The sequence below is a fragment of the Diadema setosum genome, chromosome 5 (assembly GCF_964275005.1).
Source record: "Diadema setosum chromosome 5, eeDiaSeto1, whole genome shotgun sequence".
NCBI lineage: Eukaryota > Metazoa > Echinodermata > Echinoidea > Diadematoida > Diadematidae > Diadema > Diadema setosum.
In genome coordinates, this window is record NC_092689.1 from 6,154,293 (window position 1) to 6,731,008 (window position 576,716).

Sequence of the window (576,716 nt, forward strand, 5' to 3'; positions counted from 1 at the left end):
AGGCATTCTGTAAAAGGGGGAAAAAATCAGAGCCCAATGAAATAACATAAGCCCCATATATACACAAGAGGCTTAATATAAAGGCCTGCCTTTAGTTGCCCTTGGGCAAGTATCTTGCACTGAATGCAGACGATGCATATCTGAACACAGACAGTCGTCTTGACTTCAGGTTACATCATGAGCGATGACGTGTGAATGCACTTATCTTATAACCTTATCTTTTCCTTTGTCTTCGGGATCTACAGCTTTAAGAGTGTACTCTTTATGACGTATTTACGATGTGTAGACTCCATTCGATGGCTTCTTTTCCTGGATATATTTTGGCTACAAATTTCTATGAACGTTCTTCTAGATATATTTAAATGTGGTGATGATGGACAGCATACAGTCTACTTTGAAAATGAATCAGGAAAATCAATGCTTGTTTTCAGTCATGCATCGAATGTATAAGTTCATTGTTCCTAGAATGCTTTAAAATTTTATTGCATGAATATATTGACAGTACAAGAATCTTCGGGATTCGCTTTGATGCAGGGCTAATCAGGGTTTTGTACTCATTCCTCATTCATTTATTTCCTTTTCTTCTAGGACTAATACGAGAATTATTTGCAGATCTCGCCAAGATGAAAGTGTCCTTGAACACTGAGCAAGAGACACATTTGAGTACACAGCTACGGAGTTTCCACCATAGAATAGTCAATCACCCAGCCGTATACGAAAAAAGGGTGGCCTTCTCAAGGGACAAGCTTGACCATTTGGACCCCGGTTTCTCAGGGCTATCACCGGCATCAACGAGGAAGACGGACCTTGCATTACACAGAAGTAAAGTAAGTGCGTCTCGGGGTGCAACATAAACAGAAAGTTGTAATGAATTGATAAAATAGCGAAGAGAAGGTTACGGGATCAAAGTGTCATGCGTATAAGACCGTCAAGGATTGGAATTTCCATAATACACTAGTTGTAGTATGTCCATCAAGAGACATTATCACAGTATCGTTTCCGTCAGCAAAAAAGCAGATGCCTATGGCGCACCGTTTGCCCAAAAATTCCTAAAACTTCGTTTATCAGTCGAAAAACTTTGAGAAACTGATATAGAGACCTAATACAGAGCGATAAAGTAATTTTATCGATAAACAGTATTCATCAAATAAAAAAAGCGGTATATCAAATGAAAAACTAACTTGATCGTATGCAGATGGAAATTACGGAATATATGAAATTGTGAAGTTTCGCCAATAATTTGTTCACAACACCTAGACATTTTCCGAGTGTGTTTTGTTTGTTTCGCTTTTTGTTCAAACGTAATATGCTCCAGCTTCAAATCCTAATACATCTGACTGATCATTATTTTGAAGTTCCGTCAAGAAAAACATTTTACGCCTACATTTTGCACTTCTATAGCAGAAAAATAATTGCATTTTCGTTAGTGCTTTGTACATGATCAATAGACAGTTTTGAGGTAATGATACGAAAAGCTCACTCACATCTATATCATGTGTCCTGGGAACTGCCTAAAGGCCTTGTCACACCTTTCCGGGCAAGCCTTGCGTGCGACATGCGAATAACAATTTTTGCTACCCGAAAGTCCCCGCAGATATCCCGCACATGACAGTACCTAGCACGTATCTCACCCGTAGTTACCCGGAGTTGCGCACGCAAGTCCTCTTTACTCGAAGCCAAGTTTTGGCCCTGTCACACCTTTCCGGGCAAGATACGTGGGCTTAATACGTGTAGGGAGTTTAGGGACTTGTATTAGCTTTACTGGCCTTTAGTATTGAAAGTTTTTAAGATACATGATATGAGTAGTTTACAAAAAGCTATTGAATTTTCAAGTTTGAATATCATGAAATTATTCCCTTTATACAGTATTCTCTCATTTCTTGGCCTACACAGGCTTGACATGAACTTTTTTTCTCTGGTTACCAGTTATATGGTGGTCAGTTCGTGCCATGAAAATTTTTAAATTCTGAAGTTTTGGTGGCCTAAAAAAGAATGTAAAGGTCATAAATAAAGAAAAATATATTCAAAAAAATCATTTGTAATCTTTTGTCCTTGATCTGGCCACCAAAATATAGGTTGTTGTTTTTTTTTTAATTTGGTGGCCCAACGTCAATTCCAGTGACCCCGGGCCACCAAGTCACTGCTATTTTGTCGTGTCCTACCAAGCATATCGTATTCATTACCAAATCATTTCAAACAAATAAACCTTGTGTCTTCAGACAAATAAACCTCGTGACCTCCTTTTCAAAGTGTGTGAGAAATGTTGTGAAATCAATACGTAATGAATTAATCATATATTTTATTTCTTTAATGTATACTGGGTAATTGTAAATTTCTTTATATTCATCGCCTAACCTAATACCTAATATATAGATGCTAAAACACACTTTACGGGCACCGTTTATATGAAGAAAGTAGATCAATTATGGGCTTCATCTAGAGTTTTCACGCTTTCAACTCGTGCTTTTTGTGTCAACACTGGCAAACATTCTGTAATAGAATACAATTCTTATTACTCATTAATCATATTAACCTACAAATTCAGAATGTATCCCTAGTTAGATTAGATATCTTTTATCCATTTTAGGGGTAAAAGTTTGTTTATGCAAAAAAAAAAACAACAACAACACGCTAAATGCATTTAAATGAAATGAATAGGTCCTGAAGAACAAATAATCATTATTAATCTGCATGATAACTCTTTTGGGTCTCAAACCAGTCAGACATCGTGGTTCTGACGTGTGGAACTCATTGGCAGGCATACTTTATATCGGAAACAACACTTCATTTTTTTTCTAAAAATCTTCAGTACAAACATACATATTGAACTGACACTGACTGATGTCTGACATAAGAATTTGAATACAAAATGTTTCATTTGTGTTTCATAATTATACCTGAATTGCAATAAATAATCCTTGAAGATTTAACAAAAATAACAATATACATACATTCATACATCCATCCATCCATACATACATACATATATAAATATAATTAAGAACCTTTGGGTGGCCCATGCACATTCACACACAGGTCAATGCACTTTGCACGATTATCCGCACAACATTTTCCATTTTGTTTTCTCGTTTCCCCTCTCTACAATACCCCATTCCCAGGCCATCATCATTTCAAGCATACGCTTAACATTGTTTACGGTGTGCGATCTGGTGCATTTCTCCTTAATGGGTGTTCCTTTAATTTAACATTGATTAGTTTTCTTTGATAAAAAAATAGCTGTTTAAATTGTGTTTTCTTTTTCTCTTTTATTAAAAAAAAGACTTGTTTACATTGTGTTCTGTGGACAGTAAGGTTGAAAAATATTTTTCAATAATGTTATTTTGTGCTGAAATGTTAAAAATGCAGGAAAAAAGCCAAACAAAAAATGAGTTGAAAATTGTGGTTAAAAAAAAAAAGAAGAGTCGAATTCTAAAGACGGAAAGCAGCTTTCATCTTATATCAGCAAAACACTCACCCTGTGGAACATCCACTCATTAAGGTGAAGACGAAAATGTATAGGAAAATTCCACAGTGCCCTTGGCATTATGACTACTAATGACGTCAGTTAGTAGAAAAAGACCTCAACAAACCAGGTCTATGCTGTCAGAAAGAAGAAACTACTGGAATCCAGAGATTTCAGGTCTCCTTGAGCACCGTGACGGGACTGCAAGCAAATACTGTAACGACGCCTTTAAAGGACAAGTTCAAATTCATATAAATTCGAATTGAGTGGATGCAGCAATAACAGCAGAACACATCTGTGGAATTTTGGGGAAGACAGGACAATCCAGTCAAAAGTTATGAATTTTTAAAGTTTCTGTGCAGTCACTGCTGGATAAGAAGACTACTACAGTTTATGATGTCACATACGGAGCGCGATATAAGTAGAATATACAGAGAATTTCACAAAACTAGACTTTTTGAAAAAAAAAAACACTTTTAAAGTATGGTAAAGGTAATATTATTCCTCCTACCTTTTGAAAGAGGCAACTCAAAGGCTCTTTTTTTTTCCATGCGAGAAAAGTGAAAAATATGTTGAATTTTCTTTATATTTTCATATCGTTCTACGCACATGACATCACAAGCTGTATATAGTAGTCTTCTCATCCAGCTATGGCGTCACTCAAAGTTTAAAAAAATTCACAACTTTTGAACGGATCGTCTGATTTTTCTCAGACATTTGTTGGTGTGTTCTACTAATATTGCTGCATTCTTTTAATACATATGTATATGATATCATATATGTATATTAAGGTGAGCCTGTTCTTTATGTCTCAGTGAACTTTGCTTCCTTTTTTATCCACGTGGTACTGCATTGACCTTCTCCTCTCATTTTTCTGTTACTCGTTTCTAGGCTAAACGTAGCATGGAAGACACTTGCCCATCGCATCCGCAATGGAAGATTTTGGAGTACGGAAATTTGAGAAATGGAACCAGAGTTACAGTTTACTCGCAGACATACTTCTACGTAACAGAATGTCTCCATAACAGGGGGAGGGCCTGTTATCTTGGGGTCAATGCTCCGTGAGTTGAAAGTCTTCATTGCTATAGCTAGTTCTTTTCTGCTTTTGGGAGAGAGAGAGAGAGCTTTATTTCGTTATTCCTGTTGTTACATCTAGAATTATCACTGTCATATGAGAACAAACGAATCTTATTGAGTCAAGTTCAAATTTAGAAGCACTTGTATGAATGAAATTGGAGCGAAACTTGAAATTATAAAGTGATGCCAAATGTTCATGTATCGTGTCATGATATTAAGGCAACCAAACAAACAAGCACATAAATGAAAACAAAAAATAGACCGAAAACATTTAGGCCCAAATTCTCAAAGCTGGAATAACTATTCCGCGGAATAGTGTTGTTCCGGGGAATAAGTTATTCCACCTTTGAGAATAGATTTCGGGGAATAAATCGCGTCATTTTACGTCACGAGGGCCTGATTTGCATAAGAGGCGTAATAAATCGGCGGAATAAGCGGTGTAATAAAGTTATTCCACCTTTGAGAATTCGGGCTTTAGAGTGTATTTGTGCAGGGCGTTGTGGCAAAGTGATCAATGTAAATGTAAATTGAGTGTAGAAGTGTGAACACGAGCAAAAGTATAAACACTCGATGGTAAATGTCAATATACGTATAAATAAATAGATAAACGTAATCAGATTATGGGTTCCTTGGGTATCAAGTCGACTACTTCTTGTAAATGTTAAACACTTGCAGTTTTATATGGAGTTTAAAAAAGATATATACGCTTTACTTGCTGTCGTCACGAGGGCTACTGTACTGAAAATAGAATATAGACGGATGAGTTAATTGAGAGAGTTCAGTCACGTCGGTCCAGTGTTCCTCACAATTTCCAGTTTGTAAAATGCCTTTCAAAACGACAATGAAGAAAATGTTTCCTAGGAATAAAAGTATTTCACATTTGAAAAGAATAGTGTTACATCAATGCATCAATATTCTTCTGCCAATTTGCAACTTAATTTACTTATGTTTGATATGTTTTCAACAGTTTGTTCATCGGGTCTACGCAATGCAAGCAGAAGAAAAGCTGGGTTTCAGCATATGTCAAGCAGAAGAATTCCTTCACGTACGATTGGGGCTTTATCAGCGTTCCTACTTGTTGCAGCTGTGCAATAAGGCGATAACGACAGAATGAAAAGGACATGCAGTGGAACCTGATACGTCTTAATTCACAACGTTGCCATCAGATCTTTTGGTGTTTATCTTTATAATGAAATCATGGGAAAACGTTATCGAGTAACATTTTATTTCATTCTCTATTTTCATTCTTGGATCCTCAGAAAGTATAGAAAATCGTCGCACGTTGTATGTTCTAGTTATGATAATAACAACACAACGTCTAGAGGCCAACATACAATAGTTCTGCGAAAAATGTTCGTTGGCGATCTTTCTAATTCCATTCATATTTTCTAAAAATATTTTCTAAAAAAAAAAATCGCTCTAAATGTCTACCAAATTGTAGGAAATTCTTCCACTTTTGTTTTCATCGCGTTATCATTGAGAATTAACAGAAGATTCTTTTTATTTTGTTGTTGTTGTTTTACAGTAAATCACCCCCTTGTGACTTTCCGTTGCTTCTTTTTCTGCTTTTCTTTGCAGCTTTGATGCGATGGCCTTTGTTCTGTTTTCCAGTTCCTTCGCTTATTAGTGTACTCTGCATGAAATTATCTTAATATATTCTGCTTCTGATTGATTCTAAATATGTATATTTTATAATGTTATGTTCATATTAGCAATCATGTGCTCGTAAACATTCAAATCGTTTGTAGTGATTGCCTATGGGCGGTCTCTTTCCCTTACCGTTTAACAATGCAACAAGATATGCCTTAAAGATTCCTAAACGATATTTGTGGTGTGGTCAGTGCGTATAGATAGCCCCGTGTTATATGTTTTGCTACTAAAACCCCCAGTTTTTACACAATATTTTGGTCGGTGACAGTTCGTCAAATGAATTTATCAGTATTATGCCACGCAGGAGGCTTACGATCACCTTAAGATTCAAAGCTGTTTGGTTGTTTGATGGGTAGTTGAGGGCTTCGTTTGGGAAGTTTTCACATTTTGTTGGATGTCATGTTAATATGCTTGCACTCAAAGTTTATCACGATGTTCTCCATAATTTGCATAAGGCACGTTGAAGTATACTGTATTATCGGCATGTTTGCTGTTAACATTGGTGTGAAAAGTCACATTTATTGTATCAGTCATAGGATACAATTAATCAAAAATATTACTCCTTGTCTGGATGTTGACTTTGAAATGTTGCCGATTGAACGTTACAGCTTCCAATTAGTATCAAAGACTCACTTTCATCGCCTTGAAAAATGCAAACAAGCAATCCATTTCAGATGTCTGTGATCTTTTTACTCATTTCATGTTGCTATGATACCGGTATAAAGCTGTATTTTAGTGTCACAATTTATATGTCAAAATAAATGTCAAACTGAGACAGGGTATATGTCTTTCTCTATCTCTGAGGGGTGTTACTGTTGTGAAATCAATGATACATTTTGTCTCAATTATGCCGTAATATAATTCTCTTGTGCGTAGCTCTCGCGGTAATATTGATATTTCTTGAAATATTATATCTGTGTGGGACAGATAGTAAACTTTTGTCAGAGTTTGTGTCATTGTGCAAAGTCGTTACTAGTTTAAACATGAAGTAGCTATTTTTTTTTTTAAGTCAGCGGTGAGAAATCAATAGGCTGGTGATCCTGAATTAATTTCAACTCGACTTTGTTAGACATTCACTGGCGGAATGCCAGTCATCTCAGATAATAGTTCATGTTTAATGTTTACAATATGAAACCCATTTGAATATCTCTGCAGCACTTGTTTATCACCGAAGACCTTTTTCTATGTGAATAAAATTTGATGACATTTTAGCTAATTGTGACAGAGGTCAATAATGACCATGGGTACTTCGCATTGCAGGTGTGCAGTGGTTTTTGCAAACGACATTACTCTTGTACGTGCTTGTATAAACTGATATATATATATAAATATATACATATTCTTTATCTATGTACATGTAAATAATTTCCGATGATAGGTGGGTGGCATTAGGACGTATATGAACGGAGATTGACAAAATCATCTTGCTTTTCTTTTCCAATATGATGACTGCTTGACACAATCCATGACAAGAACAGGGTATTTTTTTCTTTTTTCTTAATCATTTTGAATGTGTACTTTTGAAAATACAGTCTTTCGCACTTAAAGTGTAAGCGCAAATACAGCAATGCTACTTTAGACGTTCGACTTTTACAATATCATGAGTCTGTTCTTCACTGTTTTGAAAAATAATACAAAAGTCTTTGTACCTTTCAGTAATAAATCTTGGTAGACATCCGAGAGTCATTAAGTAACTTAGGTATCAGCACGGCTGAGAATATGACTTTCACTTTTAATTACTTAACATCAAGATAACTCATACATTGTACACAAATATTTGCACTAGAATTTCTGTATTTTCTTCACTGGTTCTATGTTGCTCATGAATTTGCAATTATAATACTTGACTTCAATATATTCTTCTTTGTTGCTTTTATCGTGTTTAAGCGATTGGATAATGATGTGTTAGCTGGCTTGTGTGGCTGTGTTTATTTGTCGTTATACAGTCATTACAATAATGTGTATTCCAGGATGTATGTATATATATATATATATATATATATATATATATATATATCTATATACGTGAGTATTCGTGATTCTGTGTATGTGTGTTTATTTGAATGTGGGAGTGCTGATGACTTTGCTAAGTTTGGTATACGTGCAATTATGGGCAAGTATCTATGTAGAGTTTTAAAACAGAACATACGCCGTTTCGTAACTTTTATCAAACATTATGACTCACGTTTAACGCTTTAACACATTCAGGTTTACACAGTCACGGAAACATTGAAAAGCTTCTGCGAGAGCAATTAAAAGCCAATTAGAGGGTTTTGTTGTTTTGTGCCTGTTTTGCTTGTTGTTGTTGTTATCATTATTATTATTATTATTATCATTGCTGTTGTTGTTTTATAGATATCAGGATAACCACAGACTGGTGGTCAAAATGAAGGGATTTATTATTACCGATGACTTTGTTGACGTCTTTACGATAATCTTTTAATGTTCCACTAAAAAGTCCCATGATCGACAATACAAGATTCACGCAGTCAGTTGCAATATAACAATCGTTATAGAATTCAAATGTGCTTCATCAGTGAAAAGAAAAAAAAAAAGATTAGAGCCGAAGTAAGAGGTATGGAAACGGAAATAATACAACTTGTCTTTTTTTTTAATAAATGAGAAACTTATAGATTTTCGGATATTCATTGGAGTCAGCATAAGATTATCAAAACCGAAATTTATATACGATAGACAGAGTAAACGGCATTTTCTTTTTGTTTTAATAATTGAGAAAATAGATAAGGCATTGGAGTCAACATAAAATTATAAAAACCAAAATTTACATACGATACACTGAAGTATCCACAAACCTTGAAAATTGAATACATGTATAATCGTCGAGATTCATTTCTGAAAGGAATTAACATCTTAAATCAAAATCAATTCAATTTTGCATCAGAAGAGGGTTTTCTATACAGGGATTATGCAATAATCAAATGCGGTGATAATATCGTTGAAAGCACTCGCAAATAGAGAACGTACAATTAGAGTCTACATGGATGTTAGTAAAGCCTCTGACACTATTGATAATGAACTTCTTACACAATAAACCGCATATTTAGGGCGTCAGAATCACCACTTTCTCATGGTTAAAGAGTTCAGACATTTAACCATCACCATTATGTAACCATGCAGTCAACTATTTTTTTTTTGTACAATACCATTAAAGTGCCCCCTATAGGGATACACTTGGACCATTGCTTTTTTCACACGCGTTAAAGGCATAATTTGCCATTTGCAGATGAAACAAAAACCCAGCTTTAGTGCTAATAGTTCTAAAATGTGAGTTATGGATAAAAACAACCGCTGTAAATATTTGAATTCGTATAATCCATGTTGAGTATTGTTAAATACACAAAATGTGAACAATAAAAAATGTGAACAAACAAATAAAGATGTGTCCAGACTACAGTTATAGTTTACTGAGAAAAATACTGATATCTCCTTATATTTTATGCTTTATCACGAAAATTTTATATGGTAGGATGTCTGTGATAAAACAGACCAACACATTTGCATCAAATGTGATATCTTTAACATTTTTAAAATCACTGCTACCATAGGTAAACAGGACCTTTAATGACAGCAACAGCTCATCCTCTTTTGAAAATTCTATTTTATTAGCTGATGACACTAATGTATTTTACTCCCACGAGAGGATTGATTCATGGATTCGTGACCTTAATATAGGTTTTCCCGGCCAATTTCGCACTTTTTTCAGTCCAATTCATAATTTGTGCATTCAATTTATCACAATTTAGCTTAGATGGCATGTTCGGTATTTCAATTTTATAATCTTTTCATTCAAATTCATTTTGGAGCATTCAAATTACCTTTAGCCTCATTCTAATTAACACTTTTTTAATTGAAATTCATAAAACAAGCACCATTTCGTTATTCGTTCATTCAATTTAGAATGATATAGTCGCGTGATCACGGACATGCTGCACTCGTTCATTCGAATTCATTTTTTGTCATCCAATTTAACATCTTTTGCAGTCAATTTAGCAAGCATGTTTATGCTTTGGTTCTTTCTTTATTTTTGTCAACGTAGTTATTGTTTTGCAAGCGTCATTACATTTTGTTTCATATTTTCGTATTCATTTTAGAGATTTTGGCAACAGCTTTTTTTTTTTTTTTTGCTTCAATGTTCTTATTGAATCTTCCAGTCCGAAGATAGTGCATGTGGCCACAACTTATCTGGCCGTTGAGCGCTTTATTCCGAGTGTGTCGGCCAGTTCTAGGAAGTCAAGGTTATGATCATCAAATGTTCCTATAATTCTTTTTTTTTCTTGAGAAATACGTCTGTATCTAACTTGTGCTGTCATGACTGTAAGAAGATGAAGTTAATCTGTAGTATTGGTACATGTAAGCCTAAAATGACATGTATGAAAGAAAATGGGCGTTACAGAACAACAAACTCGAGTCATATAGGGTCAAAAATATGATACTTTTAATGCTTAACAGTGCGCGGATGAAACAAAAAGTCACATAGAAATACGTGTTTAAATGTTCTCACCTTTTCAAAAAAGAAATAACATGACGTTAATTTGAATGAACATGTTTGGAATTTGACTGCCCATACGCGAAATTGAATGATTGAAATACCCTTTTCGGCCAGTGCTGGCGAATTTGAATGACTGAAGAGCACGTGCCAATTTGAATGCCCGTTTTACGGATTCGAAAGGCACTCGTGCAAATTTCATCGATCGAAATGCTAAATTGAACTTGAATTGAAATTGAATGAATGACAGAATGTGCAGTGACGAGGATTTTCGCTAAATTGAGTGAACCTTCTATCAAAATGGAATGACAAAAGTGCGAAATTGGCCGGGAAAACCTATATTGTATAATAATAATAATAATAACTATTATTATTATTATTATTATTGTTATTATCACTGTTGTTGTTGTTTTTACATATATATATATATATATATATATATATATATATATATATAATGTCACAATAGAGGAATGCATTAAATGCCAATTGCCTTGATTTTAATTCAAAATCCGAATTTTCGGGGGCCTCCCCCTTCGTCAGGGATGAAAATTGGGATTTTGAATCAAAATCGAGGCAATTGGCATTTAATTCATTCCTCTATTGTGACATTATTATTGCTGTTTTAAGTACTGCCGATACGTGGAGTTATTACAATGTTTATATATATATGTATATATATATATATATATATATATATATATATATATATATATATATATGTATATGTATATACATATATGTGTGTGTGTGTGTGTGTGTTAAGGAGTGAGACATGAGCCAGGGCATATTCATCCAAATCCAACTCATCGTAACGACATCACGATTTTCATCTAAACAGCCCAAAGCTCTTATCATCCCAGTCCAGGGGGGCATTTCATGAAGGAACTTGTCGGATAAAATATCTGACAAGTCAATTATATCCGACAAGTTTTGAGAAACTCTTTAGTCTGATTGGCTGATTTTTCTGAACTTGTCGGATATAATTGACTTGTCGGACATTTTATCCGACAAGTTCCTTCATGAAATGCCCCCCTGATATCTGGTATACCTTCTTTGAGCATGTAAAATCTTTATAATCATTTAATCCAATTTTATAAAAGCATATTTTGGCGAAGTATAATTAATTGATTGACAAATCTTGTTATGTTTTTTACTCTTTAGAACCTCAAGCAGCATTTTATTCATACAGCCTTCTTGTAAATTACTATCAAATAAGGCCGACCATTTCTTCAAGCTATATAAGCTGAAAAGCAGTGTATGTATTGGTTGAGGTGAAAATTCAGCTTTTAACATCACGTGAGGTACTTAGAAACCGAAGAGGAATTCAAAGTTTATTATATGAAAATCGGTTTTAAAATGGCTGAGATATCCAAGAACAAAGTAAAAAAAAAACAAAAAAAACAAAACAATCCGAATAAAAAGCGGGGACAACCTATTATTATTGTCGCTTTGTTTTGGATAGCTCAGCCAACCAATTTTCATCAAGCAAATTTTGAATTCCTCCTAGTAAAATTATACGTTCTTTAATATTTCATAAGTGATTTCTCAATATCTAAAAAAAAAAATCATAAAGTTGGAAACCTTCAGCCCCATTCAACTGCAACTGTACCATCCCTTTAGGGGGTCATAATGCACCTTCTAGCTGTTAATAAACCGTTATCTGTGTTCTTCTAAAATGTACAATTAACTGAAGTTTGTGAATATATTTCTGTTTTGAGTATCGTTTATAAGTTCTGTGATCGATTACACATGTCTCTTTCCTGCTGTTGATTAACATTTTTGTCCAAAAAATACTTACAGAAAGTATGGAAAAAAAGTCCTTCTTAAAACAAGGAAGCAGGCCAACATTGAAAGTGTATAGACATGTCACCAATTGAAAGAGATTTTCCAAAATTCTGAAAAAGGTGAACACTTCGCAATGGTCAACGAACTTTCATGCACAGTGCAAATAATAAGTGTCATCATCTAATCCTGTAATATTTGCCATTTACACGCCCCACTGTAGTCGCATATTACAGTATCAGAAGAATGGTATTTATCAATAATTGGTCGACTCATCAAAGGAACCTCGCAATGTCTCCTCTTGTCCCTCATTCCGACACAAAGTAATATTTTATTTTCATCTTGAAGCGGTAGAAAATAATTGAGTTCACATCATCCTTAGTGCCTCACACACGTAAAGCGCAATAAAATTCCAACGAGAGGTAGAGTATTAAAGGGATGGTACAGTGTCGGTTGAGATGGGGTTTAAGGTCTCTAACGTTTCTTGACGTTGATTTTTTTATTTAGATAATGCGAAACCGTTTATGAAATATGAAAAACATATAAATGTAATAGGAATTAAAAGTTCATGTGATGAAAATTAGATTTGGAATAGTTAAGATATCCAAAACAAAGCAATCCTAGTAAGAGGTGGGACTCAACTTTTGTTAGGATTGCTTTGTTTAACTCTGTTTTTGGATAATTATCTTAAAAGCCATTTCAAAACCGATTTTCATCAAATAAACATTGAATTCCTCTTAGAATTGTAGGCTTGTTAACATTTTATGAAGCTTTTCCTAAATATATTGCATTTAACAACTAATTTAGCATTTAATGATTTTTTTTTAATAAAAAGTGGTTTCTTAATATCTAAAAAGTTAAATGCTAAATTCTCCCCTCAACCAATACTATACCATCCCTTTAAATTCTCCTCGGCTGTCAGCGTGTATCTGCCTAAGGACACAGCTTTGCATTTTCATTGTTGGGAGTAGAAACAGGCTCCACTTGCACTTTCAAACTTAGAAATTATGGGGGCGTTTTGCACATCCAAAGATTAATAGAACATCTCCCATATTCATGCAAAGAGCTTACAGTTACGTTCAAGATATAATCCACCACCCACTATCACACGATGAGCGGTTACACTCGCCAATTTCCACCGGATAGTGCGACGGTGCGCCATGTTCATGATGACCTGACGCCCAGAGTAAAGTCAAACACACAGAATGGTACCGTTTTAACAACATTAAACATAGAAAGAAAAGGTTATGGATTTTTTTTTTCACATGTTTCATGGCACATTTTCAGGGGCGTACATGAATGAAATAATAGACGCCCACATGCAGAACTTACGAACGTGTTGAATGTATTTGTAAGAGCAGTTGTGATAAAATAGGAGAAACCCGTCAGTAGCCATTATAGTAAAAATGTCTATAAAAGGTTTAGAATAATATTTGCCTTTTGTCTAGTGTCTAGCTCATTGGTCTGATTTACTAGGTGTCTACCAAGTGGGCTTGTTGAACGTGGTGCATAGCTCATAGATTGTAAGACTCGAGGGCTGGATGACTTGTGGGTGTATGGCTCGTGACCTTTTTTTAATGTTGACCTCGAGGGGCCGTATGACTCGTTGGATGACCCCAAACAGTCTGCAGTGGATCCAGGGGGCACACTGGGCGCGCGTCCCCTTTAATTTTGTTTTTGTTTTTTTTTATAAAAGAAATAGAAAGAAAAAATTAAAGGAAACCTTGCGCTTTCTTTAGCTTGTGACACAATAAAACTAGAAAATTTGCACTTAAAGCCGATTAACTCCGAAAGTACGAGAGAAAATTCTTGCTAAGGCCTTTTTTTTTTTTTTTTGCTTCAAGCTGATTAAACCCAAAAGTGACACCAGAAATATAAATCGCTTTGCGCCCCCCCCCCCCACCTTAATTGAATTTCAGGATCCGCTCTTGGTTTGGGTTGACATTACACCGACTTTCACAGAGTTGTAGTCGTTGTCTTATATTGTCTATTCATGCATATAAAAGTAGTGAGTTAGTGCTCAAAATAATGGAATTCTTACGGTACTGTCTGCGTTGAGTTGTTTTTATTGCAACAGATTGACAAATTGCCCTACATCACGTACGTATATAAGCACCGCATTAATCAGTGTTCACTTTTTTATCATGGCTACTACTACACACTGATTAATTCAGTACTTATATACGTCGACATATTGCAATTTGTCAATCAGTTGCAGGTGAGTTTATTTGTTATCTCAATCAGTGATCAAATTATTGTTCATTAGACAAGAGGGATATTCCAACACCCAATCGTTCATTTCATAATTGATTCACCAACAATGCAACTGGCATGTATCTTATTCAGCATCGACGGGTTCCTACATTCGTTTTCAAAATATTCACTGTCTTGAATTTGTGTGAAAAAGCTATAGGCATGAAGCTCAGAAACACCCGTAAAAACGCAGTGTCCCTTGAGTAACGACAACTGATAAAATCATCCTTCCAAGATGCATCCAGCAACAGTTAAAATAGCTTCTGATATGAGAATCCGAAAATGGTTTACAGCCGTAGGAACATCTCTGCGATATTATCCAGTCCAGTTATATATATATATATATATATATATATATATATATATATATATACATATATATATTTATATATATATATATATATATATATATATATATATATATATGTGCATCTTGTGTGTGTGTGTGTAGGGGGTTCTTCGAGAATCATTTTGCAGTTCACATTGTTATCTTTGTGTGGACTGATCGAATGTTATAAAGGGGGAAAGAAGGTCATGCCACTGCACTGTCGATATTGCGAAGCAGAAAAAGAGATCAATTGTTTGTACAACGAAGATCTATATGCATAATGGAGAGGAGAATAGAAACAAAGGTTGTTTTATACCTAAACATTTCCGTCGGGTTTATAATTCTAGTACAGCGTCTTCGCAGATAGGTTAGCTTGGCGTGGACATCATTGTCTCTTGTCATACGATGATCCCTTAATTCTTGACACAAAGGTGGTAGTAATGAACAGAATCTGACATCGTCTCTCACGGAAGACATGATTGTACGTGGTTTTTGAGTGAATGTCATAATCATGGCAACACGTGCCAAGGGACAAGCCCCTGACCACCAGGTTTAGTGCATTGCTGTGGCGCCATTGTATTTACAGCAGGTATCATAATATGCAAATAGCCACACACACACACACACACACACAAACAAACAAATATACCAAAAAAAAAAAAACGTATCATCTTCTCTTCATACATGCATTTCTTTTCTTTTTTTGCTTAATGAAGTGTACGTACCGTAATATTATCATGCTATTTTATGTCTAATGCTCTTGTATTTTATAAAAAGTAATGTTTATGAATGCTTTTAACATCATATTTACATAAATAACACATCTCAAATGCTTTAACGGAGCACATTTATGTAAAAGTTAGGTATATACATGCAATTTGCATATTTGTTTCCATTGTTTTGTTCTCTCGAGTGATTTACGATGTATACAGACTTCACTCTTTTCCATTGTTTCAATTTTATCTCAGTTTCTATTGCAAAGTGTGCTTTGGTAGGTTTTTTTTTTCCAGATTTTTTAATTATCTGTACATATATATATTGTATTGTATTGTATTTCAGGATATGTATCTTCTTTCTCAAATTGCTTAATTCCATGAACTGAATTTTCTAAAATTTTCTAAATCATTTTTGTTGATGATGAAAATGAATTCAATTGAAGATGTATATATATATAGTTGATAGAGATGTGTGTGTGGGGGGAACAATGTCATGGTAGCTATCGGTGAAAGGATACGTCAGGCAAAGACAAAATGTAATGGCTCTCTGAACAGTATATTTCGGGATACTAGTAGTAAACATGGTAAATTGGCGCATGAAGATTGCACATTTCCTATTGGAAGTTATTAGAGATGCATGGCTGTCTTTCTCATGTGAACTGAAGTCCTCCTTTCAACACGGTCTTGGCTCATCACAAGTATATAGGGGGCGAGTTTTGACCCGACCTACAAACTTAGCTAGTCGTGACTAAAAGCAATACTTGTAAGTACTATAGTTGATTCTTCCTGGAACCATTATCCTTTGGTCATCATTAATTATGTGATCTTAATGGTCAATCATACAGTGGATATTTCTTGCATTTCCTGAAAGAGTGTGCATGTCGTTGCTGTTAGTTTTAGGTTTATCATTAGGAGATAAGATATTTACCTCCGCTTCTTCTCATGAAATAAGGGGAAAAGGGGGAATTATCTGCAGCCTGATGCAATGTGCCACAAGACCCTAAATTTTCGCCCGTATTTCGTAAACAATTAGGGAGTGACAAACTAATAGAATCTCAATACGTCTGAACACCAAAGGATAGAATAGCAATCTTATCATTTATCATGTAGCGGATAAAATTGTTTCGTTATCGTACCGTTTTAACGCTGATGATTTTAATCTGCTTTTAAATATGAGGTGGAACATCATCAGAAAGGTCATTCATGGCTTTGGGACCAATGCACTCGTTTGCTTCCTGGGCAAAAACTGTTTTTGTTAATGGTGAATACAAAGAATTGTTTTGCCGGGTAGTGTAAGCATGAAATTCATCATTCCCTTTAAACTAGTTAAAAATAAACTAGGAAGATCATTAACTTGTGAAAAATGTGTAAACACTATTTTAACATTATGCACAGAAGTAAATTTGTTGTTTTGCATACTTAAAAAGATACATTGTATATGTATCGGCAAAAAGAAAAAGAAAAAGAGGTGGCTTCTCGTAAGCTATTTTAACATGATTGATAGCAAGCACGCTTCTGGATGAGAACAATCTTGTCAAGAAGAAATGATGGACTATATTTCCCCACGCTAGATTACAACAATACACACAAATTATATTTCAGTCAGTTAAAAAACTGTACATTGTATGTAAAATATTGATTAGAAAAATATCTAAGTTTCTAGGGAATTCCATCATTTCTTATAAGCAATTTACATACAGAACTGAGTGGGAGTTCCATGATAGGACATTATCAATGTATAGTCCGAGAAATTTGATACAATTAATTCTCTGCAAATTAACATTTCCAATGTGGATATCACCGGGGAAGAGATTTGTTTGTACGTGTTTTGAACATCATTTTTTTAATATTCAGAGATAAATCAAATTCGAAGTATCCCACCTTGGATGAATTTCAATCCGTTGCTGACAGTCTCATATAGAAGGATTTTAGGATCTCGATGTGAGAAGTATTAAAGTTACAGTTTACCTTTGAAAGCAGTGACTTAAAAATGTTTCGAGATATCACATATGATGCATATGTGTAGGTCAGTTGTATCACAAAACATTCTATATGTTGTTATTTTAAAGATCGAAAGAAGAGAGAGAGAGAAATGGGGCCCTATAATAATAATTTGCCCCAGACAGCACTTATAACATAAAACAAGCATTATAGATCTTAAAGAGATATAAACAAGAATATTTAAATGCATACCAAGTCTCCTCGAGGGAGCTCATATCGTCTCCACGAGGGAGCTCATATTGTCTCCACAAAGGAGCTCATAAATTCTCCACGAGGGAGATCATTGTCTCCATAAAGGAGCTCATTACGTCTCCACGAGGGAGCTCATATGATATTGATGAATACCTCATATTCTTCAGACAAACTCAAATAACTACACAATACACGCGCGCGTGTACCGCACACTAACTCATCCACGTGCACACACTCAACCACATACACACACCTCCAACCACGCACAGACACACCCATATCATGGTTCAACCCAAAATAATGTACAGTATTTAAATAGAGCACACACACAATGGTATGTTTTTTACAAAATAGATAAAATTACTATAACTGTATCATTGTTTCGAAGGAAAGAAGAAGAAAAAAATATATATATACAGTGTTTATATCACATTCTACCATATAAAAGTTTTGCAATAAAGCCTATTATATAAGGAGGTATTACTGTTTTTCTCTATAAACCATAACTGTAGACAGTTTAGTCTAGAACTGTTTTTATTATATCCGTTGTTCACACTTAAATTTTACAAATTTTTCAATCGATTCAAATTTTTACATAGGTTGTTTCTATTCCTAACTCATATTCTAGAGCTATTTTGAAGCATTAAAGCTGGGTTTTTGTTTCATCTGCAAATGGTAAATTATGCCTTTAACTTGGAGCAATTGCCGAGAGGGTAAATGGAATGAAACTATATAGTTAGGGGAATCATTGATATAAAGTATGAAAAATAATAGGCAGAGTAATGAGCCTTGTGAAACACGAGAAGATGTTTCGATGACTAGATTCATCTTCATTGATAGCAAGAATTATTTTTGTTCATTAGACAGACAGCTTTTGAACCACGCCCTTCTCCCGCAGGACAGTGCGTTTTAATGCAATTGTAGGTTTTTAATCACAAATTTACATAATAATATGTGCATGAATGTGTATATTTTCCGACACCAAGCCATATCAAATTGATATGGAAATTTTGAAAAAAGGTTGATAAAACAAAAAGAGAACAAAAATATTATAACCTTTGTCAACTGCCAAAAATCAGTTTGTTTGTTTGTTTGTTAGTTTGTTTGGTTTTGTCATGTATGTCGCCATGAAAGTTATGCTAGAAGTATCCCAGTCTCTCTGTTATCAACTCTTTACTCTTGATGGCTTAAACATTTATGTTTATACACATATACAGTATATATATATATATATATATATATATATATATATATATATATATATTCATTTATTTATTTATTTATTGGCAGCAAAACTTGCACATAGACGTGGCTGATGTTGGGTTGCACCCCTTTTTAATCAAGCTATTTCGCCCGAAAGCTTGAATAAAGGGGTGCAACCCAACATCAGCCACGTCTATGTGCAAGTTATGCTGCCAATATATTAAGTCCTTGCACCGCCCCGCCATGTTCTGGTTGAGTCCTTTGCTGTCACTATATATATATATATATATATATATATATATATATGTATGTATATAAAAGAAATAAACTGGTGATGCATTTTTTTTTGCCAATAAAGAATGAGTTAATTCGACTCGAATTTTCAGCGGCCTCCGCCTTGCTCATTACCAGTTTATATCTTCATTTCTTCGAGGAGCCAATACGTGAATTCTCAACATGTTTTATATATATATATATATATATATACACTCAGCAAAAAAAGAAAGTAAACACTTTTTCGAGGTCATGTTTTTCATAGAAGATTTTTATGAAAATCAATGTATTATATACCATATTAAAGATAATTTAATTGCCTATTAAGCTAATAGGGTGATTAAAAAGAAAACTTTACGCTTGAGTGAGCACATTTGTTTTTGTCCTCCAAGGCACAAAATCAAAAATTTCACAAATTGACATGTTCTTTCCTCATTCGCAAATGCCCTTCACGATAACATTGACTACAAAAGACCAGCTTAACATAATGAGAGACATAAATGAAATAGGAAAAATAAGTTTTTGTTCTCTTTATCTCTTTATATCCTCTAAGAAAAACAAAGTGGGAAACTAAAGGGGAAAAATAAGAATTTTCTGTCAAGTCAAACCTCAAATGACATAGGGAATGATAAGCATAAAGATGATTAAATGAGCAGAATTTCTTTATTTATTTCTTTTAATCTAGTGATTTCAGAATCCATGTGACAATTTCAAGTACCAAACATTATTTACAATTTCCTAATTTGAAAAAAAAGCTCAAATTTCTACCATTTTTGTTAATTATTACTTCTTCTCTTACCGGTATTTCATTTCGATTTAGATTTGACATAAGATGCTTCATTTTCCTCCATTATTTTTAGCCTTCATTGATCTTCTGGGCTTTAAAGATATCATAGAAATCAAAGGTTTATTTTTGCAACTTAATTCATGTTTATTTTTGTGTGAAATTTGTTGTTTGTTTTTATTGTTCTATGGAAGAGAACATACGCATGAATGACAACTTGTTCAGTTTTGCAATTTTTACTTTTGTGCCCTAGAAGAGAAAAACAATGGTGTTCACTCATGCGTAAAGTTTCCCGTTTTGTTGACCTACCAGGTTGATAGCCAATTAAATTATCTTCAATATATTGTTTAATACATTAGCTTTCAGCCAAATATTTTATGAGAAATCTAAACTTGAAAAAGCGTTTACTTTCTTTTTTTTGCCGAGTGTGTATTATATATATATTCTCATACATCATATTCATGTCCTTGATCACATCACCACTTACCTGCCAGTGTTCTTGATTTAACTATGACGTTTGAGTGGTGGAAATGATTGATATGAGAAAAAAAAGTGACAGATATTGATGTATGATTCGTCAAACTTTATTTAGACGTCGACGAGAGTGCAGAACATTATGCTGATGGGTATCTGCTGATGGAAATGGAGGAAGTCAAAAAGCCCGGGAGACATGCTTTATAAAAGGTCACTCAAACAATTCAAACTTAGATGGAAAGACCTCCTCACAGTTTACAAGGGGTACGTTAGACCAGTGGTTGAGTATGCCTGTCCAGTTTGGCATCCCGGCCTCACTACCAAACAACGAAACCAGCTAGAAAGGATTCAAAAAAGAGCCCTCAGAGTCGTGCTTGGACATTTATATGAGACATATGATAATGCCCTGCAAATAACCAATCTCCAACCCCTCTATGAAAGAAGAACGGATTTATGCAGTCAGTTCGCAAAATCATTGTTAAAATCACCCCATTTTCGAGAATGGCTGCCCACTCCTAGACAAAACCCATACACTAGCTCCCTGAGGAGAGCCGTCCCATTCACTGGTATCAGATGCAGAACTAACAGGTACAAGAAAAGCCCCATACCATTCCTAGTGGACCTAATGAACAAATGGTAATGTACAGGTATGTGCATTGATGCACATTGTATGCTGAGTTTTAAAGTTGCAGTTTCTTGCGTACACATTATTTACATGTCATTTTGTTTTTGTATATTTGAAATTAGTAACGTTTTGTGATTTTACTACACAACTCATGTCAGGTTTACTCCCGTCTGATGGTATAGCGCATGATTTTCATGAAACACAATGCGTTTACAAACTTGTATTAGATATCAGACTTTTTTGGGGTGGGGGCTTGTGTCATTGGGCCAGAGTCTAAAGGTTAATGGTTAAGAGAATAGGAAGGAAGCAAGTTATGTTTCTGTAATTTTCAATACACGCATGTATGGTGTAAAGATTTGGTGAAAGGTCAAGGCTCAACTATTTAATGTTGGAATCATATCATCACTACTGTTGTTGCATAATAATGTTCAGACTCGCTTAGTGTATTTATTTTTGTATATATTTTGACAATCAAAGAACTGGTACGAAGATTTCATAATTTTAAGTATTTAAATGCAGAAGTTTATATAGAAATATGTTTGTTAGTATTTGTCCTTCAACTGAAGAGCAATATATGTGCTTACATCTGTATGTCCATTTTGTTTGAATTGTCTTGTTTTTATATTTATCCAGACGCATACAGCTTCTTTCCCTTTCTTTCCTCCCTTTCCCCCTCTACTCACTCCTCTTCTCCTTTATCCTTACATTCCTCCTGCTCTCTCTTTGTGCCTCCCTTTTCTTCTCCCGTAGCCTTTGTTTTCTTTGTTCTCCTGTCTCCCCCTCACTCTGTTCCTGTCTCAGCCTCACACTACATGTAGCATCTTCTATCTCTCAACATTCCTCATTCCACGCCTCCTCCCTTATCCTTCTATACCCTTTTTATTAGCTTAAAGGGTTGTGATACGTCACTAATGGAGGAAATAAGATACATGTATGTAAAACGTTTTTTTTTTTCACTCAACTCTGTTTTTGTTCCAATATACAAGTAATTTATATACTGAATCTACTTCCACTACTGATGTACCGATGATTTGTTTTGTTGTTGTCGTAATGGTTGTATTTTGTTCGTGTGTTGTATACAAATGTATGTAAGTTATTTTGTCTCACTGTATTTTTATCGATGTAAATCAGACACAATTCAGCCGTTCGGCTGCGAAGTTTGATCAATAAACCATTCCATACCATACAAAAACCGAAATGTTTTTTTTACTTATTTCCGACTATATAGGGTCGGGATTTACTCTGCTCGATACAGTTGCAGGTAAAATACTTTCAACATCTACCACGATATCTTACAGACGCAAAGTTCATGCTAATAGATAAGTCGTATACATGAAACAATCAGAACATAGTCTTTTCTTATTTTATGAAGGATGGCTCCACTAGTGAAACACCCTATGTTGCGATATATCATATGGCGGAACGTGAAAACAATAATAACGACTGTTTAATCCTGATTACTAGTAGTGATACTGATAAGGGCGTACATCGTTATAGCATGTAAAAGAGAAGGCGATGTTCTTAAGTCATAACACATTCTTTTCATTTTTGGATAAAATATCCTTGAGAGAAGGTCATTTAGCTCACTTTATTATTTTTTTTTACGAGAAGTGTATGGTATTACCATAAGTGCTTCTTACTATTTGGGTTACAAGTCGATAAAACCTTACGGCACCGCACGTAATAGGAGGTTGGCGATAGGAATCTTCGTATATCTCTGCAGCCTTTGGCTTAAATGGAAGAAAAAGAAAGCTTCTTTATTTATCTGTTGTAGATCCGCATCAGATTAAATGTGATGCATAAAGGAGCAATCCATAAATTTCTAATTTCTAATTTCAAGCTGTCTATTAATGATCTTGGGCAAGTTGAGATCGAAGGGACGGAATAATTCCTTTTCTCTTTTTAATTTGTAACAGTTATACGTCATTAACCTTTCAATTGCTGGGTGAGTTCATTTTTTTTTTTAATTACTGTGTTCACATCTTTATTACTTGATATGCTTCACCCTTTAACCTTCGGATTCCATTGATGGAGACCTTGAGATGCACTTCGTAATACAAGTCCACAGTCATACATTCTGGACGGGCTAATTCCCCATACTTTCGTCTGGGTAGTCAGTCAGATGAGGTGTCCCAGAATTGAGAAGTGACGTAGCCAAAGGTCACAATAATCCCGCAATTTGTTATTCTTCAATTTGAACAACTAAGGAATTACCGAGGTAAACACTGAGGGGAAAAAACGTCATGGTGACATACTAAGCATTGAGTGAGAGAAGAATCAACACATTTGCTCTTTAATTGTTCGTCGTTATGCTGAGTTACAATATTTTCAATCATTTAATATGCATATTCTCCGCTTTTTCCGTAATGTGAAGAAATTGTCGAAGGCTAGGGGTAAATCGCGCTGCTTCTTAGAAGATTCAGAAGTATGGATTTGCTGTGAATCTGAAGTAATGAGTGGGACAAGGTTTGTCCTCCTTTCGAAGAGGGTTCATCCTGTAGTGAACTGGCCGAGAAAGACGAAATACGATAGCATCAGAGGGATGACTCTACAGACTGTCGTCAAACATTCGTTGGTTGGTTTCCTTCTCTTTGTGAATCACTCACGTATCAGTGCCCCTTGACTCACATCTTTTAAATTGTTTCTAATGTTATATTGAACATGTAGCCAAAATGCTGATTATATTCTTAGTGATTTTTGGGGGTTGTTTTTTAAAAGTAATTAAGTAGTTCATACTTTCCCTCGATATCTCTAAATTTTGATCTCTCAATTTCACTTGCATTTCTGATTTTATTTCTCAGATATCAATTACTCCTTATGCAACTCTTTATTCATTCTATTGCCATAAGTCATCAAACTATGACAGTAATGTCGGGGAAGATTATCTTTTAATATCTCAAACGAATGGTCTCTCACCCATGATTACAAATGTCTTCTTTTGTACATTACTTTAGCTCGATCTAATGATTGTTCAGGGACCTTTTTTTGTCGCAAAAACTCTTTCTTAAAATCTACAGTGACAGCGTAATTCATTGGGTACAATGAAGAATGTGTCTGCAATTAAAGAAGACATTTGAAAATGTAATTTAGCGTAAACAAGAGCTGATGAATTTGACAAAATTGGCAAGCGCTTAGTGACATGACATGAACTTTTGTCTGTCAATGCGTTTCAAGCAGGGTGGGGGGGAGGGGGGCTGGTACAGGCGCGGCAAGGGGAAGTGATCTTGCCACTTATAATTCTGAAAATTCACAAAGTAAGAATTATCAGAAACTGGTTATTTTCTCATAGAAATAGGTAGAGATAAGGTCTCCCACTTGAGACAGGATGCCACAGACTTACACCCATTGTGAATCCCACGCACTCATATTTTGTATGGATGTATGAAGTGTGCACATACTTTCCAGGGTCTAAACATTTGCATCAAGTCGTCGCCCATCCGGCAGAAGAGCCTTAAGGCTTTGCGCTCTGGACAAAAAGAAAAAAATCAAAGAAAATTAATGGAAACATCATATGACAGAGCCTTTCAAATCTCTGTCGAATTATGTCACAAATCAAAGTTCGATTTTTCTGTTGTTGTTGTTGTTGTTGTTGGCGTTGAAATATCGCTAAAAAGTCTAATACACCGAACTTTTCTCATTAAAAGAATTGTATTTTTAGAGTGCAAGTCTGCGTCATTAGCTTATCATAACAATAGGGAGATTATGTATAGAAGTATTACGCACAGACTTGCAGGAATTGCACGACTAATTAGCTGTCGTAAGCAGTCATGATAGTCTTTTCGTATTCTTCTGTAGCACGTTGGTGACCATGGAAGAAGATGCGATTTTAATTAGCTCATAGCGCAACCTTCCAAGATCATTTCGTTGTGGGTTATTAATTTTGGTCAAGACGTGTCATTAACCGCGCACGCGCAGCACGTTGCCAATGCGATATGTCTCCAGCGATAATCCGTCTCGTCCTTCACTCGCGCCCAGGCGATTACCCAAGATTTCAGCGTGATGCACTTCGAGTACGCTGCGTCCGTTGCCGTTGAGGGCGTGGGGAATCCATGACAACGTTGGCCGTCCTCCATACAGCTGGTCTCCCAGAAAAATTGTCCACTACTCACTTCCACTTGCTCGTTTTCCACTGTGATCCCATTCGTCAGTTGAACCCATCCACTAACAGATTGACAGGCTCGAACATATTGATTTTCCTTGCGCTGTGTACCGAGAAGAAGAACCAGATAGAAAATGAGATACAATCGAACCAGACAATACAGTAGTATGATTTCACTTATAAAAGGGAAAAAAATGCGTAACTGGGACACAGCTGCACAAGAAATAGAAGGAAAGAAAAGTTATCACAAGAGATATGAATACACAATCAGACTTTAAAAATGACCTAGATGGGCTAACTTCACATGACCTAAAAGTTATCGCTAGCATCAGTAGGGCTATTGTCGTGAACAATCATGGGGGCTTTCTATTTTTCGTAAGTGTGCATTTAATATCTTGCCATATTGCCATTACAGAGCAAATTGCCCCGAAGTCCATTCTGCATCCTGATTTTGATTCTTTTTTTTTTTTAAAGACTGAAATCATGAAGGTAGCCTGAGTTTGATTTAGACAAAGTAGGCCTACCCATGCGGGAAGTCACATAACTCGCACACCCATATAAGTATACTTTATCATGTTCTTAATCATGCACTCAATACAGTTCGCTTGAGTGAGGCAAGTTTTCTGGGCCGGCACAACCGGGGGCCGGGGGCTCGCTCGGCCCCACCCCACTTTCCCTCCCCTCCCCCCCCCCCCCCACCCCGGAAGTGGCACCGGAGAAATGGGGTAAAGCCTGTTTTTCTTTTCTTCTTCTTCTTCTTCTTCTTCTTCTTCTTCTTCTTCTTTTCCTCCTCCTTTTTCTTATTTTATTTTGCATGTCAGCTGATTAAGTAGCGCCAGAAAATTGCGCCCAATCCTTTTCTCTCTCTCTCTCTCTCTCTCTCTCTCTCTCTCTTGGAGGGGGGTGGGGACTGGCTTATCAAAAGTGGCACCAAAAATATAAACTGCCCCCTCTTTCCTCCTATTAAAAACGCAGCACTGGCACTGGTTTTATAGTTTTGACTAATGCATGAACAACTCATAGGAAGCGATGATATTCCCTCTCAGTCAACAGCACCTCTGACTTCGAACCTTCGGATCTTAAACTCTAGTGACCTTCTAAACCGCGTGATCTTTCTATGAATTCCTCTAAGAAGCTCTACCTTAAACACCCTCAGGTACTGCTCTTTTGCGGTAAGCTCGATGAAATCTGCACTCTGGTCGGGAATGTGTGACGGCCTGACCTTGGAGAAGGCGATCCTCCTCATGTTGGCTTCGCTCATGGCGGGCATCTCCAGAATGTCGTAAATCGTCATGCCGTCCGGTAGATGGCGCTCTTCCGGTGGGATGTCAAGAATGTCATGGAACGGCTGCGGCACAGTGTCTCGATTGATGCTGTCTGCTCGAGAGCGCTGTAACAGTTCGCAAAGAGGGTGTTATGAAAGGGTTTTAGTCAGCTTGGTTCATTTTTCTTATTGACGGTGGCCTATATACAAGCATTTGCTCTAAACTTAGAAGATGTTTTGAGCAATTTATACATAAATCTGTGAAATTGAAATTACACTCACAGACACGCACACACACACACACATAAGTCACAATTAGAAATCATGGTTGTTATGAGGACACGGTCAAATCAACCATGAATTGAATGTTTCAAATACTCGTCAATTTGTGTCATATAATCATTGAAATGGCAAAGAGTATTTTAAAAGAGACATTTTGCACCATCTGATTTATGTAAATTTCAGAACATGTAGATTTCCAAATAATAAGTTCTTACGCATGTTAATCACATTCAGTTCAGTTCAAAAATACTTTATACAATGTAATTCAATTCAATCTTATCTTATTCCCACCCAGCAAAATGTAGTATATACATATTTTTTGTGTGTAAATTTGACAAGTATTGATATTGTTTAAAATCAAGTCATGAAGTTCAGCATAAAATGTGTTCGTGAATGATAACATAACAAGAGAGACAATGCATAAAGTCCAAGGGTGACAAAAAGGTAAAGATAAAATTTGTAAAAAGAGTGATCTTCTAAAACGAAAAGATGTATATCAGTTGATAAACAATATGCAAATAACATATTTATTCAAAACTTGTATATATGCAGCTAGAACATTAATTTTGTCAGCTGATATTATGTATGAAAATAATATATTGTAAACAATACTTATTTACATAATTATACACATATACAATATGCATATATACATCTACACTCACAAAAATGTTCAGACAAAAAAATGCAGTAACGCAGTGTTGTAGCAAGAACAAACAACAAAAGTGACATCACAACACCACGAAGAATGAGGAGAAAGGAAATGGAGTAGAAAAGAAAGACAAGAAGTCTGTATGATAGAACACACCACTCCATCGCCATGACAGGTGAAAGCAAGAAGGTCATGACAAAAAAAAAAGCAATTTGATTATCCGAAATCGGCTGAGAATAGGGCGTAATGCTAGAGTCACACACGGTCGGATTTCGTACCGGGTCCATAAGGATATTAAAACCGTATCGACCCGATTCGAGCAGTAGAGACCCGCATTGACCCGCATCGTAACCCGTGTCAATTGCTTCTTCAGCATTCCTTCCCATCTCCTGCATTTTCGTAATTTCAGAATGGTTTTTTTTTGTGTGCTTTTTTCTTTTTCACCTTCTCATTTGTATATCTATAAATTCCACTTATCATATTTTGTAATATTCACATATAGGAGCCCTATATGTATTTATATTTTATGTGGAAGGAAAAATGTATTTACAAGTTCTGTTGGAGATGGAAAAAATAAATGAAAAAGAAAATGAAAAAAAAAAATCATGGTGGATTCCGGGGGCAACGATACGGCGGTGAAAAAGTTTTGGTCATGTTCAAAATTTTCTCACGGATTTCAATTCCGTATTGATATCCGAATTGACCCGGTTCGAACGGCATTGACCCGCATCGACCCGCTGCAACCCGCAAGGTAAAACAGTACGGACCCTTGCCGGATACCGCATTGCCTTCATGCAACGGATGATGACAAGGTTTAGGGTCGGGTCGAAGCGGGTTGACACAGGTCGATAGGGGTCGAAAAGAATTCAATTAAGGATTTATTAAGCGGATTTTTATACGGTTCGATATGGGTCTATACGGGTCTCTACGGCTCGAACCGGATCGATACGGTTTTAATTCGTTATGGACCCGGTTCGAAGTCTGGCCGTGTGTGACTGTAGCATAAATTACCTTCCATTCCGGCACTAATCCGGCTCATTTTCAACCGGATCAAATCCGTTTTGTGACCCGGCCGTGTTTGACTCTAGCATTAGGGTGCCTCGAACACTTATAGGGCTTTAGCGGAAACTTAACGCCCTTATCATTCTCATCCGACGCATGCAGTTGAATGTTGTATGAAGAAGGCAAATGCGTTCTTCAGTTTGCATTAATATGCAGTGAACCTATATAGAAGATCGTTTCAAACTATTATTTAAGATATTCCAAAATCTGGGTTCTGGTTTAAAGGAGACCTCCGGATGATTTTCAGATTTTTACATTTGAACAGCTATAAATTATTATACTGAGTACAAAGTTTCAGAATTTATGATAATTGGGATGAAGAATAAGAATATTTTCAAAATTTAGAACAATCGGAATGAACAAGGATTGATGACATAGCAGATTCACCATAAGAATGCATGAGTTGGGGCTCAAGAAAGCAGAACAAAAGAAGAAGACATGCATAGATTATAAACTCGTAACCAAGCGGTATTGTTGTAATGGAATTACGCTGCTACATTTCTGAAATAATTATGTGAGCCTCCTATGTCATCATCCGTCTTCAGTGTAATTTGTTTAAGGTTTTTCAAAGTATTGTTTCTCTGCTCAAGGACCACAATAAATTCCACAAATCTATACATGGAGTTGTCGATTTATGTACTACATGATGTGAAATATTATGAAAATTGTCTGGAATGCTCTTTAAACATAATGCATTTTGGCTATATACACACACTTCTCTTTAGGGAGATGTAATTCATAGGATCGTTGCGTGAGAAAGGTTTGTATTGTTTTTGTTTTTTGTTTGTGTTTTTGTACTTTGGTAGTGCTGATTCTGAGTACAAGATGCATTTTTACAATATTCACAGGGCACAACGAGTGAATCAGGCGCAATTGTAACCTTCAAAGTAGCAACTGACCAGAAGATACATGTGCACATGAGCATGTAACGTAAAATACTACCCTTCCACCCAAAAATATGCCGTGCTAACAAACCTCTGGAATAACGAATCTTATTTCATAATGGGATTAACGAACCTTCGGAATAACGAACTGTAACCATAATCATGAGAATAGGGTGTGAAACAAAATGCTCATACTAAGGAATGTCAAGGAACTAACGAATGAATCTTGTAATTTGTGTGTGGGTGTGTGTGTGTGCGCGCGCATGTGCGTGACTCAGTGTAAAGATCTATCCCTCTATCATAATCTGAATTATGCGGATAACATTAGTGGTAAATTCGGAGCGGGACTGCAGCATACTCACAAAAATCTACGCTGATATTATCTGCACTATTATGCACATCGTGGCGAGGGACTTGGAGTTTGAGAAAGCAATCTAGAATAAGGTCGAAGGTGCGGTCAAAAGGTCACATTTTTCCCGCACGCAGTATGAGACGGGCGTGTGCCCTTTTTCATAGCGATTATCCGTCTCCAACTTTCAGGCTTATCTTTTTTTGTGTGTGCATTATTTTCAGAATTTGTGAATTTCTATTGAATTGACCGCATTACTCTTATGCGGAGACTTTGGGGATATATTATTGTGCAAGGGGTATAATACGTAGATGACTCTTTGAGAGCTCCGGATGGTTAGAAAGGCAATAGTGTTCATGATTTATCGGAAGGCTTCTCATTCCGCCAGATGCGGATTAAATGATAATCCAACGAAATCTAGGATAAGATCCATCAAGCTCATGTAGCACGACTGAACTGGGATTAAGCCTGCATGGCTGGTAACCTACTTCACATGCACTACACTGCTATACATTTAACCCACCAAGTCCTGGCAGAAAATTTTCGCTGAAATTATCAGCCTATCATCATTAAGTTGGCAACACTAAATTCTCACTGACATACTCCGTATAGGGGAAAACTTACAAGAGACAAATTTGAATGCATGCAATCTGTCCAAAGCATACTTATTAATTATTATATCTTGTCTCAGCAATTATATAAAAAAAAGTCTTGGGTTTGTTTGTTTGTTTTCATTTTCCAATCGACACGATGGCTAGACTGCCCACATTCAACTGCACGAGCTGGTCTTCCATCACTGTCCATAGGGGGTGGGGCAGTTGTACTTGAGGCGGGCCAATTCACCGGATAGTTCACCCTGCTCCTTGCCATGAGTGACTAAAGCAAGATTTTACACAGGACCTCCATTCCATGTCCAGCTGAGGGCCAGAGTGTTTTGCCTCCGCTAGTGGGGACTTCACGATGGCACACAATATATTGCTCAGTAAGACTCACTTGGATTCGAACCTGAGCAATTCGATTGAAAGGTAGATGAGCTAAAGACTGACCTTTGCCGTCCTACAGTAACAACAAGGAATTGTTTGTTTGTTTTTTAAGCAAGAGCAGAGTAAATACACACATACATACACACACAAACACGCACACATACACACATACTGTTATATATCTATAAATGTAATTGTGTATGTTGGCTGGGCAATCAGAAATATCTTTTTTCTACTCTAAGCTGAGGAATACATGTTAACGTGATAATCTATTTTGCATGACATGAAATTAATGTAATCGGAATGTAGTCATTCAAAGATGTGAATGTCGGTACATACAACTCCAAGTATGCAATGTCATTTTGCCTGTCTGTTTATAAACGAAATGGGAATGACCGCAGCAGCTACGAAATGCATTAAAGAAGATCATCTAGCCGGCGCCACGGGCGTCCCATGTTTAACACGCTTGACGAAGCTCTAACGTAGTGACATCGCCGATCTAATCTTTTCTCAAACCCTCAAAATAACGCCACCAATGACACAGATACGATCAGTAAGACTAAATATGGCGAGCTAATGACATCTTAATGCGTTCCGGAGATGTAGAAGCATCTCCAACACCATGTGGTGATTAGATTTATCCTTTTCACAAGTACTAATGAGGAATACATGCAATCGAGTGGGTTTTTTTTTTCTTCTTCTTCTTCTTCTTGCCGACAGTTCACATATTTCAGCCGAACTTCCTTTCAAGTAAAATATTGTTATATGTAAAGGACACTTCCTCTTCAGAAGGGAACGTTACACAAAGATAGGCAGAAATTTGCTCTTTCTGCTTCAACCTTTGCATTAATAGTTGCTATTTTTGTAGCAGGGGTAAAACAAGGAGGTATGCATAACAAAATGAAGGGAAGACAGTACACAAGGAGGAAGAGAACGTGCTGACCCACATTCGGAGAGGGAAAAATGCACCAGGACTAAACTCTCTACATCATAGTCAACAGTCTAATCGAGCAAAATAAACAAAGTTTTTTTCAAGTTTGAAAAAAAAAAGAATGTCATCTCACATCTCGAAAATAATGTTTATTGGTCATTGCCTCAAGTAATACGTATAAAAAGTAAAACAATTTTTTATATGAAAAAAGAACTTCTCATAAATAGATTTAAGTCTTTTTACCATTCATCACAAAAAGAAAATGCCCCCTTGGGATTGAATTTCATACTGTTATGTAATAACAATGCCCATGAAATGAGTCGATTAACCGTAAGAAGAGATGGTAGCTTTTCACTCAGTTTTTTTTTTTTTTTTTTTTTTTTTTTTTTTTTTTTTTTGATGATCAAAGTTTGAATGACTCCGATAGCGGTTATTACACAACTGTCGAGTTCAATGCACTGATAAAGCAAAATATATTTCAATCATTTCTTGATTCGTTTAGTCTTCTTCACATCGATGTCAGAAGTTTGAATAAGAATTTTGATTCTATAGAATCATTTCTTTCCTCTTTACAAAACTTTCAGTTTAGTATAATTGGTATATCAGAAACATGGTCGCCACCAATATTCAACATAGAGCATTATCGAATATATCGTTCCGATCGTTACTTGGGTAAGGGAGGTGGGGTTGCTTTCTACATTGAAAATAACATTGATTTGAAAGTCAGTCATGATTTACATATCGAGGGTACTGAAGATATTTTTGTTGAAATTCTGAACAGTAAAGCAAAACATATAATAATATAGGTATTACATATAGGTCCCCAAGAAATAATATTGATTGTTTTTTAGAAAGTTTTGATCAAATTTTGAGTTTCTCAAGTCTCAGTCAGCCTTGACCCATACAAAATGTTGTTCGACTTTTTCCATTCCCTCCCGTTCTTTTCTTTGATCATGACTTTACAGTGGAACTTATTTGTATATTACCTTTCAGTAAAGCGCATACCTTACCCCCAAAATATGCGTACTATAGCATTCTTTCTCTCTTACACTGTCACCTGCACACACGACGCACTCTCACTCTCACACACCTATACTTCTATTGTCTATTATATCAGTAGTCAATGGTGCTGCGTGCTTTTTTTGTTCTCTCTAAAGCGCCAAGTCACTGTTTTTCTTTTCCGATATTGTTTTTTTCTTTAGCAAAATGTGTTTCGTGTATGAAGATAAAGAGTTTTATGAGTACAGGTACGTTTGGTGTTGTATTATATTCGTATTACATATACAGATAGGGCCTCATCCACGTCAAGCTCTGCTTATGATGACGGTCCCCTGTAATGATTTCTTCTTTGTTCATAAATACAGTATGCCTTAATATGTTGTTTTGATTCATATGTCATTACAGACTGATGTTGTTATGAAAATGACATCTCTTATATTGATTTGTATGTCAAATTTTCTTTTTTTTTTTTGCATACTCTGTATTACTTTGTGTTCATTTGATATTGCATTTGGAAAAAGAAAATGCAGAAATAAACCAAATCAAACCAGAACCAATTTGTATGATCAATCATCTATCTATCATTCAATTTTGTGTATTCCTTATTCATTACCTCCGCCAAGGAAGGAAGCTGTGTTTTCATCGGCGTCTATACCCTCCACCAAGGAAGGAGGTGATGTTTTCATCGGCGTTTGCTTGTTTGTTTGTTTGTTTGTTTGTTTGTTTGTTTGTCTGTCTGCCTGTGTGCAAAATAACTTCAAAATGTTGTGGATGGATTTTGATGAAACTTGCAAGAAAAGTTGATGATGACACAAAGAACAGATGATTAAATTTTGGTAGTGATTCGGGAGTTTTCATGGATTTTTGAAGGGATTTTGATCATTTTGCAGATAAAGTCAATGAATTTGGGAGTTCAACCTGCGCGAACACGAGCTCTAAATTGCGTGCTCTGCTCGGGCGAGGCGCCGCGGAGCTGGAAGCTGATGACGTAAACAAAAGGCTTTCAAATTGGGAAATTAGTCGCTCGACGGAGATCTGCGCTCTCATTGTGTTTTTCTAGTTCAATTTGTTAGTTAGTTTGTTAGTTTGTTTGTTCGTCCGTGTGCAAAATAACTCAGAAAGTTGTGAACGGATTCGGATGAAACTTACAGGAAAGGTTAAGAATGACACAAGGAACAAATGACTAAATTTGATAGTGATATGCTCAGTCTGAGAAAATGAATTGGGTTGCTGAATATTTTGACCCCTACCCTAACATACTCTAGCACATAGAAGTGAATGGATAATTGCATGTTAGTGAGATTTCATGCAGATAAGATGGTTTTGTGGAAGGCAAATGCTCCAAGATGTGCCTTGAATAAATTATGCAGTTCCCAATTGGCAGAAACTCTAAAAGTTTGGTACATTTTCAAGGATAGTATTCTCAAAGATCTATTTCTATCTAATTATCTAATTTTCACTTAAAAGATTTGATATAGTGGAACAAAGAAGTTAGTCTGAAATACAAGCCATTTTCTTCTACCCTGGGTGGTTTGAGAAGGGAATATGTACCATAGATGACTTAAGAGTTTGTGGTGATATTGTACAATCCTTTAAGGACTTACTAATTGAATTTGATAAATCAATAAGAGATAGAAGAAAATATAACTCTTTGATGAATGGTATATGCCTCAGATGGTTTGATGTATCAAAGACAGTTAATGAAAACCTATTTGATAAGAAAGTTTCCAAGTAAGCTTAGGCCCTATGCAATGTTGAGAAGTTCTCAGGAACACTTATGTGAGAAAAAAGTAGGTAAATGGAATGAAATATTAGAAGTTGACAATGAGATGTTAACTTGGTCGTCTCTTCATTAAAAAGAAAACCAATTGTACGATTGAGACTCAATTTCGTTCTTTTTATTTTTCTTTTTTTATGAGACAATATTTCTGAATGCCTTTTTACACAAAATTAAGAAAAAGGACAATCCTAACGGCTCATTATGCCGCCAAAGCCCAGAAACAACTCTCCGTTTATTTTGTCAATGCCCGAAGGTTTTACCCATATATGGCAAAAGTTATCTAATTTTATTAATGAAAAGGCAAAGAAAACAAATACATTTTCAGTTTTTACATGATGTTTGGAGTAAATAAAAGCTCAGAGGCAAGATGCATGTATAGACTTTCAATTTCTTTGTTTGAAATTTTATATTTACAGGTGCAAATTCCAAGAAGTATAATATATAAGAAAAATACCTTTTTTTTTCGGGGGGAGGGGAGCCTGGGTAAAATCTAAGCAAAAACAAAGTAGGCTTATATAGGCCCTACTAGATAGCCCGAAAGAGGGGGATATTGAGAACCCACCTTGAAATATGGTCCGTGTTCTGTATAGATTAATCCCCTGTATGAGAATAACAGTTACTTTGGAGAAATTTACAAGATGCACTTTTGTTGATAATATGTTCTGTGATTGGTAGGTGTATGTGCTACATGTTTGAAATCACAAAATGTATGGTTGTACATGTACATTCATGCCCCATGATTTTGTACTGTAATCTTTGGTATATGTTTACATAGTTTACATACATTGTATATACGTTTCAATAAATACAGAAAGAGAAAAAATATAGTGTTCCTGGAATCTTATGGATTTCATGAAGGATTTTCGATATTTTGGCAGATAGGGTCAATGAACTTGGGAGTTCGAGCTGCGCATTTTTTAGGTTTACATACGTGCACTAAAGTGCGTGCAATATTTTGCTCGGGCGAGGCGCCGCGCAGCTGGAATTTGATGACGTAACAAAGGTTTCTATATTGGGAAATTGGGCTATTTTCAGCATTGATTGGAAATCACTGATGTCATTTCGAGAACAAGATCAGTGGTGGAAAGAGCTGCTTGGCGGAGGTCTGCGCTCTCAGAGTGCTTCTCCAGTTTACTCATGCAGTCATCCGGGAAAGTTATGTTAGTATTGTTACGGAGGTTAACTTGGCCTAACGAACCATCATGACCACCAAAAATACCCAGACTCTCAAACAAGGTGTTTGGTCGATGTCGGTCATCTTGTCGAACTCTTTATTTACATATTCCTCCGCGAAACAATAAAGTGCCCAGAAATGATAGTGCAATGCACATGTATCTATGTTGATATATGAGTATAACCTCATATTGCATAACCATTCCCTGAATAATGTGACATTTTTGTTGTTTGGCTCGTGTTTAATTATAACAATAATAATAATAATAATAATAATAATAATAATAATAATAATAATAATAATTATTATTATTATTAATAATAATAATAATAATAATAATAATTATTATTATTATTATTATTATTATTATTATTATTATTATTATTATTATTTGAATATGGAATTCACCCATTTGTCAAAGAAGACGAATTTACTGATAAGAGATTTGATTTTTTTAAACAATACAGACACTATCTTTTTTTCATCTTACCTTCAAAAACGTCCGATGTTCACTATGCGATGCATGCACTGTATCAGGCATGAGTAACCCGAACAACAAATGCAAAAGAAAGGAAAACAAGACTGTGTGTAACCGATATGAAATAATTCATTGATTGATATGTCTAAAGCTGCACCTCTTTGAACTTTTATGACAGGTTTTCTCACCTTTTTCACTTTCCCTAAAAAAAAAAAAAAGGTATAGAGGTTATGATTATAATATGTATATAAATATATATATATATATATATATATATATATATATATATATATATATATATACATTAATAGTCATATTTGTTACTTCTTCGATTCATAATTCTTAGAGTTTTCTTTAGAATGGTAAAAGTAACATAATCAATATTCAGAGTGTTCAAATTTAAACGAGATTGTTTTATTTTCACACAGATATCAGTGAGTCAGTAATCAACATGCAGTATATACAGATTTTTGAAAAAAGAGTTGGACGGTTTTAATTAATAATGTTATACCACACAGCCATGCATGCAAATCATAATAGACTTTCTTTGTACATTTTGTTTTTTCTTTCAGCAGTAAACACAATGAAACATAACACAAAATATTGCCCGTCGCTACATGCAAATTTTCTACATATATCATACAGGCCACTACCACAACGTGGTTTCAGCACTTCAACGATTTTGAATCTTCAAAGGTTACACGTCTCACAGATTATCAACCCACTCGAGCTTAACGAGACCCAAAGTTCAAAAGTCTATGGTTAATAAGTGTAAAGAGTAATCAGTGGCATATTTACGTAACACAGAAAAACAATTTATCGTTTGACATGGATGCAAACTCACGCGTATCGGACGAATGTTTAGGATATTTCCTGGTCTCTCTCTCTCTCCCCCTCACTTTTTCTATTAGATGAATGAGTGACTTTATGTCTACTGCTGTTGGACAATAATTGGTAGGAAGATGAAAAAAAAAAAGAAATACAACTGAAGGGATTCTTACCTAACATGAAGCAGACAACGATGTACAGCTGATGGTGGACAGTCATTTCCATTATGGAGAGCGCGTCAGATCACATCAGGCAATCACTGAGGTAAAAACAAGAAAACATGCAAAGAAGGTGACACAGATGCTGAAAGTTTTGTGCGGATTGCGGAAGGACCATCTTTGATCGACTCTATATATGGCAGACTAAAAGGCATGGTGAAAAAAAAAACAAACAAAAAAAAACATCTACTTTCGTTCGGTCATCTACTATAATGCTTACCAGTATAGGTAAAAGGGGGAAGAAGATGGGGGTGGGGTGGGATGGGGATGGGGAGAAGATGCAGAAACGAAATCCTCAAGTGTGACGTGCAGCTTTGGGTTATGTGGTGAGCGTGAATATATGCCATAATGCGGGTGCTCCCAGGGATTTGGGGATCGTGGGTGGATGGTTAACATCATGGCATAGAGCTACGACATTTGGAGAGTTGTAGTGGCTTGTTCGAAAGTTTTACATGATAGATATAAAAAAAAAAATAATGAATTGCATATGAATACAAACCTTACCCCCCCCCCAAAAAAAAAAAAAAAACAATTTTTTTTTGTGTGTGCGTGTACTAGCTAATTGTCTTATAAGTTTGTGTTAATACTATAAAGTGATCAAACAAGGTTCAAATGGAATAAGATTAATCATCAGCGGATAAAGAACAATTTTGTGTTTTTCACACGTTTCATGTGTTTTAACATAGTAATATTAGGAACCACCTCAAAGGCAAGTCGAATGAGCTTATGGTCTCATCGCTTTTTAAGTCCCCATTTACCTTCACACAAATCTTCACGCAATTTCCTTATTTGACACGATATCCAAACGAAAAAAATAAAGATAATCCGTCGCATCACAATTTTGTTCTGTTGCAATATCTAACCAATTATTACATTTGGATGAGAAGGGGGAAAGCATTTGGTAATCGCACACACAAACACAGACACACGCACACACAAACACACACACACACACATACACATGGAATTCGCAGTATGACTTCAGAAATCAACTTTAACATGGTATTATATATCGCACCTTCAGAGACGCTGGAGATGAATAATTTGATTAAACGTGTATTATCATCTTTCTTTCATACTTTGTTTCCATGAGAAAAGTAGGAAGAAAACTGACAATCAATAAAGTACGATTTTCCATAAGCAGTGTATCAAGCTACAGCTAAATCATTTGTTTTAACTTCACACTACATCGCCACTTTATACATTCGTATATGTTGCGATGCTTTATTTGCATTCTGATGCAAGAATTTCATATAAATGAAATTAAAGGGATGGTACAGTATTAGTGGAGATGAGAATTGGGCTTTTAACTTTTTGCGAGATACCAAGAAAACACTTATGATACAGTACAGAGCATGCCATTTCAAGAGGTATTCAAAGTTTATTTGATGAAAATCGGGTTTGGAATGACTGAAACATCAAAAAACAAAGTAAAACAAAGCGATCGTAATAAAGTGTGGGTCCCACACTTTATAAGAATCGCTCTTTGTTGGATATCTCAGCCATTTCAAAACCAATTTTCATCAAATAAACGTTGAATTCCTTATGGAATTACATGCTCTTTCATATTTCATAAGAGGTTTCTCATTATCTCACCAAAAAATGTTAGAAACCTGAAATTAGGTCTAGAGCAAAACTATACGATCCCTTTAATCTGATAGGACAAGACTGTAAGAGAAAAGACGAATCCAATTATCTTAAAAAAAAAAAAATATATATATATATATATATATATAGAACGAATTCAATAATTGAGGGGCCAGATCAACAGAAGTGCATACTTTCACTACCATTTATTTAAGTGGCATCGATTTCAGTTAACAAGTGCGGGGGGGGGGGGGGGGTGGGGAGCGGAGACTCCGAATGCGAATTATATACCCTCGAGCAGGAAAGTTGAAAATATACAATTATGTTCACATACATAGCTGTAGGTAGGAATACTTGGGTTGGCAAGAACATACCTTTTGAATAGATTCTGGTACGAAATCAGTAAGAGATTAACAAAATCAAAAAATAAGAATTTCAGGTTTGAAATTCTGAGGGGTCCCTTTGATGTGTAGAATTTTTTTCGAAGTAAAATAATATTGGAAGTAAATAGGAAGAAAATGTAGGGGAAAAAACACAGAAAATAACATAGTCATCTGGGCATAAGTCAGTAAGGTATTTGGGGATTTGGGGGATTCATGGTTTGGGTAACACAGAATCACTTTTTTTTTTGCCTGTGAATTCTCAAGACAGTATAAGGTGGACGCACCTCCAGATTTTTCTGGTTGTTTACTTTCTGTTTATTTATTTATCTTGTTTTGCGGTGCAACCCATCATTTTCCGACGTACTTCAAACCACAAGGTCGAAGGTCGATTTAAGATTTCCATTCTATACCCATCCCTGCCACCCAATTTACATCAGTTGAATTGACACTGAAACAGTGAATAAAAAGCAACAACACATGGTTGAAGATTAACAAACAAAATGACGTGGTATATTCTGTAATCTTCGGTCCTAATATGGCACAGCTGAAAGAGGTCATGGCAAGTAATTGGTGCAATTTAAGTCGTTGGTCTATTTTTCTCCTTCAATGGGACCACGGATAAAATTTACATGATTATTGAATGAGTCTAGGATTTCATGCACCGTTTCAGCAATCTGTACCATGGCTGGCGGGCGCCGCCATGAGCTGATTGCGCATGCAGATGTTGTTAGGAGTATATGATAGGCCAACAGGTTGTTTGTATAATGGTCAGAAGCAAAACGTTTCGTGAGTCTGTTATCATCTCTTTCACCAATTCCCATCATTACCCTCTCTAGAGAATCAAAGAGAACAGAGAGAAATAAACTCAGAATGGCGATTAGATTACGCTGGTGAATATCACCCCGGAAAGGTCACACAAAAAGTATGAAGCAAAGTTGAAGCAAACATATTTTATTTGTTTGTTTGTTTTTTTCAACAAGAAGCTAATAGATAGTGGCACGAAACGGCACTTATGATATACCATGAAAGAGATAGTTTTTAAAGGGAGAGAAGGGGGGGGGGGTGGAGAGACATTGTTCGACTTATTCTTGGTGACTTTAATGGCTTAAACTCTTGACCTTTCAATCAACTGGAAATCCAGAGTTTGAATCCAGTCAAGTGCCTATACGTTCACGGCAAGGACAAGATGTTTTACCAACCATCTTCCTCTCTCTACCCAAGGGTATAAATGGGTACCTGGAAATGATAAATAACCCACAAAGAAGATCATATTAATATAATCATCATTGTCATCATTGCTATTGTTATTAATCATTTTAATCATCATAATCATCACAAGTACTATTGTTATTAGACATGCATGATCATTGCATTAGATAGATAGGTGCCTTGCAGTAGCTAGAGATTGTATTATTTGATGATTCACTTCCCTAATTTCCCTAAGTAATATTTAGCATAAACAGCTAAGAACACACGTTAAAACCAACACAAACATCGGTCAACCCACACGCACACTGACCAACAGACACGCTTTCGCAAGTAATAGTTTGGAACATAGAAAATATAATATAGGGGGTCTACAAAGAAAAATGAGCTCCTTAGACAGCAAAAAAAAAAAAAAAAGTACGTGTAATTCATTTTGATCCACGACGTATATTTTTTTTTTTCAAGATTATACACAACTTAAATGTTATGTGAGGAGACAAAAAAGTATTCCGAATTGTAAAATTCTCTATCAATGTGGAATTTGGCTACAAGGCAAACATTAGGCATGCATGGGGGGACGTGCATCGTCGTCTACAAAAATACCACGTAATAAGTTACGTGGTAGGTGGTACGTGTGATAACTTGCGTAACACTCTTCATGCGTTTTACAGTTGGTTGCATTTAGGGAAAAGATCATATTCAACCCTCCCAAAACCCATTTAGTTTATTGTAAATATTGACATCAGATATTGTTACCAACAATTAGCAGCACATTATGTGTAAACATAAGAGGTTGAGTGAGTATACACTATGACTTTATAATGCTAAAATTTACCATTAATATGGCAAAAGATGGTCAAACGGTGGCAAAAGGAAAAAAAAAAAAAAACAACGCTTAAACATAATTCATACCAGAAATAAAATTTGTCAAAATCTCGTTTTGGAAAACTTAAAAAAAAATAAAAAATAAAAAATAAAAAAAAAAGAGTCTCTTGTGGCTTTTGAAAAGTGACCATTCATTTGTTTGTGCAGTGTGTGTGTGTGTGTGTGTGTGTGTCTGTGTGTCTGTGTGTGCGTGCGTGTGTGTGTATCTTTGTGCTCCACGTACACTACTGATTCAACGGATCATTTACATTTTCACATAGAACTTATAAATTAGTTCTGTGTGAAAAGGATAAATGATTTGGTAATCAAGGGTTATTTTCTACAATGAATGTATAGAAATACAGTATCTCTGCCAAATTGGTTTACTCCAAACCTTTTCGTAAAAAGTTACGCAATTCTTATTAAGGAGTTGTTTTTTGTGCGTGTGTATAGGACGCGTTAATAATCATGTTTTCGTGTCTGCATACAGATATCGATGACGATTGTGATTGTGCTACGACGCATCATCCTTTGTGAATTAACGCCGGCCAGGCTTACTTCAATATCACAAAAACCCCGTAGGCAACATATTCGGTCAATCAGCTTTTATACAGTCCACCCACTGTCAAGTAAATATTCCCATGAAACGTTTCGATGACTGGCCTAAGAGACTTCAAATTGAAATCGATCATGTTCAGTATAAATGAATACGTAGGAGTGTTGGAATATGAACCCTCTTTCGTTTATTCATTTATGGTCAACGCGAGTGACAGGGATAGAACCTTTTGCGCAGTTCGTTCGTTCCCCTTTACCACCCCCACCCCCGCCAACCCCCCCCCCCACGCGCACGCACACACACACACACACACACACACACACACACACATACACTGCAGAAGAAATGCTTCTTTTCTTATTTGCACTTGTGTTTGTTCTCAATTTGACAGATCGACTCTCTTATGAACCTTTCAAATATATTAGATTCGACGGGCGATTGGGGAATTTCCCTCGTTCGACAAACAGTGTAATGGATTATAAATCGGACAGCAGCGGAATATTACTGAGCGCGCACAAGAAAAAAAAAATAGACAACACACATACTCCATAAATGATTTTGGGCGAAACGAGAAACCTCGACATTTGCCCCTGAAATTAAAAGTTCACAGCGTCATGATCTCACAAATCAGTTCTTTAAATGCCAAACTTATATATAAAAATGTGCTATATACTCGTATATACCGCGAAATCCCACGGGCAAAGGGATGGTAAACAAGTGGACAGTAATTCTCTTAATATGAAATTCCATTTTTAGAATCAAGCTACCTTCTAATCAGATAATTGATGATTGTTAATTTTCTTAGAAATTATGTTTTTTAAAGGTTGGAGTTTGTAGTTTTTGTTATATTACAATATCGACCCAAAATGTGATTTTCTAATTGAATATCTCGAATATAAACTAACTATTTAGAGCAATAATTGATCACATCATCTTATTTTCTCCAATAAATTGCATATACTTACCATAAAGGCGCACCAATGATTTATTTCGTGAACACATCGTAAGTTAATATTGTTAAATATCATTGGAAAGAGAATTGTTACTGCAATTGTTTATCGGTTTGTTCGTTTGTTTGTTTGTTTGTTTGTTTGGGGTTTTTTGTGCTAGACACATGCATTTATTATAGTATTGTAATCAACGTAAAAATTAGTTCACTTTAAATCATGATGTTATTTAGTGTTTATGTTTAATGATTGAGGAAAATTGTGGTACAAACATTGACAAATGCTGGAGATTCGACCCCTTTAATCACATTGGACCCGCGAATAAAGGGACATGAAACACAAGTATAAACATGGATTGAGTGAATGCATCAATACTATTGAACACATCAGTTAAATTCATGGAAAACCGGAAAATCCGTTCAAAAGTTGTGAGATTTTAAATGCAGTCATTGAGAAGGCTATATTTTGTGACGTCACGCATAGACGATATAAAGAGAATTCAACATATTTTCATTTTTCTTGAATAATGAAAAAGCACTTGACTTGAAAACGGGGACTTATATTGTATACCATCAACTATGAGGAGGGAATGTGTAATTTTCATTTATTTAAAGAAATTGTGTGGAATTCTCTTTATATTTTCTTCATATCACTGTTTATGCGTGATGTCACGAACTGTTGTAGTCTTCTTATCCAACGATGACGGCAGTGAAATTTTACAAATTCAAAAATTTTCAAAGGTTTGTCCGAATTTTCCTCGGACCTCAGTAATTTGTTGTGCTAAATGCCTCGTTTACTCGACACATATTAATGTACATTATCATTCCTCTTTAAAACGAAACAATGTTCTGATAATATGCTCACAAATTTGTCAATTTTTGTTATGAAATCTACATGGATGCATAGGAAATGTGTGAAATAATACTGTTATAACAAGATTTCAGTTGGTCAACGACAAGAATTATGCAAAATATTACAACCAAAACGTCGTGTACTCACGTGAGATCGAAATTATTCTACCAGATCTCAAAATACTCGTGTCAGCCAGGTAAGTTTCTTTGGTAGATCGTGTTTTGATATATTGAAAGCATGCTCCAGATTGTGACAGATGAATTTTGACCCCTACCGAGAAATATGTTTTTGCTCTTAGCACGACTTCATTTGGAATTTGTATTATGATGTAATGTGAAGGATATACGCACAGGATGAATGCGAATGACTAGACGACACATTAACGTATACGGGCACAGCTCAAGTGCAAAAGGAAGCCAGAACTGCAATTTCACAGTTTCTGGCTCATCTATTTCTGACAAGTCTTTCGCAGTCAAGCTCACTCATTTTCACATTTTTCTGAGCTATAGAAACTCTTCCCTTCCTGTATAGTTCAGTTCAATTCAGTTCAGTTTAGTTTGATTTATTTTCCATCAGACATCCAACAAAAAGTACAACAAAATACAAAGTATGCATTATACACCATCACGTTATTTGAACAGTTTGAAAAAAAAAAGAAAATACATAATAAGATATGAAATGTAAAATAAAGCAGAATAACTAAGAACATCGATGTATAACTTGAAGAGTTGACCTAGAAAGATGAAAAAAGGAATGATCCATGAAAAAGCATGGCCTGTAATACGTGCATGGATCACTCAAATCATAGTAATAGTATGTCCCGGCTGAACAACATCATTATAAACAGTAGTCATTTAGTACAAAAAGAAAAGCAAGTTAGACTAAAGTTACAACGATGAAGGCACTATTCGCTGAGCCGTGTGTACCCAATAAATGAATGATGGAGAAGAATAAAAACCACACAATAGTAAATACATACACACCATACTCGGACGATTACCCACTCATTTTATCAACAAAAAAATGAAAAACAAAAAATGCACATAATATATACAAAAGACGAAACACAAGAATGAGCATGAGTATGTCTGTCTCAAGTAATTCCCTCCTTTATGCTTGAGGTAAGTCAGCTAAGGTCACTAGCTATTCAGAGGTTGAAAAACAAGGAAGAAATCAGGTAAACACGCCAAATGATGACCTTTTCAACTACCTTTTCAAAGTTTTTATTCTTAGTTGATAAAAATCACTGATGCTGATGAGTGGGCGGTCTATAGATTTTCAGGAGAAAGAAGGTCAGCCGTGCCTCAGAAAAAAAAAAAGCCCTACCTTTTCCTGTCTTATCTTTTGAAAACCTTTACGGCAGGCAGATTGTCTTGCGTGTTTGGAATTCTCATATCCACAGTGATAAGGAAATACCTCCTTGTTTTTTTTTTTTGTTTGTTTTTTTTTTTTATGGTCTTACCATCACCATTGCTTCTTGCAGATACCAGACCTGATGCCCAGCAAAGTCTGTTCGCTTCTGAACTCTTGAAACGGAAACTATTTTCTGGCTTTGGAAATCTACTATCACCACTCAATGGGCTCAGTCTTGTTACCTTAGGCTGTATATGAAGAGCTTATCAAACAGAATGTACAGGCCATTAATTTTGTTCTTTGACGAAAAAGAAAAAGATAAATAGGCCTACATGAATGTAGTTACGCCTCTTTTAAAGCAATGGTCTACGTGAGGTGTGCGAAGTGATTTTGAACACTTTCGTTCAGCTCAGCTACATTATTGAGAGGTATTCAGTTCACTTCGATTCAATATACATGTACTAGTAATCCTAATCCTGTCATCAGATCTATGGATCAGAATACAGAAGTAGGCCCTGCATTATACGTGGGTATATATATAGGGTCTACGTATAGGCCCTATATACACAGTGGCGGATCGGGGGGAGGGGGCGCAACCGGCGGCGCACGCCCTCCCCCCCCCCCCCCTTTTTCGTTGAAAACAAAAGAAATAAAAAGAAAAATGGAATAAAGCCCAGAAGTGGTACCAGAAATATTAATTGCGCCCCACCCCCCCTTTACAGATTAATTCCTGGATCCGCCCCTACTATAGGTTAGCTTAGTTCACAGCAAAACTAGTATGTTGGCCTTTTATGAGGGCCTTTGGCGTCTGAGAGCAAGGCTATGATGCACATGTGATGCGTGCGATCAGTGGGAATAATCTAGGCCTACAGTGAACTCAATCGTCTGATGTACGAGACGGGTGCGAGTAAGTTTCAGGCGTGTGTTGGAAATATGTCAAATATTATCACTTAAGTTGTATAACCATGTTCCAAATGTGCCATATGCCCCATATACGTATAGGAACTCCCTCGGAGGTATCTAAAATTACGTTATTCCGAGTTATTACTGCTGGCACTGTATCATTAGATTCCCATTGGCATGAGCCATGACATTGTTTTCGGTCCCAGCTATTGATAACTAAGTGGGAAATGTAGACAGCGTAAACACACAAGGGATATGCAACATCACTAACATGATCTGTTTTGATCTCTTCGTTACGCCCCTGTCCCTGACACATGGACTACAAGTAGATGTAGCTGTTTGAGACCTCGAAACTTTGGTAGATCTTATGGCAAGAGTTCAATATGTAATTACCCCTTGCCCTGCTATGTCTAGTCTATGTGTTAATCTGAGTGACACTGCACCTGTGCACTGCAGTCTGTGGTAAGTGTGGTCTTTAAGTTGAATCATGATGCAAGTAAAAATTCTAGGCCTACGAACATGATGAAGTTTAGGTGGTTTTTGGATTAGGATTAGAGTTTACTCAGTTTGAAATGTGTGTATAGCTTCTAACCATACGAGCATTGAGAATTTAGGGTTTCTGGGAAGAACAATGAACTAGGGTTTTCTATAGCTCAGTGGGTAGAGCACTGGGCTAGCATCTGGAGGTCTCGGGTTCAAATCCCGGTGGAATCCCATTTTCTTTGCTCAATTTTCCACTAGCTAGGTAGCTACAATTGTACAATATCCTGTCTTAGATGTGTGTGAAGGTCCACACACTCACACACATTTCACAGTGCAATAATCTTCAAAACTTGAAGCTGCACTCTACCTGGAAGAAGAAGAAGAAGGGTTACCGGTTAGAGTTAGGGTAATGCTAGCCCGACCAGACGCTGTTAATACGCTACGCGATCGCGCTACGTATGTACAGCGGCGACTGGGCTGTGTATAGTTGGGGTAATGCGGACTTGCAGAGGAAACTCATAGTAGGCCTATACAATGTAAATTTTTGGTCTATAATAGTGGGGGGTACATATGGAACTCTTTCCGATTTATAGTTGGTACTATAGTAAGTAGAGGTCCCAAAAAGGAAATATTCTAGACCTAGTCCTAGACCTAGACTTCTTTCCAATCAATCATAAATTTGAATCAAATTGTACATCAAGAAGTTAAAGTGCAGATATTGACCTTGATCTGCATGTTGTCACTCGGATCTTTGTTGGCTTAGCAGGGTAAACTGCCTGAACAACCTGAAACTGAAATTACCATCTCCATGGATAATGTAGAAAGTTATTCTCTTAGAGAGTTCTATTTAATTTTACAGGAATTTGAGGCAGCGAGCTAATAAATAAGTAGGCCTAGAACCTACTGCTGTACTGGTAAATTTATTAATGATCAGTATGTATGACTAGGACTGTAGGAGAGTGGATCGTATCACTGGATGCTTTTTTGGCTTTGAATTTTGTACTGAAAGGATGAAAATTCAGCCAAAAATAATACTAGTTATTCACAAAGTCCTGAAAATTGCAAGTTTTTAATGTATATTATTCACTCCAATTCTTGGAAAATAGACTTCAAGTTCACCCTTCTACAAAAAGTTACCTTTAAGCGTGGTGTAAAATTGCATTAAATTCCGGACACAATTTTTGTAATGGAATAATCAACTTCTGTCATATCTTGTCCATGCTCCAGAATCACCGTACACGTTTGTACTGAGCAGAGCAGACGACAAAGAAAAAAAAAAACAAAAAAAAAAAACAGCAAATGAGGCTCAAATTTGTATTCTATGATAAAAGTTCTAACATGAACATTTCAAACAATTTATGAAATGAAATCTGGTGATACTGGTAAATCGGCATCTTTTTCTATTAATCTGAGGTGAAATGTGAATTTCTTAGCGTTTCTACATTTTTGTGTCACTTTTTTTACCGTTTTCAGCCCATACAAGTGATACAATGCTCTGTAAGGCTAGTCTACAAAGTCCAGCGTGTATTGAATGTCATTATCACGCACAGATGTGAGTGTCCAGAATTACCATGCTATCCCATAATACCATGTTTGTATATACAAATGATTAAGGTATTGCTAAGCCAGTTAGGTGCTAATTATGTACTTTTGTATTCATGTAGATATCTTGAATTTCACTGAGCCGAATTGCACCAAAATTACTTGGTTACGTAACTTTCAACCAAATCCGTCATTGGGAAGTGTCAGTATCGACATTGACTTACAAGTCGTCACTGAAAACAGACTTGTTCTTCGCGAGAGTTGTGGTGTAGGCCTACACTACCTACACAATCTAGAACTAAAGTAAGCCATCTGTATTATGCAAATGAGACTTCACGCAAAACCTGAAAATCAATGTGTAGTCATTGTGGCAAGTTAAGAAGTTGGTCATTTAGAAATGGGCATGTATGTCTGTGTGTCTGTCTGTTGGCCTCTGTCTGTGTCTGTGTCGTCTTGTGCTATCAAGGAACTGCATTTCTCACAAACTAGCAACTTGCCATAAATCGTTTGTACATTTTTTTTTTTCTCTCACAATTGGTTGAAAGACCTATCATATAATATTAGATGGCTAGCTTCAGTTTCAGAGTGTGCAGCCAGTGTATGCCGCAATTTATTTTTGAGCAAAGACATGAAAGTCAAAGTTGATATTGACACGTCCAGAAGACTAATTTGGTTCAAATTTACGTAAGTGGTTGGAAATAAGTAAGTGAGTATAAGAACTACCTTTTGATTTTGGTGCAGTTTGGGTCGGTGGAAGTGAGATATCTTTATGGATATGAAAGTACGTAATTAGCACCTAATTGGCATACAATAATGATTTCCTATTACAAGTTGTACTGGTATTACACATAATTACATAGTCAAAAAAATTGAAATTTTGTGTCATATTTCTTTCAAATACTGTAGATTTAATGGGACTATTTGAAAACTTGCTATTGTGATTGCAGTGACAACAAATTTACAATCAGTTGCTCAAGTAAAGAAAGGTCATGTTGGCAATTGAATTTCTTTTAAAGTACCAATCTTATTTCAAAGTGGAGATGTTGCCAGATTGAACTGTTGTCAGAATACCACTTGCAATGTGTTCTCTTATTTTGCAGATAAGGTGTACATCATGGCAACTATATGTTCCCTTTCAGCAAGCTCACTCCTTAGAACTTTGTCAGGATCTTCTCAGGTACACATATCTGTCAGTTTCCAGTAGAAGGAATTTAAGTCAGATCAGATATCTATAGTAACTACCTAGGCATGCATTGTCCCAATAGTTTTCACATAGAATCCAGCAGTAGAATCAGAGCATAGACTTGTAAAATAAATTCCTTAATGAGTACACATTCAAATAATTATTTTCAAATAGTTGTGGACTTTTTGGATTTTTTTTTTTCACAGACGGGATTTGCTAGTGAACACCTCACTACTAGAAGTCTTCTGTCTGATCGATGAGTGCTAGTGAAAAATAATGATAAAATACTTCATACAAATGCAGTAATGGTGAAGTCATTTTCAGGAGACCTTGAATGCTAATTACCACAAAACAAAAGGCCTATCAAACTTATCATTCAAGTCATATCATAACCATCTTTAAATTTTCATTGTAATGCAGGAATGGAAAGAAAACATTGATGCAGCCATCCACCTGTACACTTATCTCTCCCATTACTAGAAAGTTACTTGCAATGTAATAAAGAAATGAAATATAAAATTTGATATAAAGGCCACAGAGTAATATTAAAGTTTATGCGACATAGGCAAGCAAACATTCATTGTAGTTTAAGAAGACGTGTAACTAGATCGATGATCAATATGTTTTAAAAAAAAAATCTTTTTTGAACTGCTCTCTACAGTTGTCATGTATAACGAGAAGCAGGTTTGCCGTGTATTCCCTGCTGACGTGGTCATGTGCTGCATGTCAACAAAAAAGGAGGAACGTCGGCCACCAGGTCAAGAGCTGTATTGGAACACATTCTCGTGTCAAAGTAGCTCGGCATGCTCTAGAACACGTTCAATGTGGTATTAAGAGTGGTCTACCACCCTTTCATCGTTCAGCGCTTCCGGGATGCACTGGCACAGGACTGTTACAGAGTTCACGGGGCTCTCTTTGCCTCGAGCAGGTTGCTGCATTTTCAATCGGAGTATCCGTCTCCGAGGGGAACACCATGTACATCCCGACACCGACAGAGAAGTGTTACGAGTTCCTGGAGTACATCCACGATACTGCAGGGCTACCGTGGTGGCTCAGCATCCTTGCCGCGACATTGCTCTTCCGTGGTGCCATCGTGTTCCCGTTCACCGTCTGGCAGCAGCGTATTCTGGCGCGGATAGAGAATGCGCAGCCGCTGATCAACGCCTATGTGGAGCAGATCAAGCAGCAGCTGGCAATCATGGCCAAAGAGGAGGGGTGGTCCCAGCGGCAGATGGCCAAAGCTTTCAGTAATGAGGTGAGGCCAAACTATTTCCTGTGCAAACAGTTTGAGCTATTAAAAGGGAGCAGAAGTAGTAAATTACGCATATTTCTCTCTTTAAATCAAGCGTCAAATCAAGATCAGCAAATCTGTAAACAGTTTGAGCTAAAGGGAACAATAATCGTAAGCACCACAAGTACACATATTTCTCTCTTTAAATCAGACATCAAATCAGATTAGCAAATCAGCTCTGTCAGTATGTAAGCTCCTTTCATGGACTAGTAAGACTAACTCGAAATGTGGTGAGTTATCATGCTGTCCTTCAAATAAAGCAAATGGACATACAAACGTACCAACTTTTTGTTGGTTAGTCTAGCTGACAAGCATTTTAAGCAAATGGTATCATCAAGGTAACATCGTCCCATACGGAAAGAGATGCATCTGTTCCAAACAAATATCTGATTTACAGATTTTAAATGCTGGAAAAGTCTGCTTTATGAGGACTCTAAACCGTAATGGAACATGTCTGTTTGGAATAATATCTGCCAATCCCCATACTTCAAAGATCTACAAAAATCTTGATCGATATCTGACGATGTTTCATAGAGTATAGAGATTGGGTATGCAGTCCTACTGTTCACCGTCAGAATGGCCCTGGTGTTCTAGATCTGAGCAATGCACAGAGATTGGACATCAGCTCAAAAAGACTTATTGTGTATGTCTCCAAACCCTCTCAGAAGCTTTTAGAAGAATCGATCTGAAAGACTTTGATGTTAATAAAGAGTAAAGATATGGATTTTTATTGCCCTTGGTTTTCAATCCAAATTGTGTGGCAGGATGGTATTGTAGGCTTTCTTTCAACATATGAAATCTGTGACTGACGTGATATTATCATGTGAGTCTACAAAACTCTTGATCATTAATAATCGATCAGATTTAGTAACATTTGATTAAGTAATTATTTTTTCTCTTATGCACCTCTGATTCCATACATGTACAAATGATACCCTGTAATGTTTAGTGCTATTGTCTTGTGCTTGTGTGTTGATATGGGGCCATCCCCCTGCCCCTTGCTCCCAATCTGCGAGTAGTACATGGGTCCCATGTACTACTCGCAGTCCATGGGTCTGTTTCATGAAAGTCTTGAAAGAGACTTTTACTCATACATGAAAGGCTCACTTTTTTTTTCTTAAAACACACTATGAGAGGTGTCATGAAATGGAGTTGAAAATTTCTCATAGCTATGCATGAGCGACTTAAGCCATTCTAAGATTTATGCGAAGACTTTTATGTGATGACTTCATGAAACAGACCCCACGTCCAGTAAGTGACTCCGACTGACAAATTGCTTTAAACCCTTTTGCCGACACAGGTGCGACTGGTGGTGTCCAACATTCATTTTCGGAATCGCTGCAGCTCCCACAAACTGACGTACCTCCCGTTCTGGCAAGCAGGCATCTGGCTTTCCATGACAATGGCCATTGGGCAGATGACTGGAAAGCACCCAGACTTATTTTCCACAGGTGCAGCATCACTTACAAAGCATAGTTTAGATAATCCTTCACCTATCCCGAACACAGAGTGAGGAAGAGAATTTTGTGCAAAGAATAGAAATTGTTCATTTCAGAAACATCCTCACGCGAAAATCATTTCCTACATGAGAAGACACCTTATTCACTTAGAACAGAATATTGCACTTTCATCAATGCTTCATTTAAAAAAAAAAAAAATGGATTCAGAACAACAAGCATTATTGACAGATCATGCCCGACCTGTGATTTTTTAATTGTTTCTTTAAGGCTCATATGTGCCTTTGAAATCCAATCACAATGTGAGAAAATCATTCCCAATATTTCTCGGCTTTGTTCACACTCTATTGATATTAGGGAGCTTTAGATTTTGATGCGCGGACGTTTGAGATGACGCTTGCCGTGGACGTTCTCCTCTCCCCTGCGTTGTGCTAAAAAGTAGCTTTAGATTACGCTGGGACGCAACGTATAAAAAATAAAATGGCGCCCCCATATGATCACTGCATCAAGTAGCTCTCTACGTTGCAAACTGTGCGGACGTAAAAATAACCCAGTACAGGTAGTGAAAAACTCAAGCGACACAAGCTTAAAATAGATCGACTAGACGCGTGCTTTGCGCATGCTCAGAACATGTTTTTTTCCCTCTGAACATCACTGTCGCCAAATTCTAAAGCTCTCTGTTATTGCAGCCTAGTATAGATAGGAAGAGACATCGATTAGTGCTATCCATAAGTGCAATAGTATTGTGTATCATTGCTATCACAGCATGATCGCTGATATGCAAATAAGAACCAGTACCTGTTCTGTTAATGATGCTCACCCAGCATTGTCAAGTGTCACACTTTGTCACTTGCACAGTCATCGAGGTTAAATCATTGGTACCAATCTTACATACAAGTAGCTATAGTATTTCTAAGGAAAAAAAGTAGGTTGTAAAAGCAGGGTATGTACTGTAAAACACGATATTTTTGCAGCATGAAATTTTCGCGCATTGGAGCCGACGGCCCTTTTCACGGTATGAAATTTTCGCAAGTTCCCTCTAACATTCAGTGCATATAGGATAGACAAGAACTTTCGTGTGCATTTTAATTTTACGAATCATGGCTCTTGCGAAATTTGCGAAATTAAAATGCCCGCAAATATTCCTTGTTTTACTGTAGTTGGGTAACGATTTCACCATAATAATATTGAATGTTGCAAGTATGCAAATGTGATGGAATGCAGTGAAGGACTATGATCAAAATTAGGTATGCTTGCTGCTCATTGTGTGTCACTACGAATACATCATTGTGATTCCCCCTCACACCAGAGTTGGACATAGATGTTCTACCGGCATTGGCCACAGAGGGCATGCTGTGGTTCTCGGATCTCATGCAGACAGACATGGCTCTAGCTGTCTTACTTGGCATCGTCAACATCACTTTAGTTGAGGTATGGCAAGTCTTGTGATGACATTTTGCAGTAATGTGACCTTATTATACTATTACAGGGAGAAAACTGCTGTCAATTTGAAATACACTTAAAACATTATGGGGTGGGGGTGGAATAAAGGAATAATCTCTATGGTTAAATATTATTTAGTCATAGAGGGAAAGATATCAGGATTTGCTAGGGTCCACATCGTATGAAAGCTGGCCACTGCTAGACCACATTAAACCATTTGAAAGAAAAAAAAAAAGAAAGTAGACAAATTAACAGACTTTTACTTATATTTCCTATGCGATGGCCATCTACACATACCGTGAGAAAAAAAGCTTTGAATAAATTCTGAACATTTACACTGTATTGTGGGGGAATGTTCTTTTCTGTCATTAGTTTATGTTTTTCTTTGAAGTACAAAGAAATCCATAGTTTTCTCTCAATGATTTCCACTGAAGACTGGAAAGGGATGATGTCAGCTCAATACCTTTTTACAGACAGTATATGATGGCTCCTATTATTTGTCTGATATGTGATTTGTGTGAGCATACGGATGTGTTGCTACTTAGCATAGGCTCATATTGTGAGCAAATGAATTTGACCATCCATGAATTCCCGTGCTGCTGGGTCTTTAGAATTCCCCCCCCCCCCCCAAATTGCTCGCTGAAACAATTTTGCCATCTAAATAAAACTTTGTTCAAGGAATATATAACCACCAACACATTTGGAGGTGATACATGCCATCAGATTTTCAAACATGTCATTTCTACTTCTTGCCCATCATGAGAAACTCTTGTCTCACATTGTCAACATGTACTGTACATCTATATGGAGACTAATGTGATATAGTGGAGGCATACCATCTGCCATAGCAGTATGATAACCTGCTTCTAAACAATTTAAAATCCTGTTTAGTTTTGTTGTTGTTGTTGTTGTTGAAACAGCTGTTTCATTGTGTTACCACAAGTATTTACATAGAGAGAAAGAAATAAAAAACAGTTGCATTAAGAGAGGAGACAGAAACCTAGTTTGATTATATTTGTGCTAATGGAAAGGGTTTGTCCTTATAAGTGGGTTACACGTACATTGTTTTATTGTGTCTTTTTTCTCGCTTTCTTGACTACAATCAGTCTCAAGCATCATGCACAATATTTTGTTGTGGTAAGTGCTGGCATGAAGAGGCCTTGAGAATCATCTTGAAGACGTTTTTAGCTCAATGAACAAATCTTCATCTCTCTCATTTTGTTTTCATTTCAAGTACATCATAAATGATAATCATTATGTCAGTCTGATGCCTTTATGTCCGTGAAAGATGTAGTTGTTTTAGATACATCGGGTAGCACCCTACATGCTATGTTGTATGTGAACACAATCATTAGGCTACTGCTTTCTTAACCCGTTGAGGACAAGTCCCGAGTATACTCAGGCAGGTGTCTATGGGAATTGTGTGTTGTAGCAATATCAAACTGTCCTCGATGGGTTAAAAGAGTGAACTTTAGGCTGTGTGATGTATCAGATGATGTTCTCTTTTTTCTTCAGCTGTCGGCTCTCAGAAGAGGACCACTCACACGCACTCAGCACTATCTGCAGAATGTTTTCAGGGTTGTAGCCATCGGGTCTATACCAGCAGCCGCCTTGATGCCGGCTGTAAGTTTCACTTCAGATTTGTCCGCCATATAGCAACCAGTTGTGGAACTTGTACAGAGTGCCATTCATACAAAAAAATATCAATGCAGCCCAAAAAATAAAGTGAATTGAGCAATCTTTCCATGCTGTTTCCAGTATTCTCGTGTTTGTTGCAACACCACTGTCAGAAATTACACACAACAGGTTCAATTATGGCACAAAAAATATCAGGTAGTTCAATTTTTTTTTTTTTTTTTTTGCGGACAAAATATAAAAAACAAAACAAAAACACATTCAATGGAATATGAGTATCGAGCCAGATATCGGGGTGTGTTTCTCTTTTCTTGTAGTTGAAAAAAAAAGATACTGTTGGGACTGTTATATTAAAAGAAACCCCTTTTTGTGTTGTGTTATGGTGTGTGTGTGTGTGCATATTACGTGCAATGGAACATTCAGAACATTTTTAATGCTTTTAAAACATTAAGGTTTGCCCTTTGTAGCCTTCAGTTTCGTTAGTAATCTTATGGAATGTTTGCTGGGGAGAAGTGCAGTTTTCATCCTTCAGAGTAATGTCATATCATTATGTTTGTATGTAGTTGCCTCGATTGGATATTATGATGCAGATAATTACGGTGGATGGGTGAAGATCAAAACCTTGTTCTTTATCATTTTGCCTTGTGGGGTCAGGATGTGGTGACTGAAGCTATGACAGGTCAAAATAGGTTATACCCATAGGCACTCATTTTGAGGAGTGGAATGAAGCAGCAGAAAGTGCATGTAAGTTATAAGAAATCATTGTTTTCCATCCACTGCAGGCTGTGAGCTTCTACTGGTTGGTATCCAGTACCATTGGTCTCGGACAGTTGGCCCTCCTGAGGACGCCAGCCATCCGGCGCGCTGTCGGCATCCCGCATGCCCCGAGCGAGATGAAACACCCCCTCCAGGAGATGCAGACTGCACTGAAGGCCAAGTATGCCAAGAAAGCCTTCTGAGGATAAAATGACACGATCACGGCAAATGTCGTCTGGCGTGAAAGGACAGTAAAGAAAGTTTGGACAGAATCAAGTGTGCGTGTGTAGTGTGTAGTCACCTCAACTCCACCTGCTCCTTTGATACCCTTTCTTACTTCTGTGACTACAAGATGAGATTGTGCATAGATCTAGATACCATTGAAAACTATGACAACGTGATGTTTGATGGTTCTGTGATGTTATCAGGATTGAGTGAAAAAAATGGAAGGGAGCCTGACTTTTGACATCCTGAAGGTGACCTCTTAAGATATCAAAAAATAAGGCACGTGTGTGAAGTGGTGTTGTCCAGCCCTTGGCGTGGGCGGACATGGCATGCATGGCTTTCTATTTGTGGCCATGGCTGATTATGATCATGCTGTTTATCATTGCCAACAAAGACCAGTGGCATAGTTACTTGTACGATGTATTGTGTGTAGTGCTTTGGCTTCAGGGTCGTCGATCCTTATTCATCTTTGGAAAACTTACTACAGCTATTTGAATGTTCCATCAAATATTATGTAACGACTGAAGAGATCCTTGTCATTTGATTGGTTGTTTGACATTGATTATTCGGCCCATTTCACTATGACGTCCTCATCCGTGCAATTGTGGTTCCATTTACCGTGCAATTTTGGATCCATACGATCTGCTCCATTGCACGCTCACTGCGAGCCCGACTTACTATGCGTACACGCTTGCGTGTACGTGTTGCAGTGTATGTATGCGACAGAGCGCTACTGATAATAGCGTAAAGGCTAAAGCACTCAGTGAGCACTCTCGCGATCTCAGATTCTCTCTTGTTTCTAAATGAATAAAACATGAAAGGACAAGGATCTCTTTCAGGCATTATATAAAACAAATAATAAATGTTTTTCATTCGTGCAATGGACAGAATATTTCATTCATTTCATTTCATTCAATGGATCATTTCATCTTTCACCTCATGAAATATTCTGTCCATTGCACTCATAAACATTCATTATTTGTATACTGTAATTGGTGATAATTCCATGCAAGTTGCATCTTGAGAGATGTGTGCATGGAATCGCTAGGGGGAGGGTGGGGAGGGGGAGGGGGTTGCCCCTCAGTGCAATCTCTTATAATCCCTTGATAAGACGTTATCCATAGTGAATTGACACAGACGGAGTAAGGACAATGATGCTGATTATATTTCCTTTACTGCACTGCTTATGACTTGCATCAACAAAAACTTGGTGGGGCTTGGAGCTTTCCTTAAAAGGTTTCTTGATCTTTGCATTGTGCCGCTGACTGGTAACGCTGAGTTACGTGTCTTCGTATTGGGTAAGGGTCAAAACATTGTCACTGTGATTCGTATTGTTAAGTTGGGAGACCCATAGAAATGAATCCCAACATGGAATGGCTCCATTGCAGTCCATAGAGGAGATGGAGACCTATCTATCTATTATGCATGCTCTATGGTTTGTAACATTTAGGTAGGCAGTAAGGCTCAGATTTACTGACAATTATAGATCCAGTACATTGTATTTATCACTGTTGTCAGCACACTTTCTTACTATTGTGATTGAAAGGGGTAAGGTTATTTTATAAGGGTGTTATAGTACTTTACCTTGCCAGGCGAAACTACAGAGACTTTAATACCATGCATAAAATGCTGATGGCTTCAAATGGGAAGAAAATCTATGAAAGAGTGATACCCTATATCATGTGTGAGGGATGACTTTCACTGTCTTATATGACAAAAAAAAAAAAAAAGAGAAAGAAAATATGCTTGTTGCATATTAGTATGTGACACGGGTTCTAATTCCTGTGTTGTTCCTTCCCTGTAACTTGGTGTTCATAATGATACTTATCAAATGTACATCTTATTCACGGCAAACGAAAATCTCTGTAACTACACTCACTCCACAGAACAAAAATTCCCTTTATGATTTGATATCATCATTGATGTTAATGATATTGATGCTGAAATGATGACAACAATGTAATTTATGATTCCCATTTCTCCTTTCAATTTGTTTTATCTTGTATTTACAAGGAATCACTGTGCATGAAAAGACATTCATTTCACAATTGATGAAGTAAGATATACGTATTCCCACACATGTCTTGCATTTGACCATTTTTTAATCTTGTGGATGCATTAAATCTCAGTTTGCAAATATGTTGTAATCGCATTTAAGCACATCAGTTTTTCTTCAGTTTGCAGCTGTACATATTAACTTCATCTTGATAATGGCAAGTATACACTGTTACATTTAACACAATTGGGACTTGAGGTATATTCTGTTATGGTTCAGTCAGAAGAATTTATCTGAAATCTTCACACCCATGTTCAAACGCAGACGAGAATGAAGGAGAGTACATTTGAGTATTATTCTGTTTTTAGAGTCTTGGCTACAACTCTTGTATGATGTCTTTCAAATTCAAGGGAAATTGTACCCTAAGTGAATTTGTGAATTCAGCAAAACCTCTAATATTAGTACCGTGTAGAAACATATTCTGTGAAGTTTGGGGGAAATGTACAATCCGTTCAAGTTACAAATGTAAAAATATAGACATTAAATTTTTTCGGGTGTGAGTTTCTTCAATTTTTCTCCCTCTGCAAGCAAAATCAATATGCCATCAATGAGAATTGAGAAAGCTACCACAATTTGTGATGTTACAGTATGGGAATATTAAAAATATGAAAAGAATTAAACATATTCAATATTCCCAGCATAGTTAGAGAGCACTTAACTTTTCTCCTATAGAACACAGGAGGAATAATGTTACCCGCAACAAATATCTGGAACAAGTTTAGAAAGTATTTACTTTACATAAATTGTAAAGATTTAAATCCGGGTAGTATTTGTATAGGGACAATTCCTTTTTGAAAGCAAATGCGGGAAAATTATCTGAGATGGCTTCCATTCTTCAGGTGCTGTTCCACAATGGGTGATTTTAACCCCTGGAAAACGAGTCCCAATAATACTTGGGCAGGTGTCTATGGGAAATGCGTGTTACACACTTTAGCAAAAATCTGTCCTCAACGGATTTAAAGTTTTGTACTAGTGCATAAAATCGAACCCCACCCCCGACGTTCAGATATAAAGCTATCTCGATCACGAACGGTGTGATCTTCGGAAGAGCACTCAAGCCTTGATGATATATCTTATGATTTAGTGAATGCCTCGAATACCTCATAGCAGATAATGGCCTACCCCGGGAGCTTACCCTGTTAAAGGCCTCCATTTCAGATCCCAGATGAGGTAATTACTAATTGTTATTGCTCTCTTACTGAATTTCAATGTTATACGGGAATGAGACATTTTTTTGACTGTCGGGATGGTGGATAAAACGTTTATATTTTGCCATACTTGGTATCAATAATTCTAATAACTGGGACTTCCATGTACTTGTATTAGCTTTGAAGGGCAGGAAAGGTTTAGGGGTTCTAAAGAAGTGAGTGAGAAGTAGCATATCATGAATGAGTGTTCGTGTTGTACTCATTATTTCACATGTTGAAATGTTCCCAAATAACATTGATTATACAAATGTATTGCCAGTCATCAGCAGTCTTTGATGTTTTAAGGGTGCTAGTTTTTGGAACCGAGCATTCGAGTTTTATTGGATAACAGAAAGGTAACTCGACGTGAAGTAAAACGTGTGTGTGCGTGTGTGTTGTGTGTGTGCGTATGTGTCCTTTGTGAAATAAAACTTTTATACATGTAATAATATTATAGTACAGGGTCTTATTTACCCAGAGTAGCCTCTTCAGTGTTGCCACTGCTCTATCAGAAGGCCCTGCTATTATTACATGTATTACCCTAGCGTTGCCAGGTACCCATTTATATATCTGGGTCGAGAGGGACATAGTGGGTAAAAACATCTTGTCCAAAGACATAAGCACTGGGCAGGATTCGAACTCGGGTCCTCCGATCGGGAGTCTTATCCACTATGCCACAGCGCCCCTTTTCAATTATTGATTCAGCATGGTCAGATACCTCTCAAGAAGTAAACCAACTATGATTAAGCTCGGGTCTGAGAATGCGGTAAAAAGGTCTCGTTTTGTCCGTGGCACTTACAAAGCTTCCACTGTTGTCAGCAATGTGTGGTGAAAATGGTGGTGTCGTCATTCTCATTGATCGGTCGGGTCTAGATCCGCCGAAAGGTGTTGATCCCTGACACCATTTAAGCATCTTTGGAGAGCGTTGCAGATGATGTGTCTAATGATCGAATGGTTTTGGTGGTTGATGCCGAATTGACAAACTGGTTTTGATTGTGTGATCGCCAGGTGTAAGTTTCTGTCCTGGGAAAAAAAAATATTGCGTCCTGGGATGGAATGACTTTGCTGAGACCAATTTGATGATGACGGGTGTAGTGACGACGAGTCCTTGCACTGCAAAAGATCGGTGTTACATTTAACACCTATCAAGTGTCGATAGAGAACCACACCGACAGGTGTAGAAAGTCATTGTGATGGTGTTGAAAAGTGTTCACCTGACACTTAGTGGTGTTTATTTGACATTGTAGCTGGTGATCTTTTTGACACTACACTAGGTGTTAATTCAAAGGACAAGTTCACCTTCATTAACACAAGGATTGAGAGAATGTAGCAATATTAGTAGAACACATCATTGAAAGTTTGAGGAAAATCGGACAATCCGTTCAAAACTTATGAATTTTTGAAGTTTTGTGCAGTCACCGCTGCATTTTCACTCATTTAGGAGTGACCTTGGGGATCACTCGAAGATTTTGGAGTGATCCCTGAGGTCACTCTAAAATGAGTGAAAATGAGCATTTTCACTCAAAATTCGCTCCAAATTCACTCTAAATTCACTCTTTTTTTTGTATTCACTCCTTTAAGAGTGAATATTTTCACTCGCTTTTTTTAGAGAGTAGATACACAAATAGATACACAGATACATACACAGATAGATAAATAGATAAGATGTAGATACATGTACACATATAAATAACAACAATATTAGCTTTTTTTTCAGTATTCTGCTTTAACGCTTTATATTGTTTTACCTACACCTTTTGACCTGCGCTTCGTAATGTGTAGGCCTACATTGCAATGTGTGTCTCTTTTCCGGATTTAAATGGCCACGACTATCTGGTCTAGCAGTGTATAATGATTTAATGATAAATGATTATCTTTATAATCCCATCAGCAAAGCTAGATACGGTAGAGGGGTTGAGGTGCATGACTTTTTCTTGTAATACATAACTTGCCGTTCTCGCTCTTTTCATTGCGTCCCATTAAAGGCACAAATTACCATTTGCAGAGGAAACAAAAACTCAGCCTTATTTGTTCAAAATATTTCTAAAACGTGAGTGAGGGATAGAAGCAACCAATGTAAAGATTTGAATCAGTATAAGTAATGTTAAGCATTGTTAATGTACACAATTTTCAATTTCAATTTGCGTTTATTTCATTCAAACAGATTTAAAAAAAATCAGACAAGGTATATAGATAAATTCAAATTGACAATACAAATGTAACAGAATATGGAGACAGCAAGAAAAACAAAGCATTATGAGCAGCTGCCACCATAACAAAAGTATTTATAATAAAAGTCATATTATGTCGAACAAATACATGTGCATAGAAATTAGAACCAAAGTAATTAAAAACATATGTTGAGAGAAATACAGTAGACACATAAAAAGACCAAAAAAAAAACAAACAAACAAACAAACAAATAAACAAAACAAACACAGAGTAATACCTACCCGAATGCGTAGGGTACTTTTCTTTTTCCAATAAGAATAATTTAAATTTTCGTTTAAAAACATTTAGAGATGGACTCATTGTAATTGCCTGTGGCAAATTATTCCAGATAAAAGGAACTCTACAAAACAGAATATAAACCAACATTTGCTTTATTAAGAGGTAAATGATAATTCAGAAGATGTATCAAATGTTCACAATACATTGTAGTTGTGATAAAATGTTTGTAGACAAAACACCGTCTGCAGTTATGGTTTATTGAGAAAGACAGTGATATCTCTGTATATTTTAGGCTTTATTGCGAAATTTTACATGGTCTAGGATATTTTGTGATACAACTGACCTACACATATTCAGCAAATGTGATATTTCGAACGTTTTTTTAAATCACTGCTCTCGGTGGTAAACAGTACCCTTAATAGCTTCTAAAGGTATATACAAAGCAGTACGTAAAATACGCTACCGACGTGAGCGTGGTGAGAGGCTTCAGAAGTAAACAAACATTAATCATAATAGATAAGCCCCTTGTATAAAGCTGCCGCAATTGGCTCATTTTCAAGAACATGTATTTTTTTTCGTATATCATAGGTCATGAGACTGATCAACGACTTACAACGTGTCTCTCTTTCTCATCATAGGTTTCAGACCTGCAAATTATTATCCCTCCGTGAACCGGAATGTGCATGGAAGATTAAGACAGTGTCCTTCGTGTTTTATAAGCACACCCACTTCCTTTATTTCCTTTAAGGGCAGTTAGATAAAACTCCAACTGAGTTGTGTGATTATTATATAATGATTCACCCTCATCAACCCTATAATACCTAATATGTGAACGCTTGAGGAAAGTCGAAAATCCATATAAAAGCAACACAAGGAAAGTTTTGATAAATTCTGTATTAATTCTGTAGATGTGACCTTTATTATGTTTGTTGATATGAAAGTATTGGAACAATACAAACAATATAAAAAGAAATTTCACCAAAAAAAAAAAGAATCTGAGATATGGAGCTACAGCACTGATTTATCTCGACCAGGTGCACCGTTGCCTCCTTCAAAGAACGTCAAAGGTTTAAGTCAAGGACATGTATTGTGTTATCTCTAGTGTCGGTTTCTATTATAGAAAATGTTTAAATGCCGGGTTTTTCGTTAAAAAAAAGATAATGGGATTGAGTTGAAAGCTTGGGTTGTAAAGGGTCGATCTGACCACCGGCTCGAAGGGAAGAATCACTTATAGGGAAGTCATGGGTTCTGCCGTGATACTCAGATTTTGAGAGATTATCCCCCCCCCCCCCCTTTAGCAGCCTTTCCTCTGCTAAATACATGAACTTTGATTTGGATAAAAAATGATTATTTTGGAAAGAGGAAGAAGGATGGGAGCGAAAATGTGATGCCGATTATAATAACTATGTACAGGTAACTACAGTATAATAGTTGGTGTCTTTACTGGTGTATGCAGATAACTAAGAAAACAGAAAACTTTGACAGCGCTAACGTACAGTCAGAAGGAAGTCTTACTACGATCAGAAAGAAGCCTACATAACGATGAGGGAGATATTTTCTTCGAGTGACGTCCAAACGCTAGCTACTAGGTCTTCTAGGCAGGGGCTCGCCGAACCGGGGGCGGGGGAGGGCTAGGGGCTTCCCTCTCTCTACACACACACACACTTTTGTTTTTGTTTTTGCTTGGTTTTTTTTTTTTTTTTGTCTTTTGTCTTCATATAGAAGAATGAAGAAACTGAAGAAGAAAAAAAAACTCCCCAAGGGGTTGAAATTTGAGTTTTTGTATGGAAGAGGGGGAATCATTCTTCTTGCCCCTTGACCTCACCACATCGGACACTTATCAGCTCTCTGGATGGGGAAAACAGTGTGCGTATAGATCGTTCAGAGCGTAAATACAGTGTGCATAGATCGGATAATATCGGTAACATCGTACTGACAGCGTAGTTACATCGTTCTAAAGCGTAGCTGCAGCGGCAGAGATTGTAATGTCTCATTCCCGATCATCGTAGTAAGAGCCTATCAAGCACGCGTTGGTCGTAAATATAGAATTCTAGGACGTTCTAACATCGTACTGTGTCCTGCTCTGCTCATGTTTTACCCGATCCTTCCCCATCTGCGAAAATTGTCAAATCGTGGCGTGAACGGCACAGTGGAAAAGGGGGCGTGTCTTTGGTTTATAGCGCCATCTGATAGTATGGAACACTGGGTGATATATGTCCAAGTCGGTCACCGACAAAGGCGTAAAGGCACCTTCAGTCGCTGGGTCTCCAAGTTGCAGATGAGATCGTCAGTGTATCCATTATCCTCAGGAACACCATAGAAATCTAAGCAGCTTCGTGTAGACGATTAGAGTAGGTCCTATTGCTCCATTTCGTGGATGGATAGCTGGAAGTTATGGGTTTTATCTGCAATACCTTCTTCAAATACATTTACTCTTATACGAATTAATGGATCAGCAATAAATCAAAACGATAATATATATTGAATGAAAGATACAACGAACAGAAGAACATCCACTCAAAAACATCTCCCTTTAGGTCTAGACATTATTCTCTTCTACGTCCCCATCTCGTAGGAACCATTTTTCCCCTCATAAAATGTCTCCCCTTCCCACCCTTCATAATTTAAAGTGCTCAACAAGGCCCCGTCACATTGGAGGGAGTGCCCGACGATCGAGTACCCAACGAATTCAAAAATGTGTTGTTGTTTTTTTGTTTGTTTGTTGTTGGTTTTTTTTTTTTTGGTGGGGGGGGGGGGGTTAATTTTAATTGTGTTTAAAATCTCAAACGTATCTCTGTGAATCATCATCATCATCATCATTCATCAAACCCGGCCGGAGTTTCACATCTTCCCAAATCTCAAAAAGGATTGGACTGGAAAATGCTGCACCCCTGATGAGGAGGTTTGTGATGCCGTCGACTCCTGCCTAGATGACCAACCACCACAACAGCCACCAAGGAACTCCGTCACCAATGGAAGAAGTGTGTGGATTCACAGGGGGACAATGATGAAAAATGGCAATAAAATGCTTCTGCCTCTTACCATCTCTCGGAGGCTCAGAATTTTTCGGTCGCCTCTCGTATATTATTATAAAAACCGTGTTCATAGTGTTATTCTCTCAGATCCTAAACGGGGTCTAAGTCGGTCAAGCTTCAGGCAAGTTTCTTTGTTGTTTAGAGTAACCTAACGTTAGTTTGTTCAAGAAGTATGCATAACATTTGAATAATAGTAATCATGTTAGAGAACAGTTCTATTTACTTGCTATTTATCTAAGGTTGTCTAGTTGGTCATTTGAAGAAAGATTGCGTGTTTTTTTATCCAACATACCCAGTAATGGATCAAAGAATGGGTCTCATTTGTGTATCATGCGAAAGAATATCAATTGTCAAAACTTATTTTGAACATTGGTTTCTAATTGTACACCCCATGATTCTATACAAAATGCTTTTAGACTTCGTTGTGTCTATCTCTTTCTCTTCCCTATGTGCTCAGTATAAATGCCAACAAGCGTAGCAAGTGTTTTTACATAAAATTTCTTAAAGTCATGGTACTCAGATGTTTATGGATAAATAAGTTTGCTTAACGTTTCCTTTGAAAGAGCATAAGTTAAAGCCTTACGTGTTTCCAATCACACGCCCCATTGCTACCTACATTAAGCCTTTGAGAGTTCTGTTTGTTTGTTTGTTTTAGATATGCAACGCACTGTACACTCTAAAAACACAAATGTTGAATTAGCATTTAAAAGGGCCGAGGAGTGACAACATTTTCAAAGTGTTGGTTTTCCTGCTAGATTCAACATTTAAAATGTTATTTTAAAAGTTGGATGCAACACTTCAAAAATGCTGTCACTCCTCGGCCCTTTTAAATGTTGATTCAACATTTGCGTTTTTAGAGTGTATTATACAAGTACTACAACCCACTGTTTTAACTGCTCACATCAGATACAGGTGTACCTAAAAGACCAATAAACAAACAAACAAACAAACAAAAACAAACAAACAAAACAATCAGACAAACAAATGTGCTAAAAGATTCAGAAGCAATACACGCAAAATAAAACTCATCCCCCAAAAACACTCCTTCCTAGCTGACCTATACCTATCCTTCCTAACCAATCTACCCCCCCCCCAAAAAAAAGGGGGGGGGGGACACTTATCTTTACATAACTACGTATCTTTTTCTTTCCACCCCTGCCCACTGCAATCTCACTATTTTACTACCTGAACACAACCACTCAAAAAGCCTCATTCACAGTCTCTCTCTCTCTCTCACAAACACGCACGCACACTATTCAACACATCCAGCATCTATCGATGTGAAACGTACCATGGTGTCGCTTGTTCGCGCGTCCGTCTGAACATGGACTTATAGGTCCATTATGGTCTGACACTCGAAAGCAGTAGCAAGCTATAATTGAATGCGTGTATCGTGAAGCCATCGCACCCAGGATCCTCAGACAATATACCAATATCCATCTCTACACGATTATGATGTAGGTGGTGCCACCCAGTGAGGTAAGTCAGTGGAGATTTTAGGGGTGGAACGCTTAGTTAGTGTAACATATTAACTGTAAATCTGTAGTATACAAATAATGAATGTTTATGAGTGCGATGGACAGAATATTTCATGAGGTGAAAGATGAATACATTCAACGAGGCGCAGCCGAGTTGAATGGATCAAACATTTCATCTTTCACCGAATGAAATATTCTGTCCATTGCACGAATGAAAACCATTTATTATTTGTTTTATATAACGCCTGAAAGAGATCCTTGTCCTTTCATGTTTTATTTATTTAGAAACAATAGAGAATCTGAGATCGCGAGAGTGCTCACTTAGCGCTTTACGCTAGGTAGCGCGCTGTCGCATACATACACTGCAAAACACAAGCGTATACGCGTAGTATGCCGGGCTCTCAGTGAGCGTGCAATGGAGCAAATCGTATGGATCCAAAATTGCACGGTAAATGGAACCACAATTGCACGGATGATGACGTCATAGTGAAATGGGCCGAATAATCAATGGCAAACAACCAATCAAATTACAAGGATCTCTTCAGGCGTTATATAATGTACAATATTCCACACCATATTATCTCATGTGACTTTAACAAAGGCAGTGAATCAGACAAATAGCATGATTGGTGTGTCATCAAAATTAGATAGTATTTTGTAGTAATAAGCCTTTATGGGAGTTTGATTTCCCAGTTTTTCCCACATATACCAGTGCAGTGGTATAACTATAAGTCGGAATAACATACTCATACATGGTGTCATGTTATCACCGCACAAACCTATTTTGCCTTGAGCAGCTGTGTACAGTTTTATGTTGTTTTCTTTTGTGGTACATTTACGATGTTAGAGCCTGTGTGATGTGTAAATATTCTCTTTTTTTTAATCAAAACAGAAAAAGATATTTATTTTATTCTGAATTATCATTGTTTTGTAATAATAACCTATCAAGAATGACTTCCAGGGGAAAGCGGTTGCAGGTGACATGGTTAAAACATCAACCAAACACATTTTTAATGCCATTTATGCAATAAACCATGATGGAGATACTACCATCATGTCATCTTTAAGGGTAATAAAAATACAACTTTTCATTTTATGTCAAATTGTACGCCGGTAAACTGCCATCACTTCTTATTTTCTTTTGGTGTATGTTATACGGAGACATGACATTTACTCCTGCAACAGTATTGATTGCTCCGGTCTTATTTTCTCCAAGGACCTAGGGTTAGGGTTAGGGTTGTGATAGGGCTTTATATTTAGTTTAATGTAAGGGTTATGTTTATGGGTAGAGTTTATACGTGGCTTAGCATGCATATATTTCATGGGAGCAGTACGTCGTCGCAGGAGCAAAATATCATGGAACCATCTCATACAGACAACTTTGTCCTTTAAATTACGCAGAGAAAGAGTTCCACTAAGTTCCGGTGATGAGTGTTTGTTTGTTTGTTTGTTTGTTTGTTCATTTTCCATCTGAGAAGATGGCTGGATAGCCCATATTCAGCTACGTTAAGCTGGTCTTCCATGGGGTCCAGTTGGATGTGAGGTGGGACCACTTCACCGGGTTAAACACCCTGCTCTTTGCGATGAATGAATGAAGCGGGATCTTTTACGTTCATGAGTAACAGTTTAACTCTCTCATACACGGGACCTCCATTTTATGTCCTATCCGAGGGACAGAGTGTTTGCCTCTTGCTAGAGGGGACGGTATGCTTACACACAACATTGCTCAGTCCAGACTCGGGTTCGAACCCGGGCCGCGTGATCGTGAGGCAGACGCGCTACCGACTGAGCCAACTCACCGCCCTTTGTGCTGGTGCTGGTAGATAATTTTACAAAGATATGTGGAAATGGCGTGGTAAAAGCGTCAAAGTTGAGGTTGGGACTAGAGCTGAAAAGCAGCTGCAAAGAGATAACGAGAAATAAGCTCTGCTACGAGCTCGGAAACCTGAAAAATGTCAGTCAGTATACATTCAAGAGTTGCATTGAAGGAGAAAACAACACGGAGGGAGGGGTACACTCGTACTACGCATTCTCAGTAGGCCCTATAAATAAACACATCTTGCATTGCACCCAATTTACGTTATCATAGTTACTGCTTTCCTCGCTTACCCCCTCAAGCAGTTTCTTTTTCTAAGTTATAACTCTCAAATTTATCATGTATTCCTTTTATATTCACTGTTATGTGTCATGCAGAGTGGTGGATTAGTTTTGACTGTTAAGGAGCGATGGTCATACATTTTCATGCTATACTTTTTACAGTTCGTGTTTTCTTTCTGCTTTCGTTTCGGCTTTATCTTTTTAAGATATTAACATCATAATTTTGGGTAGTGCCGATGTTTCAGGGGAGGGTGGCGACTGAAGATCCTTAGCGTCACTCTCGGCAGAGATCGATTCCTCATCCGAACAATCATCTGCAGAGTACTTGGACTTGCATTGATCCTCTTCATTTGCTGACATATACAATAAACGTAGAGCAAAGGAATCGTTTTTTTTTTCCACCATACTTGTTTATCTCCTGATGGGGACTTTCGCTCATGTCATAAAAATAGAAAGAGATACCTCAAACCGCGTTCAGTCACAACGGAAGCGTTATGTTATGTTCTTATAGTATCAGTAGCTTTGCTCACACTGACAAAAGATCGCGAAGTTCAAGATCGCGATCTTTAAGAGATCGAAGTTTTGCCAGAGTTCTCGCGAACTTCTCGCGAAACTTTCCACGGATATTTGAACGCTCGCGAAGTTTGTCACGTGACAACTCCACCACTTGCACCGCCCGAAAACCGTTCATCGATGCCGCACATCGATGAACGGTTTTCGGGCGGTGCCTCAATGGGATGCACCTGTGTGTATTGTTTCGTCACTATCATTAGAGTTTACTCGAAGGTAAGCTAACAACCACGAGGTCAAGCCCAGGGAAACGAACTCGAAAGTAAGCGTGACCTCTCCGTGAATCCCCATTCCTAGTAAACCCTTTTATCAACGCATGATATTACAGAAACTCAGTGCAGCACGGTTTGTTCTGGCATGATTACATTCAGTCCCGTTTTTCTTGCGTGGTACAGTTCGCTCTAAACCAAGGAGGTATTCACGATGCCTCCTTGCAGTAACGTGAAAATCACAACGCGACGTGGTCCACTATGATAACATGACAACATTCTGCTCTGAATCGAGGTTCACTTTATGGACAGCACTGCTGTGCAAGCTTTGAAAATTGGAACTGGATAAGAATTGGAATGGGGACAACATTATACACCTTCAGAAGAGAGAAAGAGCGACAAGTTTATATTGTCTGTATCAGTACAGGGTGTAAATTCGAGGAATCAATATAAAATTCAGAAAGTATGGGTTTTTGTTAATATCTATCCATACTGAGAGTAAATAAAAAATACTCCACGGAAGAATTCATTAATGTGAAAAAAATATATATATATCTACATATATGCATATATACTATGTATTTCTTTGTTTGTTTGTTTTTTCAATGCAATGTTTAATTCTCCAAAGGGAGGTGAACCTCCCTGATTCTCCAGCATGTGGACACTTCTAGTGAACTGCTTTACTTGGCCAAAATAGGAGAGAACAATTCTTTCTGCTATGAATCAACATCAAGGAGGTTGCATAAAATATAACATTGAGTGAGAATTACTTAACGAAGGATATGTGAGTGTGTGCGTGTACGTATATACATATGCATATGCCTTGAAGCAGCGGCAAAATCCATCGAAGTTAACAGTACATTCAGTCATGAGGCCTTGCGGTCTTCAAGGAAAGCATCACCCAAGCCCGACTTCACTTTCTAATGAGATCGATCAAACGGAGCTGTGTGAAAGGGTCATGGAAATCAAAATAACAAAACGGAAGCTTTCGACGTTACAGAATTTTCAGGATCTTGTTAGCTAACATAACGTGCGCAAAGTAGATGATTTGATGAAGTCATTGACAAGTGTAAACTATCAATAGGTTCGTGGATCTTATATGATATATATGTATATATATATATATATATATATATATATATATCTAACTTTGGGATAACTGTCCCTGTTTCATACCACGTATACTCCAATTCAATTCAATTTAGACCTAGATGTTATTAATTTCAAATATCACTATAGCAATATACAATATAGTATAGGAAGTCAATGTAATACATCTCATAAACATTCTACAGGAACAAGAAGCAAATGCATGACCTATTACACTGTTTGAACAAAACTATTGTGTTATTGGAAAAGAGAGAAAATAGAAGCAAGCTTGTTGATAATGGGTCATGTTATCAAAAGTACCATTTCGAAAACCGTGGAGTGTGAGGCTGATATTATAGCCAGGGAGGTGAGAAGAAAATATCCCTGGTATACGGATACATACCAGGATGTAATTGATCTATTGCGTGGCAGTGCAAAATCAAACCTCTCTTCATTCTTATTTCGAATCGTAATTACAAGATATCTGTGCCGGTATCTTTTCATGATTTAAGATCAAATCAGCATGTCGCATCAAACGCCACAGATAGCCGTATTTTATCTATAACCGGATGCCTTTCTTTTCGTGAGAGATCAAGACCGAAATGTCCTATGGGGCACGAATGAAAAGATATGCGTATACTTTGAAATGAAACCCAAATATAGTCGCCATGTGGGCTGAGGGAATGCAATGATATTTGTTGAACACTTCAGAGAAGGTTCGAGAACGTTCGACCATCCGTTGAAAAGTTATGAATGTTTGAGCTTTTGGTGCAGCCATCGCTGGATAAGAAGACTACTACAGATCATGGCGTCATGTATTTGTATCAACGATAATAGAGAAAACATAAAGAGAATGCCACAAAATTTTAGTTCTTGTTAAAAGCACACATTTCCTTGACTTGCCACTGACCTAATGTTTAGGATGATAATCATTCCCAGTTTTTTGAAAGAGGTAAGTCAAATGTTCTTTTGTAATGCTAGAAAAAAAAATGAAAATTATGTTGATTTTGTTTTAATACTTCACACCGTTTTCCATACATGACGGCAAGGTTGCAGTCTTCTCATTATGCGATGGAATGGCTACACCAGCATTTTGCACTTCATAAATTTTCAATCGTCCGACATTCCTCCAACTCCGCTCATGTGTTCAACTAATATTTCTGCATTCTCCAATTATGATTATTACATCTAGATCAAAATCTCCTTTAATGAACCACACGATGCTTTAGAAACACCCCAGACTAACGAGGTCAACATTTTCGTATCAAGGCACATTGTATTTTAATATGTTACCTATTCAGGTCCAAACTTCTGTGTCGTTTGAAAATTTTAAGAAACAGTGTAAACGTTTAAGTTTTGACTTTTGATTTTTGATTTTTATACATTTTTGTCATCTGAGTTTTTACCCAAACCAAACAATGACTATTTATTTATGTACAAATTTATGTGTAGTTTGAATATTTAAAGAAATTATGTAAATATGAGAGTTTGATTTTTGTTGAGAATGTAAGTTTTATGATTGTTCTATACAGGCAAAGCTCAAAGTCCTTTCTTGAATGATGAGAAAGAATAAAAGAAAAGTTATCAAGTGAATAACAACATACTCTAATCGTAACCATGGTTGATTAAACGTTATCTTTAAACTGCTTTTTTATATATGAATACTGTGTTGTGTGTGGATTGGCAGTAAGTAGTTCAGCAGTGGTACACTTCATTAACACATACACCGTACTTTACTAGAACAACACATAAACTACGCAAGAATGGTTTAGTCAAGGAGGTTTCATAGCTGGAGTTCCAACTGGCTATATTTATTCAAACAGTTGTCAGTTTTGTATTGATGTACAAAAGAATTCCACATGTGCATTTGTGCCTTTGATGATCGATGTTCGACGCCTCCGTCTTGCTGAGCAATCTGAAGATTTAGTCCAGGCTCCATAGAAAGTGCACCTAACCTTGTTTTTTTATATATACAATGTTTTTTGATGGTTTCTTGTCAATTCGAGGATGCTGATTCCAAATCTGATTGATGCCACTCGCGTAACCTCGAGCATTTTTGGCAAAATGCAAAAATCCCAAATGGCCGCCAGATATGCTAATTTGGCCATGATAATCCCAGTTATGTCAATTTTATGACCGATTATTCCATCGAACTTTTTTAGATTGATTTGTGTTCCTTGGACCTTGGGTAATTCTATTTGCACATGCAAGAAAATTATCATTTCATGTACGTGCATTTAGTATCTTAAGCTTATTTGCAATACAAAATGGCCGCCACTCCTATACTCATGTACTATATGAATGACAAAAAATATGGATGGAAATAGAAGACGAATTTGCTGTTTTTCCAGTCACAAAGCTACGCTGTTATCAAGTTTTGCATGTTCAATACAAATCTGATGAGTGCCACTAGCAAAACAAGCAAGCAAACAAACAAACAGAAAATATATTGTTTGTAGGTATTATGTTCTTCTTTATACAAAACTTCAAAATGGATGTCAATCATATAACCCTGTACAATATGAACGGCAAATGAACATGGAAATAATTTTTTTTTTCTGTCATGCAGCTACACTGCTTATCAATTTGGTTGCTGATTATAAACCAGAAGGTTGTTAGTAACAAAAAAAGCTGTTTCATTTGTAATGGAAACATCCAAATTTGCGACTGTGGGAAGCTCTCAGTTATTCCTACTGAAACAGATTTTCAGTGGGCACCTATTATCACTCAACATGCTCAAAATAATATCAGATACTCTTAATTTTGTGCTTGGCACTATAAAATTGACACATTTTCTGTCTGGAGATGAGTACTTTGCTCACACCTTTCCTTCAATGATAAATTGTGGAATTATGGAATATTTACCATTGTCAGTACAATGCAGGTGATTCATGATGGATATAATGGGATTGGTCCATGTTAGTCAAGGGGCTTGCTTTACACCCGTTTGCCCCATCTCTGCTGCTGCTCAGCCCTTTGTTCCACGACCCCTGCAACTAGTCCTGCAATTACCTTGCAAGGTACTCAGGGGTCACTACATAGAGACAGGGTGAAGACATGGGGACTTTTGCTTGAACACTCCTTTACAGAAGATCCAAAGCCCAACCTTACCAGCAACCATCCACAGAGCTATCTGACAATAAGCATACTGACATTGTTGCCCATAAAATGCAGCCATGGTAGATGAAAGGCTTCACTGTTCTCGAGGTAGATGAATTTTACCACTAGTTTTCTTGGAGTGAATGTGAATGTGAGTGAATTTTCTTGGGGGCGCTGTGGCATAGTGGATAAGACTCCCGACACCCGCTCGGAGGACCCGAGTTCAAACCCCGCCCAGCGCTTACGTCCTTGGACAAGATGTTTAACCCACCATGTCCCTCTCGACCCAGGTGTATAAATGGGTACCTGGCAACGCTGGGGTAATAATAATGGCAGGGCCCTCTGGTAGAGCAGTGGCAACACTGAAGAGGCTACCCTGGGTAAATAAGACCTTATTATTATCATTATTATTATTATGTGTTTGCGTATGATGTCAAGGGAGACTCTGAGATCTGTAAAGTGCTGCCTCATTCTGAAAGCAGTGCTATCAACTTCACGCACAGGTTCTCTTTAATCATCAGGACTTGCAGATTCAGGATTGCTCTAGGCAACCAGACCAGCTGTGTTAGGACTCTGAATGATGGCCTCCACCAGGGTGGCAGTAAACTAACTCCACTCCCTTTTAACATAATGAATTAGACATGGTGACATGACAATTACTTCAAGTAGGAAGTTTGCTCGTGCAGATGATCTTGCCTTTACGTCTCATAGAAGGTCCCTGGATGACATCAGCCAAGTCCTGACCCATCTCAAGACAATGGAGGAGTACTTCACCTTCTGGAGACTTTGCCCCAACCTTTACAAGATTACCATCAGGTCCATACCTTCCATCTTAGTAACCACCTTGCCAACGCTATGCTCAAGGTAGCCTTCTGTGGCAAGCCTTCCAAGCATAGGCTAAGGAGTTCCCTATGATATAGGCCCTACCTGGGAGTTTTGTTGGACAGCACTCTCACATACTGGGAACACATGAACAGCGTTGTAAACAAATCATTGGTCAAAGTCATCTGGAAACTTGCAAGCACGTTGGGTCCAAAAGCCATTATTCTTTGTTTGCCCTGTTATCCATCTGAGAAGATGGCTGGATAGCCTAAATTTTACCTGCTCTAGCTGGTTTTCTATGGGGCCAGGTGGATGCACCTTGCTTTCAATGAATGAAGCGGAATATTTTATATGTATGAGTTGTAGTTGTAACTCTCTCCACACACAGAACCTCCATTTTATGTCCTATTTGAGGGACACAGAGTTTTTATTCTTTCTAGTGAGAACGGTATGAACGATTACCCACAGCATTGCTCAGTTTGACTAAGGAATTGAACCCGGATCCTTTGAATCTAGAGGCTGACGTGCTATTGGCTGAGCCAAACTTACCACCTCTGTACTGCTACCCTAGCTCTCGTCTACTCAACTGCAGAGTATCCTGCCCATAAGTATGGACCAATAGCTCCCAAACGAAGGTTATTGATACGTCTCTGAATTCAGGCACACCCAAGTCCACCCTCCTTCACTCACTGGCGTAGCCGGGGGGGGGGGCGATGGGGGCGGTCGCCCCCCCCTAAGATTTGGACCGGGGATTTGGGAGGCGGAAAAAAAAATGCGTGTATACTGTATGCATGCACATGAAGCGGGTCTCCTTTGCAACCTTTCATCAAATAAGATATTTTTTTGAATATTTCACTCAAAGTGTGCACCAGATCGTTGAATTTCAATTCAAAATATGCAAAATCTCTCGTGCTTGGGAGGGGGTATCCCCCTCCCAAACCCTCCCCCTCTGTGCCTCTTTCCCTAGCTTAGTACACTTTTTAGATTTACGCACACACACAAAATATGAATAATTCTGAGTGCACAAGACTTATCACTTATATTCCGAAAACTCAAGGTTCCCTCATGTATAAGGGGAATTTCCCCTTTTAATCTACCCTTTCCTTCCTCAGCCCCCCCCCCCCCCCCCATCAGGTTTTTTTTTTTTTTTTTTTTTTTTTTTTTTTTTTTTTTTTTTTTTTTTTGATTTCCCAAATGTTGATTCCATCAAATATGCGTATACGAGATATCTCAATTTCAGGCAAAAGCTCCATCGGAAGGGAAGGGTGGAGATAACACTCGCCCAAGCCTTCTCCCTGATCGCCTGCCCCTCCCCCCCCCCCCCTTCCGCCATGCATAGAAGTAGAATGTGGCTATACCCAGATCGCTTTATTTCAATTTTAAAAACGCAAAAGCTCCGCGAGCGGGAGGGGGAATCCCCCTTCCCCTAAGCTCTACCTCACTAGACTTTATACATACACACAGATGGTGCACATTCGGAATAAGAGCTAAATTCCGTGATTTTAACACTTCGATGAAAAAGTATTGCACCAAAAATTTGCACCAGATCGCTGAATTTCAGGTCTGAAAACGCAAAATCACCTTCGTGTGGGAGGGGATATGCCCCTATCTACACATTCGTGTGCATGCTTTTTCTGTATGATTGCTGAACTGCAGACAGTGTTCATGATATTCAGTGTAAGAATTAATACAAGAAGATTATTTAAATTATATACCATTTTATAGGCAAATTGTTCAATAATAATCTACACTAAAATATACTGCAACCTTAAACAAGTGGGACTATTTCAACTCGTTAAAACACGCAAAAACATGCATCAAATTGCACCATTTGCAACATCAAAATGCAAAAAGTTCTCACCGTGGGAGGGGGGGGGGGGGGACACCCCCCTCCCACACCCTCCCCTCCCCCTTCGCTCGCTCCGCTCGCTCGGGTTCAGTCGCGTTCATGATATTCAGTGAAAAGAATTAACACAAGAAGTGTATTTAAATTGTACCATTTTATAGGCAAATTGTTCAATAATAATCTACATCAAAATATACTGCTACCTTAAACAAGTGGGACTGTTTCTCGTCGATAAAACGAGCAAAAACATGCATCAAATTGCACCATTTACAACATCAAAATGCAAAAAGTTCTTACCGTGGGAGGGGGGACACCCCCCTCCCACACCCTCCCCTCCCCCCTCGCTCGCTCTGCTCGCTCGGGTTCAGTCGCGTTCATGATATTCAGTGAAAAGAATTAACACAGGAAGTGTATTTTAATTGTACCATTTTATAGGCAAATCGTTCAATAATAATCTACATCAAAATATACTGCTACCTTAAACAAGTGAGACTGTTTCTCGTCGATAAAACGCGCAAAAACATGCATCAAATTGCACCATTTTCAAAATCAAAATGCAAAAAGTTCTTACCGTGGGAGGGGGGACACCCCCCTCCCACACCCTCCCCTCCCCCCTCTCTCGCTCCGCTCGCTCGGGTTCAGTCGCGTTCATGATATTCAGTGAAAAGAATTAATATTGAGAAGTGTGTTTAAATTATACCATTTTATAGGCAAATTGTTCAATAATAATCTACACTAAAATATACTGCTACCTTAAACAAGTGGGACGGTTTCTCGTCGATAAAACGCGCAAAAACATGCATCAAATTGCACCATTTACAACCCTCCCTTCCCCCTTCGCTCGCTCCGCTCGCTCGGGTTCAGTCGCGTTCATGATATTCAGTGAAAAGAATTAACACAAGAAGTGTATTTAAATTGTACCATTTGATAGGCAAATTGTTCAATAATAATCTACATCAAAATATACTGCTACCTTAAACAAGTGGGACTGTTTCTCGTCGACAAAACGCGCAAAAACATGCATCAAATTGCACCATTTACAACATCAAAATGCAAAAAGTTCTTACCGTGGGAGGGGGGACACCCCCCTCCCACACCCTCCCCTCGCCCCTCGCTCGCTCCGCTCGCTCGGGTTCAGTCGCGTTCATGATATTCAGTGAAAAGAATTAATATTGAGAAGTGTGTTTAAATTATACCATTTTATAGGCAAATTGTTCAATAATAATCTACACTAAAATATACTGCTACCTTAAACATGTAGGACTGTTTCACGTCGATAAAACGAACAAAAACATGCATCAAATTGCACCATTTTCAAAATCAAAATGCAAAAAGTTCTTACCGTGGGAGGGGGACACCCCCTCCCACACCCTCCCCTCCCCCCTCTCTCGCTCCGCTCGCTCGGGTTCAGTCGCGTTCATGATATTCAGTGAAAAGAATTAACACAAGACGTGTATTTAAATTGTACCATTTGATAGGCAAATTGTTCAATAATAATCTACATCAAAATATACTGCTACCTTAAACAAGTGGGACTGTTTCTCGTCGACAAAACGCGCAAAAACATGCATCAAATTGCACCATTTACAACATCAAAATGCAAAAAGTTCTTACCGTGGGAGGGGGGACACCCCCCTCCCACACCCTCCCCCCCCCCCCCCCCCTCGCTCGCTCCGCTCGCTCGGGCTCGGTCGCTTCGCTCCCTCGCAGACTAGCCGCCCCCCCCCCAAGATCAAATCCTGGCTACGCCGTTGCCTTCACTGGCACTTGATCACTCTCCCTCCTTGCGCTGGAAGGAAAGAATGGCAAGTGTCACCAGTGCCGTCAACGCATACCCTGACCTTCCAATGATAACCTGGGGGGCATTTCATAAAGCGTTTTGTCTGACAAATTTGTCTGACAAATTTGCTCTCAGCCAGTCAGATGCAAGAATCTTAGTAGCTTATAACAATTTGTCCAAAAAAAAAAAATCTGACCAAACGCTGCATGAAATGCCCCCCTGAACAACCTGCCATCAATGCGTCTGAAATCCCAAAAGCCAACTTGGATTTCCCTCCCGTCACTTGAAAGCTTTGACCCCAAAACTGGGTGGTGCAGATGCTGGTTTGCTGCCATCCCTGATACCACCCAAGTTACCTACACCACTGTCTCTGGCCTGGCAACAAAGCCAAAGGGCTTCAACGGGTGGTGTTGCAAGTCTTCATCTTGTTTCTATGGCAAGTGATCACCCTCTGACCCCTGAGGAAGTGCTGAACATCATCAGATGTGGTTGCAATTAAGGCAGTTGCAGGACTGATATGCATCTTTAGCCTGAGAATCCTGCAAATTTAGGGCTGATGTCGCCTGCTGCCAAATATCCAATTAAAGAGATACTTTGAAGACAATAAAAATGACAGCTTTAGTTTTAAGACAAGACAAAGTGTACACATCTGGGAACCGTGAGAGAACTGAAAGAGGTACCTCACATTGCTCCTTGGTTGATGTTTCATGAATAGTTTTGTTGTTGTTTTAATTCAAGAAGAAAATCAAGTTTGGTCGATAATATCAAGGCGGTACTCCTAGACTATATCATATCAAAGTGATGAAGTTTATGATCCATTTCAAACTCGACTCAGGACCCCCCCCCCCCCCAACTCCTTGCTAAGAAAAAAAAAGAAAAAAAGCTACATTGTAAAGGGTTTTTAGGTTTGTCATTAATGTCCGATGTGCTTTTGTCCGCAACCATGTATCTCTGCAGTACTGTATAGGATTTTTCTCTACTTTATTAGTAACGGTGTTTAGGGGAATGCATATTACAAACGTTGCTTTCTAGCTTCCCCTCCATTTTCAACATTATGTGATAAATACCATGCATCTAGGCTTCTTAATATATTGTGTTAGCATTACATTTTTATATTCAACCTGCATGTAGAATATAATGGTATATTGATTTTTTTTTTGCGTGATGTTTAGTGCACTTATACTCTTTGTTGAAAACAAAATAAAAGATGTAAAATTATGTTAAACATTGTAAGGCTTATGAATATTAAATGCTCAAAACTCCATTCCTAATTCCTGCATAGTGAAAATCCTAATTTATGTGGCATATTGAGACTTTTGCATCACGATAGAATAACTTTTGGTTAAGAACATCATTCAGATATATGATCAGCACTAAATCTTTATAAACAATGTAGCTACATGACAGAAAAAAAACCAGCAAATTGGTTTTCTATTTCCCCGTATATTTTTGCCATTCATATTGTACAGAAGAATAAGATTGGCGACAATTTTGAATTTTTGCATTTAGAAGAATAAAGATACGTGAAGGCCCTCCATATTGTAAGTGGCATCCAACATATTCGTATTGCACATGCAACACTTTATAACAGCGTAGGTACGGGACTAGAAATACAGTAAATTTGTTCTATATTTCCATGCATATTTTTTGCCATTCATATTGTACATGAGCATAGGAATGGCGGCCATTTTGAATTGAAAATGAGCTTTAAATACTAAATATACCTATAAAAAGGAAAATTCCCTCGCATATGCAGATGGAGTAACTCTAGGAACAGAAATCTACAAAGTTTGGTGGAATAATTGGTCATAGAATGCACATTATTGTGATTATCACGGCCAAATTATTATATCCGGCGGCCTTTTTGCATTTTTGCATTTTGCCAAAAATGCTCAAGGTTACGCAAGTGGCATCAATCAGATTTGGAATCAGCACCCTCAAATTGACAAGAAACTATCAAAAAACATTGTAAATATTAAAAAACAACGTTAGGTGCCTTTCAGCCTGAAATAATTCATTTTGAACGTGACATAATGTTGGCCATATTTTGCTTATTTTTTTTTTTTTAATGAAATGAAATTTCACTTAATGATAAAGCATGTAAAACAAAAGTAAATCCCATCCAGAAATTTTGTGCAAAAGTGTAAATCAGAGCTGTATCATGTGAAATGTTTAAAACTGTACAATCCTGGAAAGCCGGTGTTATCACTTTTCCACTTAATTTCCACAAATAAAACTAATATGGAATAATCTTCAAGTATAATTCTTTATTGATAGATATGTCAGATTAGTGCCCGGGTATGCCCATTGAAGTAATTTTCATCTTTATTTCAGCATTTTTTCGCAATTTTTATTCGCGCAATCTCGTATCTGTACCACCTACCTTTTATAAGAAGGGATAGCGAAAAGTAATTACCAAGACATATCTTCCTTGGAAAGTGGCTGGTGATTATGCTTGAACTTGAGCTTGAACTTCATTCTGTTTCATTTAAAAAACATATCATTTGTACAATGACAAACTGAGGACAGGAAACGAGTACATGAACATGCATACATAACATATAACAACTATAAATGAAACATGTCTTGTCAGGGTTGTTCCCAGCAGATAGAATAATAGGAAAAATATTGCTTTACGATCAAGACATAGGACAGGTGAAAATATTACAAAAACAGACAAACATACACAAAAAAAAAAAATTTCATTATAAAATCAAGTAATAGTGTTTGGTCATATCAACCCCTAGAAAACAAAAACCACAAAATTATCTATAATCATAGTGAATTTCATAATGGCAACTCTAACTTTCTAACAAATGTCTTTTCAGATTTTTCTTAAAAATATTAGTAGTTGGAGAATCTATAACTGTATTTGGTAAAGAATTCCATGATGAGGGTCCAGTGTGTCTGAGTGTGTGCATTACATACATCTTATCTACCTTAAATAAATGATATTTATTACTAATTCGAGTATCATAACTGTCAAAATGAATCTGACATTGGTGATCGAGTATATTTTGTTTTGGCGTCGATAGAGGGAGCTGGTGATATGTAGACAAATATTTTGAGAATAATAATTTAAATACGATTTGAATAGTATGTGACAGGAATGTATGGTTAGGGTGCGGGTGTGAAGTGAGTGAGCAGTGAGAGTGAAGAGTTGCATTTGAGGCTTGCTGGCGAGAAGGTGCGCAGACGGGTTGACAAGCCAAGAACAGGGCCTGAGCATCATTGCATCTAATTCGGCTGCGTCGCTTGGTGCATTCCCCGTAGACACCGCTGGCCGTCACTCAAAAAAGGAAAAGGGACCGAGAAGCTCCGTCCGTATCCAGGCACTGAGTATCCGGACTTGTCCGAGGACGTATCCGGAGGCGGATACCGCCCAGTCTTTGAGTCGTCGAGTAATCCCACGCCCAGCTGTGGACAGAACCAGGCAGACACCCGCGAACCGGACAATACCCACGCCAATCGACCGTGTGTATCCGGCCACGCCGTGCTGCCACGCCCGTATACATTTCACGCCGCGACGGACTGCAGGAACAGGCGTCAGCCACCTCGCGTGAACCGCGTATCCGACGCCAGGATCCGGCTTCGCCTGAGCAACACTGTACAGTCATCGCGCGGTTATCGACAACGTGAAAGTGCCTCAGATAATTATGTAGGGACTTTATTCATAGGGGGGTTTTCATACGTAGAAATGCATGTGCTCATATAGGGGCTTAGTAGAAATGAGGATACCATAAAACAGTTTATTTATATACATATAGTTTTTTTGTCTTGCATTTTTCTTCCCGAAAACATTTTTTTTTTCGGTGACTTTGTATTGATATTCGGGAGACAGCATCCCACCGTGCACCGACGTTGTTTAAATAAAAGAGTCGGATGACCCAATTCATTTGAAACGATAATTCACTGTGTTCAGTTTATTATTGCGGTCGTCTTCCGAGAAACCCTTTGACAATAACTATGAATTTGGTCATTGGATTTAAACATACCAGAAATCATCTCAGGTGACATATTCATTTTATGCTTGAACATATACATAAGAATATTAAACTTATTCAATTGATATATATATATATATATATATTATATATATATATTCAAAACATTCATTTTCAGAAACGAAGGCATTGACGGCGCTTTACAATGCGAGTTTGTACAGAATCGAATTGCTCTTTCTTGAAGGATAAATGTGTCGTGTAAATTTGATTGAGTATTTGCCCATATAGCATTACAATAATTCAAATGAGATGAAATTAAGCTGTTATATAACAAAATCAAAACCTTCGCTGGTAAAATACCTTTAAGCCTATTAATTACTTCATTATTTCTCGAAATTCTTTTATTCAGCATCGCTATATGTTTTGTCCAGTTCAAATTGCAATCAATATAAACCCCTAGAAATTGTGTACATTCTACTCGAGATAATTTTGCATCATTCATTTTTACATCACGAAGTTCCAAATCTGGAATCTTTTCCTTACCTTTAAGAAAGTACATAAAATTTGATTTTTCAATATTTACAATTAATCTGTTATCACAAAACCATTTTGACAATTTGAATAACTCATTTTATCAACACATTCAAATCAGAATGAGAAATCAATAAAGTAGAATCATCAGCATATAAAATAAATTTAACCATACGTGAAATATTACACATATCATTAATAAATATCAAAAATAACAATAGCCCTAATATGGAACCCTGAGGGATTCCACGTAAAACATCACATGTATCCGATAAAGTATCTTTGTATAATGTAACTTGTGTACGATTGTTCAAATAACTTCTAAATCACTTTAATGGATGACCTCTAATACCATAACAATGAAGCTTTTGAATCAATATTTCGTGATTTATTAGATCAAAAATTTTAGACAAATCAAGAAAAACACCAATAACATGCAAATTATCATTTAACGCAGTAAGAATACTATCTTGCAGATCTACAAGAGCCATTTCAGTTGAAAAATTTGGACGAAATCCATATTGAGAATTACATAAGACATTGTTGTATGACAAAAATACATATAAACGGTTATATACAATCTTTTCAAGGATTTTTGAAAAACATGGTTATATTGATATTGGTCGATAGTTTCTTATGATATGCTTATCTTCTTTTTTAAATACTGGAATAACTTTAGCAACTTTCAGTTTCATTGGAATAATTCCTGTTATTAATGACAAATTAAATATATGAGTTAAAGGCTTCAACTATTACTTGCTTAAACAAATTTATCGATAAATTATCGATTCCAGTACTTGCAGAATTTTTCATCCCTTTAACTATGTCATATATCTCATGATCTGTAACAGGAAAAAAGAAAAAAGAATTGTTTGACTGATGAGAAACAAAAGTCATTGGATCTGAAACATGATCATATTCGTCTTCATTTACAATCTTTACTATATCAACAAAATAATCATTTAAACAATTCGCAATTTCTGTCATCTGTTATTTGCCTACCATTATGTAATACATACGAAGGATAACTTGACCTTTTCTTCCCTAACAATCCATTTATCACGGACCATGTTTTTTCTTAAATCATTCGAATATTTCTGAAATCTATCGTGATAATATTTTTTCTTGGCATTTCTCAACAAAGTAGTTTCTCACTTCTCTATACTTCCTATTTACATTCTCATTATTATCTTTAATACTTTTTTTTTAATAATCTTTGTTTTTTATTGATAAGGGACAATAATTCAAATGAAATCCACGGTTTCCTAATTCTACTACCATGCTTTTTTTTTCTTAAAGGAAAGATGGCGAGATGCATCTTTAATAGTGCTTTCAAAAGTATACAAAAATAAATCATATGCAATATCTGGATCTTCCTTATCCAACTCTTCACTCCAATCTATTGTACCTAATTTTTCTCTAATACGTTCCAAAAACTTTGGATTATGACATAAATTTTGAGAATCATAACTTGTTATTTTTTCATAACAATATTTGATGTCAATTGAACTAATTGAAGAATAGGAAAATGATCCTTAATATCTGAATAATATATACCAGGAATAATGCAGGAATTACAATCACTGGTAGATATATTATCAATTAATGATGCCGACTGTCTGGTAACTCGTGTTGGTTTATCAATCAATGGAATCAAAGAATTTATATTCATCATACCCCAAAAATCATATATATACTTTGGTAAATTATTCAATAAATTTATATTAAAATCACCCATTACATATATTATCTTATTTTCAGTGTTAAGTTTGTCCATAATCTCTTGAAATAATGAAATATATGTTTTAATGCCTCCATTCGGTTTTCTGTATGAAATACCAATAACAATATTCTTCTTACATGGAAAATCGAGTTCAATAAATAAAATTTCACATAAATCACATACCACCATCAAAATAATTTCGAACACTGTAACTCAAGTTATTCTCAACAAATAATCCCACACCACCACCTCTGCCATTTAATCTATTTGAGTTCACAAACGAGTAACCATGCAATGAGACTCAAGTCAATTGTCTTCCTATCTGCGTGGCAGATCCTGTTTGGCACGTGCTTCAAATGTTTTTGAGCGGCGGCATCGAACATCTAGCAAAGGATATAAGACGGTTGTGACTCCATTCTCTTGAACCTCCTTGGTTTACTGCTCTATAGTGTCGAACCACATTCGGAGAAAACCTAATGTTACACTTTGCCATTTTTTTTCGACATTCGCGTTTTTCGCCACTCATTTACTTGTGTATAAGAGGAGTGTCACCGGACTGTACACGCTTTATTTACACCGCACATGTAACTGTCTAGCCTGTTTGCAAGCAATTATGGTGACATTTTGCTTTAATGGGGGAGGGGAGATTCCGAAGACTACACCGTTCCCCAAGGATATTCGAGTTCCCTCCCCCTGGCTTAATCGATAGAGTATGATAATACCACGCGTGCGTTCACAAGGACAGGTATAGTTAGGGCATGGAACGACTGTAGAGAAGAGTATAGTAGCTCCATATGGTTAGAGTTTTAACTCCCTCGGATTTCCACTATCATCGAGATAAGTAAACATGAAGTTCGGTCAACCGGGCTCGGTGAGCACATCACTGTTTTAATATCGAGGGCTTATCATGTATAATTTGTCTTGCCTTTTACAGGTCGGCACAACGGAACCGACAGGTTGAGATGGGATCAGTAGCAGCAGACAAGAGAGGGGTCTGCGGGTGCCGTCGCCAACTGTGGGGCTGGGTGGTCACGGGAGCCTCTTTCCTGTTATTCGTCCTCCTATACGGGCCGCTCTATGCCTACAGCGTTCTCTTCATTGCTTTCCAACAGGAATTTGGCAGTAGTGCCACAGTGACCGGTAAGACCTGTGGCATTGTATTAAAACTTTTCACAGCTGTTGCCGGGCGTTTGCAGCCCCCACACATTTGGGAAGAAAAACGAAAGGAAACATGAATTTAAAGAGTTTCCCAAGAGATTATGTGGGAAAGGCGTTCCGGATACATTAGAAATGACAATGACTAAGAAAATAGTCTGCTGATCAAAATATTTGACTTAGTAAGAGGGGAAATCGTTCCATGATAAAAGTTTTGGATCACAAGGATAAAGACATTATTCTGACCGGATATAGAGATGAATTCAGTTCAATTCCAATTTCAGTTTTCATTATGCATTTGGAAAAGTACTAATATCGTTTCAAGTCTTTACGTAAGCATTATACTCAGTACAACATTTCGCATAAATACAATCACAAATCATAGGAGATGTTGTGTCTGAGAACAATTGAATATGTGTCAAAAGATATACCGAACCACAAAAAGCTGATGCTTCAAACATGAAATTCTAATTCGAACATTGCACTCCTATGAACACAAACTAAAATAATTCAATATAATTGATTTAAAAGATGTGAAATTATTAATTTTGTAAAAGACATAATTATATTGTTCATATGAATGGAACATGACAAGGTACCGTACAAGCGAGGTTAAATGACACTTGCTCCTGCGACAATTGCTCCCTTGAAGTATCTGAATGCTAAGCCAATCTTAAATTATATCCTATTCGCAAGCAAACTAAACCTAAAACCCTATCAAAACCCTAACCCTAACCCTAGTTCTTTGGAGAAAATAAGACCGGAGCAATTGTCTCAGAGGGAAATGTCGTGTCACCGCTGTTCATGAAGGCCTACATGTACTACCAAAAACTTCGAAATGGCTAGCTTTGTATAATGAGTCACTTTATGTCAATATTGTTAAATACATTGTTACAATGGAAACGTTTTGTTTTGGGTAGCCTATTCGATGTAAGCGTTGTTCTTTTAGAAGGTCCGCCATTGTTATTACCCATTATAGAATTGAGATATGGATCCTAATCAACTGATTGGTCGAGAGCTGTCAGGTAACCGGTCTTTTATTTTGCCTACAGGTCTTTACTTCACTCTTTATTGATCGTTAGTTATTTGATGACCAGCACCAACGATAGCCCGCATACAGTGCCTGTGTATTACAAGTACTTTGCAATTGATTGTGTGTACCGTTCACTTCGCTTGGAGCTATACATAGTGAGCATGGGAATCTTCACGAATATTGCTGCGGAAGTCGGACAATGTAGGATGGCGTCCCCGTTTTATACAACAAATTTTTCACGCTACTTCTGGGCAGGCCAAAATTGGTTCAAAGAACAATAATTCGCATTAATGCTGAACAGTAGAAATACTCTCGGCTTCGCCTCATGTGCTTCCGACCGTCCCAATGTTACTATCGGGTGAATAATTCTCACTGACACCACTTTGTATTGTGTATTATAATGACGGATGCCCTGGCGTCGAGAGGACTGGTATGAGTACAACGGCAACCTAAGCCAGGCCTATGTGTGCCAGGCAAGCTTCAGAGCCAGAATTCTCTATACCGAGGATTCTCGCTCCCTTGCGACTCTGGCACAAAGCTCCCACCTTGACTGGTCTTCCCATACGCTAGAACGAAAAACAAGTGGACTTAAGTGGGCATAATATTATCATTATTGTTATTATTATTATTATCATTATTATCATTATTATTATTATCATTGTTATCATCATCATCATCATCAGTATCATTATCATCATCATCATTATCATCATCATCATCATCATCATCAATACCATTGTTATTATTTGAGAGGGGGTCAGGAATATAAGCGGCTAAGGCGTAACTGTCATTATCTTGGAAGCTTTAACCGTCATTTCCATTTGGCACAGCGAAATCTCATCTAACTGTTTCTTGCTTTTCGTCTTTACCAGGCTGGGTCGGTTCGATCCCTATTGGTGGTTCCGTGCTTCTGGCCCCGGTGGTCAACATCCTCGCGGAGCACTTCAGCTACCGAACCCTCTCCCTGATCGGCATCGTGCTGTCGGCTGTCGGGCTGATCTCATCCTCGTTTGTCCGCGGTATCGGTCCGATGTTCGTGACCTACAGCGCTATCTTCGGGACGGGGGCAGGGCTCGTCACTGTGTGTGCTCTGGCGCTCATCCTACTCCATTTCCCCCAGGAGAACTGTATGCGCGCCACTGCAATAGCTCTTTGCGGAACGAGTACAGGTGCGTCCTCCGGATATCAACGGGCCGCGGAACCATTGCAGCTCCCCGTATAGAAATACTTAGATTATAAAATACATTCTCTTTAAAGTAATTGTATGTCTTTAACTGCTCTCTTTGGCGGGTCACCCCTCCCCCTCCTCCCTCCCCCACAAAAAACAAAACAAAACAAAAACAAAGACAAAACAAAACAAAAGACACCGAATAGCAACAACAACAACAACAACAACCAAACAAGCAGAAACATCATTCTGCGCATTTTGTCAGGGATAACCCAAGATAATACCCTTTCGTTTCTCTCACCATCATTGATCAGAGGTGATGTGTTTTGTATATACGTTCTTGGTGTGTTTTTTTTTCTATCCATTGTTACTTTCATTTTATCAGTCAGTTTTGTTATAGAAAAACAGCATAATTGCATCAACAGAACGTTGCAAGACGTAGTGCACTTAACTTAGTATGGCTTCTTCAAGGATGATGTCGTGCTTATGCAAAATGAAGGTGTCCCCGTAGAAGTAGAAAAAGAAATTGAAGAAAGCGAAATTGCATACTGTGTACAGTTGGAACTTATCCAAACCCAACATTGCCACCCAACATTTTCAAATATACAAATATACTTTGCCTCGAGAGTTTCTGGTTAAAACTATGGGCAGAGGTGAATCCAAAGGAACTACCTGTATTCACTGAGGGGCGCATAGTTCTTTTGTAGACACCGAGGTCTATAGTTTTAAGCAGAAACTCAAAATTAGGCAAAGTATATTTGTTTTATATTTTGGATCAAACATTTGAACAAAAGAAGGAAAATGGGAAAGATGTGAAGCCTGGGGGGCATTTCATGAAGGAACTTGTCGGATAAAATGTCCGACAAGTCAATTATATCCGACAAGTTCAGAGAAATCAGTCAATCAGACTAAAGAATTTCTCAAAACTTGTCGGATATAATTGACTTGTCGGATATTTTATACGACAAGTTCCTTCATGAAATGCCCCCAGGAGTCGTGTCGTAGTGGTAGATGCGATGTTGTGAAGGGACTCTAGTAAGCAGCGCACGATGTCAGGTTGCTTTGTGATGTCATACAATCGTTCTGTTAAAAAAAAAAAAAAAAAAAAAAAAAATGTTACATTCCACTGACACCGTGACTGACTGACGGTGCGAAGCTGCACACAATTTCAGAAATGTTTTGTGACATCATTTTGCAAATAGTACATGTTTACTATTTGCAGAATGTCGTCATAGCAGTGACACCCGTAATCACCTGAAGCTCTTTCAACTAATCACTAGAGGATATTCTTTTAATCCAAAATATAAATACCATTTGTGAAATGATGTAGCAAAGAAATTGTGACATCATAAAGCAATTCTGACATCGCTCTCTGCTTCGTACCTTTGTCACTCTGTAAAATGTAACAATTTTTAATAAAGCAACTGTGATGACACTTTGCTTCGTCGCACGGTCACGCTATTACATATGAAATATAACATTTTTTTTAACAATCTGTGACTTCCAATACAATAAATGGTACGATCACTGCAAGATCCTTCCACAATATCGCATCCAGCCCTTGACTTCTTGCCTCTCGACATTTCCCCTTCTTTTGTTTACATTTTTAATCCCAAATATAAAACAAAATATACTCAGCATAATTTCGCGTTTCTGTACTCCAAAATTACTATTTTGGGGTCACCTGTCCCCGTAGTTTTAACCAGAAATTCTCAAGGCAAACTATATTTGCATAGGCCTACTGTATGTCTGTCAAAGTGTTGAACTAAATGCTTTGAGAGAATTTAGGGAAACATTATTAGTTTCTGGCAAAGAAGCGACAAAGACAGTGTGGAAGCACGGAGCGTATATAGCTCGATGGTTGAAGTGAGTTAATCATTGTGAATCAATCATACTGTCCATCCAAAAACCCTTATTTCTGTTGTCCTCTGTTGGTGCAAATAAACGTATATAGTAAGTCAGTTGGTAATTAGCTCATATTGTACACGTTGGTACAAATGACCTTTCTGTCACAAGCTTCTCATAATATAGCCAGGTCATGTAAAGAATAATGATCGATGAGTATAACAATGAGTATATGAGATTGCAAAATTAGTATTAATTTTTCAGGATGAAGGTGCCTAAAATTTTATCGCACTCAAATCAAATCGCATTTACATGCATATCAGAATTATTTCAAGGAATTCATTTGATATTCTTTGTGTTTTAACACATGGAATTTATCCAGTTGAATAGAATTACAAAAATAAAAGAAAACCCTTCAATGTTGGATTTGCAGGACGGGTGAGAAGTGTCCTTAGAACTGTTTTTTTTTTTTCATGGTTATTTGCGTTCTGAAATCACCATCAGATTAATAGACGACAAGCTGCAGGCGAAGGTTGTCATCGGCCAAGGCCGGGGCCTCAGGGGTCGTTGATTAATTGCATTTTTGCCATTGTGCATGATAGTAGTGGAAGTGAGCGTTTGTTTCGTGTCACAATCTGCTTCCCATCTTCTTGCCATATGGTCACTTTTCTCGAGATATATGCTTCTGAGATAACCCTCATTTGCTTTAGCTGAGGGAGTTCATCATCATTATCGCTTCGAATTGGATCACAACCACCGATAGGTCTATAGGAAGTAGCATCTATTGCTTCGTTGCTCCTAATCTTTCCAGATAATAGAGGAATTCCTCTTTTATTCCATGTATGACCGTGTTATCAGTCGTTTCGGAAGGAAAATGTGAGCTTTATTCTAAATACTCAACCGTGCGGAAGAAAAAAAAAATCTTTTGTTCAGGACACTACGCTTGGTCATGGTGTATACTAGTATATCAATAGCTCGGTTTTCGTCATTGTTCTCGTTCTTTCGTTGTCATCGTATCGTGTTCTGTAGATATCTCAATAGGGATGGTATTGTTCATGCACCATGAATTTTTGCTCAGAGAACTGGGATGTAAATTGGCAGTGTCAACTGAATCACAACGTTCTGTGTGTAATGAGAAAGTTTGAATGACAACACGGGGGCAATCTTTGCATTTTCTGTTCATCCGACTGTGATGCTGTTTTTGGTATTCCGCGGTGCCAAACGGAAATCTGCCATTTTTCTTGAACTTAGTGCCACACACAGACAACAGCACTGCACTATATGCATTACCAATTCACGGAAGACAGAAAATAAGTAATCATGATTATATAATAAATGACAAGGATTACAATGATCTCATTTTGAATACAAGGTGTAGGCTACCTACTGTACAAAACTGCAATCACATGATTTGAAAACATAAAAAGTGACGTTATTATTACATGTAATATTTGTAATATATTGTAATAACGGTCAAAATCAAACAAACAAACTTCATGATAGGATTGGCAGTGAGATAATTTTGGCCGTGTATATACCGTACTCGTTTTCCCCAGGACGGGACGTTTCTCGGCTTTGATCATGCGCAGAAGCAAATTTTGCGCACGGCACGCTCAACTCCCGGCCGCGTCGTGCTTGCGAAAACTCCCTTTTATGACTCGGCAGGACCACTCTGTGCAACCAAGCTCAGTTTATTGTCGTGGGAAGATTAACATAAACCAGAAGATCAAGTACACACAGAGCATGCGCAAACATATTCTTCGATAAGATGTTTCAAACACAATTTTCCTCTTGACCTTGATAGATATGAAAGGAGGACCCTCTCGAAGAACGTGTCATTTGCGCGGAAGAGTATTTAAGTTATACCCAGAGTTAGTGTACAAATGATATAACAGGACAGAGTGGATCAGTGAGAATTGGATGCGCGATTTAAGTTTTAAAAAAAAATCAATACATGACAATTGACCGATCAGATTGCAGAGATTCTAAAGCCGATTTTATAATTATCATTATTATCATTAATAGTCGCAGTGGTAATAGTACTGTTGTTACTAGTATTATCATTGTCACTTCTAGTATCGATATCATCATCAATACATGTTCTTTATCTTTGTCATTGCCATCATTATCATCATACGTAACATCAGGGATAAAGAATTGCTTTATGCAATGTCTGCATATTCCACCTGACTTCAGGTATGCTTGCAGGCGCTCCTTTGATGTCCCTCATCATCTCCACGTACGGCTGGCGGACCCTCCTGCGTATTCTTGGAGCCGTCTGCCTAGGAGTCGGTATCCCATGCGTCCTCACTTATTCAAACCCTTCCCAAAATACCCGCCAAGATAACCCTTACGAGAAGGTATGCATCGCCGCTTCTGCAGAAGGAGACAAAAAAATCCGCGTAGAAGGCCACCGCGAGTACGTTGCGCTTGCTTCCGAGGCAGACGATGGTAAGTGTGGTTACCCTGAGAAGTTCAAGGGAGCGGGCAACACGGACTCTCCAGCACCGCACTTGGACATGAATTGCCGGGACTACTTTCTCTGGCAGGAGAGGCCAATCACTCCATCCGGCGGCGCCGAGGAGCTGCTGCAAAGCAAGGCGAGCAGCAAAGAGCTGGTACGTAGGCAAAGGAAGGGCGACCTCGTCGACGACGCGCCCGTGAAGGACGTCGGTGACTCCGATGAAGATGGCGACATGCATGCAGCAAAGATGTGGCGGAGGATTGGCGTCGTGCTGGCGTATCCAGAGCTTTGGTCATTTACCATAGCGGTCTTCATCTACGGCATCGGAGAGTGTTTTTATTTTGTGAACATGGTATGCCAACTAAATGTTGACTGTGGCATTTGCCAACTGTCTTGTTGTTGTTGGCAGTGGTTTTTGTTCTTTTTTTTCATGTGCGTGTATAGATGTTTGACTTTGTGTGTGGTCATGAGACCCTAGTTTATTTCCTATTGGGAAGTATTTCATCATTGCCTGGCGCAGTCAGTGGGCAAGATAAAATGAGAAGCGCCTAAAATCATGGAATCACATGGATCAACTTACTAGAGATGGCGCGATTCACCTGACATCATAAAACTATCACAATGATATAGCAGTGCAATGATTGAAACTCTATTCCGATATCCCGTCGACTTTGTTGATGCTTGGTTGTTGTTGTTTTTCTTTTCTCCTGGGGAGAGGTTATTGTTTTAAAAAAAGAATAAAATCGGCAATATTGAATAATGACAGGTTTCATGCAACTCCCGTCATAGTTTTTTGTTTGTTTTTATGCAAAGGGTAATTAAGATCTTTCCTTTTGATTTCTTTTTTTTATGCCTCCGCCTGAAGGGTGCCGAAGGTATTATGTTTTCGGGTTGTCCGTCCGTCCGTACGTCCGTCCGTACGTACGTCCGTCCCCATTCGTTTACGCGATAACTTGAGTAATACTGAGTGGAATTCTACCAAACCTGCTCCAAGTATAAAGTATGACGGGGCAACTACTTGATTAGATTTTGGGTAAAATCGGCCAGAGACCAAAGGTCAAGGTCAAATTCATGAAATTGTGTCCGTTTACGCGATAGCTCTGGACTGGATCAAGCAATTTCACCAAACCTTGTCCGAGGATGATGTATGATGGGGCAATTACTTGATTAGTTTTTCAGTGAAATCGGCCAGAGGTCAAAGGTCAAATATCAAGGTCAATTCCTAAAATTTATCTGTTTACGCGATAACTCAAGACTGGATGAAGCAACTTTCACCAAACTTTGTCCAAGGATGACGTATGATGGGGCAATTAAGTAAGTAGTTTTTTAGTGAAATTGGCAAGAGGTCAAAGGTAAAAAAAGTCAAGGTCAAATGCTAAAAGTTTTGCTATTTCCCCATATCTATGCAATACCTGAAGGTATTTTCTTGAAACTCAGTGTAGACATGTGTTAATGAATAAAAATTCTCCAGAGAGAGTTTCAGGTCATGTGTTCAAAGGTCATGTGGAAATGTTAAAATTTCACTTTATTTCCATATCTCGCAAATGGTTTAAGGTATCTTCATGGAACTTGGTACATATGCATGTATTAACTGGCAGGGGTTATCTAGGGAATTTAGAAGTCAGGGTCAAAGGTCAATGTTAACCCCTCAAAAATGCACTATTTCCCTCATATATATATGTAATGTTTGCAGGATTTTTCTTGAAACTTAATGAATACATGTATTACCTAATGGAGATTCTCTGGGAAATTTCCTGCAGAAGGTCAAAGGCCAATGGTTAATGGTCAAATGCTAAGCTAAAATGCAAAATATATATAAATATTTTATACTGAAATTACACTTTTTCTTCATACTATGGATATTGCTCAATGCATAAACTTATAAAAGGGTCAAAAGTCAAGAAAAAATCCTCAAATCCCCAAATACATGTACCTGCACTCTTATAGACAATAATAATTACTTATAGCAAATCTAGTTCAAGGAAAGTGAATATTCAACACATAACGGTTATTTGTGACAGACCTGTCATTTCAGTATTTTGCCAGTTATGTGAAACTGTCATCACACTCTGTGAAGACATTGTACTATGCACCTGTAATAGGAGAACCATGCATTATGGCGGAGGCATACCAGTCGCCATAGCGACATTTCTAGTTTTGTTATATTTTATTTCTTAGATTTGGGTCCAAGCAATTCATTATTGGGAGACTTGCCGGAACCCGTTATTGCTTGCATAACCTGATGGTGACCGTTGCCACTGTTTTATTCATTACTTATGAATACGGATATGGTATGTTATTACAGCAATTCTATAAGAATATCTCCTTTTGAAGTTAGAAAAGCCTATCACTAGTAAAGATTATGGACAAAATATCTCGCGGCAGTAACCTGTTTTGACTGATTTTATTATCTCAACTCAAATTTATAAGAAAATAGTGGCTTGCATCCTTTTGTCAACCAAATTTTAAGATACAGTTATAAATCGGTTTCGGTTGTATCTTTAACTAAAAAAAAAAAAAAAAAAAAAAAAAAAACACGCAAGATGTTCGTGTGTGCGTGTGTCTGTATATGTCATCTCAAGCGGTGAGTGAGCAAACTTTTGTTTCTTTTCTCTCACAGTGCTAATTATCTTGTGTTTGTTACCATCATTAAACAGGTGAGTTACATGATGTCCGTTGGCTTCTCGGAGCAGGACGGTGCCAATGTTGTCTTTGTCATAGGCATTTCCAACTTCGTCTGCAAGCTCACGTTGTCCTTTTTGGGCGAGTACCTCCCGTTCCCCCGGCTGTTCCTCATGCCGATATACAGCGCCCTCACCGTCAGCATCATGGTTGCCATACTCTTTATCCGGTCACTAGTTCCGATGATTGTTGTTGCAGTCGGTGAGTTTTCTCCATTTTCTTTTTACACCTGTATGTCATACAAGAAACACAAGATAAATTGTTTGTTTTCTTTACCCATTATATTTCTCTTTGAACAAAAAAAAAAAAAGAAGAAGAAGATACGAACGCATTTACAGCACAATATCGCACACTTAAGTGTTAGATTATACATCACGATATGAGCCTGAAAAATATGTTTTTGATGCCATTGATGTCAACGTTTCTAGTCAGTGAGTTATGATAATATAGACCTGAAATATTGGGCCTTCATATTCTCTGCTTCCTTTTAAAAAAGATATTCTATTCTTTATTAGAGTTGACCGAAATGATAAGATAAAACCAATAATCAAATAGCAAAGATCAAGATTTGGGGAGTTAGGTTTTATCATAAATCGCTAAAGAAAAAAGAAAAAGAAAAAAAGAAGAAGGTGATGACTGTCACAACAATCGTGTGTGTATATATTACACAGAATGATGATATCGATTGAAATGATTCATTTTTATGTATTTTATTTATTTATCTATTTCCATTTCAAAACTCGACATTTACAAAATTCAAAAATATTTTGAATGTAGGGATCATAACAAGCACACACGAGGCTTTTTGGAAATGATCCTCTACAAAGTACAATCATTAGTACATTTCAGCGGAGCAAAAGTCAGACAAATGATTAAGCAAAGGTGGAAGATAGAAAGGAGAAAAAAAGAGGCAGAGGAGGAAAAAATGGATACTTATACGTGTAACTTCACGTTGATTTCATCAAAATATGTACGACTATATACATATATACAAAACCTTTTAGATTGACATTAAGGGATAGTACAGTTTTGGTTGAGATGGGGCTTCAGGCTTCCTAAGTTGTTTTAATGATAATTCTTTGATACAATGAAAAACCACATGGAATATGAAAGAGCATGCTATTCTAAGAGGAATTCAAAGTTTCGTGATGAAAATTGGTTTTGAAATGGCCGAGATATCCAAGCAGGAGTGATACCTGGTAAAAAGTGGGACCCACCTTTTATTAGGATTGCTTTGTTTTTGGATATCTCAGCCATTTCAAAACCGATTTTCATCAAATAAACTTTGAATTCCTCTTAGAATTGTACGCTCTTTAACATTGTATTTTCAAAAAGTGGCTTCTAAGTTGAAAGCTGAATCCTCACCGCAACCAATACTATTCTTACCATCCTTGTAAAGTCTTAATGCTCTTGATTGCTGGGAGAAGGATATTCCAAAGAACTGGGGAGATGGGGAAACTGATGACTTCCGTGAGACTTTCGTGAGAATTGTGGGAGATGTTCACAACATTTTTTCTCTTCATCTTTTTCTTCAGTGATTGGCGGTATTCTGAATTCATCGCTCACCTTCTTCACCATCCCAAGTGAGTTCTTTGGTCCCAAGAGAGCTCTGGAGACGTGGGGCGTTATCCTCTTCGCCTATGGGACTGGCTACTTCGTCGGTTCGTTCATTGGTAAGACGCATGTGCGAGGAGGGCAATCTCTTCTCTTCCTTCCTCTCTCTCTCTCTTTCCCTCTTTTCCCCCTTCTCTCTCTCTCTTCTTCTTCTTTTTCTTTCTTTCTTCCCTGTTACATTTTTTTTTCTCTCAAAAGTTCCTCATCCTCTATCCCTCAAGCTCTGTCTCCTTTCCAATTTCCGCCCTCTCTTTCTCTCTCAGCAATGAAACATGTCGTTCCGCTGTTGTAACAGACAAGTACGAAGAAGATAAAACTCACCTCTCTTTCCACGCAAAATTTAATGTTCAGCTTCACAGAGAAACTATATGATCTGGGTCAAGAACCGAACTTAGTATAAAGCTTTTATTTTTTTTTTTTTCGTGCAGGGTGGTGGTAATGGACCAATAAAAAAAAAATCCAGTAAAGCCTGTACCCGTTACATAGAGATATCCGTAGCACCGAAGATGCAACCACGACTATTTATTTGTAATTAAAAACGTATTATGAGAGATGTAATAATCTGCCTTTCGTTTGAAAAAAGAACCTATGATATAATAAACGCAAATTAGGAGGTAAAGACAGCGTAAATTCAATTTGGAGGAAGACTAACATGAGTGTGCCCAATTCATTACTTCTGGAATGAGAAGATTTGAAACACCTTTGGCAAGTTCGTCATCTGTAAATTTATCTCTTAGGGAACTGACTACAGAGTAAATCTCGATTGTCATATAATGACTGACATAATGACTTCGACCCAGGTGCCAGAAGGGATTCTCAGTACCTCGCCCTGACGAAGTAATGATTATGGCGGGAACCCGAGTTAGATAAACGCTATGAAAAACTACCCGGAGTAAATAAGATCTTATAATGCAATTACTGTTGTCATGATTGAAATGGAAAAGACACCTATGATGAAGATGATCATGATCATGATGATGATGACGATAATGATGACGATGATGATCATGATCATGATCATGATCATGGTGATTATGATGATGATGATGATGATGATGATGATGATAGTTATGATAATCAAATGATAGCAATAGCCATAGTGAGAAATTCAATGATAATGATAATGGTAATAAAGACTATGAGTATATTTCTTATTAGCATTGTTACTATCTTTATTACTGTCATTATTAATATCATTTTCATCATTACCATCACCATGATAATGATCATCACCTCCCTCCAATGTATCATCATCACATTATGATCAATATTACTGCTATTATCATTACTAGGTCAGAGCATCGACGCGACGGGGTCGTATAGGAACGCAATCTGGGCTTTCATCGGCTTACACATCGCATCGGGGATGCTGTTCGTCTCGGCGCCCATTTACCAGTACTTTTTCGCCAGGGATCGCCTGGTCACTTTCGACCTTCACCGCGAAAAGCGAGAGGCGAGGAATGCCAAGAAGAAGAAACCCGCGAAGGAGAAACTGACCATCGCCAAGGAGCAGGCTGCCGGCAAGTTACCGCAGTCGATTCCAGTGGAGCTGGTGTACGATCGAATTACCTCAGTCTAGCTACCGCTCATTATCTACCTTGGTGTTTCAGGCGTAGCTTATTTGGTGCAATATTAATCAATAAAAGCCAGTGTTAGAGGTACCCTCATCATTCTCAACCGACGGTATGTCGTCGAAAATGAATAGCGAAGGTTTATCGAACAGTTTAACAAAAATTTTGATTCGAATTCGTGAGTAAGCATTCATGTTCGAACGATTTTTTTTTTTTTGCTCGCCTTCTATATTTCCATGCTTCAAATTCGCGATCGAACTCTTTCAGTTTTGCGTAAGAGAGTAATTTTTTTTTATTTATTCATTTTTTTTTTATTTTTGCATCGTATCAGTCAAATTGATGTTGATTAAAATTATATGCTTCAGAATTGTCTCATATTCAAGTAATGTGCAGTTTAATCGCCCCGTCACTGTACAGGCATGCTAACCTGGAAACATTAAACGGCACATTACTTGAATATGAGACCATTCTGAAGCAAATAATTTTCACACAACAATAGATACATAATGTACTCTTAAATGAATCCCACAAGGATTGGAAAAATCACCCCCAGCATTCCCACTGATTCCCACTGATCAGTTACTAGCCATCCCCTTTAAATCTGAGGCCTCCTCGGGGGTCTTCCTGTTTGCATCTGCGATTGACAAAACCGTGAAATTTAAATTAAATGCCAATTTTAGGTTTCTGAAATTTAGAGTCGGTGGTCGCTCGAATTTGCTCAAAATGAAATATTAAGAAATGTTGTTGTAACGTGGGGAGGTACGCAATTGGGTGGGAAAACCAATAACTGAAATTTTCGGCTTCTCCATTACCACGATTTTCAAGTCGGGTAGATTGATCTAACTTTTTAGCTATCTGTTCATTATCTCGGTTTTCTTCTTGCGATTTTGTTTTTCTAAACAAGACAGCAATAAGTCGAAAGACAATGAGTACTTACTGTAGCTTTGGTACAGCTATGCAATGCAGTATCAAACTGAAATTGCAGCAACCTATGTACCAATGTTTCTTTCTTTTCATCGCTTCCCACTTTTCAAGTCATTTTGTTTAGTGTCTTGATCTTTGCCTTTCTACTTTAGCTTCGCCTTTCTATTTTGCATAACATGCGTATCTCGTTCATTCCTTCCAGTTATTGATTACCCTTATCTTTGCACGTAGGTGACCAATGTATATCACCAGTATTGCCTATATCTAGGACTCGCCGCGCTACGTATTCTTTTTTTTTTTAATATACATATTGTAGCATTGATAGTCTGATTTACGTTTCATTTTATACTTGAGCGCAGAAAATGAAGAATCGATATACAGTGAAGTCCTAATAAATCTGAAATAGATTACTTTATATATTTTCATGATAATATAGAATATATTTACGTATAATATTATATACATTCTTTCTTTCTTACTTTTTTTCTTCTTTTTTGCTTGTTGGTTTGGTCCCGACGGGAAAATTGATAGTCAAAGAAACGTGCCTTATTGCCAATCTCGTCATCAGGAAATCATTCATATCGATGAAATCAATCTTTACATTTGATTTTATTTTTTTACTGTAGACAGTAAAGTATAACCATGAAGGCTCCAGTTTTATAGAAATTGAATCAGTGTAGGTGAGTGGTTGTTGTTGTTTTTGTTATTGCTTTAGATTTACTCTGCAGAGTACACAAAAAACAACGAAAACGACCATGTTCACAAAGAAAACCAAATAGCAGAATTCGACGATGAATCCCATGTGTGAAAGAATAATTAACAGCGCCCCCTTGTGGTTCAAACTCATGGCAATCATGTTGACCGTTTTGATACGCTATCATTTTCTTCAATCTCTTAGATAAACCGGACAGAGAGCACATTGTACATTTTACGAAATGAAAAAGGCTGCGGTCGATCTAAACTGCAATATTATAAATGTAACGTGAGGTGCAATGGGTATCGCTATGAAACATCTCGAGATTATCATCACTACAGTTTCTTCCATTATGAGTTAAAATAAAGATCTCGCATGAACATGATTGACATTTCAAAGCAACGTATACACGCACAAACACGTTCATTCAAGTGATTTCTGCGTCTGTGCAGCGATTCCATATAGTTGATTATATAATACAAACAATATATATTTCAAATGCAACATAGATTGTGTGTCTTTCAAAGGGTATTATTATATTTCATAATCATGTATTTTATTTTTGTCATTGTCTTGTGTCTCAGCACAATAATGCACAATTTGTACAGAAATATTGATAGGGAAAATAATGTGTTAAATACTGTTCTTACAGATTTTCGTAAAGCTGTTTATCGAATTGATCATATTTCGATTCACAAATTAATACGAGAGAATATACAGTTATGTACGTCCACGTGACTGTGTTAGTCTTCGATTGTTGACTCTATATTGCATACAGCAGGCTGTAAAATACAATGGCAGTATTTCATGTATCAAGGGTTGTAAGGCGGCAGGGAATGAAGCTTGGTCTGGTTTTGCTTTGATTATGGTAAATACAAAATTAAAACCTGAAAGACTGATGTGTAACTTAGTCCTTGTTAAAAATGTGTGGACGACTTGACTCTTGTAGAGGCTAGGGATCGAAATCAGCCATCTCAGATGCAGTAAGAAACCGATTTATAGGCAACTTAGTCTTTGTCTAATAACATGTACATGTACAAGTAACTTAATCCACCAAAAATGTGTATTTAAGATAATCTCTTTTATGAAACAACCAACTCGGCAAAGTTTTTGTACTTTATATATGAACATACTTTGCCTGACAAAGGGTAATGCAATGGGAATCAAAATCATTATATGTGTATTGCGAGCAGGGACACCATGTCAGGTATAATTATAATTCAAGAATATTTTGAATTCAAAGTTAAAAGTCGGGTGCTGGAAAATGAAGTGTTTACCTAGTGACAGGTATTGTGTGTCTTGTTTGATGCTTATATGAAATATTTTGTATCCTTTGTATAAAATGAGCTAATATGACTAGGCTAGCCTAGTACCTCCTTGGTATGTGTGGGTGTTTGCAAATGTACCAGCAATAAAGTTCTTTGGAAATGGCTATCACCACATTTCATGCGTATTGCTACCGTGCTAACTGATCTCTGCACATTTATTTGAATACACTCTTGACACGAAAGCCGTAAAATTTCACAAGCTCTCACTTACAATTCACTGTCAAATTGCAATGGTTTGTCATCTATATCAAAAGCAAAGATGGGGGGGGGGGGGGGGGGAGAGGGCCAAACTACTGATTACAATGTATTCTACACCTGTATTAAATTTTCAGCTCCCCAGTTCTTGTAATATTCTGTGGATCACAGTTTGATGAGGGAGTTTTTTTCCACTACCATATGTCGTCCCCCCCCCCCAAAAAAAATAAAAAATAAAAAATAAAAAATAAAAAATACAGCAGGGCTTTCCACAACTAAAACTTTAAAAACAGTGAATCAATCCAAATACTTAATGCAATTTCAGGGTATGAAACTATAACTTATTACCTGCATCTCACAGAAATCCCCATCCAATTTGCTTCAGTGGTCAAAGAGAAATGAGGATCTTTGTAGAGCATGCCAGGAATCCCTTCCCTCCAACTTCTGTCCATTGTGTTCACACTTTAATATGCAGTTCCAAGAGCATCCAAGTGCTAAACTTGGAAGAAACAGACGCATGACATGCTTTAAAATGATCCACATTTCTCTGTGACCACTCAACCAAATTGAATGGGGTTTCCTGCAAAATATAGGCAAATGATAGGTAAGAGGTTATATTTTCAGACCTTGAAATAGCATTCAGACAGTTCAATCACATTGAAAGTTTTCAATGTGGAAATCCTATTGTAATCTTTTTTTTGGTGGACATACTGCATAATGGTTGTTTCTGCAGGAGAGAACCCTTCATGTGCAAATAATAGTTATGGTCCAGAGGAATGTGTTAACATCAGCATTAGACAAACTGGATAACCTTGTGATATACAATTAGGTAGTTGCATTTTCTTTTTGTCTCATCAAATTCTCATGTTACATTGTGATATCAAATTAATGTTTAAAATCATCTGCTTTATCCGATACCAATGTGCATTAGAATCTTAAGTGGCACAGATGTTTGGAAAAAAAAAATACCACACTACAGGTAATAAGTGACAATGAAACTGAACACTTAAAGGCATAATTTACCATTTGCAGATGAAACAAAAACCCAGCATTAGTGCTTTAAAATAGTTCTAAAATGTGAGTTAGGGATAGAAACAAACACTGTAAAATTTGGTTAAATCAATGATAAAGGATTGTTGAATAATATACAAAATGTGAACAATAGTTAGGATAAAAATGTTTCAAGACTAAACCGTCTACAGTTACAGTTTATTGAGAACTAGAAATGTCTGGTATGCCTCCGCCATAATGCATGATTTTCCCAATAGGTCTAGATAGTACATGTGGACATTGTGTGATTACATTTTCACAAAATTGGCAAAATATTGGAATGCAAGTTTGTCACAAATGTGTTGAATGTTCACCTTCCTTGACATAGCTTTAATTGGATGAATAGGAGAGCATGTATCTATTGATTTAAGGACTTTAACTTGACTTTGACCCATTCATACATTTAGGCATTGAGTAATTTTCAAGGTACAGGTGTGGAGAAAAAGTGCAATTTCTGAATTGAATGGTAAATTGTTACCATTTTCATCTGGCCACTTGACCCTAAAATTCATAAGATAATTACTTTCAGGTAGAACATGCATAATATGTACTAAGTTTCAAGGTAACTTGAGCCACTTCCGAGATATGAAGGAAAAAGTTAGTTCAGCACTTTCACTTGATCTTTGACCTTTGACCTTTGAGGCAAAAAGAGAAAAAAAAAACTTTCCAGAGAATTTCTATTAGGTTACACACGCATACACCAAGTGTAAAAAAAATAACCCTGCTGGCATTGCATAAATATGAGGGTAATAGTAAAATTTTGAAGTCTTGCACTTGACCTTTGACCCCTGACCTTTGACCCCATGAACCCTACATTCTCTAGATAATCACTTCCAGTCAGTACATGTATATACTATGCTCCATGAAGATACCTTGAACAATTTTCCAAGGTACGGAGAAAAAAAAAAGAAGTTTTAATATTTTTACATGACCTTTTGACCTTTGACCTTTGACCTTATGACCCAAACTTTCACAAGAGAATCTTAATTGGGTAATACATGTATACACTAAGTTTCAAGAAAATCTCTTCAGGCATTCAATAGATATGGTGGAAATAGTGAAATTTTATGTATTTGACCCTGACCTTTTGACCTTTGACCTTTGACCTCATGACCAAAACTTTCACCAGAGAATCTTAATTGGGTAAAACATGTATACACTAAGTTTCAAGAAAATATCTTCAGGCATTCAATAGATATGGTGGAAATAGTGAAATTTTATGTATTTGACCTTGACCTTTTGACCTTTGACCTTGAGCATGTGCACCCAAAAGTTGATAGGCACAACTTCACCCCCTAATACACATACATGCCAAGTTTCATTAGGATACCTTAACAGGTTTCGATAGTTACCTTGTCCACAAAATTCATTACGGACGGACGGAAGGACGGACGGACGGACGGACGGACAACCCGAAAACATAATGCCTCCGGCACCACTTCGTGGCGGAGGCATAAAAATTCAGATATTGCGTTACATTTTAGGATTTACAGCAAAACTTTTATATGATAGGATGTTTTGTGACACAACAGACTTACACATATACATTGAATGTCATATCTAGAAATGTTTTTATTTCACTGCTCCCAAAGGTAAACTGGACCTTTAATGTATCTGTTCAAGATGTATTGTACCTTCATATACCTCTGGTATTTTTTTCCCCCACAGCATTGAATTGGCCAGATAGAGACTCACTTTGTGCATGAGCAGAAAAAGGTGAATTTGTACCAACGGGGCTTGTTGGTTTTTAAATTCACTGAGATGAGCACCTGTGATGTAGTGATTATTCAAGCAATGGTGCTTCCCAGCACATCTAACTCACAGCAAGTCTGGTATTTGGCAATATTCATAGAAAGAGATTGTCGACACATTCAATGCAGCATAATGTTATGAATGCTTTCCCAAGTGATTGATGGACCATTCTGGTCACCTGGTCTACGCAAGTTCATCCTTCGTTTCGACACGATTGATGAATTCCGTACATTGTTTGTCGTGCAAGCTTATGCTGCATTTTATTGAACTTGGCAATTGATTGAAGTGCCTACATATAATCAACTAAGAAGAAAAAAAGAAAGGTTATTTGTACCAAAAAGCACACAAGCTAACTTCAGACTGGTCATGACATCCGATCATTTACCATGAGCAGCTACAGGGGGTGATCTGCATACTTCTCACTCTTCCCCTTCCACCAACGTATAGAAGACAAAACTCACTCCAAGAAAATAACAGACAGAACTACTAGTGCATTTCATTCACATATGTGGTAATAATTTAATGGAGACTATATCAGGCATATTCACATACATAATTCTAAAAAGAAACATCTAAAAATCACAAAATCATAAATTATGTTTTTGCATGTACATGTAGTTCATGCTGTCAATATCGGAGGTGTGAAATAAAACCTTTCCCCACTCATAAAGGTGCAAACAGACACCAAATATTTTAGACACATTCAAATTCTCAAAAAGTTGCTTCCGGTGCACTCTGAAACATTTAATTAATGCATATTTCATTTCTTAAATTAGCTGACTATATTTTTCATAGAAACCTAAATAAACAGACATCACCCTGATTTCCATCAATATATTATCATTGTCGTAATTGATAAACATCCTCAACCTCTTGAATATTATTTTTATCATTTTTTGTATTACCTGTTGTATTAAACAAAAAAAGATCATAACACTTCAAAAATATGTGCTCAAATATCACTGTTCAGATTCATCTTCCATGTACTGATGGAAAGTACTCTGTGCAGTGGACTCTCATTACAACAAAGTCCTCAGGATCAGCAGTTTTCTTTCATTATCTTGCAATTTTGTTATAAACCAAACTAATAAACAATAAAATACATGGAGCACATAATGTTGCAGCCTGAATTCTTACTTCGTTGTAACCGGAATATCATTATAACCGAGTTTGTTATAACAGGAGTGCACTGTATAGCCAGAGAATTTCAAACATCTTTAATCTTTCCCTCTCTCTCTCTCTCTGTCCAAAAGTATGTACCTTGCTCTTTTGTGCACACTTCTATAAATGTAGTGAAGTCCAGTGACAGTGGTTTTGCTACAGATTGTAACACAGATCCCCCTTTGACCACTGATTTCATTCACATTTTTGAAATTAAGATTGGGTATTGTTGGCAGCAACCATCATCAGGGTTGACATATTTTGATAGGGTAATAATTTAGATTCACAGAGACTTTTCAAATGATAGCTCCTTAAATGTATAAATGTGGAGCATCAAATACAATTTATCTCAAGTAAAGTACTACAAGACACAATATATTTTTATTTTTTCTGCCTGTGGGGGAAAATCAAAGCTTTTTCTTTTGGCACACTCGGTGGGGAAATGTGTTCTATTCTTTAGGAAATTTCCCTTCCACTGACGAACACTCAGTACTGCACAAAACATGCGATGATACCATATCTTAACACATCACAGCATACCAGTAGCCTACAATGGAATGTAACAAATACATTTCTCATTTTAAGTCATGTTAATTAGGGACAAATGGTGCTTTCTTGCATCCTAATGCATTGCACAAAGGCAACATTTAAAAAAAAAAAAACTAAGCAATCTAACATTCATTCCATATTTAATTTGTATCACAACCAAAACATACTGGGTTATATAATGCTGAAGATGGAAACAAATATCGCCTTTTCAATGTACACTTCACTTGACACAATAAAGCTTCATTCACAGCATGCATTTTGTGTGAGAGAAAAGTAATGTAACCTATGCAACGGGACACCAGCACTTCACTGGGAAAACTGTATAATAAACCAAAGTGCATATATATTTTTTTTTTAAATAAACAAATAAATGGTGAATACATACTTCAACAGAGAAAATAGTCCAACAAAGTTGTAAAGGTATAACTGGGCAATGATACACAAAGACAGCACAGAAATGTGTGTGGGACAAAGACAGGAGATTCCAACCACACTCTGGCCCGACTTCACGAAGGTGGTACAATTGAAACCATGGTTTACACCATGGACAAAGACCGTAGTTTGTATGGGGCGCCAATTGTCGCATGGCCTATTTCGTTACGAAATTGGTCATTTCGTAGATTTCGTCAATCAAAATGTTCATTTCATCACGAAATGTTAACATTACGTCGACGAAATGGTCATTTCGGCGATGCATATATTCACATGCAGGGAAACTGAAAAGATAAAATGAGTGAAATACTCCTAATTTCATTCTCTAAGTTCCCCAAGGAAAAAAGTGCAAAATGTTCACATTCTCAGATATCATTTATTCATTTCACACTTTTGGTAAGTCACTGCACGCTAGAAGGTCGCACTATTGACACAAGCCATTCATTAAGAGCAGCAGTTTGTCCAATGTGGGAGAAGTTACTGTAAAACATGATATATTCGCGGCATGAAATTTTCGCGAACTGCCACTGGTATTCAATGCATATAGTGTAGACAAGAACTTTCGCGTGCATTTTAATTTCGCGAATCTTCGCGCTCGCGAAATTCGTGAAATTAAAATGCACACGAACATTCCTCGTTTTACAGTACTTGCTAGTGTGGAATATTCAACACAAGCCACTCATTAAGTGCAGCAGTTTGTCCAATGTGTGAGAGAAGTTACTTGCTAATGCAGAATATTTAACACACGGCACATCATTACAGATGTTTTATATCTTTTTTTTTTAAACATACTCTTGCACAAATAAAATCACAATTGCAAAGACATCAAAATATTCTAGTGCACCAATATTACATGACCTGTTTAACTATCAGTGCAAAATGCACCCAATATGGGTTGTAGTCAAAGAACAGCCTCGTGTCTAAGATTGGAGAGAACGCTGGATTTTGCATCTCTTAGCAACCTCCTCTGACACCATATAAATGCCCAGAGGGCTAGGGTGACGTGCACACTGCAACACAAAAATAACCACACTATGAGTGCAAATTGGCTATCCCTATGCTAATGGTAGGTTGCCTAAATTATTAAAACAAAAATCGTGCGTGAAACTGATTAATCCAAATAAGCCAGTTCGGGGTTCCACTTTGAGCATGAGCAGAAAAAGGTCATCAGTACCGGCAGAGCATGTTGGGTTTTTTTATTCACTGAGATAAGCATCTGTGATGCAATGATTATTCAAGTAATCATTATAAGTGGTGCTTGCCAGCACATCCACCTGACAGCAAAAGCAGTATTAATATCAATAGAAAAAGATTGTTAATACATTCAATGTGAAACAATGAAAGGGATGCTTTAAAAAGTGCTAATTGATGGATCATTCTGGTCACCTGGTCTACGCAAGTTCATTCTTTGTTTGAACATGACTGATGAATTCCATAAATTATTACGTCAGGTCAGCTAAAATACCTTCTCTCGCTTTAAAACTTGTGGAGTGCCTAATCAACTAAGAAAGAAGAAAGGTCATTTGTACCGATGTGCCCATGAGCTAACCCCGAACTGGCTTATTTGTATAGCTTCACAAACAGTAGCATCTCCATCTGAGGCAGCAACGAGTAATTTATGTATGAATTAAATGTTGTGTATTCCTCATCAGTGTCTGTCTGAATAATTCAGTATTGATATACACATACCCTGAAACACGACTTGCATGGTCATGATTCTCTTTCAATATAAATGCTTGGTGGACCCATTCAGCAAACACTGCTTGCATACATGTGTTTCTGCATGTGTCCTGCCTATAAAACTTCCCTAACACCCCCTCCCCCGGCCCTGCCCCACATCAGACTTGCTGAAGGCAACAATTCTAAATGTTTTGGTGCTTGTTTATTTTCAGCACTAAATTGAACTGCTAGAAAAGCACTGCCAGGACTGTAGCATAATTTGTATATACATTTCTAGCAACAAGCACACCTTGAAACTTCATTTAGAATCTTTGCCATGCACAAAATTTGGTATACTGTACGAGCTGAAATTTTCGCGTACAGACATTTTCGCGAATTGCTACTTGAGGACATTTTCACGTGTTGTTAATTTCGCGGTTGCGAGGGTCTAACTGAACTTAGTTATTCACGCGTTGTTATTTTCGCGTGTTGCTATTTTCGCGGTTCAAAGGCAATTCGTGAAATTCACGAAAATAAAACCACCATGAAAATTTCAGCTCGTACAGTAAACTCTGTATTGGACAAAAAGCACCACATCGGTTATCTGGACATTTTATCTATTTACAACATCGCACCATAGCGGGTAAAAGAATATCATTTCGAGCACCAAAAAATTCATCATGGAAGAAACTAATAGCATCTTCCATGTCTTCTAGCATCCATCTCTTCTTGCACTCTTACTGGCTACTAAATTGAGGTTTACTAGTTGACAATACTGACTGGGAATTGTTGTTCAATGGACTGTATCAACATTAGAAGACAATGAATGCCACGCAATGCATTTTTTTTCTTTTTTTTTTCACATAATGAAATTGTCAAAAGTATATAAACTGTACTAAACTCTTGGAAGATATACTATGTAATACTTACTCGCACTTGGGTAAAAGCACATGTAAAAAAAAAAAATCTTCCCCCTCTGTATGAATTGGGGAAATCTAATGCACTCTGGGATTTGTCAAACTATGAAAGTCAAATGATTACAAACAACAACAAAAAACTACTGTCGTCATGCATATTTGTGAGATAGCGCATTACAAGCAAGTCGGAAGATATTCTTTGAAGCAAGCTGACAATCCTTTCCGCCATTACAAGATTTTCCATTTGAGAGATGCAATAATGCTAGGGCAGTAATTTGATATTTGGCTCATGCTGTACGATGAATAGCACCCAGACCAGCTAAAAGCAAAAGCCATTTTAAGAAAAAGAACGAAGGAAATCAGTCTGTGATAGATACTGACTTCTCTTCTCATTTGATATGAGATCATCCCGATGAATTTCATAGTGCCACATGGGCAGAAGAATAAAACTTAGTTTGGTCTGAATTAAAGACGTCAAAATTAATACAACAGAGTTGGGCATTCACAAATTAAAGGTGGCATCATAATTTCTGGATAATATCGATCTGAATTGTGCCCTACTGCACAGACAGACACAAATGCAAAGATGCAAACATCCTTTGTGACCTTGGACATAAAGTCATTACACCAAAATATCTGGAGGCAAGTCTTACACTAGCTCCCTACTTTAACCAAACCAAACACAGAAGGACCCACTTTGAGCACATTTTTGTTCACAAAGTGCGGCCCTAACACTTAGGCCTACTAACAATTATTATCATCAGAACATGATGTTCATTATAGCTTGTACATTGTACATGTGCATACTAGCACTGCGTACTCAAAACTGCGACTCTAGCATGCATTCAGTATAGAAAAAAGATGTATATATTCACATGCAGGGAAATTGAAAAGATAAAATGAATGACATAGAAAATAGTTCACCCAAAAAAGTGCAAAAATGTTTACACTCTGAAATATTATTTCACACATTTGCCGTGTTACTGCATGCTAGAAGTGGCACCATTAACACAAGCCATTAATTAATTGAAGCAGTTTGTCCAACGTGAGGGGAGTTACACTTAACCGTACTTGCTAACGTGGAATATTCAACACCAGGCACATTATCACAGCTGTTTGTTGTTGTTTTTTTCACATACTCTTGCACAAACAAAGTCACATCAGCAAAGAAAACTTATTCTAGTGCACCAATATTACATTGTACATGTACTGTTTAACTCTCAGTGCAAAAAGCACCCAATCTGGGTTGTAGTCAAAGCACAGCCTTGTGTCCAATATGGGATACAACTCTAGGCACACTATTTAGTGGTCCACACTCCTACTTACTATTATCATTATCATTATCATTAATAGTATCAGTAGAATTGTAGTAGTACTTTAATATTAGAAATAGTAGCAGTTGTAGCAGTAGTATCATTATCATCATCATCAAAATTAACATCATTCTTATCAATCGGCTGGTAATCTCCTAGTCTGCCAGGGGACCAGAACATCAACTACAGTGTAAGTGACTGTGACCATTTGAGTACATCAGCTGGTTTTTGTGTGTTTGATCACTTTAACAGGATTTCTTAACACTCTTTATGACAGAAGCAAAGTGGGTTTCTTTACATGCAGAGGGCATGACTTTCCTACACACAGGATCGACAGCTTTACATGCAAATGATGAGTCATGGCATCAAGTAGTACAGATTTACACAATAATGTCTGACAAGCAGTTAAATGGATCTATTACTTTTTTTTAATAAATTCAGTAGTCATCACATCTTTGCTTTTTTTTTCACAACCCTGTCGAGTACAAAACCCTTACTATGTACTCTTTCTTTATAATTACCTCTGCCAAGGAAGGAGGTTATGTGATCATCACCGTTTGTTTGTTTTCAAAATAACTCAAAAAGTTGGGAACGGATTTGAATGAAACTTGCAGGAGAAGTTGATAATGACACATGGAACAGAAGATCACATTTTGGTAGTGATTCAGGTATTTTTAAAGGATTTTTTTTTTTTTTTTTTTTTTGCCAGATCGGGTCAATGAACTCGGGAGTTCAAGCTGTGCGTATTTGAGGTTTACATACATGCACTAAAAGCATGTGCTCTGCTCGGGCGAGACGCCATGTAGCTCGAAGTTGATGACGTAAACAAAAGGCTTCTATATTGGGAAATTGGGCGATTTTCAGCATGCGTGTATGGTTGGAAATGAGCTGCTGGCTTGGCGGAGGTCTGCCCTCTTGCAGTGCTTTTCTACTTATTGTTCTTTTCCTATGAGACTGCCAACACAAAAAGGAGCTTTAGTGAAAATGCATCATGACTGGCATTCTCGTTTTCATGTGAACTAAGGCCTTTTTTCAACATTGGATAATGAATGCATCACAAAATTCATGAATCATTCATTGTATTAAACTTCAGATGTATATTGCAGCATTGCATTCCTGCTACAAAACTGACCTCTTGTCGGTGGGAAAAGATCAATTCAAGAATGATATCTATGACACATACCACTTTCAACTTGGCCACATAGCACCCATCAACATTTAAGACAAAATAACCAATGACCAACCATAAGTGACAAAAACAAAAACAAAAACAAAACAACACACAAAAGAAAGCATGCAGTTCACAAACCAAGGCACGAACAGTTGCAATGTCATCATAATAAAGCATCCTCATGCAAATTAGCACTAAACTTGGTATAAAGAGCATAGCATGAACTGGCTGTTAGAAATGGTTTACCATACTCTAGGGAAAAATGGCGGTTATACAATACCGCTATACACTGCTCCAAACTTAGACAACTGTGGCAGAGGGCGATTATGATGATTGTAATAACAGCATGAGTGCATAATTTCAAACTTCTCTCTCTAATTTATTGATTAATTATTTTATTTTTGTTTCATTTTCAGCAGATCCTAAATATTGTGTAGTAAAATACACTGGATGGAATCACATAGAGTCAACAAGGGGTGTGGCACAATGATGAGATAGTGGTTTATGCAATGATACAATGTAGAGATATTCATTGCTCTCTAAGGGTTTGTTTGTTTGTTTTTTAATATCAAGGAAGCTGGAAGAAAATCTACATCACTAGAACTAGTTCTATGCAGTTTTTTTTTAAATATTTCTGATAATCCAATCTTTCTTTCTTTCCTTTTTTTTTTTTGGGGGGGGGGCAATTTAAGCCATCTTTTCGCAATGCTTCCTTCTCATACACTTCATTTAGTTTGATTTGAATGCAGTTGGCTTTGCAAAAAATGAATCACAAGTATTGCAAACTAATACCTTCCTCTAAAAGCTACACATATTTGTCGATGGAGATTGTAGGTGCAATATCACCTGAGCAAAATGCAGTTGTTTGATCAACACAGTTGACATACTCTGAAATATCTGTGCCTTTTTCTATGTTGTCAAATACATGCATCAATAAATATCAACTTTAAAATATCCATAATATAACTATAATACAAGATTAAAATCCACTCTGCAGCTGCTAAAATCAAAACTATGTCAGTCTGCATATGAGGCATGGCATTACCAGAATGAGAGAAAAAAAAACTAGGAGTGACATAAAAAATATAAATATCAGTCCTCTGCCAAAAACAGACAATCAGCAAGATATTGATTTCATGCGCTGAAACGTTGACTCGTGGACACTGAGTCGTAGAGTGATGACAACTATGAAATTAACTAACTTTATCAGCCTCAGAGGCAAGACGTTCACGTACAATCTCAGCAGCAATTTAGATAGTGGTCCCCAAATGGTTAAAATTGCCGCTCTTACCACAGTGAATGAAGTCACGAAATTCCAGCAGAGTAGGCAGTAAATGGGAGTGAACACGGTCTCATCTTTTGACTCCTGAAATTGTATGCAATTTTTTATTTGCACAATTTCATGCTATAAAATCAATATCACCAGGAGGCTAGATTAAAAAAAACAACAGCAAACCAATATTGCCTTTCAGTACAATCAGAGCAGATCCTCCTCCAAAACCAACGAGTCATCAATGAAATGAAAAATATCATATCTGACACTTTTATTTATTTCATCCTCTTTTTTGTTTTTTTGCACCTTTTATTACATATCTGAAAGTGTGGGTGTCCATGCATATGCATGCACTATTCCTCCCGACTACCCAGGGGATATTGTACTATACAGCTGTATATCTCCAATAAAATCAAACTGGATTTGTTCGGAATGAAAAAAAGTTCTATATCATCACATGTGGAGTGAACTGCTACAAACTGCATGATAGGATTCTTTCCCCTGGTTCATACAGTGTTAATGTTCTAAAAGATTCCAAAACCGTGTGCCAGATTCACACACTGTCACAATTACTGTAAAACCACAAATATTTGTTGCAAGAGCCATGATTCACAAAATTAAAATGCACGCAAAAGCTCTTGTCTACACTATATGTATTAAATGCCAGTGGCAGTTCGCAAAAATTTCATGCCGCAAAAAAAGGCCAATACAGTAGTTGTTGAAATGAAGCTTACAATGCGAGTATGTGAATACAAATTTCGGGAATGCTAAACACCCCCCCCCCCCCCACAACAATAATAACTACAGAGTATCTCAAACCACATTAAACTCTTTTCCATTTCACATATCTACAGTATGAAACTATTTTCCCCATAAATAATCCAGACTTTTCATCAGGTTACCCTGGCAAATACAAGATAATCTCATTTCAAAGTATGGATGCTCCCCTTTATTTGCTTTGGCATGCATTTTTGATTGATAAAATTGTCTGATTACAGATGAGACTTACGAACAACTTTGAATATTGTAACTCATGTGCACCTGGATGCCAAGACTCTTGTCTTATTTTCAAAGTAGAGTTCTAGCCAGCTAAACCCCAATACACATAATCAAAATTCAACAAAACTGTAAAAAAAAAAATAATAATAATAATAGCAGCACTGTAAAATGGATTATATGTTGCACTTATTACAAATCTTATTGTACATTTGAGTTTAATTGGTGATACACATTCTACATAACTTCAGGAGGACTATATTTAGGTGATTATGCGCTAGCTTTGTACCAGTTATTATCCATCATAGTACTGCCCTGCACTGGGTATTCTCAAAAACAAAACAACAAAAAAAAAAGAAAAAAGTACTTTCTGAATATCACAAGCTGTGGCATGTTTTAATACGAATTAAAAAAAAAAAAAATCAGAAACAGGCATGTCTCTTGTACAATATGCTTCACATACATTGATAACGGTGATGATACTTCTATTCTCCAAAGCAACCAAAGCAGGGTTCCCACAGAAATTTGAAAACAGAATTCCATGACTTCCTTTCTGGCACGGTTTCCAAAATCAGACACGTTATGATGGCCTCCACCTCCCCTCACAGCCATCCGTTCCACCCACTATCTTACTCATGACATGTACATCTATTATCATTAGTATATGTCCCAGGAGTTATGTAGAATTTGGGATGTCACAAAACTGGGAAAAATGGAAATCATGAACACCAATTATAATAGCAGAGTATGATCAGAGAGTATGAGAGTTGCGAGACACAACAAACTGGAAAGCTGCCACAGCCAAGAGGTAAATGCAATTCCATGACTTTTCCATGACTTTTCACAGATTTTCCAAATTCCCTGACTTTTCCCTGACTTTCCATGACCACAAATTTTTCCAGGATTTTCCATGACTGTGGGAACCCTGCAAAGTAGCTTTTTATATCTATTTTTCTTCTGTGGTCTCTTTTCCCAAGTGTTCACAGTCATGGCTTTGAACCCATAAATTCAAGGAACCAAGCAACCACAATTTTGAGGTTTAGTGCTGTAATCTTCCTTCTATAATTTGTACTATTCATTTTTGGTATTGTATAAATTTGACTATAAATTCTCTTTCATTGAAATTTTGAGCCCTTCACTCTTCATATAAAAATTTTTCAGAGGCAAAATATTTAGAGCCTCTTAACTGATCATCTATGATTGATTCTCATGTTGGAAACACATTTTTGGAAGAATGACGTTTCTGCTTTTGTCTATTTTGGTATTCTAATGTGCATATTTAAAGACCCAGTAGCATGGGGAGATATGGATGGCCTCACTGATTCAATCTCCATTTGCTGGCCACTTTGGTACTCTTTAAAACCATGAATAGTGCCCATCAGCTGATAATTTATGTGCATTGGAGCATACGCTCATCAATAACGGTCGACACCAGTCAAGACTCTTCAGATGTGTGTTCTTACATAGAGATCAGTGATAAGCTGCACACAATTCCTAACAGCGATTCTCGAATATATATCCAAGTGGGGCCAGCCTTTCCACTCTTTGATATCCCCTTGCTACCAAGTCTTTAACGAATGCGTCGAATTCCTTCATTTGTATTCTAGTTCATTATATGTGCTGTAAAAGGTTGAGTACAAATTCTCTTTTACTTGAGCCCTTGGCTCTTCATATAAAACATTTCACTAGCAACATTTTTTAAGCCTCTTAATTGATCAATTTATAATTGACTCTGAAATAGGAAACACATTTTGGAAGAATGAAGTTCCTGCTTTTCTCAAATTGCCAATTTTTGTATTCTAATTGTGCAGATTTAATGACTGTAACACGTTCCATCAAACCTTTCTTTAACATTACATACGCAGAGATATTCAGGTGCACATTTCTTGGTGAAAGGATGAGCATTTCTGCAGAAAAAAAAAATGCTTTACAACTGATGGAGAAAAGTGACACATGGACGGTTCGCGGCTGGAGACTTTTTTGGCCTTTCTAATGCATCATTTAAAACTGGGAAATGTCATCAACCTGTTCAGAATGCTTTTGCAGTTATTGCTGTTGCTGCTTTTGTAGTCGGTAGTCAATAGTGTACAAGCCTACTCAAATAGGTAAATAATAGCATCAGGGGGGCATTTCATGAAGTGGTTTGTCAGACTTTTTTTTTTTTTTTTCCAGACAAACTGTTATAAGCTACAGAAATCCTTGCATCTAATTGGCTGAGAGCAAATTTTCTGACAAATTTGTCACACAAAATGCTTCACGAAAAGCCCTTCGGGGGCCTGTTTCATAAAACTTGTCATCAGTGACAAGTTGTCATAGATGTGACAAGCTACTGAAATCCTTGCAGCTGATTGGCTGAGAGCAAATTTGTCAGAGAAATGTGGCAGTTGTCACTGATGACAAGTTTTATGAAACAGGCCCCTGATGTCTATCTATAAAGCACACTATCGTGCAAGTCTGACTATTTTCCTGTTAGCTGCAATGGTATGATAAAGCCGAATTCATCTCGCCATTCAGCTACCTCAAAAACTACTTCTAAAGGTACGCATTCAATAGTAGCATTAGCACTGGCAGCATATGGAGCAAACTTCAATTCATCGCAGGGTCCTTTGTGCGCAAACTCTATTTCTCTGTCGGCAGCTCAATTCTTAAATCTTTGAATAACGTACAATTCTGAGAAACATTGCTTGTGAGGTACAATCTTCAGTCATGCTGGGAAATCTTGTGGAACCTGCCCACATTTAAAAATCACAAGAAGAAAAAGAAGAAGAAGAAGAAGAAGAAGACAAGGAAATGATGTGTATTGCAAATGACATATAATGCTGTGTACTGCATACATTCAGTTGGAAAGAGATGGCAGTGGAGGAATTCACTACCTCTCTATTTTCTGTTGTCTGTTGCGACTGATCTGCTGAGATCTCAGGATTCCAATGTAAGTGAGTTCAGGCCGCGTCATTTGATCACATAGCTGGTTCCCTTTCGCACTGGAGCTGAGAATAAAACTGTTTACACTTATCCCTGGGGGATAATACACACGCCTGTCACCTTGCTCCTTGGTGGCACCAATGCAGAGGCGAGACAGCTCTTCGTTGCGCCGGTCGAGCTCAGCGATTTCGCGGGCCATGCGCTCGTGGCCAAACTCGGCGATCCGCTGCCATAACGTCCTATTGAAGTACCGGTATAGCGCGTTGTCCGCACCGTTCCACTGAATGATGCGCTGCCGCAATTGCCCAGAGAGCGGCCGCACCGACGTCTTGCTGCGGGCATTCTGGTTGAAGAAGACAATATCCTCAAGTGTCCAGCACAGCTTCTCCTTCAGAAGAATGAGGGATTCCTTGAAATGCTCTGCCACCAACACCAGGTCAAATCTCTTGTCGATCTGCTCTATGAAGGTTTTGACCCTACTGTCATCCCTCTCCATATTGCGGGCATCCAGGCCCATGTCAAAGAGCATTGGGTTGCGGCCGACTTGCCTAGCAATGCGTGGTTCCATGAAGAAGAAGGCTCGTGGTCTCTTCATGAATTGGTCCAGCGGTACCCGGAACCTGCCATCAAAGCGATAGTAGCTGTACATACTCTCAAACTGGGATGCAGGGTTTCTCACCAGTGTGATGTAGATGGAGTCTGCCGGCATCAAGTCTTCCACGGCTGAGGGGGAACAAAACAGACGGACAGATTTTATTTATGATAACCGTCAAATACCTTCACTCATCAATCTTTGTTTGAATATACAGTTTAAATGCCTATAAACATATCATCCGCTGAAAACTAGATGGGCGTTACCACAAATTTGGGGGGTATTGAGTTACTGGTATCACATTCCAGAGCTTGATCTCCTCTACATCATGGTGTCAATTTTAAATTTTTTTCATTTTCAGTAAAATGATAAAAAACTGCTTATAAATCTACCCACTTTTGATGAAGGAAACTTTCAATTTCATGAAAATTGATTGTTTTGTTCTTATGCTCAAATCACAGAATGCCATAGCACGCTTATGGTTCATTGTCTTCTGCAGCAAATTGAGAACAAGTCTACTTCAAACATATTCACACTACATTTTGTACGTCACAGAACCACTTAAATATAGACACCAACTGCTAAACTGTCAACACCTTGCAGAAGTACCTACAGTGATGAAAAGACACCTGTTATACTGATAGAGCAACACCCCTTAAGAGTACTAATGAAAGTTTAATGTGTGCTCAAAAACACAGGGTAATCAATCACTCATCTAAATCACTGAAAAAGGTTGTGATACGCTTTTCTGAAGATTTTTGTTAAAATGTTAACATACAGAGAAATATGGCATACTGATGGCCAGATGGATGGGGGCATTCTTGTGAAGTGTGTATACGTGTAGCGTGTAGCGTGTCAGTATCCTCAATGAGTAGGAAAGCACACTGCTTTTGGCTATCTATGATGTGTTATACAACACCTAATTAGACTGTAGCTATCCAATTGGTCGATTGCCCATCACGTGACATTTAGTTAAAAGTTCCATTGCATGCTGTGGCTGTCAGCCTTGCAATTTTGTTTGAGCAAAACTGGATAGCACATGGCTGACATCACCCATTTCCATTGACTTCCGTGTTAAACTCACGATTGACCCCTAAGTTTTTGTTCCATTGCACGACTCTAATGTCACAATAAACAAACATTAGCTGCGTGCACTCAACAATTACAATTATTCTTATCACTCATTTTTGTAAACAACTTCTACCCATCGGCTGCGCGTATGTATGTACATGGTGACTGTGACCGTGTACAATGTACTATCGCACTCGTGACCATTCACTATTTGTATAATAACGAGTACATTCATATCAAACCAGAGGCTGACGCGAGTTAAAACGATAGTATAATTCTGGGACTTCAGCTTTCTAACTTTTCTGTGAGATGAAGAGATAATGAGAAACCTCTGAATGTGAAATATTAATGAGTATACAATTCTCAGAGGAATTCAAAGTTTATTTGATGAAAATTGGTTTTTAAAGGGCCGAGATATTACAAAAACAAAGAAACTCTTATTAAAGGTGGTACTCACCATTTACCAGGACCACTCTGTTTTACATTGTTTTTGGATTTCTCGGTCATTTTTTAAACCAATTTTCATCAAATAAACTGTGAATTCATCTTAGAATTGCATGCTCTTTGATATTCTATAAGAGGTTTCTCATTATCTCACAAAAAATTGGAAACCCGAAGCCCCACCTCAACAAAAACTAGACCATCCCTTAAACAAAAAACATAAAATGGTGTCAAATGGTATCAAAAATATCTTTTGATTGTGGTAGAGAAAATCTTGCCAGACAGCAACGATGTCCCATCATCTGCAATAGATCACTTTTAGGAGACAGCCCGACAGGTTTTTAGAGTTTGGGTCTAGCCGTCGCTGATGTGCGTTCACTAACCTTGCTTGTCGTACCGCATGTGATTGGCCAGGATGTTGTAGTGACCCCCGTTGGCTGGCATGACGTACCTCTCATTGAAGAGATCGGGACTCCCAAGGTACACGCCCTTCCACGGGAGGGCAAAGGTCAGATTGTGATTCTCACCCCAGCGGAAGAGGATGTTTTGCATGGTGGAGCTACTGCACTTGTGTGTCTTCAGCATGACGATGTTGTTCTTGGGACTACAGGTTCTTTGTCTCTCTGCACACAAAAACAAACACCAAACAAAAGGACAGTGTTATAAGCTATAGGATTTCAATAGAGATGATCTGATGAACAAAACCTTCCGTGCAGTCATCTAAACCTACGTTATACAGACTTAAGAAGGCTTGGCTTGCAGGTGTTACTATTTATATAAAAGCGATCAAAAATAAATACACATGTATAACAAACACAACCTACTGTTCTAAATCAATGCATGGGTATCCTCCAGCAGCATATCAGGGCAATTACCCCCCTGCTGAATACTGGTTAGTGATAAGGTTAGAGTAAAGATTAGGGTTAGGGTTAAAGTCTGGGTTAGGGTTAGAGTTCAGGATTAGGATTAGGGTTAGGGTCAGGGGAAGGGTCCATTCTAATTGCCCAGGGGTAATTGCCCTAGACCCATCCTCCAGTCACCTGAATGTTGGCAAGTGAATAGGATGTGACCTTCCCACCAATGATGGTGCTAAACACATCCATCCCCCTGTGACCTGCCCCTGGGTAAATACCATTCCACCATCTCCCCTTCCCCAAACATATGTGGTGCATCATTATATTACACAAAGTTGGAGACAATAAAATGAGGTAAAATGTGCTTAAAGTGGGCCTACATGTAGGCAATATAACCTTTACAGTTTTTTTTTTAAATTTAGTTGTTGCTTTTTTCATATTTTCTTTCTAATGAAGTAGGCAAATTACATATCAATATAAAGCTAAGCATCTTACGAATTCATATCTGCAGAAAAGCAAAATATCATTATCCCAACATTATGGCTTTTGTGCTGACACATCACATAGACCTACAGTGTGTCTATATATCCGCTATATAACGGTATATCATGCTCCCTAACTCTTATCCTTCTGACGACATGTGGTTTACTTCATCCCCTGTCATATGTGTGAGCGACTTGGTTATGAAATCAAAATATCCTGACTCTCCTTCCAATTCCATCATCATGTACTGAGGCATCCGACTTTCCTTGGGGGAAGAAGACTCAAAATCAAACAAAGATATATGGAATATTAACGTCTTCATGTCAATGCTACAAGGATGTGACAAGCATATACTTTCATTTCCTTTTACATCTCAAAGGTTTTCATCTTCCATGATAGCATTATGCTGGAACACTGTCACTTCCAATCTGTACACATTTGCATATACGGCCGTGGATCAAGGTTTTGCTGCTGAAACGACTGTCTGTGCCTTCAAATTAGCTGTCAGCACTCGTTACACAGCCAGTAGCGATTCTTGTTGTTACTTCCATTGCAATGATACTGCAGCCATTCCTTCCCCTCCACCCCCCCCCCCCCCCTTATGACCCACGCGAGAACAGACATTGGTACTGTCTCGCTACTATAATCAATGTCCCTGGTGATCAGAATGTGAGCCTTTCCTTCATTTCCACGGACAAAGTTCTGGTAGACTTCATATTTTCGAAAGGACAGTTTGTTTTCAAAGTTGCCATTTTTAGATTGGCTTAGTTAATGGATTAAAAAAAGTTGTCAACTTTCCCGTTCAAGGTCCAATTTCAGTGAAACTTGTACAATACCATGCCATCATTTATTTGACTGCTCGACTGCTACCATTCATTCTACTCAACATGATAAACTTGAATATGCATGTAGAGTGACACTACACTTTATAGATGAATACCGTGCTTATAATTTCAAAACAATCTACCCTCAAAAGATTCAAAGAACCAAGGTTTATATCAAGATATAGTATAACAAACCCCCAACCCATAGGCCTACACACAATCACACACAATTATACAAACACACACTGTAGCTGGGTGTACTGCATCATGTTTTCAATCTTCAAATGATTTTTACGCTACCAGCATCATAGGCCTACTTGAATCGGGTGGGTGGGTGGCATCCCTACAACCGATGCCACCTGCCCCCGGAATCAGGAAATGTTTGAGGTTATGCCATTACCTCTAAACATTCAAAAAGACTATTACCATCAATCCCAAGGGCAAATAATTCACTTCCTGAAACTCCACATACATGTACTTGTCTGGGGTTTCTTTACTTCACCCAGTGAAAGCAGTTCCAGACAAATAATGAACATAATGCATGCCTAGCCAATCATGGAGAGCATATAACTGAGCCTTTGTGTCAACACTTTCCAGCCTACAAAGCTGGTGCATATCACCTGCTGTCTAATAATAGAACTTACCTATAGTTCCAGCTTTAGGTCATACACTTGACCTTGTTGAGACAATTTGTGTCTCCTTTAAACATTGTCAATGATATCATATCCCATTCAACTGCATGATTTACAGCTGACATTGCTCATTACACTGTCATGTCCCACACACTGTCTCCCTCATAAAGCTGGACCCAGAAATAATGTACGTATATAAATTGTATCAGCAGTATGATTCCCAGAGACGCAGGTAGTGTAGGTAGTTTACAACAAAAGGTATGAAATGATCATTTGATGATGCCATTACTTCTCTGCTTTTGATACTTGTACTTTAAAGGGTGTGTACAGTTCTGGTCGAGGTGAGGTTTTAGCTTATAACGTTTTGCGAGATATTCAGAAACCACACTATGAGATGTCAAAGAGCATGCAATTCTAAGGGGTATCAAAAGTTTATTCGATGAAAATCGGTTTTGAAATGGCTGAGATATCCAAAAACAAGGTGACACAAGGAGATCCTAATAAAGTTGCGGCATGTCGCCTTTTATTATTAGCACTTTTTTGGATATCTCAGCCATTTGAAAACCAATTTTCATCAAATAAACGTTGAATCCTTCTTAAAATTACATGCTCCATAGGAATGTTCAAAACACGAATCCCCACCTCAACCAGTACTGTACAGTCCCTTTAATGATAAGGGTGATAATTTTGGGGATTAAATTTTTACTCTGAACTCAAAACCTTGTTCGTTGTAACAGGAGCGCCACTTGAACAGATTGTGAATTTTGCTGTTGGGGACTCAAAGAGTGAAGATCTCACTGGGTTTGATGCCAGGGAGATTGCACGTCTGTCCTCTTCATCTCTTCCCTCAATAACATCAAACCCTTCATGTACTGTATGTTCCCTCCCTCTACAGCAACTATGCTGTATCTAAAAGTATGCAATGCTCTTCCATCATTCAAAGAGTAAAGAAGTCATCAAAAAATTCTTGCTGCTTGCTGGGAAGAATCTTTATAGCCAAGAGCACGAACTGTAATATTTCTAACATCATACACACATTCAGTATTGTCAAAAACAGGAAAGAACATTTTATCTCACATTTCCATGATTTTGGCCATAATGAGCATACACTTTGTACATGTACATGATCTAAGCCACTTTCCTTTTTCTATCTTACCTTAAATTGTCAACATGACACATTCAAGCATTTGCATTACCACATAGGCACAAAATTGTATCCAACTTCACTATATATAGTTTCTCCCACAAATTGTTCTAGGGAGTTCACGATGTATGATACTTTTTGAGCTGTTCGTTCCACATAGAAGGCCACTTTACAAATATATTGACATTTTTAGACACACACTCGTGTTGTTGGTCCCAGGGAACAAGATTGTGGATATATCTGCTGTAAAAAATATATATGCCAGTGCTTGAAATCAGTTTGGAATCATGCATGAGATGTTGCAAAATGTCATATATAACAAGCCTAGGGCCAGTCATCTGTGATAGCCTGTGTAATGAAGTTTTGCATTAAATATGAATACATGTTCAAGTCACTTTGTAGTCTCGAAGAGGGATGTGTGGAAGTTACCTTTTCCTGCATGTGCTTCTGGATGTCTAAGGATATCCTGGATCCCAGCATTGTATTTCGGTGGGTAGAGGCTCCTCTCGCTGGCAATTCTCATGTCTGCCATGTCGCTGCTATCTTTCTTGGCGGCAGTCTCCGATTTGATGTCAGCCACCCTCCCTTGGTCATTCACTGTGGAGAGGTGTGCCACCACACCACGTTGCCCAATTATATCACCACTTCTTCTCTCACCCAATGTGTTTCCAGGTTTTAATTCATCCCCTGTATTCAGGTTGGAAGCCATCTTTATAATAATCGGGGAATCCATGGCATGGCGCCTTTCCCCCACACCATCAATGCCAATATTGGTTCCCCTGGCAACAGCAGGTTTCCTCCCATCTCTTTCTTCTTTAACACCATCATCCTGAACTTGATGTGGATCAGTGTCGCCGTCTTCCTGCAGCCACTCATCATCTAAACTTTCACTCCTACTTTCCCACCCATGGTTTTCCTTTTCTTCCTCCTCCTCCTCTAAGTCATCTCTCTCATCTCCTTCCTCCCCCATCTTCTTCGTTTCAATCTCTTTGACACGGGCATCCTCTCTCCAGTCTGGCAAGATTTCAACATCCTCTGCAGTTCTCCTGTCGTCTGCCGCTCCTTTGATTTGTCGAAATGGCCCCCTGGAGAGATAAAAAGGAAGTAAATCAACAGAAAATTATTCCATCTGCATTTCCAAAGAATTCTACAAAGAAAGTCACAAAATGATATCCCGGTAGTACTCATCCTGCATCTCGAATGAGTCATGCAAATTTTCTGACTGCATCTACATCATACATCTTGAGAAAAACTGTACCATGAACATACTTTAGGTACAGTAAACCATCACATGAAATGCGAATTCCAAGCCCCAGTTTAAGTTAGTCTGAGAAGAAAGAGTACCAGCACAAGAGTGTAAATTCGATCAAAACAGGATCACCAGCACAAAGTAAAGAAGTTATTATGAAGTGTAAAAAATTTGCCAATCTTTGCAAATGTGTTGGAATAAAGTAATACTCCTTCTACACTGTAACTTGTCATCTGTTGATCTGGGGGGCATTTCATGAAGCATTTTGTTCGGATATTTTTCTGACAAACTGTTACAAGCTACTGAAATCCTTGCATTTGATTGGCTGAGAGCAACTTTGTTTGACAACTTTGTCAGACAAAATGCTTCATGAAATGCCCCCCTGTTTGTGCTGAACAATGTGACTCCTACCACTGACTGGAGCTATAAATGCTTGGTGTAGCTCCACCTTGTAATCTATTCAGTACTGATATTAAAGTGCATTTAACCAACAAGTTTGTATTCTTCATACAAACACATTGGAGTCGCATGCTTGATGTGACAGAGATCATGAAACAGCTGTCGGATGGAATGTTGACAGCAGTCAGCAGACTGTGAGGATATATTACAGCGTCTTTACACTACCGGTATGGTACATAGCTCTATGCATATATGCATCTCTGAAACGTAAGTAGCAACAAGTTTTCTTGCAAATGTGAACCCTTATCATTCCTGCAAACTAATTCTCCACTCAGCATGTCCCCCTTAGGTGACATGACATTTGCTCCTATGACATTTGCTCCAGGAGGATTTATGATGTAGGGTTGTTGTTGTGATAGGGTTTTAGGTTTGGCTTGATGTGAGGATTGGGATTATAGGGTTAGGGTTATGTTTGTGGGTACAATTTAAGTTGGCTTAGCATGCAAATATTTCATATGTGTAGGAGCAATTGTCACTGGAGCAAATGTCCTGGAACCCCAACCCCCCCCCCCCCTTATGATAATCTGATGAATACAGCTGCATAATCATATGAACCACATTTGAGGGGCATCATATTCATCTGGCAAAGAAAGCAAGCAATCAAATTCCAAGCATAGCTAAGAAGATGTGAGTGATGCCTCAACTGGGACCAAGCCACCTCTGGAGTCAATTGAGATTTACCCTTAGAAAAGAAGACCGACATCATCTTTAATTCTCTTAGCATGTGTGTGAATGTGTAGGCCTACATGTGTAGTTTATGTAAAATGTTCAACTTACACTTGGCTCTAAATGCTTCAGTTCAACAGCAAACAGACTGGACAATATAAAATTATGATAAATAGACACAAATTATAAAACCCCTGGAGACTTTATCTCTGAGGAATCACTCACCTGTATGTTCTCTATAGATTGTTTCCCTCCCTGTCAGACACATATATGCACATCTCTAAAGGATATACAGGTGAGCGATCATCCTGCTAGTATAAATATCTCTGAGGACAATCATTTACATACGGTGCATGTACACTGTGGCCCGAATTCACGAAGGTGGTACAAATGAAACCATGGTTTAAACCATGGACAAAAACCATGGAATGCCAAGTGTCGCATGCGATATTTCGCTACGAAATCAGTCATTTCGTCGATGAAATTATTATTTTGTAAAGAAATGACAACATTTTGTAACTAAATGAACATTTCGTCCACGAAATGATAATTTCGTTAACGAAACAGTCATTTTGTCGACGAAATGACCAATTTCGTAACGAAATATTCTGTTTGACACTTGGCGCTCCATGGTTTTTGTCCATGGTTTAGACCATGGTTTTGTTTGTACCACCTTCGTGAATTCGGGCCTGTATGTCCATTAGAGATGTGCAGATGGGTCTGAGTCAAGGGAAACAGCATCTATTGAGGACATGCAGGTGGACGATTATCCTGATGATAGATTTACTGCTATTCAAAGGTAGCCCTGCAGATGACAGAATAGGGGACTGGCTGGATTGCTTTGACACACACATATGTGGGAATAATGTACTAATCATTATTCCTTTTTTTCTCTAAGTGGCTGCAAATGATATAAGAATGGTTGGTAGTGGTGGTCTGATTTAAACTGATTACAGTTATTTCCACAGATTCCAAACTGCAACATAATGCATGAGATCATATGATACAAACACAAACATACTTTCACATGAATGACCCGACAGAAATTGATTTTGTTTGTATTGGTCAAATTGTATCTTTTCTCATCGCGTCCTTTTTGTTTGTTTGTTTTTTGCTGTTGTTGGGTGTTTTTTTTTTTTGTTCGGGGGGGGGGGGGTGTATCATCATGCAAGTGTCTACACTGTTTTATCATACTACTGTTTCAATCTACGATGTAGACCAATTTGAATAACAGGAATTTAAGTGATGAATGAAATGGATATGTCTTGAGAACATCTCAGCAAATGTCTGACTCCATCCTTTTATAGTTCTGCTGCAAAGTACACAACCTACTTTGTATCAGGATTGATCAGAACTTTTCTTTCTAACTTAGCACTCATCATTCTTCCTCAAATATACACAATGGCCCAGGGGGCATATTTCCCTGCTGCCTGTATACAGGAGTAAATATCTCTCGGTACTCTTTCAAACGCCATAGTCTCTGCTCAGACTCACCCCGCGTTCACATTGTCCCCCGCGCCGCGGGGACAGCCTCAAGAGATCTTATCTTTTTTACGACTGACCGTTCACATTGGTATCTCATCTGTCCCCGAGCTGTGGGGGCAATTGGGGCTTGGGGCGAGCTCTGCCAGGCATAGCGCGTGCGCACATTTGATGACCACAGCTGGACGCTATCAATTTCGCCCCAAGGTCACTCTCCCCTCCAAATCTTGTCCCCGTACCCGACTTGATTCGCGGGGACGAGGGGACAAGTCCCAGCGAGCGTTCACATTATGGTTTTGGAGGAGAAAGTCCCACAGCTCGGGACTTTCCCCGCGGCGCGGGGGACAATGTGAACGCAGTGTATGATGTACAGGTATGAACAATGACTAGATAGCGACAACACTAACAAGAAATGAAATCTCTGTCTTAAAATCAGTGGGCACCTTGACCACAATGGCCAAATGTGAGATCATCAGAACAGCAATGACATGTTGATAGAGTGGTCGCCATGGTCAATCCATCCCCACGGCTGCGCCACATACAGACCCATTGTTGCCAGGACTGCCGCATTTGATCCGTTGCAGCAACACAAGCAACTCCAGAAACAGAAAAAAAAAAGGGCCTGTGCTCTAACTAAGGCAACTCCAGAGCAACGTTTAAGACCATCTCAAGACAAGGTGACAATCAACTAGTCAAAGAGACGACTCCCCAGTTGCAGACCAGATTAGTCACGGCGATGTCTCCAAGACCTGCTGAGGACTGGATGAAATCTCCAATGAAATTCAATGGCCCAAATTCACAAAGGTGGTACAAATTTACACCATGATTTATGCAAATTTCTTCTGCGTAAATACGATAACAAATTGCACAAGCCAAATAACAAACGCGCATTGATACTATATGCATGTCAAAAGTATGCTTAGTTCACACTTATTTTACACTATGGTCTCAGTGTAAACCAAGCCAATGTGTTGAGTTTCCTGCAACATCCCCGAGACCAAGTTCGTCTCTAGGAAACGTCGTAATATAAAAACATCTCTGCAACCAGCAAAGACTCTAACTGCCATCTAATGAGATACCCACTATTTGGATGAAGATGCAAAATATATTATATTTGTCACCATTCTCACATGGCCTCCCCCCCCCCAAAAAAAAAAAAAAAAAAAAAAACTCATTTGGCTGCAAGCAAAGCACTTTAGACCTCCAAATTGTGCACGTCTGAACAATGACCGCAGCATAACTTGCCACCTACATGTAGTGCAGTTTTAGTGCATTATAGGGAAATACAAAACATTTTTTTCCCCTTTACTACCGGTACATGCCATTCACACACTGTACAAGGCAAATCATCATGAGAGTTGGAAAAAAAAAAAATTCAAAGACAGACTGATTTGGGCATCATGGTAGATCATAACAGCTTGTGATTTATTTATTTCTTGCATTAACAAGTATTGTCTGTTTTTGCATCACATGAATATATATATATTTTTTTCTTTTAGACCACTAATTTTGGGTGTGTGTGAACTGGCAGACAGAATCATGGCTCTGCTTGTCTTCATTCAACCCTCCCCTCAGGACGATTGCTGACAATGTCCTATGTAGGCCTACTGAAAAATGAAAACAAAAACAGGGAACCGTAGACAGCAGAGAAAAAACTTCCCACGTCATCACGCTTTCATCAGTCATGTAATTGGAATCATATTACACATAAAAAGACAATGACGTAGTTAGTACTAGAATTGGTGAACAACCATATCCACCCATAATATGACACCGGTACTCGAGTTCATTCACACCTCACAAATGTACCTGAAAAAGAAATTTAGAATGACATTATAATCCATAAAAGTATTCATAAATCAAGACCTACACCAGTGCTTTCTTGGGAATTTATTGCTCTATATGGACACCCTATAGCTATTAAAACAGTTGCATGCATGTATCTCCGAGGAATGATAGAAATAAAACAAGGTTTAGCTACAGAGACTAGCATACTGCAAATACACTATCTGATGGATGAAGCCACTTGCTAGTGCAGCTCTCGAAGTGTGTGAATGTCATAAATCTTATGTACAGCCCAGAGGCCCCTCATATGCCACAGAATAAAAGAGGGTCGCCCTCCATGGATCTGTAAGGGTGTGTTCATATTCCAATCAAATTCAATCATTTTTCATGTTCTACAGAGTGTGAGGCAGGCCTCAAATATACTTGAATAGTTTCCACATACCTGGTTTACCATGCACTACATGCATCCATACTGTGAAATACTGCTGTATTTTGTGCTGATATTTCATGATATGAATGCAAATACATTGCAAAATACCATGGTATTTAGGGTGATAATTCAAACTTCTTCCAACATATGCATACAATACTGAGTGTGAATTGTGCCATGAAATACCACATTCTCCAGCTGGTCTCAAAGACGTCTCCATAACATCTCCGCGACATCTCCAAGACATCTCCTCAGTCGCAGCAAAGTCGCAGAGACTAATTTCGTCCGCAAGCTAGAGTTCTTACTGTAAATGATTTGTATTTCTATGTCAGTTGAGCTTTCATTTATTTTTTGCAAACTGGTATAGGATAGAATGAGGTGTCCAAATGAACTAGCAAAATTGTTCAAAAGGGATCCTTCATACAGCAACCCTCATTGCTCCTGGACAAGGTGCTGCAGCAAAGTCAAGCAAAGGCGACTCAAAAGTGATGCCAGAAGCAGTTAAAAGCATTATCTACCATTTGCAGATGGAACAAAAACCCAGCTTTAGTGCTTCAAATCAGTTCTAAAATGTGAGTTCGGGATAGAGACAACCAATAAAAAAAAAAATTAATTAGAAGGCCTACAATCAATGTTAAATATTGTTAAATATATAAAATGTGAACAATAGCAAAAATAAAATTCCTCCTAGAATATTAAAACTGTCTACAGTTATGGTTTATTGAGAAAAATAGTGATATCTCCTTATATTTTAAGCTTTATTTAGGTAGGATGTTTCATGATACAACTGACCTACACATATGCATCAAATGTGATAACTCAAACATTTTTTAGATCACTGCTCCCAATGGTAAACAATACCTTGAATACTTTTGTCATGGTAATATGCCTTGATCCGTGCAAATTGTGCTAGCCCTAAATGCATGCTAAAGTGTGTCACTGCGGCATGGTGGAACCTGGCACAGCATCATACGATGTTGCACAGCAAAGTATGGTTCATTATCTCCACAAGCTGAACATGCTCACAGAGTATCTTCAACGCTTCAAATATCAAACACTCTATCATTTTTTGTATGATTGATGGCTAATCTCACTTTAACACCAACACTCATCAGCACCCAGGGGGAAAACTTTGGCACCCTTGCATCCTAGGGTCAGCTCAAAAGGTTGCACCTCATGAACTCGGCTATTACAATGTGTATGCCCTAAGCTGAAAAGTTCAGAAAGGTCAGCTCTCAGAGCTAAATTGGTAATGAGAGCAGAATAGTCTTTGTTCCAGAAGATCCTACAGCAGTCAAAACAATAAAAATAATGAGTCCTCATCAACTCATCGATCACTGACACTACCATGGTAGGCTCGCTGATCCTGATTGATATGTCAAACTTAAAAATGGGGAAGGAGAACAAGGGCATGAAAGCCCCCCCCCCCCCCTTCACTAATGCAGACCTTTTGCACTGATAATCTAATTAAAGAGATATTGGCAGTACGTTACTGATAATACATAATGATAACATGACTCAATATGACAATGAAAAAAATAGTAGTTTGTGCAGTGTACACTGATGGTATCTTTGTTATCAAGTTGTCAATTTACCTGTCTCTCTCAAGTTTGCTTAACAATTTCATGTAAGCATACAAGTAGGTATAATGTAGTAGGCACTTCTTTGTTTGTGTACCTTCTTGTAAGGCTTGTTTTTGCACATTGAAAGCACTGTGCCCTAAATATGTTTTATTTCATCACATACTATATGAAACCAACAAATTTTTAACATTATTAACATAATCATCCAAAAGGAAGCAAATGTGCAAGTTTTTTAATCACAGCCGAGCATCATACACAGTAAGAATATTGTGCCATAAAAAAGGATTCATTTGTTCATGGACAGCACAATCACTGCAATTAAACATCAAAATGACTAATTCTGTTCTGTGTAAAGAAGGGAAGACTGTTTAATTCCCCACTCCTCAAAAGTGGGATTCACTCTGGTGCAAATTAGCAGGACACAAATCTTAACACTTTTTGCCTGTGTGGACATTAAAATCCCACTGAATAGCGCGATCAGCATCACCATCCAAATGCCCAGAAATCTTGTGATTATTTCACAATTATCGTCATAATTTGAGAAATAGCGCAATTACCTTTACCATGACATTTGTGTGAACACTGGAGCAAAAAATCTCCAGATATTTTGTCCTGTCATTCAAACCACACATCATGACAGCACACAAACACAAGGGCAAGGGTCACCATTCCAGTAATTTCGGGTATGTGAAATTTGGTCGAAAAGTTATTGTGATTGGCGATAGGGGGATAGTTCTGTCTGTTTGAACGGGAGCAAATTATCTCTGTACTTGGATTGCAGTCAGCATCACCCTATTTATTTCCTCCACGTGAATGCAAATACAGGAGTTGGGTGAGAATTACCCTAGAGTTGACTAGTTTTGGTAGTAAGATCACAGCAGATGCTGCTTCTTTCACTTCACCATCCCCCCCCCCCCCTTGTCTTTTCAGACAGAGTAAACACATCTTTGGTTGAACCTTGAATTATCTCTTTTGATAGTTCGATGAACAAATTTGGAAATATTGCTCAGAGTACTAGCAAGATAAAGTTGCATTGACTGTCAACTTGTCGAAACATATAATTATTTTGTTCATGCTATTGATATCAGGTCTCACACAGAAATATACTTATCTGCAAAATCATTAACATGCAAAATTTACTTTGAAATATTGCCTCACTGTGGAAAAAAATGTGCTACAGCTTTTACTTTCACAGTGAACCCTTTATGGGCCATTACTGCCTACCACAACTGATTATATTTACAAACAAATCACCTGTGGTAATCACAGCATTAAGCCAGGTTCCATAAATTTTCTTGAGTAAACAATTTGTATTAAAAGTAATATGAGACGAGAACAGAAAGAAGCACAAAAAAAAGCATGTTGCAGGTCTGTATTGAGCATATTACATACCTTGTGAAATTCATTAATTTTTTTAGGGGGGGGGGGGGCTCTAGTCTCTATCTTTTTCTAGCTTATGATGTCATTATAGCCGAAGGCAAGGTAAGAATTTCCCATTGTCCCTGTCAAACAAGCTCATCCACTGTACTATGCAGCTCTCTGTGGAGGTGCTGTCTCACCTTTGACTCCCCACGGATTTACACCCACATATCTCCTGGAGAAAAAAACATGGGGCCATTCACACCGATGGGAAATACCATCATACAGGTGTTTGAGATACTGCGACATTTCATAATGTGAACACATTCCTTGGGAAACGCCTTGCAAAATACCTCGCAAAATACCAAGGTAAAATATATTTACAGCTATTGGTAATTCAAAATTGTTATAAATTATGGATGCAACACTCGAACGTGAATCCTGTCACGTAATACCACCCTTCGCACAGTGGTATAGGTTGTACAAGTTCTTTCGCAACCTGACGTACTGCCTGTCTCCTCCCAATAGCAGATCATATGTGCTATGCTTACCTCAGAGAGGTGTGCTTTTTGCTCAGAATTACCATGGTATTTTGTGGTTGAGAATGGTACCAACTGAAATACTGCAGTATCTATTGCCATGATATTTCACCAATGAGAGCAGTGACAACGACATTACCAAGGTATCTATAACCATGGTAAATCCAACGTGAATGCACCTCAAGAGGCACTTGGTAACTTGAGAATGCTATGCTCCAGTCCACATGAATGGCATCATGGATGATGGACGACCGTGCTGTGGCGAGGGTAGGACTGAGGAGCAGGCCAGGAATTGATGCATTTTTCCACTCAATATTTGCATAAAGTATTTTCACCTTCTACACAATTCCATTTCCTACCTGTATTTCAAATAACTGTTTCACTCCATCGATGCCTTCAAAATTTGTCTTGAGTGAACCGACGTCAGTGGAATTAGAAGGTTATCATACATGTACATATGTACATAACAACATTTTCCTTTCCCTGAGGTATTACTAATGACATGTCCTACTATTTAGACCAGCAAAAAATGAAAAATAGATGAAAAGGAGATACAGAGATGAACACAAACAAACTTAAAGGGTGTGTACAGTTCTGGTCGGGGTGAGGATTTAGCTTTTAACATTTTGCGAGATATTCAGAAACCACTCTATGAGATGTCAAAGAGCATGCAATTCTAAGGGTATCAAAAGTTTATTTGATGAAAATCGGTTTTGAAATGTCTGAGATATCCAAAAACAAGGTGAAACAAAGAGATCCTAATAAAGGTCGCCTTTTACTATTATCACTTTTGGGGATATCTCAGACATTTGAAAACCAATTTTTATCAAATAAATGTTGAATCCTTCTTAAAATCATATGCTCTTTCATATTTCATAAGAGGTTTCTCATTATCTCACTTAGGAATGTTAAAAACATGAATCCCCACTTCAACCACTACTGTACAGTCCCTTTAACAATACATCAGAGATTAAATCATAAGCAATCGCGATGAAAATCTTAATACCACCATCTCTATGCAGATAATTACATGGTCTGCCGAATACTGTATGCACCATATACTTTGTGAGGTTTTTATCTTCTTTGCAAATTTTGTGAGTCAGGTCTTAGGTAGAAAAAATTCAGTCACAAAGTTTTATTGTATTTGTATACAGCCAAATCTAGCAAAGAGTTGTGTAAAAGGTCAGTTGTAGTTCTGCACAGCATATTAACATCTCATCTACTTTGCACACAGTTACACAACTGTGACCAATATTGTTGTCTCTAAAATGCTGTGAAACCTTGACACTCTTTTTATTTTTCATTTAATGTCTCACTTTAGTGAAACTTCTAATGCTCCATTTGTTTGATCCTACACTATAAGAGTCAACCTACATTTGTACAGTGATGTGCATTGTATGTTGTAAATGCGGGGTGGCATTTCACATTCACCACCTTCAAATACTGCTAAGCCCAAAATGTCTTGATGTATAATAAAAATATGCTATTAATATGATATCATACTTCGAACAGAGTACTATGAAGTTTATGTCGTTGAACTTTATAGAACTGGGATAAACATCATGCCTAGTACATTATTGTACATGATCTATGACTCCATTTCATTTCTTCAGTTTATCTCTGAATTAACAGAAATTCCAGCAGTTCAATGACTGAACATAATCAACTTGCACATGAGCCAATCGAGGACTAAGAGGCATTTTTTTTTTTTCAGGACGACAATATCTTCAGAATGCTTGTGTCTCCAACAAGCAAAGTAGACATGCTCTTGTTTTGAATCATTAGTTTCTTGCACTAGACATTCTAAAAAGCCAATTAATTTGACAACTCTTTCTACTGGGTTCCTATTTCCGGGCTGAAACAATGACAGAAACATCTGGAGAGACTCTCATGGGAAACAGCAGCTTGTTTCCTTCCTGTTTGAACGCTTTGCACAGAGCTGTTCTTGCCTTAAAATTGCTCAAACATAATTTTTTCCTGAAAACCAAAAAAAAAAAAAAAAAAAAAAAAAAAGGGTGAGCTCTTTGTATGTTAAAAAGGTCGCTCCTGTCATTGTAATCTGGAACAAATTTAGAGCAACATAATGGCTCAAATGTCATGCGCAAAGGTTTTTGTTTTGTTTTGTTTTGTTTTGTTTTTACAGCCAACTGATGACTAGAGCTGATCAATTTCAACCCACACACAGTGGGTATGTACATTCTAAGATGCAGTACTGCTGACATTTCAACCATCAAAATCAGACGGATAGCCAGACGGTACTTGTGGTTGCATGCATCTCAACAGAGTGAAATAATTACCAAAATTAGAGAGATTTTCATATTCTAGTTATCCAGACAAGAGATACAGTTGTAATGTAGTTTTCTGGGAAGTTCCTACAGAATAAGAACAGGGCAGCTCTGAAGATTCATACATCAGTATGAAAAAAAAAAACTAGAAATGTCGCTATGGCGACTGATGCCTCCGCCATAATGCATGATTCTCCAGTTTATAGGTGTATAGTACAATGTCTTCACAATGTGTGATGACAGTTTCACATAACTGGCAAAATATTGAAATGACAGGTTTGTCAGAAATATCTTGAATGTTCACTTTCCTTGAACTGGGTTTGCTATGATTGTCTAAGAGTGCAGGTACACATATTTAGGGAATTGAGAATTTTTACTTGACTTCTGACGGACCCTTTTATAAGTTTATGCATTGAGTAATTTCCAAGGTATGAAGAAAGAGTGTAATTACAGTACAAAATAGATTATTTGGGGGCATTGAAACCTGGCCTTTGACCCTTAACCTTTGACCTTTGACCTTCTGGCTGGAAATTTCCTGGAGAATCTCCATTAAGTTATGCATGTATATATTAAGTTTTTAAACTAATAATGCAAGCATTGCATATACTAGTATACAGTGTATCTACTGTGACAGCCTGCTTTAGCACTGCTTCCTTTACGCATCACTGGAAACCCAAAGGTCATGAAAGCTGATAATAATGAAATCAAGATATGAGTGATCTAAAGACCATGTTTCCATGGTGATTGTTTACATTTAAATACCCACTGCAGAATTGTGATCCACACTCAATATTCTAACAATGATCAATCTGATCTTTCTCAAGGAATGCTCGTACTAATGTTAAGATTTTGTTTGCTTTTTAAAGTTTTTCTGTCTTCAGTGAGTTTTGACAAACACTACTCAATTACATACAGTTGTATAAGCTGAACACAATATGAACTTTCAAACTTTGTTCTAACATGTGGTTATCACATTTACTAGATCTTTAGTAGTAACCTGTACATATTGCCTTCTCAGACATACATGTAGGGATGTGATTTGCAGTAAAATGCTTCTGTCATCAGTTTTTCTCTGACTGGCAGTTTCAAAACACAGGTCTACCTTTAAGTCCAGGTTGTAACCTGCAGCAGATGCTATAGGGGAAAAACATTCATCACTCTTCGCTGGTCACCAGTCATCCGACGGAAATCTCATGTGCTCACAGATTTGGTTCATGGCGTGCGTTAGGAGAAATCTGGCATCCCTTTGCTAGGGGCTGTTATAGTCATGTGTTTGCATCACCTGCACCACATTGGCAGTCATATAACTACGATCTCAAAAACACACTGTTCACGTAAATCTCCTTGGTTAAAAGGACCGTACAGTACTGGTTGAGGTGGGGATTCATGTTTTGAATATTCCTAAGTGAGATAATGAGAAATCTCTTATGAAATATGAAAGAGCATGTAATTTTAAGATGGATTCAACGTTTATTTGATGAAATTGGTTTTCAAATGGCTGAGATATCAAAAAAAAAGTGATAATGATAAAAGACGACAGGCCATGCCTTTTATCAGGATCTCTTTGTTTCACCTTGTTTTTGGATATCTCAGCCATTTCAAAACTGATTTTCATCAAATAAACTTTTGATACCCCTTAGAATTGCATGCTCTTTGACATCTCATAGAGTGGTTTCTGAATATCTCGCAAAATGTTAAAAGCTAAATCCTCACCTCAACCAGAACTGTAAACACCCTTTAATTGTCAGAAATTACATGTAGATACATCAGAGGGGGCAAGGGTGAAGTTGCTGGTGCATGCCTGCGTGGGGAGGGGTGCAATGCCAGGTCTATGGAATATAATGAGCTTTGATAAAGGAAAGCAGGAAAGAAATACATGACAACAGCCAACTTTGTGTTTCTTCTAATGATTCATCCTTAGACTGTTATGAGGCAATAACAGTAGGGTTTAGAAATTAGGTGTGTTGGTTTGTTGTTACTTCTCTGGCAAAATAATCTCTGGACTTTCATCAATTTATGTCCTTTAAATTTTGTTTTTCATTAATTCATCCACAACAGGAAATAATGTATCATAATCACTGTCATCCACAGGTTAACCTTCATGTGCAAATTATGAGCAACTTCTTGCCAATGTTAACTGTGTGCTCAATGTCTGCTCTTGAATTCATGTCTTAATAGTCATGAATAGAAATGAATCTATAAAAATATGTCTGTCTGCAGAAATATCCATAGTCATCAATATTGTACTTTCTTCATCATGATCCAGTATTTGCAACAAATGAATAAAATCTGGTACAAAATGTAGCCTATTTATTGTGATTCTGAAAATAATGTGATAGGGAGAAAATGGATATTTACCCATCATCACGAAAGCATAATACACAATAACAAGCCATAAATCCCTATGTAGATGACTACAGACCGTGTTTGAGAACATTTTGGCCTATTAACATTCTCAATTCTAAATGCCACAGCTTGGTGTGGGTTCCTGTGTGCAGTCAGATTTGCATTAATACTCTCATCGAGCCCCCGATGAAGGAAAAGGCAGTGCGTTGCTGCATTTCTACTCTCCATTCCGCTTTATAATTCCCACTTTATGCTCCTGAAGCTGTAAAGCATACATGAAATGTAAACATTCGAGGGTACACCTCACCAGGCCTTGCTGCTAAGCATGCATACACAACACTCTCTCTGTCTTGATTCAAGGCGCGTACCTTCCACTCTGAACTCTCGTTTGAAAGATCACGTGGAGAAAGGGCAGCCCTATATTGCTCAGCATTATGCAGGATCATGACCACACATTGTCCTGTATCATACCAATTTGCAATGAAGGATGGTTCATCACAGTGCAAGGGAACTGGATTCTGCACTTGTCAAACCAGATATGCACAATGTATGAGTAATTATCGTATCTCACAGGCTTTGGGATAAGAAGAGCTTTTTTTCTCTCTCTCTCATTTTAAGGCCATAGAAATAAACACTTCAAAGCACTAAAGAAAGTGCAATGGATAGGCCTACAAGAATGGACTGCTTCCCTCCCTATTAAAACTGAATCAACACTAGACATGGACCGGGGCAGATGACAAATGTGACTTTAAAAATCATTAAGATATATTTGTCATGATAGGCCATTGAAATGCCATGTGTCTATTGTCTCAAAGCCAGAAAAACTAACGTTGCCTGCATCAGCAAGAGCAAGAGCACGGTGTGTGTAACAGACTGTCACACCACAGGGCATACATGTATATGCACATCAACCATGTCGGTACTTAAATAAGAAAAGGTTGGAGATCAATGTCAGAGATGTGTACAGGGAAGGGGTATCCTGCACATACCGTACAGTGGAGCAAAGAGTGTGTAGGAGGAAGACTCGGCACCATTTGGTGGAGGTCACTGAAGGTTAATTTCACCAATCCCAAAACACCGCCCTGTTTTTCTCTTACACATCATAGGATGCGATATGAGCTGCCCTTTGAAAGCTTGCTAGATGGAGGAGTACTATACAATGTGAATGATGGTCATAAGACAAGAAATCCCTGACAAAGTTAACTCAGTCCTCTTTTATACTGCCACCTGCTGATAGTCATTGGCTTGAGAACAGAGTATTCAAGATCATGCATAAGTGATCAGATTACGTCTGTCTCTGGCTAATGATTTCAGCCATAAAAATGCAATGTTCACTGCACTTCTTTCATTTTCTGGCATGTTACACTTCCTTGCTACCACAGAATATTCCACACACACTGCAGATGTATGTATGCATTGCTCTCAATGCACATCATCACTACAGCCAAAAAATAAACCAATAAGCCAATAAATGACACTTCTGTCATTTAGAGCACACAGAAAGTTCTAACCTCAAGCTTTGAAATGCTACATTGGAAAGATTTAAAGACAAGTCCCTTGACTTCATCTCGGGACTTGAAACCTTCCTCCCATGCAATTTAAACACTTTTAATTGATTGATCCTCCCGTATGTTCCCTCCAACACCAACCATCATCTACATACTGAAAAACCAGAAACATTTGCGGCGTGAAACTTTCGCAAATTGGAATCGACAGCCTCTTTCACGGCATGAAACTTCTACAAATTGCCAACTATGATGGTGTACGGCACTGTACTAGCATTCACTACATTTAAATGAGGACAAAAACTTTCATGAATCTTGGCTCCTCGCAAAATTCCAAAAAAGTTCATGCACACAAAAATCCCTGGTTTGACAGTATTGCACATCAAACACTCAAGCATGTTCCCCTATTAAACCATGGACCTACAATGAAAACTGTAGGTCCATGCCCTAACCCAGACAATTCGCCTGAGGCTTGCCCAAAGAAGCAACCACTGCATCCCTTGTATCAAATCAAAAGAGAAAAGGTAAATCAAAAGATAAAAGGTAGATTGAATATGGTCAAGTACCTTTGTTATCGGCACAAGTTCTACAGATAGGGTTCTACAAACCCACAAACTGCTTGCTCAGGGAAGCTAAAGGTAAATGCTGGGCAAGTAAAATGAATCTGTAGGCATTTGTCTGTGACTGGAGTATAACAGCCTTGGCTATACTGATGTATATATGTTCATCTGTGATGTGGGCGAGTGGAGCAGTCTTTTTTTTTTCTTTCTTTTTTCTTTTTCTTTTTTTTGGTGGGGGGATTTTCCTGATGCCTTGTGGCTTCAGAGAAAAATCATTAAATATTCATAGATTTGAGCACCATTTTTATAGTAAGCTAGCCTCTTGCCACAGTAACCACAGACAAGGAGACTTGCATCCAATTTGAATGCCTTGATAAACTTGCCCACTGGTGTGAACAGTAAAGACCTTGAAAAACATAAAAATGGTAGACAGGCATATGATCAGATTTTTTGAAACAATAAACAGTATCACTGGGATCTAGTGATTATTTTACTGATCACATCATATTACTCCGTCCATTTTTTCCTTACTCTGTGATGCTAGACAGTTTTATTTCCATAGTGACTCTCCTCCATGCTGTCCCTTCATTTAGACTTTTTTAAGTACATCAACATAACAGACATAAATTACCATAATATTAAATACCACAGAAATTTGTTGGCACCATTCTCATTGGTAAAATACTATGGTAACAAGACACCACGGCAATTCACTTGGTATACACTTCTTATCCAGGAAATACCTTGACAGTCCTAGCCAAAAAGTGCCACTACGAGGTACTGTAAAACATGATATATTCGCAGCATGAATTTTTCGCGAATTGGAGCCAACGACCTCTTTAGCGGCATGAAATTTTCGTGAATTGCCACTGTCATTCAATGCACATAGTGTAGACTCGAACTTTCGCGTGCATTTTAATTTCGCGTGCATTTTAATTTCGCGAATCTTGGCACTCGCAAAATTAGCGAAATTAAAATGCACGTGAACATTCCTCATTTTACAGTATATGTAAGCACTGCACATGCGCTTACTACAGTGTATGTACACAGTATCTTCTACGCTATGGAGAAATCAGCACAGGACCTAATAGTGTAAGTTCACTATTACCTGAGAGCTACATGTAGAAAAACAAAAGGTTTACAATTTGTATATTTCATGACATGATTCACACATGCATATTTTGTCTTCTTTGATTGTTTCTTCTCTTGTCTTTTGTGGTCTCCCTAGTGGATTCCTTACAAAAACTGGAAAATCTAATATGCTTGGAGCTAATGGGTCTCTTCTCTCCTTCCCATGTGCTTGTACCATGGTTAGTACCATCTCAGTCTGTTGATTCCTCATCTCCTGCTCTAATCCTGAATGACACCCATAAACTGTGTGGGTTTTTTTTAAATATATATAATTTATTTTCTACGAAAAAAAGTTCTTGTATGAAGCAAGACAAAGCAAAAATGTTGTTAATACTCATACTATACCTGCAGGTGAGACATAAACCACCAATTCAACAAATAATGAGCACATTATATTCTTATACGCATCACCAGCACTGACCTTGGAAGGTAAAGGAAGCAAAGTTTGGCAACTGTAAAAGGAATGTCATCCCTTTGTGGTTCCAGGCACTTTAAGAGCTCTTTCATCAACTGTCAATAATTCATCCTGATTTGACCTACTTATAAAGTTAGCAAGCGCATTCAGGTGTAGCAATTATGCGCCTTGTCACCCGAAAAGGCCTCAAACGTGTTTAGGATTGTGATTCTTCCTCAGAATTTTCTTTTTTAGATAAATGCACCCTCAGTCCAACAAAGAAAAGGCCCTGGTGGTGGCACAATAAGGATTAGAGGGATTGAGAAATAAATACTATTCACTGGCAAATTGGTTTCCAGACATTTGTGCCAGTCAGTGAATGAAGCATTCCAGTTAACAAAGAAAAGTAAATGTTAACCCATTAGTCAATGAAACGCCCAAAACTGCCCAAACATTTTTTTTCTCCGTTTTATCCTTCACCGTTTCTTTTTGTTTTCACAAAGAATATAGAAAGTGGTCAAAGGTTAACAAAAGTATGTCAGCATGAAAGCAATGTTGCTGTCCCTTCTAGGAAACCATAGGCCATTATGAACAGAATCTTTGGTTACTAAAGAGTTTTAATAAATAGACTTGCATTAGCTACACAATTATGAAGGACAACACAATTTATTCAACACTGCCACTTGTCCATCAGATCAGCATGCAAACATCTGATAATTATGTTATAAAGTAGTTTCCATTATTAGTCCCTTGTTTTGAATTGATCACCAGGATGTGATTCTTCCTGCTCTCAGATTATTTTTTATGTCCCAGATCATGCATAAAGTTTGACGTCACATGACATCCCCCCTGAAACTGTAGTGTGGACACTCAAGGGAACTTTTCCTGATGTCCCATTAAAAAAAAAAGCCTGTTCAGGGACAGTGACCATAGACTTGTAATTCATCAAATTTGAGCATATGTGAAATTTAGTGAAATGACACAGTGTGCCTCTTCAGCGTTACACTTTTATATTAACCCGTTGAGGACGAGTCTTGAGTATGCTCGGGCAGGTGTCTATGGGAAAAGCATGTTATAGCAAAATCAGTCTGTCCTCACTCGTTATGGGACAAGTAAAGTTTTGGTGGATATGAGGATTGGGCTTTTAACTTTTTGCAGGATACCAAGAAATCACTTATGAAATAGTACAGAGCATGTCATTCTACGAGGAATTCAAAGTTTATTTGATGAAAATCGGTTTTGGAATGGCTGAGACATTCAAAAACAAAGTAAAACAGAGCGATCATAATAATAGGTGGAACCCACCTTTTATTACGATCACTCTTGTTTTGAGTATCTCAGCCATTCCAAAACTAATTTTAATCGAGTAAACTTTTGAATTTCTCTTGGAATTACACACCCCTTCATATTTCATTGGAAGTTTTCCATTATCTCACCAAGAAAAAAAAATGTTAGTAGGAGAAGTTAGGTCTCAACCAAAACTATATGATCCCTTTAAGCTCTGGGATAAGCCTCTGGGACAGTAATTGGACGGTCAGTAACAAAAAAAAAAAAAAAACAATTCCTGACTTTCCCACAGACACCGGACGTATAGTTAGTCTGAACGTGAAGATTAATATGTAAGTCAGCCAAGTCACTAATTTCTTACTTGTAAAATGGTAATTGTTCTTGCTTTGTTAACCAAGTACCAAGTTTTGGTTGCCCCAAGAAATCTTCACAACCACTGACATTTTACAGCCACTGGATATACCAGTTGTCAAATTAGAAATGTTCATTCCCATTTTAATTTGGCAAAAGTCAAGATTTGTGAAATAAAATGCAGGTGAAAGTTCTTGTCTACAGTATGTGAATTAAATGCAAGTGGGTATGCAAAAGGCAAAAATTTCATGCAGTGAAAAAGGCAGTCTGCTCCAATTCATGAAAATTTCATGCAGTGAGTATTTTTGGTTTTATACAGTAGTCACACATACTCCTACCTGACATACTGTTTACATACACATAAGGCGCGGTCAGACTGGCAAAAGATCAAGAAGTTTAAGATCGCGAAGTTTGGGCCATTGGTACGCACGCAAGCATGAATGCGCCTTCCGATGGCTAGTGATTGTGACGTAACAATGCACATCTGTAAATGAAAATGGCCTCTCGCTTCGGAGGCACCGCCCGCCAACAGATCGAGAAGTTTCGTGGGAAGTTTGCGGTCACACTAGCAAAACTTCGAGATCTTAAAGATTGCGATCTTAAACTTCGCGATCTTTTGCCAGTCTGACCGCGCCTATGGATGCAGTACATAGATGCAGAAGCACATATGATTGAATCCTACCAGAAGACATTAAATTTGATGTGTCTAATGTAAAAGAAAATCTGTTTGGTTTCTGCTGTGTATATTTTTGATTAGAATGCCCCATCCCCCCCCCCCAACAAAAAAAAAAAACATATACAGTATATATCTACATAAAATGGCATTATGATGGTTGATGGCCGAGCTACAGCAATGAAATACACAGTATGTATTCAAATGAACATCTTCCTCAAAATGTGCTCTAAACAAATGCAGTCTTTGAATGTGGTATGTTCCCTTCATCCATTCAATCCATCTACTAGATATCCACACATCCACTTCAAATATTACATATATATCATCGTCATGGCCCCAGTATACACACACATGCATGGATGATGCACACACACACAAACACACACACACACACACACATACAAATACACACAGACAAAAAAAAAATATCAATTCAGAAATCCCACAAGAATTTCTTGCCTTGTCTATAGAATACCTAATGACACTCACTCTTTGTACAAGTGTGACATTTGAGAATGTTAATCATTCACAAAGCAGCAGTAGGGAAACATGCATTTGCTTTCTCTGCTGAATGATGCACATTGAGCATTGCGTTCATTATTTCTCTGTCTCGGTCACTAATGAGCCCAGCAAACGCGTCTAGATGCACAAACAGTCATGAATCACTCGAGATGTCATGCTTTGGTGACTACGTCAAAGATTAAACTTTAAAAGCCGGAGAAATGCCCTGGGAATTTACAAACGAAAAAAAAAAAAAAAAAATTGCTGTACACTTGTAAAACAAATTCGTAAATCATAAATGGAAGTAAAGCTTGGGGGAGAAGTCAGTTTCAGATGAAATCTGAGATGAAATTTTGAGTAAAATTAAAGATGATCTATGCTTCCAACAAACAGGGACATGTACAGTGTACCTTGTATAGAATATCTTTTAATTTAGAACTTTTGCAGAATTTGCAGTATACTGAAAATCTTCAGCAGATATTCTGTGTATCCACTTTTTTGGTGAAAATGAATCAGATTTCCAGTCATCTGAGTAATGAGAATTAGAAGTTTTCTTATTGATGTAACATCTTTGTGGAGGATGAAGTGCCCAATATCACATGAAGGCATGAGATACATCTGCAACAATAATCAGCTACATACTCGTCAAAGAAAATGTATGATTGGGGCTATCCTTGGTCATAGCAACGGTCCACAGATTATACCACTCTATCCTCACTATCATGCTGCAAGTATTGCAACATGATATCCTGTTATATGCCTTTTTATATTTACCACTCTGTCAAATGTTGATATCATGTTGCTCTGTCAATTTGCTCATACTGTAGGATGTACTTTCATCTGTTTACATAAATGCCTACTTAATGTACTGTACCAGACATTAAGTAGGCATTTATGCAAACAGATGAAAGTACAGTACATCCTATGAGCGACAGAGCACCAAGTGCATTAGACTATAAATTGCTTCATCTAGATGTGTTGTTTTCTCCATAAAATAGTCAAAAACCTTGTGCCCCTCAAGCACTCAGAGCAGTAAGACAAATTGCAAATACCTTGTATCATCATTGATATAATTCCTATTAAAAGTCAGTACAAACAAGCATTCACTAGGAAGCTCTTAAATAAAAGACGGATGCAAATCCAAACCTGTATTTGAGCATTTTCTACCACTGATTTAAAGATTGCAATAACCTGCAGACCGTAAAAATTATATTAATCTGCAATGAAAATGCAGCAGATGCTCTGAACTTTTTTGGTTCCTTCAGTTTTGGTTGCATAAAATTTCAAGTGGGAAAGGGGGTGGGTAGAAGACTGGGAGAGAAAGTTCTGCATACACCATACAAGTATTATATCTCAAGAAGTATTAAGGTTTTGTGAATTGAAACAATTTTGCAAGTAGCTGAATATGTGATCAAGAACCTCACTGTCAGAATGAGAGATTTAAGTGTTATTCCTTTTTATCAGAGAAAAATTTGTGATTTCCCAACTTGGAGATGATGTTAAATACAAATTGTATTGAACATTGTCTCTATTATACAATATATTTGTGTTAATAAGGGTGACAAAATTTTTGAGAGTTGTTAATATACATAGCAAATATTGGTCCTCACAAATTAAAAAAAAAAAATGTAAAAAATTGCAGCAATACTACAAATACAATATGTACAGCAGGTTGGCATCAGTTGTACTGTATATAATACACATGGACAAGTTTGTATGTCATGGTAGTGTATATATACACAGTAGTTGCTTTACACAAATGATATTGAGAATGCTACTTAACAAAATACCAGTACCTTTTATATAATTGAAGCGCAATCTTCTTTTCCTACCACTCATACGATCTCAAATAACCTAACCTTGAATCAAAGGCTCACCAGTACCACCAAATCTGCTTGACAACAGTCATATGATCTATCCTGATTATTCAATGTATTAAAATCACGTACCAAGGCTCAGTTGATGAAAATGTACTTTTTTTCGTTACAGTTCTTCAGTGATTTTGTTCACGAGCATAGTGAACTGTGCATGTATGAGATAAACCATGAGGGTTCTGTTACATGATACCCTATAGTACTCAATGATTTCCTAATGGTCCATTCACGTGTTCCCAGTAATGATATAAAATACCCAAAATAGATAATGACAGCCCATAAAACATAATACAATCACCCATGCTGACTGTTCCATCTGAAGGGATATCCATTACATTCCTGCAAGTAATGCAGGTGGAAACCTGCCGCCCCATGCATTTTATGTGTTATATGACAGTATGTGAGACTTGCAATTTCCTCTGATTTAATTCAGTATTGTGCTATCACTGCATATATGCAGTATTAATGGGGCCTTTGGTGAAGTGCACCATAGTTGATTGAGGATCAGATGAAGATATGAAATCCTTGGCCTGGCTATACGTGCTAACTACAGATCAAGTCTCACAGCCAAAGTAAAGGAGAATTAGCATCATGTGTATCTAAAGTTAACACATGCATAGCTACCAACCCTGAGACTTAATAAATATGAACAAACAAACAAAAATTATCTAAAAATCTGAACTTTCATAAATTTCATATACTTTACTATTACACATATAGTTCCAAAAAATCAGAACACACTGAAATTAATGCATTTTCTTTCAGTAAAAAATCTAAATATTCAGATTAAAACTGAACAGTTGGCAGGTATGCATATGTATGAATAACACACATACAAACACACAAAAACACATTTAATGTATTCATCCATACCCTTTCAACAATTCAATGCAATGCTATTATTAAATCACTTACTCAAAAGAGAATTTCGGTTTCCTTTTGAAAAATTGAGGTAATATGATTACAATATTGTAGTACAGGGTCCTACTCACTTTTGGAGTGTTCTCTTTGTCTTTAATAAGACACACTATTTGCACTACTAGTTTTGTGAAGGCTACTGTATTATTTCCCATAAAATACAGGCATACCAACAAGTTTGTTGATGGACAAAATTTTTCATTTGTCAATGAAACTCAAAAGAAAAAAAAAACATCTGCCACTATTTGTAAGCAATGAGCAAATAAGAAACTTGCACATAATTTTCCATTTGTGAGCAAATCGCAACTGTTACATAATGGTAACTTGTACTAGCAAAGAAAGTTAAATTCTGTTGCAGGCTTTAATAAAAATATGTCTCTTCGTCTGGATTACAAAGGTCTTCCAACATGACAGGACAGAATACTCACAGGCCCTTTTCATGTGAATCAGCCACCTTGACGATTTCTCTGGTGTCCACCCCATCCTCACTGTACATGATCATGAGAATGCACACCGTCACCACCAGGCCAGCGATGCATAGCATCATATAGGTGCGGACCATGGCAGCCATGTTCTTCTGCATCAAACAGAGATACCGGGAAAAGAAAGGAAGGTTATAAAAAATGTGATATCTTGGAAAGACTACACTTGTACAATACAATAAGCATGAACATTACACCATCTACTGAAAAGTACATGAGCTACGAGAAAAAAAGAAGTACCAGTTTACACATCATAAAAATCTATATAATTTTATGCATACCTTTAAATGCTAAAGACTTTTCCTGATAACCAAAAAGCTTAGAAGTCTGAGGCTTGCCCTATATAACAACTAAAGCCATCCTGACACTTGGGCACAATCATGTTTGTACATTGTTGCACATTGGCATACGTACAGTACCTGTATGACCGTACCATTTTGTGCCAATGCGGGAAACATTCACAGCAATGAGAGGGCGGATGCTGGCCAATGCGTCAATGTTTGAAATATATGTGACAAAATTTTCAACACAACATGTTCAAAATTCTGGCACAACTAAACTTTTTGGGCAAGATTTGTGTACCTTTCATGAACTATGTGCAACCTATCCATAAATTAGCCCTTCTACATGTAGCATGTGTCATAGTGCGGGGCAGTTCAGCAGTACACTGTACTTGAACCAGTTGGAACAAGTCTTGTGAACAACTGAAACTTTGTTGTTATGCAGATGTTCTTCATAACTGTTCTTAAAGTATAAATAGTTTAAGATTTCTGTAAAATAGTGTAGGACTATTTCCATGAACAACTTCCTTTTTCTCATGAACTTGGAATCAGTTCATGAATAAATTGTGTGCTTCAGCAGTGCTCAACAACATTATCTTCTCATCAGATGTCGATAAATTTATCATCGCCCACTTTTATGGGCCCCAGATTAGTCTTGTTCGAATCTTATGTCCCTAACTCCACACGATATGTACAAATTGAATGCATGCATCCCACTCAATTGCTAGTCTGTACTAGTATTTAGTGAAGTCTAATCGAGACCTTCAAAGACACACCACAGTGGAAAAATATTTCATTTTGTGCTTTAAGAGTGTGATCTTCTCCCTTTTTTTTTCTCCAATTAACAGTTGTGGTATGGGACAAGGCTACGCTCTGACTCTTGCAATGGGCTTCTTCATGAGTCATCATTGGTGAACTGATGAAGATTTGCCTTTTGGTAGTGAGATCCGTACCGACATGAATTAGCAGGATACAACTCTCATGACTTGCATCACGATCCAATCTCAAGAATTTTGCCTGCGAAACATTTTTTTAATAAATAAGTCCCAGTAAGTAGCACAAATAGCATCAGGATCAAAATCCTAACAAATCTTGCCATTACTTCAGATTTATTATGACAATTTGAGAAATAGCCTGATAAATCACACCATGAAGAGCAAGAAACCACAAGATTTTTTGTCCTGTCAATCAAAACATTTATGACAACAGCACACAAACACAAGGGCAAGGGTCACCATTCCAGCAGATCTTGGGCATGTACAGTTTTGGGTGTGTTTATGGTCAATTTGCGATGGCAGAATCAGCGTTTTGAAACGCTGATTCAGAAAGCTGATGCAAAACGCCGTTCACGGGAGTACTGTTTATGCTCGCTTTCTTCGACCTCGGAAAGAACGTTCGCGATTACTTCACTGACCTCAGCAGAGGCAGGTCAAATTGGGGCGCACGCTTTTTTTTGGAAGCTCTGGCCTGAGTGTGTGTATTGTTCATGTTCCGTAGCATAGCTAATATAATTTTGATTGCTTTACTGATACACACGTACATGAACTGTAGACAATGATAGGAAATTCAAGTATTTATTTCATCCACAAATTGTTGACAAAATGGGAATGTATGATATGTTGTGAGCTGTTCATGCATTAATATGGCTGTCACCATGTACAGTAATGTACCAACAGGGAGCTTGAGGGATCAGCACCTGCAAAATCGTGTTTCGCAGCATAGTAATCGAAAGGTCGGCTGCGCGAATTTCAAGTGAACCAGAACGGCGATAAAGATGATGTCATTTAAACGCGTATGTGATGTGAGTTGCATCTATGCTTCCCCATCAAACGTGATTAGTCAGAAATGCCGATCGTAAACGCACTTTTCTGTGCGTTTTGAAACGGCGTTTATATCAAAATGAGCAAGGATGCAACCGCATTTTCAACTTAAACGCGTATCAAAACGCTGATTCTGGCCCGAAAAGGGGAAGCATAAACACGGCCTTTGTCAACAAATTACCATGATCAGTAAATTAGCAGGATATTTTGTAAGTCTAAATTGGCACAAAATACAGTATCTCAGTATTTGGATCATGATTGTTATCCCACTATGATGTCTGTGTAAATGCGACTTTTCTCTCAAAAGTGCATTTCAACACCCATTTCATGTTGACTAAAATGAATAAGGTACAAAAAGACAATTTAGAGAATGGTACATTTTGTAGAAGTTTCAAATGGGAAATACAAAAGTATTTAAAGCACGAAAGTGATGGAATTTACAAATTCCTGCTTTCACCAAGCAACAATAATATATTACCACTCATCAACTATAACATGATGCAAATAAGTGAAGGTGATGATGTAATGAATTCATACCTCTCCTACCAGTTTGCGTACTGAAAAAAAAATAACAGTATTTCTTTTTTTTTTTGGGGGGGGGGGTCTATGACTTGACAATTACAACCTATTCTCAAAATCGTAATTCTACAGCTTATTGCAACATACAAACAATAATTTGATACAAAGCATAGTTTTTACTTTGATTCTAGATCAAAATAGGATATTAGTATTCACGTCAAAAGATCTTATAACCTTTAGGGGATACAACATCATCATCTCATCTTCTTTACATATAACCATACTAATATGTGGTATAAATGTGCGATAACGCAAAACTAAAAAAGCTTTACCCCTAATAATTTCAGGTCTGATCATAATGAAACCTCTACCATTGCTTATTGATTGTACTCTTAATAAAGTCAGGTATAAAATGATGCAGAAATGAAATTCATCTACAGTGTATGTGTATTCTTCTCCTTGTTCTCCTCAACGAAAAAATAATTCCATTTGCTTTTTTTGTTTGTTTCTTGTTTTGTTGTTGTTGGTCTTTTATTTTTTGTTTTTTGCTTTGTTAATATTCTGACTACATGTAATCAACTCCCACAACAATCGGAATATGACCTACATCTCCGAACATGACAGATGTCAACTCAGTGTCTGGCACGCTTCCTGAGAAAACCTTCCACTTTTCCCTTGTGGCAGGCAGCCTAGAGCCGCTGGAAGTCTTTACTTTCTTGACAAAAGCCAGTTTTCCTGCCCTGGAAGATAAAACTCTTTTAAAGGCAAAAACCCACATATCTGTACAATTGTAAACAGGTCTTACAGTATTACACAGTTTAAGGCTTAAAGGGATAGTACAGTTTTGGTTGAGATGGGGATTCTGACTTTTATTTGTTGTGGGATAATTAGATACAATTTGTACCACTTTAATTGAATACTTTATAGCATACAATTATAGAGGAATTTAAAGTTTATTTGATGAAAATCAGTTTTGAAATGGCTGAGATATCAAAGAAAAAGTATAACAAAATGGTCCTAATAAAAGGCGGGAACCATCTTTTCTTAGTACATGTATGTCTTTGTTTCTGGATATATTTCTGCCATTACAAAACTGATTTTCATCAAATAAACTTTTAATTCCTCTTAGAATTGTATGCTCCTTAATATTTCAAGTGGTTTCTAATTATCTCGAACCATCTCAACCAAAGCTAAGCCATAAGTGATAATTCTCTGCAAACCATCCACATTTTCTTCTTTGCTAGTCCACCACTAAACAAAGTATGTCACATGTCACACTTGATGAGCACATTAAAAGGATTTTGCAGTACATTTGGTTATACAGTATTCTCTTATATCACCCTGTATGCTGTGGCTATTCAGTCAAAAATAAATGTTTTTACAGCAGGCTTATCACAAAATTTTGGACCTTTCCAGTGTTAGCAAGGGACTGCATTTCGCCGAGATGGCATGAACATTTTTGTTTTCTTTTTTCAATACTTTCAGCAGATTCTACTGAGCCAACTTACAAAGCAAAGACCTATTTGCAAACATTTCATCCACATTAATATTTGCACCTGATTTCTATCAGGCCAGTCAGTAAAGGAATAGCCATAGTCACCGTCAGTAATGGTTACTCTACAAGACAATAAATTAAAGTCTATGTATTTTACAGTATATATTCTCATTGCCCCAGGTAAAGGAACTCCGAAGTATTCTACCTTAATTGTAATTTCATTCTACCCCTGATAAACTATTTCAATTATGATGAAATGATAGTATCATTAAAGAAACAAATTGCCTTCAGTATTAGCTCAGAGCCGTTTATAGCTTGAGAGTAACCCTCTCCCCTCGTCCCCCGACACACACAAACATACACACAAACATACCATGCTCGAAGAGCCAAGTACAATGTATACATGTTGTACAAATACTGTAGCCCTCTTACATATACGCAAAGTCTTACAAAAATAAAACAAACAAAACAAAACAAAAACGAATTGTATTTTCCACAAAATTTTGCACAAAATTTTGCACAAACATCTTATCTTTAAAGAACCTTTACCATTCAAACTGGCTATGTGTGAAGATGAAAGAAATCTATTGTACTACAAATCAGTACAATGTATATTTCTGTCCGATTTTTTTGACAGGTTAAAATGCACTGGTCACCTTGAAATAAACAAGTTTTTAAAATGTTGCCTAACTACAAACTGAAAGGGGTATCATTTGTCACAAGTTTGTCATTCAAAGCTAAAGACTACAGTGAGCTATACTTGTACTATAGGTTCTACATTTCAATTCCACATGACGTTGCAATCTGCTACTCTCTTTAACAACAAGCAAACCTTGAAAGACAGACTTATTTCGGATGCAGAGACGGCTGTGTGAGAGGCGAGTTGCTATGGCAGCTACACTGATGAGGTCTAAATTACATAGCATGAATCACCCAGAATGCAGAAATATTTGCTTCTTCCAGGACATAAATTCTGCCCGATGAGAGGCCATACAATGCAGCTTATGCAGCTGTATATTAAACACATAGCGCCTTCACTTCATACACTCGGCAACTGCAGATCCTCAGCAAACAGCGCAAGAGAAATAGAGCACAGCACTGGAGAAAAGAGGGAAACAGCTCCCCTTTGAGTATCCCATCTTCAATTGCCATGACCTCTACTTGTGTACTTCATGTTCATGAATCTGCCACCAACAGGAAATATATTTCAGTTCTGATATACTATTTCTGGTACTTCCACCTACAAGTTGGAGTAAAGCAGTATGATAATGGTATTTATAGGCCTAATGAATGCTAACAATAATGACCTATCCTCTTGGTTTCAAATTTCTTGATCATGTGCATTGTACCTGTGAAAGGTACTGTTTGCCTTTGGGAGCAGTGATTTAATAAAATGTTTGAGTTATCACATTTGATGCATATTATATGTGCAGGTCAGTTGTATCCCACAAAATAAAAATTTTGCAATGAAGCCTAAAATGTAAGGAGATATTACTATTTTTCTCACAAAACCGTAACTGTTGATGGGTCAGTGCAGAAGCAATCTTATTATTTACTGTTGTTTACATTTTGTATATTTGACATACTGATTAACTTTTTTGCACTGGTATTTTGAAGCACTAAAGCTGGGTTTTTGTTTAATCTGCAAATGGTAAACAATGCCTTTAAAGGGATGGTATAGTTTTGGTCAAGATGGGGCTTCAGGTTTCCAACTTTTGAAGTAAACTATATTAGAAACTGCCTATGAAATATCATAGAGCGATGCTATTAAAGGGGTGGTATAGTTTTGGTTGAGATGGGGGGGGGGGTTCAGATTTTGACTTTTTTCAAGATACTTAGAGACCACTTACGAAATGTCAAAGAGTATACATGTACAATTCTAAGAGGAATTCAAAGTTTATTTGATGAAAATTAGTTTTGAAATGGCTGATATAAACCTATATATGCAAAACAAATTTAAACAAAGCAATCCTCATAAAAGATAGGTCCCATCTTTTTCTAGGATCATTTTGTTTTTGGATAAACATCTCAGTCATTTCAAAACCAATCTTCATAAAATAAACTTTGAATTCCTCTTTCAATACAATTATATGCTCTTTCATATTTCAAATGAGGTTTCTCATTATCTCATTAAAAAAAAAATGGAAATATGAAACCTCATCTCAACCAGAATTATACCATCCCTTTAAACACATAGCATCTTTACTTCATTCGCTGAGCAACTGCAGATCCTCAGCAAACAGCGCAAGAGAAATAGAGCACTGGAGGGAAGAAGGAAACAGTTTTCTTTTGAGTATCCTATCATCAATTGCCATGACCTCTACTTGTGTACTTCATGTTCATGAATCTGCCAGAACAGGAAATGCAGGTACTCTGATGTATTATCTCTGGCACTTCCAGCTACACTGTAGAAAAGCAGTATGATAAGGCCAAGTAAAAAAAACAAAAGAAAAAAGAATTGTTAGTTTTTCGTTATGGCCCACATCACTTTTTGCACAATTTTTTTTTTAAATGATACAAATAAAAGATGAAATTTCGCACATGCAAAGCCTACATTATTGTGCCAAACTTAAAACTGGAAATTAGACTACCCGAAGAGCATTGTGCAGTAGATCCATCATTTTTACATATCCATTATGTCGACTGTATCTTGGAAAGACACACACACAGACAAACACACACACACACACACACACCAAAAAAAAAAAAAAATGTCCGCATCCTCCATTTTTTCAAAAAATTAGGATGAAAAATTTGGTTGTTATGGGCTTGTTTGTTTGTTTGTTTTTGTTTTGTTTTTGTTTTGTTTTGTTTTTACGAGGCCTAATGATGCACTGCATGCTACTAACAATAATGACCTACAACATATCCTGGTTATCCAATGTATTTCTCTGCATATTGCATTCTACGTCTAAACTTTAACACAGCCATGCACATGAGTAATACAACAGATTAACATTTCACCATTCATACAATGCCCAAAATGGATAATTCCACATTAATAAACATCTCTGCTGCCCTTTTTCTCATCTCCACTCAGTTACTTTTATACTGTGTAGGACTTAATTCATACTCTCTATAACAGCAGTAACAGATGAAAATCAAAACGAAAGATATGCACATCAGTTGTACACACATGTTCTATTGTGTATCTGTAGGCAATATGTGTGTATGTGCGAGTATATTTACAACTAATTCACTGAAATATTTCTGCAGACTCACTTGCATTACACATGAAAACAACATGCAAACAACTTTCATAAATCTTATGTTTAGAATGAGACACAATTTTCTACTCACATTGCAAAGCTACCTGGTCTGAGGACATTGATAATGATATCAATATGAAAGTGACTCATGTTACAACTCATTAGTATAACAGTGGCAGTGTTTGGAAATGCTGAATATGGGTGAAATTGGACATCAAAATGAGATACATTGTATCCACTGTCACAAATGTACATGTATACCAGTCTGATGAATGAAAAAAAAAAAAAGTATTTAAACCAGCTAAACTGAAATTGAAAATGTGGTAAAACTTATTTTCAAGTTAATAAACTAGTACATCCAAAATAGACATTTTATTTTCATTATCATTAATTCTAACATACAGAAGTTTTTCAGCACTTGAAACAACAAAAACAAGGGGAAACAAGTTTCCTGAAATGAAGGCTATAAAGGAGGAAAAAAAAAAATGGGGGAAAAAGGAGAGTAATGACACCTAAGGGAAATCAGGCAGATGAGTTCACCAATGACAATAGGAGGCCAGAGAGTAATACTGTAGGAGACCTACCTTAATTAATGATTCCCCAAAATTGCTTTCTCAGCAGTCGCTTTCCTGTTTACGCACTTCTTTCCTTATCACCAATGAAAGCAGGCAATACAGGGTTATGAAATCTGATGTTTTTAGTTTTCCAACAACTCAGGAACAAAGATACAAATCTCCTCCTCAACTTGTTCGAAATGAATACTTATGCAGACTGCAGTTGAACTGAAAGTGTTACCCTTCTTTTAAAGAAGTCATATGAATGGTCAAATATGTCAATGGCACCAACAATATCACCCCAGGCCAAATGAATAATGTCATGCCACATAATCCTGACAGCTACCCAAGTGGAATGTGTATTAGTAGTAATAGTACAAGCTGCATTTGAGCTACAGCACATGTATGTTATAGTAATACATCATTCTCTGTCTATAGGAGACTTAAAATGTAACTGGGCAAAATAAATTTGTCAATTTGATGTATGTAAAATAGAGTATCACATTTTGATGGTGTGCTAGAGTTAGATAAAGATATTCTATTTCATTTCAGCTTTGACACATGATATCTACTGATTTGAGGAAAAGTTAATGCACCAAGATGTTCCTTCAAGTAGAATAACTGTGAAAAAACTGTGAAAAAACTGTGAAAACTGCAGTCTGAGTAATAGACGCTTTTATATGTGCATTGTGTGTTATATGTGCATCATATTTGTAAATTCCTCCAAGGCATTTGATAGTGTCGACAGGAAAGTTATGTTCCATATTCTTCAAAACTATGGCTTCACAAAAGAGACAGTGCACATGATTGTTGCAATAAACAGTACATTGTACACGTACATCGACTCTGGACACTTATTACGTTTGAAGTACATTTTGTACGAATGGTCCAAACAAAGGATTTATCACAACATCAGGTATCCTCCACATAGACACCCTTGCCCCTTATCTTGTTATAGCAGTAGATCACATTCTTATATTGTAATCAGTTGGCGTCATTAAGGAGAAAGGAATTGTCTTCTTTTACCTACACTATCTCTTCCCTTTACAATGTAAATGATTTTTTTGAATACCAGTTACAATCCATATGAAAGGAAATATGGCATTTCCATTTTTCTGTGCTAAAATCTCTGCAGTGTCAAAAAAGAACAAAGGCTAACAAGCAAACAAACAAACAAACAAAAAAGCTCTGTGGCAGAATGGCACAATAAAGTGTGCTAAAGTTGCAAATATTTTACTATATTGTATTTACTGAAATATACTTTCAACCAAAAAACAACAACAACAACAACTCACACACACAAACACATTGATTATATCAAGGATAAATATTTGGGACTGAACTTTTGACAGGATACTTTACCTGAGAAGGTACTTCTCTCAGGGTGTGACATTTGGCACATAATCCAGCATCAGACAGGAAACAAGCTCACTTGACAATAGTTACGTTCAGACGGCAGGCCCTAACCTCGAGGTTTAGCTCTTGCCCCCTAACCACGACGTGTGTCCACACGACGAATCTTGTTACGAAACCTCGAGGTTAAGCTTCGCCCCCCCCCCCCCCCCCCCCCCCCCCGTAACTACCAGTGGGTCCCACTCAATGTTAAAACCACAAAACCGGAAGTTTCAGCCCACGCTGCTAACAACATGAACAAGGCGTCTATTTATTCTTTAGTCCAACCCTGTCGGACTCGCTTACAGGTACTCTTTTTCTCTGTCATGGTATGCAGAGATAGCACTGCACTGATGACTTTATGCCTTTATGAAGACATTCATCGAAAACATTTTTTTAGCGTCGGAGAAGAATATAGAATACAGTAGCGAGTTCGACGTGTTCAGTTTCAGAGATCAAGCGCATGGGAAGAAAAGATGATGTTGCTGTGTCGTGCGTCATAGGTTTTTCACGTGTAGTGTATTTGTGGTGTACGTTTGGGAGGTTGACCCGGAAGCAGAGGGAAATTGTGGGGGATGGAGTTTACGGCGAGGTCACTCTTAACTTCAAGTTTGTTGTTTTTTGTGTAGACACGGTGCTTAACTACGAGTGGGGACCCCCCGCGGCTCGTGGTTAGAGCGCTAACCATAAGATTTCTCGTGGCTCGAAACATCAAGCAAACCTCGGGGTTTGCTAACTACGAGTGCGTCTTCACGGTCCCTAACTACAAGCTCTAACCTCGAAGTTTCCTAACTTCGAGGTTAAGGGCTCCCGTCTGAACGTAACTAATGGAGCACCCATATGTCCCATAGATTTGTGATTTATGATCCATAGATTGTAGACTTGGCATGCAAACACTGGACACCTGGCAATGTGGTGGATCATATTTCTTACAGTCCAATTCTCCCTTGACTACAACTCTCCTTGACTACAACCATAGGCTAAAATGTGTTTGATCTCTTTGTTTCAGTACAGGGTTTGTTTGTTTTTCCCTTTGTTTTGTATAAATATATCGGTATACATGTTGTGTATCAACTCCTTTGAGGGGATTTCCCAAGCGGGGTCGATTCACTGCTGCCTAGCAACAAACATCACAGATGAATGACTATAGACTTCCAGATAACTCATTTTTTTTTTTTTACAAAAATATGACCAAAAGCTTTAATACATTGTATAAGAATGGATCTAATGTTTATTACACTTTGTGAAGAGTTTTTCCAGAGTTTGTGCTGATAAGTGCACTGTATATTAAACAGAGTTTGCACTTCTAGACTGAACTGACTTGAAGGAGAAATATAGGGAAGCCTTACTGGCTTTAAACAACAACAACAACAAAAAGTATTGTACCTGTAAATTGCCAGATTATTGACCAAAAATGTGACTTTATAATATCTCGCTCACAAATCTTTGAGAGAACTATGATGTACATGTACATACCCCCTTTCAAGTATTGTCCCAGGACATTTTTTTTTTCCCCCAAAGTAATGTTAGCAGTCAAAATTAATTACTACCTCCAACTCTTTCTTATACAGAATAATGTATTTTATAAGACATCCTACGTATACAGCTGTTGGTTGTCGGGGTTTTTTTTTCACACATGGTACCATTATTTCTAATCAAAACGACTGATCACAGCTTCTTTTTTTTTGCCAAATGATTAAAATCACACTGAATGTAGGCTAAAATCAATCTCAGAATATCTCTTATCACAAATCCAACTGTTTATGACGCAGAGCTTGACAATGAACACAAATTGAAAAAAATAATCAAGAAAAAAAGATTGTCACGTTCTCCATCACTAATGATTTTTGACACTCTAATTTCAATTGGCTTGCTTCATCTCATTGCAGCTTATTGAGCCATGAATGTTTCAAATATTGTATAAATACCAGACCCACTCCCCCCCCCCCTCTCACCCCTTTCAAGCTTTCGCCCCTGAAAGATCATTAGCCACACATCACTAAGCTCATAATTCTATCTTAGCAGGATGCTGCAGGGGAGAAAAGTGTGACTGAATGGCTTTTGCATTAACCACAAAATGAGAAAAATGGCCTGCAGTTCGGATGGCAGAAATCAGGGCTGGCCTGGCATATGATATGTCCAAAAAAAAAAATTCTTTGTTCTTATGGCGTACACTCTAAATATAAGGAGAGGTTTGTGACTTGAGCCTGGGATAGTTTACAAAACTGCATTTTCATTTGCAGAAAGATTCCGCTTTATTGTCATACACTTCCATGAGCAATACAAATAGAGCTCTGCTATATGTACAAACATATATTTTTATAAAATGATGAAACAGATCCTAATCAAATGACTGGTTGAGAGAGTACAAATGACCAGGTATTTATTTTGCTTATCACATGATTTTGCATTTGACCTTTTAAGTATGATAAGTAAGCTTTTTAATGCATATGGCACTTTATGATTTTTAGAATGCATAATTCAAGCTTGCATTGGTGCTCTGCAAATAAAACAAGCAAAAACTTTGGTCACTTTTAATTTTCAAATGAAATTTCCTCCCTTATCACAGTACTGTACATACATGTATTACAGTGCAAACATGCATTTTATATCCTGAGGCATAACCATGCTGATGAAATCTCATCCTCCTTTGGTAGAGCAATTCAGTCACAAAACTGTGCAGAGAATGTCATGCCCATGTCTCAATCCCTGCATTCACACTAAATCCTGCATCACGGGGAATAATTTCTCTTCCTGAAATTGATTAGCAATATTTGTCAATGGAAAAACAATATACTTTGAAAAAAAAGGCATATAATTCTATGTAATGAAATTGCTACACAAATTACATTTAGTATAGCAGTCATATCCAAAATTCAGAGCAAAATGTTACTCGCCAGCAGGAAAAGTATTCCCTGCTTTGCTGGGGAAGTTCTGCACCACATTACTTTCTCTACCAAAACCAGAGTGTGGCTGCTCATTCAAATTTCTCCCCCGTCCCCGCGCATTGAGAACAAAGTCGCATCCAGGGACAAAATTTGGAGGGGAGAGTGACTTGGTCATAATCGATAGTGCCAAGCTGTAGGCCTATTCATCTATTAATGCCCTTATGTGGAAGGTCTGGTGTCAGTGGCAGGGCTTGTCCCAAGCCGTAATAGCTCTGGAAGCTCAAGGACAGACAGGGAGGTGGAAACATCAGTAGTGTGGGCGGTCAGTCGTAAAAAAAGGTAAACGTCTCTCCCGACTGTCCCCACGACGACGATGACGATGTGGGGTCCAGTGTGAAAGCAGGGTGAATCTTTTTATCCCATCAGGAGGCTCCACTCACACCACTTTCACACAAACAGTTGCTCACAGTATATAAATGATGCACAGGTCTGAGTGCGCCAGTCGGAATTGTGCACATAAGGTAACTATAGAATGCTTATAATCCCTGAGGCAAAGCCCAGTGGGTTTACGCTAAATTCCATACAGTTGTAGTTACAGTATGCACACAAAAAGACCTACAGTGCGTCATCATACACATGTACAAATGTAGAATGCGACAATTTTCTTGCCAGAAACCCATTTTTCGATCATGTTACCCGATGCCAAATCTACAATTGTACATGTACATGTGTATTCCTTTTGGCTTGCCATAGACGAAAGCCCCAAAATCCAGTAATTTGCATGGCAAAAGTACTGGATGCTTGTTTTTTTTAGCCAATAGGCATCTCATCCTGAGTGCATTTACGCTTGCTTAGGGCACAAACTTTTGCTACGAGTGCGCGTTCTCTTGCTACAAGTGCGCGATAACATGTTTACCACTGTGAGGCAGCATGCGCCAGTAGAAAATCAACACAGTTCTTGACCAATGAGATACGGGATTTTCGCTACCCATTCTATAACAGTGACTGACCTCCCTCGAGAGATCGTGAGTGAAATCTAAACAACAGCTGGGCACTCATCTCTCACAAAAACAAAAGCAATCCCATTTACTGTCTGACATGGCTGATTTGCCCCAAGAAAAATATACATTTTCTATTTTATGCAATGCGTTGAAATATCTTGTAAGATTTTTAGAAAAAAAGTTCTAGATTAACCTCCACAAATTTACAATGCAACATCAGTAATGATTTTAAAAGAAATAAACATGTTTACCACAAAGTACAATGAACAATTCATGCATGTGCAGACCTGTCAGAATATGTGCATTTTCAAAATTCAGCTACTAATACGTTGGGTTTGTTTAAATTTTACCTGCTTGTAAAGCAAGATTTTCATCACACACTGTAAAAGTAGAAATTTTCACAGTATTGAGTTTTCGTGCATTTCGCGCAACCAGGAACGAGAGCATAAAAATATATTGAAGCACACAAATATTTTTGCTTGCTGCATGTTCCAGTAGTTCGTGTCTTGATTCCGCGGTATCAAAAACATGCGAAACTCATCTTACCCGGCCGAGCAAGAAAAATTACAAACGCAAAAATATCCACATTCAGAGCATCAGGCAAGCATACGGTTAGGCCTATACGGCAAGTTTTATTGCCCACTCCAGAATACTGACTGAAAAGTAAGCAATTTATTGTTTTGAGGAGGAACCCCTGGACAAATGCCAAATATCTGCCTTTATTTTGCCATCACTGAAGATTTAATAGTCAGTTTATAGTCAGTTTTCCTTTCCCCTGCGCATACGAAATTATCTTGTGACAAACTAAATTCGGGGGGGGGGGGGGGGGATGAAAAAAGCAAGTAAGAAGAGTCTAGATGCCTTAAATATTGTACACATATGACCAGAACTGTGTTGCAGATATGACAGGCTAGGTATGATTACCTTCCTCTTTCTTGAGGCGCAGCTCGGTCTCGTCACCCTGAATGAGCAGCTACGGATAGCCATGGTGGCTGGACCGTGATGTTCTCACCATTGATCCCCAGAAGGCAGCAAAACTAATAATCACCCTTCCCGATTGCCCACACACACACGACTGCAAATCCTGGCGTAAGCATGCCTGCCGATCCTCCAGTCACTGACTTTTAATGAGAGGAGGGGATACCATCCATCTGCGTATGTTGACATCTGACAAGAATGGGAGCGAGGGAAAGACCGTACTGAGTTCAGAAGAGAAGGAAGGTCTGGTTATGATGGAACATGAGATGTGTGCAGCTAGCACAGTGAGTGTGATCTTGCTGTTCTTGCTCCATCGCAAGTCAAGTTGTTGTTGTTTTTTTACAGCTGACAAAAAGGGTGGGAGCCAGTCCAAGCTCTATAACTCGTCGATTGTAGGCCCGTTCACAAACAACGAAAATCGAAATTTCAATCGCGATCCAAATTTCGATTTTTTTTTTCGACCGTTCATACACAGGGAAAAATCGCACTTCGCAGCAAGGAAAGAACGATCAGTGGCCAAACTGCGCATGCGCGAATCTTGCATGACCGAAGACTGACCCCGCCGCAGTCCCAATAGAGTTTCGCACGCGCTACGAACGATGGGATTAAAAATACCGATTTCCGAATCTCGATCGCGCTCACACACACGACGCTTGGCAAAATAATCGCGATTATTCTGAAAAATCGCACTAATTGTGCGAGTTGGATCGCGATAAGGATCGCGGTAATTAGTGAAATTTTTCTGTCCACACTGGAAAAAATTTCGAAATTTTGATCGCGATAAGAAAATCGATTTTTAAATCGCACTTTTTCCCTTGTGTGTAAACGGGCCTATTGTTTACCATGGTTTTCATACACACCATCTATAGATAGTTTGTGTACTTGCCTTCCCAACATCTGCAGTTATTTCAATATGAAGTTAGATTCACAGCTCTGTAGATGACATATAGGTCCTACTGTGCAGCTTTCCACTGCAGTTACAAAAGTAGGTTCTGGAAAACTTATATGAGAGCGACTATATATTAACATGTAACCCTCAGCATTCTGAACATTTCCATTTGGCAAAAACAAGAAGGCATTGTATGTCTTCGACGTATGAAGATGGCTTCCACCTGTGTTCCGACATGTAATAGAAAACGGCTGTGTCTGATATCCACAAATGTAAAGCTGACTCATTTTTTTTTTTTTTTTTTTTTACAGTAGCCTTCTTCAGGATGAGCTTTGCTTGTGCTGAACCCTATGACATGGTGAAATCTGACAGTGACAGCTGACTGATAAATTTGCTATCAGTCTCATGAATATTCAATCAGAAGTATCCAACATCAAAGCCAACATGGAATCAGTGCGTCGATACATTGGCAGATACACACAATATCATTGTCAATGTCTTGTGGAGGATGCTACTTAACTCTCCTTGACTATTTCCTGCATGGCCCAGCAAACAAAACAACTCTCTCGTTTGAATGTTTTCTACATCACATGTAAGCCGGAAAACAACCCTCTGGCACCAGTGAACGTCCAGTCCAGTTCTATCACTCCACTGGCAATCAGCGTAAAAATATCAGTGAGCTCCATGAATGATGCTACAACTTGTAGGGAAAACATAGGTCACAATCTGCATGGATGCTATGATTTCTTTCACTGCCTTATTGATTTTGATGGCAACCTAGCCTATTGCAGCAGCAGCAACATTTGACATGCTGGTTAAACACCCGAGTATCCTCTGTGTTTTTGTACCGGCACCTTTAGGAGTGAGTGCTCTTGAGTCAATGCGTACCATGCCACTAGACTCTCTTCTGAGGTCACCAGGGGTGCCACTCCACCCAACAAATTGGCTGGTATTGCCTTCTACCCCCCCCCCCCCCTTCTCTCTCCTCCCCACCCCCACTCTCTCTCTCACAGGAGTACCACAGAAAATACACTTGGTGAGACCATGGAGCTACTTGGTGAGACCAAGGAGGGACCACTTTCATTTCAGCATTGTGAAAAGAGTCCATGCTATCATGGACCTAGGTCCATGATGCTGTTAACACAAAGTATTAAAAGAAAGGGTGACGCAGATGGTAGTTAGGTGGAATCAAAATGTTGGCTGGTAGTGCTTGTCTCTCCTTTCTCGCCCCTCTCTCTCATGGGAGCACAGGAGGGAAAAAAAAAAACCAACACAGGTGGGAGTTGAGTAGGAGCCAAATGTGGAAACCAATCATGACCTTGGAGGGAAAAATTGCCAATCTCAAGAGAAGAAGCACTCAGACAGGCTTAAACACAAACATAAACACACTGAACACACACACAATGAGTGATATGTCCAAATTTTTGATTGCAGTTGGGTGCAGCTCATTGGAGCAATCACTGTAGATGTTAAAACAGCTTTATATCTCAAAATAGTATTTCCCATATTTTATGATAATAGGACCACTTTGTTTTGCTTGTTTTTGGATATCTCAGACATTCCAAAAATAATTGTCATCAAATAAACTTTTAATTCCCCTTAGAAATGTATGCTCTTTGATATTTCATACATGAGTGGTTTCTAATTATCTGATCTCAACTGAAACTATCACCATCCCTGTAACTTGGTGTCAATGGTCACAGATTTCCCCTATTATCTTCAATGAGATGACCATGATAATGTCCACACTCTGGTACGGTGACAGAACAGGCAAGAAAAAAGTGCAACAATGCAAAATCATGGAGTGCACACCATATCTTGCCGTGCTGGTGTTACACAAGTATATATACGGCAGCAGATCTGACAAGAAGCTCTTTTGATAAGTATGTGTGGAAAGATCACTTTCACTTTACACATGGCAATTTTCATTACAGTTCTTGATAAGCATCGCACAACGACAGCAACAAGATCCCATGTGGATACATATGATATGACCAGCACACATATCATCGGAAGTCAGTCTGTAAGTTTTAAGTAGATAACTTGTCAACACTCATTTGTAAGACAAACAGCCTACTTAAAAAAAAAAAAAAAAAAAAAAAAATCAGCTTATCTGTTAGGGCACTCAAAACCAAAAGTTTGTTAATTTGTTGCTGTTTTTATTTACAAGGTCAAGCCTTATACAGGAAAATATATGCTGTGATTTTAGTGATTTTTTTCTTTACTAGAATTCACCTCCAATTAGAATTTGAATGACTGATTTCGTAGAATGGTTACACATGTCTTAAAAATCATAATTTCAGGCATTTTTTGAAACAGCATCATCATTCAAATGTCAAATATCTCACGCATGTAATCTCTCAAAGTCTTCCCTGACACAGATAGAAATAAGTATCCAAATTTGATTTCATGCGCTGAAATACACTGAATACACAATGCACTGGTATGTTGATGGAATACATTGTAGCATGTTACCAGGTCCTCAGATACATGTAGAAAGATCAACTGAATAAAACAGGTAGTACACGTACACTGTATTTTCACCATGATGATGCATACTACTGGATAAATAGTGTACAATTTGTATTTCAAATTTACAGTGTAGTTTAATACACAACTATAGAAGGCAGCTAGAATCAACAGACCGTATTCCTCACTCAAAAATAGGTACTGTACTTGCACTGGAGGATTTTAAGCATCTCCATAAAAACTTTGGAACAAACCATGCATATCAAAGCTTTAAGTCAGAATACAAACATTGGTAGACACAGTGTACTGGTACAACAAAGGCTGGGAAAGGGATCCTGGGTATACAACCATTCAATCTGTAGAGATTTGAAAGGTTTTGATTTTGCTACAACACGCATTTCCCATATAGACACCTGCCCGAGTATACTCGGGACGTGGGTTAGACAGTACAACACTGGTTGTACAACAATGTAGTAAGTTTAAAGAAAAATCAAACAAGCAAATACTCTGCCCTCTTCGCTTCGAAACATTGGGGGGGGGGGTGATTATTGGTGAAGATGCAGATTTTTTCTTCTTTTTTTTTCTTTTAATTTACAGTGCCTTTGCAGGGTGAGTACTACATTACATAACTTTTTTCACCACTTTCTGGTCAGGCAAGCAGATTTTCAAATTGTTGCAGAACACTTGCCTGAAAAGAAAGTCCCAAAATACAAGAAAATGATATAAAAATCACTTGTAAATCAAGCACTTTGTAAAACACAATCACTGGAATGAACAGCACATCTTGATTCCCATGCACATTGGAGTAACGGTACAAACTTGCTTGTGTTGGTGTTGCATTCCTTTGGGGCTTCTTCATGTAACATGTTGAAAAGTTACTCAAATGAAATTTACATGTATAAATTGTGCCTTCCCAGTCATTATCTTTGGGTCTCTGTATGGTTGACTTCCAGGGTTTGTAAAGGACAAAGTGGGAAAAAGTGGTTTCAAAACTTTTTGTTCGACCTATTAGGGCAGGCACTTTTTTCTCATTGTTCCAAAATATTTGTTCAACTTTGATTTTTCACTTGCCCCGGGCAATTGGGCAAGCATTTGTGCAGCAACTCATATTTTTGTGTGTCTCTGCTCAATGTCAACATGAGGACACTACTGTAGACCATTAGCATTCCATTGGTTCACTTGACAATAATATCAAATTGAAACATTTTACAATAAGGCTCAACCACAATTTTTTTGAAGCTTAATGTAAACACAAAATCAACATAATGGACATACAGTAACCTACACGTGTACATGTGTATCCCGTATGTGCACGTACATGTACACTTCACACAACCATGAAAAAAAAACAAGAGAAAAAAAACTACACAAACATACACAGGAAGAGCAATCTTAAATGCTATTGCTACTTACATGAAAATGTTGCACACAACATTACATATCCGAATTCTCAATCTAATATGGTAGCATGATACAACTGTAACTAATGAAGGTGAATTTGTAAGAAAAATAAGGGCACAAGACACAAAGCTCTGATGCCAAAATCTTTCAAAAAGAAGAACAAAAAGAGTACATAGATTGATTTCAAATTTAACCTTTGCAATTACTGTCTCCTTACATGGGAAAGTAAATTTGTGCCAACACATGCAGATGGCCTCAACACTATCGTCTCACAATAACAGTCAGGCTGTCACATATTCACGCTTGAGTGGGTTCATCTCATTGGTATTATGGCCAAGGTGTCTGCAGTAGACATACTGTTTGTACCGCTGGACAATAAACAAGTGCAGGGGGGTGGGTGGATTCATGAAGTCTCACTGAATAGAAAGTACTTTGCACTGTAAGGCAAAATTTTTAGCAGTGGGTTTACATGTACATGCAATGCCCATGATCAATGGACAGTTTGTGACCCCTGATTTTTTTTTTTTTTTTTTTTTAAGTACGTTCCTGTGACCTCAACTGAAGCATTTGTACAAATATCACTTTTCAACCACAACTTCTGAGAGATTCATTATACACACAATCTGAGACACTGGTTGCATTATCAGGCAGACTTGTTAAAGGTTTTCAAGCTGGCAATGCCAGACAATGCCTACGTTAAGTTACCCAAAGAATTTTGTTGTTTATATATTCAAATTGGCAATTATGGAATCTCTTTCACTGAAATGTGCTTCAAAATGTCTTTCATACGACCAACCGTTAAATGACAGAACATGCACTACATTGGCAATGCATACATGAACATGTACACTGGGCATCCGAAAAACTCCCACCCCCCCCCCCCCCGATAAAAAAAGGGAAAAAGATATGAACTACATGTACGATGTGACATTACAAACATATAAGCAAAGCTTTTTGTGTTTTTCCTATCAAACAGATGACTTACATTGACAACAAATGCATTGTAATTCATAAAACTTGAAATCTTTAAAGACATTGTAGGTGGACAAGTCTCTGTCTTACGTAGTTTAGAAAGTGAGTCATACTTCCTATGGGTACCTGCTATTGTAACCACAAGCATCCCAGCCATTTTATGATGGCATTATTTGCTTAGAACTGCTATTACGTGTCCGACAGACAAAATTGAACTTTTCTTCCTCTTGTGATTAGTGCGTACAGCAGGAGGCTTCAATTTCCTCTGATTCTGATTAATGTGCATGAAAATTATGAGTGGACTCACATGGGAGAGACAGGTGTACAGAGAAAATGTCATGAAATACACGGATATGTAAACATGTAGTGTGCATGCCAACAGCAACAAAGCCAGATGACCTCACCACCACAAACATTTTAGGGTGCCCACAAATACTGTACAAGTAGGTGAATTTAACATTATACAGGGATAGTGGTATCATGATGTATATCACATGTAAACTCTCTCTTTTTTTACACTGAACTTTTTGTTGCACTGTCACTGTAAATTTAGCTTCTCTGCACCCATGCATATTTTTTTTATGATATTCACACAATAGAGTAAAGAAGAACAAATTCTTTTGAATGAAATTGATAAACCCACAGCAACAAAAATATCAATTAAATCCAACTCCAAGAAATACAGTTGTATGACAACTGAACTACAACAACTCTGTAGGTGTGAATATGGTTTTGATACATGTAGAGTCACTAGTCAGTACACATCAGGTCCATGGTAACCATTACATTAACATTACCTTGACAATGTCTGCATTTCCAGATGAACACTCATAATAATCATGTTCATCTGGATAAACTATAGGCCCTACCAACTGCAAATGATATGACATGGACATGATTTTATGGGGGAAATATTCAGAAGCAGATCTAGAGGGGGGGGGGGGGAGTTGGGGGTTGCAACCCCCCCCCCCCCCAAAAAAAAAAAAAAAAAAAAAAAAAAAAAATCCGGGGACCATTTTTTTTTTTATCTTATCTTTTTTTTAAAACTTGTAATCTTATTTTTTTCTATTTATGGCAATGACCTCTATACCAAAAATAGTGGTGTTTTAGATGCAAGAAAACGCCATTTTCACACAAAGAATTTCAAAAATTCATCTACTGTGGGAGGGGGACACCCCCCTCCCACACCCTCCCCCCTCGCTCGCTCCGCTCGCTCGGGCTCTCTCGCATACCGCCCCCAACCCCCCCCCCCCCCCCTTTATAAAAAGCTAGATCCGCCCCTGATATTCCACGTGTGGACGATTTTATGAATATCTTATTCTTGGTTTGCAGGTCATTTGGAAGTATCTATAGTGGGGAAAATACAAAGTTGGGGACATTTTACAGGTACAAGTACAAATTGTAAGTTTGGACATAAAAAAAGAGCTACACTATCTTGAATTAAATATCCTACACTGTAGTTCTAGTCAATGTAATTTGCTGGACACAATATGTCACAACCACACAGATGACATTCGCAGAACAAACAAATAATAACCTTGTTCACTTCTGATACAATACTATCCATTGTACATTGCAGAACTTCTTCAATACCCTAAATCAATGTAAAGTTTACCGTATCCGGTTGCAGTCGCTTCAAACGGCATTTGTGCGATTCAAGTGTTTTCTCTTCATCATCACGCAAACTGGCCCTCCCACCGCAGCAACCCCCCCCAAAAAAAAATAATAATAATAATAATAATTCAATAAAATAAAATAAAATAAAAAATACACTCACACACACACACACACATGTGCAAAACACATCGTATGGTTATTATTTACAGTGTACCCTTAACATTAGCTAGCCATGGCTCTGAAACGAGTTTAGCTAGCGATTTGCATTGAACATAATTTAAGCTAACGTTACAAATACAACTGTCTCTTAAATCTTTGTTTTTGCATTTTCAACTTGAGCAAATCAACAATATCAACCAAGACTGGCAAGAGGCAAATTTTGAATTAGGAAATTGTGATTAAAGAAGCGCATTACTGCTGTCATACCGCCGCCAGGGTAGACAAATGAGTTTGACAATCAAAATATAAATAGCAACATGCCCATTTTGATTGATTAGCATGCATGACATGGCGAACGCAACCCGAGGAAGGTTGAAATGGCAAGCACTGAATGAGCAAGGCATCATCATACATCGATCGCTGCTTTTTCAAGACGCCAGCTTTGGAAAACAACATCTCTCGTACTCGTCTTGTATGACCTAGCACTCTATGCACACAATAAAATGGGAGAGTGATGAAGGCCATGTATGCACGGGGCACCCGGTAAAATTGACAATCTTGAAAAGAATTAACATACCATAGGCAAAGCGAACATGATTGGAGAGTCCAGCGGGGAGATAAAGCAGGTTTCATCAATGAAGGCGACGCACCATCATGTGGAACTAAACTCAAGTCCCTCGGTACACTTCTCGACTTGGGATGGGATGCACGCATGCATCTTCGTTGCAGATGAAATTTTGCTATTAAAGCATACCGCTGCATCCACGTTCATTCGAAATCAGCGGCCCCTGCACGATTCTTTCAGCTGTTTGGTTGCTGTATGCTGTCGTTGGCTGTGTAGAACTGGGTCGCGAAATAATACACACGCGTCAGCCGATTTACGCTACACACGATACGAATCAGAAAGTATAATGTCAGAGATGCGAGAAGCCAGAGCTACAGGGGCAGTTTCTGTGATGCAGGACACGGTGCCATGCCCTGACACACGCCGATCCATCAGACTGGCAGATTTCACTTTCGAACGGCCCAGCTTATCGGCTGGGCGGTGGTCGACCCACTGATTCAATTACGTAACATTTCACTTCGCTTGAATAATCAAAATGTGATCGTCAGCGCGCTGTTCAAGGGTGATAAGATACCAAATTACTATTGCACTTGTATTTCACGACGCTTCCTTCCGAGCGTTTTAGAAAAATAATTGTAGATATCGTTTTGTTTGTTTGTTTTTAATACAATATACAGGTTAACATGATGCTATAAAAACTTCTTCGTGCTGAAGTCTTGAAATTTTGACTCGTCTGTTGGTCGCAAATTATAGGCACACAGTATAGCGCACTTCTGGCTTCCCTAAAATGTAAAAAGGCCTAAAATCTACTTCTTGAGACAGTTCAGCCATAAAAAGATAAATTTAGGACTCGTGATATGGGACAGAATATAGTTGGGCCTTTAATACTACGTCAACTGTTAGCTTCCAGAAACAAGTTTATTTTATGTCCTCAAAGTGTATTTATATGAATTCATGAAGGCCGCCTTGGAGATTGACACTGAATACTAGGCCTAATAAACTGCATGTGCAGAGAGAATAAGACATGTATGTAAGACAAACCAACTATATGCCATAATTTATATACCTATATGCTTCACCATCTGAGCTTTCTAGCTGTTCTTATCAATATCTCAGTGTTCCTTTATAATGCTAGATCAACTGAAAATCTATTTATACATTGTATTTTGAGTTATCAGTTTGTCGTCATGTAATTTTCTACACCTTATTGAATTTATTTTCAGTGCAGTTAACGGCTTTTATGCTGTAAAATGTTGTGAAATATCAATTGCATTATTTGCTGAAATTGCAGAAATAATCAACTTGAGTCCTTCCTAATTTTCATGAAAGAAATCAAATCAAATTGTATTATGAGAAAGACGCACGGGTACAGGACCTCATGATATTGCAAATAATACTTGATGTATTAAAAACTATTATACTCGACGAAAGAGCGGGAAAGATGAGATATCACACGAGAAGAAATTCAATTCAATTAAATTCAGTGAATTAAATTTTACTTCATTTCCATCAAAGGTGGCATAGGTAATAATACAAATTATACATTTGTCAATTTCTCAAGTTATCAAACAATTTGAAAGAAGTACAAAATCATAAAGTAGTATATGAAATAATATATTATGTGATGGGCCTACGGATAATTACATTACGAGAAAACAATGCGAACTTTGCAACAAAACCCTGAACAAATAAAAAATGTAAAAAGCCGGAAAACAGTCATCTGTACTGATAAGCGGAGCTTGTATGACGTGAATCACTAAATCTTCATTATCATCATCAACAACCACCACCAACAACAACCAATATAATCATGCACAAATGATCTAGATTTTGGCAAGTTCACCTTGTAATGTGGATTGCCGTATAGTCATACTACACTGCAAAAAGTCTGGTGTTAAATATGAAACACCGGTGCTCATTGGTGGTGTTAGCTCAACACCTCCGGATGTCACTTCAAAACATAAGATTGTTTTTGGAATAGTTTCTTAGTTACTGTTTTTCTTACTGATTTTGAACTTTAACAAGACGATTAAAAATTTTCCGATAAAGTACTTGATTTTTGAAAAAAGGTGTGAACACATTTACACCACAGTAACACCAGTTGGTATGATCTCCTATTGAAGCTGGGCGGGTGTTATAAACCATTGACGTTAATACCAGTAATATCAAATCAACACCATGCGGTGACATTGTTGAATTAACACCAGCGCATGCAGTGTCAAAAAATATCACCAGATACAGTGTCAAATTAACACCATGAAGTGCCAGGTGAACACATTTCAACACTATCACAAGAAACTTCCTGTGGGTGTGGTCCATTATTGACACTTGATCGGTATTAGACTTAACACCCGTGGTGTTAAATCTAACACCGATTTTTTTGCAGTGTAGTAGTTTGAGGAAAATCTGACATTCCATTCAAAAGTTGTGAATTTTCAAATTTTATGCGAAGTCACTGCTGGATGAGGACTGTCGCACTTTATGCTGTCACATGCGTATATGAACGATTTTATAAGGGAGATATTTTATACAGAGAATTTCCCAAAATTTGATTTTTTAAAAAGTACACATTCCCTCGACTTGTCACTGACGTAAACCATTGTTTAGGGTACTGTATACGCCGAATATTTTTCGCGAATTTCGCGAGTCAGGTGCTATTCGCAAAATTAAAGACACGCGAAAATATTGACTCTGATCACGCTATGAATGTGACGTACGCGTATGCATTTCTTTGTTCGGTCCCTTACTCCGCGATCGCGAATTTAACCATACTCGCGAAATCGTCGGGAAGTTCTGATTCGCGAAAATTTAGACTCGCGAAATAAATGACGTATACAGATACTAGTAATATTATTCCCCCTCCCCTCTGAAAGATGCAAGTCAAGTCGTCTTCCATTATGCGAGAAAAGTGATATAAATAATGTTGAATTTTCTTTTTATCCCGTATCGTTCTGCACGATGACATGACAAGCTGAAAAAGTCTTCTCATCCAGCGATGGCGGCACTGAAACTTCAACATTTTCATAACTTTTGAGCGGATCGTCCAATCATACTAGTTTTCCTGATGTGTCCTATCAATATTGCTGCATTCTCTCAATTCAAATGTAGTGATGTATGAAAGTGAACTTGTCCTTTAAAGCATAATTTGATAATTGATCTATAACAGTATTCGTTCTTCTTTTGAAGTTCAATAAAAAAAAAAAAAAAAGTTACCAGTAAGATATAACAATATCAAGGTACAGACGCTATTCATTCAGCACACAGGTGGCCGCACACGCACAAAGAAAGACAACAAAGGATTCAGAAGTGTAGCTATTGAGCTTATGTGCGTGACTGGGAGAGATACATGGACATAGAGAGAGAGAGAGAGAGAGAGAGAGAGAGAGAGAGAGAGAGAGAGAGAAAGGGGAGAGAGATGAGAGGGAACGAAATAAAGAATGAAAGAGATATTCAGACTGATTCCGAGAGAGAGAGAGATAACGATAAAAAGAGAGGGGGAAAGATGGGGGGGGGGGAGCTTCCATCGTGAATGACAGTACCAAGGTTTGATTCAGAATACACCGATGAATATATCCTCTATATAAATTAAAAACTTAACAACAACAATTTGTCACATTTTAGCCCATATTATATAGGAACGAGTTTGTAAATATAATGAACATTCATCAATATTGAAGCAATTGTCAGTTTGCTTTATTCTGCCTTACTTATTTTTTTTTTCAACGATGAGGAACACTATATTGCATCGCGCCATATAATAACTAATGGTTGTGAGTATAATTTCTTGTCTTGTTTATTTGTTAGTTTTTGTTCTTTTTTAACATTATATTGTTGAATTCTGATGGTGTTTGAAATCATTGAAAGCAGAGTCAAAGGCGCGCTGGCTTTAATTGATAAATTGAATTATAATCTATTCAATGACTATCATTCTCTCTCACTTCTGATACACGTAAAATGATTTCTTTTAATAATTCTAACGACACGGCGATATGAGATGTTTCTTCTCCAATTATTATTTTGATATTAGTTTTTTTACACAAACGGGCTCGCCCCTCTTTATTGCATTATAATTGAAATAAGACGAAGTGAGCGCAAAATAATCACTCCATGAGTATATCGACGAGATGTTTTTACCCATTTATGATGCCCCTCTTGTGTGTATCAATGAGTACCTATGGCAATGCTGGGGGTAATGATAATGGTCTGGCTCTGTGGAGAGCATGCAGTGCTGATACCGAAGAGGCTATCCCCGGAGGCTATATCCCGGCGTAAAATTAAGACGAATGTTATTATCATAACTATCATTTTATCATTATCATTATTATTGTTATCATTATTATTAATAGTAGTATTACCATAAGTATTACTATTACTATTGCTATCACTATTATCATTATTATTAATATTCTATTACTATCACTATTATACTATTGTTATTGATATTACTATTACATTAGTATTTCTATTTCTTTTACTATTACTATTTTTATTTCTATTAGATTTACTGTTACTATAGCTATTATATATCACTATCACTATGTACTACAATTACTATTTTCAATACTTTTTTTTTGTCATTTCAATCATTCATCCGAAGATTACTAATTGCTTTCAAAATTGAGCATAGGGCAACTATAAGCTTATGCTACATACACCTTCATCTTTTTCACGCATGGCGGAATTCACTCCATGTTCATATTCGCGCAACTACACAAAGAGTAAAATCGAATGAAACAGTGAAAGTTTAATTGATACGTGACAAGAAATTGAAGGTTATGGGAGGGGGCTTATGGAGTTTTCCCAGAACCGTAACAGAACTGCATAATATTAAACAATAATTTTAAGTCAACTATATTGTTCTTACAGACAGCTTAGACATTTTCATTCCCAAGTATCATAGTCTTTGTATAAATATTTATCTTATGAGGAGGAAATCTTGTCTAAATTCACACCAAATTGTTGAAGTTATTAACTTTAAGTAGAATGTTACATCATATCGTTATAGTTATATCTTATATAAAAATAAATTGTAACATTTAATTGTACAAACACAAGCAAACAATATAGCATCATCACTTCAACTCATTTGCGTCAGTATTATGAGATTTTTAACCAATGTCCTAACATGTATTGTTTTGCTATAAAAGTCATTTTAAACTTCAGAATTCTGTTATTTGTCCAGCATTTAAACACGTGCACAATTCTGCTTGACGCAACTCGTATCATTCTATATACTACGATAAGTTAACTTTCCATGGAGCGAGTTTCCCCTTTATCATTAAATGATTTGTTATTCGCTGATGGTGAAGCAACACGCAATGTCATAAATATGTGCATCTTCCAGTATGTGTTCCTATAATCATTATGATATAGGCCTACATGATGCTCTTATCAAAATAACACCGAGCAACATCAGTTGATTAGTAATAATACTCAGTGATTTCTCGTCCGTAATGATATAGACGTTCATGATGGAATACCGTCGCTTCTTAACCTATACAGTGATGGTAATTAAATTTTATGCAGAGAGTTACGTTTTCATGATGTTGCCGTGGTAATTAATTGAGTTTGGCGGCGTACGACATACCAAATATGACACAGTCATTAATGATTAGAGGAACCATCTTACTCTGAGTAGACGTATATTGAGTATACCTATAGGGATTAAGGAAATGAAGCAATTAATATTCAATTTCTGCTTGCATAATCTCTCTCGCGACTCTTGGTTGCATGTATAGATCAGGGGGAAGGGGTTGTTCCGTGTATAAGGTTGTTCTTCCTTAATTCTCTTATCAGAATATTGACTGGAAGGTTTCAAATTGCAATACATTTTGAACATCATATTGTTCCCACAGTCTACATGGAGCCCTCAAATTTCCGTGATCCAATTTAATCAACATCGACAATAAAATTTAATTATCGACAAAGTGTCATGTTTTATTTCCAAAAGTTTGAACATCCATATTGGATATAAGCATTATGTAAAAGCATAGAATATTTTACACACACACACACACACACACGTATACGTGAATGTATATATATATATATATATATATATATATATATATATATATATGTGTGTGTGTGTGTGTGTGCGTGTGTGTGTGTGTGTGTGTGTGTGTGTGTTTGTGCGTGTGTGTGTGTGATCTCAAAATGGGTTACGCAACATTTTTGAACATCTACAGATGAGTCCATCATCACATATAGAGCAAAATAAACCTCGCCAGTGATACCTCACGTGTTATTATACAAGAAGGATCATTCTTGAAGTTATGATTAAAAGTTTCCTCTGTATATTTTACTTATCTTTTTCCTTTATATAGCAGCTAGCAAATACGTCAAACCAACCGAAATGGCATTAACTCATTGTGCGTTGTATGGACAAGCAATATAGTCCGGAGAATGTAACATATACTTATCTACTTATATAAGAGCTGCAAATGAAAAGTTGAGATGTGGTACATAAAGATTCCACCGAGACAAAATATCGCCTGAGACGTTTGCAGTATCTTTCTCTGCTACAAATTACCATGCCCCAAAAGCTGAAAAGCAAAGGCACACGGGGAATGTTAAGAAGTTATCGAAAGCTATACAGTAAAAGTTGTGTTGTGTGTTTCATTCAAGAAGGAACAAGTCGCACAAACATAGCTTTATTATTCTGTTGAAGGTTTTGCATGCACAAGTTAACAGATATTATTAGATTATTTCATAGACTGTATTCCAAAGAAAAATTCATGAATGCCAATGGAAATATGTCAGTCACAACGAGTGTTATCAATTTGATAATTAAGATTCAGTAGAAGCTCCATTTCTGTTTTTTTTTTCTCCCTTTTTCTTTTCCGGGAAAGAGAGACAGATCAAAAACTCAATCGTACGGTTTGATTCACCTATTTTGTCTCTCATTCAAAGACAAAGCCATGTGTAAGTTTGATTTTTTTTCCATCGTCATGACGAAGGACATATTATACTCAGCAGCGCATAATTGTCCCTGGGTTTGCAATTTTTGTTGTTGCAATTTTTGATTTTGCACCTTCTAAGAGAAAAATGTGTGTGATCAGTCGAGTATAAGATTCATCTTTTTGTTACCCTACCAATATGAAAGAGAATAGAATTTAATTTTGAGAATAGAATTTAACTTTGATATATATAGAATTTAACTTTGATACATATAGAATTTAACTTTGATATAATATGCTATTTGATTCTATCGCAGTCTTGTAAAGGAATGAAAAATCTGAACTTGAAAAGCGTTTACTTTCTGGATCTTTTTTTTTTTTTTTTTTTTTTTTTTTTGCTGAGTGTGTATAAAGATGATTCCTTTGTTGTTTCAAACAATCGATTTTTTATATTTTTCCCATCAATCTCTCCAAGCATGAGTTGAGAAGACTCGTATTTATAAATAGCTCTTGCGATTTTTTGAAGATGATCTAATGAACCTAAAGAAATCTCAATTCAGAAAATTCCACTCAACAAATTTAACCCCTGCACAGTTGATTATAAAACAAACTGTTGAAAAAAAATCATAGCAGTATATTTGCGGGTATATGCATAAATAGGTGAGGTGTCCACAATTTACAAGCATAGTCTTTTGAGTGGGTACCTCCACTTTTTTTCGCAGAATGTATAAATATGTTTGTATGAAAAATGCCTTATTTTATAATGACTACTGATAAATGGTATTTTTTGCTATCTATGTATCATTCCTTCAAACGCATGTCGAATTTTTACTTTTTGTACATTCTGTTGAAAGAAGTGAAAAATAAAACCTTTGAACAGAGTTGAACAGAGTATATATATATATATATATATATATACATATAATGTATATACGTAACTGTATATGCATAATTATGACATATGATATATACATATATATATGTATATATATATATATATATATATATATATACGCAAGGCTTTCTACACCCTCTGCCACATCACTCGTCATTACAAACGTAAAATGCAAACAAACGGAGTTAGAATAGGGGCACAGCGTTGCCACAGTTCAAAACTTACTCAGTATATATATAATCCACAGGGGTTGATACTCAGTTTTTTATGGTTATACTTGTTTTTTTTTTCTTTATACGTAAATAACATCTCTAGTTCATCTGAGTTACTACAATAAATTCTTTTTGCTGATGTCACCAATATATACTCAAACTCAGATTTGCATGCTGTCGTGCGAATTCTCAGCACCGAATTATAATAGCCATGTAAGCTCTTATGTGTGGTTCAAATTCAATATATTTTACACACTCTTAAAAGAAAAAAATAGGTTCAACTTTGCACCTTTACGAGTGCCACTTTGTACCTTTCAGACCTGTAGCGAGCACCTGTAAAGGTGCAAAGTTGCAAATCTTAAGTTTTTTCATGAGTATCATATGTATATATATATATATATATATATATATATATATATATATATATATATTATGAAGAGTTTATTGCAAAATGAGCTAAGCGCCATTTGTAAACATTTCAAAGTCAGTCCATCATCAGATAGAGCAAAATTAAACCTTGCAGTAATACTTCACTTTTAACAAGGAATATTCTAGAAATTCTGATTAAAAATATCCTACATTTTCTTATTATTTTCTTTATTTTAGCAGCTTTAAGCACAAATATCTCAACTTAACAAGAAATGGATTTAGCTCATTTTGCGAAACTCTTCATATGTATGTGTTTCATAGCATTAGATATAGCAACGTTAAAGCCACACAACGACATTATAATAGTGGATGGTTAGTATGGCAAGTTTATTGGAATCCTGCTTAAAGATGAGTCATGCGAAACGGAAAAAATTGGAAAGTTATGAAATTGGGAAGGTTTGCTAATATTTCGCAAAACAGTTCTCGAACAATAATAATTGATATGAATATGCGAATTAGTGGGCTGATAATACCATTACCTCCCAATTTTTCATTGATCGTGTACAAACAAAAAGGGCCAAAACTAAATTCCCTGCTATAATATGAGTGTAAAACATATTTTATTGTTATTTATGGCTGAATGATATCAAGAAAACGATCGAACAGTATGTTATCAGGATTTGAGACTGGGTCATATGGTACATTATTTTGAACTAGAAGAAAAAAAAAGAAATTGAAAGATTTTGTGTACAAACTATACTATACAGGGAGTAGTGAGGTGATGACATCATCAACTCACTCATTTACATATTCACATTGACTGTTAAATAACTGTTTTGTGAAAATAGCAAAACTTCACAATTTCATAACTTTGCTAATTTTTATCCGATCCTCATTATAGATTTCACTGTTGTGCTGACTAAATTTAATTCTTTGTTTTCAGAGTAACTTCAACTGATCCGAAATTTGCTCTTCAAGCAGAAACCTGCAGCAGCGTTCTGAATAATTGCTTTTAACAGCTTATCTCGCATTGCATTCTTATACACCGATTATTATAAGTAATATTCCTTATGATCACATTTTGTTTTGTTTCATGCATAAAATGACATAAAAACCAGTAAGTCAAAGCAAATCATTCCTCTCCCCCCCCCCTTTTTTTTTTTGGGGGGGGGAGTACAAATCAATATCTAGTTCACAGCGTCATATCAGACTATCTACTTGATATGGTAGAAAGTTTTATGCTTCCTAATAATAGTGATCAGTGCAGTACTATAACATGGATCCGTAGCTTCATTTATTATGATGCACAGTAGATTGGAATCCATAATGATGATGCAAATGTTTTCTGGCCTGACTAATCTGCCACTACTCATGTGAGAAGTGAATTCACGAAATGTCATCCTTTTGAATGAATGAATTGATTATTATTTATTTTTTTTTTTATAAGATGAAGAGCGTTTTCTTCACATCGTACTACACCTGATAAAAAGGGCGGCGCTTTACGGCGAACAAGGAAGTTGACTCGTTTTCAGGAAAGGGAGGGGGGGGGGGGGGAGGGAGGATATCTTGCTGCCACATGTCTACCAAAATCGGCTGACAAGCAAATAAAAAGAAAAGAGAGAGAAAAAAAAGGCCTGCCCGGATAAGTATCCTGATACAGGCTGGTGTGGTGGTGGAGCAACCCACGAAGACACGCAGATGCAAGAAGAGAACACCATGTGTAGAATTCTCAAAGGTGGAATAACTTTATTACACCGCTTATTCCGCCGATTTATTACGCCTCTTATGCAAATCAGGCCCTCGTGACGTAAAATGACGCGATTTATTCCCGGGAATCTATTCTCAAAGGTGGAATAACTTATTCCCCGGAATAGCTATTCCCCGGGATAACTATTCCCCGGAATAGTTATTCCAGCCTTGAGAATTCGGGCCAATGAGTCGAGAGATACTGTAGGCATACAGTAGATGAAACCTTTCCTTGCAGCTAGTGTAGCGCCCTCCGCGTTCTACTCCGTCGCGATGGACGCCGCTAGTAAAATGGCTTCTACTGTTGAATTTACTGTTGTGAGCAGCGCGCAGCGAGACCAGATAGAAATCTACCACTGAAATTGAATAGCAGTGGTAAGTCATTTATCGCAGCCTTAGCTTAATATGCCTTGGAATAAACTGTTTTGATGATGTATGGGTGAATGTAAGAATAATACTTAATTGAGAGCTTTTCTATTTCATTACAGGTGTTCAATTTTAAGTTTTGTACCGGTACTATTCTATACGGTACGTTTGTATTGCCCGCGAATTACAACTGGGCCGATCCGCTGTTGACTGTTGTCGGAGAAGTTGTCCGAGGCTGCAGCTTCGTTATACGGTGTGGGACAACTCGGTGCAGCGGTGTCATAGGGGGTCTAATACATTTGTATTCTCAAATAAAGACCAGTGACAATAGATAGGGTATTGAAATTTAGTTGTTGTTTTTGGCTACCTAGATCCCGATCTTGGTGTAGCGTGACTCGAGCAATGTTGCATCTTCAAAGGCCAAATTGTAAAGGCTCGTAAAGCTTAACGTTAGAATTTGTAACATCTGTCTCATAGCATGTGCCATGGCCATAACTGAGTTACTGTCAATATGATCAGTGATAACAGTAACACAACCCTGTCGCTGCACAGAAATCATGCTTCACACGGCGTCTGGTACTGCCGTTTACTTACTTAGTTATACACAATGGTGACCCAGTCACTCGGTCAGTGGCAGTATTCTCCAGACTAATTACTGAGGAGTACCGGTAGGTGGCCTAGACCTACCTTACTGCCACTGGGTCACCATTGTGTAAATTTATGACTAGTAGAGGCCTATGTCCTACTCTTATGAAATATGAATCAAATCTACTCTGCAGTCTGAGTATGACTATGAGCATCAGTCACTGCAAGAAAACTGGCAAATGATGCCGACCCTTTGTGTTGTGGTCACCCAGGTGACTAGCAATACTCGGCAAACGGTATCAACCAGGCGTATTCTTGAATGAAGTCAATGCAAACAAACAGTGAGTTTAAACATTAATAATATTTAGTTTCACCATGGAGCTACGGTAGTCTCTCCATGGTTTCACACAAATAGAAATACGATTACCACTCTGTCTCTGTGATGTGTGAGGATAGGACATTTAGAATTCTACATGTATGGGAGATCTGTCCATCTTAATTCTTAGTAATTCATCTAATTTACAATGTATTTGCACCTGCAATGTCAGACAACTGTTTGATTGGTAACACACGTTGACCTTTTTTTTTTTGATGGTGTGCCGAGTGATGCGCGTAATATATAGATATCGTTATTTTGATAACAATGTGGTTTTTTTTTGTTTTGTTGGTGATTTAACAAATAGCTACATGTAAAAATCACACATCAAGGGTGGTAGGCTGACCAGATGCTGTGCGAAGCAACAGCATCTGACAGTTGAGGCATGCACCTTCAAAGTGGGGAACCACAACACAACTACAAAACTTATGAAAATTTATACGTTTCTTATAAAAAATGTATACGTTACTCACATTAAGTGCATGCTTGTATTACAGAAGGTACATACATTGTAAGTCCATAGAGAGCCCTCGCGATAAGTCCATGGAACAAAAAAATGACACTTTCTGGCGCAATCCCTGACCATTGGGGTTCATCGTTACAGAATTCAAAATGGCGCGTTGAGCACTCAGCAAATTATGCATGCACGTGCGTGGCTAGAAGTGCAGTGATCTATTGCGTGCGTGCGCTCTTTGGTAGCAGCATGCACGGTCGACAGCGTGACCTTTAAAAGTGCATTCAGATCACGTGAACTGCCGATTATCAGATATACTGTTCGCACATACTGCATAAATCTTCATTTTCGGTAAGTTGTGAAATGTGTATGTCAATATCGATATGTAGTGTCATTAATGAAGATTACATTTAATGAGTTTGAGGTGACAAAAAATTATGTTAAGTATCAAAACTCAAAAGCGATCGCAATGTGATCACTGAGCTCTCTTTGTGTTCTGGGTCATGACGGTACAGCCCTGTCGCTATTTATACAGCGACTGGGCTGTGTATAGTTACAAGGGTGGCACACAAGTCACCTGTCTCAATGGTACAAAAGGTGAGATTCTGGATGATTAACATAAGGGTTTGTATTAATTCACATTATATTAGACTCTTATTAAACTGAGTAGTCACATATTGTAATCATTACGTTGAATGTTTCTTCACGTTTTGCAGAGCAGAAGCTCCAGTCTGTCTCATTCATCTGTGAACCAAGTGCCAAGTGTAATCTGTGACCATGGCTCCCATCGACTGGGATTCGTTCATGGACATAGAGAGCACAAACCTGTCCGATGACCAGGCAGATGAACTCTATAATGTACTGGCAGAGGTAACTTTAATTTGTTTCATTTCCTTTTATCTCATTTCAGTTTTAAATTCTCTTTTCACTTTCTATTATATTCCTTTCTATGCAGTATTTGGAACTAGTAGAAGCCAGAAAGTCTTGTGCAAAAGCTGTTAAAAGTTGTATTTTGTTAAATGTTTAAAGAATTGATAGAACTGTATGGTACGAATTGTATTTTTTGGAGTTGTAGTTATTCATATGTATCAAGATTTGATTTTTGTATACAAACAAAACTATTTTTATCTTTATTGAAATGATTAGAAAAATGAAAAATGAAATTGATTGAGCAGATGATGTATAGGTCTTAAAACGTGTGATATCGTGCCACAATTTATTGCAACTTTTTGTCATATTTTGACGAAAGATGTGCTGATCTAAGTTCACAGTACAGTAAACCTAGATGTTGTCTTCAAAATGAAGAGTCCAAATAAGATTTACTTACAAACTTAAAATCTCTGTCTAAAAAGAGTCTCAATATACATGTACATTAGTCAGAGTACGACCAGAAGAGATGGTAACTTCCCTGAATACATCAAATGATTTGTAATGACAGCATTGAAATTAGTGCCATGAATTAGTAAACACTGGCCCTTTTGAAGTGGTTACAATATGAGGGTGGGTGGGGATTAAAGTTTTAGGAGTTGCCTACTCCTAATTCTTATATTTCTCTGTTGTATTCCTTGTTGTGGGGTCACAGATAATGTTATACAAGTGCATATGAGTAAAGCCCTACCATTCGAGAGCCATATCTATGTATGAAGATGAAAGTGATTACTTTGCTAGCTACATTGTATAAAGTCAGTGATATAGAGTGTTTGATTGGCCGAAATCATCCAGATTGACAAGCCAGAAGCAGAAAATACTGACCAATGGCAGCAGCTGTTTGATGTGACCAGGGCCATCATGCTGATCAAGGATGCTCAGGCCAAAGTGGCTATGGAAGAGCTGGAGGAATTTGCCAAGGAGCAAGGAAAAGAGGGAGTCATAAACGGTCAGTTTTGGTCAGACTTTATCATACAGCCTTGTAGATCTGCATTCACCAGCCGCGGTCACTCAAAGGTCTTACAAGTGATCCTTTGTGTTTCGTTGATTCTGGTAGCAAGATCTGCAGGGTCTCATTTCATAAGAAAATGTTATGATAGAAATTCTTGCTAGAATGGCAACTTCTTGTACTGTAGCAAGAGCCAATCAGGAAGCAAGATTCTTGTCATTACCATGACACTTACCATTGCAGCAAGAGTTGCTATTATAGCAACTCCTCATGATATTTAGCTCAGTGATCTAAAGCAGAATGTTTGTTCTGGTATCTTGGTTATTAGTTATCATTATTTTTGTTGCAGGGTTTGTTTTCTTCTAATTTTTGGGCTTTTCCTTCTTTTCTTTGCTTGTATTGATATAGATTGAATTTGATGTGAATTGAGCATCTTCTCTATTTACCCATCACTCTTCCATGATTGAGACATCACAAGTAACAGAAATAATAAAGTCAACACTCACAAGACTCTTTTCTATTAACTTTTGAAGGCATATGTACTTTGTATTCATCGATTCAGATCGCCACCATTGTGTGACAAGACACCTTAAGCTACCATGCTCACTTATTCATTTATTGTACATAAATTTTTTCTAACCTGTGCATGGTTGTTCATGTGAGGGCTCCTACTAATGTGTTATGTATCCACCATTCTCTCTTTCCAAATACAGAGCAAGGTTTGCTTGATCAAATCAAAGAACTTGAGGAGGAAAACAAAAGACTGCAGGTAAGCTTTTCAAAGGTTATATAAGTAAATAGAAAAAAAAATAAAATGATGATACATTAGCCCTATATACTTGTGTGCTCAGTGAGCCAAATGCAATGTGGTTCATGTGTTAATGATATACCAGACACAAGAGGACCACCTCAGAAAGGGGGGAGATATAATTTTGGCCACATTGTCTTTGCTGTATTTTGTTCTTGACTTATCAATCTTCTGATGCTACAAAATGATGAAATAACTCTGTCTGAATACTTTCGATGTCCAGGGGTATGAGGGTCTGTATATAGCAACTCCATTCAAATCATGACAAAAGAAAAAAAAAAAGGAGACATGTAAGCACGATATTTATTCTGTAGGTACTTTGATACTCAATTATTTACAGTAATGTGTATTTACTGAGGGTAATATTTCTTCAATGCCTTTCATGATACTCCAACTTTGTTACTCATATACCTGGGTCAAAAGGGACATAGTAGAAAAAAGATCTTGTCCAGGGATGCCTGCACTGAGGAGGATTCGAACCCAAGACATCCCGTCAAAGGAGCTCATAGCCTTGTCTGAATAGCAGAGGGTTGCCATATGAGACTTGTGCTATTCATTTCCCTCTCTTTACATGCCTTGGTATCTCTATGCAGCGTATGGGTGGAACAGGGGGCACCAGGGACATGCGCTCACTGCAGAACGAGATTCACGAGCTGAGCCGGCAGTCGGACCTCCTGCAGCGTGAGCTCAAGGACAAGGAGAGAGAGCTGTACAAGGAGCGCAGTGAATCAGAAAGGGTGAGTGCAGTGATGTTGATGTTTGTTTGTTTGTTTATTGGGGGGGGGGGGGGGAGTCCTGTATCTTGTTTGTTTTATTGGGGGGGGGGGGGAGTCCTGTATCTGAGAGCAAACTTGCCATCAATAAATCATAGTAATAATTGTGGCTGCCACCGAAACAACTTGAAAATTTGTAGCTGACTTCCTGCTTATATGCTGCTGGTATGGGTGATGTGATTACTACTGTTACATTGTATGTTGCAGGTTAAAGTGCTTGTAGCAGTATATATTTTGTCATTTTGTTTTTATCCATATGAATGTAATGGCTCTCAGATAGAATATTCTCTTAAACAGTGCGGCTTTAACTATGTGATGAACTGATGAATTTCTCAAAAGATATTGTCAGAATGGCAATTTTAGTGGGAAGTAGAAAGGGCATGTAAGATATGTGATGCACTTTCTCACCTTGTCTCCTGAGTGTGCAAATGAAAGACTTTAGCACTGCCTCCTTGTTTTGAACATTATCATAAATTATTCACAGGCAGCATTCTTTCATATTTTTATCTCTCATATATTGTTTTATAAATAGTGCAATCATTGCTTTTTATATTTGAAAAACATTTGATAGATGTATGCATTGTTGTTGTCATATCTTGTGCTCTGTGCCTGATTCCAGTGTATCTATTTTTTCCCCTGCCATTTAGGTTTGACTGATGAGTCAGTGCATGTTGAGGGCAAGCTTTGATTTCCCTTGATTTTCATATTTCCATCATTTCAGGTCCACAGCAGAGTTGAAGAGGCTGAAAAGGAGATCAGAGATTTGAAGAGAGACGTAAGCATGTCCACCAGCTCCTGGTTATAGGAACTTTCTAACTACACTGTCATTTTAGATTTCAAGTTTGACTTGACAGTTTACAAATGTCAAGAGGCTTTGCTTACATATTGACAAGTGTTCAGCTGCTTCCTGCAAATCACAGTTAAAAAGTAGAAATTGCAAACACTTCATCATCGTAATCATTATTCTATAGTAAGTATGCATTTGTTTTATAATCATTCACGCCAGTAATTTTTTTTTTCTACTGACATTACAAAATTGAAGACAGTTTCAAACAAAAAAATTCCATTATAGTATTTTTTTTAACGTTCTTGCGAAGTCTGCATCATAACAGATATTCAAGAATTATTAAATTTTTTTTAAAGATGTTACAGCCTTTGACCCGAATTTGCCAGTCATTTTGAAAATGCATTACCTGCAACAGAACTATACTGAGGTGTTTAGAACCACTGTTTGACTACTGAGTAGTTGTATGTGTTTTTGAAGTTATTCAAATTTTGTGTAAGATTTATCTTGCTGTGAATTGTTCTGACAATGCCCTTTCTCACTTTTTGTTTCACAATGAATGCTTCTGATTGTTTGAATTTTAGAATGACGCTCTGCGTCAAGACTTGCGTGACTACCAGCGCCAGATGGAATCGCAGCGGGAAAGCCTGCGCCAGAGGCGGGGCGACGACGTGGAGTACCAGGACAAACTGCGGCAGAAGAATCGTGAGATCAACATGGCACTGGATGAAAACAAGGTATAGGCATGATGTCTGAATGCCTTCAGGTTCAAACATTTAGTCTCACTGTACTCCACTGAATGAATGCAAAAATCTCTGCTTGCTGTTTTAGTGGTTATAGCAGGTCTCACTCCCGAATACCATATAGAAAATGGTCATGTTTCAAATGACCTATTATCTGTTGATGTTTTCATTTTTATGACCTGTAGTGAATGTTCCTGTATTGGTGATTTGTTCTCTATCAAAAATGAATGGTGTTTACTTAATGTACATCAATCAACTCTAAATTAATCATTAATGAAAAGTTTGTTTTTATTTTTTTTAAAGCTAATCAAAAGATGAGTATAATTGTAAAAAAAAAAAAGAAAACAAAACAACAGCCACAGTTCATCACCACAATCTTTTGATGCATCCAGCAACTGATTGAGGCCAATGAGCACCTCCAGAAGCAGATGACGGACATGACCAAGCAGTTGACGACAGCGACGAGGGAGATGGATCGGATTGCGGAGGACTACGCCCGCATCAAGAAGCTTTCAGGCCAGTATGACTCCAGGGCCCAGCGTCTGAAGCAGGAGAATGAGGTCCTGAAGGAGCAGGTATGAGCAAATTAATGTGGTTGTGACTAAGTGACCAAGTCAACTCCCCATCAATAGTGAATGTTTTAGTTGCCCTTCTTCCGTGTAACCAGTTTTACCATAATAGATGTATATTCAAGCCTGCAGCTCAGTGGATTAGCATGGGGTGTGAGTTCAAGTGTATGAATGCTGGTAATCAGTTAAAATGCAATATATTTGTAGTTCTGCATATTAGAGGTTTGCCCAACCTAGTAACTAGCAAAAGAAAAAAAATATGGAGCAGTGAATCCTTTAAAAAAAAAAGAAGATACTTAATTAAAGATGCAAGAAAGAAAGAATCATTCTTTTGCATGGCTGAAGTGAAAATTCACAATGAGCATTCTTATAAAGTTTCTCCTCCTGTTAATTTTGATGAATCCAGCTGATTGTCGTTAAATGAGCGGTATGCTATGTTCTCCCCGTGTGTGATGTGGCATGATTTTGCTCTGACTCCCACCTGCAGATCAAAGAGCTGTCGGACAGAATCCAAGCTCAGATTGGTGGAGATGACGAGGTCATGACAGAGCTCGACAAGAAGGTCGAGGAGTGGAAGGTAAGTTGACAAACAACACCCCTTAATTTAGCTCTCCTCCCTTTTCTCTTTCCATTAAAATTGGGATGCACCATGAAACTTTCTCAAATACAAGCCAACAGCCTTTTTCACGACATGAAACTTTCACAAATTGATGACTTATATTCACTGCATAGAGTAGACAGAAAGTTTTGCATGCATTTTACTTTTGTGTGCATTTTACTTTTGTGAATCTTGGGTCCTTGCGAAATTTACGAAAGTTTCATGCATACGAAAAGTTCTGGTTTTATACTCCGAATGTCATTGTACACTGTGCTGTTCCTCTTTCTATGTAAGCTGTGTGTACGCTTGGAAAACAGAGATTAATGCATCCTATATCACATGCCATCTTTTCGTATTCAGCTAGATTACATTTAGTCAGCATACTAAGTTGTAGTCTTATATTCAATCTTAGTGAATTTGGCCTATTGCCTACACTGTAAGCTATCTGAATTTCCCAGGATTTGCTGCAATGAAGCAACAAGTGCTCCTGTAAACATTTTACCTCGGTGGTTCTGCCTTGCTTTAGAGTTGAAGTACTCTTGAGACACCCATGTGCTTATTCATATTTTGATGGTCTTTCATGAATCAAGTGCCAAACTGTTGTTTAAAAAGATGGTAATTTTTTTAAATAATTTCCTTGACTCCTTGTAACATCATATGCTTAGTTCATCATATTCTGTGCAAGTGTCGTGTGTGAAGGAAAATAATTGACAGTTTGTGTTAAATGAGCTAGGAGGGGCATAAGGAGAGATAGTACACATTATCACACTCAGTTCATATGTTACGTGTTAGGAAGACTAACCCTTTTCTCTGCATTCTGTACATAGGAGTACCAAAAGCAGTGCTGTATAACTGCTTTTTCATGCAGAATACCATCTTAGCATCATCTAGCCGTCAGTAAATGAATGTTTGCAATTGTTTGTTTTTTTCCCCCCAAGGCTGCACTAGAGGGCAAAGACATGGAAATAGACCGCCTCAACATGATCATCCAGCAGCAAAAGGACCAGATAACAGCCAGTGAGATCGACACAGACAAGACCTCAGTCATTGCACTGTCAAAGGTAATTTAGGGGAGCATCCCTTGCAGATGGGGATATAAAGATCTATTCAAAGGCATGCAGTAACTGACTGATAACAAAACCTCAGATCATATAACCTTATATACAGCAGGATTTATCTTGCATAATTTTTGTTAGGTGCATTAGAAGCTCAGCCATTTTTAAGTTCTCATTAGGCTGTGCGTCTTCTTCTTTTTTCCCCGAAGTTACCAAAACATTTGCGATTTCATCACTACAGAGTCTTTATCTGGTGATTTGGTATTTGATATTTTACTTATATGACATGGCTTTACATCAAGAAAGATGTACAAGTCACTTTTTAAAGTTGAATCGCGAAGCCTCAAAGATGGATATTAACGTCATTGAATGCTTAGTTTTCAAATGTACTGAGTTCCTTCAAGACTTTGTCTGTGGATCATGATTACACGTTTGTGATGACTTTATCATGTGTGAAATTTGTGGTCAATCTTGTCCCTTTTGTCAAGCAGTGGAAAAACAAATTGAGATGTCTTGTGGCATCTGTCACGATTTTTCCCCTTGCAGGCTCTTCAGGAGAAGGACACTCAGCTTGCTGCCCTGCGACAACAGCTGGAGGAATCTGCGAGGGAGATGGACGAGCGAGCGGAGGAGTTGGAGATGTTGAAGAACGACGCCACAAAGGGTGACGGTATGGTGCAGTATGAGACACTCATGGTGATGATGATGATGATAATGAAAAGTGATAGTGATGACAATTCTGGTGATGGTAATGATGCCAGTGATAATGGTAATAGTTGTAATAGTGATGATGATTATGGTGGTGATTATGATGATGATGGTTGTGATGGTGATGATTAAGGTGAAGATGATGGTAGTGGTTGGTGATGATGAAGATGGCAGTGGTGATAGTGATGATTTAGATTTGGATTTAGTGTTGGATTTGTTTACCATGGCCATGAAGGAAACATTTCAATGCTTCTTAGTAAGCAACCATGGATCTGACAGCTTTAGCTCGCCTCCGAAGAACTAAGCAATGACGATTAAGTATCTCTCCTGAGTTCACTACTGCTAATGCCTGTAAACTTGAACCAGAGACCTCAGAATTTAGTTACTGTAGTCTTTTCCACTAAGCCACAGCAGCTCGTGGTGATGATGATAGCTAGGATGATGTTGATGATAGTGGCAATTATGATAGTTGCATTTCTGTTATTTTTTGCAGATGCAACCTGGGCCCTGTTTTATAAAAGTCAAGATCAGACATTAAGGGTGCATAGTCCCGGTAGTGTAGAGGGCGCTGTTGATGATACTGCCGATCACCGTTAGCGTTGATACGAAGATTACCAAAGTTTAGCTGTCATCAAGAGTAAAGTGCGTAGGGCCTAGGTGTTGCTAAGTAACGTTGCCTTTGTTGTCTTCTCTGCGCATCGCGCAGTCTGTAGTAATGCCAGGGTGCGTGCATATGTGCTTGTTATTATGACATCACAAAAGAAGTTTGCTAAAGCTGTCATCCCCCTCAGCCGAATCATGAGCCGAACTGTGATCCGACCACTGACTACAGTGAATCAGACTTCTTCGGACTCGGGGAAAGTGGGCCAAAGCGTAAGCGCTAAAGAGGAGTCAATAGCGTAGGTCTCTATAGGAAACTTGCGCCATGCGCCCGCATATGCATTTGACTAAAACACTGGGACCATGCACCTTTAAGTCAGAAATCAAACATCAAGTCTCTGAATACTCAATTCTGATTGGCTGACACCTTACTTATGTTTGATTTTCTGACTTATGTTTGATTGCTTCTTTTTGTTCAACAGGGCCCTGTAATCATTTGGACGTACAGCTGTAGGGTGAGGAAAAAGAATTATTTCTCTAATGCCAAACCAACTGTGGAAATTCTGTTGTCCTTGTTTTCCCGTGCAGCCCCGGTGGTGCGGCTGCAGAACATGATCACGAAACTGCGGGAGACGCTCAAGGAGCAGGAGAAGGAGATGAAAGCGGCAGAGGAGAGGGCGCAGCAGGCCGAGGCCGACGCGAGGCAGAAGGACAAGGAACTGAGTGAGGCTATCAACAGGATGAAGGACTATGAGGATGTGAGTTGTTTGGAAGATTCAGTGCCATGACTTTGCTTGATGTTCAGATACGGTGTTGGTACTAAAGGAAATGTAGTGTGAGGTGGGTAGACAATTCAAATGAATGCATATTTTTGATTGATGAAAGGACGTAAAGGGAGATAGGTGGGTGGATGTGAGAGAGAGAAAGATTTAGGATATATTGTTTTGTCTTTAAATCAATGCCCATCAACAGAAAAAGGGACTGTCAAGATGCAAGATTTGCATATGTTACCAGGTTTGTAAAGAGAAGAAGAAAATGAAACTTGAGAATTAAATGCTGTTGGGAGTGTATTGAAGGTCACATAATAAGTTTAGTGTAACCAAGTAAAATGTTATTTGAGTGAGAAAAAAAACACAACCAAATCACATCTGCCATTTGTCCTTTCAGATGTATCGTTGATATATTTTAACAGTCAAGGTTTAAGAGCTTGACTTTGAATATTGCTTTGTTTATTTGAAATATCTGTGATTCTTATACCTGTAGTTGATAGCATGTTGTTTTCATGTCAAGCATAGTTATTTGTTTCATGCATATTCATTGCTACCAGGGGGAGTACGGCTTGGCTGAAGCAGTGCAAGAAATCAAGCTTGGGAAGAAGCAGATCGGCCTGAGAGAGAGGTAGGAATCCAGAATCATTTCAAATGTGTGGATCTTGAAGGTGTTCAAAAAGTAGGAAGCTGTTTTGACCATTGTGCAGGAAAGGCATTGGTAGATTTGTTTGTTTGTGTTCGTTTTTTGTTTCTTGCAAGGATATGCAACAAGAAATTGTTCTTTTTCCATAACCAGCAGGTCACCAACTAACATAAAATCTTTATTTGGATATACACAATGCAAACATGAACAAAGTAATGTGTTTCTGTTTTTGCTTCTCACATTTGATGTATGTCATTAATTCTTGTGTGTGTGTGTTCCAGTGTTAGTCTGTTCTTGCTCTTTTTTCTCCCATTCCCTTAAATCCTATCAATGATGAAAACAGTATGTGTCATCATGAGCAAATGTCGCAAGGAAATAGTGAAGAAAAAGGAAAAAAAAAAGTGAGCATGGGAGTATGTTGGAATGGGAACAGGTTAGGAGGACAAGGAATAAGAAATTAGGAGACACATCCTTACAATAAACACTGCTGTCTTGCGAGTGTAGATGTTTAGATGTGAAAATCAGTGTTGATTTTTTTTTTCTTTTTTTTGGTGCCTGTATCCTTTCATCAGCAAGAAATGATCCCAAATTTTAGGGGGAAATTAAGATATGAATCACTAATAATTTGATTTCAGTGGGAATGGCTATTTCAATATGAAGATCATAAACGTGCTCTTAACCCGTTGAGGACGAGTCCCGAGTATACTTGGGCAAGAAGTGTCTAGGAAAATGCATGTTGTAGCGAAATCAGCCCGTCCTCAACGGGTTAAGATATTGCAATTATCACAGGAAGGAGAGGACATTTTTAAAATGCGCCATTATGATGAGAATTATAATGATTCTCTTCTCTGCCTTGTACCCATTTGCCATTCAGGAACATTGAGCAGTTGACTCAGAACGTCAACAAGCTTGAGATCCAGCTGAACGAACTGCTGGAGGAGAATGAAGAGTTGAGGAGTCGCCTGGGCTTTGAGCCAAAGCGCCCCATCGACATGGAGCAGGCGCGGCTGCAGAGGGGCACCCAACAGCAGCAGGACAGGGCCCTCAACCAGGTGGGTCAGGGATGGGGTTTGGGTGTGGGGAGGGGGGTGGCTGAGGTACCAGGTGAATTAGGGAGGGGGGCTTTGAAAGGATGGTATGAAAATGTGATGTTTGTCTTTGTTACAAATAAGATGAGATGATGCCGGCTCACTTGCAAATCTCTGGTTGAGCACTCAGATCTGTACAAAATATACTTTTTAAAAACATATTTTAAAAGACAAATGTACTTCAACAGTATAGAATCTTTATGGAGTTTGCTAAGTCATTGAAAACAAAATGATGAATGGATTTTTATTAAATGAGTCTAACTCTAGTAAAAATGAAGATAGGATTTGCACCCCACTATGATTAGATGTATGAGGAAAATTGTATAAGTTTTTTTGAAGAGTATTCTCATATCCTGTCCCATATTGCTAACTTTACTAATTTTGACTGATTGAACTGATTTTGCCCTTTAGGTGTTGACAAAGGAGGTGGAAAGGCTGGAAGAGGAAAGAATTGCTCTCAAAAGGCAGATTCGTGCCCTGGCCACTCAACGTGCTCAAAGGTAAGGAAACGGCAGTCAGACTAATGAGTTGCAAACTTTTAACAATTTAGCAAATTAACAACAGTTATCTTCCTTCCAGATATTTGACATATGACACAGACTGTTCAGTTATGAGTTGGACTCGTCTTTCATACTCGAGTCGTGTATGATTTGTATACAGTCTGCATTTACTTACTACTTCTACACCTGGATGACATTACAAAAATGCAATCAAGTCAAAGTCAAATCAAATCAAATCAAATCCAAGATAATGTGCTTGCTGATGGTGTGACTGAGAACACATCATTTGAAATCACTGTCTTCATGATAACAGTCTCAATTACGTGTATTATCCCCCCCCCCCCCCATTTCTTTGTATATAGATAAAGAGATGATTACCAGATACATTGTATCCTCCATATACTGAAGGAGTCGATCATCAATTGCATGATTTGTGTGGTGATTAACTCACTGAAGACTAGTCCAGAGTATACTTAGGCAGGTGTCTATGGGAAATGTGTGTTAGAGCAAAATCAGCTGGTCCTCAATGGGTTAAAAAAAAAAAATGAGAATGGAATTATACTGGACAACTTTGTGCAGTGTTGTTTGTGTGTGTTTGTGTGTGTGTCTTTTTTATGGAGAAGTGATGAATAACAATACTTGTTCATTTACTTCTCGTTATGGATGATAATCACATATGGAGTGATGTCCCAAGACAGCAATCATATCTTTAGTGAAGGAGGAAAAGATTGCATGACACTACTTTTGTCTGTAACTTTCAGCTTTGTAAGACCTGCTGCACCATGCATAAGTATTCATTCTTTTGTAAGTCACAAAGTTGCTGTTGTACGTTTTCCACTATTCCAGTGATTTGTGTGACAGGACCCAGCATATGACACTGCAGTATCTTAAACAGAAATAAAGTTTTATGTACCATGATACACCTGCAGGGGTGTGGCTCTGGGATTGACTGCGGAAGAGATGATGGAAGTGGATGAGTTTGCCGAGGGCCTCAAAGCAGCGAGGAAGGGCACCCCAGCAAGTGCTCCCGGCAAAATCTCAGAAGCCATCAAGGCTGGGAAGGACATTATCCCTTCAGACTCATTGAGGATTAGGGTGAGGGTGAACAACAAACATGGCTTGTTGCATATGGGACTGGATGTAAAGATGATGCAATTACCTAAAAGATTTTGTACTCCACAATGTTCAAACTAACTGTGATACTGGTTGACTAGGCAACAATGAAAGTTCTGCCTTTTGGATCAAGTCTAGTTGTGCCTTCTGGATCAAGTCTAGTTTATCCCAGCTACTCCATTTCCACCTTGATAAACAATTCTAGAATGGCTCCTTGACAGATTGAGTTCAACTGTTTACATGCCTATGCACTTACACCATTCCTTACTTATCTGTGTCATTACATTCAGTTGATTCCCCCTCCAGCGAAACAAAACAAAACAAAACAAAACAAAACAAAACAAAACTTTTAAAGAAAAGTCGACTTTGGCCATGATTCAATTCAGTCAATCCCACCCAGATGTAACTATTCGATAGTTCCACTAGGAGACCAATTTAGAAACAAGAAGGTTTTGAGGTGACCGATGGAATTGACAGTGTATTTTAGGGATTTCTGCTGCCAATCTGGTAACAAAGCATTATATGCTAATTGGCAAAGAGGCTACATCTGTCATTCCATCTTTTTTTCATATTTCTTCCACACCACAGACTCACCAACTGGAGCAAGAGGTGTCGAGGTCTGAACAGGCCCTGGAGCGCAGCCGTACCCAGCTGGCAGAGGTGAAGGCGGAGAACAAGAAGCTCCTTGAGGACAAGCAGAGGGTGGAGAAGAGCATGAAGGAGATCCTCGAGGCCCTGAAGGAAGGATCAAGAGGAGGAGGGGGTCAGGGACCAGTGGATCCAGAGACTTTGGGACCCATCCTGGAGAGACTCTGTGTGGTGAGTTTCTTTAGACTTCCATTCAATGTTTGGCATTGTTAAAACTGAGATATACAATGTATTTGGGGATAGATTCTTTAGTTTCAAAGCTTTGCAAACCTAGCAGCTTGAAGGAGAAAAATAAGAAAGCTAGCAGTAAAGTACTGTTGCAAATAAACTTCACAGCATTTTCACAGAAGAGAAGAGGTCATTGTAAAAGCAAGATTGTAAAGTTAAAGGAAATACAATTTGAAATTCTATTGAAATTGTCTACCAAGGGAACAAGGTGTTAATGATGTGATAACAGATTTCTTGACAATAAAATCTTCATGTAGCTAAGATGTACCCTCCTTTTCTCATCTGGTGTTGCTTGGAGGTGATGCAATGTAGCAGTTGGCAGGTGTGACTGAAAACAGATACAACTGTAGGTCTTGGGTCTGGACCTGGACTGTGGCATAGCTGTCTCAAATTGAGACATTCATTGGTCCAATGTTTCTCTGTAAATTGCATGTACTTTGTAAAGCATAAAAAGAGTGATCTGTAAGCATGTGTTGAAAGCCCAATGCAAACTGTTCCTCACTTTGCCTGCAACAGCAGTCAAGGAAAGCACCAAGAGGCTGTAGTGGAGAAATTGCACATCATTTGAAGGTTTGGACCGCACCCATTGGCTCCAAGCTGAAAGTATCAACAAAATAGTTTGGCTCAGATGGATAGAGATGGTATCCAGTACTGTAAACCTCTCTCTTTCCTCTTTGTCCTATTTGTATGTGTGTATGTTTGTTTGTGTGTGTGTGTGTGTGTATGTGTGTGTCCTGATAGCTGTTTGAGTCCAAGGACTCCAAGGAGGCATACGAGGCTCAGGTGTACCTCAAGGCCCAGGTGGACCAGCTGACAGGGCGGAATGAGGAGTTGCGCCGTGAACTGAGGCAGGCCCGCAATGAGACAGAGAAGGCCAGTGTCGCTCTGGATCGTGCGCAGACCAAGGTAATGAATGCATTCTCTTGTATCTTACACTGCAGTGAACATCATTTCTAATGTACAAGACAAGGATTTATAGTTTTAGTTTCTGCAATGAAGATCTCAATATAGTGGTTCTCAGATTTTCAGTAGTTCTACTTTAGAGAATTTGTCAGTTCATAACTTACTTTCTGAAGGGTTTGGTTTGGGACATAAGTTCAAATCATGATATGATATAAACAACCATTTGTTTTCTGCCTCTAACTGTAAGAAAGTAGGTGAAAGCACTCCTTCATTTGCTGTAATTCAGTTATGACGCATTGCTACTTTGTTGTGTTTTTTAGACCTTTGCTATGAATCTAATTTTAATCACCACTACAATGTATGTCATCAAGTCTTCCCTCACTGTATACCTTTTTAACCCTTCTTCATGATATCAGTTAATGTGCATTTTGATATATTGCTGCCATGAAAGCACAATACAATAAATACTAGCTATAGGAGTGACCAAGAAACATAAATCTGTTTACCATGATCCAATCCTGACTTCATACCTTCACCTTCACCTCCTACCTCTTGTTTTAGATCATGAGGCTGGAGCAAGACCTGAAAGATCTGCGTGACCTGGGTCAAGGGGCGGCGGTGATGACCCTTCACCATTCAGCACTCCCACATGGCCTGGCTGCCTCGAGTGCTGAGATCATCTCCTCTCTCAACGAGCAGCTAATCCAGACTTTGCAGGTAAGAATATCATGTAAAAGTGTGAATTTCTAGTGGTGTCATCAGCAGCAGATTGATAATCTATGTCAATACCTGTGTTGTTTCAGGGATCATCTTGAACTTATGTATGCACCATGCATTATGCAGTGCAATTACAGTATTAGATGGTATGTTTGTGAGAATTACAGGTGTCATGTTTGTCCATGATGCAGCCTGCCAGCCTTGAAATCATTTCTGGCAAGGTTAATGTCTTTTGCCCCATGAAGTATGAAATAGCTTGAATGTATTCTTGTACACTTCATTGTTATTTTGCATGGATCATAAATAGGGTTGGTAGAATCATTTACAAAATAATCATCTTTCACGTAATAATGATAATTAGGGATCATGTCCAAAATATAGATGCATTTTGTTTATCTTTGCGCCCAGGGCAGTATGTTTTCATAGGTATATGAAATGTGAAGAACAGAGAATTTAATCGATGTAAAGAAGTTACTTCAATCTACACAAGACCACTGTGTTAGTTTGCAAGAGCATCACAAATACATCACACGTTTTCTTTTAAAGAGATATGATGCTGTTTCTCTGTAGTATCAAATACCAAATTAAGTTTTGGAATGTGACCAAGATATGTCTGAATTTAGCTTTTGTGGTGTATCTTATGACAAATTTCTTCAATTCTGTATTCCAGGAGTTGTCAGTGAAAGAAGATCAGCTTGGTAAAACTGAGGTGGCCCTGCAGACATATCGGCGGCGCTTTGCTGTCTTGAGACACCAACAGGGTCTGATTTACCAAGACTATCAGCAGAAGGTATACTTTGCATGTTTATTTGCCATGTGCATATTTGATTTTCTGTTGTGCATGTCAGCAAGCAGAAACCAGGTTTAGTATGACTGTTATTCTTTCTCCTCTCCTTCACTTTATAGCCATCTCTCTCTTTTTATTACAGGAACAAACCCTGCATCATTCATGTAATTAGAAATGAAGTTTTTTTTTTTTTTTTAATATTCTGAGTGAGTGATTTTGTCTGCTTGAATGGACGTGCAAAAACTTGACCAAAGTTTTGAAACTTGCTTCAGAATATGCAAGCCAATCACTACCAGCACTATTGTGATAGTAGTGATAGTAAAGAAAGTGGTTACTATTATTTCTTTGTTGTTGTTGTTCTAAAAGATCAAAAATCAAAGTTACAGATTAATTCATGACAGGAAGAACTAGATAGCAATTGCGCTCATTTTGACTAGATTAAAGTAGATGGCTGTCTGTTTCTTGATTTTCTTTGAGAACTTCTTATCTACAAGAGGCCAGCTGCATGTAATGTTTTGTATATTTGTGGCAGATTTCAACATGTGCATGGGACCTGTTTCATAAAAGATGCACAATTGGTGTACAATTTGAAAGTGGCATTGATGCCAGCTACTATGGCAACAAATTCTTGATCACAGCTTGGTTTTATCTTACCTCCCCAGCTGTTGCTACACGTATGGTGATGCAAATATCGTAACCTGCAGTCACTTTAAAGTGCTCTATTGGACTGGGCTCTGGATGGGGAGAAGGCTGATGTTTTAATAGAGTGCACTGACTTTTTCTCAGGTTGATGACTGGCTACAGCGAGAGAAGGCATGGGATGAGGAGAAGCAAAAACTGGTGGACGCCGCAGGGCAGCATGAGGCTCGGCAGCAGGAATTCAACGTGAGTTTAGGCAGAGGACCATACTTTTATTTTTCTTTTCTTTTTTTTAATTTATTACATTAAATTTGCAAATCACCATAGGGTGAGACTCTGTTGTATTTGAATGAATTCAAAGACAAGTGTATCAAAATGATTCATGGGCCCATAAGGTTGACCTGACTCGGGTCCTAGACGGGAATGTCAAACATTTCCATGGCTCTACGCATAACACCTATAACACTATGCACATAGGTGATCCCATTCTGAGGGGGAAAATGCTAACAGAACAGTTAGTTGAGATTCACTCAAGTCCAATGTTTGCGCACTTGATACAGGTTAGCCAGACTGAATGTCACCCAAGGTCTATGGATTGTGAGGATACACTGGCTTGCAATCACAAATTTTCATGCATTTCTGCACTGCACCTACTGTTTCCTGAGACCCTACCCCTTTCTACCATTATGTCTCGCAAATGAAATTCTACCAACTTTGAATGCAAGTGCTTACCTACTTTCTTTTCAACAGCGTCTTCTGGAGTCCCTCGAGGTCGACGGTGACGAGCAGCAGAGGCGTCTGGCCGAGGCTACTCGCAAGGTCACCGTCCTACGGGTGAATGAGAGGACGTTGACCAGGCGCTTCACAGCCTGCCAGGAAGCGGAGAGCACCTTGAGAAAGGTCAGTCAAGCAGTCAAGAGTCACAGGCCAGACTTTTTGAAAATATTCTACAAAGACCATGTTTCGGTGCAACTGATTATTTCTCTTTCCTACAAAATGCAACGTGGAAAAACTTGTCATAATGGCTCATTTAATCTTGTCAAGTGGTGCTCTTTTTTAAGATAATAGAATTCAAAGTTTTTCAAGGTTTTCTTCAATCCATGAAGGACATGTGTGCACCACGTCGACATATCAGACTTACATGTATATATCTAACTGGCTATCAGCTTACCATGTATCTTATCCTATGTTGTATGATATAGTTTTGAGTTATAGCAACTAATAGGGCTTTACATGCAGTGTCTAGTATTTACAAATCCCTCCTTAATTTAATAAAGAAAAAAGAAAGATAATGATATAATCAGAGCTTTAAACATGTATATGCATGTACCCAAAACATTCTTCCTTTTTTTTTTCTTCCAAGCTTTTCATGTCAGTTTAAAGGTATGCGTGAAGAATATGCAGGTTTAATAAAAGAGAAAAAAACCTACTGAAATGAGACTATGCCAATCAGTGTTATGTAAGGGGTTTGTGTTGTACATTCTGCAGGTATATATGCATCATAAATATACTTTGTAAATGTGTGATATTTTGAAATTGATTTTGCATGTCTGTGCAGGAGGTGAATAAACTGCGTAATGAGATGGTTCAAATGGAGAGCGCCATCACGGAGCGGATGGGATACCTTCAACGTCACAAGGTAATTCTCGTTATCCAATCATGAATGAAGATATTGAAGTTTCCTTTCGTCAGTTTGAAGAGTGCCTCTTTTATTTTCCCCAAAGAGCAATCAGTTGTGTGAGCATTATCAGGCATTTGATGAAATGCTTTAATGCCATTTCATTTTAAATAGTTAAATATCAGATTTGAGTGTCCCTCGGAAATAAGGTTAGCTCCAGGAGAACTACAGGCAAAAGACAAATCTGCATGAAGATTATCATTTGTGTGAATTTCACATATAAGAGTTGTATACTCAATTCTTATGTTACATCTTGTGTTTGAATTATCATAGAGCACTGACCTTTTAATTGACCCAGTTTAGCCGGTACTAATCCCAGGTGTTGGATGTCGATTTCTCTGTCAATGCCCTAAAACATTCCAAACAAACAAGTTGTGATAGTAAATTTCATAGCACAAAACAGGTGCACTTTTATTTGTGACACTCCCTAATATTCCAAACAAACAAGTTGTGGTTGTAAATTTCACAGCGCAATGATTAGTGGCACAACCTAGCATTCCAAACAAACAAGTTGTAGTAGTACATTTCATAGCACAAAGAGATACACAATTGATTTGGGACACAACCTACAGGTGTGCATTCCAAACAAACAAGATTGGGTTGTAAATTTGCAGCACGAAAAAGAAACAAAGGCACACTGTAACATTCCAAACAAACAAGTCATGATGGTAGATTTCATGAAACCATATCACCAACAACAGCACCAATAACTCTAGATAAATTGTACATCCCCAACATCGCAAATGTAGACGATAGGTTTGCAGATTTTTCTTTTTTTTTTCAGAATGCAAAAAGAAAGAAAGAGAAAGAAAATGGATGTAAATCTGTTTTGTATATGCCCAAACTTTGCCTTTCTATAGGTGTGGTCAGACTGGCAAAAGATCAAGAAGTTTGAGATTGCTACGCTGTATCTTTAAGATCTCGAAGTTTTGCCATTGTGACTGCAAACTTCCTGTAAAACTTCACTCCAACTAGGGATATTTCCCCCACTCCCGGCAAACTTCTTGATCTTTTTCCAGTGTTACCATGCCCTATGAGAATGTGCATTTTGTTGGATTACTGCATTTATTGTATTTTGATTGAGAAATTCGGAAGCATTGACCTGTCATAAGATTTATTTTAAATGGCAAGCCTCCTGTCACTTGGGTTCTATAGATGAGTATGATGCCAGGTTGGATTGGCATATATGTATGGAAAAAGTGTTAGATTTCAGAACATGAATTGAGATTGATGAGTTTAAAATTTCCCCTCTTTTTCTCTGACCGTCAAAAGCAAGTAAAGCTAGTTTTGATATGGTGCAATGACATGGCATTATTTCCCCTTAAATTCATAGTGCAAATGAAAGAAATGAAGATTTGTGGCCATTACCATGATGTGGATTAATTAGATTCAAACAGGACAAACTTCCTTTATTCAGATGCAGTATTTTGATCGCAACTTCTGTATTTAATTATCTGAGTATAACCACAAAACTGTTTCGACTGTATTTACACATTTGTTTTTGTTTTTCTTTGTGTTTTTCATCAGGGTCATGCACAAGATGAATTTATTATTTGTGGCATTTTCTGTTGTCAGTTGTGGCCCTTTTATGTCAGTGCTTCTTGTAATTCTGTATTGTTACTGCCTGTCAGCTCAGAATTATAAAATGCGATTACCATTATGTTCCACTGTGTAAAGAACTATTTAAAGTTTTGATCTATTTCTACATTCACCTTTGCAGGAGGCATCTCAGTTTAAGATCTCAGCCCTCCAGAGGGCGCTAGACGAGAGCGTCCCAGCCGCAGAGCTAGCCTCAGCCAACAGGCAGTACAATGATTTAGCAGCAAAGTATCGGGATCTCCTGCAGACAGATAATCAACTGGTCTCCAGGAACACAAGGATAGACCAACTGGAAGTAAGACTATGACAACCCATGGCTTGACTATGAAATATTGCAGTGACAGAGAACAGCCTTTTTCATCAATTTTAGTTTTTTTTTTGTTTTTTTTTTTAATCTGAAAATGTGGAAAGGCTGAAAACAAGACTAGAGAGTGTCTAGTAATACCCAAGATTGCATCTTTCTTATTGTCCACAAATGTTTCCGTCATAGGAAATGCTGTGTTTATACAAAGTGTTTGTCATATATGACAAATTGCACTTCTGTCGCAGTAGTCTTTCTTTTCTTTAACTCACTCTTGTTGAATGACAATGGGCATTCTAGACACATTGATGATGGGATCGTTGATTTTACATTTGCGTAGAGTGACAACCAGCGTCTGGAGGAAGAGAAGGAAAACCTGAAACGTGAGCTGAGTCTTGAGAAGGAGAAGCTACACACTCTGGAACAGGCCATGCAGGAGTACGGCCAGATGCAGGGTGAGTTGTCAGGCAAGCCGCTATTGCCATATCATATCATACCTTATTCATCTCAAGTGCTTTGGCTGTTTCAAAGAAAAGAAAAAAATAACAACGAAAACTGGGGCTCTAGAAAACTTGACACACTTGGTATTCATGTGGATGTTGCAGAAGAAATGTGGAGACAGATATTTTCAGTAGTGTTGGCCAGGAATGTCACTGAATGGAAAAATGCATTTCGCCTCAGAAAAGTGCTGCTTTCATGAATCTTTCTTCACCTTTTCTGCCAAAATTCAGAGGCCCTTGGTAGAAAGGGAGACAGGGTGATTCCCGGCAGCGAAACTCTCTCACTGGCCAAGCGTCTGACCACGATGGAGATGAAGGAACTGAACGAGAGGCAGCGGGCGGAGCACGCCGTCCGGATGCAGAACCAGATGAGGAACAGCCTCCACACCCTGGAGATGAGGAACGCAGAACTGGAGAACAAATTTGCAGAGGTAGAGCCACTTCCTGTCCAGTGCCACAGTGAATGTTAAAATCTGTTTGCTCAAGCTTATTTACGTTATCACTTTAAGATTGAATACTACATGTATGCTGATACTCAAGATGAAATATTGTTGTTTGAACATAGAGTGAATCCATATCTATTTTAGACCCTCCCATCCATAAACATTTACACACTTTGCAATTAGGCGCAATCAAAGATCACAGTCATTAATGTCAATCTTTGATGCCTTACTTTTCGGTTTCGGAGACGACAAAACAGGAAAAAGGGGTTCCAAGCGTGCAGACATGAGATTTGTAGCATTTGCTTTCTGCCTTTTTAAAAAATTGTTTTCTTCAAATCAAGGAAACAAATCCCTTCTACCCCACTGTGTTGTTTACCAAACAATGCTTGATTTTTGCCCTGACAATCTGTTCTCCCCGTAGCTGACCAAACTGAACCTGGAGCTACAGAGGAGTGAGCAGGAGCTGAGGGATGAGCTGTCCCAGTGCGTCACCAAGGCAGCCAGCGACATGGACCGCCGCAAGATTGAGGAGCTGGAGAGACAGCAGGCATCCCTCCGCAACGAGAATGACAAGCTCAAGGTGAAAACAGAAAACGTTTCTTCCTTTCACTCCTTTCTTTCCCCCTCCTACACTGTACCCTTTGGCTGCCTCCTTGTATGTTTTCTGACATGTTTCTTCTTCAACACTAAATAGTGTGTAGCTTCTTCTTACTAAGTGGTAAAATGTATTCAGGGTTTTTCTTCGGTTTTAACAGTGCTGATATGACTGTGTAACATAATATAGATAGTGGAATTTGATGAAACAGTTTGAATATATACATTCAATGGACATTGGGTAGTCATGAATCATTTATGTAATCACGTAACTGTGGTGATAATAGCAACTACATGACATTGTGTACATTGCACATCCCCTCCTGTGTGAAAATATGGAATTGTGGTATAGATTAAAAAAACTGACTGTTGTAAGTTTCAATAATCCCTCTCAAAGATATGAAACATTTTTGCAGCTTAAGAAGGAGGAATTCAAATTCTAAAAAGGCAAGTTTTGTATTATCCAATTCATGGGAACTATCTTTTTCTCGCTGCTATACCAGGAAATGGCGGATGTAGCCTCATTTCAAACCAAGGCTCTTGAAGCCCAGCAGGTATCCAGGGACAAGGAGGTCCAATCACTACGGCAACAGCTCCTGGACATTCAGACGCAGAGTGATGAGAAGGCCATCATAGGTAAAGAAAGAAAGAAAAAAACAAGAAAAGACAGTATTTCGTAATTCCCCCCCCCCCCTCAAAAAAAAAAATTCTTTGATCCATGATTTTTCTTGAGAATGTATTCATTACAATTGTAATTAGGATAGTGTTCCTTCTCTCAAGAATTTTAGCCTTTGATACACATTTTATGATTATGGAAGATGTAAGTGTAAAATGTATGATTTTTGTTTTCTTTAGTCTGTATGTTATGAGTCCATTACAAATGGACTCTTCATTGTTTGACACGTGCTGGTGGAAGTGGTCAACCTTGTATGAGTTGATCTGTTGGCAATATTGGCTTCTTGAGCTCCATTGACATTGCCTCCATTCGTAATTGGCTGCAACATAATTATTTGTGACAACGTGCTCATCCTGAATAACTTCCTCACATGAAACTGGCTTAATTGGGAAGGTGATAGATCCAAGTCAAAGGTTATATCTTCTTCCACAACAGACACTGTTGCAGGTGCGACAATCTCGCTCTGAGTTCTAGTAGTACTAGATCTAGCAGGAGTTGATGTTGGTCGAGGCACTTTTTGTCCGATAGCCCACAGAAGAGCGTCTGACATTTGTTGTTTTCTGCTGTCACTGACTCGTCCTGTGTAGGATGCCAAGCTGCTTTCATTGCTATGCCCCGAAACTCGATAAATGTCTCTGTTTTCAAATTTTTCATTATCAAGAATGGATATGCATGTGGCCCTGAGGCAATAATTTGTGTACATTGTAGATCTTTGATAAGCCTGCTTTCTTTGAGGGCCTGGACACTGCAGTGCCCAGAGTATTTTTGCCTACAGGGCACTTCTGGTACCATGGTCCAGAAGGCGGTATGCTGGGTTTCGGTGTCTGGAAAAACGAGTCACACTCTGGATTGAATTTTGTGACATACTTTTTGAAAGAAGTGACAGGACAGTTTTTATCCCCCGTCTCGCCTACCATTATCAGCTCTGGAAGTCATGTTACACTTCTCCCGCTTTCTTCGTGAGTTCGTCCACAGCTTGTGTTACATATTGACATCCACAACACGTTGGGAGACATCTTAGAGACATGTTAGAGTACACTCCATCTCTTGTGCTGCAAGAGTCCATGTCAAACACTGAAACTCAGTGCTTTTGGAAACATGTGCAGTGGTGATGATGTTGTATATTTGACTCACATCTGTAACCTATTCAAAGATGCTTCTCACCGTCATCTTCTCATGACCCCCAGGCAAGCTCCACCACCACATCGTCGCCCTGCAGGTCAGCGAGGGCACGGCGGTGCGCAAGCTGCAGGCCGCCACCATGAAGAACCGGCAGCTTGAGGCCCAGGCCCTGCGGCTGCAGAAGCAGCTGGATGAGAAGGCCCAGAGCCTCTACCACTGTCAGGTGGACTCCCGCAACAAGGCCAGGCACCTCCGGCGGACCATCCAGGTAAGTCGTAAGATCCAGTATCTTAACCTGTTGAAGACTAGTCCCAAGTATACCAGGCAGGTGTCTGGGAAATGCTTGTTGCAGCAAAATCAGACCATCCTCAGTTGGTTAAGAGAGAATCCTGGGCCCTGTTGCGTAAAAGTTTAGATGAAACATAAGTCAGAAAAATCAAATGTAAATCTGTGAATACTCAATTCTGACTGGCTGATGCGTGATTTGTGTTTGATTTTCTGACTTGTGTGTTCTTGCATTTTTGTATGCAACAGGGTCCAAGTGACATTTGTTACCATTGATGTTTAAGTTTTAAATGTTGCTTAGTGATTATGATATTATAGTGAGTGTGTGTACAAGTTTGTAAGTTGCTTACCTATTTGCCCTCTGTGTAATAAAATGGCTTTCAGTCCCATCAGTTTTGAGTGAGCCATTGAAGGAACACAGCCTCGTAATATTTCCATATACGATTTAATTGAAATGAATAACTGGCATTTTCTTGTGTATGTCAAATCTTAAAACCACCAAGTGCTCTTCAAAGGATTCTGGAACATTTTTTTTTTTTCTCTCGCTATTCCCACTAATAAACTGAAACGTGAACAGTCACACATATTCACACCCACCCAGAGTACATGTTTGTTAAGGTGAAGATTTGTATACATACATGTATGCATCCCTATCCCCCTCATTTTGTCTGTACTGATAATTCATTACCATTTTTTATGGCTATTTTCAAACCCTTTCCCCCACTAAAATGCTGAAAAACCAGGGTTTGAGACGTCAATTCAGTGGGGCAGTTCCCCTTGAAGAGCAAGAGAAGTTTTCCAAGGCCATGATCCAGCTCCGCCTGGACAAGGAGAGGATGGAGAAAGAGATGAAAGTGGTAAGTTTTTTTTTCTTCCTTTTCAATCTATTTCACCAGTGTTTCTGAAACAGACAAGAAATTTATGTCCACATATGTTTTTTACTTGATGCCATTTTTTTTTTTTTTTTTTTTTTTTTTTTGGCCAAGTTTGACAATGTTGGGAGAGATACTTGTGTAATGACAAGTGTTAATTATTGAGTAACACATCAAACATTAGAATTCACAACCTCTAGGCTTTGGGTGTTGTGACTTCACTGATCTAGGAAGAATCCAGATTGCACACAAGTCTTTCTTTGACAGCAAACACAATGGAGACTGCAGTAGTAGTGAGCAATATAAACAGGACCAAAATTTACAGGATGACTTGAGCTGTGTCATACTTGCCAACTAGTAAGATTTTATCAGATTCAGTAAGATTTTTTATGTTAAAAATAGCAAAATCAGATTTTCTGTCAGAGAAATCAGATTTTAAAAAAATATTTAGATATACCCTTCATATGTATTTTCTGAAGATTTGACCGAAAGTAAGATTTTTAACTTCAGTTTGCATATAAAATAAGATTTTTGCAATCCACAAGTAAGATATTTCATCTTGAAATGTTGGCAGGTATGCTGTGTCTGTCAAACAATGTATTGGGCATGTCTGCGAAAGGGTAACCTGGGGCCCGTTTCATAAAACTTGTCATCAGTGACAACTGCCACATTTGTATGACAAATTTGCTCTCAGCCGATCAGATGCAAGGATTTCAGTAGCTTGTCATATCTATGACAACTTGTCACTGATGACAAGTTTTATGAAACGGGCCCCTGGGCTTATTTTTACAACAGATGGGTTGTTATAGAGACAGTGTACTGTTGTATAGAACACGATACATGCATATCTGTGTTGCGGTGGTGATGGTGGTGGTGAGTGAAGGGGGGGGGGGGGGGGTGGGGACGAGATGCCAATGCATGAATAAAGCTGGCATGGACAGAGGTTTGATGCCCAATGTGACAACATGTTCCCCTTTTTTTTCTTTTCTCCTCCAGCTGAAGCATGAGAGGGAGAAGGTGTCGGAGCAGTTCAACGACCTGGAGCTGAAACACCAGGGTCTGCAGGAGTTGATGCAGACCCTGAAGGACAGCAGGGGGGCAGCCAAGGTGGCAGAGTGGCATGCCAAGATGCAGGAGACTCGGCTGCAGGACATGAAACTCAACAGGCAGATCACTAGGCTTCAGCAGCAGGTGGGGTATTAAACAAAGAGTCATGCTGGGGTGATGAAGACAGAGAATGTTGCCACAAAGATAAAAATGGATAATGGTAGAGTTTGGCAAGGGAGAGAAGGGTAAGAAGAGGGAAGAGAAAGAGGAGGAAAAAAAATTGCAGGAGGGGGAACACAGAGGAAGGAGAGAGGGGAGGGTGAGTAACAGGAGGAGGAGGAAGAGGGTTGGAGGGATGAAGAGAAGAGATAAGGAAGAGAAGGAGACAGAGGAGAGAGTTCGGCAAAGGAGAGAGGTGTTGGAAGATGGAAGAGGAGGAGGAGGAATACAGAGGATGGAGGGAGGGGATGAGGAACAACAGGTGGAGGAAGAGTGAGGGATGAAGAAAAAAGATGAAGAAAAGGAAAAGAGAAGAGTTTGACAAGTGAGAGAGGTGTAGGAAGAGTCAAAAGAAAGAGGGAGGAGGGGGAGGAGAAGGAGGAATAATGAGGAGCAAGAGAGGGGAGGGTGAGGAACGGGAGGTGGAGAAAGTGGGTTGGAGGGATGAAGAGAAGAGATGAGGAAGAGAGGGAGACAGAGGAGAGAGTTTGGCAAAGAAGAGATGTGTCGGAAGATGGAAGAGGAGAAGGAGGAATACAGAGGATGGAGAGAGGGGAGGATGAGGAACAGGGCACCGCTTCATGAAAGTTGTCAGCCCTGACAAGTTGTCAATTACTGACAATCATCATGGTAGCAGTCAGGCACCAGAGCTTCTCAGCCAATCAACACCAAGGATTTTACTGAAGTTGTCAGAGACTGACAACTTGTCAGGGCTGACAACTTTCATGAAATGGTGCCTTGGAGATGAAGGAAGAATGAGGAATGAAGAGAAGAGATGAGAGAGATAAGGAAAAAGAGGAGGATGAGAAAGAAAAGGAGGGGAAATCAGAAGTAGAAGAGTGAGGAAGGATTGAAAAGATGGAAAGGAGGAATAGGAGCAAAATGGAAAGTGAAAAAAAAAAAAAACTGTCAAATATGTTGTTAAATATGTGATATTAAGAATGCTACAAACCAGACTGATGGAGGTATTAAACATAGTTTGTTATTTCATGTGCATTTTCTGATAACTGTATTTCTATGTTCGTTTTTTTTTTTTTTTTTTGCATCAGGTGAAATATTTCGAAAACATGGTCACCACACACGAGCAGACAGTCACCAGCCTCGAACAGGAAAACGTTCACATCAGTCGCCAGGCCGAGGAGCGGCAGTTGCTATGGGAACAGCGAGAGGCAGAGCTGGAGAGAATGATTGATAACCTAGAGCGGCAGCAGCGAGAGATGGCTGATGCAGCTGTAAAGGTAGTGTATGTCTAGGCATGGCTTCTGCGCTGTCCCTTTTTTCTCTGATGTCATGTGTACATTATAACTTTTTTTTTTTGCAATTCCTTTTGAGAAGTAGTAACATTGTGTATTCATGTAATGCTTTGTTGTTGTTGTTTTTTTCACATGACCTCGATAGTGTCAGAATCATATATTCAGTGATGTTCAGAGTAAGCCAGTTTTACATTATCTATGCAAAGGTTTTTAAAGAAAGTTTAGATTGATGAGTTTCCTCGTTATATTTAATATTATCTAGATCATCAACGGGAGCACATTAATAGCATCGTAGAGTGAACATAGTTAAACACAAATGTAAGACAATGATAGTACAGTAGTCAAGGGTAACAAATATAAGAATTTGATCTGCACATGATTTAACTTAAAAAATTTATTACTATGCATAATTTGACATACAGACTAAAAGTCTGAAGAGATCAATATGGAAGTATTTGATTCTGTGTCTTAAAGTTTGCAAATATTTTAGAAGTTGCAGTTATTGCAGTCGCTGTTGAAAACATACAGAGGAAACAATCAGTCGCGAACATGTAACTTGCTGATCACATTAGATATGACTGTTGCCGCGTGCAATGATTAGCAAACATCTTTGTGTTGATTGGCCTCTGGTATTCTCATAATCCTTGAAATCACCAGTTTGAGGAGGCTACAGGCTCCCTGCCAGACCCCAGCCTACCGGTGGCCAGCCAGCTAGAGCACTCCATCCGCACCATCAAGATGCACGTCAAGACCATCCTGGATACGAGGGCGGAGATCAAGGCACTGCACAAGGTGAGCATGGTGGAGGGGATGAGTGTTGCGGAGGAGACTCCCACCACTCTACTCTGGTAGCAAGAACTAATTTGCAGTGCATTCAATATTTCATTCGTCTTTTGATTTTAGTTAAATGAACAATGTGCAGCAAAGTACCTCCCAAATATGGGAGTCATGTATCGACAAATGTTTAAATGCATATGCTTGGGTACAGTGCAGGCATTTGCATCGACAATTTCTTCTTTGATCACATGCAGATACTCATGTACATGCAATTCACAAAATTGTTTAAGCTGAATGTTTGTCAAATTGACATCACACATTTACTCCATTTCTGATTGATATCACTCTTCAGATATCATATTTCTCTGTTCGTTTGAACTTGTGAGACAGTGATGTTTTGTAGCCAGGAATATTGCTACAATTGCATTTACCAACAAGGATGTTGTCAAATCATAAGTTACCATTCTTTGATGGCATATCAGATCAACATGTATACATGAATCGAAGGTGTTATTACATGCTAATCACTGCCATGTGTCGCAACTTACCACAAGAGAATGACTAAAGCTGCTTTTTTGCCGCTCTCAACACACTTAGAAATTATCAGAGACAGAGAAGACCCTGTCCGAAACAGAGAGCAACCTCCTGTCTCGCGACCGCGTGATCAACGAGCTCCGCATGAGACTGCCTGCGTCGTCTGATCGCGACGAGGTGATCAAGGATGCGATGTCGGAAGGGGTACGCTTCAAGGAGATTGAGGAATCCTGTGAACATAAACAGGCCCTCAAGGTGGCCCAGACTCAGATTGAAGGCTTACAGGTTGGTTTATTTTCTTTTTTCCTCCCAATGATATCCAATTCATAATTTCAATTTTGTCTCAGTTCCCTTGCTGTATACATTAAAAAGTTTATTTGGTGTTAAAAAAGTTTTGATATATCTGTCAACCAAATTACTTTGGTGTATTGTAATACTTCAATATCATTTTTCCTTGTGAGTGCTATCCTTTCTTGCTACTTTTTTTTTTTTGCACAATTCAATTCGAGCACACATTTAAAGACATTTTTCTTTCATGTGGTGCTGCTGTTCAGTGAGTAGAAAATACTAATTATTGTTTGTATACTATTAAGATACACTCACCTTAACATGCTTAAGATGAAACAACTTTGTGAGAAGGGGTCACATCAAAAGTGTTGCATGCACTTCAAGTAGTTACTAGATCCTGAACAATTTATGTTCTAACTTTAGTGCAGTCATAGGATGCATAATTCCAATGTTCCTGGAGTATTTAAGGCAGACTCAAGCAGTAATAATGTATTTAAACAATTTTGTTCTTGCCTTTTTAGAATCGTATCCAGCAGAAAGAGGAAGCATTACAGAAGTACATTGAACTCCTGGAGCAGTCACGAAAGGTAAGATCCATTGTTATTTTTCTCTGAGGTTTAAACTTATAAAAAGATTAGGGATAAGTCAAAGAGTCATAATGTTATACATCTCTGGCATAGAGAGAACAATTTCATTAATTATCACTCTGTGTGAATCATATCTTTCCATTCCTTTTCAGTCATATTCATTGTCATTATTGAGTGAGTTAGTTCAACATCATTTGTGCTTTCAGAATGCAAAATTCATTGAAAAACTAAGATCGATATAGCAGACAAGTCTTGACAATTACATTGTTTTTGTTCCTCGTAAGTGCCTACTAAGGATGAGAGAAGAAGAAAATATAGCAGAACAGCATTTGGTTAAACATCATTATCCCATGGGGGGGGGGGGATGTAAATGTCATTATCTGGTAGACCAAGTTACAAAGAGACACAGAGGTAGCCTCTGGCCAATTTAGTATACAGTGTACATCCCTCTATCCAGAGAACAAACAACAAAACTGTGCAGTGTAATAATTGCAGCACTTGTGTATTTCTTTCTCCACAGGAAGCAGCAGATGAGAGTGCCAACTATATGTCAGAGATTCACGACCTTCAGCTGAAGTTACATGCCCAGAATGACCTTGCCTTCAACAAGTTCAAGAAAGCAGCCACCGTAAGAGAACAATCGTTTAACAAACAGTATGTCACCAGAGGCTAGAATTCAGTGTCGTGTGAACATAAGGAAAAAATTTTGCACAGAGCTTGAAGAAAATTCTGAGAACTATTGTTACCTTTAGTCATTTCTTAGGAAGGTATCTGATGTAAATTCTTAAATCCTGATGCATGCTTTTCTCTTTAGGGTGAAGCTTTACATGGAATTTTTGCAGTGGAGGTTCGTTTGAAGAATTTAAACTAAAATGTCTTCTAGAAAGGCAAGAGTGATTTGAATGAAAGTTTTGAATTGATCAATGAACAGCAAGTGCAATGGTAATTGAATCAAAATCAAGTACATTTGTAACTGATGACAAAATTTACATCTATTTCAGTGTGAGGAAATCATCCTACCGGCATACATGTGTATTTATTTTGTAACACTTGCATCATTTTATGTGTGCTTTATGTTGTCCTCATTGATACCGACAGACAAACAACAACAACATATGCTACTATAATGTATTTATCTTTGTTTCATTGAAAGGAACTTGTCAACAAACCTGCCCCACCGGTGCCAGGCAGCCGTGAGTTTGCCCGTCTCCAAGAGCTGGAGGATCTTGTAGCCCAGCAGGACAATGCCATGGCTGCCATGTCGGTCAAGCTCAAGGCAGCCCATACAGAGGTGGCCAAGTGGAAGGATGTGTTGAACCGCAAGACGAAGGAATACCAGAGGAACAAGGAGAGGTGAGAACATACAGAAAATAGATAAAGAGGAAACAACAAAGTTACATCTTCAAATTCATGAAATTTCTCCATCGAGATATTTTTATTGCAACCGATTGACAAATTGCCCTATATCAACGTAAAAAAGCACTGAATTGATTGGTGTTTTAGTAGTAGCCATGATAAAAAAAGTTACAAAAGTTACAAAGTTAAAGCAATAAAGTTACATCTCTCCTTCACTTTCTGGGTTCTTTTTATCTTTCTGTTGTGACAGTAAGACCGTCGAAAATCAGTTTTCTGCTCTTAAATTGCCCGTATGTCCACTGACTTTCTTGTAGCATCGACATGTATGTGCAATGATTTTCATGCAGAGTTCACTACCAGTAGGATAAGATTAAGTCATTTTATTTTTGAACATTCCAACTAGTCAAGAAATAAAAAATAGCTACATCATTAACACCAGTTGTGCAGAAGAAAAAAAGATTAAGTGTTTATGACTGTTATGTAGATTTTGTGAACATTTGGGTTTGTATTTATTGTGTATAGGCTGCTTGAAGATCACAAGGGTGAGGTGGAGAAACTGGAGGCAGAGATTGCCAGCCACCGGGAGACGATCGGTGAGAAGGAGGCGGAGATTGAGCGGCTGGAGGCGGAGCTTGACTCTCAGAGGGCGGCCAATTCAAAGGCACCCACCACCACGATGAAGAACATGGTGGAAAGACTGAAGAATGAACTTGCTCTGAAAGAGAAGCAGCACAAGGTGTGTTACTACTTCTATCCTTCTTTCTATCTCTCTTTTAACCTTGACTGTAGAAGAATCAGTATTGGAATGAGGTGATAATTTTTCAAAAACTTATAAGTTGTGCCTTATTTCTTTTTCATTTTCTTTCCATTTTTCAGTTGACAGGAGTTCAGTTCATCCCTTTTGCTCCAATATTCTCTCTCTGAATACACGTACCTGTTTTTGCTCTTTAAACATGTCATCGCTACTCAGGAAAGTTATGGATGTGATATATAAGGGATCTTACAAATGTAGCTTTGTGATTCTATCACTACCTTATAAGATGGAAGTGTTTATGCATATGAAAAAACTAAATCCACTGTTGTTGTGACTGTTATGTTATTCTTTCTATCTTATTATATTTTATTGTGTCTTATCATTACAGTCATTATCATCAACATCATTTTTTTGATTTCATCATCAACATTATTATCATCATAATAACTGTTTGTTGCTGTTGGTTTGTTGTTTTTTTTCAATTATGTATAATGCATGTAGTCTCTAAGCCAGGCACTCCTGCAGTTGAGAGCTGACATGGTAGATACAGCCCAGCAGAACGCCAAGGCTCAGGCTACAGAGCAAGAACAGCAACTCAACATCCAGAAACTCATCGACAAGGAAACCAAGAAACTGAAGGTGATGTCCTGATCAGGGACTGGTTCCCACAAACAGAACTCAAATTCAGCTGAAATCTATTCAGTTCAACACAGCTTCAATTCAGTTCAATTCAGTTCAATTCAGTTTAGTTCAGTGTAGTTCGGTTCATTTCAAATCAGTTAAATCCCGTTCACTTCAATTTCATTCTACTCAGTACCATTCAATTCAGTTCAGTTCATTTTAGTTTGATTCAATGCAATTAAGTTCACCTTAGTTCAACTCAGTTCAATTCAGTTCAATTAGTTGAATATTGATTTCTTTAAGTACCAAGTAATAAGTTAAAACACTCAGGAATAATATCCTTTTATTTACAAGGTGATTCAATCCACACAGCAATAGCCAGTTAGCTTATTACTGATCTTGTCATATCCGCAATAACTACTGATAATGACAAGCATAAAGGATAATGATAACAAACTACTTTTATATCCGTAGTAAGGACATCACAAAAATCTAGATACATCATATTGAAAACTGTGTTGTGGCATACGTTATAGATGTAGATGCATACATGTACTTTGATGGTCACAACAGAATGCAAGTAATTTTTGAAAGCTTTTTTTCCGAACTTAAATGCTGTGCCACTTGATGAGGATGATGTGGTTTTTTTTTTCTCTGGTTTCATGTCTCAAACATGTAGGAAGTCTTGGAGGAAACTCAAAGCAGACTGGATCAGGCCAGGAAAGATGTCAAGAAGTTCAAAGGTCAAGTGTCTAGTGCCACCCGCGAGCTGGAACAAGTTAAAGAGGTTTGCATAAATACAATGTACTTACCTGAAAAGATACATCTTTGAGTGGGATATCATGTTCAGTGATTTTGCTAAGGTTCTCTCATCTTGTCTTCAATTTACTTTGATTCTGTCTTGATGGACATTGCTTGATGATGCAGATTCCTGTGTCCAGTGTATTTGTTGGTCAGTGCATAAAGCCAAAGATAATAGTCCTAAACAATTATACTTTGTCAGCATATTCCATAATTGGCTTATATTTTACATTGTGTGGACATTTGGACATAAAGAGCATTGAAGATACCAGTTTTCATAAGTATTTCAGCTTGAATCATGCTCAGTTCTTGTTGCTGGCAAAGGAAGTAGCTGAGGTGTGATCTCAGAAACCTGTGCTATTACACGTAAGTCTGATATGTTCATTTCTATTGTTATCAGTTTATGGTGCTTTTGTTGTTTAAGTTCATCTCCATTTACTACAAATGGACAGTAGATATGGTAGTGCCACCATGAACAAGTGACACTCTGAGTATGTTCTTTTTTTTTCAGGAATTTCAGAAGAAATCCAAGCTACTCATCAAGGTGGAATCAGAAAAGGAGGGCCTGGAAAAAGAAGTAGATGTCCTGAAGCTACAAACAACACAACAGGTACGTTTCAAATTGTACCTTTTTATTTTTTTTTTACCTCAATGGCCTTTTGAAATGAGTTGTGGTAATAGTTCTCTTGAACATTTCCCAGAAAGTTCAGGTGAATCATGAAACTTCAAAGAAGTTTTAGACTTTGGAACATTACTGATGTGTACATTACTAAAAAACAAAGCAAAACAAAGTGATCCAAATAAAAGGAGGGTTCCACCTTTCATCAGGACCTCCAGTGTTTTCAGGTATCTCAGCCATTGCAAAACCAATTTTTATCAAATAAACTCTGAATTCCTCTCAGAATTGCACGCTCTTTATTATTTCATATAAATGGTTTCAAATTATTTCGCAAAGGGTTAAAGCCTAAATCCCCATCTCCACCAAAACTATACCATCCCTTTAACCTGCCAAGCCAAGCTTTTTCATTAGCATTCAGTAATCCATCCAGGTTTGACCTAGTTGTGGATAAGCAAGCCCATTCAGGCATAGCAATGTGCCTCAGTCAAACAAGAAAGGCATTGTTACACAATAGGGACTAAGGTGACAAGGCAACCTCTATTCATTGACAATTTGTTTCCAGACATCAGTGCCAATTGGCAAAGAAAGCACTCCAGTGTATGTACCAATTGGTGAACACAGCACAGTAAGGGTTAAGGCAACAATGAAGCATAACAATGGATTGTAAAATGGCAATATTTTCTGCAGGAACCTGAACGTGACCTGGGGGACATTGACGAGGTTTCGGCACTGAAGAGGAAAGTGAGGCAGCTGGAGGCCCAGGTGCAGAGCAGCAGGAAAGCCACAGATGTAGGGAACAAAAAAGAACAGGTGAGCAATATGGTCATCTGACCTAGAAGGTCTCGTCTGGGACATCTTGGTTAGTCTTTCTCACAATCATACAAAATAGAGAACCATACAAAACTCAAATTTTGCCATCCAGGGCCCTGTTGCATAATCAGGCATACAGCTAAGTCAGCAAATCCATCGTTCGTGTAAGATGGGTATCGGCCAATCAGAATTGAGTTTCCAGAGATGTATATTTGATTTTCTGACTTATGCTTAGTTTAAAGCTTTTGTGCAACAGTTTCCTGATTACATATCAAAGCCTGTTGTAGTGGTAGGTGTTCTATTTTTATAGTGTATCATGAACCAAATGCATGTTTCTGATTGATGCTACTGTAATGGGTATAAGTTCTTGGTGATAATTGGTTCTTGTCATGTTTCCTCTTGTTAGCATTTGATCTGTTTATTGACAAATGATATTGACAGTGCAGAGTGCTACTTCATGTCTATAGAGATAATCAAGATTAAAAAAAAGAATGACACTAGATGAAAGACTTGAGTGTCTGTGACTTAACATTGCATCTTGACAGTTATTATAGGTTGTTGTTTTTTTCATACAATTATGATTTGAAGAAAGTTATGCAATCTGCCTTGAATGAAAAGTGATAGTGACTGAAAATGTCTCACAGTTTAGTTTGTGTAGGTGTATAGGATAGCTCTAGTGGATGGCTTCTCAAATTTGAGACATGCCACAGTTTCTTATACTGTACAAGCAGAAATTTCTGCATACATAAAACTTTGCAAGTTTTACGAGGATCCACGATTCTTGACAGTAAAGTGCTTGTGAGAGCTTTTGTCTAGGCAATCCAGTACATTGTACTTGTAATTTTTTTTTTCCTGGTTGCCAATTCTTGAAAGTGTTATGCTGCAAAAAAAAAAAAAAAAACAAGGACTGTTGGCCACATACTGTGGAAGTTTCATGCCATGAATGGTTCTGGTTTTGCAGCATTAATTCAATTTTCAAAGGGATGGTATAGTATTGGTGGAGATGAGAACTGGTCTTCCAACTTTTTGTGAGATACCAAGAAATCACTTGCGAAATAGAGCAGAGTATATCATTCTAAGAGGAATTCAAAGTTTATCTAATTAAAATCATCTAGGAATGGCTGAGGAATCTAAAAACAAAGTAAAACAAGGCGATCGTAATAAAAGGTGGGCCCGTACTTTTATTAGGATCACTCTGTTTTGGATATCTCGGCCATTTCAAAACCAATTTTCATCGTTGAAAGGAAGATATTATTCAGAGGGGTGAAGGTTCAGGTGCGAGTTTCTTCACTTTGTCTCCCTCTACAAATTAAAATTTGTTAAGATCGCAACTGCTGATCAAACGTGAAGTTAGGTCTTAACCAAAACTGTATGATCCCTTTAATTTATTTTTGCAGTCTGCACTGGAGGTTGCCCGCTGGGAGGAGAGCAAGAAGTGGGAGAAGAAAGTGGAGTCCCTCAAGGCCAAGCTAAAGGAGAGAGACAGGGAGATTGAACAGCTGCAGAAGAGCAACAAGATGATGAAGGAGGCCCTCAACAGGTGGGTTGTGACCAGTCAAGAAGAAAGTCTCATTGATTTTATACAGTGAAGGGTTTGAAAGAGTCACAGAAAAATGCCAAAAGCTCTAATGCTTTTGAGTAGATGGAAGTCTGAATTAGTTTAGAAAGGAAGCTCTCTCCTTCAGTGCAGCTACTCCATTTTAGTTTGCACAACGATACTTGAATGATGGTATTAAAGTTGTGACTGCCCTGTAGTAGTAGAAGATATGCTGTAGCATGTAAAAGACTCAGTTGTTTTTTTTTTTTATGGGGATGGATTGATAATTCTGTTTTGTTTTCTGTCGCCATGTATTTTTTCTTTGATGTAGTTTCTGTTGCATCAGCCAACCACTCTTACTGTCTATTTGACTTGTCACTTTTTATCATGTGTATTTGCAGTTGAGAAATGAAACTGTTGTATTACAGCAAAACAGACACCACTGTAAAGACCAATGAGAGAACAATCAATTGGCTAGCTTTTAGCTAACGTATGTCCTCAATGATCTAAACTGTCTGCAAATTTTCAAGAGAACACGGTTACTGATTTTACTACCCAATGAATTTCTAAAATTACTGTTCAAGGTAGAGTACTTGAGTAAGTACTTTTATGTAAAAATTGAAAAGCACGCTACATGTAGGTGTACATGTAGTAGGTGTCATGTCATCAGCCATTGCTGTCATGAAGTAAATCCAATGACATGCTTGTAGCTTGAATAGCTCACAAGATGCCGTAATCTAATAGTTCCTCTTGATCTGTGCTCTTCTCTATGTAAGACGTGGCTTCAAACTCAGTTATTCATTTGCTTCATGCTGATGTATTGTAGTGCTACACGTATACACTGTAAGTTTGCTATGTGCCAATAGACCAAATGTAGCCAAGCTTTCCTACCACCGTTTGGCATTTTCCAGAAATGAGAGAGGAAAGTCATCGACCACCAGAGGAGAATTCTCAGCCACCAGGAAGATTGCATCTGACGAGCCGTCGTCTGCACTACTGGCCGAGCTCGAAGATCTAAGGAGGAAAAATCATCGCTTACAAGATGAGGTTAGCTGTGTGATACTTTCAAACTGGTTGCCTTCTAAATATGGAAAGTTGAGTAGGTTTGATTTATGATACAACAGGTTCCTGTGAGCAATATGGTAGGAGATATAAATAGAAATGGGGGTGGAACAAAATGGAAGAAAATTAGCTGAGCCTTCTTACAATGTAAAGCAATAGTCACAAAGGACAATGTAAAAGATATCCGAGCAATTCACACATTGTAAATAGCTGTCATAGTGCTGATAGCTGGAAGGACTGACAAGTACATGTACATGATTTCAGATTGGAAACAACCAGTCATGGCAGGATGTGTAGATTTTGTTCAAAATTGCTTGATTATTTTGGATTTGCGTAATAGTTTTAAACTAGCTGAAGATCTCCCAGCATTGGAAAATATAATGAAGAAATCTAGTCACATTAGACACCAGACTAACACTAGACTAAGCAAAGTTGGTGTGAATATTGATTACCATTTGTTTTGCAGTGATGGAGCTCTGAATACTCAATGTCAAATGTAGGGATTTTTTCTTTCTTTTAGTGACAGGTCAGAGTGTTTAAATCTGTACTGTCTTTAATAGAAATGTTGACCAACCTTTTCTGCTGTCCCCAATTTTCAGATCTCATCCTTGCAGAGGCAGCAGGCTCTGGGCCATGAAGCGGTGGTCCAGGAACTGCAACAGAAGAATGACTTTCTCAACAACAAGATGGAGAATCTGCAGAAGCGACTGGAGATCGCAGAGAGGGAGAGGATCATGCCTGTGGTATGTGAGATAGAAAAATATTAAAAAAAGAAGTGGCAAAATACTTAAATAAGAGAGATAATGAATGTATATGCTGCATAGACATTCTATCTATAACTGATGGGTGAACGGTAAGCTGTGAAATTACACTTTGAAGTTTTCACAATAACCATGTCCTAGTGGTAACATGGCATAGTCATGTTAGATTTGCAGAAGTGTATTTGAGTCAGACTGACTTTTGAACATTGGAAGTGCTTAATTGTAATGGCATGCAGCCGTGCTGTACTGCCTCAAATTTGTTGTTTATTTATTGTACAGGTTGTGTTAGGCAAAAGGTGAGATGAGATATTTATTACAAGTCTTGTAACCCTTTTACTAGTTGATCTATAGAATTCCACACACTTTTATGGGGTCCACTAGATTTTTCATAGGTAGTGAATTAAATCTCATGTTAACCTTATTCCCACTTGGGGGGGGGGGGGGGGCATTTTGGCCCCCCCCCCCTCGACATTTTGCGTGATTATTATGCAACGCGTAATGCTCTCGCCGTGACATTTTATGACTTTTTTCTTTCAAGTATCGCGCAACTTTTGAGGCCAAATTTGTTGCTGCCGGGCATACCGTTGTGAAGCCACGCTCCTTTGAAAAAAATTTGTCGTCCCCAAAATTGCTCAAAAACATGATTTTGTGTACAAATCTAATGTAAATTGTGTTTTTGCAATTAATTCATATAGAAATAAATATTTTTTACTTTCAATGGCTGATAATGATTTATTTTAGCCTGATTATGCTTTAAAAAGTTTCTGCGACAAATTTTGTCGAAAAAAACCAAATAACAAAAAGTAAAAAACAAAGAAATACATAAGAAATTCAATAAACAATAAAATACATAAGAAATAATTATGAAGCCGAATTTTTGCTTCAATATTATTGTTGAGGATATTGAAAAGAATATGTTCACCAAAAATTAGAAGTCTTGGAGCTTTATTTTTTGATTTATAGGCAAAAATTATTTTTGCAGAAATTAGCATTAATTAATTGATATAAAATACATTAATTAAAATCTGAAAAATCTAACTATACAGTCTTGTAGATTACATTGGTCTCTACCTCAGTGCAAATTTTCGCAAGGATCGCGCGATCCACAACCGAGATCTGAAGGGGGGGGGGGGGGTCAAAAAAGCCCCCCCTCAAAAAATCCAGTGGAATTAGGGTTGAACCTGTAAACTGATGAATTTCTTCTTCTTCTTTTTTACCTCAGCCAATGTGAAGAAAACCTCAAAAAGCATTGACCAGAGACAAATATGATGTCCTTGACATTAATTTCTGCTTCATAGCTGAAGTCATTTTTGCTGCTAATGATTTAATTTCTTTATAAACTGCATTCAGAAGTGAATTTGGAGCTGTTTTTTCCCTGTTTTTTTCAACTCCCTCTCATTCTAACTGTTATTCATGTGATGTTGCTGAAAGGAAAAAAAGGAACAACACCTTGAAACGTATCATTGAAGAAAAATGTTGTTAGGTTGCTGTGCTACCTGATGTATTCAAGAATAGGCTGTGTTTTGATCAAGCATCACAGTCTGTGTTTTATGCTGTTCAGACAAGCACAGCGACACACGCCAGCGCCCCAGCCCTCAAGACAGCCGAGCGTGAAACAGAGCTCCAACGACAGCTCCTGGACCTCTCCCAGGAGAACCTCGAGCTGCGGTTCGAGGCTGAGCAGGCCAAGCGCGACGTCCCGCGGCTCCGGCAGCGCGTGGACGACCTGGAGAAGTACAACGAGGCGCTGAAGTCGGACCTGGAGCGGGAGAGGAAAAAGAGCAGGGCAGCTGCCAGCAAACTGGCCAACGTGTCTGGGGGAACCAGCAAGAAGGTGAGGTGTCTTCTATTGATGGGCCCTGCTTTTTGAATGGAAATAAGACCCATTTGGACACTTGTTTTCAGCAGTGTCATTGAAGTGAAAAAAGAAAAGAATTCTGTCAAAATGAGTGACATTTGGCTAATAATCACAAAAGTCTGACAATTTTGATATCAACAAATTCTATTACTGGCCATTTACCAATACGTCAACAGCTTTTTCTCTGAAGCTCATCATGTGAATGCTACTTTTCATACATTTATCATATTCATTCAAGGAAAACGTCATATCAGATCTCGTCAAATTGTGTATTGTTTCATTTTTGGAGGTGATCAATGCAGTGATTGACAGTTGTTCTGTCAATTTGTTTCCAAGAAACAACCCAGCAAATTGTTCTCCACAAATCCATGTGTACAGTGTGTTTTCCAAACAATGCAAAATGGAATGATGAAGAAGTGTATTAATTGTAGGTGAATATCAAAAGGACTTTAAACAATCTGTTGAGATTATTTAAAATACCATGTTTTTGTTCATTATTATTTGAGCAGCTTGTAGAAGTATGCTTTTGACAGCTTATTTGACAAATGTGTTTGCATTTATTGATTGGTTAAGAACTGTAGTGTTTGACATCAAGCATGTGACAATCGTCATGTTTCATACTCACACCATAATCAGAATTGGAACTGCAAGACAGCAGGGTGTGTTTCGATGTGTTTGCTTTGCTAACATGGAGCAATGACTTTTGCAGTTTTAGAAATAAGTAAGCAAACCCACACTGTTATGCCCTGTATTCTCACTTCATGTGTCCTCAGTTTAAAAAGAAAGAGTTGTCATGCTTCTCCATGTAGCAGGGAACAAGTGGGAAGTCAGTGGCTGAACTTGAGAGGACAGTGGGTCTGATGAAGAAGGTGGTGGAACGGGTTCAACAGGAGAACGAGAAGCTGAAGAAGGCACCGGGAGTCACCACCCAGACAGAGATCCACACCCTTCAGGATGAGAACAAAGGGCTCAAGGTAAGATTGGCAACTTCTTGAGAATTATGATTATGATGATAGTAATGATGTTGATGATGATGATGGTGATGAGGATGTTGATGATGATAATAGTTATGAGGATGATGATGATGATGATGATGATGATGATTATGATGATAGTTATGATGATGATGATGATGATAATGACAAGAACGATAATGACAATGATGAGGAATGACAATGACGATGATACTAGATAGTGATACTGAAGTCTTTTATCCATTTGTCTCATAAGATCTCACAACATTATCATCGTTTGTAATGTTGCAAGTTAAATCTTTGCTTTATTACACCTGAATGTTTGATTTTATTAACATTTAGCCCACATTTTAATATTTCTTTTTCATTCCTATAAAGTAAATTGTGTTTTTCTAGTGGCTAGGGAAGAAGTATAGCATGATACCAGTGGTAATAACTTGGCAAGTTATGGCAAAGTGAAGAACCCTGTGATTGTTGCCAGTCTGCCCTTTAGAAACCCAGCCATTCTCCCTGCATTAATGTTCTCCATGATGGTGTTCTTACAATGGTAATAGGAGGAGTTACAGAAGCTGAGACACCAGGTCGGGGGCCAGCTCTCCACCCGCTACGAGAGCACCCAGAGGGGTGTGGCCAAGGCCATGGCGGAGAACGAACGGCTACGTCAGGAGCTGCAGAGAGAGGTGGACACCTCCCAGAGATTGAGGGTCAGCCTCGCAGACGTCACCACTGACAAGAACCGACTGCAGAAGCAGCTGGATGAGGTTTGTTTGTTTGTTTGTCTGTTTGTTTTGTCTTATTTAATCATGGGATAAAATGTCTCTGAACAGCCAGGTAAGGCTGTTCTTCAGAGAGGCCATGAATACAATGTAACAACAAACAAAACAAAAAGCAACACAACAATGAGCCAATCAATCAAATCAAATTAACAACAAAAACATGAATAGCATAATGAGATACATTACCACCTACTGTGTGTAACAGCAAACTAATTTAAAAAGAAACGAGATTATAGGCATAGATTCACTACACACAAAATGTTACCAGAGAAAATAAAGCCAACAGTGACATGTAAATGTGAGCTATTGAACTAGCCTTGTACCTTGCACTCTTGAGGCAATTCACTACAAATCCATGCCAACACAAGTGATCTGATATTCTTTCAAAGCCTGTTAAATTGCTAATTACTGTAATGTTTTCAGGGAGATTGTTGAATATCTGAGCAATGTATTTATGCCTCAAGCTGCCATACATATTGTGAGAGGATTTGTTTAGTTGCATCAATTAAGTCTTGTTGTACGACAGCAAAAGGGTATAGATTGTGTCTTGATCCTTTGGAGACTGCTCAGTAAGTTTCAATTAATTCTACTTCCATGCATTACATTGTCGCATGAAGTTCATTTCATTCTGGTCCAAATTCTTTGGATATTGAAAATGTTTGTACTGCATGTATCAACATGAAACCAGAACTAATGAACTCACATTGCTTCATAGTGCAATCGGTATCTTGTCTACATGCTTATGATAAATATTGATAGAACCTACAGGAAATTGGTTTGAAAAACTCCTTAACTGTCAACAAGGTAATGCCTCAACTGTAATTACTCTTGTGTGTATCACAAAAGTATGTATACTCATGTGCTTTTCATTTTCACATCTCAGACTTGTAATATTCTCAATTCTCAATTTCAATTAAATTACATGTACAGTGTAAACATATTGCATATTGTTGCAGTATATGTGTGTGCTACATACTCGAGTTATGGATCAAGAATTTAGCATTCGAAGTTTGAAGATTTTATGAGCCATCATTTAGATACTTGGCAGAGATCATGAGCCATGATGGTACTAACTTTAAAAAGTTATTTCCCCTGGAAACAATCAATAGCTAACATTAGTGTAAGTTGACTTTCATGTCAGAATTTGGTGTATTCCTGCTAGGCACCCAAAAAGCAAACAAAGCAAAACACAACAAATAGAACAAAACAAAAAGCTAAAGTGAGGAAAAAAAAAAACAAGAAAAACAAGCAAACAAACAATCTCAGAATGAAACAGAAGAAAAGGTAACATAATAAAGCAGAAGAGCACAATATTTCAATTAAAAGATATAGGTGTATAAAAATTGATTTTTGATTTCTTTCTTATGCCTGCTGTGGATTTGACCATGTAGATTCAAGAGAAGCTGACCATCGAGCAGGCCAGGGGGCCCAGGCTGGAAGGGGCAGACAGTAAGAGCTGGAAGTCCATTGTGGTGACCAGGATGTATGAGGAAAAGATGAGGGGTATAGAGCAGGATCTAGAGAAGAAGGCAAGTAACACCTTTCTCATATGACCTCCTCTCTCTCTCTCTCTCTTTTGAGATATATATGAATATATATATATATATATATATATATATATATATATATATATATATATATATATATATATATATATATATATATATATATATATATATATATATATATATATATATATATATATATATATATATATATATATATATATATATATATATATATATATATATATATATATATATATATATATATATATATATATTTTTTTTTTTTTTTTTTTTTTAAGACATTATTCCAACCCTGTCTTTTTCAGATTTTTGATGATTCAATGTAATTGACTCTACAAAGCTTCTTCTTCTTTTTTTTCTGCACCATTCAGGCTCCTCGTAGATATGTTTGTATTATAGCACTGATTTTAATTAAAGGGTGTGTACAGTTCTGGTCGAGGTGAGGATTTAGCTTTTAAAGTTTTGCGAGTTATTCAGAAACCACTCTATGAGAAGTCAAAGAGCATGCAATTTTAAGGGGTATCAAAAGTTTATTTGATGAAAATCAGTTTTAAAATGGCTGAGATATCCAAAAACAAGGTGAAACAAAGAGATCCTAATAAAAGGCGTGGCCTGTCGCCTTTTATTATTATCACTTTTTTGGATATCTCAGCCATTTGAAAACCAATTTTCATCAAATGTTGAATCCTTCTTAAAATTTCGTGCTCTTTCATATTTCATAAGAGGTTTCTCATTATCTTACTTAGGATTGTTCAAATCATGAATCCCCACCTCAACCAGTACTGTACAGTCCCTTTAATCTCTCGACAGATCTTTTGTAGCAGGTTGTATGTTGGATTACTCTTTCCTTTACCGGTATTTGTAGTAATTGATTCATTATGTGTCTGATATCCAAAACATTGAATGAACTTTGAATTATGAATACAGGAAACAGGAGAATGTGTAGTATGTGTATGTGTGTATGTAGGAACACACATCGTTGTGTTTTTGTGTGAATGCAGGTGTGTGGGCATTGCATGCATGAGTACTGGTATTTGTGTGGGCAAACATACTTGTATGTGTGTGTGTTTGCAATCATCTACAGATGACTTTCAGCTCAACCTGGTTGTGAATGTTATCTCCCCTTACAGAATGAGACGCTGCGAGACCTGCGGCAGCTCCTGAAGGACTCCGCCCGTCGGGAGCAGGCGATGCTGAAGGAGATTGGGGAGCTGCGGGAGAAGGTGGGCATCCTGGAGCGCTTCCCCGTGCCTGGGAGCGAGGGGGGAGGAGGAGGAAGAGGACTGGAAGGGGACGTGGTGCAGCAGCTACAGCAAACCAGGTAGAGTTTGCTTGGTTCTTTGTCATGTTTTTCTACTACCAGGAATGACATAGCCACAGCTAATGCATGCAAACTGGAATCAACAGTGTCAAAATGTGTTCAAAGGAATGAGTGAACTGAGTAGCTTTGATAACATCCAGTGTAAGAATGAGACATCCATTAAGCCATTGAAGACTAGTCCAGAGTATACTCGGGTAGGTGTCTATGGGAAATGTGTGTTAGAGCAAAATTAGCTGGTCCTCAGTGGGTTAATTTGAATACATCAGTGAAGCACTGCAGGTGTTCTTTCCAGTCAATAGGGTTAACCAATTTTTCCCCTGCTGTAATAGCCATTATCTACCATCTGCTCTGCAATGGGCTCTTTCTATCATTTGTACTACCAGTAGATTTCCTGTATAACATGCTTTACTGAGAATTCTCTACCACCTGTATGAATATCTCTTACTGTCTGAATTAGGCTTTTCCCTGCCACTGCTTCACTCCGGTTCATATGCGCATTTACTGTGAGTCAACAGTGAATACAGTTTGCACATCAACAGTTTGATAGAATGCTGATAGCTGGTCGCCTCTTGCCTTGCTTGGCCAAAGTACTTGAACATTCACAATTTACAGTGTGCCTTAAAACCCGTTGAGGACAAGCTGGCTGTGCTATAACAAACATTTTATCATAAACACCTGCCCGAGTATTACTCAAGACTTGTCTTCAGAGGGTGAGGTGCTGTCTGACACTTAGTGACACAATGTTTTGACAAACACTTGTGCATCAATAAGATATAAAAAATGAAAAGTGATGTCTCATTTTAGCATACTGTATATGCCAAATATTTCACAAATTTTACGAGTCGGGTGCTATTCATGAAATTAAAGACACGCGAAAATATTGACTCTGATCACGCAATGAATGTGACGTACGCATATACATTTCTCCGTTCGGTACAGGACTCCACGATCGCGAATTTAGCCACTCACGAAATCGTCAGGAAGTTCCGACTTGCGAAAATTTAGACTCGCTAAATATATGGTGTATACAGTAGTAAATGTTCATGTGGTCACTTATTTAACACCTTCCTCTTTTTCCAGATTGACAAATCACAGGCTGGAGAACGAAAAGGCAGAGCTCTTGAATGAACTCAAGTTATTCCGCCTCAAAGGAGCATCACACGGAGCAGCAAGCACTCTTCAGGTATGTATTTCCTATAGATATGTTTAAGTTGGGGACACAAAGATGTGGAAAAGTACCATATCTTTCCAGGGATACAGTAATAGTGATTGGTATGCAGTCATGTGACTTTGTTCCTCTTTCCCCCCCCCCTCCATCCCCCTTCTCCCCTCCAGTCTCACTATCCCTCCCCACTCCCACACCCTTCAACTTTCATCCTGCATTACTTACACATCATGATCTGATAGGCACACACCAAGTTAACAATCATGCAGTTCCGTTCCATTCCCTGATCTCATCCGAGTTTGTTACGAGTGATGCTTTCCTTGAGACCTTGCAAGGTTAGACAGCTTCTGGAATATTACCCCAATAACTCTTCATGTGCCACTTTTGCACGCCCGACTCTTTCGATGGTGTGCCAAGTTTCCATATTCTGCTCAAACGCACAAACCCGCACAAACAAATCGATAAATCGCCAAATGCCACACTACAATGAAAGCATTTGTCCCGATTTCATTCCTGTCACATGTAACTGGCATTTTATGTGGTGATTGAATATCAAGCAGTGTTCCCTACTGGATTGGCGAGTAAATTCTAAGTTTCTGTCACTGTTTTGTGTGCAACAGTCATGGCTCTACAATAATGTACATTGTATCTCCTGGTCATTTGAAAGAAAAACAATCATAGATTCGTCATACAATTTACATCAAAGCAAAGCTTGGTATTTTCTCTACAACTTCGCTTTTACTACATGTCCAAGGTAACAGAAATCTATTAAAGTTACATCGACTGGAAAAATAGAATGTTTTCCCCAAAGCATAATGACATTTGTGTCTTAGAATATTGTGGCACACAAGGGGTTTCCACCATGGCACATAAAGAGTAAAGTTTCCTCCCGCTCCCCTTGATTCCATCAACAGGATGACGAGTTGGTGGAGAGGCTGCACAACTACAACTCAGTGATGGAGGAGAATGTGAAGATCCGCATGGAGTTGCAGACATCCGACCTGGACATGGAGCGCCTGCGGAAGGAGAATGAGAGGGTGAGCTCTCAAAAGACTGGGAATAATTTTCCAACTCGAATTTGTTTTATAGCAATATCGGCTGATGAGTAATATTTCAAGTTATATCCTGTACACTATACTCTTGTAGGGAAGAAAACTGCTATGCAAAAGATAGTTTGTGTAGCAGTCGTGTTAAAAAAAAAAAAATGCATAGCAAAAGGCAGTGCCATACCAGGAAAATTTTCTCAGAGGGATGCTGTGATTGGTGCATCCTTGGTGCTCTTGGTCTCTTTTGGTGCTGTCCAAGGTGTGCTCCTTTGTGCCAGATAAGGTGCTGATCAAATCTCATTGGCTCAAACCCTGACTCATTGCTCCGAATGTACCATGAAGAATTATTTCCATATGCCGTGCTTGTAGGCAACTGCGTGTCTTGTCTGTGTGTCTGTTGTATTGGAAATGCAGAGTTATATGTGCCACATGTTTGGATGGACTTGAATTGTGCTTCGTGGCCTCATTGTCACAGACTGTGCATTACTCGATTTGTCAGACAGATTTGTCATATCAAGAATTTGTCACTTACTAGGGATAACTGTGAAAATGTATCTCACAATCAGCAAGCAGGTTTTACCCAGCATGCTACCCATCAATAATTATTACCATACTGACTGAGTTCAAAATAATGCTCATTTGCATTGCATTGCACTGACCATCTGCAGCATATTGCTCAGAGGAAGGCTATGTAATTGCTTCTAGTTTTGCAACAGCCCTGGGACATGAACGCATGCTATGTTACACCTTACAGTCAAGTGTACAGATATTGATTTGTGCGTGTGTGTGTTGCTGGACCACTGCACCCAGAGTCTGCAGCGTTATATTGATGTTTGGTCATGTGACCACTGACTACATTCTCAAACTTGTCTCATCAATATTCTTATTTTGTATATAGCTGAGAAAGGAGCTCGAACAGTTCGACCCATCCTTCTTTGAGGAGATCGAGGACCTCAAGTTCAACTATCGGGAGGTTGTCCAGAGGAATGTGCAATACGAGGAGCAGCTGAGGAGTCTTGGCCAGCAGTTTGGGATCCAGGTCAATATACCGCCCAGCTGATGATTGCTTAGAGGAGTGTGAGCGCCATCTCAGTGATCGTTTGCGTGCTTGCCCCTCTTTCCATGATGGCAGGATTGTGTTTGCAAGAAAAGGGATCAATATTTCCTTAGTGTATGTGCCTCATCCCTCCCACCACAACTATACTTGCCAATTTCTCGATGATGGCGCGACTGTATTTCTGGCTTTAGAGCAAGCTGTACAAATAATCTGTACCAAATCATGTCAAAGAGCTTCAGAGGAGTTTCAGACAAAATTTGTACAGTGCACTTGTGTTATAACAAACATGGTTATAATGAAATTCTCGTTACAACAAAGTAAAAATTTGGGTCCCCAAATTATCATCTACATATCTTTATATAGTTTACTGTGTGACTCTAAAGAAATTTGATATAATGAAAGAAAAACTTCGGTCTTGCGGACTTTGTTATACTGCTAGTCGCCTGTAACGAGTAAAATAAAATGGGATGTGATTTATGAGAGAGTCACATGTTTTGTTGTACAGATGTGGTAGGAACTCGGTCTATAATATTGGTGAAGATACAGAATTTCATACTGTATTGTTACAAGCATTGGTAAGAAAAAGAAAAATGGACAGAGATACAGATTTTTGCCTATATGGTATATACACAATGTAATTTATTATTGGAGACAGCTATTATTCTGTCTCCAGTATGCGAGTCTTTCAGTAGTGTGACACTCCAGTAATCTTGCAATCTTAAACTGTTTCTTGGAATTTCTTGTGAATTCATATTTCTTGAAATGTTCATTGTGCATGTTTGTTAGATTTACGTGAGAATTGAGGCTGAAAAGGAGAGAGAGAGAAAAAAAAGGAAATAAAACAATAATTGGCTTAATGGATAATACAGTTCAAACAGTTACCATACACAGCAAGGCAGTAACATTAAAATAGTAAATGCTTGTCAATGAGCATGCACTTGTCACCAACATTTGTAGTTCTTTTTAGAAAAAGACCCAAAGTACAGCCTCGACTTATGTGATGTCTTTGAAGGGCACATTGCCAGTAAGTAGCATTCTTGTAAGTAGAACAATGCAGTCTCTACGTACATATGCAAACACCTTTAATCAAAAACTGTTTTGATGTGTAATTATGATATAGTGAATGTAATAAATTACTATATATTGTAAAAGTGGAGATTTTCACCAATTTTGCATGACCACAAATTAGACCAAAAATAAAAGCACACAAATATTTTTGCTTGCTGTATGTACCCCTCCGTAATGTCTTGATTCTGTGGAATTAAAAACATGCAAAGTTCATGTTACTTGGCCAAGAGCAAGCAAATTACTCGCGCAAAAAAATTACTTGCGCGAAAAATTACTCCTGCAAATTATCCACTTTTACAGTAGCTTAGGAAGAAAACAAATTCACATTGACTTCTCATCAATTAATGTTTCAAGCCATACAATTTGCCTACAGAAAAGGAAATGATGAGTCAGCACTAAAAGTTGCCCGCCCTTTGAATGATATTGTATACATCTAGAACCATATTTTGCAACATAGTGTAAATTTGCTGCTACAATGATTGTACCCGAAAATGATTTAAGTGGTAATAAAGGGATGTTAACCCACACATTGCAATTCCAGTGAGGATACAATATTAATACATGTATTATTCTTTAGTCCCACAGGTAATATCAACATGACCAGTCATCAACCGCATGTCAGTTCAATTAACCCTTTAGTATGTTCATCCTTTGAGATAATATTTACATGGTATACTGTATAAGCTGTTATTTTCGCGAGGGTTTAATTTTTGCGAATTTCGCGAATCTCAGTTCAGTTGGACTGCGAATTTAACAACACGCGAAAATGTCACCATGCGCTAACAGTAACAGTCAGTCCGCAGCACGTATGCTAATGAGCCGATCCGGCAAGATTTATTCAGCACTCTCGTTGACAATCTTTGCATTCGAAAGATGTCTCGTCGTGCGAGATTTTGCGAGAGTTTGACAGGGCTATGGTTTTCACAGTGTAGCGACTTGTACATACATCCATCATGGCTGCAAGTCACGGTAAATTGTTGTCCAGACTTTGATCTTTACTTTGATACTGAATTTGCGTATAGTATCGGTTCTTATCATGACGTTATAATCAGTTGAATTTGCGTAAATTTTACCTGCTTTTCACGTAAGATTTTGTCATCTAAAGTTCATTTTTGGTTCCTGACCGGATTAAGAAACTGTTGTTTCTGATTTTGGCTTTTTCGTATAGAGGAAACTCAGATGCTCATCATATATTCGAGTCAAGGAGACGCAAGCATGATTTATACTAGTTTTTCCATTTTTAAATGTCTGTAAAATTCACTCCTAAGCCGGAAGTATGTTCCATACAAAGTGTACAGTGGCGCGAAGATCTCTCTCATTGGACAGTGCTTGCATTCAGCGCGCGTTGTACCACTGCTTCTAGCTTCTAGCTTCTGTCCGAAGCACAGAAATCTACACGCGTGCCTATGCAAGCATGCGCTATGCATGCACGTGGCATGAAACTGTAGCAGCGGAATGACGTAATGCAAGCGCTGACTGCAAGCGCTGTCCAATGAGAGAGCTTACTCTTGAGATTGCACGGTTTCAAGCTGACCAGCCCTGACATCGATGTATATTTTACTGGTTCCTGACCGGATTAAGAAACAAATTGTCAAGATATTTACATGGATACAAAGATTAAGAGATGGACTACCAAATAATGTATTTTCATTGAGACGCAAGGTGAATTTGGTATTCTTTTGACGTCTTGAACATGTACTGCACCCATTACTTTTTTCATCATTTTTCAAGCTCAAATTACGCTATGATATTTTTCATTTACAATAATTTGAGTAACATGTGACTATAACTTACATATATTCCTTGAATTTGATACCAAATTTGTGAATATAAGGTGTATTTTTGTTGCCGAAACCCCAAGGACAAAATCCCCTTACGCAGCTCATTACGTATGCAAGCCTCGATCGGGCTTGCATACGAATTGAATAAATACGAGCGAATTATCGGGTGCTGCGGTCTGACTGGTAATGCACTTATGTAGGCCTCTGTGTCAATTCGCGAAAACAACATCTTGCGAAAATGTCCGTGACCTCCTCATTCTTGAAAATATCTGTACGCGAAAATAACAGCGTATACAGTATAATGTTCATCTCTAGGAAACATGCAGTATCCAAAGGGCTAGTGGAATTGATATGAGGTGGTAGTCAACACTTTTTTTGGGAGTGATGATGTGACCATTCATGTGCAAGTTCATCTATTCTAAACATTTTTGGGTCATTACTGAAGTTGCCATCCAACAGTAATATCCGCTCTAGACAATTCCAAGAAAAGTAGATGTATGTGTTAAAAAAAGGATATGACTGCATTGTAAACATTTCGCAGTCTGTTTACTTTTCTTCTGTGCTCTTGTATATGTTCCATTTCATATTTGAAATGAAGTATCACTAAATGTTATTATCATAGTGTATGTATAAACAGAAAGAGAGAGAGAGAGTATTTACTTATCATAGTTACATATGAATATCTATTACATGTGTGTCATTTCTGCTATGAATGCAATAAAATAAACAGGCCTAACTAAGATCTTGGTCAATTTCTTTTCTTTTGTTTGTTTTTGTGTATTAAAAAATTACAGAAATGATAAAATGTATTTTTTGTTGTGTGGTTGTTTTGAAAATGCATGCACTATTCTGGGGATATCCAGAAATTATTTGTGAGTGGTATGCTTGTTGAGTCCATGCTCCAGTCACAAAGAGTTAACAAATTACATACAAGCACACAAAGAAACACCCCCAGCATAATCTATTCAATTGAAAGCTCTAACAAGCTCTGATAATTGTTTTTGGAAGTGGATGTTTTGGTACCTCAATGCCTCGTAATTATGATTTAAATCCTATGTTCATTTGTATTTCTACCTGGACCATTTGATTGATTTAATGATGCAGGTTTGTCTGTTTAATGTATATATATATATATATATATATATATATATATACATATATATATATATATATATAGAGAGAGAGAGAGAGAGAGAGAGAGGGAGAGAGAGAGAATTCACGTATTGGCTCCAATATAATGAAGAATCAAGAAATAAACTGGTAATGCATTTTTTTAACCAATAAAGAATGAGTTTATTTGACTCAAATTTTCGGTGGCCTCCTGAAGAAGGTGAAGGCTACCGAAAATTTGAGTTGAATAAACTCATTCTTTATTTGCAAGAAAAAAAAAAATGCATGACCAGTATATTTCTTGATTCTTCATTACATATATATATATATATTTGTAAAGATTTTGAGGGACTTGAGTGTGAAGGTATTTCTTTTAAGCTCACCTAAGCCTTTAAAAGCCTTAGGAAAAAAACAAACAAAAACTCTATGATCACTTTAATATGAATAAAGCTGATCTGGATGATTTTTTTTTCTTTTAAACAGAGCTGTGGCTTAACAGGGTGCACGAAAGAAAAAAAATGCTTACAAATACAAGTAAATGATTCATATTTTCCTGTAGTATCTAGTGCTTTGGCTATACTGTATACTGACCAAAAGGCACTGATAGAGGTCAACAAACATTCGAATTGCAGGGACTCTTTGATCTTGCAAGCTTATACTTGCACACAAACGCATGTTTTAGCGAGTTTATGTGGTGTGTGTGTACACAAATGTAATACATTGTTTGCTGCAATAATCAGTTTGGAAATGACCAAAATGTATTATGACTAGATCTGTAAGATCTCTGACACTCGCATGCAAAGGAGAGCATGTCTGAATAAAGGTTGGGGTGGGGGAAGAGAAAACAAGTTCACACCGTCGTGCTAACTTGAAAATTGTAATACCTGGGCCCCGTTTTATCAAAAGATAAAATCAATTTAAAATTTCCTTACCACACAGGCTGCCATAGACTTATAGTTAAAATCAACTTTACAATCAATTCTAACCTTTCATAAAACAGGGCCCTGGTCATTTTAAGTTAAAGGTATTGTTTGCCATTGGGAGCAGTGATTTAAAAAATTTTTGAGTTATTACATTTGATGTATATGTGTAAGTCATTCGCATCACAAAATATCCTATTATGTAGAATTTTTCAATAAAGCCTAAAATATAAGGAGATACCACTATTTTTCTCAATAAACAGTGTAGATTGTTTGTTCCAGAAGTAATTTTGTTATAACTTTTGTTAACATTTTGTATATTTAACAATATTTAACACTGATTATACTAATAAACATTTTTACATTGGTTGTTTCTATCCCTAACTCGTATATTTGAACTATTTTGAAGCACTAAAACTGGGTTTTTGTTTTATCTGCAAATGGTAAATAATGTCATTAATAGCAATCTGAGAAGAGGTGTATTCCTTCAGTGTATCAATGATTACTTCGTGTAAGACTTCTCAAGTACTTGACAAGAGTATGATTATTGCATTTTCCATTTCCTTTCACTATGAACCATTGTTCAGAAAGAGTGTAACATTTCTGCATGGCAGAGCACACATATTAATACCTTGTTTGCAGTCTTATATGTGCGTCACAAGTATGATTGCTTTTGTTATTCCCAGATCTGAAGTGGCAAGATGAAAAAAAAAAAAAAGATTTTATAGTGAATGAAGATCACTGGATAATATTCTATGCATTTTACATGCAACTTGTAGGAGTCAGATATACAACAGCACTTGCTAAAATGATAACTATTTAAGAGTTATAGAAGTCATTAGATAGATCTCTTACAGTATTTCCAAAGCAACAAAAGGAAAATTCCACGAGCATTCTACATCTGAGAAAACAGGTAGTTCTTGAGAACACTCTTAGATGATGCGAATTACGTGTGTAACATATTATTTTCCGCACTGGAAGTGCAGAAACAAGTTGTCATCGAGATATCGAATATCACCGCAAAGCACAGACAACCCAACCTCAGCCCGCCTTCTCTTGCAGGCGATCGATATTCTGATTTGCTAAAAACTTTTATATGAATATGCATTACCACGAAAAAATACGCGTGCGCAATGTGCTTCTGTGCGATCGCGAAGCCACCACACGAGCCATCTAAAATTGTGTGTGTTTCATAATTGGAGTGATGAGAAAGCCGAAGAAAGAGCATGAGATCGCGCAGCGCAGATCATTGGAGCGTGGATGTGTGTTCATGATACGTGCAGACGGGTCTCACACACACACAAGCTCGCTCTGAAATTGCTTTTGCGAGTGCTAATGGTGTGCAGAATGTGTGTACCGCGCCGTGTGTTTATGAGCTGTGAGCTAGCCTACTAGCTGATTTTTATATCCAATGGATTCTGGACTGTCTTGCTTGGATCAAGGAGGTATCCTTGCTTGGATTTACATGGTCCACTAATCTATTACCTATCCTTTTGCCTGTGGAAGTTATTGGAAGAGTTTATTTGCTTCAGGTGAGTGCATCTACATAGAAATAACAATAAATTGGCACTTAGAAATCTATCTCGTGCCCTCAATATCAGATTCATAGCATCTCATCTATGACAATAATTATTAAAGGGAAGGTAAACCCAAAGAGCAATGTGGATTGAGTGAAAGCAGCAACATTAGTAGAACACATCAGTGAAAGTTTGAGAAAAATCGGACAATCGATGCAAAAGTTATGAATTTTTAAAGTTTTGGTGTTGGAACCGCTGGATGAGGAGACTACTAGAGGATATGACGTATGAGTGGACAACAATACAAAGAAAATATAAAGGATATTCAACAAAAATTCACTTTTCTAGAATTATGAAAGAGCAGTGGACCAACCGCTTTCAGAAAGCAGGGGGAATAATTGCTACCCTTAACATATGTCAATATCAAGTTGATGGAATTTGTAATTTTCATGAAAAATGGATTTTTTTAGTATTTTCTTCATATTTTCTTGATATTGTAGTCCACTCATACGTCATAACCTCTAGTAGTCTCCTCATCCAGCGGTTCCAACACTAAAACTTTAAAAATTCATAACTTTTGAATCAATGGTCCGATTTTCTTCAAACTTTCACTGATGTGTTCTACTAATGTTGCTGCTTTCACTCAATCCACATTGTTCTTGGGGTTTATCTTCCCTTTAACGTGTGAGAATCTACCTAAAATCACAAAATAAATGCGTCGAATCATGCAGTTTGTAATTTCTATCTCCTGTTACATAGTGCATAGCTTGCCGATTAATGATCAAAATTATTATTAAACCTAACGTTATATGTAACGTTAACTGTTAGTACTATACAGCCCCCAGTGGCCAAACCCAAGACTGTGCCATAAAATAAAAAAGTGATGGGTGAGCTTCCGTGGGTCACCACACCACACCACTGACTGTTACCAGTACCTGGTATTCAGTAAACTCTCACATGGACTCACAATTTAAATTTAGGTCTACCGGTGTTTACAGAGTTCGGGGCCTGACGAGTGGCACTTGGACAGACGTCTGCCTATATATAGCCAGGTAGCTCTAGAATCTATCAGTATAGCAGAGATGCCCAGTTCAAAAAATTTGTATGTACTATGAGTGAGATTTTCATGACAACGCGCGCACAAGTGAAGGAGCGAAGTGACCAGGGCCTGGGTGGGGGGGGGGGGGGGGGATTCCCCCTCCCACGAAAGGGAGCTTTTCCACTTTTTAGCTCTTAATGGTATGATCTGGTGCATACTTAAGTGACTATTTTTTACTTATTTTGAAAGACAAAAGGGAAAAATACCTTCTCAATTGCAACTATCACTTTAATCCTCTGAGCTATGGTTCCGATGCGTGAGGAAAATGGGTACCATGAGATCGTGAGACAGATCCTAAATGCATGAGACTTGGTAGCTCTGCTATAGTTGAGTGATCCGCACCTTTTCATAGTTAATGTTTAATGCATGTTTAAATAAAATTTCGTCGCTGAAATTCTATGAAATCCCACTCACATAGAAGTCTACAGGAAAAATGCTGAAGATTCCAATGTGCAATAGAACCACAAATTCACTGATTGATACCAGAAATTTGCAGCTATCGTCATCAAACGCGAACGATGCGGAATAGTTGTGCGCTAAGGAAGGGGCCTGCACCTCGTCACCCCGCACTCCCATAGACAAAGCACGTAACTAAAAGATGTGTACTGGTGACTGTGATGCTCCCATAGACAAAGCACGTAAAAGACGCATGCGGGTGACCATGATGATACTTAATAACACGTATTCCTCATATAAATTTAAGATTTTCACGGAAAACTGTTCAGTTTTCACCACAGTTTGCTTGGTTGCGGTAACTCTGCCAAGTTTCAAACGTACTGAACACAGTTGCGGGCATAAATTTTTATTCATTGCACTTGTAACAATTCTAAGCAGGGTGACGGTATAGAGTAAATGTCCCAGTTCTCGGCCAGGCGCCAGTTCGCGGCCACTACTACAGCATATTTGGTAATATAACGCTGAATACAGCGACACACTCTATACATGTTTATAAAATGGGTTCAAGAATGTAGCCAATAGGAAGCGCTGAAATGAGTCATGTGGGCGTTGTTTATTCTAGTCCCATCGGCACTGCGTGTTAAATCCACCGTGGTTAAATCCTATTGCCGATCGTCTGTGCGTGCGGCGGCTCCTTTGAATTGCATGCATACATACAGTACGCGCTGTCAATCCTGTAAACAACTTCTAGTTCGGGCTACCGGCCGGCCGGCCTTTCTTCCCTTGTGCATAACATGTGTGGCGTACGTATACTCTTATTATACGTACACTTTGTACAGTACAGTAGACCAAGCATTGTGGGACCGGACGCGTACATGGAGTCACTTTGAAGGGCAAATCCAACGATTTAGCAGGTTAATTCTCACGCCGTTTTCAGAGTATGTTGTCTAGTAGGCCTATATGAGGAGTCTATATCAAGTCTTTAAGGTAAAGGGTGCATATTCTATGTAAAATAAGTAAGTTTTCATGCGGGAACTTAAGTGTCCGGAAACCCAACCCCCCATCATACTTATACTGTATGTGCGGGATTTCCGAGTGCGACTTGCGTAAATGTTTGGGACGAACATCTTCGGACGTCTTGACCCACAAAGGTACGTGAAAAATGCTGGAAAATGCTGTTAGGTTTCGAATTTTCGACCCATTTTATAAAACAAATGATGCACAGGATTATTTCGTGGCGTTAGTGAAGGCGTAGCTCACTCTCGGGTATTTACAATGTAGTGTAACATGCACTCGGCTTCGCCTCGTGCATGTTTCACAATTGTAAATACCCTCGAGTGCACTATACGCCTCCACTAACGCACTCTATCCTGTGCATCATTTGTATAATACCACACATTCACTAACACACTGCTTATCTACAAAAATCAACAGATGACATGGGCAAAATCTCCAACCAAAGTGAAATATTCTCACCTAAATGACGACATCTTGCATCCAAAATTTCATTTTTGGTACTTTTTAACATCACAGTTAAGGAACACAGGGTCTAAGAAACTGGATTTTTTGTCATTTTCCCGATGTTCTTGGATTTTGAATACATGTCCTCACACAGAAATAGAACTTTCGCAAGCTCATGTGGGCCGCCATTTTTTTCCGGAAGTGGATGTTACAAAAAAAAAAACATGAGAAAGACAACAGTAACACCGCCACAACTGCGATCCCTGTTTGTAGTCAGTGAACGCCTCGCTGGCCCTTTTCACATGCTTTCGCAGTGGGACTTGGCGCTTACGCAACGTTCGCGAGCCAAATGAAGGCGTTCTGCAGAAGATCGCGGAGCATGCGCATATCGCATAGGAATTGTACATCAGGCCGCGAACCGGACTACCACGGTCGCAAACCGGCGGACGCGGTACCGGATCGTGTCCGTAATCTTTTTTTTACTATCGCAATGGACATTGGTCTTGCGATGGTGACAATATTTAAATGTAAATTGGTAAGTGGTCAACCTCTATGATACAGTATAACCTGGGTTAAAGCAATTTGCAAGTTTGCGTTTCAGTGTGGAAAAACCCTTATGCGGCTGCAAACCAGGACTATTCAATATTAGGGCCCCTGACGAGGTGTGGGCACCTCACTATACTGAGGTAGGTGGCTAGGCCGATGACTTGGCACCACTGTCATGTGACAGCCTGCATCAATGACATTTCATGTGCCACATTTCATGCTGTTGATTGTGTGTGCTCTCGGCTGTGTTTAGTCAAGTTATCATTCTAAGTGATTGAACTAGACCCCTATCTTTAGAACCAAAAATTAGGCCTAGTCAGCATCATCGATTGTGAACAAGGTCAAGGAACAGACCGCACAAACGAGCAACATTGGATCGAAATCTGTAGTAGGCCAACTAACTTTGTTAGATCTATCTGACTGTTAGGAAGGAAACTATAAAGTAGTATAGAACATTTTCCAGTCAAACAGATGTATGTTTGTATGTAGAATCTAATTGTGACAAGACTACCGAGAATGGTAAGGAGAAAAGACCACGAGAATGAAGTGGAAACTACAATACGGTATGTTTTGTAAGAAAAAGCTGTAGGTCCTAGACCCTCTAAAGAGTGTATCATAAAGGAAAAATGGAGCTTTTTCATACTAACCCATTTCTTCTAGGTCTACTGGTCCGACCTGTCCGTCGGTCCAGTAGATACCTAGATTTTTCCAGTTTTTACTGGTAAATTCCTGAGAAAGTTACTGGTCTGACTGTCATTTCTACTGTGTTACTGGTCAGCGACTGTCAGACCAGTGCCAGTGTGCAGCCTTGAAGTTGTATTTTCTTCGTGGTGGTGGTGCGTGATGCACATTGCTATGAAAGTATCGATGTGGCTGTGGCTGTATCCAGCCACTCTGGCCATGGATAAAGTCACACCCTCGTGGTTTTGATTGATTGATTGATTTGAATTTATTTCCATTTTCTATTTACAAAAACAAGGAAATATAACTGAATTTGAATAAATATTTTCAATACAGTGACATTTTGTTTTTCATGATGTAAATGATAGTCAAAACATCCAGAGTTTAGATCTACTGTACTTTAATAGCAACGAATAATATTTAAGATAGAAATTAGAACAAAAATGGGGCACCTAAACCAGAAGCACACCTTGTTGGTCTGGTATTAATGAGGCCTCTGAAAGTTCAAAGCATATAACGAACAAAATGACTGAAATTAAAAACTGAAGCTCTGCTTAAAAATGAGGAAGAGAACAGAAAAGAGAGTAAGAAATAGAAGGAGTAGCCAAGACAAGGCAAGTGGTTGGATGATATAAAGTCACATGCATGTAATGTACAATGTATAATGTATTGCCTTGAAGAAATTGGGCTGTGAAGTTTTGATAATAGACATGAGAATGATAAAGAACATGTATATTGTGCAAGGAATATAGTGTACTTTCCTGCTCATTACAAAATAGCAAATATATGGTAACATACATAATTCAAACTAAGTGGCATTTTTAAAAAGATATAAAGTTCTTAGCCCCATCTTACACTCAGTAACTTGAGCGGCATGCCTTACACAATTTCAGAACACCATACATGAAAACTCTTTCACTAATGTTGATGTATTCTTTGAACAGGAGGTCAAGCATTTAATATACCTGGTTGGGTCAAATGAAAACTCCACAGCAAACTGCCTCCATGTAATACAAACACTTCATGGCAATGTAAATACCATTCCATATAAATTGCACTAAAGTGCCTGTCATTGCCCAGTCTAACACTTGACGAAAGAATGTTTTGTTGAAGTGTAGTGTTGCAATTTCATGTTGATGTATGACCATGTACTCTAATGATAGACTTGTGTGCATTGGTTACTAGAACACTAGACTCACTGACACACTTTGAAGTACCAGAGTCAAGTATCTATATAACTTGATACATGTAGATACAGTACACCTATCAGTATTTTTAGTATGTGAGAGAAACTGAACATACTAAATACATGTAGTTTCCTTTCATTGCAGTCATTAGTCATTACAGTAAAAAAAGCATTTAACATACAATGTAATCATAACTACAACATGTGCAGTGTCTACCCTTGTATGAAAATACTCAGGTACAGTGTTCTTCTTCTTCTTCTTCTTCTTCTGATTAAGTCTGCCTCCTTCAATAGACTGAAGATTCTTGCAGACTGGTGCTATTTACATACTATATGTACATCATAATACAATTTATTTACAGATATTTACAAGCACATAGAAAATATGACGAAAATAACTAGCCACTGTGATCAACCGTTAGATAGTTTCGAAATGAACACACAGATGGCGCTGAAACAATTTCTGATGACAGGGAATTCCAGTTCCTTACAGTTCTTGGGAAGAACGAATGGCGATGCGATTCAGTTCTCGAATATGGTACCTGATAGGAGTGTGGTTGCGAGGCTCTCGTCAACTGAGTAGCCTTTTTGATAATATAGTCCTGTGCTGAAAGAGGAGTAAGATTATTGTGTATGTTAGACGTGTGTTCCATATAGCTGCATGACTGAACACACCACAGACCACAAAATGTAAGCAATGCTTGAAATATATACCATGGAGCAAATTTACACTTTTGTATTATCACAAGTATATGATTTGAGTTCATAGGCACTAGTCGTTGAAGTGTCATGTAAAAGTCTATGGTATTACAGGGGCTGCCACTCACAGTACGCCAAAAGGGCAACAAATTGAGGATTTGATCTGTAACAGAGTATCCTGTACAGTTGTGCATCTCCAAGCAAATTAATTGAAATGTTCAGACTTTGAGAAACTTGCTACAACTTTGTAGTACTTCATAGTTTGGAATCAACAAACTCCCCCCCCCCCCCTTCGTGGTAATAATGTAATAATGCTGAGAAAGACAACTTGACAATCTACATTGTTGACTCAGAGTACACCAAAAGGACAACAAATTCAGGATTTGAACTGTAGCAGAGTATCCTGTATGAATGTGCATTTCCAAGGAATTCAATCAAAATGTTCAGACTTTGAGAAACTTGCTACAACACTGTAGTACTTCATAGTTTGGAATCAATGAACTCCCCCCCCCCCCTTTTCCTGGTAATAATGCTAACAAAGACAACTTGACAATCTACATTGTTGGCGTCCTTCAAAATTTATTGTGATTGAAAGAGGGGGAGAGAGAAAGAAAGGAGATAGTGGTGCATTACCACAATAGAATAAGACAGTTTAGCTCTCATACCTTTTCAAGCATCAAAGAAACAAATGCATGTGGGTTAACTTTTGTATGGTGGGATAGCCCCTCACAAAAGAAAATCTGAAAGCTGCATTGCTCTTACACTTTTTGTGAGCTATGCTGTTGCGATCTGTCCTTCACATGCCTATTTAAAGATACAGAGAGAAAGAATGAGTGAGTGATAGAGAAAGAGATTTAAAAAAGAGCAAGTTAATATCAAACTAACATACTAGTATTCTGGTACAATTCCAGTATTTGGAGCAGTCCATAAAGCTCACAGTTAAAGCACTCTGTCTCTGACAGTTGTGTTAGGAATTTTGACAGCAGATATGAATAATAACAATGCATCTCCTGCTTGTAACAGAGATACAAAATTGTATTCACTACAAGGCAAGCAATAATTATACGTTGATAAGAGATTTTGTTATGAATGTTGTTGGGGGCAGATTGTTGTTTCATGTAAGACCACTCTTTTTTTCCCCATATGTATACTAAAAGTACTACAAAGACAGCATCAAGGAAGAAGTATTACAAAACTTACCATTGTTGTAAAACAATGGGACAGTGGAGAAAGGTTTACCCTGCATGTTAAAAGGTTTGCTTATCTCAAGGGCATTTACATGGAAATACTGTATGGTCTTAAAAGGCTGTTACATGTGTAAATTGCTTGAAATATCCAATATTTCCTCTGTCGCTTAAGTTCGAGGGATACTAGTATCCAAAAACAGACATAATATTCTGTGGATTTAAATCTGATTTCAGATTTTTTTTTTTCTCAAGTCTGTACACATTTTGCTATTTTCATGTACATGTATTGAAATCACCTGAAAATTTTGATTTCCAATTTGTTCAAAAAGCCTCAATATCATCCCTGTTTAAAAAAAAAAGAAAGAAAAAAGTATGGGACAGAATTTCCCACAATTCGCTGTAAATATAGATACTAATAGTCAACTAACCAGACAGGGGGTAGTACATACATGTGCAGTATCAAACATCATGTCTGTTAAAGCTAAAAGTCATAGTCAATCCCAAACTTAACTTTAAACTATGTATTGCTTCTTTGATTTGACTCATTTGATCTTTTGCAAATGAAGAAACTACTGTGTATTATACAGTACAATTTCCTGATGAAAAGTTAATAGGTAAAATGCATATTACTGGCAAAGGTCATTATCTGTGTCTGAAATTTCATTGGTTACACAGAAAAGATTTGAATTTACAACATTAAATCAAATCTTATAAAAATATGAAATCATGAAGGGACCAAATACATAAGTAGAAGATGTTGATACTGAAGTTGGACTGCAGATGTACAGATTTATTTATTTTTTTTTATCCAGTAATTACCTGCTATTGTCAAGTTTGTATTGTAACTACAGAAGCAAACAAGCTATTGGTGGATTTTATTCAGTTGTGTATCTTCAACTTGCACCATTTCTGTAAAGTCTCGCAAATAGCAGTTACTATACATGTATCATTAGTTACCCCCTGCTTGAATATGGGTAAGTATGGTCTGGTGCCATATTCCATGAGGCTGGAGGCTGAGTAGAATATGTCAACAGATTGTAGATATCGTTCATATTTCGTGACAGCAAGCAGGGGGTAACAATTTTATCTTTCAGTGTGTAGATGTATGTATAATATAGGGTAAAGTGGGGTAAGTGGGGTAAGTGGGACACTTAAGCCTTTATTTGTAAATCACGAAAAAATAAAACGCGGCAAGAAATATTCAAGTATCACAGTTTGACCATTAACACAATACAAATATTGTTTTGGGTAAATATTATTCATAATTAAGTTCAAGACTACACTTTAGTCATAACTACTCCACTGTCCCACTTGCCCCGACGTACAATTGTACTGGGGTAAGTGGGACAGCATTGTACACATAGAATTGTCTACACAAAATGAGAAAGGTGAAAGTACGCGGAACTGATAAAGTCACCAATGTCCATTCAATTTATGTGCGTCCCACTTACCCAAACCCCATGGGGTTAGTGGAACAGGAAATCCTTTAATGCCGCAATTGATGGAATGTAAAATTTTTCTCCCCTTTTTTGATAGTTAATTGAATAAATAGTTCCCTACAAGAAATTTTCGTGAAAAAAAGTAACACCATAAACACAATAAATAATTTTAAAATCAATTTTCAGTTGCTCGTGCATTATTTTGATTTTCAAATTTACCGCCCTCACGTCATGGTCTCATAAAGGCCAACAAGATGCCATTTCTATGAGTAATTTAGTCCACAAAATTATAATTTTTTACTTAAAAGATAATCTTCTAAAGACTAAAACGAGTCTTTTCAGGAGGTTTCGAACCTGTGAACTTGTTAATGAAATATTTTGAAGAAAAAAATAAGCTTAAAATGAATCTGAATAAAACAAAGCACTGACAGGAAGCTCTATCATCTCGATGATGACATCGCTCTCAACACGCCGTCGATCAATATTTCATCTGTGGAGAAAATGCCGGAAATTAAACTAATAGATAAAGAAAGTAAATATCTACTTACATTTTTGTTGAACATCTTGTTACCTGTTGTACAATCTTTAAATTACAACAATAAAATATGCTTTTTTAATCAAATAGGACACCAACATCCACTGTTGTTCATAAAATAGCTATGACGCAAAATCTTGGAGTGAGGCTGTGGGATGTTCAGGATTTTTGATGATTTTAGCTCTGATAATTCTAATTTTTATCACAATGAAGACATCCATTTTGTTTCTACGTAATTGTTTGTTAATACAAAACTTTTACTCCACTAATGCCTTCTCCTAAACAATGTACGTACCCATAATCCTTCAAGTGCCCCACTTGCCCCAGTGTCCCACTTACCCCATCTTACCCTATATATACAGTATATGAATTCTTGTAGTTAATCCTATTGGTAAATTTTCAAAGGAAACATAATTCATATTTTAGGAACTTTGGTCTATTGTTGTCTTGTGTTTCTTTCATGACTGCTGCAGTGCTGCGTGCAACAGTTCAAGTGCATCCAGCTACATTAGATGCATGGAAATATCAACAACAATGTACATGAAATCCAGCAGGGCGATGACCTCATTCACAAGATATTCAGTGGCTGATTGACCAACAAGATTAAACAATATAATAACCAAAAGATGAAATATTGTACTATGCATTGGAAACCAATGGCTAATCAGGTTACCTTGTCCTGACAGTTTGAAATCATATTTCCTAACACACAGATTGTGAACCCAATTTGATGTTAATCAGTTATGTTATCAGTATCAATCCAACCTCTTCGGAAATGTCAATGTCCAAAGTGCATACAGTAGATTTGGATTGTGTGAATGAAAATGTGTGTAGAAACTCACCTAGCAGAGTGATTGTAATCACCCTGATTAATGCTTGCACTCAGTAGTCCATGATTTTGATGAGCTTGCAGATGTGTGTCATTTTTCTAATATGTGAAATGTAGTTTGTTTTTTGATTTTGTTTTTGGCTATTGTTGTGTGGAGGAGGTTCTAATGCAATAGTCTATAGGCAAAGCAACTCATGAATTTCATTCAACACATAATTTCTGGGTTCAGTATTATATTCTTTCCAGCAAAAATGTGGAAGGAAATTTCTTCTGTATGTTAGAGAATATACTTAAAGAGAGATTTTGAACAAAAGACTAAAAATAAAGAAAGTTTGTTCATTGTACGATAAAATCACAAAACAATCTTGTCATTTCTTCATGTACAGTAGGCACACAGACATTATCTTTTCTGCTCTATCAATTAGAATTGTACATCTTTGAATTGTTTTATCAGATAGAGTAGTGTGCTCAATAGACTTGTGTAGGGAAATATTTAGCAAAATTAAATGCAGGATTTCTTAGCAGATGCTTGAAATCTAGTCTATTTTGTCAACCACTTAAGCAGTTGCAGTACAGCTGTATTGTGGAAAATACTCGGCAGATGTGTCACATATTGCAGTGGCATATAATTTTTGTTAAGGAGGAATGCTGATCGCATCAAGTGCCTACATGTGCAGCCTGGTTGTTATTTGCTCTGAAACTCAGTACTGACAGAGGTTCTAATCAGTGATTGATGGCTTTCGAATGATTTTCACCATTACTATATCTGGATAATCACATTTTCCCTGTCAGCATGCACACTGGCAGGGTGAAGTGGCTGGGCTTGACAGATTGTCAAATGTGTGTACTTGCACAAAATTTAGATATTTATACAAAAATTGTTCTCGCTGGATTGGGCAAATAGAGAAGACGAGACTGTGCTTGCTTTTCCTCTAAGCAGGATAGCTGGTGCCATTTTTTGTTGATGCAGTAGAATGAAAATTATAGGAGAGGCAGACAGACGGAAAGAAAAAGATGAGAAAGAAAGAAAGGAGAGAACAAGAAAGAAGGAGAGAGAGAGAGAGAGAGAGAGAGAAAGAAATGTATGAGGTACTATCTATATGAAATTAAAGCTTCCACATACACTGTATGATGTAGTTTTGCACATTATCACACTGTGCTATTGCCTGCTGGAGGTCTGATCAGAGTTATTGAGAGCATGCAGTTTCCATTAATATATTTCTTTAATCAATGTTTTGAAATGTGATCCACGTAGTCTAGGGTTTCCCTGCAGGACACACATGCACTGCTCAACTCTCCTAACCTATGTAGTGAGCGGTGTGTTCTCTCATGATTGTACAGCTGCAGTTCAGGAATGGGAGGCTGTAGTTGTCATGGCAACGTGAAGCTTACCTTTCCAGGGGTCTCTTTATCCCAGATGTGTAGTTGATTGTATTTAGACTCATGCTGAGCCTCAGTAGTCTTGCACTTAAGCAGACTCTACTTCAAATTTTCAAAGGATGTCATTGTCTGTCCTTGGGACAGAAATAATCCTTGGTATATGCTACAGTATTTGCTTGATCATAACAATGAACAATAATTGTGCACAGGGTTTACTCGCCAGTGGTTAACAGTGCTCTGCCATCATTATCATCATTATTTCACCATTACCAGTTACACTGGATCACAAGGGGGAGGGGAACATTGTGGGTAAAACATTTTCCCAAGGTCAAAAGCGTTTGGAAGGATTTGAATTAGGGAACTCCACATGAAATGTAACAGCCATTTCCATGACTGTACATTAAATCTTGTTTATGTCTCTCTTTCTAACAATTCCCTCGAGATTCTGATCAAAGCAAATCCGGGGGCCTATTGTTCTTACTAAAAGTTGTGAAAATATTCATAAGAAATTGCTCTCCCCACACCAGATGAGGAAAACAGTCACATTGGTCTCTTTGTGCTTCAACCAAAAGAGGGGTACTAAACCTAAAACAAGTCATATACAGTATTCATCGCATAATCGGGACAGGTTGGGAGTAGCAAACACGGCCCCTTTAAGCGGGGTGCCCGATTTCGCGATGAGCACTCACCATACACTAACGGCATACGACATGTACATGTAGTGCACACACACACACACACACACACACATACTGACGTACTGTACATGTACATGAATACACAACCACGCTACCCCTCGGCGCGACCCTCTAGCTCTCCCTGCATTCTCGCAATGATGTAGAGTAATCGCAACCGGGTTCTTCTTCTGTCACCTCTCTTCGAACACAAACAATGTGGATTAAAAGCTAGCACTTTCTTAAACATTCGTAGAATTCTTGGACACGTAGGGCGTTCCGTATAAATACATATCCACAACCATGGGAAATGATTACCCAGAACTGATGTGGGAACGTCAATGAAAAGTCCTTCAATCATTCAATCATCACGGCTTGATTGTTTACTTGCCGCGATCACTGCACTGTACATGTGTTGTCAATATGTAGCGATCTAGCTCGCCATATATGGGTTCTACACATACAGAAAAGTGTGCGAAGGCGGGCAGCGAGCTGAAATGTACGTGTACTGGATGGACGAAGGTCAAAACACACCAGTCCGAAGCTTGCTTTGTAAGTTCGATGTAAACGACAACTGATAGGGAATCTTTAAAATATTGTTGTGGTATTTTGGTAGATTTTTTGTGTAAAATATCAACAAAATCAAAGATCGCTTGAAGAAAAATTGTCCCATTTATCAGAGGTCCCCGCCTGATTATCCAGTGAAAATAACGTGCATTGGAAATGTTTCTGGGAAGTGTATGTCATTTAAGCGAGGTTCCCGGTTATCAGATGCCCGATTATGCAATGAATACTGTATCAAACATTTGATTCTTGAATAGCAAGTGTTAAATACCCATCCACGGGATTCCATTAATGCCAAAATGATGACCCCCCTGTTTTGTTTTGTTTAAATACAATTTTATGATCAGCTCCTTTAATAACTATCGGTAGAGAATTCATTATGGTAATTGTGTGGATTGCTGTTAAAGGTGTTACAGCATGAGGACTGTATCCGAGTAACAGTTTATTACAGAAATTTGTGCCTCTGCACAAAAGCTGTAACACCAGAGTAAACATGGTGCAGCTGATGATACATGTATACCTCTAATAACGTTATCCGAGTAATTTGTATTTATAGAGCAGTTGTTCGTAAGACCAGGTGGCACATTCTCACGGCACTGCTCAAAGAATTGCAATGCAGGATGGACATTGAACAGTTTGTACAGCTAAGATGGGCACTTTGTTCTCGGTTGAATACAGAAACACAACCTTTATATAAAAATGCAAGTTTTGAGTCAGAGGCTGATGTGTCTGTGTGCACAACACAGAGAAGTGTGTGTGCATTTATATTCCAATTATTGATGGGCCAAATGCTGTGCATGTTTATTCAGTAAGTGTATGATCAGTGATGAATAGAATGGATGAGTTTGCACGTTATTGACAGTTCTCTTTAAGGACACTACATATTAGGTATGATAATGTGTGTAAGAGAGCATAACACTGCATGCTTTGTTGTTGTATTCTTGACTACAGGGGAATTTATCCAATGTTGGAAGCGATAGTTATGAGTCATACTGATTATCCAGATACATCCATGTACTGTAATTCATTTCTTTGCCATGAAGTAATAGTTTCCATTTGCTTTTGTTTTTCTCTTCTGACTCCTGTCTTTGTTTATATTCCTGTTAAATCTCGGCATGTCCATATAAATTTTAATGATAATTAAAAGACAAAACAAACAAAACAAAACCAACCAAATTGCCTTTGCTGGTCATAAAGTGAGAACATAAGAAACAATATGTATCTTTGCTTTAATTGTCTAACATATTATCACATCTTGATTTTAAATGTCTATCCCTGCATTTGAAAACAGGTTTGTCTGTATTGCAGGTTTGATAACTAATGGTCATTTATTCTGTCTTCTTCTGCAGGTAAACTTTGCTCTATTCAGCAGCCATCATGGCTGATAGCATGGACGGAGATCCCATGGGGGAGGATTATGAGGGAATGGGCACCAGCCCAAGCAAACTTGGAGAGAGCAACAGGTACTTTGAACAATTGTACATCCATATCCCAAAGTTGTGTGATCGGTCAGGAAATGTGATTTTGTATTGTCCGCTTGAATTTCATCATTGAATATGACTTTGTCTTAAACCACACCATAGCATCCATCAACCGCATTCATTGTACAATGTATGATTACAGTTGTAGTTACTATGAAAAGGTTACAGACTGTCTTTCTATACATGACCCCGACTCTGACACAGTGCTACAAACATTTGTCTGTGCAATTGGAGATATTTCTTTATTTGAGAGCTACAAAATTCAAGCATATTTGCCAAAGGGGCTGATTATGGGGCTGTCAAAGGACTGCAAGTGGGGGTCTGCAATCAAGCCCAAGGGAGTTTTAGGGGGCAACACCCCTCTTCTCAATTTATTCTATGTATAGTGGAACATGAACACATATCATTACCACCCATAGCGAAATAAATGTGGTCTGCAGATGGCCATCTGCAGGCCATCCGATAGTTATCCGATGCTATGCCATCCGATAACTATCGGATGGCAATTTCACATGCAAATTAGTTAACATCAGCAAGCCATCGGTTAGCAGATGGCTTGCTGATGGGTACATTTCCCGATGGCTTGCTGATGGGTACATTTCCCGATGGCTTGCCGATGGGTACATTTCCCGATGGCTTGCTGATAGCCATGCCGTCAATCTCTCGTTTGAGGCGAGACCCCAGCCGAATTTTTCCAAAGTGGGGTGCGTTTATTTGTTGTTTGAGAGTTGGGAGTCGAAGTACTTGTCCATTGCAAATAAACTTTCTGCTCGGGCGTGACAAACCTGGAGGCCAAGCCAGGGTTTGATGACTCCAGCAGCTGTCGTATTACGTAAGAGCATGATAAGGATATCTGCCTGTGGCAGACCATTCAAAGTGAACTCAATTTTCTCTATCCTTTCTAAAGTTTTCAATTTTATATTCTATTGAGAAATTCTATGGTCATCCATTTTACATTTCGAACGAAAAAAATTGACCCGTAAACAACGAAAATACAGGAATAAGAAGGAGAGCATTGCCAGTTTGCCGCTGCTATTTGGCAGTGAGTTACAACGGGGAGGTGAGACTACTCCCTGGTTACAATCAGCCTGCTGACTGGATCGCTGAGAAAGCAGCTGTCGTATTACGTAAGAGCATGATAAGGATATCTGCCTGTGGCAGACCATTCAAAGTGAACTCAATTTTCTCTATCCTTTCTAAAGTTTTCAATTTTATATTCTACTGAGAAATTCTATGGTCATCCATTTTACATTTCGAACGAAAAAAATTGACCCGTAAATAACGAAAATACAGGAATAAGAAGGAGAGCATTGCCAGTTTGCCGGTGCTGACAATGTGCTATTTGGCAGTGAGTTACAACGGGGAGGTGAGACTACCTCCCTGGTTACAATCAGCCTGCTGACTGGATCATTGAGAAAGAGAGAGAGAGGGAGAGAGAGAGAGAGAGGGAGAGCGAGGGGGAGAGAGGGAGGGAGAGGGGGGAGAGATGGGGGAGGGAGAAGGGGAGAGCAAAATGGAATGACAATAGTTCCGGTCACTACAGTACAGGCATGCTCTGTCTGCATACGCTGAATGTCTACACTCACACACACACACGCACACACACACGCACCATGGAGCTACATGGCCCATGCCAAAACCAAAACAATCTCCTCCTCTCGCGGTGCCCCCCCCCCCCCCCCCTCCTGTGGCGCTGTGGCGATGACTGATGCTTAGATTAGGCCAGGGTCAAGAAACAGGTGTTTTATATCTTTGACTTTAAGTCATTGATTGCCAAGATATGCACTGGCATTATTTACTGGGGTGTAGCCTCTTCAAACGAGAGATTTGCGTCATGGCACTGCAGATGGCTATACCTACTGGCCATCCGATGGCTATCCGGTGGTTATGCGATGGCTATCGGATGGCAATTTCACATGCAAATTAGTTACCATCAGCAAGCCATCCGCTAGCAGATGGCTTGCTGATGGGTAAATTTCCCGATGGCTTGCTGATGGTAAATTTCCCGATGGCTTCAATTGCCGATGGGTGCATTTCCTGATGGCTTGCTGATAGCACTGCGGATCGCTATACCTACTGGCCATCCGATGGCTATCTGGTGGTTATCCGATGGCTATCGGATGGCAATTTCACATGCAAATTAGTTACCTTCAGCAAGCCATCCGCTAGCAGATGGCTTGCTGATGAGTACATTTCCCGATGGCTTGCTGATGGGTGAATCTCCCGATGGCTTGCTGATGGGTAAATTTCCTGATGGCTTGCTGACGGGTAAATTTCCCGATGGCTTGCTGATGGGTATACATTTGCCAATGGCTTTCCGATACATGGGTACATTTTCCGATGGCTGATAGCACTATATGGATGTATACCTATATACCAGCCACCAGCAATGGCTTGCTGACAGGTACATTTCGAACACACTCTGAAGAGTCTCTTCTGCAGGCTTGACCATCTGGTACCTCATGACCTCTTGGCCAACATCAGGTACGGTATTGCAAGTATCTAAACTTTGATTTGCTCAGTTTTCCCATCCATAATTGCTAGAGAAACATAAGTATCAATAGATCGGTAGCAGGAATTCCTCTTTCCACTGTCCATTCTCTTAGATTAGCTGTAGATTCAAATTCAAGCTGTTTGGGTCGAGGCTGTATAGCTGCTCGGCCATCATGTAAAATCAAATGAAGAAATCCGCATGCATCCACAAACCACGTCACAATCCTTGTACGTTATAGTAATGGGACAATTTCTGGCTGGTGTATCCGGTCACACGAAGTCAGCACCCTTCTGCAGGAATCTCTGTTACGATCAATTTTCAATTTATATGTCATTGCCACAATCCATGCAGAGACTATCTCGGTTCATAGAGATACTAGTACTATAAAGCATTTCCCACCAATATCTCAAAGTCCGATCGGTAGACTTACCATCACGCAGGTATATATCCAGTGCACAACACACACAGTCCCACTCATAGCTATTTGTGTAAATATGTCTCATGGAGCTTAACGTATCACATGACAGGAGTTAATTGACACAATTTCCGATGCAAAAACGTTTAGGCTCCACTCCTGATACCATGTAACATTGCTTGGTCCTTTTAGAGACTACCATAAACATCTCGCGGGTTCACAATCACTCACCATTCAGTTGGTACAGCTGTACAGTACTGGGTAATCATGTTGATTCATCATCTTCTAGTTGACACTGGATACTATAAGGCTCATACTGAACATTGCAGCTACACTTGATCCACCATAATTGCAGGCTCTTCAGTTTTCACAACATTCTGTTACTGTGTGACATTAAAATATGGGATAAAATGAGAAACTTGCTTACCTGCTGATAAGAATGATGGAGGAGAGACATAGACCCTACTGGAGTTGTGCATGGAGTGGTGTAGGAATGATATGGCCAACGGTTATTTCAAAGATGGTTTAACCAGGGAGGTGGGCACCTCATTGGTCTGACCACAAGGTCATCATCACCCCATACAGTCTCTCCCCCAGTCTCTTGGCCTGGCCCATAAATTTTCGTAATGACACACAAACATATATTGTATATGAACTCCTGGTTTCAGAGACTATGTTTGCTGGTGTCTTCCTGGTGATACACATGATCAGATTTTTGAAACTACAAGTTTTCTGATGGCTTCCTGATAACTGTTTTTATTTGCCAATGTCATCTTGATGGTTGATGCTTTGCCATCAGTAAGACATCAGCTACCTGATGTCTTCCCGATGGTTAGGTGAGAAGCTGTTTAAAAAACCGAGTTTGCTGATGTGCTCCTGATAGTTATCAATTGGCCATCGGCTAGCCGATGTCTTGTTGATAACTGGGTTAGAAACGATCAGAAAGACATCAGCTACCTGATGTCTTCCCGATGGTTAGGTGAGAAGCTGTTTCGAAAACCAAGTTTGCTGATGTGCTCCTGATAGTTATCAATTGGCCATCAGTTAGTCGATGTCTTGCTGATAACTGGGTTAGAAACTATCAGGAAGACATCGGGTAGCGGGTGATTGCTGATAGCTACCAAATCACTGCCCAAATGCTATCCGATAACCATCGGATGATCATCCGATGGCTATCGGATGATATTCTTTTTCGGTATGGGCATTGGCTTGTTCTGTATCAGCATAGTTTTGATGTGTTTTCAAATAAAAATATCTCTTGAAGATAAAGTTCTTCTAGTAATAGAATTACAGATGTAGTAGACACAGAAAATAAAATGTTGTGGAGAGAGTTCAAAGGATCTGAGAGTTTTGACCGTTTTAGGGGTCAGGATCACGTGGTATCATGTAGGCAGTGTCCTGGGGCATTTTATCAATGTTTTGTCAGTGATTTCCACCAACAAATTTACTCTCAGCCAATAAGATGCAAGGATTTCAGTAGGATACTGTATACGCTATAATTTTCGCGTAAATAAATTTTCGCGAATTGCCGCTGTCACACATTTTCGCGAGTGGTTAAATTCGCGATTGGGGGACCAGAGAAAATATGAAGTGGCAAAGAAAGTGTGAATTTTCAACTTACTAGCAAATAAGAATGATACTAGTTATACACTGCATGAAAAAAACTTACCAAACTCTGCGAACTAGTAAGTTAGAATTCAACATTTTTGAAGTGGTTAAGTCCATCGCGCTAGATTTCTGACGAGTGGTACAAGGGGTTGCGATAATGGATTGGCTCTACGGTATTCGTAAGTAGACGTGGACTAGCCCGACCACCCCAGACGCTGTTAATACGCTGTGCTGTGCGAATGCTACTTACAGCGACTGGGCTGTGTATACTAGTTTAATAGTAGTTAGACGTGGACGTGCTATATGTACGTAAACAAGCTTAGCCAGTATGGTCTGTTCAGTCAGCCATGACATGCTATACTAGTACTGAAATGTTCGTATCATCAAGGCAAGGGATTCATTTTTGGAAGGTAATATTTTCGCGTGTTGTTAATTTCGCGAATAGCTCCCGACTCGCGAAATTCGCGAAAATAAAACCCACGCGAAATATATAGCGTATACAGTATTTGTCAGTGATTAACAAGGTTCATAAAGTGCTGTCCTGGTCAAGTGACCATGCTCCTGTTTCTGGCATAATTTTCTATTTGTCATGCATAAGAGATATAATGACCTAAATGTTTCATATGTGGTATTATATGCAGAAAGATGCTGCCATCTTCCTGTTTCAAATTTGTGCCGTGTGTTTTTGTTGAGTATGTTTAAAAAGCTAGAATGTTACAACTCTACTATGTCAGATTGTACAGTATTTGACATCACAGCAGACTTGTACAATACAAACTTGTTTCTTATTATGTTGAGTCTGTACACTCATTCTGTCTCAGGTTGTTAATATTATATTCAGAGATCAAACTTGAGATTAGGAATGAGTGGTTCAACATTTTTGCACCACATCAATGCTACCCCTGCAGAATTGAATCAAGGGGCTTCACCAACAGTGTTAAAAAAATGCCTGAAAATATAATATTGTATTTTTACAAACTTTCATATCAGTTATCAACACTTCAATGTGGTGAAAAACATTTAAAAAAAATATTTTGTTTTCAAATTTGGAGATCGTGAGATAATACATTCCTCCAAACACAGTATCAAAGGAACGTTTTGTATCTCATATGTAGCAAACACAGGGGAAGGGGAAAGGTGAAATATAACCTGATTATGGGACAGCATTTGTGTTATTTACTGACATACAATGTAGTTGTAATATTTTCAGTTCTCCCATAGCACTTTTATTTTCAGTGAACTCTATATAATAGTGCTGTATTCAGAATAGTCTTTTCCCAAGAGGTGAATTCAACATATGCCGACCTGACTCACAGGACGCTGTTGCTGTGCTGTCAAGTCACAGGACTAAAAGAAGAAAAAGATGATTGTGGGTTACAAGGCCACGAGGTGTATGTCTAAGGAGTCTTCAGCCATAACATGAATGTTTAGCTACCAGGCTGTGTGACAGACTACCCTCTCAATATAACATCTTTCTGTTTAATCTACAAAACAGTATCAAAAATATTCAAGATACACAGAGAAAAAATGAAGTAGGTTCCCTTGTAAAAAAATACCATGGTTTGACTATGAGGCATAACCATGGTTTTACATTGGATCCATCCATGGTTTAACCATAGTGCAATATGGTTTGATTAAGGTCAAACCATGGTGCACTAATGTTTAACCATAGTTTAACAATAGTTAAACAATAGTGCACTATGGTTAAACCATGGTATCTACGGTTAAACCATAGGTTTAGCATGGGTTAACCATGGTAACCATGGTTTAAAGGTGGTAAATTGGAACGCACTTACCATGACATTACTGTGGTATTACCATGGTCACTACTGTGGTTCTACAGTACCAAAACCATGGTTAAGAAAAAGTAAAACCATGGTTAAGGAAGTGTCAAACCATGGTTAGGAAACGGTGAAACTATGGTTAGGAAAAGATGAAACCATGGCAAACTTATGGTTTAACCATAGTGCAATATGGTTTAATTATGGTCAAACCATGGTGCACTAGTGTTTAACCATAGTTTAACAATAGTTAAACAATAGTGCACTATGGTTAAACCATGGTATCTACGGTTAAACCATAGGTTTAGCATGGGTTAACCATGGTAACCATGGTATAAAGGTGGTAAATTGGAACGCACTTACCATGACATTACTGTGGTATTACCATGGTCACTACTGTGTTTCTACCAAGCCAAAACCATGGTTAAGAAAAAGTGAAACCATGGTAAAGGAAGTGTAAAACCATGGTTAGGAAATGGTGAAACTACGGTTAGGAAAAGATGAAACCATGATAAACTCATGGTTTAACCATAGGGCAATATGGTTTAATTATGGTCAAACCATGGTGCACTAGTGTTAAACCATAGTTTAACCATAGTTAAACAATGGCGCACTATTGTCAAACCATGGTAACCACGGTTAAACCATAGGTTTAGCATGGGTTAACCATGGTAACCATGGTTTAAAGGTGGTAAATTGGAACGCACTTACCAGGACATTACTGTGGTTTTACCATGGTCACTAACTTGTGTTTCTACCGTGCCCAAACCATGGTTACGAAGAAGTGAAACCATGGTTAAGGAAGTGTAAAACCATGGTTAGGTAAAGGTGAAAGTTTGGTTAGGAAAAGATGAAAACATGGTTTTACAGCTGCCAAACCACAGAATTACAACCCAAATCACGATACAACCATGATCCATTGTACATAGTAAACCCACTATTTAACCACAGTGCAATATCATAGAAAAATGTATTTTTAACTACAGTTGTATTTCACAAGTACTTTGATAAACCATGGGGAAAATTGGTTGGAGAAATATATTTTTCCACAATTGCTTTGCTATTTGATGAATAATGATCAATGAATAGCACAGTAGAGTCTTCACATAAAGTGATGAAATAAAAATATTTTCAGTAAATTACCTGGAGCAGAATAATAATTCTTACAATTCCTATACATATGTATTGTGATACAGTACATTTGTAAACATGTATATGAACCTGGACTCTGAAACAGGAGAAAACCAATTCTCTATTATTTTCCTTCTAGCTATAGTCTAAAAAATATGTACAGCTGTATTTAAAAACTGACTTCCATGTGTGTGTTGGTGGATGGGTGCAGATTGTAAGTGTTAATTGATTCACTGTTTAATAAAAGAAGCTATATGTAGCAACGAGTAGGTCGATGCTCTTACCAGCATTGACTTTCACACAGCCAAAGCTCTCCCCAAAACATACATGTATATCGAATACACTATGGCCAAATTGAGGAAACCAATAAGTCCCAATTTTTATGGCCTAGTCATGTGTATTCCTCTGAACATGCAGAAGTCAAACATTGCCCAATTTGATGCGCTTTTTCAGTCAAAACTGACTGACTGGAGTTGACTGTACTGTCATTAGCATTTAAAGGCACATAGACCCGGTGGTTTGCTTGCGTACACGGCGCACGGCACAAGCTTCCTTGAGAGACCTATGCTATCGACTCCTCTTTATCGCTAGCGTACATGGCGCACAGCACAAGCTTCCTTGAGAGACCTATGCTATCCACTCCTCTTTATCGTTAGCGCTTACGCTTTGACCCATTTCCATGAGTCCGAAGAAGTCCAATCCACTGCTGATGATGACAGCTTTAATATTTTTTTTCTCTGAAGTCAAACAAAGAAGCATGCACCCTGGCATTCAAATTCTACGGACTGTCTGACACGCAGAGAAGACAATGAAGGCAACATTACCTAGCAACACCTACGCGCTTTACCGTTGACGACAGCTCAATTTCGGCAGTCTTTGTATCAATGCTAATGGTGATCGGCACTCTCATCCAAAAGCGCTGCAGCAACTACCGGGTCTAGGCACCTTTAAAATAAGAAAGTACACAAGGGTAGAAACAGTCAATTATGATTATACATTCAAAAGTTATTTTTCAGCAGCTGGGTGTGAGAAGTCAAAGTATCATACAAATATCACATTATTTCCAGCTGCAAAACTGTAGGTTTATGTAAACAAATCAATGAAGAAAATGTACTCTTACTGAACCTCAGTCAACAAATAAGACATAAGAATGCACATTTGCTCACTTTGCTGTTACGTTTGAAAAGTAGCTTTTTATTGCTTCATGAGCAGCATCTTGACTGTACGTAGGTATGGCTTATTGCCAGTCACATGATTTAAAACTATAACAATATCACCTGCAAAGAATTAGTTGGATAATTAAATACAGTGTACATATATTAGTGCATGTTTGATGTACATGATCATTTGTAGCTTTGTATAGATAATGCAAATTTGGACTTAAGTGACACCAGGAGCACTGGACAACAGAACAAAACAGCATCAAAAAAAAAAAAAAAAAATTATCTAGCAACCAACAGTCCTGACATGAGAGCATACATGCACACTTCACATGCTTTGAAAACTGTCCTTGTACTTCTACTGTCCAAGACTATCCAGCAGTAAGCTTTGGTGCAACTTCTGGATGAGGCTTCGCAGGAACTAGGTCTTGATATAGCTTGGTTAGTGTGCCCTTTGTCGTTGTGGAGCCTTGAGATGTCCTTCTTTTGCAACCGTGAGCCGTGAGAATTTTCTTGGGGAAGATCACTCCTGCAACGAACTGAGAATTTATTCATTACGCTATTATTTTTTTAAAATAATAATAACATGTAGTACGTGTTAAACTCTTCTTCAAATACTCAACACACAAAATTCTTGCACAGAATAGCTACCTTGCAAAAAACATAAGAAGAATGGGATTACATTGATGTGGTACACCTAGCCATCATTTAATCACTCTAATGTGCTGGAGAGATACTGTTTAAAATACAGTGTACTTTTACAATCATTTTAACCCCTAAGTGCCACATACAGGTGAAGCCATTACGTTCAACATTCCATATCATGTATTGTGCACAAATTGCCCAGAGTAATTTGATGTTTTTCAAAAATTGATCACATTCTATTTTAAGCAGGTTGCCAATATTTTAGGATGCTGCATAGCATGCTGCTGGTATTTGAGGATGTTGCACAAGAATTTGGGTATGCTGCAGTGTAATGCTCAAATTCCTCATGAACCACACTAATAATGGGTTGAAAAAAAGAAAGAAACAAAGAAAGAAAGAAAGAGGAGTATCTTACCCTTGATGACATGGAAAAGCGGGAGAAAGTATGACATCAGTAGATGACTTCTCTGCACCAGAATTCAGCCAGGAGGATGCCATACACGTATCAGCACTGCATGTACTTGTACCCATGAAAGGAGCTAGCTAGGGGACAGCCTGATGGATGGTCATGGGTGGACTTCAAGTCTTCTATGGAGAAACCTTCTCGTGTCAGCCACTGGCACAATCAATCATTGATTCTGATGAGGAAAAAAAAATAACACAACATAACGATAATAGTGATGATTGAGAGGAGTGAAATAAGGTTAGGCAGAAAAATCACACAGGAAAATGATGTAACATACAAAATACAGCATTGGATGATTTAAAGTTTGCTGGAATAAAAGACTCCCAAATATTCTACAATGTCGCATAGCATGCTGCTGGTTTTTGAGGATGTTGCACAAGAATTTGGGTATGTTACAGCGATATGCTCAAATTCCTAATGAACCATACTGGGTTGAAATAAAGAAACAAAGAAAAAGGAATACCTTCTCCTTGATGACATGGTCAAATGGGAAAAAACATGACATCAGATGATCCACTTCTTTGCACCAGAATTCAGCCAGGAGGATGCCATGTACACATATTGATGTAAATCAGCGCTGCATGTGTATCATGTACTTGTACCCATGAAAGGAGCAAGCTAGTGGACAGCACGATCAATGGTCATGGATGGACCTCAAGTCTTCTATGGACTGCAAGTCTTCTATGGAAACACCTTCTCACATCAGCCACTTGCACAGTCAATCTTTGATTCTGATGAGGAAAAAAAAAACACAACATAACAATAATACACCTATTAATGATTGAGAGAAGAAAAATAAGGTTAGCCAGAAAAATCACACAACAATCCATTAGGTGAATGATATACTGGTATAACATACAAATTACAAAATACAGCATCCTTTGCCATTGGGGGATTTCAAGATCAGTGCTAGTGCTAGCTCCCAAATGACTGACTTAAACTGAGCTCCAACACCGACGGTCGGATTAACTAAGCGATACTTATCAAAGTTATTGATCCCCAGCAATAGGTGTTGGAATCGCAGCATCGCAAGGTCCGTGAGAATCGCACGACGAAAAGTGATGGCGCATGATTACACTCGAATATTAAAAGATGCAGGACTGCTTAGTTTTTAGACACAAAGTGAGGAAGACAGACTAAAATGCCCCAAATTTCAACCATTCTTCAAAACACAACTTAATATTTAATTTTATGCTTCCAGGCTCAGATTTATGAAGCCACATGCTCGTGTAGGGCCTACGTTTCGTGGCGTGGGTGACCATTGCATTAGCATAAAATGTACATGCTACAGGCCTCTTACACTACGAAATGGCGGAGCTAGGTTCAGCAGACGACATTCTTTGATTTTAACACCAAGCCCAGCACTTGACCGAAAGATTGGTCTGTATCTCGTCAACGGGGATATGTTCCACAGAGCAGAAACTGCATCTGGCTTTACGGATCCCCTCCTATAGACATAGTCCGGAGGTAGAGAGCCATAAGTAACGTCAAAAAAAAAATAAAAGACTCCTCCTTCGGACAGACAAATCTTTCACCAGTTTGCCCAGCACCAGCAACCAGAAATTTATGACATATTTTTGAGGTCATCCTACCAGCACCTACGGACTTCAAGTTCACTTCAGTTTTATCGCCAGTGCCAGTGGCTGCCAGTGCTTAAGTTTGTGCTGAGACACAATCAAAGAGTATAGAAGCTAAGAGGGCGTACTCTCGCGACTTCGCACGCAAACGGGTGTAGTACGGCATGGAGCGGGAGCCCAACATGGAGCCCAATGGCAGCCAATTTAGTAATAATACCGCAAGCTTCTCAAACACGTGAGCCTATGGAGCAAACCTTACCTTCCTTTCATTTTCTTCATTTTAAAAGGAAGCACACAGCGGTAGAATTGCATTTCAGACCTCAAAATATCACAAAAAGTATATTTTCTGTCGATATGTAAAAAAAAAAAAAAAAAATTGAAGTAATGTAATTACTTTTTTATCAGTAGTCCCTCAGCAAGTTTGTGTTTGAGCTGACAAACGCCACCTATCTCTTTCTCTCTCCCTCCCGAAACATTCAGCTCAAACTTTGTGGGCCTGCAGATTGCGATTGGAAAGTAAATGACATTTTTTTCAAATACATTTCATGGTTAGACAGGAATGATACTTCTTTACGACAAAACAAGATTAAAGTACATACATCGGCACATATCTTCCCCTGTATGCCCCCTAAAAAGGGGAAAAATGAAAGGGAGACAGAAATACGAGGACCCAGTGATACGGCACTGGTATCATGATCGCGTAATATACAGTACGCCCTCTAATCAATCTATCGGTCTGTTGCTTTCGATGGTGGAATGGCGTCCGTATTTCGCCCATGAGCGTACTAGTTCGCAGGAGTTAGCCCTTGTGTCTTAAGTAGCGTAGCTTCTACTGATACTCTTGATTCACTGGAGCAGTTACCACTAGAAGTCCTAACAGAGTTAGCAGAAAATAGTGTTGTTGATGTAGCTTGCACCGAACCTGATATCACCACCCAATATGAGGTAGGCCTATGCCTACTAACATTGTTAGGGATTACGCCTAACTGTTAGAACTACCGACTACCGTCTTGTTAGCCCGACCAGACGCTGTTAGAGTACGCTGTGCGAATAAATTATAGCCTGTCGCTACTAGTAGGGTTGGGGGTACCACGTATCGTCACCCTAAGGATCTGTAGCTTGTTTATTCTAAAAATATAACACAAATCCGCCTAATTCTTACCTCAAATATGCCATAAATACTGCAGTTTTGAATGTCGTGACCGTCTCGTTGATTATGAATCTCCGTTTTAAAATAGCGCAATTTTAGCGCATGCGTTTCGTTTTCTTCGCGCAGCTAAAAGGGGAACCTAACCTCCATAGGTATACACGTGAATTTCACAGCATAGGTAATACACGTGAATTTCACAGGCCATAGGTAATACACGTGAATTTCACAGCCATGCGTCGTTACTGAGCGGATGTGTAATTTTTAGCTTGGTTTGTTTGAGTTTGATTTTCGTTTCTTCGTTTTTATTGTTTTTATAGCTCATGACATTTAATCGCGCGCATACCTTTTCGTTCTATAGTGACTATACGCAAACAGCCATGATACGCAGGGTGCCGATGGGAAGGTGCCCTGCCGATAGGTGGTGCCCCAACCATACTAGATCTAGGCCTACACTGTCTACAGCGACTGGGTTGTGTATAGAATCTAGTTACCGTAGATAACTTGTAGAATTTACGTGACACAGTAACACTAAGAGTTCAGCTATATACAGTAGCTGAGTTAGAACAACTCATTCCAAACTCTTGAGCTCTCATGTCATACTCTCACACTCACTGACTCAGTCACACTTTCAGATACAGAACAGTCTACTGGACTGGTTATCCCCACTTGATACGATCATGCGAAATTTGCACAGCAGGGGCAGGGCCGCTGCCGGCCCCGGGTCGGTCGGGACAATGCAATGCAAATCTCGCTGGTAATTATTTTAGCTAAGATTAGGTCTACTAATAATGTATTTAAAGTTACGTTGACCAACCTTCCTCGAAGAATCCCAAAGGAGCAGTTCCTCTTTTTCTTAGGGGCCGTTTGCTGGCCATTTCTGAAAGGCCTTTCTGAAAATATCAGATGGTTCGTACGCCGAGACTCCGGTCAGAGATCATCACGAAAAAGCGTTTGAAATGATGAACAGCAATCGTAGCCGTGTGTGTGGTTTTTGAGCGCGGTACGGTCGCGGACTAACGATTCAGCAGTACATCGTACAACATGTACGTAAGGTTCAATCAGCGACAACAACAACACGCACATGACCTCTTACGTTACATTATTATCAAGAAAACTTGTAATCATTAGTTTTTTGGTTTTGAATAAAGAAATATATGTTTAAAACTTTTTTTATTGCAAATTAATTTTTTTTTAATGTGTCAATATTTTTTGCGCTCCATATATTTTAAAATATATTTTTGTTGTGATCTTTGGTACGAACGAGCCTCGTATCAACAACCCGGATCTCCCATTCATCGTACACAATTACTACACGCCGATTGCATTCATATAGTTTTCTATTGTTGTGTGTACATGTCAAAGCTACGGGGAACGAACGGGCGGCAATGGGTTACTACCTTTTTTTATTTTTTCACGAGTATGTAATCTCATTTAAGGTTTTTTACGTGCTTTATTACGTAGTGAATAGATGTTGCATTTTAGGAATGCTGTAAATCAACCAAGTGAAGCAGCTTTTTGTTTGCAATGGTAAGACTACTGACTGTTTGTTTACATAATCCTGTTGAAGCCAAACGGGTGCGGGTGGTTGCGTTAGATCGAATGTCCGTCATGACTTGCATTGGCATTGCGGCCATCAAATTATGAGTTTTCATATTGATTTTTGTGATCGACATCATTCAATAATCATAGTGCACGTGGTTTAAACTTTGGTAAAACAAAAAGTTAACCATGGTTTAATAACCACTGTTCTTATGCTATCATACAAGGTTCCATGGTTAGAAATTCTAGAATATGGTTTTTCTGCACTCTATATCTGATCAGCAATGAACCACGGTTGAAACCATTGTTGAAATAACCACTTTTTCAACCGTGGGTAAACAAAAGTTAAACCACGGTTTTATAACCACTGTTCTTATGAGCTATCATACAACCATCGGAAAATCATGGCTTTTTAACCGCCTCTTCACTATCATGAAACCACGGTTCGTAGAACCAATCAATGTTTCATAACCATCCTTTGCACATCACACTATGATAAAACCATGGTTCAAATCCTGGTGTAGCTATGACCATCGTTTTCCTTGCTAAAATGGAATTTGAACGATTGTTTAAAACCGTTGTTTTCACACTTTTGTTAAACCACTGTTAAAGTCATGGTTACTAGTATATAGCCTAACCATCATTTTTTAACTATGATAAAACCATGGTTAATATAATCATGGTTAATAGCCATCGTTTTCAACCTTTGTAAAACGAAAGTTAAACCATGGTATTATAACTAGTGTTTTTGTGCTATCATAAAACCACGGTTAAAATCATGGTTTTATAACTATTGTTTTTACACTATCATAAAACCATAATGAAATCATGGTTTTATAACGATGGTTTTCAACCTTAGTAGAACGAGAGTTACACCATGGTTTCCTAACCATTGTTTTTTTAATTTCTTAAAACTGTGGTATAACGATAATTTTTTAACCATGGTTTTAAAACACTTTCATTAAACCACTGTTAGAGCCATGGTTATATAACCATCATTTTTTAACTATGATAAAACCATGGTTAATATCATGGTTAATACCCATCATTTTTAACCTTCGTAAAACGAAAGTTTAACCATGGTATTATAACTAGTGTTTTTGTGCTATCATAATACCATGGTTAAAATCATGGTTTTATTACTATCTTTTTTACACTATCATAAAACCATGATGAAATCATGGTTTAATAACGATGGTTTTCAACCTTAGTAGAACGAGAGTTACACCATGGTTTCCTAACCATTGTTTTTATACTATTGTGAAACCATGGTTACAACCATTGTTATATTATTATGTTATTTTTACCAAAGTAGAACGATAGTCTTGTTGTGGTTTTCTCATAACATACATACATACCTTACATACCTTGGATGTGGGCGTAAAGTTAGACTTAACTTATTTGCCCCTCGGTGTCGTCATTACATGACATTAATAACTTTTTGTTAGGCGCTGTGCAGTATAACATGGACAAAGAAATATCCCTTCGGGGTTGTATTTGTTCTTGTCTTGACTCCAGAACCTCTCTAAATTAGACTTGAAACTATTCACGGTTCTCGCCATTGTTTTTTTAATTTCTTAAAACTTTGGTATAACGATGATTTTTTAACCATGGTTTTAAAACACTTTCATTAAACCATTGTTATAGCCGTGGTTATATAACCATCATTTTTTAACTATGATAAAACCATGGTTAATATCATGGTTAATACCCATCATTTTTAACCTTTGTAAAACGAAAGTTTAACCATGGTATTATAACTAGTGTTTTTGTGCTATCATAATACCATGGTTAAAATCATGGTTTTATTACTATCTTTTTTTACACTATCATAAAACCATGATGAAATCATGGTTTAATAACGATGGTTTTCAACCTTGGTAGAACGAGAGTTACACCATGGTTTCCTAACCATTGTTTTTATACTATTGTGAAACCATGGTTACAACCATTGTTATATTATTATGTTATTTTTACCAAAGTAGAACGATGGTTTTGTCGTGGTTTTCTCACCATTGTTTTTTTAATTTCTTAAAACTGTGGTATAACAATGATTTTTTCTCCATGGTTTTAAAACCGTCGTAAAATGAAAGTTTTATCATGTTATCATAACTATGGTATTTTCACAATGGTATTACCACACTTTCGCCACACATTTACCATGGATATGAATTAAAAATCATGGACTACCATCGATCCATTGTAAAACCGTCCATAACCATGGTTATACCATAGTTACGGTTGTAAAACCATGGTTTTTTTTTATAAGGGTTTATACATGAAAGTCACTGAATGCTCACAGAAATGGCTGACTTCACGATTTGGCCCCAGCATGGTATTTATTGGTAAACTGGGTTTCTCTCCGACAATGACAGCTCTCCTCAAGGTGTGATCCTATCTCGCCTCTCAACCTCATCTCGTCGTCGTCACATGACTGACTCAACCTCAAGTTCCAGTGCCAGTTCAAAGATCACCGATGAGGACCTTCTCAACACACTTTTTCAGTCCTGTGACACAGAGAACGTAGGCCGAGTGCCCGCTTCGCAACTCATAGAATGTATCCAGATGATTGTTCTACCTTCGGACATTGAAGCGGTAAGAATGATCTCTTTGAATAATTGTGCACAGTGCTTTACTTCATTTTTTTTTTTTTTTTAAATGTCAGCCCCCCTACTTGTCAGGGAAAGAATATCCTTCAAGCTTCTCCTACTGGTCTACAGAGTAGTCAACAACTCCAGAGTATGGTAGGGAGTATCTCAGTTTCATTCTAGGCACACTTGTCTTTCATTGTCAGTCACCTTCACTCAACCATGCACCAACAAACTAGCTGGTCAAGCAGCTTTCTCCTCTTCTGCTCTCAGGCTGTGGAGTAGGCTCCCTCCTAAATTATCACCCACACTGGATCACTTCAAACAAAATTGGAAGACCTACTTATTCTGAAATCTCAGTGCATGCACTGGACTTGTACTGTCACTGCCTGGTAATGTGTACATAAGTATGTATTTCATCCGCTATGCCGACCAGGGATGACATACATATGGTAGAGCATATTATCCAGTGGAAAAGGCACTATAAAAATATTAACTATTATTGATATCATAACTATCATTAATCTCATATCACTGAGGTAGATCCAATGATAGTCTGTCTGTCATATTGTTGTGTGACTTTTAAATATAATAGCTTTCTTGCACAGGCTCTTCATAACACTCATCAAACTGTTTGACAAGGTATCAAATCTTACAATGTACCTTATACTTTGCACAGAGCAATGATTTCATTGAAGGCCTTGGTGTTCATCTCTCACTCATTACATACACTTATGTATTTATTTTTAGAGGTGACAGGCTCAAACTATCATGTACAATTGTAGCCATTAGTTAAATTGGATCCCTGAGCTATTCATTGATATATTGTCTCACAGTCAAAACCATGAAATACTGTATTAAAAAAAAATAAAAAATCAGTAGTACATGGTCACTTGACATTAACTATACATGGGTCATCATCACATCTTTTGTCAAGCTATCCTGTAAACACATAAACATATGGTAACCAATCATTCATTATCATCATCTCCCACTCTCTGGAATTAACCTGTTCAAGTATCGATTATTGTAATAAGTTATGTCATGATTGATTGTATATGTAATGTCAAGCGCATAGAGAAATCATGATAATCATTACACGCTTTTTAAATATGAATTATTATCATTGTCATTATTATCATCATCATTTTAAATTATTTCTCAAAATTTAGCACTCGCAAAATTCTGTTTTTACACTATATAGTGTTGGGAGACATCTTCAACCATGCAAAATTTCATGACGTTTGCAAGGAAGATTACATGCAGTCTTTAATATTTCATAATATTCAATTACTTCCAAATAGGAAAACAATTGTGCCCGGAAGGGAGGAAGGCTCTTGAGTACTCTAAAAAGAAGACGATGTAGGTCTTGGAAATTGGGAAACACATAGATTTTGATGCATTCTGAAAACAATATACAATTTTTTTTTTCTTTCATGCCTATCTATTTTGTTTTCAGTTTAGGATGAAGCTGAAAAAAGTGGATTTTAATCAAGCGCAGTCACTATAATGTAACAAAAACCATAGTTTCTAGGTTTTCAATGGGGATTATAAGATATGTCATTCATGATTGCTGGTAGTTTTACAAATGAGTTGTACATTATAGACTTTTTCTTCAATCTTTATCTTTATTTTGAAATACAATCAAACATATTTCATCTGAGGTTCATGATCCTGGTAAATCTACACTGATTCAAGTTTGTGGTTTTTTTTTCCAGTTTCATTCAAAATTCTAATTACTGTAAAAGTGGAAATTTTTACAGGTTGAAATTTTTGCGCATTTCAGTCGAGCAATCTGAAACCAGCACAAAAATAAAAGCTTGCAAATTTTTTTGCTTATATACCACATGTTCCAGTAGTTTTAAAAACACGCGAAACTCTTCTTACCCAGTCGAGCGTGAAAAATTAGTTGTGTGAAAATATCCACTTTTACAGTATAGCTCAAGTTCTTTGTTTTGCCATTTTGGGGAAAAAGAGGGGGAGAAAAACCAGAAAGAGATGCAGTCAGATTATTGAAGAGTTCATTATAAAACAAATAACTGTAAAAGCGTATATTCTTATGTGAGTAATTTTGCATGGTTGGCTTGGTAAGATGAATCTTGCATGTTTTTGATTTAGTGGAATCTAGACATTAATTACTGGAACATATGACAAGTAAAAAAGTGTGTGTGCCTTTATTTTTGCTCCAGTTTCCAGTTGCACGAAATGCCCCCAAAATGTCACGTTGCAAAGATTTCGACAGTATTTCTTTTAGCTTTACAATACTTATCAAGATGGTGAAAATGAACTCTATTTTTGATATGGTATAATAACAGCACCAACTAACTCAACATTTGCACCTATCCTATGAACGCATTCTGTCCTTTAGGTTACACATCATTTCTATAATTAACTACTGTTACCCTGTCACGTTTGCAATAATTGGGTAGGGTGGCATAAAATTCATACACTCAAAAAGTGAGCATCTATTGTACGTACATATTTGTGCCTGGCAAGGCCAGCCGACATTAATTTGATTCTGGTATTCTCGTTGCCCGTTCTGGATTAATATCCGGTGCCTGTGAATTTGCAAGATTGCCTCGTTAGATTAGATGGAGAATTCTGGGACATGCTGAAATGCATGTATTGGATTAGGTTTTGAAAATATGTTTTTTTGTGTGTGAGATAAGTACAGTTTCACTAATTGTGAGGTCATTGAATGTCAAACATGTGCTGTTTTGCAATGCAGGTGTAATAAAGCTGGCTTTTGTATGTGTTTTGACTACTCTGTGTGGTAGGAGGGATCAATTATAGATGAACGAATTGACATTCAAATGAGTGCTTGCTTAACCTACTGTATGTTTTTATTTTACATATTCTGTTTCATTATGGCATCATGAATGTTGGATGATGCCAATGACTTAAATCAGTTTGTGAGAAAATAAAATGGTTTGTAATGAAAGTAATTAAATGGCAAGCATATTTCAAATATCATTTATCTCCTTGTGAAACTTCACTAGGTGGGAAATTTATCATAGAATTATCAGACACAGTTTGCCTTTTCACTACTAGTTTATACCATGCCGATTTACTAGTTTTAAATTCTTTTGTGACTTGCCCTAAATAACACATTTTAAAGCTGAGCCTTTTGTATCAATCAGTATGTACAATTGTAACCTTCAAACAAGAATGCTGACACATGTGAACTCTAGTAGCTTTCTGCTTTGTTAATCATTTCCATGAAAATGTACTGCTCTGAAAATACAAATGGATTATTTTTTTCATTTGTCTAATCATACATACAACTTGTGCATGTGTGTATGATGGGGAGGGGGTATTATCTACATTGTTGCATTGCTTCAAACTTGTGTATTCATACCTATTTGAAGGATTATTGAGTCTTTTCATGCCTACATCACATTTTATGCATTATCTTGGCTAGCCTATGAGATGCAGTCTCTCTCAAGAAGATGAAAATGAAAATGAATATTCACAAAACACAGTATGCAATGCACAGCAGTTTTAACACCCTTTACTGTTGTGAACATCGCATGTCCCTGTTGTACATTGTACATTGCAAACCTTCTGTGACCCACTCCTCGTAGTCTATTGTTATGATTATTAAACATCAGGGCTGTGTTGTCATTATTGATTGCCATCATTATTGATTGTTATTGAGAGGGTGATATGAAAATTCTACTGAAGTGGTGTACATAGGCAGGAATTGCATTATGCAGAAATTGCTTTTTGACTGCCATGATAAACTGTTCTGCCTATAAAGTAACAACAACAACAACAACAACAACAACAACAAAATCAGCTATTGTACAATGTATTTCAATTGCCAGAAATATGATCTTTCTCAAATTAAGTGCATGAGGCATGAGTATAATTAATGTTATTACAATATATTAAATAGATAGTTTGAGATGTTTTATACACATGTATTAGAAGTTTTGAGAATGAAACAAAAATTAGACAATGAAAGCAAGAGATTATTAAGCTGAGGGGTGAAGCTGAGGGGTGGGTTTCTCTTAAATTTTGTCTCCCTCCCTCCCTCCCTGCCTTGTCCGCCTCGGACACCATTAACAAAACAATGTTGGAATTTTGGAGCTTGGGTATACTTGTTCCTGTTTATCATGTCACTGCCGGCAACCAAGGATAGACTGGTGATAGTGACACTGCCTTGAAGCAGTAGATGACAGGTTCATATCCCACCGGTTTATGGATTATGGATCAGCAGAGGATTTTCCGATCTTACATATTTCTTTTGTAGAGGGAGACAAAATTGAAGAAAAACTCACACCAAAGATTTACCAGTAAGGGATATTGTAGGTTGACACGGTTCGTATGCACTAAAGCAAAAAGAAGGTGGTTTATAAATGCACAGTGATCATCATTTAACAAATTTCAAAGAGGTGCATTCCGTTTTACTCTCATTGCCAACCACCAAGAAAAATTATCAGTAAAGATATATATTTGTCTTTAGTGTTTATGGAAAAGAGCATATTGATAACGTGTAAAAATTGTCCATATATGGAAAATGCCAGATTAGTGAATATACAGTATTACACTTGGTACATAAACATATTGTATACCTCACTGTATTACAGCGAAAACAAAAAGCTAAGAAATATGGTTTTCTATACAGTGTTTGTCGAAGTAGAGATCTCTGCTGCAAAACAATGTTTTTAGTGTTCTGATGCAGAGCATGTAATATCTCATCAGTGCTTTTTTTCATAATGAGAAACACAGTATTTACATAGCAATATACTGTTTTGTAGGTAAAGTTCACAGTAAATTAGCAGCCTTGAGTTTGGCTTTGCAAATTGATATTTCTCTACCTCCATTTTATAACAATGAAAGCAGATTAATACCATTAGGCTATATTGGCAGTATTTGATTTTCAGTCACTGTGTGGATGCAAATTTAAGGCAGATTACACATCTGTAGACTAGTAATTTTGGCAAGGATGTGTATAATGGTGAACTTGATAAGAGTAATTACTCGGCTTGGATAAACTGTACATAAAGTAGGTGGTGATTCATCTATTAGAATTAACTGCCTGTATCGTTGTGAACAAAAAAAAAAAAAAAATTGTGGTTGATATGACAGAGATTGTCAGAAAGCATTTGGTGATTGCCTGGATACACAAAAAAAAAAAAGAGAAAAAAAGAGTGTGTTGACCTTGTTTGCCATAAAATTCACTGTGGGTGGATTATATCTCAACTGAGCTTATACAGTACCTACTGCATGTGTAGTACATGTATTTAAAAAGTATGAAGGAAAACTGTGTTATTGTTAACATGTTGCATGCAGGGGCATGCAGCATTTGGGCTAAGACAAGTGAAGTAGGGTCAATTTGAAATCTAAAGATTGTTCTTTCGTGACATATTTGTGGGAGTCCATTACAGACCATTAATCATTGTCCAGTGAAGGTATTTCATATGAAAACATGTGGTAAGCGATTGGAAACCTGTGTATGTGGGATCAACAGTGAGCTTAAAGAAGTTTCTGCTCGTTTTACTTTGTGAAAACTGCAGTACTGTGCTCAAGTTGGCAGTTTTCTCTAAGATATTGCAATATCCATAAATCTAATGCATAGCTCACACACTCCCATACAGCAAAGAGTTCAGTGATGATGACAAGAAATGATACCACACACTTTGTAGTCGTACACTGTACTTGCATAACTATTATGGGCATAACTATTATGCATAACTATTATGAGAACTCTTTCCCTATACTTATCAACCATCCTTATGAACTTATTTTGCAATCTATTATGGGCTTGATTTCATTATGATACATGATATTGGTATGATATTGTCTATTTCATCCAGAAATGGCCAGGCATACACTACACATAGGATTTAGTTTACTGTAAAAGTGGATATTTTCGCACGACTAATTTTTCGCGCTTGGCCGGGTAAGAAGAATTTCGTGTCTTTTTAATTCCGCAGAATCAAGACATCACGCACAGGAACATAATGGCAAGCAAAAAAATTTGTGTGCTTTTATTTTCGCACTAGTTTCTGGTTGCGCGAAATGCATGAAAATTTCAACACCGTGAAAATTTCCACTTTTACAGTAGTCCAGCAAAGTTAGTACTATTTAATGGGCTTTAGGTGACATTTTCCCTCCTTGCCCTTGTACTTCATGAAGAAAGTTCAGGGAAATACAGTGCAGTTTTATACAAAGTTTACACAATACTATTCCCATGCAATCAAACAGCCGCAGTGTTTCATTTTGCGATTGTACTTGGAAGTTATTGGTAGTTTATTTCTGATGTAGTATTGGCAGTCTTCCTTTTTGTGATTTGCAGGAACAACATCTAGAGAACTTGGCACAAACCCTTGACCCCACTGGGCTCAACATGTCTGTGGATCTGCAGACTTATCATGACAGAATATCTATGTGGGTTGCATCGCTCAAAAACCAGAACTCTGGCTTGAGGTATGATCTGGTGAATACCAGATGCCCTCCCCCCTCCTGTTGTTGTTGATGTTTAAATTAGTGTTTTAAATGCAGCTGCATGCCTGATATTTCTCAGATGTGTAGTCATTTATGGAACACCACAATTCTCAACTTTCTAGGATAAGAATGTCTGGGTCTTTGTGTATCAGGTTTAACAACATTCAAAAGAGAGTTTAATTTTTCCCATTATGTTTCCAATTCAGAATGACAGATACATTAAATTGCTGGCCACTAGCCCAGGTAACTTTTAAGTTTAGATTGAGTCAAGCATGTAAAAGTTCGGTCCACAAAATATCTTCATTCAAAACGCCACAGAGACCAAGTTCAGGAATGCTCGTAATTTCATATTTCAAAAAATTTGGACAGAGCCTGGTCATTAGGATATCATGTTTTTAATTTCTTGCCCAAAGCTTGAATCTCTTATTTGCCAAATTAAATAACTTAAATAACTATTTCATATGACAAATATAGATTATGCTTGCAAAATTTTCAGTTTTTCACCATCTTGAGTTGATGTCTGCAACTTTTCTAGGGTACTAAATTTGATGTTTGGTTATGTGACTTTACGAACAAATAGTTTATATCTCTTCTTTTTCATCTTTAGGATGAACCATGACATGAGTAAAGTACATTTTAAAGGAAGTCAATAACATACAAAAGAACCTTCTCAAAAAGAAAGGATTATGGCAATGTTTTCATTTATTTTCAAATGTGTGTAATGTTGTAGTGCTGCTTGCATGTACACATGTTCATACTACCCTATCAAATGACAGGAAAGACTCTGTGCATGCAGGAACATGTATTATAAGCGTAAAAACAAAAAACAAAACACCAATGATCGTTTCGATTCTTCATATGCGCAGTTTCCTGAATTTGTGCAAATACGAGGATTAGATTTCTCTTCTAACAGTGATTATACAATCAAAATTGAACTTTAAAAATGAGTATGTTTTTTTTCACCAACAGTGAAGGAGATGACAACCTGAACACCATACAGGAAGAGGATGCTGGCCCTCCACATGGGAGCCCAGTCTGGAAGAGTCGTCGGAAAGTTGACACCAGTCTTGCCACAGGTGCAGTACCCCATTTAGAAATTAATGTGTCATGTACGATTAATTTTATGTTTCCTTCACCCTGTTCTTGTTGAAATTGTTTTCTGTCTTTCTTTAATTTCTAAATGTGATATCTGCGTGTTTCTTGTACTTACATATAACAGGAAACATTTGAGAGGGTTTGAGATATATTTGCATGTTTGAGCATGCATGTGTGTGTGAGTTTTAGCCTGTGTTCAGTGCATGCCAAGAAGATACAAACAGTATCATAAATGATATGAAATATACCTGAATTGAATTCCTACATGGAAGACCTGACCTACTGTGTATACAGTTCAGCCTCGATTATCCGGCCTCCTTTTATGTGGAAATCTCTATTATCCGGACGCGTTCACGCAGTGAAGGACTTTTTTTTCATCCAAAAATTGAGAAAAAAACAGTGACTTTAACATCTTTTCATGGATCTATTTCACTAAGATGTGCATGATAGGTTTCTCAATATCTAATGAGGTATCAAAAACATGTATGATTTTCACATAAAGATATACTTTACTTTTGTGAAGAAGGGACTACAATTTTGCGCAGGCTAGCATAGACTACACCACCGTTGCGGGGTATGCTACCTGCCTAGCTGCCAGTGCACTGGGACGGCAGCTTGGATGGCAGCTATATACATTGTACATTAACATTATGTCTCCCACATCCGGCCAATTCGCTTATCCGGATGAGCGACGGACATGGGCGGATAATCGAGGTCGAACTGTATTTGACAAATGATGATAGGTTGATGGTGCCAACAGAAAGTTGAACAATAATAGAAAAAATACAAAATGTTCTATTCCAGATACATCGCTCAATGTGTCGGCCTTTAGCTATGGGAGCCTGGAGGCCTATGGCGGAGACACGTGAGTATCATACAAAATATCATGCCTATCTCACCATGTCGTTACTTGTGCCTCAAGTTCACTTCACTCAGAAGTTACCTGTGTCTGATATCAGTGTTTTAGTTTGCTGAATATTCTCCTTTGCCCAGTGCATTAGATAATGCAAGACTTACGATATTTATCTTGTTTTTTTTTAAATCTTATGTTAAGAACAATTTGTTTGAATAATTGTAAGTGTATTCAGCTTGTGAAATGATCACCCTGAGCCACATTCCAGATGAAGTGTTTCTATCTTGTGAATGCACACATACATGTATATTGATTACTAGTAGGCATTTTGTGCTGTGTGATGAGCCTTTGAATCAGTAATTGTCCTGGTGCATTGCTTGAGCTTGGATCATTTGCTCATAAAAATGTCATGAAAGAAAATATAAAAGTAGTATGGTGACCACACAAATACATGAGTACATTGAAGGTCTTTGTAGCATATGGCAGTACAGTAAAGCTTTAATTTGCTTCCTAGTAGCAATATTGATCCCTTTGGAGAGAATAGCCTTGTGATGAGTGCTATTTCAATAAGAGTCCCAGCATTCATCAACCAAAAGAGTTGTGAGATACAACATGGTTTTACTTGCTCCTGATTGTAACGTTCTTCTTGTCATGGAGCTTTTGGAGACAAGCATATTCTTCTTGTGGGATCATCATCTCAAAGAAGATGCAAGCAACACACAAATTACTTGTTCTTGCTGGAAGTAGCAATATCAAGTAGTAACTGTGAAAGTGGAAATTTGGCCAAGCACATCTGCATTTTTTTTTTTGCACTCAATTGGGTAAGATATATTTTGCATTCTTTTAATTTTGCAGACCATCACAACATTTAAGTAAGCACTTTAAACAGGTCATCACTGCCGTGGTAGTTAATAAAGGGTTTTGGCAGCTCATACTACAGTTAAAGGTAACTGGTTCACATAACAACAGCAAATTAACTCACATTATATATGACTAGTGAATATGAAGAAAACAATCACAGACCAGGTATACCTTTCCAATATACCTACACTTGTACCTTGAACTAAAAAGTGCAAAATGCAAATGCAGTATACAACGAGCAAAGAATTTGCGCAGTTTTATTTTTGCAGCAGCTTCATGTTGCGTGAAATGCAAGAAAATTTCCTCCTTACAATTTTTTTTTTCAGTATTTCTACCTTAAACAGGAAAGCAGCTCTCAAATTTTTTAGGTGATCCGAGTATCCTCTCGGATCACCTTCTGTATCTGTACGGATTCTTTCTTCTTTTTTTTCTTTATTTCTCCCCAAAATTTGTGCAGAGGTTAGCTCAGAATGTGCTATGCCTATGAAGTTCAAACTTATACCATGTATGCATCATGTCCCAAAGACGACAAATCTAATGTATCATTGTGATCAGTCGACCGTGACGTCACTATGACGTCATTATATGAAAACACATTTTCATTTATATCTCATTAATGGAATAGAATATTTCAATGAAATTTACGTCACATATATTTCAAGTTAAGTGGATTCTACTCATATTCTCAAAATTCATTTTTATCTCAAAACGCGCGCGTACGCGCGCGTTAAAATATTTGTATGCTCAAATCGAGCTCAAAATTTTTTTGCACACGTTTCAGACCATTTAGAGCAATTTTTGAAAAATTGAAAAAATTGGACGGACGCGTACGCGCGCGCACATATTCCCATGCACAGCTCATATGCAATAGAAATTTTCAGTTTTTTCACACGGATCGGATGTCCAAAATGTCAAGGAATATTTCTACCAAGTTTCAAGTCGATCCAACTCAATATGACGTCATACGGGCCCGTCAAAATCAAAATTCCGCGTGTGCGTCAATGGGGATACACAGTGCAACTATGCCAAAAAACCGCCAATTTTAAATCGGATTTTACTCGTCAGGATGGACGGTGACCTCCCATTTTTTTGACATATTCTGAAAGCTGATAAGTTGTACATGTCATGTCATGGGTTGGCGATGCTGACAAAATGATTAAAAGATATCAAATTTCTTAATAAAGTAAAAAAAGTAAATTTTCAAAATGACGTCATCAAATTTAAAGTTTACTCGAGCGTATCTCACTTATCCTTGGCCAATTTTCACCCAAATTTCAATATATTGTAGCTTATAAAATGTTCTTTCATAAATATAAAAACATAATTTTGGTTGGATGACGGCATCACCTCGTACAAATGGATTGAAAGTAACCTTGTCAAATTTGTCCAGTTTACGTGTTATCTCTATGGGAGAGCAGTTTTTCTGGCAGTGAAAATTGACATGACTATCTTTTTCGAGTACTAGCTCACTTATGCTTCAGTGAATTTTCCCCAGATTTTAGTATGTTGTAGCTGAGACTTTGAGCTATCGTAAGTGTGCCCTCCATTTTTTCATACGACGTCGTCATCACGTCGATAAACTTGGTTGAAAAATGGCACGTGGCTTCGATGCAGCGTCATTTTGCTTAATACACAGGGCCTATGGAGCATGAAATAGGTCATTGCATAGCGCATCCGACTCGTAATCCTAAGGTCCCTGGTTCGAGGCTCACCCCTGCCAATACATTTTTAAATTTTTTGAACACTTTTTTTCTTCTTTTTCTTTAGTTAGTCTTAATCTCCCTTCATAACTTTATCTTTTTCTGATTTTTTTATGCTTCTCCTTCAAATTTCTATGAAATAACATATTTTTTCTTTATTTTTCTTTCTTTTTACTACTTTCTGTGCGATAGATGTACAACAACAATGGCTATTGATCCCACATTTTGCACATGTGTAGTTCATGTCACGAACATCATTTCATAAAATAACAAGTACTTGATCAGACGCCATCTTGGGTATGTAAATTAGGGTCAAAGATCATAGATGTTTCATCCTGTATCTTGGTGAATACTTGTCCTATCTTTCCCATATTTTGCACACGTAAAGACCATGTTACAGGGATCATTTCATAAAATAACCACTTTTTGCTCAGATGCCATCTTGTCTGTGCAAAGTGGGGTCAAAGGTCATATGTACTTCTTTTTCTATCTTCGCTATGACGTATTATCTCTATGGGAGGGAATTTTTTTAGATGTGAAAATTGACATGACTCTCTTTATCGAGCACTATCTTACTTATGCTTCGATGAATTTCTCTCAGATTTTAATATGTTGTAGCTGAGACTTTGCACTATCAGGACTCGAATCAATGATTAAAAAAAAATCGGATCACCTTAATTTGTCAGTGATGACAAATTACAATCTCTAGTTTCTTTTCTTTTTTTAAATCTTTGAAGTCTAAGAGGAATTTTATTATTTACTACCATGTCAAATAATGCCAAATATATCAGAAGTTTTCAGAAGTTTACACATTTTCATAAAACAGGAAATAATGATAACCTTTATTTTTCTGGATAAACAATCACATAATAAGTGCATCATTGATATTGCAATACATACTCACTGGACACTTTCACTTTTAGCTTTAAAAAAGAGAACTGACTGTGTGTGTTGCAAATGAAGGTCCACTGTTAGTACATGATATTGTTGTAGTATTATCCTTGAAATGAGCTAGCCTTGTGGTGATGCGTAAAGGTAAAGGTCAAGCATAAAACTTGACTGTATTGAAAATGGCCAGATTGAAAATTTGCAGCTCTTATCGATGATAGAAAAGTTACATAAATAGAACTCAAGTCATGCACACAAGTACATGTAGTCCATAAGAAGTGTATGACACCACCAACAGCATCATGCACTCTTGTGTAACTACATTGTACAAGCTCAAAGGAATGTGCCATTTGATTATTGAATCATACTTGGTTAAGGATGCTTTGTTGAGTTGCCATGGCAATATTGACCTACTGTATCTTGAGGGAAATTTAATTTGCTTTGTCACATTGCAGAAGCAGAAGATAGAGTTGACTTTGTCATGTATGCACTATGCAAGCGTGAGGTTTCTTTTTCTTTCTTTTTTTTTTTCATTTGTCATCTTGTTAGCCCCTTTGCTCATATCAATACATGTGTAAACCTCACAAAGGTATACTCCAAAGCTGTGATGGATGAAAAAAAAAAAGATAAAGGAAAATTTTGAAATTTTTACCTTTGAGAGATATTTGACATGGAAAAGAGCATCCTCTGTGTTTTGCATAGACATGTATTGATGCAACAAAGGATTTTTATGAGTATTTGTGCTAACATTGCAAGACAATAAAAGGTAAAGAATAGAATACAGTGTATCGTACTGTATACGCCATATATTTCGCGAGTCTAAATTTTTGCGAATTGGGAATTCCAGACGATTTCGCAAGTGGTTAAATTCGTGATCGTGGAGTCCTGTGCTGAACGGAGAAATGTAGACGTGCACAGAGTCAATATTTTTGCGTGTTTATAATTTTGCGAATAGCATCCGACTCGCGAAATTCGCGAAAATAAAAACCTTGCGAAATATTCGGCGCATACAGTATGTTGAAATGTTCCCTCCCCTACAGAATGACCATTTAAGCAAATGAAAAAGAGATTCAATGGAGTTTGTCATCATTCTGGGGCAATCTGTTCACATACATATACATTGTAATAGGTATAAATAATTTCCCATTGTATAGTATTTTGTTATGTTGATCCTGCATCAAATTGTAATCTTCAATGTGTGTTTTCCTATTGCAGCTATGGTCATACATCTTTTGGATTTGAATCAAATGATGTTTCTTTAATGTCAAGTTGAACGCTACTGATAGATGATGGGAGTTGACCTGTAAAATGCATTATACATCTTGCAAAAAGCACAATAAATCTCATTTTGATGAGCATGAAGAGCATGTAATCTGATGTAAATATTGTGCTTGCTGCAGTCAATGTTGCGGTCAATATCATGGCTAAATGAGAGTCCCTGTCATTGGTTATGTATAATATGATACCCAAGGCTGTCATATCCTGGTAACTTGTATAACATGCAATTGATCTACAATGGCATTTATGAGTGACTAATGGTTTCTGTCACACAGACTTCATTAAAAATTAAAATGATTCAGTGGCTCCATGATGGGTTTTGTTATGGCTTCTTGCCGTGGAAGCTGTCCATCAGTTACAGCAAGTTGTGCTGTTCATTGTCCGCAACAGAGACAACAAGCCCTCCTACCAGGACCGGATGGCAGAGCTGCGCCACAACAATAGGATGCTGGCGGACCACAACAAGGACCTCCAGGCCCAGCTGGAAACAACGGAAGAATCAAGGATGGAATTACTCAGGCAGTGCGAGGAAGCTGAGGAGAAGATCAAAAGGTAAGCAGTCATATCACTTAAGACTTTCATTGCAGATTGTATTCAAAATATATGTGATGTTGCACAGGCAGTTTGATCATTGCACTTTCTTGTGGCAAAGGTACTTAATATGTACACTGCCTATACCTGAGTTGTGAGGATGCCTTGCAGTAAAAAAAAAAAATGGCCACCACCGCAATTTAACACTGGACAGAATTAGGAAAATGCCCCAGAGGATCAAAGGGTCTGCAATTGGTAGTTACAAAACTCAAATAGAGATTGGTTAAAGCAGAATAATGCATTTGTTCTATTAATTACTGCAATGAAAGAACCTGTAAAATATGTCAACTATTCTCCTTGAATGAACCCCTTTGCTTGCTTTTCAAAATTGACATTGTTGTTTTCGTTCACGTCCCTTCAAGCTCTGAAAGATGTTACATTCTATCAACGTCACTTGTTTTGTTATTTCAGAGCCATTAGTTACTATGCTAGAGTCAAGCGATAAATTCTATACAAAGAGCTGTGGCCTCTGTTTGTTGTCTTTATATTTCACGGCAATTGTGTATTGAATATATAAATAAGGCTGATATATGACTGACTGTATTTTGTGAGATGAAAAATCTGTAGCATTAATTGGGCGATGCCTCACTTTCTATTCAATTTTACAAACATGATTAATTATTACAACCCATTAAAGCTAATTGGCATGTAGCAAGGCCAACAAGTCAATTAAGTGTATTTTATCCATGTCTCTGTACCTCATGGCTGTAATTACCTTAACAGCTTTCTTTAATACTGTATAGGTCAGAGTTTTCTGAAAAGTCTGATATTTTAGTGCCACATTATGTCATTGAGATTAAATTTTATTGTAAAGTTTGTAAAAGGTATAGAATTGTAGCCTGTTTTAAGACGGCTAGATTTCTTGCTGCATTTCAATGGTATATGATGTGTGTTGCCTTCTGCTGTAATGAATTGTATCAACAGAACCTCCATGAAAACTTTTGGCTGTGCATGTCTTATCCTTTGCATTCAATATGTAGCAGACCAGGCAGCTGTAGAATTAAGCCACTATAGCGATTTGTATTAAAACATCATTCTGTGACATGAATTAATGTATCAGAACAAGTTCATTATCTGCTTTGGATGTGCCATCTAACATCTGCCTGAACCTCTCCCCCCCCCAAAAAAAAAAATAAAAAAATAAAAATGAAATAACATAAAGATAAAAACAAAACAAAACAAAACAAAGACAACAAACTACAGCCAGAACAAGCAAAAAAAAAAAGACAACAACCCAAAACAAAGAAGCAAAGAAACACAAGACTTTGTAAAAATGAATGTTACTGATGGCTCAAGAAACATGAGTTCACAGGCATTGTGATAAGTTGGTCTCCACATAATGTTTATGACCTCAATATGATACAGATCTATCCGTTAGCAGCAAAACTATGCAGAACCAAGCAGGATGGAAAGCAGCTGCCTGTAGTTTGCACATGTCATCAATTTTGTTCATACGCATCAATGAACTTGAAACCACAGGACTGATAGAGAATTAAGTCTGGATGGACACTGCACTGCTGGGGAGTCAATAGTGCTGAGACCACATCAGACATTGTCCAGGATCAGCACATACTAAGATATACATGAGGGGCGCTCAAAGTAGATTACTAATTCATTTTGCAGTATACTACAGTATATGGATGCCTCTGTTGTTGTATCCTATTTGAATAGATTATAAACGTACTACACTCTACATTGTGTTTCTGATGTGTAGTGCAGCTAGTATCATAATTCAGAAAAAAAAAATCTGAGTGTACTGAGTGTCTATCCTTCCGAGGGCTACATCAGCTGTACAGGGTCACTCTGACATTTGAAAACTTCTTTACAGAAATAATCTCTCATTGGCCTTCCCAGTTATATTGAATGTCTTGCTTGAACTGTGCGTGGTTATAGAACAACGTGTCCCCACTTATTTGCTGAAACCACGAATGGACTGAGCAGTAAGGCTTTTGATAAAAAAAAAAAAGGTTTCATTCATCAAGTAAACATTGAGTTGTGGCAAAGAAGTCATTTTGTTGTTGTCATTGGAATGTGAGGTAGTGTATGTATCTCCATATAATTGCAAAAGGTTATTTAAAGGTCAGATATTAAGATTTTTTTTTATGTCACTGAAATCAGGAATAGCAGCAAAGTAACCCTTTAGGTAAATAAAATGCAGTACATGACCCCTGCCAACTGGCATATGAAAGTCAAAAGTTGGGCATTTGGTTGGAATTAGCAAAGCCACAAATTAAATTAAGCAGCTTAGATTCGAGAAAAATTGATTACTGTTTCCCAATAATATCAAATTGAGTGGAAAATTGATCTTTGTCTTTTGATAGGTTTGGTTTTGGTTTTCAGTCAGTGTTATTCAAAATACAATAATAATTTCTTGTTCATACCTGGTATTTGCAGATCAGGCATATTCAGTACAGAATATACTGAAGTTTAGACTTCACCAGATATTGCCTATATGAGGCAAAGGCTCAAAATCCTTCTTGGTCGACGACATTAGGGCTGTATTTTGATTGTTACACGTCTTGTATGGAAATCATCCTCTTTCATTTTTATTTAGTGCCCAACGGAAAAGCTCAGTAATCTACTTGTCTCTAGTTATCAGTATATCATACAAATTGGTTATGACACTGATGGCATTTATCATTGCCATTTTCAATATCATCTTCATTTTTAACTTGCTGCTGGAATATATATTATGTTTTTATCAACATCATGCTGTTGTTGGCGTACGTATAGCGAATACAGAGTGATGAAGGTATTTTCATAGCTAGAGACTGAATTACTACCATCTGCTGCTAGGGTAAAGGCTACAAAATACTCATACCTCTCCACATTATACGAAATAACAATTTGTTCTGCATACCGCTCTGGCATCAGAATGAAAAATTGGTGTGACACTTGTTACCATGGTGCTGATGAGTTTTTTACACGCAAAATACGACCTGCAAAATTAGGTGATTGCTTTTAATGGATTATCACCGATGTGTGGGTAATCCTGGCGGTATTCATCAGTTTAAAGCTCATGTTTGCTTGTGATAGTAGCAGTCTTTTTCCGTCAGAGCTTGTTCAAGAAAGCGCAGCCCACAGCATATTGAATTAGCTACATCTTTCTATAAATACCTCACACCACCACATTGGGAGTCATGATGCTAAAGGACACACTAACAGTCAGATACCACTTGAATGGTTCCCTAGAGTCAATATTGAGTGTTTGTGCTACATGACTTGTCCATCATACCAGAGATGTGATGATGGCTGTTGTTGTAAGGGAGGGAAGGGGGGAAGGAGGTTGAAGGAAAGAATCACCATATCAGTATGAGGTGATGTGAACTTCTTGTGTGTGTGTGTGTGTGTGTGTGTGTGTGTGTGTGTGTGTGTGACTACAAGCTGCCCCTATGCCCATAGCCAAAGTTGGTCAAGTAGGCCTACTGGGGTATATCATTCTTGCTGCATTATGTAATGGATGGAGTGTGGACGGCAGAGACGTATGTTGCATGATTGCTGTGTGCTTACATTTATACAGCGTATATTTTGTACGTGCATATTGTGATTTTAAGATATGCATGCAGATTCAGAAGAAAATAGCTGAATTCATGCAGGGGATAGCCATCAATAAACTGCTACTGTCAGATGTGATAGTTTCTCAGAGACGGAGAGTTTCAGTTCTATCAAACCCTGAAAAAGAAATTGAGCTTCAACAGTGTATGAGATTAAAAATGTGCGTGAGTTTTCCGTTTCATCTTTTTTTCATTCAGTCTGGGCGGCAGAAATGCCTCCTTAAGGGAAGAAATCAAAGAGCTCCACCTTGAAACGTCTGGTCTGCAAGACATGAACTCAGAATTGAAGTCAAAAGTGTTGGATCTGGTAAGACAGGATTTTTGATACCACCTGTGTGTGTGTGTGTGTGTTTTTTTTAATAGATATTTTGCCTTTCAACTGACATTCTGATCTCATCAGCAAGTGCCTCATTATTTTGTGACATTTGAGCCATATACTGTAAAACATGATATATTCTCGGCATGAACATTTTGCAAATTGGAGCTGACGGCCTTTCTCTCAGCATGAAATTTTCACAAACTGCCACTGGCATCCAGTGTATATTATGTGGGCAAGAACTTTTGCGCACATTTCAATTTTGTGAATGTTGGCGCTCGCGAAATTCACAAAATGAAAATGTACGCGAACTTTCTGCGTTTTACAGTACAATATACATGCTCTGCTCTCTCCATCTCTGTTGCTATATTTTGCCATAATTTCATTTCATGTAGATGTGTATACTACCTGTGCTGAAATTCTTCAGATTAAAACATTATACAATGTACATGTATGTGCATACAGTGTAGTTAATGAAGCTTGTCTGATCACATCACTATATGTTTACACACATTCATTCTACACACTGATTAGCTGTTGAATAGAATGTGATGTCATATTACAGTGCATAATCCTTTGTTATTTCTGTGTTCCATTCAGTATACAGCCTGTAGTCATTGCAAATGGATGACATGCAAGTATATTATTATAGCATTTTCATGTTCTTGTTTTTTATCATATTACAACTGTCATCGAAAATCTATTTACATCATTGGCTATAACATGTTGTGATTTGGGTTTTTTTTTTTCTTTCTTTTTTTGTCAGGAGAAGGAGAAGATGTCACTAGAAAGTACAATACACCTGCTGGAGAATGAGGTAGGCTGTCATTTTTTTTTTGATATAAAAAAATGTTATTTATTATACAAAGATTTGGCAAGAGCTGTTATGGCTGTTCTCTTGCATAAAAAATTAAAAACTTGAGTTATGCTTTCAAATAAAAATGCTGAATGCATCTGCATTTGCAATGATCATACATGCTCCACACTTCACCTCCCCCCCCCCCAAAAAAAAATAATAAAAAGCCAAAATAAAAGAAAATGCAATAAGTAAGATTACAGAAACACTAAATACGCCATGGCATTTTATGAAACAAAAGCATCAACCAAAAGCCCCTCTCCCCCATATATCTAGCAAGGTGCTATGATATTACTTGCCAGCTTCTGTGGAGTTACTTGTAATAGGCACTTTTCTGCCCTTTTGGGAAGTAAAAAGCACTTGTATTTTTTATAATACCATGCCTTAGCAGTGAAATTTGACTGATCACATTATTGTGCATTGATTAATCGGCCATTAGATGATGTCTAGTGCCAAATTTACGCGGCATATATGATGGTAAACAAACTTGAAATGCATCATTTTATTAGTGAAAGGGAATGGAATTGATTGTGGTGTGTACAATGCAGAATACAGATTAAATGGAAGAAAAGAACCGAGGATCATTGAAGCATGTTTGCTGACGTATGAGACAGACGAGCCCCTGCTCTCACTACGTTCATATCTAGAGAAGATGAATGGTATCACCTTGTGCTCAGTCTCACTTTGTAGCTACTTTTTATTCCACAACCTTTTTTTTTTGCATATGAGTGTGTGTTTGTGTGTGTGTGTGTGTGTGTGAGTGAGTGTGTGTGTATGCATGTGTATGTGCATGCCTCTGCTTCTTTGTTTGCCTCCATTCAGTTCAGATACAATGTTTATTGTATGTATTTCATCTGGGACTTACAAAGCCTTTTCATCCCCAGCTCTGATTTATATATTTCATTCATGTTTGCAAGCTTTTATTTTTTGTGCCTTTCAGTTTTAATCAAATGTTCTCTTCCTAAATGATGTGAGAGAAATCATGTGATTTGTTTTGTTTTATTTCTCTGACCACAAATTCTAGGACAGGGACAATATTCTGCTGCATGAAAAGATTCAGTTTTTGGAAGAAGAGGTGACCAGTTACTTCTATAATTTTTCCTTATGTGTGTGTGTGTGTGTGTGCATATGTTTGTTTGTATGTGTGAGTATATGTGTTTTAAACATTGGTCTGTTGAAGTGTGATATTTCTCAATTGTTTGAAATGCTTATAGTGCAGTATGCATTGCTTAAAATACTTATTTTGATCCCATACTTGGCAATATATTCTTGTTTATATTTGCATTTGTGTATAACAAAGTTGTCACAGGTGCATTACTCTTGGACCAATGCTCAAAAGTCCTTGATTCCATATGTTTCCATAAATACAAGGTTGCACCTGCTTTGTGCTCTTTTTGTATAGTCCCAGACCCTGCCATGCAATTATAAGTCCATTACAGTCCTCTTGTGTGCATATTGATGCAAAGCCTCCACATTGAGAGGGCTCCTTGTTTGTCCATTGCCATAGTAACCATGACTAGTTTCCTGTTAGACACCTCAGTCATACAATGAGGAGGGGAGGTTGATATAGAAGTGCCAAATCATTACAGCATCTTATACATTTTAGCACAAAAAAGGGGGTGGGTGTGAGGTATCATTTAGTGTCGGGGGGGGGGGGGTAGGGGAAGCAATCTGCATAGATCAGTTAGATTTGCGTAGATGAAAATCAGAATGGGTCTTTATGCATGAGCTTCTAAGTCTTTACCCCTGAAGTCCCCTACAGTGAAGCGATTGGGACATGATCCCGAGAGCCACCTGCCTGTACATAAAGAATTTATGATGAACGGCCAAGCAAAGCAAAAGTGGCTGCTCTCTGTCAGATTTGATTGAAGTGAAGTCAGGATGAGGTGTGAACTTGCCTTTGCTTTTTTAGCATCAGTCGAGGAGAGTAGTACAGTTGTACATTGTATGTAGTGTAAGCAGTCAAGCCTGTGGATCTAATTACATCAGTGCTATCAGACACACTGTTGTCAAAAAAAAATAAAAAATTATTATTCGTATACCAATTCTTATATTAGTGGAAATTTTGCCCACCATCACTGGCATGAGGAGATTTGATTGATTTTATGACACTGACTCAGTACTAAAACTATTCTATGTATTATTTGTAGACAGAGAAATGATATTTGTATGGGCATTACTTTTCAATGCAATATTCAATCTCTATCATGCATATGTACATCTTCATTCATGTATGTGTCATCAAAGTTGTAGATAAACCAAGTAGTCTAAAACTGCATTCCTATTTTTTTATACATTAACAGCATTCAAGGGCACAGACTGAAATCAGAACAAAAGATACAAAGGTAAGATAGCTTTAAATCATATCTACTTTATTGCCTATTCCCAATCCAGATGAGGATAAAGATGTACTTACTTTTATCCAAGTATTCATTTAATTTTGAAAAAAAAATGTACCAAATCTATCATATTTTTGTTGTGATAAAGGGAAGTCATAAAAAGTTTTTTTTTTAAGTTGCTCTTCATGATAGCGTTTATAGAATAATGTGTATCTAATCTATGCATCTATTCTATCCATCATACCTTGTGTATATCTTCCTGTGTCTTGTGTTCCATCAATCAGAATCCTGATATTGAAGATGTTTATCATTAACAATAGTACAAGTGTTAGTACAGAGAGTGTATTCACAACTGTATAGACCATACTCCATGAAAACTGTAGAACCCCTCAAAAATAAGAAGTGTGATTAATACATGGTTACAGCAAATTCTGTGCCAGCAAACAGTCTCTGTCTACTGTGGATCATCCAAGGAAGAATTCTGGAACATGTTTAGTGGTATCTAGAGGATATGAATGGCAAGTCTTTTTCAAAATTCTGAGCTTTTATTGACTCTTTGAATAAACCTTTGAAGAATATGACATACCAGCAAACCTGACGCAAAATTGCTTGGCAACCAGCTATATGAATGTGAGTCAAAATGTGGTTGAAATTTGTGCAGTAAACACTTCAAATTACATTTATGTTAAACAAATATTGGTAAGAAATGATCATGAGTTCCAGAAATAATGTGAATGGCCTTCCACGTCTTTTGGATCTAATCAATGTAATAAGCTAAACACAAGAGCTATAGGTTATGTGAAGTATGTGAAGTGACAGCTGTGTATCATACAAGCTTTAAGTTTGTAAAGAAGCATTAAAATAAGTACACCATGGCATACATATTCAATTTTAATTTGCTTTAGCAGGCTGAAGTATGAATACATACACAAAGTGGTTTGGGCTGTAATGAATTATTCTTGTCCCGCCAAGGTCCTGTGCTAAGTGGCCTTTTATGTATCCAGTGATGCAGTTCATGAATAACGGCTTAACATTCAGGTTGCCTAGAAACCACATTTCATGCTAGCTCATGTGTGTTGATGGTAGATACAAGATGATGAATAATTGCATCGACTGTGTTTTAAGTGTACATGTACAGAAAAAGTGCAATCATTTTTTTTTCTTCACCAGAATCTTTAGGACCATTTACACACTTAAAACAACAGAACTTGAAGACTGATTCTCATTTCAGGGGAATGGATGCAACCATTAAACATAAACAGAACAATCCCACTCATCAGTAAGCAAGGCACTTGCATTGACCTAACAATTTTCAATAATGTTAACTCACCCATGAACAACTTGACACTACATTGGGACTACTTTACAAGCAGAGCTACTCTGTGTGATACCCCCATTCCCCAGAGATTTTCTCATCGGTCACTCGTCGGAGGCAAAGTTTGTTGCTTACGGCCACCCACCAAAGTGTATCAGATAGCAGTCTGATGAATCCAACTTTTGTTGGTTGACTATCGTGTCAGTGTCAGACATGTCATGCGTGATCATCAGCGGACGATCTTGCCTCATTGGATCACGCCCAACATGTCTGACACTGACCTGATAGTCAATCAACACAAGTTGGATTCATCAGATTACCATCTGATACACTTCAGTTGGTGGCTTCATATAATATGACATATTTGGATGAGCACTTTGGAAATGAATGAAAACTCAGTGGGCAGATTAAGGATGTTTCCAGTTTGCTTTATCTCGAATTCATGCTCCGTCACTTACGTGTATCTTTGTGGGAGTGGAGCTCATGTACCAAATAGATGTTTTTATATCTCACATAAGTATGTTGGACCAGTGAGATTACTTGAATTTGGAACATGTGATCGAGAGATGTTTTTCTCCCAACATCCATGCCATGGTACTATCACATACATATGTGATATTCTTTTTTTGTTAACATTTTTACATACCCATGATTGGAATTAATAAAGGTATCGCTTGCATCTATCGGCCACGCGAGCAGCTAGCAAGTTGGAATGGCACACATCCGTGCACATTGCACAATTATCGATACATCAGTAGCATTTGTAATCATCTTAGATCTAACTACTTGATACAGTCAAACCTGTCTACAAATATAGCGGCCACCCAAGGGAGACGGAAAAAGTGGCTGTTATAGACAGGTAATCCAAATTTATGTGCATTGCTTACATGTACATGTATCATCGTTGTATCCTTAATTGTACATGTATGTGTGTACGTATGCACGCATCTTGTGTTTCATGCATTTAAAGGCATAATTTACCATTTGCAGATGAAAGCATTAGTGCTATAAAATAGTTCTAAAATGTGAGTTAGGGATAGAAACAACCACTGTCAAAATTTGAATCCGTATAATCGATGTTAAGTGTTGTTAGATACACAAAATGTGAACAATAGTTATAATAAAAAATTTTCCAGACTAAACCGTATACAGTTACGGTTTATTGAGAAAAACCCTGATATCTCCTTATATTTTAGGTTTTATTGCAAATATTTCATATGGTAGGATGTTTTATGATACAACAGACCTACACATATGCATCAAATATGATATCTTGAAAATTTTTGAAATCACTGCTCCCAAAGGTAAACTGGACCTTTAACCATGCCGCTATAGACAGGTTAAAATCTACCACGGGAAACAAAATTTGTGGCCGCTGGCTGCGTTAGACAAGTGGCCGCTATACACAGGGTCTTTAACAGGGCTTTTCTCCCGGGGGGGGGGGGGGGGGATTTTTCAGTGGCCGCTATTAACAGGTGGCCGCTAAGGCAGGTTTGACTGTAGTTACGCGTAGTACATGTAGTCACGTTCATTCGACTGCTGCCATGCCGAGGACCGTGGTTGTACGGTACAACCACCTGTGTTGTAACATTCAGCACGATTTTGAAGTAAAGATCTGCATGGTTGATGGAATACATTTTCAACAAATCTCAAGTTTGTTAATGGATATGGGATATAGAGCAAATAATCATCTATTTCTTGGGCAGTGGATACAATCTAACATCGCCTCGGTGATCCTTGAGATGTCTATCAGCCCTTTCCTTCAACTCAACTTGATAGACACCTCAGCGATGTCAGATTGTACCATCGCCCTTGCAATCAATGATTATTTGCTTAACCCGTTGAGGACGAGTCCCGACTATACTCGGGCAGGGGTCTATGGGAAATGCGTGTTGTAGCAAAATTAAACCGTCCTCAACGGGTTAATAACACCCTTGTGTGTTTACAATGCGAACATAGAATGATCATCATTTCTGAAGCTGATCATCTCATGATTAATTGACTTGTCAAAATGTCTTCATTCATTTCAGCTGTCTGAATCAAAAAATAGACTGCAATCCATTCAAATTCAATTCCTTGAGGTGAGACATTTATTTCCTTGCTAAGATTTGTTTTCTTTTCCATTTTATTGTTTTTGTAACTTCATGCAACTTATTTCTCAGTAAAGTTTCATCTAGATTAATCACTAGATGATAACAAAAGAATGCTGCCAATAATCAGGAGTGTGATTCCTTCCTTCTAACTGCAACTGTATCTCTGATAAGATATCTAAAGTAGAGTGCCCATTCTATTTCTGAGCAAGATTATCAGCTTTTTCGTTCAAAGATCCTATTTCACAAGCCGTGTGATTTTCATTTATTTATTTATTTTTCTCTTTTGGTAGCAAGGTGAAACAACCATTGTTACGGACTTGTAGTTGGATCATATTGACACGACAGCCCAGAGAATTTGTTCCATTGTGTTAAAGGTACTAGCCCACATTTGCAAACCCACGAAAATCAAAACTGCATAAAACAGGTCCAATATGACTTCAAGTACAAGTTATAACAGTAACATACCTCACCTGTCGCTCTTTGTCTATACCATTCGATAAAAGAGAGAAAATCATCGTTTTAAAATCAATTTTCAAACCGGGTCAACCCGACCCAAAATCGAATTACGAGCGCGGGCTATAGCTACGTACATTGTACATGTAACACGTACGTGGACTGGAGCTAGCGAGCGTTATACGCATGCATACGGATTACGGTGCATTTTCATTTATTTTTATGAAAGTAATGGACTAATTGGAACGAAATTTTGCACAGGTGTTACTCCAATCATACCCAAACTCCATGCTAACTATGAGACCAATTGCTGCAGGTTTACAAATGTGGGCTAATACCTTTAATGTTACATGATGCCAATAACTGAATGTAATGACATACTTCACACAGGCTGTAAATTTCAGCTTCAGTAATTCTGTCTCCTTTTTAAAACCTTTCAATCAAATCAAATACAATGTACATGCAAAAAAGAAAAAAAAAGAAAATAAGAAAGTGTATGTGGAAAGATGCATACAGGAAATTTCCTTTTTAAGTTGAATTCATACAAGTGTCCTCTTTCAGCTTATAATGTCTTCTGGATGGAAGAACACAGCTGATGCTGTCCATTGTTGGGGCCTTCATTTTCTCTCCTTCTTTTCTGGCTGTGACTTTTTAGAAAAAGAAGAGGTACGATGACCTTCACCAGAGCCATCGAGAGCTCCAAGACGCCTTTAAGGTAATTACCTCATCTCACCAAGATGACAGACAGGAGGCTGTAAGATGTTGTATGTTGTTGGCGCAGAATGCATCATGTTTCTGTGACATGTCTCTCTAATCTCATTATCACCATTGTAGGCATCACTTGAGTTATTCCTCATTCTGTCTTTTTGTGTCTAGAAAATCTGCTCAGTGCTTGCTAATTTATGCCATTTGCTACCAGCAAGAAGTGGATAATGATTGTCCTCTGTCGAGGCAAAAAGTGTTTGAGTGTATGAGCTTGTCAGTTTGTATGTGTGTGTGCGTGTCTGTGTGTGTGTTTGATTTGTTTGGGGATTATTTAACACTCATTATGTCTTTGTCATTAAAATCAAACTCTCACACACAAAGTCCAGGGGGTAGATATCAAATTCATTTGTCTATATATATTTGTACACAGTTTACTTAAACTGCACTGAGTAAACTGCTGATGAGGTAGCACATAACAGAAAGGCTTCTTTATTACTGGGAAATAAGGGTGATTTTCAGCATGGGTGTTTGGGTGGAAATGAGCTGCGTGGTGGCGGTCTGCGCTCTCAGAGTGCTTTTCCAGTAGATCTATATTAATTTCTAGCATTTGTAAGATTATCTGTTACCTGATTTATGGCAGATGCAAAATGATATCTTTTGGTGCTAGGTACCACTGATGGGTGATAACCAATACATGGCTGCAAAATGAAGCACAAAATCCTGCTAAGACATCAGAGAGGGCCTGTACCTAGGGTGCCAAATACTTCCTTCCCCATAGCATTTTGTATCATTTCGCTTGCAACACTGAAATGTCCTCGTAAATCACACATACCGCCGTGCTCTGGAGAAGAGACAGTCTGATGCTCAGTACGATCTGCTATTCCATTCTTCCAGTTGGGCACACATCAAACGTCATTAAGAGACACACAAGTTAATGATTCATTCTCCCACTACCTGATGTAATGGTTTAAACTGCATCCCGAGTAACTGTGTTTAGACAAGAAGCATGCCACTATATTCTTTACTTACATTTAAGGCATTCAGTTTACACAGTGCAAGGAAGGTGATAAATTAAGGCGTAGCCTGTTTGCTGCGTGGTAACAGCTGGTAATTGCTTTAACCAAGATTTTCCATGTGCATTGAAATTTACATGCACTTCATTCGCAAACGAGTGGACTAATCTACTAATATGCTTCAAATTACAGCCATCCATAATGTATCTTTTGCCAGTGTGACAAAGATTGCTTCAAACAACCAGAAAGCTAGCCAAGAGGCTTGCCAAGCATAGCAACAGCTAATGCATGCAAACTGGATTTCAAGTACTGTAGTGAAAGGTGGAAGTTTTTACGTTGTAGAAGTGTTCGCGTATTTGAGCGACATGGAAGTGGTACAAAAATAGAAGCATGCAAAAATGATTTTGATTCCATGGAATTAAAAACACACACGTTTCACCTTACCCAGCTGAGTGCAAATAAGTACTCATACAAAATTTTCCACTTTTGATTTGATTTGATTTGATTTATTCACAAAATGCATATATATACTATATATATACAGTTGTAATATATACTGCAAATGCAATATTGAAATGTGCCAAATGTGTACAGGTGGATTGAAAAGCTTGTTTCTACAACCTCAGAGAAAACATATCCACAAGTTTGAATTTGTTATTAACCTGTTGAGGACGAGTCCCGAGTATACTTGGGAAGTGTCTATGGGAAATGTGTGTTGTAGCAAAAGCAGTCCATCCTCAACAGGTTAACCTGATATAGTTTGAAATTTGAATGCTAATTCCTCTTGTAGAAGTGTGTATTATTTTCTTCTTAATTTTCCTTCTGTTTTCCAATATTTTTCACCTCAATTCAAGTGACATCACATAAAATGCAGAGCTGCCAACTTTTAGTAAGATTTAGTAATTGTAATTTCAGCATGTGACTCCTGTTTTGGCCACATAAAATTCTGCATACTAATGATTTTTACAAATGAATGTACTTTGTTTTTCTATGCAAAACAACCCACAGTTAGTAATTTTCTTGAAAATGATTAGTAAAAATGTGCTGCAGCTAGAAAAATGTGTGCCACAATAATTACATACAATGTACTTAAATGTAGTATGTGGGTAAGCATTGCTATATCAGCTATCATAATCTCATTGATTTCATGATGATATCAATTGTTTTGTTTCTTTGATTCCTTCTTGCCTGGTATCCAGATGTTTGTAATTATTGCTCCATGTGTAAACATTAGCATGAAGATTGGAGACTAGCCAAGCATGTTCAGAACAATGAATTGCTTTGAATTCTTTTGTTGAGAATCCTGGTGACCCATAATTCATAATCAGTTCAAGTAGTAAGAAATCAAATGTGGACTTCAAACTTCATCTATACATCATTAAAAGTGTTGATAACATAAGAATGTTAACATGGTAGTACCAAATTTATTAAACAGGTTGTATTTAGACTGCTCAGATACCCTTTTGGAATTCATACATGGCCAAGCCATGTTCATATCTTTGTTAGATTTTTCTGTGATTTTATCTCTCACACAAATGTGACCCTTTCTGGCAAAGCAGATACTGTAGTATTTGCGTAAGCACAATAATACAAAGCAAAACAAAGGGGTTACAACAGTCTGAGAAAAATTAAAGTGTTACTTTCATGTATATGAAACAGGATTTTAGGATAAAAAAGTGAAGAGATTAATTGTTTGGCATTGTTGGCTGTTATTAGGGAATACATGTATCACACTGTGCCATCTCTTTAATATTAGAGATGTCTGTAATTCATGGAATATTATGTAATAGGTGAGCTAGGGACATTACACCGTATGTCCAAGTGCCAATGACTCATGACTTATCTGACATTTTCATCACTGCATGCATAATTTCACTCAAGCAGCACTGATACATGTGTGTACATTTGTACCTGTGATGATGGTTTGGTCATGAGACGAGCTTTTCTCCCGTTTAAGAGGGGCTCCTGCTTTAGTAGTGGTAATGGCCCTTTGCAAATCATCCTACATGTACATGAAACCTACATTGTACTCTACAGGCATTACACCAAGCCGTACTTTTGTTCCACTCATTGATATCCTTTGCCACAAGTAGACTTACGTATGTTATGACATCCAGAAACAAACTGGCAGTATGGAATGACTCGGCAGTCTTGGTTTTTACTTATTTTTATTTTAGCCAATCGGGTACAACTGCATGTCTGTACGGTAATTTAAAAAAAAAAAAAAAACAAGCAAAGAAAACCAACATCAAGTTGGCTCTGATTGACTGAAATTAAGGATTTTCATGAGTTCGAGCTTGGTATTCCATTTTAACATTGGATTGGAATGAACATTACATTTGCCAGGATACATTATATCAACATTCCATGTTACATCAGCGTTCCATGGATTTCAGCCCATGTTTCACATTGAAAATGAATAATCAAATAACATTGCCATGTAGCAATATGGAGCAGCTAGGGGGCATTAGAGGTAACAAGGCTGGGGATGTTTAATAAATGTGTAACTCTTGTTTGTTCAGCTTCCAATCTAATTAGACTCCGCCTCTCTGGACTGACCCTTTCAGGCGAGAATCTTAGCCTTGCCCTTTGGCAAGATACATTTGTATGTGCATCTGGTAGATCCCCAGGCCATAATCTCTTATACTCAACTAGATAGACAGTCAAACAAACTGAAGGAGAAGTTAGACCTTGGTGGAAGCTGCATTCACAGAATATGATAATCTTTCCCTATCCTTCAGACAATCTTGTATTCCTTTAAACAAAAAAATAGATAAATAAAGCACAGTTTTTCCAAAATTTGTGAATACTATGTTCGTTGATTACCCATGACTTATTCTATCTCCTTGCATCCACTGTTCACATATTCAAATATATTGTCAGCATACAGCTTACTTATTTCATACATGGTTATATATGACTTCACCTCAACATACATGAAGTTAACTGTAGGTGTATGTATTCAACTTCTTTCTCCAATCCCTTCTGAGTAGGACGCACTGTGTGAATGGATGCCTTAATTTCCCCATTCATGAAATTGTTGGGAAATTCTGATTTGGCAAAAAAATAAATAAATAAAATAGATAGATAATGATAATATATGACTTGCTGCAAATACATGAATAAAGCATAGACAGTAATTCCCCTGCGATACAATGTCTCTTCTTCATCAGCGCATTATTTTGTAACAGACTGAGGCATCATTTCAACCGGGTGGTTGCCCGACTTTGCAATAAAGTTGTGTTTGTAGGGGATTAAATAAACAGTTGTGTTAAACCTTAACAAGTTACAACTACATGCATAATCATATAACAGGGATGAAGTTTGTTTTATACTTTAACTGATGAATACATACCTGCATCTAGCAGGTAAAGTGGGCAAATTTACAAGACAGTGCAGAAATAAGGCATAAGTCATGATGATATCAATATCACATAGCTCTATCCAAATGACAATACAGATCATAGAAGAGGGAGAAGAAGAGGAATTTGATATATGTCATACAAGTACATTGTATAATTATTCACAGGCTGTGCATTAAAAGGCCAATATTTCATTCATATTGGCTTTTTGATACATTGCAACCTGTGAATGATTGACTTAATAGCCAGTGCATGGAAATATATAAGTGCATAAACACTTGCATACATGTATGCATATAATGTAGTAGCAATGGTATTATTGATTCATGAGTTTATCATAACATCTTGTATGTGTATATCTAGAGATGTCTCTGACAATGATTTCCACTTTCTTGTTATTTGTTACTTCATTTGTAGTTACTGAAGATGGAAAAGAGTGACATTGAGCAGGAACTGTCACAGGTCCACCAAAAGATGACTTCATCTCTGGCTGGTCTTGGTTTGAAAGCTCCTGTGACCCCCGACCTCACTGGAGAGTTCCCCCAGCTCCAGAGTACCCCTGATGAGCACAACCTCCAGAGCGAACTACGGATATTTGTAAGTTGTCTCACCAATAATTCTGGATGTGTCACAAAGAATTTTAAATTAGGCCCCAGCAATGTAGGTAACAGTGCTAAAGCATTAGGTTTTTGTGGAGATGGTAGTGGGCTATCAATTATGGCCTTGAATCCCAAACTGCACAAATGTGAATTTGAATTCAGATCCATCCCCATTTCCTTTAAGATGTTTTAGTGTAGTTTATAGAAGTCATGGAATACAGTCTGATTTGCCACATGCCATAGAAATTGATATGGCTGACACAGAATCTGAACAGATTTGAACAGTCTATGGCACAAGCAATTTAGTATCCTGAGCGATTTTTATCAGTGGAATGCTTATCATGAATCCTTTTCTGCTACTACAGTGAAAATGTTCTCCGTCATCTCTGAGCAGGTAAGTTCCTCCTCCCCCCCCCCCCATTCCATTGATGAGATTCTAGATAATATTGTAAAGATCGTACGCTACAATTTCTATGCCACTCTTTGACATTCGATTTTAGGTCCTTTTACCACAATTTCAGTCGTAGTATAATTCAGCCAGTTACAAAGTGCAGCAACTAAACCTTGTCTGAGCTGTGTTTTGTTTTGTTTTTTTTTGTGAATCTAAAGGTTGCAGAGAGCCACCTCCCCTCACCAATCTACGGCCCCGTCACCTACGAGACTGGTGGCAAGAGTGAGATGATGCAGAAGCTGCACTCCACCACAGAGAGCATCATTGCTGAGGTGGAGAAAATGGTCACAGTCCAGCAGGAGGATGCTTCGGCTGAGGACAGGGATTTCCTAGGGCAGGTTAGTGTTTGACAGTATGTGTGTGTGTGTGTGTGTGTTTGTGTGTGTGTGTGTCTGTCTGTGTACCTGTCTGTCAGTCTCTCTGTCTGTTTCTTTGTCTCATGACTGTGTATATATGTCTCTGTGTCTCTGTGTGTATCTGTGTGTATAACTGGGTGCCTGTGTACATATTTGTGATGTACAATAAGTACAATACACTCCTGTTGTATTTGAGGGACATGTGATGTCGGGCACTTTGATATTGCTAGCTAATGCTTTACTCAAACTGTGCATGTACAAGTGGGATAATGTATTCATGTGGGGTGAAATATTACACATTTCTTGCGATATAATGGCAGTGCCAAAATCAAAATATCCAAAATTGTGTTTGAGCTTTGTCCCCTTAAATTCATACTTCCATAAGTTATAAGTTGACTGCATAATTTACACTTTGTGTATTAATACTTCTTCCTTCACATTATGAGTTCATGCAGTGCAATATACATAATTGTATATAAGAGAAAAAGAGGGGGAGAAGGAGAGGTTAACATGCTAATGATAACATTAGCTTATTTATGAATTGGTTGATAAGAGTGAGTTGCCATATTGAAAGGTGAAACATTGCTTCAAACTTTAAAGTAAGGGCTGTCCTCTATCATTTCGTATGTACAGTAGGTGGAGACAAAAATAAATATAGATATCTCATTGAACATTGTATTTTACATGCAACATGTGGTCAGATCAACAGGATGTAAGGGCATGCTACAGACTGCATGGTTCAAGAGGCCATTGAGATTGGTTCATTATGAACAGATTTACTCTCTATGGTCCACTTAAATTCTTGATATACAGTCTGTACCATCCAACATGGTAGATTACAGTTTCAATACTATTTTGAGGTCTGGGAGGCAGTCAAATTGCACACATACAATGAGTATGAACAAAGAACTTCAAGAATAATGTACTGTATGTCTTACTCTTTATCTGAATAATGTGGTATCACAGTTGCTATGTTTAGTTCAAATGTTTATTTGCTCTGAGTTCACATCTTAATGAGATTTGAATGCATGTGTCCCAGCATGTGAAATGACATAGTATTATTATAATGACTGTACATCCGCAAATGACACTGGTATGGAGCATCGACTGTTTTAATTTTCATTTTTGGCAAGGCAAACATATGTTGATAGATAGTATCTATCCCTCGGCCATTCTGGTTTGCAGGGTGCTTGATGAAACTCATGATATCCATGCAAAACATGTCTCCTGGTATTGTAATTGTACAGTTTGTACATGTACAATATGTATATATATATATCTTAGATTCTTTTGTAACTGAGTAACTTATTGATGCACTAGTGCATAGAGACTTATCAGTTGTTACTGTTTTTTCTGAGGGAGATCCAGACTGCCTAAAATATACCTGTACTACACTGTCCTACAGAATGGTAGTCCTTTTTTTGTCCCATTTACCCTTTTGAATGTGTCTTCCCTCTTTGTAGCTATAAGCTACAAATGAGCAAATTTATCATCGCAAAATAATAATTCCAAATTGGAATCCAAACTGATATTCACCCACCCCTCATTACAGCAATACTATGGACTTAACCAGGCATGATGTTTGTTCTCATGGTCTCAACACAAGGCGTATTACTGCCACCATATTTCATTCATACTCTAAGTATATAATTATGCGGAATCGTGCTAGAGAGAAGGAGAGAAGAAAACTGATGTGTCTGTGTATATACATGTGTATATCATGTGTGTGTGTGTGTGTTCTATTGTCAGGTTTATAGTGCGATGGAGGACAAGGTTTTTCAATTTACCTTATATGCGCGTGTTTGTACACATTATATTCCTGACTGAAGTTTTGGACCATCGGTGCTGACACGCAAGTCAACTATTTGCGCTCATTGAAATGCTTTGTAGAAACTTCTGTTCTAAATGTCATGTTTCATCAAAAATATATCTTGCTCTTCCAAATTTAGGTTGAAAATTCTAAGGTGATAAACACTTAACATTTCTTAATTAACTCATGATTTCATTTTCCATGTACAGCAGAAATGATGAAATTACACTGCATAGAACTGTGGTCCTTATGTTTGTGAAACTGAGTGAAACTTTATGCTGTTGAAAGCTCATCTTGCTCCAATTAGACATACTTGTGTAACCAGTCACTATAAGTTTCATAAGACAGCATTGCATCACTTACAAATTAATCACTAACCATTTTGGCCCTGCTCTGTATGAATTTAGCTGTGTCATCTTCTTCTTTTCTTTTCTTTTTACTATCACTGTCTACTATCTTCTGAAAATTCTGCAGTTTAACTCTTACAATCAAGCTTGTGATATTGAAAATAAGACAGACATTTTTGTGTCACTCTTTACTACAGTTCTTTCAATTTTTATATAATTTCATGATTGTTGACCTGTTACCACACCAGCTCAGTAATTGCCTATTTCTGGTTAAATACTCTTGTGCATTCTTTACCATTTGTCAAACCCTGACAATATCGGCTATCAAAATGCTGTGTTGGTATGGGCAATACACCGTGGCTTGGTGCAGAAGGATATCACTATTGTAATCCTTTACAAAGATCCCTCTATCAATAGTCAGTCTGGGGAAATACCTTGTGCACTTTAGTTTGAGGACTCTTTTGGAGATTCTTGGGTAGAGTTGAGGTACATCAAGCTGTGTAGGGCTCCATGGTTCAATCAGGGTGATTTTTAAGAGTGAATAATTCTATTTGATAGTCTCTAGGCTATATTTGCATCTTCTTTCCAATCTTAAGTCTATCTTTCCTTTTGCTCTATCATCTTTGTTCACTTTCTCTGTCTTCCCCCTTTTTTTTTTCTATTGTGCCTCCATTCTCAAAAGTGCCAGAGGCTCAAAGCTGTCACAATAACTCACTGTCTTGTTCATCAGTGTATGTTGGTTTGTGTTGGTGTCATTGTCCATTAACACTAGTACCTGCTGTCTTTTCTGAATCAATGTTCACTTGCTGTACCCCTTTCCTTTTTTGTTTCCACAATCATCTTGCATTTGTTGTTCACTTGTCTTGGTTTGTCCAGTTCTTAGTTTGTTTGCATGTTTGTTTGTTTGTCTGTTTTTTCTTCATTAGGATGTTACTTTCAGTGTCCAGGGTTCTGCTTTTGTGAATTGCCTACTAAAATCAAAACATCTCATTTTGGCGAATACAATGGAAATAACCTCTTACATGTACTTTACGTGCATCAAATTGCTTATTTGCATGGATGTTACATCATTCAAATGTGCGTGTACACAATGGTAGCAGAGTGTGTCTGCAATTATAGACGTGACCTGCTTGGCTTTGAAAGCTTGAAGTTGTATTCGTGTGGTAAATTGAAATATGGAGAGAGAGGGAGAGAGGGAGATACTAACTTCATGGGCTCTGATGTTCCATTAAAACCAATTCCATTAGTACCCCATGTCTTGAGTGTGGGATAGTGTCTGCACTTAACTAGATTAACACACCACTCAAACATCCAGCGGGGGATGCCAGCCAAGAGAATGGATTGTCGCTAGAGACCTTCACAGTTCTTGCTCCATGATAGCGAGGTAAATGTTGTTAGTGATTAGCCATTTTAGTGTTATGCTTCATTTTTTTTTTTTGAGGGATGGTGGACGTCCAGATGAATGAATGTATTGGAATGATTTCACAAAACCTGTTTGTCTTGTGACAAACATGAGTAACCATTTGAAGTGACTTAATTGTATTCTTGGCAAACAAATCTTGAAGGGGATGTATTGCATACAGGAGTTGGTGTGTAATTGGTCAGTTGGGCAGTTGATTGTGGAAAATTGTGGAATAAACTATTTTCACAAATTTCCAATAAACTGAATCTAGTTTTTGCATACGATGACCTCAGGGTAAAAAAGATATGCAGGATATTTTGTTGTTTGTGTTGTTGTTGCTGTATGTGTGTGTGTGTGTGTGTGTGTGTATGCATATGTGTATGCATGTTTCTCAGACCAAACATTGAATGCATTATTTACCATATATGCAGATGAAACAAACGCCCAAATTCAGTGCTTCAAAATAGTTTTGAAATGTGAGTTAGGGATAGTAACAACAATTAGTGTAAAAAGGTTAATCATTGTAATCAATGTTAAGTATTTTTAACATACAAAATGTCAACAATAGTTATGATAAAATGGTTTATAGAATAAACCGTCTACAGTTATGGTTTGTGGAGAAAAATAGTAATATCCCCTTATGTTTTAGGCTTTACTGCGAAATATTTATATAGCAGGGTGTTTTGTGATACAACTGATCTACATATATACATCAAATGCGATAACTCAACCATTTTTAAAATGACTGTTCCAAATGGTAAACAGTACCTTTAACCCATTGAGAACGGGCTGATGTTGCCACATCACACATTTCCCATAGATGCCTGCTCGAGTATACTTGGGACTCGTCTTCGATGGGCTAAAAGACTGAACAATGGGAATATGTTTTCCAAGTGTGTGAAAAGCTGTTGCCATGATAACAACTTTATTTAGCCAAAAACTATGTTTGCCACTCTATTGTAGCCAGAGTATGCACTTGTCATGAAATATTCACTTCCCCTCCGACAAAGGGGTACTGCTGGGGTAATAGTCGCAACAGTCATAATCAAATGTAGCAGCGGATATATTGCTGTTGATTTATTTATTCTTTGAAAAGGCAAAAGCAAAAACTGTCATCAATTGAAAATACTAGCTATAGATTTTCCTGCTTTTTATACCAGCATGTGACAGCCTCTTACTTTGTGGATAATTGAAATGCAGGAAGTGTGTGCTTTTGATCAATTTTACGCACCTTGTCATTTGCAAATGCATTTTCTCTTTCGAGTCAATTCTTATTTAGCACCCTAATGCTGAGTAGTGACTATTCAACAAATTGAACAAATCTATCAGATCTTGTCTTCAACAACAGCAAAAATCTCTGCGCCTATAAAGCGACTGACTGAATTACGATTTACCAGTCTTCTAAGTGGGCACAAATCAAGTTCTTCCAATCGAGGGCCTATATAGCTAAAAATCAAAGGAATCGGTATAACTGCATGTATGCTGATCATTCTTCAGTCACTGATATCTGACAGTAATAAATTTGTTCTGTGTTATTTTGACAGACCATAACTAAGCTGAGATCACAGCTGGAAAGCCTGCTCTGTAATATGAAGTGGGTCATGGAGGCAAAGAAGAACTCTGATCACAGGTACTACTACACGATGGTCACATTCCAACCTTTGTCGAGCACAGTTTTTTTGTTGTTTTTTTGCTGATTTTGCCTTTTGTGTTTGAAAGTCCTTCACAATTCTTAACCCGTTCCTTGAAGGATGTTACAATTCTTGTTAATTTTTTAACACCCCCCCCGAAGCTGTTGGCGATGGGGGTAACACTGAAAACGTGTCATATATGCATCCAATCTGTCAATTCTTTGCCTTATAGTCTGGAAATAGAGTTCAAGATTTATCTGTCATAGTAGTGATGACTTAGATTTATTTAACCTCTCCTCTCCAACCAAATGAGAACTTTAATTATGTATTAAACAAGGAGTGAGACATTTTCCTCCCTCTAGAACACTGCGAGACTATCAAAATTTTATGCAAAAAGAGATAAATGGATAATGCTTTCCAATTTCTTTCTTTTGCAAGTTGCCTGAGGTCTTTCATTTTTTATCTATTTCTCAGGGGGCAGTGAGGGGTTTTTGCATTTATGAATCCATAATGCTATCCATGAGATGATTAATATGCTTGTATGAATACTTGTTGATCACAAGAATGAATTCACTAATGCATGTACATGTAGATGATTGCAATTAATTGCAACATGACGTATAGCAATACTGTATCATTTGTTGGAGAAAGCATCTTAAAAGGTTTTTATCACCTGCCTTTTAGCAAAACAGAGAAGCAAAAAGAAAAAAACAAAACAAAACCAACATTCTATCATAGAAGACACCAGTAAAAAAAAACCCCATTAAAGTCTGTAGAGTACATGAAAGAAAAGGCTTATTATTCTTGACCGCAGACTTGCTCATGTTTTTTTTAATGTTATTTACATATTTTCCATGAACTTGTTCAGACTCCAGTTTCAAAGTCACTTAACTCCCACTTATGTCTTCATCTTGCCCTGTAGGGCAATCAAGATGGGAGAGGACCTGAAGGCAGTCAGAGATGAGAATCACCGGCTGAAGCAGAGCCGGGATTCGGGCGATGGCATGGATAGTCTCAACCACAGACTCAGTCAGATTCAGAATGAGCTGGAGTTGTCACGCGCCGAGGTGGAGATCATGGAGTTTACGGCAAAGCGAGACCAGCAGAAGATTACAGACCTGGAAAGCATGGTAACATCCCTCTGCAAGGTTGCATGCATTTTAGATGAATGCCCCAAAAGATTGCTGTTGCTGTTTGGATAATGTTGACTTCATCACAAAATGATAGACTGTAAAGATAACTTCCAGACATATTATCCCTTCATCAGTACTTAATCACAGATTCTGTCTTCTTCTTCTTCTTTTTTCCCCCTTCCACAATTCTCTCCAAATTCAACAGTGCCTGCTTCTTCAGAAAGAGTTGGATGTGACGAGGTTTGACCTCAAGACGCAGACATCTGGACTGGAGGAGCATGTGCAGATGAGATACAAAGCAGAGGAGGAACTGGAGGACACCAGGAGGTAGGGGGTGGATGCATTCAGGAAAGGAGGGGAATTACATTACTTGAATAACCATTATCATACCACATTCATACATGAATATCAACATGCATATAGTTAAAGGGATGGTATAGTACTGGTGGAGATGAGGATTGGGCTTTAAAATTTTTTCAAGATACCAAGAAACCACTTATGAAATAAGACAGAGCATACCATTCCAAGAGGAATTCAAAGTTTATTAGATGAAGATTGGTTTTGGAATGGCTGGGACATCCAAAAACAAAGTAAAACAAAGCAGTCCTGATAAAAGATGTGTCACACCTTTAATTAGGATTACTCTGTTTTGGATATCTCAGCCATTTCATATCCAGTTTTCATCAAGTTAACAAACATTGAATCCCTCTTGCAATTACATGCTCTATCATATTTTCATAAGAGGTTTCTCATTACAATATTATTTCACCAAACAATGTTAGAAATCTGAAGTTAGGTCTCAACCAAAACAGTACAATCCCTTTTAAATGTTGAGGTATTACATACTATTCAATGACGTTAGAGTGCCATGTTACAGGCACTATGCTGCCAGTGGTCTATTATTTTAGTGACTAATCATACTTCATACATGTGCCTCTCCCTGTCTCTTTCCCTCTCCCCTTCTCTCCCTCTCTCTCTCTTTTTGTTTCCATCTTTCTCTCAGTCTCTCCTTGCCTCTCTCCTCTCTTCCATTCTCTCTTTCTTCCTATCTCCTTCCCTTGTGTATAATAGTGTTTTTTTTAACACATCAATGCAGTTTTACGTTGATTTGTATGAAAAACAATTTTTTATTGTTTGTTAAAGGGACCCTCATGGTCCCTTGTGACCTGATCAGGAAAGTTGTAAATCATATGACTGGAGGGGGCGCTATTACCATTCTAGTACAGTAAAAGAGCTGATTCAGCAAATGGTTCAGAGGGTGAATACAGAGCTTTGTGGAGTACCATCATAATCCATTATCAGAGTATTGATTTTCATTTTTCACTAATAGTGAATAAAAGCACCTTTTCATTGGTATTGTGTGGATTTCTGTAGTTATAGGTATCGTCATCAAATACAACAAACAATATTTCTAGGAGTTCGAACTCTAAAAGCAATCAATATGAACGTGTATGATTATGTAATGTACAGTATGATATATGTAGATTTTTTCCTTCGTCAAAATCATAATTGGCCACTTGATCATAAACATTTTTTTCAGGTAAAATTAGTTTTGTTGCTGATAATGTGTCTTTGTGATAATTGCAAAATCACAGAGGAAAATTTACACCATACCAGATATGTAACAATGGATGTAGTGCTAATTTACATTGACAATTGGTTATTTGGCTCAGGAAAACAAAGCTGACAACCTGAACATAGGGTCTTCAGAGTAATTTGCAAGTACATGTACAGTTGTACAACCGTACTTCCTAAGTTCTTGATAAACCTGAATATGAATTTGCAGTTTCTCATCTGTGTTGATGCCTTTGATTCATTCCTTATAGCAACATCTTGTGTCATACACAGTCAAATAACTCACTGAATTTTGAATTTACATCTGTGTTATTAGAGTAACTGTGCAATATTGTGAAATGACTTCTTCCCAGACTCAATTTTTTTTTTTCCTGTCTCATTTTCAGACTTCTGGCAGAGGCTCAGACGGAACTGGACTGCTTGTTAGTAGGTCAGACCCTGAGCCATGTCTTTCATATTCATTAATCATGCACTAAATTGCACTTTTTACATTGTTAGAATTTGCTAAGATTATTTATTATCAGTATACAGTAATGATGCTTCTCAACACATGTATGCCTAACTTCGCCATGGCTATGCAAGTATTGCAAACCAAGTTCTAACATGTTAGTATAATATTCTTTTGTTTAATACTATGTGTGTGCCCTGTAAATACTACATCAAAAGAGGGCAGCAGACACTGAAAAAAACTGCTTGTGTTAGCTCACGTGTCCAACTTTTTCAGGAAATGTAGAGGTTTCCACAAACATTGAGGTGTGTTAAATTGTGACCCCAGTGCCATTACGTATACTTAAACGTATGGTCAGTTGTGTCAAAATGTGGGACTTTTGTTTCTGCTTCGTTTAGATCTATGTACATGATGTTCACTTTAAAGGACTCTTAGTGTCATCAAGCAGTTAGTAATGATAGTTTCCTCCTTCTATAAGATTCTCTCTCATGTGACCCTTGACTGTGTGCTTCTAAGGATGTGCACTCTGGTAGGAAATTGATTATGGCAATATACAGCCCACCTGATCTACTGAATTGTAATTTATGTAAGTGAAACTTGTTGCAGAGCTGTCAGTTTTTACAGTTGTATTACTGATGATACCACTACTAAGTAAAGCTTTGCAACTTGAAATTTTCTTCACTAATGAATAATAAGATAGAGAATAAGATTTGCTATTCACAAAGGAAATTCTCTTGTTGCTCAAAACTTGTGCAAGTTCATAACAAGAGGAATTGCTCAATGGCCCTCATATACTTCACAGAAAAGTATCAATCATGTAAGAAGAACTTGTCTTTTTAATGCGAGCATTATAATTCATGCAATATTTGCAATTTGATTCATTCCTTCCACACTGCAGAAACTCGAGTCCAGTCGAGTCAAGTGTTCAAGTGTCCACACTGTCATTTTGTCTTGGTGAGTGTTATTGATTCTATCAGAGCAATGAGAAAGTGTAAACATTTCTTACTATAGATCTGTGTGCAATTCACATGTATTATTATATTGTGTGTGGCTCTCTTCACTGTTCTTGACTGATGCACCAGTGTTTTACAGTCCCCCCCCCTTTTTTTTTTACTCTCTCTGTACCACAGAAGAAAATGAAAGAAGAAAACTTGCAGTCATTCAGGATGATACAATCTTGATTTTGTTCTTACCAATGTCTTTGCCCTCTTATTGCCATTTACATTGGTAACATCAATGGTGCTGATTAAGATCTGGAGCTTGATTTTCTTTGTTGAGCCAGTGACCAACATTAACCATTAAAGGACAAGTTTGCCCAAATATACATGTACTTGTGGATTGAGTGAATGCAGCAATTTAGTAGGACACATCAGTGAAAGTTTGAAGAAAATCATACAATTTGTCCAAAAGTTATTAAATTTTTAAGTTTATGACAAGGCAACTACAGTTTGTGATGTCACATGAAGAACGATATAAAGAAAATGTAAAAGTGATTTCCACAAAGTTTCATTTTTAATGAAAAGTACACTTTCCCTCAACTTGTTACTTTATACACATGTATGTCAAGGGTAATATTATTCCCCCTGCTTTCTGAAAGAGGCAAGTCAAGTGCTCTTTTATTGTGCTAGAAATTGTGAAAATATGTTGAATTTCCATTATTTCTTTATATCGTTCTTCAAATGTGATATCACAAATTGTAGTAGTCTTCTCATCCAGCAATGGCTGCAAAAAACTTTAAGAATTCCTAGATTTTGAATGAATTGTCTGATTGTCATGAAACTTTCACAAATGTCTTCTACCAATGTATTCACTCAATTCACAGTTACATTTGGGTGAATTTGTCCTTTAAACCTGAACAAAGTTTCTCATTATGGTGGACAACAGTTGCCTGCAGGGACTGATTTCATAGATTTGTTGAGTTTTGATTAATTTTCCTGCAAAAGTGTTGTGAAGATTTCAATGTAGGCCATAATCATCTTAATGAGAACATCATCACATTCTTTTGAGATTCATTTCTTTCCAGACATTGCAGAGTATATTAACATAGCATTTTGACACCTGGACCGTTGTTGAGATACCTTTCATTTCGCTCACATATGGCTGGTAGAGATAATGAGAGATCACACTGCATTGTGAGCATTTCAATCCTCCCATGCCAAAGAGGCATACCATATGAGGGGCTGAAAGAGAAAATAAGTGGAACACTCAACTCCAAAATAGAAGGAAAAAGTGGGAAGGGAACAAGGTAAAAAAGAGATTAAATGTGTTTTCAAGATAGGAGAAGGAAGACAATGCTATCTCTCTAATTTGCATTTGCATTGGAGAACTACATGTAGATGAGCACACAGCAGGTGAACAAATACTTAATTGCTATGTAAACCTTGATCGTCCAGCTTACATACCCTTGAATGTCTTCTGACACTCATCAAGTTGCTTTCAATTTCAGTTGCTGAACACTGCTCTTTTTTTTTTCTTAACTTGTGTTGTCCATGTCAATACCATGGGAGATTTACTAAAGTGCAAGGACCATCTGTTTGTAATGTCTGCAACCACTGGAACTAATACATGTCCGACCAGTGGATACCAATCACCTGGCAGCAAGATTCAGTCTATCGACATGCTGCTGATAGCAATGCAAGAATTAGTTCATCATCATTTTTTTGTTTGTTTATTAAAAGCCCTGGCAATACATTGTAGTTGCCTTGCCCACTGTGTGTGAATGGTACACACACACAAACATAAGATAAAAATGTTCAGTCTCATAATGCAACTTGCCACAATAGATCTGCATAATATGGTGTCCGCGGTCACGCTACAGTCATTGTTTAGGCATGCCCAGTTTGGAGATTTATCATGCTTTATCATGCATCAGAATTAGTGTTTGTTTGCTTGTGTATTTGGTCATGTGTGAACAGTGGCAAATAAGCACTGAAGATCAATAATTCTTCTGTGTGAATCGCCTGGTTGGGAGTTTGCAGGGTCACTATTTAATATTGCCTCTGATGAAAATTACTATTATGTATCGTTTTGTGTTGTGTCAATTATTAGGTCATAATACATCAGTTTCAAGATACATACAATGTAGGCACCACTTGCTACTAGAGCTGAAATGAAGAAGTAATGTACAGTATGTCAGTAGCAGACTGTGAGCTTCAGTATATCAACAAGAGAAACAACAGAAGAAATATTATCAACAAACAATTGTGCAAACAAACTTCCTTTCCCATTTCTGTCATGTTTTCATTTCAAATGAATTGATTGATTGAATCTGTTTGTATTGACTTTAACCAAGTGCAACTGCTTTTTCATTGTGTAATCTTAGTGGATCACATGGACTTCATGGTGGTGTGAAGATAATACTAGAGTTGGGATTCGATAATCACAATTGTTTGCATTATCTGACAATAGTACATTATGTAGGTGTTGAAGCGTGATTTAATTCAATTGTTTTAGGAGGTAACACTTTGCATCACCAGCACTAGCACCAAACTGAAATCACCCAATGTTTTGCAATGTCATTTTTTTTTTTTTGAACTTTTTTTCTGACCCTTGACCTGTGCTTGAAAACTTGCTTTTATGTACATGTATAGATATATGCAGTGGTCCCAGGAAGTCGAGGTACATTGTATGCCGTACCTGTCAGATGTGATAATCAACTGTGCTCAGGAGTAAGGAAATATACTTTATATCTGCCCCCCCCCCCAAAAAAAAAAAAAGAGAGAGAGAGAGAGAGAGAGAAAAACCAAAAACTAACAAACATTAAAAAAAAAGAATTATAGTATATTGTGTTTCATTCCGGGTTTTCGCCACATGCAGAGAACTGGCCCATGCTCCTGAGTGTAAGGTCTCTGACATTAAAGGATACTCAATCTGTTTACTGATGGAGAGGTGTGGATCCTGAAGGATATTGATGAAAAGGGAAAAGCGGGGGGGTAGGGTTGGGTATGTATCCTGTCACAGATATGCACATACACGCAGAGTACAATGTCACTATGCATCTGGCAGTGTGTGTGTGCATGTGTGATGTTATAGCCAGTTTACAGCATGTGTTTGTGATGGAGTCATGCCGAATCTGATTCACTCTGCAAACATGTTCTCTGACAGGACTGAAGTGGTCATCAAAGGAGCTAGCATAACATGCAGTGAGCTGAAATTTTTCCCCTTTCAGCCATCCCCTCTCTCGTAGGCCTCCCCTTCCTCTTCCCCTGACGCCACCCAAGAAAAAAAAAAAACAGAAACACATCCCCCCTTTCTTCTCCAGGTCACGTACAGTACTTGCACTTGCAATGCAATAATGCTTTTTAGCATGTGGCGCATCGTGATTGTCTTGCAAAATTACTTGCTTCACAAAAAAAAAAAAAAAAGTTGTGTGGGTTTTTTCCATCATTTTCCCCCCAGAAGCCAGAAAGATTTGTGGTGAAGATGTCCCTGTGCAGTGACAGATAAGAATATCCTGTCATTGTCATTGATATATCTGTCCTGACTTCTCTTTGATTCTGCAGCAAACAAGGCCATTCACAATAGTGTGCGTGGTCGTGTTTGTGAGTAACTGTTGTCGAGGCAATAAAGTGCAGCTAATGTGCAGGTGTAAGTGGCATAAGTTTGCACCTTTGATAATTTTGAATAACAGTTTTATTTAGCTGAATGCCATTTGTGAACAAAAAGGAAGATTGGGTGTGGTCATTGTGTGCTGACATGTAATTTTCTATTGAAAACTTTAGATGGCTTATATATACAGGTGTGCAAAGAACTCAGATGAATGTGTTGAAAAACCAAGCTGAGATCCCTCCCCGTCTAGATCCCTGTCCCCCACCTCTCCTATTCTTTCCCTCTCTTCTCTTCCCCCTCCTTCTGTTTTCTTAACAGCCCTGAATCCATGTGTCTACATTTTGACATGCCATTGTTGATTAGCAATGCATGTAATATCAGTTCTTTGATGAACATCTAAAAATTGCATGGTCAATTGCCCCCTATCACAAATCCAGCGGATCACCTAATCAGTCTTGCAAAGTTTAAGGTCCGTCCGTATTTGTCTATTTCTCCATCCATCTGCAATGTATTTATCCATGTCTATCTGTCAATCTCTATCTTTATATGTAGGTACAATTGTATGTATGTATGGAGGAATGTATGAATGTATGTATATATAATATGTATGTATGGATGTATTCATGTACATGTATCTATGTAACTATCTGTCTATCTATCTGTATATCTATCCATCTATCTATCCATCTATTCATCTATTTATCTATCAATCAATCTATCTATCTATCTCTTTAGTCTATGTATCTACACTGTTTGTATCTATCTATCTGTGTTGTGATTATTTGTGATTTTAGCCGGAGGATGGGAGATTGAGAAGGCCAACATCTAAAAATGATCGTTTTGATGAATGATGATCTACCTGCTCTTGGTTTCATATATTCAGTAATATTTGCCTTTCAGTAGCCTGCACATATCAAAAGAACCTTTTTCTTTTAATTCATTGGAATATTGAATAGGGGTGGGGCATCATCACCTGTAGGTGTGAATAGCCCTTTTATTGACTGTATGACCCTCGATTGGTTTTTGATGGACTGATGATTATCCTTCGTGGTATGTCCATTACCTGGGAAGTCCTGTTTACATGCACAGCTCACAGCCAGTGATACTCTCTGCCTGGTTCCTGGTTTAGACTTTGATCCAGAATTTACATTGAAAAAAATACAGAAAGGAAAAAAAAATGTATATAGAAATAAAATTCCGTAGTGAATAAAATGTCATCAGATGTCAGCGTTTTGCTAAGGTAATTGTGTGATTCAGTCTGGTTTAACTATTAAAGTGGTGTGTATGGGGGTGGGGAGGGGAAAAGAAAGGGTCTTGTGATAAGAGAATAAACAGGATCATGTGTCTAGTGCAGTGTTTTTGTTTTGTTTTGTACTCTTAACTTTGAAATATCAGTGCAAGTGTATGCTAACAGTCTGTCTATCTAAACTCGCTATCAACTTACACTGTACCATATTTGATTTCTCAGTTGAATGCCCTCATTTTGACTTACCGTTAACATGCAATAGTGTATCCAACAGCCCTGCTACATACCATACCTTTTGAAAAGAAAAACCCAAAACAAACAAAAACACAGCAAGATTATGCAGAGTTTTTTATTCAAAGGCATTGCATACCATTGGTACAAGTACTTCCACATTATTTGTGATGTGGTGTGTTTGTTGTATTGTCAACATGAATGCCATATTGTTTGTGAATATTTGCTCTGAAACAGCATTTCATTTTGAGAAGCATTCCATAGGGTGTGTGTGTGTATGTGTGTGTGTGTAAATATGTAGGCACAGTTATGTCATGGATGGGTTGTTAGTTTTTGGAATCTCTAGCTCTTATGTTACATGTACCTTTGTGATTTTTTATTGTCGTGCATTAGTAGGATTGATCGGAATTTCCAGTATCCACGTGTCCAATATTTGATACTATGGTATGGTTCATATATCCTTTTTTGATGGCTTTGAATAACTTATTGAAATGCATTAGAGCATTAAGTTGTGCTGAGTGCAAGTTGTTTAACTAAACTAATAAATAAGGAAATGTTTTCATGGGATTGCGCAAGTATTTGAAGATTTGAGGCAATCTAAGCAGGTTTTCTGTTGTATATTGTCTCAGAGTCTTGAAGAAAATGAGTTATTTGAGAAGATGTGAAATTTCTGAAATTGATGCATGGAAGAACAAGAGGTTTAAGAAAGGGACAGTGCATGACATGAACAGATCATCTACAAAGTAGTTGACCAGTGATAAGAAGAATAGGGGAATTATGGATAATGATATCACGCAATCATAGAATTTGTTGGGGTTTTTTTTAACGTCTGTCCTGTGTGGTTCAGAGTTTCTTTGGTCCATTTCTGTTAGTACTGCAGCTTTCTTTCTCGGGTGTGTTCTCCTTTAAATCGATGATAACTTTTCTCTTTCGTCTGTGATATCACCCAATTACACTGCACATTTCCACAAGATCAGGAAGGTGCGACAAGATCTGGTTTCTAGGCCATCCCACACACACTGGGTGAGTCAGTGACTCTCTGGAGGGACTGGGCTTTCAGACTGTCCTGAAACCTTTACCAATGCCATGCTATAGAAAGGGGTGGGGAAGAAAGGAGAGAGAGGAAGAAGGAGAAAGAGAGAGGCTAGCACAAATACACACACACACACACATACACACACACACACACACACACACACACACACACATACACACTGTACTTCCTTGCTGAGACACGCGACAAACATACATACACACACCCACACACTGAAATACATTCAATCCTGGAGCCTCGCTCGGCACCAGGCCCAGTTTATAACTTTGTTGTGAAAGGCATTCATAGCAAACTCCAAGGGACCAACGAGATTACTGAAGAGTGAGCAACCAACAACCTGTGGCTGTGAAATCAACCTGGAACATGCAGGGACTCCCGCCATAGTGATCTGTGGTGAACAAGACAGGAGCAGGAACACCCTGTTGAATTCAGTGGTGCTACCTTGAATTTCTGAATAGATGCAACCTGCTAGCTGCTTTCATATGAGTATACCACTACCAGGCGTGGATGTGGATAGCGGCACTTCACATGATGGATGCATGAGTATTAACAGTTTAGGTAGGTTACTCTACTCGGCTTTGAAACCTGTATTGTATCCTTGTTCTGGTTTTCATTCTAATGAATGGAAGGTGTACAGAACACATGGTGGAAGTTGACTTCATATTAAGACTATGTTTTGGCAGTAGGGAAAGGGGAGAAACACATGTCACATAAGTTTTCTGGTTTTGCAAAGATTTTGTCTCTTTTTTTCTTTTGCAAGGGGGTTATGATGGATCAATTAGGAGTGGATGTGATGTATCAATTTTGAGGAGTTAGGTATTGGTAGAAGAAAATGTGGAGACGGAGAAATGTAATTATGACGAAGTTATGTGGCGAGTCGGCCACGATGAAAGAAGAGATCAATACACATTTCTGGTCTTGGTATTAGCTCTCATTCCTTTCTGCCATCCTTGGAAAACCCTTTTATAGTGTCCAGTATGATCTATCCTACAATGTTGATAGGTACCATATTTAATTCGGAAGTTGTCTACTACCTACTCATCACAATATTTTTCTGTGGTTAGTAAGAATAAGTGGACAAATTGACCTACTGTATATAATAGAACTGAGGGAATTACTTTGAAGAAAAGGGGGGGAAATGAAAGCTAGTCAAACAAAGGCAATCAGTTCAAAAGAAATTCAATTATAAAAAAAAAGCAAACTAGTGACATAATCTTTATTTCACCATTATAACCTCATTATGACTTGAATGCTTTTCTGCAAGCATCTCAAAGTATGTGTGATGACCACATGATCTTGTGGCAATGTTTTCTCACAGGGCCCCATTTTTAATATCAAAAGATATGATCAATTATAAATTTCCTTACCACACAGGCTGCCATAGACTTACAATCGAAATCAAGTATATATTCAATTATAACTCTTCCTAAAACAGGACCCAGGTTGTATATTCTACAGTGCTGAGTCCTCGGCTCAGTTAAAATTTTCTCATAAGAAACGTTTGCTCTATGACAGGGGTATAACTCAAAAGCTGTATCTGTGAACGATATCATCCTATTGTACCCATCCCCTACCCTAAAAAACTGTCTACCAAGGGAGTCGCTATTTAACCATTAAAAAAAAAAATTGTCGGGTAGTTTGTTCATTGTCAGAGTTCTGCACGAGAGACGTCAAAGTCATGTGATTTTTACTGAGCTGAAAAGATGCCATGCTGTTTAGATGAAAGGGCTAACATTCTTGCAGTCATGGCTTATTTATTTGTCTAACATGGCGCGCAGATTTGTAGTGGTGTGCTGCGTTGGTATGATAACAGTTTTTGATGTTGTTTTTTTTTTATGGTAGTAGGTCCAGCAGATAGGAACACGTCAATGTAAGCTAGGCTTTGAAAGAATTCCGGGTCCAACTGTACATCTGATTGTTTCATTCAAGATAAATTATTTTATTATCAAACTACATGGAATTTTGTGCACTGTATTCACCTTGCATTTGTCCTGTGGTTGTGCCTTGTCTTGCCATGGAGCTACATTGTACTACAATCATACTGACATACTGACATACTGACAGAGCACCTGGGTTGGATATTGCACTACCTCCAGGGGTTGTTATGTAGCTTAGTTGTTCTTTTTCTTGCGGGGGGGGGGGGGGGGGGAGGATTATGAATTTTAGGGTTACAGTATATATGCTTCATTTTCTGTCTGTCTTTCTACATCTTTTGGCTTATTTGCCTTTCTGTCTGTCTGTCTGTCTGTCTGTTTCCCTCATACTCTCTATTGCCATGTTTCTGTCTCTTTGTACAGAGTGTGACCTGCTCAGATCTGGGTGCTTTGCCAAACAAAACACAGACTTTCTCAGTTTTTCCCTGTTCATATGTCATTTGTTTCAGTTGTTTTGTGAATGTTTTGATAAGATATCAGGACTGTAGAGTTTGAGGAAAGTTTGTGGAGTGGAGAATTAGGGGATTTTCCCTCTTATGTGCTATGACCTGATGAGGTAGAAATACATACTTTATTGATTGGCTTTATTGGCAGTCAGACACGGATGCACTAAAACATTTCAATTACCTTTAATAATGGATGTGCAGGATAACTATTTTCTCTTGTGACTCTGAGAGTATGTGACAACCGCTATAACAGATTTAGGAGCATGTCAATTGAAATCCTTCCATTGGCCATCACTGAGCTACGGACAGCAACACTGAAGATTCTGTAGATTGTAAGTGTGCAATGGGGAACGTACGCCTTTTTTGGCTGTCCTGTGGGATTTTGTACAACATACATTTTACATTTCTAGGGCCTTCATTGCAACATTAAGATCTTGCATAAAATTGCATAGTGCTTTTAATAGAAATCTTTGTAAATGACACATATTAGGGGGAATCCTTGTGATAATTTGCCTCACGCAGTGTGTGTGAATGACATGTGAATGGCATATGAAAAAAAAAAATCTTTTTTTTTCAAATCCCATGATGCAATTCTTCACACTGGGTCTGCACACTAGGGTCCCCGGGGTTCACACTCCGGTCATTGTTTAGGCACGTGCAGTTCAGAGATCCCAGAGTACTTGGCTTGTGGCTGCTTTGTGTAGTCTTTTGGCCATCAGTGAACAGTGGTTGAAAGAATTAATTTTTGCTATGAGATTTAGATCTGTCATGTGTGAATGGACCTGTTGCCTTGCTCCTTTCCTGAGAAAGAGATTTCCCTAGGTGTAAGGTGTGAAAGAGCTCTTCTCTGCACAGTGTAATAAAGATATGCCTGACAATGGCTGCAGTAATAGACATTTCTGTTGGGAAAGAGATGGCAAAAAAAAAAAAAAAAAAAAAGATGCTCTGTGATAGCTGTATACCCAGTGGATAAGCTTTTACCCAAACATTTCTCCACAGAAATCAACCTTGCTTTGATAAGCACTTCAACCTGAAAGCATTCTGATCGATGAGCAGTATCAATATTTGATAAAAAGGTGGAGTTTGTGTTGTTTTTTTCCCTTTTGCAAGTTTCATCTTTTTGTTTTTGTTTGTTTTCAGGACTCCCATTCCTCTCCCTTTTGTGTATTCTAATAGTAGGTACATATGTTTATAAGTAGCTCATTTCAAGACCAGTATTTGTTATAGATCTTCATACACGAATACACAAAGCTTTATCCCCTCTTTTTGTCCCTGAAGTCTTCTTCTTCTCATCTATCTCCTCCTCTTCTTCTTCTTCTTCTTCTTCTCTGTCTTCTCCTTCTTTTCTCTCTCTCTTTCTATTCTCTTCTGTCCTGTGGTTTAAGCCCATTGAGGTTTTGTAATGTTTGATCCATTGATTGTACATAGTCACATTCTGTGACTGTAAGTAATACCCTGATACATGAGGAATGTAATCACGTTTACAAAAATATTTAGTTGTTGGCACTGCTTGATCTTTTTCCTTTTGCTAGGAATTGTCTTTGATTGTTTTTTTTTCCTGAAAAATCTACTTTCCAAGCAGTCTGTATCACGGGATCTCCCCATAAATCACCACAGCCTTCAACATATACAATCTCATGATTTGATTGATTTTCTTTTCAGCTGTCAAGTACTTCAGTTTGTTGATTTTGCCCAGTTAGAAGTTTGTGGAAGACTCCAATTTACTACAGTTTCACTTTCCAGCTATCCAACCGATGAATTCTGACTGTAGCACACACATACAGCTGTACATGTACATCATACCAGGGCATTGCAACATAACTTTCCCTTTTGTCCGAATGGGCTCTATGGAGAAAATGACTCGATACTTGGAACTAGGCAAGCGGCTATTCTTTTTATTTTCCCCAACAGTGGGGAAGGGTAGGCAGGCACAAGGGTTTGAAGTGCCTGGCACACATTTGTGCAACATACTCACATACACACGTACATGTGGAAGAGATGGTTGTTGAGATATATTTCACCCAGAAGGAATGGCAATATCAGTGCCTGAATATTGAATCATCCCATACTGTCCTTTCAAAATAATAGTTATAGGTTCATACACATTTCTCATCTTTGAGATTAACTCATAGTTTTCAACTTTGATGATTAGATTGTATAGGTTAGCACTGTGGATGCACTCGAGGGTTTAAAGGCATAATTTACCATTTGCAGATGAAACAAAAACCGCTCATTACTGCTTCAAAATCATTCTAAAATGTGAGTTAGGGATAGAAACAACCAATGTAACAATTTGAACCAGTATAATAGATGTTAAATATTGTTAAACATACAAAATGTGAACAATAGTTATAATAAAAATATTTTCAGACTAAACCGCCTACAGTTACGATTTATTGAGAGAAATAGTGATATCTCCTTATATTTTAGGCTTTATTGCAAAAATTTTATGTGGTAAGGTGTTTTGTGATACAACTGACCCACACATATGCATCAAAAGTGATATCTTAAACATTTTTAAATCACTGCTCCCAAAGGTAAACAGGACCTTTAATAGAAGTCTTGAAGATCAGTCTGTCGTGTGGTCACTATAATCAACTAACTCGAAAATTGGCATGACCTCTCTATGAACTCTATGTTTTGCCCATGTAAGCTTCCGGGGTCAACCTCCAGTGTGTGTTGTGCACTGCAGTATCGCTGCACAATATCGTCTGGGCATGCAATCTGGACTTCATTGAAGCCCTCCTTTATTTCTATTTCTTTGATACGGATGGCTTCAGTGAAGGAAGTTATAATTTCTCTATGCTGTAAGAGTTCACCTACATTCAATAAGCTTATGTCAATCTAGTCAAGACCACCAGGCTTGTGGTATTGATCATTATCGATTCAAATGGTGCAGAAATAGCCCTCCTTTTGTAGGAGGTCCAATATCTGAAACACGCTATTAGGTTTAGGCAAGATATTTTTAGCTCCATCCGGTCTGGTCACCCACTGGTCCTGTTCTTGGACCAAAGCAGGTGATGGCCAGCTTTTGTAACATGTTTCCACTTGGCACTTCCACTGGTAGAAGGTGGAAGAAATGCCTCTTGACATGACACATACAATGTACATCAAAGGTTGTCATATTTTGATGTTAAATTAGTACCGGTAGTAGTAAGTAGTTGTTGTTTTGGCAATAGAAGAAGTATTTGAAGTAGTGGCAGAAATAGTAGTTGTTGCAGCATTGTAGGTAACAAGTATAATACACTGTAGGTGGTAAGGATAAAATGATAACTGTAAAAAGAATAGTTGTGTACATGGTGGTGTAAAAGACCAAAAAGTTATCAACTTATCAGGAAGACTTTTTTTTAACCGATTCATGATTAAGAACAGCTTTCTTTGTCATATGAATCTTCTGTGATTGCATTCCCAATCATAATGCACATGATGTATTATTGTAATATATTTACTTACTTTTCTTCATTTGCCTTGATACAGTGATTCTTTGTCTCTCACACTTCCCCCACATGTTTCCATGGATTTGACCGAGACACAATTTTCCAAGCACTGTAGTGTATTAAAACAGAACTTCTTATTTCTACTTTTAAAAAGTTACCTGTGTTGTTTGTATAAAAATTACATTTTATCATATTGTAACACCTTTATTTTGTCGTTGATGTTCGATGGCGTATCGGCGGTGTTACATTGGTAACGTTTCTCGACAGCACACAGAAGAGACGAAGAGACCAGTTCATATAAGCATCCAAATCCAGGCTCTTTATTTAGTCACAAGAGGATATAACGCTTTACAGGAATGTGATATATTAATAGGTACTCCCCATCAAACGGCCATATATTGCCCCTAAAGAGGGATGGCAAGGGAGACCAACGCTTTGTGTCTTTACCCGAAGAGGGTGAAAGAGAGGACTCTTGACCAAAGCACATGGTCACTTTTATAATACATCTATACTCGAAGGAGGGGCTTAATCTACAATATTCAAATATTCAAAGTAGAGGGATTCAGATTATAATAAAACAAAGGAGTAGGTTAGTAATGACCACTGTCAATCCATGGGTCACTGACACCAGTGACTCACATTTTACATGATGGGGATGATGGGGGAGAAACTTAGCACTGGTAGACAATGGGGAGACAAGTTATCCAGAAATGTTTATGGGAGAGGTTAGGCTCCTAGGGAGGTAGGGTGTGTAGACTGACCACAGGATGTGATGACCAGTCGGGGTGGACAAAATTCTGGGAATAGCAATGAAGGAGTTTTCCCTCATGTCTGTAGTGGTTGAAGCTTGGTTTTGCAGCGACAACGCTCCTACATTTGATATATTACATTACTTCCATCTTTCAAAATGAAACGTCCTCGTTTCAAGGAGGTTTATTACAGTGGGACAGGTGACCTAAAAAACAATTGAGAGTATTCTCCAGTGAGAAAATGAGAGAGGGGACTGGATACAAAATGTAACTTATGTGTACAAAATGATAAAACATACAGAATACTACAGCATGACTAAAGAAATGAAAGAAAATGGAAAGAGGTAGAAGGAAACAAAAGAACATAGAAATATCAAATTCAACATAGTGTTAACAGTACGACAAAAACATCAAGTGAAATCATAGTTAAAAGGCAATGAGCACATGGGAAAAATCATGAAACATTTTCCTGTTTCCGTGTTGCATTACTGAAGGTTGTAAAACCGAGGCAAAAATCAAAGAATCACATAAATACTGATTCAAACTTTGAGGAAAAAAATGTGTGCACAGTGAATTTAAACAACTAAACAAAAACCAACTTCATCTGAACAATATACGAAAACTACAATATTGACATTAATCCAAAACAACTAACTCCACGTGTAATAGGGTGTAGTACACAAACAGGAATAAAAAATTCCACCAAAATGGAATAATAACCAAAGAGAAAGTGATTGCATTGATCACCCAAATTCAGCAAATAGCTGGTCAATAAAATAAACACATCTAGGTATAAATATAATTAGGTCCATGTCTCGAATAAGCAGGAAAAATAAAGCAAACTTGAAATAATGGAATAAAAATATAATAATCTTGCATTTATGGAATGGAAAACCTGAAACCAGGATATTGTTAGCGTAACATAATTAAAAAACACATTCAAACAAATATTAGAAATAGGCCAATCTAGGTATGGTGACAAGGTCATATAGAGACATGTGTGAAATATAGAGATCTTACAAAAATGTGCAAAGGAAGTTTAGTAATTGGTCCACATGAGGCTGTGGACAGGCAGAAATATCTTGGAAGCATCATGTGAAAGGAAATAAAAGAAGGATATTCAAAAGCTGAGCAGTCAGAAAACAGGCAGAACAAAGGAAAAGTCAAAGCAATTGGAAGGCTATTATTAAAACTTAAACCACACAACACTCATGTGGGATATGAACAAGATATCATTGGCATAAAAGATGATCACACATGAAATTATAGCAAACAAATACAAATGTCAAGGCATTAATCGGTAGGAACTACACTTGTCTATAAACATAAATCATGACCTGCTTTAACTGTCTGATGGTCATGAAAAAAATATATACAAAGGAATGGCATTATAGGGGCAATACCTCCTTACTTTGCATTCAGAAGTCAGACAACAGAAACATAGGTGAACATAAAACAAATGACGCGATAAACTTAAAAATAGCAACAATCCTTAATTAAGGCTGTCCGAAAGTCAAGTTTACCAAGGCCTAACGAGAAAAAGAGGTGAAGTCTGAGGAGATGGGGTTACCATAATAATCAGGAGGGTGTACAATCCGGCCGCTTCGAGTGCGGTTCGGAGGATCATGGTTACGTGCATGGGCATCATGGGATGGTGAGGGAGGAGGGGGCGGCAAGTTGGGGTGACTGGGAGGGGATGCAACAGGTGGGACAGGTGGGGAGGGAGGTAGGTGGGGGTTGAAGAGATGGTCGAGGAAGACTTTGATGTCGTATGAGTGGGGTATTCATTGGCCATTGTTAGAAGAGAAACGGTTTAACCACGTTAAGAATGAGAAAGAAAGATCGAGTACTATGTAAACCTACTTAACTGATTACACAGGAGAGAGAGAGGGAGAGAGAGAGAGCGATAGAAGAGAGAAGAAAAAGAGAGATGAAGAGAACAAAAATATGAAGATGTGAATAATTCACCCTATGCAAACATAAAAAGGAAAAAAATCAGCAAACAAACTTATGCTCAATCAAGCATAAACTGACCTACAAAACTAGCAATATATCATGAACCGTAATCAATGTAAAAAAACAAGTAATGTCATCAACAAACAAATGCACGTCACACAATTACAATTAAATACGTATATCAACATGCATATAAAGTGAAAACAAAAATAAATTGTTAAAACAACGGAGTATAATGAAGCTACGTACCAAAACTCAGCACATAAAAACAAATCTCATAAAAAGAGGACAGGATTAAGACAAAAGAAAATACGATTCGTAAAAGAGTCTGTCCGAATTAAGTAATTAATGTTCAGTGAAAAAGGAAAAAATGAATATGAATAAGAAGAACTCATCCAGATCCCTCGTAGATGACCGGTAGCGCTGTACAGTCCATATAATGATGTCGCTGGTTGAAGACGACTGATCAATGAACAGGAGTCACAGCCAGGTACAGCACAGGTTGACTCACATTAAAATAGCAGGAGGCAAACAGTACAAGTCAGCGATGAAAGTAGATCCCCGATGAAGAAGAACAGCTCATCCAAGGTAATAAAGGTTGATTCTCCAGCAGTGGCGAACAGCTTACATGTACATTAAAACACAAAACACTCTATCAGGTGATAATGCCGTGATGGTGAATGAGGAAAGTGATGATAAATATAGTTCACTGTGTAAATTCACTTTCAACAGTGGGGAATTATTGTGTCCACAAGCAGGGTCGAGCCTTCTACAAGTATGATGCACAAAGGCTGTTCCACAGAAGAGATATATAACTGTCTCGAGGTGATCCACAGTCGAGAAACAAATGGTATAAACAGTCCACAAACTGCAAAATCCAGGGCGGTATAATGTGGAGATGGGCTCGTCCAATCCCACCTGCAGAAGAATGGGCTCGATTAATCAACACACCGCTGCCACCAGAATGTAACACCTTTATTTTGTCGTTGATGTTCGATGGCGTATCGGCGGTGTTACATTGGTAACGTTTCTCGACAGCACACAGAAGAGACGAAGAGACCAGTTCATATAAGCATCCAAATCCAGGCTCTTTATTTAGTCACAAGAGGATATAACGCTTTACAGGAATGTGATATATTAATAGGTACTCCCCATCAAACGGCCATATATTGCCCCTAAAGAGGGATGGCAAGGGAGACCAACGCTTTGTGTCTTTACCCGAAGAGGGTGAAAGAGAGGACTCTTGACCAAAGCACATGGTCACTTTTATAATACATCTATACTCGAAGGAGGGGCTTAATCTACAATATTCAAATATTCAAAATAGAGGGATTCAGATTATAATAAAACAAAGGAGTAGGTTAGTAATGACCACTGTCAATCCATGGGTCACTGACACCAGTGACTCACATTTTACATGATGGGGATGATGGGGGAGAAACTTAGCACTGGTAGACAATGGGGAGACAAGTTATCCAGAAATGTTTATGGGAGAGGTTAGGCTCCTAGGGAGGTAGGGTGTGTAGACTGACCACAGGATGTGATGACCAGTCGGGGTGGACAAAATTCTGGGAATAGCAATGAAGGAGTTTTCCCTCATGTCTGTAGTGGTTGAAGCTTGGTTTTGCAGCGACAACGCTCCTACATTTGATATATTACAATATGAATGTATGAACTGGGTATCCCCCTTGTAGTTTTGTAATAGGGGATAATATTGATTAGATGATTGGCAGTATATTTCCACCATGCGAGGCGTTTTCTTTGCTCTCAGTCAACTAATCCCTTCATTGTTTTGAGGCCCTGTCTTGGATGAGTGGAAACAAGTGGATTTGGTCAAGGTTTCGTAAGCAGGTTCACTGATGGGCAGTGTCAGGGCATAGTGTTGAGGCAGTGCTGTCCACACATTGCTGTGACCTCTTCGATTTCGCATTCATGTGAAATGAATGAGTAGGTTCAGATCATCCGCTTTTTCTTGCAGATGAAGAGTTGTCCATGAATGTATCCTCCCAGCATTCTTCTATGTGCATTACATACCTGTCACAAGAGGACATCAGTGGTTCACATTTGTATGAAGTAGAGCATTAGATTATTCCTGTGGTGGTATAGTGGCAGTCTGGTTTGCTGCTGAGTGTTCCTTTTTAGGTCCTTTTTAGGAGCTGCTAGGCCCAGGGAGTGTCATGCACATATAGGATTGTCAAAATTCTTGATGCCTCTGAATGGGGATGGACATCCACTCCGAGTAGCTGCACAGTGTGAGATGTGGAATTTACATGCTGGTGTCATGGAATACCTTCGGGTGAGTTTGAATATCTTTGGATGTATTTGAACATTTCTAACACATGCTTGAACGTTTATTCAAAGGGATCAAATCATACATCGTACACGTTAACATACGCTGTACATACAGACATACATATTCTTACAAACATACATTGTACAATCTGTATGCACAAGTATTTACTGATATGTAACTTTATATTTGAATACAAAATGAATACATACCTGTATAATATCATGGGTTCTTTGTCTGCATCGTGCCTTGTGTTTGGCAGAGAGTTACGGAATTCTAGGTCATTACAAGCTTAGCGTGACTCTTTTTCTCCTTTTCATTCTATCCCTTTTCCACAGTTTTGGTGCCAGTTTTTGTTTGAATGTGGCAGCATTATTGGTTTTTATGTTTCCTTAGGGAGGACATTAGCCTTACAAAGCAGTACAAAAGTCATGAGCCAAGGACATTTCCCGGTTAGTTTTGCTTCCTTAGTACATATTATGTGCTAAAGTACACTTGCACTTTAGAAATGTGTCTGTCAGGGGAAACAAAACCTTACACCTGTTTTTCATGATAGTGACAGCATGAGAAATATAAAGTTATTGTAGTATGTATGCTTTTACAGTGGAATGTCATCTACTAATTAATTGTTGATGCTAATTGTTGCAAACTATACTGATTTAGAATAATATACCACTAATTGTTATAGTTTACAGAAAAAAGTTAATGATCAGGTAAATCAATGAGACATGTGATTTTATGTGTCAGTGGTGACAAGTTCGAGCGATGGGTATTATCAGTGGTACCATTATACAATTTAGTGCTGTGGGAAGTGACGATGGGCTGGATGGTGTACAGTACACGTCATTTTACAACTGGTCATGGAATGAAGTGGCCTTATGTCAAAAATTATTCAGACTGAGATGGGACTGGGATAGGCTGGGATGACTGCTTCCTTGGGTGTTAAATATCACAGAAATGTAAAGATTTTATCTACTGATCAGGTTGTATGGTTCATTTTGACATGCCTGGGAAAGTTTGCATTGTTTCCTGTTTTCAGTAATTCCAGAAAATAAAGTTTTATCAGTGAAAATATATCTCTAAGAAACTTTCGCCATGTTTTGTCATTTTTTTTTTTAATGAAGAAAAGCTGACTCTTGTGTTTGTAGATCAACTCAATTAGGAGTTGAAAGGAGAATTAGTGCTGTGTTCTGCTTAATCTTGACTTAAGATCTTCGCAATAAGATTTGTAAACATGGAGTACACTGCAACCGCGGTCTGCTGTGAGCGATGTTGTGGAAGACCAGTAGCGGTGGATGATGGAGTGGTAGGTGAGATATGATCCCTGTCAAGCAACGGTCCTGACCCAGAGCCAGCTTTTCTCTCATAATTGCTTGTTGTCTCCGGCTTGTGTGGGACAATTGCTGCAACATTAGATGCAGCCAAGCTGCCACCCCCCCCCCCCCCCCCCCCCGCAGTTTCACTCCTTGCTCAAATTGGCTTAGCTTGATAGAATAATATCAGACAAGTTCCAAGAAAATCAGATTTGAGATACAAGTAAGAAAGTTTTGGAATTATGAATGTTTCACATGTTTTCACAACCAGTGCTATAAGATATTACAAACGATGCAGCGAAAAATAAAGTCAAGAGGTCAAAGTTCAAGTATGTGATTTCTATGGTTTTGCAGTGACTTATGAAATGCTATAAAGAATTTGAATATGGTATAAGCACAAACTGTGACCAGATAGTTTTTTTTTATTTGATTTCTGGGATAGATATCTAAAATGTCAGGCCCAAATCTATTTTTTTTTTTAAATCACAAATTCAGTGAAAAAATGCCAATGGCGCCCTCAAATCTCAGTCAATCACAGTACTAAGAGTGACAAGTAAATTGTTATTGACTTCGCTGTGGCGATTGCAGAGGTTAGGGTTCAGATGTCACATTTGAAGATATGACAGATTTCGTTGAAGCACTGGTAGATAGTGAATGTTACATTCTCTATTTCTTGTGTTAGCATTTGAATACATGTCTTAAATTTCTCTGTCACTAGAAAAGGAAAAATGAATCTTGTGCTTTTTTTTTTGTTGCTGTTGTTTCTGTCGGATAAAATAAACTGCAGTCAACATGGAAATACAAAGTTTGTGGATATTTTAGTTTGCTTTTTGCTGCATAAATGAACATGCAGAGTGAAAGCTGATAGCTACTTTCAACAGCAGTTCAATGGGAACATACCTACAGTACGGTATACACTGTATTATATTCATACAGGTATTGTAGGCTTCAATTGGCTGTTCAGTGTCTACAATGCAGAGGATCAGACCGCAAAGTGCCTCACAACGTACAATGACAGGCTTTGGATTTTGTTCTTTCTTTTTTATATGATGATTATAAAAATATTGGCTGTGGCCACAAAACTGGGTCATGCATTGAAATATGAAGAAAGAGTTTCCAGGGAAGAGAAGTTCTCACATGGGCAAAGCTGGAAGGGCATCTTTCATCACGCTGACAAACTATGTGGGATGTGGTAGTGTATGTTTGAGATTCTTAGCATTGATGAAGATGCAGAGTGATGTCTGTTTTCACCAGGCAATCATGGAGAAGGGTTTTAGATTCAGAAAATGCACATTTGTATTTGTTAAGCATGTTGCATGTGGAAATGCATTTCATGCTCAGTGAGTAATTTGTAGAAGTCTGAAAGCAAACTAGGAATCATATATTCCTCCTAGACACAATTTTTTTTCAAATTACATTTGCAATCATCATTTGTGTCAGTGATCTTAAAGTTGATATCCTCCCATGTTCACTTCCAGTTGACCTATCTAATGAATAAACCAGAATTAAAAAAAAAAGTGATGGTTTCATCAAAAACTGAAAAAAAGAAAGAAATAAGAAAGTCAAGGAATATGGAAGTTTTGTATATTCAGTGATATAACCACATCTACACAAAGTAGATTGATGATGTCAGTGTCTTCTCAACGTGCATGTTTCTATTAAAAATGGTTAATGATAATTATCAAAAGAATTTTGCAAGAAGGGCTCATTTGTGCCAAGGATATTTCGCAGCTGTATTTCCTCATTTCAAGTCATTGCTAAATCTGTATTTTGTAGTGATGTGATGTAAGGATAGAATAGTGATGATGACAATGTCAACAATAATCATCACTATCGGTGCCATAAAAGGCTTGACTAAAGAAGAGGGTTGTTATGTATACACAAGTGCTGCTAGACTGTGAGGATTTCATGGGGAAGAATATTTTGAAAGTGAATGAAACTTGTTAGACTGATGCTCTAATTCTATTTTGCCTCATCTGTCCTTTGGCATTTCTGAAGTGCTGTGCACCTGCAGGCCTCCACTGAGGCCATTTATACGATGAAAATAAACAGTTTATGTTCCTCTTAGTGAGTGGATATGGAGATCTCTCTTTTGTGCGACTTCAGCTGTGTGTCCTTTAAGTAAAGCTGGAAAATCCCAAATGCAAATAGAGTGTCTGGGTTTATGCAGATAGAGAAGGAGATAGACGCGTGTGACTTTTCTACTGAATTACTGATCAGTCGAGATATATTCATGCCGATTAGGTTGCATGTTTGTACAAGTTTTGCCTTAATAGAGCAATTCAAAATGTTAGGATGTGATTATACAATTTTTTTGTGGTGGTTTTGGACAAAGTGCTTGTCTGGTTGTTTTAGTTTTAAAACCTCTCTGCTTACAGGCCAAGAGTGCACTTTGACTTGCATGTCCGAAAGCGAAGGACATTATGCGTGATTACATTCATTTGTAAATTGAAAGACTCCCTCCTTTGGAATGGGAGCAAAGTGTCAATCCAAAGTGCAAACGGATGACTGAAATTACTCAGATAGTGCAGATCATATGCATCAACTGACTGCTGCTCAACTCCTGACCTGTTATCACTAGTAGGCATGTGATGTATCTTTTATGAGCTCTACATTCAGTTTTTCGAGTGTGACGTATAGTAGTGTGATCATGATCACCTAAAGGAAACTGACCAATCGGGAGTGATGTCTAAGATTGGACATTTTTTTCCTGGAGCCAGTGGAGGATTTCTTCTCAGAGGATTTTTACTTGTTTTTCCTATATTTCTTTCATTTTTTTTTCAGTCTTGGTTGTTGGAATATGGCACTTTATAGTGTGTGTGATCAAACAAAAATTCAGAAAGGCTGAGCTACAGACAGATCTCATTAGGTGCCATATCTTTGCCTGGTGGAGTGTGGTAAAGAAAGCTATTGAAACGTGTTGCACTTGTTGTTCGTGTGCTACATGTGTTACTTTTCATTGATTTTTATCCAAAGCAGCAATACCCAAGAGAATACAGAGTCCTGCCTGAAAGCACATTGATTTTAGCTCATCGCCTTGTTTTTTGTTACCACTGAAATTTATACGCCTAATGTGTGGGCCCACTTTTGCATCCATTTACGTCATTGTTGCTGCTTTTTTTCCCCCATGGTGTGGAGAGATTTACTTTGCAGAGATGCTTCCGTCACTCATCGTCAACTGACCTAAAAAAGTGGTCTAAGCAAGCAGAAGTTTAAGGATCTAATCTCAGTGTTTATATTGCAGTTACAGTAGCTTATAAATCTATGTGCCATTGACATTAACATTATACTGGTCTTCAACATACACCATTGAGAATGGATGGATGCGCTACGTCCAAGTGCTTAGATATTGATCAGTTCCTGTTGTAAAAGAGAGCAGTTGTTTCTGTGTCCGTGACCCAAAGACAAAGTTTGATTCTTCTGCTGCTGGTCATGTCTGACAGTGTTCATTGCTGCTCTTCTAAGTGCTTCGGACCAGTTGGATGTCACTCTGTCGGGAACTCGAGGAGGAAATGACACTTTCACTGGTAAAGAGATTATTTCATTGAGGAAGCAGTTTGTAGGTTTACGCGACTCTGCTGAGGCTGGGGAGTAGATTGCTCTGGTCTCTCCTGTACACTTGCAAGAACCAACATGTGCTTTGGGTCTCTTGCTGGCTTTTGGGCTGGCTCTCAGACTCTGATTTGACAGTCGGACGAATCGATAGATAATAGGCTCACGCCATGTATTACTGCATCACTGCATCAGTCAGCACGGTAAGTTGAGCCCTGTCATGCTTCTCTAATGAAGACGGTGTATTTCATTCTTCTCTAATGGAGATGGTGTATTTTTTGTTGTTGTCATGTTTGAGTCATATGTTCAATCCATCGTTTTTGAAAATCTTGGTAATCATGTTCATGATGCAATGTCTTTGCCGCAGATTTTATACCTCAGAAACAACACCCAGCTGGGCATAAACTATTCAAAAATTAATCTTTGTATTTCATATTATTGTATTATTTTTGTCTTAATCTGTCAATTTATTCATCTGTACTGTGTACATATATCTATATATTCAATAATTTATCCTTGTATTCATTTTCCTATTATTGTTTAAATTCATTTCTTTGTTTCTGTATTCCCTCACAATTTTCAGGAGGCAGGGTTGAATGAGGCTGAGCCAAGTTCTGCAGCAGGTTTGCCACAGAACGCGAGGGAGCAGCCTGACTTCCCCACCACTGGGCCTGCCAGGGACCTGGAAGATGTTGTGAGGAGCCTGCAGCTTGCCAATCAAGAGTTGGGTCAAGAGGTAAGTTTTCCAGATTTCAACTGCACATAATTGAAATTTTGAAGACCCTGTGTAGACTTTGTGTTTGAAAACAGTATACACTTATTCAAGGAACCTGTAAAAATGTTGTCATATATTTTTTTCTTCTGCTTTCAAATTAACAAACATATTGATCTCAACTCCCACAGGGTAAACATGAAATATGACAACTAAGCCACATGTACCTACAGAGAAAGAAAATACAAATTTATACAAGTATGTCCAAGAAATGAGTTGAAAAACAAAATAATTTGTATTCTTTCGTGCACACTGTTGTCTATGCCTGATTCTATGTTACCATCACTTATACAATGTTGGCTCTTTCCTCTACTGTGGAATCTGTTGTCAGCTTTTCCATGATATTTTTCTCCCACATTTATTGTCATAACATCAAGGCTTGGCAGTACATGATTAAATTTCCCCTCATTTAGATACGCAAAGTGTCCATGCCACGAGAGCCATGTTTTTTTGTATGATGTCATATCTTTACCGGGCAGGTAACCAAAAATGAGAAGTTTGGCTTTGGTTATGACAGGCTTCATAATGCTTGCAATAAATTGGGGGAGGGGGTTGTGAGTATTTGATGAATTTGACTAGTCTTTTTCACTTGTTCTAAAAAATAAATTTATAAAGTTTAACATCAAATTGATATTTTTGTATCAATTGGTTTTTGGTTACATGTTCCAAAAGAGAACATAACCAGGGAAACGTGATATATCTTCCACAAAAGCATGGTTGTGTTTGTGAATATATTCAGATTCATCAGTTGTCTTTTTTGTTTCTGGGAAGACTGGATTTCTCTGATCTATCCATCACTGAGTGAAGTTTGAATATGATGTGAGAGAGATTGAAAATTTTGTTGCTGGTACACACATAATAGTGCCACAAAAATACAAGTAGCTTTCCTCTCCACAACATATTAATGACTATAGAACTGTCACAGCTGCTTTCTAGATCTAATACCAAATATGAACTTCAAATTGTTGTGTTGTATTTTATCCGCATGGACCTGGGGAAGAACAGTTCCCGGACTGAAATATGTGCTGTGCTTGAATAAAGGAATGAAATGAAATATAAAAATGTCACAAACAATATGATTTTAAAAAAATATATATTATTATTCCCAATCTGTAAACAAGGACATGTGTAAGGTTCACATGCATAGATGTGTGAATTGTATGGAGGGTGTCAGGGGTGCAGCATACTGGGAATATATGGGACCAAACAAGTCTGTTTAGTTATTGTTGTTTTCCTCATACAAAGTGATGAATTTCAGCTGTAGGTCATGGGCTCAGCTGAATTCCTCAGACCACATACCAAGGTGTCAATTTCTGTTGGTATGGAATGCCTTCAGAGTCAATGGCAAATTAGAAATAACAAAATCTCTTCTTTGGCCATTTTCTGTGCTGCAGTATAGGCCCTACAACTGTACATGTTTTGAAATTCTTATGTGAGTGTATGTGATATATATAAATTTTTGATACACATTGCTCCCAGAGTTGCTAACAAAACAAACTAAGACAAAAATGGGTTTAAAATTGCATGCAATTGAATGTGCTTCTTTTTTTTTTTTCTCTCTCTCTCTCTCTCTCTCTCTTACTTTCATTTAACTGTTCAGTACCATTCAGTGAGGTATGATATGTCGTTGCATTTTTGAAGCATATGTAAAATGTTGGAAAAAAAAACTCAAAGTACTTGATGGAAAAGTTAATTTAAAAAAAGGAAATTATCATTTCTCTTACAAGATATAGTTGAATACAATGTGAAGTCACAGAAATTCAAGATTATCAGGTTTGTGGTTAAAGACCCAAAAGCAAGGATATACATGTACCATGGTAATGATTTAATCATGTTATACTGCAAATAACATGTACCTGCAGTGAATTATGAAATACAATTGTAACTGGTTTTTATATCCAGCTGTTTCCGATTATGTGTGAGGTGAAACCCATTTTTCCCCTCTTAAATGGACAGAAAAAACATGACATGAAACAAGACATGAAGCAAACATTATTTGTGAGAATGGGTATTCTAAAAATGTTCAGACTATCCAATGTGCAATTGTTGTCTGATTACAAGTGCTGATAGAAAAACATGCTCATGTTACAAATCTTCTGATGCCTTCCTTTTTTTTTTTTTCTTTGATTATCACAATATCATATCATGTAAAATGCAAGAGCTTGGTGTCCACCAAGTAGGCCCCCTAATGAAAATTATGTTTGGCAAGTCTACATGATGCATGTAATAACAAACAACTTTTTTGTTGTTGTTTTAAAGTATATATCTTGAAAGGGCTCTATGGAACAAAATAAATTCAGGAGGAAGCTTGAAACATAATACTTTCAAGCACAGGGCACATTTGAAAGTCTAAAATTTCTTTGATGTCCAATGATAGTGATTGTTAACATCATAATTCCAAGGACATTTGTCTGAGGAAAACTTCATTTGAAATCTTTGTATTTTTTTTACAATTAGAGCTTTCCACATTGTGTTTCTAAAGTTAATAGATGAATTTAAAAATAAATACTTTTTCATCAAAGGCTACTGCAGTGTATGTGAATACAATGTACTTTTCTTACTATTTGAAAAATGTGGCAGCCTCCAAAAGCTCAATTGTTTGCATCTCTGAACAACAAAGAATTCAATGAATTTCCAGATGGACTGATAAATGATGATGATAAGTCATCGCTATAGATGGTCTTATTTTTTTACGGGATACTAGAAACTGTTTGGGCGAAGAGAGGGTCAAATATTTCCTGTTGTCCCAGTTCAAATCCATCCAATATTATTGCCATCAAAGCAACTGCTCCTGTGGCTCCCATGACACTGTGTAGAGTATGTTGTTACTTGTTGCCACCCTTAATGTGCAAACATAGGAATTGGGATGCCCAGTATTACTGTTACAATGTCAAGAAACAACTGGAGCGTGAAATTTGGGTTGCGAAGGGCATTTATGTATATATTCCGTATGATTTGTTTGTTTATTGGACGAGAAGTGCTCACTTTGCATTCTTCCATGAATAGTCTCTCCCACAATAAACTTTCTTGTGAATATTCACTGAGAGAACTTTCATCGGGCAAGGGGCAAGCTTTTCTTCTACCAAGGGATATTTGATGCAGTCAGGAAAAGGAGCTCTGCACTTTCTGGTTGTGTCAAACTTCCCAGGCAAATGTGATAGCATGTTTTGTAATTGATGCCACTTGCTAAAAGTGCCAGCCAGTATACCTATAGGCCTATAATCCAACTTGCTCACTCTCAATAGGCGTGTCTTCATCAGCCCGAAGTTCAAACTAGCGGGACATTTTGCGGTCTTAGAAAATAGCCCGATAGAGCGAATGTGCGTCTTCATCAGCTCGAATAGCCTACTTCGGGAAATTAGTCCGAAAATTGACGCATGCGCACTTTGCATCATTACTCTGCGTAGCTCGCTGTTCGAAAGTGGATTTCCCGCTCAAAATCTCCTACAACACCTTATACTACAACCAGGGAGGTGAGCAGTACAGCAAATTCTCTCCAAAGGGATATTGATAACGCTACTCTTCTGTCCAGTGACACATCTTACATGAAATGAACGAATTGCAATGTTTAAGCAAATCCAAAATACACACAATCTGCAAGAATCTTTAGCTAAGGTAGAGTGGACCAGAAGAAGAAGTTTACAAAAAACAGCTAGCATGCACGGAATCACCTCCCTGGTTTTAAAGATGTCAACAACAGTAGGCCTAGTACACACATGTGATCCTTGAATACGCCGTGAGTGTATGCACTATACACAATCACTAGCTTGTACATGCGCTTTCAATAGCCAGCTGGCTAACCAGAAGCGTGGAGGGATCGAGAAAATTTAGGGCTGATGGAGACGCACCCAAAATAGCGCGCTATTTCACGAATTAGCGCTCTAGTTCACGAACTAGACCAAGATTTCGGAGGAAATTTTCCCAATCAAATAGCGCGCTATTTGCGTCTTCACTACACAGATAGCACGCTATCTTGACATCGGACTAGTTTGGTGACCGCAAGATAGCGCGCTATTTTGAAACTTCGGGCTGATGAAGACACGCCTAATAAAGGGAACCTCAGAGATTTGAACACAGCTAAAAGTGCAATGCCATTCCACCTTCATGATGACTTTTCACCATACCAAGCAAACAGACTGGTAGAAAAGTCACAGAAATAAGACAGGAAATTTTTTAGTAAAGATACACTGGATGTATGTGTGTATATGTGTGTGTGTGTGTATGTGTGTGTATGTGTGTAGGTACATGTACATTGTAAGTGGGAGACTTCATTGTCTCATCTGTGTGATAACTCACATTACTCACTGGTATGCGAGGACATGTGAAGCTGTAAACTCTCATAGCTTCCTCATTTTATCCTCAATCTTAATGAAACTTCCTTGATTGTATTTGTTTGACATTGCCATATGCATGGATGGCGATTGGAAGTCGATGCTGCTCCGCGTTCTGTTAGTCGTGTCATCACATGGTGTAAGTTGTGATTCATCCAGGTACCGATCAACAAAGGTACAAAATTAAATCAATTCATCTGGACTTACTGTTTTAATTCTGAGAACGGTTTCATGTCCGATCCTGGACACTTCAGACAAATCAAATGAGCTGATGAAACATCCAGGATCGGATGTGAAACCGTTCTCGGAATTAAAACATTAAGTCCAGATGAATTGATTTGATTTTGTACCTTTATCTTGTCATCACGGTTTTTGGCATAATGGAGACCATAGCTTGCTTGTTGTAGCAGGGCAATTAAATGTCTTTTAAAGGCTGAAAGTAAAACATGACATTTTGTAAGGATGTCATGAAATCATGGCAGTGGCCCTTACCAGTAGGCACAGACCAGGAAGGTGACCTCCCTGCACATACATAGCAATCAATGTGTCTCTCTCCATCTTTTTTCTTGCCTATAATCTTTTATTTGCTGTCTCTCCCTTCTTTCTATCTATCTTCCCCTCTCTATCTGTTATTCTATCTATCTATCTCTATCCATGTATTGTTCTCTCCCTCTCTCCTTCTCCTCCCTTGTTAAGTCCTAGCGCTTTGTACTCAGCTTTCAAAGATCAATGATGTGTATTGGCAATTAGTGTTGCATTTTTAATCTTACTACAGGCCTCAGCTAATTTTCCTTTAAGGTCAACAGCATGTAATTGTAAAGCCCATTCATGTCAGATGCTGATACACTGTATTGTATGTCCTGAAAGGGCCCCCCCCCCCACCAACTAATCCGCTATAATCCCAGATCCAGTTTGAATTCAATACACCAAGTCATGCATCCCCTACCTCTTTGATTGCGGTCACGTTGAAAGACTACACCATTGTGAATGCTACTGACCAATGAGAAGTTGGGACAGTGTGTGGTAGGCACTGAATAGTGGTCATCATTTTGCCTAATCAGATACCTGTGTCATGATTCAACACTTGTTCTTCAAGTCAGGTCAGGACTTCTTCTGCTGCAGAGTTCTTTGAAAGAACCACAATAGAAATAATGTTGTATCCAGGAAGACTGCAAAGCATTTCATAGCAAAAGATAAACAAATTATGGTAACCTCCGAATCAGGTTGGAAAATTATTGTGACTACAGCAGTTTAGTTACCAGAATGCTCTGGTGGACTATAAATTTCTGACATCTGTCTATATTGGAACATAAATTGTACCTCAAGCAATTTTCTAGAGCTACATTGTACATGTTTGTTTATTTGTTGGCATTTCCTTAGTAGGCCTATATTCTCTTTCTTTTTCTCTCATTCTATTTCTTTCAACTAACAGGCCTTCCTTACGTTAGCAAAACACATTGAACATGTCGAACACAAATTATCTCATTGTTTTAACATTGGAGATGAAATAAAGTCACATTTTGTATGACCTCCTAACAGGAATGCATTTGCCAATAAAGTTCTCTCATATGACAGGCCTTGAAAGATACATTCAAAGGTCCAGGAAGCAGGAAGACAGACGGCAATGAAAGCGATATTTGTGTTTTTCTCTGATGAATGCAAGTTTAGTTTGGGCTGAAATTTCATGCTGGATGTTTTCATATGGGATGTTATTTCTTTCAGATTTAAGTAAACAAAGTGGATGAGTTTTGCCTAATCAGCATGTAGAGGCTTTGGTAATTTGGAAAGATCTGGCAGACCATTTCCACGCTTTGAACAAAAACTCTGTGTTATGGGATTTGAAGGTACACTGTATGGTGGCAGATTAACCCATTGACGACAGACTCATTTTGCTACAACATGCATATCTCATAGACACTTGCCAGAGTATACTTGGGACTCGTCCTCAACAGGTTAAGGGGATGGGCAGACATTTAATAGCACTCATATGTCTGTATGATTATGTTTTTAAGTGATCATCAATATTGTAAGAAATCTGAAATATCTTGTGTTTTTATATTGCAAAAAGTCAAAGATTTAATATCCATGTATACAGTTTATGCATCAGTCTGTAATGCTTTTCACTATAATTACTAGGATTTCTTCTCTGTATAGGGAGCCATAATTCATTCCTATTTTTAGGGACAAGAGCTGGTATGGACAGAACTTAAAACTTAACATTTTACATGATATGTAAGAAAGCTTCTTCCTTAATGACTGACAAGAATTATTTTGTGTAGAGAGCTATATACATGTATTAAAAATTGTCTGGTTTATGTTTGCTGAATGAAAAAAACAAAACAGTATGACTTTTTTTTTTGTCAGTGGTTGTCTTTTACTGAACATTGAATGTGTCCTTATACATATAGTCTTATAAACAGTGATATTGCAGTGCTTGTGGAGGATCTGCAATTTAATGAATCTCTCTTTCTTTCTGGTTTATGAGGTGTTCAGGGTACACCCATTGCGCCTTGGTACCTATTGTTCCCGGTGCACCAGACCGTGGCAGGGTAGACAATCAGCTATGTACGTAGCCCTTCTTCCTGGAACTGTTCAAATCCCGTTAAAACCACACAGCAGTCTATGTAGCTGATAACGCAGGCCTCATCTGATCAATTGCTCTGTATCTCTGGATCCATTCAGGAGGGAAAGAAGAAGGGCTGGCAAGCACAGGGAGACATGCACTGTACACACAAGGTCACTAGTGTGAATGATATCCTAGATTTGGATTTGTGCAAATTGTGCTCAACATTTGTGATGAGCCCTTGTGCATTGTGCTAGGCAATTTGGGCACACCTCTCTCACAGAAGGAGAGGGAGAGAGAGGAAGAGAGAGGTGAAGCTGGGACCAAAAACCTTCTGGCACAAGTCTGTTGGCTTCCTGCAGTGCAGACCAGGGTATAACCTGTCAGTGGTATAGCTGATCTGTTCCAGCATTGCTCATATCACCCAGTTGTTCATTCAGTCACGCTCTGGTATCTATCAGGATGTGCAGCCTGGCCTGAATTGCTCTGCGGAACTTTTTGGAAGTTTTTGTGAAGAGTATGCACACTCTGTGCTTGCCAAGTTCTCTGCATTTTTTTGGAATATGGCGAGGAGTTTGTAATGAATGGATAACCCACCCAATGGTTCGTGACAGGAGGTGAAGTTTGTGTGAACAACAGGTGTGTATCATGCAGCTTACTTGTGAGTACAGGTTCTGTAGCACAATGTCATTGTCAAGTGTGTACAAATTGTCCAAAAAGTACAGTGTAGGACTACGGTGTACTATGTAGAGAAGGAAAACTTTGACGATAAGTGTTTGCTTCTGTAGATGGTAAGTAAATGAGCAACTGACCGCCAAGGCCCAGATCGATATTTTAACAGAGACACTTCCTTTTGCCCTGTTGCACATGAGGGCAAGGGCCCCATGCTCTAATTAGGCAGGTGTCCATTCATTCTGCTTGCCCAACAGTGGGTTTTATTTGCCCCATCAGTTAAGAAGGTAATGCGTGTGGGTTTGTAGTAGCCTACTGTTGCAACATTGTGTGAGGTACATATGCATGACATAGCTTTTGGAGTCTTCAGTGATATACATACAATTGTATGGTATTGTGCTGTATTTACCATTGTTTGTACATTTAACCATGCCATTGTAGAATTTCATATTCTCACTCATTTTCATGATGATATCTGATACCGTCTCGCCGTCTCGGTTTCAAGACTTTCACAAAAGTATGTCACCAGGGCACCAATCATTCAATTTATAAACAGCCTTGTAAGCCTTGTAAACCTGTTTCTCCCCCCCCCCCCCTTTTCTAGTTATTGTACCAGACGGTGCAATTGTAATAACCTGCTGCTAGATGGCAGCAGCAGCACAATCACCTGCGTATGCACTATCAATCCAAAGATTTTAAAACAAAATTAAGAAAATAAATCTATACTGTACATATATAATTTTCATGTTAAAATGTTTCTATGAACTTGAAGATTGAGGAATGCCTTCAGATGATAATTGATTGTTTTGGTGAACTACTGTACATTAATTATACAGTATTGTATGTACACATACAGTAAGTGATACATGTATGTGTATGGCAAAAAAATATTGACCCTAACATACTTTGTTAAAGTAAATTGTATTAATCTCAATTCAGATGTGAGGTTGATTCAACTTGCTTTACTTTGCAAATCTTCACATTTATGTTTGCAGTCCTTTAAATACAATACATGTGTATATTTGTGCGTTTTCCCCTTTGTAAGTCCTGGTAAAAAATTGCACACATACTTATTTGTACAGTCATGTACATGTTCAGTTCCCTGTACATGTACAGTACATAAACTGGACTGCAATACTGGAAATGAAAACAAGGAAGGCGAACCTAAGTATACAGTAAGATACTATTTTTTGACCTCTCTGGGTACATGTAAATACGCCTACTTGTATGGCATATATTGTATGTGGGAGTAAGTTTGTTTGCAGTGTAAGATTTTGAAATAACACTAATATTTTGACTGACATCAGCAAAACTATTAAGATGATCTTGATTTGCAAATGCTGTTAATATATCAAATATCATGTTTATACTGATTTATGCAAACAAATTTGTATATGTCGGTGTACAAAACAGCAACATCATTTTCTGCAGGGGCATAGAAAGGGAACTCCCACCTGATATTCAAGTTACTGTAACTTAAGTAAAGTGACACAACTCCGAAAGTTTCATTAAAGATCCAGTTGACCAGAAAAAGAACTGAGAGGTGGTTTCAAATACAATATGTAATATCACTATCTGGTAAAACAGAAGAACATCTCAGGATTAGAGAAGTAATACCACATATGAAAAATCCTTTTGTAATTTCAGTGAAGATATTTTGATGTTTTGTGGGAAATTCCAAGTACTGTAAAAGTGGATATTTTTGAGTGACTAATTTTTCGCGCTCGGCTGCGTAAGAAAAGTTCCCCGTGCTTTTAATTACAAGGAATCAAGACATCAACATATGGCAAGCAAACATGACATCCTGACAACAACCTGACATCCCTGAAATGTACCCATATACATGTAATACATTTCAGGGATGTCGCTTTATTTTCTGTTTCCAATGTGCATTACCCCAAAATACAATGTTTGAGAACTCTTTAATGAGAGATAACTTTGCCCCAAAACTGCTTCAAACAAGCGAAATGTTGGAATTTATGCCAAAATGACAATTTTGGGGTTAACGTACATGTACGTGTATATTGCGCTGGACTGACATCTTCGTACTAAAATACGAATGGCAAATAATAAATGATCATTGGAAATTTGTTGTTTTGCAACTGAATGGCTTTATATTGAATAGAAAAGATAATAACAGCCCTCAAAATCTATTGAACACTGTGTTTTATACCATGTGTAGACTTAGTGGTGAACGTACTTTACGTGGACTGACAAAAATGTGACAGTTTTGTCAGTCCACGTAACGTATGTGTACAACGTTCACCACTAAGTGTAGAAATGGTATAAAACACAGTGTTCAATAGTTTAAGGGCTGTTATTATCTTTTCTATTCATTATAAAGCCATTAGTTGCAAAACAACAAATTTTCAATGAGCATTTATTATTTGACCGTCATGATGTCAGTCCAGCGTAACGTACGTTCACACAAAAAATTTCATTTTGGCATAAATTCTAAAATTACTTGTTTGAAGCATTTTGGGGGCAAAGTTATCTCTCATTTACACGTAAGTGTTCTCAAAGATCATATTGTATTGGGGATAATGCACATTAGAAACAGAAAATAAGCTGACATCCCTGAAATGGTCTCTTTTACCTTGGAAATGCCTGGTTCAGCTGTGATTCACGAAATTCGCAAAAATCAAACCCTCACGAAAATAACAGCCTATACAATAGTACACCTATTATTCAAGTCCAAGAAACTCTATCTGCATGTACATAAAATGCAGATTGGAATTGTGGGTCTCCCAACTCTCCTACAGTTGATGCTTGTCTGAAGTACGGAATACACATTAATAGTGATAGTGGTATAGAAGCTTCACCCCGATTACAGATAGCAGGGATGTATGATCTACTGGGTGCATCGTACTGACAAAAGTCAGGAAGTTGCCGCAGGGTGGCCTGGTGCTAGTATATCAGCATTAAAGTGCAATTCTGCACCATGTTCTGCTGGAAGGTGGCCTAGTGCCATCGACATTAAAGTGTAATTCTGCACCATGTTCTGCAGGAGGGTGGCCTAGTGCTATCAGTGAAGAAAGTTTGAAATGCCATAACTTTCATAAGTCATGTTCAATTTTGATGAAACTGCTACCATGATGATTTCTAACTCACTCTTATTTGAACTGGTCATTTTGAAGGTAGGTAGTTTGGATGGCACTTCAAATTCTTTCAGTTTGGTATAGACACCCCTATGACTGGCAATCAACACTAATCTGCAGCATATCTGAAGAGAGAGATATCACCTTTGTGCCTTCTTTCATATTGAGATGTGGAGATATTATTAGCCATGTGCCGACATGGGTGGGATTTAGCAAATTCTCTTTATCAATTTCACACTTTTCCCTTCTCTTTATCCCTACAGAACCTCTGTTTATGGACATCAGTCAGTATGAAATTCAAAAAAAAAAAAAAGAAAGAAAGAAAAGAAGAAGAAGCTCTGTGTTTAATTTCTTCATGATGCCAATGTTTTTTTTTATGCTGCAGCTAGTAGATTATAGTACCTGATTTGACCCATTTAGCACTCACTTTGACATTGGTTCTCCGTTTGTGTCTCTGCAGGGGGAGGTATTTGAGCAGAGCTTTGACGATGTGGACCTTGTCGTGCCAACTCTGGACTCTGGCTACAGGACAGCCACGAGTCTGACACAAGGACTGGTTCCAGTCAAGAATGGACAGCGCCTTCTGACACATTCCCCTCCTCAACACCTCTCAGCAATAATTGGTGAGTTGGCATACACCTTGTAGTGATCACTGATATGAGTACATAATCAGAGAACTGCAAACCTTCTCTTGTCTTAAGTGGGATTATGCATAAATTAAGAGATCGATTGATGTATCATTACAGATATGAATATGAATTTAGCTATACAACTAGACATGAATGTGAATACATACACGTAACTGTAGGTAGCTGTAGAGAGGAATGAATAATGTAAATAAGGTAATTCACAATTTTCAGGAGTTAAAGTGTTTCAAGGGCAAATGATAGCTTCAAGAAATACACTTCAATCTTTAAGAAATTGAGTGCAATTAATTGTAGATTGACAGTTGGTGGCTTCATGTTGCTTGCAATAGGGATTGTTAATGAATCCAAATTGACCAGATCATTTTATTTTTTTACTTTCCGTGAAATGATTTGTTGAATATATTATCTTTGGTATTTAGTTTCTCATGAAATTGTAATTCTTTGCAAAAGTTTTCTGTTCTTTCTTTGAACGAGAACTGTGAGCTATATTGAAATTAACTCTGACACCAGAAGTGAGTGTTTAATTGAAAATGTTTGTTTCTTAGCTGCTTATCCAATTTTATGGCTGGCAAGATGTGGCCTTTCAATGAAAGGCTCTTTAGTCATTGACTTTGTCCATGAAACTTCTGAGAATGTATCGCATGTTTTCTTTGTGCTGTTCGGTAGATGCCTTAGCCCTTGACGTCTTCCAGAAAGCTGACCGGCCGCTTCCTTTTGGTACGTCCCCAAGTCTCCCACCACAGTTTCTGACATTCTGCCCTCATTGCAAATATCACCAAGGCCAGCTTGTGCAGGAAATCCATGTGGGTGTTGACCACAACGACTTTCCCCGAAAACTGTACGATGGAGACATAAATACAGTAGATAGTTCTCATGGAGATATAGGATGTGACTCCCCTTCAGACACTAGCATTTCACATGCAATAGGTATTCAGACCGACACCATCAGTGTTTCAGAGAAGGAAACCTCTTGTGCAGAGTCAGCTTTGCTGTCATCTTGTCATGTTGCACTCCAAACTGAGTCTGTAGCAGTCATCTCTGAATCATTGGGGACTCAAACAGTACCAGACTCTGTTGAACTTTCACGGGAGAAACCCCCCTCCATGTGTAGAGAGGTACAGTGTCAGGCCATACCAACTGTCAGCCAAGGGGTCCTGGCACTAGTTGTCCTGAAGAACGCACAATCGCAGACAAAGAGTGAAGAGCAGCCACCTGCAATACAGCAGAACACTACCTCACAGACTGAACTCAGCTCACGGGACCTCGTCGCCAAGCAGAACACGGCGTGCATTGCAACTCAGACCTTGCCCCAGTCTAGCGCCAAATCCCTTCGTATTGCCTCCGACGTCAGCATCCCCGTCCCACCACCCCCAAGCGACCACCAGACAAAGGGCAGAGTCCCATCTGCCTTGACATTGCCGTCATCAAACTACCTGTTGCCCTCCATCTTGCCCAACCGTGTCTTGTCGGAAGATTGGGACTCCGACATCAGTGCAGACTCGCCGTCGTTCGTTTCCGCCCTCTCCTCACCAGTCAGCCTGTCTCCACTTCCCTTCGGCAAAACAGAATCTACGCAACCAGCAACACCCACCGACATAGAGACAGTGTCGTTCAAGCCCATCGTTCCACACCGGTATGTAAGATATAAAAAAATGCAGTTGGGGTACTCTCATGCATGAATGCTCGTCCTGTTGTAGATCACTGGGCATTTTGCAGATATCTGTACCCAATGCCTACATGATTCTATAATGTCCACACACAGGGTCCACCATGGGGACCATAGGCAAAATGGGCTGCAAGGAAACTTTTGATTGCTTGTTACATCATTGAGAGCATGATAAAAGAAAGAAATCATCAATCAAAAAAAGGACATTGGAGCAGAATGCAAGCTTGTATAGCTCACAACATAGCAGACATCTTCCTGTCAGCAGCATGGTGATATTTCTGCAGATGTAGAAATGGATAGATTACTGTGTATTCAGCTTGTGCATTCCACCTTCCATCTTGGCACTTAAGTTGCTTATGTTTGGAAGACTATCAAGTAGTACTTTGGCATTTGTCAATCAGTCCACATCTATGTTGAGTTATCTGTCATCTTATCAAAAGCATCCACTCATGTTTGCATGTATTTATCTATCTAATTCAGCCATCTACTATGGTACAGTTGTACTATGGTACAGTTGTACTTATGTATATGTTTCTTTATCTACATCTAACTTCAAATCTGTCTGTCCCTCTGGTCATCTTCCCACCGCTATCCGTCTGCATCCACATTCCTAGGTACTACCCGGAATTAAAATAGCACCCCCCCCCCCTCCAAACAGAACATCATCATCTGCCCAAACATTTCATTTATTCAGTAGCATAATCCTGAACAGGAGTCTTTGATGTGACCCTATGCTCTCACACATTGCAGAGAGAGAATGGAGCAGGCTGTTCCGGCACCCATTGATGAAAATTCGAACACGGAACTCAACCCAGAGATCGAGAGTCAGAAGATGCAGGTGGAAAGGTGAGCAGTGTGTTGCTTCTACGAGCTTGTATTGCTCGAAAGGAGAGTTGATGCTTGTTATACAATATACGTGTATGATTTTATGTTCACTTTCAACCTAGTGTTGTCTGTAGGAGAGTGGATCGTATCTCTGGACTTTTCTTTCTTTTTTTCGTGGCTCTGAATTCCATACTGAAAGGATGAAATATCGGCCAAAAACAGCACTAGTTTTTCACAAAGTCCTGAAAATTACAAATTCGGCAAAATTATGAAAATTATTCACTCCGATTTTTGGAAAATAGACCTCAAATATACCCCTCTCCAAACATGTTGTCTTTTAGCGCGGTGTAAAATCACATGATTTTGTAATGGAATGATCAACCTATTTCACTCTTATCCTCACGCCAGAATCACAATTCACTGTACACATTCTTGCCAAGCGGATGACAAAGAAATAAATCAGCAAATTTCACATTTTATGGTAAAATGTCTAACTTGAACATTTACTACACATGCGTAGTGCAGGAAAGGTAAAATACTGTGTGTTGGGGTTTTTTTTTGCGGAAAAACAAAATGCTTTTCAGCCATTAGAATATTGCGATGTTGTTTACAAGGTTGGCATCCCTGCACATATTGCAGCTAAATTACCCATTTTCTAATAGAGACAAGTCAAAGAGGACTGATTGAATTCCTGCTCATGATTTCTGCATAATATGACAAACAGGTAATAGGGCTGGCAAAGTCCTGGGCCCTGTTTCATAAAGCTGTTCGTGAAGTTACGAACAACTTACGAGCGACTGGTGATCAGTTCTGATGTGCTATACCTATCAGAATTTCAATAATTCAGCACAAGATCTGATCACTAGTCGCTTGTAAGTTGTTCGTAACTTTACGAACAGCTTTATGAAACAGGGCCCTGAAGTTTGTTTGCATTTGCGTGGAGGGTATTGTTTTTGCGTTGTTTTATTTTATTTCATTTGGTTGAGATTTTTTTGGATACCTTGGAATCATACTAGTTAGTATGCAAGTTGTACACTACCCAGTATGTCAAATCTTGTTGATAAGACCATATTATGTTTCTATGGTATCAATGTGATTCATCCAATTGTCCTAAGCCAAAGATTGATGGCTGTCGCCTTCAGTCAGTGTTCTAGACCCATTGTCATCTGCTTATCATGCATAGAAACTTTAGCTGATTAGCTAGACATTCAGTGCAAAGTTGACACAGAATACCAGGTAATCAAACAGAAAACATGCCTGAAGGTACGGTAGGCCTGATCAAATGGCTGGAGTATTGAAGTCATGATAGCGATATAAGCAAAATCACATGCCATGTCCTAATGCTGTATGGTCTTTGTTTAAATCCATCGAGTCGTCAACACCGAATTTTTAGGGTTTGGTCCTTGATCTTTTTGTCCTTTTTTTTATTGCTCATTGTTAGTGTTTCATATTGTCGAGCAAACAATTCTTTTGAACCCTTTTATGTTGATATGTAATCTTTTTTCAATAGCCTCTAAGCTGCTAAATTCATAACTAATTCCTGAATTAGCAGCATGTACATTTAAAAAAATAAAAGCTCCTGTTTCTCTGTGAAGTTAGCATATCTTGTGAATTTCGTTCTGCTTTTTATATTTATTTTTTGAAATTCAATGAATCAACCATTTTTGTATACTGTAGACCCAGAAATATTCATGGCATGAAACTTTCGCAAATAGCCACTGGCATTCAATGCATTGTGTAGACAGGTACTAGTGCAGTCACGTGTACATGTACTTCTGCAAATCTCGGCTTTTTGTAAAAATTCATGAAAGTTTCAAGCAAGCGAAAATCTCTGGTTTTTCATTAATCTCTATTCAAGGTCAAATATGCAGTAAACTTCAGAATTGCCAATTTTAGAAGGACAAAATTACTCCAGGTTTTGATGGATAAACTGATTATGATTATATTCTGTAAAGCACAACCTGTATACTGTGCCTTGAACTTGTGCATTTTAAATACTTCTGTATAGTCGTAGTAGTGTTTGTCGTTTTATCAGCTCGTAATCATGCATAGAAATTAGTAAAAGGTTTATTTAGGAAAGAAAAAGAAATTAAAGTGAATAGGTAATAGCACACTTGTCAATCCAAGTTTAAGCAGACTGCACCTATATCACAGACTACACCCTACTTTGTATTTTTGGAGGGGAAATGTTTGGCAGCTCCAAAACTTCCATTGTAGCATGAGAATAGGAAGTATTATTGTATTTATGGTGTTTATGTTGTTGCTGTGAATGTGTGTGCATTTTATTTGTTTATGTTGTTGCTGTGAATATGTGTGCATGTGCACATGCACATGCACATTGCTGTCTGAACATGTACAGTATGCATGTGTACCACAAAAGATGAAATGTAAGAAGATTTCTTTCAAACAAAATAGCCGGGTTCAGGGGACAGAGTTAATGATTACCAGATCGTCTTTCCGTGTACTGTGATACTGTGAGATTGTTTGTACGTGTGGCCCACCCATAGTGAAAGGGGTCAAGGTGTATTGTCCTTTGGGCTGTTTTTGTTTGTTTGTTGTTGTTTTTTTAACTGCAGACCGAACCAGTACGTTAGACACACACACACGCACACACACACAAAGAATGGGGAGGCGAAGAAAAGGACTGCTTCTGGGCTGTGCTTCAATCCTTTGCTTTCAAACTGTAACCTGGCATATTATTCTCACACACCTTTCTGCTACCATTGTACACTGTAGCACATAACCTGATGATATGGCTAACAGGTTCAGTGGCTGTTTGCTGGGTGAAGTCATGCTTGAAAAAACTTGCAGTGTACTAGTGTAGTCAAACTTGTTTTTATAGCGATGGAATCCATCATGCACAGTACGGTAGCACCCCAAAAAGGAGTCAAACTGAAATGAGGGTGAACTAAGTAAAACACACACACACACACACACACACACACACGCAACACACACAAAAAAGAAATAACACTGAAATAATTGAAAAGTTTGTTGCGCAAAGGAAATACATGTACAATGTACATAGTATACTGGTATCACTACCATTTGCTCTGAAAAGTACACATCACTGGCCTTAAAAGGAGTTTGGGTTATTGATAAACATACAGACCTGTCAGAATGAACCGTGAGAACCATTGCAACGACTGCCCATGAGGCGACCAACCTTGATCAGGTGTCAAATATGTATCAAACAATGAAAAAAAATTGACCTTATTTTACCCAGATGTTACAATTGGGGAAGAAATAAAATGAGGGATTTGAGAGAGATGTCAGAAACATGGAGACTCCTGTGTACATATTGGTGAAGTAATACAAAGGTGTTACCCGCTTGTGTGTATATCAAATGCATTTCTACCATATTTTGTGGTTGCAAATTATATCCTTAGATATTGTTTCATTCAAGTTTATGTTTGTGCTGTCCCTTTCTCAGAAAGAAAAGATACATTATACATGTTGTGGTATGAACAGAACAATAATTCCTGTGGGTTCAGGTTGTTGTTGGTGTTGACTTTTGTACAGTCAAGCAAATGTGCCAGAGTTGAGGAGACCTTAGAAATACAGGACAACGAGCACTTAAACACATTGCATATAATCAGTTTGTTTTTGCCTCAGAAACCTTTCATGACCAAAGATTTCCTACATCTCATCAATGCTTTCTTACAAATGTTGTAAGATAATCAGACAAACTGATACAATGACAGAGATCTTTGCAGATCATGTTTCAGTGGAAATGCTGGTGCCTGTCTCTCCACAGTAAATCTAGATTTTTTCCATTTATTCACGATTCGGATGGGGGGGGGGGGGGTAAAAAAGCTAAATATGTCTACATTGTAAATGCCTGGATGGGTTTTGAGGGACAGCTATAGAGAAGGTGAATCATAACTATGTGTGTAGGTGGGGAACACAATAGGTTAGATTGGTTGAGGGAATATCACCCAATACAGTGTGCATAATATGGCTGCAATCTTCTACGAGTTTCACTTGTAGCTTTATTACTGTCACATACAATTTGTACATGATATGCATACGTGATGACAGCTCTTTATGTATTCAGCGTGACCTTCTGTAAGTATGATTGATGTTGTTTGTGGTGTTGAAGTAGCTGGAGTCTGAAATGGAGATACACCCATAACGGCTAGCCTGTAGGGTTACAAGAGGAATACAACCAACTTTTAATTCAGCCTGTGGGTCAGTTCGAATGAAAATGAATGCAAGTGATGTTAAGGCAGTAGTCAATGTGTTGATCCTATAAGGATGCGTTATTCATATCTATTTTGTATCCCGTGAGACAAGATAACAAGGATATATGAAGGTAGTAATGTCCATTGTACCTACATATATGCCAGTATGTTTTCCTGTTTTTACTGTGCTCTCAGATGCGTGATATTCCTGCAGAAAATGCAGTGGCACTGCCTTCTCCGATGCCTCTGAGGCTCAATGCATTCTGTATCCTTGTGCAGGGATCTACATTTTGTACTGGAGATGTATCGTCTACATGAGTTATCTTTGCTAATCCTCACAGATCCCCAGCCTTACACCTGGAGAAATCGCCCATGAGGCAGCGCAGGATCCTCGAGCGAGGGGAGAGGAGCTACTCCAGCGTCATCCAAGGTAATCCTTTCTCGATTTGGCACTAGGTGTCAGAAGATAAACTGCATTCAGGATTTTAGTGCTTGCTGTACAGCTACCCATTTGTCTTTGATGGAAAAAAAAAAAACCCTCTCTGGAGTCAAATGAAAACAATCAGTGTGCAGTAGTAACAGGAATTTACAATAGTGTTTGTATGCCACGGTATTTGTGAAAGTCTTTCAAATTTTTGCTGTGAGGTTTCTTAATCTCTGTAAATACTTTTGAGTTGGGGTTGTCATATGTGTTTTACAAATCTGATCAACCAGAACAAGAATGTACATTGTATCAAATCTACACCCTCTGTGGACCCACCCATGAAAGTTTGATGATACAAGATCATAGTTGATTTGTGCCTTCCATGGAAAGCCTATTCAGTTGGAACTCCTGTTGTTGTTGTTGTGGGGGTGGTGGTGGTAGTTTTTTGTGAAAATTGTGAAGGGGATAATGTGTTGGTGTTTGTTTAAGTTTTGTTTTTGTTTTGCATTGGCACTTCACAAACCATGCAGAAAAGAGATGCCCAGTCAAAGCCATATGTCATGACCACCTGTCAATCAGGGCCATCTGTCTGCAAGGACCACTTTTGCATTTGATAAGCTGTCATAGAAGTCAAATAAGAATAGAACCTAAATAATTACAGCAAAGGACTACATCCACCTGCTGTGCAATATTCTCTCTCCTCCCCTTCAATTGTCTGTAACAATTCTTACGGTTGTAAACCACTCATTCAACCCCCTCCATAGGGAGCAATGGCCAGTTGGTGGATCTAGCCACAGCAGACATTGACATCTCGGCCATCACGCTGGCTGACCAGGAGCTGAATGCCAAACTCCTGGAGGAGTCCAAGAAGGCCAGCGAGAAGTTCAACAACCGTAGAGGGAGGAAGTTCACCCCCATGCAGAAGGAAGGTGGGCTATGCGACTCACCCTGCTCCTTTCCTTGGGTTAAGGATACGTGTTTGCATACAGTAGGCCCGTGTTAGGCAGTCCCAACCAAAATTGAATGCACACATCAAACAGTGACATATCATCCATTGTGAAGAGTTCGTTCATTCAGCCAACAAGGCGTGGGCTGGAGTAATGTGTTGATGTTTTTATCCTACATGTACATTGTATGTTCTGGCTGGAAGTAGTGGACTGCAGAAATGTGAGATATGCTTCTCATCGTTCATGTGTGGATATCATGACTGGCAAAGTGGTAATGAGATGCATGTTACAAATCCATTTTGGCTGGTTATGGAGAACTGGATTAACACTGTCAAGGAAAGAAAATTGTGCATCAAAGAATGTTGAGGAGTATTTCATGAACAGGGGCTTTGGGCTGGATTAATTTCCTCCAAATGGTGAATGAGTTAGAGTTACCACCCTAAGTATTGTGCTAACAAAGCATTTTACCAGTTATTACATGTACACCTCCCGATCTTATGTTTTTTTGGTTAAGTTTTGTTTTTGTTTTTTGTTTTTTCTTTAGCTGCTGTTGAGAATGGTCTGGAAGAATCAAGTCCAGAGTCTTCTCCAGAGCTGCCAAAAGAGGGTGTCAGTCACAAGTCCATTGCAGAAGAAGAAAGAGTAGGAGCTGAGGTAAGGAGATTACATTACCCATGCCTATTGATACATAAATGTCCAAAGTATAAGATCTGTTTGTATACAAAGTAGTCTTCATAGTATTCCCACATATACAACTTGTAGTACACGCAGTGTTTATGTAATACCAAAAGAAGGCAATTTCATCCAATTTTAGTACTGTCATTCATTATAGTGTGCAAGTTGAAACTTTTTACACAACCGATTCTTCTTTTTTTTTCGCTGTGCTGGGTCTATCTTAGTGAACTTTACTTCCATAGTGTTGCAGGCAAGGGTATTCTGTGCACATAATTCAGTGTCGTAAATATATTTGCTTGTAACTATTCCTGCAAAAGTTGAATGGAATGCAAAATTCACAGATTCCAACACTGCAGAATATTTAATGTTTATTGATGAACATAGGTCCCGTTCCTACACTTTTTATTTGTTCTGTCATCACTGGATTTTTATAACATTCAGTTTGAATTAATGAAATTACAGACACACAAAATGTGTAGCCTTTGAATTCATAACACCCATTCTTTCACTACTTTCAATCTTTTATTACAAAACAAAGAAAGCAAAGAGTAGTCATTAAAAAAAATGCTGTCTTTAAGGAAGTTTGATGCTTCTGCAGTGAGTAAAATAGATTGGAATATTGATAAAGACTCTATCTCAAGACGGATGTCCTGTAGATAATCCGTCTGCTCTGATTCTGCTTTGTGCTGAACCAGAGCCTAAGATCTACATCATCCTGTTCTTGTCACAGGGTGACTCCGATCCCGAGGAGGTGAAGGGAATTAGCAGGAAAGACTCTGACGACATCGACGTCAAGGCTGACATCATCAAGGCCATTGGACCAATCACAGGCGACCGACCTCCCAAATCGAGCCTTTCTAGCTCAAAGATACGACAGGTAAGACATTCTCATAGAAGGGTACAATTTTCCCTCCATTATCCCCACTGGAAAGCCACCCCCGAGTAAATGTTCAAACCTGTGCAGTCTAAAGTCACTTGCGATTCTATAGATCATATATCGTCATGGCAACTAGACAGATCTCAGGTGAGTGACCTTCCATATCTAATCTTATCACGAAGATAAGGCTACTAGGAATGCAGGAACATTCCCTTCCCCCTTTCCTTAGGGGGTATCCACCTCCACACATTTAGTTGATTAGTCAACAAAAAATCAATGTTGCTTTCTTTTCTCACTCTTCCTTCATCTGTCCCTCTATATCTCTCTCTCTCTCTCACTCTATCTCTCTCTCTCTATCTCTCTCTCTCTCTTAGTCTAACCACAACAGCCATCCACATGAATTCTCAGCGAAGGCAATCTAGAGAATGCAGCCATAGGAGACTATATAATGACCTTTGTAGTGAGAGATATGATATTAATGCGAAATCAATGCAATTATGGTAAATCCTCCAAGGAAATGTTTTGAATAGTGCGAGTACAGTGTGTGATGAGCTCAGTTGAACAATGACAGTTTCTGTGTACGAGGAGATGCTGCCAATGCAGTGCTCCATCATATTCTTCCAGTGCAACAAACTAACTGACCTAACTGGCATCACTAGGTTTTGTAGAAACAAAACACAATTTCGTGACAGAAGTGACAAGTATTGGTAAGTTGACAAGCAAAGTTGACACTTTATTTGGTAATACCTAACACCATTTGTGACCTTCATTTGATATTTGAGCTGCAGTTAGATGGGATTTTTATTCAGTGTTGTTCAAAAGTGTACACTCATTGATTTAAAATTTTCACCCAACATGTGCCATTTTTAAGAGATGAATGTTTAAAATGTATGTTATACTTTAACAAGAAGTTATGGAAGGGCCTGTTTTATATGGTGTTGGAAGGATACATATTACATCCATGCAATAGCCCAAAATCTGAAAGTTATGCAAACCACCTGTTGGAAATGTCCATGGCTTTGTTTTCTTCTCTTGCTAGTTCAGCTTTGAGTCAATTCACAGTGATGCAGTTCATTTTGTATGATGAAAGAAGACTTGAATTTTCAGGTCTTGCTGTTTTCTAGGTTTTTCGAAAGATGCACATTCCTTCTTAATCTCTGTTTGTCTTCAATGAAGGAAAAGAAAACTAAGCGTCCCACCTTCAAGCAGCCAATGCCAGAGCTGGCGGAAGACACAGAATTTGAAACCTGCGAAGACACGAGCCCAACATCCCCCCTGCTCTCGAATGGAACGCTAGAGGCGATGAGCGAGGGTTGCAAGGACGTATGCTGCGTGGACTCGGCAGCGGAATGCTCCATCCAGCCGGAGGGGACCGTCAAGTGGGAAGGAGGGGAGGGGGAGAACAAGCAGAGGAAGAGCTCAATATTGTCCGACTCGCTGTTGAAGGCTCTGGGTCTCAAGAAAGGAGATGGAGAGTAAGTATCTAGCTGACTTCCACCCCCTACCCCGCCCCACTTCCACCCCCTACCCCGCCCCACTTCCCATGGCCACTTCCCAGAATCCCACAAATTGGAAGATATTATCAGCTAACTGTATCATATTTCTCATGTCAAAAGATCTGTTTCCTCACTGTGATGTGTGGGTTTCGGTTACAACCTCTATTATGTTTATACAACCTTTTTACAGATTTCTTTTATGAATTTGCGAATTCTTTCAGGAAGTTCTCATATGTCTTCGCTATGAAGCTCTGTTATATGCTTACGTCCTTTTTACAGATTTTTCACTATGAAGAGACCCCAGCAAATGTGGAATGTCTTCACTGCTTTCTGAAATGTGCTTTAATCGCACGGTACAGTATATACCAGTGCGGACTGCTTAACACTGAAAAAAAAAAAAAAAAAATGTAAAAAGTAAGTCACCTTGTACTGTGGTCGCAAGCATAGGTGCAGAAATCTTGCTGTTCAGTCATATCCCCCTTTCATGTTTATTTTTCGTTTCCATATTTGCCAAATTCAGGAAATTTTGTTATCAGTGGAGTAAATATTGCAAATTCTCTCTTAAGTACAGATTGGTTTGCTAAAACTAATTCTGACCTTCTGTGCCCATTATCAGCATTAGGAGTACAAGGAGTGGAAGGGAAGAATATGTCATTGTTTTTTTTTTTTTGTTTTTTTTTTCACTGTCTCTGTCTTTAATCTACTTTGCCTGTAGGTAATGTGTTATAAACAAAAGTGTGCTCAAAGTTCAAAGTGGATTCTGCCTCTATAAATCAGTCATGTCACTGCAGAACCACATCAAATGTTGTGAAACCACCAGCAGGCTTGTGTAATGTGTAGAACTGTCATTGTATCCTCATACAGTAGGTATTTCCTGGTTTTACTGAAATTACATGAAAGGGAGGTATAATACAGTATGTGTGAAGGTTAGCGTCATCGAAAAGGATTTCAGGAAGCACTGATAAGGTATTGCGTGCAGATGAGGAAAGGAAAATTTTGACTCATTCCCTATTACCAGCTCTAGTTTAGATGATCCTAGGTGACCTTGGGTGAACTTGCTCTCTGCCAAGTGATTGGTTTAAAGGATGTTTCCTCTGAAACTTGAAATAAAAGATGTTAGAATAGCAACTCTTGCTCGAGTGGCAACTTCCTGTTACAATAGCCAATTCAGGCAGCAGGATTCTTGTCATTACCATGGCATATGCCATTGCAGCAAGAGTTGCTATCGTAACTTTTATGAAATGGGGCCCAGATTAACTGTAAAACTAGAAATTTTCACGAATTTCACAAGGAGCCGAGATTCACTGAAGTCGAATACACAAAGTTTTTGTCTACACAATGCATTGAATGCCAGTGGCAATTCGTGAAAGTTTCATCCTGTGAAAGAGGCCGTAGACTCCAATTCATAAAAATTTCATGCCTCAAATGTTTCTGGTTTACATGATCATTTCGTGATACCCTATGTTGAAATGTACACTGTATGTGCAATTTGTAATTGACCAAACCAAGCAGTTATGGCTTCCCTCAACTTACCAACTCCACGCCAAAGCTCTTCAAGGGGGTCTTTGATTCCTAACCGTGATCCCTCCTCTCTTTGCAGTCCCAACACATCACTAACGGAGCAGGAAGTGGAGGAGAAGTACAACTCGCTGACGTTTGCCTTCAAGACTGACCGGATGACGCTGGAGCACCGCTTCAAGCTGCAGCAGCACCAGAGGAACGTGGTGGAGCAGAACCTGCAGGAGGAGATGCAGGAACACACCACTGTCGTGCAGGTGAGAAGGTTGGGGTCCCCCCAGGGAAGGTGTGGTCCTAGGGTTCAAACCCGCACTGGGTATCCATTGAAAAATGTTCATTTTGCTGATGACTGAAGACCGATATTGAGTAGGCATGACCTGCTATCAGATAAGTGTACATCTTTCTGACATTCATCCATTGAGTAATGCTATTTGTCAAAGGTTTCAGAAATTTTGTAGAGAAATGTTGTCCCATACTATAAATGCATGACACATGAATTAACTGAAAATGATGAAAGTTCTTTTTTTTTTTTAAGCTGTAATTACCCCTTTATGGCAAGTACCATCATCCTATCATGTTAAGACAAATTTGATTGAATTATTTCCTTTTGCCGAATGGAAACAGGCTGATAAAATTTGAATGAAATAAAGAACTTAAATGAAACAATGGAAGGATTTGTCTGTCACTTTAAAAGTGGAAATTTTTGCATGAGAAATAGTTCATGCTCATCTGGGTAAATTTTTTTCTTTTATGTTTTTAATTCTTTGGAATTAAAGATAGTATAAAATATTCTTACATATAACAAGCAAGAATATCTGCATGCTTATATCTTCACACTGGCCTCATGTTGCACTACATGCTGGAAATTCCACACTGCAAAAATTTCAACTTTTATAGTATTTGCATTTTTTCTTCACAGTGAACTAGTCTCTTTGGGCAAATGCAATACTTAAACTATGGACTTGTACATTGTGTATGATGTGCAGTGCACGTGCATCAGTCATATTTATACGTAACTGCATCCACAGATTTCTAATCCAATGCATTGCCGATGCTATGTTTTCCATCTTTGTCATCACGCATGCTATTTCTTTGGCAGTCACTGGAGAGAAGGTGCGCAGAAGATGAGATTGCGCGGACGGACATCAACAAGCTGAAGCAGCACATTGATGTCATGCAGTACGCCTTTGTCAAGCTTGCCAGCAAAGCAGAAGGTTATGGAGCAGTCCAGCAGGTCAGACTTGCAAGAAAGTGTAGTAGCATTGCATTGACAAGGATGTAGGACACATACGTTATGCGTGGCAACCACTGCCAAGATTTTCTTGCAACTGTTTATAAGGCATACATGTTGTATCCCCGACTTTTTATACTATCTGTGATGAGAAAGTGTGCTATATACACGGAACTTTGTGTTATGCATGATTACACATTTTGCTCTTACTCTTTGTAAAATCACATTGCCTGATTGGTAAACCAGTAGACAAAATGAAAAGCAAGGAACCAGCATGGGTTTTTAATTATAAGTAATCCCTACATTATTTTTTTTCAATTATTTAATATATACTTTGTGAATGTTGTGTTATATTTCAATGTGTGTTCCTGCTGTCTCACCCTTATCATCTCTCCCCCCCCCCCCACCCCCCTATCAGGAAGAGAGATTGAGCAGAGCAGCAGAAATCATGGTGAGCCATGTAGAGAACATCAAGAGGCTGCTAGACAGGGAGAGAGCAGAGCTGGCGGAGGCCAAGTGAGTGTTAGAAGAGGGCTTGATCCAGCTGATGTAACCCTCAGAGAATCTAGTGCTTCTGTACTAGACCCTCCTTGTGTGTTACAACAGACTGCCATTGATAGGTGTATGAAACATGACAATGGGCTTGACATTAAAGGGGATGGTTAGTAACTGATCAGTGGGAATTAGTGGGAATGCTGGGGGATGATTGCTGCAGTTCTTGTGGGATTTATTTAAGAGTACATTATATATCTATTGTTGTGTGAAAATTGTTTGCTTCAGAACGGTCTCATATTCAAGTAATGTGCAGTTTAATGCCCCGTCACTGTACAGGCATGCTAACCTGGAAACATTAAACTGTACATTACTTGAATATGAGACCATTCTGACGCAAACAATTTTCACACAACAATAGATATATAATGTACTCGTAAATGAATCCCACAAGGATTGGAACAATCATCCCCCAGCATTCCCACTGATGAGTTAATAGCCATCCCCTTTAATTTCATAATGCAAAGACGTGGCCTATATGGGTTGTACTCATCCAATATGTTTGCATTTCTAGTTTTGTCAGTGTCTTCTAGTATTCACCTACATGTACCGTACAAGTGTATATTAACAAAAAACAGTTTCATGACTATTTTGTCTATGAGGCCATTGGCATTTGAATCTTGTATGTCCATGTGCAAAAGACAAGAAGTGGAGGATTAGGCATTATGGCTCTTGTTTGCAGTATGATGAAACATACCACATCCATTCTCCGTGACAGAAATATTCACACTCACAATTCTTTATCCCATGGACTCATAACAGAGTAGAGGTTCTTTGTTTTGTTATGTCACTAGTTAATGCTATTTGCCAAACTAGTCTTGTTTTGTGAAGTTATAACTTTTCCACCAAATCTTGCAATATATACAGTGTACAGGTAGGTGTGGACATACATGTACTCTATTGCATAAACAATCAGGAAAAAAAAAACCCAACCCAAAGACGATGTTTTATAGAAAACTTAAGCATCAAACTTGCTCATAGAAATTACTCAATTCTTTTTGTGTGTGTGAAGTCGGTACTTTCATGCACTTTTCATCTACATATATTTGTTTATTTCTTTTGCAGGAAATTACTCAAGGACAACAAGATTCTCATGAGAGGGAATTCAACAAATAGTTTAGGGTTACATGATGGTAAGTGTCAGCTTTCTAAGCACTTGGATGTGTGAAGATTTTTGCCATAATATGGTGCTGGGGTCAGTTTAGCAACCTACATGTAGTAGACATGGGCATACCTATTTCACTGCCATGGAAATGAGGTCTGTAATTGTTAGAAGCATTATCATGTTTGATTTTAGAACTGTTAGAAGTGTTCTCCCAAGTGCAGTAATTCCCTCCTGAATTGCTGACATTTAGACAACATGTTTTGTTGATGGGACCTACTGCAGTGTCATGACTGTATTGTGTCAGTGTAGTTCTGAAGTATTTGTTGGTTTGACTGTAAATGGGATGTGTGCACAAATGAGTATTGAGAAGATGTTGGAAGGAATATTTTTCTGCCCCATTTCCACTTGATTTCAATGAGCAGGGTGAATAATGTAATGCACTTATCATATGACCATACTTATCACGTGTACATTGAGTTCACCACACTGCCCTTTGCTACAACTGTACATGCCTTCTTCTAAATGTGCAAAGTAATGTTGTGCTTGTTATATCTTATCATACAGACACGGAAGGCAATAGGCTCAGACGGTCATCAACCCTGACTAGTCCATCAATGAAGGTGAGCGAAAGGATTGATGACTGCAAAGCTTTTCTTTCCATTCTTGTTCTCTTTGTCTGTGTGTGTGTGTGTGTGTGTTGATCTGCGTTTGTGTATCAATTGTTTTTTGTCATAGCACAGCACTGCAGAGATGAGCTCTGTCCAAATGAGAGGAAGGGAGGTTTGTAGAAACTGACTGTGTATCAAATACATACATAGTCATATTGAACAATATGTGGTACAGTATTTCACTAACCTTAACAGACCTAATATGCTTCTACTATAGCTCATTTTGCTGTTCATAACCTTTGGTGCTTCTGAATTAACCTCAATTTGGTATACCGGAATTGCTACCGTAATAGAAGTGAAACAAAAACGATTATTCTTCATGTAGTATGGTTTTTCTGTATAATTCTAATGGTAGTTGTTTCATAGTGATATGGCTCTATCACACTGATTAGTTGTAATGTTTCTGTGACACTGCAGAAAAATGTCTCATTTATTTTTGTAGAGTTTCCTTCCAGTGTCAATTTCTGTATATTATTTTTTAAAGCACTGTATATAATACTGCTCAACATAGATGAGAGAATTTGAAAGTCTGTTACAGAGCTACTGTCGATTAGTGAAGTCTTTGAGTAGAGTGGTTCACTTCCTATGTGTATCTCTTTAATTTCTCTTTTCAATTCCTGTTTGTAATCGATATCTCTTTGAAGAGACCGAATGGAGACCAAGTATGTATTCCATTTTATTCTCCTTGCATTATGCATCTGCAAAAAACAGTCTATCAATGACATCACTGGCATTTGACCATTTCTTTGTTTATTGTTTCATTCTTTCAGGTTTATTGATAGTGCATTTTGGTGGTGGTTTCCTATTGCTGGTTTAGACCTGGAAATATATCAGAAAATCTTCTTTTTTTTTTCCAAAGAAAACCTTTTATTTCCCATATATTTGATACTATGACAAGCTGTATTTCAAGGGATGAACATAATCTAGGAAGAAAACGTGGAACATGTCATGTAGTTTGTGCAGGATTTTAGGCTCAGTAGTACTATGCAAAAGTGGTGTTGGATGTATGTGCAATCCATTAATTAAGACATTAAACTGCAGAAACTTGTTTGACAGATAAAGAAGCTTGCAGATGTCTAATATTCATTGACAATTATATGTCTAAGACTATGAAACTGTGGAAAATTTTGCAGGTTGCATGCAGCGTGTTCTGTCATGCACGTCACATAAATATTGGCAGCACTGTATGTGACACTGGTATGTGTGGACCAGTGAATATGGTAATGGGTGGTGCATTATGCAGGTGTATAATAATGTTCCATGAGTGTTGCATCATTTACTTCATCATTTTAATGTTTGTTCAGTTTGATCGATTGTTGGCATGAATCTATTTTAGTGGATGCTTTGTAAGGTACAGTATAAGAAGTAAGTGTATTGACTCCGCCAACTGCTGTTAAAAACTTAAAAAAAAAAAAAAAAAAATCATTCCTCACGCAGGGCAGTCAGAATTGTGTGTGGGAAATTTGGTCACAGAAGACATTTGTTAATGGTTGATTCAACACCTGGGCTGCTTGCTCCACTATGCCATGCACAAGTTGGCATCTCTTACTTCCAAGGAGCAGCTTGGTTATAGGTGGTACAAGTGTATGCTCCTGGAATATGTAGTGGTAGACGTATCATTTTACATAGTGTTTTTCTCTTTTGCATTTTGTTTTCTAATGTGCCTTTCTTTTTTCTGGTAGGGGTTGATTCAAGATATTGTGAAGAGAGTCAAGAAAAAGAATATATACATCTGTTTGGCAAAAAAGAAAAGAAAAGAAAAAAGAAAGAGGAATTTCAGAAGGGACTCGAGAAACATATTTCACAGCCTAAACATAAAGCAGGCTCTTGGTTGTGGATAGTAAGGGTACCCTAAAACTGGTAGTAACTTTACATACAATCATCTCAGTTCTCAGGTCATTCAGTCAGGACAGACATGTGTTTCCTCCACATTTCTCCTTAGCAATCACAATAGGCTTTAATCCTGAATTTATTGAATTGGAGATGGCACCACCCATACTGGGTCTATTCCACACATTGGCATTGTACCCATTCAAAAGGCAGTTATCCCACAGTCAACTGAGAATTGAGTGGTGACTATGTCTCCAAGTTCATCCTTTCATCAGTGCAGTGAAAGTGGCATTTCATGTGCAGAACCACTAGGAAGAATCAGGAAGGCAGATGATATTGCAGATACTTGACCCAGACAATTTATTTGAAACTGACCTTTGGTCAGCATTGGAGACCTCAGCGGTCACAACATTCTTGACTTTTTGTGTGTGTTTGTGCGAATCTTCGCTTAATTGTATCTCATGTGCATATTTCAGTGCATTAAAAAAATCAACAAACTTCAATTCAAAGTGAATTATCCCCAAGCATTCCTGCTACAAGCTCATCCTTAGAGGATTAGTTATTGTTGGCTCTACAACTTCTTCTTTTTTTTTTTTTTTTAGTAGAACAGAAACAGAAAGAAGACATTGATACGATAGAGAACCATCATTCAGGCAACAATGATTTTGTCAAAGCTTTCAGTGCACACTTCAAGTTGAAGAGGACAGCTGTACTGTTTATTCCTCAGTGTTTATTGATCCCAGTCCGTATATTAAACACTGGGTTGATGCTTTAGGGGAATATACACAAAGTAAACCAATCCTTTTCAGTGTACCGTTTGTACGATTAACACGTTTGTATATCATTCACATGTACTCTCATATGTGGTTGTGCCCATTTTGCTCTCCAATGTATTAACATCTCATGCATTAAGTCATTACTCTATCATTTTAATTTAGATAACAATGTGACAATATGCTGTGTAACTGATTTTGCACTTTTGCACTGAAATTAATGTTTTGTAATAGATTCCAGATTAACAGTGTGATGAACAATAATGATTCAACTCAAATTAATGATTCCTGCATCAAGTTTTTTTAATTGAAACTGATTGACAAATTGTCCTTCATTTGATGTACATGCATAAACACTGATTGTGCAATGTTTAGAATAATAATAATAATAAACCAGCGACCTCCTGATTGCTAGACAGGCGTTATATAGCCACTTGACTACTGAGCTTTCGCCCAATAGCCAGTGATGATCGTGAGATTTGGGGTTCAAATCCCAACCTAGTATGTATGGCCAGTGATTCTTATCTTGGCTTATCACGCACACTGAATAATTAGTGTATATTACTGTCAATGAAGAACAAGTCGTCAATCAACTGCAATAATTCTGCTCTATTTATGCATTCATTATGCCTTGAAAAAGGAGGAAAAGTAAAGTTAGTGCAGTTACTGAAAACAATGTTTCTTAAATTTCCCCAAGAACATAAATATTTTTCCACGCAAAGTGTGAAGGTCTCTTCTCCAGTTTTTGTATGATGTGGAAGGAATTTCCCCTTATACTAAACTGTCCAATGTCATCCTAGCATGATGCCTCATCTTGCCTCATAAAAGTATTACTTAGGTAACTCACAAAATGTGAGCATATCGTAATGGACCTGTGCTTGTTGGATATACATATATGTGGTTCAAATGATTCTTAAACAATAATAGAAATAATACATCAGGTCTTGATGCGTATTACAATTGCTTGCCAACTCCTTTTGGAAAGAAATTTTAGATGTCTGCCAGTAAAATGTTTTATCTTTGATCATAAACTCATCAGTCATTTAAAAACTTAGTGTTAATCATTGATACAAATTTGGTTACAGCCTGTCAGCATGATTCTAGAACTAATATTTTATGTGATACTTGTAGATTTAAACTGTGTATAGAAATCATTTTGTTGTAATGTGGTGCTGAGATAGATTGCTGTTGACAAAACATCATTAGCTTTTCGTCAACTCTCCTACCATTTTTTTCTTTTATTTATTAATTTATTTTTTGGTTGTTTGTCTATAGATTTCCTCTTGTGCATGCTCATGCTCCCTGCATGAAGCTTCTGCATGTCATGCCATGTTCCCCCTTTTCCAGGAATGATTCTAACAAACGGACCAGTGCTCTTTGCCTGTGTGTAAATTGTATGTGTATTCGTGCGTATTAAGTACATGTAGGCTTGGCTCTGCACTTGTTATAAGGCCCTGGGTTGCACAACCAGAAGTTTTGGCCCCCATTTTCACTTCAGACATTTTGGAAGACTCTTGAACACAGAAATCACATATTAAATATTTAATTTGAGCACTTCTTCACTAAATGAAAGGAGGAACTTGATATCTGTGATGTTGGATGACAGTTAAAAGTCACAATGGCTAAATCAAGCATTCACCATGAAGCTCTAGGGCAAATCCTCATCCAGAGGTTTAAAATATAGAGAATTTTTGTGTTATGAATTTGTTGGATTCTTTGAATTACTACCTCAATTTCAAGTTGAGCAAATTCCATGAAATGATATGAATTCTCACTTTATATTGCAGAGCTCTTCTTTCAATAATCAAAGACATGCAGATCTATTAACAAAAGTAAACAAAATGGACAAAAACTGCATGCACCTACAACAATTCTTAAGTAGAGGAGGACACAAGAGGTTCGGAAAGACTTGACACTTTTTATTTTGGATAAAGTAGTAGTGAACTGCAAGGCTTGCAGGCACTCGTCCCATGGCCAAGGGTAGATTTGAGCCACACAGGCATTGAGAACACCGGTCTGCTTTTGACATGTTGACATGTCCTTTAACCCATGACCACCTCCCATTATATGTGTATCATTTGTCTCATCATCTCTGCCCCGCCCGCCAGCACTCCCTGCACGGATTTGTTCGTCAAAAAATCATGCGAAAGAGTACCGTGACCTCCGACCCCACCGACATGGACGAGGTAATGTAGCCTGACAGAGGTTGACCCCATACCCCCGGGGTCACTGTTAGTCAGTTTATTGATATTTTATTCTATCAACAAAAACAGCAATGACACATTTTGCATTTTATGCAAATTTGTATGATGTGAACATACATTGTATTTTGTGTGTCTGCTTATTTTTGATTGCATTTCATAATCATGCACAAGAATATAAAAGTGTGCTGTGATATCATATCAAATGTCCATTTACGAAATATTCCATTTCTTTTTATCTTTGACATTCACCCTGTAGAGATGGGTACTGCATACCATGTTGTAGGTTGGCAGTAAAAGCTGGCAGGAAAAAAAAAAAAAAAAACAGCTAGTCTTATTTCAAGTCTATGAGATTAAACAAGTAGATTCTAACTGTCATGTTACACTAGATGAATGAGCAAAATGTTTTATAGCAGGATGATGCTGTGATATGTGTGTCAAGTTGTGAATGTGACTGAGAAGAGAGAAATACATTGAAGCAATGAAGAAGCACTCAGAGCCCTTTGTTGTTCTGCAGTGTTTGTTCCAATATTGCTGTCAAAAAGTGTGAGAGATAAATTGTTAGCATTGTTTTCTGCAAAATATATGTACAAGCGCTGTAATATACATACATATATGAATATGTAATCGTAGGTTGGGCCCACTTGATCACTTTTTACTCCTGTGTGGCCAAAAGCATTTAAAAGTTCATCACAAAATACCTGTAGACCATCGCAATGTATTTCGACCTTTCTCTCTCCCTCTCTCTCTCTGTCTGTCTTTTGGGTGGGAGGTGGATAGGGATTTGAAGGATTTGCAATATTTTTAATAGTTCCCCAAAATGTTTTGGGAAAGCCCATTTGATCAACAAATCGGTGTCTGTACTTTTGCATTGTGTACCTTTGTAGATGCATTCAATACAGATTTGTTGAGAGCTACGCCCACAGTAGGGAGGAGTACCCACATACAGACTACTCAACCATGTCACTAAGGGGGGGGGGGGGAGAGGGGGGACCCTCTAGAACATTTTGTTAGAGAAAACAGAAGTTTGTATTGCACACCCTCAAATACTTGTTTACCTGTACTTGATATTTGCTGAAAACAGAACATAACAAGATGATACAAAATAGGCTACATACAATGTACCTACATTTTTATGGAATCTACTTGCTTTCTAGTTCATGGACTGTTTGTTGTTCACACATGAGTTCACTCAGCAGTGTGGAGACAAAGATTTGAGGGAGTGATAAGAAAAACATGCTAAAAAAATGTAAGACTGAAATCTAAAGGATAGTGTTTTGTTTTTTGTTTTTGTTTTTTTTTTTTTAGTCTGTATGCATGTGCCAGTACATGTGAGTTAAGGAAGTAATTTTTGTAAGCTACACTGTACATGTATATTGTTGTTAAAAGTAAGACAAATACCAAAGAAGGGTACTCCAAATGCCTTGATCATGGTTATACCTGTACTGCAGACAAAATGAATCGGTAAAGATTGTCGAGTGACTTACTTCTTGAAATGGTATAGAAAGCAAACATACATTTATGCCTGCATGCTTTCACAGGCCTTTTAGCTATGCAGTCTCACACAAATGAATGCAAGAAACGAATGAAAACTTGATTATTTTCTGTTGTCTTTTCTATTACCTTGCCAGATCGTGGCATATTTCGTCATGATGAAATATTTCTTGGGCATATTTTCTGCAGAAATCTTGCATGCATTATGTAGCATCATAATCAGCTGTATTGGACAAGGATTGTGTCCATCATGATAATAACTAATGTCCTTTGCCTAATGTCTGCAAAATATTCAAATCTCTCGCATCTTTCAGCCGATTTCAGCAGATGTATATTTCAGCAGACTTCTGCGCATCATGTATAATAATGTTTAGCAGTGTTTGTGCGATTCCTTTCAGACTTTACATTTCATTCATGGCATTTGTCACATAATTGCCTCCCTCATTTCTTGCAGGCAAAGCTACACAATTATTGCAGGAAATTGGTTTTGAAAATGGTACAGTTGAACAAGTGAAATTAATGTATCATTCTTTCAGTATACTCAATACTGTGTGCAGTCCATGCGAATTTCACATCTCATGTGGTGTGAAGTCAGTTGACAGATTTTCAAAGATCACTGTTTGTGTTTCTTTGACAGCAAAATATCATAAGATGTGGAATCCAACTAGCACTTCAACAAAAAAAAAAAAATGCTATACATATCCAACTAAGAGAAAAGTATGTACCATATTTACTCATCAAAAAGATGTCTGTCATTTCACTCATTTGATCATTTATTCTCACCCTGAGTCAGTCAGCTGTGCAAAAGTTGCAGATGCATAAATCATAATTTTGCCTTTTCTAGTCAAAGTAGATTCTCAGTTCAAAACATGAGAAGAGTCAGTTATTAACTACCTTGCGTCAGTCAATTACCAATTACGTCGAAGCTTGAATCGACTAGAACTGTTATAGTTGATTGATGATATATGTTTGGCTAGATGTTCACAGCAAGACAAACTTGTAGTGCTTTGAGATGCCTAGATAGGGAAGAAGTAGCGAAAAAAGTTATGACAATGCTGCTATAGTTATTGAAGGTTCTTATGCATAACACTTTTTATAAAAATATTGATAATTTCACTGGCAAATTTGCAGATTTTGATTAATCTTTTAAATATATGGGCTGTAGCATCTGTCATATGCTTAGCTTGTCAAATTTAACTTCAGTTCTCTGCAGTTCAGTACATGTTTGTAATATATGGAGATGCAGGGTTTGTGTAACAAAAAAAAAAAAATGACAAAACCCCACCTACATGTATCCACATTAACAATGATGGATATTACAGGTATACACTGCAAATTAAGTGTTTCTAAGTTCACAAAGTTTTGGCATGAAACTAAAGGTACACAAAATCCGTCATGGGTCGATTCCACTCGGCTGCAATGTAAACAGTAGATAACATTGAATTCTGAATGCCCATGCATTGTGTGATCGATAGGACAGGTAGTCATCAGACTATGATAATACTGTGGTATTCTGTATAGAAGTCATGTAAGACTTACAAATTGTATGTGTATATACCATCCTTTAGATCTGTGCTTCTCAACCTTTTTCAGCCTGAGGCCCATGTTCGCTCCTATGTTGTTGTTTTTTTAGGCCCAGTTAGATCAGATATTATTATTTTTTTCATTTTATTTTTCACCAACATGGCGGCGCACTGGTTGAAAAGCGCATTACATGCCATATCGGATTACATGCATAAATATCATATTTATCAAATATTACCCACAGCAGTTGCAGTGTGCATCATACAAATCAAGATACATTTTATCACTAAATAGGATAGAGAAAACGGGAATGCAAATATCATTCCACTCGCTCTTTCATCCGCAAACAATATTATTTCATAAATTTATACACTATCAGCAGAAACCTCTGGAATCCATGCAAACACCCAATACGCACATTGAAATAAAGTGATTATCAAGAAATATGATGCGAAACATATGTTTCTACGGTAAGCCAACCAACTTGCATCCATCTCTTTTAACTGAAAGTGTGCTGCTGTATTGTAATACTCAACAATGCACAGTTTGTTCAACTCCTATGACCCTGTTCACATGTGTCATTTAATTACCTGTATGTGACAGAGAGTGGATGGAACACGCCCATTGTGTTGCCTAAAATTCTATCCTGAGATTATCCAAAACCAGCTGATTGTGTTTGAGGGTTAGAAAAGTTACTTTACATGTCACAGTCGTTAAGACTTTCTGTTCAAATACGAGATGATTTGCTTGTTAGAACCAAAACAATGCATTTGTTATATTCACATAGTTGGTTGATGTACAGTGTACACTTGTATGATTATGGTTAAGTATGTCTGCCAATACTTTTTTTTCAAGGGAACATGTTTTTACACTGGGTGGAATTAGAGTTGCATGTGCTAATAATTTACTGCAGCACTTCAATACATGATCAGCAGATACAGTATGTGTGAGTTGCCTTGCATTTTGTGTTAAAAAATATGATAGCACTAATCACTTGTTTGTATGTTTCATTCCCTCCCCCAGGCTGGTCGAAGAAGAGCCAGCGTGGCAGCTGTGCTTGGCTTTGGGAGCAATGCATCAGGTCAAACGGTGAGTTTGGGCCATCTCTTGTCTCTTGTCAAACAGTCACTTGTCGGATAGAAACCCAGAGTAAGATCCTCCTTTTTTTTTTCTTTTTTTGAGGGGGTAGATTAAATTTTTCATCCTTTTTTTTTTTTTTTTTTTTGTCTGTGTGTGTTTTACAACAACCATGAAATTACAGCAACATACATGTTCATAGTTTACAGTCAACCTTGCCCAAATCATCCTTGCCCGAGCCCAAAAAATTGGCTGAACAGGAGAAAAAATTTGAACTTCGATGGATGTAAACATGTTTATTCTATTGTGTGCCTGTTGGTCAAAATTAATGCTTTTCTTCTGTCACTTTGGATTTGCCTTAGGCGAGGTTGACTGTATTATATGAAAGCTGTATAAAGTTAGGTTCATACATTTTTGCTAAGAATTCAAAGTTTTAAACTTCAGGGATTATTATGTAGTTTAGCCCCGTGTAGATGCACTCTAAAAAGTAACAGTAAGCCACCTTTATGATTTAGTCAAAGATTAAAACCACAAGATTTCTTGTGGATTATGCTCTATCCATGTGCTATTGTGGTTCCCCACTTGTAAGGTTTGAGTCACATGGACACGATAATCAGCAAACTCATAAGTTGGCATGACTTCTCGGTGAACCCATTCCCCCTTAGCTTCCAGGTCAACCTCCAGATCATAAATACAGCATGCCATGCATATGCAGTACACTGCTGTATCATCGCAAATTATCTGGTTTATTGCTAGTGTTGCGTGTATGTATTTCTTTCGGTTCTGTCGTTTTATCATTAAGTGAGACTCTTGCTTGGAAGCAATAAATCTTAGAGATGCATTGTGTGGACGCTTGTCACCATAGTTTAAGGGGTTGTCACCATAGTTTAAGGGGGTAAACTCTCATCAATGATTAGCCTTCTATGAACCTAATATAATACTGGGGAGTATCCCTAGTTTGCAGGCACAAACCCTTGTTGGTCGTAGGAGTCTGCATGCACCAAGACTAATACACGCACCGAAGCTACAACACAGGGCCTATGGAACAGTGCGGGAGTGGTGCATGTAGTAGTCTTAGCACAGACTCCTTTACGACCAACAAGGGTTTGTGCCTGCAAACTAGAGTATCCCTATAATTGAAAACCAAACCAAATGACCCACCCAAAGGTTGCAAGGGTCATCATATTTGCAAGTATTCTGTCTGTCATTTGTCTGTCAGTTTGTTTACTGGGTCTGAGTCTGTAGTGGGATAACTGGCAGGAGGCTTTACAGTGATTCAAGGACAAAGGCACATAATGGTTGCCAAAAACTTTGTTGATTGATCACAGGTCATAGGTCATAAGTCAAGATCAAATTGTAAGGCTGCTTTGTCTGTCAGTGCATAAACTGTAATGCATATACTACTGGTTAAAGCAGAATTCCCATTCACTCAGCACAAAGGAACAAAATACACATAAAAATAAAACAGGCACATTGTTTCATAGAACAAAGGCTTCTGTCCAAAATCAAATGCCAATCTTCAATCTTGCACATAAAGATGCCAAGTTTTATTGTCATCAGAGTGTGCTGGATTTCTGTCGGTGGTGGTGTGAGACAAGGTACTGGTTTTCAGCTGAAGTTATGGGTATTTGAATACATTGTACATGCAGCGGACAAGGGCAAAGGTGTTATCAGATCGGGACTCATATTTAGCCTAGTCCTTTTTAAATCTAAAGAAAAGAACCAAAAAAAAAAAAATCATGTTTTACTGATTTCTTGTACCATAGATGTTATGGAAGCAGCTTAGCTGCAAAAAAAAAAAAAACCCAAATAAGTGTTTATCACAGGCCTTCCTTGTCAAGTGGTGTAGCGATATTGTCCGTCAAAAATTTGGTCGGGTTTCTGTGTTTCACATTTCCTGTTACATTGCCAACTGGATCGATAGGCTTCCTTGATTATCTATTTCAGACTGTATCTCACTCCTTATGCTATGGAGATTTCAGTGTGTAACCATACATGCATATCCTGGTGGGCTAGCTTGATACCTTGCATTCTCTCTACTCTGTGCTGTATGATACACAGGCTATTCCACAGCATGTGATACCATACTCTTTGATCAGAGTGACACTAGTTTGGGGAAAACAGGAATTCATTTATAGGTCATCAGTGTTTTGAAACGAGGAAACATCACCAGAGTTGACATTTTTATTCTTGAACAGTGATAAATGAGTCCATTTACACCTTTATTCTTTACACTACCCAAAAAGCCAGTGATATACATTGTACACTTGTACATGTAAAGATATGTTATTGAACTACAGTATATATAGATGGTAAGTAGTCTGTGGCTTTCAGTTTTTTATTTATTTATTTTTTTTGTCTTCCATGTTTTCAGGATTTTTTTTTCATCACTCGAGAGGAAGAAAAATGAAAATTTCCTAGGATTAATCATGAACAGTAATATCAGTATGTACATTTTATAAGAGCGCAAGGTGAATTCAACGGTGCTCGATATGGAGGAAAAAAAGAAGCATTACACAAACAAAGTGGACCATAAACACAGATGAAAGGCATGGGTGGAAATCAAACATTAAGAGAATGAAGGAAGGAAGGATAGGTACATATGCTCACTGATGTACACCTTTATGCTATGTTATATTACATTCAATTACGTTGGAGAATCATTGTTTTATTTGTTATATTTTATTTGTCCCTTTGTTGGCAATGATATAGACACATGCCACAAATCACAATCGGGCACTGAGTGTGCCTGTTGCAATTGGTACAAAGTCACTTCAGTTCATGAGAAAGGTAAGATTGAAGAATAATACCTGTACTTTTGCACATTTTGTACATTCCAAGGAATACAGTCAAGTATTCCTCCCTCCCGTACACATATACTTTTTTTATTATGATTTCACCCGTTCACCAGCTTTTGCTGTGCACTACATGGACTTCCCTGCTCAGACGTAGTACATCGTGTATGACCGTAACTGCATGAGCTATCATTTCAAGCTATCAAGCGATATGACAGTGCAGTATATTTCTGATTACCTAATTTTCTCCTGTATTTTTGTGTACAGCACATTGCCAAAGTTTGCACAGTGGTGGTTTATCTATTGTTAAATGTGCTAATTAATGCATGTTTGGCTTCCAAAATCTTAGACTGGTCTTTTCTCTTTCATGTGGAAATATGTTAGTTGTTATTGGTTTATGTTCGAGAATTCACTGTACATAGGAACTTATCACTTGAACCTGGTTACCCCTGAATTCTTAACGTCTGAAAATGTGGGCGACCTTATGGTTCCTCCAAAGTGTAGTAACAAGTGTATTATCACGTTCTGCTGTATTAAAAAGTGATCGAGTCATTGCATTTAAGTGATAGTTTGCCATACTCAAACCATCCAGCTGAATTTATCATGATGGCAGGTGTTATACCGTTTCACATTTTTAAAGCAAGTAATGTTTCTGCATTACTTACAGTATGCATGTTGCATACATTTTACACCCACAGATATTTTTCTGTCTCAATATCCTTATACAACACTTGTAATTTACGGGGTTGGTAATGTACTCAAGAACAAGTCTCGGTGATTTTGTTGATCCAGGAAAAAGAGTAAGTTTTGAGGATGAAGCATGCATCACCAAGTCTCACAGGGGGGTACCTATAGAAATGACATACTTTTGACGAACAGTAGTCCATGACTGTTAGTAAAATGTCAGAAAATATTGTTGCCTCTTGAGTACAAATATGACACATCGTGTCTTTTTAAGCATCAGCACTCATATTTCAACATGATGAACTTTGTGACAACTAAAATAGCGGGTTTGATATGCTCTCCTTCAAAGTGATTTTGTGCTCAGAAAAAGAAATGTGGGAGATCAGTCATATTTATAGATTCCTTCCTTTTTGATGAAGTTCTAATCATACTGGCAATTGAACATTGCCTGCTGAATTGACACTGGTATCTTCTCCTTACATGGTACTTTGTCCAATTTTAAAAGATAATCAATTTTGACATGGCCTTATCAGGGGCAAGTCTTTGTCTATGCAGTCAGAGAAATAATACACTTTTTTCATCTTACTATTCCTGTCATCACAGTACTACACACAATGGCAATGTGATCAGCATCTCGCCGTTCTGGCACTCGTTCGGCTTTTTGTGTTAATTATCTCATAATATGATACAAACAAAGGAGGAAACCCAGTTCCCGCTTTAATAGTCCAAGCCATTGCTTTTTGTCATCCTATTATGCAAGTGTAATCCCATTTCACACGCCATGCAGGAGGCCTTGGCTGATCCCTCCCTTCCAGTATTATGTACAAAATATACATTGTGAATATTCCTGATTTGCATTCATTCCATTGCAAATAATCACTTCATAAGAAATAACAGGGTTCTGTATAAAGCAATGTGTACACGTTATACAGACACATACTCTATTACTACACATACATATGTACATGCATATATTTACCCTTGACATTCAGTTTCCCTCCTATTATGCATTTGTGATGTGCTTGCAATATATCTTGATCACAGAAATGTTATGAAATGACAAGGATGTTCAATCATGCTGGAGCCATATAATATTTTTACCCTTTTTAAGGGTCGTGATATGAATAACATGAGGTGACCTGCAAAGAAATTCAAGAGTTTCGTTCATGTGAATTTTTGTAGTTGTATACCTGTCCCAGTGTACATACACTGTATACTTTAATTGAGTTAACGATAGTGAAGATTAACGGTATTGCAGTATAGTGACTTGCTTCTTGCTCTTCAAGATCTCCTAAACTTGATTTTGTTCTTCTTTTTGAATAGACAAGATGGTAGACACAGTGTTTAGACACATGTTCCTGTGTAATTTTGAGTACACCCAACTACAGTATAGTAGTTTTGCAATGCAATGAGCTTAAACTGAAGCCCTTGTTACTCTGCTCTCTCTACAGATGTACTTTGCTGGTTGCTTGAGTGCTGCATGATTGTGTGGTTTTATTTTTTTTCCCCCTTGCTTGACAACTGTATTGCACAATCTGCTATAATTTTTATCTCATAAAGTCATGTTCATTATATGTACATGATGAATCATTGTGCATTATTGTAAACCTAATGTCACGTCTACTGTTTGTTTTGTGGTACACACAGTTATTAGGGTAATACTGTGTACCTAGTGCCATTGTGTGGATTTGTGGAGGTCCTTGTCCTTTTTCATTGTTTGTGTTGTGCACTCATTCGTTTCTATTGTGTAGTATGTTTACTCTTGCTTGTTTGTGAGATCATTCCACCTTTGCTGCAGAATATGTAAAAATGGCATGTTTGCTGTATTCAGATTTTACTTTTCCCTAGCAAGAAATTACCATAGGCCTATCTTTTTGTCTGCATGGCAAAAATGCATTTTATTTTTCATTTGAGATGTTTAGGGTATGTGAACCAGTGACTTTATGGATGTGTTTATATGTGTTATTTTGTTTGTGTTGTCTTTGTGTTGCGTTTGTTCTGTGTCTTGTCTTCATGTGAACAGTGTTGTTATGGTAATGCAGTGTTATGGAGCACTCCCAGGGTATCCTATTTTTCAGTGGCCCATAATCACATCAAATTCTGTTCAAGTACAATGAAAATAAATAAGGCAATCTATATCCTTATGAGAGACACAACAGAATCAGTAAGACCCAACATTTCTGACTGGACTGCGATATCAGCCTCAATAAAGTCTCTGCTCTGTGTACCTTACAGCTAGCTTATATACATTCGATTATATAGAGCACCCTCTGTTCTTGAAAGAAACTGTAAAGTGCTCTCTAAGGTTGGTTTGTTCATTTGTTTGTTTGTTATTTATGTGTATGGGCACATTTTCTCTCTATTTGTTTGTGTGTTTGTGTGTTTGTGTGTGTGTGAGTGGTTATCTGTGTTTCCTTTTGTTTTTGTTTTCTGGGAACACTTGATATGATGTTTAACAAGTCCATACACTTTAGGTGATTAAGCCAGACTCCCTCCAAACCTTAAACTCTCCTACATGTGTACAAGTGAGCTTTCATAATTACAGCTGGGTACTGTTTTGAATAATTATAAAATCCAGCTCATTGGGCAGAATGCAATAAGTCAAAGGGTCTTAGAAATTAGCAGTAACAGCACTTGATAATCTCTTTCTGTTTCTTATATTTTCTTTGTCTCCTTATGTTTTTCTTTTTTTTTCTTTTTTGCCCTCACATTGTCATAAGATAGGCCAATCTACCAACATACAATGTACTACAAAAGGTAGTATTCAAATTGTACACATATTCATCGGACCACAAAAAAACTTCCCAGATGTTTGTCCAGCATAGCAACAATTAATGCATGCAAAATAAACTTTTTTGTCCAGCAATGCACTTGATTGCACAGATGAATTGAAAATTTGTTGTTCACTTTTCTAAGAAAAAAAAAAATATTCATGGGCGTCCTTTTTCATATCAAGTAAACCAGCCTATGAGAAAGAATATGAATGACGTTCATGATGGAAGGCAAAACCTTTGTGGCTGTGGTTTCTTTTTTTATGCACATTAATGCAGTAATGTCAAGTATTGCTATTAGTTGTGTCATTTTGCCCTTACTCAGTTATTGACATGGAATCTGTGGGTTTATGTAATGCATTGTTTCTTTTTTTTTTTCTTGTGTGTTGCACAGGATGGGCGTGGCCGCTTCGCCTCATTGGCCAATGCTGCCATTATGGACAGGAGCTCCATGGGGCCAGGTCTGCTGGGTGGGCGGAGCATTCTGGACACCCACAAGGAGAAGGAGGGGGACGAGACCAGCAGGGGAGGTACTACCAGCCCCAGGCTAGGGATGCCAGACAAGCCCAAGAAGAAGCTGAGGTGAGGATTATGGGAGACTCTTTGCATTGAATTGAGTTGAGTTGAGTTGAGTTGAGTTGAGTTGAGTTTCTATTGTAGTTGAGCCGGTTGAGTTGAGTTGAGCTGATTGAGTGCTAAGGAAGCACTGAATATATGCTTATAAGCAGGCAGCTATGAGACAGATGACCTTGAGTCCCCTTAGAAGAAAGATGCAATGATGGTAAAGTGCCTTGCTGGGTGTGTGCGTGGGGGGAGGGGGGGGGGGGCAACCACTGCAGCAAGGGTTTCAAACCAGGAACATCAGGGTGTATAGTCAGTGGTCATATCCACCGAACCACACCAGCTACTCTTGATACCAGGAATTTGTGTGGGGGAATGGGGGAAATATTTGATAAATGAGCATTTCTCTTTTAAGACCCAGTCCTTGAAAGTAAGACTTACAAAAAACAAGCATGGAAAGGATAGTTTTGCCAAGTTTCACTCTCACTTACAGTTTTGTAAAACAATCCCAAAATGCATGTTGAGGTAACCTTGGATTTTTGACAAACTGTACATGTGTGAGGAAATGGAAAGAATTCTTCTTGAATTACTGCCAATTCTGACAGTTTATGTTACCTCATGTAATGAATTTGATTTTCATGACAAAAAGGGCATTTGTATAAAAAAACCCAGAATGATGTGGGAGCCTTGCAATTGACCTATATAGCTCTGAATGCTTGTTTGCTATTGTTTGTTGTTGTTGTTGTTGTTTTTGTTTTTGTTTTTTTTTTTTGGGGGGGGGGTAGAATTAATGCACATAGTCACCAACAATGTGTATACTTCAATCTCTTTCTCTTCTCATCTTCCAGGATTTATGAGATGTTGTCTCATGATTTGTGTTGTTTTGTCCTGTTTTAATCTTCACTTCCAGCATCTCTCTGTCCAGTCCGGCCCTGCGAGTTTCCGAACATCCGATGTCTCCGACGAGGTCGCTGTCCAGCGAATCTCAAACCTCCTTCAGCAAGTCTCCCGTCCCCAGCCCCACAGGCTCGGCATCTCCCTGCCCCTCCCCCATGACTCCTGAGCCAGCAAGCAGCCCTGAAGGGGAACCAGTGGTGCCCCAGGAGAAGAGCAAGCAAGAAATGGAAATCTTCCAAGAAGGGTAAGGGCAAAGTGCTGTCTCATGATAATTTTTGGCCCACCTACAAAGTGTATTTATCAAATCTTACGACATTGCCAAAGTTTTTTGGGTGGGCAAAAATATGCTCAGGGATAAGCCATGCCTGTCACATGGATTCTGTTGATATTCTTTGGATTTTTTTTAAAATGTAGATTTATCAGGTTAATCTTAAGCAAACATTTTGTATGGATTCAGGGCCAATCTTTAACTGTCTTGTGCACTTAAAAACCTCTTGTCAAATTCACCCATGTTTGAAAAGTGAGTCCATGAATGTTCTAATGAAATGAGATTCTGCCAATGCTGTGTAGCTTTTGTTTTGTTAGATTTTTCTCTTTCTGCACTTTGTTCCATTTTATGATTGTGTGTTATTTGATACATGTTCTTCTGATCATTTATCCATCAGGTTTGAGCAAGGGGTACGGTCGCAGATTTCTCAAGAGCTGAGTGACCTGCGGGAACAACAGAGGGTGCTGTGTGAGAACCTGGAAGAGATCATGGAGGCGGCGGATGATGAGGAGGAAGAGGACACTCTGAAAAAGAGGTCAGCACTGGATTCAGGCTGGGTTTATAAAGCCCTTGTGTAGAGGCATCATCCATCTGTCTCATATTATTGCCAAACCATATCTAGAGAACCATCCAGTTTCCCAGATTCTGCTTGAGGCTCCTTAAAACATATTTCTTTTCTTTTTTCTTTTGGTCCCGACAAGAGAAAGCAAATGTCTTCCTGATTTAGGAATGACATACTCTAGAGTGCTTCCTATTAAGTGACTTTGTTCTGTCAGTATCGTACCCAGAGAGCTGCCAAGCCTCCTTTCATGTGTCTTTTCTCACAACCAATGAATAGGTTTGGTGCTACGTTTTGCTCTCTTTACAAGATAAACCAAACGTGTGTCACTAGCAGAGGCATATTATGTCATATTATTTTCAGAGAGTGTAATATCAGTGACATCACATACAGAAAACATGTCTTGCAAAGGATAATATCTTTATTTGTTTCTTTTGCCGTTGACAGTGACAAGCAACCCGTCATCAGGTGGCTGCAGCAATACTCCAGGAACATCCCCTGGTCCCAGGCCAGCCGCTTGGGGCGTCTGTTCCTCACCGGAGCCCTCTTCCTCCTGGCCCTGATTAGCATCGTGTGGACGCTGCTGCCCGTTGAGCGCTGCCAGGGAGGACTGATTATCCGGTCCGACCTCTGGGAGTCCTTCAAGACCATTCTGGCCCCCTACACGGGTCTCTCCAACCCCCTGCCACCTCCGACGTAGCCCACATCGACAACTCTGCCCCCGCGCTGCTGGACTCAACACATGTCATGTTTTTTTCTGCAGGAAAGACAGAGACATTGCTTTGGTGCTTGTGTGTGTGTTTACGTGATCCTCTTTCCTACATGACATTTTGACATAAAGCTCCATTTGACACCGATGCTGATCATTTGACAAACATCTTCCATGTTGTGATTGAAAAAGAAAAAAGATGCACTGCGGAGGTTCTTTGAGACTCTTAGATTGATGGTATCAATTAGAAGTCCTCCTGAATTTCCTACTGCCCCACTTCATTTGCACATTACAATACTGCTCATGTTGCACTGAACTCATGTCTGAAGATAGATATCTCAGTTGTCCTGTCATCTGCACAAGGGAGGTGGAGAGGGAAGGAATCAAAGTATCTGATTTGAAGAATTCTTTTCCTGGTCTGCTGGTTCAGACCCAGATTCTTGACTACATGTATGTCCATGTGAATGAGAATTCTAGAAGCTGAAGGCAAGAATGACTGCCCTGCTTGTGATGAGTGCAGTTGGATCAATGCAATGAATGATGACGAGGACAGACCTTCCCAGAGACTTGGCCACTCTGGTACCAACGTGATTTCCTGCCCTGCTCTCAACATTCATGGAATAACAGTAGTGTGAAATGAATGACAAATGATGCTTTGCCATTAATGTTGAACCCTCACGTGCACAAGTAGGTGATATGGTTGATGCGTCCATTCATGGAGAAAGCAGTAGTCGTCAACCAAGGGGCTGCTGCCGTGAAGGTAGTGCAGATACAAAGGGATGCTGTGATAGCAAGGAACATGACAACCAGAACACTGCAGGTGGACAATCTTGATTCCATTTTATCTGTGGCTTCACTACTCCCTCTATGCCAGAACTCAGAAATTGTGGAACTACAAGAGCTGCCCTAGGAAGCAAGCATTTTTTTTTCTCCCTGTCTTTCTCTCTTTCTCTCTCTCTAGAGAGGAGAAATTGTCACAAATTCCTTGAGACGTCAACAAACTCTGTACATGTACCTGCTTGTGTGAAAACGAAGAGTTGTGTAAGCCAGTCAGGAATATAATTGTACGTCAAAAACAAAAACAGAGGGGGCATAAATATCCAATGGCAGCAGGCACGCATGGAATTTCCACTGATTGAGGCAGATAAATAGAAAAACAAAATTGGTGTCAGTATGGAAGAGAGAAGGGTGAAGATGCATTTTGTGATGAAAGGTGCTATGTTATAGAGTTACATGATGTATGTGTGTTGTGGAGCTTTATAGGCAACTTATCAAGTTGAGGACGTGTGCGTAACCACTTGTTGTAACCAACTTCTCTATGAAATTTCAGAAGCCATTTCAGTGTGATAGATTGTTCTTCAGCTGATATTGACAAAAGGCTTTGTACAAATACATTATCTCAGGGGTGAATGGAGGACTCAGATCTTAATGAACATTTGCCATCAGAACTTGAGCCACATTCAATTGAATTTGCCTTTTGTGCTGTCCTTGAAACTTTGTGCCTTGTGTTTTGAGGGGTGGTTGTGGAGAATTCTTCTTTGATACATATGTGTAAATGGTCATGGTGCATCAATTACTGTAACAGAGCTCTTGGCAAAAATGTACAGTGATAGATAATCCACAGGAGTCAAAGGATGTACTGTATCACACAGACCACAAATGGAAGGTAAAAGATGTCCTTCAGCTCTAATTTGCCTCATCCTGACAGCCTTCTTGACTGTGTCTGTGAAACTTTCAAATGTCTGTCCTGGGTGCTGTCTTGTACATACAGTGTTCCAGTTCACCGCTTTATTTTATAGCAATATGAATATATCATTATTGATATCCTATGAATGGAATATATCTATCTACTGTATAATTGGAAAATGCAAAGTGGTACAATTAAGAGGTACAATATAGGTGTAAATATCAACTCTTGCATTTGCATGTATGCATAGAAAGTATGCAAAACTCAAACTGACAATTTGGTGTCTGTCTTTATATGTATCTTGGTTCAAGAAAAGGTGCAGAAATTGTAGACTTTATAGTCATGCAAATTTCATTAAGATTATTCCGCTAGTGTTCCGGATTCTATGTATATTTTTCTACAAGTTTATTTAGCCTTGCACTTTGTATGTGTATGTACATTCTGTGTATCCAGCATTGGTAGATATGGACTGATGACATTTATGTAAATTTTCTACCCCCACCAAAAAGTACATCAACCTCGCTAATTTTCACAGCACAGCAAGCATTCTTATTTAAAACAAAATGGAATTTGTCTATTGAATTTGCGTATCTCTGTGTTTCTGAGTGTAATGAATTTGTTCACTCTGTGAGTTGCAAAATTACAGTGAAATAAAGTGAGTTACAAGTGAGAACATGGAATGATTCAAGTGAGGTTCAGAATTCAGATCCAGCACACACTTTTCTACATGCAGATAACCTGTCCAGTCAGTGCCAACAGTTTTTTGCAGGTGGTAGGAGTTCATCATTTTCCTTGTGTTGTGTCAGTGGTGAATTCTTTTCATAAGCTTTTTCACTTCATACCTCAGGTCCTCCAGCTGTTCATGAATATGTTCGTTTCTGTTGTAAGAAGAAAAAATGGAAACAATACAAGCAAATGGGGGGGGGGGGCGCAAATGACATGTTCTCGTGTATTTTTGTCCGCTGGGTCTACCTGTGACTGTATGAGCATAGTAATTGTACACCTCTTTTTTTTTGCAATGTTAACTGTATATAGTGATGTACATGTTTACCTGTGATTGTGAGTATTAGAAAGAAGTGAGCAAGCAATATTGTTACAAGTAGGATGAATGAACTTTGTTTTCACTAAGGTCAAATTTACTTACTCCTTTTTGCATTGATTTCCATGCTGTGCATGGCAGGATGATAAAGAAGAAAAAAAAGTATATAATATATTTCCTATTCTATGACAGTTATCTAGTACTACTTCTGATCTGGATGTGATGTGATAGTCTTTTTTTTTTTATTATTGCATTGTTCAATATGCATTTTGTTATTGTGTGGGTTGGCTATATCGATTATCAATGATGTATAGCCTGTGAGGTGATATTATGCAATTTCATAAAGTGTAGTCTATGCCTTAGCAAATACAAACCAATCTGTGTCATTCAATACTTTTCAGAGTTTTGTCAATGTTGGTACTCTGTATGAAGATCACAGGGTGCTGTAGAGCCCTGCTTGTCAACCGGGTGGTCCACACAGCTCTCACAGGTGGGCTGCTATGTCAATCGAAATATGATAAAAAAGGTTAGTATTTGATCTACCTAACTATGAGCCTTGAAATAATTTGTAGGAGCCAAAGCGGGCCTTCGGTTGAAAAAGGTTGAGAAATGCAGATTATAAGAGTACCATAGTGTGATGTCATAGCCATTCATCGCCATGGAAACTTGTTCTGAACAATCTCATATTTCAGTTATTACCCAGAACACGGAATAGAGACATTTCAGGCTGATGGCAAAAATGGGGCTTGAGCATGTACTACGAGCTTGAATTTTGATGGATTGAACATACAGTAAGTGCGGACCCATGTGCAGGCTGTGTATACATACACTATGTATCTCTGGTGGAAAAGGTTTCGAGAAAAAGGAAGAAGAGCACCAGTACTTGTCTTTGCAGAATGGTGTAGGATGCAATGAATGTCCTTGAAGGTTGGGGGTGGGTTTTTTTCTACACATACTCTCTTCTGCAAATCTCTCAATGTGGGGTAGTACATGTCTCCCTCATCACATTTCACTTTTGTATTGTCTTTTCCCCCAAATAGTTCATGTGAAGTGAAGAGACCAATAAGCCTTTTGAGCAACTACATGTGTATGTATAATATGTACATTGAGATTTTTGTACAACATACACTGTACCGCAATGTGCACCTTATTATGCGGCCTGATTTGGCTTGATGCAGGTATTGCACTACAGTTTGAATTTGATGAAATGCTTTGTTCAATTTTGTTTGCATATGGTGTTTGCAGAATACTATATCCTAAATTAAGCAAAGAATTCTTGCTCTTTTTCCAATGATTTTAGCATTTTTGCAGAATTGACTTTTTCACCTTTTGTGATATGTTTCATGTCTTCCAACCATCTCAAATTATGTAGCAGAATGACCACTATTCTACATTTGGATGTTGTGGTTTGTATAGAACAATATGCATTCAATGGGGCATACTTCTGTGCAAGACACCCCTGTTCCCAACACACAAACAAACACACCCACACCCACACCCACACAAAAACACAAACAGATTACACACATCACAGAAGTTGACATATATGTCAACATGTGTTCTCTTACGCTAGTACCATATCAGTACACCATCTTTTTATCTCTCTAGAATACAAAGATCGCTGCCATCTGTATTAAAATTGCGACAGTTATACTACATAAAAAGAAAATACTGCAAAGATGTAATTTCTATGTACAAAATGACTTGAAAGCACTTATCCCACAAAGGACTGCACTTTTACCTTTTAGGGTAGTTGTGTCATTTTTTCCCCGAATACAAGTCTTTTGCAAACGGCATTCCAGCGTAGAATTTTTTTTAATGTGCTTTTAAAGAGTGATATTGTGAATAAATGTGCCTATCAATGATGCACCCCATACCAGAAACATAGCATGCAACTATTCATTAAACTGACTGCCTAATAGTTAGAAGAGCATGCCAAGCACAAATAAGACAGAGATACATTTATTACATACCAATGCGCCTCCCAGACTCACCTCTGCAGTTTGACAACTGTTAACTTACAGATGACCCTATTACCAAACATTTCACAGAGGATGTGCTTTGCTTATCACACTGACTTGCTCAAGAAAGAGAGGAATTAATTTGCAGTGTGCGTGCAACAGCATGTAGAAATCTCCTTTTCCTACCATCCCCTTCTCATCTTGGGAGGATTTTGTAGTTTTTCTCTCTCTTTTATTAATGATCGTCATAATTACTCAGTGATTTGCACTTCATACTGATTCCTGTTACCCCATTATAGACACGGTTAGTGATCTATCCAAGGTACATGTAGTTGTCCAGAATGTGGAACTTCATAATAACCTGCCTGTAGTTCTCTAAGAAACAAGTTGTTCAAAGAGGTGCCAGTAAATAATAGGGCAAATACACCCATCACATCCTACGTACCAGGTAGCTCTCATTTGTTTGCAAACACATTGAAAACATATTTTCGGTGATGGAAAACATGATTCTTAAGAAACAAACGAACAGTAATTAAAATGTTAAAGCCATCCAGGATCACATGTGTAATTATAAGGAAGACCTTTTTGTGGGGGAAAAAAAATGTGATAGAGATGTACAGGTATAAAGTATTTTCGGTACAATTTTTCTGCAGATTATATATACGTATGTATATATGTATTTCATGGTAAAGGAGAATAAAAATGAAACATATAGTAAATCCAAAGATGCCTTATGTAATCTATACATTGACATGTACATGTGATGTTATTTATATATGTATATGTTGTCTGTTCTTTCAAATAAAATATATGGAAAGGAAGAATCGAAGTTGTGTGGAGTAATACAATTGTACATTGTATGAGTGGTAGCAAATATTTTATATAATTCCTTGATAGATCCTTGTCGTTTGATTGGTTGTTTGATATTGATCATTTGTCCCATCTTACTGTGAGTATTATGTAATAGCCTGGCACACTACATACTTAAAATGCTTGCGTTTACAGTGTGCATGCAACCAGTGATGCACACCAAAATGTAAATCCCTTCTCTCTTGTTTCTAAATTCATAAAATGGGAAATGACAAGGATCTATTTTTAGGTGTTATATAAAACAAATGATGATTCATTTGTGCAAAGGACAGAATATTTCATTCAGTGAAAGATGAAATTATTGATCCATTCAATGAGGTGCAGCCAAGTTGAATTGATTATTTCATCTTTCTCATTAAATATTTTGTCCATTGCACTTATGAAATTCATTATTCGTATACAGTCTTCTGTCATAGTTTTTGTTTGCTCAACAGAATGTATACACACACACACACATACACTCATATTCGCACATATCCCATCATATTCTTGAGGTATACAACTTATATGCTTTTTCTCAGCTAGTTCACGTGAACAGAAATGTATATGTTGTAGTTGTACCTACCGTCATCAATGTCATAATTATGATGAAACTTTTTATAGTTATAATGGTCAGCATGCCATGATAAGAATTAACATTTGTGCCCAATTCAGGTATACAAGAAGGTTGCATCCCCCCCCCCCCCAAAAAAAAAAAAAGATACGAAAGATGAAAAACAGTTACTGAAAAATTGGAGCACTTTGTTCTTAGCATCAATGTAAGATTTAAAGTAAATCTTCTCTTAGATTTAAAATCTTTTAAAGATCCAATTGGACATTTTACAATTGATTGTAATTATATCTTAAATCTTAAAAAGAAAGGAAAGTAGATCTATGTATCATTAACCACTGTCTGTCTTGGTAATTGCTAGTACTCCGCGGGACCTTAACATCCTTCTTCCACCATCTGGAATTTGCTTGCTATTGTATTGGAATGATCTACCAAGAAACTTGCCAGGATAATGTATCAAGATGTTTTGTAGTATTTTGAGATCAAAGAGTATGAAATAAAAGTTGGTTTACCCACTTTTATTCTGCAAGTGCCCTCCCGGGCTCAGGCAATATGGTGTGTAGAATGCTGCTGGTTCATGATGATCAAATCGTGGCCAAGCAGTAGTATTGAATTGCACGCAGGACAAACGGTATGCATTCACTCTCGCGAGCGATGGATACCGCTATGGCCAGATATATATATATGTATGTACTTTGTATATTGTAATCCATGTTATTGAATGTTAAACTTTTCGTAGCAACCATTATCAAGTAAGCTCTGAAACATAGTATATGTGTATATCTGGTGAACCTTTTTAGTTGATATTTCTTATTTCTGTCACCCAACAGTAACCTAATGGCATTCTTTCACACCTTTTTCTTTTAAACATAAGTGTACAGATTAGAGCAAAAATTGACAGTTCTGCAAGCCTACAAGAGCTACAACGTTTTGGCTTTAAAGGACAAGTTCACACTCATAAACATAAGGATTGAGAGAATGCAGCAATATTAGTAGAACACATCAGTGAAAGTTTGAGGAAAATTGGATGATCAATGCAAAAGTTACGAATTTTTAAAATTTTTGTGTTGGAACCGCTGGATGGGGAGACTACTAAGGCTCGTGATGTCATATGAGTACAAGAGTATAAAGAAAATGTAAAGAAAATTCAACATATTTTCACTTTTTTGGCATAATAAAAGAGCACTTGACTTGCCTCTTTCTAAAGGCAATGGGAATAATATTACCCATAACATATGTCAGTAACGAGTCAAGGGAATGTGTACTTTTTTCAAAAGATGAAATTTTGTGAAATTCTCTTTATATTTTCCTTATATTGTTGTACGCATGTGACATCATACACTGCAGTAGTCTTCTCATCCAGCGGTGACTGCACAAAAACTTCAAAAATTCATAACTTTTGAACGGATTGTCCGATTTTCCTCAAACTTTCAATGATGTGTTCTACTAATATTGCTACATTCTCTCAATCCTTAGTTAATGAAGGTGAACTTGTCCTTTAAATGACAAATATGGAATGTGAGCTACGTACATGTACATGTACAATATATTTCTACATGGATTCTTAGCCAGGACATGAACACAAATAAATCACACAGACTGGGTCTTCTTTCTTTTGTTTTGGCACTTTTAATATAAATCTCTTTTTCTTTGCCTCTGTCTCAGTGTGGTATCAAACAGTTTATAATACATGATGTCGGTAGGTGAATAAAACCCATCAAAAATTGGCTGAGTGACTACTCGCTTTTTCTGTTTTTTGTAAAAAGTTCTTACAAAACACCTGATTTTGTAAACTTGTGATAAATCGTCAGCATACTTTCGAAGAGAGGAACACCTGTTTGGAGTCAACTTACAAGAGATCACTTTTCCATCATTCTTTCTTTTCTTTTTGATTTTTTTTTTTCCGTTTACCCATTCTTGCACATTTCATTGAAAATTCCAACAATACAAACACTGACCATGATTTCAAAGTCTTCCCAAGCTACTGTGATACAAGGAAAACACAGATGCCTTCTCAAATCTTCTGAACAAGATTCTGCCCACTACTACACTCGATTTCCTTCTTCTTTCCTCCACCCTTTGGCAGTGGTTGGTTTGGGGACCAACAAGTATTGCTTTGCAGTTCACCCTCTGGTGGTCTGTTGGCCCGAAATCATCTCTGAGATGAAAAAAAAAATATGACTGCCTTCAGAAAATCATGTATATCGCCTGAACGGCGAATCCACTCTTCATGGATGCAACAGCTCTGGCCCAGAAAAAGATGTGACATTTACGACTCAATTCCATAACATCTTAAGGTTTTATCAATACTTGTTCTTGCGAACTACATAAAGAGAACCTGCACATTGCGAATCGTGAGACGGTTCTGGGGCAATATCCATGGAAGTATTTTTTCAGCAGCTTCCCTTTGATTTTCAAGACAGCCACTGCTGTGTCAAAACAACCAATTTTCATACTGTGTTGTACAAGCAGAGCCATTATTCAAATGAAATGATCAAATCTTGATGCCTTTGAACCCATGACAGTGGTGAAAGAGCCCATTCCCATTAACAGAGGGGAAAACACTTCAAGTCAATATGAGCAAAAGTCAAGACTTTTGGGTTACAGTACCAGTGAAAAAAATCAAGCTTCCGATTCTGAATTTCATACAGACCGACCGTAAGATAGATGAACATGTTTATACAACAAAAAGAGAAATGCCACATTTCTACCATAGAACACAAGAACATCAAACCAATTCAACACAAGTCGAAGAAATGCCTTGGCCACGTATGGGCAGCACTAAAATGTGTCATCTATTTAATGGATGAAATATGTCAATAGCTCTTCAATAACGTACGTCTGCGACTGATTCGTGCCACACACTTCTGTCAAAGCAGGCTTTCACAAACACAAGCATAAACTAAAACATAGGAAAATAAATGCTTTGGGAGTAACATAGAATACACTGCATTATATTAATGAGAGAGAATAAAAATCTGTATCACACTAGACAAAATAAGCAACAAAACATCTTGGGAGGGTGAAGTATACTTAATAGTGTGGCCATATCTGAAAACCCATCGTTTTTTGCTATGGCAAATCTTTCACTGCAATTTGTGGTACATGATGGAACTAAATAATAAGCAACTTTCGATGAACTCACATGGACGGTAATGTTGTGCAGAGACATAAGCTGCTTTTTAATCTAGAAAGGTGCTTTGAAAATAACCAATTATCATGACCATATCTTTAAAACTGAGCTCTCTGCGGACCCCTTTAAGTGACTGATGCCATTCAAGTGGCAAGGGCAAGAGTTCCCAAGGAGGCCTGAAAATAGACTAGCCACTAAATACATATACATGTATCTATATTAAAAAAAAAAAGAAGAAATATACCTCCAGAACTCCTCCCCCCCCCCCTCCCCCAGCCCCCCCCCCCCCCCCCCCAAAAAAAAAAAAAAGAATCACCACAATTTATTTGCTGGACAAAGTTAAGGACCAAAGTGATGGTATCAAGGTCTTTTGATATGGCTTGGGTTGGAATCAGGTGTGCATATACACACTTGGGCCAGGTGAGGTTGTTCAGAACCAGTTCAGAACCAGTTTCCATGGTGATGAATAGCTATGCCATCACACTTTGGTATTCTATGGATATGCTGGCTGCATCTTTGACTAGTATATCATGATCTTTAACACTATCCATCTTATTTTAGAATATCTGCTGAGAAGTAACGAGTAGGAAGTCCCTGCTCCCTGTATTAACTGTGATAAGTTATCAGCAAAAGTCAGTGGCAATTTCTCATTACTGGTTGGTTTACAGCAATGCATTATCAGACAGAAAATATCAGTGATTCGTGGCTACCACATTTGCCTATTAATACTGATGCAACAATCTGCTACTGCTTCCTTGAGGGTCATATATTTCTGTCATGTAAATATTTCGGACATTATTCGCAGCGAATCAAATTAGCACAATCATGTAGTGACAACGAGGCAATTCTATTCGGCAAATTTGAGGTCTTGTCTACAAAACAACACAGCTCTATGAAGGGAAAACAATATCTTAGTCTTCAGTTCTTCTCTCCCCTACATCTGTACATCACAAAAACTAAAATGTATTTGTGTAAAATCATAAATAGCTGGCAAGAAGTTCTTTTTCTTTTGACGGGCAATAACTTGGATGGTGTGGAAACCAAGGAAATACCCAACAAATGGGTTCCCTTCCAACACAACACATTAAATAAAGACATGGATGAAATTTGATAAAATCAGCAAAAGTCAATGCAACATTACAAGAACAGAATGTTGATAGTAACACACTCAATTGCAATAATCGTTACTACTTCTACAGGTTTGGTATGCACACAATATTTTTCTTTCTGTTTTTTTGAAGTTTTCATCCATTTCAGCAGGATTTTGCAATGGATAGATTATAGCCTATTCAACAGAACTTTGCAGACATACAGCGATAAATCAATACATCTTGCAATTTGAACAGTTCAAGTTCTTTTTTTTTTTACAAAACAAAAAACAAACAAACAAACTCAAATTTTCTCTTACAAAATTTGAAATCACAGACATGAATTTTGTAGCTGATCATTGTTTAGGCTCATAAAATTGGCGGCTCTAAGACATGCGTGAAGTAAAAGCCACACAGCCCAAAAGTGTACACAGTAATACACTCGTATTAAATACTACATGTTATCAACACAGCTATCCAGTCATTCGCTGCTAATTCACTGCAATTCGGCATGGAGATATATGACATACAACGACAGTCAGACAGGGCAATGAACAATCTGTGAAGTCTAAAATACTGCGTGTGTGATTTGTTGACCAGTTACTGGTACAAGATATTGTTGTTGGCCACAAAACATGAAGTAGCATTGATTTTTCTCCATTACTTATTTCTTCTCTCGCACTCTTCCACTTTATCCCATTCACTCCTTCTCTCTCTCTCACTCTCTCTTATTCTCTTTTGATATCAACAAAGCAATCACAAACAGCCATGAACGCCAAGCTCTGTAGCCATTTTGACAATTTGGTCACCGGCCTTCCTAAACGCATGAAGGAAGAGTATTTCATGTGCTCCTTTCCGACACAAGTCAAAAGTTTCCGCACAGAGTACAACACATTATCTACAAGTGTGTGTATTTATATGTACAAGGTATGAAAAAATGCACATCTGTCTAAAACTAGTCATCTCTGTTTTGACATTCATGTAAAGAATATGAATAATCTGCTCATTTTCTCTCTCTGTCAGAAAAATCTAAACTGAAAGAGTTGTGTATAAAAATCGAGCCGTAAATGTGGAAAAAGTTGACTAGAAATTTGCTTGTCTTCCTGAGTGGTATTACGCTGCATGTTATTTTCTGTCTTTTTTTCAATTTTTTTTTCTTTAATGTCTGTACAAAAACACCCTATATTGAATTGGCAGCGCTTCACACTAATGTGAAAGATGCCAAAATAGAATTACAAAGGCAATCGTATGGAAATATATAGGTATATATATATATATTTGTGTGTGTGTGTGTGTACACATTGTATATAATGCTATGAGATTCAGAGTTAACACACGATCCCTGATACCCATACTACAGGAGATTTCACTGCTTCTGCTACAACACAGAGAGTGAAAGCTTGCAAGAAAAGTTCATGTACAACGCCAGCAACGATCATCACTCCGTACGACTTCAGACTCCGTGTCTTACAGCTCTCGCATCTGAATCGTTGAATAGTTGTCAGTTTTAGACAAATTCACAAACCATCATTTATCAGTCTTATGGGAGCAACTTTTTTCTCCTTTCTTTGTTCATTGCTGTTCCTTCTTGCACAGAAAGCAGGGCTCCATTCTCTGAATATCCTAGCCATGTTTCTGTCACAACAACAACAACAAACCCCCAAAATCACAGACACATTTGATTTCTTCTAACCTGTAAAACAATTGGGGGTCTCCGAAATATTTGAAATTTCACCATTTCTTGCATCCACACTTTGATCACATTTTCCTTAATTGTGGCTCATGATGGCGCAAAAGTAGTTTTGATCTCCTTATGGTGGTAGCATAAAAGCTAGAATTATATTTGCAACAAATGCATTATTACATAATCATGATGGTAACAAGGAGTATGGGCTGGACTGATTGGAAAAATTTGGCTATTTTCGAAAACAGAATTCCCTCCTGGAATACTGTAAGGTCCGTATCTTTGTGAATGCATATATGCATTGTGGGGGTATATGTGTCAGTTTGTCAGTGAGTCTGTCTGCATGTATTTTGAAGGATGAGCATTCACGTTAGAGGTCCTTCCTTACATTTGACATCATAATGCCCTTGAATTCCCATCCTGAAAAAAACTAACGAGTCCCCACATTACTGTGACTGTGAGTGTATGCTGTACGTGTCGGTTCACATTTAGTGTGTGTGTCTGAGTCTGCATCGTGTGTCCTTCAAGGGCTTCACGAGGTGCGAGGCCCTTCCGTCGGTGGTCGCTATCATAACTCGATGCCCTTGGTGACGGATGCCTCCAGCAAGATGTTGAATTCATCTAGCTGCATGAGCAGGCTGCAGAGGAAGTCTAAGTTGGGCTGGCTGTGGAAGAAGGAGCACTCGTCGTACATGTTGCTCGTCACCGGCGTCTCCGCAAGGACTGGCAGCCACTGGTGGAGAAGGTGGTCCCTGTAGGGGGGAAAGAGGAGGGGAGTGGAAAGGGGAGAAGGAATGAGATGGGGAGGAGTAGGGGGAGGTGGGTGAGGAGGATGGGAGCAAGAGAGAAAGAGAAAAGGGGGGGGGAGAAGGTGTCATTTCTTGGTAACATTTTCTCATCTGCAAAAATGCATTTGAAAACGTATTAGTGATTGTGAACTAGCAACAACTCCGTGAAAGGACACTTTGACAGTCTGTGCTTGGCGAGGACTTGTGTCAAATGAAATCAATATAAATATCATCATCATCATAATCATGTCATTATTATCATTAGTTTTCTTCTTCTTTGTATGGCACACTGTGTCTGGGTCACCTTGGTCAAACCACGAGGGGTTGGCATCATTCACTAGTTTTCCTGCCTGGGGTATGTGGTTGGATCACTTCACCAGGTTAGAACCCTACTCTTTGCGATAATGAATGAAGTGAGGTATTCTACTTGCATTTGTCATGATTTCCAGCACACAAGACCTCTATTGTCCTATCTCAAGGACAGAGTGTTTTTGCCTCTTGCAAAAGGGGATGGCATGACTACACACAACATTGCTCAGCTAGACTCACCGGGAATCAAACCCGAGCAATTGGATTGTGAGGCAAACACACCACCGACTCTGCTACATCATTGCCATATCGCTAGTAAGAGAAGTGGGAGTAGCAGAATTAAAAGTGGTAGTAGTGTCTTCATTCATCAGCATGGACATCTTTATCAGAGAATGAGAGGTGGTCAATGTTCTCACCTGACACCAAGGCAGACGAGGAGCTGGAACTTGCCATCCTTCCCCACTGTCTGGGCGTAGGTGTTGATCTGGTGCAGGGTGCGACAGAAGGTGCGCCGCGCCCGTTTCTCTTGTCTCGAGCTGAATCTCCCCTCCTCGTCCTGGTCTAGGCTGTCTAGATACCGTGCCACTTTCTCTGTATTTGGGTGGAGAGACAATACGAAGGGTGATCGATGCTTCAAGTGCTTGGAACGACTTTGCCATGTACAACAAGTGGATTTAGAAAGATATAAAACACATTTACACTAATTCATATTACAGGAATATACCATGAATGCTTATTCAAAAATGCACCACAATAGTGAAAATTATGAGTTCATTTTTGTACACAATGAGGATGAATGACATCGATACATCTTTTCTACATCATATTTCAGTTGATAACATGATAAATAATGCATCAAAATCGTTCTGGTAAGTGTCAATTTGTATATCTAACTTAATCGCATGATTTTCACTATTTCCTCATACAGTCAACCTTGCTTAAGTCGACCTCACATAAGTCGAATAATCGCCTAAGTCAAAGGTCTTTTCAAGTCCTTTTCACTTTATATTCTATTGATTTTAACCCCTCATAAGTCAAATTTTCTCTAAGCCAAGCTATTTCTTCAGTCCAAATAGATTCGACTTAGGCAAGGTTGACTATGTAATATTCATATAATTTTTATGTAATTCTGTATGCAATGTACAGTATTAGCACTACTGTTGTGACAACAACAGCAAAAAAGATGACTGCTTGGCAGAAGCAGCAGTCTTATGACCAAGTGATTTGTTACCCCTTAACCCATTAAAGACTAGTCCAGAGTAAACTCGGGCAGGTGTCTATGGGAAAATGCGTGTTAAAGAAAAATCAGCCCATCAGTTGTCATACGTATACGTAGATTCTGAACTGAGACAAAATGAAATTTGAGGAGCAGCATCCTACCCAGGAAGTCCCAGACGAAGAAGTTGTTGCGGAAGAGGCGGGCCGAGCGGAAGCCGTACTGCAGGACCAGCTCCATGCACTTGACCAGTCCCTTCTCTCCACACAGTAGGACGGTCAGTTGGCCTCGCTGTGGGCAATGAGTGAAAAGAGTCAGTGTTATGTCATCATTCACATTGCCTCATAGCAATCCAATCAGGCATATCTGTGGCTGTCATTTGTGGGGAATACATGTACATTCTTTAACACACCATCTAAAGGTGGACTACATTTTGTATGAAGATGGCAAGAGAAATAAGAATTGGAATACTTAAAAAAATGACATGACAATGCAAATCCAACATATGGATCCTAAGTTTAATCATATTTAAAAATATTGTACAGGCAGAATATTTCCCAAAGTGAATACTTGCATGCTCTGCTATACTAGCATGAAAACAAAAACATATTTGTAATCTATCGAACATATTCCATTCTGTCCAGGGTTAATCTGATTCCTAAAGTTATAAACAAGTAAACACTTCTTTTTTTTAATCACAACTGATTAACAAATCGCCCTACATCAATGTAAATAAGTACTGAATTGATCAGTGTTTAGTAGTAGCCATGACAAAAGAAATCATGGACATACATACTCGTCGATGTAGGGTAATCTGAAAAAGACATCTCGACGGAAGAATTTTGTGAATTTGACTAAGTATACACTTGTCTAGATGGAAGAAAAAAATAAACAAACTAAAAACAACACTTGAGTAACAGTGTCAGGTTTTAAGTGAAGCATCAGGCATATGCCTTCAGAGAAATGATGTGTATTTACATCAAAATATTATGGTCTGAATATTGATGGCTTGTCCTGATGCATGTACAAGTAGAATGGTAATTTGTCATGTGTTTGCAAAGAGTCCATACCTGTCTTAGTACCAGATTGGTATGATGCATATGAACATGTACTATATGCCTGGTTTCTTAGTCAAAACCAGTCACAAAGTTTCATCCCAGGAGCAACAGAAAATATGGTATGTTGGAAGTAAAATGTTTCATCCAGAAGTCCCACAAAGAAGGGGAAATTTGCAAGGAAATTACAAAACCGCTTATGAAATATCAAAGAGGATACAATTTGAACAGGAATTCAAAGTTTATTTTCTGCAAATCAGTTTTGAAATGGCTGAAATATCTAAAAACAAAGTAAAACAAAGCAATCCTAATAAAAGGTGTGTCCCACCTTTTATTAGCAGCCATTTAAACACTAATTTTCATTAAATAAACTTGGAATTCCTCGTTGAGTTGTATGCTTTTTCATATGTCATAAGCTGTTACTCATTATCTAAAGAAAAAAAATGGGGGAAACCTGAAGTTGGCCATCGCATCCAAAACTATACCATCCCTTTAAGCTATTTGATGGTGTTTGCCTCACCTCCTTCTCGGGTTTGTAGAAGTGTTTGACGATGTTGTTGACAGCATCGGTCAGGAGCTCCTGGATGGCGTTCTGGTCCAGCTTCTGGGGCACCCTGGGGGGAGGCGAGGGGGAGCTGCTGGCAGCACTGGTGCTGGAGCGTCGGGTGTGGGTGCGGCGCGGCGTGGTGTTCGACCCCCAGAAGTGGTCCCCCTCGTAGTCGATGACCGGCGGGATGAACTCGGCCACCAGTAGCCGCTCCAGGCTGCCGTCGTCCACGTTGCGGCCGATCCAGCGACCGCAGGGGAACCTGTGATAGCCAAGAAACATGGGAATCAATCAAATGGATCTGGACCACTAACACACCCGTCATATGCTGATACATCTCATCTGTTTGCATTCACAGCTTGCTTTTTAGTTTGTTTGGGTTTTTTTTTATTAGTTGTCAACATTATAGGCTACTTGGTGACAGTACTCTCTAGGTTGGTTGTACCCTGACATGAGGTGAATAAGATGCATTTAAAAACTCAGTGAAAATGGTCAACATTCAACAAGGCTTTCAGCAGCTTGGAGTGTACATTCATATCACACTAATATACAGAACTGCATGTGTTCCAACAGTAACTAGGGAAAGACCAGTGTAATGAATGCAGAAAATTTGAATAAATCACTTTTCGATATGTCTAGGAATATCTCACTTGTATGCGTGCCCCGTGATGTCATTCCTGATGTAGATGTAATCCACCAGCCATCGGGGTAAGAGTCCCGCGTTGTCATGGCCGATTCTCAGTGTTGTCAACACACCGAGGTTGGCATGCTGTAACAAGGAACAAACAAAGAGAGAGATTTAACAAACCAAATGTGGTAAAATGACAAATATCAAATCACAAAGCATTGTAGAAATTAATCCTGAATTTTATGGAGACACACCTTCATCTATGCTACTAAAATTCAACAAACACGGTACAGCTAACAAACTTATGCGTATCAGCTACAGGTGTATTCAATTAATATTCTGCACATACTCACAACTTGCCCTTAATGTTGTTTCACCATTTTTCTTATTTTTACGAAGCACTACTCCAGCAAAATCACTAATTAAGCGAGTTTATTCACAAAAATATTTGTGGTACAAACCACAATATAATGAGCATAAACATAAGCAACCACTCAGTATATTTTACACCCTTTGTAGTCACAGTAGCAGCAGCACTTGTCATTACAGTAGGCGTAGTAGCGGTAGTGGTGGGGGTTGTACAACAGTAGTTTTAGATAAATGCAGGACAACTAATCGTGAAGTTGCAGAAACTGACCTGAAAGGTGAAGTCTTGAGCGTTCTTTGGTATGTGTATGACAGGCGTCTGAAGCATCTCTCCAGTAACACACATCCAGGGGTTGGCTGTCGTCGGAGCCTGGAACTTACGGCTCTGGTTAATGAGGACACGATACGTCACAACTTGGGGATGATGGGAAATAGGAAAGAAAGAGAAGGTATATTAGAATAGATATGGATATATTTCTCTTATGTCACTCCTTTCTTATCATCCAATGGTAAAAGCAACCGCAAAGATGATTTTATATGATGCATCAATAACAACTAATATTGATCTATGTCTTTACTTAGCTAATGTTTAAAGACTGTTCTAGTAAAAGTTTGTTTACATTGTATGCTTAACATCATAGACAAAAGCGATCCCAAATAAAGTTTATGATTATCTGTACACATCAATTTTTTTTTTCATTGATGTTTTTTATTTTAGTGAATTATAATGAATATATTTCATAATTTCAAATGTCACAAAGTACAGGTGGATATTAAGAAATGAAACAATTCTTTGCACAGCTGATCATGTTACAGCAACTGTTGTGACATATCCAACTGCAGTATTGATAATTAAGTGTGTTATCACTGTCGGGTCATCAGAGTACATGACTACGAGGGGGTCACATCTCATGGAAACAAATGAGACAATATCCTCTCATCTGTTCAACAAGAGAGGGCGCCTTACCTGTGGAAGGGAAGGAGTTGGTGAAACAGTGGAAGTCAACTGCATTGAGAGAGAGGAGGTAGTACAGGAATTGCATTTTTTCTTCTTCACAGCGCAGGAATGCCTCGCTGCGGTACCGCTTCCTGTAAAAAGAAGAAAATAGATTAATGTTTAATTGGGAACTTACAATGGTTTATGTTTTTTCAGAAGATTTCTCTCTTCAATACATTCAAAGGTGACCTACATATCTAGCATGGCTTCAGTAGAATATCTGCCTATCTCATTGGCAAATAATTTGCGCAAAATTAATTTTGGCAAAAGATACAGACTTCTAGGAAGCAAGAGAACTACAACTTGCTGAAGGATAAAATATATAGAGCTTCTCATAATGCATGTAGATGGGATACATGTATATTTTTTAACATGAATGTGATAGTATCAGAGTTTATGACACCATTTTGCATGTTTCCCTTCCTTTGCAAACGGAATGAAATGTCTGCAATTGTATTCGGTTTGCACACAGTTATCACCAGGTGAGATCTCAATGTAAGCTGTAACAAGCTTAATCACCTTACACAGCCCTAAAAGTCCTTTAAACTAAAGGGATTGTTAATGCAATACAACTGGATAAAAATAGCAGCTCAACCTGTTCACATTTCTTTTCTGTATTGTTCTATCCCACTTGAGATCAATGATGTATGACTACACTGATGAGCCTGACCCAACTCATATGTGTTTAAAGATCATGAGCATCAGTGGTACATGCCACAGACACTGTACATCACACTATGCATCAAGGTGTTATCAGTTCCTAAAAATACATGCATGTAACGCCGACAAAACTAAGGACAAAGGCTCCCCGTACTGATAACACGGTGATGATTCAACCATAAGGCTTTGCACCTGTTTAGTCGCCTCCCACCGTTCCGTCACACAGAGGCACCCAGTAATGCATAGGTTACAAAAACCCCCCCCAAAAAAAATGCCCCATCATCTATCCTTGACTATTACAGTCTGAACAGATGTGGATTGATTTTGCAAAGGAGAAGAGGTTTATTTCATCTGAAATTGCTGTGGTTTCAACAGCATCAAAGACAAATAAACTAATGACTAAACTAAAGATTTCTGCAACACCAGGTGCACCGCATTGAAGTATAAAAGTAAAATGCACCTCTACAGTATTGAGAAAAACAATGACTGGTAGGAAAGCTTCACTTTAATGATTAACAGTCAACTCTACGTGATGCTTTTCATGCTGCACACTTGACTCATTGAACATTGATTTCTGCCCCTCCCGTGTGGTGTCTTACTTGAGGAGTTCATCGTTCGAGACCAGCTCCTTAATGTGTTTGTGAAGCACTTTCCGCTCCAACGCCAGCCTGACGAAGGCCCGCGACTTGCCAACTTCTGTCCGGATGTTGGTCATTCTGTCCACGTTCCTGGTTTCATAAACATGAAGGGAAAAAAGCCTAATGATGAAGCCAAGTACAGGAATTGAAGAAGAGCACTTATTCTTTCATCTGTGCTCTTAATGAGCTCATTCTACAGGGAAAAAAATATTTTTTATTTTGTACAGAAGCATCATTGAAGATATATTCAATCAAATATACATTTTCTAGCAAACAGCTGAAGACATTAAAACACAAGGTCTTAAAACTGCATAACTTCACTTTTCATGGTTCAGTTTCCATTAAACTTGCACTATTCCATTCCTTTATTTTCAATTCTTTTAATACAAGTCGACTTAAAGTTAGAGTTTGAGTTTCCCTTTAATAAATGCTGGCAAGCTCTTGATTTCTCTGACGATGATCTGTACGTTGGCAGCTTGCCCAGATTCTTACGGCAACAGGACCAGGGCGGCAGACAAACATTGTGTCACATTTCACAAATATTTTCCTCCCGGCCAGAAAGGTGAGATCGTATGTTCTCGTTAGCACTCTCATCTCAGCACAAATTTCCCTGCTGCAACATTCCAACACTCAAACACAGGGATCAGTGCCTTCAAGCGGTTTGCAATTCTGCAGTAAGCCAAGACATTTGGCATTTACCATAGCAACAAGTGAAATACTGGAGGCTGATTGGACATTGCACAGCTGGTAGGATGGTCATGAAACAAAATCACTGTAACTGCAACTACTGCTATCAAGCTCTTTATGAAATCAGATCCACACAAACAGAACACACTCCTCATTTCCTCTATCCGACTAAAATTTAGAGGAAATCAATTGCAAATCATTCCTATATACCCCCTTCAAACTTCGTTTGGCGGGGGTATAATCATTGGGGAGGGGGTGGAGTCTCCTCACTCATCGCTGCCACAGTTGGGTCTAGCTCAGAACACCTGCCCTCTTACAATGCATTCGCTGTTCTATCCCAAGGGAGCAATTCACATCAGCAGAGACTTTCTGGACCACACATACTCAAGTCCAACTACACAGGCATGCTTGCTTTCCTATATGATGTAAAATACACATATCCACTTCCCTAGGTATACATCTAAGAAGAGACCACAGAGGAGGATGATACAAGATACAGAGACAGACAGACAGACAGACAGACAGACAGACAGAAACACACACCCACCCACACACACACACACACACACACACACACAGAGTGAGGGAGAGAGGACCCTAGAGTTATGATAAAGCCAAAACATTTGACCTCCTTATCAACATAATATTTCACAGTCCAATAGATCTATGTTCTGCAACACTTTACAAGCTCACACAAGAAGCATTTCACCAGGAATCAAAACATTTTCATGTTTAATTTCGGCCTTAAATTTTCTTACCTAAGGTCGAAGCTGAAGTCCGTGGGAAGGGCGGGTAAGGGCTGGCCAGGTGCCACGCTGGCACGCCGGTGTCTTGGAGAACTCTCTGTAGCTGAATGGTGAATGAGGAAAGTGTTTGACGTGAACAGGAGATGTTAAGGTGACAGCTCCTACTGCTGCGGTTAGTTTGAGAAGGGATGTCCTGAACCAAGATATCACTATCTCATGGAGATTTGAAGTGACAGTCACGTAGTAAACACACACCACACATCAAAATATTCATATGAGAGATAAAAAAAAATACCATAAAACAAAACAAAACAAAAACACTGGAAGAAATCAACTGTCTCTGAATGTGATGGCTAGAGGAAAATATCTAATCAGGTAGAATTTTACGCTGAAACATAACAAAACATACTACAGGTCACATGATTGACACTAAACCCCATACCATGCTGTTGCTGAGTAGCATCATTCATTCACACACATTCCTCCATTTTATCACATTTGTGTGCATATGGGCAAAAGGATGGCCAATAAATAAACTTGTGTGTTGCTAGACATATAAACTTCAACCTTTTATTTTGTGGAGGTAAACATGTATATCGATTACTCACCATGCATAGCTAGATTCTGTTCGGACGATGCTTTCTTCTTCTGCCGGAAGCGCCGGTAGCTGAGTAGATGCCACCAGAGGGCGCTCTTACTCTGTGAACACAGAAAAGCAATATAGTCAATTCAAATCCCTTTATTTCGCCAAAGATGACAAATATCCCTCACCAACACCTATTCCATACTATCAACATCTACATACATGTCAGGTATGCCCATGTGCATATTATGTTGTATATAAATTGTAAAATTTTACTTGTATCTCGAACAGTTTGCATTGTTCACAATGAATACCCATTGCTATTATATTAAATTGTGAGAAGTGTTGATTTTCCATGATTATACATCATATCCTGTCAATCTAAATGGTCGTTCATTTTCAGAAATTTTGTCCACACAAAGGTCTCTGACATGAGAAAGAATACGTCCTGAATTAAAACATATCAATATCCATTCAGAGATTGTCTTCTTTTTCTTTATCACATAAACAAGTTGTTTATTCCACTATATGAGAATACATCAGTCTCACATCAGTTGCAATATACAAACAAGACTTTTTAGAAATGAATAATATTCACAAAAGACATGCTGCACATTTCAAGGCTGCAGCCATGACATGTATAGTATACTGTATCACACATGTGTGCTTTCAGGCATAACCGTGATGACCCATTACCTGTTTTTTCGACCTGCAGCCGTGGCTGAATATCCTCTCCAGTAAGTCGCAGAGACTCGCGATCAGAGTGTTCTCCTCCACACCGGAGCGGTTGATGTCGCCGTGGCCCAGTTCTATTGCCTCCTGCCCCATCTTGAAGACCAGCATCTTCTTGGTCTGTGTGAACATAGCACAAAGTGTAATTTCCTTTTTTATTCCCCACTCAGATACAGGGTATTGCAGTCTCACCCCCTTTTCAGACGCAAAACCAGTTTATGCCAAAACTCAATAAAGAAATGACATATAAAGAATCACTGTATAGCCAACAGACTGTTCTGGAAACCGTCGTATAGATACGCAGTTTCCCACTGCGCATATTGTTATGATCATGACGTTGTCACGAGTGACAGGTATACGGTCAACTTTCGCTTGCGCTCACATCAAGCCCTGCCAAGTTATACTGTTTTATCGTCGCCATTCGTTCAGACGCACATGATCATGATGGAATGCTGATTCGTTATCAAGTTCTAGTTCGAAACAATGCTCTGATCATCGTTTCATTATACATCATTTCGTTAGTCAGCATTGAGATGTATAAATTCATTGAATAGCAATACCAGTTTAGTATAGCTATACCGTTTTAGTATAATTTTTTTGCATGTGAACACCCTGTAAGTATCATGGATAGGACTGTAGAGGAAGGTACAATTCATCTACACTATTAGATACAGGCACACAATTGATGTAGTTACCAGGTAATTTACAGTAAATCCAACTGAAACACATAAACCAACAAACCAAAAGGTTAACCAACAGCTAAATATATCTCTAATCTACATCTACCTCCTGATGTCTCTTTTAGGAAAGTTATTTATATATGAGACAAAGCGAGATCTCTATCTTTATCCTACAAAAGTTTCTGTAACACCAAACTGAAAAACCATGCTAGAATATATCATCAATAATAGGTCAATATTTCATAAAACAGTAGCATGTTGGACCTATGATGGGTGTACTGGTGTAATGAATGTGTGGATGAAGAAAAGTTTCTTGTGAAAGAAAAATAGTTGGCCATAAAAGCAGAAGAAATGCAAAGATATAGCTAAGCCTTCTTAAAACGTTCATTCATCAACAAAACTTTCAACCAGCCATTCAAGTTCATCAAAAGTTTGTGGTCACTCTCTGTCCATTTCTTGAAAACTTTGTATATTCTACTCCTAAACCAACATGAATGACTGTCTAGAGTGAAGTCCTCAACTGTCAGTACCTTTATTTTACACTCTTTGAGTAGCTCCTCCACAAACTGCTGATTGGCCTTCTTCTGGTCGTAGTGCGTCAGAACGGCTTGCCTGACCGGCTTCTTGGCATGCAACAGGTATTTCTGTAATGTGACAAAAAATGTTTGCAAGAGTTGTTAAAATACCTGATCACTGACATTTCAAGATCCCATACTTCTGTTAAAGACGTACAATGTTATTTGCTTACCCATCCAGGAAACGATCTTTATTTCTTATCTTTTTCAAAATCTCCTTTCAAAACAAAGTAACAATATACTGAAGTGATCATAGGTTAAAAGGAGCTTTGTAGCATATTTGTTCGACTCAAGTTTCTTCTATCATTGTCTTCTTTTTTTTTATATTACAGACATAAATTGCATTTAGTGAACAGTACGACAGGACGATGTTGTACACTGCAAAGGAGTCTACTTCTACTCGGAATCCTATTCTCCATCCGTGAAGCTCTGTGCAGATGAGACTAATATTTTTCCCAGAGCCGGCGGGGTCCTTTTTCCTTGAGTCTACCGCTAACTGAAAAACAAGAAACATTCATAAAATTGGAGCTGAAATTTACAAATTTACAAATTGCCACTGGCATTCAATGCAGTGTGTAGACAAACACTTTTGTGTGCATTTTACTCTCACGAATCTTGGCTCCTCGCAAAATTCACGAAAGTTTTACGAACACGAAACTTTCTGGTTAAAGAGTATCCTTTCATTTGTCCCACCCCTCACCTCTCTCTCGTGAGGCTGGAGATTGAGGTGCTCCGAGTGCTGCTGCTGTCTCTCGTTCTTTCTCCACCACGCGTTGTTCTTGTGTCTGCTCCTCCTGTCGACGAGAAAATGATGATTAAATGTAAGTGGGCGTGGCAACAGGACCGCATTGAATACAGCTCTCTCACGATTACTTCAGAGTCCCATTGCAACACGCATACCTCTCCTTCATTCCTTTCTTCCGCCACATTTTCTTTAGCAATCTTTTCTTGATTAAAAAAACTTGCATGGCAATTGCGAAGTGTTTGCTGCTGTGCTTGCATTTCTCTTTAATATTATATTTCTGTTGGCATATCATCTGCACAACATCTTTGCAGCAGTCTTAAATCTCATTCTGTGGCCAGTTGCCAGTTTTTGTGCATCTGGATGTGACTCAAAACATAAGCTACAGGGACCGGTTTTTGTCAAATCCAGCCCCCAGTCTTTCCTGAAATAGCAGTGTATGACGTCAGGGGGAAACATGACTAAGTGTGTGTCTGCAGCTCTTTTGAGATTGTAGTCAGAGATACAGAATGATTGACGCAGGAATGGGATATTGGAACAAGCAGGTGCCGTCCATTTATTGCAATGCAGACTAATTCATTGATCCACTGCTCACAGGAAACTAGTAGCTCCAGCAGTAAGCTTGGGGGATTTAAGGAGTGCATACATAGCACATCTAATGGTTACTTGAGATCACCCGAAAGTATGTACCACTGGCAACCTGCTGGTATACGATGTAAATGGTATTTTGTGGTGAAGAGAGCCTCAAACATTACTTCATAGATGCACAAAACTTGGTTTAGTGATGTCATTTTCACCATAATCTGATGCTTTAAGGGGTTAGAGGACATAACTTCAGAGGCAAACAGTGTCCTTCGGCACTCTTCAAGAGAGAAGGGATACCCTACTACAAACATTCAGATAGTAATCCTGGCACTAGTAAACACACTGCCCCGTAAATTACTGGCATGACTGGCAAAGGGCGTGGGGTATTAAGCTTGGGGACGATGTATCCTTCATACCCATTGGGGAAGGGCGGTTTGAGGAGCACATCATCCTGGAGCATGGGGAAGAAGTCCGGCACGTGGCTGGAGTCGACAGGCAGGGCGCGGGGCGGGCAAGGGGTGTGGTCCACATTGGTCGCCCTCCTCCGGATCAGCTCCTCTGTCGAACGCAAATGAAGAAAGATACCAGGGGTCACCAGTCAGCAATGATAGAAACTAATGGCAGAGTAACAAGAAATGTCAGTACAAGTACAATAGTTCTATAATTGCAACGAGCATTTGGAGGATGATGATATGATTTCAAGGATTGCAAAGTCTTGAAAAGCCACAGGTGAAGCAATGAGCAGCATTTCCATTGAACAGAATACTGTAAAACACAATACATTCGCAACATGAAAATTTCGCGATTTGGAGCCGACAGCTTTTTTCGTGGCATGAAATTTTCGCGAATTGCCACTGCCATTCAATGCATATAGTGTACACAAGAACTTTCGCGTGCATTTAAATTCTGCGAATCTTGGCGCTCGCGAAATTCGCGAAATAAAAACGCAAGCAAACATTCCTCGTTTTACAGTAAATACCAGCAGCTCACCTGCTTCACTGACAAACGAAGCGCCCTCTGTGGTCGGAGTCTGCGGCGAGCTGGACGGAAACTGCTCCACCCTCTCGTCAAAGATGCTCAGCGCCTGGTCCTTCTCCTCCCAGTTGGAGATGATCTTGTTGTCGATGAAGGAGGCAAAGAGCTGCGTCTCCAGGAATGGCGAGAGGAACGGAAGATGGAGCTCGGGGGTGTCGGCAAGAAAGGCATTCTGCAAGGGAAATAAAGTACAATGTATAAAGGTCAAAAAGAAGCAAGATGCAAATTGTTGTTTGCTCTGTGTATGTGTGCGTGTATGATACTATAATCTTCACACCTACAACTGTATAACACATCCATATCTGTGTTTGTTATTCTTAATTCACTAATCTCCTACATACTTCGTTTTTTTTGCCAGGCTATGTTAAAGAGGATATCTGTAGTTATCATGTGATTGACTGTTAGAAACTTTTAATGCTTTTATATCTCAGATTCACTTAAAGCACTGGGAAGCAATATCACTAAAGGTGATCACAGGCATTTACTGCTAGAATCAAGAGTGGACTCTTATTGACCTTATCAAAGTTCTGCATCTGATCCCGGTTGTTGGACCAGACATCCAGGCTGTTCACCCGGGGCTGGATGATGAACGTCTCATAGTTGCGGAGCAGGACCACCATCTGTCGCAGGAACACCTCTCGTATTGCACAGTTGAGGGTCAGCATGGCCACATAGGCCCTGTGCTCCTGCTCCTCCTCGCTCAGATTCGACGGCTCCATCTCGTTCTCGTTCTCGTAGTCCGCGATGGACGAGATGACTCCCGTGCGCTGGGCGATCTCGGCCACCCGCGAGACGATCTCGTTGTTGCGCATGAACTCGGCCTTGTTGGGCAGTCCTGCCGTGGGGCTCTCTCCGCGGCTTGGCGAGCTGAAGTATGAGCTGTCCTGGTCACCGTCCACACTGCCCTCCAGGTTCTGATTCAGTGCTGTGATGAGCGTGACCTCTGCCTGCACCTGCGACCAGTCGAAGTCGTTGACCTTGTTCCGAGTGAGCGTGGATGTCGTCGTCTTTGTCGACGTGGTAGGGGGCGCGGTGCGGGACGGCGAGTTGTCCGGCTGCTGCTTGTGCTTTTGGATGAGGTTGTTGACATCGCGGATGAGAGTCTGTTTGTTGGGGAACTTTGGCAGCTCTTCAGGCAGCTCAATGTAGGGGCCATCAATGTCAACATAGCACATCGATGCCTACAAGAAACAGAGGAAATTCAATATTGAAGAAAACAGATAAAACAAAATGTACAGCACCTCAATAAGTAGACAAAAAAAAATGTCACTCCTAACTAAAATCCCTCGTACATTCATACAAGCATTGCAGAGTGAATATCATACATATGTATGTCATAAACTCCAAAAATACTGTCCTTTGAAGTCAGGAGTGATTATCAAGAAAAAAAAAATGAAATTATGATGAACAGTTTTATTGCTTTTTATCATTCCTCCATTCAATCCCAAATGCTACGGGCACTCAACCACAGAACCACATATGGTGTGTATGTAGAATCCCTTCAACCACAGAGAGAGTGAAGGCGAAGTTATTTGTACATGCACCGACCAGACCTGCTTGTAATAGTACACCATCCTGCCCATCTGCATGTTTACCTATTGTTCTACATCATGCACAAAATAGACTTTAGACATTGTAGTGAAATTTGAACTTCATGAGTTCTAATCTCATAAGACAAATCACAAGGAATCCTTTCATTACTTTCTGACTGATTGATTACTGCATAAACAGATACAATACAAAAGTTATACACAAGTTTAAGTGCATTAGTTTGGATTGTGTGCAAATGGCAACTTTTTGAAATGACTTCGGGATGCAGGCACAAAAAGAATATTTTAAACAATTCCAAAATTACTATATGCACACAACTCTGCATCAATGCACTTTGATAAAGCTGTGCATCATTTGTTTTATAAAAAAGGCATAAAAAGAAGCACTGACTGCCTCGAGAAAAAAAAAAATAAAATCACTGAAAGCATGAAGCTCTTTCTACCAGAAACATAAAATGTTTACTTCAAGCACAAAATCATTTGGTTACTTGGAATGAACTATTGAAAGAAACATGCATGACTTCACCTACAATGTATCAACCAATCAGATTGCAAGGATTCCTTTACTCACTCTATACATTTGTACATGCTCCTTTTTTATTTGTTTGCATGTGATTGTTTTTATGCTTGTTTGTCTGTTTGTTTGTTTCTGCTTCATGTACACCCTTACAGGCATTTTGTTTTACAATATTGTCACGCTCCCGACATTCAAGAATCTAATAATGTGCAAGCAATTGATTTTCTTGTAACAAAGAAACCAGAGGTTCCTGTCAGAAATGAATTGAGCATATGTGGAATAAATCTGAAACTGATAAAGGATACTAAAAGACATATTAACAAATCTGACATAAAATTGCTATGAGGCCCATATCTTTATATCCTTCTCACGGCACTTGAGTTAATACCAGACATTACCTTGTGACCTGTTTCTGGAAAAACCAGTAGCTTGTAAGTCATATTTTCTTGCAACACACAGCACATAACATCACAAAATATTTAAATATTTAATTCTTAAAAAAAAATATATATATATACAGCGATGATGCCGAGTTCAGGATGAACGCTGTATGATAGGCATATTACTGTCGAGAAAAATTAATTCAACTTTCCTATGTACACTTGTATGCCACATGCTGAAGCTGAAAAAAAAAAATTGGATAAAAGCAGGAGCACAATTCAACTATTTGTTTAATGATAGTTCTTTATCCAGCATGATTTCATTGTGAATGACACAAAAGTAATATTTGAAAATGATCATACTTTGCTGCAAAACAAAGAATATTGTCAAAAAGTTCTTTATGTGTGAGTAATCGCAATATATGGTGTATATAAATACGCAAAATGCATGTGTAATCAGTGGCATGAGCATTAGGTGGCATGCACAAGCTACGTTGATGGAGTGCGCAAGATCCTTGCGGGAGGGTAAAACCAAAATGTGCATATTGAACATTGTCCCCCGCCGCAAGAAAAAGAAGAAGAAAAAAGATGAGGCGGCCAAAACAACAGAAAACAGGAGAGAGCGCGATGATGAGGCGGGAGACCTCCGTGGAAAAGTTACTACTGGGGAGAAAAAATAATATATCACTGCTAGAATGGTAACAAGTTTGTCATTTCACGCCCGAGGCGTCTAGATTCAGGAAATCTTCCCTGCCATGAATAATGGAACAGGGGGCGAGCACGTTCCTTCTCTTGTTGCTTTTGTTCTCTGGTAAGAATCTGGACACACAGTCTCAACTTTATTCCATTTTTTCCCCTCTCACTCTCCCTTCATTTCCAGTCTTATTTCCAGCACTGATATCACGTTTCTCTTTCTGCTCATCTTCCTTTTGTGCCTCCGTATTCTTTTTTGCCTGCAAGGAAGCATTTGATGGTTTTGCTCTCTGTCAAATTACACAGATGGATTTTTCTTGCCTGCTTCTGCCTTGCTGTATTCTTGTTCAGCGAACTCCACGTTCTCCTAAAACTTGTCTATCTCTAAAGCTAGTTTGGGAGCCATTTCTCTAACCCCATCCCCAACCTCTAGGGACATCCCGTTTCTTCTTGTCGATTTCTTTCATGGAGAAGGGGCATGATGGAGACTAATTTTTCTTTTCTCTTCATGTAACTAGGCACACGATAGACTGGAGAACGGGAATGGCTGCAAACACTCGTTAAACCCTGCCCACAGCCTGACCTATCCGGCTAATCACTTCTGCACGGCTCTTTGCAAATCCTCACATAGTCATAAATGGGCAGCCATTTAGCCCATACTTTGAGGGGGGCTAATGCTCATCAACTTTCTCTTCCCTTTTCTCCGTTTTTAGCCGCTCGGCTCAGTCACCGCCAAGTTTCCCCCTCGACATCGGCGAATTCCAGATGATAGATCAAGTGACTCATGGGAATTGACATTTCAGCGCAGCAGTTCAGTTTGCCTACCAAATCACTTCCGTGTTGGAGCAAAGCATCCAAGCTGACACCCCTCGACAACCATTCTCCCAAGCTTGGGAAATATTTGGCCATAATTTCACGTGAGCACACCTCCAATATTATCGACCTGGATTATTTGGTCTCTCTCTCTCTTTCTCTCTTAAACAAGAATTTTATGCCGATTCCCTTTATGTGTCAATTTAAAACACTGAAATCACACAGAATCAACATTTTTCCTGACTTATTACTAGTGTTTCTGCTTTTCATGTGCATTGCCAGTTATTTATCATTGAAGATTACTATAAGGGCATAAATAGTGCAACGAATTATCAGCTTAAAACCAAGCCAACTAGACTGTCACAGAAACGTAAATATCCATCTTCATTTACTTTTTTTTTTGGGGGGGGGGGGAATCTGGGGAGAGAAAAACCAAGCAAATCTTCACACAATAATTCTGTGGAAAATGATAGTGTTTGCAAAGCTTGCTACATAATATTACAAAATGCAGGATAGGCAGAAATCCTACTTCCAAGAGAATGGGTCTCTTACTTATAATGCATTAGCAATTTTACTCTTTAAAGGCAGGCTAGACAGTGAATGCACTATAGTTTTACTTTCATTGCTATTGAGCCACATTGAGGAGGAAACCAAAAGCAGTTGGTGATTTCAGTTTAAGAGTCAAGAATCAAAACTTTACAATCATTGACTCCGATAAGCAGAATGAAAATTAAACTAGAATGTTTGAAGTGTCATTAAAATTAGACATAAAAACAGCTGCTTGGTCATTTGCAAAATACAGAGGCAGTTTGGTCTCAACTGTGGCATACATGTAACTTTGAATAACTGCTCTTACAAACCAAATGAAACAACTGGATCATTCAACATGGGAAAGCTTTCTAAAATAGTAACTATGCCTAAATGGTGACTACCCCCAATGGTGACTACCCCCAAAGTTCTATCCCTCTCTCAAAGAGTTCTCCCTCTTTTCCCCAACTTCCATCCTTCCCCTCACCCCTCCCCCTCCCTCCCCCCCCCCCCCCAATTCCTTTCCTCCCTCCGCCCAGGGACATTTAGCATGGGAGATCTTCAATGAAGTAATTTCCTTGTTTTGATGATTCACAAGTGCCGACGAAAACAAGAATCGAGGAGAAAGTTGCAGCTGCATGAAATACATGCAACTGCATATTATCCCGTCACGTTAGAAACTGGCTGAGGGCTCAATGTTTAATTTTCACACAGGCTCGCGTCTCACTTTCGATTCAAATCCACATTCAGTTGCAGTAAGTGGATACACATTACATCTACCGGTGGTATTATGGTTCATTCTATCATATGAGGTACTAGTAACCATCGCAACTACAGATTATCTCTCATTCTAGCAAAATCCCTGCATTGTATGATGAGCATTCTCTGCACATTAAATGTGCTTTCATACCGGTACTCAGAATTGAGGAAGAAAGAAAGATTTCAAGGAAGTAAGGACCAGAGATGCATGGTTATAAGAAGATGAAGACATGAAAAAATACAGCAAATGAAAGGTAGAAAAAAAGAAAAGAAATTAATTGCAAATGTCTTCTGTGCTGGTATGTGCTTGCATTATATACCTTAACCTTTTTTTTTTTTTAATCCGCTGCCTTGCTATCTAAAGAACAAGTCCACCTTCATATAAATGTGGATTGTGTGAATGCAACAATATTAGTAAAACATATTAGTGAAAATTTGGGGAAAATCGGACAATCCGTTCAAAAGTTATGAATTTTTAAAGTATCTGCGCAGTCACTGCTGGATGAGAAGACTACCACAGTGTATGATGTCATATGCGTACAATGATATAAAGAAAATAAAAAGAAAATTTCACAGAACTTAACTTTTTGAATAAAGTGCACATTTCTTCGACTTGTTACTGACATTTGTTAAGGGCAATATTATTCCCCCTGCCTTCTGAAAGAGAGAAGTCAAGTGTTCTTTTGTTATGCGAGAAAAGTGAAAATATGAATATGTTGAATTCTCTTTACTCTTTCTTTATATCGTTGTACACATGTGACATCACAAGCTTTAGTAGTCTTCTCAATCAGTCTTGAGTGAGCAGAAACTTCAAAAATTCATAACTTTTGAACGGATTGTCCGATTTTCCTAAAACTCTCACTGATGTGTTCTACTTATATTGCTGCATTCACTCAACCCACATGCCTACTTTATGAAGGTGAACTTGTCCTTTAATGTCTCAAATCTACATGACAGGTCATCACACACACGTGCTAGATACCCATCAGACTGCCTCTCTATCAGAACACAAGAATCGTATCCACCTCCCATCATATTTATGCTTGGGGGGAAGAAGGGGGGGGGGGGACACTAGGGACATTGTCAATTTTGTTCCCTAAATGGGAAACTGGGTCAGCATAATGGACATCACACTTGTCACCTGTTTTCCAATATTACCAGCGGCATAAGTCACAAATTTAGAAGAAAAAAATTTCAAGTGCTATTTATTTCCTTCTTTTCAATATTGCTTAACAATTTTCTACATCTTCCCTGAAGTAGAAACAGCATGCACTAGCACTCCAGTACGGAGAAATCCTTCAGCTTTGGTTCCAAGTTCTGTTACTCGCTATAAGTGCAATCATGTGGCCCTGTTACATATATTGTATATCTCAAGCTAGCAGAGTAAAACTTGAAAATATGTGATGTAATTCATAATTCTATATGTTCAGCTGTATACTTCCTCAGTATAATACAATAATTGCACAGACAAAATAGCATTTACATATAACTTAAACCCATCTCAATCTTAATATCATGCTATACAGAGAGGTACAAATGTTCATGTTTTCTATGTATCTCCTAGTCTTTAAAGGGAGGATTTAACTTTTTTTTCAAAATATAACATTGCATTCCAGTGTACATACATTTGATTTATACATATATTACAATTAGATATTGTTAAAGTTTCTTGGGGGGTTTTTTCTCCATAGATAATGCTAACTCCAGTAACAACATATAGCTGACTACTGTACTACCTAGCACTGAAAGAATCTTCAATTCAATTCAATTCAAACTTTATGTTCCTTTTGATTTCAACAGTGTGTATATTAAAATAATAATTGAAATTGGACATGTATATGAGTAACACACAGGAAGGAAAAAGAACAGTATGTCCATGTCTGTGATCAGACAAGAGATGAATATAGGTTCCTTATCAAATGTGCAACAAAGATTTTAAAAAATAAATAAAATAAAGCATATTTCTATCCCACTGCAAGCCACAGTGCTTTTACGAATCCCACCCAAAGCACAAGAGAGATGTTTTGTATGTCACGCAAATGGATTCTACTACATCCATTAGATGATAATCATTATTCCCCCAGCCACGGCATTATCCATCTAAATATCACTCCACAATCGGCTTCTCCCCATATTTGCCCAGCATCCATAATACCATTTCCAGAATCACTTCTTTCGACACATCCTTGTTATGAGAGCCAATCTCCGCGCGGTTCCATCCATCGTTAGTGGCCACGTTCTCCTCAAACGATGATATTGCATTAAAAAGAAGAGCACGATAGAGAGAAGGGGAGAAGAGTTTGGGTGCACAGGAGTCCCTCGTGGGTTCATTAACCTACTAAAAGTGCAGTGGGTCGGGCGACTAATGGTGGATATTATGCAGAGCCGAGCTGTGAGTTCAATCAAACACAAATTCTAGCTCAAGGACATTTACTAGATGATGCCAGTAAAACAAAAATGGAATGAACGGGGCCAATTACACCCACGGTCTATTAAAAAGAGACGAGGGAATGCGAAGTGGAAGCGAAATGCATCAACGATTTTTAGTTCATAGATGCACTCTTTAGACTAGGCCATTTAAAATGCCGCTAAAGATCTTGGTTAATTACTCTATTTCCTAGATCTTTGCTAATTACACTATTTCTGTGCACGAAAGGTTAAGCTGAACGGTCCTTTTATATTGATAATAGTGATAATAATAATTCCATTTTCTTGACATCACATGACCCATAAACCTTGGTATACGAAAAATATATCTGCAAAATTGCTCCACCATTACTTTCTGACACACATTAATTATTCATAACTATTTAACTAAAGAAGCATGATCTGCTTTTTCCATATTCGTGTCTGAATTGTACACAAGTTACACGGGTCAACCGCCCTGAATTGGGGGGGGGGGGGTACAGGCGGATGGTCAGAAAGTAGATCATCGGGTTTTACACAGCCGTCGATAGCGCAGAAAACTCTTTCAAAATGGCATTAACAATATCATCTGTGCAAATTAACAGGAGTACATGGGTGTATATCCGACACTTGCAAAAGGCTGTTAGCAGAGCACATGAGCTCTCTATTTACTCGTAAACAGGAACTACAGCTGATGCAGGTAAGATGATACGCCCCATGATCATTGTTTTAACTAAGCAGTAATTTACATACAATGCGTCTTCATATTATACGCTTGCAGCAGGGCCACCAACCTCCGCAGGCCACAAAACCTCACTGATGCACATTAAAAGGCATCTCCTGATCACCTAGGAGGAGGGAAAAAAAGGATCTCCTAAAACATATTTGACTTGTGATTCAAAAAGAGAGTATGGTACCTAATGTACATGCATTCTAAGCATGTTGATTCCAACTGTTGGATAATCACATGTTGTTTTTTTTATTTCAAAAACTTTTCTTTTTTTATTGATGAAGAAAGAAACATACTATACTTGGTAAAGACATACACTGTTCAAGATAGCAGCCTTCTTGTAGCATACACCACCTACAGTACTTGGCATGAAAATGTTTCAAAAGTATTAAAGAGATTGAAATTGAAACTACTTGGACATTGCCAGTATCATGGCTGAACTGTTCTGGAGAAACAAAAGGTTATTACTTCATCTTTTCATTCCCAGCACTGTACGTAAGCAGTATACCAATTAATATGTAAAACACTATGCCCCATTGGCTCTGTGTGGTACAATGATTGTTGTAAAGCAATATAAAGAATCGGTTATGTCTGGAAAAAAAAAATATCATGCTGCAACTCACATCAGAGCTACAGATCAACCCTTGTACTGCAAACAACAGATTGAAATATCATAGGCCCTTTGTTGGGCTTCTCAATCCATACAGTGTGTATTGTCTGTTTATGAATGAAAAAGAGAGGAATTCCACATCTACGAGCATCTTTACAATTTTTGCAGCAAACAGTAATAACAAATATCATATAATCTAAATCAGTCTTTTTATTAGTACTGAGCATACCTACTGTGATAAAATCACTGAACATAATAGACCATAGTACAGGTATACAACGTATGTGCAATGTGAATGTACTTTGCAATGTTGCTCAATTATCATTTACATAAGCATGATGTTACATTTTATTGATTGGGAATATTGAATTGAATTGAATTGTATTGCATTTTGTTATTACACCCTCTCTGACCCTTGAGTAGAGTTTTCAGGTCATGTCCTTTTACTGCAGCAACCCGCTTGGTAGTCACTACTAGGAAGTACATTGGACGCATCTAGGATCGGAGTGACAGATACCGTATACATTTCCCCTACTCGACGAGGGGAAGGTTAAAAGTTCTTGTACACTAAATCACACCATGTCAAGAGCTGTAAGGGAATATTTGTGCATCACGGATGTGCTCCTCTACAGGACATATGGATACACTTGTACATCATGTGCACTTTTCTCTTGCTGTCTATTGTATGGGGGGGGGGGGGTCCAGGTAATGCAGGAAGCATAGGACATATTAGTCAGTCGCTGCAATTAGCATGACTGTTGAGGGCACGGAGGGTGTCCCTCAGAGTCACGATAATCGGTACTGAATTGGGGGGGGGGGGAGGGGGAAGAGAGGGAACCCCCCTCCAGGCCAATAATATACACTGTCATTGTTTAGACTTCATTGATGACAACAGTATTATTCTCTTCTGGTAACTACATGTACCTACATGTATGTGAGCACACTGCTGTGGCACAAGAAGTGGATAACATTCATGCATACCCTAGTAAGATTCTCACATGAAAATACAGCGCAACTGCACATACTCATTCACTTACTTTTGGTATAGTCTCCATTATAAAATGGACGTCACACTGAGATAGCTTGGGCATAAAACTGTCAATTTAATGGCTCTTGAACAAGAAGGCCTACGTGTGCAAATACACAGTAGCAACAGATGGTGCAGTCTTATTTTTCTTTGAATTTTTTTTTTTTTTCATATTGACATGGCTTCTGATGGCATATGCTCTCATTTGCTTTGAACATCTCACTCATGCAAGCCCCAATCCAATATCAATAATGAATATTAGGACCGATTCCTAATGGTTATAGCTTCCGTGGCTGCACTTTGCTGGGTTAATAATTTCATCGCAGAATTCAAAATGGCACATCTATGAAATACAAATAAAACACTCTGGCTTGTGTACACAGCCAATGAGCCGCAGCACTGAAGTACATCACTCCAGTACAGCATGCGCACTGATGTGATCTTGCTGATTGCACAAAACCCAGTTATTGACTGCCAGCATACTTAATTTCGCCCAAAGGTAATTCAGCTGAGGTACGCATGACAGACATGTTCTGAAATGACCAATGAATTCAAAGGGGGGGGGGGGTGGATTCATAATTGCAAAATCACCCCATTATCATGACAGGCATGTAACCGCAGATATTTCAGAGTTTATTGATTTTCAAATACGATGAACCCAGAAATGTCACGTTTTGCACGTGGATGGACAGGAGATATGAAATGCATCCCCTTTAAAGGGGCACATCAGATAATTTGATCAGGATAGCCTGGATAAAAGAAACAAAAATCATGATGAGAAACAAAAATCATGATGAATACATATTGTATATCCACTTAGCATCATACAATATCATGTGACAGTCCCCAAATTACATGTAGAAACACAATGATAAATATAACATTGGAATAATGACAACTGTGCCCTTGAATGTATTTTTACACCTACTAATTTGTACCTCATACTAAACACCTGGTACATGAATGTATATTGTATGTAAAATGTTTTATAGTCAATGCCATGTACGAGTCCTTCGAATGTGCTCATTTAACAATTCAATTATCATTATCAAGGATGAAAGGCATATCACATTCAGCAGGAAACCCAACAGTCTCAATTTGTATACTGATAAAGTCAGATAAACAGAATTAAGTTTTATGTTTCTTGGTTTAATACAGTACCTAAGATACACCTGTAACCTATACCTCTCTTTAGACCTATTTTGAAAACAAACAAACATGAATATATATGAATGCAGACTTAAGGGAACCTATAAAAAGGCAAAAATATTCCTGTACCTGGTGATAATTAATAACTGAAAATAAAGCAGAAATCCACCTGTGCACATTTGAATTTTTCGTCACTGTCAGCTCACAGTGTATACGATCAAGATGGAGGTCGTGCACCTCTTTATTTACCACTTATTTTGATCTATGACGGACGGAAATCATAAAACTGTATACATTCTCTTTATGTTGCTACGGTGAAATGCACAAATACAGTGTGTGAAGAAAAGAACAATAATAAAATGCTGGTTCAACATGGACTGAGGCAATTAATGCGGAATGGGGCAAAAAAGAAAAGAAAAAGAGAAACATATGTCAGATCCTTTAGCTGACAGCAAATTAACTAAAATCAGTTAGTGGCAATGAGACCAACTTCCTTGGTTTTGTGTACATCACTGCTGTTTGTTCATTACCCGTTCAGCCAAATGATATAAAAACATAAAGGAAAGTTAATAGAATCTTCCTTGAATATTTACATGTATTTGCAAAATAAACTCAGTATGAAGTTACTGCACACCCATAGCTGTTCTTCTGGCATATACAGTTCAATGTCTATTATTGCCATGACAAGGAAAGCGTGTTGCATGATATTATCCAGCTGGCATACATATAGCTTGTATCCTTAAAAGGCAAAAATATAAAATATAGAAAATAAAAACGAATAATTCCATGGTATGCTTTGTGGTTGTTAGTATCATGTATCTCTGACTTCATGGATTAACAGAGTGGTACACATGCATTGATGTTTAGTCCAGGAGAATCCTGCACCAACTGTCAACCTTTTTGACTGATTGAGCAACAAATAGCACGAATGTCCTATGGAAATAAAGAAAAAATTAGGCCTCTTTGTTTAACATTTTGTCATGCTATTCTACGTTGGAATGCCCTTCAGAAGTAATACATGCGAATTACCTCCATATTGTAAACTAGTACCAAGGCAAATTGTCAATAAAATGTATATCAGATATACATTGTCTTTTCCAGCAATAAAAACAAAAGAAATACAAGACGGTTGATGATGGTATGAGCGTCTGACCTCAAAAAGTAGGCCATCCAGGAAAATGTGACTCAGAATGAAGGAAAAATGTCTCACATCGGCATTTCTTGTCAAAAGCAATGCACATTTAGATTGACTATTTGGATGGATCTGTGTGTATTTCCATGTACGTATAAAGTGTACAGTTGACGGTATCGCTTAATACTCGCACTGAAAAAAAAAAAAAGCCTGTAAAGTGACTAGCTTTTGGAAACAAATTCATATACGATATAATTTTATCAGCGATGCAGAGCCATGAGCGTGGTGGCTGGATCATTGTTCTTCTTCACTTCTTGTTAGAAATGCTGAGCATATTGCAAAATAAAAGATGCCATGATTCATCCTCTGGTGCATTTTCCTTCTCCTTGCAGGTTTGCCTTTAAAACTCATAACTCAGTCTACATGTATCATGTGTGCAGAATATAAAAACCATGACATTGTTAAAAATGATTTGTTGTTATTTCTGGCAAAATACAGAAAGTCATTCTAAGTTTGCCGATGCATGCAAAAGTAAACAAATAAAAAAAAAATGATAATGCTACTAATCCCATTTCATCCCATTTCATCCCACTTACACCCAAGCATATAACAGATAAAAGGGAAGGTACCATACCTTTTTTTGTTGTTGGACAATGTCAGCAATCACTACCTACAGTTGTGTAGTACATGCAGTTAAAGAATTTGAAACAAATTTGAAATGGATTCATATCAAACAGATGACCAAAAGTCACATGCTTTGTAACACACAAACAATACAATTCTTGGTACAATACTATCAAGAGACTACATATACAAAAATTTGTTGCAATTTCATGTGATCCCCCTTGAACCAGTCATCAGCAATGATGGGTTTACGACATCAAAATGATATAACACTGAATAGAGAATCAAATCTGAATCAAAATTTAATAATGCACATGAAATCTGTTTCAGTAAAAAGAGATATTACAAATAGGGATAAAATCAGATGGGATCCATAACATAGACCTCGATCATGACTGACAGCACCGTGATGTGGTGGGCAGTTAGGTATTAATATTGCGCCACGGAATCCGACATCCATGTGAACTGGAAGTTCGAAATATTGTCATTCACCGCGGACGATGCCATCCTCATCATTGTCATCATCACCATGGAGAGGAGAGAGGAGCGAGTGAAGACCTCACGGAGAGAGAGAGATGGAGGGTGAGGGAGAGACACCTAATCAAAAGTGGCTTGCTGCCAAGAAATGGCAGATGGACAGGGATATGATGCCGGTGGTCACCGTTGTCATGGAGACAGTGGTTGCCATGACAACAATGATGCCACATCTTTGCTCTTTGGACCAAGAGGCCCACTGTACAAAATCTGCAATTTTGCCCTATTTCTTATATGTCTTTTTTTTGTGCATTAATAAAGCAAATGTGAAAGGAAAGTCACTTCACATATAGATATGAAATGCACCCTCATGTCTGCCAGTGACTACTGACTACAAAATTAGGGCAGATTTTGAAGTCAAATCGAGGCATCTGTGCCGGACATCATTTCAAAGTCAGTTTGCACCTTTCATGTGGCCCCGATCGAGGGTTATTGATGGTGTGAGTAATCCAGACAAATAAATATCAAAGTAGGTCAAAGACAAGCTTTCAAAACAAATGCAAGAAAAAAAAAGAAACTAGATAATCAGATCGTGTCATTGGTGGTAGACAGTGCATCCATGGCCAAGACCTTGGATAAGAAAACCAGGTAAGGACCTTTTCCTGTGCACTTTTTTGACAGACAAATTATACAAAAGCAAACATTTTGACAGTCCCCAAGCAAACTTCTGTTACACTGGAACCCAAATATACAAATGTCTCATAGACTCTACCCACGTGAGTGACATAACCACTGTCTTGAAAGTGGACCTGCAACATTTCTGGGTCTTCATGTTTAAGGCCCAGAAAGTGCTGAGAGACAGGAATAAATGATCACTTTGGACTTGATCTACATACAACATACCTACCTCAAAAAGGACTTTGCATTGGCTGATGAGTTTAAGCAGTGATACTATACTACCACTGCAGTATAAACTGACATTTATAGATTCATTATTATCTCCCCTATAAAAACCTCTATGTCAAATAAAGAAGTGTTACACTGAAGAGAAACCTGATACATAAGGGTTCTAAACATCTGAGTGAAATCAACTACATTCAATAAAAGTTTTGACCATTTACATGCTAGCATCTAAATGCTGTTCCTACATCGTTCATGTACACAAAATGTAAATTTTCCCCCAAAAAATAATGATTTTCTTTATAAATTCCCCCATGCCACCCCCCCCCCCCCCATTTAAGACGGACATATGACAGTGCATATTTCAGGATGACAAGTTGATATCTACTGTAAATACAAACTCAATAAATAACATGAAGATCTTCTGATCCACAAAATGAATGAGGAATCTGATAAATTCAAACAGCATTAGAGTAATGAGGCCAAGGCATCAATTCAAAGTTTTTTACGTAATACATGTACATAGTTCTTGGATATGTATATTGTATGTTTCTTCTCTCTCCATATTCCCTTCCCTAAAAATAAAATGAAAAAAAAAGAAAGAAAGAAAAAAGTGTTAAGGAGTAATTCAATGAATGGCTAATTTCATCTTACTGATTTATTTCAAAACTATATTTATTCCTATGACTAAATCTCTGACATAGTAGACCTCTCTCCCCATTCCCTCTCCTACCCCATCAACCCCCCACCCTCACCCCCAACCAACCCCCCCCCCCCAGAAAAAAAGGATAATAGCCGACGTAGTTGCTTAAGATGAGTGTTATCCGATGTGTGGGCTATGGCAACGTTGATTACTGGCAAGATTGCTGAATAATCCTCATGCCTACATTACAACACATTTGCATTGATAGTAGCTGTGACATTGATGCAAGGTTTAATTTCTTATCCATGCCACTGACATTTCTGTAATGGCCTCCGACTTCGCCCTGCCCTGGCAAGTAGCCACAGTGTAGCAAAGATCCAGGTACCACTATCACGAGGCAACTACACAACTCTATCCTCCTAACCTTTCAGACTCCTTACATTGACTTTCCTGCCCCAACGATAGAACAATGGCTGCCTCAGGGTTGATGAACGCTATCACCCTCTATTCCACTTTTCTTTGGGAACAGACGGAAGGCATCTGAATCACGGTCACCATGGCAACGCGCCCCAGAGTGGCGTTGCACGTCGCCCCGTCATATCAACGTGATTGCAGGCAATACTTCTTAGAGAGGGTCTAGGTTTGCAACTTTTTATGGTGCCAATGGAGCTCTGGGACTCGACAATATCCAAAATTCATCACAGAGCAGTTGTTGTATGTCTTCACGCAAGGGGCACTTCACACATTGTCTGAATATTCTGAACAGTCTAAGACTGCCACTTTTAAGACACAAACAGAACTTTGATGGTCCACAAAATCCAAAATTTATCACAAAGCAGTTGAGGTATGCCTTTTAACAAAAGTATTGCCAAAATATTCAAACCACATGCAATGGGAGTGTGAAAGAGGAAACTCCTTTTATGGAAGTTAATCACGTTCTACGCGGAATCTCCAGTTCTTGTCACATGTTAACCTGTTGAGGATAAGTCCCGAGTATACTCGGGCACGTGTCCAAGGGAAATGCGTGTTGTAGCAAAATCAAACCATCCTTAACAGGTTAAAAGATTGAATATCAATCCAAAGTGTGGGGTCCATCACATCAAAACTTTCACAAATGCATTGTTAGAAGAGTTTAGTGTGGAACATGTCTTGCTGTGGATGGCAAATTTTACAAGTAGAACTTTCAAATAATATCCACTGCTAAATTTCATGCTCATACCCGGTAATGTTTACAAAATTTCTGAAATGTGTGTCCTACCACTTCTGAAATACCTTGGCAAACTTTAGTGTTTCTGTTTCATCAGAGCATTTAGTCATTCTGTACCTTGCCTGTACAGATTATATTATTAGTAATAGGGAATTTGATAAGGATACTTCATTTTCATTTCTAGCTGCTTGCAAAAACAAAAGGAAATTTTGACGGTCAGAATTACTCTCAACAAGAACTGGCCTCATTCAGGTAAAATGGACCATATCTTGAGCATTTTGAAGAAATCTCACTAGCATCTATTTCTTTGCTCCCCATTAACTGAGACTACACAGTATTTACTATCTTGGCACAACATTAATTATCAAGTATAAATCTTCCATTTTCCACTTGGAAATCATTCAAAGGGTAACTTCTATCAATTGAATGGGTACCCTTATTGACCCACTCTTGCAGAGAATACTCAAAATGTCAATACAAAGCATTTGTTTGTTCTCTATCATTGATAAAATCAAGATTAAAGTCCAACATCCATGATTGTAGCTGGGTTACTAATGTCTCGGCTGTCATAAGTGGGACCTTCGCAATGTTTTGATTTCTTATAAGTCATATAAGCTTCAAAAATAATCATAAACTAAGTGACTCATGAATATTCCAAGGGAAAAAGGGGGGGGGGGGTTCTCCTTTGTGTAATGCCAACAATGTATCCAATGTATTACATGAGCATCAACCAAATATCAGGCGAAGCAGTGCCTTTTTGATTTTCTATTTCTATCTCCAACTATACTTTGAACGCATAAGCTTCAATCTAAATCAGTTTCTTCAGATATTTGCAGCTCTTTGCAAGAAACGAAAAGAGGTGCGGGGGAATCATCGTTTTTTTGAAATGCTACTGTATGATTACATTCTCCTCTATCTCAAGGAGAAACCAATCAGATAAACCATCGTACCATCCTATATACTGGTCTTCTGTATGAAAAACTGTACCATCTCTGTTTGAGTATGTCATCCAAACTAATGGATCTTCCTGACGAGAAGCTTTTAGTGTCTCCACTCTGCATGATGTATGTACCACTAGGGAAGTTTTGAGAAAATCAAGGGTGCCCCACCCCCAATAAAAGAAGAATCAAATGCTTCGCTTTTGCTAGGTCAGACTCAAAAAATGTACTGCATACAGAAGAAGTACGTGTACCAATGCACAGGGTCATCCAGGCCAAATACGACAAGTTGTAGTTTCTGCAAAATAGAATCATCTATCAAAAGTGACAATCTCTTTGATCTCTGATAGCATTACACTTTCAAAACAGGTGTCCTTCCGAGTGTTCTATCGGAAGCGGCCTAGAACATCAATGACGCCTTCGACATTTGCCCGATAACGCTGGTATCTAGGATGTGATGTCTGGCATGGATGGAGATAAGCATTGTCATGTCTTTAATCTAATATCCTCAACTGAGAGATAACGCACCTGTGTGGGCAGTTCCATTTCTGACTCGGGGTAGAGATTGGCCTCGCTGAGATGGAGCCCCATGATGAACGGCAGGGGTGCGTCGAGAAAGTAGAGCATGGAGGCAGGAAGGATTGGGGCATACGTATAAGGCCATGTGAAGGGGAAGATAAGGGTAGACATGCTCTCAGCCACAAGCATCAGGCGCTGGTAATCTGTTGAAAGAACAAAGAAGAAAACTTGTTGGTGTTGGTGTTGGTGGTGGTGTTGGTGGTGGTGTTGGTGGTGGTGTTGGTGGTGGTGGTGGTGGTGGTGGTGGTGGTGGTGGTGGTGGTGGTGTTGGTGGTGGTGGTAATGGTGGTGGTGTTGGTGTTGGTGTTGGTGTTGGTGTTGGTGTTGGTGTTGGTATTGGTGTTGCTGCTGCTGCTGCTGTTGTTGTTGCTATTGCTGAGGGAAGGGGATAGGATTTAATGCAATTGTGCAAATGTGCAAGAGAAAATTAACTTTTCTGGAAGACTACTACATTTCCAGTGACTCCCTGAACAAACTGGCCACTCAAACTCATCTTGATTTATGGTAGATATTGCACTCTGAGAGTGTCATTAAGTTGCATCCTTTATGATGTCATCAAATCATATAAAAGTATTATTTGCAAAAACTGCTTGATTGATTGTGTACAGATTTGAGTATACTACAAGTGCATCTGTCTTGTCCAGTTTCTCATAACTCCCAGGGCAATCTCTGTATTCTTTGACATATCCATGACTGATAAGAAGCAAAAAACTGCCCTGGCTCTTTGCCCTGATGGCGCCCACCTTTGGAGACAAGGATGACTTGCTTCTCCAGAAGGACACAGGTCAGGAGGTCCACCACGTTCTCCGTTCCAAGCAGGGTGAACACCTCGCGCAGCGGGTACTCACAGAGTGGCAGCTCCGTCCGCGATGGCCTCTGGCAAGCGATATTGCGCGACACACCCGTAAAAACCATACTCCTGCCCATCGGGGGCAGCGGCACTTCGTAGAGGATATTGAAGATGAAGCTCTCCATGGGGAGAGAGGGGGAGTTCGAGGAGCGCACCACCTCATAGATCTGCTCCAGGAACTTCTGGGTGGCCCTCACAAAGGGCACCTGCATGATGAGGCATATGCACTTAGAGACATAGAGGGTGTCCTTCAACATGTCAAAATGGGGGGCTTTGGAGTCTGTGTGAGTCCTTGGGAGGGTGTAGGCCTTTGTTTGGTGGCACGCCTGGTGCACCGGGCTCCTCCTTCTGGTGCGTGGGGACGCCAGCCCCTGTATCGCCGGGCTCGACTGCCTGCGCTGGAAGCGCGGAGACCCTATAGTCCTGTACCCGCTGTTGCTCGGGTGCATCTCGTCGTAGATGCTGCCTGTGCTGCCCTCTACGGCGCTGGCCTTGCGCAGCCGCCTGTCCTCTCCGTACTTGTGCTGCAGCGTCTGCAGCTCGGCACAGATGTGCTGGCTGGTCACCTGCTCAAAGAACATCAGTGCGGCGCCGTATGTGCGAGAGCCGTCTTCCCGCGTCATGACGAAGGAGTGGAACCTTGCTTGTCGGTTGCCCTTCTGGGTCCTGAAGGTAAGACCCTTGGGCATACATAGCTGTTGGGGAAGAAAGAAATATAGAAAATTAGGTTTCATAAGGTGACCAGAAAATTTTTGATGGGAAAATGTATAATGTGTTTACGAAAAAGAATTACACAAATAAACTGATTCTCTTTTCATGTTTCTTACATTCCATTGTCATGACTGAAATGAATAAATTTACTAAAACTTAAACTGGGATGTGCCTTATGGCGAATGGCTTTTACAATGTACCTACCCTCACTTTACATGACAGGTAGAAAACTTTATATGCCTGAATCCAAACAGTCACAAACATTCAATTCAGGTTTATTTGTGTTTACAATGTAACAACACAAATGCTAACCCTTTTACATCTATTTCCAAGATGACTGTATTCTAAAATTACTTGCAAAAGCACACTCTGCAAATTCTGTGGATGAAAATCGTAACAGAAATACATACATTGCAAGTGCATGTACACTCGCCATGTGATCTACTATTTATGTTTTTATAATGTGAGGTAAACAACTTGAAAATCATATGATTTTAAGAGTCAACAACTACGAAAACTTTGGAAAGATGCATGCAAGTGTTAAACATTTCAAACAATTGAAAATGCCTTCAGTGTGTTTAAGCTACAGTTGTTATAACTAATGTACAGGGGAAAGAATAGAGAGCTAAATTTCATGTTGGAATGATATAAGGACAGTAATATAAGCTAGAGCAGTGGTAAATGTCACAATTACTATACAAGTTGGTATGTTGTATCACCAGGGTTTCCCACCTCCCTGGTATCACTGAAAATTGGCTTGTCAATGTCACACTACAATGTACATGTGTTTGGTTGCACATGAGTCTACACTATGCCTATTAAACATACAGTGTGAACAGTCTACAGTGTACAGTCTTCAATACACAGCTTTTAACTTTTGAGAAATATTCAAGTTCCCTGTGCTACAGTAAAAGATGGGAGGGGAAGGCATCTAATTATGAATCTCACTGGCATCTCATTAACAAGCAAATTGAAATGAGCAGTCTTGGTCTTTCCTTTTTTTCAATGATCATTAGGCCAGAAAATTGCACATCATAGAGGCTTTGTGCATTCCCTGCCGTGACCTTCAGCGCCATGTCAATAACCCTTTAAAGCGGAAGAGTATTTGCCCGTTCCTCTTTGGCCAGCGTGAATGCAAGGTGCGCTGCGGACAGGTGCGGAAGCTGCCATAATGAGGCTCACTATGGCCTCGTCAATGTTTCATATTCCACTGAACGAAGCTGCAATGTGTGTGTGTGGGGGAGGGGGGGGGAGATATCGACACAAAGGGGCGAGGAAGTACAAGTGTATAAGGAATGCTGCACTGCCCCATGCTGTTGCCATGTCAAAACAACACTCCTGGCAACATATTCATGATTTTGTTTATTTTTTTTTTCTAATCAGCTCGGAACTACCTGTGCGCAACTGGAAACTGCATGGTAGGGGGGTGGGGGTGGTGGGGGGGGGGGCATCTCAGCTTTATGAAAGGTTTCCATCACAGGTGTAGGCAATAATCTAGAGTTGCCAAGAGGGAGCCCCTCAGGTAAGAATTGTACAGATCGCCTCTCCCAATGCTGACGGCAATCTTCTAACGTTGGCATGATTGATGGGCCCGTGCCTTCTGATGACCGAACCGCTGTGAAATATCTGGGTTTCTCCTGATTGAGCACCAAATCAATCGACTCCCACTTGGTGGATGGTGCTTGATGCATCACTGTCAGCTTTTTAGGAGCTGAAAACAATCCTAATCAATACTGCTGCTTCAGCGCATTGGTGCACACATCAAATATAGCGTTCCTATAACACATGGCATTTCCATCCAATAAAAAAACAAAGGATTGTAGCTTGCTCTTGTGCAATATTTCAATCTCACAAATCATTTTCATCTTTCTTTACAGTGTTTGCCTGATATTTCTTATAGACAATAAAATCAATTAATTTGTGGCTCGTCCACAGAAAATATGATCACCAAATGCTTTATCCTGTATAGCGTCATTTGGATCCGGAAATGATCTCACCAGGTTTTACAAATTTGCAATGAGAGACTTTCTGCCTGGACACTACTGGTTATAAGATATGGTTGGAAAATTTGTGACAGCTCATTCCCAGGAAAATGGAAAAGAGGGTATATCAGCTACATAACATGAATAACATTCCTGTACTGTAGGTTGATGACAAAGTGCAAATTAATGATGATGATTACAAACACAGATGGCATAATAATAACCATGAAATTAAGTACTGATAATAATGATGATGATGATGATGATGACAATAATAATAATGATAAATAATAATAATAATAATAATGATGATGATGATGATGATGATGATGATGACGATGATTATTATTATTATTATTATTATTACTACTATTATTATTATTATTATCAATTCCTATCTCTAAACTCATATATTTAAGAACATCTAAACCTGGAAGGTCTTGACCCTCTTCTTTCTTTGTCTTTTTATTTTTATATTTTGTAGTGCAATACAAGTTTGGGCAACAGAGCTAAAAGTTTATGCTACCACGTGTTCACACTTCTACAAACTGTACTTAATGCCAGATACAGTATTAGGACTACACGAGTTCATCAGATAAGACCTCCAGGAAAGAAATAGAAAGTTACCAAAAACATGCTTTTCCTTGGTTTAACCTGATTTAGGCACTACTGCTGATAATGACAGCCGTGCCAGCAACAAGAACCCCCCTCCCCGCCCCATGTATGTTACCGTGACGATACACTCTACAAATGTGAATGGATGGTACTGTAGGTAGTACGGGGCATCGGGGGAAGGAACACTGCCTCTGTTTTGATATTTGACACTCTTGATGAATGAATCAGGGCTGCGCGGATTTGCGCTTCCCATCTACGGCTCAGCGCTCACTCCGGCCTGTTTATTTTGGGGGTGCCGGGAGAGGGTCGCTGCCGATGGAACAATCGCGGGGCAGTTTGACGTCCACTGGGCTAATCGCAATTCCTGGCATATCTCAGGAAGCCCGACATGTGCAACACCACAACTACACCAGCACAGGAAATACTCAGTCTTACCATATCCTTGCTGCACCCGCAAGGCCTTGGGGAATGAAAGCCCCCTTTAAAGAGTTCATAGAATATTTGGAAACCATAAAATGCTCTTTATATATTAAACAAAGAACTCACTTTCTTCTCAAGATTGCATGTAAATACCACACATGGACAAAAGGCTTAATCTCATGTGTTAGCCGTTCAAAAGAAACAAAAAACAGAATCGCAGTTATAATGATGGCAAAATAGCTAAATTACACCTTTTACCAAACAACCATGCAGATTACTTGGTGTACGTTCAAGAAAAAAAAAAAGAACAGCTCTTGAGTAAGTATCCATCATGACCACCTGGGATCATAAATATGTACACGAGAGAGAATGAAAATATATGACTGGAGTTTTAACATGCCTCATCCTTCCTAGAGCAATAATGCTTTTGTTGACATGGTTTGTGTTTTTTTTTTACATGTTCTATGATCAAAATAAAAAAAAGGTTGATTTTACAGGAGTCATTCCTAGAGTTTATGATTTAAAAAGCTTTCTTAAAATAAGGAAAGAAATGAAAATAAGGAGATAGTGGATGCACCTCTTCATCACAAATGCGGAGAGGAAAACGTACAATATACGAGGGAAAATCAAGGTATACATAGGCCTTTACCGCATCTCCTCCGGCTGAACATGGCTAGTTGAAAACAAAATTACTGTGATGCATTTCAGATCAAACTACACAAGAACTTTGACAACGAGGCTCACCTCGCCCACTTCCTAACATGTTGACTGAATGCAAGGAACACACGACTTTGAGTTTTCTTACAATGCGGAAATTTCATCAATCTGTGCACCTAAAGTGTATCTATCCAGATTGACGAAGTCCATGATTTCTCAAAAGGACCTGTTTCCCAGGTTTTTCTGTTGTTGTTGTTATCATTACATGTGTGTGCGTGTGTGTGTGTGTGTGTGTGTGTGTGTGTGTGTGTGTGTGTGAGTTACAGTATGTCTGTTATTCCTCGTGAGAGAAGAGAACAAGAGTTGTTTTGTTGGAAAAGGAGTGTGATATTGCTGTCGAGGGATCCAATCCAGCTATAAAAGGGAGAAAAACAAGACCAGATTGGTAGCTGAAGATGGCAGGGTCTACCAGCTTTTTGAAGCAGAAAAACTCGCAGACAAACAAAGGCAGCCATTGTATGAACGCTGAATTCACGACTCATCCAGAAAAATTCCCACCTTTGTTCATGTTATGGCTCCAATTTACTTCACAAGAAATCCATTTTACAAAACATTGTTACAATGACCATACAACAGCTATAAAAGTATTCCATAAAAAGATCCTTCAACTTCAATAAATGTTTCAATCTTCCCTCGCCATACAGTGTACCAATGGCCAGTTTGGTCTTTAAAAAAAAAGGGGCAACAACAAAAATGGTGCCAGTTAGTCTGTGATATCACATGTCTCTGAAATATCTTGTAGAATGCATGATCTGAATTCAAAAGACCCTTTACTGCCCCTGTTGTTAATAAAAATATCAGAATGACTGAACACATTGTATTACTATGACATTTTCAGCAGGATATCATCAATTCTTCATCACTGTCATTTAAGTATTTCGAGTCAATGAGGTTAAAAACAAGCAGACTTGTGTCATGCTGTTATAACACAAAGGACATTTAAAGTGACTTCGCCTTCTCAAGACAAGACTCTCATAGATGCCAAAACATTTAAACTGAATATCAACTGAATAGGGCCTACTGTTTAAGGTTTGCCAGTTTATCTTCCTGAAAAATTCTGTCATTTTATTTATTCATTTAATTCCTTTACCTATTTGTCTTATTTCAACAGGATAACCAAATCAGTGGTTGTACACTATTTTTCTTAGGGGCCCTGTGTTCCTCTTATTTCATTTTTTAATGTATGTACAGCAGGTCACATATTGATTATTTTTCATGTTACAAACTACAATTTTCCCATAAACTGCTTTATTTTTGTATATTTTTTTAATGCTAGACATTCCTCAGCTGTTTTGGTTTTACTTCCTTGGGTTCCCTGCTCCTTTTCCCATTAAAACACACAAACACACACCTCAAAATACCTACTTGAAAGTGACACAATTCCCTGATACAATTCTCATCCATATTTTATTCTAATCTGTCCACTGGGATAAATACACATGTTGACCACTGGCCAGCCATGCCTGGTCATCAGGTCATGAGGAGTGGTCACTCCACCTCTCTCTGCATCCTGACTTTCGGTCACCACAACACAGAGTGGCTTGCTCTACACAAGAACAGGGTTTGGAGAATATTATTAACGAGATGCCCTTTCCAAAAGTAGAACACCCTAGTATGTAGACCCATGTAGGCAAAAGCAAATTGTGAGTGTTCAAGAGAAAACCGGTGAAGTCAGTCATAAAACATGCACAGTAGTCATCAGCTGAGGCAACTAAAAAAAAAAAAAAAAAAAAAAAACCTCAACAGTTGGTATTTCAACCAGATAACTGTCCAATATCAAGGCACAATTTACTCCATGTCCAATTTGATTTTAATAAATTAAAGAAATAGGCCTATCAAACATCACATTTGACAGTAAGCAAGAAAGGTAAAGGGTTTCGAGTTTTCGCAGAGAAAAGAACACGGAACATGATGATTAATACAAAAACAAAAAATTATGAAGTCACAATCGTAATATGCCATGTTTACAGTATATACTTGGGTGACCCGCACCTCGTCATAGTTAATGTTTGCGCATATTTGAATCATATTTCGCCACTGAAATTCTTTGAAATCCAACTCACATACAGGAAAAATGCTGAAAATTCCATTGGAATCACAAGTTCACTGATCGATATCGAAAATTTGCAGCTATCATCGTCAAACGCAAACGATGCCAAAAAGTTGCGCGCTAAGGAAGGGGCCTGCAACTCGTCACCCGCGCTCCCATAGACAAAGCACGTAAAAGATGCGTGCGGGGACAGTGGTGATACTAATAGTTATAACACGTATTCCCATTAAATTTCAGATTTTCGCGAAAAACTGTTCGGTTTTCACCACAATTTACTTGGTTGTGGTGGCCCTCCCAAGTTTCAAGCGTACTGAACACAGTCCCGGGCATAAATTTTTGTCTAGTGGGCTTAAAACAATTTTAAGCGGGGTGACGATATTCGGGCCCCTGAGGAGGTGCGGGTACCTCACTAGACATGTGCTCGAATTTGGGTCTATGTAGAACAGACTACAATGGTATACTGGAGGTTACTGAACTCGATAAAATATATTACTCCCCCCCCCCCCCCTTGCCTTCCTTTCCACACAAACAAACATGCATCCATAACATGTACACACAAATATTTTGCAATTATTTGGTATAATCATGTTTGTCACGCTACAATGATGACAATGTGATTATTTTCAGTTTAATGGTCTCTACAATTCCTAAACTTTGTCATGATGAAAAAAGGGGAGGGGTAGTTTCCATGGAAACAGGAGTATTGATGAGAAGATAGCATGTATTGTTGTTATTCCCATGTTCTGACCAAGAAATTGGCCTCAAGGATAAGCTGTAATGTTTGTACGCACAAAAGCCAATAGACTGTAAAATTTGAGAAATTGGACAATTATAACACAATCAAACAAATTTAATACTGGCAAAACATCAATTTGCCTTACTTACATTATATGCAATGTGAGGTAAGTGGAAAAGTATACACATTTTGAGTTATTGACATATTTAGAACAAATTTGTATGTGCTCCTTTGATGCCAAGATTCTAGCAAAAAATACTCATTCTGTTTAGAGATATCTATAAAGTCGGGACAGAGTAACACTTTGCAGATATTATTAAATGACAAATACATTTGCTCATAGACGAAAAATAGCAACATTTTTCCCTTTCTTCCTTGTTGGCAATATGATATTCCAAGGGCAGATAGAATTACATGTACCACCATATGGGGATTGTACATTGTATCTCCGTCCTATGTCACAGGGAACGTCAGAGGAAAGTTTGCTGGGTTTGATGTTTTGGTTCCGCATAATGCACTGCAGAACATGCCCTGTTCATGCCTCCCATTGGCATGACGTTGTGTTTTTCCACCATCAAAACATGAGCCAGGATATTCAGACACACTTCCAGGGATTTCACACTTGATAGGTATTCATTTGAAACCTGTTTCTAGCTAATCAAGTTACTTTAATGAATCTGAGATCTACATGTAGCTCAAAGCATCTTTTTCTCAAACATTTTTCTGAAATCATGTTGGCCCACTTGCAATTTGCAACCAAGTTTTACTTGCTTTGTTGAGCATCAGTTTTCGGTTTTAATGGAACAACTTCTAAAGCCAGACTTTAAAAAGCTTAGCTCGAATGTCAGACCGAGTAATTTCTGCCACCATGGTGTTGTGCATGCATCTGCGTGCATACTCTTTCACGTAAAGTTTATCACGTATGACATGATTGATGAACAAGCTACGGAGTTTGTGGCATACCTTGGTAGCTGTGGTATGGATTGGAGTTTGCAAGTAGTGGTTCGTGAGGTGACTAATCTCAGTATCTGAACTCTCTGTAATAATCTATTAAAAAAACAGCTACACTGTACTTCTGCAACATAACAGAAAACAAATTCTTGTCATGGTCTGAACCCTCCATTGGTGCTGCCAAGTTCTTGTATCTCAACACCAGGATGTGGCTAGAATTCCTCTTCCTGCATTTCGCACAGCATACACTATCTTGTCCTATCCTGTCATACCACTGGCTCATTAAACATGCTACCCAGCCAGCGCTGGATGTATTGCTTATCAAAATATTGGCCTACACTGTATGCTCACAGCACCAGCAGCACTTCCACTCGGGGACATTTTGCCATGATTACATCTTTCATAAGTTTTTTTCAAGGACACATGGTAAACTCGCTTCATTACTGTTAAAAAGGAAAACTCACTTTCAGTAATTCACATGCAAATGGATTGTCTGACATGGACTATTTAAAAGGGATTTTTCACCTCATATGGGAAGGTGTTTGGACTTGAATAAGTGATGTCTGAGAAAGGGTTACCGAATATTTCAGCCAAATCCGTCGAGTATCAAGACAGTGGTGGAATTTCTCGGACTGTACAACTGTTCGTCATTCACCACATCCCTGTACTACCTTATTACCCTACCCTTACCCTTACGTCTTTTCTTAGGAAATAACCTCTCAGTGATAATAGTTTTTAGAGTTCAAAAAGAACTAGGCACATGACCTGACAGATAGTATATGCCAATCTGTATCAATCTGTTCCTCTTTCAAATTTTGCTGAGGATGAGTAGGGATGATGGGTTCTGTAACATACCATGTTGACGCCATCAGCGTCGAAGGGGTTCCACTCGACGTTGGAAGGGTAGTGGGAGAGGACCTTACTCTTATAGCTCCGGTGGAGTGGGTGGACATGACAGCTCTCTCCTGGAAGAAGGGAAGAAGACACAGACACAAGATTAGACTGTCAATCAAAACACTGCATCATTTCATCGCTTCATCATTAGCACTGAAGTACAGTACATTCAGCTCTGGACTCTTAACCCGCTGAGGACGAGTCCCAAGTATACTTGGGCAAGTGTCTATGGGAAATGTGTGTTGTAGCATAATCAGCCCGTCCTCAGTGGGTTAGATAGAATCAAATAGAATTACAGTCCGATATATATATGCATCTACTGTAGGAATGTCATGTTTTATTCATAGCACTTGTTTCTTTTGGCCATGTCAATATTGTTAATAATGAAAGGGCTCCCTCTAGAGGAGAAATGGTAAATACTGATATGGCCACCATCTAAAGATACACTGTACATTGTATTCAAAATGAAACCATATCCACATGAGCAACATCATCATATTGCTATTACTAACATCATATTGTTCAGAATCATGAATATATGCAGACTTGCAAATACAATGTATAGTATGGACTATTGAAAACTCTGATTCTGAATCTGAATCATCATCTCCAGTAGTGCAACCGGTAGTAGTAACCCACTTTGCGTGCCTTGTCAAGATCCTGAAAAATCTTTAATAAGCATTACATGAAATCTGGCACAAGAATTCAGATTCATAGCTTCATACTGCAAAGCAAGAAATGTTCGGGCATGACATTGTCACAAATTGCCACTGACAATCAATGCATATCATAGTGCAGGCAACAACTTTCGTGTGCATTTTGACTTCGTGCGCATTTTGATTTCGGGAATCTTGGCTCTCGCGAACCAGTATATGGTTTCTTCAGTATTCTGCTCAGGTTTATCGCTTACAGAGTTGCTTAAAATAGACCATACCACATAATGGTTGAATTTATGCCCTCACTGATATTCCATCTGAGAATCTCCCCTAAGCAGCATACACGTACGTCTGTACATGTACACTGGATGCAATTATACTTGCTCAGACCACTGAGTTAAGAAACCCCCATTTGCCTCCATCACCATGACAACAATACAGCCAGCAAAATTGTCCCTATTTGTTCTTTCTTTATAAAGTTCCGGCCTCTTCATGGATATGGGCACGTACACCTGTGCCATGCAAAACGAAATCAATGTAGATAAGAACCTATTGACCATTTCACTCCATCCTTCATCCATGTAAAGAGCAACCATAAACCATGTTCAAATGGACTTCTAACAACAACTGCAAAAAAAAAAAAAAAACACACACTAACACACACACCAACAGGACAGTAGAAGTTTTGTCAAAAAATTGAACAGAACATAATTATTGTATAACTTTCAACTTCCCATGCTTTTTTGTTTGTTTGTTTTTTTTCACAGTAGAGTAATACTGGTTGCGACATTTCCCAAAGCAATTACTGGAGACAAGGTGTCATCACATCACAATACTCCTATTAGTGTGTACACAAATAGAGGTTTTGTTTTTTTGTTTTTTTAAAATCATGGTAGCATATTGTGGGACAGACTGACAGGCAAATAAACAACCAAAATACATCCCTCTGACACCCTTTAGAGCAATCATTTTATTATCTTCTCCTTTTTTTTTTTTTGGTACATCTTTATCAAAACCAGCCCCGACACAGCCAAACACACATTGGCACACACAGCAACACAGAATTCTACGAAAAAATTGCATAGTTAACGGCTAAAAGAAGAACTTGAACAGTTAAATATCATAGCAACACTGGGATGGAAGTCTGCGATCAGTGGGTGCCAGATGGTACATCAGCCTATCTATGCATGCCTCCTCGCTCCTGCCACAGATTGGCAGCTACAAGCCCCCTGTGATGCATGTACTGAGTCAGGGAGCAGGCCCTGCACATGCATCAATGTACGGAGCGACTTTAATGAAGCGCCGTGTGGCAGACGGCGGCACATGCGGCGGGGCGTAGGAGGCAGGATTGCAGAGCGATCCCTGACGGTAATGATTCAGCCATTGATTATGGCCTGGAAAAATTGCATACAACGCAACATGCCCATGTCGCCAATAAGACGTGACATAATCGGTGGGGGGGGGGGAAGGAGGAAGGGAGTACTGCCTTTGAGAGGGGATTCTTCATGTTGTAGAGCACTGAGGGTGAGTTCTGCCTTGTTCACTTTAGTTGCACTGGCTTGACTTCCAGACTTCCCCCATCAGTATGCCTAATGAGTATAAAACATTTCATTACAGCCTTGAGATAAGGCTATTCACCCATCAGCCACAGAAAAAAAAAGCATACCTGCAAATGCCACTCAGTGGGCTTAAGATGCTACATGGGAGGTAGTATTCTCATCTAAGGCTAATGCATGTATTTGTCTCAAATCGGACAGGGTACTTGAGAGCCGTGAAAGGTGTAAAAACCAACAGTCTGGAAGTCAGTATAGTCTGGCGCAACATGACTGTTACCAAGGACCAAGGAAAAGTGTGAGAATGCTGCATCCTTGAAGCGTGTGAAACACTGGTATCTACCTCAACCCGTGTCCTCACCGGAGCTGAAATGCAGAAGTGATACGATGTACAACTGTACAACCTTGCACTTGGACAGATCAAACCTACAATAAAATCTACTCATGTACATGTACAAGTTTGTATAATAAATGCCTGTACCATGCATTCATTAACCCTAGAGGAATCACTAGAGTAAACCCCACTGCTATGGTACACATTCGACAAGCCTTTGACAGTGTCGGGTTTTATACTGTACATGGCCTACAGCAGCACTAACTTGTATACTGGCCTACATGTGCCAATCAGGCCACTCTCTTGTGTACTCGTATTGCGTTTGAAATTTGGGTCATGCGCTATTGCTATCAAAGTGAAACTGAAAGTTGCAGTGAAACACTTTGGCTTTAAAAACCTGAACTACAACTGTACGACATGGTTCTGAAGTGAGAAATTGCATCATGTTGATCACCATCAATGAGGTACGGTAGTAAACAGCGTTTTTATGCAATATGTTGATGTTGCATGACATCCTGTTTTCCATGCTTACATTATAAGTAGATATACAATAAGTGGGATTCATACTGAGCGGTATAAGCAGGATTCATATCTTGAGATTTGCATCTCTACCATAATGTATACATTTTTTGCTGGCATGGACATCTTTTTGAAGAGTGTGATTGGCATCATAATCTAAATCCAAAGAAATCTTGCAATTACTTCAGAATTATTGAGATGATTTTGCAATGTGGCAAGTGTGTCAACGCTGGAGCGAATATTACTGCTTAATCTCGAGATTTTTTCATCCCATCAATCAAAACACACATCGCAATGAACACATGGGCAAGGGTACCATTTCGGTAGATTTCAGGCATGCACACTTTGGTCAACAAATTATTGCAATCAGCAAATAGCAGGATATTTCTGTCTATCTTAACAGGCGCAAAAATTCCCAGTATTTGGATCACGATTGTCATCCTATTTTGTCTGTGTGAATGATGCTAAGTTGTTTGATAATTCATCACAGTTACTTTTAATGTTTGCACTTTATTTCCATCCCGACTAAGTGTAAACAAATCAAATGACCATGCATACTGAAATTCTTAGACATTTGTATGAATTGATTCGAAAATGAAATCTGTAATCTCAGAGTCTGTTCTGGGACTCTAGGGGAAATCCACACAACTTTGCTGGGGCACATCGATGATGTCAGTAAATGCCCGGATCCAGCAAATCACAAACATCTCGGCGAATGTTGACGACACAGCACTAGAATGAACAGGTGATGGGTCCGCACGCAATTATGACTGGAAGGGTAGGATTCCCACTCTATCCACGCAACACGATGAATAATGAACTGGGCAAGGGATCGAAGGTGGGCCAATAAATCAATGCACTGCAATATATTTGAAACTGAATACGTTTTCCCCCATGTTCACACAGAGAGATACGAAAATGCGTACGCCATTATATCAACATGTACACCTTCGTATTTTGCCATTATGACAACTTATTACACTTTGTTATTATAAATTTTGTACAGTATACAATTAAATGTATCATACACTTTCATCCCCTTCACTCTTTTGACCTGATTTTAAAATCGAACAATTAACACAATAATCATAATTAACAGCAAAAGTTTTGCCATAATGCACAGCACTACATAAACACATCAACAGTGTAATACATACACTGTACTAGTACATGCTAACTTATACATGTACTAGAAGATACAATAAGTAGCTATGATAAATTGTATTATTGTACATAAATTGTAATGAATGACGTAAAAAAAAACAACAACAACAACTTCCTGGAGGAAGCACAAGTACCACTGAGGTGATAAGCAAAAGGACATTTTTATACGATGTTGTAATCTCCTCAGACACTGGGTGCATATGAACTCACTTCCAGCATGAAATTAAGGTTTCTAAACAACTTTTAGAAGATTTGGGCAGTTGATAAAATGCAAAGCTCTTTGATTATGGGGTTAGAAACACATTTCTGAAATGCAGAAAAAGGTGTGACTGCTAACATGTTTGAGCCAGAAACACATTTCTGTGAAGATATGATACTGATAAACAAAAAGTTGCTTTAAAACACAATCACGCCAACCACTGCCAACTACATGATCTCAGCCCCTCGGGTTAAAATACTGGAGCCGTGCAGTATAATTAAGGCCTCCATTTTGACTCAAGACAGAGATGATAAACACAACAACTCAAGAAACGTGATCCAAGAGGCCTTTGCAAATGCGTTTTGATATACTGAAACTTGTTTCAAACATGGAAAAGATGATAAACAACAGCCATACACACACAGATCACACACACACACACAAACACACACACACACACACACTCACAAAGCTCTAAACTTGTTTTGCTCACTTTATAATAGTACCGACCTCCTACTGATCAATGAATACAATAGATATCAAATATTGAATAGAGAACAAAGAGCTTTTGGCAGTAAACATTTCAAATTAATGCCCATTTTTAATAATAGCCACCCTACTGACAAATGTTCACAATGCATCCTCTTTATTCACATTTCCCCTACTACAATGTTCATAAGATTTATTGTACCATGCACTAGTTAAATCATTTGTCACTCCCCTCTCCCCCCCCCCCCCCCAACATTCCCACAACATTTCAGCTGAAGATGGGACCAGACATGAACTGATCTATTGGGAACAACCATCTCAGAGCAATGATGTTATAACAACAAATCAGTGTCAGAGTAAAAACACTGTGGAAAGAGTATGGAAATTAAGATACTTTGAATGATCAGTTATGGTTTATGGAAGTCATTAAAAGGGTATCCCTTAGGAATCTAGTGACTCAGTCCTGAACACAAGCTTTCATTGCACCTCATCTTTTTCTCTCTTTTTTTTTTGGGGGGGGGGGTGCACAAAAAAAACAAATAACAGACATACATAGCAAGAATATTGCATGTTTTATCAAAACAAGTTTTATCAAAACAAAACAAATCAATGGTTGCACTCAACAGTTGTTGGTGGTTTTTTTTTTCATTCGAGCCAATAACAAAACGTGAACTTACAATGTACAGCAAAGAATTTGATTAGTCCACTTACTCCACCATCATTATCAGCCATTTTCATTGAGCCATTGGGCTAGTGGGCTGTTGGTAATTTCAGCCACTGCATCTGAACAATATTACATGTATAGCGATGTTGAATACAACGTAAATGTCAAGGTCCATGCAAAATTTTGGTACGATATATTTGTAAACCTCTGCTCCTGATATTGGGATGAAGAAATGTTTTTGTGACAGCTAGCTTTGTAGCTTTGTCATAAGTTCTCAAATACACTATTAATATGCCAAATATTTTGTGAGGTTTTTATTTTCGTGAATTTCACGAGTCAGGTGCTATTTGCGAAATTAGTTTATAGACACGCAAAACTAGTGACTCTGATCCCGATATGAACGTGACGCACACGTATTATACATTTCTCCGTTCAGTACAGTACTTCATAATCGCGAATCTAACCACTCGTGAAATCGTCGGGACGTCTCGATCGCAAAAATTTGGACTTGCTAAATACATGGTGTATACAGTACAAGCATGTATGTGATTTTTTTTTTTACAATTCAAAATTTACTAGAAATGACAAAAAAATAGTAACAAAAACAAGTGCATTTGATTGAGAAGTTCTAATAACTCATCCATATACATAATTGTAAATTGAGAACAGGAAAAAAGACATTGTAATTAAGTATAAAAACATACACGTACATAGGCCTAGTATCACAAACTTTAATTATCAGATGAAATACTGGCAAAATTAGCTGCTTGCATGAGCTCTCAAAAACGTACATTTCAAAATTATCATATACAGTATGCTGTCACACAGCAAGAAAGATGGCAAAGGGAAAGATGGAAAAGAGAAAGATGTAGAAAGAGGAAACATGTTTTTAAGAGGTGACGCCACTAGTTTATTGTCTGTAGTGTGAATGACAGCTGAAAATAGGGATGACCAGTGTGATGTGCCATCAGTCTCCCCTCACATTGCCCTTTCTGGTGCTGGGGGCACTCCATCACAATTAATTGGTCCCACAATGTAGTAAATTAATGAATTTCATTCCAAAGTGTGACTTTTGCACACGCAAGATAGAGCAGTGCCAATGTATAGTGTGTGCTGCGCATTTGTGCATGTGTGTGTGTGTATGCATACATCACCCATCAGTGACTGTATTACTGAGGGAGGAAAGGAGAGAGGCCAATATATTACTATCATGTACTGTACAACAAATCAAAGCTACGGCAGGAAAAAGAGCTCATCCGTTTTACAGGTGTGTGTGTGGGGGGGGGGGGGAGGGGGACTTTTTATACACTGCAAACAAATACAACGTAATGTACACACAGAAATGTGTTCATTGTAGTTATCTTCACTTCCTTCCCAAACAACCAAAAACTGATGATCATCAAACTTAACTGAGAGTAGATACAGTATTCATCAGTCACTTTATATGCTTACAGTGGTTTTCCCCATTTGCACATTGAATACCCAAACCAAACTATCGCAGGGAAACTGAAATACAAAATAGGAAGAAAAAAAAACAACCTGAAATCTATGATGCACCGCCTACAGCAGTTGAACCTGCATGAACCTGGCAAATGGGCACAGAAATTGCTTGCACATTTAAATGAATATTTGCCAGTAGACGACTCCAAATACTGTTCAGGCCGCCTGCCCAACTGTCAAATGCTATTGTGTGTGCCTACATATGAACACTTGTACTTTTCACAAATGCAACAGGGCTTTGCAAGCAAGGTTTACATCAGTTCAAGCCCTACTTTGCACTGACCCGGCATAAGCTGTGAGCCAAACTAGTCCAAGTGGTAGTCTTCTTATCACTGCAGTATTGCTACACAACCCACACTTGTAGGCCTACATTGCACATGTTGGAAATCCCCCCCCCCCCCCCTCGAAAATAGGTCACTGTCTCTTACCTCAGAAACACAAACATAAACACCGACTATTGCAAGCAAGACCAGCCTACCAGTACATGTACATTATCTGCCCTGATGGAATATCTTGCTACAGTGCCAGTTATTATAATCAGATACCATATAATGGAGAGAGATTCAAAGCAAAATCCTCCCTGTCCCTCTTCATAAATGAAGACCACCCTACAGAACTGGACCGCCTTCTATTCACACCCCTCTTTAACTACATGCTCCAAACATTTCACAGCTTTTCATTGGTAATTAAGCTAGCCACCTGTGAGCACAACAGATTCTTTATACACACAATGATTTACATTGTACAAGAGGGCAAATGTGTTACTTGACAGAATAGGCCTACACGTCTAGAGCTACTGTAGCTACCTGGAGTATTAAAGGGGTAATAAGGATGGGGGGGGGGGGGGGGGTGAGGTCCTACAGGGGGTGGAGAGGAGATCACTGGAGCTACAAATATTGGTTAGTATTTTGCATAACACCCATCATAAACTAAAAGTGGTAGTAAGAACATAAGATAATGTATTATGGCAGTCGTAAAGGAAATCATAGAGAAAAGTATCGTATCTGCCTTACTTTTGGAAGAAGAACAGGCTACTGTAGAGTTATAAATTCTGCAATACATTGTCATACATGTGGTAGACTGATCCAAGACAAGTCTTTCTTATGCGGCACTATCATTCATAAGAAATACAGGAGGAAGCATATGAAAGTTTGGTGACTAGCTACCACCAGTTCAAAAAACTTGCCCTTGGGGTCTGAGACACCGAGACTACACTCTTGCATTGGCGATCGCCCTTTGGAGGTAGCACGCCATTTGTACTAAGCGCCGTGATATTGACCACCACTGACGCCGAATCGTAAACAGAGTCGACATCGTCTGGACAGAACGTCTCGGAGACTTTTCGAGAGCCGTGTTTCGCATTTCCACCCACACAAACAGTTGCTCAAAAGTGGGTCCCCCCTTAATCTGCATACTGGCAAGAGATGTGAACTTCAACAGTGGGCAATTAGTAAGCTTTCGAGGGGCACAAAATAGAGATGGGAACAGCAAAGAGCAAAACCGTACTGGGGGTGTGAACAACACTACATGTGCAGTACACAGTAACCCTCTTTACTGCTCCTGTGCATACCTAATTCCTTTGTGTGTGTGTGTGCGTGTGTGTGTGTGTATGTGTGTGTTAATTATCTCTACATAAAACAGGCACTTCCTCTTCATTTCAGTACAATCCCAGAAAACATCATTCATGTTGTATGGAGTTAAAAAGGTATTTCATCTTAGAAATCAATCAAGTGGTAAAATGCAAACATCAAGGCACATACAGTGCTAAACTCCATAGCAAATATACACTAATACGACATACATATGTAGCAGTACAATTTGACAAAAATGTCATATTGTTATAGAAAAAAAAAAAACAAGCTACAATATGCAATGGAAAATATGTCAGTTCCTTATCAAAATAGTTAAAAGACAAGAAACACTGCAACACACATAGCTGAAAAAACACAAACAAAAAGGTATGATATCCTTAAGAAAGATTTGATATGTACAGTGATATGTACTGTAATAGCACTACTTGCATGCAACGTTATTGGGACAATGAAATCACCATCTAGCATAAAGCCACGAGAGAAAAAAAAAATTGTTTCATTACTTTCCATAGAATATTTTCTTATTCCTTCACTTACAAATTGAGTGGTATAACGGCTGTCTTGTACATCATCTCTGTCAGGTATGGCAAGACTCTGCCTTTATTGCCCGAATAACCCCTACTCCTAACCCCTGACCCCATGTTATTCATGCCCATCCAATACCCAGAAAATGAAATCTACTGCCTTGTGGGATAATAAGAAACACAGTTTTCTCAAACGGATTTCAAGCTCTGTGAATCACTTTCTCTTTCTCCATTTCTGAGAAGAAAATAGGTGTGCCTATGTTACCAGAAAGTATACAATTCATTCTCAACCATGACTTTTGTTTCATGCATATGGAGAAATGGTGCAACAAAATAACTGTTGATTCTTTGCTTCTATTAATGCAATTTTGTGTCTGTACAAAAAGATAATAGTAGTTTTTCAATGACAGATATTGTGTATTAATTTTCTCATACCTAACCTTTTTGGTGGCAAGTATTTTGTTGATGATCTGTTTTTCTGGTGGTGATGTTTTTTATCCTATTCAAAACTACACCTCTATATAAATATGCTGTTTGGGGTTTTAAATCTACATAAATTAATACTGTATAAATGTAGTGGTACATGCAGTACTACAATTCTCACAGAGCACAGCTTTGGGCTCACTAATAGAAGTTTAAATCTCTACACACAGATCTAATATGGAAACTAATATTTGTTACACAATCACCACGGCAAACAAAATTTTGACCACTTTAAAACAGATTGAATCCCGACACTTCATATGGACACAGTAGAGATGTAATAGCAAGCCATTCCCAAACTACAACTGTACATGTACAATGTAGTTTGTTATTCTCTCAATGTAAGATAGAATATTTATGACTTTGTACAGGTTTACTGTACATATCCCATCCAGTGTCTTCTCTTTCTAGACTGATAAGAACAGACATGTGTCACGTACACACATGCACATGGAGAATGGCTCAATTAGTCACCCGCGTCAAGAACGTTTGCTACGAAATCATGACACATCACGGACACTGTCGTACCTACGTGAACACACTGAAAGCATATCATGCCTATAGACTAATTATATCATCATATCTATGTTGTGCTGTAAAGCCTATTGTTGTGTTTGAAAGGAATCCATCTACAACATGATATTCCTCATATGGATATTTCAACAGTTGCTCTTTTGACATTTTGGGTGCAAAACAATTGAGGACTTGCACACACCTGTCTTCACTATTGTTATGCAAATGGCTACCTTAAGGCCCCTACAGAATGCCATGTTCTGTGAATATGCCACACATACTATTTTGTTTTTCTTTTGTTCCTTTCCAAACATTTATTCAATTCCCTCAACCCCCACCCCGACAGCCTTGGCCAATATATTGCTTTTATCTTAATGTTTTCACTGAAAACGCTGTTCTCATTTTGACATAGACTCTCCATCTCTATTGTGTATAAGCCTAAATCTGCTTCCACAACAAGATGCCATACACATGTAGTGAAAACTACTTACTGCAAGTTTATCATGATATGAAAGGCCCAGGATCATCTACATAGTCGGTGTGACTCTGTTGTTTTGACCACAAAACCACTTTAAGACCAAAATAAAATGAGTGTTTGGGATTATTTGCTGAAAAGATCCACTTTATAAAATATATTCACTATGGTATCGGTATTTACATTGTATGGATAACATATGGTCTTTTACATTTTCCCGTTCTTTGTTTTATAGTTTATATTGACTGTTTGGGTAGTCAGTCACCTATAGTGAAGCTGAGCCAACTCCACATAAAATGGTAATAAATGGCATATTGGAAAATCACACTGGATTTGAAAAATGGAAGACGAGGACATAAAATGGACCTTCACATTGGGAAGGCTTGAAAATTGGAATTTCTGTCTTGAATGTCCGCACAAAACTTTGACCTGTGACACGCAAGAAAGTGCATGAAAGTACAACAACTTGCTCTCAGTGTAGCATAGCTGATGCTCACAAATTCCTCGATGACACAACACAGCCTTGCTGTCCCCACTCCCAACCAACCCAACACAAAACAGTGATGCGTAACATTGGTCGGTATCGTGTGCGCAGAGCGAATGCGACACAAAGCAGCGGATCCACACATCACATTTTGTTTTTCATCTAATCGCTCCCCCGCTAGACTAGATACAGCGCAGCACCTGCAAAAGCGATCAAGAGCTGCCAATGCTCGACTCTGTTCCGCAAATAAAGCGGAGGAACATCAGTCGTCAGAAAGGGATATAACATTGCAATTTTTTCCCTTTCATTTATAATTAATCCAAACACGTCGGAATTTTTCTTGATCAAGGCACCGGGACTTTTCGGCTCCAACTGAAGTCTTCATATCCACTTGTACGACCTTGACCGGTCACTGGCATTTCAGCTTGATTATAACACTGTTCATAAGCTAGTCTGTCATTTCAGCCTCTCTAAAGTCAATTTCAAATTTGGATACACATAATGCTATCATCTCTGTACGTCAGCTTAGTTTTAGCTTTTATTGCAATGAGTAGTTAGTGACATTACGCACAAATTTCTTGGGTCCTACAGTGTACCAAAAGGCAAATGCACATATATTACTTGGCAGCACAACCAAAGGACAATACAGTATTAAAAAAAAAAAATCAACATCTCTTGTTACAGTGCAGTTTATGAATATATACAGTATTTGTCGAGAGTATCAATGTCCTATACATTCCCATTTTACTTTTTGTAAATAAAAATAAACTTACACTATAGTACAACCTTCTCTTCCAATGAAGAAACTATGTGTGTTGGAGATGATAATTATTTTAATACAGAAATTACGACAATAATGCCACAAAAGTTCTTGTGTTTAATAATTCTTCTTTTTTTAAATGTTACCAAGATAATACTTGACATGTAACAGAACTGAGGTCAGATTAATTAAATATCCAGTTTTGATTCCTTCATCGCAGTCAAATTTACTTAAAGCTGGAATGTAATTTCCCATCGACAAAATAAAACTCAGTCACATTAATACACTATTCTTCTGTCGTATCATGGTCAATCCCTTAGAACAAGGTTTCTTGAGTGGTACAACTGTACATTGAATCACGCAGGCAACTTTGACTGCTTTTCATGATGTTCCCAAACCACTTTATGATAATCACTGAACATTTAAACAAAAATCATGCACGACAGATTTTAACCAATTTCTCCAGTATCTCTTCTCCATCATAAAAAAAAAAAAAATGACACCTGGGCTTTCATTGTTTCTGACTTTGATGAAAACAGGTGGCCACATTACAGATCAACTTCTACTTGCCTTTACATTTACCCTAAATGATCATGTCACCGGCAGGAAATTATCAAAAAGCCTGGTGTATAGACTAGCATACACTAGCACTATTTGGCTGAGTACCCTGGGTGTGCTGTTAATGTAGATTTTATATTGATTTTTAATGCAGGCTTTTGCTTAAGTGGCAATGCTGTAACCACGGATATGGGGGTGGGGAGAGAAAGAAAAAAACAAAAAAAAAAACCTCCAACAATTTGCTTTATTACTCAATACCCAATCTAAAATGTCTATAATTTCATGTAATAGCCTCTACATCCACAATTCTCCTCCCCTTCCCCATCAAAGCAGACAACAACAAAGAAAAACAAAGAAATATAAAATGAGCCAGTGAAAGTTGGTAGAGGTTTTTATAAAGTTTCTCCAGATCGTTATCACTTGTATACAGTGTATGTACACACGCAACACTACTGAGGAAATAAATTCTTTCTCTGAAGGCATTGATCGTTATAAAAACACAGGGTCCCCCCCCCCCCCCAAAAAAAAAAAAAAAAAAAAAAAAATTAGTGATTCACTTGATTTTTCCTCCATACTTTCAAACAGAGATCAACAATCATACATGAAATACAAGCTTTATTTCAAATCACATACTTTATCACTGTAACACCCACACCTGCTCTCACCTAACAGCTACTGTAGGGGCATATATTTGCTCTATTCTTTTATGTGAAAGTCAGTCCCCTTTGTACACCATGTTTGCTCCGACAATACAGTGGGTACACATTGCACACAAGCACAGAATTTTAATGAGGCCTTGGTGTTAAGACTACAATGTAATTACGCTTGGAATGCTTCTCAAGGGAAGTGAAGGGGTCATAAACCTGTTTACTTGATGCTGTTGTTGTTGGTTTTCATTTTGTTTGTCTGTTTTGCAGTAATCCAGGAACAGAAACAAATACTAGAAGATATTATTCATATACAATTGTGCATGTACATGTCCCCCACCCCCACCCCCCAAAAAAAGGTTTGATTTGCAATATTCGAAAATCAAACATACCATAATTTGACTCGGGACTTCAAAAGATATTAATTCTAGATCATTTTGTTTTTCTTTAATACACCACACAAACCAAGGTGTTGCAAACTAGCGATATCTCCACAAATTCTCTGCTGCCAGCTCAACACAGATTGGAGGAAAATATGGATTTGATATTTGAATATAATTTTCTGTCAATTAAAAACTTCCCATCATGCTTCAAATACAAGACTTCAGTATGATATCACTTTTCATATTCATTTTATCAATGTACGTGTACAATGCAATATTTTGCAAACATTTTATATATCATGACGAATACTACAAATACCACACACACACACACATTTTTTGTTTGTTTGTTTGTTTGTATTTTAGGGTGGGTAGGGAGGGTGAATCTAATTGTGTAGAGTCTCTAATATTTGCCAGGACTGAATTTTGAGTTTGCTTATAAAGGATGAGCTGTGGATCCACATGATAGTGCACTAATTAGAAACCATCCTGTATGGACACTAGATGAATGAAGGCCTAATACACAGAACAATGCATATCAGGACAATGTATGTTCATAAGCAAAGGAATCTGGTGCACAAAAACTAATCAGAGCACTCTCGAATACATGTTCACGTCAAACACGTATTTTGAGCATTATACTTATTTTCATACTCCAGGAAAAAAACATGTCAGAAAAAAAGAATGCTGCTTCCCACTAATGTTGCAGAACATTCTTGAAGAAAAAGGATTACCATGACTCACTCGAGATGATTCCCCTTACACATATTTTTTTACATTTTCCCACAAAAAACTGATGGCAATCACAGGAGAATTCAGCTCCTTGCAGCAGTAAACATCCCAGATTCCTGTCGCCACACTACACACACACACACACACATACATACATACATGATTGTACATACATACATACACACACATACACACACACACAATTCCAGACCGCAATATTTCATCACAGTTTTTCCTTCTTTTTTTTTTTTTTCTTGGCCAAAATCTGTTTAACCGACAAGAGCTCATGATCGGGGCTGCATTTCCAATTTACAGTGCGCTGGCTCACAAACAATCTTGTCCATGCATCGCACAGATGCTTAATCAAGCTTACTTTGAGTGCCAGCTCTCCTGAGTTAAGATTTCTATAATGGCATCCATCGCCATCCCCCCCCCCCCCCAAATCCATGTACCCACTGCCCCTGTGTAGCCTGTGCCAGTACCATGCCTACATTCCAGTTGTGATACAAAATTCTTGCTGCTTTTCTTTTCCTTTTTTTTTTTAACAGACTTTCACTTTAAGTGTGCCACACCTACAAGGAGCAATTTTAGTATGTCACAAGGCACATACAGAATCTAAATTACACATAAAATGTTTCCAAAAGCAAGGAATAAACCTTGAGCTAAAAACAAACAAACAAACAAACAAACAAACAAACAAACAAACAAACAAAAGGTTTTCTTAATTTCATACATAGGAGAGAACCTGGGATAAACATAGAGATTTGACAAGGCAACCTGGGTGAGAATTTGAAATATTGCTTCATCATTTGATGTGGAGTCCCCAGTAGGAGTTGTTTTTTTTTTTCATAATAATGACCCAACTCTAGTTAAATACAAAGAATTGCATCTTCAATAAGTATTGGGCAGAATCACAGAGAAAAAAAAAACACATACAATTTATTATCATTTCATGAAAATGAAACAAGGGGGAAAATAGAGGTACCTATGTGTATTATGCATAGAAAGATATTTCATACTTGAAAGACAAAGCATGACCGAGACGGCTTTAAATTAAACTTTAAGAGCAAATGTGAAACCGTATCGCATGATTTGGTCAAAACTGCAGTTTCCCTGCTTTGTACTTCATTTGTTTCATTTTACCCCTCAAATTCACAAGTTTTTTCTACTTGGAATAGGTAATCTACAATGAATGATCCTGAAGGGGAAAGTGATCTTTTCATAATTTGACTGTACCTTATTTGTGTCTCAAGCAAAATTGTTGAATTGCTGTATGATCACTACCTGCTGCAGCCTGAACATACAGTGTTCACAGGTAGACTTCTGAATCAAACATACTGTTGTAATTGCATCAAATCTGTACAACATTGTAATTCGTTTGACACTGCACAATATAGTTCAAGGGCTGTAAATTGTTTCAAAATCACTACCACGTTTAAAAAGGGGGGGGGGGGCCTTGAATCAAAATTCATCCTCATCAACTCATAGAAGGCATGATTACAACTCCATTCTCAGCATGCCCATGCCCAGCCGAGCAGTTTGTATCCTCCAATCCACACTGATGAATTCACACATGCACTGCTGTAACATACTATCCACTCCCCCATTGATCCCATCCTACCCAGGCCCCCTGCACCCCCCCCCCCCATATGTTTTGAGAAATTATTTGACAACGCAAACAATATCATCAGCATGCCATGAACAACATATCAAACATCCAACTCCCTCCCACAATCCCCCACCCCCCACAAAACATACCAATCGATTCATTACAAGCAAAGAACCCCCAGAAGCGTGCGAGTCACCCTATCATAGCGTACATTCCTAAGTGTGTGTCTGCTGTAACGGCACCATACCATTCCCCCCTTCTGCTGATGAACGGTAATGATCGCACGCTGCTGCCCAGTGCCTGCATCGCACACTTTGTACGACAGGCTCTCTGTGAATGTTGAGCAGGAGCATAAATTTGAATATTCCCTGCGGACAATGCATTGAATAAATGCAAATGTAATTTCTCTTCCCCCGAGAGGAAAAAAAAATCCATGTCTCTCATGTGACCTTGGGATTGGAATAAATTACTTACAAATGATGCAAATCAAATTGGAATAATTTGAATTTGAATCTGTTTACTGGGAACAAAGCCCTCTACAAAGTAAAACAGATAATTTGCTGTCCCCCTCCTCCCCTCCCCCAAGAAAAAAAAAAATAAATAACTTACATTCCAAAATCTAATATGAGAATTAAAATGGAACAGCAATCAATGCCTTTCATCACAACAACAAAAAATGACAAATGTAAAAATAAAGTGCAAAAAAAAGTGTCCTATTAAAGAATTTAACTGGTCTAATCTGATGCTCTGTAATGTATAGACAGAACTAGCAATGTGAGGCGTTTATTCCAAAACATGGTATCCCGTCATATTTCTGCGACTTAGATATAAAAGCACAAACTTAGACGTCTATTCAATATCTATTTCAGCACAAGCACCTTCTGAAATGTGATAGCGATATTTAAAAGAACTGGACTATCTTGTTTATTCTGAAATGCACAATGAAATCTACATCAATGTCCAAAATCAATGTCCAAAATATTTTGCAAAAACAATCGTGAAAGGGTGAATCAAGCGCATCAGCTCAGGCAAACAAATAAGGACCCTCTGTTCAGCAGGTTGTGACAATATTCATGTTGTGACAATATTCATTGAAGCTACCCGACACTGCATCTGCTAGAACTGTCACCCACCTATTTTATCACATGACTACTGTAACATGTCAACTCCTGAAATCTTCATCTGCTATGTATACAAAGAAATTGAAGCATCATTTTTGTCTTGGTTTTTATGAATTGCTCCAATGTGAATGACTTTTACTTTAGTCGGACTGGAGGAAGAATATTTTCTACAGAAGGATGAGAAAATGATGTCTGGACTGTGACAGAAGACACACAATTACTTCAGAAAATTAATGATGAGTATCAAACATGTACCTATTCACAGACACGTACAGTGTAATCACGATGACTATTGTAAGATGTTCACTAAATGCCAGGCTACAATGTAAGTCTTAAGATTAGTGGAAAAGTGAGCAAAGAAAATGGGATTCCATTGGATGGAATCTCATTTTCTTTGCTCACTTTTCCACTAATAATTCATATTCTTTCTGGTCAGCTTATTCTGTCTTTATTTCTTAGATTAGTCTTAGATTATAGATTTATGTATGAATAATCAAGATGTAACTTTCATTTTTTCTTTCTTTTGTCCGAATGTTGCTTTGGACTGTTACTGCCCTGCTTTCACTGCACATGGGATGCGAAGAATACTAACAGTAGGCCTATTCACTGACAAAGGGGGAAAAAAAAAAAAAGAAATGGAAGATTCTAAACCTTTTCAAGATATGCAGCCATCAAATTATTTGAACTATTCAGCGCAATGTCCTCAATAAATCATAAGTTCCAGCACAGCTTTCAGTCCTGGCTAGAAGAGATAATCATCTGATAACAGTCCACAGCTAATAAACCCTGAAGATTGGAAGTAATGATAACATGACAGCTACTGTATTCAGTTTCTCTGCCCTTTTTTTCACAGCTTCCATGCACTCTGTTGTGGGCAACCAATGAGTAAGACTGTTCAAACAAGACTGAAATGATCAAGGGGGGTGCCACAGGCAAACACTGGCAGTCACATGACCACTACCACCATTACTAACCAGGGATGGAAGAGTGTCTTGGGCAAAGGACCCTCCCTCCAAATCGTGTAGGTTCAGCTGGCCCTGACGAAGGCCTTTCAATTTCTACGGAGTGTGATGGCAACGGTAACCGAGTATTAAACCAAGCAGATCTATAAATTTGATGTTGCGAAACATACAAGTGGGACATCATAGGAGAAACGTACTGTATTAAATGTTAGCAAAGGTCGATCTTCTGTCATCAATGTCCGATGAAAGAAACTTGTGTCCAACTTGACTTTGATTGTACAAAAGTTCGAAAAAGCACATTCAAGTACTGTACCAACCCTCATTTCATAGTGTTATTAGTAGGTTATTAGATTATTATTGTGTTATTGTGTCGAAGGCAATCACTCAAATAGTTGACACTACGTGTACATTATATGTGTATAGTGAGAATGTCACAATGTCAGCCACATTCAATTATGTTTCAATCACTTGGCACGTGATACGACTGCAATGGCAACAAAATAGTACATGATACAACTAAATACATCACATTTTTTCTTCGACTACAAATTCTGGGTGGTACAAATGTTCCTGACAAGTCCATCATGGTAAAAATCCTGAGAATCCTACCGTACCATCCCCCTTGCTGTGTGCTGAGATGCGTGATGCTATTGGGGGAAAAAGGCGGCAAAATTTTTGGAGCGCTTGTTTGTGGACCTTCGCATTCGGGGACAGGTGTAAGAGAGTCAGTGCTCCAATACAGTGACCTTATTGTTCAGCCTACATGCACTCTTGCATGTAAAGCCAATCAGATGGAAAATGCATTTGAATCATTCCTTTCCCCTCCCTTCCCCTCTGCAGCAAGGGGAGAATATTACAACATGCACCAGCTCAGTCGTACAAAGAAAACTGTTTCTGCGAAATCTATCATCTTGCTGGATGTGCAACGCCTCCCACAAGTTTAGATAAATTTGATCCACATTCTAATGCATACTTCTCATCAGCGACGTACAACGAAGAGCATTCCATGGCACGTTACAGTATCACAATGCTACGACATTGTAGCTTTTGTTTTCCTCTACGTTTCTACACATATATCATGCCATACCTACTCTAGATGTTCTCAGAGATACAATGCATATGCCTTACATATGATGTTCACCTAATTTTCCCAATAGCCAACAGTGCATCAATAACATTGATAGTTCAGATTACAATTTGTGTTATACATAATGTTGAATTAATTAAACACTGATGATTTTGCTTTGCTGCTTTCTGTTCACGCGATCTTTGGTATTTGCAGTTAAATCTATCACTTCAAAAAGAAGCTGAGAAATTGTCATGACAGGATACAGAACATAAATGACTTCCTTGATGCATGGCCATTGACTAATTAAAATTCTTTAAAGACCACACACTGAGTTACTTTGTATAACAAGCATTGAAATGCCACAAAATAAGTATAATTTTTCAGCATAAAATCATAATTTTCTTTTTAAAATGGTACACTCCTTTGTCAACTCTCCTGACGTGTAAGTACTATGCAAACCGCTACAGTAGCTAGCTGCATACTGATCAATTTTCGTATTTAGCATTCACTGTTCACTGAGTCATAATGCACTATTTCTGCCTGATAGAATTATCTTTCTCCCTCACAAGATTAATTCTTGCGGCATATCTCCCACTGAACATACGATGTACACCACGATAGAAATACATAAGGCTATACCATCCTGCCTCCAAAAAAAAAAAGAAGTGAAATACTGCGAATTTGTGATTTAGTTTGGAGCCAGAGGAGAAAAAAAAAAGACACTCCAAAATGAGTCATCCGTGGGAAGTCATTGGTACATATATCCAATTCCACAACTCATCTGCTAGAATGACACCAATGAAACTCCTAACACGTGAGAAAAAAAAAGTCAAATTTTTGCGCTAGAAACAAAAATTTCTCTCTATTGAGATCAAACCATGGCTGACAATTTACAGGCACATTGTTACCCACAGGCGTACTGTACGTGGCGTTACATTCGTAAGTCGTTCTATAAAATGTTCTGCCATCCACTCTTCCACGATGACACGCCCTGCTTGAACTTTTCCCTCACCTTTTCCCTGACCGCGTCTGACGGACGTTGAACCGCCTGCTCCCTGGTTCACAAATCATGCACTGTCACATGACTCATCCCGCAGCAGTTAACGAGCGATTGAACAGAGCCACCGCTCCATGCTTGCATGCGAGCTGCCCATTTCTCCCCTATCACCGGCCTGCTCTGGTCGTTACTCTACACGGATGCCGCATGTATACGCACATCAGGATCACAGCTCGATGCTTGTGACATAATTTGTATGATACATGTGCATGCATGCGTGCATGCATACAATATATGGGCATGGAAGGTCTACACAGCTGTATATCATGCAATGCAGATACAGGTGATCTAGAGAACATCAGCAATCTTTCTTACAGCGCTACAACAAGACACAGTCTTCCATTCAACTACAGGTATATATGCATACACAAGGGAACATAAACCCAAAGAGCAATGTGGATTGAGTGAAAGCATTAACATTAGTAGAACATATCTGAGACAGTTTGAGGAAAATCGGACAATCGATGCAAAAGTTATGAATCTTTAAAGTTTTGGTGTTGGAACGGCTGGATGAGGAGACTACTAGAGATGATGACGTAAGAGTGGACAACAATATAAAGACGATATAAAGAAAATTCCACAAAAACTCATTTTTCATGAAAATTACAAATTCCATCAACTTGATACTGACATATGTTAAGGGTAGCAATTATCAACATTGCTTTCTGAAAGTGGTTAGTCAAGAGCTCTTTCATAATGCTAGAAAAGAGAATTTTTGTTGAATTTTCTTTATATTTTCTTTGTACTGTTGTCCTCTCATACGTCATAACCTCTGGTAGTCTCCTCATCCAGCTGTTCCAACCCAAAAATGTTAAAAATTCATAACTTTTGCATCGATTGTCCGATTTTCCTCAAACTTTCACTGGTTTGTTCTACTAATGTTGCTGCTTTCACTCAATCCACATTGCTATTTGGGTTTACGTTCCCTTTAAATGAGAGTTCACAAACACATGTTGTATTCTATCTTTGTGTACACGGTGCTGCATGGTATTCATATATTACTAGAGCAGGTGATAGTCAATTCAAGTGCTACTGGTTACACAAGCACCACTGAAATAACTTTCATTGCAAATTAAAGAAAAAAAAGTAATGATAATTTGCCCAGAAAGGCTATTCCAAAAATATGTTTTACTGACATTAAAAAATCCTACTACGTTAATATCTTTGGGCCATCTAATTCCAATGTATTCTGTAAGTCTAAATCTATTGCATCACAATTCTTCAGATGTGTACATTGTGTACCCGCACAGTGAAATAAACTCAAAAAAAAAAAAAAAAAAAACTTTAAAAAAAAATACTCAAAAATTGGAGAGGCCATAGACATTAAGTAGGTGTGTGTCCATAGAAATGTAGTATCTCTGGGTACAAATCAGAAGTGCTTTTCCACATGCATCAGAAAACATCGAAGTTGATCATTTTTGTCTTTGAGCCCTTCAAGAAAATCGGCAAGCTATGAAGTCATAGCTGCCGAGAGATGTTGTTCTCTCGATATGACCCGACTACAAGATAACAGCAAACAGAAGACAATAATCATGACCTTAATTTTTTGCTGATTGGATTTCACTGTAATTGCAAATGCAAGCCTTCCTTAATCAAATTCCTTTCCATTCTGATTATCCTGCGGATAAGCGGGATGAAACGATGACGTTTGTACCAAGTGGTTGCACTTTCTTTCTTCTCTTTCTTTTTCTCGGTCTACTTTGGCGCACGGTGTACGTTGAACTTGGTTGCTTTGAATATTACACGGCAGAAATTAAGATGTGATGAGCTGGTGTCTGGTAAATGCACAGTATACAATGTACAAAAAATGTGTAAATAGCCAAACTGGTTCAATACAGCTGTACATGTACCTCAGGTTTAGCTCCAAGATGGTCACTGTAAAACTTGACATTATGTACACCCTCCACAGTTTGTCACTATTATATGATCTATATTGTGATATTTGCAATACTTGCCAACACAGAGTAAATGATAGATTTTTCACCGAATATGTGAAGATAGAGAACCTTTGTGTAATTTAAATTTTTCCAGCTATTAAACATATAAATAGATGCACTACATCCAACATCTTTCTTGGTAATATCATCTCCACTTCACACACTAATGTACATGCACAGTACACCCTTTGTTATAATATATCTTTTTTTTGAATTCCATCATTTATTGAGGCATAACTTTGGGCAAGGCAAATGCAATTGCACTGGACATTGCCAGCACCACTGTGTAGCGGAAGCTCAAGCCCTATATCTACTCACTAGTGACCATTGTCCTCAAAGCTCAAGAGGTCTATACTGAAATCAATGGTAGTGTGATTTCCTTCTTTTTTGTTTATCTTTTTGTCATATTTCCTGTTTTTTTTTATTTTTGCGTATTTAGCTAGTCTGGTACTATCAATCTGCAAATTTAAAAATACGCGAAGATATTATCTCTGATCCTATACATTATAACAACAAGATGTGCATTCACACATTTTACAAACAGTTTTTTACTGTACTCCACAATCATGAATTTAACTATGCGGCAAAATTGCTGGGAAGTCCCGATTCGCAAAAAATTAGACTCTCTAAATATATGGTGTATACAGTTACCATTCTGGTAGATTTTGGGCACGCTCAGTTTGGCAATCAGAAATTAGTGGAATATTTCTATGCATCTGAATGGGTGCAAAAAATCTCAGTGTTGGGATCATAATTGATATCCCACTATTTTGTCTGTGTGAATTACACTTCAGAAAATGTTGATATTTATAACATTAATTCCACTCCCATTTTTATTCCTCCCTATGACTACACATAAAAATGTACAGCTGGACACCCAAGTGATTATTACTGTGAAAGTGGAAATTTTGGCGGTGTTGAAATTTTCGCGCATTTCGCGCAACCAGAAACTAGCGCGAAAATAAAAGTACAGCTGTAAGTGAATATTTTTGCTTGCCATACTTTCCTGTAGGTGATGTCTTGTTTCCGCGGAATTAAAAACACGCGAAACTCTTCTTACCGGGCTGAGCGCGAAAAATTAGTCGCGTGAAAATATCCACTTTTACAGTATTTCACAGCCATAATTGCATGCACAAACTCCAGAGCCAACTACACATGAGCTTCAAAGGGGCAAAAGGCTATTTCTGACAACACAGTTTTGCATTGCACTACCTTGCAGTATGAACAGAAGGTAAAAACATCATGAGTATAATGTTGCAAATTTTCCGACTGAGAATGGGCTTTTAAAACCTTTTAAAACATTGTGCACATATTGAGTTTACTCTTGCCACCAGACCAGACAACCTGACCTTGTAACTTATCATGCCTTGTACATTTAGCGTGTACAAAGCGTACACGAAAGTGGATTTGCCAGTTTAATTGCCTGCCTGGGTTAAATTGCACTGCAGTGTTAACTATCTGGCTGTGACAGCCACAGTTTACAGCACGAGCCTTTGCAAGGGCTGAATGCCTATAAACAATATCAACAAAATCAAATTCAATCCATTACATGCTGTACCTGCAAAAAGGCCTCTGCAGATACGATTCAATGAATCGCATATAAATGAAAACAATAAGTCGCTGCCAGTCGGGTCCGTACGGTGGTTGCACGTGCAAATATATGAGGTGATCTTACACACCTGCGCGCAGCATGCGTAGGTCAATCAGGGTCACATTTTCACGGTTCACTCATGCACTTCAGGTATAAATGTGGAGTCATTGTGCAGTAGGCACGGGCAGAGCGTATCATGCTGTAATTATATATAATTTCTTCTTTTCATTGTGACTACAACTTTTTCACTTCAAAACAGAAATGCATTTTCAGAGCTTACAGGTGATATTTCTGTTCTCAACACGTAACAGTTGCTAGACAGGAAAATAACTATCACAGTTTCAAGATAGAGATACAACAGTACTCTGTGTTCTTCGTGTACGATCAAATTGAGCTTGCGCTGTGCACCCTTGGCACATTGATGTCAACTCACTAGGCGCTTTCACATCAGCCTGATGTTTCGAAATAGCGCGCTATTTTCTGACTTGGGAAATTTTCCCGATAGCGAAATAGCGCGCTATTTGATAATGTGAACACAAATTAGCCCGCTAATTGTATCGCTCTGATCGAGAAAATTTCTCGACTCCAACTCGGGAAATTTCTGAAATAGCGGGATAGTAGCGCGCTATTTGATAATGTGAAAAGGACTTGAGAAATTAGCGCAATGAATCCCATCATGCCTAGCGTGTGTGACCCGATCGATCGAGGCAAACTGCACACAAATCATGAGGAATTTTTGAGAGGGCACACACATTACTAATGCTGTTTGTACACACTCAGCTGTCGCATTAGCTCCAAAAAAATGCGGACTAATTCTCTTCGGGCTGATGTGAATAAGAAATAAAATAGCGCTCTAATTCGCAATCGCGAAAAATATTTCAAGCTTGGATTTTTATCGGGCTGATATGAAAACGCCTATTGTTAGGAAAATTAAATGACATCACTGCCGCCATCTGAGTTTTTACAGTTACATGCGATAGCAAGAATTGTCAAATGTTCAATGAATGCAAACAGTGGCCTTCTTGTAGGAAGCTATACATTGTTCAGACATCACTGAGTTTCACATGAACGCCTACATGTATGCCATACAGTGTACACTGTATGCACAGTCTGCTTGGAAACAGATCTTTTAAAATGGGAATTTGCACATTTGAAAAAGAAAAAAAAAATCATAAAATGGACAATGTTTAGTATTGACCATTACAATCTGAGTCATCTTGAGTTGTTCCACAGTCACCAGTGGAAGTAGAGATGGAGGGAGGTCATTCCTATGATGTCATCACCTCGACACACTCAAGTGTTCATTTCTGACACAGTTGATACAGTACTGTGTGCCACACAAGACGGTCAAAGCAGAGTCGACCGACTCCGAAATCTGCTTTGTGTGGAAGCGAAGCACTGCCATGAAAGGTAAACTGATCAGTATTATGCTAATCAGTAAGATTAGGGTGCAATGAGAGTTGTCTTTCATTACTGGTATCTTCCTTTATCCTTGTTTTGAAAACAAAAACAGAAACCTTAATCAAAAACTGTGCAAGAATGATAAGTGTAAATGTCTTCAAAACTGTAAAAGTGGATTTTTTTATGTGTACATTTTGCTCACCCAGAAACTAGCGTGAAAATCAAAGCACATTAATATTTTTGCTTGCCATATGTCTCAGTAATTTAATGTCTTGATTCCACGAAATTAATCTCACCCGGCAGAGCGCAAACATTACTCACATGAAAATATCAACTTTTACAGTACATTGTATGTTTTGTGCATGATGATATCTTTTATATTCAATTCTTTTCTTATTCTTTTGTTGAAGAAACATAAATCAGTGATATCTGACAAAAAAAAAGAATAAATTGGGATAAGGCTGTGGAACTTGACAATTTGTTGTATGAAAACTGAATAGCACAAGAAATCTGGGGAGCATACACTCCAGAATAGGCACATAAAGTCAGCAAAATCACTTCACAAGTTTGACATCAACCTATGTCCCCCCACCCCCCCCCCCACCCCGAAAGAAGGGGGTAGGCACAGTTTGAAGATTCATGTTTCACAGAAATCTCAGAATAATAACTAGTAATTATTTCATCTTTCTCTGGCTCCACACTTCTATCACGCAAATTAAGAATGCTATTACAGTTACTCTAAAACTGAGAAATTAACATGGACGGCAAGACTTTTTAGAAGATGATTCATTGATTCGAGTCATTGATTTCATTCGCAGAGGGCACACTTTGTAACTTCATGCCGCAGTGATATCCTTCATCCATAATTTCTTGCAATATCCTACATGGGGAATGTCTTCACCCCTCCTACCACAGACAATGCTGGTGCCTACGCAGTAAAGGTTCCATTGTCTGGCCTTTTAGAGCAATGCGTCCATGTATAATGCATAATGTAATTACTTCCTGTGTGTGCACAAGCGCTCGTTTTCTGAAGGAGCTTAGCTTTGTCTTGCATCTGCTGGCCAAGAAAACGATGTGTTCTGTGTACCTAGATGCAAATGGTAACATGAAGACGTGATGATATAAGATGAAGTATACATTACTTCATACACTATGTCCTACGTGGTGGTCATTCATTCATTTTTCAAATCTCAATTTTTTCCCTTTTTTAGATAGTTTATTAACCTTTTGAACACACTACTATATTGTTTTAACTGTTTGATGAAACAGTAAGAACAAATATGAATAATGTCATTCACATCTTTTGTTCTTTTTATTCCTGTGATCCCAGATGATCTTTTTTTAATGTTATTTCTGCCCACTGACTGATTTTCTTAATGACTATCAGGGGGCAGATCCAGGAATTACGTAAAGGGGAAGTGCCTTTACAAAACTAAAGGGAGGCGCATGCACCCCCCCCCCCCCCCCACACACACACACATACTTTTTAGGTGATCCGAGTATCCTCTCGGATCTCCTTCTGTATCTGTACGGATTCTTTCTTCTTCTTTGTTTATTTCTTTCTTTATTTCTCCCCAAAACCCAAAAGTTGTGCAGAGGTTAACTCAGAAAGTCCTCTGCCTATCAATTTCAAACTTATACCATATATATGTATCATGTCCCAAAGACGACAGATCTAATTTATTTTTATTTCTTTCGCTTTAACAAAAAATAAAGAGGGAGGAGCACCAGGTGCCCCCCCCCCCAACTGATTATAGCATACTGCTGCAGTGTAGACAGGAGTTTGGAGTAGGCATTTATTGGTAACACCTCAGTTAGGTTGAGCAGTGGCCTTGAACAGAGGGAATAGCATACAAAACTGGCGACCCTCAGTAGTGTCCACGTTCAAGACTAACTCCTACAGGAAATCTGTTGTTCACAGGGGTATCTGCTTGTCCAGCTTGATTGGAGGTTCTCTTCCCACACAGGCTTACCCTTCTTACCAGGAATATTAAAGGTGCAAAATCCTGGATTAACACTAAACATCCTTTGAGACCTTAGTTTGAGGGGTTTCTCACAGACAAGACAAAAAGTTATCAATACAATACAGTTAAAAGCCCGAGTGGGTATACAGCAATGTCAAGGACTACTGCAAAAGTGGATATATTTTCACGCGAGTAATATTTTGCGCTCGGTCAGGTCAGATGAGTTTTGTGTGATTTTAATTCCATGGAAGCAAGACAATTACTAGAACATACAACTGTATGGCAAGAAAAAATTGTGTGCTTTTATTTTCGCACTAGTTTCTGCTTGCACGAAATATGTAAAAAATTTCAATACCGCGCAATTCTCCACTTTTACAGTATACAAGAAGTCATCCTAATTTCACTTTGAAAGGTCAGTTGTGTCAAAAGTTTATATTCTGCAGTATGCTGCAGGAACCAAGACAGTAGAACTTAACTTTCACATAGAAGCTAATCCTTGACAGTAGTAGCTACAATGTAATCATCGATGATATGATCTTGCCCCTTGAATTATGACAAAAGGCCACTGTCTCAGATTCTTGAAAATTTCATGCCACCAATGTACTGGTTTTACAGTATACCCAGGTACTCTACAAGTTTAGGGCCCCATCCACAAGCTCTGCTTCTTTGGGTCCCAAATCTCTTCTCACAGTATAAATGCATTACTATTTCTTCTTCTTTCAATAAAGTACTGTTTCATTTATAAGATTATGCACTGCCTGTGCACATGTGAACACCATATCTGTGTGCCTGCCAGGATTTCACTACCGGTATATCAATTCAAGAAATAAATATCTAATTGCATTGTGTCATTATTTTGTATTTTTGATTGGTTTGGATGAATTGAAATTGACTTCAATTGTCTTGAAATTGTACTTGAATGCACAGAACATGTGTTTTCTATACCTTGTATATACTCACTTTAAATGTAAAGATATGTACACACAAACCACTATAATACTATATAGACAAGAAAAAAAAAGGTTAAGTAACCCATAACATATACCTTCTTCCCTATATATACACAAAGTTTCCTATATATACACAAAGTTGTGACTGTACTATCAGCACCTGTTTGGTTTTTCAATTAGCTGTGTAAGGACTTTCCAGAGTACATGTACATAATAAACCCCTTACACACCTCAGTGCCAGTGCCATAAGGAAACTGCTCATCTTCAATTCATAAAAATGAGCTTGAACCTTGATCTGTGTTGCTCCATCTATCATCGTCAAACCCATTTATGTCACCATCAATCAGCAAACCACAAGGGCCGCGACTATTCAGGATCATTTCCACCATTCACACCGGCCACACAAAGGCACACAATGTTCCATTCATAGTCCAAGCTCCTTGCAGCACGTTGGTGACGGTCTCAAGTGTGGTAGTTTACACACAGGCATTACAAGGACAAAATTTGTCTTCTATAGTGTCATTCACACTGATGCAAATTAGCACAGTGCATATTAGTGGGACCCAAATGTCACGATTTGCACTGCCATCCCTATCTCAAGATTTTTGACAGTGTGGATATAAGAATCTCACTAATAAGTGTGACCATTAACATGCTCAAGATCACAAGAAATCTTGGGTTTATTTCAGAATTATTGTGATTATTAAACAAACAGCATGATACAATTGTAATTTGCACCACAGCTGGTATCTGAACAGTGAAATGCAAATAATCTTTCTATCCCATCAGTCAAAACTTGTGCACGCAAACACAAGACCAAGGTTCATCATTTCACTAGATATCAGGCATGGGCAGTTTGGTCACAAAATATCATGATCAGCAATTAGCAAGCTATTTCTGTCCATTTGGAGAGGTGCAAAAAGTCTCAGTATTTGGATTATGATCAAAATCCCTGTATTTTGTCCGCGTGCACCTACCTAGTGACCAAAAATTGTCTATTACAAATTATATGCCTACCCTTGTGTAACTGCATCATTCATTCGCTGCACTGTGATAATGTAGCGGTAAACCTTTTTGTGTGTGTGAACAAGGACAATGGCTCCCCTCTGTTTGATGGTGGTCCCTTGTAATAACATTGTACAATTGTAAGCATTTTGACAAGATCAAAGACAGAACGAGAAAGGTTTGTTGTTGTTGTTGTTGTTGTTGTTGTTTTTTTAAGAGAGAGAGTGGAAAATGTACAATCAATTCCAAACAACTGATCATGTAATCATGCAGTGTTTGCTTGCTGTTTTGGCCATACAAGGTACACATGCACACGTATAGATGAGAATTTTGATCTTTCCTATTCTATCTCTACAGTACAATGTACATTGTACATCTTTCAAAAGTATCACAAAGAAAATGCAAAGAACAATTGTTGGTGCAGGATGACGCATATCATATTAGAGGTGAATAAGAAACTGCTACAGTGTACATTATGTATTCTTTTATGGAAAATGATACATTGTATATTGAACAAAGGCTGTCTGTTTGTCTACATAACAATTACACTCTTCGCAAAACAAATATACACACACAGAAATGCAGATTTTTGGTACCCGGTACTCTCTTCCATGTAATGAAGGTACCAGTATACCACATACATGTATACGGCCTACTACATGTAGATTTTGCATTCTGCACTAGAGCACAAGTATGGAGTTGGGGGAGCATTGTACATAAGTATACAGCTGAGTATTTTTTCTTTCTTTTCTTCTTCTTCTTCTTCTTCTTGTTTAGCATATTATATGCATGGTCACTGAAATATGCAATTAAAGCAAGAAGATATACATGTATATCTTTTAAGTCATACAGGTAAATTGTATGTACAGGAAAGTGATCTTAAATGCTAAGTTCAAGTAGCCTGAAGGACTTCCTACCAAGAATGTAAAATACATGTAATGCCCTTGATTGATATTCTGGAATCATATATTTACTTTCTTTAAATTTTCACTTGACCTACATGTACAACTTGCCTATCAATGTCTGTATTCAAGACATACGATGTAGATCTTTCCCCCTGGCAAGACAAAATAATTGAATACCTGCACACAAAGAGCACAGCAGAATTTTTCAGACCTTTCTGCAATTTCTGTCCCAGATAGAAATTCCAAGAAACATTACAGTCCTGTACTTTCTCTGTTTGCATGATTGCTCACTACGATGTACAGTTGTAGCCTCTCTCGGCTGATTCACAGGAAGGTCTTTGAAGACAACAGAAGAGAGATGCAAGGTATGTGGGACTGTTGTTATGTGGCCTCCCTTCTTCAAAAGGACACAGGTAAACATATAAACAAACACATTCCTGAGGCTGAGAGTGCCACTCTTACATGGTGTACCCTGTTTGAGAAAGACAGAATTATTGGAAATGCCACTCAGACAGTCTTTTCTTCGTGTCCAAAACAAACAGGTCATTAAAAACCTGTTTTGCCACAATTCATTAGAGCCTGCAGAAATTACTTCAGCTTGTTTTTCCAAGATGTACCTGCCAATTTCTGGTTCCTGCACACAATACCCAGGCTCTATACTTCAGTTGTACTTGCTAATTACACATAGTTAACACATTAAAGCTGGTTCCTCCTTTGCATCAACGAACTTTTCTATACAATGTAATACCCCTTTCAGGTAATCGTGGATGCGGATAATAGGAGCACTAAGTCGTAAAATTTCGATTACATGAACGGGAGAGGAGTAGAAAAGTGCGCATTATTTTGATGCTGCTATTATGCGCATAATTGCAGCATGAGGAGTAGATCGAGAATACATGAACGCGTTTTACGACTTATCCGCACTAACATTCCACAGTTCGGTCAAAGGTCACTCGATTTCCCGCACAACCGTTGATTGCTGAGCTTGAGCGCGCGAGAGGTGTGCATACACGTGAGGATATTCACCGGAAACATTACGTCATTATAGAGGCGTGCGCCGTAACCATGACAAATAACTCCGTCCTTCGCACCATTATATGAACGGGTGCTCGTAAAAGTAGTGCGCACTTCATGGGATATATGAACGCGATTCTGACTACTTCATCCGCATTATTTGGATGCGGATAATTGAACCGCGATTACCTGAAAGGGGTATAAGTTGTACAGTTGTACATTAATGGCCAGATGACGGAGTACAGATCTTCAAACATTGCAAGAATTAGTAGACTTTAAATAAAGTCATAACAATTGTATAATTGGGGCTGACTTTTCTGTTCTTTATTCTCTTTTCTTTCTTTTTTTTTGCAATCAGTAATGTTTCATATTCATATTTGTAGTGGAATAGGAAACTGCTTTATCTGAGCATCCATGCATTTTCATTTTTAAGTGATTCATTTCATGATGTATGTTATCTATTTAAATATCATTCCCATTTCAGCTCTACACTTCTACAAATTTCAAATCTCCACACAGTTCATTGTGGTAACTCTACATGTGATCACTGTCATTGTCTCTTTGCCAAACCGTTTCTGAATGATAAAAACAAACACCCCATCATCTCCCAGCATTTCTTCCCTCAGGGGCAATATTTCCAATATTTTGGAGAGGTTAGGGGGCGACAGGGGCACAAAATCATAACCCATTGGTGCACCCGAACAATCTGCTTCTTCTCAACTGTGCCACAGTGATTCCCATTGTATGTTAATCTGTGGTATTAAAAAGAATACATCCACTCATGCAAACCCTTCAGTCTGTTGACACAGTGGTATTATGGAAACAAAGTGGAGGCAGAGAATGGACAGACATGCACACAGGTACCAAAATAGCACTTGATCTCACAAAAGTACTGGTACCTGGTATTGACAGTTCAGTTTTCACAGATATTGCACGCCCATACAACTGTAATGATGGTTAGTAGACTTAACTTGAATGCCTATGGTACTCAGCAATGTTAAATTACCATGTTGGTGGGTCACAAAAAATACTGGTATTAGTGCCGGTACCAGCAACATTCCCCCACAGCACACTGCCATAAACACAACACACTGTAATGCCTTAACCCCTTCACAGCCAGCTATCTAACAATGTCATTGACATTATGTACAAGATTGTACACTGAGATTGTCAATGGCCATGAGAGAATATACTGTGTACATGTAGCTCGCAAGAGGAAACAACTCTACAGTACCTACTACACATGTAGTACGATTACTGCACATTGCCAATACCAAATTGTATACATACATTGTACAAATGTACAGGCTGGTAGCCTAGACAAGACAGGGCATCACCAGCAAGATCATGCACACACCATACTATAGTGTACTTGTATAGAAATCCTGCTTAATCTTGACATAACATACAACTGTATGATACATAACAACACCATAACATTTAATTTTAGTTCATGCAATTTTAGTCCACCCTCTTTACAGCTGGATGTACACAATGTTGATACAGTAACTGTACAATGTGCGAGATTCTAACCCAAGCTCTAACTTGATAGGATCTAATGGAAAAAAGCCTTGCGTCTGTAATATACAGTACAGCCGAAACATACTATTGTCCCCATGCTATAGTTAAGTAATCATTAGCTGATTGTCCGGGCTCAATTCAGCGGGCGGAACATCTGCCTTGCATCCTTTCAGCCGCCTCCCATGCACAGTAAGGGCCTCACAAAAGCTCTGCAGGTTGTATGTAAAATTACATTGACTTGTACAATGTATGCCTGTAAACTGTGCATTATCTTATTAGCTGCAACATACTGAGCAATATTGTGAATATACACTGTACAATGTTCAACTGGAAAAGTAATGAGTAAAATATTTTTTTTTAAGTCATATTGTGTAGCTGCCATTTAAAACAAGAGATTCATGATGCCTCTGAAACTTGTATGCTCCCAAGAGAAATAAGGCCTGTAATTTCTTCAAGAAATGACAACAAACGTAAGCAAATGTATGGTAAGTCTAAATACACGTACAGCTATACACTGTATGTGGCTGCACGAGGCACTATAAAGTTACCATCAATGTTCATGTACAGTACAAATTGTAAGTGTAAACTCTTTCAAATAACTGAAATGCTCCTTTTTGCTTCTTCCTCATTTTTTCTTTTCTTTTTTAAGTTTTCCAGGTGACATGTAAGTAGCATGTACCTGTTTGTTGTTCATTTGCAGCATTATGTACACTATGACGCTTCTGTGGCCCCTAAAAAAGGAAACAGCCTCTGGAAAGGGAGCTGAAGAATTTTTTTTTCAATCATTTTAATCCAATCTCACCCACCGTAATGACGTTTGACTCATCCATGAACATCACACTGGAGAGTACCCTGCGGGAGCAACGGCTTGTTCAAGTTTAGCAAACAGGTCTCGCAGATTAAAATGTCAACAGGAAGAGGATTCAAAACTCGAGACCCCAAAGAGGAAGTTAGAAAGGCATGGCGGTATTGGGGTTAAAAATAGATAGGGATAAAAATCTACGCTTTGAGACATCATCATGGATTTTCTCTGAAGCTGAGAAACGTGGCACTCATAAAAGCTCTGCTATGATGACCTCATCCAACTCTGCCGATAAGGCTGTGAAAATTTCATCAGCATTCATAATCTTGACTGTCATAACAAATTTGAGGGCGAGATCGCTGCATCTGGGCACAAAACATTGCCTTGAAGCCACAGGTGTACTGCTGACCTTCATTAATTTCCATGTTTCTCTTGAAAGCAAAAACTGCAATGAAACATCAAAGTAAACATTACAAATGTGTTACTTGCCTTTGTGTGTATATGACAGGAATCCTCATGTACAGTGTAAACTCAGCTTTGGTTTAGTAGGAGTAAAGGGAAAAGGGAACTTCCAGGAATCATAACCTTGGCCAAGACAGAAAATTTGACTTTCGCTTCCTCATCAGAAAGAGTGCGATTACAAGTATACAAGTGTTTGCACACATACAAAGGGCAACATGATGACTAGATACATGTTCATCTATTACAGAGATGTGACCTAACAATATAGATACAACTTTTACTAACAATATGATACGTGTAGATTAGTTCTACCTGCAAGCAAAGAAATATATGCACTACAGCTGTATGTAACATCCAATTCCAATGCAATTTGATACATGTCCACATACAGTGTACATTGTACATAGTACTCTGATACTGTCATTCGAAACATATAATTGTACATTGCACAGGCAAACTGTAGATGAAAATTGGCAACACACACATGCACTGGACAGGGACCAATACCATTCAGGATATCACCACTCCCACATGTCCCAATGCCATCAGAGTTCACAAATAAAACACCTTTTTTTTTTTTTTTCACTCACAGCTTCATGGTTGTACTGTAGAAGGCGCTTACACTTCCAGTGTAATGTACTTTTGATGCATCTCACTGCTCAGCATCATATTACAGCCAGGTTCATTTCAGGGACACAGAAGATGTACCTTGTGAAAATTTGATAACACCAAGAGGATCTGTCTGGCTCTATTGCACAGGTTTATCTTTGCTAGCAGCACACATCTGTGAAGTACATGTACGTGTACATGTACTAGGCCAAGGACCCTCGTAAAGCCAAAGAATTACAAGTACATTGTAGTGTCTTGCCTTTGACAGGTATTGATTTCTTCTTTCTCTCTCTCTCACTCTCTCTCTCCTGTTTTTTTTTTTTTTCATTTCACCCTAACTTGAAGGACAATGTTTTTACAGCATGAGGGCTTTCTCTACAAATTAGCAGTAAACACCAGGAAATTACAGCAGATCATTAGTACAAATTTGCAATTACCGTACTGTACATCGTACACGTACATTTGTATCTACATAGTACCTTGTACAATATATCAGGCATCTTCCCCTGCATACAATGTATTGCAATTTTATACAATGTAAATTTCATAGGTATGTGAAATGCAAAGAAAGTCAACAAAAGGATCACAAGGAATGAAGTTAAAACTTCACACTGTGTGTGCAAGCACATTTGGAAAGAAATCCAAATTGTCAATTCACCACAAAAACAGCTTTCCTCAGGGAAAAATGAATCTTGATATTAAAATGCAGCACAGGAAACCATAGCAACCAGTGCAAATGAAGCCACATTGTAAAGTTTTGTTTTGTTTTTTCTGAGCACTGGTATTCATGTAATTATTCAAAAAGCTTAAGAATGGATTCGACAGAGAACTCTGAGGTAGTAATCTTTCCCAAGATACACTGTACCCCTATTCTGCTTCTTCCCATTTGAACATGCAGAAACCTCCAGCAATATATCAGCATTTTTGTGACGTGCCCTTCAATAGTAGTTTAATATCAACACAAAATTGCAGGCATACAGCTGTATACACATTATAAATATAGAATGATTTGAAACACTAACAAGTAAGAATGTCTACATTGATTGTGTACAAGTAGGCTTTATGGGCAGGTTGGGAAGAAAGAAAAGAAAGAGTAAAGAATGCCCTGGTGTGGCGACTACTGGTATTTAAGCACTGATGTCTTTTTTTTTTAAATCTTTACTTTGAACACTTACTGTGTATTAAAAAGAATGACGGGTAAAAACTACAGGTATGCCTTGAGGTACAGTACGACGATAGGCCCATTAGGCTGTTATCTTATACGTCATGTACATGTACACTTTGTACATTGTATTCTCATTTTGTGCATGAAATATCACCTACACACATCTCTATCACTGAGGATCTACTTTTTGTGTCTCTGGTCAAGATACTACAACTCATTACCTACTGTAGGTACATGTACATTGTATCATGTTGTCATACATCTACCAGGACACAGGAAGATGATTCATTCATTTAAATTATAAAGTGTGATAACTCAGCTCCTACAATGTACTCCAGTAAACGGGTCCTAGCTCTACTGAGTACAAGTGGCCAAAAAGGACACACTTGAGAATTTAACAATTTTTACAAGAATAGCATGATCCTTCATTTCACAGCTTCGATTCTTGATGAACACAAGGGGTTGTACTTGTAGGTACATGACTTTGCGATCATTTTGTGATCATACACATACACACAAACACATACACTGTACACAAATATTGGTACCTGAACACTGTAATTTCAAATGAATACATTTTATATTGTAAAACAAAGGGTTATGAATTTTGCAAAATACAAATGTAGACAATGTACAAGATGTACAATGTAGGCCTACAAAAGTTGTACATTGTACATGTACATTGTACGTGACGGTGTAGACTCTACATGTACAGTGTACATACAGTGTACCCAGGTAATAACTAATACATGGGATATTGTAATATCAAGGAATATTTATCTTGCACATCATGTTTAAATTTCAATAGATTTCATGAAAATATGCTGGGCAAGTCTTATCAAGGACTAGGATCTAGATACACGCCATTAAAACCAAAACAACAACATTTGGACCAATCTTACTGTCTCTGTATTGCTATCTGGAACCTTTTTCTACACATTTTTTTTTCCCAGTAGAGTAGGTCTAGGTGGTTTACACGTGTACAATGTATGAACTAAGAGGAGGTCTTACTTAGGCCTAGAACAGCACTTTCTAGATCTACAGTATATAGCTATTAAGTATTGCAAACATTCCTACAATTCTACAAAGTTCTACAATGCTACTAACCCTGCTGGGGCGCTCCTTCACACAGTTTACTGTGGAACGCTTCCCGTTCGGGCTGTTCGGGCTGGTCTCAATTACAATGCTACAATTGTACACTATGTATAGTGAGGTGCCCGCACCTCGTCAGGGGCCTTAATACCGTCACCCTGCTTAAAATTGTTACAAGCGCACTGAACAAAAATTAATGCCTGGGACTGAGTTCAGTATGCTTGAAACATGGCAGGGTTACCACAACCAAGCAAACTGTGGTGAAAACTGAACAGTTTTTCGCAAAAATCTTAAATTTATGTTGGAATATGTGATGATGTAATTCTTGTAAGTATCATCACGGTCACCAACACACATCTTTTTTACGTGCTTTGTCTATGGCAGCATCAAGGTCAACTGCACTCGTCTTTTATCTGCTTTGTCTATAGTATATGGGAGCGTGGGTAACAAGTTGCGGGCCCCTTCCTCAGCGCACAACTATTCCGCATTGTTCGCGTTTGACGAGGATAGCTGCAAATTTCCGGTATCGATCAGTGAACTTGTGGTTCTATTGGAATCTTCAGCATTTTTCCTGGCTGTATGCGAGTGGGATTTCATAGAATTTCAGTGACAAAATGTGATTCAAATATGCATAAACATACATTAACTATGACGAGGTGCGGGTCACTCAACTATACTTCCAGGATTTATTTATCATCACCATGGCACTTTATGGTAATTTGTAGGTGGTCCTTGGCCGCGGCCTGGCTTGACTACGAACAGGTAAAATCGGCTTTCCTTTTCGGCTATGTGTAGGTCTACAATAATTGTACAAGCAGATAGCAGCTCTTTTATGACTTCAAACTAGAACACCACCCGTACCAGTGGCATAAATTTCATTTGGAGCAATTGTCGCAGGAACAAATGTCGTGAAACTGCTCCTACCGCCTACTACAGCTTGTACCACTGACTTAACTACCAACTTCATAATCAATAATACTAGAGTCTACATAACGTGCAACAACTTAACAAGGCCAAGGCTCACTCTTTATTGAAATGATGTCAAAACGTAGAAATAGTGTCTACACGTAATTTTACATTACATCCCTGTCCGAGACTTTACAAGAATTCAATAACATAGTCATAGCACATCATACGCCTCCTACTATACTCATTGCACTGCACTGGCATCCTACGGGGACTCTTCTTCATTCATTGCTCGCCGTGCGCGTGCCCGTGTGTGCTGGCTGAAATACCGGTAACAGTGCCCTAGCCATCGTACGTACCTGCCAGCTGATCCAACTCCAGAGGACTTGCGGGATCGAGTCCACAAACAACGAAATAATCGACGAATCGGCCACCCTGTTGGCCACTGGAGCCCATGGTGTGATACTTTTGAAGACTATTCCTTAAACGGAGATTCTTTGCTTTTCCGCAACTGTATTTACGTGGTATATAAAGGTCATATTTTGTAGTGTATCGCCCAGATTTCGCGTGTTGTAATGAATTGGTTCGCCACTGTAAATTCCTTGACAGCAGTAGAAAGATCGTTGTTACACTCAGTTCACTTTCTCCATACACCGTCTTCTTGCAGCTAGCTACATGTACTGACGAAATGCGCATACACGTACGTACGGTTTACCCGACGTGTTGGATGTCGTACTTATACACAGCTCAGACTAACGATTGCAGCTCGCACGACGGTCGGTGCGCATAGGGCGAATGTGTAGCGATTGAGTCATAACAAACAGCGATGACCTTTGACTGGGGAGGTATTTCCTACGCCAGTGTCGACGGAAGATGGTCTTTCTCGTTCGACCAGAAACGGAACAATAAACTCCCCGAATCATTGTATTGTTTGCGGATGCTGGCTACGGAGAATTTTCACGGCGAATTAGCGGCATCCAGCTCCTAAGTTGGCTAACTGCTTCCAACATAACAAAGAACAAAGGGGTACGCGTGCCCTCAGCTGCCCACAGGAATACAATAGACCGAGTATTTAATTGTAGCGAAGCGTATCCATCCTTCCGGAAACACGTAGTTCGCGAAAATAGAATATTATTATACAAAGTTATTATACCAATTCCACTTCTTACATCTGCAGAATGACAAAACATGGAACCGACTGCCACCTAAATTAAAATTCATCTCCTCAGACTCCAAGCAGATGCAGATCGCCAGCTGTCATGCAAGGAGACAATACATATACCGAACAATTGAATATACAACCCTACTCGGGCGTCATTTACTATGATTCTGTCCAGCCGAGGGCCAATCTTAATTTTCCCTTTTATTCTTTTGAAATGTTTATCTTTAATGGTGACCACTGAATATGAACAACTAATCGATTTTAAATTGTGCTTGCCGACAATTTACAATCCGTCATCTTCTTCTTTTTTTTTTTACGTGGTTCCCTCCAACGATTAACTTACAATTGTATTTCAATTAGGCATATACTTTATTTCTATCCAACAGCAACAGGTAATGCATGATATGCACAGTAGGAGCTACTTGTATAATTTGACATTGTATGATACTGTTCTCATTTTGACAATGTTGTTTTCTCAATTGCTCTGTTTATATAGGCCTATTGCGCCTAGTGAATATATTTCCGTAATGTAGCCTAAACGAGTTCTTCTGCCCCATTGTTCTTTTATGTTCATCGTCACTTGCCAGTAACAATCGTGGACGTGAGTGAGTTTGACATTATTGGTATAAACGCTATTTAGATCATGACAATACAGGCCTATACGATAATGGCACGATCTTATATCAGCGAATCTTCGTCAATCCAGAATAAAATGATCGTTAGTATTATGGACAGCCATTCAGCGAATGCATTACATGATTACTGACACTTTAATCATGACATTAAATTCAAATGTCTTGCTTTAAAGTACCCCACTTTATGTAATCTTTATAACTCTTGCTCACAGAACAGATGACTAAGTAACTGTGATGGCTATAAATATATTTTGCCTTGAGATTTTTTGGTTGAAACTATGGACAGAGGTGCCTCCAAAATAGTACATGGCATAATAATGAGGAGCGCAGCCGTGAAGAGAATAGAACTTTTGGAGGCACGAAGGTCCATATAGTTTCAACCAGAAACTCGAAATTATAGGCAAAGTATTTGTTTCATATTTTGGATTTTTTTTTTAAAGACAATCAAACAAGAGAAGGGGGAAGTGAGACGATGAGTCGTGTTGTGGGTGCGATGTGGAGGGATCATCCAAAGACCCCATTCGTAGCAGGGCGCGATGTCACACTACATACTGCTCTGTCACAGTATTATTTTTCATCAACATGACTGTTATACGAAGTAGAGCGCGATGTCACGATTGCTTTGTGACATTCCACAAAGCGATCGTATACGAAGCAGCGCGCAATGTCAAAATTGTTTTGTGACCGTACGGAGCAGCTCACGATGTCACAATATTGCTTTGTGACCCACATTTCACAAAAAGTTAGCAATTTGGAATATGTAATGAATAGAGACGTCATTTTTTCAAATACATTACATATACCATGTAGGCCCTATATAGGGTCAAACAGGCCAACATTCTGAAACAGTTGAAAACATTGTAATCATGTGAAGCTCTTTCAACCACTCACAGGATGATTTTTTTTTAATAAAAGATATGATAACAATAGTATTATCGTCATTACTCTAAAATGTGTATGAAGTTTTTCAGTTTGAGTATAAAGAGCATAGATAAGAGAGATGAATTGAATAATTATCGTACTGTATATTCCCCAAATATAGCTGTTCCGAACTGCATCTTGGGCATTCGTTTTTACTCAGAATTCGGTTTATTTGTTTGTTCAGGATGATCCTACACTTCCAAGCATGCATATCAGTGCATTTTATAGGCCTATACATGGACATATAGTTAATGTCATCGATATCTCTTTTTTTTTCTATATCTGTGCATGTTCATAATACTTTAAAGGGATTAGTTCTAGTTGAGATAGGGCTTCAGTTTTCCAAGTTTCTTTTTTTTTGGGGGGGGGGGGGAGAGAAACCTCTCATGAATTATGCAAGAGCATGCAATTCTAAGAGGAATTCGAGATTTATTTGATGAAATGGCTGAGATATCTTTTGTTAAGATCGCTTTGTTTTACTTTTTTTGATATCTCACTCAGCCGTTTAAAACCGATTTTTTTTTCATCAAACAGATTTTTTAAATCCTCTTATGCTCTCATAAGTGGTTTCTGATTATCTCCCAAAAAAGCAAACGGTTAAAAGGTGAATCCCCATCTCAACCAAAATTATATTATCCCTTTAAATCCTCCTCCCTTCCCCTCTACACGTCCCGGAATTTGTCATCTTTATTTTTCAAAATAACATTGGTTCACTGAGACATCATACCGGTATCGAAACATGAACAGCAATGTTGAACACTTCAGGGGTCAGATTGCGTCATGATTATTATTCTCTTTATGCGATCACATAGGGTGCTCCCGTATAATGACCCGAATAAGCTGTCAAAATCAATATGGGAATACAGAATTCTCTCATGAGTAGACAAGGAGCTCCTGAGTGGTGTGTTGAAACCAAGCAAACAATCGTGCAGAGTTTTCCGTCGATTTCGTAATCAGAACGAATGATGCATGAAAGTATTCATTTGAATAGGAGAACGGAAAAATTTTATCCACAATAGATTGGTATAAATGATTCTATACGGAACCTAACGTTGGGAAACAAGAATTGAGTGAGAGCAATAGTTCCTCATCAATTTATTTCCTGATGTGTAAGAAATTGTGTGTGTGCTTTAGCAGGTAGTGTGTTTTGCGTTATGTTTATAGTGGTGTGCGTTGTATTTCTTTAGCAATCGATATTACGGTAGCGTTCCCATTTCCGTTCAAAGAAAATCAGGATCACTCCGGTCTAGTTACGAAACACCGTCACCTACAAATTTCCACTGAGCGCAGCTGCTTTGTATGTATTTCCTTCGGAACAAGTTGTTCACTATGAATAATGTGCTAGCAACGGGAATTTCCCTGTAAAGCGAAATGGCCATCGTGAATCAAATTCAATTCCATAGCAATCCTTGCCTTAAATTGTTCATTTACTTATTTCTTCACGCCGTGATTTCTATAATGGTCTGTTTTTCAATCTACCAAACTCAAAAATTGCCCAGTTACAAAAGTTACAAAATGCCGCTGCATGTATCGTTTCTTTGTCAAGTAAATGCAGTCATAATCACCCCTATCCTAGAGAGTCTTCATTGGTTGCCTATACTATACTTCTTCTGGTCTGTCACGTTATTGAGGGAACAGCTCCTGATTTCAATGTTTGTTTGTTTCGTCAATACCAACCTACTCGAACTCTTCGATCCTCAACTTCTGGTCTCTTACATATTCCGTTTTCTAGGAAATCTTGTGGGGAACGAGCTTTCGCTCACGCTGGACCAAAACTGTGGATTTCACTTCCTCGTGAGCTAAAAGACTCAAGCTCCATAGCATCTTTTAGGAGTAATTTAAAATCCTGTTTGTTTAGTAGTGCATTTTGAAGACAGACTTTCATGTCTTCTTTTTCATCTTTTTATTTATTTATTCCTTTTATTTCCTTTTATTACGGTGTATGTATATACTTGTATTTTCAGTCTTTTTGCTTTGATGAAAAGCGCCTTGAGAATCGGAGTGGAGAATGGCGCTATATAATTTGTATGTATGTATGTATGTATGTATTATTATTACTATGCAAAAGCCGCTATACCACTGATACTGCGATGAAGTCAGGATTGCCAGGTATAACTAATGGCTGAAAAAAATGTAAGTCTCACAATTTCTTTAATTTGTATAACAATAAACAAAACAGAAACAAAACGAACGAAATACAAGAACACTACAAGATGATGATAACATGTGGAATTCCCTGCCTGAAAAAAAAAAAAACTAAATCATGTAGGCGTATGATACCTTTTTACTTTCAAGGCCAACATTAAAAAAAAAATGTCATAATTATGATTATCATATTATGTCATTATCATAGGGGTTAGACGATTTCTGAATATGTAACCACAAAAATTAATGTTCTCATCCTTTTGGTCACTCTCCGTGAGTCTCTTCACAACAAACCATTTAATAAACACATTTAAGTTTAGTTATTGAAAAAGGCACCTCGTACCGCACCCATAATGAGCACATTTTGCTTGCACCAGCACTCACCATTATTATTATGCTCACCTTTACTCTCTTGCCAGAATGGCATTTTTCCTCGCTCATTACACATAATGTGTGTTTTGTACGATTTTGTTTTCAAGGCTGTCGTAATCAAGCTATTTTCTTATTTGACAACAACCTAAATACTACAATTAATGTATCATAATTCACATATATCATGGTTGTTCCGCACTTCCGCACCCAAGTGGGGGCGCTGTGGCATAATGGATACGAAAATTAGTGCCGGATTTATTGAGAGAAAATTCCCTGACAACATACACCCCTTAAATTATTCTGGATTGGAATCAAAGTGGTTGTTGTTCTCAGATATCAAATACTAAAAGTAGTGCGACATTTCATGCATTTGATGATATTATGTATATGGGTCTAATGGTCTCATTTTTTTTTTTCGAAACGTTGATTGTGGAAAACAACTCAGTCTCGCTTGACACATACAATCAACTTTCACAAGATGGCGCTCTTTGCTTACCGTTTGCAGTGCCGTATATTAAGAGAGTCTGGCCAACTCGGTTTTTGGCTTATGTGTTTTGAAGCCTGTGATTGGTCAAAAGCTGGTCCCGTGATCTACAGGCGCCATGTTGTTACCAAGTCAATCACGCGGGCGCGAGCAAAGCTCATACGCAGTGCCCATTGTTCATTACGCGCAGCTACGCGCTAATTTTGTTTGCCTTTGGGAAATCCCCAATATCAGTCACGGTGCAGTGGGGATAATGAATTGTCATTGCCGTTGTCTACTTTATTGAAGTAGAAGGTATATAATATATCATTTTAAAGTTATTTTGATATGTTTCTGCGAAAAACTGAAGATTTGTCATGCCTAAATTCCTGCCCAGCATGGCGTTGCTTGAACCACCTGACTCATGTGTAATGATGCACCGCTTTCCGACAGATCCAAAACGAAGGAAAAAAAAAAGGTGAGAAATCAGTGTGCGACGGGAAAACTGTATGATATGTTTTCTTTGGATTCCTCACGGTGTCTTTCAGACTATCCAAGTTTTGATTTACATTTGTATGCCAGCGCCATAACGTACGAAGTGTAGCCTGAGGCATCTGTTTTGGTCGTCCGTCCGTCCTTCTGTCTGTCCTTCATTCCGTAATCATTTTTTGGACACCGTTTGTAATGAAACTGTTTGACATAAGATGCATATGTGTGAGTGGACGAAATTTTGTCTTTAGCTTATAAACTTTTGTGTGAAAGTGAAAGGTCAAAATCATGTACATAATGGTTAAATTCTTAAAACAATATTACTATTTCCCACATATCTACATGCAATTTTTGAAGGTGAGTACATGCATTTCCAGACAAAACTTACTGCGGCGACTATGATTCTCTTGTGATTTATTTACTAGTATTTATTTATTCATTTATTGGGGGGTAGGGGAGGGGTCATGGGAGGGGGCCAAAGGTCAAGGATCAATGTCAGGTAAAATGTTAAAATTCTAGTATCTATTGTTAGGATATTATTACCCAGTTCCTCCGTACCTTAGAGATTACCCAATGCAAAAACTTAAAACCAAACACGGTATTCGCATGCCATCATTACTACACAGTTACGCGTATAGGGAAAGATTTTGGCCATGATGGTCAGAGGTCAAGTGAAAATAGTCAAATGACAAGATTTTCCACATATTTTTAAAATAACCACTCAAGGTATTGCCATGAAGTATAGATAGGTCAACTGACGAGTAAAAAATGCTCAAATTCCTTAATACTTGCTCTTTTAAACAATAAAAGTCATCCATTCACACTTAGTTCAAGGAAAGTAAACACTGGACGTATTATATCTTATGACAAACATGCCATTTTTTTTTCTGTCAATTATATGAAACTGACGTGTAACATTGTCAAGACGTACTCTACCGTATGTACCAAAAAAAAAAAAAAAATTACAACGGGACTCTCCGCATTGATATCTTTAAAAATAGTCAATCAATCTAGATTCAAATTCATGGTATGAAACTATAACTCATTGCCCACATTATTTACAGAAAACCCCATTCGATTTGCTTCAGTGGTCAAAGAGAAATTAGGGGTTTTGTAGAAGATGTCAGAAATCTCTTCCCTCCAAGTTCTGTATATTGTATTCTCACACAAGAGCATCGTAAGAATCAGACTCATGACATGCATTACAACAATCCACTTTTCTCTGTGACCGCTTTACCAAATTGAGAGCTAAGATATTGTATTTCAAGACTCTGAAGTAGCATTTAAACAGTTTAATCCTATTGGGTGTTATCAATGCGAAAATCTGATTGTGATTTTTTTTTTTTTTTTTTTTTTTTTTTGGGGGGGGGGGGACATACTGTACACCTGCTAAGAGAACAATGTAATATGGCTGAGGTATACGCCGGTAGCCACTTGGACAATTTTATTTGTTTTTAAACTATATCTATATTAAATGATCCTGAACGTGTAGTTTATATTTGGTACGGATGTCGCTGAGGATATCCCTAATCATCATATGTTATCCAGGTATTTGTGCTTTCGTTCAATTACAGGTCTTTTTAAAAACTATTTCTAAACAATTTGAGATCATTTTACATACCTTTAAGGTATATGAAATGATCTCAAATAATAAGCACTTGCCGATGATGTTTCATGTTGTACATTGTACATAGGCGTTTTCCTTTTGGATTACCTAGAAGGCCTTCATGTCTGTTTCATTATAACTATATGGTACTAAATAGGATGGTAATTGAGGGTTATTTACGTGCTAAACAGTAATAAGTTAATAACTGTGGAATTCGTCTATTGCCTGTGCACTGCTAGAATTGTAAATTTATTTATCATGTTGTACAATATTCTTGTTCCCTGGACAGCTTGCTAATACAATATAGCATACAGTCTAGTGAAAGTGTATGACACGGCATACTGTGAATTCTTCTTTTATTTTTACAGCAAAAAAAAAAATATATATATTTATATTCAAGAATTATGTCCTTTAGACAGCTTCCCTATACCTGGGTGCTTGTGTCTGCAATGGTCTATTCAAATGTGTAAAATGATTGACGATTGTTGGCTTTGTTCAACATGGATGGAATGAAAGAGTGTCCTTCCCCCAATCTACACCCTTTCTCTCTCTGTGTCTCTCCCGGTAGTCTCTCTATAATTAAAAAAAAGTCAAGCAATACAGTGCCTTGCGCCTTTGGGACGCCTGCGCGTAACGCTAACCCCCAAGCGCACACGCTAAAACCTTAAGCGCACTGTACGCTGGGTAACGACATGGCGTCCAATTTATGAGTTGGCCAGACTCTCTTAATATACGGCACTGACCGTTTGCAGTGTAAAGGGCTCTGACCGCTTGCAGTGACCGCTTGCGTTTCGACTGCGTTTGTCGGACGAACTATGTTTAATGCGAGGGGCACACACTTTGAGAGATAATGAAATATAATAAGAATGGATCGGTGTGGCGACATTATCAACATGAGAGATATATAAGGCTGGGTTAAAAAAACAACAACTCATATGTTTCATGCATATATTCTATTCCCAAGCCCACTGGTACCATGCTTGCAAAATTTTGTAGACACATTTATACTTTGTGTCATAAGCGGTTTTTTTTTTTTCTCGGCGGCACGCATTCTTTTGCCTCTTCTTCTTCTTCCTCTTCCTCTTTTTCTTCTTCTTCTTCTTCTTCTTCTTCTTCTTTTTCTTTTTCTTCCTCTTATTCAATTCTTCTAATAAAGTTCAATTAGTTGAAGATTATACATACTGTGCGTGTGTTTATCGCAAATTGAGTCATATTTGTTGTTATTACATTATAAGACAACAAATATTGACAAACTTAAGCATATCAAACAGAAGGGACAAAGACCAGCCGCCGCTATAAGTGGGGTTAACCGTCCGTCGATTACGAAAGGCTCTCACAGAAGGCGGATTGTGTCTGGTTATTGCATCACTGCTCAGCATGGTTATGTACACACTCTAAAAGACAGGGCTAATGACAGACAAAAATAGGTCTATAGTCTGAGAATAAATCTTTAATGTCCTTCTTCTGCCGCTTTCATGTGTGGTGCTCCAGAGCAGACTGCGGACCACATCCGCCAGCGTTTGCACCAGATTTGGACTTCCTGGACCCTCCCATTATAATAGATCAACTTGACTAACCCAAGCCGTGACACCGTGCGGATGGTTACAACAGCCTCGTGACGCCGTGTAGCAGCAGTGCAACTACAGATCAGAACCTCATATAAAAGAAGAGGAAGAAGAAGATCAGTAGCATTAACATCATTGTCAGCAGCATCATCAACATTATCGTCATCAGCATCATCAACATCTTTGACATTATCAGCATCATATCAACACCATCGTCATCAGCATCGTCATCACCAGTATCTACATCAGGAGCACCAACATCATTGCCATCACCAACATCGTCATCAGCAGCAGCATCAACATCATTGTCATCGCCAGCATCAGCATGGATCATCCGGATCATCATCATCATCATCATCATCGTCGCCGTCGTTGTCGTCATCTTCATCTTTATGATATTTTCAACATCATCGTCATTGATGAGCATTATCAACACTGCAACAGCATCGTCATCAGCATCACCAAAATCATTAGCAGCAGTATCATAATCAACATTACCAATCATCCATTTTTCAGTCATATATCTTCCCGTTTCCAGCAGAAATGTAGATATTATACAGAAGTTGAATGCATAATGACATCACAATGCATTAAAAAAACCCCGAATAAATTCGCAAAATATTGAAAGTATACTGAAATGCTGGAAATGGGGAGGAAGGCTAAAAAGCAATGCTTTAGGGTGTCATACGTGATACAACCATTACCACCAGCATCGTCATCAGCTTCGTCAACACTATCTTCAGCATCATTATCATCAGCAGCACCATCATTGCCGTCATCATCAACATCATCATCATCATCATCATTAACAGCAGCAACAGCGGCAGTATTTTCATCTTTTCATCGTCACCATCAAAGGTGGTCAATCGGTAGTGAGTGCTTTGGTATCAAGCGGTTTTGGTTCTGCTGACTCGGAGAGCCTTGTTGTATGCTAGCTATGCTGTACCCTCGTGGAAGAGACAAAATTCTCTGCCCTTCTGATATATTATGGTATAAAATGGAGGATTCATGTGCGAGAATCGACAACTAGGCCTATATAAGTAAGGGAGTTCCTAATATGGGTTAATTCTCCTCGCGAAGAGAATAAGGCGGACTCAATTTCTAAAAGCCAAAGCTCAAAACCGAATGAGAAATGAACTTTAATCGCAGTTTAACCCTTTCTGTGCCAAGAAGTTAAATCTGCCCTACTTTGGCAAAAGGAAGCAAGTGACATGAGTACAAATGCTACAAAAATTGTTCAATGAAGAAAATATGTTTTTGGGTATACACTAGGCCCTTCAACATGGAAATTTGTGAAGAGAAATAATGTCGGTATTCGTGCAAGTCATGGTGATGCATTTATGACAATTCGAAGAATTTTGATATTCTCATAGAAACTTATTATTATGTAACTTACTTCCTTTTGCCAAAGTATTATAGATTTGTAGTAGACACGAAAAATCTGGCAAAAGGAAGCATGTGACAATCATTATTATGAGTATGTTACTTGCTTCCTTTTGCCAAAGTATTATAGATTTGTAGCAAACATAAAAAATTGGCAAAAGGAAGCAAGTGATAATCATATCATAATAATGTCACTAACTTCCTTTTGCCGAAGTATTTTAGATTGTGTGCAAATATAAATAATTTGGCAAAAAGAAAGCAAGTGACAATCATATCATATGAGGTTGTAACTTGCTTCCTTTTGCCAAAGTATTTCAGACTTTTAGCAAACATGAAAAATCTGGCAAAAGGAATTAGCTAGTGACAATCATATGATGAGAATGTTACTTGCTTCCTTTTGCCAAAGTATTTTAGATTGTGTGCAAATATAAATGATTTGGCAAAGGGAAGCAAGAGACAATCATAATCATGAGGTTGTATAACTTGCTTTCTTTTACCCCCCGAATATCTCAGAAATGGGTCAAAATTGTAACTTTTGCATTTTTCAGTTAAATACATTGTAGAGCATGCCTCAAAATTAATATGCCAAATCGATAAAAAAAATCAATATCCATGAAAATGTCACTTGCTTCCTTTTACCAAAGTAGGGCAGAAATATGCATAAATTTCACAATCTACTTGTAGATGATTAATGTGGCGTGCAGATGGTTAAGAAACAATATCTACGGTATCAGCCACGCACACAGCACTAGTGCCAAACGTAATGAATGAATCGTCACCATCGCCATAGTTATCATCCTTCCCTCGCCATCATCTTTAGCATCACCATCATCATTGTCACCATCGTTAGTGTAATCATCATCATCATCACTAACTTTCAATTTCTTCTAATTAATTCTTAACTCTCTTTTTTTTTTGGGGGGGGGGGTCTTACTGTACTCATACCATGTATTAAAGGACAAGTTCACCTTCATTAACATAAGGATTGAGAGAATGTGGCAATATTAGTAGAACACATCATTGAAAGTTTGAGGAAAATCGGACAATCCGTTCAAAAGTTATGAATTTTTGAAGTTTTTGTGCAGTCACCGCTGGATGAGAAGACTACTGCAGTGTATGATGTCACATGCGTACAACAATATAAGGAAAATATGAAGGAAAATGTGAAGAGAATTTCACAAAATTTCATCTTTTGAAAAAAGAACACATTCCCTTGACTCGTTACTGACATATGTTATGGGTAATATTATTTCTATTGCCTTTAGAAAGAGGCAAGTCAAGTGCTCTTTTATTATGAGAAAAAAGTGAAAATATGTTGAATTTTCTTTACATTTTCTTTATACTGTTGTACTCATGACATCACGAGCTTTAGTATTCTCCTCATCCAGCGGTTCCAACACAAAAATTTAAAAAATTCATAACTTTTGCATCGATTGTCCAATTTTCCTCAAACTTTCACTGATGTGTTCTACTAATATTGCTGCATTCTCTCAATCCTTATGTTTATGAAGGTGAAATAGTCCTTTAAATGGTACGAGTAGATCAACATTCTGCAAGTAGGTCTGCATGCACGGTGCGTAGACTGGAACTGCAGTGCCGTAGATACGATAAAGACTGCACTGAAAGACTGCACTGAAAGACTGTATTGAAGGGCGCCATCTTGAGGTAGCTACGTTTGTGTATGAAGTGAATGGAGATTTTTGTTGCATGCACAGCCCACCCCAGCAAGGGACTTCCCGAATATTCGCCTTGCATGCTGCATGCGCGATCCTTCGCTACGAGAGCTCTAGAGAGAGCTGACACACACGACGATACGATACAGCAGCCCGTGTTATTGTAGTATTCAGCTGCAGAGCGACTAGGCCTGTATACTGCCAAAGATCGTACGATCTTTGCTACTCCAAGCCGCCTTGTCCAAGAATTTCGATCTGTACTCGACTGTGGTGTGCTGAAATCGGCTTGAAAATGGTGGATTACAGCAAATGGGATCACATAGAGGTTCGTTTCATGACGTGTCGCTGACACTAAAGACTTTGAATATGGTCATAAATGAATTATCCGTGGTTCTACTACAGTAGAAGTTCTTGTTCTAGTGGCAATTAGAAAGCAAAGGGTAACTTTAGAGAAACGCCAACGTCAACGTAACGATGATCTAATCTATGGCATTTATTAACATGCGTTTATAGTAGGCCTAAAACTTCTACACTACAGTATAATTTACAACTGTAAATAAGTTCTATCTAGAATGTAGGGCCTAGACCTAGACCTCTAACGTTGACGTTACATACTGTGATAAATTATTGCACATAATTTGTAGCTATATGAGACGTGGATCTGGATTAGCTGTGTGTGTACCTACTAGTAACCTACATTGGCTACAACATGATTTAAAGGCAAGCTCACATGAATCGTGCGATTTAAGAAGATCTCGAGAGAGACTAGCCCGACCAGACACTGTCACTGGGCTCTGTAGAGAGAGACATAAAAATAAATTGCAGCGCATAATGTCGTTGATGCTATCTAGTAAGTCCACTACTCATCGACCAACTATTTAGATCGACCACCCTCTCGCAATGCCTAAACGGTGTTAATGGCTTGCCGGCTTTCTTGCGTATAAAATAAAAAATACGTGTGAGACGGGGCGCAATATGCTTGAACATTCGAACGTGAATACAAATCAAGAAAAATTAGGGGGATACAGGTAAATTACCTGAGGAAACAGGAGGAAAAAGAAATGAAGAAAATCCTCATTAGTAATAGGCCTACAAATGTACACGTAATTATTGTTAACACATAGATCTCTACATGTATTTCCCCATTCACTGGATTTACATGCTTTTCAATGGGAATACGGGCGGTCAATTAAAATGATGAGCTTGCGCCGGTGTGCATTGAAAACTGTTGACCGAAAGACTGGTCTGAATCTGGTCGTCGGGGATATGTTCCGCGGAGACTGTGTCTGGCTTCATGGATCCGTGGAGGAGAGTGATAACGTCAATAAAAATAAAACCAAAAGACTCCGCCGGACAGATGGATCTTTCTTTCTATGAAAAATGTCACTTGTGTTTGTCGCCGAGGACTCCGCACGTACGGTACGAGTCAACAATCTGAGCCTGTGATATGAATCTGCAGTATTTTCTGCCTCGAGTGGAATGAAATTAAGGTGAAAATGAGGGATATTTTCTAAGGTACAAGGTATTCATCAAAAAGTGGTCGATGAGTAGGCCCTACTATTAGTATTAAATTCAAAATAGATTCTACTAGTCTATCACTGGATTAGACACCTAGGCTGCATGTTCTCTACTCGTATTTCACGGGTAAGGTAGTGTATTGCTCTTATCTCATAACCTTGAATCAATAAGTTACCGTACCGGTACTGTTTCTGCCACTTTTTAATGCAGGCTAGTGGAAGAGGTCATCAAAAGCAAAGACGTTAGTCAATTCAAGATATGTATGTTATGGTATTACTATTAGATTTGATTTCTGTTCTAGTTTTTACTGTTAGAATTGGTACAAATTTGCTGGTTTAGGATTGCTGTGCAGTGGAAATCGAACGTACCCCATTTTGCTAGATGATACCTGGCATTGATACCGTTTCAATGTTTGTGTCTGTTGGTATGGTCAGGTGTCGGACGACGAGGATGACACTCATCCCAACATCGACACACCGTCTCTCTTTCGATGGCGCCACCAGGCCAGGGTGGATCGAATGAAGGAGCAGGAAGAGGAGAGGAAAGCTGTGGACTCAGAAACCAACAAGTGAGCCATCTCATCTGTGGACGAATTTGTGGCTCGGTGCAGTGCTGGCAAGTGCCACGATCTGCAGGGCGCCAAATCATGCAGTGCACTGAGTGATGGAGTTGCTCTGAAGATGCAAAACATGGTCATACGACTGACTCATTTGGTGTATGCTTTTAAAAGCCTTTCGGGGTAACACAAGATAGATTGACATGAATGAGCTTTGAGAAAGAGCCTATAATGGCTATAGCAGTATAGTAATGGGCTTAAATGGGGTAGGACATAGGTCAAACAAGTGTTTTTGTGATGATGATGATGATGTTGATAATTAGTATTAGTGTCTTTACCCAAGGTATTTATGTCTTTACCCATGGTATTTTTGTCCCATAGTTTTGTAGACTAAATTCATTTACCCTTTTTTGTTTTGTGTGTCCTTTTTCAGAGTGAAAAATGCATTAGAAGATACAAGGTCCCTTCTAGAAAATTTAAAGACAAAGGGAGATGAGGTAAGTACACATGATGTATCATAATTTCTAATCAGTGACTCACTTTTAGTCAGGAAATGCTGCCAGTTAGATATTGCTCAGTCATGAGTGAAATAAGCTTCAGTAAGGCAAACTGAGAAACACACTCACAATGATGAATTGGGCCTGAGATGTTTCCAAGAGCAAATAACAAAATTTTAGTAATTTTATAACAAAATTTTAGTAGAAATAAATGATGAAGGTGAAATCGTTCCAGAGTGATGGTGACATGGGAAGACTTTTAGCTCACTGGCTATAGTTCCTTTTCATCATTGATACCAGAAGTCTTATGTTGTGTTTTGAATTTGTTTGTCAATAGTTCAGATATGTGGGTGAATTATTTTAAAATGGCTTGTGTAATGAGCCTAAATTGTAAGTGGAAAGAAGAATTGCACTGATCAAAGTGTCAGTTAAACAGGGTTGCATCTCCTAGAAAAAAAAAGTAAGTACATTATGTTGTTTGCACATATTTAAACAAGAGTTGGCTTTTGTAATACATAGGCCTACTATGTGGGACAGACAAAATTTCATAGGCGAGATGAGGATTTAGCACAACTCTGCTATACTTTCACTCACAGGAAGCTCAGCAATTTTATGAAGTGTCTTGAAGTTTGATTTCTTTGTATGAGGGCCTGCATTGGTACGTGGATCGAGATTTCAACCTTGCTGATGTGTATTCATTCTTGACCGTGTATTTGGTTTTTAGGAGGGAGTGAAGAAAGCTAAAGCGAAACTCAAAGAACTGGAAGACCAGGAAAAGAAATGGAGAGAGAAAGAGGCAGAGATTGAAAAGAAAGAGCGGGTGAGTATTTTTTTTTGTGGTAGACGTAAAGAGATTACTCTTTCTCCACATGGCATAATGCCACAAAATGGCATATGATCCTATCTTTTTGTCAGTTGGAAGTCATTATAACCTCCGCCAAGGCAGGAGGTTATGCTTTCGTTGGCATTGGTTTGTTTGTCTGTTTGCAAAATAACTCAAAAAGTTAGGAGCAGATTTGGATAAAACTTGCAGGAAAAGTTGATGATGACACAAGGCCCAGGTGATTAAATTTTGGCAGTGATCCGGGAATTTTTGTGGATTTTCAAAGGATTTTCGATTTCTTGGCAGTTAGGATCAATGAACTTGGGAGTTCAAGCTGCGTGTATTTGCACTTTGCATATATGCGATCTTAAGCGCGTGCTCTGCTCTGGCGAGGCGTCACGTATCTGGAAGCTGATGATTTATACAAAAGGCTTCTATATTGGGAAATGGGACAATTTTCAGCATGCGTGTATAATGGGTAAAAATGAGCTGCTTGGCGGAGGTCTGCGTTCTATGAGTGCTTTTCTAGTTCAATATTTTGGTGACCCAGTTACCTATGAACTTTGCAGGATGATACAGTCATCGTTAAGAGGTTTATGAACAAATGTCACCATTGTAATAACCCAATTACCAAATTGTTTATTGTAACATAGATACTGTTTATGGGAGACATTGAGTATGATGAAATCTTGTCACTCAGTTTTTTTTGTTTTTTTTTGTTTTTTTTACTTTTTGGACCCTTGCATTTATTTCCAACCCTGTAATATTTTTGTAGCTTCTCATCTTCCTACCATTAGAGAATCCAGTAGCACATTTAATTGTCACATGAATTCATGCATGGAAAAGAAAGTTAGCAGAATATTAATAGTGGTGCTATATACAGTGAAACCCGTCTATAGCGGCCACCTGCTGTGTGCAACCACTAAACACAATTCTCCCACCCCCCCCCCCCCCCCCCCCAAAGAGAAAAGCCAAATTAGTGACCCTATCTATGGCGGCAAGGTCACTTTTCTTTGCTCCCTCGAGTGGCTGCTGTAGTCAGGTTGGACTGTAATTACCTTTGGGAGGAAAAGGGTGGAAAAAGAAGAGAATGAGTGAGAGAGGAAGACCAGGAGAGGGAGGGAGGGAACAGACAGGAGTGGTTAGGAGAAGATGGCAGTAGTGCTGGAAGAGGGGGGAGATACTTTGTCAGAGGCTACATACATGTATGTAGTAGAAGAACTGGGCACCGTGTCATGAAAGTGGTCAGCCCCGACAAGTAGTCAGTCTCTGACAATTACCATAGTACCAGTCAGTGACCAGGGGTCCGTTTCATGAAGTCATTGCTAAATGATCTTTACATAAATCTAAGAATGGCCAAAGTCCCACATACATGTATGTATCTAAGACTTTCAAATCCATTCCATGAAGTCTCTCCTAAGTGTGTCTCATGAGTGAAAAGTCTCTCATAAGGCTTTCTTGAAATGGACCCCAAGAGCTCACCAAGGATTTTACTGAACTAGTCAGAGACTGACAACTTGTCAGGTCTGAAAACTTTCATGAAATAGTGCCCTGATATGATGGGTGATGGGGATCTTGACTCTTCCTTGGAATATTATTGTGATGGCAGATTATTGTTTGTTTGTTTGTCTGTTTTTAGTCTGTACTTGAAAATCACAAAATGCCACAATGGCCAGGTAGTATTTCATGGTAATGTTCATTCAATGTGTGCTTCTTAACTTCTGCAGCTAACCCCATGGAACGTGGATACGCTGAGCAAGCCAGGCTTTGAAAAGACGCTCATCAACAAGTACGAGAAGAGAGAGGAAGACCTCACAGAAGAGGAGAAGGAAGAGAAAATGGTGGGTGTGGTCGTTCACTTCTTTGAGATCAACACAGGTGCTTATTAACTGTTGGAGATAGAGTCAGTGGGTTTTATTATTACGCAAAGTTTTACATTACAAAGAGAGCAACATGTTTTCCCCCATACACTGTATGTGTTCTCTCTCACTGTAGATGCCGTATCTGGAGATGATGTAGGCAATAATGGTGTGCCACGAAGCTCTGTTTCTAACCTTCTCAATCAGCTCCATGTCTCTGTCTTTTACCTCGCTCTGTTACCCAAGCATTTAGATTGGTCATCCACAACATCCATTTCCTTTCTCTGCCCCTCTGTCCTATCTTTCTTGTCAATGCCAGATTTGCCAGACTATCTTCTAATAACACATCTATGCTGTGGCCTGTTGTGAGGGAATTGACACCTTACCCCATTTGATGAGGCTCACATACTTGTTTATGATTTCTGCTTTAGAAGATAGTAGGGCTTGTTTGCGCCCTTTCCCTCAGAGTTGTAACAAATCTGATTGAACGGTGGCACGTGGTCACACTATCCCGTGTGTAGAATTTTACCAGTTTCCTGGGAGGTACAGCTGTATGCTTTTTCAAGATTTCACTTTTTATTGTAAAATCTTTGAATTGCTTTCACGGTACAGTCAAGGGTAACATATCTTCACTTTTAATATTTTACTTGCGGTTAGTACATTGTCATGGAAACCGTGGATCTGGTTTTACATCTAGCAGTCTTCCTATTTGCCTCTGAGAAGGAAAATTGTCACCCCATGCCCCTCAATCCAACATGATTGCATAAACTTATTTGCATTGGTACATTCCTGTCGCTTACAGATAAAACCATTACTTCTCCATCCTAAATACTCCTGGCAAGCCTGGTTAGAAAGTTAGTTATTTGCGCACCAAGTCAGATACAAAACGAATGGGTTAGCTGTGATTGTATAAGCTTGGCAAACTCTTTGTGCATGGACTTGGCTAATAAAGTGGCCTGAATCCTCTCTGTACTTCAACCGATGAGGCTCAGTGGATCACACCACAGACTCTCAAGCATGAAGTCCCTGGTTCAAGTCCCCTGGCAGCAGTTGTGCCTCTATGCTATGCACTCTATCCTCATTGCCTAGTCCTCCTGAGAGGACCACAAGTTGTTTGTCCCATGGTAGCTTGCCCATAATCATGTTGCCATTTCTTTTGTGGCCACATAAAAGAATCCAAAAATGCACTATACGCATTTCTCAATCAAAATGCCTCTTATCATTCATTTCTTCTTCCTCTTTCTTCACCATTTATGATGGTCCCACTTGCAGGCAAACTTTGTCAAGAAGAATGAGGATCTCATCAAGAAGTATGGCATGCACAACATATACCACGATTCCGAGAGGTTTCTCATCGACCATCCCGACCTGGTGTGTGAAGACACGGCGAACTACCTCGCAATCTGGTGCATCAATCTTGAAGTGGAGGAGGTAAACCATTAGAAAAATACAATCAGATTTACATCTTAGTAGTTTAGATGTTAGTATTTGTGATTCTCCGGGTATTCTCGTGGTCATGGTCACGGGTATTTAGCGGCGGCTGGAGTGAAAACAAACCCGATCAGTGCACGATCAGCGTATTTTTACAGATGAAATCATTTAGTTTTCTTTCACAATTGGCTTTGAAATTGCATGAAACTGTCAGATATGGTCCATCTCAACATTTCTGATAGCCACAGGAAATATCATCGATAGATTACGTAAAAGAATGATGAGGTGCTTGTTTTCACACCAGTTATATCGGATGTGACATACCTGATCATGAGAATAGTTATATAGAAATTATGTGGATACATAGTTATTTCAGGGCTTGACATTAATCTGTTGAGGACGAGCCGATTTTGCTACAACAAGCATTTCCCAGAGACGCCGGCCCAAGTATCCTGATGGTCCATTGCGCTGCTAAAATCTCTCAGTTTGAAATTTTGATTGCCCAAAAAAGAAATGTTAACCTGAAATGAAAGGAAACATAATCTATTTTGAAGCATATTTGCCAGATTGGGCCACCAAAAGATTGACTTTTTATGCCTCCGCCTGAAGGGTGCCGAAGGCATTATGGTTGGAGTCGTCTGTCCGTCCGTACGTCCATTCCCATTTGTTTACGCGATAACTTGAGTAATATTGAGTGGAATTTTACCAAACTTGGTCCAGGTGTAAAGTATGATGGGGCAATTACTTGAGTAGACTTTGGGTAAAATCGGCCGAGGTCAAAGGTCAAGGTCAAAGCATGAAATTGTATCTGTTTCACGTGATAACTCAAGACTGGATTAAGCAAATTTCACCAAACTTTGTCCAAGGATGACATATGATGGGGTGATTACTTGATAAGTTTTTAAATGAAATCGGCCAGAGGTCAAAGGTCAAAGTCAAGGTCAAATTGTAAAATTTATCTGTTTATACGCAATAACGCAAGACTGGATGAAGCAAATTTCACCAAATTTGGTCCAAGGATGACATATGACGGGCCAATTAAGTAAATAGTTTTTGAACGAAATCGGCAAGAGGTCAACGGTCAAAAGGTCAAGGTCAAATGGTCAACATTTCACTATTTCCTCCATATCCATGCAATGCCTGAAAGTATTTTCTTGAAACTTAGTGTATACTGTACATGTACTACCAAATAAAGATTCTCCATAGAGTTTCAGGTCATGAGGTCAAAGGTCAAAGGTCAGGTGAAAATGTTAAAATTTAAGAATAAAGTTTTTTAACGACATCGGCAAGAGGTCAAAGATCAAATGGTCAACATTTCACTATTTCCTCCATATCTATGCAATGCCTGAAAGTATTTTCTTGTACTTAGTGTATACATGTGCTACCAAATAAAGGTTCTCCAGAGCGAGTTTCAGGTCATGAGGTCAAAGGTCAGAGGTCAGGTGAAAATGTTAACATTTCACTTTTTTCTCCATATCGCAAATAATTCAAGTTATCTTCATGGAACTTGGTACATGTACTGACTGGCAGGGGTTATCGAGGGAATTTAGGGGTCATGGGTCAAAGGTTGAGGTTAACTCCTCAAAATTTCACTATTTCCCTAGGAGAACCATGCATTATGGCAGAGGCATACCAGTCGCCATTGTGACATTTCTAGTTGTAAATTTGGTGGCTCTACACAAATTTTTAGTGGCCCTGGGGCCTCATGCAATATGCAACCAACAGAGCAGTGTCAAACAAGTGCTGAAAGATCTCCAATGGCAGTCTCTCCATGAACGACGAGCCCACAGCAAGGCCACCATGCTGTACTAAATGGATTTATCACCATTCTAATGGCACTGCCTTTTTATTCCTCCACCACGAAGTGTTGCCGGAGGCATTATGTTTTCGGGTTGTCCATGTGAGGTATCCTAATGAAACTTGGCATCTCTATGTGTAAGTGGGCGAAGTTGTGCCTATCAACTTTTAGGGGCACATGCTTATGGTCAAAGGTCAAGGTCAAATGCTCAAAATTTCATGATTTTCCCCATATCTATTCTATCCCTGAAGGGATTTCCTTGAAACTTAGTGTATACATGTTTTGCCTGACAAAGATTGTCTTGAGAAAGTTTTGGGCCGTGAAGTCAAAGGTCAAAGGTCTAAGATCAAGTGAAAATGCTAAAATTTCATTTTTTTCCATATCTTGGAAATAGTTTGTGGTATCTTCATAGAACTTAGTACATACGCATGTACTACCTAATAGTGACTATCTTGGAAATTAGAGGTCATGGACTCAAAGGTCAAGGGTCTAAGGTCAGGGTCAACTCCTCAAAATATTAATATTTCCCTCATATCTATGCAATGCCTGAAGGTGTTTTCTTGAAACTTGGTGTATACATGTATTGCCTAGTAAATATTGGCTAGAAAAAGTTTTGGGCCATGAGGTCAAAGTTCAAAGGTCAATTGAAAATTCTAAATTTCACTTCTTCCTCCATATCTTGGAAGTGGCTCAATGCCACTTTAATGCTGAAATTACAGTTTTTCTCCATACTTTGGAAACTACTCAATGCATAAACTTATAAAAGGGTCAAAGATAGAGTAAAAATCTTCAATTACCCAAATACCTGCTCTCTTAAACAATATAGCCATTCATCCAAGTAAACCTAGTTCAAGAAAAGTGAAAACTCAGCACATTTGTGACAGACATGCTATTTGGATATTTTGCCAGTTATTTGAAACTGTTGTCAAACACTGTCAAGCTATACTATGGACCTATTAGGAGAACCATGCATAATTGCAGAGGCATACCAGTCGCCATAGCGACACTTCTAGTTTGTACCTTTCTTCTTACCAAACCAGAAGACATCACCTACAATTCAAACAACAACACTGCAGAATCCTTTCCTACCAGCATAGATTTTTTCCCCCATCACTATCTGCCTGTGGAATGTTCTATCTACAACAGTGGTTTTGGCTCCCTCTAGTGACTATTTCCAGAGACGCCTAGCACCACTCACCCTGTGTTAACTCTCCAGTTGAGATGCTCATTTTTGCTCACACTTAAGGTCTGCACTTTAGGTCTGCACCCAATGTAATGTGTTCTCATGGTTGCAGCCTCACTAATTTGTGAACGATAGTACTCTACAAAGAGGACAGTACATGTACTTTAATAATGTAAGAAGAAGGAGAAGAAATTGAAACCAAACATGAAAAGAACTATAAATGTTCAGATCTAGATTCATGTTTATATCATATTGGTGTAGCAGTATGCTGTAGGCATATTGAGAGAGAATTAGGATTCAATATATTTTATCAATTTTAAAAGAAAACCCAAACCCAAAGAGAAATGTGGATTGAGTGAAAGCAGCAACGTTAGTAGAACACATCAGTGAAAGTTTGAGGAAAATTGGACAATCTATGCAAAAGTTATGGTGTTGGAACCACTGGATGAGGAGATTACTAGAGGTTATGACGTCATGTGTGGACATCAATATGAAGAAAATACAAAGGAATTTCACAAAAATTCATTTTTCTAGCATAATGAAAGAGTGCTTAACTAACCGCTTTCAGAAAGCAGGGGGAATAATTGCTACCCTTAACATATTTCTGTATCAAGTTGATGGAATGTGTAATTTTCATGAACCAACACTTGCTGTTGGGCGGAAGCTCGGTGGTCTAGTGGAGATGACGCCTGTCCAGAGATCAAGAGGTCTTAGGTTCGAATCCTGCTCAAGTACGTACACCCATGATTTCTTTTATTATGGCTACTGCTAAAACACTGATCAATTCAGTGCTTATTTATGCAATGTAGAGCAATTTGTCAATCAGTTGCAGTGAAAGCATCTCGACAGAAGAATTTCATGAATTGTAAGAGTGGTAACCTCAAGAAAACAACTTATTCATAGGCAAACCAGGGAAACCTTTTTTTGTTTTTGTTGTGGGAGGGGTGGAAGGGGATTACAATGTACATGAATGATGTGAATGATTGAATTAGTCTCTTGTACATACAATATTCTATTCAGCAAGTTCAACAGGGCATAGACAATAACTGTATGATGGTTGTTTGAAAACATGAACACACTTCCCTGGTATAAAAGTGGTATTCCAGTGGAGATGAGTACCGGTTATATATGAACTTGGCTTGTTAAGGGTTAAAAGACATGGTACAGCGCCTCCAGATCAGATGCATCAGCTTTGCAGTGGAAGAGATTATCCATGCTGATGGAATGCATTGATATATCCCAGTAAGTGGGATGTGAGTATATCTTACGTACTGTATGCAGACGTGCACAGAAATAGAACTAAAATGTGTAAAAAGGAAAGAAAGAAATATGCATTCAAAAATAGATACCGATTGGTTGAATGTCAATTTTTTTTTTTTTATCATTTACTAACTGTGGATTTAAAAAGAAATTGGATTTCTTGTTAGAAGCGTGAAGCCTTAGAGCCCAGTATGTCTTCTGTCTGTTCTACTGACATGGGGGCTTGGGTACCCCAAAGCCTATTAATTTAGGAATCTTAACCCATTGAAGACGAGTCCCAAGTATACTTGGACGAGTGTCTTTGAGAAATATGTGTTTTAGCAAAATCAGCCCATCCTCAGCGGGTTAAAAAATTGTCTTCTCTAGAACCAGAAGTGAAAGCAATGTCAAGTTTTCACATTTGAGTTTCGAGTTTGTTTATGGCAGATCCAAGGTGGTATCCTAGGGGGCCAGGACGCAGCCAGGACCAAGTTTGGGGCCAGTTTTTACATTTGGTCTTTTTTTTTTTTTTTAATACATTGCCTGATTTTCTACAAATCTGACAGGTGTTACTGTAATTCCAGTGTGAAAAAGACACCATGCCTCCTGGAGGTCCCCCGAAGCTCCCCAAGTTTGCTATGTTATTGCTGGGTGATGGTCAGCAAGAATGTGTGGAAGGTGAACTGTGATACTCAGATGAGCTCTTGACCCCTTGGTCTCTTGTTTTTATGCCTTTTGATGCAGAAATGGCTCAAGGCATCTTTGTGAAACCAGGGAGGTGACCTCCCTGGTGAAACTCAGTACTATGTACATGTATACATGCTCAAAGGTTAGGTGAAATGCTAAAATTATGCTATTGAAACTAGGAATTACTTTATTTTCTCCCAACCTTGGAAACGACTTAATGTACACACTTAATTAAACTTGTTATCCATACAATGTACATATGAATTACCACACAGTGATAATGCAGGGGAGTACATTTGTACTTGGACCATGGAGTCAAAGGTCAAGTATATATAAAAAAAAAAAAAAAAAAAATATATATATATATATATATATATATATATATATATATATATATACATATACACTCAAACCTGTCTATAGCGGTCACCCAAGGGAAACGGAAAAAGTGGCCGCTATAGACAGGTAACTTTGTGTGCATTGCTTACATGTACATGTATGTGTGTACGTATGCACACACAGTGTGTTTCATGCATTTAACCATGTCGGTGACTATGAAATTGTTGCACAGTAGTATGTGTCATTAAGAAAGCTTAACTCTAGTGCATTATTGTGACTGAATTAGGGATGAATGCAGCGGTGGCGATCACTGAACGTTGCCCCCACGGCTACAAAGCAGAAAAACACACTGAATTATCAGCTCAACTACAGCTCCATTGGGTTTTTGGCCGCTATAGACGGGTTAAAATTTACCGCGGGAAACAAAATTTGTGGCCACTGGCCTCGTTAGACAGGTGGCCGCTATACACAGGGTCTTTAACAGGGCTTTTCTCTTGGGGGGGGGATTTTTCAGTGGCCGCTATAGACAGGTGGCCACTAAGGCAGGTTTGACTATATATATATGTATGTATATATATATATATATATAAGTAATGTCATGAATATTGGTGCATATTGTATATCCAGAGAGCAAGTATTTGGACAGAGTTTTGGGCCGTAAGGTCAAAGGTCAAGGGTCAAAAGGTCAAATAAAAAATTCTCAAATTTCACTATTTACTTAATATATCTGAAATGGCTCAATTTTCCTTTTGCAGTTTGTATATAAGTGCATATAATATGAGAGTTGAATTTTGGTGCAGTTTTGGATGAATTGGGTCATGATGTTAATTGAAGATAGGAAACCTAATTTTCTGCAGTTGCTATAAAATGGTCATGTGGTTGTAAAGTCCAATATCAACAAAATTGTATCCTGTTAGTGCTTAGCAAGTTCAAACATGAAACTTATTGGAATTCCCAAATAATAGCTCTCTGAAAGAGTTTTACCATCCAAGTGAAAATTGTTTAAAGAAACGTATATTCAATCACTCAACACTTTTTTGCCATCAAACTTTCACATGTGTCATGGAAATCTCTTGCAAAATTACAACTGTATGTGATACTGTTGTCTCATATCATCAAGGTGTACTGTAGCAGCATTTCTAGTTCTCCCTTTTTTTTTTCTTTTTCTTTTTGTCTGCATCAGAAACATGAATGGAGCACGAATGGAGCAGGTAGCCTGCCAGACAATTGTCATGCATTATCTCTTGGAACTAACCAAAATTGTTTAAAGAAACAAATATTAAACCACTCAACACTTTGTTTGCCATCAAACTTTCAAACATGTCATTGAAATCTCTTGCGAAATTATGTGAAACTGTTGTCTCGTACTATCAAGGTGTAATGTAGCAACATTTCTAGTTCTCCTTTTTTTCTTTTTCTTTTTGTCTCACTAGAAACATGCACTAATGGAGCGGGTAGCCCATCAGACAATTGTCATGCAATATCTCTTGGAACTAGCCAAGAGCATGGACCGAGACCCAAGGTCGTGCATCCGGCCTTTCTTCAAGAAGTGAGTGCCTTATGTTTTCTCATTTACAAGATATATTCCTGACATTTACTTGTATATGAGTATTGAAGGGGATATTCAGTCCAAATATAAGTTAGTCTGATTAAAAAAGAAAAAAAAAAAAGAGTGAAATCTTACGAGTTCAACAGTAAACATTTGACTGAAATCGAATGAAAAATAAGGAAGTAATGGCTTTTTAAAGTTTTGCTAATTTCTGCAAAATAGTTCTTGTACAGTGGATATGAATATGCAAATGAGTGAGCTAACAATGTCATGACCTCACAATTTTCCATTGATCCTGTGCAAAAAATGACAAAAATTCATTCTTTCTGTCATTGAAGTCTGAAACATGATGTCATTCCTGTTTGAATAGCTTCAGAATAGTGATCATTTAATAAATATACCAGAATTTGAGCCTTGGTCATAACTGTGTGTGAATGAAAAACTGGAAATGTCAACATTTTATGTACAAACTATATGGCAAGTTATGAGGGGATTACATGCTCACTGTACCATTTGCATATTCAGGGAATAATTTTCCTGGTATCGCATCGCAATTTGCTATGCATTTTTACACCACTGCTACACAAGCTGACTTGTGTACACATGTAGCAGTTTTCTTCCATAGAAATATACGGCATACCATTAAAAATATTTTTCATCAGCTGAAATTGCTAATCAAATTTGAGTTAGAAAATTATTCCCTGATATTCATATTGACCATTCAAGAACTGTTTCCTGAAAAATTAGCGAAACTTCAAAATGTCATAACTTACTTATTTTTCTCCTGACTTCAATCAACATTTTACCGTTGAACTTGTAATATTTTGCTCTTTCTTATCAGACCAACATACATTTGGACTTGATTTCCTCATTTTTCTGTTTAATTGTAATGTGTGAGGACTTTATTTTTGCACCACTCTTTCTCGTATGTATTATCAAAATCATATTGCTGCAAATGTGACAAAATGCTGCAAATGTTACAAAATTGCATAATTTTACAGGGTGAAGATGCCACAGATTGCTTTTTTTTTTTTTTTTTTTTTTTACACAAGCTCACACTATCTGCTAGAGAGTTTATGCAAACACAAACATACAATCTGATAGAGAGTTTATACAAACACAAATACACAATCTGACAGAGAGTTTACACAAATGCATACTGTCAGATAAGGAGTCGATGGAAGTGTCAATTGGGTCAACATTGGAACTAAGTAAATGTATATATGTATGCTGGAGTTGTTTAAATGTGCCAGAAAGGAGACAGAAAAGTATGTCCTATGCCAGAATGGTTGTCATGTGAACAAGCATGTAAGCTATCAGTCGAATGCAAACAAGCAAACATGTTTTCAAACTACCATATTACTTTTGAATAAGCCAGATTACATTCTCTGATGTTGATATACGTATACATAAATATGAAATTTTACCAGGCGTGTGAATTCCTCTTTCAAAGTTTGTTTTGTGTTATGTTATTCCACAGTCGCATGAAAAACAGTAGGTACACATGTGTCAGAAGAACTCTGGATGTGAAGATTGCTGTGGAATTAAACATTTGATTTCTATGTAAGGAACAACCCAAATGGTGTTCACCATTTTCTTGCCTCTACTGCTTTGTGGCTGTCATCATGTTCAGCTGTCACATTTGTGTGGGTTTTTTTGAAGTGTGTAAAATGATAGCATTTTCCAGAATCCATAATAGATGGGCATTTTCATAGTGATCCATTCAGATTACAACTGTCAGTTTCAACTGCAAAGTGTCACATTTCCCTAAGCTTAAAATGGGTTCGAAGAACAGATACAATGTCTAAATTTGTTACTCCTGTAATGTGTAATGTGCTGTAATGTGGGGGCGCTGTGGCATAGTGGATAAGACTCCCGACTCCCAATCGTTTGATTCCCGCCCAGCTCTTACGTCCTTGGACAAGACGTTTTACCCACGATGTCCCCCTCGACCCATGGGTACCTGGCATTGCTAGGGTAAAAATAATGGCAGGGCCCTCTGGTAGAGCAGTGGCAACACTGAAGTGGCTACCCTGGATAAATAAAACATTACAATAATAACTAGAGAAGCACTCTGAGAGCGCAGACCTCCGCCAAGCATGCAGCTTATTTCCACCACTGATCTTGTTCTTCCATAGAGATATCAGTGATTTCCACCCATAGGTACTTAAAGCATTGTGTGCTAAAAGTCGCCCGATTTCCCAATATAGAAGCCTTTGTTACGTCATAAACCCTCAGCTGCACGGCGCGCCTCGCCCTAGCAGAAACTAGAGCACGCACTTTAGTGCGCACATGCAAACCTCAAATACATGCAGCCTGAACTGCCAAGTTCATTGACCCTACCTGCCAAAATATAAAAAATCCTTCATAAATTCCCCCCAAATTCTCAGATCACTACCAAAATTTAGTCATATGTTACTTGTATCATTCTAAACCATTACTGCAAGTTTCATCCAAATCCGTGAAATACTTTTTGGGTTATTTTGCACACGGACAAACTAACAAACAAACCAACGGTAACGAAAACATAACCTCCTCCCTTGGTGGAGGTAATTATTATAATAATGATGATGATGATGGTGATGATGATAATAATAATAGTAATTATTATTATTATTATTATTATTATTATTAGTAGTAGTAGTAGTAGTAGTAGTAGTAGTAGTAGTATTGTTATTGTTGTTATTATGATTATTATGATTATTATGATTATGATTATTATTATTATTATTATTATTATTATTATTATTATTATTATTATTATTATTATTATTGTTATTATTGTTATTACTACTACTACATCTTCTGCTCAGGATGGTGGCTGCAGAGAGGCAGTACCAGGAGGCCTTTGATGATGAACTGAACTCCTTCAAGGCAAGGGTCAGGGATAGGGCCAAGGCCCGCATTGAGAGAGCCTACAAGGAAGCAGAAGAGGTAATTCATAATTTTTCTTCTTGTGGTTGGGTGTGTTGTTGCTGTTGTTGTTGATGTTGACGATGTTGATGATGTTGCTGTTTAAATTGGGGGAGGAGATAGTAGACTGTCTTCAGTGATGTGACTATTATTGGCTGTAGCCCTTCCTTTCACTAGAATTATTGTCATGGGCTCTATTAGAAATGCCATGACTGGTTGTTGAAGTTACAATGGAAGTAGTCATATCACTTCGTGGAATTTGTGGTCCATGTGTCAGAGACATGCCTGATGGCTGAACCTGACTGCACTTTGTCCGCTGAGTTGAACATCACCTCGGCATGCTTTCTGCACCAACCAGCACCGATGGCATGAAGCTGCCTGTTGGTGAATAGAGATTACATTATCGTTCAAACTCTGTCATATCACGGTAGCTTTGTATGGGGAGCATTGTCTTTACACCTGAATGGCTCCGTGTGTTAACTTCAGCCAGGTTTGTATTTGGTGGCATGAACTCAATGCCAATAAAATAGTGCTGCAAGTGACCTATGCTCAAGTGTATTGACAAAGAAATGATGAATAGATGTACTGAATTCGAGGGCAACTCGTGGAGGCATTAAGTTATTTCAAGAAAAGATGAAAGGTTGTTTTATTGTGCCATGCTGAATGTTTTGGTTTCTTTATGTGTGGCATTTAGAAGGAAGCACCTAAATTCTTATGAGCAGTTACCACAGGACCTGTGGCTGAATTTGCCTCGTAAAGGTCCTGTTTACCTTTGGGAGCAGTAATTAAAAAAATGTTCAAGATACCACTTTTGATGCATATGTGTAGATCAGTTGTATCACAAAACATCCTACCATATACAATTTTTGCAATAAAGCCTAACATATAAGGAGCTATCACTATTTTTCTCATTGAACCATGACTGTAGATGGTTCAGTGTGGAAACATTTTTATTATAACTATTGTTCACATTTTGTATATTTAACAATACTTACCATCGATTATACTGGTTCAAATTTTCACATTGGTTGTTTCTATCCCAAACTCACATTTTAGAACTGTTTTGAAGCACTAATGCTGGGTTTTTGTTTCATGTGCAAATGGTGAATTATGCCTTTAAGGATTAGGCAATACAGATAAGGTGTCTTGCTGTGATTTTAACCAGGGACCACAAAACTAAGAGTCTTATGATTTTATCCACTTAGCCATCTTAGCCACAACAACCCGTGGTATTCATGCTGGTAAGAGAAGCAGAATATGCTTGTCAGCCAACAGTGTACAGCTGCTGAAGAGTTCCAATTGGTAATTTTGTGCAATATGTACCGCAAAAGTACTCTTCTCAATTAAAGCAAAGGCTTAGTTTCCCAACATTGCAATCCATGGCCACACATGTGGTAGCGCTTCTATAGTATGTTGTCTTTGGCACATTCGTTTCTGGCTGATCATCCAGGTCTAGTACTGTAGAGAAATACACATTTGTCATGTTATCAATCTGTCCTAAAAAAACAAAACAAATAAAAAAAAAAAACTTCACATAGTTTATCTTGAAATGTGACTTTTTTTTTTTTTTTTTTTGGTAAAAGGCAGTCCTAGGGTGGGTAGAAGCTTGCTGGATTATTGTGTCTGTGTATTAAGAGCTCAGACGGCCTTATGTGCTTTTTCTATCTGACTTTGTCATATGTATACAGATGTAAGCCTCGTGTGGGAAATATAAAAAACAAAAACCAGCAACTCCAAATTGCCTTTGTGAGTGGCTTAGGTTGTCTGCCTAGATCCCCGTATTCTGTCAAGGAAAAACAATTTGATTAGATGTAATTTAGCGCCTCAGCTGTGATGAGGGTAGTGGGTGGAAGTTGAATTTACAATGAGCGTTCCCGGCTGAGGCGAAATTTCTACCGCTAGGACAGCCGACGCCTTTGCTCTAAAGTGAAATGATGATTGGAATCAACTTGTTTTGATGGTCATGCCATTCTTTCATTAAGGAACAATGAGATGTATTGGGAGAGAGAGAGAGAGAGAGGGCAAGGAAAAGATGGAGAGATAAATTACATTATACTTATAGAAAGAAAAGAGATTGAGAGAGAGAGAAAGATACAGTGGGGGAGGGAAGGAGTAGGACAAATGAGTTTTAAGTATTCATGAAAACTTGAGAGCTTTAAGAAGTAGCTCTGACGGATTAACATAGACAGATGGTGGGCACTACATGGGACTACAAGTCATCATCTAAGCCTTGATCCCTTTACACCTTCTTATTTTCCAGTCTTTCCTACCTTAAGCTCTCAAATCAAATATTATTTGCCCGGCACAATCTCAAAGTCCATGCCCATCGAAATGATGGTAAAGACTGCCCCTACAAGAGCAGAGTATTGAGAAAATTGACTCTGAAGCTAAGAGACAGTTAGGCCTGCTACACCTGAAACATGTTTCATTTGGGAAAAAAAAAAGGAAAAAAGTCATTTAAACACAATATGTAAATTCAAAACATGGTAATATACAGCAGAGGAAATGTATATTTTCATGTTTTATGTAACCTCCTTAAATTCTTATTTAGAACAGGTGGTAGACATGATGTAAAACGTTTCAGTTTAGATGCAGTCAACACTCAAAGGAGATTTGGAGGTTTGGCTATTAAATAAAATCAATTCAAAATACCATAGGGTCATGGCTAATGGGATGTGAAAATAAGAGAACAAGTAGTTGATATGTTGAAATTAAAATATTTGAACCAATGTCTAATTTGTTTTCTTCATGGAGTTCACTACATGCAAATTTTGATGCTCAAACTGCTGTGACTCTCTCAGGGAAACATGGCATTAAGTCACATGTGAAAGAAAACAAGACCTTGCTCTGATTTGACTGACTCCTGCACAGAGATGCTGGGAGTTGTAGAAGAGAAAATTAAAAAAGGGGAGGGAAATCGTGTGAGTTGTATTGTGCATAATGACTGTTTTTGTTTGTTTCTTCCTTCTGTAGGAGATGGAGAAGGAAAAACAAGAAAGGCTGGGACCGGGAGGTTTGGATCCAGTGGACGTTTACGAGTCATTACCCAAAGTAAGTCTGTCCACCCGTCTGCTTTACCATGATCCCAGGTTGCAGGTGGAAGCTGCACAAGAGGCCGGCACTGTCTGCTCATGATGCTGGATGTAGTTATTGATGGGAGTGATGATGATGATGATGATGATGATGATGATGATGATGAAGATGGTGGTGGTGCTGATGTTAATGGTTAATGATGGAGATGAATGTGATGGTAATGATGGTGACAGTAGTGATGATGTTGATGGTAGTGATGATGGTGATGGTAGTGATGATGGTGATTAGTGTGATGGTGATGATGATGGTGATTGTAGTGATGATGGTGATGTAGTGATGATGGTGATGAAGTGATGATGGGGATGAGTGTGATGGTAATGATGATGGTGATGGTAGTGATGATAGCGATGAGTGTGATGGTGACAGTTGTGATGTTGATGGTAGTGATGATGGTGACGAGTGTGACGGTGATGATGGTGACAGTAGTGATGTTGATGGTAGTGATGATGATGATGATGATGACGATAGAGATGGTGGTGATGGTAATAATGGTGGTAATGATGATGGTGACAGTGGTGAAGATGTTAGTGATGGTAGTGATGATGGTAGCTATGATATTGACGGTACAACAGTGACGATGATGATGTTGATCGTAGTGATGATGACCATAATCGTAATGATGATGGTGATGGTAGTCATGATGATGATGATGTTGATGGTGACAGCGGTGATGATGTCCATGGTAGTAATGATAGTATATGATATTCTCTTGTCTCCACAGCTGATCGCATATTACCTGAAAGCACATTTTTTTTTCCCCTGAACTTTATCAGATAATCTCGTTGTCACACTAGGCTCATTGGTATCAAGACCACCAGTGAGATAAGTATGTATCTTCCCGTCCACAGGTTCTGGAGCAGATAAGCATTTGGGATGAAGACTGTCCTCCCACTCTCACTGTCTGCAATGCTTTTGATTCTCACTGTACAGGAGCTTCAAGAGTGTTTTGACTCCAAGAGTATCACACAACTGCAGGAGACCATCGCCAAGATGTCACCGGAGGACGCGGCCTACCACATGAAGCGCTGCGTGGACTCCGGCCTCTGGGTGCCCGGAGGTGGAGCCAAGGATGATGATGAGGAGAATGGGGCGGATGACCAAGGGAAGGGCGCTGAGGGGGAGGAGGCGGAGGAGGAGGAGGTCTATGAAGAAGTTGATGACAAGTCCACAAATTTAGATGCAGTTGATTAACTGCACTTAAATAGGGAGCGTTTTTTGTTATGTTTATTTTGTTTTAATTTCTATTTACTTATATACTGGTATTTATTTTCTCTTTTTTTTTTTGGGGGGGGGGTTGAAATTGCTCTGTAGAAATTAATGATCAATTACTCTTCTAAGGCATTCATTTAGTGGCTGATTACCCTGTGCAGTGAAACAAAGACAGCATTAGTTCGAGTCTGTTGTTCTCTGGTTCCATGTCATTTTGCACTGTGCAGAAAACAAAAAGAGATAAAAATCACCTGTCATATTTCAGTTTCATTTTAATGTAAGTGAGGCCAGATTAGACAAAGACATCACTGCTACCTGGTGAGGCTGTGTAACAACATCTCCACAGTGCAGTGAGGGTGAGGGCGGCGTTATAGCAAGGATGGAAAACATCTACTAGCAGCAAGCTGTCCATTCAAGTTTGAAGGTGCACACAGTGTCTAGGAATTATGTAGGTTCTATATCAATTGTGCCATCATCTGTACAATGTGCATAGCTATGAGTTCATATCTTCTCTTCTGTGCATTCAGAAACTACCAAAAAGTCATAACTGTGTCAGGTTTTTGTGAGGTCATTACCGCAAGCAGTTCTGTCTCCATTGTGCAGATTTGTGGGGGAAAAATTTTCATTAACATTTTTTTTTTCGTCTTCTATCATGTAGAAGCATGCAAAGCTGACATTTGCAAGACAGTCAAACTAAACAGAAATAGGGTTGGTAGGAACTACCAACAGATAGGTATGACAACATGAAATGAGGTCGATGGGACACATTAAGTCAAGAGAATATCTCATGTGGCTTTGTTCCAAGAGGAAGGGATTTTTATTCACTGCATACACAAAGCATTTGAGCCAGGCTTTCCATGATAAATGCAAGAATTCAATTGTGAAGGTAAAGAAGGTGTAATATGTGGATAGGGAACATAAGGAGAATCGATTAGAGCAGAGAAGAAGAAAAGGAAACTAGGGCTTAGAATATGGAGATAGAAAAGGAGACAAGATTATGATACAATTTGTATTCAAGTAGGAAAATTGGTACACTGAAGTGCAAAAATTCACTAATTACTGGGTGAGATTACAATATTTTCTCCATACAGCATAATGTACCTGAGAAATTACTCAATGTATGCACCTAATTGAACTTGGTACATACATGCATTTCTGCATGATTCTGTAGGGACAGATTTGGGTTATTTGGTCAAAGGTCAAGACAAAATGTTGAAATTTCACTATTTTTTGTCCTTATTTTGAAAATGGCTTAAAGTATTGTTATAAAAATTGGTGTATTTCCATGTAGTGATTATTTGCCAATCACGTAAAACCATTGTCTCGCATTGGTAAGATGTTCTGTGGACCTACTGGGAGAATAATACGCTAAAGCAGATGCATACCAGTCACATAGTGACTCTTCTAGTATGTTGATGTTGTTGTTTGTTTGTTTGTTTATTTACGTACACTAGTGTGGTCGTACTTGATGGTAATTTAATATTTTGACAATTTAGATACCAGAAGAAGGAATCTTTTGGAATGAAGAGTGCCATTTCAGATCCATTGGAAGTCTTTTTCAGATTCGTACTGAAATATGAATTGCACCAGTGGCATAAGATGCAGTAATTTCATATGTGAGTTGGAGGCTTTTGTTGGAAAGAGGGTACAGTGAGCACAATATGCTCTGTGGAATACATTAGCAGTCATAGCTGCCCAGTCACCCCTACACTAAAATGTTACATGTGTCAAGTATGGGAAAACCAAAGTATTGTAAATACGTATATTCGATGATATTTTGTGGGGAAGCAGCATTTCTATTGTGTGGGTTCCAAGAACACGTGCAGCCCCAAAGGATGCATGTTTATTTATGACCAACATTTTGTGTTTTTGTTTTCAAGCACAGAACCATCAATGTTTTGTTTCAAAGACTTTGTCTTGCACACTCTCCCTTGGGTATATCGTCTTGCTGTGACATATAAGTCAATATACTAGCATTTCATAGGCATCCAGTGTACTCGTATGAAACCAAACTGAATAATGTGATAAAAATGTCAATGTTTCTCCATTTTTTTTTCCTTTCTTTATTATTGCCACAGTGGTGAGTTGAAAGACATGTGAATTTTCTTTGAAAGGCTGCTCTCAAGTGATGTTTTCTTTATTAAGCAGTCAAATTTCTTGCTCATTGCAGTTGATGTCTGACAGCATGCTCAACAATTTAGTGATTAAGTGATTAAGTTCCATTTCAGTGAGACAAAAACACTTCTCTTCATGCTTGATTTTTCCGTATTGTTTTTGAGTCTGCGCTGTTTAGACACAAGAAAACTGAGGAAACCAGCTGTTAAGTGGTATTCAGTCTGACAGATAATTTTTACGTTTTATGGTGCTTTTGTTTGGCTGTGTCCAGATCTTTGAACAGGCCCTTGTGAGGACGTAGGAAAATTGGGAATACGATGTACAGTGGTTTTAAAGGGTGCTTTAAAAGGGAGCGAGATTTGAGAATTTGTGACACCCCCGAATTTAAGAGAGTCATCAAGAACATATAACTGACAGAAAAAAAAAAAAATGATTACACTGACAAAGATTTGTACACATAGCTTGCTTTAAAATGATGATTGAAATAATTTCTTCCTCTTGAAAATCAAGTCTCGCTTTGTTGACAGCCAAACTAATCGTAATTTGTACATGTAACCAGTGCAATTTTAGTCTGCCATTCTCAAAGTCAGCTTCACTCTTCTTATCTTCTACTTCACATGTAGCTTTGATGCTAGATTGTTCATGTATTTCACACTTAAAAATTCATGGTAGGTCTGTTTGTCAGTCCGTAACAGTTGAATCAAATGTGATGAGCCTATTTCAAATTTTGTGAGGGCGACATTTCACGACCGTGGTTAGAATCACATTCAAGAACTACAAGAGTAAGAAATGAGTTAGAAATGATGGGTTTTGCTCTTTTTTAAGAAACAAAGTGACTAAAGATGATGTTCATTACATTTGTATTTACAGGAGGCAATATGTCTGCATGTTGTTCATTTTTGTTGTTGCAAATATTGGTCGCCTTGAGAAATGAAACCACCACAAAATAGTGTATAGCATATATGCAGTATGTGGTACAAATGTGCTATAAATTTGCATAATGTAATGATATGTGACAATGTTCTCAACTACCTTTGAATAGGATGAGCTAGATATACAGACGTGTTAACACAATAATCAACTTATACCCAACTTGTGTCTTTTTTTGACATTCTGTTTATGAACAAGTACACATAGTATTAGTAAAATGTAAATTGTGTACAGTATGTGTAATTGCATTGTCAGACATCTGAGCCCAACTCACATGTGTGAAACTGGTTAGAACATGAAACTCATCACCCCTAGACCAGAGCAATTGTATTTGTGTTTGACAGTTGAAAATGTGTACATTTCTGCCATATGACAATAAAAAACTTCCAACACTCAAAGAAGTCTGATATGGTACTGTGTTTTTATCCATTGGCTTACTATGACAATATTTCAATATGAAACATCTTCATGTAAAAGATTTACCAGTATACAGTACATGTATATACCCCCCAAACATTAAAAGTATACCTACCAATTAAGTTAATGTGCAAGTCTTACAGGCTTTTTTTCTGATTTAGATACCCTTTAAAGAGTATTTTTTGGTTTTTCCTCATATTTCATGGATTCAGCTTTGATTAAAAAAAAAAAAAAAAAAATCATTCACATTGTGAAGAAGGGTTAACCAAGTCTTCTTTGAATATTACTAGAGTGTTTTTGTTCATTATTTTTGTGTATCTATTTCGGTTCATAACACATGCAGCAGAAAACACTTCTTGCCTGAAATCGACCAAAATCCTTGAAATTGTGTCCATGCCACAGACAGCCGTGAAGCCAACGGCTTACATGCATTCCACACGTCGTCATCAAGGTGTAGGATTCGCATCCTGTGTTGAACATTGCTGATTCTGAGTTGTTCCAAAAAGTTGAAGCCAGACGATCCTTGAAAGTGAGTTCAAATGGCATGCATGCAACACGTCAAGAATGATGTGTATGTATTGACAGGGAACGACAGATTTAAGAGTGACCGTGGGCGGTGATTTAGACTTGTTAGTGTAGTATCCATTAAATGGAAAGAAAAAAAAAATATGTGATACTTGTATCACCACTAATCCTATCTGTGCCGAGAACTTCGGACAGTGTGTTCAACGCTATGGAGTTTTCTGGGACAATCGTCACTCACATCACACGAAGGGTTAAGGTTGTAAAGAGTGGGCGTGGCACTTTACGTTGACAAGGAAGGAAAGAAGGGATAGTCCTTACATATACGGAAGGAACCCGACTGTAGTGAAATTGGCCCATAATGATAATAATAATAACAGGGTCTTATTACCCAGGGTAGCCTCTTCATTGTTGCCACTGCTCCACCAGAGGGCCCTGCTATTATCATTACTCTAGTGTTGCCAGGTGCCCATTTATACACCTGGGTTGAGAGGGACATGGTGGGTTAAAACATCTTGTCCAAGGTTCTTCAGCACTGAGCGGGATTCGAACTTGGGTCCTCCGAACGGGAGTCGGGAGTCTTATCCACTATGCCACAGCGCCCATGGTTCTCGAATGGCAGTGTATAGGCACGACATTCAAAATTTAGACAACTTCTGTGTAACCATATTTTTGCCAATGTGAATGTAAAAAAGATAAAAATGATAATAAAAAGAATCAACACAATGATTGGCGAAACCTGATCTTGTCCCATCAGTCTACAGCGCTGGCTTCACTACAGAAGCTGGTACTGTGTTTACGAAGAATGACTAAAGTGCTTTGACTTTGAAAGGCAAAATATGAACAATGATAACTCTACAGGGGCCACATGATGATTCCGCAACGCGCCAAGATTTTGAGCACTTTTTTCTTCGAAGTCTCCCGCGTATTTTGAGACCAAATTTGCGACGTCGGGTACACCGTTCTGAAGTTACATTATGTTTTGTACGTGCATGTCAGCCCGAAAACAGCTCAAATTTGTGATATTGTGTGCAAATCCAATGCAAATTGTGTGGGTTTTTTTTTTCTTCTTTAGCTTAATGTAAATGAGACTATTTCAACTTTTTTTCATCATTGAAACTAACTAATTCTAACATTGATAAGCTTGAGAAAGTGTCTGCAACAAAATTTGGCAAAAAAGAAAATGCATCACAAAAGGTCGAAAAACAAGAAAATACACAAGAAATTAACAAAACCACAAACAAGAAACTAACTTTGATTGTGCTATTTTTTGCTAGAAAATGGTTTGATGCGTCTTGAGGAATTCTGACACAAAAATTATCAATCCTTCAGCCCTTGTAGGCGAAATATGATTTCATGCATAAATTTGGATATTAACTAAAAACAGATATATTTTCTATATTTTCTATTGTATGACAATATAATCTTGTGGTTGACATCTGGCTCTATATTCAGGCAAAATTTTGCAGCGATCGCGCCGTCGGTGTCCGAGATCTTGTCTTCTCAACACGTAGGCCTACTGATATTCAATTCGTACCGTTGTCTTCTCAGCACGTACTGCCATCTTCTTAATCCGTATCGTCATCTTCCCAGATTCTCGAGGAATGGGACGGGGGGGGGGGGTTGGGGAGAGGCTGTCTGAGTTTGCTTGTTTGTTTGTTTCCTTTTTCCGTCTGAGGAGATGGCTGGATAGCCCATATTCAGTTGCACTATACAGCTGGTCCAGTTGGATGTGAGACGGGGACCACTTCACAGGGTTGAACCCCCTGCTCTTTGCGATGAATGAATGAAGCGGGATTTTTACGTGCATGAGTCGTGACTCTTTCACACAAAAGTCTAGCACTGTTCTAGAACAGTATCGTAATGATTGAATTCGTACATTTCTTACATTTTTTATTATCATTTCGCAATTTCATTATTACGGTTCATTTCTCGCTTTTATCTGATGCCTGATGATCAACCTTGATTTGCCCCCTCAATAATCTTGAGTAGGCCTACTCACCTGGTGTTTTATGTGCAACATGTTTTTGCTAGTCGCCCACGTTTTAATCTCTTCCCATGGACGCGCTAGCAAATAAGTAGTAAATTACTTTTTGTATATTTTCCCAGTCTTTACAAAACACAATACTTGTACCAGTCTCACGTCTTCACGCCTGAAGCAGTCGACGAAGATTTTTGACGATGTTCTTGTGTGTGTGTCTGTGCGCGCGCGCGTGTGTGTTTGTGTGTGTGTTTGTGTTTTGTGTGTGTACAGAAATCTAATTGCACTACACATGTTAATAGTAAGGCCTACTTGAGTATGAACTGTGTAAATAACAGAACAGAAGGCAAAAAAATCTATCATAGTTCTACAGGCGAATAGAAAATGTTTTTGACAAAAGTAAAAAGTAACTTTGTTTAATTTGACGGACTGGTTATGTTGGCTCTCCACTGTTCCATTTACGTGTTAAAGAAGTCGTGGTTAGAACGCTAACACGAACCCGCGCAATCACACAAGCACACAAGGGAACAACTTAGGTTACTACATAAGCACTTGCCCGGTTGCCCGGGGCAAGTGAAAAATCAAATTTGGGCAAGTGTTTTTGAACAATGAGAACAAATGCTTGCCCGAATTTGGCAAGCAAAAAGTTTTGAAGCCACCTTTTCCCCCTTATTCCCCCCAACAAACCCACAATGTCAACCATACAGATGCCTAAAGATAATCGTGACAATGACTGTTTAGTGGTGCACTTTATACTGTATTTCATTTCAGTAACTTTTCCAACACCTACGTGAAGAAGCCCTACTGCGACAGTCTTGATCGGACAGAGTTTGTTACTTCACTGTGTTCAACGTGTGAATCAATGTGTGCTGTTTATTCAGATGATTGCGCTTTATTAAGCCTTTGACTTACACATGCTTTTCTATATTATTTCCTTAGATTTTGGACTTTATTTTCGGGCAAGTAAAATCAATGTTCGGGCAAGTGTTTTGCAGCAAATTTCAAAATCTGCTTGCCCGACCGGGCAAGTGGTAAAATAAAGTTATGTAGCCCCCTGAAACTTGAATTATTGCAGAAGTACTGTACATACTACCGCTACCACGCAAACTTTCTGCGCACCTTTATCACCCTAGTCACCCTTTACAGAATAAAAAAAGAAAAAGAAAAAGAAAATGTACTCCATGTTCGCGTTGACTTTGATAAAGAAATATGGGCAAATCAAAGAAGGGTTATTGCTGAAAAGAAACAACCCAAATGAGATGGTTGCGCGAACTTGATGGATTACAATCAAATCGCAAATAAATTGAATGAAATGATGTCCCTTTTTAAAGGTCATGAATGTTGCTAAGTTATATCATGGAGCTACGAACGCGTTCGTTTGTAGCTCCATGGTTATATCATGTAAGAAAGATGTGATGCATGGGATACCGATGGCTTCTTTCTGTCATTTATTTCATTAGGATAATTAAATGAAGAGTGTGTGCACAGCCAGAGGGAGGCTACCAAGGCGATGAAATAATCTCATTATGTCATTTGCAAAAGATGTGACTGTGGCTGATATTACCTTTTCGTGAAAACATGTCAGACTTCGAAATTTCGCAACGTTCGTGTCGTTTGTCTGATGGTAGTACTGTATAATTGTCTCTGTTCTGCTTAAGTAATTTATTTCATTTTATATGTATGGTGGCTCAAAAGACTACTATGGATCATGACATCTATTATAGGCACTACCATGTAAAGAAAATATAAAGAAAATCATTTTTTTTCTTCACTTTTCTGGCATAATGTAAGAGCACTAGACTTACCTCTTTCAGAAAGCAGGGGAATAATATTATACCCCGTTCCCACTGCCGATCAGATCAACTCGATCAAGCGAGATCAATCCCGATGACCTATTTTTACCAGAGCAATCCCGACCAAATGTTCGATCGTCCTTCAACACGATCCCTTCCCGACAGCTACTCGATCTTGTACGATCCACACCCGACCATTCTCGACATCTCCAGAATCTCTCCTCGACAACCACATAGATCTCTACTCGAACATCCCGATCTACACACAATCAATACACGATCGCTACACGGTCAATACTCGATTTCTACTAGACTTCTTAGACCAGCTCGACATGACACGATCTGTGTAAGATCTTGCATCGAACGGGTCGGCAGGTTCGTACAGTGATCGAGTGAAAGAAGAATTGGTCACAGTTATTCGTTTGGTTATATAAGACAATTCAGTATTTATACTTGAATACGGCATGGCCCAAAAGAGTGCTATAAAAGTGACTATTAATTGCAAAAGCATGAATGAACGAAAGAAATGATTATCTTTGGTATAGGTTTTCCCGGCCAATTTCGCACTTTTGTCAGTCCATTTGATAAAAGGTTCATTCAATTTAGCGAAATCCTCATCACTGCACATTCTGTCATTCAAAATTGCAAGTTGCTCGTTCAATTAGCATTCCGATCCATGAGATTTGCATAGTAATGTGCCTTTCGAATTCGTAAAACGGGCATTCAAATTGGCACGTGCTCTTCAGTCATTCAAAATCGCCAGCACTGGCGAAAGTGGTACTTCAGTAATTTAATTTCGCGTATGGGCAGTCAAATTCCTAACATGTTCATTCAAATTAATGTCATGTTTTTCTCTTTTGAAAAGTTGATGACATTTAAACGCGTATTTGTATGCGACTTATTGTTTCATCCACGCACTGTTAAGCAGTAAAAGTATCGTATTTTTGACCATTACTCGAGTCTGCTGTTCTGTAACGCCCCTTTTCTTTCATACATGCCATTTTAGGCCTACATGTACCAACACTATTAGTTTAACTTCATCTTCTTCCAGTCATGACGGCACAAGTTAGATACACACGTATTACAATTTTCTCAAGGGGACAGAAAAAGAATTATAGGAATATTTGATGATCATAACCTTGACTTCCTAGAACTAGCCGACACACGGAATAAAGCGCTCAACGGCGAGATAAGTAACTGTTGTGGCCACGCACATGTTGCATTATCTTCGCACTTGAAGAGTCACTAAGCATATTAAAGAAAAAAAAAATGTTGCCAAAATGTCTAAAATGAGTACGAAAATATGAAATGTAATGACTCTTGGAAAACAAAAACTATGTTAAAAAAATAAAGAAAGAACCAAACCATAAACATGCGTGCTAAATTGACTGCAAAAGATGTTAAATTGATTGCCAAAAATGAATTTGAATGAACGAGAGCAGCATGCCCGTGATCACGTGACTATATCATTCTAAACTGAATGAACGAATAACGAAATGGTGCTTGTTTTACGAATTTCAACTGAAAAAGTGTTAATTAGTATGAGGCTAAAGGTAATTTGAATGCTCCAAAATGAATGTGAATGAAGAGATCATAAAATTGAACTACCGAACATGTCATCTATGCTATATTTTGCTAAATTGAATGCAGCAATTAGGAACTGGACTGACAAAAGTGCGAAATTGGCCGGGAAAACCTATAGTTGATAGAAGAACCCTTCCTATTTTGAAACCACAATCATCAATTCTCGTGCAGGCGTTTCGATTCTATAGTCATTTTTCCTGAAAAAAAAAAAACGATGATAAAGACTGATCACTCTGTTTGTGAGCCACTCAAAAAGGTAAAAAAAAAAAAATGCATTCACTTGTATTCATTCATTTTATCCGTTTTCAGTAGTTATTTTGGACGCATTCGTTATCAGTTTTTACGGCTTCACTATCGCTCAGTAAAGTAGGATATCATTGCCCAAAGTTACAGATTTTGTAAATCACAAATTTTCATGGAGATCAAAGCGCCTGCACGAACTTTGATTATCATTGTGTCAAATAGAATTTGAGGTGGTTTTTTCCTATTGAATAATGTAAGGATTTCATTCAGTCGCTCATATCTTTTTAAATAAGAGACAGTTTTGTAGCACTCTGTCTGCCGGGATACCATATTTTAATAGGTTCGTTCATATTATACATTCAATATTTGCATTAGATGTGAAGAATAGCAAATCAAAGTTTGATGTCTCATAATGTGCCCTGTGTGGCTCAGGTTTTATAGGCATTTGACACAGAACTTGGTATATGTCCAGAATAATACATACACAGTATAGGTGTGCAATCATTTTTTTTTTTTTTTTTGCCAAAGTAATATATTGTTATAGTAATTATGTTTGGGTTTTTTTTTTAATCCAATAGTAAATATAGGTAATTGTGTACTAAACACTCCCTCAGTTTACAGTATTTGAGTTTAGGTTTGCTTTATTATGTGACTGATTTCCCTATGACAGTGCAACTTTCGTCACATGTCGGTGTTAGACAATGTGTTGCCAAGGCAACCATATTCTTAGGAAAAAATACCAGTGTTTCCCTCATTCCATTGGTTGGGTTTCTGCATCTAGAGATTTTGGGAGGGTTGTTGAGTTTTAAAATGAGCAGAATATATTTTTGATCATCCTCGGGCAATGTGCTGCCATGGTATCACAATGACACATTTGTTTGTTTGTTTGTTTGTTTGTTTGTTTTGGTTTTTTAAAAATAATATCAAATCACCAGTTTTGCTGGATGAGCTTACACCATCAGGTCAGGATAGGGCATCGGTTGTATTCAGTTATAATTTTAGTCATACTTGTGTTTGAATTCAGAGCATTTTTGTGTAATAATGTATTATTTGATAATGTTTGTATCTGATTTACATCGATATAGCTGATTCTGGGTGCATGCACTGGTCGGGGAGGAAGGTCTCGAGCCTCGGTGATTAAGTTTGCCTTTTCCTCCCCTGGCAACCAGCAACATGCACCTGGAACCACCACAATTTTCATATCATGTAATACGATTTTCTGTTTGTATTTTATGTCAACTTGTATTGTATATTGAATTGCCGAATAAATAATAATAATAATAATAATAAAAAAAACCCAAAAACAAAACATGTTACACCGCCACGCTTCGTAAGTGCATTACATATAGGTGGGCTGAAATTAATTTGGTCTAAAATGAAACATAGGCCTATATGCCCATAAATGCACCATTATATAGAGTTTAAAAAATGACTGTTCTACAACCCTATTGAGTCGTGTTATCTTTGTCATTGTTGTTCTCATTATTTAAGAATGAAAAAGTGAATGAAAAATATGTATGTATTCATTGATAAAGTATAAGCCCAAGAGTGTGTAAAAGAAAATGCATGTATCACATTAATTTCTAAATTCATGAAGTGTGCTGATGTATATCAGCACACTTTTACACTTTTACACTTGTACATTATTATGAAAATTAAAACAATATAACATTTTACATTAGCAAAAATGATGAAAATCTTGGTTGTTTATTTTTTTGTCAACCCATCCCAGCCAATCGATATCAAGGTGGACTTCAAGCAATGTACATACAACTCTCAATAAAAAAAATAACATTATTAAGCAAAGCAAAAGTGTAACATCTACGTAAATAAAAGTAAAGTAAGTCACTGAGCATTTATATGAATCTAAGTTACAACTACTGTTTTAACACGTCAGCGTAAGAAATAGATTTTATATCAACGTAATCAACTTCAACTTTGAAACAGACAAGCTAGCAAAAGAATTCAAGAAACAGTTCTCAATTTATAACTAAAGTACATAATCTAGAAAATTTCTTTTCACGTTACAGTCATATTGCCAGAATACCGAATTTTTCTCAGTTTCAGTGTGTTTCCTTTCTTTCTTCTGAAATTTTTGTCTGGAAAGTCTAATTCTGCCATGTCTGCTGTTTAGGATTTGTTGTCTTTTCTCTCTTCGTGGCCCTTTTCTTTTCTTCAGTGGGCCAGGAGTGGCTGAAGATACTGACGACATTTAACTTTTTAATGTGACCAAGAACTGCATATATTTTTCATGAACAATGAATGAGTGTTAAGAAAGTACGTCTGCACCTGCTGCAAGCACTGTCAAAAAGTGCTCGGTATTTGATCGAGTGCCGGTCGAAGCATGATCGAGTTTAGTCGAGTATCAATCGACAGCAATCCTGTATCGGTCGTGTAGCGGTCGAGTTATTCATGAAACTGATGAATCCTGGATCGAGATGATCTGAAATCAATCGTGTAGCATTCGAGTATAACTCGAGATGATCGGGAACTGAGCTCGGGGAAAAATCGGTCCCGACCACACTAGATTTCTATACGACCGATTCCCGATCAGCTCGATCTCTTCTCGATCACTACCCGAGCTGTTGGTGTTCGGGCTTCTTACTCGAATATTTTGGACATGTCCAAAATTATCGTGAAGGAAGCAGGAGCGATGCCGATCAAGGTAGATCGACCCCGAATACCAATGCCGAGCGAGCCCGACCAGGCCAAAAAAGCTTGATCGGGATTGATCGAGTTGATCTGATCGGCAGTGGGAACGTACCATTACCCTTAACATAAAAATATGTCATCAACAAGTCTAAGGAATGTGTACTTTTCCTATGAAATGATATTCTGTGGAATCTTCTTTATATTTTCTTTATATGTAGTGATCTGTAGTAGTCTTGTGATTCAGCGGTCTCGTCACCAAATGTTAAAACTTCATAACTTTTGAACGGATCGTCCGATTTTCCTTTCACTGATTGTGTTCTACCAATAATGCTGCTTTCACTCAATCCGCATGTATATTAGGTGTTAATTCCCCTTTAATTTGTGCCGATTGGAGCACATACCTACTGTCTCACCTTTAGTCCAGATTCCGGATGTTCTTCTCAGTCACCTGCTCGAGATCGGTGTTCGTGCGTACTCCTCTGATTGCGATAAGCCCACGAACCTGCCGTCCCGCCGCCAGCGACACCACAAAACGTATCAGTACTGTATGGTAGTACGAAGACAGTATAGGCAGTGGGACTAAATGTCTCACACTGCTAATAGCTATATGCTGGCTGGAACCAAAATGCTTGCATGTATCACACAATCGCGATTGCATTGAATAAATTCGGACTCTGAGATGCACCGTTTATTTCCCAACTACTCGAATATTTTCAGCAAAATAAAGGGACGGAAACAAGTCATGAAGATATTCTTGACAAACATGCTTGTATATAGGCCTACTGTATACTTGTTCCAACAAGCTGTACAAAAATCAGCTCCGATAACTCCATTTTTTGTAAAGAATTTATGACAGATTTAAAAGAAGATATCAGTCGTGTCCAAACGCTACTCAGTAAAAGAAAATGAGATGAAAATGAGACCCCTCCCTAAACAAAAAATACTTAAAAAAAAAACACCACCCGACAAACAGTAATCTTGTGCAATATGCAGTTCTGAAGGGGAATGGGTAGTATTGGTGGAGATGACGATTGGGCTTTTAACTTTTTTACTAGATACCAAGAAATCATTTGATGAAAATTAAAAGAAAATTATTTGAACAAAATAAAACAAATAGACAGTCCTACAAATCCCACAAGTAAAAACCAAAACCAAAGCTTTCGAACGTACATTTTCATATGCTGGATCTGTTGTCTGGAACACTCTACCAAAACAACTCCGTCTATGTAATTCAGAAGAAATATTTAGAAGGAAACTGAAGACTGAACTATTTCAATTGTAACTATGTTGTTCCTATACTTTGTAAATGTTGTTTGTTGATATATGTACAGCGCTTTGATCAGGTCCTGTAAAAGCGCTCAATAAGAAATAGTTATTATTGTTATTATTATTACCTATTATTAGGATCGCTTTGTTTTGGATATCTCAGCCATTTCCAAACCAATTTTCATCAAATAAACGGTGAATTCCTTTTTTGAATCACATGTTATTTCATATTTCATAACAGGTTTCTTGTTATCTCACCATAGAATGTTAGAAACCTGAAGTTCGGTCTCAACCAAAACTGTACGATCCCTTGAAGGACCCGGTATAGTGTGGGGATACCATGCAGTTAGGTATTGCGAAGGCTGGCCCGATTCGGATACATTTGGTTATCCTCGTAACATCTTGTGTACACTTATAATATGTATATGCATATATGCATATATGAATATATGTATATGTATATGTATATATATGTATATATATATATATATATATATATATATATATATATATATATATATATATATATGGTAATATGTATATGATATATACAAATGATCTCTGTATAAAGAGTACACATTCAGCCGAAGAATCTCAATCTCGACTTGAGTCGAACGTTTAGTGTATCCTTAGATGCACTTATTCGCTGTCGTGCATGCACTAGGTATAAGGATTGTATTCGAATGTATCCGGACGAGCAGCGACTGAAGATCTATTCTGTCGGGCAAACCACCCATTCTAGAACCACCCATTCACCTGCCCTGGATTGTCATTATTGTTTTTCTTTTTATCGGGGAATGGGGGGGGGGGGGTGAGGGTTAAGAAGGAGAAAGTGATTTTGAAGTGAAAATGATTATTTTAGAGAGAGGGAATTAGGGAAGGGTAAGGGAAGGAGAAAGACATCAATTCGTTCAAGAATCTGAGTATACTTTTTTTTTCATTAGCCATATTAAAGATACCCTACCTGATGTGCGGTTTTGGGACAGTCTTGTGAAATGTGACTAAACTGTTGCATTGCAGTTATGTGTTATATCTTATGTAGGGAATACTTTGTACTTGATGAAATTGTGTATTGCTGTTTTTGTTTTAGTTTGTTGTTGTTGTTAGAAGTGAAAAATAAAAACACTGACATTAAAAAAAAACTCTCTCCACACTATATACCGGGTCCTTAACCTGAGATGACCTCTATATATGGATATGCACGCGATGAAATGATGTCCTTTATCAATTAATCTTTAACAGATTTTCGACTTTACGTGGGCAGCTCGAGGATTGTGGGCGATTACATAAGATAAGTGTTTGTTTTTTCGAGCTGTCCTTTGTCACATTTATCCCAAGTGCAACTAGGGTTCGGTATAAAAGGCACAGGTGTAGACGTCCTTCCCAAAAGTGGATATTCAGATGTCAAACAACACATACTCTGCTTTGTTAGAGGAGTGGAATAGGCCGAAAATAAATACATCGCGCAGTCACAACACAGATTTGATGGAAAATTGCAATGATGTTTACTAATAACGGAAGGTCGCATCGAAAGGGAGGTAGAGAGATAAAGAGAAGAGATATAGAGTGAGTGTGTTTGTGTATGTGTGAGTGTGCGGGTGTGTGTGGGTGTGTGGGTGTGTTGGTGTGTGAAGGAGATGAGAAAAAGAGCAAGAAAAGGGATGAGAAAATAAGGGGATATGAAAGTAGACACCCTCTGCATCGTATAATGGGGATAAGAAGAGGACAGTTAATGTGAGAACACAAAATCAAGTAACATTTGAGTAAACTGCCATTCTATACTTTAAAAAACCCACTTTGTTCTTTTTGCAGACATTCTTCTCTTTTTTGACTACTTTTCAGCTACTTTTTGTCAATATTAAACACACCAAGAGATTGTTAAGTGTGTCAAACGAGTCCTTTATATTTTGCCTGTATATGGTGTATACAGTAAGCATTATTCCTCAGTCACCGAAGATTTTTGTCACTGTTCACTTTACTTGCAACTGGATGTGAATTTGTCAAAGGTGTGCTCTCGAGTGAAATATCTGAGCGCCAAAATTTAAATTTGTGTCACTCAAAAACTGCGTAATTACTGAGAACAAGGTCACGTGTTTTGGCTCAGCTTGCTTGTTTGATAGTTTAATCGACTTAATCGACAATATGAGTTTTAAAAGCCGTGTTGATAAAAGGGACAAAAATATCTTTGTTCCACATAAAACTTAGGAATATGTTGACGGGAAAAACCTGTTGCTGATATATAAATGAAGAGAATCTCATTTAGATTCATATATACACGATTGAAGATCTGAGGTATGAATTGCCGAAAGGTTATCATATTCATTTTTCTTTGTCTTCTCGAAGCTGTCGTATCGCTATGTCCGTTGTGAATCGTAAATGTAAATAAAATCATAATGACAAATATTATTGACACAAAAGCCACTGTGCCAAAAACACAAATCAAACACTGGGATTACACAGATGACAACAAGCAAACTTGTACACTTAAGATATAGGTTCATATCACGTAACAGGCATTTAATGAATTATGGTTAGTTACCGTTTGTTTTACAGAAAAAACCCAAGGCATTGCTCTTACAATGCTACGGAATACAGGTCAATGTCAACAAACAGCTTTCTTTGCAATAAATATATTTAAACTTATAAATAAGGACAGTAATAAATAGTGAATGCATTCAAGAAAATGACACCTACACGTAGAGCTTTTTTTTTTCAGTTGCCTCGTCTGTGAGTTATTGAAAGAGAGTAGATATACTTTTGCACCATTCATCCACCACTACTGGAAATATGTATAACGCAGTTTTTGTTGTTTTTGGTTGTTTGCATTACTCTTAAGCGTGAAACATTTTTCGGAAATTACGTCGGAAAGCACACACACCCACAAGTGAAATTTAGACAGGCACTGCTCCGTAGGATATTGATATCAAAGCGGTACCCATGCTACGTTTACACCATGTTTCCGGCGGACTCGGCATTCCGTTTGCCCGAAAAAGTAGTGCGCTGTTGGATTTTTTTTTTTCTCTACCGCCCCCGCCCCCACTCTCTCTTGTTCCTTATTCTAATCTTGTTGTTGTTTTATTCTTTATTACGAGGTGAACATGTAGCTATGTAGCCACAGTGAACATGTGAACAGAGAACATGTAGCAGAAGCCGCTTTCACGGCGTCAGGCCAGACTGCCCATACAAATTATCATTTCCCCTTGCGTTCCACTACATGATTGCCGTGGCAGCCAGGAACATGGTATAAACATAGCATAACAATATAGTTGACCGATCTTTCTAATGCTGATTTTTATTTTCATCATGACATTGAGAAGAATTTCACCCGAATTAGGTTGAAAATGCTATGTTATGTAATAACGCATGCATACCGTGAATCGCTATTCGAGTAGAGTTACTTGCACTGATTTTAGCGTACACACTACATGATGAATGTCGCCCCCTATTGATCTACTTGTCTCGGTGCTGCCTGAGACTGACATTATATTTTTGACCAGCGATGTCGTCACGAATGGCTTTACAACAAGACAATAAAAAGGAAATTGACGAGTAGCTGTTTTTATATTTGTGTTTGTGTCTCATTGGTTTTCCTTGGCTTAGGACGGGATGAGACGGGCGAACACTGGTATGTTGAGTGTTATTGGGAAAGATTGATCTGTTGTGACTTTAAATATCAGTCATCATTTCATTGAATGAGAATAGAACAGACATGGAATCAAAAAGACCTGACAAGGGATTTACAATGTTCTAGGTTTTATAACATTGGCTACTACAGAATCATTCCAGAGTATACTTAATGACTGGCGTTTTGCAGTTTCTTTTAACCTGGATGCCCACTGTTTCCATACTATATGTGCTATTTCTTTATTCTCAGTGAGAGTCTTCTTTGTGCAGTATTTGTTGGTGATATGAATACACTTATTTCACAGAGCGCAAGTCATGCTGTCACATCAAATATCATTCGATATTATTCAATCACCGGCAGGACAATATCATAGTATCATTATTTCGGTAGCTGTCAATCGTTTTATCACACTGTGCATGGATGCGGAAACATGCCTCTATAGATTTTGATCGTATGATAGCAATATTACTTACAGAATAAAGTTATAATCATATATTTATAATATCTATATATCTTATAATAACTTATGACCATTAAATAGAAATATGCTAAGCAAACACAGAGCACAGATTGTGTTTTGTACTATCGTACGCGATCAACATGCCCCGTTGTTTCCACGAATCTTTGTCTGACAGCGCAATTGCACGAAGAGCTGATGGCGATCCACGACCACCCTTCTTCCCCGCGTCTCGTTCTGATCATGGCGTATACCCAGGCGTTTTTCGTCAGGCACACGGACTCGTAGTGGTTGTCGTCGATGCCCAGGCAAGACTGCTGCACGCCATGCTGCCGCGAGCATGTGGTCTCGTAGAACCACTGCCTCAGCTCCTGGTTCCCGGCCGACATGATTTTCGAGAGGATGGTCACGTTTTGTCCGAACGTGTCCGTGGCCCATTCCTTTATGCCCCAATGACTGGTGCTCTTGCAGACTTCTTGCAGGTCGCCTACTGCGCGCCGACGTCGGCTGTGCGCCGTTTCGTCGTCACTGTTGCCTTCCTCGTTGAAGCCCTGCTCGAACGTGAAGTCGGGCCACGGCGGCGTCTCGGGACGTTCGACTGAGAACGCCACGCGCTGCGAAAAATACCCCGGGTTCGACCCCAACCCTGGCAACATCATAGAGTCCGGTGGTGGAAATATCTCAGAGTTCAACACCACGTCTGGCTCACTACCCGTTTTCGCTTTCGTGATTGTCGCCGATGTCGTCGCCGATGTCGATGACGATGTCGACGGTGAAAAAGATGAGGAGGACGACGATAACGGCGACTGTAATAAATATTCACTGTTGTCTCCATCCTCTGACGACGACGGCCCTGAGGATGCTTTCATGATTGCCTCGAGAAAGGATATCGCCGCTTTCGTGTGCGAGGAGTTTGGCTTTAAAATGTTCGTGGGCTCTCTGTCGAGCTCAAAAAGGGGAATGCTGTTGCCGCCCATTCTCCGGGGCGCAGCGCACACTGCTGTCCAAGATAGGAGGAACACGAACAGCGTCAGTAGTCGATGTACACTGATCTGTTGAGAGTAAAAAAAGGGGGAAGATTAATAAAAAGTAGAACAGCATAAAATGTCCACTTTCTGATAACTGGATTTTGGGTGGTCAGAGATATTTTATGGAAGTGAAAGGCTGCAGGCTTATATCCCCATTCCACAGAGATATTCTCTCATTGGGCAATCATCGCAAGTAAAGTTTATCTCTTCCGGCCACCCACCGAAGTGTATTGGATCGATGTCCGATGAATTCGACTCGTGTTGGCCAACTATCAGGTCAGTGTCAGACATGTCGGGCTGTGATCTGATGAGGCAAGATCGTCCAATCACCTGATAGTCGACCAACCAAGTCGATTTCATCAGACATCGATCCAATGCATTTCAGTTGGTGGCCGGCAGCAGCAAACTTTGCTTCCGACGAGTGGCCGATCAGAAAAAAAAAAAAATCTCTGAGGCATGAGGGTGTAAGCTACCACACACCAATCCTCAAGAGAAATGTAAGAAGTCGTCAAAGTTATTATACGGTCATGTTTGGTTCTGCTCCTCTTGCAACGGCGACTAAATATTATGTCGCATTTTATTGCTTCACCATTGCTTCACCAAAAAGAAAAGAAAACAAGAAAAGAGCTATTCTTGAGCTGTTATTTGTATATTCCTTTCTTTGATTATCCTACACATCAACAAGCGAAGAAGTTGGAGAACAGCTGTTTCTCGGTAAAGCGAGTACAAAAATGAAATAAATCTGATACGAGACATGCATCTCTAAAATATATTGGGAATATTGCTGTTCAAATAGCAAAACTGGCATCTTCGTTTTGAAGAGTGAGTTCGTGTCTATCCCTGGCGATATTACGACTTTTGAAAAAGAGAAGGAAGAGGGAGGTAGGGTAATGGGTGGGGGAGGGGTTGGGTGGATGGTTAGCAGGTTGTCACCTGTATATCAACAGCGAGACACCGATCGTCTGCGGAGCGTTTGGCGGACTCGCGCGCTCATGCCGGTGGGTCGGGCATACCTTTCTGTCATGCCCGCGCCCACGGGTTAATGCCAAATCAGAATTTCCGGGTCAGCGGAGGTCAAGCTGTTTATAGCTGTCATATCGCGTTTTTGAATCGAGAGCAAGATGAGATCGTGTATGAATGCAGAAACCGTCTGAATCGACAGGGGGAAAACAATTCCGTTTTCACGCAGTGTTTTTCATGCATGAATTCATGTTCCTCGATGGCAAATTGCCAGAAATCAAACACATCAGTAGATACCCGTAAGTTATCTGAGTATTTTTTTTTTTTGGTCATTCATTGACGACGATAGGTTTCTCTTGATATTGGTTTGAAAGGCGAGCTAAAAATATAAACGCGTTTGCTTTTTTATGTTAAATTTGTCAAGAAGAGATAAAAACATAGCTGAGCAGATACTATCCCTTTAATCTTAAAGAGAGTGAGTGGGTGAGTGAGAGAGAGGGGAAGAGGGAGTGAGGAGGGGGGGGGGGGTGGAGAAAAAAAAGACGGAAATCTTTCATTCACCAGTTCTGCAAAAATGCATACTTTCATGCTTTGCCGTCAGCTCTTAGGGTCTAATATGTTTTGTTGTAATGATAAGGCCTACTGGACGAGTATGTCTTTACTCACTACTGCTTTTACAAATATGTAATAATTTGGAACAAAATCTGTTGTAGGTTGTAGCAACGCAATTTTCAAAAAGACTTTACAACCCTAAGAACAAAACAACAACAAGCATTTTCACCTGTCGTTTTGATATTATGGTTAATATCTGAACGACAGCAACAACAAAAGAAAGATGGACGAGGCAGATGTATTGAGAATGGATAATCGCTGCGTAACATGACCTGAAACACGCGAAGTAATCCGAACGATGAGTACGCGTCTTGTTTGTTAATCACCGATACCATGCCAGTGGCTATGAGACCGACTGAGGTGCGACGTATGATGTATTACGGCGTGGGAGAAACCGGCAAGTTATTGCTCGGTATCCTCCGGCTCACTGGATCAAGTCACTAGGAAGACCAAGTACTCGGCAGACCACCGTAGAGGGGTGAAAAGTTTGTATAAACGCAGGGCAAAACAAAAATGATGTGTTTGAACGAAACATCTTTCGCCTCTATCTCCCTCTGAGCCAAGTAAGGTGGATGACTAGAATGGGACAGTGTTTGTAGACTTTATGACAAGACGATCGTAAATATTGACCAGAGAGGTTTCTTTCTTTAATCTTCTTCTTCTTCTTCTTCTTCTTCTTTTTTAAGGAGAGTATGTGTCGAAATTATTTCAAGATGCATTTTCCTGACATCAAAACAAGAAGCGATAAACAACCGCAATTACTTGTGGGCTCAGTTCTACACACACAGACACACAGACGCATAGACACACATGAACATTATACAGGGGCTGCGGAACGTGTTTTAGTGCCCCCCCCCCCCCCTTGCGGGCTGCGGGCTGATGTGTTAAGGGTTACTAAAGTCACAGTCATTCAATAAAAACAAAACAAAACAAAACAAAACACTTGAGGTAATGTTTAGGGGGTTCACGGAGAAGAAGAAAACTCACATACACAGGACCCGATGCTCCATGAGGATCAAAGTGGATCCTGCAGCATGCCGTACATTGTGTAAACAACTGACTTTCATGGTATCGATTACCAGAAAGCAAAAGTTATTGCTGAATGTCTTGTGTTGTTTGTGAATCACTCATTAGACAAATGCCACATCTGCTGTCGAGATGCATGTCTACGTTAACAAGAAGCACATGAAATGCAAAGATCTGCGGCCGATACAAGCATGCACGTACATCTATATTTTACAGATATTGCCTTTTCAGAGGCGTAATACAAAACTTGACATTTCCGCGAGCGTCATAATTTTCCCGGAGCGTGCAAAAATCTACATACTAGTTCAAAACTTTTGTAAATATTACTTGTACATACGTACATAAAGGAGTAAGTGAGTGTGAGTGTGCGTGCGTGTGTTTGTGTGTTTGTGTGTGCCTGTGTGTATGTGTTAGTATGTAACCTATGCCATATATCACGTGAGGAACGCAGACAATACGGTCACAAAATTGATCAATCAGACGTGGGCATGGGTGAGGTTTAAAAGAATAAAGAAACTAGGTGGAACCACATAAGAACTCCAACTATCGTGGCCATGGTAGCGTGTTGTTGTATCACCTGTTGGTGTGGTGATTTTGTTTCCAGCAGCGGCAAGAGCAAATTAATTAGACGTGTTGGTGGAGAGAGATCTTACTGCGACCATCTCCCCTGCAAACAAGATGAGAAAAACCTAGATAGCAATAATGACGCAGTGTTGTTGTTTGGGGTTTTTTTTTCTCCGAGAAAAGAAAAAGAATCTGTTGAATACTTTTGAGGCCTGTCAATTTGGCTACACCGATGCACTGGACGCTAAAAACACAACAACAAAAACGGAAAACAAATAAAACTGCTCTGAAGACGCACAGCTAAGATTACTGCAGCCTGAAATATTGGGAGTGTTGAGACGTTGAGTCGATACCCGCCCACAATCGCTCAAACTTCGTTTGATTCGCATGTACCTCGCAAACTCCCGCTATGACATATAGTTGTACCTTATAATCGATTTTACACTGGTTATCAGACACTCAGGTGGGAACCAGAATACGATCCCCTTTTCAAAGAGAAAAAGACAGAAAAAAAAAATAGGATAGGAGACGGAGAAAAAGTGACAGGGACAAAACACGAGTGGGTGGACAGATTGGCAGTGAAGTTTGCAGGCAGGCAGACAGGCGATCTCGCAAGTATAAGGCGTTCAAGAAGGTATACAATAGCAAGAAAAAGCCAAAATAAGTACAAAATAACAAACAAAGGCCATGGTATAATCCTTGCAAGATATCTGTGAGACGTACAGTCACGAGAGAGGAGGAGAGAAGAGTGGAGGAGGAGGAGGAGGAGGAGGAGGAGGGTTTCTCCAGCTGGACGTCAGGAGGGTATCACGATAAACCTTTTTTTTTTTTCACATACTGCAGATGTTGATGGCATGAAGAAATAATTGAATATCTGAGTAAGGCCAAAGGGTAATTCCATGATCGGCTGATTCTATGAGCATACAACATAGTTGACACAGTCATGTATAATTACTTATGTAGTTTTTAAAAACCATTTGATGAACTTGCGAAACCACGCGAGTTACCCACAAACTACACCTACCCGGACTTCCAAAATTTGCGGCTGACACAGGTAGAGTAATCCTGGTTACGTGCTACATGGAAAAAGGTTATTTTTCACCTTCTGTCATCACTAGCTTGTTGCCTTGCGTTTTGGTTTAATTTCACTGCCATAGCATGAGGTCATCACAACTTTATCCGTAAGCTTGTTCAAACAAGCAAAAAACGTCGACGAGCTGTGTTTTCCCCCATCTTGTTGCGTTTACGGGTTGAACCTGACTACATCTGTTTATCTCACCGGCATTTTGTTCCTTTCGCCCAACTGATTGCGGAAAGTAATGTCAGGTTCACCTTATATTGACCCCTTTTCCAAGCTTATGAAATTTGGGAAAATCCCGAACTGCTGGATTTTTACCCTGTGGTTACCACATCCTTATAGACATAAAACAAGAAAAAACAACAACAACAACAACAACTCATTCCCCAACAATGCTTTTGCAGTGTCCAATTTCCATCATGGTGGCATAGATTGTCCTGGAGTCAAAGGTTAGTCAAACATAGCTGAGAGTATAAAGGCAACTCAATCGGTCTACTTTTTCACAGATACATGAAAAGTCGAAACAGTTTCCAAACATACTACATTAACATCCATAGCCGCATTTTGCATCAATAACTTCTGTTAAATAAAAAAAAAAATCAGCATATTATATACACAAATATTTCAATAAATCTTTCCATACGCGAATGTTCCATTTGAATTCTTAAAAGAAGCATCTCCCCCAAGATCAAACGTAACTTGCCTTAAACGTGACGTAGCAATCAAAAGTTACCATTCGGTGAACGCATTTATATGATGGTATTTTGCCGAATTTGTCTCACCAAGACCTTATCATTATTCCTAGTCACAAATGTCATTGAACCATTACCTTTCTCTTCTTTTCTTTTTGGCTCATATAAGAAATTTTAGGGTACAATGTATTACTCGAGATTCAACACGACTTATGCTGAATATTACCACAATAAAAACCAAGGACGCAATGAATATTGCTTTCAATCTCAGTGCATGTTCCACTGTAAAATGTATTTTCATCTTTTCAAAGGACATGACCAGTGTCAGGTTATTCGTTTCATCACGCATCAGGAGTCTCAGTAACGTACAATGAAATCCACTCTCATGGAAGTTGACAGAAGTTCATGACGGTGTCTTCGTGTGAAAGCCCCCCCCCCCCCCCCCCCATGATGACGATGGGGCACTACGACTTCTGATTCAGTTTAGTCCAAGAACATAATCTGTTTGCTCCTGCTTCTGAAAGTAGTGAAATTCCTACTGCAGAGCCATTTATATTCCCTCATTTCTTCAAGGTTCTTTAAGCGTGTGACATACATTTATCATTTCACCGTACAAAAGCCCTTGCACACTACATACTACCTTTATCACATTGCTATGGTGCTTCTATTTCTGGGGCTGGGGTTTTTCAAATCTACAGCGTTCGCTTTTACCTATATAGTATCATTGGCGCGTTCTCAAACACGCCAAACGCATTCAAGTTGAAACTTTCTTGTTCAAAAACACGTACATAGTTGGCACAGCACCCAAATCCTATTCATCCGTTGGATTTTCCGGCTATAAGAGTCTCCGGTCCTTTCTTTGTTGTCATCGATGCCGCTAAATGATGATGCATTGGTATAGTTACCGATATTTTGTGATGCACTTTGCTTCCGTCCCAGGGTCTGGCGAGATTAGGGCTGCCAACGACAAGCTCTGTGAACATCCAACTTTAAGCTACTCCATCCAAGGATGGTATTACAGGGGGCCCCCGATCTTATGGTTTTCACCCATTATAACGAACATTACTATACCTTTTGATCTTGGTTCAATCTTCCACTCATTCTTTTTATTGCTTTCTTCGACATTCCATCAAAGTGAAACAAATCCGAACAATTGTGTCTGATATTCTTTGTGTCCAAATCTTATGTTCTACTTGTTCGACTTTCCCCCCTCTTACAGTTCCCCTCTCTAGAAAGGGAAGATTAATAGTCACGTCGAACAGAGCAATTAGGTTGTATCGAAACAGTGCAACATCACAGTCAATCTACAGATTAAAATCCAATTAGCTGACATGCCCATCCAGGGGCCTGTTACGAATACAGCGAAACTAACACGCTTCGACTTGACTTTGTGCGTTTCATCCAGAAGTTGGACATTTAAAGAGAAACAAAGTCTTGTTTCCAAGCCAGCTAATAATTCACACGATCTAATTTTGAAGGCACTGGATTTTTGCTCTTATGTCTTGCGGAATGAAGAATCAACATCACCAAAAACAACAAAAAGACACTGGTTAAGCCTGGTAAATTTGAAAGATTTTCTTGTCGACATCAGAAACCGCTGCCTTCATAATGCATCTGTTTTGTACCTCTGTGGCCATTAAGATGAATATGATATTTTGTTGTTGTTGTTGTTGTTATTTATGAAAAAAAATATAAATGGTACCCTATTGAGAAATAGTTTTCCCAAGACAATACTAAGATCACATCAGACAATATTATAAACAGCTCAAAGGTTATTATTTCATTATTTTTAAACGTAATGAATGCATTCGCAATATTCATCATGTTCATTTCCATGACTTCAAACGCCCTTCTTACTGCCTGTAAATAAGCGACACCACAGTATGCATCATAGAGTAGTATTTGTTGCATTCTTTATTCGACTTTGTCTGCGCTTCGTGCTGGTAAATGAACATTTCACATTTTTGCGATTAGGAATTGGAGAATGTCTGGAAATACAGAAGATCAATGAAGATTTTTTTTTTTTTTCAGGGGCGGAGGGCGTATGACATGAAATAATCAACAATACATTTACTCGCCAGACATGGGATTGAGCGCTGTTGGGTGTTGCTTTGATTCCAGACAATACCGATTTTGAAGACAGATCTTTTACGACATTTCCCGAATTCCTCAAGGTTGCTAGCTGGAGGGGAACCGAGTCCCGGTGGGAAGGAAAGAGATTTGCAAGAAATATAATGAAATATTGTTCGACAAGACAATGCTCGTTACCACGAGGTCAGGGGCAATTCTGCTCTCGGGCGAGTCTCGCGCCAGCGCGCGGCTGGAATGCTCGGCGTGGAACAGGCGCGTGGATATAGGTAAGCGAGGACTAGGCGGGAGAGAAGAGGAAGGTGGCGCGAGTTCAAGGCTCTCATAGTGTCCGATCGAAAGTCACTTGATTGACGACGATAAAAGATGCGGACAGTTAAAGGTAGGAAACCCATATTTCATGCAAAATTTCCAAGTCCTAGACACGAACTTCGACTCGTCCTCTGTTTGCTACAGGGAGCAGACATCTTTCTCATTCAGCTTTAATTCTAAGTGCTTCAGACATCTTCCATGTACTTCATCTTTGTCCTTGCTGTATCTTAAGTGCTTCCGGTGGCCTTAAAGAGACGGTTGATTCCTAAAACCACATTATTATCGGGGGTACACTGAAAGCCACTTGAAACGACCTCATAGAGCGCGTGGTAAGTGTTCTATAAAGGGTCCTCATGTATTCCTGAATTCAACTGACGAGTTGTATTTTATTATATTTAAGTTACTGCCTTCTCCACACAGCTCAACCGAACGCAGTAAACAAGACTTACTAGCATCTTGAAAGCAATTGGAAAGAAGCAAGTGGTTGGAAGTTTTTGAGCCCTTTTGACGGCTATTCAGATCAGAAGAAACAAAAAGTGAATATGAGCCAGATAATTTCTCTCGTTCACGGGAATGCTTTCCACTCTAAACACAAAGAAAAGCTTTCAACCAGTCGCCAATACACTCAACGCTTCACCAACGTGTTCCGATATTTGAATATTTATCATCTCTGGCTCCAATCGTGGGAGCACTAAGATATAGACCTGTTCAGTGTTTGGTGCTGCTTTTTATGTTAATGACTATTTCAGTCATAACTGGGGGCTTCATTATGCCTAGCAATAAACAATTTATGCACTGACATTGAAATGCACCTCACTCATTGCAGAACTCATTGAATCCTCTTATCTTCTTATTTTGAAAGCCCCAGTAATGCTTGACATAAGTGTTACAGTGTTTTAAAACCGAATAGGTCTATATAGATGAGGGCCCTGGACTATTCCAGGATGGTCCATGAGTTCGATTCTCTATTATTCTTAATTGCTTTCCCTCGTTGATTCGGGGGATGTCTTTTGTCTGCAATGTTTGTTTGTTTGTTTGTTTGTTTGTTTTTTTCTTTTTCTGGGAATCATATTAGTAACATGGAAACATCCAAGTCGTGCTCAGTCTAGGGAAAGGTGCGTTCCAGCGTCTTTAGCAATGATTGACGTAATGATGTCAAAGATGGCAGAATCTTGGGGTGCGTTCGAGCGCTCTCCTAAAGCGAACTGTACCGTACCGTACCCGCGCCAGAGGAGCGCTCGAACGCTCTCAAGTGTACCGTACCGTACTGTACCGAGCCATAAGTGAACCACTTCCCGATGTGCTCCAAAAGCGTACCAAAAGTTCGCTGTAAAGCATGCGCGTATCATGCGCATACGTCACAATGCAAAGGCATCATTCTCTTTGTTCGGGACAGCTGCAAGTAATTCAAGCGCCAGGTGAATGACATTCTTGCTACAAAAATACTTGACCTTTTATAAAAATACAATGTAACTCGTGAGGTACGCTTTCTCGACAGAGCGCTCGAACGCTTCAAATCCGGCACAGTTCGGTACGGTACGCTTTGGTTCAGTTCGCTTTGGTTCGCTTTAGAGCGCTCGAATGCACCCTAGGTTTGGAAGGGTCTGTGTGTGTGTGTGTGTGTATCCAAGTAATCACGAAAAGAAGTAGTAGCAAAGTTATAATTTAATGCATGATGCGTATTTATGCATTCATTTGACGACATAATGGATGCATTCATTTGATGACATAATGGACATAAAGGGTATCATGAATTAACACAAGTCAACATGTTTGCAGTACATTTATGGTTCCTTCAACGCGAGGTGACTGATCCTCGTGCTTTCCGACTTACGTAGCGACTCGTGCAACCTTTCCGACCAAAGCATTCGAGGTATTTCTTTCATAAACCTGCCTGTTATTGATGGCATGCAGGGCGGGTGATGGCATTCTTTCTGTCGCTCTTTTCTTGCCTGTTGAACACGTTTTCTCTACCCACTGTTTTGACTACGACCGTCAACACTTACTGTGATAAATCTATACCATCTCGTTATTGATTTTTGACTACGCAGCACTAACCTTCGCTGGACGCCCGCGCATTATTTGACTTTTAGTTCATTTTGTAGCATATATCGTCGGAAAAGTTCAGGCATTCATTCATGATGTTATAGAAACCGATAAAATGGTTGTACTTAAAGAGTCACACAAGATACAGCAAGGGCATCTCCTTTTGTTGTTGATGATGCTTATTGATGCTTATGTACATCAGCCAACGTGTTTTTTTTTTTTTCTTCTTTTTTTTTCTGTGAAGAAATATGAGATCGTTAGGATGGATTGTTCCGTCGTTGTTAACTCAGTCTGAGCGTTTGGATGACAAAAGGTCGTCGCTAGATTCGAACGCAATCTATCATACCAGCGAATTATTTCAGCATTTTTTTTTCCAAAAAAAAAAAAAAGATGAAGAAGAAAAGAATGTGTATTGTTTGCTAAAAGCTCTTGGCCGCGTATAAAGCGAATGTTTCTCAAAACACGATATAGCTTGGACACATTGTCCGTGTGTAATCTTCGTGTTGGCCTGGTGTAACGTTATATAGACAGACTGAAAACTGAAGGATTCCCCTTCCAATTTTGCGCACGGAAATTTCTTCATCCAACGGTTATGCGTTATGAATGCGCTCCTCATAACGCGGAGGCGCTGAATGATAGCTATTATGAGAGTGTCATATAGGCCTATCTATTCAGTGTTGTACATTGTAAGACGGTGCTATCATTTTCACTTTTTTTTGTCATTTCATTATTTTCATCATATCATTCCTACTATCACTTGCCAATTCATTTTTCAAGAAATTTCTTTAATTTCCCTCTTTGTATTTTATACCCTTGTTATTGTTCATCTCCCATTGGGTGACATTTGTTACGAGGTTAGAATTCATCGTATTTCAGCGGCAAAGATCCATGACATATGTTTATGACCAGAAGCAAAGACACAATGTGTGCATTGATAGTGAGAAAATATACACCTAATGATATCTATAAAATATTCCTACATCATTATGGCACGTCACTACGTGGATGCATATTTGGGCCTTGTACCTTGCAGCCACCTTCCCTTACATGATTTCTTTAAAGGAAACCAAAACCCAAAGAGCAATGTGGATTGAGTGAAAGCAGCAACATTAGTAGAACACGTCAGTGAAAGTTTGAGGAAAATGGGACAATCGATGCAAAAGTTATGAATATGTAAAGTTTTGGTGTTGCAATGACTGGATAAGGAGACTACTAGAGTTCATGACGTCGTATGTGGACAACAATATAAAGACAATATGAAGATAATTCCACAAACAATTATTTTTCATGAAAATTACACATTCCATCAGCTTGATACTGACATATGTTAAGGGTAGTAATTATTCCCCCTGCTTTCTAAAAGCGGTCAGTCAAGTGCTCTTTCATTACGCTAGAAAAGTGAAAGCATGTTGAATTTTCTTAATATTTCCTTTATATTGTTTTCCACACCTGATGTCATAAAATCAAGTAGTCTCCTTATCCAGTGGTTCCAATACCAAAACTTTTAAAATTCATAACTTTTGCATCGAGTGTCCGATTTTCCTCAAACTTTCACTGATATGTTCTACTAATGTTGCTTCTTTCACTCAATCCACATTTCTCTTTGGGTTTTGGTTTCCTTTAATTGCGACCTTTTCTGTTTTCATCTTAGGCCAACTCAACAATACAGTGGCGAAAAGCAGAGTATAAAATGACAGTAGTTATCAAGGAATAACATTATTTTACACACATTAGACATCACATCATTTTCGACGCTCTCATACGTCATTCACGTATTCATTTATGTTAGCATTCTTTTTTTACAGTTATCGTCTATAGCCTGCAGCTGATTATGACTGCAGAACAATGTAATCATCTATTGGCGACTCGCACACTGATGTTCCTGATGATGTGATGGCAAAGTTATCAAAAGAGTTATCAAAAGAATAAAAGGATGACGTTGGTAGAATGAGATTGTATGGGAGGGGCAAGATACTAGTAATTGATTAATCAGAAATCATAACGACTGCTCCGCTCCATCAAGATTTCCATGTCATTTTCTGGCCTTCATCACCTTTAAGATTAAGATGAAGAAGAAGAAGAAGAAAAACCCAGAAGAGTCAAAGAAGGAAACGGAGACAAGCTTCATGCTTCTTTCACAAATCCACCACGGAGCAAAATTCAATTTGCGCGTCCCGTTGCCCAGGCAACGTGAGATCAGAGACACAATGCATGTGATGTCATGAACGTCGTTATGTCGCCGTTCTGATAGGGGGTGTGCGCTCAACACGGCTGGCTCTCCGAGGCGCTATACGAGGCGCTGGCAAAGTTACCCAATCATGAATGAAACTGAACTCGTCTCCAGTAATTGCGTCAGGCCGTCATTGCATAATCATGATGTACAAATGCGGATGTAATTGGGGGAAAGTGAAATTCAACTAACCCTTGTGGACGCGGGATGACATTCGTGTCAATTCTCACATCTATTACTGTCTGTATCGCTTAAAGGGCCCCTGAAATCCAATGCATGTTGATGTGTGTTGATTTATGATACCCTCAACATCACTTTTGCGATGAAACGAATATCTAGAAACATTCCATATATCTTTAACGATTTTTTTCCTATATTTTTCTTCAGATTATTTGGAATGCCCACAAAAATCCTTCCAAACCAATATTCCTCAGATTACCTCATCTGGCAATCATTGCTAAAGTACTGAAATGTTTAACAAAAGACATTATAAGAATGCACCTTCCCCTCGATTCAGAAGAACTTGCATGTTCCCTCGCCATGTCTTTTGGTAGTCACATTAATATCACAGAAACATGCAAGTTATGCTGAGTCGAGGGGAAGGGGCATTCCAATGTCTTTTGTTAAACATTTTAGTACTTTAGCAATGATTGACAGATGATGTCATCTGAAGAATATTGGTTTGAAGGATTTTTTGAGGGCGTTCCCAAGTAATCTGAAGAAAAACAGAAGAAAAAATAAAAATCGTTAAAAATACATGGAATGTTTCTAGATATTCGTTTCACCGGAAAAGTGATGTTGAGGGTATCATAAATCGACACAGATCAACATGCATTTGGATTTCAGGGGCCCTTTAAAGCCCAACCATAATGAATCGTAGCTCTTTATGCAGAAAAAGTAAAGGTACTTCTTTCTGTTTATAATATAAATCACCCACTCACATTGAAATGGCTCTCCTAGAATTTCAGAGCCCTACATTTCGTTTTAATATTTGTCATCATGCTCTATGCAATGACATACTAAGGATGACATCCAAGAAAATGAAAACAATAAGAACAATCAGTGCTACCGCAAGTACGCCAGTCAGTTGTTGCATTCATATAAAGTAGGACTAATTTCCTTCCACAAAATGTGGCCATGTACAAATTTACAACCACGTTTCTAACTACCTGAAGCATCAGATTATAAGCTCTCAGAAAGCAGTAAAAAACAAACAATTGAAATGAACATTCTTATATAATTGTGAAAGGGTACAGAATCTCGTCAAACTTTCTCATCTTTCACATGAATTTAATGATATTCGTTTGCTAATTTTACTTTTAAGTAACATTCTGTGGATATTTTAAAGGCTCGCAACACTGGTACTCAACTATCAACTCTATGACTTCAAAAAGTCTGACCCTATAAACGTCTGGGCATTAGTCTGTAGTTTTGTCCTCTTTTTATTAAGTTTTTTTAGGGGGGCGTAGGATTGGGACGCGGTCCGTTGGCTTAGGCAATTTCGGCGCCAGTGGGTGCAAATTTGGTCCAATAATCTGGGGAAGAATCTTGTCTCCCATCGGTTTCTGTAGACCCTTTATTCAATCAAATACGAATTTGTGATGGCCATTATAAAAAAAGAAAAAAAAACCCCATAAATTGTAGAATTGTAGGACGGACCCGAATCCTGGGGGAGATGCATTCGATGATGGCACTTTGAAACAATTCTGGCCGTCATTACCGGAGATGGGAAGAGCGCAGTTTTTTAAAGCTTGCGTAAAATCGATGTTCGGGTCTTCGTTCGCCGATTTATCAGAGAGTGATTGATGAACTTGCGTCCTCGATATATTTGGTAGACGTCGTGTAATGCCCCTTTCTCGTTCTCATCTCAGCCATGACTCATTGTACGAGTCATCAAGTACAAATACGGAAGAGTATTATTTTTTCCCTCGCACCGAGTACCCCTCTCGTGATCAGTTTCCAGATGTTGCTGCAATTCTACATAATAGACACAATTTTCGTCGTCAATGGGTTAAATGGCAGAAACCATCTTTTTTTGTATGCGTTTCCGTGTTCCGCCGGATCATCATTCTAATGATGTCATTGGCTTTTAGGTGTACACATATAGCTCAAACTACCTCCGGGTTTTGCAGTTAAAGAATGACATTTATTCAATGAATTTCCCTTCATTTTCTCCGCGGTGGGTAAAATTGCCTTTCAGTAATGTCTGGACTAAATAAAGATAAATGAAGCTGTCGGTTTTTATTCAGCAATTCCAGTAATACCATTCCGCCATGATGCAGTGTTTCATCATAGAATAAAAAGACATTGACAAAAACCAATGGACCTCCCGTTTTAGAAATATTTCCATGAACCGCGAAATTGAGTGAAGAACATAATATCTCAAATTTACAGTAACGAGTTCACATAGTCATGTCTGTTTTTAGAAATATTAAGCCTACTTAGACTCACCTGTTATTGCATAATTAATGCTTTCAAGTGATGCACGGCTAAAGAATGACTGATTCTTACCTACTGGTTTTGTTGACTTTCTCGTGTATCAGCAGTATTTTGTGTCCGAGCACAGTCGATACCGTTTATCACAAATTTATATCCCCCCACCCAGATTGTAGCCCAATCTGCACCTGTTCATGCACACTTAGAGAGTAATAACCCTTTTGGCATAGGGTCGATTCCCTTGGAAGTTGTCCCAACTCTACGCCAACGTCAACCTCCACTTCCCCATGATAAAAAAAAAAATCTAAAATTTGTCTAACGCTATACTACGATCTATCAAGTATCCAGGCCATGATAAATTTGATTCCTTGGGAAAATGTACAGGCAGTATTATGAGATAATAGTCGGCAATGCCCTCACGTCGCTTGTACGTGTAAAACAGGGGCATTTATGTGTATAGGTAATGTGAGACGTCGGATTCAATTGCCGTGTTGGCATAATGACAGTTTCCAGGCAAAATATAGTAACATTCAACAGAAATAGAAATAACAAAGAAAAAGAAGCACAGAATATTTGATGGTGTTTTTTTTATTCGGTTTTGTTTTCGTCACGGTTCGTTCCCTTCGTGTGTTCTGCTTCTATCGTCGGCGTGCTAGACTTTTTATCCTCTCTGCTACATTTCCCGTGTCTAGCTGTTGGTAGATGCCTTTATGCACTGTGCAGTTGTTTTTTCAGTTTATATCTAAGGTAGATTCTGACAAAGCGGGGAGTTCCTGGCGCAGTGTTTGTTTGTTTGTTTGTTTGTTTGTTTTTGCAATGAACTAACATACCATATAGCTAACATGAGCGCTGAAATTTCGTATATTCTCCTGAGGAAAGCAATAATTGTTCATTCGCTTTCTAACGTATACAGGACATCTTGGCATGCAGTCTATCATCATGAAATCATCAAAGGCAGCATGTCCGACAAGCTAGTCGCTGGTGATTTTACCAATGCGTAGTCAACGTTGAGTCATATCTCTCCTTTGTATTGTATGTCACTATGATGGACTTCATTGCTTCCCCGTTTGTACGCTTATCATACTTTGCTTCTTTGTTGATTTAAAGGTATATAGCAAAGTTTTCACCTTTTCCCTGATCTCGTTAAATGGGTTATATCGTTGTTAATTCCTGTCAAAACCATATGTGAGGTCCCAAATTCTGTTACAACTTCCATCGGATCGGTTTTCGTCGGAAGATATAAGAGAGAGAATGGGGGGGGGGGGGATGTAAGTAGCGAGTGAGATATTGAATGGAAGAGGGGTGCACTGGATAAAGAAGGATGTCAAAGAGAAAGTGAGGCGCAGATAGAGATATTGTGCTTGACTAACAGATGTTGATCATATTGATATTGCAGGTGTGAATATATGTATGTACAAAGAAGATAGAAAAAGAGGGAGACAGATAAGAGATACATGTAGAGAGTGAGAGAATGGGGGGGGGGGGGCGTGGTGGGGGAAAAAGAGGGAAAGAGGGCATTCGGACTGATGACGCCATTGGCCGGAATCCTGTCTGTCAATTTATTGACGACGTAATAATCTTTCACCAGACAACCCTTCCCACCCTTTCAAATGCAGCCACAGCTCGAAAGTACAGCTGGCATGGCGTGCTTTGCTGGAAATGGAACAGGTTACACGCAGAGAGTGTGCGGCGACCCCGCCATTCCGTTTGTTTTGGTAATAAATTGGCGGGCGGGAACCGTTTGATGCCCCGGTGCGCAAAGTATCTCACCTGTGAGAGAGGTATGGCAACGAAGGCTATATAGAAGAATTCCTCTCTCTCTTCATTTCTGAAGACGAAAGAGACACACACACACATTCTTTTACACCCAGACACGCACACACTGAAAACACAATAGTTTGGTATGCTGATGGAGAACAAGACGCGAGGACAAGGTATTTGAATAGAGAGCCATTTTTGTACGCTTACCGAAAAATCTTCGCCTCCGCAAAAAAAAAAAAAAAAAAAAAAAAAAAAAACTCATGTATGGTCAGTGTTAATCTTGAGCAAACTTAGCAACATTTCCTCCAACAAATGTAGCATGTGGAGCTTTCGTTTAATATATAGCTAGATGCAAGCGATGGCGCTAATGAATCTATCCTTTCCTCCACATCTTCTTATCCCTCCAAAAGTCCTTCAAACTCGCACGAGTGCGCTTGGAAGAAAATGGTCACAACAAATCTTAAATGATTAAATGATAGCTGTCTACCAACCTTCCGCGTCCGTGGAACCGTGGAACACACTGAAATGTCCATGAAACCTACACGTCACCCGTTCAGCGAACTGCCAAGGCGAAGGATGAAAAGGCCCATACAGGATTTTTAATGGAGAAATGGTGGGGGGGGGGGGGTTCTGGAGACAGACTGCGTCATTCATGAAATGGACTTGTCATTTGACAGTATATGCGGAGGTCACTACTGGCTGCGGGAAAAAGAGTCAAACTGCACAGGGCTGTGATCGATGGATGATCGAGACAGACATGGATGCAATTACGAACGTTAATTTGACCACTTTAAAGAGGCTGCCTTGCTTCTCATTTCACACATAATGGAAAGGAGGATAATTGCACGGTGACCTCTGTGAAGCGTACATCATCATCTCCACTTTGCCGTTCGAACAGGGTATTATGGTTGCCACGGCAGTAGGCCTTCACACCCCCCCCCCACCCTTGCGCCAAAAATAAAACAATTATCTAAAGCAGAAACTTTGATCATATATGATCCGCCTCTCTCTATAGAAGTGGTATTATGTAATACAACTGAGCAATCTAATCTTGGACGACGCATTTTTAAGCATTTTGACATTTCTTAAATGTCACATTCTTTGCTGTGCCAACTTTGGAGTGCGAGCGGACTCGTCGACTATTAGCGCCTTGCATTCGCCGAATCAAAATATATACCTAGGATGTATAGATTGTGACCTGACAGTGTTATATGCATGGGGTTATGAATTAATTCCTATTGAATCCTCGAATGTTCTGAACGCGGGACTTCATATTAATAATCATAGCTTCATCTACGCGCCATTCTTCGCACACAATCGCACGATATTGGCACTTCGTGTGACCTTCCCGGCCAGCTTTGTCGTCTGCTTAGCCCATTACGTCACACGACTGTCGGGCAGAGACATCGCTCCCGAGGCATCGCGCCTCATTGCCGGATGAAGCGGATAGCAATCGAAGACAACGGGAATCAAAAAGACATGCTAGAAAAAGAAAGAAAGACGGACCTGTTGTAGCCGCTCAACGCGTGACGTTTTGCTGACGGCATGCGTACCTTCACGAGTCGAAGCTGAATAGTTTCGTTATATTCACACATTTATGAATTTATAATGACAGCGGCCGTAATCGATACACAGATAGTAATACTTTGGCATCACGGTTATTCATAGCCAAAATCTCCCCGGCTTCTCGATGACAGAGTTGCCGACCATCACAAGCAATTCAAAGGAAGAGGAACGCCCCCTTTCGATTAAACAGTGCCAATGAAATTAATATTTTTGTTCTTTTTTTTTCATCTAAGAGGCCTTTATTCAAATTTCATTTTCGGGATTGAACTGCTATTCTTTGGCAATTTAGAGAACTCGCCTTCTATTCCTGTCTGATAACCATAGAAAATGAATTTACAAACGGTGCACTGACAATAAAGAGCCGTAGAAAGAGCGTACATAATCATTGCATCACGTGCAACCCATTACAAACAAAATAGCATTCGGGGTCGAATTCGACAGTCGCGATTATCATCTACTACTTTTCTATAAGGGATTTTACATTTTGTGAACCTGGGGCAGTTTGTTTTAGTTTTGACTTGTGTTTGTAAAAAAACCCGGAATATCAGGTATCGCTACCCTTTTCCATGGCAACACTCGTAAAACGCTCTCATTCTGTGAGTATAAAGTGCTTGCGTTACTAGGGGGCGTGGTCCCGCAATACCGCAATATTTTGACAGCTCCAGTTTCACACAGCATAGGACCAGTTTAAAGCATTGCACAATGATTTACTGACTAATTGACTGTGAAATCCGTGGATTTCATGCGCATTTGCAGTAATTTCCGTCAACAAGTAGGTAAAGGATAACGATTTTCCTTCCTTTTCCTTTTTGCCTTTTTAAAGTTGAGTGCTGTGTTATTTCAGGCTATCACACTTTCTCCCACCATTAAACAATCCAGATTTCACACATGCAATTAACCGAGTTATGAGCCTGCTGCTTCGAGATTCAGGCTCGTTAAGGAGGGAAGAAGCACGCACTGCCATGCCAGGGGTTGAGGGAAGGATGGGACGTAGGGGATGGAAATTAGTATGTCTCTATGTGGTTGCTGGGGGGGGGGGGGGGCATAGCAATCACATGAATACGAATTTGAGGATAGTCTACTCACCGATTCCAGTGCCGTCAGTGATAAAGGAGGCGACGTTGTCGAAGAGCAGAGTTCATGATGGTGATGAAAGTGCTGATGATTATGGTGTAGATGATCGTGAGGATGAGGAGAAGGAGATTGCCGAGAAGAAGGAGGTGGATGTCGCCACTGGCGTCTGTTGGTAGGGGTGTAGTGATGTTGCTCCTCCTGCTGCTGGTGATGATGATGTTGGCAGTGGCTGAGCGAATCGGAGGATGCCTTCATGCTACACCGGGAGAGGACGTGAAAGCATGGAACTCGCGAATGTTCCTCCCAGAGAGGTGGTGCTCCATCACAAAAGTGTTCTTCCATTGTCTCTAGGTAACCAGACTTGCTTCGGTGAGACGAAGAGCAGGAACAGGCGCCGGGAACGCGCCAAAGTTATTTTTTCGGATAGCCCCTCTTTTGTTGTCTGCACACCTGCAGTAATGACGAAATCAAATGTCGGTACGACAAAAAGGAAAGTTTCAGTGAAATCAGGTACTTTCAAGGCAAGAAAAGAGTAAGAGCACAGTGAATGTTTTTCTCCCAGTCATCCGTCAATCTCGGAGAGGAAGTGAGGGAAAAAACAAAAAACACAAACCCCCAAAAGATCCGTACGCCCAAACTTCTTGCGTGTTCGACTTCTAAGTTGGAAGAGCGAGAGGCGTGGAATTTATTCGCTTCACAGCTGGCTCACTTGTTACGGAATGCTGCATGTGGTTCTAGTCAAACACGTTTACATGGACAGGAATTTCTCATCCTGGCTCCCCCTCTTCTTCTCTCCTTTTACTACAATCAAAGAATCAACTCTTGGGCCCTGTCTTCCAAACACGATCATCGTGCTGCGCTCGTTACTCGCTCAACTGATGATCTTCCCGAGACTCGCCGCTTTTTCTTCCCTTTTTCTGTCTCTCCTTCACCACTGCGTGGGCAGAGCTTGTCGTGGAAGAGACCACTGTCAACCGGCTCTCTTTTCGCCCTGCTCAACGTTCATACCCTCCCCTCATGCTCGCAACATTTTTCTAGCACGCTGCCTCTATACACTCACGCAATTTATTCAATTAAATGTAAGACCAGTGATACAAAGCAGCCAAAGATATAGCGGCGTGAGAGAGCCGGAGAAAGAGATGAGAGAGAGAGAGAGAGCGAGAGAGGGAGTGGAAGTGACTGGGGGTGGAAAAAGCGGGACAGAACAAACTGATAAAATGAGCTACAATCTAACGAGTTGCTCCTCCTTTACCCAGAAGGAAGCTTGTATTGGACCCTTAAGGTTAACAATGTCAAGTACATATATTTCTACATATTTCTGTATATACATAATATATCATATAGACACACACGTGTGTGTTTGTCTATTACTACGTGTTTAACACTACAAATTCGTAAAAGGTGCGATTTCGGTGTGGCGTGTAATTTTCCTACGGGTCTTCAATTAGGTATCGCCAACCATCGCCAACAAGAGTGCTTTTTTTTTTCTTCTTTAATCGTAGTAGTGTGAATTATCCATCTCATCTCGGCTGTAAAAGGAGGAACGCACGAAGAATCAATAGAGACACCTTATGCTTTCGAGCTAGCACGAAAGCCTTGAATGGAAAAGGCTTGCGCTATTACGCCGTCAATATCGTGGTTTTGCGTCGTGACTGTTCAGGGGCGGATCAAGGAATTCTGTAAAGGGGGCGTCACTAGTTATTTCTGGTGCCACTTCCGGGTTTCATTTAATTTTTTTCTTTTTATTTCTTTTGTTTTTGTTTAGCTTCTGGTTGGGAAGGGAATAATTGAGCATCATCCTATTGTGTATTACTAATTTTTTTTTTTCCCGAGATTGCTCGCACAAAGTGAGCTCTTTTTTATGTTTATTTTTCTTCTCGCTTTTTCTGTGAAGAGGTGTTGGACACACTTCGCTTATCTCATTCAACATTTAATACATATACCTTAAAGGGATGAATGCATACTTCTCTTTCATGTAAACACACATACAATTACACACAAATCTATGCATAGCAATACCTGATAAAACGTTTTTATGGTGTTACTCCAAACCTTCCTTCCTCACACCTGATACAAATTCAAAATTTACAGGAATTTACAGGATCATAATATGAATCCAGACGAATATTACATAATGATATGAAAGAGACATTATCTCCACGAAATTGTAGCGTTCTGACCGGACCGTTGTCTAAGTTTGTCCAAAGATTCCGAAACATAGAAGACTTGTTACCAAGCTTGCCACGTGTCGGAGCAACAAGAATGTGGAAGTAGGTCACCGGGGTGAACCCTGCAGGTCTGAATATTTGGAGAAAATTGGGCATGGGTATCGCCTTCAGCTTGAACCTTCGGAAGTCGCAGGATAATAACAATTTTAACGATCTTACTTCCAAAAGTTAATCGAAGTCGTGCCTCCACGCACAAGCAACTTTTTGGTACACTTCCACGTTGGCCTCAATAACATAAAGCAAAATTAAATCAACACGTTTATAAAAGTTTAGTCTAAATCTGCCTTAGAATGATATAGTTATGAAATATTACAGTTGCAAAATGTTTCATAGTAAAACGAGTCAGAACCAAACTCACACTGGCAGAGGTGATAAATTAGATAAATTGTTAAGATCTAGACTGACATATATCTTTTGGGTCAAATTATTGTAATCTTGTATATGATTTATAGCAACGATAATCTTAGGGGAAAGTAATTGCAGATGCTAAACATGTGAAGTATAAAGTTCTATAAATTTCTGTCTGTGTGAGGATACTATCATTCTCTTCGTCTGATTTTATCAAAATTCAACTTAGACATGGCGCGGAATGTTATTGTGTTGTTAGGACTTGTGACGGAGCAAAGTAATTAATCAGGACATGGAATTATACTACAGTACCAAAGTGTGATGTCACAGCCAATCATCGCCGTGGAAACTGGTTCTGTAAAGAAACTCATCTGGCCCGAGTGCTTATACTTACATGCGCACCTGGTTCCAAGCCAAGCTAGCCACTGATAAGGAAAGACTGTTATTTAAGGCACACTATGGACCAACACTCGGTGATCTTTCAAACAATTACATCAATAATCTCACCGAATGCACAAAGCTTGTCATTTTTAAGCATATCGTAGGATTCAAAATACAAACAAACAAACAAACAAACAAACAAACAAACAAACAAACAAACAAACTACACATTGTAAAAGTGTTGAGCGAAGACTTGATATGTGGAGCCTATGTATTACCCTCGTTGTAATTATAGAAGGGAGAAAAGTAGAAGAAATGAATTTAATTGATCAGTACTACTTATCGGCGACTCCTTTCCCCTGCATGGCAAAAGAGAACTGCTAAATCATATCACCCCATCATTTGATTTGTGAAAAATATCTCACTGTCATTGCATTCGTGAATTTCAATATCTCACTGTTAGCTTACTTCGTTCCATCTTTTCACTAAGCATAGTTTCTTCTATCTTCTACCTGTAATTGTAGTCATTTTGTAGCATTTGCGGGCACCGTCCATCGGGCAAGACTATGCAGGAAACAGAGGCATATAGGCCTACCAAGAAAAAAGAGAGAGAGAGAAAAAAGGGTCTAATCTCGTCCATAACACATTTATTGTAAGCCTGGACTTTACAACCCCAAGTTCATGTGGGATGCAGCAGCATTCTATTGTTCGCCATAAAGCGGAGTGATATCTACGGAAGTTTAGAAGTGCTATGACAAGCTTTCTCACCTTCTCGACATTAATACGGTCCTTGCAAGTCGAGAAGACGAGATCTCACAACTCGGCAGGTCCTAGACTTCTTGCTCAAGTACTCATTTATGTTGGACATTTTACTTTGTTTTGTTTGTTCTCTTGATATGTTGATTCTAAAATTCTCCGATTATTTGCTTTACATTTGCTCTCATGATGGTGAACCATTTTCCGCGCATGCGCAAGCAATAATGTCGTGATGGGAACGGCTGCCGCGGAATTTATGATTATTCTTCGAGTCGATGCGCGTATGCGCCTAAGGAAGCTGAGAGGCAAACCGTGTCGCCTGAGCTGTGTTCACGTAAACAAGGTATTACTGGTGGGTAACAATTTATTATTGACTAAAAACAGATGGAGATAAAATACAAATATAACAGTTATAAAATTGCATCCGATGGCAACAAGGGCAATTATGAAAAAAAAGTTATAGTCGATGGAACATGAATAGCAATATACTTTTGCTACTCAATATTGTAGTAACGAGATTGTGATAACATCTTTGCGATGGTTATGATAAACGGAACAATTACCATTGACAGAAAAGTAAACATCAAAGATAACAATGATAGTATAAATGATAGAAATTGTAGTGATAATGACAATGGTGATATCAATAACAATAGCAATGATATTAATAGTCATGAAATATTTCAGCCAGGAGGGAGATAAAACTAAGAAAACAAAACAAAAAAATCTTTCTGATAAGACACGCTTACTGTAATGTAAACGGGTAACGTCATATAGTAGCAAACCTATCATGTGAATATAAAGGCAAGTGAAAGTGATACGATAACGAATTAGAGTTTCTTCGCTGGGAAAATGCGAAAACGCTTTCGACAATCGAAATAAGTGAGAGTCATTTCTCATGGGTGATGAATGAATAAGTGTTAGTTGCAGGGATGTTGCAGGACAATGTCTCTTCTCTTTTAATGCATATCATAATTATCTGATATTCAACAGTGCAGGACCAAAGTAATTGCATTTATAAAATTGCATTAGTGAATTAAAGAAAAAGAAATCGAAGTTCTAGGATAACCTTCGTGATTCAACCAAATGTAGGTTTTGGCGACGTCTTTGTTGGAAAACAAAAACAACAACCACTCTCTCATGAAAGCTGGAACAATTACAAGCAGATATCAATATCAATATCATATATCATCTTCCGCTTATTCAAAGTTTCATCCGGAAAGTATCAACAAAGTGAGACAGCGAGAGCAGGGCAAGCTTCGGTTTGTGTTCCCTCTAGATTGTCCCTTCTCACCGGCATAGCACCCTTCTCCGAATGATTTTCTTACTCGCTCGAAATAGCGACTGTCTTTCAGTGGCTGCAATCCCAGGTACTGGCGTGACGTCACACAGTTGATTTATGACGTCATTCTTTGCCGAAAGAAGAGAAGTTATATAGGAAGCGCAGCGCGGCAGGAACGGTTGGTAGTGCTTTGAACTTGCACGCAGCAGACAGATGTCTTGCGACGGTTGACGCGCAATCGTACCTGACACAGGATGCTAGAACACACTCTCATTTATACCACCGCGCCGGAGACAAAAACTCTCCGCCATGCACAGGACCAAGTTACAGAAGGTGTGAAGCTAAGAGAAATGAAAACAGAAAGAGAGGGAGAATAGCGAAATACTTACGGTAAGGGAAAAGGGAAGAGAAAGCGAGACGAGAGAGTGACGAACAAATTGGTGGTAGAACGGAATATGAACAAGATGAACAAGGACAGATGGAGAAGATGAAGATGATGATGATGATGATGATGATGATGATTAACTTTGTCTGCGCATCATGTGTGCTCACCGTAATAGTTCAATGTAATTTATGGAAGGAATCGCGCGGCAAACCGTCGTTGTACAAATATCACGAAGGGGTTACGGCTAATAACATTAATCAAAATAATTACATTAGGGAACAAAACGAATGAGCAAGATTTGAGGCTGGATGGGAATTAATAAGCCCCTGCCGGGGAGCGCGTGTGCGTATTTTCATTTCAGCTCCTGGCGAACGTTTGAGTTGATTTATTGAATGAGAAGAGTGAATGTCAAAGGCTACTGCTTTGTCGCTACCTTTCAGTAAGAAGCTGCACTTCGCCTGAGCGGGACAAGAACCTGTTGCTGGTAGGTAAAGGCAATATTCGATAATGGACGAACGTTCACGGCATTTACTTTATATCCCGATTGTGCACAAGTGGAGTGCTATAATCTCCCTCTTCTGTTGTTGTTGTAGTCACCATACGTATCATTGCTGTCTGTCTTTTACTTCACAAAACTTTACGATAATGCTTAACAAACTCCTGGATTGGATATGATTGTGCATACAAAGATTAAGAGTATAAACCTGTCTTCACTCCTACAGGTCCTTACCTGTATACTGCTGTATCTATTTTACTCATATCCGCGTGGTCTTCTCTGACGCCACATCACATCACGAAGGAGTTATATAGGCATAAACACACACACACACACACCCACACACACACACACACACACAAAGGATAAATACATAATATTCACACAATTTACAATTAAAATGTTGAACACTTACGAAACCTCACAATAAGTAATTCTGGCATAATATTCTATACGTGGGTGGGTGGCATGTTGTCAGATTATGCGCAAAATATGTCTTATTGGAGACAAGGGACATTAACTGTCACTGAAAAAGGCATACAGCTTGATCAAACTCACCAAACTCTTTGATACTGGATAAAAGGAGGATGAAGCATAATCTGTAAAAAGGGGGAAAATTCATAGGCCATTTCAATACAATCTTGAGCAAATTTAAGATTCCAGGAAAAAAAAAAACATAAGAAAGAAAGAAAAAGACATGGAAAGTGGTCGAATCCTGACATTTTAGATTTTTTTCCCCATGGTTGTGATTAGATTGAAACGTGGGAGGGGAGATGTCGCATCCCATCCACAAACGAGTCGTTGCAGAGACGACGGACACCAGACAATCACTACCAGCTCAGCAGATCTACCATGAACGATTTTTGAGCTCTTCTATTCTGACGCCACGTCATTCTTCTCTCATCCCCACCCGGCCCTTGCCTTCCCGTCTTCATCTGAAGAGATGTAGAGGACGGAGAAATCGAGGTGCTGGATTCAAATTCAAATTTGTTTGTTCGTTTGTTTCATTTCCATCTGAGAAGATAGCTGGATAGTCCATACTCTATTCAGCCTGGATTTATTGCTGGTCTTCCATGCATGGGGTCCAGTTGGATGTTAGGCGAGACCATGAAGTTAAAGCTTGCATGACAATTGACAATGCTCGGGACAACAGATTTTTAACAGAATCATATCTGTATTCAAGAAAATGGCAGACAAACGCATATGTAATAGGTCCGTTATCCTTTTGGGTATTAGCAGGGATATGTCTTGATATGCAAGCAAAGTTGCATCTTCATGTACATTGAATTGACACAAAATTTGTACTTAATCTAACGAGAAAAAATATAAGTGGATAAGTCGATTATTAATGGCCACGTAATTGCTATTGCGATGATGCATGGTGAAAAAAGTGGAAAAAAGTACTAGGATATGCGATGATTTGCAAAAAAAAAAGAAGAAGAAGAAGAAGAAGAAGAAGAAGAAGAAGAAGAAGAAGAAGAAGAAGAAGACCTAACAATTGAAATTTATATGTTGCAGCAAACCACTCCTTGCCAACTATAAAGCAAACAACTAACAAAGATATTAAATAAAATACGTTTAACGAAACCGGAAGGGCAGTTTAATGCGAAATCGTTGCTTACTTCCTTTGAAGTCTTTTCTTCGGCACCCACGGGATTTAACAAGGTCTTATTTTCTTCGCAGTAGATAATTTTGAAAATTTATATACGAAGTAAAATCTACAATGATTATTATACGTTTACCTAAATTAGCCTATTAAGTGCGAACTAATTTCTCTCTGAGGGCCATTATCATTTTCACCATTGCAAGATACCTATTTACACAAATAACTTCAATGAATTTTTGCAAGTTATTTGTGCTCGAGAAACAATATTCATAAAAACAGTAAGCATCTCTCAATTATTGAAATATGCCTTTTTTATGACAGAGACCAACAGGAAAAGACGGAGCTTTCAAAATGACAGAAAAACTTAAATAATCGTGCATTATTTCCGTGTATATGCTTTCTTTATATGTATATATGCGTATATATGTTTCTCTCTCTTCCTCTCTCTCTATATATATATTTCTCTCTCTCTCTCTCTCTCTCTCGTTTATATATATATATACATGATTCATTATTAGGAGCAGATTTCTGCTCGACATTACGACTGAAAGCGCTTCCTGACCTCGTCAGCTTCCTCAAACGATTGGAAGTGATTTTTAACGTCATACGATTTTTATCGATTGTTATCATCGGTCGCAACAAAAGACGCGGGAATAGAATTCAATAATTGTTGGTCGGGCAAGATGACTGTCGTTTTGCTAAACCGTGGTCGACATCTCTCCCACACGACGCAATACATTCTATGATGTCCGCACGATAAAAATAGATCGTGCCCGTATACTCGCATGAGGCAATGATACGGGGAAAATGGTAACGTCAGGTTGCGCATTCCTCCGTTGTATTATTCCCCGCCTGCCTTGAATTTGATTACGTTGAAAGATGGAAAGGGAGAGAGAAGAAGGAGAATGGGAAGTGAGGGGAGGGGAAGAAGAGAGGGAGGAGGGATGGTGGTTACAGTCGATGAGAGCGGAAGGGTGATGAAACACCGCAGATGTGAAGAAGGAGTAAGCAGGTGTTAATTATGCATCTATTTTTGTGATACCTTAATTTAACAATCAATACGAGCTTTTGTTCACCTTCAAGGAGCCGTTTAAGAAATCACCATCTGACCCTCTACAAAAAAGTGATACCTCTTGGAAAACCTTTTATCTTTTGAAGCTTCACGTCTTGATGAACATAAATAATTACATTATAGGAGTATTTGAAAGTGCAAGGTGAACAAAAAAATCAGCTCAAAATTAGACAAAGCTGAAAGCGATCATAAAGTCTTGTCTTGCAGTCCGCAGTGAGCTCTTCACGCAGTCTCACTTTGCCCGCAACCAGTTCCTTTGCTATGATTCCTGATTTGGTATTGCATGTCTTCTATAGCATGAAGAGAAAGGATGGAGGACGTGTAGAATTCCTTAAGGGGACAGCGATGCGCTCAGTTTAGCTTGAGAGCGATGATGTTCGTCTTAAAATGGATATATCCCATGCCCTCCTGAGCGCTGAGAGAATGTAGAGTAAATGACTACATGGCATGTGTGTGACAAATCGCACCCTACGCCAGCCTTTCACGATGTAACTTGTCATTCCCCATCTCTGCATCTCCCCATCTCACTTCTCCGTACTCAACCTCCTCTCATTCTCTCCCTTCTACCCCCCCCCCCCTTCCCCTCTCTCACCCTGAGAGCTAGGTAAAACGTATGTGGAATAGTGCACGTCGCACCGTTTACGATCGATCAACTGGGTATGTATATGCCTTAATCAAACTACAATGTTCGTTGAGACTGATCAATTGGCGCTAAACGTTCCCAAGCGGGAAACGATATTTTGGAATCAGCTACGCATACACTCTTTAATTAAAGTAGAATGGCCCGTTTACACTAATGAAATGGCGCTAAACGCTAACGGGAAGTAGACGACATTTTGGAGATTTGGCGTTACTGAAACTGTAATTAAAGGGAAAGTAAACCCAAAGAGCAATGTGGATTGAGTGAAAGCAGTAATGTTAGTTGAACACATCAGTGAAAATTTGAGGAAAATCGGGCAATCGATGCAAAAGTTATGAATTTTTAAAGTTTTGGTGTTGCAACTGCTGGGTAAGGAGACTACTAGAGGTTATGACGTATGAGTGGACCTCAATATAAAGAAAATAAAAAGGGAATTCAACAAAAATTCATTTTTCATGAAAATTCCACATTCCATCAACTTGATACTGACATATGTTAGGGGTAGCACTTATTCCCCCTGCTTTCTGAAAGCGATTAGTCAAGAACTCTTTCATTTTTGCTAGAAAAGTGAATTTTTGTGGAATTCCTTTTATATTTTCTTTATATTGTGGTCCTCTCATACGTCATAGCCTCTAGTAGTCTCCTCATCCAGCGATTCCAACACCAAAACTTTAAAAATTCATAACTTTTGCATCGATTGTCCGATTTTTCTCAAACTTTCACTGATGTGTTCTACTAATGTTACTGCTTTTATTCAATCCACATTGCTCTTTGGGTTTGTGTTCCCTTTAAGGTAAGCACGCTATGATTACAGTAAGGAAATATACCTTCATGATACATTTTTTTTTCTGTGTCAATTTTGAACGTCTCATGATTGTAAACACGTTTCCTTTCTTCCGTAGTAAAAATGATAAGAACATGTGTAAAATGTTGGGTATACAACAAGTGATCGCTATTGTCTAACAGCTGCTAAGCGATTATATTTTAGCTATGGATAAAAAGCTGCGTTTGTAATGCCTTTTCCTATTTTTTCTGTGAAGTATAGATTCAAATTGACGTCCCACCAGTGATGTGCAAAGCTCACTAATTTCAAGAATCGTTAAGATTTTCTTTTAATTTCATTGGTAATGTAAATGTCCTCAGTGATCTCGGGTATGCTGTTCGAATTTTGTATTAAAACATTGGACTCTTTTCCTATCGACTGGTAACAGTTAATTTGGCTTGCACTTTGATAACCAAATAACAAAACAAAACAAAACAAAACAAAACAAAACAAATAACAAAACAAAACAAAACACCGCCCACCTGTCTCAGCAGAAAAAAACCCCACAGCCCTCACAAACGCACAAAAGTGACTGTTGTGCAATCTTACAACACTATCACCAGACTCTTGAGTCGTCTGTGTGTCATGCATGTAAGTTTGCAATCAGATTTTAAAATCAGCCTTATCAAAGTATGAAGAAGAAAGGGATATTGCATGTAAAAATAGAAGAAGACACAATCTTGTACATCGTTTTGAGATGGCGTTAATTCCCCCCCCCTTCTCTCTCTCTTCCAGTCCATATTGTCTACAGCGATGTCTAGCTGAGATAACAAACACGTCAAGCAGTCCTTAACACTGATTACCGTCTTGGGGACCTTGTTTGCTTCCGTTCGATGTTGTTATTCAATGCGTAAGTTTCAAGATGTTCCATTTTTATCACAATCGCGAACCTCTTTACCAAAAACTAGTGAAGTTTATAAGTATAAGCGAGAAGACGAGCCAGTTCTTCACCTTCTAGACTTCTTCGGGTCTAAGAAGGTGAGAGGGCGTGATTTAAGATCTTGTCTTCTCAGTTGTGAAATTTCGACTCATCCTGTCCGAGAAGGCAAAAAGCCGAGTTGTGAGATCTCGGCCTTTCTACTTCTCGGGAGAAGGCACGAAAAAACCCCCACGATAATGTCTTCATAATGTGAGTCTTATGTGTGTCATGCATAGAGTTTGCTATCAAATCTTTAAATCACCGTAAGAGAATATGAATAAAACAACTGGATACTACCTGTCAAGATAGAGGAATGCACAATATTACAGATATTGTGTGAGATATCTTTAATGTTTCTTTAATACCTCTTCTCCTACGGAGTCTGGCTGAGATTAAAGTCACATCAAGGGGAAGCTTAACAGCCAATGCCGTCTCAGGATACCCTGCTTGCCTTCGTTTGATGTTATTCAACTTTTGTTCAATTGTTCAATTAGTGTTCATCGTCATGCATATGCCTTAATTTTTTTATTCGATGCTTGCATTGCAGTCGCGTAAGCACACGTCCTAGACTGTTTGATCACTCATTGAAATTTCTTGCTTACTTTGGTAACAATGATCGTTCAAAATAACCAAAAAAGATCGTGCTGAAGGCTTGTCCGCCATAGCCACATCTAATGCTGTGAACTGGGTCTCTTAAATAGTTCTCATTATCATTGTTTATAAGATATGTAATAATATTGCCCTATCTTATCTCAAAGACTTGATTTCTCTCCGCTCCTCCACTTGAAGCCGTTCTCTCCGTTCTTTCTCCACTCTGCAACTATCACGGGATGGTCCCCGCACCTGTACCCGTTATGATGTAGGGCTTCTTCTGTCACTTCTCCATCTCTTTGGAACACACTCCATCTTTATATCCGAAATGCTGAAAGTCTTGATAAGTTTAAATCATTGCTGAAAACATCTATTTACTCAATCCTAATTTTTAATAACAGTAGATAATGCTGTATTTTAATTCAATATTTTTCCTGTATTAATGCGCTTCGAAACGTCGCTATTAAGCGCTATAGAAGTGTTATTTATTATCATTATTATTATTCCTATTATTATTATCATTATTATCACCAGTATTATTTGTGAGTAGGATGAACAACAGTTTACTGATGCATCCTGAGGGGAAAATGCATACAAGTTTAAGTAATTGGGAAGGTGTTCAGCACTACATCAGAGACACAAACGCAAACTCTCGTTTCAAAGCTTAGTTTGCACGTGATGATTTTCGCGAAAGAACTCAACGCTGAGAGATAGGACACTTTTGAAAAGTATATAGCCACTGCATAAACATTCGGTTCTATTTCTAGGTGCTTTTCCCAGTCTTGTTCCAAAGCCAAATAGGTCTATCTTACGTGCAATTCAATAACTCCCATCAAACGAGGCATAAGGCAGCCTCCATAAAATCTCAAAGCTGATGTGGTATTACTACCAACTCGGCTGGATAAGATTTGACTAAATATTGTTATGCTTTCTCGTCAGAGGGCAAGACGTGAGTATAAGAGGAAGAGGAACGCACAGTCTGGAAACCAGACTCTCCAGAGCTGCGCGCTTATTTTCTTTCTGAGTTCGTCGATGCCATCAACAAGTGATAAATGTCGAGCGCTCGTACATTCTTGCAATTCTGGCACACCCGTTTGGATATGATTGACGGGAGTCATTGACCAATCAATCGCTGGCATTCCGACGCAGACACGCTGGAATGTCATACTTGGATATCGCGATTCACAGAAAATACGGTCGTAAATTACGATCCTCAGAACATATATTTATTTCCACTGGTCGTATATCAAATAGATCGGATTACTCTATGACAAATGACACCACATGTCCTTGGCCTTCAGATATAAGTGCTTTAAATGGATAACCACGATTATTCTATGCATACATGGTTTATCTACGAAACCTATTTCTCTAAATCATTTTTCTAAAATGAATGGACATAACTTATGGACACATCAAAAGTGAAATCAAATACGATTTAGAGTTATATTTCCTTGTTTGAAAAAGAAAATCACACACACAACGAACTATAAGTATCCTATTTCATACATGGACGTTATCCTCGCTTTAAAAGTGGAAGTCGAGTTTCCCTCATCTTTGTAGGAAGGATTGGTAAGTGACTCACTGAAAACTAAATGGCTTAATGGCCCCAAGAATAGTATTTGAAAAAAGGAAATGATGAAACCGAAATGAAGAGACGATAATGAAAGGACGCGTTGTTTCAATTTGTCGTCAGAATTTGGCTTTACTTTGTGGGGGCGCTGTGGCATAGTGGATAAGACTCCCGACTCCCGATCGGAGGACCCGAGTTCGAATCCCGCCCAGTGCTTACGTCCTTGGACAAGATGATTTTACCCACTGTGTCCCTCTCGACCCAGGTGTATAAATGGGTACCTGGCAACGCTAGGGTAATAATGATAGCAGGGCCCTCTGGTAGAGCAGTGGCAACACTGAAGAGGCTACCCTGGGTAAAATAAGACCTTATTATTATTTATTATTATAATTTGAATGTAGGCCTATTTATGAATAATAATGTAGGGCCTATTTACTTAATAAAACACGTATCGTGTAACTTGATGTCATTGAAACGACTTTAAACTCTTAATGATATTGATTTGCACATGCAAGTAAAGATGTTATGAAGTCAGCTAGTTTTCATCAAGACATTTTTCATCGGTTTGTATATTTTGCATCACGGGTAACGCTTTATGGGATCAAACGCTATTATATTGCTTTGAAATGTTACCGCCATATACTGAGAAGAACATAGTGACGCCGTCTTGTGAAATACATATCATTTACCTCAACATTTGCTATTTTCTGTCTAATGCATGGCCGGCTGCCAAAGATTCTAAAACAAGTTATAGGAAGTTTTGCGATACAAATAGGCGTTTACATTTCGGTCGATGAGCAGGTTTTATTTAGATGCACTGGTAGGACCAAAATGGGAGAGAGTGAGAACCGGTGCTGTGTGTATATAAATGTTGAAATATTTTACTGCGACAGGTGGAATGTTACGATTATGGAAAGAAAACACATCCATAAATCTTACAAGTGTTGCGTTTTAAACGTCCCTGGAATTTGTTTTTCGGGTCGCATCATGCAAGATATGAAGTCATCGCTGACGACAATTGAAGAGTGTTTTTATTATTGTCGAGTTGAACGAAGAGTACATGTTAGTTTATGCAACATATCAAAATTCAGGATCAAAATTTCGGATGTGTTATCAACTGCAATGGATGTGCCATAATCATCCGTAAAGAGCATCAGTGTGTTAATGACCGTTTAAGATGTCTTTCACTGTCTTTAAGCCTCGGACCAAAGGAATAAACATTTCACCCTGACTTTTTGAGCATTATACGATGTGTTTATCAATCCATGGCGTGCCACAGGGCTCAATTCTTGACCCGCTGTTATTTATTATTTACGCTGACGTTCTGGCCTGTTATGCCAAACAATGTACAGTTAATTTTGATATGCATTTCTATTTGTATTGCTCTTGAAAAAGTCCAAATTGAATGGAGTCTGCATCGAATTCTGAGTTGCAGAACATCTAAAAATGGATGTGTGATGTGAATGCGAAAAGTGTCAATTGTGAAAAACAACATTTCATGTTAGTGGGCTATCATTGCAATCTAAGTTAATGTGGTAAGTTTTAACTGTTAACTTTTGGAAAAAGAACAGAACAGAACAGAACGGAAGGACACTGGAAAATATATTGATGTCATAATTGACCAAAAACTGAAATGCAGCATACCTAAAGATATAGGTGTGTGAGAATATTGTGAAATTAGTGAAATTCCTGTGCAGTTTACGTAATCATTTATAAGTCTGAAAATAATATAATGACTTTTGGTCTACCATTATTTCTCTTTGCAGATATTATGGTTCATTGACGACAAAGTGCCCAGATATTGATTACAAAATCTATTATTTTATCATCTTGTTCATATAACAGCAGCAGATGATTTTTTCTTTTTTTACGGATATTTCTTATTTCTTAATTAACTTCATTTTTTTTTCAGTTTCTAATTTTTCTTTATGTTCTTTTAAAGCTTAGATTGTATGACTTTGTTGAATATGATGAGGATTGTTATATCATTTTACATAAAATAGTGAATTGCAATAATGGATGTTATATTAAGTTTGTACAATATGTAATAAATCTTAATATTAATGTTTACCGAGTGTGTTTTCTCCAGGACCAATCTGCAGAATGGCATTGCCATGAGCGAGGGCTGAGCTGAGTGTAGAGCCGTCCAGCCGCCGCATTTTAATGTACTTTTGTGTTTATTTCTTTGCATTATTCAATGTTGTAAGTAATATATAAGCCTATATATTTACACTGTGCAGAAATAAAAAAAAATCACTCAATCAATCAATTATCAAAGTGCAGGAAAACGGTACACTTGCCGAAATAAAGCACTGTTGCACTGATGAGGCGTTTGTCCTGCGGGAACATTAACCTGGCACACGCCGCAGGAAAGAAACAAATAAGCACGGAAAAACAACATCCAGAAAAAAAAAAAAATCAATCTAAAAGAACCACTCAAGAATAGACATCATCACAATACTTTATCCCCACTAGACGGATTTACAAATTGCTACCAATGAATAACAATGACAAAAATAGGATAATGAAAATAAACGGCAGCCGCGTCTGGAAACGATTAAATTGCATTACAAGTATGGCGAAGGTCGCATAGAGCCATATTTGTTTGCATCACTGGTATAAGAACAACAATCTATCTAAAAAAAGTAGTCTAACCAGTTTTAAATCCTGCCTGCCGTCACTTACTTTTGTAAATGTATGCCTACGTGACAATCCCAGCGTACTGCTACGTCATCGTACTTTCTTTACCCGGTTGAGGACAAACTGATTTTGCTATAACATACATTTTCCATGGACATAGACAAGGGCGTAGAAACTTATACAGAAGCTTACAAAACAATGAATTCCAACAAGAAAATTACAAATGTAAAGAGTGACAAATTATAAAGTGGAAACATGCATACGTCGAAGAATATAAAAAAATGGATATCTATTACTTCTCACTACAAAAGAGCGACTTGATTATACCCGATAGACACGCGGCTAGAACGTTACGACCGCGACGGAAGATCCGGACGCGCAGCGAAGGTGGAGAGACGGCCATTGTTTACACTCAAAGGTGAGAACGGCGTAGACAAAGCTACTTACATCATTCTTGTCTTAAAGAAGCGAAGGTGACGTCGACAGCAATTCGATAACAAAGTTTACTGGAGCGAAAAATTGACGGGAGCCTGCAGAACGCACTTGTTTGTTTAGGAATAGCGCGTTTTGATCTACAACTCGGCCTATAGAGTAATCAATAAAGTCACCTTTGATTTTATGACGAAATAATTTCTTCGGTCTTAAAGAAAACAATCAGTTCTGCTTCTACGATGTCTACAGTGATTTTTGTAATGGACTTGATAAGTAGTTCGAAATAGTATCGCGATGGCTATTTTTATTAATAGGTGGAATTCACTAGATCAGTTAAAATGTTGATGAAAATACCTCTCAAACATTTAAGATATAAAACCTATGACACCATGCAATATTAAATAAAGATCAACTTACGAATATGATCAAATCAGTTGTGAATTAGTGGGAAAGTTTACTTCTCATTGCAACCCACATCCAAATAGTAGGAATTAGCCACAAATGTAAAACTGGTTGATATGTTAAAATCCCTGACCACTGATATGATAAATCTTTACAAAAAGTATACAGAATAAAGATATCTTGTAACTTTGCTTGAAAAAAGTTGTGTACAGAAATCCATGTAAAAAGATAAGAACTGCAAAATTCATAAATAGGCATGTTGTGCAGAGCAGAATTTACAAATTCAAAGAGAAGCAAATGAAACAAAAAAAAACATGAAAAACAACTACAATTTGTACAAGTTTTGTTGAAATGTTTTAGTGACAAAAACAAAACAAAACAAAACAACAACACACACAACAACATGTGCCTTCAAAATAGTCGCAGCGTGCTTGGGAACTCATCCTCCTCAATCCCGGCAAAGTCGTATCTCGTCTGCTGATCCAGTGACAACGCTTCTCCTGTACATTCTTTCTATTGCAATTCTGTAAGCTCCCATTTATTTCTTGCGCGTAGGCATGAGTCCCCTCCCCTCCCCTTTCCTCTTCTTCAATAAACACGTGTAAACACGTGCAGTAGACATTATACAAAACTACAACTGTTCATAAGGAAAACGATCTATTATACTGAAAATATCGCGTGTGGGACTGAAATAATGCATACATGGGTATGTGGTTCAGATGGACGTCGTCTTACAGCAATTTCTTCCTTGATCTCCGTGTTGATTGATATTCATGCAAGTAATTGCGCCCTATTTCTTGCTCCTCATATAAGAAGCGAGAGGATTCCGTTGGAAGTCACCGAAAGGCGCGGAGCGAAAGTCTACTCAGCCGGGTACTAATACTTGGGGGTGCGGCGAAATCTTGCCCGATTACACGTGGGCGACAAAAATAAATCCGAATAATTTGAAATATTGTTGCGCCGGATTAAACAAGCCCCATTCCTTCAATTCGAGATATGAGCTGGATAAAGTTGGCCTAGGACGTCTGAAGCCATAGTATTTGAAAATAGAATCCAATACAGGAGCATCCTTGTCGAAAAGCACCTGTCCTCGCGGTTTGTATAAGTTGGCGTTATATATTATGATGAACTGCATCATATAGGGGCGTTACACTTTCAGAGGATGCTTCTCATCCTAAAATTGCAGTTGCTTTTTTTTAATGTGTTTACTGGTTTCAGGAGAATCGTCATCCAAATTCTGTACTCGGAACAGAGCTAGTTTTGATATCTTTCGCATGCCTATGCCCACACTCCGAACTGTCCAACAAATGATGGTATTGTGTCTGCATGGGAAGGAAGTCGACCAGTGTATAAATTTTACAGATATTGATCATGTATTATAGATTCAGTACAAAAATGGCATATGCTTTGTTTAAAATCGACTTGGTAAACGCCACATGGAACTTTGGTATGTCTTTAGATTAAACAGTGAAGAAAAGATTTCTTAAATGATCAATTTCATTTGCTTTAATAGCATGTGAGCTAAAACAGTACAATTTAACTGGAGAAACTCATTTCAGAACCTGCAACGATATACGCAACAACAGGGATGGATTATGTGAGATAAATCTTGATTGATACAGAATACGAACACTGAATTTGTTTTCATATTTTCCTTGTGATGAAATTTTCTTGCACGTGAAACTTTGCCGTGAATTCTTGGAAAATTACAGGGAGGAACGCATTAGGCGTTGTTGTGGTAATTATTGCCATGTCTAAGAAATAACGACCTATATATGAGAAATATACATTAGATATATATAACTATATATATATATATATATACACACACACACACACAATGAGAAGTCGGAAGGAGGGGTAGGCGTAGCTATGGATTCACCGCATATATATATATATATATATATATATATATATATATATATATACTTACATATCAAATGCTTTACACAAATCGCATACATTTCATTAAATCTATGACCGATATCAAACATAATATCCAAGCTTGCAAGAATGGTGACACAAAAATAACAGAATGATAATAATGATTGCCTACAGTCTAGATTTTGGCAAGGAGTGAATTAAAAACAGAATGCCTTACCAAATTCACGTCATTCAGAAAGGCATATATTTGACTCTTGTCGGAAACAGTGATTAAATTTTCAAGAGCCACTTGAATAATTTGCACAAAGGGCAGTGTGACCGAATTCAGACAGCCTTGACGCTGACGCAGTGGACAGCAACCTTTTAGAATTTGCCTTAGTAAGGCAGATCGATCCAATCAAATCAACATCACACACTGTCCTTGCAACCGACTACATCACACAACTATGCATATTTCTCTGCGTTTGGACTATTCAAATAGCTACTCTGGAACTTCCAAATTCAGTGCTAAACTCCTCGGATTGAGGAGCGAGCAAGAAGAATGACGCAAGCAGAAATTAGTGACAGTTTGAATTAAGATATAAAGGGGCCATGGCGATCGTCCGGCATTCGTTTATTTGCACCGAGCCAAGCGCGCTACGTCTGCGCAGATGGTTTGTGTACCCACCCGAACGACAACAGTTTGCTGCTTTTTCACCTCCGAGGGTGGTGACGTCAAACAAGAGCTTTTGTTTATTGAAAGTAAAGACAATCAGAAGCAATTTGTTCGTTAAATAACTATGGATCGGAAAGACACAGAAGGCTATCTTTGTGTGTGTCAAGATCTATTTGAGAATACTCGAAATCGAACTGACTTTCGTCAGCGCGAGTTATTTATCAAATGTGACGTGTTCTGAAGGAAGAAATGTTCGATTGTTTACGATGATAAAAAGACCTTCTGCCGTACCTAATCCTTCAAAGGTCTCATTAGTTCCTTTAGCAATTACTCCTATGAGATTTTTTTATTTTTCAGATGCGACATAATGTGAACAACTTTTAATGACAGTTCCTGTCAAACTTCGTACGTGATCGATGAGACGCCATATTACTTCTCGAGTAGTGATAGACAAAATGATTTGCTCAGATGTCGTGAGTGGGCTTAGGCTATGTTTCCGGGAAATTAGTTACAAGGTAATAGATGTGAAACTATTTTCATAATTTTTCAGTATTCTCCTACGGCAAAGAAAATGTCAGCGTACGATATAAGTTTGGGTTCACTGATACTGCTTCAAATGTTACGGTTCTTTGAAGTTTTATCCCTTTTCAACGATGTAAATGTCATAGGATATCTTTGATGTCAGTTCTGGTTTGATTCGTCAACATTTTATCAACACACGAAAAAAAAAAACTTTTTCATAACTGTTTATTACAATTGGTCTACATCTCTGCCTTCTGTAGGGGTTACGTTGATCTGGAATAAATGGGAAAATAAGCTTTGTCGTATCTCTGTTGTCGAAAACTATCAGATTAAGCGCCATAAGAACCTACAGCGTAAAAGCCCTATGTTCATATCTCATCCTGATCGCGCAGTTGTTTGTTTGTTTGTTTTTTATGACAGAAGCGAGACTTCTTTAATTGCTCTATAGTCATAAATTCGTAACTTCAGAACAAAAATATAACTAATCAAAATCAAAATAACCGGGCATATATCAGATAGTCGACAGTCGGTAAATATTCTCAATCATTTTTAGGACGCTTTATAGAAAAACCAAGCTCTTTGATTGACAAGCCAACTCAAAAAGACTACGTTCTCCCACACGATAAACCCTTCCACTCACTTGTATACGAGATCAAACCGGAGGGTATTCACTGAACCTTCATTCAGGGGGCATGGGGTGGCTTCTGATAAAAAACACAGGTCTATCTCCCTCCCGCTCTCTCTCTCTCTTTTGCGGTTTCCTCTTTTGTTTTTATTGTCAAAATAACCGCAATGTGATAGGTTAGGGCATGCTGCCCCGCGTTTCAAAAATGAGAACCAGTCAACGCGGTGGTGGCGGGAATCGATTTTGGTCGTGCGATGCGCCCCCAGTGTATGGTAACCTTGTAATGTCGTCCCGCGCTGAGGGGCAGTCAGCTGACAGTCTGCGAGTCGCAAACGAACCAGCGAAGAATGTTTACGTAAACATCCTCCCTCGAGCTTATCGTGTCTTCATCTATAATGTCGATACCAAAGCAAGGATTACCGTCATTACCATTTCAGGTGGATTTTTATACAAAGAACGCCCAGTCATTGACATGGTGACATGACATGGTAAATACTGTACAGTTTTTTTGACTGAAGATTACAGCCTTTACCTGGTGATTTGGATCCTTTCGACCGCTTCGGTGATTACACATCATGTACATGTTCTCATTAAGGCAAGGCATATGTTATCTACTACATACATAAAGGTGAACTACATTGAATAATTACACTGAATAATGATCGTAATGCATTTCCGGTCTGTGATGAAGCTGAATTCAAATGATAGAGTAAGCCTACACGAATTGCGTGGGAAATTTTTCATGAACTCGAGCTTCAAAGGAAGAAGGAGAAGAAGGAGAAAAAGAAGAAGTTCTTATTAGATTGAACTTCACACGTTTTTACGACACCGTGATAGCAACCACAAGGAAATTAGATGAAGTCAAGATGTCATTTCCTCTCAAGTCTCTCGTTGACCTACAAACAAATCTTCAATGAATATCCACCCCCTTGGGCATAAAAAAAAAAATCATCTTGTCCTTGTGTCTGTTTTGCTGAACTATAGGAGTCATGATTGTTACGGGGAAGGGTTGTAGTTGCTAAAAAAAAAAAAAAAACAAAAACACCCCAAAACATTAAGAAGTATTTATCTTTTTGTATTTCTTTGGTGCGCGAGGCAAATGGTAAATTATGAAATTATTACATTGTTACGTCAGCTAATTTGCATATGTGGTGACCAATTTGAATAATAGGGCAGACCAATGTCACACTTTGGAAGTGAAAATATTTGACTCTTTAAACTTCCATAAGTGTTCAACTATCATATTTCAACGACACTTCCTTTGCTCCTTACGCGTAATTCTACTTCAAAGTAGATTCAACGGTGGTGTGGAATGACACTCTAGATCTACAGACGTGGGGGGGGGGGGGGAGAGAAATGTTATATCTGCCAAAATGATTTCTGTGATATCTGCCGGTATATTTTTGAAAGATTATTATCATCTCTTTGCAGTTTTCAATTCTGCATGCAGCTATAAATGTTTCATACTAATTTATCTATCTACTGTAAAATCAATTCAGTGGAAAAATTTGTAAAGGATCACATTTTCTTTTTTTTTTTTTTTATTAAATCAAAGCCTTGGAAACGTGATGGCAGCAATGTTCCGTCCACCACCATCATTGATTTCAAGGCATACGTCTACAACCCTGCTGCAGGTTAGTGCATCGTATAAGGCTTTCTACCTACAAAGCTGTTTTCGAAACTCTTGTGCTTGAACACTTACTTTTTTTTATAATTAATTCAAAGCCTTGGAAACCTGATGGCAGCAATGTTCCGTCCACCACTGTTATTAGTTTCAAGGCATATGTCTTCAACCCTGCTGGGTCCCGTTTCATAGAACTTGTTATCAGTAACAACTGCCACATTTCTATGACAAATTTGCTCTCAGCCAATCATATGCAATGAAGGATTTCAGTAGCTTGTAACAACTATGGTAACTTGTTATTGATGACAAGTTTTATGAAACGGGGCCCTAGCTTATAATATCGTATAAGGATTTCTATCTGCAAAGCTGTTTGCGAAACTCTTGTGCTTAAACAAGAGACCCAGTGGGTCTTGCGCTCATGTAAGTTGTAACGCAATTTCACAATCCACACATTCTCGCAGAATACGTAAGAAGAAATACGAAGCTTGGAGGCTTTGTGAGCGTTAGGGGGCCATGGTGTCCATTTGGTGCTGGTTCCAAGGGGGTCTCCCTGAATCTACCCTAAACAAACTTGAAAATACAGTCACTAATATGTTTTTACTCAGATCACTTCTGGCTTTATAGACTTTTTAGGCTGAAATACTGTAAATTGGGGGGTTTGCTCCCCAGGACTCTAAAATGGAGCATGGGGCCCAATTTGCACAAAATTTTTGCAAATAATTTGTCACCACTGATACGATAATACCCTGTCAACTTTAGTGAAAATCTGACCATGCGTTTTTCAAAACGAAGACGAAAATGTAAAAATTGGCCCCATGTAAATATTGGCCTGGTTCCGAGGAGTGCACCTCCAGATCCGAAACCACAGTTACCAATGTAGGCCTACTTACTTGTAACACAAGCCAGATTTAGTAAAAAATCTGTAATGGGGTTTCAAGAAGAAAATAATCTAATAAGAGTAGGCTATACAGAAATCCCGCGTTCGCCCTTTATGAATAAAGTTTATTTAACTGGTTTTGTATCGCTGTGTGTGTGTGTGCGTGTGTATGAAAGCACTTGAAACAGGGCAAAAAATAAGTAGAAGCATCGACAAATAAGATAACATTCATTTACCAACTGTGAGGTAAATCTGGTATACTCATAGATGGAAAGATGCATTCGGTGTTAATTTCGTTCATAATGAATTGTTATCAAATCCGTGATGCCACGTATACATCCGAGAGACAACACGAGTTCTTATCAGGGTAACAAAGGAAACGACAATTGTTATTATACAGTGTATTTTTTTCTTTTGTAAATAGAGTAAATCAAAATGTTCAAATTCAAAAGAAGTTTTATCTGTGAATGTTGCTCTGCCATTTTAGAATAGTGTTATTGCGGTTTCAATGTCATTACCTTCTAACTGAATATTCTTACTCGGCTGAGCCATTACGCATTGACAACGTCTTGCACTTCGTTTACTTATATAGAAGCTTTATTTCATTGCAGCATATCAGCTTTTCGAAATTCCCAATAACACCACTGTGTTTAAGCAAGTAGTTCAGTTATACTTATTAAGAGCGACCTTTAGATCTTCTGTTGTAATATCAGTAATGACTAAGTCAGTCACTAATTCCTGCCTCCTGTTTTGGTAGATGACGTGAATATTTCATTTTATTGTCAGGAATTCTTCGAGAAAAAAAAAATTCTCTTATTTGTTCGAGGCTGTGAACTGTGAAACTTCTTCCAATTGAGCGAAAGATGTTAATTACCATGCTATCGATTGCTTACGCTGCGTAAAGAGACCCCAACCCCCGCCAGAAAAACAGTTTTAGAATTTTTCGTCCGTGCAGCTGTCGTGCGCGCATGATGAGCCACACGAACTGACTTTTAGAGCGGGTATAGATATCGGTATTGACATTTCCGCGCGCAGTGTGGAGAGTCAAAATCGGATCGAAATTTTATTTGATCGCGCGGTCCGGCCTCAGCTGAGACGCCCCCACCTCTTCGTTTCCCCTCCTACTTAGCTTCTGTTTGTTAGATTGGCAGACACCATACCATGTGAATGTAAGCTCATCTGAGATGTCTATTATCTTAACTGCGAGGGCAATGCCGGCGGAGACACGACAGTAGTTGTATGCTCTCAAGTGTTTGATTTTTTTTTTTCTGTACTGTGACATTTCTTTTGTCTCATTTTCTTCTTTTCATCAGAGAGTAACAAACATTTTCCAATTATCGAGAGGGTTTAAACTTTCAACGTAGGCTTGGTGACATGTCATCTTCTAATCTGATATCCGAGTATTATATTCATGACCATAATAATATACTTCCACGAGAACAGAAAATCCCCTGGGTGATTGAATAGTGCAATCCAAACCGTCGATTTTTAACTCTACAAAAACAAAATAACCAAAGAAAAAATGATTTGATGAATGCAAAGATGGACTCTACACGTCGATGCTCAATGCAAAACAGAAGTTTTAGGGACAGTTTTCCGAAACAGAGTTACCACTTTAAAAAGTAAATATTTTGACAAGATGTTTGTCACCCAGACGTACAGTAAGAATATAATTACGTGATTGTATTTTTATAATGATATTAACACACACAGAGAGAAGGAAATTAGCAACATAAGAACCTGAGAAATTAATTTTCAAGTACCTTCTGCCCATTGCCAACTCGTTATTTTCTCCAGGCTCTCTCACTAATTAAGGACACAATTACAGAACATCAATGCTCTTTTGCTTGAGGAAACAAAGGTGTAAAATGTCATGGATCTTTGATGATGTCTAAGCTTTGAGTTATTTTTCTTTTGTTTTATACTTTCTTCTTATACTCTTTGACAATCAAATTTACACCTATAAGATAGACTCCCACTTTCCCTTAGAAAGATGGAGACCCGTAGCAGCTGTGCGCCACTCAGCACGCGGTTCTTCAAGGGATTTTTTTTTTTCACAAGGTCACTAGTGTCGTCAAAACGATGGACAACTCAGGCACGAGAACGAAGCGTTTTGATTACCTTTATATTCGACGAGTTTTTGAAGTGGGTGTGCTGATAAACAGATGCATATTTTCTAACTAAGAGACTATTCTCGCGTGCTGTTTATATCCTTGAATGCAAGATAGCCACGGATTCATGGCAAAATCTCTTCAATACTCGCCTAATCACTTCGAATGAATGGCGCCCATCAGAAAGGCGAATAATAGAAGCACAAATACACTATCTTTGAATCGTTATCTTGTATATTTGCATTTTTTGCGACTGCCTTAAAATGACAAATAAAAGGCAGGAGTCTCGTGAGTGGGTGAACAAGACGCGTGTTTGATAACACAATCAAAGATTGCAGTTTAACCATTGTACCATATGTGATTCCTCCAACTTGGACATTCATAACGCTACATAGGCGAAGAATTCAGTGTACAAGGCAGATGAAAATGGCAGTTTTCTTTCAATAGCAACGATAAAGGATAGGCCTACATGCCTACTAACACCAGGCGAGTGGGCAAGACACTTCAACGTTGAATATTCTCTTATTCTTCAGTAATCGTAAACATAGTCGCCCACGGTACCGCGGCAAACCATACAACTCTACCACTATACACTACCACGCATGTATATTAGTATATGATGTGTGTGAGTGTGTGTGTATACAAATATTTCATATATAAACCACCTTATAATCCATATTCATATTCACGCATGTTCACATGGATATGTATGAATGGAAATGTATCTAAATAATGCCTATATGATTACCTGCATGTGAGTCCCTACACTGGAGTATTTTCGACAGAAGACGCTATGACTATGAATATTCACAAGTTTCATGAAAAAAAAAAGAATATGATGAAATCACATACCAAAAACAAACAATTTCTTATAACATAAACCTTTATCCCTCTCCTGATAAATGCAATAAACATTTCCACACAGAACTCTTGCAAACATTTTCATTCAAGCATACCGTATTAGTGAAGCTACTCATAGACAACTATCTGAATATCTATCTGCATATACATTGCAAGGCCATACACTTGTATTTGGGTATACATCAAAGTAATTCTATACGCATGTGCATATATTTTGTAAACATAGACATTCATAAAAGTATGTTTACATATATACTTAATAAGGCACTTGTGTACACAGGATTGAATTTGAATTTAGACACACACGTATGACCTTGGCTCATATGATGACACGAGCGCTTGAAAACGTCTGTTAAACCGTGAATGCGTTTCATTCAAATCGCCTTACAAAGGTTCAACGTGCAAAGAGTATAAAAGGTAGAGAGAGAGGGAAAAAAAAAACAACTCCTACACAGTATTCCCGAATTCGCAGAATATCTTTATACAGCGGAGTTGCACGAAGCAATCGCAACTATTCAAACCACCTCGAATGCATGCTGTGTGCGTACAATATAACACTGCTGGGGTGTTTTCATTTCATATATACATATATATTTTTTTATTGCTTCCAGGTCTTTTATTTATTTAGTGCACAGCACTGTTTAAGCGGCACTTATAGGTCTCAACAGCAAGCAAGCTGTTCTTCAGGTCAGTTTTCACAAGCAAGAAAAACACCAAAGAAATAGGAAGGGAGAGAGATTAGATGTCTCTCGAGAGAACGAGGGAGAGAGAAAAGGGAGAAGACTGATGGTGGAATACAGATTGTCGGACAAAGAAGGAGAGATATAGACAGAAACAGAAAGGGGGATATACTGGAGAAATACCAAGATTATTCATTATGTGGATTTGTGGGGGGAGAGAGAGAGAATGGGGGGGGAGGAAAAGTAGAAGAGAAGGAAGAGAAAATATGCTAAAGATTTTCATCAGTCAGACGATGAGAAAAAGGGAGAGAGAAAAAAATAGAGGAAATGAAACAGATAAGGAAGATTCTGATATAGCAGAGAAAGAGATTGACAGAAAGAGAGATGGAGGGAGAGAGAGAGAGAGAAGATTGGATGAGGAGAGATAAGATATATCCAGTGTATAGGAGAGAGACGAAGAATGGATAGAGGAGAGATGAGATATACCCAGTGTATAGGAGAGAGAGAGAGAGAGAGAGAGAGAGAGAGAGACGAAAATTGGATAGGGGAGAGATGAGATATACCCAGTGTATAGGAGAGAGAGAGGGAGAGAGAGAGAGAGAGAGAGAGAGAGAGACGAAAATTGGATAGGGGAGAGATGAGATATACCCAGTGTATAGAAACACCCGTATAAAGCCCCATATAAATGTAATTACTATTATTATCATCATCATTATAGGAGAGAGACGAAAATTAGATAGGGGAGAGATAAGATATTTCCAGTGTATAGGAGAGAGAGAGAGAGAGAGAGAGAGACGAAGATTGGATAGGGGAGAGATAAGATATATCCATTGTACAGGGGAGGGAGGGATGGGAGGGGAACAAGTAATGAGATCAGAGATGATTCAGTATTGAATCGTTTATCAAACTCAAGCTCTGGGATTCCCCTTAACTTGTCCGTGAATATTGAGACCAAAACGTGTCATGCTTCTCCAAATGACTGTCATAAGCACAACCAATTTACGCAACACTTGCGCAACGCATAAAACCGGTTATAGGATGATTTCCCTGCTGACGTGATTAGTTATTAATGATTTAGTTGTTTTTTTTTTATTTCATTACTAGACGTAGCCGGAGAAAAGTCAAGATGAATCATATCCTGTACGTGAGCTGTGAGAAAATGTGATTGTAAAAACTTACCAAAACATTCATCACAGTTTAGTTTGATGCATTCCTTAATGAACTATGTTATATACGGTCAAGATTCATCAAGATTCATTATGTTTTGCACTTGCTTTATTTCACCCTTTGATTTCAATATCACATGATCGATGAATTTGCAGATAAAGCTTTTTTATCATGAGAAAAAATACTTTGTAAGAAAGTATGGTATTAAGAAAACCTACAAACTTTCGTCGTATTCGAATCAACAATTATTTTCAAAATCAAGCGGTTGTATAAAAAAAAAAATTATGTCGCGGAAACTATACTTTCAATAAAATCAGTAGCCCACAGCACTAACAAGAAACAGTATTCAATGTATTACGTGGACTGGTGATGAAAATCAGTGTTGCTTTCATTGTCTTACCGAAATCTGCCGTTTCCGAAAATACGCTGCAAGCTTGCATAACAGAGTTATTTTTGTAATATTGTGACACTTAATTCCACAGAAAAAGTTAGAGTGCAAACCGTTTAAACAGACATTTCTGATTCACTCTCTCCTAAATCACCTCTGCAAAGTTTCTTTAAGGTGTTCCCTAATATGTACAGTCACCGTTTCGTCACGAACCCGAAGTCAAGCCAGTACATGCATGAGGTCATTTCCATGTTGCAACGTTGAAGTCATGCAGGTCTCCAAAGTCAAGCACGCGCACGCACACACAATTATCCCAGACGCAATTAGAGCCAATAGGCGGCCGGTGATTACGTTCACTTAGTCAGGAGATCATGGCCAGTGAGTAATGCGCGGTGACTACATCGTTTGTTGACAAGATGTATGACATCGATCCCGGGGAAAGTTGCCTCACTGTGTTATGGGCGGCGATGATATGAGAGCGTTCCCTTGTTTGTTTGTTTTTTTTTTTTATCAACATATTTCCTGTTCAGTCTTTGGAATCTTTAGCATCGTTATGACTTGTGCGATTATCCCTTTGCGATGGAACCGCACAATGCCATCAGGAAATTGACAGATATTTAGCCTCAAAAACAAATCAAAATGATTTATATCTCATTTGTTATTACGTACAATACATTGTTTTTTTTTAAACAGATTAAACAAAGAATTGTTAGGTATTTATCTCTGGTCTGACGCACCTCCCCTTCCACAAAAAAAGACTTTCCCTAAACTGATTTGATAACGAATCTGACGCAATTCGTCCCGCTTCGATGGTTTCATGTTTCAGAATTTCCGGGAGGTATTTCCTTTTCAACTCCCGTGGCAAGCACAGGAGAACATGAACATTTCGATCCAACCGTAGGTCGAAGATCGGGCGCACCGTGCACCCTGTTTACACTATCGTAATGTTTCAAATATTAGAACTTCGGGAGGAAAGTCTTTCTACACACACACACACACACAAACACACACACACAAATGCAAATTAAGTATACAAAGATTTATAGAAAGATGATGACGTCTTTTCTTTAGGCAAATAACTTGTAGCCGATGATTTAGTTGGTTGCCATTATTGGAGGACTCAGGAAGGACAACCGACAAGCCATTCCATTCTTGAAAAAAGTAACGTCATGATTATGTTGGGGGGGGGGGGGAGAAGGCGACAACCTTCAGAACAGGTTTGAAAGTCTTGTGATGTCTTTACTGATTTTTTTTTTTCTCATGGAATCTGTCAACAAGAATCCTTGTGAGACATAGAGTATTCTGCAGTAAAACAAAAACAAAGGAAACAACAATTGTATCATGTGGTGGAAATTTTCCTTGAGCTGCATTAGCATAGAGAGGATCGCGTTACTTTTAATTTCCAATCTTTCCACATCATGTGCACACAGCTCCACATTATCGCCTTGCACCTATAGAATTACTCACCCACTGTCTCGCATTTCCACTCTTCTATACTCCCATTCCCTGGCGCTCCAACCCCCTCTCTCCCTTCCCTCTCCCGGACATACACTCTTTCCGCTGCCAAAGTGACAGTTTTTACGCCCTGGAAGAGCCTGCGAGAGCTATATTTATCCCGAGAGCTTCCGGATCCTGTGGCGAGGGCTGGTGAAAACGCATGCATGTGAGCCTCATACTTACACCCTAGGTGGCAGCATCGCCCGCCGATGGTAGTGATCATTAAGCAACGCGCTACTTCCGACCCAATCGGTCACACAGTGTACAGAGGTGTCTGTTAAACGTTGTATGAATCTCACCTTTCCCTTCATTAAACCCTCTCAGTGATTCTAGCGATTAAAGGTTAATGTCGTTGATTGATGTGAAGGGGAGAACTTATTGACCCAAATAAACTAATCTTTTAGTTTTTTTTTAACTTATTGTACATTTACATACATGTCACTTTGAAAGCATGAGAAAACCAGACTTAATAAACGAGGAAATTTACAGCCAGTGAATGCGAAATTGTAGGTATATTCTTGAGAGGAAGTTGTTGACCAGACGATTTGACATAATACAAATGAAATTTCATCGTGCATGAGATTTGATTATCTTTAATACGCAACTGATTTTGTCAGCTCACGTTTTCTAAAGGTTTGTTTTCGCTAGATGCAGTTAATCCTTAACACTCAATGGAGACAAGGATTATGTCTGAAGATTTAGTTTGCCAAAAACAACAGCAAAAACATTTGTTGAAAAATAGACACCTAACCATATGAAAGGATAATTAAGCACAGTGGCTACTATTTGCTTTGATTTTACTTAAGCTTACTAATGTCGTATGCTATCGTACGCGAAAGCTCATGAAATTATGCTCAGTAGGTTACCATCTGCAGTAGATAGCAAACGGTATCCATTTGTGTGTCTCGTTACTTGTACGTTATAACATTTTCAGGTATTTTTTATATAAATATCCATTTAAGATCACGTACAGACGCAAACTTGAAAACAGACGTAGGCAAAAAACACACACAAAACAACAACAGCAGTAACAACAAAAATGAGCACACACAAATGCTCACACTTACAAGTACCCGTAATTGAATTCCCAGATAGCTTTGCACTGGGGGAAGTTGATATGAAACGCTGTATTGATTGTGTAATTAAACTGAATTGCGTCATGCGAATGGATATGGTTTGGCAGAAATTGAAGCACCCTTACTTTGTTGACACACAACTATACATTTCAATAAAAGGGGAAATTGTTGTTTCTTTAAATTAATGTGCAAATGGAAAAGAAGGGAATAGGGTGTACTTGCTTTCCCCATTTAAGCAAGGTTCTTGTGTGTAAATGGACATGCAAAGGAGAAACAAAGAATGTTATGCACAGTAGGTGCCAGTTTGGCTACATGATTCCACAAGTAATAATCATCAAAACTATTCTATAAGCTTGAATCAAACCACTATGTATGTCAACCCCCATCCCCGCAAGATTAAAGAATAAGTCTTAAAACAACAAAAACATGCGACTCTCGCTCCCAGCGACTGCGGCATATACAAATACATCAATCATGGCCTAGGCAGGAGATTAGGCAGAATTGGGTCGAGATTTAAAACAATACTCAATAAAATATCACGCCCCCTTTACTATTTTGATGGATAACGCATGTGCCAGAAATCGAAGAGCTGGTTTGGACAAGGCGGGGTGGTTGCAGAGTGCGGCTTCAGAGTCCCGCCACGAAATATAAATATGTCTCTCTCCAGATTGAGACTCGGGCGTTTTACACACGATAAGATCCTGGAACTGTTATGGCTCCTAATACGATCCAGGTACTCGACGTGTAAAGTTTATCGTTAGGTAATGAATCTGTCGGGCCACTGTAAAGTGTCGAGATAAATGCTCGTTCCATTAGCGTACCCGACTGAATTACCCTGTAACACAGAAAATCGATTAGACAAAGACCAATTCGCCTAATTAACTCCGTGGGGGATTGAATTACACCGTCAACAAACAGAAGTGGTTATACTTGTGAACAGCGAGAGGACATTTTCTTCTCTCACATGTACACACAAACAAACGTACATACGCGTACACACAACATGTACACACCCGTGTTAATATGTATATTTATATAGGCCTACATGAATGCGTAATATTGTATGAGCTTTACATAATATTTATGCATATGTGTATATAACAGGCATCTAAACAGTACTAAGCTAATCATTAGACACATGTACACAGATTAGTGGATATTATGCATGATGGATACTTTTCCAAATAATAAAAGATTGGTATCTGATCTGTATGTTTTGACAGGTGTCAAAAAGCCCCCCCCCCCCCATATGCTTACACAATCACTGACAACATATTACGATAATTGTTTTCTAGTGTTTCGCTTTGATGGAATGGAGTGGTAGTCTGGATATAATAGTCTCGTGTGAAAGAACATGAAATAGGCGCCGCATCGTCGAATACTATAAGGCAGACACAAATAACTATATATTTCATGCATATTATGTAGATAACCACAAAAACATACACTCACACATCACTGTCTTATTTGATATGACATTGTCAATGCAGATATTATGCACACAAGAACCAATACAGAAGTTGTCATTGAACATTTTAAAGCCTCAGGATCCGGTCCTAAAATAACAAGATGAGTCATGTTCTATTTTTTCTTTTTGATTTTAATTCAATAGATGTTTAGGGATAGAAGATATACATTTGACTTAATTCTATTTACTTAGAGTTAAAAAAAAATATGTCAGCAATTTTCTGTGGCAAATTTTCAGATGCAAAGATAAATCTTCCACGCATCTAGGCGTCTCCAACCTCAACGGAGGAATCGAACGCGCCTAAATCACCTCGTTTACAGCAAAATAATGCGTGGTCATGAGAGGGAGAAAAAGTCCTCGAAATGAAGGTGATAGAAAAGAAAATGCATCGATCCGCTGTCAGGCAGAAGCTAGCTCTCTTTGCACCAACACAATGCCTTTTGAATGCCAACATCGTTTATACTGATCTCTCTCTCAGCAATGCTAAAGTGTTTACCTTTTGCATCTCACATTAACCCCGTAGCTTTGCACTCCGCATTGCGCTTTTGCTGGCGACTATATGTGATGATAAACATGATGTTAAGAGCTAAAGCGACTTGAGTTTCTTGTTTAACGATGGGGGGATCGAAAACATAACTAATATCTATGCACTCTACAAGCAGGCAAATCAGAGCAATCAAACATTCAGTGAAAGTTAGGGAGGTGTAGATCTAGATATTTCCAATAATATGAATCTCACCTGGTTCAAGACGGAACACGCGTGCTACACGTGAAATAGTCGAAAAGTATCCGCCCACACCATCCACGCTACCAACCGAAATTCCTCAAGATGTCAGACAGGTGCACAACGTGCGCTGGAGAACACTTATGCCCAATAGGTTACCAGAACTGGAAACATTTTTTGCATTCCACAAACAGGTGCCGGCGCGCAAATTGCGCTATGAAATTCCTCACAAAACCTTCTCGCATTTGTTACAGACGATGCGGATCAGAAAGATGTACACCAGGTATTGTTGCAAAGAGCCTCACAGAAAGTGTGTGTGAGAGAAAGAACGAAACAGGGAGACAGACAGAAAAGTGTAAAGAGAGAATGTGCGTGTTTATACAGGAGCCTCTCGCATCGGCGCGCATGAGCCGGTATTTTACCTCCCGCATGAGCGCTTATTTCTCGTGTTTATACAGAAGTCAAAATACCGGCTCATGCGAGCCGATGCGAGCGGACCTCAGCTGAACCGAACCTCTCGAATTTTGGGGTCAAGCATAGGTCACGTTCGCAGTGCAGTTTGTTGCATGATGGGAAAAAATGAAAAAAAAAAAAATCAAGATGGCACCGGCAAAGTCATCAGGACCACCAAGCTTGAAGATCATTCTTGTAGCATTCCTCTTGACAACCACCCGGCCAAATGAACAATTGAAATCCAGTTTTTCAGTAAGAAGGAGAAGACGTGGTTCGATCATGACAGATATTAAAATACACGCTTTCCGGTTACCTCTCGAATTTCGGTCGTCTGTATAAACACACAGCAAAATACGCGAGGCTCCTCTCGCATCGGCCACCTCAAAAGGTGGCGGACGGAACCTCTCGCATGAGCCCGCATTTGGCGGCGTATGCCGGCATACGCCGTGTTTATACAGAGCAAAATTCGAGAGGTCCTCTCGCATGAGCCGGCATGAGCCGGCATGAACGCGTATTTTGCTTCTCTGTATAAACACGCTCAATGAGAGATAGAGAGAGGGAGGGAGGAAGAGAAGGGAGAAAATGAGAGGGAGCCACATCATCACGCAACGACATCGATATGATTTAACAACTGCGACATCTGTAATAACGAAGGAGTCGCACAACACGGAGCCAGTCGCTCGATAACCTGTGATCAATAGACTGGTAGCTAATTTACAGAGCGAGTGAGTCAGTGTAAATGGGGGGAGGTCTCGTCTCAACCTGGTGTTGATGCTGTATTGGCTGGGTCTGGCATCAGCCAACTGGCGTTAACTCTCTTCGCACTGGCCGCAATATGCTCGCCACGAACTAAGAGGTTTTTTGCGCATTTGTGATTATAAGGAATTATGAAAGGCTTGAAGACAATTTTCATACAGAATAATCAAAGACGATACAAATAAGAACATCAACCAACACCAGGTATCGTTTTGTAGACGCGCAGGATTTCAATTCCATACTTTGTCGACTTACGGCATCAAAAACAAAAAACAAGAACAAAACAAAACAAAACCTAAAGGGTCGTCTTTCAGACGATTGGCAGGAAAAAATAAGTAAATGAAATTAGAAAAAAAAAATAACACGCCATAGCAGCCGAGGGTACACTTTGTCTTAACAACTAGTAAGTGTTAATGCATTTGGTTTCGTTTTTCTTTAGTGTATGCCTTGTACGTGTACATGAAATGAAAAGTACAAAGGGTTTTGGGAGGACCGAGCCTTTTCAACTCGTTAAGGCAGACAGAAGGGCCCAGGAGAAAACGTGGGTAAATTTCTTCAAGCTATATGTCAGTCCTAATTTCCGACAGATTGAGTGAAGAACGGGACCCGATATGAGGAATATCATTATATCATGATATCATCATCACCCTTATCTTCATCATCACTGAAATAACATGGTCTGATGACGCAAAATGAGCTATGCAATGCAAGCAAAGATTCAATGAACAGACATGCATACACATACACACACACACACACACACAAACAAACCTGTTCAAGACAAAGAATGGGTTTTGAATGAATTTGGCAGACGGCAAACTTTTTCAAGTGGTCACAACTCATTGGAAAAGCAATCATTTTGCTAGTATAGGCTGTTAAAAAAAATGCTCTTTTGATCTAGAGCTGATTTTGCGAATTGAACCGCTGAGCCCTGTTGTTTCTCAAGTAATTGTTCTGTGAGAGAAGAGATGCAGATAATTTCTTGTGTTCAGGGGAGTTGCATCAGCTTATACACTATGAAGATCCGGCCAGGAACTATTCAAAGTTTTATAAAAGGTCAAGCCTTTCTGTTCACAAAATTACAGAAATATCTGAATGGAGGATTAACCATCAAGTAACCCATTCATATTTGTTAGATTAAACTTGCTGCATGACCGCTTTAGAAAGAAGGGTTCTCTCTAAGCAAAGGCAAACAGGTTGTATTACAAAGTGGTATTAATAAGCATTACAACACACGCACACAGACACACACAGACGCTCGCTCAAACAAACCTATTGCAGACACAGGTGCGCGCGCGCACGCACACAAACACACAAACACGCACGGTTCTTCCTTTTGACCATTCTTCTATTAAAAAGCACAAGTTTATGAATGTCTATCACAAAGCGAGATGAGCGCATATCGTGAGGGTATTGTGTCACTGGAAAATTGATGTCAAATCTTCTCCGTGATTTTTTTTTTTTTTTTTTCAGGGCAAGGTTTGAAAAACAAGACTCGCAAGATAAAGATTTTTTTTTTTTCATGTCACATGTTAGGAACGTGATTTTTGCACGAATCGGTATTAAATGATACATTCTTTGTGTGTGTGTGTGTGTGTGTGTGTGTGTGCGTGCGTGCGCGCGCAGGCCATCGGTCAGATACGGAAATGTCATCCCATGTCATATTCTGAAGCAAAGTTATCCAAATTCTGTAAGACTTCATTATCAAGTAAAGTGATCGTCGATAAAACCAATACAATCATGAAAATGACAGAATCGATTCGCTTTATAGATCTCGAACTCAAAATACAACATGCTTTTTTTTGAAATTTTATATCTATTTTTCAAGACGCTTGGCCATTCCTCAAAATGTATTCCATATAATCTATTATTGGAAAGAGACCACCACAAAAACAAATCGAACTAGATCAAAGAAATAGATATTCATTTTCAAGCCACTGCCAGTTCCTTTTTTTATTACAGTGTGTATCTTGAACCAATATGATTAAGATCAATTCCAAGTTCAAATTTCTAACGTCAGGGGAGTTCCATTCATTTTTTTTATAACAAAGAGGGGGAGATTTAGAGAATATTCAATATCACAGACAGCGATTCGCTTCACAGAATATTTGTTGACTGACAAATTGATTTAGACGGACAGGCAGAACCGAACAAATTGATGTGTAGATTTTTAAGAAAACGATAGAAATAACCAGAGTGGGGGTGATTGAACTGAACGCGCCAATTAGCAAAGTCTCAGGTACACCAACGCACGAGATTACACAAATAGGATATGAGAAAAGGCAAAGCAGTGTGAATTGATTACCTACACTTTGTTTATCACAGATATTCCTTCCGAGCTTCAAGGAGGTATTTTGTCTTACCGTGATGTGCCTGTCTAATTTGCTTCTAGATTTCAGACCCTATCTTTTGTATATACTTCCATGCATCCCCCTAAATTGAGAGCATATCCGCTGAACATCTTTACGTGCGAATTGTTTACAAAATAAGTCTTCGTTTTGGAACAAACAATGAAATATATACTCGGAAATTTGTTGTTCTGAATCCTAATTACGATTGAGTGCACTCATTTCCCGCAACGCTGTATCTTGTGAACCACCGAATCCTTTATGATATAAGCAATCATCATCAATATCATCCTCGCAAAATTATCGAGTTTTAGTTTATTTGATTCTTTTAAGGAAAATAAACTTGGTATTTGAAAGAGAAAATGCGCCATAACCTTTTGTCTGTCTGACTCGGAATTGTTCGTGTTTCGCCCTGCATCGTGGACGTGCAGACTGCCTTTCATTCTTTCTACTCCCCCCCCCCTCTCTCTCTCTCTCTCTCTCTCTCTCTCTCTCTCTCTATATATATATATATATATATATATATATATATATTTGCTTCCTTTTCCCTAATGTTCTGTGCTGTTTGTTATTTTCTTCTTCTTTTTTTTTTACTGGGTAACTGAATACTTGTTTTTTTTCCTCTGTTTCTTTTTTGTTCTGCTTCAGTGTGTATGTGTGTGTGTGTGTGTGTATGCGTCATGTTATCAGTGATATAACAGTAAGTGCATTTTTTTTTGTACTCGTTGATATGCTATGGTTTACACATTTAGTAAGTAATGTATATCTAAATCGTGGTAATTTGCTTTTTAGCAGCCCCTCTGTTTTCATTTCAAGTCTTCTGTGAAATAAGATGTATTTCTTTATGTTATTATGTTACATGGAATGTACTGCTATTTTGTCGTTTATAACATAAATGTATACTGTTTGGAAATGAAAATAAGAATGAATGTATGAATGAATGAAAGTAGGGCCAAAATAATATTTAAACAATGGTACGTATTATTCAAGAAAAATGTGCTGAATAGTGATTTTTATCATAAACAAAAATGTAGACTTCGATACCTGCAAAAACTACTTTTCACGTGCAAAGATAAACACACATACAAAGGAGCAGAGAAATAGAAATATGAAAAAACAAATAAACAAACAAACATAGGTCTACCTAATAAATGACAGCTTTTTAAAAGATAAGTTGTATGGATAGTACTCTGAAGCAAAAACTGCATTAACTGCAGTTTTTAACTGCAGAATTAACTGTATAGAATCAATTTTCATCTGTCAAGTGAATGAAATGCCGTAACTGTTAAATAGGCAACTGGAATTTGAGGATTATCTCTTAAACAAGCAGGGTAGTCAAGGAAACATGAATTAGATTTACATATATTGAGAAGTTGGAGAAATAGGGGAAATCCCTTCTGATACCTAACCATAACACTGAAGGTATAGAAAAAGAAACGCATTAATTCTGAATATGTCAACAAGCGGCGACACTTTGCTGCTTTTGAGTTCACTGAGAACGACACACAAGTACTAAGTGGCATATCAAAGATATAATAAATCGGATCAACAACAATTGATAAATTGTTTAATGACACAAAAATATATAATCATCGGGTTCACTATATGATGTTAAAGGTTTTGATCAGAAAAGATATTTTTATCATTTCCTAAGACGTTTTTAGACAAAAGGATTCAACATTCCGACATAAATCAAACTCTTGAAATGAGTGAGACTGGGTAAAAATTGATTTGACAGCTTTTCATTAACATAAACAAAATATGAGTTACAGTTGTGTTTTACTATGTCCCGTTATGAATTTTCGAGAAACATTTGTTTAAGCACAGCAATGTTTACTTTTATTTTACCCCTGAGATACTGTTAATATGCTTCCAGATTTCTTCTGTTCACCTTTTACTGAGGCAAAGATTTCAATTTAACACTTATATTTAGAGCAGCAAAAGATATTTGTAAGTTCGTTTGTGTAATTGTTATAAGCAGCTTTATGCGTTTAGCATCCTAATCTTTAAGACTTGCGTTATACAATTTGTTCTTATGCGATTTGTAGACTAAGTGTAGCTTCAGTAACCGTGTGTCTAACGTTTATCTTTCTCATAATAAAGTCTTTGGGAAGAGAAATGATACAAATCTCTAATATTTCTTTAAAAAACGTGCTGTAACTTTCATTTACATGACGAAATTCACGTAATTTTGTAACATTTTCTGATTATTCCTTTGCAATCAAGAATTTGCGAATAGGCAGTACAATCTTCAATTGAAGATGTGAGAAATTCATGAGAAATTGAGATCAAGATGCTTTCGAGGAGAAGACAATGAGAAATAGAATCACATTTTTCTTTTTCGTGGTCTTAGACATCATTCTATTCTCACAAGCAGGGGCGTTACATATGCAAGTGTTGCATTAAAACAGTGACTTTGAAACAAATCTATTCGCTATCCTCCACAATCTTCTTAACGGAGGTGACTACTTTCGGAGTTTTATCTTTGAATTCATTTTGACAGTTTAAAGCACAAAAAAAAAAAGACAAGACAAGACAAACAAGTAAGAAAAACAGTATAAAGGTTAGAAAGCTCTCCCTTACATTCACATAATTGAATTCGGGTTTGTTAATGTCAAACTCGACGATGTTGACCCGGGTTCGATTCCCACTGGAGACCAGCTATTTAATCTTAACGGTATTTCCATGGGACCGCCAATCGATGGCGTTTGATTGCGGGGAATTCATTCCTTTCCTCTCTCCTCCCCCCCCCCCTCTCTCTTTCTCTCACTCACGCATTCGTTTTAACTCTTTACACTTTAACGTACAAATCAACAGTTAAAGAAAATAAACAAGTCAATCGTGTTGTAAGGGACACTGATCTGTTAATTTCAATTCACTCCATGAAAAAATGCGAAAGGGAAGAAAATGAACAAGGAATTTATGTATACATGATTTATATATATATATATATATATATATATATGTATATATATATATATATATTATATATATGTATATATATATATATATACATATAATATGTAATATATATATACACACACACATATATATATATAATATACATGTAGATATATATATATATATATATATATATATATATATATGGCTTTGAGAGAATGAGTCTTATTTTATCTCCAACGTAAAACGTTTGTGTTATCTCCTGAAAACGGATTATATATATAATCCACAAGGCAACTGGCTAGACAAAAACAAAATGCAACAGATGAAGTTGAGGGTAGGGGCATGGTTAGAGGTGGGGTACATAGCTTCACTTCTACGCCTTCCAGGGACGCAGAAGTGCTTGTCAAGTAAATTCAACTTACATGAGCCGTACGCTTATTCTTCCGGTTGCCGAACGGGCCAGTTCTGCGGGCAACTTTTCTGCTCTGCTGGCGAACAATTATTTTTATCCATCTCACTGGCTCCTGAGGGTTGCTGGGGTTGAAGAATAACCTGTGGATAATTATTATGGATATAGAACAATTATTATTACCAGAAGGATATCGAGTGTCGCACATGCGCATTTAGTATTGATTTCCTGGCATTTTTTTTTTCTCAGTTCAGTTCAAACTGGGTGGAGGAGGGTGTCTCCATGCGAATATTAGAGAAGAAATATTAAATGGGACGCAACGTGTCACTAGAAACAGGAAAATGTGTTATTTCGTACTGATCCGGATAGATCAAGGAAATCAGAACTTTTAAGAGCAATTTGGTCCTACTGTATGTATAATATATTTATAACATATTTATTCATTGCCGTAAAGTTCTGTGTGTTCCCATGTGAGGCCTTTTTAGGTTTCAGCTTGTTTTATTTCTCCACTTGTACGAAAGAAATCAGTATGATGATTCAAAGTTTTCACATGAAAATAAGAACAAGAGTACTCATATAAAATAGAAAATTAAGTAAATTGTATACGTACATATATTTCATGGTCTATCTTAAAGTATATTAGTGGAGGAAATCGTTACCGATGAGCAAATTGCTTGACCTGGATAACGGCCTCTGGGCATTATGTACATGGTTTGTAACAGTTCTCCCTTATTTTTCACTGAAGGAATGAAACACATACACACGAAAATAAATAACGTGAAATTCAGAGTACTTGCAATGTCATTTGAGAGAAGAGGACAATGGGAATATTAACAAGACAGAAACGAAATTTGGACAAAACACGGGATACCCAAATAGGAACAATTCGAAAGAAGAGAAGAGATACAGCGTACAGTGTTTAGGAGTAAAAGAAAGCAAAACCACATAATTTTACCAAAAATCTGTTTTTTAAGAAATGATAACTCTACAGTGAACAAATAGTTTTGATATTGTTCTTTATATTTAGTTATGATATTGTTCTTTATACACGCTCACGCATATAGGTATTCATATATTATGTGTGTATTAAGTCTGAGGAATTTCCCAAATCCTCTCTCCTGCTAAATCTATAAACTGATTCGTAACTTGATTACACATTTGAGAAGATTAAAGTTTCTTTTTTCTTTATTCATTTATGTATTTTTAGTTTTTTGTATTTATTTATCTATTTATTATTTTTTTTTTTTTAAGGGAGGGGGTAATTTATTTCTGATGTTGTGCAGATCTGATGCAATATCCCCCCCCCCCCCCCAGTAAGAAATAGGCAGGAAAATTCAGCGATGTCAACTCCCACATAACAGCGAGCTTTAGATCTGCGACGCAAACGCTCAGGCGACGCCTCCTCCCGTGTTGGACAACAGCTGTCTCGCTCATGTGCAGAACACCATTTTTGGTCTAATAGCGTCGTCTTAACGTTCGCGTCGCACATAAAGCTTGCTAATCTCTTTACGGACGCACGTTAAAAAGTTTCGCCATGTTGACAGAAAAGGAGAAAATGTATATAGCTGTATCAGCTTCAAAACGGATAAGAAACTGTTTTTCATATTTGTTTTTATCACTTAGCAGTTTTGAAGGCATTAGTGTGCCACGGCATAATGCCTATCAAAAACTGCATGCAATGTTCTCCGAGAATCGCGTTTCAAACCATGTTTTCAAACACCGTTCCAAACGCGTTTTGAAACGCGATTCTCTCTCTCAAGTTAGATATAAAACGCAGCCAGAGTTAATCTGTATGTCCCATCTGTCATTCAAACTTGCCGGTATCCACTGCTCATCACAAAGTGATTATATACCTCTGCGTATCTCAACAGTCATAAAAAATGACTCACCTATCATAATAGCTAATCTTTTTTTCCTATATCAAAACGCTTTACCGGTTGATAATGATAAGAAACAACAACAAAATAGTAATAATAAAGATGTTAGTAACATATTCAGTTACGCTACATACAATGCCAGTGGTATTTTAAAGTTGCTCTAAAAAAGGTTACAATGTCCAAAAATATGTATGTAAAGAATGACCCAAGCACACATGAATACAATATACATCATTCCAATTTCACCTATGACTGAAGCTACATTGAAACTGCGAAATTATGGCATTGGCGGTAAAATTAAGATCCTGCGATCATGGGATGCACCATACCTTCTTAGAAAGCGATAAATAATAACAATATCTCTTTGTTTGAATAAATCCATACAAGGTTATAGATAAATGTTTCTTTTTGTCTCGAGAAAAAAAAACTGCGCTGTGAACATCACCCCCTTCCCTTTCTCTGCACACAAAAAAAAGAAGAATCAGACGTCAGTTCAAAGAGAGATTCTGCAGCAAATCAACGGAACGCACTGAGGACTTTGGTTTTTCTTCTTTTTTTCCTTCCGTTAAATCTTCCTTTTAAGGACACCGTATTTACGCCTCGGGCCAACCGACTGAGTAATTCAATTGGTTTCTATGTCAACAGAAATATCAATGAATTCTGACGTCTAGCATGGTAAAAATTGCGCTTCACTGAGCTGCAAAGAGACATTGATTTCGACGCCAAAAACGCCCTTTGCATCGATAGCTAAATGGAGCCAAGATTTCTATTAATAGACACGAGTGAATGATTTTTTCCCCTATTCCCCATTTCAATTTTAGGAATGAATCGATGTTCATCTTCACCCCAAAGGTATAATGAGTCGGCGAAAGACGTCTGAAAGAACCAAACAGCATTATACAGAAGCCCAGCTGTTATGTGTTATATACTTTTTTTCATCCTCCATGACAAATTGTAATATAATAGAGTACCATGAGATAATGAGTTGGGCAGGTGAGAACGAAAATAACCAATATATATATATATATATATATATATATATATATATATATTCGACAATGGTCATGAGTAGGCCTATAGAAAGGTACAGCCATGTGAGAAATTGGACAAGAAGGCTATACAAGAGGTTGAATTGTGTCTTATTATTATCGGTTTTTTTCTTCTCGCAACGTGTCTCATGATTGAGAATATCAAAAGTAATGTCCGAGATTCTTTCCGTACAGATGTTTCTATGTGCTTCGGATGAAAATGCTTACGGTAACTATGACAACTTATATACTCACAACTGCCTCCATATTAGCCATAAAAACCTCGCATGGTACCTGCCACACAGCTATTAATTATTGTTTCCATTGTGTGTAAATTCTTGTTAACCCCACCCATCTCCTAAGAGAAGAAAATACCCTTTGTGTAATTTGATTTTGATGAAACCGATTGAATAAAATAGAGCAATATTGAATTGTTACGAAAGTAGGACATTAAAAAATCTTAAAATTTCACGTTTTCACTCATAGCGATCATATTTGATTAGTATGCGAATTGAATAAAGTGATATCATATCATCACGAGCCTCCTCTCAACCTAACCTAAGTCTTTACTGAATTCCTTTTAAAACGGAATGAACACCGATGTCTATTACATCACATTC

At 38.2% G+C, this 576,716-nt stretch overlaps 11 protein-coding genes and 1 long non-coding RNA gene across 13 annotated transcripts in view; 7 read left to right on the forward strand and 5 right to left on the reverse strand.

Annotated features, from left to right (window-relative positions):
• The first annotated feature begins 623 nt into the window (after nt 1-623).
• On the forward strand, nt 624-5,643 carry LOC140228452 (uncharacterized). The gene is made up of 3 exons (XM_072308668.1): nt 624-827; nt 4,355-4,524; nt 5,508-5,643. Exons 1-3 carry the CDS (start codon nt 624-626, stop codon nt 5,641-5,643), a joined length of 510 nt encoding a protein of 169 aa, XP_072164769.1.
• Nucleotides 5,644-25,215: 19,572 nt separating this feature from the next.
• On the reverse strand, nt 25,216-28,023 carry LOC140228453 (uncharacterized). Its single transcript, XM_072308669.1, has 3 exons — nt 27,907-28,023; nt 26,572-26,820; nt 25,216-25,533 (listed from the first exon to the last, which is right to left on the reverse strand). Exons 1-3 carry the CDS (start codon nt 28,021-28,023, stop codon nt 25,216-25,218), a joined length of 684 nt encoding a protein of 227 aa, XP_072164770.1.
• Nucleotides 28,024-50,014: 21,991 nt separating this feature from the next.
• LOC140229030 (cytochrome c oxidase assembly protein COX18, mitochondrial-like) lies at nt 50,015-56,860 on the forward strand. Its single transcript, XM_072309291.1, has 5 exons — nt 50,015-50,428; nt 51,765-51,915; nt 53,231-53,352; nt 54,880-54,987; nt 55,782-56,860. The coding sequence occupies exons 1-5, from the start codon at nt 50,147-50,149 to the stop codon at nt 55,956-55,958; spliced, it is 840 nt and encodes a 279-aa protein (XP_072165392.1). The 5' UTR covers nt 50,015-50,146; the 3' UTR covers nt 55,959-56,860.
• Nucleotides 56,861-73,900: 17,040 nt separating this feature from the next.
• Nucleotides 73,901-97,534, forward strand: LOC140228454 (monocarboxylate transporter 9-like). Its single transcript, XM_072308670.1, has 8 exons — nt 73,901-74,115; nt 80,973-81,311; nt 84,832-85,037; nt 86,958-87,254; nt 91,295-91,914; nt 94,220-94,445; nt 95,780-95,917; nt 97,151-97,534. Exons 1-8 carry the CDS (start codon nt 73,901-73,903, stop codon nt 97,435-97,437), a joined length of 2,328 nt encoding a protein of 775 aa, XP_072164771.1. The 3' UTR covers nt 97,438-97,534.
• Nucleotides 97,535-115,480: 17,946 nt separating this feature from the next.
• LOC140229031 (galactose-3-O-sulfotransferase 2-like) lies at nt 115,481-168,004 on the reverse strand. The gene is made up of 5 exons (XM_072309292.1): nt 167,890-168,004; nt 145,615-145,763; nt 122,236-122,891; nt 118,253-118,492; nt 115,481-116,488 (listed from the first exon to the last, which is right to left on the reverse strand). The coding sequence occupies exons 1-5, from the start codon at nt 167,905-167,907 to the stop codon at nt 115,713-115,715; spliced, it is 1,839 nt and encodes a 612-aa protein (XP_072165393.1). The 5' UTR covers nt 167,908-168,004; the 3' UTR covers nt 115,481-115,712.
• A 12,500-nt stretch (nt 168,005-180,504) lies between these two features.
• On the forward strand, nt 180,505-229,258 carry LOC140229032 (centrosomal protein of 290 kDa-like). The gene is made up of 52 exons (XM_072309293.1): nt 180,505-180,649; nt 181,502-181,655; nt 182,369-182,424; nt 183,057-183,200; nt 183,958-184,011; nt 184,605-184,757; nt 185,156-185,338; nt 185,820-185,909; nt 186,869-186,991; nt 187,532-187,655; nt 188,882-189,051; nt 189,621-189,691; nt 190,581-190,758; nt 191,206-191,294; nt 192,224-192,389; nt 192,996-193,226; nt 194,025-194,189; nt 194,748-194,903; nt 195,574-195,693; nt 196,477-196,575; nt 197,080-197,229; nt 197,888-197,968; nt 199,728-199,901; nt 200,248-200,362; nt 200,639-200,838; nt 201,272-201,430; nt 201,948-202,080; nt 203,308-203,510; nt 204,271-204,384; nt 205,396-205,590; nt 206,715-206,903; nt 207,576-207,710; nt 208,293-208,514; nt 209,039-209,104; nt 209,625-209,732; nt 210,258-210,457; nt 210,983-211,196; nt 211,716-211,853; nt 212,515-212,622; nt 213,148-213,246; nt 213,943-214,065; nt 215,463-215,605; nt 216,514-216,649; nt 217,264-217,407; nt 218,987-219,259; nt 220,096-220,257; nt 220,812-221,018; nt 222,425-222,562; nt 223,693-223,883; nt 224,964-225,066; nt 225,963-226,085; nt 226,993-229,258. The coding sequence occupies exons 1-52, from the start codon at nt 180,557-180,559 to the stop codon at nt 227,152-227,154; spliced, it is 7,527 nt and encodes a 2,508-aa protein (XP_072165394.1). The 5' UTR covers nt 180,505-180,556; the 3' UTR covers nt 227,155-229,258.
• A 4,199-nt stretch (nt 229,259-233,457) lies between these two features.
• Nucleotides 233,458-338,573, forward strand: LOC140228455 (uncharacterized). The gene is made up of 21 exons (XM_072308671.1): nt 233,458-233,562; nt 247,573-247,686; nt 264,046-264,265; nt 270,563-270,693; nt 271,681-271,787; nt 272,611-272,671; nt 277,777-277,938; nt 281,730-281,838; nt 282,614-282,664; nt 283,728-283,778; nt 285,007-285,048; nt 288,388-288,438; nt 289,559-289,618; nt 294,401-294,580; nt 295,192-295,371; nt 300,493-300,578; nt 301,502-301,709; nt 301,918-302,039; nt 303,674-303,713; nt 327,075-327,227; nt 338,388-338,573. The coding sequence occupies exons 2-21, from the start codon at nt 247,601-247,603 to the stop codon at nt 338,571-338,573; spliced, it is 2,286 nt and encodes a 761-aa protein (XP_072164772.1). The 5' UTR covers nt 233,458-233,562; nt 247,573-247,600.
• Nucleotides 256,307-261,015, reverse strand: LOC140229033 (uncharacterized). 2 transcript variants are annotated; one of them, XR_011901266.1, is made up of 5 exons: nt 260,946-261,014; nt 259,376-259,477; nt 257,868-258,135; nt 257,354-257,576; nt 256,307-256,832 (listed from the first exon to the last, which is right to left on the reverse strand). It is a non-coding gene; the product is annotated as an uncharacterized lncRNA (long non-coding RNA). The 2 variants fall into 2 exon arrangements; XR_011901265.1 differs by lacking the exon at nt 259,376-259,477 and having other exon boundaries at nt 260,946-261,015.
• Nucleotides 304,638-373,110, forward strand: LOC140229034 (uncharacterized). Its single transcript, XM_072309295.1, has 21 exons — nt 304,638-304,689; nt 327,075-327,227; nt 338,388-338,550; nt 339,241-340,207; nt 340,991-341,086; nt 345,591-345,679; nt 346,438-346,602; nt 347,165-347,274; nt 348,026-348,172; nt 349,349-349,647; nt 351,269-351,443; nt 352,286-352,420; nt 352,836-352,933; nt 354,035-354,102; nt 354,639-354,694; nt 359,454-359,531; nt 363,588-363,653; nt 370,286-370,473; nt 371,363-371,593; nt 372,015-372,152; nt 372,624-373,110. Exons 4-21 carry the CDS (start codon nt 339,678-339,680, stop codon nt 372,874-372,876), a joined length of 2,922 nt encoding a protein of 973 aa, XP_072165396.1. The 5' UTR covers nt 304,638-304,689; nt 327,075-327,227; nt 338,388-338,550; nt 339,241-339,677; the 3' UTR covers nt 372,877-373,110.
• Nucleotides 373,111-384,528: 11,418 nt separating this feature from the next.
• Nucleotides 384,529-464,055, reverse strand: LOC140229035 (DENN domain-containing protein 5B-like). The gene is made up of 20 exons (XM_072309296.1): nt 463,782-464,055; nt 426,013-426,122; nt 416,869-417,670; nt 416,075-416,268; nt 398,982-399,647; nt 398,422-398,638; nt 397,848-397,989; nt 396,805-396,898; nt 396,060-396,173; nt 394,814-394,969; nt 394,143-394,233; nt 393,547-393,637; nt 392,063-392,191; nt 390,774-390,895; nt 390,078-390,220; nt 389,463-389,581; nt 388,786-389,074; nt 387,375-387,501; nt 386,411-386,585; nt 384,529-385,649 (listed from the first exon to the last, which is right to left on the reverse strand). The coding sequence occupies exons 1-20, from the start codon at nt 463,876-463,878 to the stop codon at nt 385,466-385,468; spliced, it is 4,062 nt and encodes a 1,353-aa protein (XP_072165397.1). The 5' UTR covers nt 463,879-464,055; the 3' UTR covers nt 384,529-385,465.
• An 11,978-nt stretch (nt 464,056-476,033) lies between these two features.
• LOC140229036 (hsp90 co-chaperone Cdc37-like) lies at nt 476,034-496,512 on the forward strand. The gene is made up of 10 exons (XM_072309297.1): nt 476,034-476,161; nt 477,789-477,922; nt 478,344-478,407; nt 479,132-479,227; nt 480,958-481,071; nt 482,362-482,520; nt 489,200-489,315; nt 492,129-492,249; nt 495,202-495,279; nt 496,252-496,512. Exons 1-10 carry the CDS (start codon nt 476,129-476,131, stop codon nt 496,510-496,512), a joined length of 1,176 nt encoding a protein of 391 aa, XP_072165398.1. The 5' UTR covers nt 476,034-476,128.
• A 17,728-nt stretch (nt 496,513-514,240) lies between these two features.
• Nucleotides 514,241-576,716, reverse strand: part of LOC140228456 (uncharacterized) — a 116,137-nt gene continuing 53,661 nt past the window's right edge. Inside the window, exons 2-3 of the mRNA XM_072308672.1 lie at nt 573,205-573,334; nt 514,241-515,167 (exon numbers count right to left, since the gene is read on the reverse strand). Of these exons, the coding sequence (XP_072164773.1) occupies nt 514,241-515,167; nt 573,205-573,334 (1,057 nt within the window). The remainder of the gene's footprint in view (nt 515,168-573,204; nt 573,335-576,716) is intronic.

Excerpts from the sequence above, each read along its gene's own strand:
- LOC140228452 (XM_072308668.1), top strand. The coding sequence starts at position 624 with ATGAAAGTGTCCTTGAACACTGAGCAAGAGACACATTTGAGTACACAG. Across the intron at positions 828-4,354 it reads TTGCATTACACAGAAGTAAA|GCTAAACGTAGCATGGAAGA; the intron begins GTAAGTGCGTCT and ends ACTCGTTTCTAG. Across the intron at positions 4,525-5,507 it reads TATCTTGGGGTCAATGCTCC|TTTGTTCATCGGGTCTACGC; the intron begins GTGAGTTGAAAG and ends TGTTTTCAACAG.
- LOC140228453 (XM_072308669.1), bottom strand. The coding sequence starts at position 28,023 with ATGCAGGAGATGGGAAGGAATGCTGAAGAAGCAATTGACACGGGTTAC. Across the intron at positions 26,821-27,906 it reads TTAATATCCTTATGGACCCG|CGCTCTCGAGCAGACAGCAT; the intron begins GTACGAAATCCG and ends GAACTGTTACAG. Across the intron at positions 25,534-26,571 it reads AGTACCTGAGGGTGTTTAAG|CGCAAGGAAAATCAATATGT; the intron begins GTAGAGCTTCTT and ends CTCGGTACACAG.
- LOC140229030 (XM_072309291.1), top strand. The coding sequence starts at position 50,147 with ATGTACATCCCGACACCGACAGAGAAGTGTTACGAGTTCCTGGAGTAC. Across the intron at positions 50,429-51,764 it reads CCAAAGCTTTCAGTAATGAG|GTGCGACTGGTGGTGTCCAA; the intron begins GTGAGGCCAAAC and ends TTGCCGACACAG. Across the intron at positions 54,988-55,781 it reads CAGCCGCCTTGATGCCGGCT|GCTGTGAGCTTCTACTGGTT; the intron begins GTAAGTTTCACT and ends CATCCACTGCAG.
- LOC140228454 (XM_072308670.1), top strand. The coding sequence starts at position 73,901 with ATGACAATTACTTCAAGTAGGAAGTTTGCTCGTGCAGATGATCTTGCC. Across the intron at positions 87,255-91,294 it reads TCTTTGCGGAACGAGTACAG|GTATGCTTGCAGGCGCTCCT; the intron begins GTGCGTCCTCCG and ends ACCTGACTTCAG. Across the intron at positions 91,915-94,219 it reads GTTTTTATTTTGTGAACATG|GTGAGTTACATGATGTCCGT; the intron begins GTATGCCAACTA and ends ATCATTAAACAG.
- LOC140229031 (XM_072309292.1), bottom strand. Across the intron at positions 122,892-145,614 it reads GATTCACATGAAAAGGGCCT|GGGGCCATTTCGACAAATCA; the intron begins GTGAGTATTCTG and ends TTATCTCTCCAG. Across the intron at positions 116,489-118,252 it reads CATGCGGTACGACAAGCAAG|CCGTGGAAGACTTGATGCCG; the intron begins GTTAGTGAACGC and ends GTTCCCCCTCAG.
- LOC140229032 (XM_072309293.1), top strand. The coding sequence starts at position 180,557 with ATGGCTCCCATCGACTGGGATTCGTTCATGGACATAGAGAGCACAAAC. Across the intron at positions 197,230-197,887 it reads CGGAGAGCACCTTGAGAAAG|GAGGTGAATAAACTGCGTAA; the intron begins GTCAGTCAAGCA and ends ATGTCTGTGCAG. Across the intron at positions 199,902-200,247 it reads CAAGGATAGACCAACTGGAA|AGTGACAACCAGCGTCTGGA; the intron begins GTAAGACTATGA and ends ACATTTGCGTAG.
- LOC140228455 (XM_072308671.1), top strand. The coding sequence starts at position 247,601 with ATGGCTGATAGCATGGACGGAGATCCCATGGGGGAGGATTATGAGGGA. Across the intron at positions 247,687-264,045 it reads AAACTTGGAGAGAGCAACAG|CTCTCCTCAAGGTGTGATCC; the intron begins GTACTTTGAACA and ends CGACAATGACAG. Across the intron at positions 270,694-271,680 it reads AACCAGAACTCTGGCTTGAG|TGAAGGAGATGACAACCTGA; the intron begins GTATGATCTGGT and ends TTTCACCAACAG.
- LOC140229034 (XM_072309295.1), top strand. The coding sequence starts at position 339,678 with ATGTGTAGAGAGGTACAGTGTCAGGCCATACCAACTGTCAGCCAAGGG. Across the intron at positions 354,103-354,638 it reads TAGTTTAGGGTTACATGATG|ACACGGAAGGCAATAGGCTC; the intron begins GTAAGTGTCAGC and ends CTTATCATACAG. Across the intron at positions 359,532-363,587 it reads ACCCCACCGACATGGACGAG|GCTGGTCGAAGAAGAGCCAG; the intron begins GTAATGTAGCCT and ends TCCCTCCCCCAG.
- LOC140229035 (XM_072309296.1), bottom strand. The coding sequence starts at position 463,878 with ATGGGCTCCAGTGGCCAACAGGGTGGCCGATTCGTCGATTATTTCGTT. Across the intron at positions 396,899-397,847 it reads AAACCGCCCTTCCCCAATGG|GAGGAGCAGACACAAGAACA; the intron begins GTATGAAGGATA and ends TCTCGTCGACAG. Across the intron at positions 390,221-390,773 it reads CAACTCCTTCCCTTCCACAG|TTGTGACGTATCGTGTCCTC; the intron begins GTAAGGCGCCCT and ends ATCATCCCCAAG.
- LOC140229036 (XM_072309297.1), top strand. The coding sequence starts at position 476,129 with ATGGTGGATTACAGCAAATGGGATCACATAGAG. Across the intron at positions 479,228-480,957 it reads AGATTGAAAAGAAAGAGCGG|CTAACCCCATGGAACGTGGA; the intron begins GTGAGTATTTTT and ends TAACTTCTGCAG. Across the intron at positions 492,250-495,201 it reads CCTACAAGGAAGCAGAAGAG|GAGATGGAGAAGGAAAAACA; the intron begins GTAATTCATAAT and ends TTCCTTCTGTAG.